General features: G+C 35.8%; 2 protein-coding genes across 6 annotated transcripts; one reads left to right on the top strand and one right to left on the bottom strand.

Annotated features, from left to right (window-relative positions):
- Nucleotides 1-192,659: 192,659 nt before the first annotated feature.
- Nucleotides 192,660-476,659, bottom strand: PCDH7 (protocadherin 7). 2 transcript variants are annotated; one of them, XM_056350119.1, is made up of 3 exons: nt 472,271-476,659; nt 339,364-339,556; nt 192,660-196,985 (listed from the first exon to the last, which is right to left on the bottom strand). In XM_056350119.1, the coding sequence occupies exons 1-3, from the start codon at nt 475,442-475,444 to the stop codon at nt 196,606-196,608; spliced, it is 3,747 nt and encodes a 1,248-aa protein (XP_056206094.1). In that variant the 5' UTR covers nt 475,445-476,659; the 3' UTR covers nt 192,660-196,605. The 2 variants fall into 2 exon arrangements, with proteins under 2 accessions (XP_056206094.1, XP_056206086.1); XM_056350111.1 differs by having other exon boundaries at nt 339,340-339,556; nt 472,271-476,430.
- Nucleotides 476,660-477,177: 518 nt separating this feature from the next.
- LOC130154229 (uncharacterized) lies at nt 477,178-481,303 on the top strand. Of its 4 annotated transcripts, XM_056350149.1 has the most exons (6): nt 477,178-477,247; nt 477,426-477,469; nt 477,804-477,848; nt 478,284-478,409; nt 479,326-479,422; nt 479,496-481,303. In XM_056350149.1, exons 4-6 carry the CDS (start codon nt 478,284-478,286, stop codon nt 479,933-479,935), a joined length of 663 nt encoding a protein of 220 aa, XP_056206124.1. In that variant the 5' UTR covers nt 477,178-477,247; nt 477,426-477,469; nt 477,804-477,848; the 3' UTR covers nt 479,936-481,303. The 4 variants fall into 4 exon arrangements, 3 of the variants coding, with proteins under 3 accessions (XP_056206124.1, XP_056206115.1, XP_056206105.1); XM_056350140.1 differs by lacking the exon at nt 477,178-477,247 and having other exon boundaries at nt 477,359-477,469; XR_008823651.1 differs by lacking the exons at nt 477,178-477,247; nt 478,284-478,409 and having other exon boundaries at nt 477,359-477,469.
- Nucleotides 481,304-576,716: the final 95,413 nt, after the last annotated feature.

The raw sequence follows: 576,716 nt of genomic DNA, 5'->3' as shown, positions 1-576,716 counted from the left end.
AATTTGAAAACCTTTCCTATTACGCAATGATTGAAAGTGGACCCACAATACAGAAAATATAATTGTTACTCTTAAAAATTTCAAATTAGTTTCAAATAAGGCTGACTGCATCAACCAGTTAAATACAGCAGTTATGTTTTTTAAGACATTACTTACTCAAGACTGGAATGGCTTTGAAAAAAAACAGAACTTCAGAATATTCAAAGGCTGAGTTGAATTAAGTACATTTTTTGGGGGGTCCATGAATCTAAGGAATTTAACTAGAGACTTTACTACCAATTAATTCAAGAGACAGGAGTTCAAATAAATTGACTCCATTAAAAAGATTTTTTTGCTTTTACTGAAAATTATGTGTTAGGATAGAAAATTGTGATCTAGCAGAAATTACATATAAGTCCTCAGACATGAGAAGGAAGTCAGGAAACTGAGACATTCCTTCTACAGAGCAGAATAAATAACAAATAAATACCTTAACTAAATTAGAAAAAGAAGAAGATACTTTAATTCTGATGGGCAGAATTATGTTGGAGTCTACAAATAATCCTATACAGCCTCCTTGAATTAAATATAAATTTCCATACAGCATTGCAATGAGCTTTTTGTATCTGCATATCTTTAGAAGAAAGTGAGTGTGCCAACTTTTTGGAGGCTATCTGAATATTTTCTCTAATTTGGGGACTGAATTTCTCCTTTCCAAAATCTGAAAAGCTGAACCCAAAGTATTAGAGCAGAGAACTCTTAACCTTTTATTTACAATGGGCTTTAAAATAGAGTTGGTCATGTTACTTTTTTTTTTTTTCTTGGGGGGTGGGGGATGTCACAATTTAAAACCCCTTAGCAAGTTAGAGTTTCGTTCTAGAATAGTCCTAAACTATCCAGCATGACCACAAAAAGGCTAAAGGGTGAGGAAGACATTTTTTTGGGTAGTGAAGGCTGAACATAAAGGGACAAGAAATTGACAGAGTATAAGTTTAACCCAAACAAACTACATCAGTCCTGACAGATTAGTTTAAGTGTCCGTAAAATCAAGTCCATTAATTTAAAGCACTGGGAGAGGGAAATTTTCCTTCAGTGAGTGAAGTGATTCTACATAGTATGTTGTTGTAGCTCTGATATAAAATTAGGAAAAAAAAAAAACCACCAAAATTGATGTACCGCATGCTGCATTAAATGAAAGCTAAGCACTGAAGAAGGTCTTGTACACTGCACTGTTAACTTCACTTACAGAACTGTGAAAGGATTCATTGAAAAAAAGACATTTATTTTTCATCCAAATATGCTGGTTAGTCTTACAGCAGAGAAAATGCCTTTTTTTCCAATTGTGTTTAAATCGTTCTGCATATATTAATTCAGGATACCAGAGATTTCTTAACATATTCATCCTTTATTGCTATTCCTACTAGCAGTTTTGTCAAGCATAAAAACCAAAAAAAGGAGACATTTAAATAATAAAAAGGAAGTGTTGATTTAATATTGTCATGACTTGACATACTTCCTGCCTGCTACCCAGAGCGGGGAATCTGCTTCACCAGTTATAGACTCGGGCAGTGCAAACAAACACTGACTCACTGTGTGATTAATATGATTACTTAATGAACACCATAAATCAATACTCATAAGCAAACCACTATCCCTGTTGATATAATGAAGGTAGTGATCATATGTTGATTGTCCTTGATAGTATTACAATAAACAACATACAGAAAGGTAAAGAAATAGACTACAAAGTTGATCAAAACATTATAGTAAGCTACAAGTGGAAAAAGTAAATAGGCACACAACGTGCTCGGTGGGAAAGCGCTGCATGATGATGATAAGGGATCTCAGGCCAGCTGAGGGAGCTCCACAGAGCACTCTCTAAGTCGAGATTTTATATCCTTGCAGTCACACAGGCTTTTCGTATGGTTAACTTTGATAGGCAAGCCTTTTTTATCAGTTTAGACACAACATGGAGGTGTTACAACACTGGATGTGTGCTCCCTCTTAGCTAATAGACAGTTTTTATCTTTGGGGTTTGTTCCCTTTGAGATGGAGGGTGTGAGCGAGGCATTATCAATCACATAAACACAGTACAGACGGAAGGCCTCAGAAAGGAGGCCTAAGGGGCCTACACCCACTACTGCTCCTTTCTTTATGGCTTCAATGGCTGTTTCCCTTCTTCAGCACACTTCTACTTTGTCATTTTTTTCCAAAAACCAGCCTGAACCTCACAAATACGTAAAGAATACATGTCAGTTTCCACCCAATAATGAATTGATTCATCACACTGTTTTAGGATAATCACAAAACAAGAAGTAAACAGACACAATGAATATATTACATACAATGAAAATCCTAATCCATAAATAATGATTGATGAAACCCTAACAATTTATATTAGATATACATGACCAGAAAATGAGAAAGGTAAAAGACAGAAATAAAAGTTTTACCAGGACATTCTTCATTGCTGCTGGATGTAGATCAGGGGTCCTCAAATTACGGTCCTCCAGGGTCCTCAATCCAGCCCCTGGTATTGACAAGCAGACCACTCCACCCCCTCCACTGGCGGGGGTGGGGGGGTGGTGTGTGTGTGAAACGGGGACAGACACGACACCCAAGCAACTGCAGATAACTGCCTACCACTTCATCTGCATGCCATACCCCTGTTTAAAAAGTTTGAGGACCCCTGATGTAGATGAATGAATCTGGGTTAATTAGCATTGATAAAATACAGCTGTGAGCTGGCTTCATGGTGGTGGGTTGGCTGATGTAGATAAGGTGCAGCTGTGGCTGGTTAAGTTAAGTGGTTGAGAGTCAATGAAGAGAGAGCAGCCGAGGAAGAGAGAGAGTGTGTGCACGCATGCACACCCTGGATGAGGAGAAAGTAGGAGAAGGCAGCAGAGGGACTGGTATGAAGAGTATGTTGGTATGTTGTGGTAAAAGACTTTATTGCAGCTTCATAGTTTGGAGAGTGCTGCAATAGCTGGACATAGTATGAAGCACAAAGATATAATCCAGAGGTTGAAACTGTTCATTTTGGGAAAAATATTACAGCCAAAAAACCACTTTTTAAATTTACAGGTGCTTCAGGTCTGTGACTGAGTGTTTATGAAAAGTTGTATTACTTATCATATTCAAAGGTTTTTTTTTCCTTTTTTTTTTCTTATAGTCCCCTTAGACAAATTTAGATGGAAGCCAAAGTTCTGATCAGAAATTGATCCTTGCATAGATAACCTGGAACGTCTCTATGTCTTCCAGGATGCAACATCATGGTTAATCTAGCAAATAAAAGACTGAAAAGCAAATTCTAGAGAGAATGATGTCACATCACTGCTTGCAACACCCTGAGCTCAGCCTTTCAGCCAGTTTTCAGTCCATCTCACTGTCTGCTCATCCAGCCCATACTTCAACAGCTTCTCTATGAGGATCTTACAGGAGACAGTCAAAAGCCTTTTTGAAGTTAAAGTAGACAATACCTACTTCTGCAGAGTCATGTTCTTCCCCTTGTCTCCCAAGCCAGTCATTTATTTCATCATCGAAGGTTATCAAATTTGTCAAGTATGACTACCCTTTGGTGAAACCATACTGACTACTTCTGATTACCTTTTTGTCCATGTGCCTAGAAATGGTTCCCTGGATTAGCTGCTCCACCACCTTTCTGGGGATTGAGGTGAGGTTGACTGACCTGTAGTTCCCCAGGTCCTCATTCTTGCCTTTCTTGAATATAGGAATGACATTTGCTTTACTCCAGTCTTCAGGCACCTCTCCCACTCACCATGATTGATTAAAGATGATCAAGAGTGCCCTGAAAATCACGTCAGCCAGCTCCCTTTACACTCATGGGTGCATCCTATTAGGACCTGTGTATTCACATATGTCCAGTTTGCCGGAGAGACATATCTCTGATACTTTGATCCTCCACCACCAAGGGTGAATGCTCCAAGTTCCAGACTTTCATTTTGGTCTCTGAGAATCTGCACCTGGGAATCCTGAACACCAGTCTTACTAGTAAAGACTGAAGTGAGGAAGGTATTCGGTACCTCAGCCTTTTCCATGTCCAGTGTCAAAAGGACCCCTGCCCCATTCAGCAACAGATCCGTATTTACAAAATCTAATATAATACAAATATTTACAGAAGTAAATGAAGATTTATGCTGAAGAGAACTTCACCATCAGACCTAAGCTTATTTAAGTTTTTCACAAAAAAATATCCTGGGAGTTTTTATTATTTTTTAAATATATTTCAAAGTTTATTAGCCAAACTTTAAACTGTGCCTGTACAATTATTCTTTGAGAAAATGGTAATGTTAAGTTCTGATTATTTTATTCTAACATTTTTGTAATGCTTGAGAAACAGAAAAGCCATTGTATGTCATTATATGTGAAATGAGGAAACTGTCAACATCAATCTTGATTTGATTCAAAGGGGGAGTTATGTAGAGTGGAATTCACTTACTCATGTTCTAAACATGGCCTACTCATTCACTGAAGTTCTTCAATAAAGGTTACTGGTGTGTTTTACTTTCTGAAAAGCCTCTATGGACTAAAAAAGAAGTGGCACACAAGGTAAGCTTGCTCAGGTAGTGTAAGAAAAAGAAGTTGGAACAGTGAAAAAGATAGAAGATGGAGGAAAGTATACCATTTAGAATTATTTATATCTTTCAGGCACAAACTTTGTAAAACTTATGGTTTTTACTTAGTAAAAAAACTCGTGGGAAAAGTTAGAATAAAAGCATACAAATCACCACTAAAATGTTACTCAGATTTTATTGAGCCAATGGACAAATGATGCTATAGGTTAATAAATGTATGGAATCAAAGAAGTGAAGTGTATTACCTGTACTGTAGAATATCTACAGCTTTTTATCTAATATCTGATAGAAAGCATATACTATTGGAGCTACACTGTCACTTACTGTGGTGACAGATCACCAAATGCTCAGAAAAATCAGGGATACCATAAAGATACAGAAGAAAAGAATAATGTAAGCTTTAAATCACTCTTCAAAAACCAGGTGTGTCCAAAGACAAAACAAAGAGATAATCAGGTTGTTAAATATAACACAAAATTGGGCTTCCAATAATAATTATCAAAAGAATGAGTTTGAAGATAAATTTAAAGGCAAGTATACCTTCAGACTGAACCCTGTATAAAGGTTTTGCTATGTGATCCCCAAACCATACACAGATGAATAACTATACATACAAGGAAAACTGGGTGTCTGAAGAACAGAATAGCTCCTATAGGAAAACAGGCAAGAAGACCCCTGTGATTCTTCAGTCTGAAAAAGAGGTAACTGAAATACTGCTCCATAAAACCCAGAGAAGTAGGTATTTATCTTTCCAGCAAGACCCAATGAAACTATCAAGCATATTAAACAAGAACAAGTGTTTTTCCATGGATGCTGTATAGAGTGTGATACTATAGCATGATGTGTAAGACTGAACTCTGTATAGAGGAATGATTCACTCGAGTATGAAGTGTGACTGTTTTAAGTGCAGCCTCCTTCAGAAGGGTATTTGCTTTTGCACTCTCTTCACATTTACTGCTATAGATGTAGAGGCTATTACCAAAGAAGATATCAATTAGTTTAACCCTTTCTTGCGATTTTGATGGTTTATGCAAGACTATTTGCATTTCAACACTTGGAAGTGCATGAGAATGCACATTAATTAGTAAAAAGCCATAGGAATTTACAAATTTAATTTAGCTGCCATATTTTTTGTAAGAAAATGTTCCATAAATGCAAAACAGATAAAAATGGTGCTATGGTATGTATACAGACAAAAATAACACATAATCTAAATAATAGACTCTAAGCACCAAGAAATTCAGAAATAGCACATGTAATTTGAAGTAAATAAATACCCTCACTTGTGGACACGTACTTTTTAAGGAGCAGCCTGTTTAATTCTCTGTCCCTTCTTCCACTGAGGAACTTAATCCCTTACATAAGTACAGTATTTTTACCAGAAACAAGGGAACTTAAATAATCACGACTAGTAACAAACTACCATTTGCTTTATTACAGTTGCATTGTTGCCTTCATTATCTATAGATTTTTTCATTGACAAACTTCTAATTTTCTTCATAGTCACCATGAGAAAAGCAAATATTGCAAGATTAGTCCTCTATATTTTGTCAATGTGGTAGTTATTTCTTTCTGTATTCATCAAGCCTATTTGTTCTAGTGTAAATCTGAGCATTAAAGTTACAAAAAGTAATTAATTATGTCTTCCTGACTGAGAAAAACCCATTAACTTTTCTATTTAATATCGATTTGAAGACCTCTGTGCTATGTTAACCCTTAGACTTTATTTGTTTTGTATTATAAATGATGTTCACATAATTTTATTGAGTCTTTCTACAGTCTGAAGGACAGAACTCTATTACAAAACATGTCCAGAAATGTGCTATAAAAGTGCAAGATAATTACTGAAATAGTAATTATTAAAGAAAAAATACTCTGGAAGATTTAAAATTAGAATGGCCTTCATAACAAGCAAAATTTTTGCTCATAATAACGTCACAGGCATGTATTTCTGAATAAACTTTCATAGTGGTAGGCTGTTTTTTCCCTCTTTAAACATTCTCTCTTAAATAATAGTTAATAAAATTAGAAGAAAATCCCTGAAAAGAATGAGGCTATTATCAGTCATTAAGCTGATCTGAGTTCATTGGGGACAACAAATAATGCTATCTAATTAATTAGGATGACAGCAAACTGTGTGACACATTTCTTATGGCTGGATGGTTTAACATTCTAAACCCTCTTGTTGATAATAACTTGCATGTTTCAAATAGAAAAGGATGTTAGACATCCCATCTGCCGTGTAACAGAGCTTCAGAAAAAAAAAATAATACACTGAAGTCTTGATAAGTTCACATCACCAGAACAAGAAAAATGCAGTATCTTAACCTGGACACAATTCCAATTGTTTCTAAAATTCTACAGTGGGGGTGGGGGGTGGGGAATCATACTGTCAGCATGACTCCTTGATCAAAGTCTGACATGTTAGTCAATAAATGTCTTGCTTTCAAGTATTTCTCTTTGAGTGAGCACAACTAAAATTTTGAAATGGCACATCTTGTTTACAAAGTGCTGGTTGGCAAATAATGATGTAATACTGACTGACTACTATGCAAAGTTGTAAATCTACTTATACGCATATTCTGAAATAAATTTTTTAGAAGGCAATTTACTTAAAAATGCATGATTCTACTTCATACCTGAATACACTTATGTGAAAGTACCGTACTTCTAGTATACTTCAAATAGATTTAGAAAGCATATAAAGGGGCACTATATTGTTCATGAAGTCCAAGTATGCTATAATCAAGCTCTTTTTTTAGCAATAAATTATTTTATAAGTAACATTTTGTATTGATATCCATATCATATATAGTTACAGAAGAACTGTATGCAATAATATATTCTTGACTTCTAATGGAATCAAATACAGAAATCAAGTATTTGCACACATAAGTGTTTATGATTCTATTGGAAGAGCTACGTTGTTACAGACATATGTACAGGTTACTTTTTTTGAAGTATATGTGTGCAAATTTCAAAAAAAATTGCTTTAATCCATTTATTTTTAATTAAGTATTAGCCTCTTTGTCACTGGTTTTGGATCTCTACCTTAACATCCCCATGAGTGTTCTTTTTTGAAATCTCAGCTGATTATTGACGCATTCGTATATATCTCACTGAATAATTAAAACAGGGTTTAAGTTATGGTAGCTTAACACAGAGGACAAGTCAAATGTTTGTGGAGCACAGATACTGTCTGAAATGAATGACTACAACTGATACTACAACATAGAAATTGTACAGTTTGACTAGCATCTCATGGGGCATAATAGAAAGCTTTCCTTCACTTAGAAACACAGAATTATAGAATATTTAAAGTTACTCCTTACAAGACTATCTAAAACTAAATCCTAAGCATTGCCTAGACACTTCTTGAGGTCTGACAGGTTTGGTGCTGTGACCACTTCCCTGGTGAGCCTGTTCCAGTGACTGACCACCCGCCCAGTGAAGAACTTTTTCCTAATGTCCAGTCCGAACTTCCCCTGACACTTGTGTCCTAATGCTGATCACCAGAAAGAGATCAGCACCTCCTCCTCCACTGCCTGCCTTGAGGAAGCTGTAGATTGTGCTCAGGTCCCCCCTCAGCCTTCTCTTCTCTAAGCTGAACAAGCCAAGTGACCTCAGCTGCTCCTTATAAGTCTTGCCCTCCAGACCTTTCACCACCTAGGTCACCCTCCTCTAGACACACTTCAATAGTTCACAGTATATAGTAGACCTTATATTCAAGTACGGAAAACTCCACACAGTACTCAAGATGGGGCAGCACCAGTGCAGTGCAGAATGGGACAATCACATCCCTCGACTGGCTAGCTATGCTGTGCTTGTTGCACCCCAGGACAAGGTTGGCCCTTTTAACCTTCCTTTTTCCTGTTCAAATTCTTTTTTCTTAACTACAGACAGTTTGTAGGTTTCTTGTCAAGCCTTGTTTAGTTAACATTCAAAAAAAAGAGGGAAAAAAATCTCAAACCAGACTTGTTCCCCATGACACATTCTCACATCTACAGTCTAGGTGAGTTCTAGACATATTATGCATTAGGTTTATATTACAAATGCTCATGCAGGATGGCTGTAAAAAATCTTGAAGCTAAATGATTTTTAATCTTTACATAGGGTATTTGACAACAGGTGTTTATGTCAGGTTGCTTTCCATTGCTCTTTAATTCTTTTTCATGTTACAATACAAATAAGAGTACATTTATTCTTACTAAGCTCTTTCAGTAGAAACATTTGGAATGAGTCTAGCAGATTTGCATGGAAGTTTATGTTTTATTGTTGATGCTGCTTGAGTAAGAATGATCGTTACCATACAAGTAGAGATGGGCGGTAACGTTAAAGTTAATATTAGACCATGTTAAAGACATACATTTTTTATCAGAAGAAAATGATAGGACAGTGCACACAGTCATTACCATCTTAATTGTCATCTTAACAAAAGTTCATACTATTTTTGATGAATCACACCAACAAATAGAATATTGTATTCTAAACATATATTGAAGTCTGTTGTAAATGGTACAGCCAGAGAATCATTAAGATACGATTAGATACACTAAGAGAACATCTTAGCAAAATCATAACACAGACTGCGATGCCTGCCAATCATGTAAAACTCACAATAACACTGAAAACTAGATAGGTTTAGGTTTCATTATGGGTGAACAAGAAAAAAACCACCTAAACCCCCCAAAACCAACAAGAACACCCCACCCCCAACCCCAAAACAAATGTAAACCCAATTGCTAAAAAAACTTAAATAAATATTACTAAACTTTTGGTGCAAAACTAAACTTTAAGGATATTGTTAGGTGAGGGTATAATAATAAGGGAATAAAGCACAGGAAAATAAATATTTCTGTTCTTTATCCAGTTATTAGAGGAGCAGGAACTTTGAATAGCTCCAGAGAAAGTTATTTATGACAGCTCCAGGGAAAGAACAAGTCTCTGTTGTGTGCAAAGCCTTAATATGCTTATTTGCATTTTAGATCTGATTGATACTAAGTTCTGCCCATATAAATAGTATAAAGAACCTAGGGCCCGGGCTGTTCCTAGCAGAATTGTTCAAGCAGTTGCCTGTAGGAAGGCTCTGTAGAAACAATGCCTAAACCCAAGAGGAATACCATCCTACTTTCTGTTGCCAGCTCAGTACACAGATTTTTGTGGATCACTTTTCAGATATACCAAATTTTCTTCATTTGCTGTGAATTATCTTTTGGAACCACCAAATTGTGTCCACTGATTTCATGGGAAGCTTAAGTATAAACTACTGTAGCTACTGAATGAGAGTTTTGCTGGTGCTACAAGTTTTTTGTTTTTATATCAGGACTCAACTGGTCTTGTCTTGGACTGAATCATTTCTGGTTAGTTTCAGCTTTAGTAAAAATTGTCTAAGAGATGGCTATGACCTTTTTTTCTATATCTTAACACCTCTTTGAACACCAAACATAATCAAGCTACAAAAAATCTATGTAGTCGCCAAGGTACATAATACATGTCACCAGTGCTAGGAGAAACAGCTGTGTAAATGATGTCTAAGATAGTCAAAATTTAGCTGGGAAATGAAGAGAAGTCTGTTGACTATGTAAAGTGGATCGAAACACAAGAAGTGAAAGTCCCCACCACCATTATCAAGCTTCTCCTGGTGAAGAACTCTGGCTCTGGTCCTCCTGCTCCTGTCTGCTGGAGGAAGGTTGAAGCCACTGGACCTAGGGCCCAGAGGTGACACATAACATCAAGTGAAACTTGCAGGTACAAGGAAGCTTTTGTATAACAATTTTAGCTAGAATATTATTAAGGCTTTTTGTGTTTATTAGATAATTCAGACTATGAGTGCTAGTGTTACTGTAATTGGACTAAGAACAACTGCTTGTTGTATTTTGATTATGCTGTGAAGACTTTAATTAGAACAACAAATTCTTATCTCTATGTGTAAGGTGTGTTCCCTAGACCTTTTGCTGTCTGTAGCAAAACATTCACTGTAATGTTGCATTTTCATGAAGTACGCTTCTGGGGCCAAGTCTCTAAATTAATCTCATTTTTATGATCTGGGAGGCCTAAATTCATCTACAGTGCCCTACTCTATCTCTTATTAAATGATCTTTTTTTCTTTCCTATTAACCGCCCTACTTAGGTCAAAATTCATTTAAATGAAGTCAGGTTTTCTGAGGAATAACAATAAAAGTTTTGAACCTACTTCTTAGTCTCTCCTGGTAAAAGTATCTTATGGACAGTTACTTTAATCACATAGGTGACTGCAAATTCAGTCCTGCCAATGTTTTGAAAATACGCCCATAAATCTCAAAATCTGCTCAAAATGTCATGAAAATAAAATGAAATGTAAGAAACCCAATTCTGTAGCATTTGTAAATCCTTATAAAAGCAATTTTATAAAAGGAAATGTAATCTTCATTTGCTGACTTCAGTTTTGGCTCAGGAAAATTTTTTTGTACTCTTTCAGTTTCTCTTTTTCCTTTGTCTGTGACTAAGCTACATATTAATGTAACTGTCAGAGGACCAAGCTTCTTTCTTCATAAAAATAATTAATGTTAGTAACTTAGCTTTTTATATAGTGCAACTGCACAGTGTGGACTGCCATAGACTTTCTTTTCCCTATCATCTCATTGCTCAGCATAAAAGTCAAAAGCACACAGATGAGCCATTAAATGAAATAAATGTGTAATTGTCAATGGAATTCCCTTCAAATTACATCTGAGTAACTGTCATCATAATCCTGTTATGGGGACTTGAAAGGAGTTTACAAAAATCCTCAAATTACTTGGTCTAGAAGGGAGTATTGACTAGTGGGTAGATGAAGAGTGTGCAAGAACTTGTTGAGTAAGTCAGCATTTGCAACTATTTTAAGATTCTCACATAAAGTGTGTTTCTATGGAAATGAGAAGTATTTCTTTTTTCTAGGTGTTTTTTTCTTTGCACAGAAGGCCAATATAAAACTACTTAAGTCCTACTTACATATTTTGAGAACATTGAGGGCGCTGATTCACATGCAGGTTGTTACAGCTTCAAAAGCTGAAGCTGGACCTCATGTACATGTTCTTCACTCAGAGAAAATATCAGGTGACATAACTTTAAACTTTTTGACTGTACCTTACGTTAAATCATATTAGCTTGTATTGATGGTGAGTTAATAACATATACAGGAACAGGTTAAGCAGTTCAGTTTATACCAGTTATTTTGTTCCAGATTAAGACAACTCAATTAGGTGTCTATATGGTATCCAAGCTTCTATCATGTTCAGCTAGTTAATACAATTAATAGGGTCTAAGGAGTTATTTCACTAATTAGATACTAATATCTGATCAACTGAATTGCCCTCTAGTGATTGTATTATCAAAAGGCACAGTGCAAGCCCTCAAACACAAACATTTGGTACCATCTGAGATGTTATACAATATCCCGTAACTACCTGATGGTCCAAAAGGGCAAGGGTGTCCTATAGATTTTATGTCAGATGAGACACCCCTAAACGGATATCTGAAATACCTTAAGGTATATCAAACTGCCCATCTATGAACTGAATCAACTGCATGATCTTTCCTAAGACAGATAAATCATGACACATTTGGGTGACCTAATCAGTAAATTCATCATGTACCTGCACCTTACATGAATTTTATCTATTGTGAGCCAAATTCTCTAAAATGTTTTAAAAATACATTTTGGTACACCTGCAAATATTTTCAACAAATACATCACAACCAAGTCCTTTTCTTCCTCTTTCAAATTAAAATAATATTGGATTTTAATTGTGTAGATTCTATTACCAGAAAAGAGTGGTAATGAGGTTAGAAAATAAGGTAAAGGGTACATATGTAAACAGATCATAGCAGCTATGACTAACTAAAAATTCCAGAATATCTCTCTAGCAAAAAAGAACACAGAGTAGGCCTTGTCCATACTACTGAATTCTCTTACCCTCTAAAACAGGATTATCACAACTGACTTACCTTAGGAATAGTTTCTGGCCTGAAACATGATGGGAATTAAATGATACTAAATGTTTCTCCTTTTCCTGAGCTACTTAAATTCTCTTGTGTACAATTTTTAGCTTAGACATCACTTTCTCTTCTCTTCTGTGGAATCTTGCCATGTGTAGGTAGAATTTCAGTGGAGAATTCAATTCCATTGAAATCTTTGCAGTGATTCAAATTTGTATTAGCACAGAATTTTTTCCTTTGCTTTTAACTTCATCTGACGTTCTCTTTATCAGGTCTCACAGAAACCTTGCAACAGTCATTGAAAAGCAACACTGCTTTGTATCATCTATCCAACACAGCAGACTCTGAAGTTCACTTCTCCAAGTAAATGTGTTGTTTTACACCTGACAACAAGGCTCTGTGGTTCCTGTGTGAATATGAATATGAAGAGGCTTATAAACACAAGGTTTTCTGCCATCCTGAGGAGAGGAGGGATGAGTAGAGAAAAGAATATAATATCTCTCCAGTCTGGGTATGTCCATTTTTGTCATTAAAAAAAGGTGGAAATAAAAGAACAGTAATTCCTCCAAAGTAAGATTGTTTGAAACCGTATTTAGATTATTTCAAATGTAGTAGCTAACCTAGACATTTTAAAAATGCATGTACTGAAAGTGAAGGATGATTCTTGTATCAGGTGTTGTATTAACTGTCTTCACAGAGGACCATCATACTTCCATTACACAGTTGTTTCTTTTTATCAGTCAGTCTATCATGTAAAGAAATGAAAACAAAGCTTTAATTCTTCCTGCTTTAGCACTTCTAAGTGTGCAACTTCTTTGAAATGCTCCCAGCTTGCTGCCAATTTTCTTTCCAATTGTAACACAACTATTTGTCAGCTCCTGGAACATTCTGAAATAAATGTAAATACTGAACATGTCTTCAAGGTTTTTCTTCGGATTTGTAATTACTAATGTATTTAGTTAGTCATTAGTTCTGTAATGGTAGTACATGCTACAGCTAAAGGAGGTAGTTTAAGTCTCTTTTCACTCCTTACCCAGTTTTCAGAGTAATCCAGAAAAGTATCTAGATTGATTTTGAGAGTATACTTTATAGCTTTAAAATGCAATAGACTTAAAATAATAGTCTTGTAGACAGAAACAGCAGGAATACAACAGTACAGAATAAAACAGTTAGAAAAGAGCTGTGATGTATATAGTCATGTACATTTAAAGCTCAGTATATAGACCTTATCAAATTTTTCCATCATGGGGAAAAAAAAGTGTTCTTTAGCTCCCAAAGGGACTCTGTCTCACTGTATGAATTTGAGCTATCCTTTTCAAAGAAAGCCAGAGGAAAAATTAAGTAAGAACAAACTGAAAAGAAAGATGTAATGAGCAATATGTTATTAGCCCATTTTTCAGCTGCTCCTCACATACAAGAACACCTCCTGGTGCAAATCAGTTTAGCAGTATTTTAAGATAGTCTATTTGTTATACTCCAGATTTTGTTTGTGGGCAAGGGAAAACCACCCTTATATATCAAGCCAAGAATTTATTGTAAATATAATTGAATATTAACAGTCTAATCCAATAGTCATTATCAGTTCAGATCTAATTATTAGAGAAGGAAAAAATACTTCCATACAAAATCTCATTAATGATAATAATATAGATAATTTTTTAATGTAAATAAATATTAGTTCCTACCTTTTTTTTTTCTGTTATAATACTCAGCCTTGCATGACGCTTCTGGTTCCTAAGGTCAGTAGCTTCAGCCTGATGGTGTGAGAAGGGTGTTATGACAAATTGTTAGCATCACTAGTCCCTCCAAGAATCCATCTAGCTCCTGCTTGCTGATGTTTCCAGTTCTCTTTCTTTCTAGCCTCAATCCCAACCCCAGTCTCTTGAAATAACTATGTTGTTTGTTCTCTCTTAAAAGTTCCTAGTGCTTTTAACAATAAGTTCAACTTTGCACAACTCCTTTCTGTATACACAACCATAAATCTCTCGTCACTTTTATTTTTTCAATACCCTGTGATCTTTTTGCTTCCATTACATTTGAATTGGAAAACTTCTCTCTGGTTCTTGAATGCCTGAAAAACATAAAAGGAAGTCACTGTGATCTTTCAATAGCATTTAATTTTTTTTTCAGTTTTCAAAGCTAGAAGAATATTTGATGTGAAATCAACATTCATTATTAAATTTTAAGTATCTTTCACAAGGTTGTAGATACTAATTGACATACTATAAAAATAGTGACCTAAACAATATAGTTTCACCAGTCTCAATTTTATAAATATTTTATAACAGTCTGGAATAATGTAGGAAAAATACTAGGAATACCTGGTACTGAAAAATCCACTTTACATATTTTAAATGTGCTTAAGTTCCAAGAAAGTAAAAAGCATTTCAAAAATCGATAAAATCACAGTAGCTGGCTCCCCTAATCCCTTTTATTTGTGAAGTTCTGAATGACAGTACAGTCCCTGACAGTACGGCAGTTGTTTCTTCAGTCAAAAATTGTATAAAACATGTTGAAATACACAATGTGTACACATCACCAAATATATGAAGAGGCAGGGTTTAGAAATTAGATATCCTGGAAAAGAAGAGTCATGAGACCACTGTTTAGATAAAAAAATTGTTTGACTAGATGTACAACATCGGAAGTTAAGACACATATTTGCATAGATTTAAGACCTACCCATCAGGAAAAGAAATAATGGACAACTAACTAGGGAATTAAATCAGTTGAATCTTGTCCTTGCTATCTAACATGTGTATGCTCAACTCCCCTCCCCCCCCCCCTCGCCCCCAATTTATGCAATTTTGCAAATAAATGGACTTATGTCATTTAAGATGCTTAAATCTGTCACTACTTCTTGAAAGGAAAAAGTCTATGAGGTCTGAAACCTAGGAAAATTAGTTGAATCAAAATAAGTGGGTTTCAAATTTATATACAAATCTATAGACTTAGAAATATTTACCTAATACATCTATTGGTTTTCTCCAGATGTATTTTTTTTCAGTGAAAAACATCCATGTATCTTCTAATCTTTGTGGTTTCAGTATTTGAGTACTTTTTATATATTTTTATCCACATTTTATTTTCTTCAGTGGCTAACACTTCAAGAATGTTTCTTTTGATGTTGAAAAGAAATGACACTACAGGAAAAAGACTGAATTCGCTTATAGTTATAACTATGACATACTGGTTAATAATATAATGAAGTTCAAGCTTTTCCTAAAAAAAAAAAAATAAAAAATTTGCAAATATTTTTTTGAAGTGTAATCTGTTCTAATTTTTACTGCAATTGTAGTAATTGCATTGAATTCACTGTAGCTGATTTATATTAACATAATAGGAAGAAATATTTCCCATCAGGCTCTGTAAGATGTGCATAGAAAACAAGCTTATCTTTTGAATCTTAGACCAGTTACAATAAAGGGTTTATTTACAAAGGAACACACTAAGCAGAATGTTAGATTCTTCTTCTACACATAGCAAATGGTTGGAAAACATCCCTCCAGAGAAATAACAGTGGATAGAGTAAATGTACTTAGACACTTGACCTCCTGTTGGCAATCTCTTAATTCTTTCTGAATGAAGAGAGAAAATTAAACATATCTAATGAAATTTCTTTTAATAAGAAGAATAATCACTTCTATCAACCATGGCATATGTCCTTTAAAAGAGAATCTGTTCATATGGAGTATAAGCTTTTCTTGCAGATTCAATGCTTTTTTTTTTTTTTAAAAAAAAAAAAAAAAGGGAAAACTTGATTGTATCTCTTAGAGATTATTTTCTGTTATACATAAAGGAATTGTTAGCTAAGAGGAAATAGAAGACCATGATTCAAAACATGTATAAGGTAATTTTTTCTAACTAGTCAGCCTCCTTTGACTAGAAATTAGAAGTTTGCAACTGAATTTAATGTAATCTATAAAAACTGCTCTTTATATGTTTGTCAGCTTCAAGTATTAGAGGGATACAGCACTGTTTTCACAATTCAGACATAATACGGAAACCTGGTTTTGTAGCTTTTGGCATATATCTTATCTCTCTTTTAAGCATTAAACAAAGCAACAAAGAATGCTATCAAAAAAGTGGGGGGAAAATACAGAATTTTTTTTTATATTTATCAAGAGGCTTTGTAAACCAGTTTAACTGTGTGGCTAACCTTGTCATTGAAACAATGACCTCACCTTTACAATATCTAAAGAGTCTCTTCATTTTTCTTTAAAATGCAGGATGACCTGGGATACTTGGTGCATAAGTGAAATAAACAATCTCAGGGGCCCCCAATTTGTGCATGCAAAGGATAAGACAGGAAGTGAAAAAAGTATTTGGTAATGGAAGCTAGAGGAGAATGTTAGGTAAATATAAGCCCATCATCTAGACAACTTAGTGTTTAGTTGCAACTTCAGACTTAACAGACTAAGAAGTTAAAAACTTAGTTCCATTAATATCAGAGTCAAGTGTTCATAGAAATCGATCAGTTCATGTTTTCCACACTCCATATACTTTTAATGAATTTATTTAGTCTCATATATGAGGATTGATGTATTTTCAGTATTTTAACAGTCACAGGGAGAAATATGGAAAAATTAAGTAAGGACAGGAGGGAATTTTTTATTTTAGTTTTACTATCATATGCCTCCATATAACTAAATAAAACTTATGTTTCTGAATTCCAAGCAACTTTGGAATGTCTATCATATCTGTGATAATAATTTTCCAAATTAGTATATTATGAGGCTATTTATGGTGTGTCCTGTACTAACCACTAGACAATCAAAGATACTTTTCCATTTTCATTTAAGTTATTCTCTTTCAATTAACTTTATTTTTCTGACAAAAAAAAAAAAAGTTTGTTATGAAACCTTTACTGATTCATCACAGCTCACATTTGATTACTTCAGGTCTAAGAATATCACAGGCTTCTGTTGAAGCCTTAAAGATCTAAATAAGAATTTAATTAAACACATAAAGATGGATGGATATTAATTGTACAAATAAAAATGAAGTAATAATATTTTTAAATTATTTAATTTCAAAAATGGTTTTCAAACAATAAATAAATAAATAAATCTCAAAACAGGTAACTAAATCGTATGTAAACATACTATATAGCTGATGAGATGGTGGAGTTCAGGATACTAATAGGAGGGAGCAGTATGACACAGCCCTGGATTTTGGGAAAGAAGACTTCCACCTCTTCATAGATCTGCTTGGAAGAATTCTGTGGGATATGGTCCTAGAGAGAACAGGCATTCCTGAGAATGCAAATACTACCCCTGTCTTCAAGACGGGCAAGAAGGAAGAACCAAGTAGCTGCAGGCCAGTCATTGTCACTCGAATCTCTGGGAAGGGTGATAGAGATAGTCCTTCTGGAAAGCATTTGGAAACAGCCAATTGGAGGCATGCGACAAGGTTTGTTCAGAAATTACTTCTTTATACTCTGAAGTTTTGGGGAGTCACAACTATTTTCTTTCTCCACCAAGGAGAAACCTGTTCTTAAGAATCTTATGAAATGCAAACCAGACTCATTATAATATAAATTATAGCTTTTCGATTAGACTTTTGACATGGGATGTGAAAAATTGTGTATTTAAATCCTTTTTTCACTGCTTTTACATATTTATATATTTTCTTGTTTCAACACATTTTTATGGACACTACTTCAGAAACTGTCTTAATGAAAGTTTAAGTAGAATTCTCTTGAGAAGTTTCAATTTCAATTAAGCATTATTTTCTGATCAAAACATTTTTTGAGGCAGAAAAATAGTAAATAAGTTACCTGCAAGCAGATTGAGAAGCTGTTGCTTTTATTCTTAGCCTACTCAAACTTTTCATTCAGTTATCAATTCACACTGCCCAGCCTGTCAAACTAGGGTAAGTCCTAGAATCTCAAGAAATTGAGCACTTGAGTGATTTTATTTATTGTAAAACTGTGACTTGATTTATTGACATCCTTGTCTGTTGACATGGGAAGTGATGTGTAAAAGAAGATTCATCTTACATCTGACACATGAAACCATTGCCAAACAACTTGCACTGTGTGTTATGCATCCACTGGCTTTATTTCAGGGGAAGAAGATGCTTAAGGAAGAGAAGTCTAAATTGCTTTGTCAATTTAGTTGCTACCACATGTAGGTGACATTTCAGAAATTGAACACACTTTATTCAGTGTAAACCACTATATGGTAAATGGCAAATAGTTGTATGTTGTATTTAAGGCCTCAAAGAACTAGCTCAATTACAAACATGGAGTTAACCTGACAGGAAAATGTGCTAAAATATAGTGAGTTTTGAGTTCAGGTAAGCACAGTAAAGTTAAAATAAAAAAAACCACAAGCACATTAAAATAAATGATAGAAAAACAATGTAAAATCTTACATTGGTATACAGCAGATATGAAGAGATTAATAGCTTGTTAGTGTGAAGGTTTGACACCTGACAACTCAGTACCAACCAGCCCCTCCCTCATCTCCCCCACTATCTAGCAGAATAGGGTGGGGGAGAGAAACAGAAGGGCAAAAGCAAGAAAAAATCATGGGTCAAGGTAAAGACAGTTTACACACACACACATGGTCTTATTGCTAAGCGGTGTCCCATGGTTTGGAATATCCCTTTGTTCACTTGGGGTCAGTTGTCACAGCTGTTTCCTCTCTCATCTTCTTGCCCACCCTCAGCCTGCTCCCTGGGTCTGGGGTGAGGGGTGGGTAGCATAGAGTAAGAAGCAGAGAAAGCCTTGGTGCTTTGCAAACACAGTTCAGCAACAGACAAACATTGGTTTGTTATCAAGACCTTTTTGGTCATAAATCTAAACTAGAGCACCACACAGGCTGCTATGAAGAATATTAACTCAATTAGGAAAAAAAAAACCAAAAAAACCACAGGACCAAAATCTATAGGTCCACCATTTTTTCTGTTTCATAATAATTTAATAAATTAATGGCATGAAAAATAAAGGCTTTCCTTATATGTGAAGTAGTCATCCTTAGTAGTCTTAGTCAAATATCTGCATTTTGATGGCTGACAAATTCTTTGTGAACCTCTGTAAAGAAAAGATGTGCAGAGATTAATCTTTTATGTCAATGAATTTGTTTAACATTATGGATTTTATCCTAAATGTAATGAACCTAAAATATTAACTTGATGTCCCAAAGAAAATTATTTTATTACAGCCAATGTGTAACATGGCCAAATGCTACATTAACTGCCATCTGCATCAACATATTGTCAGCCAGGTGCAAATGCTCATCTGGCAAATCTGGCAGCCCATCTTCTAGTTTTGTTAAAAAAAATGGTTTTCTGTCACTTTGGGAACCTTCTTCTGCTTAATAGAAACTCTTAGCATTTCCTTTTTCGAGAACTTTTAAAAATGACATTTCTTTCTCTCTACACAGTCACACTCTCGTCTATTTCCTGAATGTCCATTTCCATGAGGTGTTCAAATAACATTAAATGAGCTCTCCAGCATGCAAACACATATAGTCAGAGTTAATAAGTTCTATGGAACAATACTTTTAAACGGTAGGGAGTAGCTAAAATTCAACACTGATTTTTGAAATACAACAGAAGAAGAGGTAAATATTTTTATGTTACAGTGCACCTCAACTGGACCTATTTACTGTGTAATCTAAAGACAACAATCACAATGTCCTTCTATTTATGTAAAATCTGAAACTCAAAATCTTTCTATAGACAAACAGAAAAACACCTCATTCGTGAAGCCAAGAAGTTAGTTAGTCCAACAAATGTTTTAACAGTCTTACAGTCTGAATCATTAGTCCAGTTACCAATGATACATGTTCACAGTTCAAATCAACAGACAAGCCTCAAAAAAACAGTTAAAAGTATTGCACAAAAACTTTCCTAGTATCTGCTCCATTTCCTGATGGTGTTGTGCAAACTCTGCTCACACCCCTCCGCTCCTGAGGCTCTTGGTGTCTGCTGAGCAGGAGTGAGGTTTTGCTGCACCAACCTGAAAGATTCCCAGGAAAGCTACAACATTACTAACAGATTTCTCCCTTCCCTTTACAGCAAGATGCAAGATGTAGTTACAGTCTTGAGATCTACTCAATTTCATTTTCCTGCATTTTCTTAACATAGTCTGCCTATATGTTCTTTCTTTTCATTGACTTAATTATTTGGTGTTTCTATTCTCTACCTAGTAGCACCAAAGCAGTGGAAGTGGAAGAAATTATTTCTTGAGCACCAAGATAGCACCACGTTCCTTAAAATAATCTTTGAAATAACTAATAACATCACAAAAATATTTCCAAATATATTTTAAGGTACAATATTATATGTTGTCTACATTAGAAATCTATAGTTCTAAGAGAATGCTTTATGTTCTTCAGTTAGGATAAATAATATATTTTAGGATAGTTAGCAAGTTACTGTTTTTCTTATGTGTAAATATTTATGCATAAGTAGAAAAACGCAATACTCCAAATAAATTATTGCAATGTGTAATACATATATGTATTTACTCACAGTTTCATAAAAAATATACCCGTTATAGATTTGTCCAGCTTCTCAACCATTCACAGTTCTTGAAATTTCTGGAAAATAGTTTTTTTGAGCTCTGTATCTGAACTCCCAGACTGGTTTGAACTTAACAGTGAAGAGAGAAAAAACCAAATAAATATATAAACATTCCAAAGGCTAAATCAGAGTCTTAAAGAGTTACCATTCTAGTCCTTTATTTTGCATGTAGAGTAAAAATTAAGTAAAAATATAGAATAGAAAAGAATTCATAATAAATCTAATTAACCAGTCATTTTCAGTTGTACTTTTGACAAATCGTTAGGTTTCAGTACTGTTTGCATCCAGCCAGTGAAATTTGAAAAAAGGTCATATTTCAATAATTTTCATTACAAGTTATCTGGGACCAGTTAATTCTTTAACAAGTTCAAAAAGCTAATGTTTTTTATGAGTTAAATCCCTGTCATGCACAAACGCACCACTTTCAAAGTTTAAATTCAGCATTTTGGCTTAGATCCAGCTCTGTATTTTGCTCCGTTGTGAAGATTTTTCATTGATTTTAAACTGTCTTTTAGGTATCATACAAAAGTAGATACCAAATATATATTATATTCTGTGTAATTTAAATACATACCTTATGCATCGCATACAGTCCTATATTATTATCATTTTTTTCATTTTTCATTGTTTATTTTCATATATTTATTACATTAACCAAGACAATTTCTGCAAAGTTGTTTTTTTGGTGGCTTTGGGTTTTTTTTCAGGGGAGTAGTATGGTCACACTAATTAAAAAAAATAGAATATCTGATGAGCTGTGTGTATTATTGTGTGTTCTTCTCTGCATTACTACAACTACAGAAAATCTGTAGATTGGTTTAAGGCTTTTATTACTGGTTTTGATCACCAACTTTTATTCGTTTTGTGGAAGATCCTGCCATAGGTCAAGATATCATTGTGTCACAGTTTGTCCCTTCTAAGATCACCAATTATACATAGGATTTACAGTGTTGTCTTCCAGAGTGAGACATAGGCATCTAACAACAAAGATCTTGTATTTATGTAAATGTCGCTTTTTTTTGCAAACTGTAGAAAGAAAGGGGAAAAACTTGTCAAATGAACAGCTCAACTAAAATATGAATTAATTTTCTTTTCAAAAGTAAAGACCTAACTATATTTCTCCTGTTGACATAATGAAACATGTCAACAGGAAACTTGAAAAAAGAGTGAGAAGAGATAATAGCATGCAGAGGCCAAAAAACTGATGTCTTCTACTGACTCAAGGATACAGAGAAAGATTTCAGACCTCTCCATCATCAGAGAATAGCCACAGCCCAACGCAGAAGGTTGTGTTAGCTGGTCTGTGGCCATGCAAGCAAGAACAGAGAGAAGTCTGCTACAAAAGGTAGTTCTAACCACATTAAAAACATGGTTTAATGAGATAAAGCAAAGACTTTAAATAAATTAAAATTATAAAACACATACTGTTTTATTATCCAGACAAAACGTTAAATAGTAATTCTGCACACTAATAACCCTTGACAGAGCCAACTATTTTCATGAACCTCACTTTGCATTCCCCTATAATCTTCATATTGTTTCTGTTTGAAGGCAAAGACAAGTGCTGACAGCTGAAGGCAAATCCAATGTAGTGCAAGCTGTCACCGGAAAAGACGTGGAAAATACTATCACAGAAAAAATACAAATGCATATGCACAATATAAATTAATAAACCTCTTTAATGTAAGTTTTAGCAAAAACTACAGCTCAGAACTGAAAATTCTGTGTGTTTGAATCTCACTCAAATGGAGTTAAACTAAATGATCTGCAAACAGAAACTCAAAGCAATTCACTGTAATGTTCTAATTTAAGTATTGTGAATGCCAGGTAGGTGCAAGGGCTATGGACCTCATTTAAGTATCAAGGGTCATGTCTTGTCCAAAACAATATACCCTACTGCCACTATTAGAAATGGGTTATTGAACCAGTAGGACATCTCTGGTAGATAGAAGCCACCTGAAAAAAAGCAAAAAAAGCAGCAGCAGCCACAGTGATGGGTATGAAAGTATCTGAACATTTTTTTCTGCAACCTATGTTAAGTTTTAATGTTGTAAGAACAGTTTCTTCCAGAAAGATTCTTGTATTTTCTAGCATATGTGTTTTTCAAGCAGCACCTACACAAATGAGTAGCTGATACTTGCTGTAGTTACACAACATTAAATTATGTGAGATAGTCAAGAGGTTTGTTGTTGTTGTTATTTTAAACTAGAAAATATAATTAATTGAAACCAAAATGCTTGAAGCTAACATGACAATTCCCAACAAACCCTAATGAGAAAACAGCGGATGTTATTTTGTTTTCAAAATCAAGGAAAATTGCACTGTATCATTCTCCAGGTGCCCTGATGATGTGATAGGGATGTTCATACTTAGTATGACAGCCCTATCTTCAAGCATAAGTTTTTAAAAAAGTAAGCTACTTCATTTTAGGCTATGAAAATTCAGTCTGTTTTGGTAATACTTCTGACAAAATTTCATCTGACTTCACTGATAAAAGGTAAAGTCCTCTAAAACCTTAAAGAAGATTTGCACTCCTTTGAAAAAGAATAATTTGAGAACTGCTGAATAGTATGTTTTTAATCTGGAAGTAATATTCTGATTGGTTTTCATATCAGCAACATGAAAATACCACACAACATAGAATTTCATAATTTCTGTTTGTCATCACACAGGAATCCAAAACCCACAAAGAACTGAATAAATTAGCCAGATTCAGATTATTTTAAACCACTTACATGGATTATAATAAATTTGGTCTGAGCTAGAGCTGAAGATGTTTCTTTTCACAGTTGTGCTGGTTTTGACTGAGGTAGAGTTAATTTTCATCATAGTAGCTAGTATGGGGCTACAATTTTGGATTTGTGATGAAAACAGTGTTGAAAATATAGGGAAGTTCCAGTCATTGTTGAGCATCACTGACATAGAGCCAGGGCCGTGTCTGCCCCTCACCCTCCCAGCAGCAAGCAGGCTGTGGGGGCACAAGAACTTTGGAGAAGACACAGCCAGGAACAGCTGACTCCAATCGACCAGAGGGATATTCCATACCGTATGGCATCATGCTCAGTGTGTAAAGCGGGGGGAAAGGAAGGAAGTGGGGGGATATTCTGAGTTACGGCATTTGTCTTCTCAAGTAATCATTACACGTGATGGAGCCCTGCTCTCCTGGGGATGGTCGAACACCTGCCTGCCCATGGGAAGGGGTGAATGAATTCCTTGGTTTTCTTTACTTTCATGCACATCTTTTGCTTTACTGGTTAAACTGTTTTTATCTCAGCCCACAAGTCTTCTCATTTTTACTGTTCCGATTCTCTCCCCCATCCTGACACAGTGAGAGTGAGCAAGCAGCTGTGTGGCGCTTGGTTGCTGGCTGGGTTTAAACCATGACAACAGAGGAAAATAAACACCAAATAAAAAGACTTTCTCACTAAGCAGATTAAGTAGGCTCTGGTGGCTGTATTGGAAAAAAAGCTCCCCACCCCAGTTCCTGCCCCACACACATGCACCACCTGCTGGTATCTCCCTAGTGACCACCCCAGTGAACCCATGGGATGCTCTGACCAGGCTCCTTGTCTGGCTCTGGTGGCTGCTTGGCTCTGACACCCAGTGGCTGCAGCTTGAGCACCTGCCTCGTGCCATGTCCCATGCACATGTAACCATGTTCGTTCAGCCTCAGTTTCAGAGTATCTTTCAAGTCAGGTATCAGCACAAGCTGCCAGCCAGGTTGGTTTATAATGATTCATCTTTGCAGCAGTTTCAGCTATAACTCTTTGGTTAGTTGTCGACCTGCACTCCACTCTGAGGTTCCTTTCTCTCTGTTCTTGTTTGCATTGTCCTGTTTGCCCTGGTTCACCACACTTAGCCCATTTGCATTGGCCAAGGTGATACCATCATACAGCCTGGCCAACTGCTGATTTATGAAATTGATGTCAAGGAACTCTCACTGACTTCAAATATTTTGAATGAGACTGAATTAGTTCCTCCTTGATATCTCAGAGCAGCAGTACTGATATGTGCTTCAAAATTTTTTTGTGAAAAATAAAAGCCAATGACTGGGAAGCAGTTGCATCTGTAATCACATTTAATATTTAAATTATGACCTAGTTTGAGCACTCTTGTGGACAAGACAATATCTTTTTGTCCTTTGTCTACACAGCTTTTATCTGCAATCTCCAAGTAGTACTGTAAATAAATGCTTAATCAGACAGAGAAATTATTGAATATTCTGTTTCAAATACTTTTTTTCCCAGAAAGACACTTTTAAGAATAGTTTCACTTCCAAAAATGTTACTTGAAAATAGCAAATAAATATGTGGCCATGTTTATCAATTCAGAGTGATTTCTACATCAAACATTCATGTTATAAAGACAAAGATGAAGGTGTCTTCACTTGCAGTTCTGCAAACTCAGTCTGAGATCTGACAATGCATGTGTATTGTTCCTTCTTTGCCTATTGTTTTCATTAGCAACCTATGAAAGTCAATAGAGGGTCTCAGTTGTCTATCCCCAATATGTTGTTACAACTTGTTGTCTGCCTGTTTTCAACTACGAATAAATAGAATCAGGTTCTTTCTCCTCCTCTCTCTGACCTGTAGTATGACATGCCAGCCATTAAACAATGTTTTAATTTCTTATTTAAGTGGCAGAACAGTACCATTGATTCTGAATGCATGCAGGGGAACTGATTCACAAATGCATCCAGAGAGTACAAGGTGACTGAACACACTGAGTGTAGGCCTAATTTCTGAACAGGAAAAGGAATTTTAGTTAGTGCTTCTACAGTTTACTACAATTACTTGTTATGAAAAGGCAAAAATACAAACTGGAAATTTGTATTGTCCGGTATATTGGATAGACACTATGAGGCTGAAATGTATGTTTTTACTAGCAGTATCCTTTCCCTTTATCCTTGGGGACATTGCCCCAAAGGATGGGTCTCAAAAGTGACAACACCATAGACCCTTGTCTGTTGGAACTGTTTTCTGGCCACACTCCAGATATGATCCACTAAAGGGCAGAATTGCTGAGGGAGAAACAACTATTTTGTGTATGTTTGTTTTCCAGAGGAGGGTGTAAAAGGCTACAGTAAAATGACACAAAGGAAAAAAAAAAAGTACATTAAAATTATATTCTGTACTACAACCCTTGCATTATGGCCTAAAGAACTGTAAAATTTAATGATTATATATTAAATACTTTTGGGTGTGCATAATGCCTGATACCAGAGAATAATTCTAAACTATTATGTGCTATACCAAGGAAAGAATATTTCCCTTTTCATTACAGTTGCAAGCATACTCTGTTGTACAAGAGGAAGAATATATTTTCAGTAGTTTCTTTCTTTGGAAGTAGAGTGAATTCCTTCACATGCTGTCCAGAAACTTTACAATTGTCTTCTGAAAAACATTTTACGCTCAGTATGTTTTATTCAGTAGAACTCACTTTACAGAATGAGACATAGCATGCAAACAATTATGTATCTAAGATTGTATCACAGTTTTATCGTTGTGTTGCATGGTGTATTCCCACTGCCTTTTTGGTTTGATTCACAGCATACCTGAGATGACTGTATTTCTGTGTTTAGTGCATATCATTGTGTAGTGCTTTGAGATCTTTTTCTGAAATGAAAAATGTTACACATAATAAATATGGATTATAACTTATTCAACATCATATGTTATTTATCTTAAACATACCCAGCTTTCTTAGCAGAAGCAGCAAATATTTATGTTGGGTTACATTTGTTTTGGTGTTTTTGGGGGGTTTTTTGTATGCAAATCCAATACCAAAACATAGCTCTTTGTGCCACACCATTTTGTAATGATAGATCTCATGCATATGTTATTGATATGATTTTGTCATCCTTTTACAATTTTTCAGATACAGTAAAAATGAATGACAAAATGTGTCTATAATGCATCAAGATAAAAGAAAAGCAAGAAAAATCTTCCCAAATTACTATGCATGCAGATATAAATATTACCTTTATTTTCTAATGATTACGTAATTTTCATAGACATGTGATAGAATGAAGACACTAAACCAATCTAAAAGCTAAGACAGAAAGCTGAACTACAGCAGTTAACATTTCACCAAGCAGCAGCTAATCTGCTTTTATTGCTCTTCATTGTGCCAGTTTGAGGCAAAATGCAGATTCATATTCATATCTTGAAACTGTAGTAGTCTTTGTAGGTAGTGCAGTAGTTCTTACAAGTTCCCAGTATGCAGGAGTTAAGATAACTCAAAATTATACTGTTTATTGAATGTATGGTACCTCATGCTCACATGCTATCAAGGGTACATGTGATAACATGTAGGAATTCCTGATGTAAGATGCATGTAGATAAAAACAGGTGAGAGTTTGTTATTAAGTCTTAAGAATCTATCCTCAAAAAACACAGCTACATTTTTAAACCCTGAGAATCCTAGCAAAAAGTATGAATGTGCCTTTGCTCAACATTTCTTCTTTTTATACCAGACCTGCCAGATTTGGTAGGAGTGAATTTCCTCAACTCGAATGCCCAAACCAGAATGTTTTCATTAATTAGTCAGTTAGTTCTAAAGAAATTTGATTTGAAATTTAATTCACAAAGTAATTAAACAAAATCCACCTCCATTTGAGTTTGACACTGTGAAATTATTTTTACAAGGCCAGCTGCACTGTATTTTACAATGAGGAGTGCTAACATGGTAAGTAGATATAAATGGACTCACACCTGGTGTGGAAAAGCAATAGTTCTTTCACTTTAAAAGGGAGCATTAAAGTTTAATCAAGTCCTGCTGTTTTAACAGGAAGACGGTTAAAATAAGGAAGTATGAATTACATGGCTTTAAAGAAATCATGTTTGAAACATATTTGTTTGGCTCTAGGTGACAGGCCACTTTAGTCTGGAATGTTGGCTTCCAAAATGAAAGGAGGGTTCACTGAGCATGACTTCCTTCATGACTTAATGCAGCTTGTTGCCAGAAAGAATTCAGCATAATCTAAAATCACCTTTTCTAAATGAAAAATCTTTAATACAGTTCTCTTATCTGAGCTGAAGGATAGATGAGGTAGGACTACTGGAAACATCCAGAAAAGAAAGACATGTAAGCAAAAGCTACGAGTCGTTGGTTGTTTTTTTTCTTTTAAAGTGATGTTATTAGTATATAAGAATCAATAAAGTTCTGGATCCCAGCAGTGAAAATACCACCTTAGTATATAACAATTTATACACATTCAGTTGGAATGGGCTGACACCTTTAAACAGAATGTCTGTCTGTCTGAGGTCAACAGTCAGGGTTTTTTTATTAAAAATGTTTTTTCTATTAATAAAAGATTAATCTGCTGTGTATTTGGACTTATTTTTTAAATGTACAATTGGAAGTTATGCTTTTAGAGTAGCATTCAACTTCAAGCAATTTAAATGCTAAAGGCATGATGTCTCCATCTATGCCAGGAAAAACAAATAACTTACATGCTTTATCCTTTGACAGATATCTGAGGTATGTGATGAGCAACGCCATATCATTTTTTATTGGATCCTACAAATGCATAATCCTGAAACACTGATTTTAGCAACACTCAGCAAATAGAGCCCTACAGAGAGCTTCTGAGCTTCCAAATATTCCTCCTCCATCAATATACCAAAGGCTGCAGCTCTATGAAATGTTACTTTCCTCACATTAATGTCAAAATAACTCAAGAGAAACATGAAAGAAATGAAACTGACTTGCACTTAACTCAGCTGAAAAGGAAAAAAAAAACCTGCAGGAGACTAGCAAGAATATTTAATCTTTTTCCTATCAGACGCACCACTGTTGTTATCATTGCCAAGTTAGTATAAAGTTTGTTCCTACTTCTGATTCTTTCCAAAATTCTGTCTCTCCTTTTACAGAAGTACTGATTTATGCTATGCATATATTTATATCTCTGTTGAACTACTATAGTTCATTCCTCCCAATGCTGAGTAAGGAAACTCCATGAAAACCCCAGTGTATATAAAATATTACCCTGAAAAAACAAGCCACCAAAAGCATGTCACACATTTAGTCTCCTGCCCATTACTGTCAAAATTCATGGGTTTTTATCTAACAAGATGACTCTACAGAGATCTTAGTGATCATTTCCTTCACAGAGATTCAAACTCTACGGGAAAGTTGGCAGAAACTCCTGAAACAGGCTAAAGTGGCAAAATACACTGCATAACCAATATTTGACTACAAAACTCACTGTTATTGAAGATGAAATAGAAGCCAAATCTCACCAGCTTAAGAACTGCAGTAAAAATGTGATTCTGTTTCACTATCTTTAGATTATGAAGGTAGAAAGATAGGTTTCCATGCAAAACAGATTTTAACTTAGATTTTAAAGAAACAGGTTGTTCACTGTAATGTATGTATTTTTCAGTTATTATTTTCAGTAGTTTCATAAAAGTGTAATAAACTTGCAAAAGCAGACAGTTGGTGACACATAGAAAATAACTAAGAAAAGATGAGTGATGGAGAAAAGGCAGTGAGGCAGTGAGAGACTGGAGTTTGAAATATCTGCATGGGTGACATGTAGACATCTGGCCACTGACAGTGCTGTCAGCTGTAGTGGTGACTTGGGATTGTCACTGGGGGCAATGCCTTGTCTCACAAAAATAAAAAAAAAATAAATTTAAATATACAAATAAATAAATAATAATTAAAAGACACACTCAAGGCCACAGAATATCACAGGGAAGGGAGAGAAACTGTCTCACTGTGACTCCTCCTGGGTGTGTCTGGTCCATGTGGCATTCTTGAAAGCACAGCTCAGAGGCTGAATTCTCTAATGTTTAAACAAATACTTTGCAGTTCTCAGTCTTATGTATGTAAATATTTGTTGGCAGAAAGATATGGACCTCAGTCTTCCACATGTCCACTAAACACACAAAAGACTGGAGAGTAGATTCAGACTCCTTCTGTAACTGCTCCCAAATAATTTTTATAGATAATATGAGCTCTTCACCGTATGAAATGGAGATAGACACTTACATCAGAATGTGGTTCATTTGGGGATGTGGAGAAGTGGATTAAGTTCTGAGAGATGTTTACTGGCAAAAGATTCCCTCCCAGATGCCAGCCTGACATAGAACTGATAAATCTTAACCTCTTTCTGGCCAGGTCCTCTAGAGATACTTATAACCTGCCATTTTCCAATACATTACTGTATTTGGTTTAAATCGCATTTAAAAAAAAAAAAAAAAAATATTCTTAGTCCACAGACTTCCAGCTACATTATTTAACAAGCATGAATACTTTGAAGGTATGTGTTTGGAGTGTCTATTTTGAATTTTAAGCCTTCTATTCTTAATTATCTGCCACCAAAGACTGACTTACATGTCAGAAGTACTTCCTAGTCAATAACATGAAGTTCTCAGATGCTCCTAAGTTACTAACTTTCTGACAGGAAGTAAAATTACTTGACACAAAGGTAGTTTAGACTCCAAGCAATACTACACTTATTGTTAGAAATGGCAGATCTTAACACCTTAACTAAAGAATTACAGAAAATTTACACATTGACCTAGCTCAAAAATATCATTATGCATTTAGCAGTCTTTGAAAAACCTCACTGATGTGATGGATTACCAGTAGGTTGACACCATCAAAAATGAATTTTGCTGAATTATTACATCATTCTTTTCCTTCAGAAAGGAATATATGGGAAACTTCTCTTTCTTGCCTTTTTCTTGAGCCTTGCAGTTTCATTATCAGTGAGTCCTAACTCATCATTCACTGTAAGGGGAAAAACCCCTTTGACTTCAGTGGCAGCGGGAACTGGACCTAACGATGATAAAATGTACTCCTGGAGCTACTTCATTGTGTGTGTGAGTACTTACTACTTGCCTTCAAAAACTTACATTATTCTGCCTTAGCAGTCAGATAAAGTAGGATACTGTTGATATCTACAGGATAAATTTTATTCCTACTGTGTACCTCAAATAAGCTAAAATTGCCTACTTAAGATATAAAAAAACCAAAATCCCAAATAACCAGTTCCACAAGAAATATACTTTTTAGTGCTTAATTACTTGTGGATTGATTAGATATTTTGACAGAACAATTTCACATCAAAATTAAAACATGACATCAAGATGTGAGTTTTAACATGAAGAAAAATCATTAAATCAAAAATCACAACTACCAAACAGCAAATTATGCAAATAAAAGAGTAGGAAAAAAAAAAAAGACTGGGAGCTCTTAACAGTATGTTTCTTGCCTGAAAAGCATAGAATATATTATACTTTACATATTATATATATGAAAAGCACAATCACAGATACCAGGAAAATACACAATAATAAACAAAACACAGTACTCAATATATTCAGTAGTGAGCCCATTATACTGAGGTACAGTGTTTTCTAAGCTTGTACTCATATAAATTAGCAAGGCTTACAACCACTCAAAGCTAGTTTGAATTATTTGCAGCTTTAATTGCCAAACCTTCTGCACAAAACTAGTGATAGAATTCTGCTTTCATTATCCTTCTGTTACTGCTGATAGTAAATTAAACACTCAACATAGAATGATTTTCCTCTATTAAGACAAAGCAGTGACATACTGATTAAATTTAAACTGTCAGATCTTATTTCATTTGTCACTATTATTCTCACAGCAGAGTATAACAAGTCATTTTCTTTTCAGGTACTTTCATCTAAACTTTTGTCATCACTGAAAGATGGCAATAACTGAACTGATATTTTAAAAAAACTATACTTATTTTGCAACAGCTTAACGAGTGTCATGACATTCAGGTTTTGGATCACTAAAAGTGATGTGAATAGCTTTAAAGATGATAGTGGGATTGATGAATTGTCAAATCAATACAGAGAAAAGTCTCTTCTCTAGCAGACTTTGGACAAACGTTATATATGCTTATTCATCTGAACAAACTTTACAGTAAAGATCAAAGGAAAGACAAAGAACATGGAAAATAATAGATCTGTGCCAGTTGATTAATTTGTGTTTATTTCTTTTTTCCTGTAATCTGCTTTCAATTATTTGAGTTCAATGGAGAAGCTTGATTGACTGATTAAAATTTACACAATTTACCTATAAATAATTAACAAACCAAATTGCAAACATGCAGAAAAAATAGATTTTTCAGTGCAGCAGAAAGTGTTTCACAGACTTTTAAGACATCATATAATTTTAGCATATCAAGTATAGATATTTTAAAATTGATTTTTAAAGGCAGTAACACTACCTATTTTTGTTAACGCTCTTTAAAGTTCACTTGATGATATGTAATGTTAGCTGCCTGCTAACCTCAAAGAGAAAATCATAGTGAAAATGAAGTTGCACAACATAGCACATTTTTTAGCTTACATCTACTTGTACCAAATAAGCACGTTCTATCCCATAACATCCTTTTAAGAATGTATATAATAATGTATCCATCATATAGAATATAGATTGCAGAAACTCTTACTTAACTATCAAGAACAATTGCTTTTTTGTGTGTTTGTTTTTCCTCTTTACACAAAGCTCTTTTCTTGGGGAAATATTTGGAGACATTGACAGTGATTTGCAAGGCAAAAGCAGAAGGCATTCAACTTAGTCTGCACATGTAAAAGTAATTAGAGTTACAGTAAAAAGTAGTAGAAATGGGGCAAACAGATTCATTTCCTATCATTGACATCAATATCCATATGAACATTTTCAAGCTATTTTTGGCTCCTATCCAGTTATTCATGAGGAATTTGGTATTATTTATGCTATTTGTGTTATATGTTACTTGTATTGCTCTAGGAGCTAATGATCTCAAGCAAATACCACAGTATGATTATGGCAGGCAATCTAAAGAACAACCATGTGTAATTACTGTTTTTACTAACTAAAAGATGCTCAAGACACTCAAAGTATTGCAGACATTAATCCTACTCCATCTGTGCTGCATAAGGAATATGTCCTTCTAAAAAGTCAATAGAACGTACTTAAAGGTAGTTCCAAAAGGTCTAAACCCTTACTTTCTCCCTTGAACTCTGAAGAAACAGGAGCAGAAAGCGGATGACACAAAGTGTGTGCAGTCACTCTAATTCATGAGTAAAAAATTTAGTCTCCCACCCCTCAAGATATAAAGCTTCCCTGTGGTTGCTAAATTTGTAGACACCAGTCTCAGATAAAGCACACCTATGTATTTATTTTATCAGCTTTAACTTTTGCTAATTAGCTACATGAGTGTAATTTTCTATCAGAGGTAAAGACAGTCTATCCTGTGCCTCTACTCTTAAGGTAAAACATATGGAAAATATATAAAGTACATGATACATAGAAATTATTGTGCTTACCAGTCAGATTTTGATGCATCACAGATGATCTGGGTCTGTTTGACCTGTTTTTTTGGTGATACTGAATAATGCTGAATGTTATTAACACCACCAAACAAAAAGGAACATAAAGTAAAAGTAAAGCATGCCACTGCTTTCTTAAGTGCCAGCACTTGGTGTTACAGGAGTAAAGAAATGAACTTGTGCAAAAAGGAGTAAGAAAGGAGGTTAAGTTTGTTCTTTAACACACTCACATACATACAGGAGGCAAAAAAATCATGAAATACCTGTGTGCTTATACCACAGTTGAGTGTGCATTATCATTGGTAAGCAGAGAAACATTTATATCTGCAGATGGGTTTTGTACATGCCTGTTGGGGTGCCAGATGTCTTGAATTACCCACTCTCACACACAGTTTATAGAAATAGCAAGGATTACAAGAGGTCTTCATCCCTTCTTCAAAGGGATGTTTGAATCCACAGTTTGGAAATCCGTTTAAATTACTGACTTCTGTAGATCACCACGAAACAGTGGTGACTTTTTCTGACTATTTTTATCTTCTATATAATTTCTCTGTCACATCAGACCTATACACATTTTTCATCTTCTAACTACTTCATAACAAAATGAATGAGGCTACACTGGTGACTCATGATATTAAATTGTTGTAAAACACATTTGCAGAAGACACCTACAGATAGAATCTAATGGTTTATTACTTAAGAATTTTTTGTGTTTTTTATTTTGTTTTCAGATGAGACAGGTATTTTTTAATTAAATCATACTGTTTGTATCCTCTGTACTTGAGATATTTCTCAGTTCAAAATCTAATTCAGTGCAGGTTAATATTCTGTTCACTAGTTTTAATAAGAACAAGCTCAAAGGTTTTGTTTAATGCCAAAGCTTAGTGGACTACTTTCATTTTTCTCATGTATTATTAGAGGATATCTTAACACAAATAAAACAATGGGAATTTGGTAGTTTATTTCATTGAGACCAGGTATTATTTGGAACCGGTGACAAACCAACTGATTTTTTTTTTTTAATATTTTTTCCCTACATTGAGAAGAAAATTTAAGGGTATGCTTCACTAATTGATTTAACCAAGTCAAGGACACTATATTGTGTCTCTTTATTTAAAGTTTAAGATACAAAGTTAAGCCTGATTGTCATTTCAGTGGAAAGAACAGGTTCTGTTGAGGAATGCGTTTGGTAAGAAGCAAAACGAATCCAAAAAAGAAGAGAAATGGGTACCTTTAAAAAGGTATAAAAGTTTCATCTGATGAAGACAATGTTCTGGATTAAATCTGGGACATGTTCTAAGTAATAAAGAAGCACTAGGGACATTGCAGATTATAAGGTAGCGACATTGTTCTTGAATGTACACATAAGAATCCTATGAAGTTCTCCAATTTCTGTACCAAAAAAAGTTTCACAGTATATGTCTTCTTAAGCCCAGTGAGGCACATGAAACAACTGGCAATCTCCAAACTTCTTGGAAATAGGGCATCAAGATTATTTCTGAAGTCCTATGTCCAGGTCCTATGGAAACGAAGCAATGCAAAGTGGCCAACATTCTTCAAAAATCTTTTCACTTAGTATTCATCAAGAAACGGTTACCAGTGTTACTACCTGTGCCCTGATGGGTGTCTACAGACACAGAAAACAACAGGTATCTATTAAATCTAGTATCTGTGGTATATACATCACTTGAAGAGGTTCCCATAGCTGCCACAGGGAATTTGGAATTCAGTATAATTTATACATGATTTCTGTTTTTAATCTATAATTTCAGTCTGGTTATCTGAGATTTGCAATAAAGTGTTATATAAGAAGAAAAAAAAAGACACACTGCTCAAACAAATCCATAAACAAAATGGAATTTTTTTAAAAGCCCTCATAAGGGTAAAAATATAAGCAGTCTGTTGACCTTCCATACATTAATCAGTGTATTATCAGTATATCAATTAAATCCTGCCCAACAGAAAATCCTGGCCAACAGATATCAAACGCAGAAGTGCCAATGACTTAAGTGGAGAAAGATCCGGACCTATTCTTGTAAATATTCACCTATTTGGGAATCTCACCCTTCCTTAAATGAGTTTCTGTTCAATGCCTTATACAGATTTAATAAAATGAAGGGGGGAGGTGGGCGCAAAGTAGCATATTGTGTAAAAACAAACAAAATAATGTGAGGTCAAACCTTTGTCAGATTTTTGCAAAATTAAATTTTATCCAGTTTAAGGGGAAGAATAAATTTTTTTCACTTAAGTCACATTGATTATCATTAAAAATGAATGTAATTTCTAGACATACCAATGGAAGACTATAAAATTTTCAGTTATATACGTGCTATAACAGTATTAAATTCCTCAATTTACAGCATTTAGGCTTTTATCAGAAATGACACGTCACTATAGAAAATCACATTACTCTGTTACAATTCTTTGAAATTACTGATCAATCAGAAGATAAATAGAACACAGATAATATTGTTTGCTTTTCTATGACAGTATTGTCACAAAATCAATCTGTGATCTTATAACACTAACAAAAAAAAGCCCCTATTTTTATGGGAAATATTTCTGGAGAATAAGATACAGTTGTAATAAAGTCAAGAACTAAATGCAATAGCCCCTTTTAAGGACATAATAGAATTTTCACATCCATGTATCTGCCTAACAGCACTCTATCTTAATGATACCACTATCTAGTTTGTAGACGTACATAAAACTAATGGGAACTATAGGGTCTGTCACTTGATTTCTTCTATCTCAAGAATCTCTGTTGACAATGCCAAAGAATCATAGAATTGTAGATCCATATAATAGTTTGGGTTTGAAGGGACCCTTTGAGGTCATCTACTCCAATCACGCAGCAATGACCAGGGACATCTTATAGAATCATAGAATCATTTATGTTGGAAAAAAACTTGGAGATCATCAAGCCCAACCATTCCCCCAGGACTGCCAAGTCTGTCACTAAACCATGTCCCTAAGCACCACATCTATATATTTTTTAAAAACCTCCAGGGATGGTGATTCCACCACCTCTCTGTGCAGCCTGTTCCAATTCTTGGCCAACCCTTTCAGTGAAGAATTTTTTTCTAATATCCAATTTAAACCGCCCCTGGCATAACTTGAGGACATTTCCTCTTGTCATATTGCTAGTCATGTGGGAGAAGAGACCCACGTGCCTACAACCTCCTTTCAGGGAGCTGTAGAGAGCAATAAGGTTCCCCCTGAGCCTACTCCTCTCCAGACTAAACAACCGCGGTTCCCTCAGCTGCTCCTCCTAAGACTTGCTCTCCAGACACTTCACCAGCCTCATTGCCCTTCTCTGGACACATTCCAGCACCTCAATGTCCCTTTTGAAGTGAGGGGCCCAAATCAGAACACAGCATTCCAGGTGTGGCCTCACCAATGCAGAGTACAGGGAGGCAATCACTTCCTTGTCCTGCTGGCCACAGTTTCAGATACAAGCCAGGATGCTGTTGGCCTTCTTGGCCACCTGGGCACACTGCTGGCTCATGCTCAGCTGGCTGTCAGCCAGCACCCCCAGGTCCTTTTCCACCAGGCAGCTTTCCAGCCACTCTTCCCCAGGCCTGTAGTGTGTTGTGATCCAAGTGCAGGAGATAGCACTTTTCCTTGTTAAACTTCATACAATTGGCCTCAGCCCATCAGTCCAGCCTGTTCAGATCCCTCTGCAGAGCTTTCCTACCCTCAAGCAGATCAACACTCCCACCCAGCCTGGTGTCCTCTGCAAACTTACTGAGGGAGCACTCAATCCTTTTGTCCAGGTCACCGATAAAGATAGTAAACAGGACTGACCCCAGTACTGAGCCCTGGGGGACACCACTTGTGACTGGCTGTCAGCTGGATGTAACTGTAACTCCATTTACTACCACTCTTTGGGCTTGGCCATCCAGCCAGTTTTTGGGGTTTTTTTTTGTTTTTTTTTTTACCCAGAATAGAGCACACCCATCCAAGCCATGAGCAGCCAGTTTCTCCAGGAGAATGCCGTGGAGAATGCCGTGGGAGACTGTGTCAGAAGCTTTACTGAGCTTTTGACTAAGGTCCAGGTAGACAACATCCACAGCCCTTCCCTCATCCACTAGGTGGGTCACCTTGTCGTAGAAGGGGATCAGGTTTGTCAAGCAGGACCTGCCTTTCATAAACCCATGCTGGCTGGGCCCCATGCCCTGGTTGTCCCACATGTGCCACATCATGGCGCTCAGGACAATCTGCTCCCTCCATAACCTTCCCCAGCACTGTGGTCAGGCTGACAGATGTATAGTTCCCCTGAATCTGCTTCCTGCCCTTCTTGTAGATGGGCATCTCACTGGCTAACCTCCAATCTTCTGGGACCTCCCCAATTAGCCAGGACTGTTGATAAATGACGGAGAGTGGCTTGGCGAGCTCTTTTGCCAGCTCCCTCAGTACCCTTGGGTGGATCCTATCCAGCCCCATAGACTTGTGCACATTTAAGTGGAGCAGCAGGTCACTAACCGTTCCTCCTGGACTGTGGGGACTTCATTCCGCTCCTTGTCCCTGCCTTCCAGCTCAGAGGACTGAGGATAACTTATCTTGCCATTAAAGACTGAGGTAAGGAAGGCATTAAAGTACCTCAGTCTTTTCCTCATCCTTTGAGGCAATATTCCCCGCTTCACCCAATAAAGGATGCAGACCATTCTTGGCCCTTGATGGCCATTCTTTGACCATCTTCAACTAGATGCTCGAAGCCTCATCCCAACTGATCTCAAATGTTTCTAGGGATGAGGCATCTACAACCTCTCTGTGCAACCTGTTTCAGTGTCTCACCACTCTCATCATAAAAAATTTTGTCTTCTTTATATTTAGTCTGAAACTATCCTACTTTAGTTTAAAACCATTATTGCTTGTTTAATTGCTACAGGCCCTATTAAAAAGTCTGTCCCCATCCTTCTTATAAGCCCACTTGAAGTATTGAAAGGCTGAAATAAGTTCTTCCCAGAGCCTTCTCTTCTCCAGGCTGAACAACCCCAACTCTCTCAGCCGTTTGTCATAGGAGAGGTGTTCCATCACTCTGATAATTTTTCTGGCCCTTCTCTGGCCCTGCTTCAACAGGCCCATGTTTTTCCTGTACTGAGGACTGCAGAGCTGAACGTAGTATTCCAGGTGGGGTCTCATGAAAGCAGAAGGATGAATCATCTCCTTCATACTGCTGGTGATACTTCTTTTTCTTGCATCCCAGGATACAATTTGCCTGCTGGGCTGAGAGCACACATTGCCAGTCCATGTCCAGCTTTTCATCCACCAGTGCCCCCAAGTCCTTTACCACAGGGCTGCTCTGAATCCCTTTCATCACCCAGCTGTATTGATACCAGGGGTTTCCCTGTCCCATGTTCAGGACCTTGCACTTGGCCTACTTGAATCTCGTGAGGTTCACATGGGACAACTTTTCAAGCTTGACAAGTGCATTAAATTTTCCCCAGACTGTTCTCTCACTCTTAAGGAAAGATTTTTATTTTAATTTCTTCATGCACTGGAAGAGTTAATGCTATTTTACTATGTTAGGTGTTATTTAAACACCTAGATATTTTGGTTGCTAACAAAAAAACCCCACAAACAAACAAACTCCTGAAAAAGAAATGTAGCGATTTCATGGTGTCTTTACAAATTGAATTTCAAATCACTGAATTTTAATAAATAGACTTCTTATTTTCTTCTAATATCATTATCTCCGTATTTCTTTTCTCTAGAAAAGCACAAAAAATAGTTCTTTAAATAGATAGATGATATCTTACTTGGAATTCAATGACTCTTCCTTTTATGACCCTCAAATATTTGTCAGTATAGTCACTATACCAACAGAACTCAGAAATAATTTCTTTAAACAAGTCAATGTTTTCTCTTTCCTATATTCAAAAGCTTTTCAAAGTCGCTGGGATTAAAAAACATTTTCTGTGTGTGTGACCCAAAAATCTTGATGAAGTACAAACTTGGATCCAAAGAATTCCAGATCTGCTAATGCCGCATTATGAATTTATCAGGCCAAGTAGTTTCCATTACTAGGATAAAATGTACAGTTATTTTAACACAGAGCAAACCTTTCTTAACATTATGTATATTATTAAAGGAGTTAGTTTTAGGCTGATTTAAATTATTTTTGAGAACTTGCACTTAAGAGATATTGAGGTCTATGCCCAGAAAGTGGGACTGTGAGGTAAGTTCTATTGATAGAAATTCTTTAGTCATAAAGATCTCCTTGAATATAAAATGTCTTGTATCTTATTTTCACTTCTTTAGGCTAACTGATGTTTTAAAGTATAAGTATAGATGTATACAATTTATATCTGAACACTGAAATGCGTATTTTTTGCATTTAGATGTTAGAGCAATGCCCACTGTACAAATAGAGTCAGAGAATGATCTTTGTTGTAAAAGACCGCTAAAGGTCATCTTGTCCAATCCACGACTAACTTAGGTCAGGTTACCCAGGACATTGAAGAGTCAAGTTCTGAATATCGCCAAGGCTGTGTATTCTGCAGCCTTGCTGGGCAGCCTGTGTTTGACCATTCTCATTGTGGTTCTTTTTTTTTCCCTAATGTCTAATCAGAAGCTATGTCAGAACTGTGTGTTTTGCCCCTCATCCTTTTGGTGGGCACCTCTGAGTCCGTCTCCACATTCTCTATCCTACAATAGTAGGAAGGATATTTAGTACAGTATTTTCAAGAAAATTATAAGTAAGGCTTTTCTCTTTATGATGCAATTTGGATTAGCAGACTGTTGAAACATTAATTAAGCTAACAATAAATTTTATAGATTAACAGATTAAACTGTCTGTATGGTGTCTTTTCCTCCTAAACTGAACTCACAGATGAACCAGGAGTGTCCTGGGTGGGGGTGGGATGTTTACAGGGCATTACCTCCCTGAAGTAAGGTCATGTTTCTGCAGCTTTCATTAGGTGTGTGATCACTATCAATACAGAAAATAGTAATGTTAATGTTCAGTTCCTCCAGAACAGGAACACAGTATCACCTGCCCAAGCATTGGTCCTAACAGCCACCGGAATGCACCTGCAGTAGAAGAGCCCTCCATGGAGAAGTGCAATTTTGTGTTGCAGAGGGAATAAATATTTCTCATTTGTTGAGGATTATTCTACTTTATCCCAATAGAAGTTTTTCATACATACTTTTATAAATTATGTATTTTCCATTTTAAAGATAGACATGTTAAATAAAGGATAGAAAAAAAAATACATAAACCAAGACAGAAATAGAAGGCATCACCCACTTAGCATCATCTGGTGTATGAAAACTCAAATGCCTCGTCAAAGTAATTTCTCAAGACACAAAGTGCTGACCCAATTAAAAAAAAAAAAAAAGAAAAAAAGAAAAATAGAAAAGAAAAGATATTTTTAGGATTTTTGGTTACTTGTAAGGGGGGCAGTGAGGGATCTTTTTCTGTATATATGATTCATCATCCATATTTCAATCTCTTTGATGCAATATATCTTTAAATGATGAACATTTCTCCCCCAGCTTGTCACATGAAGATTGGCATCTCTTTCATATATAATCCTCTGAACCATTTTCTATGGCATTTCAAAGTCCTCAGTCCTATGCAAGTGTTTAATAAAAACAAATTTTAAAGACAAATGGATGGCAATGATACAGTAGTGGCAGGTTGTAACTTGGTGAGAGGCAGGTTATAACTTGATAAAAGAATGAAATATTTGAGAAAAGCAAAAGAAAAAACCTTCAAAAAATTAAAATAAAAAATACACATTCAAATAACTTCGAAAAGGGCTAAGAGAGAAAAATAGAGAAAGAAAGGAATATAAATTAAAAAAAATAAAAAAAAGAAGAAGGGAATACAAAACCAAAAAGCTCTCAAACCAGAATTAGACAAATAATGTATGTTTCCAGGTTCAGGCACTGAAGTTGGACATGGGAGAAGTGAGTTCAATTTAACACGTTCTTTCATTACTTTTTGTTTGTTTGTTCACAACTGAATTACTTACTATGAATCAAAAAATACTAATACCGGTACTTGATTTTGGTATTAATTCTTCTAATCTTTCTCTGTATTGTATATCTGTTTTAGTTCCATCCCAAGTAAGTTGTGACTTTCAGATGTTCTGGAAGGTATTTAACTGGCTTGCTGGACACTGCCAAAATAACTTAATATTTTGGAGTTATATAAAAATATTTGTTGATACAGTTTTGAATATATATATGCATAAATACATATACAAATATGCATATGTATATAGATATATACACACATATATGTACATATGCACCTCTGTATACTTCAGGTTTGATATGAGTAAAATCTCAGTTATTGATTTAGGGCTTTATTATGCAGTAAAAACTGGACAACAGCATCCAGTTATATTTTTCAAGAAATTACATAGAGCTGCATTCAGGCATTTATGTGGACATACCCCTCCAGAATATATTTTAAACCTGAGAACTCAATTTTGAATCAGTATGTCCACATAACATAATCTTGTTGATTCAACGATACTCGAGGTTCAAGTGCCAGCTCCTGCACTTGGGTCACAACAACCCCACACAACACACTACAGGCCTGGGGAAGAGTGGCTGGAAAGCTGCCTGGTGGAAAAGGACCTGGGGGTGCTGGCTGACAGCCAGCTGAGCATGAGCCAGCAGTGTGCCCAGGTGGCCAAGAAGGCCAACAGCATCCTGGCTTGTATCTGAAACTGTGGCCAGCAGGACAAGGAAGTGATTGCCTCCCTGTACTCTGCATTGGTGAGGCCACACCTGGAATGCTGTGTTCTGATTTGGGCCCCTCACTTCAAAAGGGACATTGAGGTGCTGGAATGTGTCCAGAGAAGGGCAATGAGGCTGGTGAAGGGTCTGGAGCACAAGCCTGATGAGAAGCAGCTGAGGAAACTGGGGTTGTTTAGTCTGGAGAGGAGAGGGCTCAGGGGGAACCTTATTGCTCTCTACAGCTACCTGAAAGGAGGTTGTAGCGAGGTGGATGTGGGTCTCTCTTCCCAAGTGATAGGACAAAAGAAAATGTCTTCAAGTTATGCCAGGGGAGGTTTAAATTGGATATCTGGAACCATTGGAACAGGCTGCCCAGGGAAGTGGTTGAGTCACCATCCCTGGAGGTATTTAAAAGTCATGTAGATGTGGTGCTTAGGGACATGGCTTACTGGTGGACTTGGCACTGCTTGGTTTACAGTTGAACTCAATGACCTCAATGCTTTTTTCCAACCTAAACAATTCTATGATTCTGTGAATCTATGGTTCTATAAGGGATTGATTCAGTTTAATATGTATATTTGAAATCAATGAGTTTTGTTACTTGGTCTTATAATCATGTACATCCCATTCTGCACATGTTCTAGTTCTAGAATTAAGATCGCAGTCTTGGTGACACCCCACAGAACTTTAGCTTCAAGTCCATATACTGGTGAGAGCATTGGTAAAAATATTTCTGAAAGGTCTGTGATCTTCTGAATACTTTTTATTTATATTTTTATTATATGTGTAGCTTCTTAAAATACGACTTTTAAAATAAATGTTTTATATGTAAACAAATAATTTACATTTATAGAATTTTCAATATTGCTAAATCTGAGTATATAGGTCTTTTTGTCATATCCCAGTACCAATGCTAGAGCATGCGCAATTCACCTGAGCTGTAACAGAAAGTTTATTGCCTTATTTTTTCCTAAATATTATTTAGATTAAAAGCTAGAAAATAAAATTGCTACATTAGGCATAATTAACCATAGGAACAGGAAAAATAAAAGAGAAAAATAAAAAAAAGAAAGAAATTGAATTTCCATCCTTACTGAGCTTTACAGACATGATAAAGAAATAAATTCCTTGATCATTCCAAATATATTTTATTCTGCATCAGTGAAAAACAACAATAGTAAAAAAGAACTCCTAATTAACTCACCTTGCTTCGTGCTTTATCCCTTGCTAATTTATATGAAACTCAAAAAGAAATTAGTAAGGCTGGCAGGTTGAATCCTGCTTCTACTGAAGTCCCATGGATTTCCTATGAGATTACAAACACATGAAAAAAATAAGTCAAGTAAAATTACCTTTTAAGGAATTATGTAGATTTACATAGAACTGTGTATAACATGTTTATTACAATTAAACTGGAAATATTCAGAACTGTATTAGAATGCTGATAATATATAGAAAAAAATAGCAGTATTTCAAAGTGTTTTGAATTGCTGTCTTGTAACTTTTATTTTGTTCATAGGAATGGGCTGAGATAGGAAATGCAGGCTGTTGTCTTCTTCATTCATAGCCCTGAAAGAGTCTAGGTCATCTAAAATGAGGATAAACATACCGTGTATTTGGTCTGTGTCAGGGCAGGCAGCTGCAGGTTACTTTCCTTTGCATAAGAAGAAGTCAGTCATACAAGTCAGTGGCAATATCTGGAAAACCTGTAAGTTTTATTTTTGTTAGCCTGTTTGTTGAAAAAGGATTTGATTTTTATACTTAAAAGCAGCAACAAGCTTGGCCCTGGCTGGTGGCATATTTTTTTTCCTACTGAATTGATCCTTTTTATGTTCTCATCCTTCTTTTCTTACAGAAAGTCTTGCCACCACTTTTCAATAAATAAACTTACTGCAGACAGCTTTCTTTCAGACACAACTGATTTTACAGATGATCATAAAATGACCAGGAGAGAGTGCAGTAATGGAAAATACAACTGCCTGACAGAACACTATTGCTATAGTTGTTCATAAATAATAGTACATTATTAAAATGCTGTGGACGAAATGACTACCATTACATTCAACCAGGAGAGTGTTAGCAGAACTAATCTGTATCTTTCATTTCTCAGATATATCTTCTGTTTTTATTCCTCTTAACACTCTTCGATTCTTTCATTTCAGCTCTATGTTCTAGATGTTTTTCTAAACTAAAGCATTCACCTTTCATAATTTTTTTTTTTAAATCAATATAATGATGTTTAGAAGATGGCTTCATATGTTGAAAATAAAGTAATTTGTAATGATTTGGAAGGAGAAACACATTCCTATTACTTCTTTGGAGTACAGATGTACATATTGACTGCACTGATATGAACTTCATGGTATACACTGCTTAGTGATAGAAGAAATTGGAATTAAATTGATCTGATGTTTGCTAATAGAATTGTTTTCTGACTAAATATATGAGTTATTCAGCAATATAAGTATTAGGCATCACAAAAGAAACGTTTCACATTTCTGAGATACATTAAAAAGGTGATTTGTTGCATTTTCTTATTATTTGTCTTTTATAATAATTTATTTAGCAGGCATACTACTTGTGTATGTATGCATAGTGAACATGCATTCAAGTAAATGACTGAAAGATAAAATAGAAAACAGTTACTATGTGTATGCTTCTGTCAAGCTAAATTATTGCTTAATTTGAACTACTAGATTCAATAGTAGTTATATAATAAATAGTATCAGTATCTGTGATAACACTTTTGTAAAATGGTGATGACTTAACTGTAAGGTGCGAAAATAAAATGCCCGGATGCCTTTTGCAAATCTTGTACTCCCTATTTATCCTTGAGGTATTTTATTAGAAGTTTTGGTGCAAAAAGATAGCTTGTTTTCTAAAATGTGTCAATGCAGATCTTTAGTCCTTCCTGAATAAGTTTTCATATCACAAAATTTGCAATACATAGGGGCTTAAAAAGTAAATAAATATACAAGAGTTTGATTACTTTTAGAAATAAAAATGGTCATTTAATCCAAACAGGACAAATATGATCATACAGGGATGTTTTTGCATTGGTACCTGTCCAGTGTACTTTTTGGATTAATTTTTGTCTATAGATTTTTTTTTTCCTGATTGACATATCTTTTTTCTCTGGAATTTTAAATTGATATATGACAACCCAGATGCTAAAGACACCTCATTTTATTTTCATTGAAAACGGGTGCAGCTTGGTCATTAACTTCAGTAGGAGATTAATCCTCTTTAAGACTGAGTGAAGGAACCAATGCTTATTGATGATTCAGTGCCATTGTGCATCAATGTTTGTTTTTTAAATGGCAATGATTCATCTGAAGAAAAAAAATGTAATGGGTTTGTGTTTTATCTTTTATGCTTCTATTTTGTGTAACATTGGATGTCTGAAAACAAAAGTATCATAAAATAAAAAACTGGGTCAGGAGGAAAAAGAAAAAAAGGGAAAAGAAAGTAAAGAAAACAATTCAGACCCAGATATGTCCTGAAATAAATGTTAAAAGGTTTAAATTTTATTTGAAATGTATATCCATAATAAATGTTAAAAGGTTTAAGTTTTATCTGAAATGTATATCCATTTTGTTGCTCAATTTCCCTATGCTAGCTGTGTGGGAAGTCTGGTCTGGTTGCCTTGAAAGCCTGGCAGATGGTGGCTTTTCAAGTCTGCAGGCAATATAACTATTACACAACAGGACTGGAGGAAGCCTGAGCATTGTACCTCTTGGTGTGTCATTCTCCATACTTGCAATTGCATTTTTCATCTCTTCTCAATACACATTTTCAAACATATAGAGTGAAAGTTCAAGCTAAGTTCTACACAAGTCTTGAGAGCATTTAACCTATTCTAGGACATAGTCAGGCGTTCATTTATTCTGCTTATTCATCTGCTCCAAGTGCTTCCAGGGAGTGGTAGAGGGAAGGAATTCTTCCAGCTTCTCCAATTATTAATGACCTCCAGAAGCCAAATGGATGGATTTCACCTGTGCAAGAGAAATAATGCAGTGTCTTAAATTCCCCTTACTTGAACAGATTTTGGATTAAAGGAATACATCATGTCTTTACATCTTTCTAGTAGAGACATCAAAAAGAAAAGATATGCCTTATTAATTTTTAACCATTTTAATGTCTGACAAATATATGCATATATATAGTACTATATATAGTACTTTGTTTCCAAAGTACTGCAGGTAATCTTATACATAATGTATTTTGGTTTGCTTAGCCAAATATATCTTAGTACACATATCATAGAAACAGAATTGTTTGGGTTGGAAGGAACCTTAAAGATCATCTAGTTCCAAACCCCTGCCATGGGCAGGGACACATGCTGCTAGACCGAGTTGCCCAAAGCCCCATCCAGCCTGGCCTTGAACACTTCCAGGGATAGGGCATCCACAGCTTCTCTGGGCAACCTGTTCCTGTGCCTCACCACCTTCACAGTAAAGAATTTCTTCCTAAAACCTAATCCAAATCTACCCTTGTAGTTTAAAACCATTACCCCTTTTCCTACCACTACATGTCCTGCTAAAAAGTCTACCCCCATCTTTTTTAAAAGCCCCCTGTAAGTATTGCAAGGCCACTGTAAGGTCTCCCTGCAGCTTTCGCTTCTTCAGGCTGAACAACCCCAGCTCTCTCAGCCTTTCTTCACAGACAGGTGTTCCATCCTTTTCACCAATTTCACAGCCCTCCTGTGGACCCACTCCAACCCGCCCATGTTTTTCCTGCACTGAGGACCCAAGAGCTGAAGGCGGTACTCTAGGTGGGGTTTCACTGTAGCAGGGTAGACCTCCTTCAACCTGGTAGCCATGCTTCTTTTGATTCAGCCTGGGATTTGGTTGGCTTTCTTTTTTATGGTAAAGTACTACAAAAATATATTTTTAAAGTAACTCCTTTCCTTTATATATTTCTGTATGTCAGTTAGAAACAATTATATGTTTAACTTTTGTAGCTTTAGATTAGAATAATATTAATTCATAACAAAATGTCAATAGAAAAATGAAAGTTAAAACTTTAGCTTATTTACAATTGCCTGTCTAACCAATAACTTTGTAGACTTAGGAAAAAAAAAAAAAAAGAAAGCTTTTGTCAAAAGAAAAAAAAAAAGAAAAAAAAACCCCAATAAGTTCAAGGAAAGGTTTTACTTTACTAGCTGAAGAAGAGATTGAATCTGTATATATAGTATATGTGTGTGTGCCCATGCAGGAAACCAGCTACTTCAATTGAATAGTGTATCAGAAGAGTGTCTGTGCATTTCTTTACCCAGTAAATCATTCTCATTCACTGTGCATGGTATGTTTTAACAGCTTTCTACTATCAAATATCACAGTGGTAAACAAATACAAAAGGTGAGAAAAAAATAGTCCCTTAGGCTAAAGTATTTTGATCCTAGCACCAACTGAACTATTATACAGAGACACTTTTCACTGCACTGCACAGATGATGAACAAGATCATTTAACCAGTTGTGATAAAGGACTCTTTACAGCTTACTTACAGCTTCTTTTATCCTTTTCTAGTCGTATTGGCTACAGTGAAGAGGATGAAATGCAATGATATCTTTTCAAATATGTTATTGAAATGTAGTGAAAGTTCTTCAGAAACAAAGGGATCAAACCTAAGTTCTTGTCTTTTCACAGGGAGCTATACAGATCATCATTACAAGGAGTGTTAGAATCCAGTCCACTTATAAGTCTTTCAGTATTTTATTGGGGGAGGAGTGAATTATTTTTACCCTCAGAATGATTAGCATTGAATTAGATTAAGTTCTTGAAAAATAGGATTCTCCTTTATTGTGCTGCAGACAGTCCTTTTAGAAAGTGAAAAAAATGCAACTTCTAGAGGTCCGAATGGAGAAACATTAATGTCTGACATAATTTACTCAGCAATGTCTCTATATTCTCCACAGAAACAATGTACACATAACTAACGCGTAACTTGTATAATATGAGGACACTTCAATCACATGCTTTGGTAACACAAAATCTAAAGAAATTTGAAGTTAAATATTAAATCAAATCTTTGAATGACTAAGGATTTGCTTTAAATAGGCATTGTGCAGGAGCAGAAATAATACCTTAATCAAATTATTTTGATTATGGATATGGATGTATACATTTATAGATTAAGTCCCATTAAGTACCTAAGTTTAAATAGAGATTAATTTCACAAATATATTTTTTAAAAAAGCTAATCCAAAGAGAAACACACTTGGTATATTGCAACGCAATCATAAACTTCTATCACTTAATTCTCATTAACCTAGATGAACTTATAAATCTTTCTGTTAGTTTATTATCCAAAAAAATGTAAATGAGGGAAGATGCTTATTTTGGGTTTATCAAGACTTTTGATAGAATATCTTATAATATGCTGTAGCAAATTTGGTGAGATTTCCAGCTGTGTGTCTTGAATGGGTCTTTGACTCAAGTTATGGGTGGCTTTCTCTCTGTCCCTTGCTGGTCCTACTGGGCTTCTTGACTGGACCTGTATCTCATAAACTTGGCTTCTCTGGTGCTGTCTATGGAAGTTGTCATTGTCACCAGCTTGGCCCTGGTTAGGTACTGTGAGACTGTGCCTTTTGTTGGAAGAGCCTGTGCTGGGGTACATGTTGGTGCCTTAGCTCATCTTCCCTTCCAGAGCAGCCCCACTCCCTGGCAGTAACCTGGGGGGTAAGGGGAAGTCCTGGGAGAAAGAAAAGCAATAGCCTAGGGAATTAGAGCTCTTTGCTCAAGTAGTTACCACATTTTTACCCAAGAATCCATCAGTATTTAGAGTTTTGTGTTTTCTTCTTTAGAAAGATAATAGATTACATAGCTCAACCATCTTTAATTATAAAGAACATAGTATAAAGAACAGAGAGAATCACATAAGATGAGACAGGTTATTTTACTTGGTGTCTTATGCTGCATTTTCATTAGTGGTTTTTTCCTATCTAGCATGCTGACCAAAATGTTGTCCCTCAGCTTTCTTAGAGTCATTTAAGAAAGCTTCTTTGTCTGTGTCTGAGTATTTTTATATCTGCTGATAACAAAATAGCTCCATAAATATTTCCTCAGCTTCTGTGCTTACATTCAAACCAAACTGCAGTCCTAACTGACGATGCAAGTTAGTTCATTTCTGGTTTTGCATTTTTATTTTTGGTAGTGGTGCCTTTTGTTTTAATTATGCCCTCTAAAAAGAAGCTTTACTGTTCTTTTAGCGTTTTCTGAAGACAAAAAATGCATCATGTGTGTTTAACCCACCCTCCAATTTACTATTATGTTCCAGAGTGAGAACTCCTCTTTGAAAACACATTGGTGAAAATATTCCTTGCCCTTTAAGCAAGAGAGGGGAAAGACTTTTCTGAAAAATGTAGAAAGTCATAGAAACAAATGTTAAATTGTTCAGTACTGAGCAAGAAGAAAGATTATTGTATCTTCGGGGGGGGGGGGGGGGAGGGGGGAAGGGATGGGAAAGAAAATACATCCCACAAAAATTTCAACCAATTAAAAGCTAATTGAAAACTGGTACAAGTTCTGAAGTAAAGGTATAGTATATGTCCTGCGAAAATTAAGACCTGATAATCAGGCAATTGAATCTTTCCCTAACAGAATTAGTAGCTAATTTATGTTCTTACTCAGCTTTTTTTTTCATTGTGCAAATCAAACATGGAATTATATTTTTAAGCTAATGTATAAATTTACCTGAATAAATTTCAATAAAAGTGACTTTCAAGTCAATCAATTATAAGGCTTATTTTTAGAACTTTATTTCCTCCCCCCCACACATTAAAAAGTCATGATCTCATTAGACACTGAAAGAGGGAAAAGGCCTTCTGAAAAATACAGAAAGTTAAACAGCCGAATAATTTATAAAATACAGAGGGAAAACTTGTCTTTTCCTGGTGATAAATCAGTATACAAGCTTTTAAAGCGTTCTTTGATCTGATCAAAAGAGGTGGGTGTTTCTAATATTTCTGTTCAAATTCTCAAGCGACAAGAAGGGCAATTAGGGAAGTTGCATGATTTATTGCTTCAGGGGTGTAACAGACAAAACCGTTCAAACAAAATAAAACCCATGAAACTGAAAATACCTCGTTACTTGAGGCAGACAGAACTATGCTCAAGTTGCACAGTTCTGTTTTGCCCATTTTGACCTGTATTAAGGGGCTGATGAGAAATAAATTTAACAGTACGTGCTGCAACTTTCCATCTTCTCCTCTTGTTCATAAAATTATTGGGACTTCCTAACTAAACACATTGTTGCAGAAAGTTCATCTATGCGAACATGTATTAGCTGAGTGTGTAGCTGATGGTGTACCTCAAGTATAACTGTGAAGGTTACCTTGGAAGAAATAAAGGAGAGATAGAGAAAGAATGCAAAGAGAAAAATGCCCACAGGAAAAGGAAAGAGCAATGATGGGAGGGAAGGAACCCAGCTAAGTATCTTCTTCTCAGGGTTCCCCCACGAGCAGGAGGTGCCAACGATGAAGATGGTTTTCACCATGTTTTTTTTTTTATTATTATTCTCTTTTCAGTGGGACCTGTTCAAACTCCCCATTGGTTATTCCTGTTTCTGATGTCATTAGAACTGTTTGGAACGTAAGTGTTGCATATTTATTGGCTGTTAAGTCCCTGTTCACATATATTACTGGATATAATTTTTGAGGAATTTCAGTGTCTGTATCTACTTTTTTGTGCATTATGCTTGGTTTTCTCAAGTACAAACTAAAATCTTCAGAACAAAAAATGAAGGGGGATGAAGAGGGGTGAGTCTTATGCCAGTGGCAGTTGCTTCCAATGAGAACCTGCCATGGCAGTAATATTGAGGTTTTGCAGGTGCAAACCCCTAAGACCAACAGCACCAGAATAGCAGTATGAGAACACATGGGAATATGACCACACAGGCTCTGGAAAAACACTGCAACAACAGCTTAGGTGAAAAGTTAGAGCTGTAAATAGGAAGCCATCAGCATTATTGAGACTAAGGCACCTCAAGCACTGTACAAACATACACTTTGTCTTTTTATTAAATTTTCAAAGACACTTTTGTATTAGTTGGCTGCCAATGTTATGTGTGGTGCTGTTAAGTGGTTAAAAAAACTGCAGAAACTGAAAAAATAGATTTTAAGCTTTCACGCTAAATACATGAGGCTTTTTTACCCCGGGCTTTTTTAAAGTTAGCCACAGCATACAGAGAATACGTACTGTTGGTTTAATTTCTGTGATAGCTAAGAAATATAAAAAGAAACTGATCTTTTAGCAGCTGGAATTTATGTTCCACTGAAGAAAATAATTAGAATTGAAATATTAAAAGTGGAATCAGTAAAGCTGCATTGTAGATTGAAACCATTATATCACCACATTAAACTGGTTTAATCAGGAGAGTTTAAGAAGGAGTTTGCAAATATTGAAATTGAAACATTGTATGGTTGTGCAAATAACAAAGTTACAAATACTCAGTAAGAAAGATGGAACCTCTTCACACTGCGAAAATACAGTAAACAACATACATATACAGTATCTCCTTTTCTCTTACTAAAAGCTTGTCATTGAACCCCCAATGATATTTTGTCCTGTTTCAATGAAGAACATCTTACCCACTGTTTAACCCTATTTAATCAAACCCTTATCATATCCTCTGGAACTAGAGTTCTGCACTTTCACCATGACTTGCCTTAATGAGAACAAACAAACAAAAATTGAAAAACTCTTTGAAATTACATTATTTTCTCCTGAACCCATTAAATTTATCTTCTTGAAATAGCCCATTGTCAAAGAGATGAAAAAGTATCTCTTTCTAATCAGGTCCTCTTTTCAAATGTATGCATGTGAATAACCCAGAGAACATCACAGGATTCATGTATTAATCATATCCTCATTAACCAAGTGAAAAATATGGCCCTCATGAAACTTAGAAAACGTCAAAGGTTGGGTGTTGGTGGTCTTTTTGTTTGTTTGTTTGCTGGTTGGTTTTTTTTTTCATTTTCAAAGTTAATACATAAGACTTGAAAGACATAGGGTTTTGTAAGAGGACATAATAGAGTACTTTTTCAGACAGCAAAGATTTTCAGTATTTTCTGTCAATAAATTAACTTTAAATGTAAATTAAAAAGTATTCATACCAGTCATAAAAAGAAAAAAGAAAGAAACACTAAAGAAAAAGTAGGGAAAATAAGGAAAATATGAAAATACAAATAAAATAGAAAAATAAGGAAATAATTCATGGAAAAAGAAAGTTAATGCTTTAGTCAACAAAATGTTTTTAATAAAAACATCTAAAAATACATAAGGAACAGCTTCTTGCTGCTTTCATGATGCCTAAATGAGAGGAGATTCTTTTAAAAAGAAAAATCCAAAGTTAATGTTGTATTGGCACGTATGACCAGAGCTTAGAATGAGTTCGAAACAGCAGTTAAATTATTTGCATTCTGCCAGGGCAAAGCGTATCAGTAACTACAGAAAGCACATTTAGTCTTCACAAATGCATGTCAAAATAGCATTGAACATTCAAGTCAGTATTATCTCAAAAGTGAGAAATTAGGTGTTAAGAGAAACAACATACACAGCTAAGTACAGTTGTAAAGAAGTAGCCTGAGTAACCCAGTCATCATTCAAATTCTCTATTTGCAAAGCCCTTTGAACACAAATAGTTCAATCATACATGCAAGTGTCCTATCGACATTTGTCTCTACAAAACAGTTAATTTCTAGAAGGTTATTAATTGGTATCAGTAATGTCATCATATATGATTAACTTTTTTTTTTTTTTTTTTTTTTTTTTTTTTTATATAGCTTGGTATTCTCTAGGGAAGATTTGAAACTCAGTGAAATTTGGTAGAACCCCGTATCCTTCCTCCTTGTTTTCCTCATGCAGTTTCATTCAAAATCAACTGCATTAACTTTCCCACTTTTTCAGATTCTATCTCTTAAATACTCTTATGACAGTAAACAAAAATTGAACTGCAAAATATAAGGGGAATTTGGTCACAGGTAGAAGCAATTATTTTAATTATAGGAGGAAAAAAAGCTTGTATATATAATGAAAAGCTTGTAAGTTAAGGCAAAGTATTAAACCCAGACACAAACAGGTGAGGTTGTTCCACTGATGATGCACTCAGATTGTTTTTTATCTTAGCTAGGGATCCAGGTGGGTCTTCATCTGGATGATTCTGGTTTTTTCCAGTTCCACATTGCTATAAATTCATATCATCCAAAGAAAGAGAAAAGACTCAAATAAAAATGTTTGAGAAAGTATGGATGAGCACTTCCTTGGGACACAGAGCATGTTAATGCATAAAACATAATAAATTATTTTTGTAATTCCATAAGGAGGTTTAATTTTTCAGCAAGATAAATAGACATAAAAATGTATTAAATCCCATTTGCCTTCTACTACAGCCCAGTCTATCTTCTTATACTGTTACCTGTAGTAATTTATTTTTATCCTTTTTTATGAATCATGCCTTTTCCTTCTTAACTCAATAAGCTTTCAAGGCAGTTTGGGAATTACCTTCTTCATCACATAGTTAAACCTGCCATGAACATTGACAGTCACTGATATTTTCCAAAGCAGCATTCTTTGCTTGGGACAGACATCTTGTTTTAGTAGTAGTAATCTGTGTTATTGCTCTAAATAGCACTTTATTTTGTCTCTTTCCATGTCATCCATCTCTTTCAACGTGTTTAATGATTTTGTTTGGTTGGTTGGTTGGTTTGAATCTTCCAATCAAATGGAAGATGTCTGTTACCAGTTTCAAGGCTCTCAGCTCTGGGTGTTCTTTATCCAATTGATTCTTACTTTCTATTAAAATGATAACTTCCATGAAGTTATCCACAGTGCTAGCTTCCACTGCCCACAGACTGAATTTTTTATGAAGTAGCTCTCAGTCATGCTTCTCAAATATCTCCAGAATTTTTGTTATTCTCTCATTGTTACTACATTTGAAAATAATTCTTTCCATTGACTCTACAGAAAAAATCTTAGACTTTGACCATTACTGTGTCGTGACAGTTGCCCATGTAGATTTTGTCAGATTATATGGTTTATTTGCTTGTCAGTTTGTCTGTCATACTCATAAACTACTTGAGGAAGAGGATATTTTTAAAAATTGTATTTGTAGAATATCTACTGCAATAGGTTCTGACCAAAGACTGGGTTTCCTCAATATTTGTGAATAACTGGGGTAGTGATGATTACAAGGGAGGTAAGTTTTATAGGATTTTAAAATAGAAATACACAATACTCAAAGAAAACAATTTTTTATTCACCTATGACAACTGGTGTGTTAATCTTTCTCATAAGGCAAAAAATCTGAGAAAATCAAGACCTATTTGTGGAAAAGATAGGCATAGACAAACCAGAAAGAATCACAACATCCTTTCTTCATTTTGTGGAAATACTCAGCATCCACACAAATCACCAACGACCTTGAAAAGTATGTTGCCCCTTATATTACCAATCATACATGTTGCAGTTATGGAGGAGATAACAGAGAAAAAATAGACTTTCAGGGGTGCATCTTGGGTTTTGTCTTGTTTGATTCAGATACCTTTTGTTTTCCACATATCAGTGTTAAAGAGAACAGTATTCTTTAAGTATCTGACCTATAATGGTTGAGAAATTTGTTTATGCTGCACTATAAATGGAGAAAGCAAGAAGGTCCCACAACAGTTTTAAAGAACCTTTCTTACTAGTGAATATCATTGTTCAAACTAGTATGAATTATGTTCCTTGAAATACCAGAACTGAAATCGTAGTGTTATTGCTCTTGCATCTTTGAAGTAAAAGGCGCCATTTCAATGTCTTGAAGCATCTATTTGAAAACAGTAATTTAAGGTCACTAAAGGGAAACTTGTATTTTTATTTTATGCTATATGCATTTCAAATAATTGATTAATAGTTTTCAATTGACTTTCTGATAAGGTTAAAACAGCTGATGCAGAAAGAACAAAGTATTTTGTATCCTGCTACATTGTATTAAGTCTGATTGTGTCATAATACTGAAAGTTGGATCTCAACAGATGTTCTCTGGTATGCAGATCAGTTTAAGTACAGTGTAATGGTAAAACAAACAAACAAACAAAAAAACCCCACAAAACCAAAAAAAACACCAGGGTTTTTTACATGTATGCTCATTCAGTCTCTTTTCTAGCATTTGACAGACACAGCTTCCCTAAACTTTCATAACTATCTTTCTTTCTCTAATTATATGCCCTGGAATAATTTAAAACTACTAAAACTGAGTTTACAAAGAACATTTTTAAAATATAGATAATCATTTGTTTGTTTTAAAATATATATATTAACAAAACACAAATAAAACTGAAGACATGGATGCCTGAAATAAATTGTAATGAATTGTACAGTTGTTAAATCAGTAACAATGGAACTCTTTTGTCTTTTTTGTCCCAGAATCCTGAAAAATTTCCCAGAGAAAGTGGCATTAGGACAGCAAACTTAGCTATTTGTACTTCATTAATTTATTTAGGTTGCCAAAAAAAATCCACTGTAAACTAGTTGGCCCTGTATTACAAATTCCTAGCTTGCAATTCAGATATCCGCTCTACTACAAACTTCCTGAATATGCCACAGCAGGCTTTCTGAAATAGTGATTTGCAAGCTTCTTTCTTTCCTCTCACCATTCCCCATCTTTGGAGACTTGGACAAAGTCAAACCATTAGGCTCCCACACTAATGCATTAGAAGAATTGAGCACCTTAAACCAGAATCTACCTTAGGGCATACACTTTACAATGCAGTTGCTGAAAACAGTGAAAAAGAAGTCCTGTCACTTAGGAGAAAGGATTAAACCCCTTTAGAAAATGACGCAGAAGAACATTTCACATATGGATCTGAGACATTAATGGATCTGAACCACATTTACCATATGGATATGGGCCTTTTGAAGATCATGCCTCACCCTGAAATACTAAGAAAAGAGCTCTCAATATTAACAGAAACTCTGGTAGGAATGGCTACACTGTGCAGTGGATCTGGTGTCTACCCAAGATATTATATCTATTGGGGTTCAAGTGCAAATGACTCAGGTTTTTACACCTTTTTGCCTGAATTGTTGCTATAATAGTCTAAAGGCAGTGCAATGTTACTGTAATTGCACTGATTTCAGCAGAGTTGCATGCTCAATTATGCAGAGCTCAGCATATCTGAGTTTGTAGATCTAGTTCTGATGCAGTTCATCCATCAATCCATCCAAGGTTCAGGGCTGGCTCAGTATCGATAGTGAAGGCATACTATCATAAACTTACTCTCACCATGTACATTGGAGGAGTACAGACCACCATGAGGGTGGGAGTAATGTTGCCATTATAACAGCACAAGCAGTCCAGCAGATACATCACCATGGTCTTTGACATTAACCCATTACCTACACTGAAATGAGCACTACTTTATGAGTTATCAGTGTCATGCCTCTCCTTTTTCATGGAAAAAATTTAACATTACACTTAAAACTGAAACACAGGGCATCAAAAATAAAAATAAAAGTGTGGGAGTGTCTCTAAATGCTTTATGGATGTAAAAATAATAATAAAAAAATAAATCCATATATCATGTTATACACCCAGCATTTAGCTTCTTTAGAAGAGTAGTAGCGTACTGAGATTTTGAGATAGCATATATGCAAACTTTTAAAAGGTTTCAGTGATCTTATTTCAAATATGCGCTTCTTTAGACATACATGATGTATAAAACAAATTTGAATTAAAGAAATATATGGTAAGCATTCCTAAGTATTTAGTTCTTCACAGAAGATGAGACCAAAAGTTTATTGGAGATACTGGATTTAAACAAAGGTTGAATACATTATAGATAATCTGCAGTTTCAGTTTAGTGATGAAATCAGATTCTTAATTTGTAACTCTTCAGCCATTACCATAGAAACAAACTCATTAAAACAAGGTCACTACTTCATTGCAAGTTTATCGAAAGCTGGATGTGAAGAGAGTGAAAGCTCATTTCTATCAACAAAGACAGTAACAAATCTGAACAATAAAAAGCAAAATAAAAAAGACTCACTCTTACTGAAGTCTTTTTTTTTTTGTTTATTGTTGTGGGTTAACCCCCACAGGCAGCTAAGCACAACACCGCTGCTTGCACACTCCCCTATTGCTTAAACCTATTAAAGTAAAAGTTGTATGCATAAGAAAAGCAATATAAGGAATTCATTCACTACTTCCCATCAGCAGGCAGATGTTTAGCCATTTCCAGGAAAGCATGGTTTCATCATGCCTAATGGTTACTTGGGAAGACAAACACCATAACTCTCAACATTGAGGTATTCCAAAATAGCTTTATCCACAGCCACAGGTGCTTCAGTGTGTCCCTGCTCCTGTGTGGACTTATTCACTGATCACAATCCCTTCAACCCGAGTTCACACTGGAGTTCCAGCCTGTCCAGTACAGTAGGACAGGAAGAGCAGCAATGCCCTGGCTATCTGCTAGCCCAAGTGCAAGGCCACTGCTGTTATCAAAATGTTCCCAGGTGTAGCACAGTTTATTTTCTAAGATTATAAGTGGTACAGCAAACAGCAAAAGCAGCCATTAACAAGCAGTAGTCTCCAATATAAAATAAGGCAAACAACCCCCATAGCAAGCATAGGAACCTGCCAATCTATAGCTGAATAGCTATAGCAGCTACAAATTCAGCCTAGCACACTCAAATCTATTATTATATCAAATCCTTCAAAACTCATATTGGGTGCCAACAAGGACTGTGATGGACTAACCTCAGTAGACAACTAAGCACCACACAGCCATTCACCCACCTCCCCCACAACGGGATGGGGAAGAGAATCAGAAGGGTATGAGTGAGAAAACTCATAGATTAAGGTAAAGACAGTTTAAAGGGTAAAGCAAAACCTGTACATGTAAGCAAAACAAAATAAGGAATTCATTCAGTACTTCCCATTGACAGGCAGACGTTCAGTCATTTCAAGGGAAGTGGGGCTTCATTACATCTAATAGGTATTTGGGAAAAGAGATGCCATAATTCAGAATATCACATCCTTCCTCCTTTTTTCCCTCAGCTTTTACTGCTGAGCATGATGTCATATGGTATGGGATCTCACTTTGGATCAGCTGCTCCAGCTGTGCTCCCTCCCAAACTCTTGTTCACTCCCAGTCTGCAGGGGCAGTGTGAGAACAGAGAAGGCCTCGACACTGTGGAAACACTGTTCAGCAAGATCTAAAGTAGCATGTTATCAACACTGGTTTTGTCACAAATCAAAAGCATAGCACCATATAAGCTGTGATGAAGAAAATTAGTTGCATCCCAGCCCAAACTGGTAAAATTACTAACTAACCTCCTGTAGTTATTGCATGCTTATTTCTAATAGCACAAAATGGGAAATAATGTAATAAGATAGATTAGGAAATAATACTAGATCTGTCTTTGAATAACCGTGTAAAAATTAATTACATAAAGTTGTTGAAATTCCTTTTAAGGACTTGTTGTCTTCAAGAGAAACAGTTATTTGTACGATCTTAATTGATGATATTACAAACTGCTAAGCAGGATTGTAATTCTGAAGTAAAAATGGCTTAGAAAAGATACACTGTGTATTGAACTTGAATTATTTTCCGTGTTGCTGTATGCATATCTTCGGAGCAATTTTTTAACTCTAAATGGAATTAGAATGGCTAATTCATTCAATGCAACTGAGAGTTAGAAATTTAATGTGGTAAAAACTGGACTTAAATAGGAGATGCTACATATTAGTTTGGCTTTTTTAGTTCCCCCCCCCCCACACACCATTTATTCCTTCTCAGTGTTTTATTCATATAGTGGCTTTCAGTTTGCATCTTACACTGAAATTTCTTCTAAGATACAAACAAAGCTTTGTTATACACTCTTAAAACCTATTACAATAAGACCAGGAATTTTAGGTAGCAATGTATCAATGTAAATAAGAACAGTATTTATGAAAAGTGCAATACAATAATACTCTAAGTACCAGTCAAAGTAAAGATTAGAAGTATTCTTACATAATCTTTTCAGTAATACTTGGTACATTATATTAAGTGATAACAGATACACTATATAGAATTAAATTGGCAACATGAACCATTGAGACCAAGAGTAGATTCACAAAGGATAGTTTTAGTACTTCTGGCCAGTGAAATCTATAACCCTAACTTGTGTTTTACATTACTTTTTAAAACAGAGAGAGACAGAGAATGAAAATGGAATCTAATAAGTTGGACAGAGAGCAAAAAGAACAAGTTTCATGTTTTTAAGACTTAGAGTCATAGAATCATATAATGGTTTGAGTTGGAAGGGACCTTTAAAGATCATCTAGTTCCAACTCCCTTGTACTGGGCATGTACTTCTTCTAGTAGACCAGGTTGCTCAAAGTCACATCCAGGCTGACCTTGAATGTTTTCAGTGATAGGGCATCCACAACATCTCTGGGCAACTTGTTTCAGTGTCTCACCATTCTTTCTTATATCCAAACTAAATCTACTCTCTCTCTTAGTTTTAAACTGTTACCCCTTTCCTATCACTACAAGACCTGGTAAAAATATGTCTGTGTCTTTCTTATAAGCCATTAAAGCCTTTAAAGGTAACTGCTGAAAGGCTGCAGTAAAGTCTTCCCAGAGCCTTCTCTTCTCCAGGCTGAACCACCCCAGCTCTCTCAGCCTTTCTTCACAGCACAGGTGTTCCAGCCCTTTCATCAGTTTCATGGCCTTCCTCTGCACCTGCTTCATCAAATATGGACTATCTTCATCAAATATCAGACCAACATTTTCCTTGGCCATCTTCTTGCTAATAAAATACTTTACAAACCATTTGCTGTTGTCTGTCACAACAAGAGGTAGTTTAAATTCTGGTTGAGCTTTGGCCTTTCATGTCTTCTCTCTGCGTATTTGAATCACAGATCTGTAATCTTCTGTGTAATCATCTAGATGCTCCAGTTCTTTTAAATGGTGGTTCTTCAGAACTGACCAGCACTCATGGACCCCTAAGCCCTCAAAAGCTGATTCCTACAGGGTACTGTTAAAGATTCTCAGACAACCCTGCCTTGGTGCTCGGGGGTGGAAAGCTGAGAGAGCATGAGGGTTGCATTGCTTGGGTGTAGCATTTCCCCCTAAATATAACATTGTTTGCATATTTCACTAGTTGTAGTTATTATATGATTTCAGTAGGATTCTTCACATTTTTATTGCATCTGGAAAATGTTATAAAATTTAAAAGCATTGGATGTTTATTGTTAAAAAAAATTGCCACATCTGGCAAGAGGTTTGCTGAAATTCTGAACCGTCTACTCAATTATTTTCTATTACAGTATTGAACTTTCCTGGAGAGAAACAAATATAATAGAAACAAGAGTGTCTTTTCACCCACCAGCATTTGAGCTTATATACAATTGTATACAAGGACAAGAGTCCTTGACAATATTTTCTTTTCATTACCAATTGCTAATTAATCCACTGAACTTGTCTATGTGTATTGCTGTTTTCATGCTTGAGTGCTCTTCAGAAAATCAAGTAGCAAGCATATATGTTTGATGTCTGATAATTAGGTAATATTGTTTTCACTTGGAGTAATTGGTCTGGAAACATATTATTATGTATTATTCTGAAAGTGTTAGCGGTACTAAACCTAAATGCACCTGGTTTTTTTGTAAGTTGATTCCAATTAGACTCTAGCTGAAAGGAATTCTTGCAGAAGCTGGCGAAACTAAGCACTGTTGCATGGGACAAGGGTGAAGGAAATACTGGCTTTAAACAGAAGCCAGAACAGTTGATGAAAGGCTTCCTAACTCTGGATATACTAAGATCAGGCAACAGACTGTCTGCTTGTGTGTAATGCAGATGTTTCTGTCTCCTGCCTCCACTTCCTCCTCTATATGTTCCTTCATTAAAATTGCAAGGGAAAGTTATTAAGGATCAAATAAATACAGGCATCGCTTCTTGTGGTGATCACTTCTATACCTTCCTTGCCTGTTCTCAACTCTGCATCACCTCTTTGCTCTTATTGCACTTGCTGCTTTTCTTTCCCACTTTTATTACAGTTGATATCATTCTTCTTCCTCCTCATTCTCTGTTCACACTATACACATCTATTTATGATCAACATGGGTTTTACTGACTTTAAATCACTTTATGTATATGTCCAATGTACAGCTGTTTCTAGTCTACATACATAGACTGTATACATGTTCTATATAGACTGTGTGTAGAGTGTCCAGGACAATAGAAGCCCAATTATATTAAATAATAAATCCTATTATTAATAAAACATATGTTCAAATAAAAACATAATTAAGAACAGGTGCAAGTGTTAGCAATCATATATTCAGCTGATTCAACCAAATACAAAATAGAAATCATGAAACTTTGAACATGATTCAGTACTGGTAGTTTAGCAAATCTTCTGTTACTTTTATCTTTATCTGCTTTACCTTGTGAATGGAAGGAATGGTGGAAGTCAGAAAAAAATGATTGTAAACTTAAATTTACACACAAAAGATAATTACCATTAAAGACAGTGCACATCTGTGAAAAGAACAAGAAAAAAAAAGAAAAGAAGAAAATATCCCTACAGGTTAGAGCTACTTTTCAAGGAGGTATTAATGAATTTGTCATTTTGTCTTCGAATTAAGTTTGTGCACCTGCTTGATGTTCCATCATGAACTCAAAATACACTGCAATGTATTTTCCCTCTCATAATGTGTTCATTTTAATTTTTCAGATTGTTTCCAGAACTGCAGTATTTATGTTGTGCAATTTTAGTTATATTTTACTATTTTTAATTTTTGTATACTCTGGGGAGATGTTATTGTGGCCTTTCAATGCTTAAAGGGAACTCACAAGAAAGATTGGGACTAACATTTCAACAGGGCCTGTGGCAACAGGACAGCATTAATGATTTTAAACTACAAGAGGATAGATTCAGACTAGATATAAGGAAGAAATTTCTTACGATGAGGGTGGTAAAACACTGCAACGGGTTGCTCAGAAGATAGTAGATGCCCCATCCCTGGAAACATTCAAGGTCAGGTTGGACAGGGCTCTGAGCAGCCTGATCTAGTAGAAGATGTCTGTGATCATTGCAGAGGAATCAGACTAGGTGGCCTTTAAAGGTTCCTTCCAACCCAAGCCATTCTATAATTCTTAGTAAATTTTGTGGAAAAATCACAAATCCCAAGCTAACTGGTAAGTAGCTCTCAGTGTTTAATATATCATATATTATATACTATATAAAATACATATGTATTAAATAGCAAAATATGTGCCATATTACACATTAGGTATTATTTATTATATACTTATGTTACCTTAAGCTATCCATTTCAGTTCATGGATGAATAAAGGTTAAAACTATTTTTGTGTTGAGCATAGCTGTGAATAAAGATCATCTGATGATCATGACATTTATACAATTGCACACTTAATCAAAAGACTGAAATGAGGTTAATATGAACTTTACTTTTGCAAAATATTTTAAAAATGTGATTTTATACAGCTTTACATATTTATAGATAACCTGTGCATCTTTTGCATTCATGTTTCATTTGAGAGATCAAGATATTAACCATGCATAGTGTGTTGATTTTTTTTTGATAGTTCATAGTTAAGCATTTAAAAGAAGCAAAATGTACTTAAATAAATCCAGAAATCTGCAAGTTGTAAACATGCTTTTCTTACAGTAAAGGTAACTAACAGTCAACAATCTTTGCAAGAATTTATGGAAGATATGCACACTGTATGTCCCTGTGAAACAGTAGAAATTGGGGACTTGATCACATATATGTGGAAATCTGTGGTATCTTACCTTTACTTGAATTATTTTATCACTTCTCCCTAACTAACTGACTTTAAGTCTTGGAGCTGAATTGAGGACACAAATTCCATCAGCTTTATCTTCCAGCAGGTGGACTGCCTTTGCCAGTGGAAAAAGAACTGTTGCAAGATCAGTTAAGTGCTAAAACCTCTCCACATCTTGGGTTACCAGACAGTCATAAACCTAGCATAATTTGTCTTATTTCTTGTACCAAATAAATTCTATGCCAACTATGACTCCCTTAAAAAAAATCAACAGGCATATTAGAATCCTATAATAAATAAACCATAGATTATATATTGTGTTTGTAAATAAGAAACAGGATGTTAGATGAAGGGGTTTTAAATAAATAAAAGCATCACATGTAATTTAGTAAACTTACAAAATGGTGGTGATACAATTAGGAACACAAATTTCATACCTACGGGATGGATCCTATAGCCTTAAAATCTATGCATCAGAAAAATATTAGGAATTCGTGTTCACACGGGTACTGAACATTATGTAGTACTTTTCATAATAGCTCTTAGGGTGAATATTTTATTTTTCTATGTTGGCAGAGGGGTACTTAAAAAGAAGACACTGTTAACATGTGATTAATGGGATCACACAGGAATACAGCATCCAGTTCTAATGTCCACACTTCAAAAACATATGGAAAACCTGTATTTAGAAGAGAGCTACAAAAGTATTCTGAAAAGTTGAAAGTCAGGGCCCTGAGTGCATGGCTGGGCCTTAACAGCCTCCCCTGAATGCCATCCATGCACACACCCCTGCCCTTGTGCCCGGGGCTCCTGCTGAGCTCAGGCCAGGGCACGGGGGGCCTGCCTGAGCTCTGCCTCTGCCGCCCCCCAGCTCAGCCCTGCCTCTGCCCAGCCGGACTGGCTGGCTGCGCGCCCCAGGCTGGGTTGTGACCTCACGCCTCACCTCGTGTTTGCCCGGGGGTGGCTGCGCAGGCGCGGGATGCGCTGCTGCCGCCACCCTGTGCTGCCCCCCTCCCCTCACGTCCCCCCACGTCCCCTCCCGCGGCCGCTGCGGGCCCGCGGCCTGTGGGTAGGGGCAGGGCCCTGCCTGCGCGGGGCCGCCCCCCACCCCCGGCCCCCGCCCGCGGGAGCGGCCCCGCTGCTGCCCCCCGGCACTTGAGTGCCTCGCTACTGGAGGCAAACGGAGCTACCTTCGTCTATCAAACCAGGAGGAACTTGACCAATACCTAACCGGAGAGACACTTCACGTTTTACTGCAGATGTTGACTAAGGCATCAAATCCTAGCAGTCTGACTAGGTGCAGTGCCTTTTTAAAATGTCAGTGCTTTTTGCTGGTTTTGTTGTTACAGTGTAAGTCATAGGAACTGCATCAAAATCGTCCTCATTCTTTATCACTGAAAGTCCGAAAGCCCTGTGAAAAGACATGTGGTAGGTCAGGGTTAGTGATTTGAATGTGTAACCTCACTAGATCCTGTCACCTTTTTGGTCAGGATCAAATTAAATGGTTGTCATACTGTTCTCTGGCCACATAAAACCTATTAAATGACTTTTATCGTGTAAGCAGGGTGGAAACCAAGATGACAAATATAGTTTAATCAGTCTGTTCAAGGATAAGTGTGGAAGTTAAAAGTAAAATACAGAAATGTTATTATCCTGGCTTATACATTTGTCCAGGGAATAGACGAGGCTATGATGACTATGCAGAAATTGTGTAATAATAAAAATGTGACAAAATCAAGAGTCATCGCAAAGTGAACTGCAGGAAATCCAGATCAACAAAGACAGGTGAGAACACCTGCTCTTTTACCACTTGAATTAGATAAGAACTTGAACTTATATTTTATTTCATTCCTATCCATAAAATGAAATGCTGAAGCTTACATAATTTAGCATGTCTGACACTAAATACACATGCATTTGAAGTGCTTTTTCATGGGTCAAGAATGTGCCCAGCGTACTTGAGAAGTCATTACAAGTGCCTTTGTGAATAGAACTGGCTGATTTGCCTCCAGTTTTACTACCCTTTACATGTCTTACCCATCTTAATAAGTCCAAGAATTCCAGACATAGAGCGCACAGACAACATTTATAAATGCAGTTCTAAAAGATGACAATAAAATAACGTGATTTTCCAAAAGTACCTGTAGACATTAGACTGTCACCCATTTCCTACTTTTCAGAATCAGGATCTTCTTCTAACTGAAAAAACAAATAATCATCTCTAACATGCAAACAAAGTGCCAAACAGTGACAACTCAAAATCTTTGGCCCAGAATCTACTCGTTTAGATGAGTCTCGTCTTCCTCCTTCACTGCTCAAGTTTGCAGGCTGCTGTGGCTGACACCACCAAATACAGCAAATGAACCAAACACCTTCATGTGAATTTTTAATCAGCATTTTACTCTCAGTTCAACAAACCAAAAGGCATTTAACAGCACAAAAACATTCAAACAAAAATATCTTTTGTTCTCCTACATATATGTCCATCTCTCCTTCTTAGATCAAAAGATCATTTAAGTATTTTGAAGCATTGTTCTCAAAATATTTATCCTTTTTCCTTCTTTCATATCTTGAAGCTCTTTTAGTTATGCCAGCTAGGAATCAGATCCCTGAATTGACTGCCAGCCTCTGCAATTGGGTTCCTTAAACAGAGGAGCCATCGGGTCTTCTACATTCTTCTAGCATCCTAATATGCCAAAATAGTTTCTTACCAAAATTCTGATTCGTAGGCATCCTTGCCTTTGCCTTTGTTTTAGATGAAATTAAACTTTTTCCTATCTATTAAATTGATGGAAATAAGCTGGTCTGGACTACTATTTTTAAAATTTATTTATTTAAAAAAAATATTTGTTATTTACATGTATTGATTATTGATTAAAAATAATAATTAAAAAAAAAATTACAGGTATCCATTAACCAGGATTTACTGGTTCCCATGAACAAACATTCAAAAATGATAGTGTATTCAGAGATATAAAACCATATATAACTTTTCCAGGAGAAAAAAATAACAACCAAAAAGACATTGTAACACAACATAAAGCAAAATCCATTAATTACATGCTAGGAATATAAGCAACTGAACAGTGGGTTACTAATCAGCTGTCTTGTGGGGTTAAGCATACTTACACAGAAAGATCACTTAGGTAAAATTTTGTTCAGGTGTGACAGACACTATAATGACTTTTTGCAAAGTCCTGCTCTGATGTAACCTATCCCATCCCATGATATCATTACTGCTATTCCTAATACAATTTCATCTTAGTCAGAAATGGGATTTGTATTGCCATTGCCTCTGGGAGTACAAAATACTTTTTCCTTCTGCTTGTCACAGTTTGCAATGTCAGCCTCTTCTGATTTCTACTGATTTAAGTAGGACCTTCTTTGAAGCTTGCCAGGTTTCTCCGTACTGTTGCCACTAATACAATTCATCGAATTCCACTGGTTTCCAAATATCCTCTTGCAGAAACTAGAATAGGAACCTTAGGTGAAATTCCCAAATGCTTGAATAGAAGTCTTTTTTTGTAACATATAGGCTTCTGCTATATGTTAGATATGTTATATGCATATTTTATATGTTTAGCATATGTTATATGCTAAACATAGACGTGTCCTAGGAATCAAGTTCATTGCACATGTTGAATGTGAGTTCTTGCCAGTTTTAATTGGTTTTCATGTACTTAAAGAGCAAAACATAGCTACATTGTGACTTAACAGATACTGCAAAAATTACTAAGTCAGAGTTTAAAGCAGAAAACATCTCAGTTTAAAAGATTCTGATCAGACTCAGCAGTATTTTGGTTAAAACCATCTCCATTAGATTCCAGCTTGAAACTGAACATGTCATACTAACAAAGTACACAAGAGAGTGTGCCTGTGATTGTAGAAAGAATTTCTCTTGGTACAGAGAACTATACCTGATGTTGCATTATTGGAGTCTACACAAGAGTACTGGGAAGACAGGTGGTAAGTGGGAGTTGCTGGTAGTGGCAGAGCTACTGTCTGTTCAGTGAGTGACAGGAAGCTAATGACCTTCTTAACTAGGTGAAGAGTGCAAAGCATTGTTCAGACGGAATTTCTACCTCATATGTCCTTGATCAATAACAAATCTAGCAAGGGTATAAACAATCCACTAAATACCAGCTGAAACAATAAAAAACAGTAATTGAAACTATGGTGAAGGAACATTATAATTAGTGCAAATGAGGCTGCCCAGACATGGCTTTTTGCCTGTATTAAGGACAAAGAGCTCAGTCTCTCTAAGCCTTCCAGCTTGTGAGCTTACGCATATATTAGCTTCAGTGATCAAAATAAGAATTAAATACATTTTTCAAAAAATGTATGAGTTCAGGAATGAAGGAGTTATGATGGATCTTTTGCTAGTGTTTAAAATGCAGAAGTAAATTAAAATTCCAAGATACAGCTGTTGTTATATTCTTCTGAAAAAAGAGGGGATAAGTACATAGAAATTAAACACTTCTATGATTTCTAGTAAGGTTCCAATGATTATTGCTCTGTTATAATTTCATTATATGTACTTTAAATAGAATTAAAGTTCAAAAGCTACAGAGCAGAAGACTCAATGCATATTTCTGAGATGTACAGCTTTGTTGAGCTGAATCTTGTACAGAGGAAAAGACAAGCGAAGGTAAAAAGAAAGTAGATGTGACATGTTAGAATGGCTTAATTTTTAGATCATAATGGTAATTAATTAATTTTAAAATATGCTCAGCTTTGGGGCCTAATGCTATGTAAAAGGCAAGAAACACTTTTTTAAAACCTCTTATATATCTTTTTCAGTCAGAAGTCAAATGTTTTTGGTCAAAAGTTACACTAAGTAACTGTGTTAGTTTACCATAGATCAAGTAAAAAGGGGACAATCATAAAATACATTTAAACAAAAGCAAGAGGACATATCCTGTCCTAATCAAATTATAAATTTATAGACTGACATACTAGCCAAGGCTGCAGAAACAAAGCACCAGAGCTTTTCATAAAACAGATGGCACCCAGAGGGAGTAACGTACTGAGGAAAGAAGCTATCTTTGATGAGCTAAATGGCCTTTACTGGATCCTGAAAGGGGAAAAAAAAGAAAATTAGAAAAATCAGTCTTAAAACAATTTGGTTCTCTTATTGATGAGACAAAAAAACCATGTTATGCACAACTGTTAACATTAAACAGAACTATAATAAAATCCCATTTCCCACTCAAGAAACTTAAAATTCCCTGCAATTTAGCTCATTTTATAGCGCATTCTTTATACAGTCAGATATACACATATACACAAATATGCACATAAGTATTGAAATAATGCTGTTTGAGGCAAATATTTTGAATGTATTAAAAAGGAATTAAAGAATATTGTGTTCACTTTAATAAATATATGCAATATGAACTTTATTGCATTCATAATGGAATGACAGGCAAATGTGTGATATGAAACTATTCTATTTCAAATAGACTCCATCAGTGAACAACGAATGTTTACCATTATACATTAAGCTCTATAAGTAGCTCTCAGGATATAAATATAAGTGAACTGCTGTACATGCAAAAGGTAACTGTATTTTTAAGTGGTCCTTCTCATGAGAAAATACAATTAATATACGTAAAAAAGCATGTCATTCTTCAGAACAACCAAAGCACTCTGAAGGAATAATATGGTGCAAACGATCATGTTTACTATCCAAATGTACTGTGTGAAACCTGTTTGCATATATGTCCTTTAGCCAGGAGCACAGACAAGACATTTGAGAAGACCAAAGTCTTTGCTGAAGAAGGATGCTATCCCAAATTACCAGTAGGGGAAAAAAACCCATAGGGATGGCAATGCAAAGGCCTATGTGCCACAGTTGCTATGCTTTGTGGCTGGTGAGTTCTGAAAACAATCAGAGGCTTGTTATGCTGTTCCATAGACCCTATAAATTTTAACTTTTGCTTACAGTATGTTTGACAGTAACAGAATATAAACATTTGGCATATGAAAATCACATACTATATTAATCATCAGGTGCAAGAAATCATACTATATTTATTGACATCAACCTTCCATTTTCAGTGCACATTCTTCATACCTCACATTCATTGTTTCTGTCTCTGCCCATGGAGCACTTAATTTCCACGTATGTGATTTTTCTTTCTGCCTTCGTTTCACTGCTTGTTAAGATTCCATTCTGTGCATTTGGGTCTCATTGCCACCATTTTACAATGAAGTCAATAGGAATTAAATTGGAGCTTAACATTAAGCTCACACTAGAATGCAGTCAAAATAGACACACACAAGTTCAGATGGTTTCTCAAATAAGGGCCATGAAGGCTATGTTGTTTCTTTCAATTCTTCCTTCTTCCCTTTCACATTTTTCAAGTAAGTAGATAGGGCCCAAGCCCTAGATAACTGTTAAATAACACAGATTATATTTGCAGATAACATTTCTGTTTTGCGACAAGGTTTTGCAACAAAGTTTGAACTTTCAGATTTGTTTTTAATCCCCCTTACAGCATTTCCTTGGAACAGAATCACACCAAACTGCTCATGTTCCCTTTGTTGTACATGCTGTTGTACACTTACTCGTGACATTGTTTGACTTTGAAAAAATGACATACTTTTAGAAAAATATGTTATTCTGAACCTATTCACATCAGGTCTATCTTTCTAAGCAATTAGGGGAAAATTAGGGTGGGGGCATGGAATTAAAACTGGGATCTAACAGAAGTATAGTATTACAGAAAGCTTTTCATGGTAAAATACAGCTATCACCTTCAGAATGGTTGGCATGCATAGAATCGACATCACCGCAACTCCCTAAGCAGCTTGCCCTGCCAGCTCAGCATGTGCTGATAGAAGTAACGGAGGGAAGAGCAGAGTGGAGACACCACAGCCAGGCTCTGCTGTGCTCCCTGCAGGAATGGGAACTTGATGGTACCACACAGCATAGCAGTTGTCACAAGAATCTATGAGGAGATGTCCACTGCTGAGCCAACCATTGTGACGAAATGACTTTCCTCAGACGAAATAATCTCATTGTAATACCAACACATGGACTTCTAATCAAGGGAGTCAGCCTTGGGAGGATAAGAAACAAAGAACAGACAGTGAAAAGAACACCATTATTCAAGTTATGCAGAAAGAAGCCTTCATGTGAGGAAAGTTCTGGCTCTAAGATTAGACAGGCTGATACAGAGTTGAACATCAGTGTTCAACACACGGTGTTGAACAGAAAATTACTTGAAAATAGGACAAAGATAATTGTGGTAGTGGGAGATCATGATCTCCAACTCAAATAGTCCCCCTGAAAGAGGCAAAACCCTACTTGAGGAGCACGCATAGTTAGTAAAGAACTTCAGTAGTGAGGTCTGAGTGTGTGTAATTTGTATTAGAAGTGAGAAACTTGTAACCAACCATGTGTATGATGAATGAATATGCCACACAGTATGAAGTGTAAAAAGTATGCAAAGGAGGGTAGTTAGGTAAGACTCCATCATAACTTCTGGGATCAGTTGACAGACTGAACCTGCCTTCTCCCCCATGGGGATGCTTATTGGGTAAGAACTTTATTCTATGACTAACTCATGCTAGCTGCTATTAGGTGTATTGTTATAAGCTTGCTTTGCAGTCAGCATATTATCACCGGCAATCTTCAAACCTTATTTTGTCACAAACTTGCATTTTATCATAAAAATCTTCAGCTGAAGTTATAAGTCTCTGGAGATTTGTGTAGTTGTATCAAATAAAATGGGTTCAAACCCCCACCCCCCCCACCCCCCTTTTTTACATGACAGCAACCCAAGATGAGGAGTTTCTTTTGGTTTGAGTTTTCTGGTAAATCAGAATATTATTTTATAATCGTTTGGGTAATACCTGTTGTACAGAATTTAATAGATTTCTCCTAATTAAGACTGTATTTTAAAACAAATCTATAGCTGTATACAAACTTCAAAACAAGAATTAATGATTTAGCTATTAAAATATTTACTGAGTAATATAAAATGTGTCCTCTTACATTATGACTAGCTGACTGAGAATATTATCTTATATTTTAGAAAGAGGTAAGAAATATTAAATGCTCTGAATCTTAATTTACAGAGTTTATCCCAAAAAGTTCCATCCTCAAGGTACATAGATAAATTCCATTTGTTTTTGGTTTTCCTCAGTAGTAGGGTTTTTTCTGTGAGAAATATGTCCATGCTTAGAAAGGATAACAAATTTTGTGTTTGTCTCTATTAAAATCTTTGCCACAGGTAATCATTTGTATTATAGTTTGTACCAAAATCTCCCAGAAGTTACAGAAAAATGATTCAATGGTTTTATTTCTTTTCTCTTTGTGTGTTTGCATTCTTTATCTCTGAAGTACATGTATTAAGTACTTAAGAAAGGCTTCCATAGTAGCTATCCTCCATAAACAAATGGCTTACAAAAGTAACATCAAATAGTGTCACTAATATGTGAAACTGAAACATTTAAGGCCTAATACAAAGCATTAAATCATGGATAATTTGAGAAAAAGAATGCTCTCTTGTGGACAGAAGTGTGAGTCAGAAAGAGGAGACCTCAGATCCTAGCACTTTTTTCAAGTTCCTAATGTGATTCTGACAGAGCTGCTTGATGTCTGAGTTCCCAAAGTCTTCATCAGAAAAATGGGAGTAATTTTATTCCTCCTACCAGCCTGTCTTTTTAGATTATCAGATCTTCAGTACAAAGATTGCTTATTATTATGTATGATGCCTGAAAAGCAAGGCTCTGATTCAGTTTTGGTTAAAGACACTACTGTTATGCAAATTATAATTTAAAACCTCACTGAAGATACTTTAAGAAACAAAAAAAAAATATAAAATTTCCAAGGATTAGTAGATTCATGATTTTTCTGGGGAAAAAATCTGCATTTGGTTATGCTGCATTATATTTGAGTTTCAATTCCCACATTTTTCTAAGTTTGTAACCTTTTTTTTTGAAATGTTCAGAAATGTGGAATTAGGACTGTTAAACATTATTATGTGTATTTATTGCATCTCCTGCAGCAGCTGTGTGTTTACTACTGTTCACTAAAGGCAACTGATTTAGGAGAAAACACATAAAACAAGTGGAAGCAAAATGATGACATATTCTTAGCTATATTCTTAATTTGATATTTCTACTCCCATCATCTCGAAGCCAGACTCCTAAACTGTATTATCCCACTTAATGTACAGTGTAAAGAGGACCATAATCCTGACATATATGAGCAGAAGAGACTTGTCCTGTCAAAGACATAATATCCTTCTGGTTTACAGATGAAGATTAGATTCAGGTGCCTCATACCTCTAGCACTGTTAGAAAGGAATGAAATGTGCCAGGGACAAGGAGCTAGCAAGCTAAGCTAGACTTCAGACAATCTTTCTCTGGCATACTAACTGCTAAGGACTCCAAAACAGTGGCAAGAGGTCACTGACATTAAATAGCAGTTACAAGTATTGTCATTGTTAATATGTCTGTACCAGCATTACAACTGAATATGTGTGTGTGGTGCTCACACACATGTAAGTATATATATATACATATATATATATCCTTACAATTTCTGTTACTTATATATTTCCTATATTCAACTAAATGCATCTTTTTCTCTCTCATGACCATATTCCTCACAGATGTATGCAACTTTCCTGGCTAGGCCAGTATAGTATTACAAAATACATGCAAGACTATATTTATTTTTTTTTTTAGTACACATATTTAGGTTGAAGACCAACTTATATTACCTGTATTCAGATTAACCCATTTATAATTCATAATTTTCATACATCTTTGCTTTATCTACACTATATAAAGAGAAGTAACTTTTTTTTGTTGTTGGTTTTGCTGTTTCTAATCAAGAATAATTGTGGTCCAGGGCAAATCTCTGCATATCCACACATTTTTCATATTTGTCCTATACTGTCCATTGTAAAATGACTAGATATGAACAGTAATGTCATCTGCTCTTTGTAACACATGACAGTACTCTGAAAATACCCCTCTAAAAGCATTTCTCTCACCACTGTATATCTTATACACTCTCTTCCTGTCAATTATCTTAATCAGCATGTAAAAATAGATTAATTACCTTCAGCATAACAACTGAAATCCTTGCAAATTCTTCCAAGCAATATAGCAACTGTAAGGTAATTTGATACTGAGTTCAAGTCTATTGTGTTTTCCCCTTGTGTGATATTAAGAAAGTTGTTTTTTTTATACATTGTTCCTTTACGCATGTGGATGGTTACAGAAATCACACACACACAAAAAGATTCTTACTTTTAGATATGAATTACCAGAACTGTCTAATGGGCTCTGGCATTACTGGGTTGTTCTCACCTCACATCATTATAGAGCTTGCGCAGTTTGTTGTTAGCTGTTGTATGTCATATCAATCTGTTCTGGTTTTTAGTTATGATTTGTATATAGCTCTTTGAGGTAACAGTCATTTTTCTGTTATGCATTTGTGCAGTAGTACCTTATGCATTTTTGATTTATTTAAATTTTAGACCAGATCATTAATAAAGCATAAGTTATATAATACTATGATTAAAACATACAACTCTGAGGTTGTCTGTTGTTGTCTTTCCTATAAATAATAAGGCTTAAATAAAATTCTTAGTAACACGTAAATGTGTGGACCATATTGAAAGTTACTAAAGAAAATTAGAAAAAAGAAGTTTGAACTGTAATTGACAGTTTCTGGGAAGTAGAAGCAAACCCCCTGGAGACAGGTTTTACTGAGCCTTGGGATATTTTACACTCTCATGGGATCAAATGAATTTGTCACCTGTATGTTACATCTTCACACCTGCTTAAGGAGAAGAAAAGAAATTATGAAATGCTTGTTGCAATGTATGAGTCACCCTGTGCTCCTAGAGTATTAAATGCCTAAAAAGTTTGCCAATAGACTAACTTTTGAAGATCTGGTGAATGAAAAGTACTTTGAACAGTCAATAAAACATACTATAATTCAGGTGAAAAATCTGGTCTTGTGACTTTGACATATTCTTTGATTCTCTTAAGAAAGCTGCTCTGGTAATTGATCTGAATTATGGAGGAAACAAAATCTATACTTAACAGACAATGGCTGGAGTTTCCACTGCCAATGTTTTTAACAGTTACAGAACATAGCGAAGTAACTGCAAAAAAAATATAGATTGCTTCATTCTGACCATGAAGCATTTCAACATTTTGCATTTTGTGTACATTCTGTCTGTTCAGATGTAAATAGTATCATGACATACAAAAGAATAAAGGAATAAACCCATTGTTACAATGGCCAAATGATTGAGCGGTGCAGACAGATCTTTACATCCACTAAAGCTTAAAAGTATTTAAATATAGCTCAGAATTATAGGATTGGCCTTCGTGGATAGCTCTACACAGATAATTCAATGAAGGCCAGCAGTGCACTTTCAAAGTGAATCTCCCAGCAGCCCCCACACACTATGGTTAGCTTTGCACTGTAAACTTAGCAAATGCTGTAGTTTACCTTAATCTGAAAGGAACCCAGTTCATGCACACTCAAACTGCACGAACTGGGTTCCTTTCAGATTAAAGTAAACTACATCATTTGCTTCAGGAGCAGAACTAATACATTCTAGGTTTAAACATGCATTGTGCCACTGGGAGCCAATTAGGGATAATCCAAAGTCAGAAGCTCCTGCAGTATGTACAGTGTGGATTTCAGGTCTTGAGCCCCAGCTGTTTCAAACTTTAGACCCATTCCCATTTCCCATTTAGGTACACTTCTTGCTAATGTACACATAGGCACTGACTCCATCTGGCTTGGAAGTACTTTGTCTCCTAATAGCTCATATCACTTGTCTAGAGTAAAGCAATCATTTAACAAATGCAGATTCCAATAGAGAAAGTGTCTGTATTTCCTGGCACCCATTGAATTTCTTTTTCATTAATATGATGTTATAAAACACTTCTTCTTAAGAAGAGTCGCAGTTTATAGTATGATTATGGTGTTCATTAAAATGAACTGAGTAGTCAGTAGTCCTTTCTGAAGATTTTGTTTAAAATATTTTTGAGGTTGCAGTGGCCATCATTAAAATATCATCAGCTGCCACACAGCCAGCACAGTTACTTCTTGATTAAAATGTAACAGAAGACTTTCAGAGACACTCCAGTGACTATTGACTCTTGAAATAGTGACCTGATTATTTTACAATTTTTATCATGTACCACTATTTACAGTGCTTAGTGTAACAGGAGGGATTTGCTTACACATTGCTCCAAAAATAAAGTCACTTTAAATTAGATGGACTAGTAGAGAAATGTTCTTAAAACCTCCCAAAGTGATATATTGTTATCTCTTTTGCTCAGTAATGAGAACTGAACTAGGAGAGAAGATTTATGAAGATATTAGGCATAACAGCTGAGGATGAATTTTTCTTATCATATGCTCCATGCTATTTACTTTGTTTGGTTTAACCAACAGGAAAGAGAAGTCAGCCTTTACCCACCGGTGAGAAAGAGTAGAGCAAATGTTCCATACATGTCTATGAAATACTACAGATGCTGAATGAGACCACAGAATTCAGGATGTACAAGGCAGAGTAATAATGCTAATGATCTAACGGTTTGGGGGTTTTCTTTGCTTTAGTTATGCTCTATCCTTCCTGAATAAAGAAAAGTCAGGTATGGTAAAAGAACTTACATTGGGGAAATGAAGTTACTTTTCCAATAATATTTAACTAATTTTTACTAACTTGAGTAGGATCTGTAATCTAGGTTCCTCATATAATCCCAGTGAATGTTTTAGACATTATATTATAGGTAAATCTGCATAGGGAATGTTTCCTTTCACCCCCTTTTTTCTCCATCACATGCTTCCCCTCCCTCCCTATCTTCATTTGTACCTTCCAGTGAATCTTTGATGGTTTGGTTTGGGTTTTTTTTCAAACAAAATAGTGAACAATACAAATGAAATCCTGAATGGCATTTGTATTGAAAGACATTCAAATTAAAAGAAAAGAGACATAAAAGTAGCTAAAGACAGTAAGAGAAAACAATCTTGAAAGCTAAGACAAGAAGAAAGAAAAGCAGACTGAACAAATCTCTTTCCTTCCAGACTGCAAACAGAAAGTCACTGAGAATATCTCCTGGAAAATAAGAAGGGAGGTAAAAATTTTAACATTGACATCCATCTTATATGAAATATCTTTTTATTTCTGGTCTTTTTTTTCTTTTTGTAATATTTGATCTTCATCTTCAACTCTATTTATTCTCTCTTCCTCAATTCCTCTAGAATTTGAACTAGTCTACTCATTACAAAGATTATTTTGGGGCTATATTTTTTTCCATAATAATCTGTTGGAAATAGTAAAATTATTACAATATTCTGGAAAAGAGTGAGGTTAAAAGGTGATTAAATGCTCAGAAATGAGCATTGGTATCCAGTAGATACCAAGGTGAATCTGACCTTACTTTTATTTTATTAGCTGTCCTGGACGAAATCTTTGTGCAGTGCAAATTGGCATGATTTCAAATAGAATCCATTGAATCACACAGCTTTATAACAGCTGAGAATATGAACATGGGAAGATACCCATGCAAACACATACAAAAGAGTTGACCAGCTCAGAAGTAGGCTGAAACCTTAACCTTTAATATTGGTATGTTTATGGTTGTTCTTCTACCTTTTGTTCTCCAGCAGCCAAGTATCAGCATGAGTAGGAGTATAATTTTAGAGTAACTTTTATTGCTAGAATTCCATAACTGCGAAACAAGTAACTGCTGTAAGTTTATCTCGCCGAATTTAATTTTTTAAAATACAACCTATTCCAGCCTTTTTTTAAAGTATTATCTACTAATTAGAAGACTGATTATTCTGATTATTTGTGTATTTGTTGAAGTCCTCTTGATGCCTTTGGACAATTGCTGGTTAAGCAGCAACATATAAGAATATGTTCATTTCTACCTTCTTCACTGCATAGGTAGATTTGCAAATTTGAATAACCATGTACCCAACAATCATTCACATATGAATGGATCTCTTAGGTCGTGAATGAGGTATTACAAAAGCAGTCTGAGAACACTATTTCTAAAGAATAAATTTTATCCAGTGATTCAGAACTGTGCTTCAAAAAGTTTGATGACATCATAAGGATCCCTTCACATGTCAATAAAAAATAATCTATATCTTCTTTGGAATAAAGATGAAATTTATACATAGCTCCCCCAAAAAAGAGTAAAAAATTCATGATCATCATAGAGGCACGTTTCTTGCTTATAAGCAGAATAAAGACAAGGCTAAAAAGAACCCCAAAGTGTGACCCAGACAGGTATTGGTTTCATCTCTTTATTGCAATGCCAAGCTTCTGCAACTACTTTGTGCATCACTAGAGACTTAAGAATACCATGACAGTTGGAAACAGAAATAAGAGTGTAAAAAAAACCCAAACTCACTAAATTTTCTCCTAACTCTTTTAATATCCACATTCTCTAAACTTTATAATTATTTCATCTGCTATAGCTCGCGTTTGGGCCATTCTTCCCTGAAGAGGTCTCACTCCTGAGTAATACTGAGCTAAAAGAAAGAAAGAAAAAGGCACACAGGGAGATCTTATATTACGAAAAAAGTAGAGTTAGGAAATTTAAAACTGTGCCTACACTTCTATGAGCTGGTTTAAATTGATTGTTAAAAGGTTTCATGTTCTGAAATACTTTTAACAGCTGTATGTGTTAGCAAGCTGTAGTGATTGCCATTTAAACATGTAGTACTACGTGCAATAATGACACTGACACAAAAGAAGTACTGTTTAGTAACACTTAGCACTTCTGATACAAGGATAAAAGTTTAGTGCTGACTCTAAATAAACAGCAACAATTCTTTACCTCCTTTCCAGCCTTCCAAAAATAAAAAATAACACTGTCCTTCACCCAGAACCATCCTTTGCGGGGTGGGGGGGGGGGGGGGGGGGGGGGGGGGGGGGCTGGAAAGAAGAAGAGAGGGAGAAACAAAACCAAAAGAAGGAATAATATGGCTATGGTTTACTTTTTCAATATTTTAATCAGAAAGGATTATAGGATCCTAGAATCATTTAGGTTGGAAAAGGCCATCAGGATCAAGTCCAACTGTTAACCCAGGACTGCCAAGTCCACCATTAAATCAGGTCTCAAGCATTATATCCTTTTTACTATTGAAACGGTCAACGGCTATTAAAAGTGGTCATATATTTCTTTATTAATGAAGAAGGTCCTACATACTCTGCAGCACCTCCAGAGCTGCTAAAATATCCGTCTTCATGCCAATCTGTTCTCATCTATTAGTTTGGGGATGAAGGGCCAGCTCTTCAGATTATCAGTGCCTCTTTTAATTTAGTTAGACATTACTCTTTCAAGAATCAGTTGTAGCTTCGTTTACTCCTGCTGATTCTAACAATATCAAATTTTTGAGAAATCCTAACATTTTCCATATGTTTCTTAAGCAGTAAATTCACCTTTTCAGTCCCTAATACCCATTACTGTATAGTATATTAAACCCCTACTCAGTGAAAGAAAAAAGTAGATGCCTCCTTTTATCTGAGGACCAGACAGATTTTTCTCTAGATATGAGTAAGCCACCACTCAATACACAGAAAAAGATTTGAAGTATGCATTTTTCTGAGTAGTTTTACAGAACTTATGTTAATCTCAATAAGGCTAAACGTTAAGTGTTTTGTTAAATCAAGCTTTGATGCACTATGCAACACTGTAAAGTGTATGGAAATTCCCTGAAAATTCCACAAAATCTTGTGGACTTAATCTTTGAAGTTAATCAGGCACATGATTTACCTTAGTTATATGAGTAGTCATATTCATAGGCATGTTGCTGGTTCAGCACCCCAGGTGAAGTATTTTTTTTCCAAAAGAAGAATTATCATATATCAGATATATGTGATAATCTAAACCATTGCTATCCACGTATTTTTTGTATGGAACCTGCCAACAGTTAGTGATGATAGCTAGGGATATTTGATCATGTCTTACTAAATACTTAACCAACACTTACAAAAGAACATTGCATGTTTGAAGTCTGCCCTAGGCTTTTAATAAATGTTACTGATTTTTTTTTTATGACGCCACATTCCATAAAATATCGTGCAAATTCCTTTAATACTTCATGTTCCGGGCCAAATCCAACACAATATTTCTTTCTCAGTTTTGTTTTTTTTTTTTTTTTTTTTTATGAGTTCTTAAGTCATCCTTAAATTAATGTTTATATGTAGGACTTCAGTTAAAAACATGTTTAATAGATAAAGAATTTCCCAGGAATGATTTGGAGTTTGTATAGGCTTACAAACAGCAAAGTATAAGTATAAAACGCTAGGCATAAATCCGGGGGGGGGGGGGGGGGGGGGGGGGAGGGGAAGTAACAGGCTCCATCAGGCTCCATATTAGCTATGTTGATGTAGTTTATCCAAGCAGTATCTAAAGTCTCAGAAAGAAACAGAATCATTCAGGTTGGAAAAAACCTTTGAGATCATCAAGCCCAACCATTCCCCCAGGACTGCCAAGTCTGTCACTAAACCATGTCCCTAAGCACCACATCTATATATTTTTTAAAAACCTCCAGGGATGGTGATTCCACCACCTCTCTGTGCAGCCTGTTCCAATTCTTGGCCAACCCTTTCAGTGAAGAATTTTTTTCTAATATCCAATTTAAACCGCTCCTGGCATAACTTGAGGACATTTCCTCTTGTCATATTGCTAGTCATGTGGGAGAAGAGACCCACGTGCCTACAACCTCCTTTCAGGGAGCTGTAGAGAGCAATAAGGTCCACCCTGAGCCTACTCCTCTCCAGACTAAACAACCACGGTTCCCTCAGCTGCTCCTCCCAAGACTTGCTCTCCAGACACTTCACCAGCCTCATTGCCCTTCTCTGGACACATTCCAGCACCTCAATGTCCCTTTTGAAGTGAGGGGCCCAAATCAGAACACAGCATTCCAGGTGTGGCCTCACCAATGCAGAGTACAGGGAGGCAATCACTTCCTTGTCCTGCTGGCCACAGTTTCAGATACAAGCCAGGATGCTGTTGGCCTTCTTGGCCACCTGGGCACACTGCTGGCTCATGCTCAGCTGGCTGTCAGCCAGCACCCCCAGGTCCTTTTCCACCAGGCAGCTTTCCAGCCACTCTTCCCCAGGCCTGTAGTGTGTTGTGATCCAAGTGCAGGAGATAGCACTTTTCCTTGTTAAACTTCATACAATTGGCCTCAGCCCATCAGTCCAGCCTGTTCAGATCCCTCTGCAGAGCTTTCCTACCCTCAAGCAGATCAACACTCCCACCCAGCCTGGTGTCCTCTGCAAACTTACTGAGGGAGCACTCAATCCTTTTGTCCAGGTCACCGATAAAGATAGTAAACAGGACTGACCCCAGTACTGAGCCCTGGGGGACACCACTTGTGACTGGCTGTCAGCTGGATGTAACTGTAACTCCATTTACTACCACTCTTTGGGCTTGGCCATCCAGCCAGTTTTTGGGTTGTTTTTTTGTTTTTTGTTTTTTGTTTTTTTTTTTTTACCCAGAATAGAGCACACCCATCCAAGCCATGAGCAGCCAGTTTCTCCAGGAGAATGCCATGGAGAATGCCGTGGGAGACTGTGTCAGAAGCTTTACTGAGCTTTTGACTAAGGTCCAGGTAGACAACATCCACAGCCCTTCCCTCATCCACTAGGTGGGTCACCTTGTCGTAGAAGGGGATCAGGTTTGTCAAGCAGGACCTGCCTTTCATAAACCCATGCTGGCTGGGCCCCATGCCCTGGTTGTCCCACATGTGCCACATCATGGCGCTCAGGACAATCTGCTCCCTCCATAACCTTCCCCAGCACTGTGGTCAGGCTGACAGATGTATAGTTCCCCTGAATCTGCTTCCTGCCCTTCTTGTAGATGAGCATCTCACTGGCTAACCTCCAATCTTCTGGGACCTCCCCAATTAGCCAGGACTGTTGATAAATGACGGAGAGTGGCTTGGCGAGCCGTTTTGCCAGCTCCCTCAGTACCCTTGGGTGGATCCTATCCAGCCCCATAGACTTGTGCACATTTAAGTGGAGCAGCAGGTCACTAACCGTTCCTCCTGGACTGTGGGGACTTCATTCTGCTCCTTGTCCCTGCCTTCCAGCTCAGAGGGCTGAGGATAACTTATCTTGCCATTAAAGACTGAGGTAAGGAAGGCATTAAAGTACCTCAGTCTTTTCCTCATCCTTTGAGGCAATATTCCCCGCTTCACCCAATAAAGGATGAAGATAATCCTTGGCCCTCCTTTTGTTTCTAATGTATTTGTAAAAATATTTTTTGTTATCTTTTACGGCAGTGGCCAGCCTGAGTTCTAGCTGGGTTTTCACCTCTGTAACCTTCGCTTTGCATAACGTCATGACATCCTTATAGCTCTCCAGAGTTGCCTGTCCCTTCTTCCAAAGGTGGTAAACTCTTTTTTCCCCTAAATTCCAGCAAAAGCTCTCTGGTCAACTCTGTTCTCTGTTCATATCTTTTAATAAACATGGGTGAATATTTTTTTTTTCTTTTATGAAAAGCAGGAGAATAAAGAATTACTTTCCGCCCCCCCCCCCCCCCCCCCCTTTACCTGGACTGCAGTCTTCTGTGGAAATATTTTCATTCATAGAAAAACACCATTTTATATTCTAGACCTTTCAGAAATAGTATGAGCTCTACTTCAACGATTCATCTCTAAATAAGATGGCATATTTATTCTCTCAAAAGTACTGTCTCTTCCCTTTAATGTGCCTGATTATGCCAGGTTATTTTATTTTTCTGCCACTAAAGGTAATGAGACTCCTTTTACCTTATTATATATGAGGGCAAAACCAGTCATTTAAATATGTCATGTCAAATGGCATGTACAGTTTCTGAAAAGATTATAACTAATAGTAGGATGTTAATAAATATTATATAACATTAGCAATCTAAGTTGAAAAGGAACTATTCCCTACTCAGCAAGTGAATTAAAATACAATTCTGACAAAGAAAATCTAAATGTATCAGGAGGAGCATTTGTTATGAGAGGAATTCAACCTTGATGAAAAGCTTGAGATATTTGTCCAGTGCTATCATTTTTTTATTCATGGTCAAATACTTTGAGTGCTCCAGCCAAGCATTTTGTATGACAGACATGACAGGTGATAAAGTGTCCTTTGGCAGAAAGTGGTCTGAGAAATATTGAAACCAATTGATTACCTAGATTTCAAATGATTTTGCAACTTTAGAAACTTTTTCTTAATTTTTTAAGATAAATATTGGTAGGAAATAGTGATGAGAAGGGAGTCAAATTAGAGTGGTCCTCAGTAGTTTTGCATAACAAAGTTTGCTTAGTATCTATAACCTGATTCTCAGTTTTGTCTTCCAATATTTTGCTGTGTTTCTGTCAAAGCTTGTTAATAGGCCTAAGTCTGTTCAGATCCACCTGAGATTGTTTATTTTTAAAGTAAAATGTAAAGTTTCTTTTTTTTACTTTCCTTCCTTTTTGTAACATTTATTCAAGTCATTGTTTAGTTGATAAGGGTATACAGGACATAAAGGAAAGAAGGAATGAGTACTACATTGCTCGTTTCTGTTCTACTTTGCATTATAAATAGCATATGCATCTTTGCAACCAATGGTCCGTTTGTAAAATATCCCCATAAAGCTTCTCTGAATCAGGGTTTTACATTACAACACAGCACAGTAAATTTGTCATCAGTTCTACTTCTCTCATCTGCTTCTGAAGAAACAGCATCCAAATGTGTTTTTTCTTTGATAAGTCAAGTTATTCTAATGTCTAAGAGAACTGCGATGTAGACTCCCTAAGCAATCTGAAAGCTTGCCAATACCCTATCTTTGGACATTATCAACTGAGAACTGCACTGAAAAAAAAAAAAAAGTAATTTTATATAGAATCTTGAATCTTATCTCAGTGATACACATTACTAACTAATATGCATATTTGTAAGAAATGTATATTCAGGTCTCTTCTGGAAAAAAACCACAGCTGTCTACATGGTAAAATGGTGTTCATGACGTGAACTGATGCTTCTTTATTCTTAATAGAAGTCAATAATCCAGCAGTAGCTTAGAGATCACTGTAAGCATTACACAGAAGTTGATTAGAAGTAAAATTGGTATAGTTAAAATGAAACCAAATAAGCTACCTTGTACTGTGGTATTTTAGTAGAATAGGAAAAGAACTATTATTTTCCTCCTTGTGGAATAAACAGAATGCATAATAAGCACTTGCAGCACTGCATGGAATCGATTTAACTGGAGAACAAATACATTTATAACTCACTTGTGGTTTTGGCTTCAGCTGAATTAAGAGGTGTTCTCATTACTTGTGGAATGTGCTTGCTGTTCTGTAAGTGCCTCGGTACCCTAATGTTTGTATGCTAAGCTTTGATCTTCATGAAAGAAATTCTACTAATCCTGACTATAGGCTTACTAGTTAGAAATATGTATTAAAAATAAAATAACCAATGATTATTTGGGGCATTCAGTGTATATTGATACAAAACCTCATCAGGAGTAAAAGAGCAGCAATGTATTACCCCAATACATCCATACTTGATTTTAATATCAACAGAAATTAATAAAAAGCAATGCTACTTCATATTTCCACAGTGACTTTTGATGAAGAACCTCATAATCTCACACCATTTAGCATGCACTAAGGCCTCACTATCAAAGCACTTCCCAGCATGACTATTTTTAGGCGACACGGTACACTGCTATCAGACACAGGCTTGCTTGGCCTTGCTCTGAGCCAACCAAAGCTGTTAGGCTGCATTAGTCTGATGTGAACCTGAATCATTCCCCCCACTGAGATTTCAGGGGATTATAGTCTGTGTTTGGCATAGTACGATTATCACACTACATTTGACTAGGAGGTAACTTGTGTCCTCTCTGCTCAGAGTATCAGCAGACCAAGCTCATTTTTACCAGGCATGTCTTACACAGGAGTGTATTAAGCTTAAGAATGTCTGAGACTTGGCTTTTCTTAAAATGTTGAAAATCCTTGAGAATTCATCTTTCCGTTTGCAAACCGCACACAAGTACTGTTATTGGGCCTGACGATGCCTCCCAGACTTACCTACAGGACAGAGAGCTCTGGCTGTTAGGAAGCACACCGATGAAGCTCATCTTTGACATCAGGAAAGAACAGCATGTACACTGGGATTTCTTTCAGCATCCCTTGACAGAAACTGTAAGCAGTTGATATCAAAGGTCATAAAAATGGAGTCAATGGAGATGAACAGTAGACGTCAAGTGTAGCAAGTAAAACCATACCTATATATGTATGTGGTGCATAGTCACAATAGGATTCCTCAGGAAGGAACAGGGAATATTATTTCTGCAAGGAAACAAAGGCTGTGAAAGAATGACTCAAGTCTTGATTTTATTGAATTATATGGGACACCTGTTTTCCTTGACTGCAGACTAACTATGCTCCTAATTGAGGCACTTCACCCAATTGGGTAAGATGAACAAGAGCCTAAGTATTTTATTAAACAATGATTAATTTCCTCTTGTGCCTACAGTTAAAGAGGTAAAAGCCTTTATCTATATAAATTCCTGAAAACTCTAATTAGATAAATGGCCACTGCATCATGTATTTTACAGGTGAGTAACAAAAAACAAAATCAAGACAAAACAACAAAAGCCAGTGACAAACACCCACCCACCACCCACCCCCAGTAAGAGATAATACAATCCAGACACTTGACTGAAGATAACAGCCTAAAAATTCAGGAAAGCAAACCATTTAAAACTAACTTAGTCTATCTAATACATTTTTTACAAAGGCTGCTGAAGCCTACCTATTTTTAATGCAATGTTGAAGAATCAAATTGAAGATTTGTGAAAAAAAGTGTGTTAAGTGAACTATTTCTACTTCAACTGTGCGTTACTGAAATGGGTTAAAAGAAAACAACCATATTGCCACACTTTCTTAAGCTGTTGCAGATATCCATGGTCATGTGGATATGGATCTTTATGATATACATACAGATGCATGTTTAAGATATTTATATATGAGTGTAAATGTATCTTTTCAGCTGCCATGGGCATACATGCAGTAAAATCAGCTGAATCTGGATAAAATTCTGATCCTCAGATTTTAAATATTTTATTCATTTGCATTATTCTGCAGGCTGTTTATTCTTAAATTTTATCAAAGGAATTTCTAGAAGATTTTTTTTTATCTAGATTAAAATTAATGTATTATAATTTTCACAACTGGTGAAATAATAACTATAAAAAGAATTGTTCATCTCCCGTTTACTAGTGGAAATTATATACCCTATTTAGGATGCATTTAAAATTATCTTTACAGATGATACTACTGTGTATGTTGAAAAGTGTCTATATAAGGAAAATTAAGAAGAAAATGTAAAAGCCATGTTATTTTGATTTGTATTGATTTGCACTCAGCTAAGCAGTGTATAAATGGATGCAGTGGTGTGGAGTGTTTTAGGCATTTGTTTGATTGTTCCATTTTTTCTGGTTTTGAAAACTTGTGTTTCCTGGACTGAATTTTCTGTGTGATTTTATGAAATTAAAATCCAAACTTTTGAATATTTTGTTATTATTTACAGCACATTCTTAAAAGAAGTGTCTCTAAAGTGCCTAGATAATAATTCAATTATATTAAACTATTAGTTTTCCTTATATTTTTTTACTTTTGAAAATTCTGGATAGGTTTTTACCTTTGAAATGTCTTTGTAACATCATGTATTTTTGTTATCAGAGAGACAGAAATTCTATTTAGATCACTTTTCTTGTACTTTCATAGAAGTTGTGTGATGAATAAAACTTCATCATCTTCAGACTACTGAAAACAATTTCCATGAAACTCTTAGTTGTCACATTCCCATTTATGGAACTTGCACATAATGTTAAAGCTAAGTCACTGTCCATAACAACTAATACACATTGATTGAGGAGAAAAATGTATACAGTAACTTATTCTGAAAAGTTTAGATAAAACAGGAAAACAAACACTATATAGTTAATGTAAGCTATACAAAAAATCTACAATGAAATATAAAATGACATGTTATTTTTGTAGTTAAAATACATGTAAATGGAAGACAAGAAGAAATAGCTAAATAAGGAGCATCTCTAGATTTGTGTCACTCACTGACACTGAAAGGTTAGATAGTTAGCCTCATGGAACATATAATACATATCATATAATGTAGAATATACACTATATGATATATGATGCATAGTATATAATATATTTAGTATAAAATACAATATATAATGAATAGTGTACTGTATATAATATGTAACATACATACGATCCTAAGTTAACTTTGACAGATGCCAGCCACAATTTTAGTCATTAGTCATTAAGCAATTGAAAAACTATTTTAAATGAAATATCCATTATTGGAATACAGGTGATATAATGAAAGAGTAATGATATTTTGAAAGAAAAAATGTCTGCAACAATTTAAAAAAGCAATTTGTTTGGTATTAACAACAATAAAGAACAAACCTATGTTAGAAATGGTAAGAATGTTATTTATGTTGTTACCTCTGATGAGAAAACTAAGTAAATGTATTCATTTTCATGTGCATATTTTTCTATAGTTTTAAAAATAATTATGGGAAAAATCTGCATTAATAACTAATATTGCCCAATTTTTTTTGGAATTTCTACACAATATTTCTGAAAGACTTAGACATACTCTTCTTGCTTAGAGCAATTGTACATGTAGCATGTGTATCCAAAGCTTTGACATATAGAACAGGTGTACAACAACAGTATTGTGAAAGTGCTCCTGTGATTTTCAACATGTGACAGCCTGGTTGCTCCAAGCAAGCTATCTTCAGACCAGGTAACCTGGGTGTATTTATTGAAAGAGTGCAATATAAATTTGCACAAAACTTCTGGGAAGAAATAGAGTACACATCCAGGAAAGCCAAAACTTATGGTAGCTTTGGGGATGGAGAAGTACAAGGACATTGTAGTTATTGCTTGGTACAAACAAACAAAACCCAAAACAAACAAAAAAACACCCTATGATTATTATTGAATAAAACAAATAAACTGTATTTTTATTTTTCCCTAGACAGAAAATGATTTTTCAGTGGAAGAGGAAAAGGGAAAGGGGCTGATTAATGGCACAATCCCCACATAAACTGTAATTCATCTATCTTAGGCTCCATCTTGGTAGTACAAGAGTCTAATAATTGCTAATATATTTTCTCCAGCTCTGAGAATTGCATTGATTTTCAGAAGGCAATGGAGCTGTATAAAAGAGGTGTTTAGGAAGACAGTTCTATTTAAGCAAAATATTTAAAATGTAAACCTTCTAAACTTCTTTTCATCGAGCACTAAACATCAGAGGTCACCAAGTCTCACAAGGACCAACACTTTCATAGAACCATAGAATGGTTTGGGTTGGAAGGGACCCTAAAAGTCATCTAGTTCCAATCCCCCTGCCTTGGACAGGGACACTTTCTACTAGACCAGGTTGCTCAATTGCCATCCAACCTGACCTTTTCTAATTTCCTGCTTTATTTTGAACAGATATCAGTAATTCATCACATAAATAGTTGGCACAGAAAACAGGCATTTTACCATCTATCCCACTTCAGAAGTTTGAGCTGTTAGAGTGCAAAACTAGTCTTCGAACTGCATTAAAATAGAACAATACCTAACAATGGTGACATTTTTCCCTCCCTTAACACAAACTGGCATATCACCATGATGAGAGTAATACGAATGACTGATTCTGAACAGATCCCATGTTGGGATTTAGGGCTTAGTCTTCACAAGCAACCACTTCTATCCATAGGCAAGTAGTGCTTTACTCTCCTATTTCCTTTCCCTCTTTATGGTTAAACTGCTGTTTACATACATAGAGTCTTCAGTAGAAGAGCACTCTGAACCCAAATAACTTCATACTCTGATGAGGAACAAACTTATCTCTGTGTTACAAATGTTTGAATTCATTGATTTTGGGGTATTACCGGTATTGATTGGGTATTAGTGATGCAGTAAATGAATGGAGGTGATGGCAAAATCAACTGCAGAAGGTATTGCAGATGCATGGGATTGGAAAACAAGTATTCTGGAAGCAGTCACTAGCTCTTCTCCTTTTTCAGCTTTGATTCTGAAATCTGCACAGGTATGGACATGTTTGTGAGATGTACTCTTCTGGGAAGAGAAGCAGAGGTCATTGCTATGAAAAACTGAAAACCTGAGCTTAAAACTGACACAAACAAAGTTTAAAACATGCTGATGAATTTGCACAGAATAGTATTACAAGTCACCAAGACAGACTATATTAAAAGAAAAGCCAAAGTAAGAAATAAATAAAATAAATAAAAAAATTAATAAGAGGTTGCCTGTCAGAAAATCCTGGTCAGTGTCTTAAAAAGGTATGTCAGTCATAGAAATATTTCAACAAATCCACTATGTAAATCTACATGCAGACAAGATGTAGGAAAAAAGTATTCTTTATTCACTTACCTGCGCTTTGACTTTTAAATATGAAAATCAGCATTCAGAATCTCATCTCTATAGTGAAAATGCTTTCAAAAACAAGCATATATTGGAAGTAATGGCAAGAAACTAGCTTTCATGAATAACTCATGCTGCTTGACTTTACCATTCTCATTGCAAAATGGCTTATTTCAGTAAGTTACCTGTCTTTCTTTGCTTAGATAATACAGAAATATTTATTGTTTATACCAAATCTTTCAACTTACTTAACCCTTTGAATGTCAATGTTGCAGCATCATTTCTTTGTAATGAAACTACTTTCATTAATAGAATGATTCAACTCACTGTAAAACTGAAAAATATCCATAGACCTATGCTGTACAAATGCCACATTAATATATGTTCTCTCCATGTACCAAAGCATTCACAGATTTACTCAATTAAAAGTGATTTTGAATAAAGACCTTTTTCCAATGTTCTCCAGACATTTCAAAAGCAATTAATATTAATAATGACAAATGATGAACGAGTTGAAAGGAATTTGTCATTTTTAACAATGATATGAAATGTCAAAATGTTGTTTTCTGGGATAGTGAATTATGTGCTTATATTAATTTATTTTAAGGACTTCTTAAAGAATACCAAAAAGAGATGTTATTTCTACAACATTTACTTTGAAACTTTATTATGTAGTAAATTTAAGATCAATAGATTTAAGCCCAGCAAATCTGTGAACTGTCAGGTTATTACAAAGTTATGCAGTTTCCTTTCAGAAAATGTTGTCTACCTCTTCATATTCAGAAAATTATTTAACTCTGAATTAGCTACCAAACACTTAAAATGTCTGATCACATATTTAGAAGAAAGGCATAATCCTAGATGATTTATTAGAAGTTATTTAAATTTTTATAGTGTTGATACCATCTTTAATGTTATAGGACAGAAACAGACTAAGGATGAAAAAAGTCACAATATTTCTTGGGGAAAACAACTCATCAGAAGACGGCAAGAACAAACATGGCGTAAGAATGTCTATTTTCAATCACAGGAATGCCTTACTCTTTCTCTAAAATGGTCAATGAATAATTACCTGCAGTATTCCTGTTTTGATATCTTCTTGGTTAATTAACTGCAACATTAATTCATAGAAATGTAACACCTAGGCGTCTTCATTTGGATGAGTAAACTTCTCCGTCTTTCTTTCAGACTTGTCTGAATGTTATGGACTAAGTTTTTTTTAAGATGATATGAAAAAGAAGAGAGCACACAATGAAAACATCATTGGGAAAAACAAAGATGGAATGAGCAGAATCATAAGTAAAAATAGCTATTGCATGAGCAAATACATGGTGTTTGTAAAGTGTCAATAAGAACTTACACTATATTGTATATTTCAGTTGACCATAGAGAGAACACCAAAAATAAATTGACCCTGTTTCAGACCCTGAATACCTTCTCTGAATTTTACTTTGACACCAAACTGAAAAAGCCTGTAGGTTAGCTGAAGACAACTTCAACATGATTTTGGGCTACTTGGGGATTTTTTTAAAGATTGTTTTATGAGACCAACATTATGTTTCATCTGTTTTGAATACTCAGTGAAGCAAGAATCATGTAGAAACTGTGCAGAGCTGTATAAGGGGAAAAATATCTTTAAGAATATCCTATCATCTCCTGGAAAAAGGAGAAATTGGCTCACTGAGATGTGAACTGTTAGACAAGATGTGATTCTGTTCCTGAGTCTGCTATACAGGCTTGTGCTCTTTGGACAAGCCATCTGTGCTTTCAAAATACTATGGTCAGAGTGGAAATGTTTGGTACCTTCTTATTCACTCTGTCTTCTTCACATCCACAAATACAGGGAATGTGACAAATTTTTTCTCATTCATTTGTTGCCTATATTCATTAAAGCTATCTGTTTTTTGAAAACCAGATAATTTCTATTTTAATATTTTAAAGAAGTAAAAAAAGATCATTAGCTAATTATATTCACCCTCCCCAACTGACAGTAAGGAACCTTCATGGTTCACCAGATCCTTGTCAGTCTTTAAAATTATTTTCCAAATTCTATCAGCATGATAATGCTGATAATTGTGCCTGTAAGAACAGTAGCTGAAGTCACTGGGGCTCCAAAAAATATTTTAAAGAGAAACGTATACCCAGAGCTCTTCCCTAAAGATGGAAAGAGCAAAAACCTTTGTTATCTTCCCATCACAATGACCTGCACAAGATAGAATCATTTCCCCATTGTTTGAGTACTTTTTAAGAAGCAATATTTCAGATCTGTGGAGAATCTTAGAGATAGGATTATATGCATAAAATTATACTACTTGGAATCTCTACTACTCTTAAGTACAGCATTAAGTGTTAGCTGCAGGTTTCTTTAAAAAACTTATTTTTTTTTGTTCAGATATCAGGTTTCACAGCTACAAGATAAGTAACATTTCCAATATCAAAAATACAAAGTGTAAACAAGAAACTAAATAAATTTTCAAGGTTAAGACTGCAGAATGATCCATGGAAGAAACACAACTTAAACTTTAAGTTAACTGAGTACTACTACTTTAAATAACTACCACTTATAAGGGAAGCTTCAGCTTTTTTCTTTAAAAGAATATCAGTATTCAGGAAAATACACTGCATAGCCAAAGGACTGAAAACTTGTGTCTATGTTAGTAAATTAATTTGCCCATAATTATGCTGTACTGACTCTGTGGGTGTTAGATCAATGCTTCATATATTGTGTTTATCACTAAGTAACCTTCAACAGTTCTTGAAATAAACTCTAAGTGAACTGTTCTTGAACTTCCTTGATAAAATGCCATACAAATGCTCAATTTTTTTTCTGCATTAATCTCATATATAATATATATGAGATTATATATGTGAGATTATATATGAGATATATATGTCTATCTATATATACACATATAGATATTCTAATTGTGTATACATTGAAAGCTGAAAAGTATGGTAAATGGCCTTCAGATTTTAGATTAGACATATCAGCTGTATAGTGTGCCAGCACATACAGCTAAATGAATGAACTTGACATAATTGTGTATACTTAAATATAAGCTACCTAGGACATGCAATTAAAGAAGCAGATAATGTAAAGCATCAGCCATACTAAATGATCTGTTTATCATTTACATCAAATCATATTCTCCCATTAAAATGCTGGTATCCCATAATAAGTATAAGCCCCTTGTCTCCAAATGAAAATACAAATGTACTGGTTTGTCATTATAATGTTAATGATAGCAATACTCTGGAAAGGAAAACTATGATTAAAATATATATTATCCACGGTGTGTTTCCTGTCCCCCTTTTTTGAATAAAGACTGTTATAGTTAGATCATATGGAAAAATTAACTGATAAAATAATTGACTTTTAAGATTCTTTATAATTTAATTTACATGTTGATTATATAGCTGGCAAAAATGTCCCAATTTGATTAAGTAAAGCAGAAAGTGCCTAAGAGTAAATTGATATCTGAAATGTACTTCATTTAATTGTATTAATAAACTACACTGATGAGGTTTGTTTAGTAACAAAATACCCTTTTGACCTTTTGATTTAGTGTAGATTACAACACATTATATCTGGGTCTTTTTACAGTATACTCATTATGTTCAGCAAAATCAAACACATTTATAAGACTTGGTCAAACTGAAAAAATAATGGAACAATAAAGACTTTTAAACTAGTTGAAGAGGTAGTTATGTAGGGTGGTTGTGAAGCTTTCTTTTTAACTTTTGTGTGTGTGTGTGTGTGTGTGTGTTAGATGTAAATTGCAAGAAGGAACAGTTGTAGTCTGATGTTTTCCTTGAATAATATTTGTCAGTGTTGTGTTCATTAATGTTTCATGAATTTTGCAGTCTATGTGAGAGAGAACAGATTATTTTTTTCCCACTTTCAGTGAAATTAAGAAGTTTTCATTAGTGACTTGCATTATGCTTCTTCACATTAATAAATATTATTTACAATCTGAGTTTGTTCATTCAAGGCAATAATATTGTAGATTAGAAGAATTTTCTAGAAGGTGTGAGTAGATTGGGGAAAGAAACAATAAAACACAAAACAAGAGATTAGATTTTAAAACATTGGAAACATCAGTTCTATCGATCATCTGAATTCCACTCATACCCAAATACGAGCATATTTACATGACATGAATCTGGGAAACAGTTCTTAGTAAGAGCAATAAAACCAGTTTTGTGGGATGGCATTTTGTTTGGAGAAAAATTTCTTCTCTCCTTAGTGTGCTATAAAGAGAATGGAGACTCAGAAACATTAAAGTATACAAAGCTAGTCACAGCTGTAACGTCAGGTTTTAACTGTCTGACACAATAGTGTCACAGAGGAAAAGGAACACCAACCAACATGGCACAATCAATGAAATCTGCCATATTATCTCTTTTTATCTTGTCTATTTCTGAGGGTTTTTTTCAGATGGAATGTGGACTTTTTTTTCTTTTTCTAGGATGCACAGCATATCTGCTTATCTCAATGGTTACTGTAACTTCGTCATTTCACTGTTTTCCTTAATCACTTCTATTTCTTTATCCTAACTAGCTTGCAGTCAATAAAGAAAAAAACGACCTTCTTATGTATCAGGTAATATTATCAACTTTTCAAAAGTTACTTTCTTATATCTGATACATCAAGATTCTTTTCTGACCTTCTAATTTTGAACTACATGGCACAGTTCCATTTCTAGCATACCACACAACTTACTTCCTCTGAAGGACTCCTTTGATATGATTCTATCAGCCAGCTCTCATCTTCAATTCAGCATATAGGTTTGTAATTAAGTGAACCAAACTTTAATAGAAAAACCTGTCCTTAGAAATCATAAAAAATCAGTATTCTACTTTTGGTAAATAAATTATTCCCCATCCTTAGCTATTCTCTTACTGCAGCTGTAGAATAATTTCAATGTCTTGAATGAATACCAAAGTTTTCATTCATATTCTTCTAATATGCTACACACACATAGGAAAAGGCAATTTAAATAGCACTTCACTTATCCGTATCATACCAAAACTGTAGAAAAGGATTTCACTGCAAATATAATTGAGTAGTTTTACAGACTTAGAGCTACATAAAGCTGCCAGTTTAGCATTATTATACAAGATATTTCTTGCTGTATATTGGTTCTTATTTGTTTTCATCAGTTTGGTTTGCTGTCTTTATTTTAAGGCTCTGCATGTTGGCTCTTTCTTGAAGGCTCAAAACTAATTTGAAGTAAATTCCTCCCTTAACAACGGGAGTTTTGCTTTGCCTGGCAAGTCTAGAAGGTCTGTCTGGTCATCATTTTGCTACATAAGAATTAAATCAATGGGACTAGGTTACTTCTGTATACAAAATATGTCAGTGGATTAGAAATTGATGATACTGCCTATCAAAAAGGTCTTCCTTAGCAATGTATATGCCACTGTAAGTTTCTGTTTCTGTGTGGCATGCTAGCTTGCTTCCTTCTTATTTGACCTCCAAATCATAAGGTAAAAAATGTTATCAGAAATTCTACTGCTGACCAAATAAATATATGAAATAATTAAACCAACTGTCTTCCTTTTGAGAATTAGATCAGTTTTAGCCAAATGTGAATTCTGAAAAGCAACTTATATCCACTCTTAGAAAACTTACCCATGTGCATCATTCCCAAAACAGGTAATGCCTGAAGCCTTTGCAGTAGCAGGGAAATAGTTGGATGGAATGCACCCAGTTCTAAGATCTGAATCATGTCTGCACCGTGGAGAGGAGGAAGGGAATAGAGAACAGACAGAGAGTAGCAATTTTAGAAAGGAACTTATTCAAAATTTCTCTGGAGTGGTGGGAAGAGACTGCTCAGATTGATATTTAACTGTCAGTATGTCCCTAAGGAGGTGAGCAAGAAACATCAACCAGTCATCAACATGAAAAACATTCTTCAAACACTCTGTGACTACTAATCTCTCTTCTTGACTTTATCATGGCCAATATCTGACAGGAGAAGAAGAGCTGATTGTGCATCACACACACGACAGATAATATAACTCAGAGGCTAGTGGCTGATCTGCTGAAGTATAAATTTTTGTTTTGACTAAGCTGCAACTGTTACAAGCATGTAGCTTGCACAGCCAATTCTGTTCACCGAGGTATGCAAAATGGGAATGAAGATGCTGATTCCAAAGCTCCCAAGTTCCAATGCCAGAAATTATCATTATACAAAAGTGCTGCTGAACTCTTCAAAGAACTGTGTTAAAGAATATCTTTTGAAAGGTTAGCTAACTATTTTAAAAGAACTTTGAACACTGGTAATTGTGTATCACCTGGCTTATTATTGCACTGGCAAATTACCCTCAAAGCCAGGAAACAGACTTTTGATCCCTGCATCCTTTCACACCCTAGTCAAAAGGGCTGAAAAGCCTCCCATTACCATTTTCTATGTGTTTGTACCTATACATAGAGACCAAATTGTTTCTCAACTTTCTCACCAATAATACATTTTATTTGATCTCCTCAAGCCCCAGATAAGGCTGGTTGGAAGTCTTTGATCTCCTCAAGCTGTTACATATATAGAAACATATAACTGATGATCACTACAGCTTTCTCTCTCCTTCCTTGTCATCTTGATCTATCCATTCCCTTAGTTTTTATCCTGACAATACACATTAAAGAGACTTTGTTGTGTTTCCTAAACGCTTAACTGTATCATTCTTTTCCAAGACATAGGTCTGTCAATTGCAGACATAATCTGTGATTTTGGTTTAGTTTGGCAATGGTATACTTTATTAGATCATTAGCCACCTTATCAGCCAATGCAGGTGTTCTGTAGTAATAACTTGTCCTACTCATTATTTAGAATCCCTCCAAAATTTATTAGATTTTAAAACACCCTGGACTTTGGTATTTTAAACAATACACCAGTTGAAAATGATTCTTTGGAATATCTGGAGTACTAGCTTTCTGATTAATAAGATACATTAACAACAGCATTTTGACATCTGTTGGTGATTCAGTTCTTATTTTTAGATCCTTGTACACATTTCCGCTACAAGTGATGAAGGAAAACAACTTTCTAAAGTTTCAGCACTAGTACAGTGTGATTAGCTCAGCAAGTGTGAATTTTGTTTAACACCTGGACTGCCACTTTATCTCAGGAAAAATTAGGGAGTTTATTCAGTTTGCCAAACAGCTTTCAGAAATAATAGTGCCTTTTATTTAAGAAAGAAGCATTACAGAAAAAAAATCCATTCTAAAACTATGAACAGTTCACACACATACTCTATCTGTCATTTATCAATCATTGTTCATGCAGAGTGTTGACAGGTGCTGTTCATAAATTTGTAGCTTATTTGTTTCAGAAAGTATCTGATTGCATCTATCAGATCAAACCTCCAAGGGTAGCTAAAATTCAATAAAATTACCTAATTTCCTCTTCTTTTTGCCTGTTTTTAAGTCACTTAGAGAGCTTTTCAGAAGTGCAAATTACACAGGTAGCAATCAGTAGCACACAGGAACTTTTTATTATTGGGCCAATACTATTCTATCCTTGTGATTCTATTTAACTACACCCAGTTACAGAGAAGATACAGACGTGTTACTCAGATAATAGGAATTCCACACCACTTTAAGAGTATTAGCCTTCTAATTTATCTTTCAAGTATCTGTCATTCCATGTTAAAGGCACAAACTTTTCTTCAGCTATTCTCAAAATAAAAGTTCCTTCTAATGTTCTCCTGTTTTTGCACATCCATATTGTGCACAGCATTTGCTTGTTCATTTCACTGCTGAAATCCTCAGATAAGTATCAAAGGCATATTTGTGTTACTAATTCCATAAGGAGGGTCACTTTTTTTCCCCCCCTCAACTAACAAAAAATGTCTTACAAAAAAAAACCCAAAGTATGTAGTTGATAAAATTTGTGCTAACTTAAAAAACTCAGAGGAACTGCATTGTTTCAAAAAGCAGGCTGTAATTCCTACTGCAATTTATCACCGTTAATGCTGAGACTATTTTTATAAATACTTGAGTCCCTTTCAGCTGTAGCTTCAGATTCTCAGATGGTCTGAACCATTGTAGGGTGGATGAAGTGGAATTCTGTTATTTCAGCTGAGATCCTGCCTTGAGAACATAAGGTATATTTGAATTCAAACTCCATAACCAGGTTCAAAAGTTTTGTTTAAAAAATTTAGTTCACATAACGAAAACTGCAGTAATTCTATGTCAGACATCACAGAAAAAAAATCTGATAAGAGTTCTGAATAATTGAGAAACTGTGGCTGCTTTGCAAAGACAAAACAACTCAAAGCAGTGGGGCTTACTAATGAATTTGGACCAAAGTTCAGAATATCTTTTGCTTAAAACAAGATCAAATAACAACTGTATTTAAAAATATTTATAGATGTATTGTTTTATAAGGCTTCATTAATATTTTCAATATACTTACAAGCTTCACTGTAAATGAATATTTCCATTTTCAGTTCATGACCCTGATGCAAAGAGAATAATGCATTCTTAAATACAGTGATTTACAGCATCTATATCTATGCCTTTGGTTTCCTTAACATACAAATTAACTTTGAGGCATTTCTATCCCATTTTTCACTAATCAGGTTAATGTATTTCCTATTTCATCCTTTTAAAAGCGTTTAAAAAATATATGGTTTTGTATTTTTGTTGGATCCTTAGGAATAGAGGGAATATAATTTCTTAGAAAAAGCAAATTAGAATTCTGAAGTGACGGTACCTTAAGAAGCTTACTGTTCAGGCAGGTAGAGAGGGGAGAAATACAGCAAGAAGGCATACAAGTGCACACACCTGCAGAGTAATAGGAGAAAGACATTTTTTTCCAGGAATACCAAGAAGCTGGCTAAGGTTTATTACACTCTAGGAGGACACAAAAGGTTGCTGAATTGAGAACAGTACCAGTGAACAGAACTGAGTGAATAAGATCCCAGCGGACTGATTCATGAATAAATGTTTTTAAGATACTTTCCCTCTCTCACCCACAGTTCTGTGTTTTTCACTTTCAAAGCTTTTAATTTTAGTTTTTGCTTAATTGTTTAGAGCTTAAAATAATTTGAGTTATTCTGAGGTCTTCACTTTAAGAAAATCTTGTGAAGAGAGCAACTCCAAAACTACCTGGCTGGAGTCTTCTGAGAGTACCTAATCAAATCTTTGCTTCAACAACAGAGTTTTGCTGCACCTGCTTACATATTCAGCCTTTAAAAAAACCTAACACCTTTGCACATAAAAACGTTAAGCTGCATATCATTAAGCTGTAACTGGCAGACTACCACACAGTGTTAACTTATTAAAGCATGCACATGAAAGACTATTAATTGTAGTGTAAGTTTGCACCTGAGATATATAAATGTGTCTTTCTCCTCTAGCAATGAGAGGACAGAAAGAGGCTGTGTGTTATTAATGTAGTAACAGGTTGTCCACTGGATTTTGCCTCCAATAAAAATAGCTCATTTAAGTCTGGCCTTCCATTAATGATGCTTTCATATGTGCTGAAAAGGTGTCATCCCAAAGGACAACTTGCTGCTTTATGCTTGTTCTTTGTCATGACTTTAGAAACAGAAGTGTTTTTACATACTTTATATCTATTTTGAAAATCAAAATGTTATCAAAAAATCAAACATATTTGCAAACAGAATTTGCCTGATCAGTTTCACTATTTTTCTTTCTTCAGAAATTCTTGGGTTTTCTGGCTGTTTTTTCTTATCATGTCTTCATTTGTCTGTGGATGATCACAGCAAATTACTGTGATACTTGGAATTCTTAAGTCATCTCTCATTTAGCCACAATTTATTCTCAAACTCAAAACTTTCAGATAAGCTGGGGTTGAGGCACTCCTGTATATGAAAAATGCTGTTTTCTGTTAAAATATATGGCATGCAACAAATCTAATCCCAAGACTGAATCTAAATTATTTTTGAACGGTTCTAAGAATTTAATATTCTAAATTAATGTTATTTAATTGAGCATACAAATAATAGGATAAATTTCTATTAATTTTCATTGCTAGAATCAGTTTTTGATGCAGTTGCTCAGTTCATAGATTCCGTAATTTTTACATGACTGCCTAGCATTTTTTGCATCCCATTCTTTGTTAGACTGAATGCTGGAGTTTTAAAACTCTTAGTATCAAAAGAAATCTTTTAAAAACTATTATATCTGCTGATTTTAATTTCTAATACAGTAATGTCTAATTTTACTATTCCTTGTTGGTTTTAAGAAATATTTATGCTTCATATTTAAACAGTTGCTCTCCATCAATTATCTGTTACTAGAACTCATTAAAACGTCAGCTACTGAGACAAAAAACATTTGACTACTGTAGCTTTTTTTCCATAAAGAAAACCATGGAATATACTGACACAATAAATGTTCATAGGTTCTTTAGGCTGACAAAAGCAAAATTTTCTATCCCTCTTACCTCCAAACCCCTTCTCTGAACTTCAATGAGAACAAGGTAACAAAAAGCCTGTAGCAAAAGATTCTTCCTTTTCATACCCAGTATCAGAAAGGCTAGTTTCTTCTGCTGGTTGCTTTGTCTTGTCCATGCTCCTGAAAAAGACAATTCAACACACATTGAATTTGACACTTCACTTCAGGACAAATGTGCAAGTTTGTTTTTTTCAGTCTCTCCTCTATTCATAAATGCCTTGAAAATAAGTGGAGCTCCATCAAGAGTCAGGACTAGAGGTTGTGAGAGTGACAGCATGTTTTACATGCACACACGCCAATGTGACAACAAAGTCCATTTTTAGAAAGCTGCATAGAAACCTTTCTGCATAAGTGTCATATTAGAGATACTGTTCTGAAATACTGATTACAACTGCATATTTAGCCTGTGTCAGCTGAAGGAATCTGTCTGGCTTATCTATCCATCTATTGCTGCCTGCTGCTCAAATGAATGTCATCTTGTCAATGGGCTTGTCATTACATTCAGCTGGAAGGTTTGCAGACTCTTTCAGCTCTGAGAAAGAGCTATTATGGTGTTTATGAATGACTTCAGTACACATCACTTCTTGAGGAGTGTCAAATTTGGCAAACCACTTTGTAGAACAAAAGTGAATCTGTGCTGTGGTCAGTTCATGAGCCCTATACACAATTAGTTCAAGGAATAATTCTTTAATGATTCTTTATGCCCTTATAGATGGTCCACTTATATTTTCCTTTTACGTAACTGCCTGCTTGTGTGCTTTTATCTGTTTCCAAAGGTACAGTTCTGTGTGAGAATGTGACTGCAAAAGTTCATATGTAACAGACAAATTTTATGACAAGCTGAGGTACAGGACAGATCCTTTATAGAAATAATTGATTTTATTTTAAACACTTGTCTTGTATAGATTAAATGCTTGTCTTGTATAGATTAAAGTTAGCGGTTTATAAAAACAAAGTATTTCCTGTTAAGTCTACTCTTTACAAGGTACCTACAAGGTTGCCAAGGTTACAAGTTCTTTGGCCTCCACATTTTTTAGGCAGTGGGCTTGTGTTATTTGAAACTTATGGAAGACAGCTTTTATGAGTTTTGTTTGTGTTTTGTGTGTCTGTCTGTCTACAAATATGAATAACTAAAAAGAATTTAATGTTTAAATGCATGTATACACTCAACTTAAAGACCTTGCAGGAAAAAGATGCTGGCTGTCCTGGTTTCAGCTGGAATAGAGTTAATTTTCTTCTTAGTAGCTGGTGCAGTGCTGTGTGTTTTATTTGGTGTGAGAACGATGCTGATAGCACACTGATGGTTTTGGTTGTTGCTGGGTGAGGTTTATACTAAATCAAGGATATTTCTGTTTCTCAGGCCCTGCTAGGGAGAGGGCTGGAGGGGCACGGGGAATTGGGAGGGGACACAGCCAGGACAGCTGACTCGAACTAGCCAAAGGGATATTTCATATCACTGAATGTCATGCTTGCTATATAAACTGGGTGGAGTGTGGAGGGGTGTTAGCTGGGGCTTGCTGATTGCTGCTTGGGGACTGGATGGCATTGGTCAGTGGGTGCTGAGTAACTGCACTGTGCATCACTTGTTTTCCTTTTGGATTTCATTCCTCTCCCCTTCTCCATCCTTTTCCTTACAACTCTTATAATAAAAATAATAATAATTATTATTATTGTTGATTTTATTTTAAAGTTTTATCTCAACTTTCAAGTTTTACATTTCTTTCTGATTCTTCTCCCCATCCCTCTAAGGCAGGGGGAGGGGAAAGGAGAGCCAGAAGCTGTTGGTACTTAGTTACGGGCTGGGGTTAAACTAGGACAGTTGTTTTTAGAGGAGTTAGAGTTGGTGTGAGAACAATGTTGATAGCACACTGGTGGTTTTAGTTATTGCTAGGTAATGTTTATACTAAGTCAAGGACTTTTCAGGTTCTCAAGCTCTGCCAGTGAGAGGGCTGGAGGGGCATGGGAAACTGGGAGGGGGCACAGCTAGGTCAGCTGACCTGAACTGGCTGAAGGGATGTACCATTGAACATCATGCTGAGTATATAAGCTGGGGGAAGAAGGGGGCAGGGGGATGACATTCAGCATTATGGCACCTATCTTCCCAAGTAACTGTTATATGTGCTGGAGCCCTGCTCTCCTGGAGATGGCTGAACACCTGCCTGCCCATGGGAAGTGGTGAATGAATTCCTTGGTTTGCTTTGCTTGCGTGCACAGCTTTTGCTTTACCTATTAAACTGTCTTTATCTCTACCACAATTTTTTTCACTTTTACCCTTTCGATTGACTCCCCCATCCCACTGTGAGGAGAACAAGCAAGAAGCTGTGTGGTGCTTAGTCACCAGCCAGGGTCAAACCACAACACTAGCCTAATTAATTTATTGCATTTTTCTATGTCATAAGTCACTGCAGTGCTTAGTCTTTTGCTTTCTGAAATTTGTGAACAGGTTAGAAATACTGTATGGATGACATAAGAAAGCTCATTGATTTGCATATATGAGTAAGGTAGACTAATTAAGAAAGGCTGTTAAAAGAGTAGAACCTGGTAAGGTCAGTGGCATGACATGATCACGAGAGATACAGAAGAAAAGACAATTAGGGGTTTTGTTGAGGGTTTCTCTTAACATTCTGGACTCTTGTTGGCTGCCTCATTGAACCACGCTCCCGCAACATCAGATGTCAAAAAGGTAATATGATTGAGCAGAACTGTGCTTATTAGAGGGCATGATAACATTGCACAGATGGAAGTAGAACTGGCAGAGCAGAACAGAACCAAGAGCAATTTTTTTTTTTTCCTTCTGGCTGCCATCCATCACTGAAAATACCTGGATTAATAAACATGATGCAAGTAGTTAAGGACTTACCTGTGAAAAAGTATTTTTGGTCCCTATTAAGCATATGTCTTAAACACTCCCTTTCTAAAATTACAAAAAAAAGAACAGTTATGTTAAAATTAATTCCCACATCATTGAACAATGATGAATTAAACCACAACAAAATGGCCTTGAATTTGATTTTGTCTCAGGATTGTCTTTTAGTTTGTGGGTTGGGTTTTTTTTGTTTGGGTTTTTTTTTGCCTTTTTTTTTTTTAGCCTTTTTTTTTCCTTTTTATTGTGCTAGTTAAGCCAAAAGCCAAGGCTAGGGATATAACTAAACTAGACAGCTAAGAGGTAAGTAGAAAAGAAGGAGCCTGTAAGCTCTGGGAATAACTCTGCAGCCCCTTTCTGGAGAGAAATACAGCCCAATACTGTATTTGAAATAGCAACTCACTATGATTTCAAGCATATCAGAAGGCTTTTCTGACCCCTATATATTGTTTTCTGTGCTGCTATTCTTTACCTGCAGCTTTGTACACAAATCAAACTGTGATATTTTTTTTTGTTTCTTTCCTGGCATGTAAAAGACCTTTGTTCAGGCTACTAGTGACACTCAACTAGTCATCTCATACAGCAGTGGAAAAGAAGCTAGAAGACCTCCATGATTATGTTAAAGAAATAAGACTTGGATAGTTTACTGATAGTGGGAATTGGTTTTCTAATTCAGAAGAGACTGACTGATCAGGGATATTAAAATTCTAAAAGACAAAAGAATACACTTATTCCAAATACTCTACTAAAAAAAAAAAAAAGGGGGGGGGTGTGGAGAGAGGAGAAAACAGCAACAACAGAAAGAAACAGTCTGCATTCAAGATCAGCTCAAAGCATCTTTATACTTGCCACATACCTGGCTTGTTCATCCATATCTTCTGTATCTCAATGAATCATAGAATGTCACTGTATTTTGGTCATTATCAGTAATATCTGAAGGGTGAAATATTTGCAATCTCTTGTTTTCATATCAGTGCTTCCAAGAGAGATAAAATATGAAGATGATGAAGACTAAGAGCTTAATTCTTAATATAAATTCATATATTATTAGATACATAAATATATAAACTCATAATATAGTGAGATAAACTTGTAAAATATAAAGTTTTTATCATTTTCTCTTTGCTTTTAAGATTAACGTTATTTGAATTATCTGGGTACTGTAAAGCATAATAAAGTTAGAAAGCTTAATTTTTAATGTCAAATAGGAAAAAAAACAATTTAAAACAAAGGTGGTGAATGTGAGAGATACTGATCTTGTTCTTGCAAACTTTTGAGTTTGTCATAGTTATATTTCTGCAGTTTTATAACACACACTGACAATCTGTGAAGAAGATAACAAAGACTAATTTATCTATTTTTCATTTCATTTTCTTTTCAGCCTTTCCCTTATCATCTAAACCCCACTGCTAGAGAATGAGGAGGTGTATACATGCTAACTTTTAAGAAAAATCCAATGTTTCATGTGCTATTGGAAAATTATTAGGCTACATTAACGTTTATCAGTCAATTGACAAACATGGTATTTTATCGATCATAGATGAAACCCTTGGCTAAGTTGTCCATATTGGTTCAGCAACAGAAGGAAAAAGTGTTGCGGTACACCTGAGCAGCAGAAAAATGTGGCTATAGACCTGAAGAAGACAGTATTTTCATGTTGTGAAAGTGATTGGTTTTGATCCTGTTAAATGTTTTCATCACCTAGTCATCCCATCACTTCATAAAATGAAGTTTTCCCTAGCTTACACTCTGCAATGAGTAGTTTGATAGCTACACTTCAAAGCACAACTTACTGCAGTAATAGATAATCTTGAGAGTTTCTATTATTTATTTTAGCATTTGCAAAGATATAACCTAAATCAATGTTCTAAAAGCCAATTAATTTTTTAACTTCAGTCATAGTATTGATACAAAACTCAGCCTTAAATACAGTGCTACTGAAATTTTGTAATTCTTTTTCATTGGTTTGAGAATAATCATTTCTAAGATACAGCTTAGATTGTTATTAAAGGTTAAGGTATATTTGGGGGGGGTTAAGATGCTTGTTATCTAATTCAAGACCCTCAGTTAAAGGATGAGAGAAGCTTTCCCATATAGGCCTAGTAAAGGCCTCTTTTTTCATATTTGTATTCTAAATTGCTTATGATGGGAAAAATAGTGATATTTTCATATCTTACTAGCTGATTTTCTGTAGTGGAATGAAGCTGGGCTAATTAGCATTGATAATATACAACTGTGGGTCGGCTTAAGGGGCGGCAGGTTGGCCGATGTAGATAAGGTGCAGCTGTGGCTGGTTAAGTTAAAATATTGGGCAGCCAATGAAGAGAGAGCAGCTGAGGAAGAAGAGAGAGCATATGCCCTGGATGAGGAGAGACAAGGAGAAGGCAGCAGAGGGACTGTATGAAGAGCATGCTGGTATGAGGTGGTGAAAGACCTTGTTGCAGCTTGATAGTTTGGAGAGTGCTGTGACAATTTTCCTAATTCTATTTTTTTTATCACCTCTGTCCTTTCTTTTTTTTACATAATCTAGCTATCATACCTCCTAATATTTTTTTCCCTTCTTTACAGGTTGTAGGATTGGCAGCGTTTTTAAATTTTTTATTTCTGAAGAAAGAAGTGGCAAGCAGAAACTTCTGGCGCAAGATCACAATTCTCTCTCACAAACACAAAGACTTTGAAGCAGTACACAGCTATCAGTTTGGGTGGGGTTTTTTGGGTTTTGTTTTTTTTTTGGTGGGTTTTTTTTTGACCAAGTTCTTGTTCTGCAGAGGCACAGAATTGAACTGAAAAATTCTGAGTCCTGTTTCCCTTTCCAGTGTTGGAGTTACATGACTCTCCCTTCTCATCTTTCATTCATATCCTGCTCATTTTACATATCAGAGTCAGTACTTAAAAATAATTAGGCAGTTCTTGCACTTAGATAATGACATCCAGGATACAGTCACATCCAAGTTTTGAAAAACACACAACAGGCACAAAATGGGGAGGGGGGCTGGGGAATCCTCTAATACCTTGTAAATCAGCTCTTTTAAATACTAGGGTTTGTATTTTAGCCCCTTAGAGGCACCAGGAATTTCACAGATTGCACTTGTACCTACCCAGATCAACAGGTCCAGTAGCTACAGTGACACTGGGGTGTGCTGAGAAAAATCAGATAGGCTGTTAGTGAAAGAACCATGTGGAACTCTACACAGACCCAGAAACAAGCGCAAGATGTGGCATGGGAGCCCACCTGGAGCCGCCCGCCCCACAGCCTGTTTGCAGCCCCGCTGAGCTCGGTGCCCGGCTCCCTGGTGGGAGCTCGGCTGCTGTGGACCAGGTGAGGAGCCCACAGCCACCCGAGACCTGACATCAGCCGGGACCAAGGAGCCGCCACAGTGTTTCGGGGGACGCGTCTGGGCACGCCCGCCCGCCTCGGCCTGCCTCAGCCTGCGCTGTCCGTGACACAGGGCCGTGCAGCTGTCGCGTGCCCCTCGGAATCTGCATGCCGAAGGGGGGAGCGTGTGTGGACGTGCCACTGTCAGGGAACGGGCTCCCCGAGTGCCCTGTAGCAGGTGGCACCATCGAACAGCGAGGTGCCACCCGGAGACACCCAACACCAACGGGCGAGAGAACTACAGACCAAGGGGACGCCACTGGGTCCACGGTGGTGACTGTCTCTTCCAGCTCTGTCCTGACTGCTCACTAGGTTTCCTTCTTTTCTATCCTTTTCTAGCCTTCCTTCCCTTCCCTATTGCTCTTTTCTTATCAACAATCTGCACCGATAAACTTTCCGATTGTTTCCTGATTGGCGGCATCTGACCTCGTTTGCATCTGCATCTCAGTCTGGGTGTAACATCCAGTCGTCCCCCCTGCCCCCGGCTAGGGCTGTCCCAGGCTGGAACATGTAGAAACCTCTCTCAGCATTGTGTTTCCTCTGTTTTGTAATGGTAACCCAACCCCTCTGTTACTTAAACATTACACCTTCATATTATGTCAGGCTCCCTTCTAGAAAAAATCTTATGGCAAGAGTCTCGTGGTAGGCTAGCCTATACTGTTGACAGTACAGGGGCATGCAGGAGTCCAGACTTATAGGTAGTGTGATCCTAAACTTTCTTCTTTCATATGATAATTAAATTCTATTAATTTAGACTTGCATTCACGCAGAAGATATACAAATTTATTTTGGGCTTGAATATCATCCCAGATCTGCAGTAAAATATATGTTTATTTAAAGTTTTTTAAAACTAGTTAGAGGTCTCAGTTTATGATTAATATAGTAATGATTTTAATATATTATTATATATACACAATCATTAGTAGTGTCTACTTGTAGTCTATTACAATTCAGTGTAGTAAAGAATGCCACAGAACATGATACTTGACTTTTATACGTATTTAAAATTTGTAGGCAGAGCTGTCACCAGCATAAAGATCAAAATGTCGGAGGGCATTTTTTAGAGCTTATGACAAAGAAATAAATCCACCTGACTCACAAATCAAAAAGGAGCATCAGAGCTATTGCAAATTCTCCCCATGGAAAAAATATTAATATTATATATATGTTAGGTATTATATATTCATCTGGAAAAATGAAAGAAAAATGTGAGCAAAAATTCATAAAATCCTTTTCTGTCCCCACTGAAATAAGGCTGCCCTTGAAATAATTTGCAGATGCAAAGATATGTTATAAAATACATTAAGAAGGAAAGTAAATAAAAGCACTAAATTTCAATGAAACTGCAGAGGGTATTTAGGGAGACAGAAGTAATCTTCAGTCTGACATTTAGTCAAGTAACAGAGGTTAGTTATGGAACATTTTCTTAGTTTTAGGATGATTCATTTTCTTACCATCCCGAGGAAAGGGAATTGACCAGTCTTATTGTAATTAATTAAAATTCAACTGTTATCCAATAATTCAGGTGGCTAGAGGTAATTATATGTTTTTCTTTATTACATTCAATGGATAAAATAAAGACCATTCCAAGAGGGGAATGTTGTTTAATATGCAAGGTACAAAATGGAAGGTTGCTTAGTGAACTGTAAATACTCTGAGGCATAAGCTCATTACTTCTGTTGCTATACAAAATAACCTCACTAATTTACGTTAATGACTTGGAGACCCACCATAAATGACTGAAGTTTATTATGAGACAATAAGTGAAATCAATGGTAAAAGTCTTGTGGACTTGCAATTGTAGTTTCATGAGTATCAAGGCAAATGAGCAAGAAACATAGCAAGAATAAATAATTACAAAATGTTATTATGTTATTTATATGTTTTACAAATATATATATTTCTATGATGCACAGCTTCATTGAAAGTATTTGAAGTATTTGGGGGTATTTATGTTTTGGATGATACTTCTTTTTCTTTCTTTTTTTTTTTTTTTTTGTCTTTCTCCCTACAGATCTTAATTGAGAGCATTTTTTTTTTTCTGAGGGTGTGGAGGGAGATACAAATTGTATGATATGCAGATTAATGAAATCTGAACAAGGCTTTATTAAATCTCTGAAGCCAGTAGATTGTGCTGGTGAGCATAGTTGAGACAAAACTAGTCTAATTAATTTCTTTTTAAGTAGAAACAATGGAACAGAGCTGTATTAATTTCCAAAACAAAACAGCACATTTATTTTTTAAATATTTCTTGCACTTACTGCAATTGTTGTTTTATCTCTTTATTTAATAGTTAAATAAGAATCATAAATGTGATAACCTTTTTTGTCTGCCACAAAACCATACACTTTTAAAGGACTGATACTGAGGAGTAGGTACATATTCATAGTATTAAGTCAGCATTAAAACAGACTCTTGCCAGTATTGCTTTCATGTTTTCTTTGTGTGATGCTTTCTTTATTTCAGTGTGAGTGGCCATTTTGTGATTAGATACAGCAGGTTAGGAACAATACACACAGAACTACTCTTTCCTGGCTACATTCTCTACTTTTTCTTATGCTTTGTTTTTCTTGATACAAAAGGAGGAAATTAACTATTATATCTTAGTGATTAAAAAAATAGTAACCCAAAAGGTATTTCATTAACTGTAAGTGCTCATCTGCTCATCTGGAAAAGTCTACTAAAAATTATATAATATTGACTTCCTGAAACAATGTTCTTTGATTTGTATATACTTTTCTGATACTCTGCTTGTCATCTGGATCTGGACTTAAAGATTTAAAATTCTGTAGAAACTGGAGGTATACAAAGGGAAGGAGCTAGTTAAAATATGTGGAAGAAGGAAAAATTACATGGACTAAAGATGTCACAAAAGAATAAATAAAGTGCACAGAAAAAGACACATGGCCACTTAACTACTGGAAATCATTTAGGATTTCTGCCCATTACCTCTGAAAGATGGAAAATTAGTTCATACATGCAATTTCACAAAAGCCAAGTTGTTTATATGTATTCTGGTAAGTAGCTTTTCCACAGCAGTGGAATTAGTTTTCAGGATTCTGGTAACTTCCATAGAAGAAGGGATTTCTGAAGACTACTTCTGTGAGAAGCTCCAGCTTCTGATTCCAAGCAACTGGTTGGTCGCATTCGCTTTTTTTTTTTTTGTTTGGTTGGTTTGTTGGGTTTTTTTTTTCCTTTTCTAAGTTAAATTAAATGCCAAACAAGCAGATAGTAATGGTGCTGAACTTTTTCAGTGCCAATCATTCAGGTACATAGAAACCCCAGTTCTGAAAGGATTTAGATGCTACAGATGCTACTCTACCTAGAATGGGTAAACATTTTCTTTTTATCAAAGAGAATAAAGCTTTGAAGTACCACTTGGGTCTTTGCATCTAGCAATCTGAGATCTTCAAATATATATTTATGACTTTCTAGTACATTTAAACTTTTTACCTTCGCCCCAGAGATTTGTTGTTCCTTTCTTTGCTTAGTCTTATAGGTATGTTCCAAATTTCAAGCAAATGCAAAAAGTCTCAACAGACAGGAGGGCACTCCAGAGAAGAGGAGCAGAGGCACAGGCTTGCTACCCGGCTCCTGCAGCATCCAAGAGGGCTGCTTGTGGTGCAAGCAGACTTCAGGGTGCCTGTCTCAAGCATTGGTTTCTATGACACTGTTCCACAGGCTTCCATAACAGCATCCTAGGGTGGATATCCTCTACCTTTCCAGTTGGAGAATATTCTGGGTTTTTTATTACTATGCACTTATTTACAATATATAAGCCTCATTGAAACAGACACTTGAGAATCAAACTTCCAAACATCTAATGACTAGGTTACACTATTATCAGTTTCTGGTTTTCTGAGTAGTTTGTCCTTAAATAACTTGTGAAACTTCACCAGAAATGAGTAGGAGTGACTTGTAATGTTACTTAGAAGCCAGACAGCTAGGAGGAGCCTTTGCATGAAGTGACAGACCTTGATAAGCAGCTCTTCAAAGGAAGGTAGTGATCCAAAGGCTTGAATGACCTCAATGAAGTTGTATCTTTGCTATTGAGTCTTTTTACATGTTTTACATCTCGTGTAAGGTATCTGTTTGACTGTCCAGTCCCCTAGGTGTGGTCTGAATTCAGGCATCTTAAGGAAGACAGAATAGGTATCCAATATTAGATATCTAAATTCAAGTATTTGCCTACAGTGAGATGCTGTATTCATGCTACAATGATCTTACACTGTAAAGTAGAGAGATATTTACAAGCCACAGGTAAAGATACATACTTCTAAAGATATCTCAAATGGTTTTCAGTTGCTGCAAAAGTTTGAGTTCTTAAACCCATTCCCATTCTTAAGTACTTAGATAATTTGTGACATCCAAGTAATATAATGCATTTTTATTTTGGTGTTTTCAGTTAAATACAAAATTCTATAACACTCCAGTTTAAAACTATAATCCTCTTTGAATAAAACATCCCAATGCTGACCATGGGTGCTTCCGTGGTGTGTTTATATTTTTTGTGGTTTCTTTGTCAGATATTTATTAAATGAAGAGTTTGTATATGACTGTATGAATGTATAAAAATCTTATTGTAGAAGTTTAAGTGTCCAATTAAAAAAAAAAAAAAAAACAAACAAAACCAAACAGTTGTTTAATGTATTATCTGAGTTATACTGTTTAAGTTTGGTGGCCTTGTCTTCTCTATTGTAATTAAATGAAATATTGTTCACTTATACTTTCTCCTTGAGTGTGTTATATTTTAAGGATTACCTTGGAAACATAATTTCTTGTTCTTGTATATGTTCTGTCAAGTAGATTTAAGACACTGAAAAAATTTAAGTGAACCTAAAGTCCAAGGTAACAAATAACTAAGATGTATTGTTTAATTCTGAGGTAACTCTCATTAATAGAAGACTTCTCAGTATTTCACAAACAAAATGTAATTTAACTTTATATACTATCTTCTATGAAAGAGCCCTGAAACTGAAAAATAATATAGAATAATACAGTCCAAAAAAAGCTGTGAACAGAGAGAAATAAGGGTTCACAGAAGGAGGAAATTATATATTCAACATTTTGAATGCGTAAAACTGAATATTACATTAAAATCAATGTATAAAGGTTTATGTCAGGGATGTTATTTCATTTTCAGTGGTGGTATTTTTGTCTACTTTCTGAATGTTTATAATTTCTCATTTAAAAAACAGCTGTCTCCCTTTCATTTTGTCTTACGCTTAGATTCTGCTTTTTACAAATTTTACTTTTACAAATTTTACAAAGCAGGATTATAATTTTTCATATACATGTGTCATGTACAGTACAGCTACCTGGAAATTTTTAAGAAGTAAATAAAAGATAAACAATGTTAAAAAGTTAATTACTTTCTTTGTATTTTTTTTTATTTTCTAGTTATATATTAAAGTCAAATGTCCATTCATTAAATCAAATACCAATGTCATTTATATATTTAAATTGTGTAACATAGACTTTAGAGTGTTATTTATATAATATAATGTACAAAATATAATGTATAATGTAATGTAACAAGATAATATTTTCTGCTTCCACAGAACATGCCTCCCCATCACCACCATTTGTTTCCAAAAGTAAGTGATCTACAAAAAGTAACTGAAGACATTAGTCTTTTAGGAAGAATTATTTCCTCCTTTGTTTCAGATCAGGATGTTGAAAGCATCCAAGCTACCCTTCCTTTTTAGCTAACACTCACTAAAATGCTTGAGCTTTGAGCCAAATACATATGTGAACAGCCGTTGGAAATTACTTCTCTTTTATAATATAATAATCACATTTGCAGACGGGAAAGAATTAGTTGACTAGATCAGGTGGGTTGAAGAATGTATTTGTCTGTGATTTCTGAACACCAAAGAGCCGAAGTGAAGAAATGTTCCAATGAGGCTTCCAGACATCATGAAATAAGGAAAAGATACACTGAACTAAGCATGGTAATGGAGGAAACTAAAACTGGATCTGTTTTTGGAGGATTTTTATACTTTTGGTTATTCTGGCCCCATTATTTTGCTTGTTATTACAAATTAATTTTTCAGTTAACACTAAGCTCAAGAAAAGTTACCTGTCAGTCCATTGACAAAAAGATCACTTTTTGACAGTAAGACTTTTAGGAGCATAGCTACTAAAAATAAGATTATTAAACAAAACAAAAAAAAACAAACAAACAAACAAAAAAAAAACCAAAAAAAGAAGAAGTCTTGTATATTCGGTAGGTGTTAAATAAAAATCAAACAAAATATACACTATAGCATCAAAAGTAAAGCATGCATTCCTTTGTAGTGCATTTCACTGAATGAGTTCAACCAAAGATACAGTTGAGAGAAGATACCCATCAGTTATACCAATTCAAACTGCATTCAGAGGGAGAAAAGGCTCAGTGAAGAAAGAGACAAAGAAATAGCAGATCCACATCCCTGTATTAAAAAAACTCTGCCCTCTCTACTAAATAACTCTATCTTACAGGCACCTACTGACAGCCACTCTGACAGAGAAAATGGCCATCAGCAACAACTGGCAGCCAAAGCATATTGAGCTGCTTTGAGCTGTTCTCAAGAGATATGAATTCTAGTGAACAAATCCTTTTACACTGGCTAAAAAAAAAGCTCAGGTTTTCACCTGTGATCACCAGTTACTCAGCAAATAAGCCTCTGCTGTGGCACCCCTCTGCTGTAGATCACGGTGAGATTCTTTTGAAGCATTACATTTCTATTGGTTTTTTCGTACTTTAAAAGGTTTGGGAAGGACTGACTGTGGGTTTGGCCTGAATTACTTCTTTTTTATTGCATAACAAGCTAAATTTAATATCTCATATCCAGTTTTCCGTGATGTAAGAAATTTAATACCTTCCTCTAAAAATTTTGCTGTCGTTGCTTAATTCCATAGATCCCTCCCAGTTAGTACACTCTGCAAAAACAATATATAGGCATTCTAATAACGATAATGATATCATATAACCCTATGCATTTATAGATAGATAGATTTAGATGTATGCAATGCACACTTACAGATTAAGAAAATTTGGTTTATCCAGCAATTCATGAAAATAATAGACTCAAACTATAGTACTGTATGGTACCTCCACGTGACCATGTAGCCTGACAATAAGTATGGCCATACTATTAACAGTCCATAAACTTTGTACTGAATTTGCAAAACATCAGGACTGAGGCTTGTTGGGCTTGGTCGGTCTGAACTTTATTTGAACTGCTTGCAGATTTGTGTCACTTTGTTTCACTGTGACAACAATTTCTCTATTTGACAGATATTTATGGCTATTTTATTATATTTGTGTTTATGTGGTACAAGCATAGTTTTATAAAGAGTAACAAGCAGTTATTTTGTATAGAATGAGATATTTACAACTCTAACAAAATGTGGTAGAGAAATACAGACCTGGTACAATAGCTGGGGCCTTGAGAAACGGAGACAAAGGATGTGGCATAGTCATTTAAGATTTAAATATGTAAATATCTTGTTTAAAAATATTGTCACTTAAGACTATTTATCTCACTGTGTGAAAACTTTATTTTTTCAAACAAAGGTTGTTGATATGATCTTAGGAAGATTTTCTCTTTCATGATATGGTAAGTAAGATTTTAAAAAAAAATTAATCCAGCAAAAATGTTCTCACTAGTTCTCTTACAAAGGTTTTCAATCAGATACTGAGCTATAATTTATTTCCCAGATGTCATATATGAATGTTTATCCTCAAATGTAAGTAAATAAATAAATTATAACAGAACAAAAGAAAAAAAGTCCAAAACTTTCTTAGCTTTTAAACCTGATAACTACTACTTTTGATGAAACACAATTTTTCAAGTATTTTGCAGTCTCTTTACAGAGGAATGTTAAAAACAACAAAAATTGCCTGAGCATCCAAACAAACAAACAAAGATAAAGACTAATTAAAACAGATTAATGAGGAGCTAAAAAAAACCCAACAACCATTTTCATTTAAAGTTTTTAATTATTTATACATTTACAATTGAAATTATACTGATTTTAGTGTCTCTTTAGAAGGCAAGACATAATGAAGAAATAGTAGTAATAAAGAAGCAACACAAGAATAGTGATTTTTTTAAATGTTTCTTGTATTTTTTTTTAAATCAAATTTCCATATGATCTTCTGAGAGCTGTGAAAAGGATGTTGCAACATGGGTGAAAAGTAAATTAAAAAAAAGAGATAAGACTGTTTTGAAGGACAAGTTATTTGAACTGTGCTAGGAATGTAAATAAAACCCATGTGCCCATTACACACACCAGTATTATAAATCAGAGCTAGCTGAGAACCCATATTATATGGTCAATATGATTCTTTGGAATTATATAAAATGATTATGCTGTGTAATTGAATGCAAGGCTTTTAAAAGACAGATGGACATCCTTTCAAAAATATTATGATTACTTTATGTCCACAATATCCATAGTAACGTGACATTTTTCTATAGGTGGTTTAGGAAGCTACGAAAAACCTGGATAAAAAGTATTTCAGGTACATAAAAAATATTAGCTTTTTGGACATCTTAGAAACTCCACTTTTAATATATATCAGCAGCCAATAACTATAACATTTGTGAAGTGATAACCTCATGTGATATCCTCTGTAGAGATAGGTTGGTACAATGTAGAGTTCAAAAGGCCAGTCATAAATGCATTTCTGAAGGATACTGATCTCATCCATATGAGATGACACAGTAATACATGTTTTTATCTATGTAAATAAGTAAAATTTACAAGGTAATTCCAATGCCCTGGAAGGTTGGTTTGTGTAACATGGCTGCATATGGCTTTGTATGATCTCTAGCACCAGAATGATCTGTAGGAATTAAACATACCTGGATATAAACTGTAATGCCATAGAATATCTTCTTAATGGTATGTATCTTAAAAGACCTTGATCTCTTCTGACTAGTCAGTACATTTTCTCTCTACTAACTTAATGAACTTCTGGAAATGCATTTATGGACACCCTGTGTTCAAAGCTTCTGGTTATGCTTAAGTAATCTAAGAAAGTGATGTTACTACAGGATCTTATCTATGTTCAGCAGCTACAATGTAAAGTCTATATTTAAATTAATTTGGTTTTGGTTAATTTGCCTACATGCAGTATAATAACAACTGGAGAGTACTGTAGGAATCTGAAATCTATTGCAGTCTAACTCTTATTCAAAAACAATATTTTGTAATCCCTACTGCAAAATATTTTTTATTTTCAGGGACATGTTTTCAAAGATAGCTTTAAACAGCTTATCTTAAAAAAGATCCCTTCATGAATATGCAATTTTTATTTTCTTTTATTTTTTTTTTTTATTAGAGGACATCAGCCACATAGTCTATATGCACATGTTCTGCTATATCGTATCTAATTCCTAGTTAAGCAAAAAGAAGTAGAGCAAACCTCAGAGGTTTTTAAGGATGTGATTCTCAGGAAACAGTGTAGGGTAGGGCTTTTCAAGAAATGCAATGACATTCATATTAAACCTAAAACAGAATATTGAAAAGTGCCTTGAAATGGTTTGAAAACTTATATGTCTTTTTAAGAGGGTGGACTAAAAGGCAGTTGAATTCCAAACTGTTTTGGAAAGCTTTTTCTGTTAGTTCTACATCTCTGCATTACAGGTCTGAGATTGAAGAAACTGTGCAAATTCTTTCTTCTGTTTTGTTAAATCAAGGTTCCTTTTTTTTGTATCCAAAGGCATAATGGAGGGCAGCTTAGTTCATAAATAACTCATTTTTCATTCCTCCTCACTAAATCTCAATTATATTTTTTTTGTGCAATACAAAAGCATGATGCAGTAATATAACGAAAAAAGCATTAATAATTACACAGATGACAAGAACAAGAAAAGAAAATACCTGGTGCAACACAAAATGATTTTTTATTAAAAATAATACATAATGGAATGCATCCAATTGCATAAAAAATATGTAAACAACATTTGTTTAAAACACAAAGGAAGGTTAAAAAACAATGGTAGTTAATTCATTAATAATTAGCTATTAAATTGAATAAAAGTTAAGACATAATCTAGTTATTAAGAAATTGATTTTATACAGTTTTATTGAAATTCCACATAAATACTTTTATTTATATTGTACCTGATTTCTTTGTGCAACTCTGAAAAAAGTAGGACTGCATGTACCTTATTTTTGTCAATACCAAAGTTCTCATTACCCTGGTACGAATTTGGGTTTAGTTTTGTGTAGTTTCTTTAAACACTTTTCTTGTACAGACTTGGCTTGTGAGCTCATTCACTGTAATACATTTATGCAGCATAAAAAAAAGGCAACACATACGGGTGTACAAGACATTTAAGGAAACTAAAAACATAATTGAGCCCAATCCTCAATAGTCCAAACCAGTTTGATAGCTTTGTTATAGTCATTGGCCAAAGAACTATTTTGAATATGTTCAGAGCGTCTGTGAATCAGTAAATTGCTGTCTGTAGTGCTGCACTCAATTTTCAAGTTCACATCCACAAGTAGGATAGTTCAAGTTTTACTGTAATCTTTAATGGGTGTCCCCCTAGCCCTTATCATCTTACCTAGGGTGTGTCCCTAGCTTTTAGCTTTATCATCTTATTCAACACTCTACTGTCTATTCTTCATATTTGCCTTCCTGACACTGTGATATTTTCCCCAGCTATTTACCTTAGGCTATCAGTTTAGAATATTCTATAATGTAAATTCTAGAAGGTTCTTCTGTAATAAGCCTAATCCCTTCCTACGAAAGAGAAAGGGGAAAAAGACCACAACCCAAACTCATAAATTAATAACATGTAGACAAGACTACAATTTTGCAACCAAGTGCGTATTAGAAGTAGTTTGTATAAACTCTAACCTTTGTCCTTCCAGTAGCTATGCTTCTGGGAGGCTTGTGAAAATATTTTATTCTTATGTAATGGTGGTCTGAATCCTTCCACTTGTTATGCTTAATTTTTCTACCATAAAGGAAGATCAGAAAGTATGATCTTTGTTTTAATGTTCTCTTTTAAGAAGCAAACAATGAAAAAAAAATAAAAACAAATAACCAAAGATCATCCTATTTAATATTATCATAGTACTGTTCAGTAGTTCAGTCCAAAATCAGAGAATGTATGAGACTGGAGATGGCATATCATTACCTGCCAAATGTCAGTAGTTAAATTTTACAGAGCTTTAAGCATCTTTTTGATAAAAATACTTCATAAAATGATTTATCAGTGCAGTGAAATGACAAGGAATTCCTCAGATTTTATTTTAGGACACAGCAAACTCCTAAGTTTATGAACATCTACAAAATACGAAGGGTGCTGACCTTTTTAAATCTCAGTGTGGCAGCTAATTGTACTTTGGAATATTTTCAAAAAGGTGGTAAAACTCCTTTAGTTAAAACTCCTTTGGGAGACCTTAAAAAGAACAACAGGATGGATAGTATGAAAACATAAGATTATATTTTCTTGATGACCATCTGTCCTGGTTTCAGTTGAGACAGGGTTAATTTTCTTCTTGGTGGTTAGTGCAGTGCTGTGTTTTGGATTTGGTGTGGGAACACTGAGGTTGGGGACTTTTTGGTTTGTCAGCCCTTGCAGAGGGAGGGCTGGAGGGGCACGGGAAACTGGGAGGGGACACAGCCAGGTCAGCTACCTGAACTAGCCAAAGAGGTATTCCATACCATGGGATGTCATGTTCAGCGTATGAACTGAGGCGGTGTGGGTGGGTGGGGTGTGTGGGGTGGGGTGCAGAGTTGACCAAGGCTGTGGACCATTGCTCAGGGACTGGCTGGGCATTGGTGAGCAAGTGGTGAGAAGTTGTATGGTGCATTCACTAGTTTTCTTTTGTCCCTTCCCCTTGGATTTCATTCCTCTCCTTCTCCCTTCTTTTCATTGTAACTGCTATTGTTATCATTACTGATGTTCTTTTGTTCTTATTTTATTTCAATTAGTAAATTGTTCTTATCTCAACCCTTGAGTTTTACATTCTTTTCTGATTCCCCTCCCCATCCCTCCGGGTGAGGGGGATTGAGCAAGCAGCTGTGTGGGTACTTAGTTACTGGCTGGGGTTAAACCATCAAATTATTTTGCATTTTGAATGCATTTTGAATACAAAAAAATGGTAAATATAGTTTGTGTGAAAAGTAGGAGCTACATGGGAATAGCTGATTTTCTGGTCACTAGTAGTTATTTTTAAAAAGTATAAAATGTTTTCAATAAAAGAACGTGAAAACTGCAACATTCATTTTAATGAAAAAGTAAATTGAATAAAATTTAAGTGAATGAAGTGGAAACTCCTTTACTTAAAATATTTTACTTTGATTTTGAAGTATTCTTGGTTTTAAAGTTTTAAAGTCTTGGGTTTTAAAGTTCTCTACAAATCAGAACATTTGTCATAATTTCAATATTTTGGAAGCTAGCATTGCAAAATATTAATTGTTCTTTCTGTCCATAAGAGGCTGCAGCAACAAATGAATGTAATCCTGGTTCAGAAAAGCACTTGTGAAGAATGTGCCTTGCTTAAAAATAAACATGGGAGAACCATGTACTATAGCAGATTAGAATCTAATGCATCATAAATATGTGTTGTATTTTGAAAGTCAGCAGGAGTTAAGCTCTTAATTAAGTGCTTTTGTAAAACCAGTGCATATATGCATCCTTAGGTCCATGAGGATGCTAGAAAAAACAGTCTTTTATATCCTGCTATTCAGTTGACACAAAAAAAATTTGCAAATATTATTTAAAAAAACAAAATTAGGTTGCTTGCACAATAAAGTGTGACACATTTACCTATAGATCTTTAATACCAAGCATTCAACCTTTATCAGTGCCAATGAAGTTCTTATAAGGATGGCAGAGTGTAAAAAACTAGTAGCATTCCCTAGCTTCATAAAGTAAAATCTACTTAATACTTACATAAATGTACCATTTACAATACTTACCTAAATGTACCATTTAGGTCAAAAAGTTTTCTTTTGCAGGAAGGATGAAGTACGAGAGGAAAAGAGGCTATGGTATCTGTACTTGAAACTAGAATAGTTTAAATATAGCTTTATTGTTATACTGGTTTTGCCAGGTTGCTTGCCTAGTTATATAGAGTAACATCCATCTTTGTGAAGGGCAAAAAAAGAGTGAAATCCCCAAAGACCCTTTTGCTTTCAGCCTTTGCGAGAGAGCATGAAGAAAAGAAAATATAAGGTCTTCACTTGACAGTTCCGTGGGTGTTTATTTACTTTTGACAGATGTTAAATGTCTTGGTGATAACTTTTTAAGTGAAGTTTGCTTTTGCGTGCTTTTTTCTCCTTTGTACATCTTTTAAATATGGAACATGCTAGATTTTTTTTTCACAATTAATATAGAATGATTGTTATTGAAACAGAGGGATCAGAACAGGAGACGGAGATGTGTTGTTGAGCAACAAAAATACCCACACAGGAAAATTCCTTCAAACAGATTTAGGGCTTTATAAAATATGCAGAAATTGAATGGGGGATTAGTTAACCTTTTTAACATTAACCTTCCCTCTAGCTATTTTTTCCCAAAGACTTTGTCCTTGGGGGGGTGGGGGGGAAGGAAAAGTATGGTTGCCTTTAGAAAAAGGTAACTTCCTGGAGGTTTCCACGTTTTTGATTTAGCATAGCATTTCAAGTTAAAGAAAAATCACATGCAAGTTCCATACACCTTCAATGCACCTTCAGCCTGATCTGCAGGGCTCAAGCTGTCATACTCAGTCCCTTCTGGACAGAACTGCCAGTCATGCTAAACCATGTGAACGGCTTAGTGACACAGACAGATGTTCACAGAATAAGACAGAGACCACCAAACTCATTCATTTGTGAATTTAACAGGATAACATAGGCCTCCAGTGTGAAAGGCTAGCTCATTAATCTGGTAGTTTCCTTCAACTGTATTTTTAGATGATATTTTTATAAAAAAGGAAAACAACCTCAACCCCATACTGTTGCTGACAAAACCAAACCAAACACACTTAGCCCCATTCCACCTTTCAAACTCTACATTCTTCTTTATGATTTTGTGTAAATTCAGAAATCAGCATTTTGTATTAAGCTCTGGACAGTGTTTTTCAAATATTCTCTCATTGGGAGAGAAACATGACACTGAGTTTTAAATATAATAGTTCTAACAGGAGGAGAAACTCAGGAAAAGTAAGTACCTTAATGCAAAACCTGAAATACAGGAACTCATGAACCAAACAGCCTACAAAAAATTGCAAGACCAAAGTTATTCAGGTGATAAATATTTACATAGGTCTGATTTTTACTCAAGTAAGATAAGAAGACAGTAAGACAAAACATACTAAAAATATTTTCTCTGTGTCTATAGTAAGGTCATAGACACAAAATGGAACATAACAGTAGCAAAAATACGTATAATTGAGCTAAAATATATAATCATTGTGCTTTTAAAACCTACTTTTAGTAAAGCCTAGTTCTGTTTCATGTAATAATGCATTTTCTTTGGTTATAAGTACCATTTGTTTGAGATGACTTTCTGAACTAGTTTCCCCCAAAAGCTTACTCATCCATCCTTTTTGAGTTGGTTTTTTTTTGGCTTTTATGAAACTGTCTATAACACATACTGCAGAAAAAAGTTCTGATTTTCATATTCTGTTTTTTATTAATTATTTTGCAGAGCAGGTAACCTACATGTTCCATTTCCTGAGACAAAGCTGAGGCAAAACCCAGAGAGGAACTTAAATCCAGCAATGAATTTAAGAGTATCTAATTTTCAGAAGATTGAAAGTATAATGCTGAAGCTGGACTAAATCATCCATGGATGATTTTATCTTCCAGGAATGCTTCTTGGCTCTTTTAGAGCCATGCACAACTGCTGACCTATGTGCAGACTTGTCTTTGAGGCTGGAGTGCATTTGCTCTTTAAGGAAAATTTAGCTGTTCCATAGAGGCCTAGGAGGATTCATAGGTTTAAATTCTCTCCATATATGTGGAAAGTTAAGCACATAGAAATGAGATACAAAAAAAAATTTGAATCTTCAACCGGGAGCTACCTGAATTAATGAATACAAATGGAAAAGTAATATCTCCTACAACATTCTCCACCGCAGATTTTTTTCTTCCACCAGCAGTAAAGATTTATAAGACTGAGCTTTCCATTTGAACTATGTCTGTACCTTTTTATATATTGTAGTTACAAATGAGGTTATTAAAAGAAGTAATCACAGTATTAACCCCTATTTCAAAAAGCAAAGAAAAATTAATATATTTTGAAAGACAGTATTTGAACATCTTTTGCCTTCCAATAAAGACTTCCACTCAGTAGTGGGGAATAATTGCTCATTCTATCACACTGGACTCATATTTTAAATATAATGTCCAATAAGGTGGAGAGAGACTTCATGTCATAGTCATCATGTTATTTCCTTGAAGGGACATATGGACTCCAAACCATTGTCCAATAGTCCTTTAAAATTTGTATTAGATGAAGATATTTGAGAAGAAATTCAATCCCCTTTCTGAGTTTATATGTAGTAACTGTAAGATTATGCTACCTGTTTTACTTTACCTCAAAAAGTTTGGTATTATGGAATGGAAAAAGAAATCATGTAATTGATAAAGAATCAACATAGATAATTCTACATACTGGAAGTTATTTCAGTAACCCACAAGAAATGTAAATTTCAGCATCCTCACATTCAATCTCTCAGTTCTCAGATGAGTGTTTCAAGTTACCAAACTAGTGAACGCTAGGATGATGAATGATTACTGTCCATAATTCATGGGGCTTTTTTTCATCATGAATTGCAGATATTCTGAGACAGACAGTAGGTACGCAATCCTACAAGGGAAGTGAACAAAAGGAATCCCAATTTTTGGCCCTTCAATTTAGTGACTTCCTGCTCAGCACTGAAAGACTTCAGTAGTTTTAGTAATAAAAAAAAATTATTAAGGAAAAATTACATGTGCATTTGGTAGATGGCTGACATCCAAAGCTAGGTGACACTTAAGCAAGTGTCAAGCATAGCCAGTTGCTTACATTACCTTTCTATTTTTTATTTCAAAATTACTTTTAACTTCAATTATTTAATTAAATATTAGTTTAGAAATTAAATGTCAGGCTCAGTTTGATCTTTGAAAAAAATTTTAATGCACAAAAAATGAAGAATTGGCCTTTTCCTCTCTTTTCATGTCACCAAAAAGTCTTTTAGGATCAGAGAACTATTTCTTGCTCATTTCTAGTTAAGAAATACATTCTTCAGTGTTAATTCTTGTCCACATAATCACTAAAGAATTTTTTTTCTTATGTAAGGACTCAATCTCCTAGAACACAGTGTCAATGATAACTACAGACAAAGGGTAGGAAACAATTTATTTTCAGACACAAATGAAACAATTATTGAAGCAAAAGAGTTATATACTGTATCTGGGAGGAAAGCATTTACATACTTTCATTTCTAGAATGGGCTTCTTGCTTTGAAATGGAAGCAGTTTTCTAACTTAAAGTAGGTAATTACACACTCCATTAAACAAGTAATTAACAGATTACAATTTAAAAAAAAACCTTGAAAATGAGCAATTCAGATGCTAAATGAGAAGCACGCTGTTATAATTAGCATAATACTTTTGAAATGGATTAACAAATACACAAGGAAAATGGAAAAAAATAATCTATTTTCTCCATGCAAATCATATGCAACAAATAGCATTCCATGAGCCAAACAGTACCATAGTATAAGAAGCTCCTAGTGCAAATGCCTCGTGTTAAATTACTTAAAAAATAATAAAAATTAAATAACCTCTTAATTCCCTGAAGAAACAGCTAAAAGTTTTGGAAGATTACTATTACATATGCACCATGCTGGGAGCATTCATTATATGAAGAAAACAAAAGGTCAAATGCTGTTTCTTACAAGCAAATATGCTTCTTCTATTAACTTGAAAATGCATTTGAAATTTTACCTACTACTATTCTAAATGCCAGGAAAAGCTACCATAATGCAGGAGCACTATCCGATATTTTATGCTTCCATGTCTTGTGTTTATTTTGTACATTTGATGAAGTTTCTCAAAACAAAAGTTTTGTATCATCCACATACAATAGTGAGAGGTGTGAGTGGGTTTATGAACTAATTTCTTCAGCTCCTTCACTCCAGCTAGTACATATTGACCACCTGTGTATTCCACCAGTACAAGATATATACTTTTCAGCTCCTTCTTTGAAGCAGTGTTAACTCAGCTTGAAAATTAAGGAAATTGACTTCAGCAGGAGCCAGATCCTTTGTATATAGTCATCTTATGTCATCCTCTTCATAGTTATCTGGTTTTATTTGTTGAAGAGGTGCCAAATATCAACTGTAGACAAAAATGATTCAGACAGAATCTAGTTTAACTTCTTTCCAAAGGTATTTAATACAACTGTTCTCCTGGATTCTCATTTTAGTCATCATTTTACTTCAAGAATAGTAAAAATTCTTCTACACTAACAATTCCTTTAATCTAAAGGAAGATTTTAATTATACAAACATTATTTTCAAACGTTCTTGCTTCTATAATAAGGAAGAATTAGAATAAGTACTAATACCATTTTTCATTAATTTTACTAAATTAAAAGAAGTACTATAGGGGGGTTTATCAGAAGGACAGTAGAATGAAATAAGCAGTAAAGAGCCTGCAAGGCCAAAACTTTGGGAATATATTTTGAATGGAGTCCAAAACACAAAAAAATATTCATGTTGTGCCACTTCCTATTTTTCATTTTATTTTCTATGAGTTCTTGAATCCAGCTAATGGCAACCCAATCTTACTTGGTTTATAGGACCTGACAATCAGAGCCCATGGCAATATGGCTGCACAGGAGCTATGTTTTGTTGAATGCATTAATGCCTTGATAAACTGAATTACTCTTTTGCTAATGAAGTTGACCTCTTCTGGTGTTATTGCTAGACAGGGCAGTAGAGAAATTCAGATATTTCAGAATCACTCAAGGCTTAATCTGCACTGAAACAGAGCAACTAAAAAAAATATTATTGAATAATACTGTATTCAATACGGTATCTTTGAGTAAAGAAGACTGCAAATCTTACAAAATGGAATTGTTACAGGGCAAATATAATATGACATGTCATATGATGGGTTACTCCCACATACAGAATGCTATTTTCTTCCACTTTCATTTAATCCATAGTTGTTTTGATGAAGTACCAGCTCATGTGGCTGGAGGAAGAAAGGCATGAGATGGAATCAGAGAAGCAAAGGTAGTTATTCCTCCAAGAACCAGCAATAACTGTACCTTCTTTATTTTTTGAACATGTCTGATGAGAAATGTCAATACCTAATGCATAAATGTTATAAAGATTAGTAAAAGTCACAAAGATCGATAAATGACATAGTTTATGAAATCAAATAAAGCTCTCATTAGTATCTTTACTACACATCTCTTTTCCTTCCTTAGCAGTTTTTTCTTGGACCATTTTTACCATTTAAATAGTATCATAGATGGTCCTCATCCAAGGATCATGCATGAGAGTAACAGCAGTTTGACAATTTGTCTTCATTTTTCCAGGTATTATTGAATGCTAAAAGATGCATTCTCATGTTAGTGTAAACCTGCAGATATAAATCTGGACTTGTTCCATTTATGTAGCTTTCTTATTTACTAATGTTCCCTTTCTCAACAAGTATACAAAACTATTATGGACTATTGTTGAACTGATTGTGTTTATTAAATTCATATTATAACGATCTATTTTATAGAGCTATTTAATTTAACAGACACTTCTGAGGAAAAAAATCATATTCACAAATAATTTCTTTCCAAATATATGTTTTAATGACACATAAAGAGCAAGTCTTTTCCTAGTTATTTCAGTTATAGGTTTATTGGACATGGAACATTTGCTCCTGAAAAGAGAGGTATTTGATCATTAATTATAGATCCCCATGACACTATAATGCATATATCTTCAACAGGAAATAAATGTCCAGAGTTCTTAGTGTTTCTACAGAAAATTAAAAAATCAATTTTATTATCTGCATTTGAGCTATTAATTTTAATTTCCAATATATTTTTAATTTTAATATTTTTTCTATTCAAGCAAAATCAAATATTTTCTAATACAGACAAGTAAGGGAACTAACTTCTTTCACTAAATTTGGAAGAAATAAATAACAAAGGAGAAAATTCCTATTCTTACTGTACACATTTTTTTTCACATAACGGTCTTTTGCATTTTAAATGAAGTTGTAAAAGCTGTATAAGTAATTTATTGGTTATAGCAGAAGAATGTTTCAATTACCTAAAACCCATCAGTAGGAGAATGTTATATTTTTGGTAAATAGCATTTACCAATTTCAATGTGAAAATTTATTTGATTTACATTTTGAAGAAACACGCTGTGAAAACATTGCAGGTAATGTCACAAAAATAATGATCAATGTATTTGAAAGTAAACAACTAAAAATTCTATTATGTGATTCCTTATATTTTTCTGCATCACACTAGCAGATGGCTCACTCTTGCCAGAAATAACCAAAATCCAGTAGATTCCCCAGGAACATCAATAGCCAACTTCAGGAGTTTTGCCTTTAACTCCAAAGTGACAGATCCTATATATTGCATTCAGATTATTAATTATTCTGTCATTGTTGTGGCTCCTATTGTAACCATTAGATATCAGAAATTAATGTGTTTTATTAGTATTGTCAGCTATTGCATATTCTCAATAATTTATGTACTGAAAGCATAACTTTGTGTCACAGAATATCCCACCAGAAATTCTGTTCTTTGTATGGGACACAAGTAAGTCTTTTTTGTTGCATCTTCCAATGAGGTTCCAGAATAGCATCTTTATTAGAGGCAGACACATAACATTGCCCAACTAAGAAAGTGCAGTAAAATTTCATTTTACATATGTCTGGCATTTCTTCCTGTTTTCAGTCAGACTGCAGCTTCGAGTGATGTTAGTTTAGGTATTTTCACTAAAAAATATTCACTTATCATTTTTGCAATCAATTTTTAGTGTTCATCTAAGGAAAGCTGCTCAGTTAAATGTTACTAAAATCTGCTGGAGAATTTTATAAAAGTCTCTGCATTTCTATTTAGATCTCTTAGGTAAAAAACTGGTGACCTGCTGTAGCTCTGTTAGCCAGCAAGGTGTGGCATAGCTCCTCTGTGCAAACCGTAGCTGTATACTGCAGTGGTAGCGCAGTAATTCTTCAGACTGCTGTGATAATAGGAATGGTAAGATCTTTATAAAATGTGAATCAGGAGTACAGGTCTCATGATCAGATTCTGGGAGACATAAAAGAAAAATTTTTTCATAGTCTATAGTCTGTCTATACCTGAGTCCGTTGTTTGGGTTGTTCTGCTAAAGAATGTCAAGATGAGTTAAGAATTATTTTGACTCCATGTCAAATAGATAGAAGCCTTCTGGATTTTAAGCTTCCAGTGTTTGATCTGCCTTCTGGGATCATCTGAGCGTCTTTCTGTGCTCAATTACCTTACGTGTCTGAGACTTCAACACTTCCAGTATATTGAATATTCTGGAGGACCTACATGCATCCACATTTCTAAAGAATTTGAACTTAAAACTAATATATCTAGATGGCATTAATTACAAAGGGAAAGGATCACAAGTAACAACGTGGGTATTGAAATACCTTTTCTTGATATTACATACCAAGGCTACATCGAACTTCAGAGGAGTTGCACACTGAACGTTAACGGATGACAAATGCCAGACTCCTAGAAGACACTGCAGCCCCAGCCATCTTGTTTTCACCTTCTATGAAAACAAGGGCGTGAGGAAAAAGGAAATGGAAGAACATGTACAGAACTGCATGCTTTGGTTTCATAGTGACACTGAAACAGAACCAATAAAGGGAGACACCCAGACATCAAAGCTGATACATAGTTTTAAAACATTGCTATAAACTTTCTGTATGACATGCAAAGTTGATGATGTCATATGACTGTAATCCTTACCTCATATGTTAACTCTTAATTAACTTCTCAGGAGGAAGACAGCAAATATTTGTTCCACATTTTATTTAAACGAATAGAAGTTACCAGTAGATTAGGGTGGTGTGTTAAGATGGAGAGCTATAATCTTAGTAGCACATACATCCTCATGTTCTGAGGTGCTAGTATCCCAAAGAAAAATATGGAAACCTCAGTATTCAGATATTAAAGCTATAACAGGTTATCTCCTTAACTAAAAAAAATAATCATAGAATCACAAAATAGTAGAGTTTGGAATGGGTCTCTGGAGTTTGTCTAGTCCACAGGTATCCCCCTACACAGGTAGGATCACCAAGACCAGGTTGCCCCAGACAGTGTCCAATCAGGTTTTGAGTACTTCTAAGGATGGAGACTCCACAACTTCTTTGAGCAACCTGCTCCAGTTCAAGCAGTTTAAATGCAAAGTTTATACACATTGATAAGATCCCTCTGAGACTTCTCTTCTCTAGGCTAAACAGTCCCAGCTCTCTTAGCCTCTCTTCATGTGACAGATGGTCCAGTCCTTTAATCATCTTTGTGGGCCTTTGGTGGACTTGCTCCAATATCTCTGTATTAGACATGTAAATCCATGTCTTTCTTGTCCTGGGAAGCCCAGAACTGGATGTAACATTGCAGGTGCATCTCACTGATGCTGAGGGGAAGCATCACCTCCCTCAACCTTTTGGCAGTACTCTTAATGCAGTCCAGGATACTGTTAGCTTTCTTTGCCACAAGGGCACATTGCTGGCTTGTCTTCAACTTGCTGGCCATGGGCCCCCAGGTACTTCTCTACGAAGCTGCTTTCCAGCTGGTCAGCCCACAGCATATACTGGCGCACAGGATTATTCCTCCTCAGGTGCAGGACACTACAGTTCTCTTTGTTGAACTTGGAAGAGTTTCCCTGCCAGCTCATGTCTCTGGCTCAGGTCCCTCTAAATGGCAGTACAACCATGTGGTGTATCAGCCAATCCTCTCAGTTCTCTATCATCAGCAAACTTGCTGAGGGTGCACTCTGTCCCATCATTCAGGTCATTAATGACAATGTTGTACCAAAATAGTACCAGATCCAGTGTTGACCCCTGGGATACACTAGTGACTGGCCTCCACCTGGATTTTATGCCACTGATCACTAACCTTTGAATCCAGCTGTCCATCCAGTTTTCAGCTTACTTCACTGTCTACTTATCTGGCCAAACTTTTGCAGCTTTTCTATGGCAATATTATGAGAAATAACATTGAAAGCCTTACTAAAATCAAGGTAAACTATACATCGCTCTCCATTAATCAACCAAGCCAGTCATCTCATCATAAAAGGCTAATAGCTATTTCCAGTTTTGTAAAGCATCAGCCATGGACAAATTTTGTATTTCATCCAGAAACCCCTACAAAGTTCACATCATCTTTGAACTAAGTATCTTATAAAAGCAAGAGAGCTCTGTGGAACTTTGTGGATCACATATCATGCAGTTTTATAGTGCAAAAGTGTGTGGTTTGTGAAACATTCCGCTAAGTCTTTTCATTGCATATAATTTTTCATCCAGGAAAATTAGTGTTTGTTTTCTTACAATTCATGTGCCCAAGAAGGAAGATCCAAAAACAACTGCTTTAGCCATGCCATCTAGGCTTAAAAAGCTTAAAGCTACAAAATGTAAAGGTTATAAAAAACATGCATCTACCCTTTACAAAGCAAATGAACACTGAGTAAGAAAATCTTGAACGTCCGTTGCCTACCTCTCTGGACTGTCATTTATACCTGCACAAAGAAGGTGTAGAATGCAGTTACACCAAAAGGCTCACCTATTCCAAGTACAACATAGCACTTTTTGGCCTTATGACCAAATGTAAAAATACATTTCAGAAAATATTTGAGTGAATCACATTAGAATTTTTGAAGAAGTTATAAATCACTTGTAAGATATTTTCTTGATTTTCAGAAAAGATGGTAGAAATATTTGTTGTAATGTTTTTCATTCCCAGTCTGAGACAAAGTATTTAATCACCTACAGAAATATAAATTAATGTACTTTAATAAAAATAATACATACATCACTAAAGTTCCCTATAATAATAATAATAATTAGAGAGACAAAGTGACTGCCAGTATGCCACAGGGCCTTTCCATTTAGTATGTTTGAAGCTTTAGGCAGAGCTCCTGTTTTTGAGAGCTGTATGGGAGATATTTTATATTTCATAAAGTACTGCATCTATTTATCTGTAATAGATTCAGTGACAAGGAGGAGATCCATCTTAATCTGCGCTCATCAGCATGTATTAAAAGACTTTACTGGTCATGCTTCAGTATGATGCATGTTTCCTAAGTTTTCAGTGTTTCAGCAAAAGTGTGACACTATGCTGAAAAATCCTACATTACCAGGATACTTGTTAATGCTACTTGTGTATAACTGCTTCGTACATACCTTACCCATCCAGCTGCTAATTTATCAGTGTTAGAAATAGTTTTTGAACACCAATGTCAGCATCTTGATACAGTGCTGAAACAAACACATCGGTTATGATTTCCAGTGCTACCTAAGAGATCTGAATGTTTAGTTCCCATTAATTAACATCCAAGTCCCCCAAGTGCCTGACTACCTCAGCTCCCAGCTTCCATGAATCTTTAAGGAAATAGTAGAAGCTTTGACACTGCAAAGTTCAGTATGTTTAAATGTTCACACATGGGGTGTAAAATTCTTCTATAAGCTTAAAAAAATGTTTTACAAATAGAAAATAATATGCAAAAAAGTTAACATACTTCGGAGATATTAGGTATGCTTGTTAGCAATATTTAGAATTAATCTGACAGCTTTCATTACATTTCCTCTCCCATTAATTTCTTTAAATATTTCCCCTCTAAAAAAATGCATTCAACTATGTTGTAATTAACTCGGCTGCCAAAAGATATTATATATCATCAGATGCTCACCGGCCTAAGGTAGTCAGAGAGTGGCAGCTGTATTGTTCAGTGTTTAATCAGGTCAAAACTGTGGCAACTTTAATTACAGCTATTGTCAAGACACTACTTAATGCTTGCAACAAACCTTGTCGTATGTCAGCTCTTGAAGCTTTTCTCTTAGCCGTGTATAAGTGAGAAGACTGTCCCTCTTAAATTTGACAGCCATGACTCTACGAGAAATATTGGTCTATTATTAGTAAATTTGGGGTGGTTTGGACATGTAGTGTGAGGATAGGAAGAGAGCAAACATATTTAGCTAAAATGGAAAAAAAAATTCTTACTCTTGTAGCTAACACAGATAAGAAACAAATGCAGAGGAGCTGAGGCCAACAACCTACAAAATCTTATTTTTATTTTTTTTTCAGTCCAAGTACACATGAAAGACTATTTTAAAAGCAAAATGTTATCACATATCATAATTTATCTGTCTGAGTCATCACACTACACTAAGGATGCAGACCTGCCATTCATACATCTGCCAGCTGGCCCAACAAAATAAGTAAGCCTAGTGGTACTTTGCCTTTTGTGTTTCAAATTTATAATTTCTTTTGGTTCTACATAAATATTACAGTTTACCGCAATGTTTCAGTGCTTTTTCCATAATTGGCTCAATCCCTATTTCCCTCCAGGTCTATCCACACTGTCTATATTCTGCTTGGATCCCAGGACCAACAAAGCTGCTGTATCACTCCCCTTCTCAGCAGGACAGTGGAGAGAAAATGAAACAAAAGGCTAATGGGTTGAGATAAAGACAGGAAGAGACCACTCATTGATTACAGTCATGGGCAAAATGATTCAACTTGGGGAAAATCAATTTATTACTGGTCAAATCAGACGAGGATGATGAGAAATAAAACCTAAAAATTAAAACACCTTTCCCCCCCCCAACTCCCTTCTTCCTGCGCTTTACTCAGAAATTCTCTACCTTCTTCCTGCAGCAGCAGAGGTGGACAGGGAGTGGGGGTTGAGGTCAGTTCATCACACAATGTTTCTGCTACTCCTTCCTCCTCAGGGAGGACTCCTTGCGCTCTTTCCTTGCTCCAGCATGAGGTCCCTCCCACAGGAGACAGTCCTCCCTGAACTTCACCAATGTGAGTCCTTCCTACTTGCTGCAGTTCTTCATGAACTTCTCCAGAGTGGGTCCCTTCCATGGGGTGCAATCCGTCAGGAACAGACTGCTCCAGCATGGGTCCCCCAAGGGGTCAAAAGCCCTGACAGAAAACCTGCTCTAGCCTGGGCTCCTCTGTCCACAGTGCCACAGGTCCTGCCAGGATCCTACTGCAGCATGGGCTCCCTATGGAGTTACAGCCTCCTTCAGTCATCCACCTGCTCTGGCATGGGGTCCTCCATGGGATGCACATGGGTATCTGCTCCACCATGGACCTCCATGAGCTGCAGGAGTACAGCCTGCTTCACCATGGTCTCTGCCATAGCTTGCAGGGGAGTCTTTGCTCTGGCACCTAGAGCACCTGCTCCACCTTCTTCTCCACTGACCTTGGTGTCTGCAAGAGGTGTTTCACATATTCTCACTCTGGCTTTAACTGCAACAGGGATTTCCCACCCCATTCCACACACCCCCCACTTCTTAAGTATGTTATCCCAGAGGAGCTATGACTGTTGCTGATGTGCTCAGCTCTGGCCAGTGGTGGGTCTGTCTCAGAGCTGGCTCCATCAGACGTAACAGCTTCTCACAGAAGTCCCCCTGTAACCCCCCTGGCTACCAAAACCTTGCCATGCAAACCCAATACAATTATACATGTCTGGCCCTATAGTAACAGATTCAAAGGAAAGAATGAGATCATGCACATTAAATGTTTGGGAAGAGGAAGCCTAACTTATAGTTTATATGAGTGAGTGTGGGAGTCACATTTTTTCTTTTACTGTGTCTATTACTTTTTGGGAATATTTTTATTAAAAAAAGTCTTTTCTATTTGTTACATGTAGAGCTTTTAATGCACTTTTTCAGGTAGTTTACATTCTGATTGTGAAGGCTGAGTCTTTTTTTCTTCATGATTACGTTACTGCTCTGAAGTACACGTATACAAGCAGTATTATCAATGTGCTGCCCATCCCAAACAACAGAGCAACTAATAACCATACGCAGGCCAAAGGGAGGGTCCCCTTCAGTTATAAATGCATTTTTCACTATCTTTTTAATATAGGTGTATGAAACACAGTAAATTTCATGTGAGTCTTGAAATCATAAAAATTCCTGATGCATGTATATTATGTATTCCTCAAATTTTGTCATTGAACTTTTGCCAGAGAGTTCCTAACAACTGTCCTGAGTCATTCCAATTCATGCATGTTCTGCTTCATTCCATTGGATGAGGTGGATTCCATGTATTCTGTGCCATTGATCTGCTGGATCAGGCAGCATGAGAATGAAAGAAACGATAAATAGCACTGTGGACATGAACATTTTCCCTTTATAAAACATACTGGTAAGATTATCTACTATGTGTGGATTAGGCAGTATGCAGACATAAGCATGCTGTCTACTGCCTGTGAAATATCATGCCAACATTTGGTTTAAGTTTACCAGAGGCCAAGGCTTACTTTTCACTCCTTGGTCACATGAACAGAATAGTTTTGTACATGATTCAGCCACAAGAAAAGAATGAAACACAATTTGGCAATTGTTTTCACAGATACGTGCCAACATGGGAAGAATGCAAAGACTTAGAAATCCTGGACTCTTCCATATTGATATTATCACAGACCATAACCACCCATAACCCTTCACTTATATTTTTGGTGAATCAATCCATGTCTTTTCCTTTGCTCCTTAGTGTTCAGATTATTTTCCTTTTGCAGCAGAGACTGTAAATTCTAATAAAACTGTTCTCTTACTCTACAAGCTACTGTGTATGTATAGGTTTCCCACTGTTATAATAAACAATGGATTAGATATCTCTGTCTTACAGAATTCCAGTGTCCTTTCTAATAATTGCTTTTAAATAATATTAAAAAAAAACCCCGTAGCATATGAAGGCACAGCGCCCCCATGAGATCCCCTATTGCATACATAAGTGCTGGTTATATACAAACACCCACCCATGTTCTGCCCTGGAAAGAGCCTACATGCAGCAAAGCACCTTTGCCACCAGTTCACGCTCTATTGAACTGTTAACTTCCTCCATGCCCATCTCAGAAGGTCTCTTTTTACATGACACTTAAGATGTGGGAGGCTTTGGGCATGCCCCTCACTGCAGACAGGTGTGGTATAATCACTCTGCAACCTGGCACTCAGACAACGAGCAAAGCCTTTTCTCAGAAAGAGCCCTTAAAAAAGAAGGTCCCACTGATTCATAATCAGTCATTGCTATGATAAGAATAGGCATTATTTTTCATATATTGCAACAAAACCTAGAAAGTTAACTGTAAATTACCTTTCTAATGATTGAAGAAGTGCCTTGTGTACCTCAGTGTAGCCTGTTCTAGGCATCAATTTTTTTGTCCTAACATAAATAATAAGACTCAGTTCCCAGTTACATAGAGGTATAACATGAAACAGGGCTAAAACCGACTCACCTAGATACCTGTTTCTAAGGAAAAGCCATGATTCTTGGTCATTCATAGCACTAGAAGCCATATTTTGTTTCATATCAAAGTTCTCCAGTTAAATTCACCAGCAGTACATTTTCCCCAAGAAGGATAGAGGCTTAGAGCAATAGAAAAGCCAGCAAGCAATATAAAAAAGCTGGTAAGGGAAGATACCCACAATTTCTTTTGCCTTCTGTTATCTCATAAAGCCTGAATTCTATAAATGCATGTTTCTTTGCAGAAAACTAAAAGTATCATGGTGCAGACAGCTTGGGTGCTTAGAAACTCTTAAGAAAATTGGGAGTCGTGAATTATTTATGTTGATTTTGTGAACTGGAAAAGTAACAGTTGGCTTTGGAAACAACATGGAACCACTCAAGATTTTTAAACCCTTACATATGTACTGGTAGGCTTTAGAAGGGTATACTTTTTTAACTAAAATTTTTACTAATGTATCACTTTTTTTCAGTTTTGGAATTGCAATTTCTTCAGTTCAGCATAATGAATGAAATTCATAATTACCGATGGTAGTTTCTTGGAGAATATAGAGGTATTACTGGAGTCTGAAAAGTTATTAAAGGAGATTACCCTTACCTGTTAATCTGTCATCATGATTATCTCTCTAAAATCAAACAAGTTATATTAGCTAGGTTTGGAAAATAGTCATGGGTAGGATGGATATTTATCAATTGTAAATCAATTAATTTATACCACAGCTATTTATATCACTAATTTTTAGTGTATGTCAGGTTTTATTCTCTTTATTAATTTCTTGAAGATAAGTTCTCAGGTTGTAGCTTCTAATATTTTAGATAATTTCTACTAGAGGGTTGGACAAACCATTGGACATAATAATGTTTAAAAATGATGATAATAAATAGCTTACATTTATATAACATCTTTCATTTTGACTGAATATGCGGTATCTAAGTAATGCCTTATTTTGTGCTATTTCAAACATATTCCATCCCTCATGTGTACCTGCACTAGTGTTAATTGCTGTTTTGCTATGAAGGTAGGCAAGTAGACGGGCAGCTCTTCCCATATTAAGAAAAAATATTCTGAAGGAGGTATTTTGTAACAAATTTCAGTGGCCATCTGGGAATAATAGGACCATTTATAGAAAATTCTGGTTGCTTTTCCCATGTCAGAATGAAAGTTGTGTGGTAAGAAACATTCTGAATATATATATCAAAAGCAAACTCACAAATTAGTCTTTAAAAAGTGTTTTCCTTTGGAGGTACTTTTACATAAAACTGTATCAGATATTATTACTAAATAAATAATTACTATTTCTTCCTTATGCTGTTGCTTCCTTATGCTGGTGAATAATGCTTATCATATGAAGAAATGGGAATGCCTTCATAGCACTGTTGTTGCCCACTGGCCAGAGAATTAGCACAGTTACAGAGATCTGCCAGTCTTCCCCAAAACATCTTGAGTGTTTTCACAACCTGGTATTTAAAATAAGCATGATAATTATGTTGTTATGATGGCAATGACAGCAACAGGGACAACCACAGTAATACAGACCTCCATTTTCAGATTCATCATAAAACAAATTCTAGCCATGGATCCCAAGTTAAGTATCACAAGTTTAACAGCTCTGTATTTAACAACTCTATCCTGTGGACAGTTTTATCTTTCAGATATATTGGTGTTTGGATTGATCAGCCACAAATTCATGTGCTGTAAGTACTGAAGAGTTTACATCAAAAAAACAATCTATATTCGGAGTGATACAATGCAGAATGTCATAGTTGAATGTAAATAGAATTAAAATCATGTATCAAATACTTTTTTTCTGTGAACTGCACTGATATCTAGTCTATTAGTGATAATTCATAATCTTTTAGAGGGGAATATCTCAAAAGTAATAATGACCTAATTCTACTTTCACCAAGGTCAGTGGTAAAATTTCATTTCATGTAATGGGAAGAGAATTTGGCCAGTGCTTTGAGAATTCCACCTTTAGGCTAAGCATTATTCAAGTGCTTCATTAAAAATTCTGCTTGTTTTCTACTTGGTTATTATTCCTATGGTGAGCTTAATTGCTACTATATGAACAGTGCATTTGACTGGAGCTATTTATTAGTTTCCAGTTGATAAGCATTCACTTGTTCAATGCAGTTTGTGGTTAAGTTATGTTAAGCAGTACTCTACTTCTGTGAGTGCAGTTCATATGATGAAGTCTATAAGTGTGAAACCATATAGAGCAATTAGTTTCTGTTATCATTAACAACTGACAGCGATACCATTATTTGTTCAGATGCTGCAAATTCCTAGTCCCTCTGCTTGCATGAGTAAGTATTACTCAGGCACTGCATTATGCTCAGCATGTGGTTAGGGATTTTCAGAGGTTGTATAAGTTTCTCATTCTATACATGTACAACACTCCATTCCAAGTTCATACTGAAAGTGTCTGGCTTTGCAAACCCTTTTTTTCTCCAGTATCAAACCCAGAAAAAAAACCCATTATGATCAAAATGGTAGGCAGAAAAATTGCAACAATTAATATAACTGTCAAATACAAGAAACATTATTCTTTTCTAGCTTTTTTTTCCTGTTATATATTGAATCATTAGATGTGCCTTCTTTCAGACCTTTGTATTTGAATTAAATGTTTAATAATTCTTCCTTTTTATACTGTACAGTTCTGGTGTACTCCAACTTCCAATTTATTGTTTAACTATGGAACCTCATCAGGAACATAAGTGTGCTGATCCCGAAAGCAGTTGGAGAAGCAAAGGAGAAAGTAAGTTGTCACACGTGCATTTTCTAAGATACTCACAAAATTATGAACTGTTCAGATGAACAGTGTATGTAGCCAGTGTTATCTATTCAGCTGTCATCCCTCTGATAAGATGTGGTATTGTTTCAACAGTTACATGTTACATAGGTGGATAGTTCCAAACTCTATGTAATAATACCCAAGACTCAAATACACCTATCTTTTCAGGATTATTGTAATCAACAAATGTACCTACTGGAAATACACTTATTTAACTCCCTATTCTTTTTTAGCATGACTTCAATACAGACACAATTTGATTATTTTCAACATGTTTTTGTATTCTTAAAGAGGTTTTGACTGACAATTTCTATGTAGGCGTGTCTCTTTTTTGCCTTCTTATGAAGTCATTCAACATACTGCAAATATACAAAAGCTGGAAAGGCAGGTGTATAATATACTATGTAAATGTTAACAGTAAGTATGTTTATTCTTATGGAAAGCTCGCTGCCTATGTTTAAAGTAACATATTCTGATACACACTTCGCTTTCTCATATCCGATGACCAAAACTAGATGTATTTTTTGCGTGCATTTTCTTTAATTTTTGTCTTCATTACATCACACTGTAACATTAAGTTTTCCATATTCACATCACAACTCTTCTTCAGCGAAACAGTCTGTTCACTTACCATTTCTAAAAATAAATGTATTCCTGAATTTTGTGCACAGTTTTGTATTTTACTTAAAAATGTCAGTTTTGTCTACCTTAATGTCAAGGGACATTGAATTTCATACATATGAAGATGTCTAGTCTTCCATTTCCTTTCTGAGTTTAACTCATGTTTTTAACAGATACCATTTGGAGTAATTTTCTCAGTTGAAAAAAAAAAAAAAAAAAAAAAAAAAAGCTATCTTAGTTACCTAAGAGACAAATACATTTTTGTGAGTTTCTAATATATGGGATTGTATATAAAACTGTCATTTACATTTAAGGTATATATCCCTTAGTAGTTCTGATTAAGTTTCTAGTTACGAAAAAGAATAGCAACAGTGGTCAAAATGCTAAACCAGCAACATTTTCAAAGTCATGTGGTTTATTCACATATTTATCTGTGAAAGATCCACAAAAAAACCCCACCTACACTTTACTGAATAAGACAACTATTGCATCTGTTTTCACTGTATTTGCCCTGTTTTATGGAAACTTTCCTAGGACACAGGAACAGGTTAAAGGCTCCTCAGATATTTTCATGAAATGGACAGCTTAGTAGGCACAGCCAAAGTAGAAGCAAAGACAACTGAGAGACCATTATGTGGATTAATTCAAAAAGCCATTTTAGCCCTTGGAAGATATCCCAGTGTCCTAGAATTAGGCAATGACAAAGTTGAGCTTTATGTCTCTTGTGTGCAATCACTTACTCCTCCACCTTTCAGCTGGCACTGTACGCCCTTTGGCTATTACTGAGAATGTAGCTGAGTTTTAACTCATTAATGTGATAACAACTCAGCAGCTGACACCGAAGGCCTTATGCTTAATGGGCATGTTCACTGAATTCTGGTGGGATTCCTTTGTTGTGAGTGAGAATGGATCAGAGAGAACAAACTGATTGCTCCGCAGCAGTAGACATACTGGTTCTGTATGAGAGAAGTTATGTGAATGACTCATGCCAGTTGTCTGAAGGAATGTGGACTGTGACTAACTGCTTTAATGCCTCTTTTAATACTAAATTTAATGTGACTAGGGAGGATGTAAGAAACAAGGAAAATTAAAATGAGCTAGAAATACAAAGACAAACTAGTCTTACACTCTTCTTTCTGGAAGATATTATTTATTAATTCTATATTTTCACATCAGGATTATGTTTTTATTCAAACTAACAAGACTTGTGTCAATACAAAGTAATATACTTGAAAGTAGGCTGCCAATTGTCTTTCAAAAAACCTCAAAACCAACCACCTCAATTCTGGTGTTAGAGTCTATTTTGGCTGCTCAGTAACTCAAGTACTTTATACTATCAGAAATATTTTTTTCTTGTACAGAAGTATTTTATGTCTCCATTTACTTATTTAAGTATATCCTATGCCATTTGCCCTATTTATTCTCAAAAGTTGCACAGTCAAGGATATTATTTGCTATTATTGTAGAGGTTTGGACTAAGACTTCTCTATAATAACTTACCAAGGCATTTTTGTATAAAGAGGTGGCAGTTCCTTGACAAAAAGTAGTTCTTTTGTTACATGGCACTGCAGAAGGGGTTTTTTTTACATATTTCAGTCTACATTCAGGTTTGTCTAGAGTTCTTTGGTGGTTTAATGACATACCTCCTACACATGAACAGAAAAACAAGATTCCAAATGAGTATGGAGGAAGAGTTTAGTGTTATGTATCTCAGTTACAGCAGACTATAGCACTGGATTGGAGGACAGTGATACTAAGTGGTCAGGAAGCTGGACTAGATGATCATTGTAGGTGCCTTCTAACTGATATATTCTATTATTCTATTCTATTCTATTCTATTCTATTCTATTCTATTCTATTCTATTCTATTGTCAGTATAGGTATAAACCAAGGGTGGAAATCCATAAAGTGTCCATGCCAAATACAGAAGGCTGTAACTATGGGCATGAGTCTCTCCTCAGACTAATAAACTCAGAAGTTAAGTAGCAGATGGCTTTTCACAGCTTGACATTTTGAGCAAGAGTGGCTTTCGGATTTTCCCCAAAGCTTCAACAGAAAGTGACCCAAAATGTCACAGTTTAGGATGATTTTAGGAAAGATAGAACAGTTTGGAAATATTTTGCAAATTGATTTTTTATTTTTGCCTAATTCTAGTTACATTGAAGCTGAGAGTAAGGTTGAAGAGATAAAAAAAAAAAAAAAAAAAAAAAAAAAAAAAGTCGTCTTTTAATGTGTGCTTTAACATTCAAAATTACTTCTGCTTTGGCTATAGTGAGAATGTTCCCCAGTGGCATAAAGAAATGAATCACAGTACAACTAAGCATCTGGTAAAGTGTCAACACCAATACTATTCTTAATCAAGTGAAGTAACAACTTCCATCTCTACTGCCTCTACTGCCAATGTAGTTCTCACCTCTTAAGGCATTATCCAGGGAGCTGAAATACCTCAGAAGACTGGGCTTTTCCATAGAAACATTTTTCTTTACTTTGGCATCTGTTTTAGGTCATTTTTACCACCAGCTATCAATAGGAATATCAAGCTAAATAAAATTATGCACAACAGAAAGGGTGACACACATCACTCATTTACTGAACTATAGAAATACTAGATAAAATTTTAAAACATTGATTTAGAAAATGATCCATGTTTAATTTTTTTTCTAAATGTTTAAAAAAAATCATTAAAACAAACCATTTCATGACAGTGCCAGTTATTCCTCAATAAGCAATAACATGAGAACAGTCATAGGGGAATAGATCCTGCAAATGTCATTCATGTAATTAGCCCCACAGAAAACATGTAGGCTATGGACATGGTGGGGATGATTAAAGTGAGAAAGGCTTGAAAGATCAGTCACTTCAGGTATGTTGTTACTTTTTGTTGTTAACTTAAAAAAAAAACAAAAACAAAAACAAACTAAATCCCAGATTTCAAATAGTATGAAAACAGAAGTCAAATGAAAGTGCTAAATCTTTGGAAACAGTCCTGGAAATATTCATGTTGAATTGGGGTAGTGGCAGATTATTTCTGAACCTCTAGTTTTGACACTTAACATTATTTTGCTGGTAGTTCTTACACTGTTTTGATTTCCACCCACATCCTCTTGTCAGCTGCTGCTTCTGGATGGTCTATATAGAATATAGCTGTGAAGGTGAGCCAAAATTCATTTTTGTAAAGGTACATACCCTACTTTTTCATAAGATTTGGGGGGAGCTTCATGAATGAAGAAAGTTCCCTTTTTTTAAAAAAAAAGCAGTTGTAATTTCTCCTGAAGCAACTGCATTGGTATGGAATGGGAAAGATTTATAGGCTGTTACTCTCCTTATCTCTACACTGTAGCATCACTGGGATTCTATTAGAACAGCATGTGCACTTGCATGGGTAGTTAAACTGGGACCAAAGATGATAAAGAAATGGAGACAGGACTTTTTGAACTCTTCAGTTCTTACATATCTAGCCACAGTATGGCCTCCTGAATGTATTTTCAAGAAATAACAAAACTGTACAATTCCACAGCAAATTTTAAAAAGCATTTCTTACCCACTTATCAGGGCACCTGTACCTTCCCAAGGTTTTATGGCTTGGTTTCTCAAATCGTGACCATGACTCCATTTGGAGTCACAAAAAAAGCTCTAAAGAAGACATAAACGTTAAGACTAAAAGAAAAATTATTACTCAGTAAAACAGCCATTTAAAATAGTGTGTTTTACTCCCATCTGAATTTGACCTTGAAAACCTGTCATAGGGAGTACAAAAGTAGTTGATCCAAAAAGAGAGTGTGTTGGGAGAAAAGAAGTAATATTACACTGCTGGTTAGTTTGGAAAACATCACATCTAGTTTTATAGGTAGGACTCCAAATATAAAGGGAGCTATTACTCTGAATATATTGCATTTGCTTATTAGGCACACAAGTTGAATTATATATTGATACATTTGAAGACTTACATCTGTTGGAATGACAAACAACCAACTTACAGTTATACTAGGACAAATCCAAAATATATTAATCCATTGGTGAAACAGAAATGATACATGACATGAAAGTCAGGAATAAGACTGTGTAGCATACATTGCAAATTTAAATGATTGTGTAGCATCATGTCTCAAACTGCAGAAGTGGTTCTGATCTCTGTATTAATTACATACTATTGACTTCAGAAAATTTACTTCAGATCTGTACAGTTGTTGAAAAGATAAATGTCGTGTCCTATAGCTTTTGGAAACAGTGTTTTGTTTTTGTGGATATTTTGGTTTAAAATCTAAGAAACAGCTAAAGCTTAAGGTTTTGGTAAAACAATCAATAAATAATAAAGTAAAAGTGAACAGTAGGAAGAGGGGGAAATGCCTTGATATGATGACTGAGATCATAAAAAACTTCTCAGAGTCAGTGAACTATATGTGCATATATTATGCTGTTCCCGGGATTTGGAAACAATGGATGTAAGTAAGTTACAAATTAAAGTGCAACCAAGAAAAAAGCTACTAAAATAAACTGCAAGCAACTTATCAGTTCATGGATTTTGCATTTCAATACATCCTAAGGGCACTGTTTAACTGAAAGTTTAACAGCAAGCACTGTGGGAAAAATAAATAAATAAATTCACAATTTCTAACACTTCAGCTGCTTTATGTTAAAGATTAATATTTTCTTTTTAAGATTGCATTATATCCGGCAATAATAATAATAATAAAAATACGCAAAATTATAAAATTATTTCTCCTGGAAAAGGAGATGGTGTTAATGAATGGTTCAGCATGTGGAAAACAGCATGCTTATCACTATTGACAGAAGACTAATGGTAGATTGAGTGAGCAGAAAATGCCACTGGAATAAATCAGTGACAAGATTTCCTAAGAAAAGCTACTAAGTTTTCCATGGAACTCTCTGTCACAGATGAGTGATTTAGGATCAATCAAAGTCACTGTCAACAGTATTAGCAAAACTGGTTTTAATACGAATTTATAAACCTGTGACCTGACAAAGTTTGATGGCAAGGTTCACTGTATGACTTGCTGCATGGAAGAAACATACAGAGGAAAATTGGATTAGAATTGAGCTAGAATGATTTACACAGAGATTGGACATGTGAAACAGTAGAATGATTTACACAGAGATGTGAAACAGTAAGGAAATCCTCCAATCACAAGATTGAGAGCAGATCCCCTTGCTTTCTAAACTCCTGATGGAGTTTAAGTGTGGGTAGGTCCAATCTTAGTCTCAGACTTTGACAACAGTTTATGCCTAAAGGAATTAACTAAATGGATTTCATTAGTATTATTTTAGCATGCTATCAGTGACGTATGGAGGATCCGTTCCAAATAAGGGGCCTCTCCATCTTGGGTAAGGAAGGATCTCTAAGTCTCAGGTAAGGAATCTCAAACTTTGAGAGGCATCCCAGCTCAAGGGGGGGAATCATTGGAAAGTGGTCCAATTGCAATTTAGAGAAAGCTCAAATTTGACTCATCCAAAGGTCTGTCATTGGTAAAAGGTCTCTGTGCCTCAAGAAGCAACCTCGAGAAGCATCCCACCTCAAGGGGAGATCACCTGCATGCAGCCGTGCTGCCTAGCACAGAGAGCTCAAAGGTTCACTTAAGCTGTCGTATTTATGGGATAACGTGGTTGGCTCATAGTCAAATTGCGTACAATGGGAAAGGTATGTGCAAGAATCCTCATACCTCCAACTTTCTTTGTTCCTTGACAAATGAGTCTTAGAAAAGCTACCCACTATTCATGAGTTAATTGCATCATTGCTCTTCCAAGCTCTTATGCATCGATGCTTGCTGGGTCACTCTTTTCCTTTGTGGGTTTCATGGAGGAGTTCTTGGCCTGGCTACAGCTCAGGCTTTTACCTCCTTTGGAGCCTGTACCAAATCATTGCTACTTTGGTAAAGGGGTCAAGTGCATCCATCACATTCTCTCATGGAGACAGTTTTCATAGACATACAATAGCTTTATTTCTAGCTCTACAAAATTTGTTTCTGAAATCAGTATTAGTATTGTTTTGATTTTATGACATAAACATATTTTTCTTCTTTGTTTCCAGGTGGTTTTCATAACTATTTACGATTACCTCATTTTTTCATCTGCACATTTCATTCTGAGTATTACTGAGTTGCAAGGCGTCCAAGATCAGCTGACAGCCTGATGATTTTTTTTTTTTTTTTGTCTCAAATTTTTGACTGGGGTGAAAAATTATATGAGTTTGTAAGATCAGTACCACAGGTGATATTTTGTGGTATTCTGTAGCACAAAGGCTTGTTTCAGATCAACAGTGGGGTTTTGGTTGGGATTTTTATGGCTCTTTTTTTCTCCTCCAATCCTAACATTTCTTACTGTGCTAGCAATTTTGAATGACCTTTGGTGCTGGTTTTACTGTTTTCTTTCTTTTTTTTTTTTCCCTTCATTTTTTCCCACTAAGATTTCTATTCCTGTATATAGAATTACAATGAAGTTAAATGCAATCTGCTGAGTACTATATAGAGATGTTCAGGCTCTACAAATTGAACAGTGAATAGTTTGGGGAACAGCTATGCCTGTTCAAACAGTTATGTTCCTCATATTTTTTTCTGTTAATAAAGATGAGGAAAATAATTGTCCATCACATAAGGTACAGGCTCAGGGATAGTTTCTTGAAGAGTGCAATTGGGCAATATATATATATTTGTAAATGCATTCTAGAAATAGAAAAGCAGGAACCAACCTGTCTCTAAATTTATTTTTCAAGATTTGCTTTGTGGGTTTTGGTTACTTTTTCTTTCTTTTTGCCTTTTTTTCTGAATGATAGAAACATAGCTGTTTTAATCAACTGAGACTATGATGATATATATTTCTTAGATTTGAGGAGAGATAAAATACTCACCCATGAATCTGGATAACCATTTCATTTCAGATGACAGGTGCTGAATCAATATGAATTACTATAATCTTCATTGCAAACCTATTTAGATACAAGTTTGCTCTAACCCCAGAGCCTCAATGAGGTTGGAAGATCAACCGAAGGGGAGATTTCTTCTGTTCTTGAAGAATATCTTGCAGGTGGCTTTTAATACTCTAAAGATCGCCTTAGCCTGTGAGCTTGGAATAACTCAGAAACTCCCATCGGCTTTAAAGGTTACCTTTGGAAATATTCTACAACATTCTTTCTCTCAGAAATATAATGATTATAGTAAAGTAAGAGCTTTCCAGAATTTATTGCAGTTACATACTTTCAAATTAAGATTTCAAAGACATATAAACACTGTGTTCAATGCTTGAGCTTGTTTGTGTAGGTTAGTCAGCAAAGTCTTCCACTTACAAAATAGCAACATGTAGCCAGAACATCAAAGCAAAAATGCTTTCTAGCTTCTTGGGAAAAAACACAGCTACTGTAATTCTGCCCACTAATCTGAGTCACTGTTGTGCTCTGCTGGGACAACTGATGAGGAAATAGCCCCTGAAATATGAAGTAATCTTAGCAGCCAGAATTAAAAAAAAAATCTATATCTTCACCCATGTTTATACTCTGGAAGCACTTAACATTTTATATTGTGTATGGAACTACTTCTAGCTGCTTTTTAGTCAAGGAATACCTTGCCTCTAGTTGTATTGTTTTATTATTTTCTTTATGAGCATTTGCTTAAATTTTACCATAACTTTCAAACTTCATCGCATTGTATGTACAATTTAGTGTTTTGTTTATCGTAACTCAGTAATGTCAGCAATGTCAGCCAAGCTGGTGGCACCTCTGTGAACATATTTAAGAAAGGACAAAAACATCACCCAGGCAATGGAGGAGGGAAAAGAAGACAGTGAGAAACAGCAGTGTGGACACAAAGATGAGAGAAGGAGGAGGAGGATGTGCTGCAGGTGCCAGAGCAAGTGCTTCCCTGCAGCCCATGGAGAGGACCAGAGTAGAGCAGATATCCACACTGCAGGCCATGCAGAACCCCACACTGGAGCAAGTGGACATTTCCTGGAGGATCTGCAGTCTGTGGAAAGTCCACGCAGAAGCAGCCTTATCTGAAGTATTGTATCCCATTGAAGGAACCCTGTGCTGGAGGAGGAAGGAGCAGCAGAGAGGAACTCTTATGTACTGACTGCAGCTTTCCATGCTCCATTCCCCTGTGCTGCTCAAGGCACGGAGAGTAGCTGGGAATACCCTGTTCAGGAGTAAATCAGTTGAGCCTGGAAAAAAAGGGTTTTGTGGGTGCAGTAAAGTTTTGTTTTAAATGTTTTGTCTTTCTTTCTCAGTACCTGAATCTGTTTTGGCAATAAATACAATTAATTTTTTCCCTCATCAGGTCTGTTTTGCCCATGACAGTAACTGGTAAGTGATCTCACTTTCTTTACCTCAACCCATGAGCTTTCTCATCCTATTCCCACCCCCCATCCTGATGAGCAGGGTGAGTGAGAGAGTTGCTGGGTGGGCATGTGGCTGCTAGACAAGACTAACTTCACCACAGCTTTCTAAGCAGCAAACTATTACTCAAGTTAAACCTAAGACCTCTGTGTGTGAAGAAGAGGGAAGTTACTGATGTTATGTGCCAGGGCTAACTCTTCAGTGAATATGTACCAGAGGAAAAAGTAATACTGTCAGGAAAAAGGGGGAAACAAAGCTTCATCCTCCTGGTAGGATTCAAAATGAAGGAAAGATACAGAATCATTTTACTGAAGGGTGTAATAAAGCCTTTTAAATGTGGGCTGTTATATAACAAACTGAATTCGATCCCATTAACTCAGAAAGACAGATTTACCAAGCTAGATCAAACTCACAATCATATAAAATGACTTTAAAAGCTTTGTGTGTGTTTGCTTTCTCATTTCATTTATTTCAAAAACAGATTTTGTTGTAACTCAAAGCTGGTAGATGGCATGAGCATTAATAGCACTGAACATCTGTTTCATTGTAAGGAATCCTCTGAGGAAATACCACACACAGGAAACCATGATTTTTTTTTACTCTTCTGGGTTTTTTCGTTTGTTTTTTTTTTTTCCCCAGTAAGAGTAGGTCATTATGAGCACCAGTAGTTTTGCTCTTTTCTGCTCTAATTCTAGACGTAGTGTTACCATTTCCACTGCAGCCCTGTTCTAAAAAGGGCTAAAGTATTTTTATTAGTTTCTGTTCTTCCTGTGCCTTATATAAAAGCATCCCTGTAATCTGAGCAATAATAACTTCAGCAGGTGTTCTTTGCTTGTTTATAATTTTCTATATTTTTTATTTACTTTCTCTTTGGGGACTATGGCCAGTAGTGCTTATTGCACCACAGGGTATATTATAAACAGAAGCTGCCGACAGTGACAATTAAACTACTGAAATAAGGACTAAGAGAATCTCTTCCAGAAAGAATTACAGCTTGTCTCATACTTTATGCAGTATTCTGGTGGAAACATCTGTATATGCACATACACACTGTGCAGGCTTTATGAGAATAGAAGCGGTTTTACACATGAAATTCGAAGAGGGGTGAAATGGATGAAATAGAGAATACAAGCAATGAAGCTTATAACATGGTCTATATAATTTTGGGGTTGTGTGTATTTGTTTATAACTGGAAAGTTATTTGCTATTTCCAACTGTTATCTAGTAGAATATATTAATTCTACCTAGGACTTTTTTCATACTGCCTTCACATAAATGTCTAGTGTGTACTTTTTCAACACATAAAATCCAGCAGCTTTGCTAGTAGCAACAGCTCAGATGTTGTCCAGTTTCCATAATGTTATTAGCCAACTAAGAAATGAAGTGCATAAACTGACATGTAAGTCCTATTCCCCTGGCAGTTATTTTTGAATTCAAGTTTTTTTTCAATTGTCTCTAATACCTATAACTTCAGATTTTATTCTTCTTATCTATACTTTTCTTTGTGTAATTTCTTTATACTTTCCTTTTTTTCAGAAGGTATTTCAAACAAGTATCCACCTATGTGTATGTATGGTCTTCTACTGCAGTACTTATAAACATATAAATGTTTCTTAAATTGTTTCTATTAATTCGATTATCAATTTTTTTCCCAAATAGGAAGGCCTTATAGAGAATAAAGTTTAATGATAGCACTATTAAGGAATTTTCCACAGCTTTGTAAAACCTATGAGAAAGCCAAGAAACAAACATACATCTTTAAGTTTGTAGGGCAGGGTCAAAATTGCATGCCACATTTCTTAAACTTACTCTAATAGTCTTTCTTAACTATCTCAGTGAAATCCATCTATATAGATGTAGTAACATCCCTCGGATAAACAGGTAAAGTAAGGCTTCATTTGTATTAAGGACTCAATTAAGTGATGGTACCATTTTAATGTTAACAACCTGCTTGTACAAGAAAGAAATAAGAGAAAGTCTTTCACAGAGAAAAATTTGGCCAAAGAGTGCAGTAGTCCATCCAACAAGGCTAGAATAGATAAATTATTTGAAATATCTTAATACACCATGAACTGAAAAGCAGAATCAATAGCCGTTCCAGCCACCTTTTTCAATAATGAATGCTGAAAAATATCTTAATTGACAACACAAACCAGTGTTGTAAAACTTGGGCAATATTCTCTTTTATTATAGAAATATTTGGCATAGGCAATGCTTCTTTCCAATAAACCTATAGTTTCTGTTTCTTATTAGTTTTCTCTAAAGGCTTTTGTAGTTCTTTGAACAAAAATACCACATGAAAAATTTTCCAGGTTTTCATTGTCATAGGAAGGCAGGCATTTCTGAACTATAGCCTTCTGTAGACTTGGCTTGATCTATTCCATTTATTAACTGTGGTTAAATACCTTTTTAGAAACATTTATTTTAGAATCATTGCATGTTTGGAGAAAAATATTGTTTCCACACTGACTTGCTTTTGCTGTCCATAAACTTCAATCAGTATTGTATATGTTGCAGAACATATGACCATACGAACCATCTGACTCATGGATGGCACTAAAAGCAGATTAGTAAATTATGAGTTCTCAATCCAATAAGATGTTTTTATTATTGTTATGTGATGACAGACACGATCAGGATAAGAAACCAATGACAGTACTAGAAAGATTAAATAATCTATCAGTTCTTGTCTTTGACAGAATATACAGAAAGATGACTTCTACTTAATGAGCAGAGGTGATTTTGAAAAAAGTGAGATGACTAGAAGTAACAATTATATGTAATACATAACAGAAGGGCTGATTCAAAATGCAGCAGTGACCATCTTCTTTTAAAATTGTTTGGAAACTGTGATACCTATTTATTTCCTAATAACATTGTGGTTAAATTATTCTCTTGGGAAGCAAGAAACCTGAGCTTAATGCCTTAAGGTTCAAAGCCTCATTCCCCAAATTTCAAGAGAATAACTTATCAACACGGTAAGGCCTAGCTTTAAGCATCCTGTTGAAGCTCAGAGTTTACAGAATAGAATATAATTTCTTTATGTTGAAGAAAAAATGTAAGAAAAGACAATGATATGTAGTCAGCGGTCTAACATGTTCTTAGCTTAGTTGTGCTTTCAACAAAATAATCATTTACCTAAGTTATTAGATAAAATACAAAGAAAAATATAGGACTAGGACACTCAAAGCAACAATTCTAATTCCCAGTGAGTGTCCTAACCATTAAGTTACAGAGTCATACTCCTGTGTATGCTCCCCTTTTCCCTATTAATCCCTAATTATCTCCTGTATACTGGCACTTCCATAAAATGAATAGACTGTCTGTTTTCCACCCAAGCTAGGCAATTAACTGACAGTGCTCTTTGACATTATGGAGGACTGAACCATCACACCCTGATACCAAATGTCCTTTTCCTGGGCAAGTGATCTAACAGTTAGGCATTGTATAAAAGATGGATGGTGAACACTGTATCTCTTTCTATGGGTGCAATTAAAACAACCAATGGATTATGCTCCATTTTTTCCCAAAATATGGGTGTTACAGAATTATTTCAGACTATGGATCTTAATTAACAGCTGAGGATGTTCCAAAATTTCTCTGTTAATAGTTTTGGCTGCAGGAAGGGTTTGGATTTCAGAAATGGCTTTCATAAAGAACAAAACCCCTGTGATTTATATTCCAGGAAATTATTGCTACATATGTTCCCGAAATTGAAAATCAATTCATATGCATTGAATTTTATGAATCTGTGCCTTCCAGTCAGCTTGGTTAACATAATCCTTCCAGAGCATCAGCCAAGGTTCTTCCTGTGGGTGGATTGTTTATTTGTATTTTGACCAGCTTCATCTCCCTTCAAAATTAGAGCCTCAGACTTATGTTGTTGACTAGATCATTCTCCAGATACTGTTTTAAATGCTATTTTCACACTTTCCCACCTTAAGAATAGAAGGTAGTCAACTGGGCTAGTATAGGTATATCTGGGCTATAAACAGCAGATATATTTGTTACCAATTTGTTGCTATTAAGTCTATTACATAATTTATTATATTAGGTTGGAGTCTTTTGGAGATTTGGTTTGGTATGGTTTTATGGCTGTGCAGATGGAAACCTGTTTGGTCGTGCACTTTGTTTTTCACAGCTTGTGGTGATGGTACATCTTTCCTGTGTTTTATGTCTGCCATCCACAATAGTTAGTTGGGATTCTGCACTTATTTTAAAGTTTTAGAACCAGGTACTTCTGTTATAGCCATGGCTGAACGTTGACAGCTCGGAGAACACACTGCTAACAAAATCAGAAAGTCTTTAGAACTTATGAGTTCACCAATTATATTCAACAAAACAAATTAGTAACTACTACAGAAACCAACCAACCAACCAAACATACTCCTAAGTTCAAGAGCTAGGCCAGAGAAGACTGAAGACAGCAGGACACAAATAGATGTCCATGAAGTCTGCCTGCAGATGAGCCTTGTGAAGCATTGCTAGGTGAAGTCTGGTATACTATTTAGAACTATCACAAAATTGAGTAAATCAACCTCAGTATTCAGTGGCAGGGCCCTGAGGCCACCACAGGTTCTAATTGTCCTGAGCAGTCTCACTGGGGACCTTAATCCATACTTGCTGCCCAGTAGCTGCAGTTAGGTTCAGGCCTGGGTGCCCAGTCCTTGTCTGACCTACACAACGAGTGTGCCCGTCTCCAGTCCTCCGCCTCTGGCACTGTCTCCCAGATGGATCTCACCTCTGTGCTGTGGTCCTGACTCTAGCCTTGTCTCCTAGAAGAACTTTGGACTTATATTATAGCCTTGTCTTCAGTCCCGTCTCTTGCTCCAACTCCTGCTTCTGGCTGGACACTTTCTGGGTCAATCAACAGACCCTGGTACCAGCACACACCTGTTCTCATTCTGCTCAGGCCCCCTGGGACTGTGCCCTGTCTGTGAGGGCACTGCTGGCAGATACCGTGGTCACCCTTGGCTCCTGGCTTACGAGCCCTTCCTTTGAACAACCCCATTCCTGCAGCTCCATGGCATGGTTTGGGCATGCTTACTGTAGGCAACCCAGCTATTTTTGCCTCCAGTTCTCAACTGAAAAACTGGAGTAACAGCAGATAATAATTTATTTTCAAGTATGGATGAAGAATGCAAATGTATGATTCTGAGAAAAATCTTGTAAATATATTTTTAATTGACAATGTAGCATTTTTATTTTGTTCAAAGACACTTCTACTGTGAATGGTGACAGAGAATAGAAAAATTGGTCTGAATCAGCACTGAATTAGCACTGGAAGCTATGTCAAGGCACGTGGGTGACAAGGAAGTGATTACAGACAGCCCACATTGTTTCAAAAAGGGAAAATCGGGCCTGGTTAATCTAGTAGCCTTCTATGACAGAGTGACTGCATTGATGGATAAGGAAAGAGCGGCTGATGTCATCTGCCTTGACTCCTGTAAGGACTTTGACATGGTCCCACACAATATTCTTCTCGTTAAAGTGGAGAAATGTGGGTTTAATAGATGGATATTTCAATGGGTAAGCAATTGGCTGGATGGCTGCATCCAGAGTTGCAGTTAATGTCTCAGTGTCCAAATGGAGATGAGCAATGAATGGCATCTGTATTGGGACTGGTGCTGGTTAATGTCTTCATTAATGACAGACAGATTAAGTGCACCCTTAGCAAGTCTGTCCATGGCATCAAGAAGAGTGGTGCAGCTGACACATTAGAGGGAAAGGATGCCATCCAGACAGACCTTGACAGGCTGGAGAAGTAGGCCAATGTGAACCTCATGAAGTACGATACGGTCAAGTTCTCCATCTGGGTGAGGGCAATCACTAGTATCAGTACAAACTGGGGGACTGAAAGCAGCCCCGTGGAGAAGGACTTGGGAATATTAGAAGATGGAAAATTAGACATGAGCTGGCAAAGTGCACTTGCAGCCCAGGAAGCCAATCATATCCTGGGCTGCATAAAAAGAATCTTGGCCAGCAGGTGATGAGAGGTGGTTCTCTCTCTCTACTCCACTTTTGTGAGACCCCACCTAGAGTACCAAATCCAACCCTGGGGCCCCAGCACAAGAAAGACATGGACCTGTTAAAATGGGTCTAGAGAAGGGTTGCAAAAATGATCTGAGGGCTGAAGCACCACTCCTATGAAGGAAGGCTGACAGAGCTGGAGTTGTTTAGCCTGGAGAAGAGAAGGGTCCAGCGAAGCCTCATTGTGATCTCTCAGTATATAAAGACTGCTTATAAGAAAGATGGAAACTTTTTACCAAGGCCTGTGGTGACAGGACAAGGCATAATGGTTTTAACCTAAAAGAGGGTAGATTTAGATTGGATATAAGGAAGAAATTTCTTACAATGAGCATTGTGAGACACTGGAACAGGTTGCACAGAGAAGTTGTGGATTCCCCATCCAGAGAAATGTTCAAGACCAAGCTGGATGGGGCTTTGAGCAACCTAATCTAGTGGAAGATGCCTCTGCCCATGACTGAAGGATTGGAACTAGCTGATTTTAAAAGGTTTCTTCAAATCATTCTATGATTCTATGACTATGAATTCATCAGTATTATGTTTTAAATTCTAGCTTTATGGTGGGACTTAGTGGAGGTGTATGTTAATAATAGAAAAGCCAATGTCCTAACCACTTTCCTGTCAAACTGGACAGATGAATTAAAGCTCAGTTTACTGACCAGAATCTGCATAGTACTAGAAGGGAGTTTGCCATAATGTCACTATCTGAACTATGGTTCCCCCTCCTCTCCCTGCCTCTAGCAAGAACTAAAAATTTTCATTTTACAGAGAAGAACCCGTAGTTAAATTTAGCAGGTGAGTCTTTCCTTTCTCTCCACTACTCATGAATAAAAGCAGAAAGCATTTAATATGTCAAAAATAATGGAAAATTTCCCTAAGGATATTTTCCATCTTGGCCTTTTCTGTCATGCATTCTCAGGGTCACATTACTTTTCATGTTGTAAGTTGTTGTTAAGGTGGAAACATAAGTAATTTAAAAAATAATATTCACACCATTTTCTTGGAAGCCATTAACGTTCTTCACTATCATGTTTTTTTCTTTTTCTTTTCATATTAATGAAGCCAAAATCCTTTTTTTTCATTTCAGTGTAAAAATGTGTAACACTAATGGATTAGACTGATTTCTTCCTGTGTTAAATCTAACACTATGTAATTGTTTATACAGTTGGTTGCCTTAAAAATAAAATTAAAAAGTGATGGAAAAAAGGAATAATAGAAGACAAATTTTATCACTTATATCATTAATTGGTAAATTTATTGCCACAGAAGTGACAATGTTGCTGACAATGTCTTTGGCAAAGCCAGATTCCTTTGTTATTTGAGAATTGAAGCAATGAGAAGATGCTATTTGATTTGCAGCTATAAGTTAAAAGGCAATGGATGAGCACACAAAAAAGCAGAAATCATTACCAGAGAATAGCAGTTGGAAGGAATGGAAAAAGGCACAAGTAAAAGCATAAGCTTTGCAAAAAGTAAAGGTACATGTTCATTTTTCCTTTCCTTTTTATTTTTTTTAATGAATTATTTTTATATCTAAGGTTTTCTTTCTCAAAATTAATTGCTTTAAATCAGTTCCAGGGACTAGTTTCTTTATCACTGTTACAGATAAGCACAAGTTTTCATGTTTCCTTTTATTTTTCATGGTAAATTAGGATTACAGCATTTACTCATCTTTCTAGATTTATCATTGGTATGAGCTACATCACATTTGGAAACAGATCCAAATGGTGGATTCCTCAATATTATTAACTTGTTTAAAAGATTCTGTTGTTTTGACAAATTATTTCTTTTCTTATGTTCAGATTTTAAAGACCATACTCCCTGAGTCTCAAAGCAAGGATTATCAGAAGATCTGATGAGTCATCTGAAAATATAACTGAACAAGAATTGCATTACTGGCTTTGTTCCAACAATTCAATATCTTAAACAGCATTTATTCCCTCCCTCTAGGGATATTTTATATATTACAAGGCTTCATTTGAATGTTTGCTGACTAGTTTTGACCAGCCTTGCTGAAAGAACAAAGCTATATATAAATCGTGCTTGCACAAAGAGATTCTGTCCTTCTTCATAAATGTACACTTGACAAAATATAAAATAAAAATGCATATGAAGATGCTTCCTTGGCAGCTGAAGCTCTGAAACACAAGTTTTATTCACATTCACACATACAGAGCCTTCTCTGAAATTATTTGGGCTGTGGTAGTTGAGAGCTGAGAAAAATTTAGTTCATTGATGCGGGGGTTCATAGAGAAGTGTAGAACAGTTGTGGTCTGTGGATTTGTGGCAATCACATAATCTCTCCTACATAGCAAATCTCAGCTGTTCCTTTTCTTGCTGGCTGTAGTAGAAATAGAACTTCCTCTGATGAGAGAATTTGAGCTGTTTTGCTCATGTCTACCACTTTACTAGACTTTGTTAATTTCCTAACTTCATGAACATAAAGAAAACCACATCAAGTGTGAATTCATGAATTCATAATGTCCTTTTAGCTCATTACACATGAAACAGGATTATTAACTCATAATTCTGGTTGGAGGTTTATGGTGTCCTTAATGCTACCAGTTTCCTGGTAGTCAGGAAGAAAATTGTGCACATAATGCAGACTAGGTGAGGTTTATGTCACAGCTGGGTTAGAAAAAGACAAGCTAGGCTAAGAAATTCATGTTCTGTCCAATACTGCTTGTTACATTTTAAAGGCTGGATGTGAATGAAAGCAACTCTTTCTAGTAAATCTAATGTAACGTTATAACCTGAGAGCCTAATTCTTCTATTTTTATGCATGCAGAGTAACCCAATGACTAATCCCTGACTTCATAGGAATAATTCAGAGGTGATACATGTACAATTAGTGTTGCTTTGAAAGGAAGGATACCCACATTAATCCTAAATTAAGAAAATGTTTCATTGAATATCTAAGTAATAGAAAAACCACCTCCCCAATTCTTTTCTATGTAAGAATGCCCCAAAAGTAATCCAAGTACTGTCTTTAATTTTACAATGAAGCCTGTGAAAGGGGTGAATATAGATCTAGGAATAGCTCTTACTTAAACTTTAACTATCTGAAATTAGAATTCCTGCAAGTGTGGGATATACCCTGAATTTTCAATTTTCTGAAATATCAGATATATGTCCTTGGAGATAGCAAAAAGTACTTTGTATAATAGAACTGAAAGACAACAATCAGAAGTTAATGTTTGTGTCAAGCCACCAGTTTCTATTATCTGCGGAATTTTAACCAAATTCTTGGGAAAAGAATGCAAATGGGTTTTGGTTCAAACATAAGTCAAACAAGACATAAGTAAAAACCATAAACAATTAGGTTAAATACTTTTGCCCATGTAATACAGGAGGTCATTTGAAATATGATAATAGACCATGGTTTCCCTAAAAGTACATTGAAATAATGGGAAAATTCACTAAAAAGAATGCCAATCAAACCTAAAACAACAAAATGTTACAGCCATAAGAAAAGCTTCAGACAAAAGAAAGAAGAGAACCACAAGGATACCTTTTGAATGAAGGTGAGTTTAATATTGGTTGTGAATAGATTGGCAATGGCTAAGGATAACATTCTGAGTTGAGAAAATTTACTGGCTCTTATCAGATACTGTATAACTGTAAGCTGAAACAAAAATCTTAAAGGATTTAGGCCCAAATTCTAGGTGTTTGTGCCACAGAATGGAAGTCAATAATCTGTGACTAATATTTTGATTTAAATATTTCAGGAAAACTGTTAAGAGCCTTAGAACTAGATCCAAAATTATCTCACTAAGTAAGAAGACAGATCTTGTACTCCCAGGCAGATTCGTTTCATCTAACTTTAACTGGTGTATCAAACACAAAACTTTTTTTCAAGAGGCATAGTAGAAAAATAAGCATCACCAAAAAGGTTTTAATCCAACATGTTTTTGAGATCTGTCTTAGAATGGGGTGAAACAGCTTCTGGAAGTCCTGCTCTTTCTCTGCTGATTGATAAAGTGATTTTAGTGAAGTCATCCTTCACTAATTCTCAGTGAAGGTGAATCTGAGAGATCTCAGGGCACAGCTATACAGGGATAACTGGTATGAAACAATTAACAGCACAGACAGGCTTTGAATCCTACAATACATTTTACTTGAGGGTACATTTTAGCCTTCCCTTAAACTACAGCCATAATCTTTTTATTAAAGGAAAAGGACCAATGCTTTTTGCAGATGTCTTCATGTGCCTCACTATACTACTATATGAAGTCCTCCCCTGATAAATGGAAGTTTCAGTCTGGTGGCATTCGGCTCGGTACCTTGCCATATTCCAGCCCCTGGCTATAGAGTACTCTGAGGCTAGAAGAACATTCTTCAGCCTTCCAGTTGAAGCTGTGTCACTTCTGGATTCTATTATGAAACATGATCAAATTAAGTTTATTTGTGCCAAAAATAAAATGTAAAGGAAAAATTTTTTTCTTTCTCTTTAGTACACTTACCAAGAACAGCAGTCTTCTCCCTGTTCCATTAACTGTTCTATACGTTATGCGATGGCTGCTTCATGTAAATTGGTGGACAGTCTTATGAAGTTTCGGTTTGATCTCAAAATGAATCTCATTACATATTATCCTTTCAGTGGTGACTATAGCACAACTCTCAGAGTACAAGAGGTATAAAAGTTTACATAAACTACTTACTAAGCTTTTGTCTGAACTACGAAATCCCTGAGTTTCAAGTTCCTAGAGGCTAGGAGACTATCTAGGAAGCATCATATAAGCCTCACGGGTTTTTTTTATACACTTAGGTACCAAATAGCAAGCTCCAGCCTAATGTCAGAGTCAGGCTACATGATTAGGCGTAGTTTTGCTCTTTCTTATTATAGTTCATAGCTTAGTAAAGGGAAGTAATGTTCTTATTTGGGCAATATAGGATTTATGTACTTCTTACATTAAAACAAAAAGTTGAATTTGTTCGTTTTCACCTGCTGCTAGACCACTGGCTCTTTCTCTAACACATGGTATTTATATTTTTTTTCTGCAGAATAACACATTTTATCATGACTGGTGTGAATGGGAAGAAATTGATTCTGGATCCATGTTTTCATTGGTGAGAAAAGCACTGTAGATGTGGAAGTAGAGGTAATGACAGTGCCATAATTGCCCTACTGGTACAGGAAGCAGTAGCTATACCTGCAGTTCTCAGGAGCCTCACACTAAGCATGCTGTGAGAAAGTGTGTAAGGTAAAGACTGAGACCCATGAAGAAGTCACAAGTAAAAATGTCTGGGTTCTGACTTGGTGTAAGAACTTTGTTACTGTTAGCTGTATAGACATAGGGGCCCACTGAACTCTAAGCCAAAATGAAGTTCAAAACTGACTCATTTAAGTGTTAGCTGAATGAGATTTTAGTATCTTAATTGTCAAATCAACTGTATTAATTGAGGTGAATAGTTCAATTAGCAATAAACACAGGGTTTTCCCTTAGAAACAGAAATGGGACTTCCGCAAACCAGTTAATAGAAGATTTAATTATTTAAGCACATAAATGATTATGATATTGAGAGAACAGTAGTATGAGGCATAAAAGATTACAAGACCTAATAAAAGCAGAGTTAAGAATTACTTCAATTAGTTGTATACAAACTGGTCAGATATACCATTCACCTAAAAATATTACTCTTTAAAACTTTTTTCTGATGACTCTTACACTAGAAGCACAATGGTGATCTGTAAGCAGCCAAAACTTTTTAAGAAGCCTTTCCAAAAGCACAGAGTGTAATGCAGCTGCTCTCATAAGAGGTAAAGTACAGAATCCCAAGGGTCTGTGAAGAAAATGATCTCTAAAAATTAAAATAGTAGGCTGGAGACTAAAACCAAGCAAATAAAAACCTCCCAACTCTACATCAGCCTTATGTAAGGATTGAAAGAAGGCCAAAAGCAAGCCCATTCTAAGACAAATCTTGATCAAATTTGGAAAAAAAAAACCACCAAAAAAAAATTAAGTATGGTACAGTTAGTATGGATTTAGTAGCCCAGGAGACCCTATGGTTTATGTTTACTATATAAGCTCTCTGAATATAGTTGCTATAGTTGAAAAATATGACAATGGGTGGGTACAGACAGGGGAAATGCATGCTACATTACAGTGAGATCCACTGGTAATGGTATTGTCTTCAACCATGGCTGCCCAGTGGCTCTTACACAGACCCATCAATAGCAGAGGCTTACCTTCAAAGAGGTCAGGAGTTTTGCTGTCTACTACAGTCACAGAGATTTAAGTTTAGTCTTTCATTAATGTTCATGTCAATTATTTTTTGTGATTTGGATTTTACTTTTTGGATGGGAGGGAATATCTATTTTTTAACATGACTCACACTTCTGTCATCCATCACAGTGCTCTTTGGACTATTGTAGAAGAATGAAGCTGGGTTAATTATCATTGCTAACATACAGCTGTGGGCTGGCTTCAGGGGCAGTGGGTTGGCCGATGTAGATAAGGTGCAGCTGTGGCTGGTTCTGTTAAGTGGTTGGGCAGCCAATGAAGAGAGAGCAGCTGAGGGAGAGAGAGGAGGAAGAAGCAGAGAGGGAGTGTGTCCTGGATGAGGTAAGGAGAAGGCAGCAGAGGGACTGTATGATGAGTATGCTGGTATGTGGTGGTAAAAGACTTTGTTGCAGCTTGATAGTTTGGAGACTGCTGTGACAAATTATCCAGTCAATCTCAGAAAAGATGTAGGTGTCATTTCATGCTAGTTCTGGTTTTGCATCGAGACAAACTCTCACAAGCCTGAAAAGAAACTGTTTAGAATAAGTTCCTCAAAACACAACAGCCTAATGTGATTCCACATGTACAGTATGTAATAAACTCATGCAAAAGTCTAGGGACAGCTGCTGCTGGAAACTCAAAAGGTCTCACTATGTGGTCCAATGTGTTTAAGAAAAGAATTCAGATATTCACTACTAAAATTAAGAACTTCAAGTCTTTGAAGCTATCATTTTTTTGCCACAATTTTCCTAGTACTATTAGCTTCTAACTTTTTCTGACTTCTGAAAGTCATACTACTGCTAGTGCCTTATTTCCTTTCTTTTAATGACCCCTGACCTTAACAGTTCAGTATCCTACTACGCTTTCATACGAACTCCAGAAAACTTCCTTTAAACTTTGCTTCCTTTACTTTCTTTCTGAGATGCTCCAGACAATTTGTCATTAAAAAGTGAACTCCAGTTGGCACCTTGTATTCCACTACTTGAACATGATGCTACAACCCAGTAACTTCAATGTTTCTGTCAGGTAGGCTTCTGTGTCCAATTTAAATTCTACTTGCCTAAGAGCTTTCCCTGTTGGAACTGCCCTAAGCTTTCACACCTGTACAAGTGACATTTTCTCATTTGACCTTGACTCATATCTTACTGTATATAATTTAAGTGAGAGGTTCTTATAATATCAATATTACTTTTCTAATAATGTAGTCTGAAATTGTTTATAGGACCTTAAACTCTGTAAATTGTGATGCAGAATTATTGGATGTGACAGGATATCTACAAGACTTGCCCTTAATTCTTATGCTCTAGCATCTAAGGAATTCTGAATAAAATACTATAAGACTGAAAACACAAAGAAGAGTTTGTCATTGACATACACAGTGTAGGAAGGTAGTAGAGATCACCTTTAAGTTAAATTAAAATAATGCACTCAAGTCTTTAAAATTGTAGTCACTTTTTCCAGCATACCTCTCCCCCCACCCCCTTTTTTTCCCCTCCCTTTATCAGCCAAACTTGTGATTTACTCCACAATTTCCACATCTGAGGATGAAGACCTTCCACCTGCAAAGTTGCCTCAGACTTTTTTCACTATTAGCCCACCTTTTCCTATAAACATTTCCTGGTCTCTTATTAAAAAGTGTCACTGATTCACAGAAAGCATCCTTAGTACTCAATATTCCACTGTCAGCGACAAGCAGAGTCCTGTCAGGTTTATGTATCAAAGGCAAACAGTAAATGATTCTTAGACTAGCTTGACTTGCTTTTGTGACCTTATTAATTATAATCCTTATATATTAAAAAGTTTGCTACAAGGAAATCATACTTATATGACCCTGAAATGAAACCAATGTCCTGAACTTTCAGCTGATACAGCACTTGGCTGGTTTTGCATTTTATTTCATTTATTTATCCAAACTGGTATTCTCTTGCCATTGTGAAGTGGAATGAAGTGGTATGAAGATTCTGACATTGGAACACAGTAAAATGAAACACTCTGAGTGTTCTGATGTACATTTTCAAGTGTGTAAACCTGCTGGTAAGCCACTTGAGAGGCACTGCTGTTAAATTAGATATGATAAGTAAATTTTTTTTGCCATTAGAAGAACACTTTAGAAAGCCATATTCCTAAGCCCATCTGAAGCTGTTTTGGGATGATACTGATTTTAGAGACATTGATTTTTCTATATGTTTTCTGCCAAAAACTTAATTAAGTACTTGAATAGCTACAGAATTTACATATAAAAATCTAAATAAATAAAGGGAAATAGCCATCTAGCTTGTTCTAGCTTATTCATATCTACATTAAAATAATCTTTGAAGATACAGAGCCAGCCTTTAAGTTTAACTGCTATGAGATTTTGCATTCAGTCTTCCTTGATGTTTGTAAAGACTCTGTTCTTTGTAGTCCTTCTCTTTCATGCCACTTTCATAAACTGTTGTTTCCATAAAAGATTCAAACTCTGCTCTGATCGGTAACCTTAACAACACAGAGGTCCTTACAATGAGATTTCTGAAAGTACGGAACATATTTTGATTCATATTTTTCTTGTTTCTCTAATTGTATGGAACTATATAAAAGGTAAAGATACTGTCTATACCTTCCCTAACTATTATCTATATTAATAAACTAAATAAAACTTCTCTTTTGTGTGAATTTGCTTTTGAAACAGCTTTATGATGTTGCTTTTCCTTGGTTTTGGATCAATTTGAATGTTTTGGGAAGAAATAATAAAGTAATGTAAAATTAATAATAAAATGTCTGCTAATAAAATGACAGTACAGGGTGATACTCATCCAGATCTAAAATTAATTATTATTTTGAATTAAGAAAGACAAACCTATAATAAATAAAACCATTTAAGCCTGTAATGTTGGTCATTTCTAGTCCTCTTGCAGGATTAATGGCTTTTAAATGCTCGTTGTATATGGAATTTTTAAAACGATCATAAAATGCAGTGAACATAATTTTTCCCCACCAGAGAAGCACTTAAAAAAAAATAATTTAGGTAGACCAAAATATTCTGGAGTTTTAATGATCTGATCGTTCCAAGAAAATTGAGTGTGTTTTCTAAAGTCACAATTTCAAGTAGAATGGCTTCCTGAAGTTATTCAGGAAAAATACCTTCCATAATAATTTCTCTGTGAAACCTGCAATATTAGAGGAGCTAGAGCATATCTTTCTAAAGAAGTGAATATTGATATAAAGATTTGGAGTGATGAAGAATCCATTTTTTAAATGCCATAATTATAAAGCTTTTTCATTACAATAATAATAAAGCTTATTGAAAACAACTCCAGCCTGGAATAAGCTTTATCAAATTAAATTTCAGGGGATTTCATTGAGATCAAAACAGTGAATGATAAATACCAAACTTAAATACAATTCATTTTCTGCTACTCCTTAACAGAACTTAGAATTCAGTTCAGCTGAACTCTGGTTTGAAAACCTCAGGAACTTGTCAGAATGCCAGGCTCTGTCCAGCTGTGCTTTTTTACTCCTAGTGTCCAAGTTGTGTGGCACTGAAGCACTAGACTCCTTATACACAGCATATAAACTAAACTGAACTGACGTCTAAAACTGTTATATGCACAGATGCATTAAAGTTTTGTACTTAAAACTGAAACTGATCAGAAGTCATAGTTGAAAAGCAAGTTCTCTGAGCTTCGAAGCAATCTCTTCCCCAGGACTGCAAACTTAACCCACTCCTTTGGCTTATGGAGGTTTTTTTTTTTTTTTTTATGGGAAAGCATCTTTTTCCAGTATACATGCTTTATTATCCCTTATTTTACTGCACACCCATGCAGCTGCATACTTTTTGAGGATACATAATTTTTTTGCTGTTGTTTAGTATATACATTGTACTTCCTCAGTAAAATGTTGATCCCTGGTGTCCAAAACCAATGAAAACAAAAATTCTCTGTCCCTAAAAGCCTACTTCCAATTTGATCAATGATCAACCTATACAAATGATTCAGTTTCTAACTAAATACTAAGTGAAAAGTTACAGCAGGAAATAACTAGTAGTCTGCGCCACACCAGAGGGAAATTTTTCTGGACTTGTACAGTATTATTACAAAGGCTGGATTTTCCAGTCAGCACTGAAAATTCATTTTAAGCTAATGCAATGCAAAGTGGTCTCACTAGGAAGTTCAGTTTTCACTTGTATAGATTTGCAATCTCATTTACTTGCGTAGACTCACTAATCTGGTTGTAATCATGTTACTTATCTTTTAATTTTGTGTGTGGCAGACGTACATCAGAAATGACATACAGGTGGGACTATCATATATTAAATCAATTTAATCACATTTAAATATTTCAAGGTTTGGTCTCTGTACAAAGCTGGTTCTTAAATAGGCAAACTAAGAAAAAAATAAATATCAAAGTCATAGTTACATACCTATCTCTAAGCAAAAATAAAATGTTTTAACATTATAATTGACCTTAAAATAATACAATTATTGCCAATTATTATGAAGCCTCAGCCCTTTGATTATTTTAAAACTGATATAAGAATTGTAATGCCTACTGAAGCAAATAGATATTTTCTGCCTAATGAAGGGGAAATTAAAGTCTTTAATAAATTTATATTTATAATTTAATATTTCATCTTAATGGAGATATTACTATGTTCTCTCAGACACATATGCACAATGCCTAATTAGATTTCCTAATTAGATACAGGCCAAGGCGACTTGGAATTGGATGAAGAATCCAGGAAAACTATTGAAACTCCTTACATGACTTTAGGTGTACCTTAATTTTCTATATCATTGTTATTTTTGGTGACTATCCTTCTGAAGGCAGGGGTTCTTCCAGTCTCAGTAAGGCTGCTGCTACTTCATGTCGGGGGGCCTTCTATTGGCAGCAAGGCTGGTAGTACTTCAGGTAATATCATCCCCATCCTGTCTGTCAGTCCCTTCTCCACTATCAATTTTTATGACATTTGCTGGGAGCACCTTATTACTGACACTAAAATCTCTCTGGGGCAACTTCTTCAAAATAGTGGCAGATAATGGTCTAAAAAATTTTGTAGCTTAACCATATACTTCAAAACATTGTAAGAAACATTTTATTAAAAATATGTAATAAAATATTTTATACAAAAAAGAAATTATCCTCCCCAATAGTTAATACATACCTTCCAAATAGCATGCATACAACTTGTGTAGATAAGTCACTTTTAACATATATAAATCTCAAAGACTTGATATACCATTTTCTACATATATTGTCAGGGAGTTGCCAAATCTGACACCAACAGAACAAGGCTGCCACAGCTTCATGCTCCTGGGTCCAACCAGCAGCACGTATTGAGTAGGCATGCACGCAAACACTCATAAACAAGACATGTTCACTTGTGTACATAGCCAGCCACCCTGATTAACACATACAGGCACATGCGGGACTTGCACAAACACCAACAGCCTCATCCTGCTGCCTTCTCTGGCTGATCAGGATAAAGATACGATATTGTGAACAGATACAAGTATATAACATTCACCACTCCAGCAGCTGGGATCAGACAGTCTGCCCACTTGCTGTCCCTGGATCCCAGTCTCCCTGGCTGGTGGCATCTGGCCATGCCACCTCCAAGGCCACAACCCTACTCCCCTCCAACTGCTGATATTCATACCTAAACACACACACACATACACACTACGTATCCCTTCAGTAAGTGGTATCAGGTGCAGCAGTGCTGGATCCTCCCTCTCTCTCACTGGCTTCCACACAGATATTCACCAACAGGTTGTGCCCCGTCAACCTCCACAGCCCACAGTCTCTCCAGCAGGTGACTGGTTCCTCCAGTAGCCAGCTCCTCCAGCTGCCTCAGTGTCCTGGTTTCAGCTGGGATAGAGTTATTTTTTTTCTTAGTAGCTGGTGCAGTGCTGTGCTTTTGATTTGGTGTGAGAACAATGTTGATAGCAGACTGATGGTTTTGGTTGTTGCTGGGTAATGTTTGTACTAAGTCAAGGACTTTTCAGTTCCTCAGGCCCTGCCAGTGAGAAGGCTGGAGGAGCACGGGAAACTGGGAGGGGACACAGCCAGGCCAGCTGACTCGAACTGGCCAAAGAGGTATTCCATACCATATGACATCACACTTTGTATATAAACTGGAAGTGTTGGCCAGGGGCTGCTGATTGCTGCTCAGGGACCAGCTGGGTGTCAGTCAGTGGGTGGTGAGCAGTTGTACTGTGCATCACTTGTTTTCTTTCCTCCCTTCCTTTTGGATTTCATTCCTCCCCCTTCTCCCTCTTTTTCATTATAACTGTTATTGTTGCTATCATTATTGTTCTTTCAATTTGATTTTATTTTCAATTATTAAATTGTTCAAATCTCAACACTTGAGTTTTATGTTCCTTTCCAACTCTCCTCCCCATCCCTCTGGGTGAGGGGGAATGAGCAAGCGGCTGCGTGGTGCTTAGTTACCAGCTGGGGTTAAACCACGACACTCAGCCACACATGCACGTGTGCACACAACCGTCTAGTCCCAACTGCTCACCAGCTAGTCTGACTTGATATTCGTTAATGATCATACACTGACTTTTGTACCCACATGCTTTATCATTGCTGGTGACCCAGGCACGCAGACCCTCTGGCACGCCAGCCACTGGCCCTTAGAGCTTCCATACACATAGATACACACACAAGGAAGTCCCTTACCCAAGATAATAGTTAGAAATGGAATTTAATGAGAAGACAGGATAGACTGTGGTGATGGATTGTAGGTCATGATCAGGCAAGTACACTGGCCAGCATTGTAAAAGCAACCAGCCTGTCCTATCCCCTTCTCCCTTTAGAGAGCAAGTCTTATAACAAGCAGCTGAAAGAGCTGGGGTTGTTTAGTCTGGACAAAGGGAGGCTGAGGGGAGACCTTATCACTCTCTACAACCATCTGGAAGGAGACAGTAGTGAGGTGAGTTTTGGTCTCTTTTCCTAAGTAGCAAGTGATAGAACAAGAGGAAATGGTCTCAAGTTGTGCCAGGGAAGGTTTAGGTTGGATATTAGGAAAAAATTCTTCCCTGAAAGGGTAATCAAGCACTGGAACAGGCTGCCCAGGGAAGTGGTTGAGTCACCATGCCTGGAGGTATTAAAAAGATATGTAGATGTGGTGCTTAGGGAGACAGTTTAGTGGTGGACTTGGTAGTGTTAGGTTAATGGTTGGACTTAGTGATCTTAGGGTCTTTTCCAACCTAAATGATTTTATGACTATTTTTCCATCTTTGCTGCTCCTCAGAACACCTCAAACACCCTTTGCTCTCCTTTGGTCCTTCCCTAAACATCCTGTTGTCTCGTACAATCCCCAGAAGTGCTTCTCCTGCATCCAGTCACAAGTCCCACAGTCCTTTAGGCAGTAACCACCTTCAGTCCAAAGGATGAAGCAGAGAGTGGCTCCCTTTGACTTTCCTGTTGAGTGTCACAGCTGGCCACTGGGACTTCCGCTGTGGTGGCTCAGGGAGGGCAAATACAGGACATCCATTTCTCTGACTGGTGTACTGGGTTTCCCCTGCATGTTGTTCTTCCTTGCTCCTCCATGTTTGTGAAGACTGGCCTTTTATGAGTTGCTCACTCTCCAGGGATGGGCTTGGGAACAGCTGTATGAGGGTCTAATCTGGGGTTTCACACATGCCATTGCTCCTCAGTGTTCCTGTGTGAGTGGAGATTACCTTTTTATCACATTAACTGGACACAGATCACTCAGCTATAACATAAAATGACAAAGTAAATGCTTGACTGTGACTGCCCATCATAAAATTATAATGAATACCAAATTTGTCTATTTGTAACCTGTCTCAGCATCTTGACAAAGTATCTTAACCAAGCATCTGATTATGTTGATCGTTACATATCCTTTTTCTACTGAGTCCAGTTTTTAACTGGTTTATATAAGAACAGATATTTTAATCACTTTCTTGGAGTAAAACAACATGGATATTGCAATGGCAACTTCATGTTCCTTTTCACCATCTTATTGCCTCTTCCTTGTCTTAATACTTTTGGTAAGCAGTAGAGAAACATCAAGCTTAGTAGAAAGTCACAATGCTATGTGTTTTTATCTAAATTGTTCAAGTTGCAATAAGAGAAATCATAATGCATTATTTATTAATAATCTAACTAATACAAAGGAACATTCATCCAGAAAATATAGGTAAGTAAAAAAAAAACAGATTCAGTCACAGAAATTTAAGGATTTATATACACAGCGACTTAGAAAGCAACATTAATTAGGTCTATATTACAAGCTAAAGCTAGCATAGTTGTCAGTCAGATTGCGGACAGACAGCATGCTAGAATTGGCATGCAGGTGGAAGACCTCCATTACAGTTATTCCCTTCAGCTGCTCATTTTTACCCTTTTGCCAGAAGAACTGGGAGAGCAGTAACCTCCAGCAGAGTGGTTCCTGTGATTGATCCCTCGACCTCTTCAGGCAAAATCACCCAGGTAAGCACAAAGATTTTAAACAGTTGGCTTGAGGCTAAAGACAGATATCCTTTTTCACATCTAGCTGTGCTGGTGGTTGTTGTTTCTAGTTGTGTCTGTGCTACTCAGAATGTCTAGCCAAGCTGTAGATGTCTCAGGGCTACTGAGACAAGTTATCTGAGACCTACATACACACTGTTTAATCTCAGTTGTTAACCTGTTGGTAGCAGATTCTGAGGTCGTCTCTGTTACAAGCAGCCTAGTGTTTTTTTCTGTATCACTTGGAAACTTGACTGGCTTTCCTCTGAATGTGCATTAGACAGAATTTGCCAGAAACACTTTACCAGCTGATCTGTGAAAAGGGGTAAGCTCCAGCCAGTGAAAAAGAGACACATAACTGCTAGTGCTATATCAGCACCTGCAGAAGTGTCTGTTTATAGCTTTAGGCAGTTAAGAAGGGCAAGGGATTTGATCCCTGATTGACATGCTTTTGTTCCCAAGTGAAGAGGCTTTACAAACACCATTATAAACCTGCATTAGTTATGTTTGAGCCGCATGTTAGAAAGACTTTCTATACTTGTACAAAATATGCTTCTCCATCCGTGTGTCATGGTGCCAGTAAAATAATTGATTTGCATCAGATTTCAGATTCCAAATGTAATACCCAAACAAATTCCCTAACTAAAACTGCTGTAAAATTATTATGTAAGAATAAATGTTTACTTACGTTCTATCAGCTGGTATCAAACCTAAGCCTTATCTATTTTAGTGCATTTAAATGTGAGGATGTTAGGAAGCAAGCTGCAAGTATTGCCAAACCTGCCTATTCACAACACAAATCCTCTCTCTTGTTAAAATCCAGACTTTTCAGAATGTAAGAAACAAAGATTCAGCTTGTGCTTTTAAACAGAAGAGAATGATTTTATGGATAAATCTAACCTTTATTTTATTAAATACATGAAAACAACTTAGCAAGGGAAAAACATATTTTAGTATTTGTGACACACTGGACACAGGGAAAGATTTTGTTAGAACCGAGTGTATTATAAATGCATTAGCTATAAATATTGTGTTCACTTTGTAATTGTGTTAAAACTGCTGCTATGCAGCAGTGTTTCCTTGGTATGGATAGATTTAGCAAAACAGACCTTTTGCTCAGGCCTCTGCCCACCACACAGTAAGGAGAGGCTGGGCTGAGGCACAGAGCTTGGCTGCAGTGCACACACAGTAGAAGAGCAGTCCCTTTTGCTGTTGTCTTTCAGTCACTGTAGGTCAGTGTGTTATCACAGTGCTCATTCTGCATGTGTCAGTGATACAGAGGCTGTGACTCCAGTCAGCGATTGACTGAAACGAACGTCGTTCAGTAAAATGTACCAAACATTTCTTCAGCATGATTAAAAAAAATGTAACAAAGTTGGGTGTGCTTAAGTGAGCTGATAAAGAGGCAGCAATGAATACAGTAGGGAGGTCTTTATAACGGTCAAGTTACTTTGTGGTAGGACTGCTAGCAGAAACTTAAGCAGATATCTTCATCTACATCAACATCAACAATGTTACAGTACTTACATAAGTGAAATCAAGCTGGTATTTGTAGATTAACATGCACTGTAATCATACAGTCATTTTGTCATATGGAAATACTCTGATTTTTTAAGTTTGCCCTGCAGTGGCGTTAACTCTGGCAAATTATTCTTGTACTGGTGTTCATGTCCCCTTTAAAATATAAACACAAAGTAAATAAATTATATGTTGATTAGCATTAATGCTTTCCTCCAATAGCCCCAGGGATCATAAGTAAAATAATGGCAGTGAATAAATGTCCTTAAAGATAAGCTACAGTAAAAGCTTCAATCTTAAATGCTGAAAAATTTGCTGAGATATTTAGTTCCATATACCATTGCTAGTTAAATGAGTGGCAGATTAACTTTTACCTTGATTGCTGCAACTTCTCCTTTAGTCTCTCTGATGCTAATCTTAGCTCTTTAATCTATTCAAATCACAGCTGCTAAAATTATCTTTCTCATCTCTCATTTCTTCTGTTACACGTCAATGAAAAGTCCAGGTACTGATGCCCTCTTCCACAGTGCATTAGATATAAGATCTTCATCTTCTTCAAGACCTTATACAATTTAGAACTAATTTTGTTTTATGACACCTCTTAATCTCTTCTCTGCACTTCCACAGATGAAGGTCTTAATGTTCTGTTCTTTCTCCAAACTCCACTTCAGATTTTAATGCTAATTCATCTCCATGCAGTATACTCCCTGTTCCAAAATTTTCTTATTCAAAACTTAAGAAAAAAAGAAAAATCTTCTCTGAAGTTAGTGATAATGATAACAATAAGAGAATAGGGGAGAATAAAAAAAAGCAGTGTGGTAAAGGTTCATGTTACTATTTCTTAATAGTTTCTCGTGCTCCTACTGAGAATATAGCACTGCCACATTTTGTACAGTAAAAACATTCACAGAAAATTATTAATAAACATTGATACTTAATAATAATTCATAATACTATACCTGCCCCTAATTGTCTTACTAATGGAATACTCTCAAGAAAACCCCTCTTTAGCACAATTATTTTCTGATTTAGTATGAAAGAGAAACTTATAAACCCAAAACTTCAGGTTATGTTCCTGAGATTTAATTTAACTATGTACACTAATGGTCTTCTTTTCATAACAAATGGGTGTTCAGAATCTTTCACTGCAGTTGCTAAATGCTGGAAAAAAGCTTACCAAATGGAAAGCCAAATTATTCCATCTCCTTTCTGAAACTGTTTTTTGTGTATTACATACATACAGTAGCATTAATTGGCTTACTTCTCTGTTAAGCCTCTTTGCAGCCCTCAGTACAAAATGTCTCTTGGAATACATTTCAACATTCATTAATTCTGACAATTTATTATCACTATCTCATAGTTAGTGTGTCAGTGACAACAAGTCTCACAAAGAACTTCTAAATGGTGTCTCCTGGGATGAAATTCCATGGCATACTAAACCTTACTGGTAAGGTCAGTGACACAGATTTGCTTTCAACAGTGTAATCCAGGCCAAGAGTGACAGCCAGACTATTCAGCATGACAGAATCGAGGAAGGTTTGAAAAGGTTTTTCACTTGTAAATGACAGAAACAAACCATACTGGGAATTCCAAACTCTGCCCTGCTAGAAGCATCTTTGAACAGAATAGATCACTACTTCTTGAACTGGTTTAAGATGTAGACGGTAAGATGCTAGTGTTTTGGCTCCATCATTCCCAGTATAACTAAGTAGAAAGGTATTCTTACAGAAATTGTTAATGCCTTTCCAATGATTCTGGCATCAATCCATGTATTTATAATCCTTCTATAGGCAACATCACTTTCTATTGACAGTCTTACTAATAGTTTATTTCCCACTCTCCTATTTTAGCAAGCACAGATGCTTCTTTAAGCCCCATTTGATATTATAATTACAAGGTCATCTTTCAGTTGAGAACTTTCTTGTACAGTTTATCCACATGTTTAGGTATCAAGTCCTTAAATTATTTAAAGAAAATACAGACCAAATTCATTCATCAGGTGGAAGTTTTCTACATGCTAAAATAACTATGGGCATCAGTCTACCCATAGAAGATGGGGAATGATTGCCTTTACATCACTTGTTTTGTTTCAGTTTCTTCTCTTTTCCACTTACCCTTCACTTAGTCAACAATTCTTATTATTATTTTATTTTATCTTGATGCACAAATTTTCTTGCTTTTATTTTTCCTTTTTTCTTCCCCCATTCCTCTGGTGGAGGAGAAGTGAGCAAGCAGCTGTGTGGTGCTTCACACTTGTGCTAACCCACTATAGTGGGATAGAGCATTCTTTCAGCAAATGGGATACCAGGATTCAACCCTGCTCTCATTCTCAATGAATTCAGATCAGTGTCCTTCCTGGGAGATTATGAGATCTTTACAAGGTTATGATTATCAGGTTATGAACTAACTATGTATATTCTTTTATTGTCTTTTTTCAATGTTATGTCACAAGCCAAATAATTTACATTTTTTCCCATCATTGGTAGTGATGTCAAATCTTTTCCCTGCATAATGAACACCTTCAAATATAGTATGTTCATGCCATCAAAAATTACATGTCAGTTTCTTGTCATTTGTTCTGTTTCTTGTAACCTACTCTTTTGCTTTGCTATTACAGAGCTTAAAAAAAGCTCAGTAATTGGCAAATGATTATGCTCTTCAAATGCACTACTAAATAGCATTCAAATTTGATAATTGCCAAAAATATAATGGAAATTTTCAATAGTTTTAGTTAATTAAAGGGTTGGGGTTTTTTTCTTTTTTCATTCTAGTAATTATCTGAGGCTTGATTTTTGGTTTTGGTTTTTTTTTTTTTTCTTTTGCTGCTAGTCAGAAAAGAAATTTTATCTCGGTCTGAAAGGTCTGTATAATTAAATCACTTCTTAATTTTAATTCTTCCTCTACTCTGTATGTTCATATTAAATCAGACAAGCCTTCTTTGTTATTTCTGTTAAGAGATATTTCAGTTATTACACATCAATGCAGATTTTAATAGTGGAGCCAAATGACAAAAATGTAAAATTCTGATCCTATGGGACCCATAAATGATTTGGTATCATATTTCCAAATAAATTCAAGTGTGCCATTTAGGCACTTGTACAGGATTTCCTAATTAAAAATACCTAAACAGCTTAAGAGTCTCTCATTGAAAATAAAGGTTTTTTTCTTTGATTTAGAGAAAATTAGAGATTTTGTCTAATTTTTCATTAAATTATCTTAAATACTTTGTATGCTTTGCTTGTCTTTCAGAATACTCTGATTCCTCATTTCGGACAATTTTAAACCTTCAAAGTACTCTAACAGGTTTCTAGCTAACATGATTTTATCTCCAGCCTAAGAATTCTTTGAAAGAAAGTGGAGAAACTATCTTTCTAGCACAGCACATAACCTTAATTGCTATAGCTTTCTAGCTTCATAATTTTAGTGACTGCATGTCAGTCTGGAAAGACAGTTGTGTTCATGGTAACCCCATTTAGATATTTATCTGGCTTTTGGGTTTGCTTTTGGTTTGGTTGGTTGTTCTGTTTTGGTTTGAGTTATTTTTCATAACCTATGCCTTAAATGTTTTCTAAATAAAGATTTACTTTAAAGCTTATATGTAGAAGTGTACTGGGGCAAAGGGGCCCTTTAAACCCTCAGATGAGTAGTTGGTTCCATATTGAGGAAAAAAAGTAATCAAGAGGACTCAGTTATGTGGCTTCCTTACCACCTGGCAGCCTTTAATACACTGCAAAAAGTGTTTTCCTTTAAGTAAAGCTGTTTGTTTCTAAGTTAGCTGTTTCCTAAGGAGTTAGATGGCCTATAAATCAAAGACTGATTCATTTTGGAGACAGGAAAATGAGATTACTGATGTGTTTTACTCTTTATCTAGAAGGCATATGTGCTTAGGGTTATTAAGGTGTTTGGTGCTAAGCAGCTGGGCTACCTGACAGTAGGTTTAGCTAGCCTAAAGGAAGGAGGCAAAGGTGAGATGGATTGCACATGGAGCAAAGTCTGGTAATGAAACTGATTTTTACTGTTGCCATTATGTATCTACAAAGGACTCCTGTATTATTATGCTTACTGCCTTGGCATAACAACTCAAAAGGTAATTATGTGTTTTTGAGAGTCTGTTATCTTTGGTTTCACTATTGCATGCTTCCTTTTTACTAAAGCAAGGAGAAAGCTGGCATCTAACTGCTCAAAACTGTATTTCTTCTTGACACACACACACACCCACCCCAAATAAAAACCAAAACACCAGTTTTCTGGGTTAATATGAAAGGTCTTAAGTAGTTTTCTGTTTTCCTCTTGTATGCTCTGATTTTAACAGATTGGTTCCATTCCACTCAATTTCAGGATCCTGAGAAAGCTTCAGCAAAAATCATGCCTAGTATAAATTAATGTACTGGGTGCTATTAGCTTCTGTTTTATGGTCTGTCTGCCTAGCTTTTACCTAGTAATCTTCCAGTTTGATCATGTGCTGAAGAAACAAGTTAGAGTTTTGTGCTATCATCAGAAAAAGAGGTTTTTAAACCTTTTTACATCTTGCTTAGGATACAGAGCAAATAATGGGATTTTCTTGCCTTCTTTTGAAGTCATTGTTTTGTAGAAAGAAATGTAAAACTGCTAAGGTCATAAAGCTCAGTTGCAATTCAGTAGTGCAGTGGTTAAATCCCGAAAGCAAAGCCACACGCAAACAGAAATTTGTTTTACTGGTAAGTAATGGTTACTGGTGCTGAAGTTGTGCATGAAAGCTCCATGTTCATTCAGTAACTTCAAAGCAAATGCCCTATTTGAATGACTTGATTTATTTATGTAGTTATTTGTAGTAAAAACCAGAATATAACTGTATTAATGTTGTAGTTGCCTGTGTTAAGTCCTAATACAAAGTATGGAGAGGTGTAGATATTTGAAATAGGAATTAGACTGCAGGAAAGGATCTTTCTTCTGACTGCGTTTTGGCACCCAGTCAAGTTGGTCCTGATAGCTCTTCCCTATCACAGAATCAGAGGGAAGTATTCAAAGAACCACTCATCTGAACACTTCCACAGGAACTAGTAACTGTAATTCTAGTTGATCCTTAATGACAGTATTTTAATAGACATCTCTTTGTTTGTATAAGACTACACTCAACATGAAGCTGTAAGTGACTCCAGGGAGGATTTTCCTTTCTTTTATTTTTCTCCTCTTCCCCAGAGGAAATAAATGCATTTTCTCTCCTATCCTTTATGTAAAAGGAGACAGGAGGTTAATACTGTTCTAGTGAGTAGGACAGTTAAGTAAAGAAAGAATGACTGTTATCTCTCCTGATGAATATTCAGTTATACAAGTTTCATTGTAGTAAGTCAGAGCACCTTACTGCAGAACTGTTTTTTTGACTGGATAGGTGTGCAGAAAAATGGTATTTAAGATGCAGGACAAGTGCTGATTATTGGGTGTCTGCTTTAATAGATGGGAGTATGCCTTAGCACTTGCCTTGAAGGAAATCAAAGCTACTGTAATGGTCCTATTTGATATATGGGAAGTCTGTTCCAAAGAATTTCTATTTCCTTATTAAAATCCAAGTTGTTGTGTCTGGTGGGCTAAATGCTTCTATTGACTTAGTCTGTCATATTTAAACTGCATAAATGAAAATTGATTTTTACTATAACAATTTTTTTCAGCTGTGTCCGTGTTCTCCTTAAACATTTTACATGTGTTGTTTGGTAGCATGTTCCTAAGAGTTGCTCAAAAGCTTAAAGTTGTCAAAGTCTCCCACGTTCACTAAAGATTGAATTTCGGTGTTTGTTTTTTTTAAATGTTGCTGATGTGGTTGGGTGTTTGGTGGGTGGTTGGTGTGTTTTTTTTCAGTATAGAAACAACAGTTTTAATCAGAACAGTTTCTCAAATTAACAGAGGTGCTTAAGCATTTAAAATATGACTAAGAAACCCTCCATTAAAATTGCTTAACTTTCCTGAAGTTGTATTACTAGTAAATGTATATCTTTCCTATTTCAGAAGGTTTTTAAGCTGAAAATAGCTTATTCATACAGTAAAGGATCTCTCAATAGAAATACAGTGTCTTCCTCTGTGTGACTATAGGTTTGTTTCACAGCGCTTGTTTGATTCCCCCTTCTTGCTTGTCCTGTATGACTAGTCACTGAGCAAAGGACAGGAGCAGCGATTGTTTCCTTATTCTTCCTGCTGTTCATGTAAAGGTGAGGCTTCTGGATCCCTTAATGTTACAAAAACACACTGATCGTTAAATTACTACCTGTAATACCTGTTACAGTTGACTTCTGGCTATACTAGAAACCCCAGGTAGAAGGGGGAGCTCTTACACTGAAAAGTGGGCAGCAAAGATACATATAACTTTCATCCTATCAATAAAATTAAGCAGCGGTGAGTCAGAATAAGAGTGTTTCAGTGAGCAAAGCAGAGAATTAAGCAAGAACAACTTCCATTCCTTCTCAGATAATCTGTTTCCCTACTGTGAATTTTTAAGTAACTGACCATCTCTGCAGAGATGTTTGAATTTGAATTCAGGAATACTGGTAGATCACAGGTACAAATATTTAAAGTTGACCTCCCTACAGTCAAATTAATTAACAGTGCACTTGACCTCTAATGGTGATATACACTGGAGTTGTTGAGTAAAAGAGTATTCGAGTTGCATCCTTAGTCTTAAAACATGTCCTCTTCTACTATCTTACTGAAGTAATACCACATAGAAACATGTTCGTGCTAAATACTTAGTGGGTGTTAAATGTCTATTTTTAAACTTGACCGTGCAAATACTCCAGAAGGTCATGTGCAACAGGTTTGCCTTCCAAAGCAGGTTTCTTGTGGTTTAACCCTAGCTGGTAACTAAGACACCACTTCTTTCCCCAGCTTGTATATACTGAGCATGACATCATATGTTATGGAATATGCCTTTGGACAGTTCAGGTCAGCCGTCCTGGCTGTGCCCCCTCCCAACTTCTTGCGCCCCTCCAGCCCTCCGGCTGGCAGGGCCTGAGGAACCGAAAAGTCCTTGACTTAGTATAAAGATCACCCAGCAACAACTACAACCCATCAGGGTGCTGTCAACACTGTTCTCACACCAAATCTAAAACAGCACTGCACCAGCTATTAAGAAGAAAATTATCTCTATTCCAGCTGAAACCAGGACAGTATAAGAAAATTGGATGTTGCCTCTGCTTGAGGATGACTTGCATACTGAGTGACAACTGAAACTTTGAGGTAACTTGCCATTTTATGGAAACTCTAAAACAGGTTAATGGATAAAGCCTTCTGAGTTCAATGGCTATAGCTGTAAATAAACAACTCGCGTAGGTGCCAATTGTAACATAAGAAGTCCTACTTGGTTTCTACCTTCAGTATTGTATTCCAATAGTTTGGATGCATATCTGCAGACAGAAAGCTAGCTACGGTAAATTCAAACCATTGGCACCTAAAGTCATGTGCAAACTCAGATATACTTTCTAAGCGGCTATTCTTTCAATAGGTCCAAGCCAATGTTCGTAGGGAAAACCTGATTAAATGACAACTGTTCAAACAGATCTGATTCAGAAAATCTTTTGTAAATTAGCATTCTACCACATGCTGAAGCAGAGCTGTTGAGTAACAGACTCTCTGGCCTTCTAGAAAGCTGTCTACCTAAAAATGTATAATCCTCATAAAGGTATATTAAATAGACAATATCAACCTGTGAACACTTACAGAAGTCTTCTAGTGCAAAAAGCCAACAACATGTATTACATTAAATACAGCTGAGGTTTTTTTTTTCCTGATTTTATGTGGAATTAGCTACCTTGGCTGAATAAGTTAGCTTTAAAGAAGGAACATACTTGGGTGTGGTGTTGTGGGGGTTTTATTTTTTACATATATGTGTGTATGTGTATATACATACATTTATAATATATATGATAAATGTATATGAGTGTCTGTGACTGTATGTATGTCTGTGTATGTATTTATATTTAAGTTCTCTAGAGGTACCTGGCACGTGACCTCGATTTGAATATGGAAGATTTTAGTTTAGTGAACGCAGATGACCCAAATTATCAAGTTAAACTTCATAACATTGAATTCTGACAGGTTTGCAAAACACAGTTGTTACAGATATGAGTGACAACATGACTGTTTTGCAACAGTATATGTATGAGAAGAGAACATAATTGAGAATTACTCAGCTAATAAATGGAGATTAATCTCCCGAAAGATAATCACCTCTCATCATAACCTAGGAAGTTGCTGTTCAAGTGTAGGCAGTTAGGTACCTCTAGGGATGACTTAGCAATGGTGTCTCTTATAGCTTTATACAAATGTCTCAATTCACTGGAGTCTAGATTAGCCAATTGCTTCTTATTCTTAGTAATTAATACTTAAGATGTATTAGCTTTGAGAACACTGCAGAAATTGCAGCTAGATTACTGGTAGTAAGTATGCTCTCACTTTCTTACTGTAGATAGCCTTTGTTTCTTATCCAGGCAAATTACATCTGCAGTCTAAGTAACAGGGTCAGTTCTGGGGTGTTTTTTCTCTACTCGCTCATATAACTTCACTGATATTAGTCCAAATAAAGCGATGTAAGCAGGTGTAACTCATTTGTCAGGTTCTTAATTTAATGGCAAGGTCACATCCCTACTACCTTTAGAAAAAGTAAAAAAAAAATAAACCACAATGAAATATATATATATATCTGTGTTACAATGCTTCTTCAAAGCCAGGTTGTTCAGACTCTTAACACCAAGAAATAATAACACAAGACAAAATAAAGATAAGAGGTTTATTAGTTTGGTTCTGTTTTTTAACAATACATGATTAACTAGTGATCAGGGAACTGTACACTGAGAACAATGTCAACAGCGCAGTAGGCATGCCAATAGCTATACACTTACAAAATATTAATAAATAACCACAAATTTCTGAACACTCTTCCTTAACAAATTCCTTAAAATCTTAATGACATGGACACATTCACAGTCACATGCACTCCAACCGTGCCTCACAGGGCACATGGATTACACTAGACTCTATCTCTCGGCATTGTGGGGTACCCTACTTGCACACACCTGTGTTGGAGATGTGGGTGCTCCAGCCTTATGTGTACCCATGCAGCCCACTCTCTGTGATTTGCTAGTGTATACACATGTGATGAAGCCCCCCCCAAGGAGGCCAGATGCCACCCCAGCCCCAAAAGGTGCCTGTGCCTCATACCATTAAACTAGGAGATGGTGCAGACTCCTTGCAGTATCTGATGAGGTCACTCTGTCCAGCATGAGTAAAGGCTTCTGGTAGCACCGAATGATTGTAAAGGTATTCCTCTCTTCTCACACAAAATTTCATACTTTCATATCTCTTTTCGAGACAACTCATCTGTTTTTGTTTGGTTGGGTTTATTACCCAAAATTTTCATGGTCATTCCTTGATTATTGTTTAATCCAATAGGTATTCATCACCTTTGTTGTTTATCAGTGTGGTTTTTCAGTTGGTTGGTTAGGTATGGGGTTGGTTGTTCGGGGTTTTTTTGACAAGTATCCTCTCAAACAGCTTTCAGTATTCCATTCATATCTACTGTTTGCATTCACATTCCTGTCTTATCAGATATTGTTACCCAGGCTGTTTTACCAAGGGAAAGCCCTTAGGGTTCCTCCACAAAGATGTAGTACTTCTAGTTTTTATGCCACCACAGCATTGTTACAAGAGTAGCCTGAACTTAAGATCCCACCTGTATTAGTGAAATATTGAAGTCCGATGACAAAGGATACTCCAGATCTCCCCAGACAGCTTAAATAACAGAATGACGTCATATATCCTATATTCAAGCAGTATGTGTATGTGTGGGTTCTTTTTGTGTAGTTAACCACATTCAAATTCTGTTCTTCCAGGCCCTCTAAACAATGTTTGCTTGTGGCTTGCATTAACACAGCATGAGATGAGATTTAGTGCACAATTTTTTCCACAGGTTGGAATTAAAAATTCACAACTAATTTTTAAGATCATCTTCCAGATGTGTTAGAAGCAGGGACAATAACACTTAGAAGCAGCTATGTCTTCAGCTGTTGAAAGGGTAGATTCTTGTGGATTTGATTTCTACAGTTAACCTCATGCATAAGAGATATTTTGGGTTTGGTTTTTTTGTTGTTTGTTTGTTGGTTTTTTTTTTTCCCTCAGTACTGGTAGTGCACACACTCTGTTTGTCCTCTGTGCATTATGACAGCTGTGATTATGAGCCTACGTAGCCTCCATTTCAGCTATGTTTTATTTCTATTCAAGATATCTGAATTCATTTTACCAGAGTAATGTGAAGTAAAAATAATGAAGAGCTTAGGTTATTCTCAAAAACTGGTTTGTGGAAAATTTGTTAATGTAACAAAACTCCTGCCCTGCTTGTTCATCTTCTGGGCAGATAACTGTGTGAGAAGCTAACTTACAGTCTACTTCGAGTTACCTGGTTCTTTACTGTCTTGAGACAATATAATCTTGTGTGCTATGGCCAGTGCTTAGTGGAAGTGAGTGTGCATGTAAGATGTCTGGTGGGAGTGTACTCTAAGTATCTGAGTTCTCATTTATCTGGCTAGCAGACCAGTGGCTGTCAGGCACCCTAACCTCCTACACAAGCCTAAGGCTTCACACAGGTATCTCTTATTTCAGCTGCTTAAACACTTCCTAAAATTTAAAATCTAAAAAAAGGGTTAAATAATGTGATGTGGCTTAAGCTGAGCTCATGCCCCAAACATGTTGAAAGGGAAAAGTTATTATTCCTGTTCCTTCAACTGGCTCTGTTTGTCTTTCTCTGCAGTAATTCAATTTTGTTTTACCAATCTGTTGGACAGTTCTTTGTTTTTTTGGTGGTTTATGGATTTTTGTGTTTGTGTTATTTTGGGCTTTTTTGGGGTTTTTTGTAGGTGTGCATCTGTTTTTTCTGTGTGGTGTGGGTTTTTGGGGGGCAGTTTTTGTTTGTTTGGAGTTTGTTTTGGGTGAGTGGTTTGGAGTTTTTTGTTTGTTTTTGGGTTTTGTGATACAAGATATCTGGTACAGTTGAAAGGATCAAATGAATGCCAGTGGAAAGTGGGGGAGTCAACATGGGACTGTTCTTCTGGAAAATATGTTTAGAGTTGTAAGAGGTATCAACTTTACCCTGTATTCCCTGAGAAAATGCCAGATTCATATGTCCATACACAACCCCCAACAATGAAGTCTCAAATTTGAACTGAGGACCCCATCTTCTGCTGTAGTAAAACAGTGTTTGAGCTATAAACGTTTTATATTACTATACACTAGAAAACCAGAATATAACTAAAGGAAAAATAACCCATCATGGAGTGTGCCCCCAATATCCCTTTGCACTAATGTACTTTCATGCTATTGGATTCATCATGCAGAACTGTGCTTTTGCACAATAGTTGCTATAATGTGCCTCTGGGCTTTACTGTAATAAATAATTACAACCATAATAACACAAACCAGGCACAGCAGCTTTTTTTTAATTTTTTTTTTTTTTTACTTTAGAAATGAATCTGCCTGTGAGGCAATTTTCTTTGTTATACATCACTTGAAAACATTTTGCTTGCTCTTACTCTACCCCCATACTTCCTTTTTTCAAGCTCATGTTCAAACAGTTTTTATATCTACATAAATGTTTCATTCTTGTAACTTGTTTTAGTGAACAAAGAACTAGGGTCATTTCCATGCATGTGAGACTGTAAAACTTCAAAGACAGACATTTGATCAGGACTTAAGCTGCAAAATAAAGCGTAGTGAATTCTTTCTTTTGGTGTGATCTCCTTAATATATTACTCAAACAGTTCGTTGTTGTGCATGTGAAAGTTTAAGAAGCATTAGCATTCTAATGTTGTTATGTGCTCACTGAAGGATCAAGGGAGATATGATCAGTCATGGTCACTGAGTTTATTCATGAATGGGAAATGCATAGAAGGTGGAAGTGGTAATGGGCTACCTAGGCAAAAGATGAAGATTTTGCCTGAACATGCAGGAATAGAGCTAGGAAAGCCAAAGCTTAGCTGGATTTGAAACTAGAGAGCAATGTGAAAGGTATTAAGAGTTTTTCTTAGTTCAGCAGCAAAAGGAAGTGTAAGGAAAACGAGGTGCTGCTTGCTGTTCAGTGGGGCAGGTGATGAAGGACAAGGAAAAGACTGAAGGCCTGAAAGCCCTCCCACCACTTGATTTGCTCCCCTCCCTCCATTCTCCAGCCCTCACTAAACAGATAATGCTCCAGGTCCCTTGGGCCCCTTTACACTACTAGTAGAAGATGAGCAGAAGCTATTCCTCTAACATGGAGGAAGCTGGGGAGAACCTAATCCTACTGTGTATACACAGATGCATGGGACTGGATGGCATGCTTCCAAAGAAGCTGAGGAAGCTGAGCAATGTTGTTAAAGGACTTTTTTTAAAAAAAAATTATATACTTTAGATATATATTAAAAATAATACTTTTATAAACTCTTATAAAGGTCATGGTGATAATAATGAGGAATTTTGATGACTGTAAAAAGATGTCATGTTTATCTTAAAGAAGGGCAAGGAGAACTCAAAAGGGTACAGGCTGGTCAGTCTGACCTCAGTGTCTTGAATGGGTTTACACTGATGTCTGTATTTACTAATTTGCTTTCACTTGTGATAGGTCTGCTCTATGATTCTGTGCTAAATATATTTTTGAAGAGGGCATTGCCTACTTCACGTGCTTAAGACGAGTCTGAATTCTCAAAATCCCATCAAGCTTTGGATATTTCTTAATTGCTTTAATTTTTACCCCTTTTAAATTAATTTTAACATTTATGATCCCCTTGCATGTAATTTCAGTGCAGCAATACTATTTTTAGCTCTTGTCCTATTGTTTTGAGTAGCATTTTTCATTCTCTTTACAAGTGCCCTCCATAACTTGGGTGTCAGAAGGTGCTGCTATAAACCACCTGCCAACAAGTTCCCATGGAGCTCAAACACCCATATTGGCCTCATCTCAGATCTGTTAAAGTCTTATGTTCTCACTTTCTTGGTACCTCTATTTCTATTACAATGTTATAATAAGAGAAAACCAACTTCTCTTCTTGATTCTTGAAGTACAATTGTGACAACATCTTCCTATTCTAATCAAAGAAATGTAAACATAAAGCTAAAGGATTCACAAGGGTGGAAGGAGGGACGTAAAGCTCTATGACTAGGAAGAGAATGCAGAAACTGGTCTTTTTTGTATTCATTAATCTTCCAGAAAATTCAATTTGTAATAAGGGCACTCCATTCTTGTCTTTCCAAATAAGCTAGATGCTGTGCTATAGTCTAATAGAAACCTCAAAAAATAAAGGCTGTGAGGAAGAATATGTTTGAGGCATATTGAAGCAGCATGGGTAGGTATACCACAGACATGCTGTTTCTAGTCCTTGCTGAAGGACAACACAGAACTGTGTTGGGACAGTCAGTATCACCTCTGTAACCTTTTACGAGCAGGGAAACAATTTCCTCTAGCTGCAGCTCAAAGGCTGCTCTGAGTTGCTCTAACTCCATAATCAAACTCAAAGATGTGGAGTGAGTGACACTGAGTAATCTTAGTCTAGCTTTATATTTTTGGGAATTTCTCACTTTGTAGCCTTTCGCTGTGCCCCCTGCAGTGTTGATCGTGCCCTATTCTGACCTGGAGAAACAGCAGGAAGGTACACCTATTTTAAGGTGATAAATTGTCACTTGTTGCATAGACTGATTGAACAAAAGTATTTTCCGAAGTGGCTTGTTTATGTTATTTCAAAACAGCAGGTTTGTGATGCTTACCAAGCATGTGATTTTCTCAAACCCATTTTATTAAACAATTTTTAACTGGAGCAACATAAAACAAAAATCTTAGACCTTCTCTTTGAAGAATATAATGTTTTATGTATCATTATGGGTATAAATTATTTTTTTTAGAATTAGAAAAAGATCATATAGATCCAGTGAAACTAATTCAGGTAAAATTAGTCTTAAATGAGAATAAAATATTTACATATTACATTAGAAAGAATAAAGCTTACTAATTTCCAAGATAGCAGTGCATTGTATTCATCTTGATGTTTTATTTCTTGCACTCTCATTGGGGAGTTTTAGGGAGGCACACAGCAGGGCCTGCATTCAAAATTTGGACAAAAACTATTCTAATACAGGTGGAACTCTATATCTAATTATTTGCCAAGTGGTCTATAAAAGATCAGCTCCAGTCATAGGCTTCACGACAGGTGGGAAAATAAATTGTTCAAGATAAGACACAAATTATGGACAAAGTTCAGCTGACTACCAGAATATATAATTGTATTTTGATATGTCACAGAGTATGACAGTCTTACCTCATTTAGATTTTGTAAACTTGAAATGTTTGGCTGAAAAATAGTAGGAGACATGTATAAAAACTTAATTCTTGAGAAATTTAAATTTGACCTTGAAAAACAGATCCAGAACAAGTTAGGAAAACACCTTTCTTGAATACAATCTTAAATTACAATAGTGTACTGTTTAATATTTTATTACATTTATTGTATGGATGAATATATATATTTATATATATAAATCACCTATCAACATATTGATAATATCCATAAATGTGCCACTGATAGTCTGAGGGACAAAAATTTTAACATATGAACTTCAGCAGAATACAAAATATACTGCATAATATGCTGATAACAAGCAAGAAAACATTAATAATGATGACAAAAATATCCCCACCAAACAAACAGTAAGACTCCTTGAAAAGCAATTCCAGCACAAGAACATTTGAGGCTTGAATACAGTGTGTAAGCAAAGAATATGATTAAGGGTGTGTGGCTGCCACTTTGCAACACTTCAAGGGCTGTGCAACATAATTGGTACTGAAAGTTGACATCCCTAGAGTAGCTCACCATTATATCTGTTAGAAACCTGAGTTTGATCTATCATGCCTTGGCTACGCATTTCTATGTATAGCTGCTTACTGCACATTTAATGCTGTATAGCCATAATTACATATGTGATCTGCATCTGCATGCATGTAAATCATCTATCACAATGCTGATTAATAAATGCAAAGGCAGCTTTTATCAAAGCTACTGATCCACTGTAACTTAGCATCTGCAAATGCCAGGCTAATGGTAAGGATGTATGTAACATGGATTTAAATGGTCAGTGTTAGAGGACACTGGCCAAGCAATAGATCAGCAGATAGAGAACACTTATACTATGCTGTTTGGTATTGCTTATTCCACCTGAAGTTGAGCTTGCCCTTAAATGTTTTATTCTCCCTTTAGTTCAAGGTTTGACTGTGTTATGCTTTCCTCCTCCATGGCCCAACATCTGATGGAAAAGCAGTGTTTTTATCTCAAACAATACGGACACTCAAGAGCTGGCCCTGAGAAGGTTGGATTGCTTACACTAAGCAGTGTGGTGAGGTGCAGAGGTGCTCGTGACTCAACAGAATTATAGCTCTTTCATCAGTCATAGCATCACCTTTAGTCCTGTCTGCATGGCAGCACTACTTTGCTTATTTGTATCTCAGCTCAACACAGCATTGTACGGTTTGGATGCAGATGATTCCCCTTCATTTCAGCTAAGGGGATCTTAAGACCAAACAGTGTAGTCTTATTTCAAATTTGCAAGAAACAAAATAGGAAGGAGAGAGGTAGAGGCAGAAGGCTGGTTTGCTGCAAAAGGCAAGAAGATGACCAAGGTATTATGATGGCTGGAAAATAGCATATGACTCCATCTGTCATTTGGAAACTTTCTTGAAATCCTAGAATTGCTTTCAAAGTCTGGAATATCAGTATCAGCAATAGATTCAGCTGGGAACACATAAGACCCTCTGCAAATGTGCTTCATACCTGATTTATGTGTATTCAGTAAGTCCAGCCTCTCCTGAGTGTGAGGCTTAACATGTAGTACACTTCACTACTGTTACCTACAGATCCTATACATATGAAGTTATCTGTGAATGTAATGCAGTGAGTCTCTGCATAGATTTTCAGGTGACACATTTACTTTAATATCCTATATGATTCTTCTGTCTGCAGGGTGTTTTGGGTAGCAATAGATCGTGTCCAAAGCAATATGACATAAATTAGGTTAAAATGTTTAATGATATGTCTTAGACAAGTAGGACTTGCAGGACTGGGTAACTACAAATCTTGTTTTGATAACTAGACATATACCAATGGAGCTGAATCACTGATTGCCTCTGAGGATTTGACCCTATTAGTGTAAACAATTTAATAAATTTTATTATGGTGCCTATAAGTGAATATACATATTCACACATCTTTAAAAGGACATGAGATAAATGTCTGTTTAAATGATTGTTTATACATCTACAATTCCAAGTTATGTCTTTCAGCCGTGTGGAAGCACATCCAAGCTAGTACTGCATATTAAAAAAAACCAAAAACTTGAAAATAATAAATTCATAGGATGATTCAGGTTGAAAGGGATCTGAAGAGACCTGTAGCCCAACCTTCTGCTCAAAGTAGGGTCAGCTGTGAGGTCAGACCAAGATGGTCAATGTTTAAACCAGGTGGTCCTTGAAAAACCCCAAGAATGGAGACTGCACAGCCTTTCTGGGTAGCCCGCTCCTATGCTTGACTATCCTCACAGGGGAAGAAGTTTGTGTTTATATTCAGCCTGAACTTCTTGTGTTTCATCTTGTGCCTGTTGCCTGTCATCCTCTTCTGAAGTACCTCTGAACAACTTGGCTTTGTTATCTTGGTGACATTCTCATCAGTACTTGGGGGCTGCTGTTAGGTTGGCCCAGAGCTGTCCCTTCTCCAGCTCCATCATCTTTTCACAGAGCAAGTTCTCCAGCTCTGGACCAGCTGTGCTAAAATCAAACCACTTTGTCAGCCTCTTCCTTCTATAAGGGAGCCCAAAACTGGACTCTTGATGTAGTGCTGAAAGGGGAATAATCACTCCTGTGTATCTCCTGGTTGTGCTTCTGTTAGTACAGCCCAAGATGCTCTCTTCTTTCTTTGCTGCCAGGGTGCCCTGCTTGCTTATGCCCAACTTGCATCCACCAGCACTGCCAGGCTATTTCCAGCAGAGTGGCTCCTCTGACAGTTGCAGGGTGCTCTCCCTTTTCAAGCACAGGACTTGGCATTTGTACTCACTGAGGAGCCTTGGTGAGGTTTCTGTTACCTGTTCCTTCATCCTGCCTACTCTGGATGACCATCCTGCTTTCAACTGTATTAGGTGATCTACTGATTTGACATCAACTGCAAGCTTGATAAGAGCGCGCTCCATTCACCACCTCTGGGTCATTGATAAAGTTGTTAAACAGCACAGGTCCAAGGATAAACCCCTCTACTTGTCACTGGTCTCCAGGTAGGGAAAGAGCCATTAACCACCACCTTCTGAGTTCCATCAGGTGCGGGGTGGTTTTTTCATCCAGTTAGATTTTTAAAATTTTTATGCATCCATCCAGACTGTAATGTCCTAACTGGGATCGAAGAATAAGGCAGGAGATTGATGTCAAGGCTTTCAACACTAAGAAAATTATCTCCACTGGTCTAACCTCATCCATAAATCTGTTTGGTTTTTTTAATCACAGGAAGCAAACAGGTTTCTCAGTATTGGTTTACACTTGGCCAACACTGACTCTTCCCAAGCACTTTGTCCTTCATGTGCCCATAATTATGTTTCAGGAGGACTTGATCCTTGATTTTTCCAGGCACCAAAGTGAAGCTGGTTGGCCTGTAGTTCTCCAAAGTTGACATATTAGCCTTTTTGAAGACAACTGCAACATTTGCCTTTCTCCAGTTCTCAGATCTGGCCAGCCTGCTGGCAAAGCTCCTCTTGCTAGCTTTGTCTTCAGCCCTCAAAAAGAGGCCCCTGTGGTCTAAAAGCAAAATCGCTGTTGAAGACACCAGCTACGTAAGCCCCTAATCAATTTCCTAAAATAGCTGGAACCATATACTATAGTTTGCCAGTTTTTCTGATGAACCAGCCATTGAATCAAAGCTGTGGAAATATAATCATCCAAACCACAAAGAACACTGGGGATAGTGGATTTCTGACCTATAGGTTATGTGCTGATTTACTGTATCTGAGGTTTTGGACAACAGATTTTGTTGCCCCTCTTGTTAGATTAAAATTATACATTTTACAATTTTTCAAATAGCATATCTAGATGTAATTTTTGATGCAATAGGTACTAGAAGGTATTGTAATTTCTCAGGACAATTTTAAATCTCACTGCACTTTCTCTTTGAACTAAATTGCTGCTGTTGTTGGGTCACTATATGTCTTTCAGAGGCGGAGTAAGGGGAGACTGTCATGTATATCCAACCCTTGCTGTGTTAATCCAACATTTACTGCTGCTTTTTCTCCCCAGGAAGCACTTTTTAAAGTCTTTAAGTGCTATTGAGAGCAAGAGGGTAAATGTTCTGTACTGACTTTATGGTCAGTGAGCAAAAGCAGAAGTTTCTGGAAAAGGTTGAGGGGAAAAAAACTAAAAAAAAAACCTGTCAAAGGAAGATTTCTTTTCTTTGTCTAATGGACAAAGGTCTATTTTGCCAATGTAATGTGGTACCAATAGTATATATCAATAAACAAAATAATACACACCTATAGTTTACAGTTACAATAAAGTCATGCATTCAGGCAGATCCTTTGAGGCTCTGAAATCCTCACAATAATGTTTTAAGACACTTCTTTTTTCAGGAAGACAGGTTTGAGAGATTTTATGTTTCTAGTGTTCCAACAAGGCTATATTAGAGTGCACTAGAATATGGTATGGCTAGCAAGGAAGAGAATTTATAGGGAAAAAAATTAAAAATACAAAGGTGATAGGCTGTATTTCTCCCTCTTCCTTGCAATCTGCATATACTGGGATAAGCTCTGTTCAGATTTGTCCCTATGCAGACTAGTTCCAGTTACATGGGTAAATTGAAAACAGAATTTGAGTAGTTATTCTTTGGTGTATATATTCTGCTGTAGTGATCCAGGGGCAAGATTTTATTTCTATGACTGAGATATGGGGCAGCTTTCTCTGGAGTAGGCCATGAAAACTTTTATAACTTCTCACTTCTTATACTAACAGCCTTTTCCTTCTAAATGATTACAGTAAGAATTTGATCTATTCACAAATGAGTAGGAAGGATTACAAATAAAGGTCTTTAGACATACCTGATTCCTTTTCATTTTCACAGTTGTGTATGAAAACAAAGGATAGAAGCTGTAAGAGTCTGCAAAGACTGTTATGTTTCTGTTGCTCAGAGGCAGGTCTCTCACTGAGGCATGATATCTGATCCTAGCTCTTTCTACAGTAAATCAGTACTCTCACAGAGGTGGTAATACATCTTTGGAGCTGGAGTACGTCTCCTCCATGTCAGACTGTACACTTTAAGTTCCGCAGGTTTTAAAAGCCAAAACAGATTCTCCTGTCTAATCTTCTGCAGAGCATACCACAGCCCAGAGCCCTGCACCATGCATTGCAAACAAACCTTTTATCAAGCCACATGAAGATACAGGAACTGGTTCTAAATCCTTTGAGTAAGGTAACAGTCACTTACCAGGTAACTCTGTTACCGTCTCTGTGCAGTGCTGCTTTGTTTACAGTAGCAATATCCTTTCAGGGAGATCCATTTGTTTCCATGCTGAGAAAAATACCAGAATTTGTCTCTCAACAGATATTGCTGGTGTGGGACTTAACATTACGGATGATGGTCCGAGAAACTTCAAACACTGAGAGAGTTGGGGGACGTGGTTGCACAAAAAAAGCCTTTTTCTTGTCATCCTTAAGATAAACATCATTAGTAGTTTTCTTGTAGTATTAGTGGCAACTGTGTTTTGGAAAAACAGTATAGAACAAGAATAAGCTCATATTTCTCTCCTTTTCAGAGCTAAGTATTAATTCACTTTGGTCACTTAAATAACTGCATTTCTTTCTTTACAGACTTCCAGCTGTGTAGTCATTTAAGCCTAATCAAATTGTCCAGTTTCTTAACTTTGATCAGAATGCGCTTTGTTTCAGGCTTATGTGAATTTCTGTAAATGCTAACTTTTTATTCATTCATTTTAAGGTTAAACAGTATGCACTTCCCAGTTCTTTAACTTGTGCTGCTGCACTGAATGTAGGATTAGTTTATTTTGAAAGCAAGATCTGGAGTTTGAAGAGATTGCAGTACCATTGCTGCCAAAGGAAGATTTTTACATAGCTGAGGAACTCTTCTGGTATTCTGAATAACTTAAAAGAATTTTAGTGTAAATTAAAATAATGTATCTTCACATTTTAGTCTTGGATTTTCCTGTCATGTTACAGCATGATTTTTAAAAACTGCTGCATGACTTTAAGTTCTTTGAACTAAAATAATACTAACTTGTATTCAGTGAAATATTTGTTATGCACATTAGCTTCATGAGTATCAATCCAGTTTTTGAATTTAATTTTAAAGAGAAATAGTATGAACTGAAATTATTAGTATATTGCAGGTTAACCAACAATGATCCTACTGACTCCAAAATGTAGTCTTGATCCACAATTGCTTTCTCCAATGGAATGTGAAGGTGAAGAAACACTTTTTTACTTTCTTTGGAGGGGAAAAATTGTGTCTTTTCATTTCTGTTGGAGGATATAGCAGAAGTTCTAATTACATCACTATGCTAAAAGTTGTAGCTAGAAGATTTAATACAACAGACACTTCCAAATACTCCAAAGACCACAAACATTGCTTGATGAGAACTCACATAGTACTGTATTCTTCAAGTATTTTCTACTGTCTTCTGTTTTTGTACTTGTGTTCAGGAAGCATAAAGTTTGAAATAACACATACTCTTAGAAACTTGTTTGCAAATGCTTTTGGTTTGTTTTGCCACACATTTTTGTCTATACGAATCCCTGCAATTGGGAGTGTGCAAGACGACAAATATCTGTCACTGATTTCAGCAGAAGTTAAATCCTATTTTTAAAAACCATGTAATGGGCTGTTCACTGTCCAAATAAACCCGGTAACAGTTCTAGTGCTTATAGCCTACATAATTCTGTGAGTCTAGCTATGTGTTTCCTGAGGCACAGAGATTTTAAGTTTAATTAGTAAGTTTATTGCAATTTGGAGAAAAGAAAACCTAATTATTATTTTTTTTTCCTTCTAACATTTTCCCACTGCAAGTTTCCCCAGCAGAAGAAACAGTATCAAAAACATTATCAATAAGAATCTGCTGAAGCAAAGTGTATTACTGTATTGGTTAACAAAATTGTGGCATTGAGGGCTGATCTTTCTTTGTGGGTTTTTCTGCCTGTTTGTGTGTGGGTTTGGTTTGATTTAGGGGTTTTCAGAAGAGAAAGAGACTTTCAACTCAGTATCCCGCTTCCAGTAGTTCTTAGTGCCTGATTAGGTAAGACAGCAGTAGAAACAAACAGGTCTGTCTTTTACTTATGTTCTTCTTAACTTATGTCATACATAAAAAGTATCCAATCTAGATATTGGGGTGTGGGGGGTGTGTTATTTTATTCTTTACATGAGCCAGATTCATGGGATGCATCCCCAAAATCGATCTCCTCTGACAATAAATTGAGCAGTTTGATGCACTTTGAGAAAACACACCATCTTCCATATATCTTGAACCTATTGCTTGATAATTTCATATGATGCTTCATAGCCCATTGATTAAGGGAAACTGAGTTTTTCCCATTTCTCTTCATGCTATTCATGACTTTATACAAACCACTGCCAAACCTCTGTTTTTTTCTAGACTGCAAAGTCATATTTATTCAATAACTTTGATCATGCTACTCAGCATCTCCATTAGTATTTATATCATTTTAAATATAGAGGGGTGGTGGTCAGATCTGTGCAATTATTTGCTTTAAGCAGCAGAATCTATTATGTTTGATAATCCTTCCTCAATTCTAAGCCTTCATTCTGTTGGTTTTTTGTTTTTGATTTTGTTTTTTAGTGTCACTGAACAGTAAACTTCTGGAAACTTCAGATCCCATCACTGTGCAAGCAAAGATAAGATGTATTATTTCTGGGTGTTCCTAAATTTATTTCATCTGCAGTCACTCAGTACAGAAAAAATATTCTGTAACTCTCAGATATGACCTTCTCAGTCCATGACTAACCAAACTCTTACCTTTCTTTATTTATTTCTGAATGGTTATTTTGACTAACTGAGTTTTCTTTGGAACTGAAAAGTGGTATTTAGCTTTTGTATTAATAGATAATACTGTATCTAGCTGATATATTACAGCACTTCATGGCAGCTATAGTCTGAATGCCATATTCTTCAGGTGGAGCTTTTACATTATTTCCCTTGATCAGTTCTATGCCCTTCTAAATGAGCGCATTGCTCTAGCTGTACCATTAATTAGTCATTATCATTGTACTGATGACACATAAATACAATCAGAATATTCAACAGAGACATCCAAAGTGATTGGAAACAAGCTTAACTTACCAGGGTTGTGTGAAAAATGATTTCTTCTTTCTTGTATATATGAAACACTGTTAACTGTATTTCAGAGGGACCTGGAGTATTTGTACGTTTTCCTTTCGTATCTACATTAGGCATAGATTAGAGCAAGAAGAAATCCACTGCTTGTTATTATAGGGTTGTACCCAGCATGTGGTTTGTTCTTTATCACACACAACAGCTTTTCAATCCTGTCTGGAATTCAGGATTTTATCTTTTTTATCAGCATAACACCATATTATTCTAAATTCAAGGCATATTTCTTGTTCTACTACATATACGGACCTCTTTAATATTCAAACTCATGTTTAGAGGTATGTATGAGTGGATCTACCATGATTTCATGCTCCTAAAGATTGGGTGGCAACATGATGCCTGACTGATGCTCAGAGGTCAGACTGAAAAAGAATATGAAATCATTCATTGTTCCAGGGCTCTCTTCTAGTTCAGAACAATGTGGGCAGAAGCTAAGTAGATGCCAAGCTGATTCCAGGAACTGTCAGCAAAAGAACATGAACTAAGAATAAAGAAAGAATCATCTGACTTTTGTTCCAGCAAGTTATGTGAGATGGAAGGATAGAGAGAAATTGAAGCAAGTTTGGTGTTACCCTGTTTTCTAACTTTGTGATCACCATACCCTGCCACATTAAGCAATAGCCACTAATTTATGTATTTTGTTCTGTCTTACTAAACCTTAGAATAGATATAGGACCTCATGCTGAAGGTTCCTGTTATCCAGCATTCTGTCTCTCTGACTTTGGTTGATGACAGAAGTAGACAAATTTCTGGAATCTTGAAGAGTATCTTACAAACTGCTTCAAAAGCCAGAGGTGAGGAGGTGTGAATATACATACATACAGACACACTTAACTGGTATTAGGTCTCCACCTGTTTGTTTGTTTGTTTTTAAATCCTCATTTCTCTTTTTTGCTTATTCAATTTTCAGCCTCTTCTGTTTTGCTCACACCTAAACAATAAATCATTACAGTGTGTGCAGCACTTTGTGGATCTTTTCAGATAAACAGGATCCCTTTCATCTTATTGCAATTTCTTCACTTATACATGTCTTATCAAATATATATTCAATTAACTAAAAGCAGACTGCTACCACTATAATCTTACCTCAGAATCAGCTTTGTTTTCTGGAATCATGTAATATAGTTACTATATAAGAAGAAAAAGCACCAAGAAGATGTTTTACCCCAACTAGACTTAGTATGAGATATAAAACATGCAAGTTCTTCAGGAAGAAGTGGAGGTGCACACTTGTGTGGGGAAAAGACAGACTCCAGTATGAGAGATTCTATTCATGGGATTTTCTGTAGGTGCCTGAAGCCCATGAGACATAGGTAATAAAGAGAAAGCATATTTTTCCTCTTGCTATAGTCTTTTCTTCCTTCCCTGACTCTCCACAAGATTTGGAAAAACTTTGTGATTCATTCTTAATTTAAGTTGCTTTCTCCATGACACTGACCTTGCTGAGTGTAAAATCTACCAAAGGAGAAGTAAACATGCTATGCTAAACCTGCTTTTCTGCTACTTTCTTCCCTCTGTAATATTCTGGAAAGCAGTGATAGCTGAAAGTTCTAAATTTGATTTGGTGGGGTTTTTTGGGTTGGGGTTTGGTTTTGGTTGTGGTTTTGGGGATTTTGTCTTTTATGCATGATTAGAGTGTAAACATGAAGAAGTTTGTTTCATTGCTAAAAGTAGAATGGAAATCTGAAAACTGTATCTTGGCTATCTTAGTCTTTCTAAACCTGCCTTCTCCCACAGTGAATGCCGTAGAAGCCTGCTGAAATTTGTTTTAGTAAGTTTACAAAGAAGGAATAGTAATATATAAATATTTTTAACCATTAATTAAATCTTATCAAATGTCACCTTAAATAGAATCACATGCCTTATAATTAGTAAGAATCCTTTCTTAGAAACTGCAGTACCATACTGTAGATAGCTACAAATTATGCATTAATATCTCCCTATTTTAGGATCCTTCAATCAGTTTGAAAGTCCTAAAGGGATTTGTTTCTGACAGTTCTGTACCATTACATTATACTTATTTGCTGTTCTATGTTCCCTGTTCTCCCAGAGGCTATTCCATACCACTACAAAATAGGTATTTTACCCTTCCCCCCCCGGCCCCGGTTTCTTGGGAAGTATATCTCAATCTTTAAACCAGCTGTACTTGCTTTAGAAGAAATAGCTGTATGAACTGACTGACTGGAGTCATATCACTTTACTAAGCAATATACTAAATATTCTCATCTAACTCTGGTATTGCTTTCTTCTTTTGCATAGACTAGATGATTTGCACATTTATGAACTATTAAGCATCTTCTGTACACTCCCCTCAGGAGGCTCAATAAAGACATGAAATTATTTCTACCTAGGTCATATTTATTAATTTCAGTCTCTGCATAAGATTTACATTTTTACTGCAATGCAGGAGGGAGAAATGAAACCAGGGTTAAAGGGGAGCATAAATCATTAGGTTTCACCAGTTTATATTATCCCCCCTTACCACTCTCGAGGCTCAGAAAATTTATTTTATCTTCCTGTAATCACCTTCATGGATGCAGTTGGTAAAAGACAAAATAAACAAACATAAAGTCATGCCTTGCATACTACATCTAGTATAAAATAAACATGAAAGCTTCATTGAAGTTACTCATTGAAATACTGCTACTGCTGCAGGAGGTTGAGGGGTAGCTCATTTGAGTGTGATGTGGGAGATCTGGGGTCAGTTGGATTGAATTCTCTCCATAGGCATGCAGATTCAGACCTTTGCTTCTGGAAGGAAGAATCCTTCCTTGACACATTCATTAGAGAAGACCAGGCAATGTTAACTGAAAGCACAGCCAGAGAAAGAAATTTGCAATGTAAAGTTTATTTAAAAAAAAAAAAAAAAAAAAAAGAAAAAATTGCAGCCAGCCTGTATTCACAAAAATTAAAGCCAAATCTGTAACTAAGGTAAAAAGATAGAAACAACACTTTCTGTGGTGTTCAGTGGGAAACTGTACACAATGATTTGCAAGGTCGCTGTAGCAATACTGTATTTTGTAGAAAGCAACAAGAAGGGTGTTGTTGGGGGGTGATTTTTAACATTTGATCTTTCTCCCCAAAAATGTACTTTTTACATACTACAATTGATGGAAATTCCAACTTAACGGCTGTTTTGGAATCTGGGTTGGGTTTGGTTTTTTTCAAACAGGCAAACAAAAAGAGTGTGTGACCCAGGCAGCTAAGGAATAAACTCTTTCTGCTTCTTAGATTTTCCTTCTTGAGAAGGGTTTGTTCTTGATCTGCAGTTATGCCAAGATGGATAATTTATTTCACAGCTAGAAAGAACTGGAGGGTTTTATTTAACATTTAGCTCTAAAATGCTGCATTAATTGTGTTGTTCTTTTCAGCATAGATGCTTTGCTAGCATTTTAGGATTTGTTAATATTTTCAAACTTCTTGGGAAAAAATAACAACCTTGTTGATAACCAGAAAATTGCCATTTACTCCATAATGGAAATACCTGAGGTTTTATTTAAGACTTGTTATTCCCTTTAATATGAAGGTTTTAAACACACCTTAATAAGAAGCCCTTTTGAACAGTAATTGGAAACGGCTACCATTACAAGTACTTTATTTCTACCACCAAAACAGCTGTATGCTGTCCTGAGTGACAATAACCTCTACTGAATTTAACTCCATAGACAGGTAAAACTTCAGCTACATCAGCAGCTGAAGATGTGGCCAGTTACAAAAGCAGTTTCATCTTGCCATGCAAAATATAGGTTAAATATTCAAACTAGCATGTAATTTAATCCAGTAAATGTAGAATTAGCCTATCAGAGAAAGTACACTGGCAAATGGGCAACCAGTTGAACATGTTATATTTTAATTTGCAGAGACAAAAATGACAAGCAATTTATTTACATAAAACTGTACAAAAGCAAATTAAATTATGTAAATATTTCATAAATAGAGGTGGACTAGCGTTTAATACATTTTCCCATGTTTAGCATAGTTGCGTGCATAGTGACTCATAATAAACAATGATAAATTGTTCTCTGCTTCACTATCAACATCCAAGTTGCAGAACAATAGTCAATGATTAATATTACAAACAGATCGTACCACACTAAATGCAAGTGCTTTAAAATTTAGGAAAAATTTGTCTGAAAGCATACCCCAGGTAGCTGGTGAACATTGTCGTCTTTGTGTTTATGCTCTTCAGTCAGTAATACAACTTAACTGATGGACTTTCAGTTCTGTTATTTCATCTGCTTCATTCCTTAAGGAAACACTGTGTATATATCACCAATGAAACAAATGGAAGAATATGTCATTGTTCAAGTTCCTTACAAGTGTTTGGTGATGGCTGGGTTTATGGCAAGTTTTTTATTCATATTCTTTATTTTCCTGCTCGACAACTTCCTAGGGTAGCCTTTCAGCCAATTATTTCAGTCCCATTTAAGTTCTTCCCCCACATAAAAATAATATTTAACTTTTTTTTTTTTTTCCTGAAACTCAGGCAGCAGGCCAGTCAGAAACCATATTGAATAAGTATAGTGGATCTGAGATCCAGAATGAGCATTAGATTTTAGACCAAAGCTATTGAATTTTCTAATACATATAAAGTTATATATTAACGCATCAATCTATAAAGGTGCCCTAATGTAAAATACATGCAAAGCTCATTTGAGTTTTCCATGGAAAGAAATAAAATAATGACTTCTATACTGAAATGTGAGGATGGCTAAAAGCAATTAAAAATAAAAATGTCAATTTTCCTGGCAATGTGAACTGGCGACACCTTGCTACGTAACTATAATATAGACTGATCAAAGTTTTCCAGGCAGCAGAATTAAAAAGAAATGAAAAAAAAAAACCCAAACCCCACACAAATAGTAATAAAAAAAAATCCTCAAGACCTATTTAAACCACAGCCTTGTGTTAATAATGCTTAAGACTGGTCCATTAACTGAGTTTGGCAAAAGGCTTCTTTTTAAATATATTATTTATAATTCCTCAGAAAATAAACAGGTAAATATACAGGTTCAAAAAAGTTGGGAATAGCCCCTTATCCCTCAGTGTCCAAACCCAACTACCATTTTACCATAATAATAGGTATAAAAGGCACAGTTGCATATTTTGCATTCACCCTAATTATTTTTTATCATTTTATTAGTTTATTTTTATACAAAAGCACTCTATTTATGGAGTGGCACCAGATTTAACCTATTTTAAATCAAGAGGAAAAATACAAACACAAAATATATCTTTGTGTCATGCCAGGTCAGAAGAGTAATCAGCATATTAATAGTGGCTAGTTCCACTACAATTAATGTGAGTACTTGAAGTAGATAGAATTTTGTAAAAAATTTTTCACACCCATTTCAGATCTAAGGAGATGCACACAAGTAAGGTATCTAATGACTGGTTTATGTGGTGCAAAAATTGGTGAGTGACTGCTGATCCATTTAATCTGAAGGTCTTCTATGACCTGTATTATTAGCCTTGTAGAAAAAGTGTCTAAGAATATATAGAACCAAGCTACCTAATTTATTTTTGTGTGTGTAATATTAAATAAAATCTTATTAAAGGAAAGTCGGTTGAACATTTGTGTTATGCAATTGTGTATTCTGTTGAAACGTGCAAGAAAAATGTGTATACATTACATAAGCATTTTTAGAAGCATTTTTAAACAGGTACTTACAGATTATACAAAGCAGTAACTGCTGTATGCAGTCTCATAACAAAGTACTAGTTTGCATCTCTCCATATTACTTAAATAATTAAACAGAAAGATGTTCAATCATTATTAATCCTTGATTTTAATATTTTCTTTCTAAAATGTGCCCATTCATCGTAACTGCTATAAACAAACTAATGTTACTCGAAGGAAGTAAACCCAAGAGAGGAGAATGAAATGGCCAATAATGGCACATCCCGCTATATGGAGAAGTGAATTGAAAAGATAAAGGTGATGAGTTGTATTGATTTACCAACCTCTACTTTAGGCTGTCTAAGGTTATTTCAATGCAGTTCTTCAAAGCAAGAAACTACCCAAAGCTACATTGTGACTACAGTGTACTAGAGAGCCATCTAGCCATGCCTTAATGCCAGGTTACACATCCAGGGATTTTAACGCTTTTCCCCTTGAGCCGTCCTTGCTGTGTTGTTCGATTGTCAATTTCATCGGAATGTCTGAGCTCAGTCTGTCATTATTACTATATCATCAGCTACAAAGCAACTGGTTGAAGTTCTCCGTGTTTTGTTGCTTTTATTGCACAAAAACCTGTTTCATTTCCTCTTCCTTTCAAGAAGCGCTGACCATGAGAATCGTTATAGCCCAGAGCTCTTGCATATCTTGGACTCCTTCTGACTCACCTTGACCTGCTAGGTAAGTATTGTACCGCTTTCAAACCATTTTCTATCTAGCCTAAATGTTCAGTCTTGGCATCATTTAGTATTGCACTTCTCTTGGTATTAAACGCTTGTGTTTCAAGAAAACCTTCATTTATATTTTTTACATAATTGAAGCAATTAATAATCTGCAACGCTGATGACAAAAGGCTTACACTCTGCAAAGGTTTTGTATTTGATTTGTAATACTCTCTTGTCACTACATCATCCTATCGTCCATCCTTTCCACCCCACCAAGCATTCTCATTAATGCAGGCTTCTACTACTACTATTAGTTATTCATTTTGATCTTAAAAATTCCCTGGAACTGGCATATGCAGCATATCATATGCAGCATCTGCTGCAACATATCATGTCATTACAAAAAACCCCACATTAGTTCCTTTGGGCATTCAACTGAACCGCAATGGAGAAAAAAAAAAAAAAATTGTCATCTGGATTTGTGAACCATGCTGCTGTACAAAATGTAACTGAAGGTGTGTTATGAGTACATGTGTGTGTATTTGCAAATATGTTAGTTTCCTAAGCCAAGCCCCAACACTTAGCAGTTCCCCTGATCCATTGTGTGATCTTTGGCCTTTTTGTTATTACGATCTTCCCAGCTAGATGTTAGTCTTGCCCAAAATAATGATTTCAACAGTTTATCATCACTATCCTACAGTATATATGTTACTAATTGTGTTTATGTTGAAGTCGTCATTACAGAGAAGGAGAGAAAGAGACACAGCAAGAACATGTTTGTTCTATGGATAAAACAGAACTGGAGTTCATGAATCATAGGAAAGTATGCCATATTTTTGACTGCAGTCTCAGGCCGAATGTGTTTCTGGTTGCTTCCAGCCTCAGATGAGGGGTGAGAATATTAAAGCTGTGGTCTTCACAAAGTGCCTATTAATGATTATTCCTTTATATTTATCTCTATATCTGAATGGTTTCTGAAGGATTGTCCCTGGCAGGGATCAGCAATGTTCAGATGATATGTTTTGAATACATTTTTCCTGACCTGTTATCTTCAACAAGCCAGACGACAATCAAACAAAATGAGTGGCTTAACTCATGCTTCTGCAGAGCACAAACACCAGTGTGTTGTGTTCTTTATAATCAAGCTCATTACTATGGGAGGAATTTGCAACCATAGATTAAGGAAAGTATAAAAATCAGTGAGGGGAATTAGACATGCAAGTAACAACGTTTTCTACATTGTACAGTATAGTCAGACAGACAGTATAATTAAATGCCTGCTGTGGAGGCAGAAGTGGCGGGCAGATCTTTTGTCTCTTTGGTGGCCCCCTCTTTTTTGTTTCTTATTTTCTATTAAAATTGTTTTGATTTTAAGACTTTTGCCCCTTTTCTTTCTTACAATATGAAAGGACTTTGTTGCTGCTTTTTAGCCTACAGGTAAACTTCTCTTCTAGTTAGAGTATTGACAGGAGATGGCTTGTATTCCCCTGTCTGTGTAAGGGGGATATCCTCTGGATTGCCTTCTTCATTTTTGCTGAAACTGGCTGCACTGAAGGTCTCATAGGATGAGGTCAACTTTTTGTTAAGGAGGTTTCTGTTGCGATCACCCATGAGGGAGGCTTCTCCATTGGCCAGCTTTTCTTGACTGCCCCGTTCATCAACAGGCATGAAAGTGGAGAGTTTTGGCTGGCTCTTCTGCTTTCTTTCAGGAGAAGTGCGAACTGGCATCCAGCAGGAGTCCGAGTGGCCGTATTCATCACACTCTCGGGTACATTTCCCTGTCAGGGCTACATCTGGTAGAGGCCTTGAATCTGAAAGTAAAATAGAGTTGTCTTTACAAATTAGTAGTATTACAATGACTTCCAGTGAAACTGAGAATCCATAAATTCACAAAAGGTATTTTTAAAGATCTCGGTAAGAATGTTGCAATAAATTCCTTGGTATTTTTTTTTTTTTTTTTTACATTGTATGTGCCTATAGGCAACAACTATAGCTCCTCAACCTCAAAAATTGAAAAATAAGATTATTAAGCCACTTCCTGTGCTTGTAAATCAATCTCAAAAGCATTTGCCATTATATAATGAATGATTTTTGATGTCTGAAAGAGTCAACCAAGCACTTGATTCTATACTTTCAATTTTCATGAAATTATTAAAAATACCTTTCTTTGAATTTTTTTGTTAAAAATGCTTTGAATTTATGTGACAGGAACCTGAGGCCTTGCACCCTGCCAAATACTTGTGAACATGCTTAATGCCCTGCAAGTGACCAGCTCTATTATGACAAAGAGACTAAATTTGCACATAATGTAAACCTCTGCTTGTTTTTCGGAGGATCAAGCATTCATTGTTAGTATGCAATATGCTACATGAATTGTACAATCAATAATTAGGAGGAGCATACAAACCCCCTGCTATTCGTTATAAACTTAATCTAACATGTACGGGTAAAGCTGTCCTGTGTGTTGTGTTTGGAGGGACAGGAAGAATCTGAGTGCTGCCCAAGCAGATGCACTAATATTTTACATGTGCCTTGCATTAGAAAGCGTCCTTTTCCACATCACTGTGTCCAAGCTTTCTGCCTACTGTACTTGTAAGAGCTTTCACTGAAAACTAGCAAAGGTCAAGGGACTGCAGGATTGACTCCTACCAGACAAAAACACAGGTAGTTTTTAATATTTGTATTTTGATATTTGCATTTCAACTGAATTAAAAAGCTACCTGAAGTGTTTAAAGCACTGGGTAAGATTCTGAAACCTGGCTTTTATTCAGTTATTATTCAGGCATACTGCACTTTATGGTCTCTACAAGCTTCCCACAAAGTAACAACATGATACTCAAACCATTAAAGCTGACAAAGAAATCAACAAGTAATTTAATTGTAAAGAATATGCATATTATTTATTAGTAACAGTTGTCAACATTCTTATAGAATCTACCACATGTACTCTGAATCGTATTTCAGTATGTCACTGCTTTTAATGAGGAAAACAGCACTGATGTTTAGATAACTCACTCTGCAGCTGAGATATGTAAGGCTGGGAGGAGGGAACAGGATGTTTCACCACCACTCCCTCCCTCCCTCCCAGTTGTACCCTTTAAGGCTTTTGCACTTAGACTCAGCCATGATTCTCACATTTTTTTCAGTGAGGAATTCAAAGGCTATGGACAGTTATTAGCCTATCAGTTTTCAAATGACTCTGTTCTGGAGACATAGACAGAAGATAGGGACTGCAATAGGAAAATCCTCTATTTGTCACCTAAATCTAATATTATTCTGGCACTCCCTAAAGGTAAGAAGCATAATTAACTGCTGAGTTGCATGTGATGTGCTTCGATTTTCAACAGAAAACCCTTCTTCATATTTTGACAACAGGGCAAATCCTCTTCCCATCTAAATCTCAATAAACTCCTTAAACAGCAGTTTATTTCCAAACAATGACCATTAAACATTATGCTTGCTACTAGTATTTCTGTTACTTTGGCAGACTATTAGCAAATGCTAATCAAAGCAATATGTCTGACCTTTATTTAAAACAAAGGAATATGTCTGTATTGAAAAGGATTTTTTTGTTGTTGTTGTCGTTTGAGTGGTTTTTTTTCCAGATTGAAACAACTAATGTCTCATTATATCTGATGGGGTTTTTTTTAGTGCAAACATATCTTGAATCAGCATTAATTGGGTTGATATAAATCCTTCCCTTGCTAGCAGTCCTTGAATCACTCACTTCACCATTTTGCATTGTAGTGCATCCCCTGTTCACTTCTGGACAAATATTAGGATTCTTCCTTATAAAACGTGAGGATTCCCTGCACAGTTCAGCCTTATAGTGCTGCTTTATGAAGCAACGTCTAAGTCAGTAGGTGGCTGGCTCTCCCTGTTGCATTAGGTGATAAACTTCATCTTTACACCCACAAAAGAGCTCAGGGAGACACTGGCAAGGTAATACAGCCCAAATAGTACCTTGACAGACTATTCCCAGGCCCATCAGAGAGGCCATCGGCCCATCAAAGACCAGTCTGGAGGTATGCCTAGGTATGTAGGACACCTTATGGTTTATGGGAGGCGGGGGGAAGCAGGCTGGGAAAGCATAGGACTTATTCAGTGATGTTTAGGGGAGGAACCAAATGGAGAACAAGTGAGGGTTTTGAGTCATTTTGGGAGGAACAAGAGTGAGAAAATAGATAAGGGTATTAAAGGGCCAGTCACATGTAAATAGTTTGCTGGTTATTAAGTTTGTCTGGTTGTGTCCTGTGCCTGATCAGCACTGTCCTGTCTTCTTAGTAAATTCCTTTCTAACTCTTTCCTGGGTATGGGTTCTCTATTATGTGCGTATGTGTGTGCACATATGTGTGTATCCACTCTCATGTAGTGGACTAGTGGACTCTTTTCCGGCCAAAGGGAGGAACAGAATGAGGCCACTGATGCTGTCTGTGTATGTGTGATTGCACTGAGTGTGATCTGTGTGGCCAACTGGATGCATTTGGTGTATGTGTGTGCCTACCAGGAATACATCTTCATCTTTGCTGCTGGTTGGACCTGCAGACATGGAGCAGGAGCAGCAGCAGCCTCATCTACCTCCAGCTGTCAGATCTGGTGCAATATATCTTCATCTAAAATACCCTTCAATTAATATTTGGCACGCGCAAGCCTTCTACTCCATTGCTTTCTTGCATCTGTTTTAAGACCTTGATGCAGTACAGCATGTAAGCACACATTTAATTTAACATGTTTTGAAATCTGTTGTATTTTAACTGCTCTTCTGTCTAAAAGATGGACATAATTTCAGTGTTTGGCAGAGGGGAGATGTGCAGGAAGATGTTTGTATGTGTGTTATATCAGAAGATGGGTAAAACATCTGGTGCTGTCAGGACTAAACTAGTACCTAAACCAGTCAGTTAAGGAAAACTTGGGTACTTTCTATACACTGCAGTAGATCACAGAGATTTAACCTTCATTTTGAATCAACTGCCACACCGCTTCAGCTACAAAGTAATTAACAGTATTTTGCTAATTCCCTGAACAGACTGACCCTTTTTTGCAGAGCAGTGACTTTACGTTCGGTTTTTTGCATTATCTGGTCCATGGAGTTGTGAACAACCTCTGAATTGGGGGGGAGGGGGAAGTTGTCTTCTAGCATAATTTACTTTCAAATATACCTATCTCTAAGTGACATGCTCTTTTAAGTACTTCTCAGCTTAAAAGTTAAATACTGTAGAAGCAACCACAATGCTAGCTGACAAGCCTAACTGAATATGACACAGCAAAGAATTTGTCAGTACAATTGGCACATCATCACGGAAGAGGACAACAGATTTATACACAAGTTATATATCTGGAAACTGACTCAAATAAGTACTTAAAATGCCAGTTATTAACAAAAAAATTTTATCACAATGTGAATTAGTGAGAAAGTAAACCTGGAAGGATAATATTACTTATCATACAAAAAATCTGTAGATATGGGTTTAGGTTTTAACTGTTTATACAGACTACTCAAATTTAAGCTTTTAATTGCATGAAATTATCTTCAGAGTTACAATGGAACATGTAATGTATGTTATTTTCAAACATATCCTCTTACAGTGTCTCTACATCAGAACTAGGTATTGCTTGGCTATTTGCAAAGCCATTGTAAACCCACTCCTTAAAATGAAGACATTTAGACAAATTTTTATGTATACATATAAATGGAGACTTCAAAAGTGAATATTTATAAAGCAGATTTCAGTTGCAACTGCTAAGACTTCAACTTAAAAAAAAATTGGAGAAAACTAATTTACAGGGTCTTACAATCTAACGTTCTCATTGCATCTGATATAAGCTTTCACCACCAATTTCTGAAGTTAGCTAATAAGTATATTTTTTTAAAAATAATGAATTTTATCATTAATCAAACAAATCTTTACAAATTTATGGATAATTTCTGAGACAGTAATACCTTATGTTTTCCATAAGACTTTGTACAAAAGCATGCAAATAAATGAAGTTTATTATTTATGTGCTTATGTTTCTGCTAATTGTAGTGAACTGTTGTTTTAGGGCTAGAAGGCTTACTAGTTATCAAAAAAGGAAGGCATCTACCATGGCAGTGTGGAGAGGGGAAATATTATGTTCTATATCCAGTTTAAAGCTAAAAAAGTTAGCAACCAAAATATTCCACCTAAGTAGTTTTTCATTATTTTCTCTCCTCCCCTTCCTTACCAAAGGTCAGTATTTTTCATCAAGTACTCAGTAAGCATTATCAACAAGTCAACAAGTACATGTTACAAGTTATGTGCTTTTTTATATGCACATATTGCAGTAATATGATCAATGATGCACATTCGCTCTGCTCTGCACATTTTTTAACAACTGTTCTCATACAATTTATTTTGTAGAAACACAGCATTATCATTTAGTTATTACATTGTCCTAGCCTATAGTCTCTTTTATAGAAAGATGCAAGGAGATTTCATTTTCTCAACTTTTTTAAACCACACACAAAGCCTATGGCAACAACGGACTTTAAATGTACTTAAGTAGTCAAAAGCTCTGTTCCATTTGTCCCTGCAGCTGTAAAACCCTCTGAAGCAACACTGACACCCAAGCTAGATTCAGTAATTTTAACATTCCCAGAGAGAATGCTGTGCTCAGAAAACATTACTCGCTGTAGACCTTTTCTTGGAGGAGTACATGACCACAGTAGCCATACAGTACTACAGCAGTGCAACAGTACTTGTGTAAACCATGCAGCCTGGTCCACAGGATCTGAGGAGTCATTGGCAGATGATTTTTAAATAGTATCTATGACAAATCAATGACTACATGCAGGTTTTGCTGCCTTTACCCTTTGATGGATCCATAACATCCCTGCATGGTTCCAGTTATGGAGGACCTGTAAAGAATGCCTTTGCAGTAGTTCCAGGCTACTGTGAGAAAGGAAAAAGGAAAAGGAACTTTCATACAGTAATGATGGAAACTGTGGTTTGGATGAGCCACTTTTCATTCCATCTTTTCCTGCACTCTGTATACACATATACTATATTCAGAGGACCATCCAAATTCAAGGGAAATACCAGTAAGGCTATGTAATTAAACAGGTCCATTTACACAGCTTTTATATTAAATGGTTGTCTATTTTATGAGCTGTGTGATTGGAGACAGAATAGCCCTCTTAAAGCATAACAAGTATTGACTATATGATCAGAGAACAATAATGCAGAAAACAGCTGAGAGGGTATATATTGTAGAAAATCACTGTTAAAGGGGGAAAAAAAGTTAAGCTATAGTGATACACAGCTACAGCAGTACTGTCTGAAATTCCTGCTTCCTAATTACAGTAATTGAAGAACTGCACCCCAGTTAGTGCTGTGGCATATTCTGACATGCCAAGATAGTATTAAAATACTTAAACATGTTTGAAGGCATCAGCAATTTCTTTCTGTGCACCTAAGGCTAAATACAGTTAAACAGCAATTGAACATATCTCAAGAAGCATTTAGTGCCCCAAGGCTTGGACTGCTGTCATTCTGAATGCAACATTATCCTGTACTGCAGAGATAGTGCATGCCATCTCTAAAACAGTCCTAACGAATAAAGTCAAACACAAATCCACTGTTTGAGATATGCCAACTGCACTGAAGTAATGAATATATTAATTGCTTTTGGACCAGAATAATTGAATGTATATCATGCCCAATTCTGAAACTATTTTCAATGCTTAAGAAAATACTTCAGAGTACAGAAAGGCTTACCTGTACATTGATCAAATGATTAATACTGTGAGATGAGGTATGACAGAAGGGTTTACAATAATGGATTCTGAACCTTTTTATTCTTTCATTATGCAAGGAAAAAAAGACATGGAATGAAAGCGAGAATTTTCAATACTTGAAAAATAGTAAAATAAAATTATCCTTTAAACAATTCCAAAGAACAGCAATACTTACTGCTGTAGTGTGTCAGAATTTGAAGTACTTAGCTGGTTTCAAAAGAGACCAGAGTGGAATTTCCAAAGCAAACAGGAGATACTATATAGTCCTCTACCACTTATACTAATAAAAATAAACCAAGAAAACAAAACAACACCATAAGAAAATAGGAATGGGTAACTGATTATTTACATTTGTAAAAAGCTCGTGCTAGATGAAGGAAAGTGAGTTAGCCAGGAGAGAAGGCAGCTGAGGGAGAAAACAACACTTTTTATGTACCTAAAAGGCTATAGTAAAGGAAGAGTGAGAACGATCTGTTTTCCATGCCCATTGTGGAAAGGACCAAAAGTAATGGCTTGATTGCAACAATGACAAATCAGGCTAGAAGTCAGAAACAATCTTTGAGGATAAATGTAGTGATGAAAGATTACAGACACTCCACCTCTGGGAGGATTTTATGAATATCTAGAAAAATGTCTCCCAAGGCTAACATAAACATGGCTAATCCTACCTTGCTTTACCAAGGATGCATTAAATGACCTCTAAAGATTCCTTTCAGCTCTGCAATTCTGTTAATATGATTACTAACATTTATGTACTTCAGCCTCAATCCAATCCTTAACCATTTCTGGGTTAAGATTCTTGACTTATTTGATAATAAATTAAGCTTAGAAGTTGGGCTTAGGTTCAGCTAAAAGTCCATTTGAGAATAACATCCTCCTTAAAATTTTATGTTAATAGAATTATCCCCCCCCCCCCAAAAAAAAAAAAGGGTTGGATTATGTAAGACAGGTGTTAGTCAAAGGAATACAGAAACAAAAAGCCAGTAACGCTAAAAAATCCCCACTCTCAAGTTCCAACATGACAATCTCACATTTATAAAATCTTCTTGCCTGAGTCCCATTCCATTCATTCCATTTTACAGTTTCATCAAAAAGTTAAAGACTGAATACTGCTTCTAACTGTAATGGTACAAAAGAAATCATGCCTCTGAAGTCTGTTAAACTTGAAAGTGGTATGAAAGGCTCTGTAAAGCAGAAAATTTCGACAGTGTTTCCTTGTATGAAACTTTGGGGTTTTTCACCCTTGCATAATACCTGCCTCTGTTTTAGGGCATAAAAGAGTCAAATAAGATAAATAATGTATAAGATTTTTATGCATTTCCCTTGTTTAATTAAACAGACCATACCAGACTACATAGCTACTTAACATGACTCAGACATGTAAACAAAGAAGTATTACCCAAGCAATAAAATTCTTGGCTTAAATTCCACAGTCATTTCTATCACACTTGCCTCCAGCAGGTTAAGGTACAATACTCTTTAATTGTCTATCTAATTATAGAATAACTCCATAAAAAAGTTTCATACCTAAATTAATGTTTGTACTAGCTCTGTATATTGCACCTGTGATCTTCGAGGAATCATCAATATCTCACAATTGACTTAAAGTTTGTTTATATCAAAACCAGACCTATGGTGTTGGTTTTACACTAAAAAAATAGTTGTACTCTTCCAGGCCCGAGTCATATTAATCATCTTGTTTTCAATGGAGAGTCATAACAGAGGTTGCATACACTATTATGTGTAAGCGAAATAAAATTGAACAGACAATTCTAGACAAATACTAATTTAAAACACTGATTACATTATAATATAAAAAGGAAGCACATTAGAAACATATGTCTTTCTCTTATGTTGTATTTATCCTGTAGTTCAGACTTTATTTTTTAATTTTTGTTCACAGGACCAATTGTATATATATCATGAGGACTAATAAGTATCAGCTTATGTGCTACCAGTGGCAAGTGCTGGACTAAGTATACAATGCTGAACTAAAATTTCCTAGATTTTAATTTTCTAGATTTAAATGTAATTGCTACAAGAGTCCTTGTAATCCTGTTAAATCCTTTGATAGCCTGATTTACTTCTATCACTGAAATGGCAACATATCCTTCAGAAAAGTAAGACTTTATGGCTTCCTGAAGTAGCATAGACAACATGATGTAGGAAACAGCTAAGCTTTCTAATTGTTCTGCCAATCTGATGCTAAAGCATTAATCTGTCACTGTGTAAAATTACATACCTTTATTTTTTTCAGTAAAACGTGTCACTGCTTAACAAACTCTAAGCTGAAACAATTTGTGAAGCAATTAGAATGTCAGCTCTCCTAAAGATGACTTAAGAAAAGTCTGAATCAGGGCTCAAAAGTCAACATAATTTCCTTGATACTCATGCCAAATTGATGGAACTGCAGGAGCTCTAACAGAACAGAGTAGCTAGCAGCCATTATTAGCTCATCTCAGCTGTATACTGTGCCTCCCTTTTATTTTATGTCTTCACAATAAGGATTTAATTTTTTTTTTTTTTTAATCAGGAATGGACAACAGGTAGGAAAACTAGTGCTTTTGCCACAGAAAAGAAAACAAGATTACGTGATTTCCCCTCATCTCCCTCCAATTTATGCTCATCTCATTCAAAAGGCAACTTATTTTTTGAGATACTACAAGTAATGTTTTCTAGCTCGTACTCATTAATTCATTACTTCCATTTAGAAACTAAAAGCAAAATCCCAAAATATGTTCAATGTCATTAAATTTCATGGATATCTCACAAGGATCTGAGAGGATATCTGGAATCAGTAATGAATGGTGAATATATAGAAGTCAGTGACTTGACAGAGCTGCAAGCTGTTTTGTAAGCTTGTTGTTTGTTGAAGTGATGCCAAAATGCACTAGATACACCTGATGTTTAGGTTCAAAGAGTGACTGGTTAAATAGACATAACCGCCACACACATGGCTACTTAACTGTGTATCGTAAGTAACGGGGTGGGGGGAGGGCAATGAACAAACAACAAAACTGAACCACTTGTGGCTATGGACAAGAACTCAAACTAAAATAAAAGTTCTGGTTGAATGCTTCTGTGCTTAAGAATTGGCTTTAAGGGAGAATACTGATTTCTCTTTCACACCTTTCAGTGAGTTACTTTTTTCTTGCAGAATTATTCTGCCACAACATAGTAAACTTGAACTGATTATCTTGATAGAACCACTGCATTCCTGAAAATGAAATACTTTATACAGTTCTACTTCATGCAGCAACATGTTGCTGGATTCTGGATCTTATTTCATTCCTGCATATAAAGAATAAAATATTATATAATAACTTATTAAATAGTAGTACTGCTTTCAGAAAAAGGGAATTACTCATGTTCCCAAGGAATTTTCTGTGTGACTCACATAATGTTTATTTTTTTACAAGTCATAGACTCTCAAAGGTTAAACTTCAACAGTAACTGTAAAATGTGCTAAAACTCTATTATTTTTTTATTATGTTATTTTCAAATGGAGGGAAGAATAAAGTTCTCCGTGCTCTGCATGCAAATGATCATCTAAATAATGCAGAGCTCAGCAAGAAGCAGAAACAAAAACAAATAACTTGTGACTTCTTGTCCTTTTAGTAGCTGTCAAGAGGAAGTTGTGTTGTATGAAGAAATGTAGCAGTCATGTGAAGTATCCATTTAACCTTTTATGTTCACATAAAGGGAGCCTTATCCCACACAATGGAAACAAATACTTATCTGTTCATGTCATACATGTTTCTCTCACAAATAAACTTATGAATTTGTAATTTTACTTACTTAATCATACTAGCAAGGTCTGGGATACAGAACCAAATTTAATTCAATTCAGTGAATTGAAAGGAACAAAGAATGCATTTTCATTCCTTTAGTAGAATATCTACGTCACCAGATCTAAACAAATATTAAAATAGAAATAAAAGACTTTTCAAGATTATTGTATTAATGTACATTTTTTCCTGTTTGTATAAGTATACTCCAGAAGAAATGGGTTAAATGTTATAAAATATAGTGTTCATCTTCACTAATCATGAAGCATAGCAGAAGTATAAAATCATACAGCTCAGGAGTAAATGGTAATACTTCCACCTTTCACAGAGAAAGGACATGATTCACTGATCAACTAGTTCCAGACTCTTGTCTTTTGTTCCATGTCAGTGGCATAAGCCACAGTGTCACTCCAGTCTTTAGACGATTTATTTTGGAATCCTTAACTTTTCCTAAGAGGTAAAATCTACCCTGAAATTAATCCACATAAGTAAGTTTGTACTTCTGTTACAAGTACTGCTGCTTTCTCATTGAGCTGATGCAGGGGAGGGGGAGTGTTGGGAGCCTTTTTTGCTGTTGTTGTTTTTATAGTAAGTATGCGGAAGCCTTCACACCTCAAAAACTGGAGAGACAAACAGAAAAAGATAATGAATCTCTCAGTGTGATTTATGTCCTGCTCAAAGGGATTCTTTTTAATTTTTTTTATTGATTTTTCAGCTGTGTGTGCAGATTACAGCTAGTGAATTAATTACAAACATCAGCTTGGAATGGTTACATACTTATGACAGATTCATCTGGGTTACAGTCCATTAGTAATTAAGTATTAAGCAGAGCACTAATTCCCCTTGTGCATGTACAGTAGATAGACTGTAATCATACACATGAATCATAGGGATGTTGTACTAAAAGAGATTAGAGTATCAGTGTTTATCTCACTATAGAATGGAAAAGTATAATGATAATTTTATTTATTTTATCCTAATTGAAAATATAGAAGTCTGAGGGAAACAGAACAGAGAAGAAAAACATAATCAGGATTTACTTGTAAAGTCTAAGGCTGACAGAAATAGCAGTCTCAATTTTTCTTGTGGGAGGGGGAATCTAATGGATAATGTGATGTGTATCAAAATTTTTTGACCCTTGCCCTTGACACTAAGTATCCTACAGTGTTTCATTCACTCAATAGTTATAGGAGGTAAAGAAGTAGAATTCTTACCTTACAAATAGAACTGCTAGTTGAACAAGCTTGGACTTGAACAGGTGTCTAAGCATACTAGTCAGGAGCTATGACTCGCCCCTGAGATAAAGATAGTGGGTTATTGTTTGCTTTCCCAGCTACTAGGTAACATTTTCTTCAGATTTCCTAAGCCACACAATTGAGTGGATAGTCGAGCATATCCTTCTACAGATTTCTTGAGATATTCCTTCAAAATATGTGAAATATTTCCTAGCCCCAAAGTAAAATTAGAAATATTTTTGTCAGAAGTGACTCCAGTGGAAGTGCGCTTTAATAAACCAGTTCTCTTCATTGAAGAATGTTTAACATTGCAATTTTCTGCTCTTGCAAAGTGTGTAACCAGACCCCAAAAATCTTAAATCTCAGAAAATATCCCATTATTTTTAATTTGTGACATTTCCAGATTTCTTAAGAAGTACAGTACATACAGTTTGGACTACTGCTTCATAGCCAACATCTACTTTTTCAAGAATAAATCAGATTATAATCTCCATCATTTCACTCATTTGAATATCAGGAATTCTCTTACATTATTAGTTTATGCTTTCACTCAGACTTCAATAAAAATGACAAAATATTTGAAACTGGGCAATGTTAAGCTTGCTCCACTTGCAGTGTATGAATGAATTCTTGACAATAGGTAGGAAAAACCCGTTACTTATATCCGTTAAGGTAGCATAAAGCCCAGTCAAACAAAGATCTTTGTTTTTAAAGAGTACATATACCAAAGAAAATGAAGATATTAGTGTGTAAAATGTATTGGCTGCAATATAGGAAGAAAAATTAAACCTCTTGATTATCCCCAGTGTAAATCTACAGAGTAATTTCTGTTCATCTACCCAATATCAGTCACAGTAGTCATAATCACTTAGCAGTTACAGAGTTGTTTTGAAAATCTGAACAAGACGTGGAAAACTAGTGATTAAGAGGTCAAGTACAGGATCTGGGTAGAACATAAAGAAGTAGAAGATGAAAACATGTTTATCAGACTGAATCAGAAAGAAAAATACAAAATCTGCAGATTTTATCTGAGTTGAAAGACAATTATTGTTAAAGGGGAAGGAGTAATTTGGTATTTTTGCAATGACTATTTCAGAAAAGTTTTTAATAAACTGTTAATTTCCTTCTGTTAAATGGTCATTGGCTACTATTGCCCCCACAATGTCTCATGGCTAGATCATGTGGTACATACTTTGTGCAGGCAGCTTCCTTTCAGGACATAGAGAATACAGTTTCATGAATGAAAAATATTCAGTAGAAAATTGTTTTGTGCACAGTGGTTTAGTCTCTGGCTACTTTCTGAGATCATAATAGGGATGCCAGTTGAAATTGTGGTTCCTGTGAATGTAAAGCATTGTGCAGTGGAGTATAACTAATTTATTCATATAACAGATTCACTCTTGGATGGTGCAATTGGTTTTCACTTTGGTCAACTTTGAAGCTATAACTTAGGGAGAAAATTGCATGACGAAATGTCAGTTACCTGAGCCACCATAACTGTCAGAGGATGGAATTATTCCAAAAGAATTATTCAAAGATAGTGGAACACTCCTACTAGAAACTGGGCATCACACTTGGATTTTTCATGATCCTTGTACAGGAGTAAGCACCAGAGAGAGTGATGAACATGTCCCTTTGTAAGCAAAGCACCTCTGATGGTAGTGATCCGTTAAATTAGGCCTAGACTAAGCATAGTGGATAAACTCACAGTCCACAGTAGTGGACACCAGTGATTAGTTTATGAAAATTACACTTCAAGTTAATTAATTTAATTGGACTGGTAAAGCATGGCCATAAAAAGATATGTTCTGTTTTATATCAGAGATGAGTGGCTGGCTAGATTAAGTTGAAAATTATGTTTACTTTTAAGTGATATAGATAGAAATGGAAGAATGAATATGTTCTCAAAACACATTAACTAAAAATACTTATCAGCATTAAAATTAACATTTATTTTATTCTGCACTTTAGGAATCTTATTTTTTATTAGACTGTTTATGGATACTCTCAAATCTCTTTCCCAGCAGGTATGTGAAAACTCACTTAATATTTAGCAGTGCAACAGACAGCTAAACAAACTCTCAGTGAATGCTTTACCCTACTATAGACACGAACTGCAACTGCATATATCTTGAGTGTTGTTAAACTTATTTTGTGCTACCGCAGAAGTATTTTATGGGTTTTTCTCTGTTTCTATTTACTGAATATTTGTCACTGAAAGAAGAGGAGGTCCAGAAAGAGGTCAGAATTGACAGCAAAACTGAATCAGGGCTTCTCATGCCAATGAAATAATGAAAACCAGCACTGTTCTTACAGCAACAATAATGAATATAAATAGACAAAAGGCTCTGAACAGCTACTGGGAGAAAGAGCATAAGACATCCATCTCGAGAAAAAAATCTTTTCCTGCCATCACAGATAGCTTTGTGAACTGGATAAATTAGGATGCCCTTTAAACAATTTTCATACGTCAAGAAATGTCTGTGAGAGACAGGTCTCCCTTATTTTCCTTTAGGGATCAGACTTAATAGGTTGAAATTTACTCGTATTTTCTACACCGTTATTTCTTATGTCAGTCATTCTCAGATGAAATCTGTTATCTCATCTCTGACATAGTTCAATACTTAAAATGAATGCTTTTTTCCCCCTTGGATTTATTTTCTCAAGCACACATATACCTATTGCTCTACAGATAACATTAGCAGGGTACAAGTACCGTCCAAATAATTGTCAACAGATAGTAAAGATTTGCCCAACTGTTTTTTCTGTTTCAAAACTAAACCCGTAAGTAAATACGTAACTCGGCATCACAATAATTTACTAAAATAGCTGTGTATATCTGATTTTCTTCCATATAAAATGCTGGACACTGCGTCCAAAGAAAGATTAAAGAAGCAAGTTCCTTTGCTTTTATGACGGATAGCATGTACTAAACCCACAAGTTTAAAAGTCATTGGAGAGATGCTGAATCAATTAAATCCCAAGAGATTATAAGATTTTTGTCTGTCACTAAGTGATTCTGTGGACTTAATGTATTTTACACCACCATCTGTTCGAAGCTCAGTAGTGAAATACCTTGCCTCTACTTGAAACTATTTGAAAATAATTCTACCTTCTTCTGGAATAACAAAATAGCAATCTGTTACAATACTTACAAATCTCATCATGCTATAAAAGAACAATTATTCTTGTTAATTTCTTACATTTTTATTCATAGGGAGTTTTAATCTGAATTAAGATTTACAGAAATATGTTAGATTTCAAATTTCAAGAGGTAGAACTGGTGGAAAAGGAAGAAAGAGCAGATCTGGAATAAAATTTCTTTGCTAATGTCACAAAAAGCAAGTATCATTTAACTTCTCTGTTGTTAGATTCTCCATTTATTATACTTCAGTCTATGAAAATTTGTCTAGCTGCAGGCATTTCTTATGCTGCAAACCAAAGCTTATACATTTTTGTACAACAATCTGTACTTTGAAAACTCCCTTAGGAATTTTAAAATTATTTTTAAGACCTCACCTACATAAACTTGTCAGAAGAGTAAGCAATGGCTCTAATTATAAATACATGTGAGAATTTCTCACTGATTCTGTTTTACCTAATCTGTCTTTCAGGGAAAGGTAATATATACCTAAGGTGTAGCTTTCACAAGATGCACTACATCATTAGCACATAGCATTTAGAAGTCTGGTCAATCCAACTTCATTTAAATTTCTAAAAAGCACAAATATTTTGCATATTCAGCAACTGACCTCATACTGCTTTGACATCCTTTGAATCTGATATTTCTGTCATCAACAAGAAATGCAAATTCAAAGTAACCAACTAAACCTAGAGGCAAACCACAAAGCTGAAATAAATGTAAAGTGTGATCCAGTTCTGTTCCAAGGATAGCGACTGACGATTTCAGTTGAACAGAAAGGAAAGATTAGGTGTCTCGAGATTTATGTTTTGTGTTAACTATTATAAAGGAGATAAAAATTAATGCAACTTTAAACTCTTTGCTAAGACATTGACACCGATAGCATACCCAAAATCTTACATAATTTCTTTGTCTAAAAAGAGAACAGATCTTCCTCAAACAGGTACATTCAAAATGGTACCAAATGTTTTAGTAATTTGACTACATCTCTACTATTAAAGTTCCAAGGATTACGAGGACAGAGGTGATAAAACACTCTGATAGAAAGTTAGATACAAGTTAAATATTTGTTTCTAGTGTGCCATATAAGTACTGTAAAATGTATTTTTCAGCTTAAAAGTGTAAAGCTGCTCAGCAAAGCTGCTCAGCTGCAGTGTGTATATTTTTCTGACTGATGAGCTTTAGGTCAAGTGGAACTCTTTAGAGGCAAAGGAAGATTGCTTTTTACTTAAAATCAACTAAAAAGCTGAGAGAAGTTTCTGTAGCTCAGAGGGTGACCTGTGCCCCTGCCTCCAAACTCCAAACTTACAAGTGATGGGGAGAGACTTCAAGGAGACTAGAGCTAATTCCATAGAGGATGCCACTGAAGGTTGTTTGAATAAATAATCTGGAACAAAATGATGTTAAAGAGGAGTAGTAATAAGACACATTTTCAGACCTTTATATTCCATCTCATTCAGAAGTTCTTTGTTTTCACTATTAAAAAAAAAAAAACAAAACAAAAAACAAACAACAAACTACCACAACTCTTCATCTTAATACTTGGTGATCTCATAAAATAAGGCGTTGGAGAATAGGATGCCTTTGGCATCAGTTGCTGTGTTACTTACACTGTAAGACTGAACTAAAGAGTCTATCAAAGAAAAATATAAATAAAGGAATATTAGGAAATCAACAAGTACTAATTCATAAAGAGATAGCACAAAAAATGTAGATGAAGCTACCTATGGAGCCACATGACCTTTGCTTTACCTAGGGGTTACACCCTTAAAAGTTCCCTAATGCAGAAAGTCTAACAAGACAAAATAAATTCTGGCCTTGTTCACAAAACTTTTATTTTGAAATTACAGTGATTTACTTGTTGATGTTAATATAAGGTTCGAAAGGATGACTAATAGAAACTCAACCTAATCCTTAATCATGGAGCAATATTGCAAATAAGTCGGTATATAATTTGTAAGAAGAATTAATTTGTAAGAAAAAAAAATGCCTGCTATGATAGATCATTCCTGTATTAGAAATACTATGTTTCTGCCTATTAAATGTACAAATTGCAAGTTTATATGCCTACAAGTGACAGACTATACAAGGGCATTGTATCTCATGGGATTACAGAGGGAAAAAGAACAAAAGTAAAGTTTACAGCATAAGAAAACTTAAGTAATTAAGACTATATTTCACCAATTTTGTCTGTCTGCTATGAAACTGAAATACAAACAACATTTACAACTGTGTACTACACATACGGTTCTACTTTGAACTTTCTTCTGTCCTACTAGGGTATTTTCATGTGTTTTTTGGTTTTGGAGATTTTGTTTATTGGGATTTTTTAAAAGGACAGCAAAATAAGCTTCAAAAGCCTACCTACTTTTTTTTAAAATAAAAAGGCGGGGGGGGGGGGGGGGGGGGGAAGGGGAGGGGCGGAAATAATTCAAGTTTAAAGGAAATCAACTTCTTGCCAAACAGGACTAAGCAATAATAATGACATTTATGTATTGTTTTGAATAGTCATCCCAGACAGTAAACCTGACTTAGTCTGAATAGTATAATTACTTCCTTCATGTTTAATATTTTGTTGTTCATCAAATGAAATGCAAAACAAGCTAACTCCAGGTAGTTCTGCAAATCTGGCTTAAAATAAAAGTATTATCAATAACTATAGGTAATTTTATCTCAAGAAAATCTATCAGGTATCCAACACATCAAAGTACTTGTACTGCAGCTCTGTCCCACTGTTTTTTAATTATGAGATTCTTCTCTGCAGGATGCAATTCTAAGAGAATTTAAACAATTTATTTTAAAGGCTATAAACATCAGAAGAATTCTGCCTCATACATTCTGGAATGCAGAATATCTTAACACCTCACAGCTCGTAAAAGACAACCCTTTTCTAAGTAAAGAGACTTATTTGAAAACATGACCTGTCACAATAACTTCCCAAATAAATCGGTCACTATCAGTAACTGCACAATCTGAAGTTAAAAAGGATTTTTTTTTATTGACCAAATACAATTTGATTGTGAAAAGATATCATCTTCGAATACCTAACTAAAGGATATATTTTGAGGTTTACATATTGTAAATACTGAGAAATAAATAATGTTGCAAGTACAAGTAAAAAGAACTATGCATTTTTTGACACATGCAGAAAAGAACTTGTATGGAAATGTTAAGATATGGAGAAAAGATTTCAAACAAAAGCAGACATTTTTCAGACTTGCTTCTTTGTCTGTAAAAAGTCATAGTGACTCACTATTAGAAATATTTAACTTGTTCTGAAAGCACATCTTCTGAGCTCTGCAATACATACCAATTTTAAAAAGAACCTTTTATTTCCATAAAGCTGGATCAGCATATTTGAGGGAACACAAAATTTTATGGCAGTTTGCATCATTAAGTTTCTTTATTATAGTATCTGCCATGATCTTCATTATTGATCCTCTGGAAGTTTTTGATTTTATAATTCCAGATTTGAAACAAATTGAAATGGTGTCATTAAAATATTCTGGTTTACTAGTCAGTGAAAGAGTTACTAGGATGAAAGTTGCACTGACAAAACATCTGGTGGTTTACTTTAATCTAGGTACAGAATTGGTATTACAGGATTGAGAATTTACTAGCAGTTTTTAACTTTATTTTTTTATTTAATGCAATGAATAGCTCAAGTCATCATGTCTGTGCTCAACCCTGTGTCACACACAGCTCCACTCCCTCCCAAGAAATGTCATGCAAGTGTTTTATTGATTATGGGAGAGATCAGGAATATGCTCTGCATCTCTAGCTGAAGGTAAGCATTCAAGTAGAAGGAGAGGAAGGGATCTGTAGTCAGATTTTAGAAAGTAAACCTCCACCCCTAGTCAAATGTCTAACAGGCTACAGAGTCAAGGTCTTTCTGCTTCTCTCTTTCAGTAACTCCTGATGGCTGCACAGCACAAAGCTACAGGATGATGATGATGATGATGGCTCTCACCAGAAAAAGTTAGAAGCACTGGACCTGAATCCCCTTAGGCTAAATATAGTACCTACAACTTCCAATAGCCATGTTTGAATGAAAATGTCTGTGGTTTCTACTCTGATTTTAAGCTATCTGCTGATTTTGTGTGTTTTAGGAGCATTCAGGACTGCCTTTTTTTTTTTTTTTTTTTTTTTTTCCTTATTTCTGGATGTCACTCGAGCATAGATTTCCAGATTAAATGGTTTTGTAACTGTGAATCTTCACTTAGGTTCATAGGAAAATCTGTGATTCAAAACACAGTCACAGTTAGAGTAGGGTAGCTACTAGATTAGCTTCCTGAAACTGTTTCTTAGGTACATATGCCTAAATTCCACCTCCAGAGCTAAAATAGGTGCTCTCAATCTCTCCCATTTGCCTGAACAAACCAGCCATAAAAGCTTCGTCTGGCACCAAAACTATCAAAGCAGTGTTAAAGTTTTTAGTTTGAAAATGGTAAGGTCTAGAGCTGCTTTATGACACAAATCATAATGCTGTTAATTAAACTCTATAGCAAATACTAAACTTTGAGCTGCAATAATTACCAACATTTTCTCTAGGGCTCAATATCAAGTACTTACTTCAATTAATTAACTGAATTAACAATGACACCTTCAATAACATTTCAAAAAAGGGATGGTTAAAATTCAGCTGAGTTTACTGATAAAGTCTTTGCCCCTCAAAAGACTAGAACTTAGCTTATTACCACCTTGTTCTCAACAGAGTAATACTATAAAGTCCATAGCTATCAGCTGTCCTTGCAAAATATTCAATATCCTCCAATGAAGTCTTTTAAAGTAAATATAAGATGACAACTGATTACAGACCTGTCAGCGTGAGCAGGAAGCCTTGACACTTTGTTTCTAGCTGAATTTCAAGTCCGTTAGTTTCCATCATTGTACAAATGAAAGCCTTGCATATTTTTCTAAGTTGTGATTGCTATAAGCAAATAAGGGCTGTCATTCACTTATTAACATGATCTAAAAGTAACACAATGAATGCAAACTGTTTGATTGGTCAACTTTTTCTTTCATGAACCAATACTATGATGCTTGCCAGACATTTTGAAGACCTTTGAGGGATCTGCACCAGCCACGATAGCTCATGAAAAGCAGTTGCTCCTCTATTCCACTCATAGTCTACTTTCTTCAGCTCATCACTAGTCTCCCAACACTAATAAACATCTCACCAACCAGCATGATTGAACATAAGTCGCAAGGGTTTTAGCAGTTTAAGCCTATATTAATTTAATATTTCCCATCAGTCTGCTAGACAAATTACACTGAGAGTTTCATGACTTTAACCCTTCAAATTTTGTCAGAGAACTTAGTAATATCAGTCAGGACGTACATTTAAGCCTCCATAATCATTACTAATTCAATTACTTGTGGGCATTGTAATGTCAGTATTTATTTGACATAAAAAGAAACCTCTTCAGCAAAATTACTCAAACTCAATATCTCTGGCCAGAAGGTACCATTACGTTCCTCCAGACAGTTCCCTGAATGCATAATTTGAAGCAAGATAAAAAGATGTCTTCTAGAAAATAGTATGGTTTAGACTCCAAACAACGTGGATTTATTATATCCCCCTAGTAAACTCTTATTTTAATTATGTTTACTCTTCCTCTTTGGAGGAGTTTGTTTCATCATCTTTTTGTGTATCAGAAACTTCCAAAACTGAGACATCTAACTTACCATATAGGTATTGCAATATCCTTCCCCTTTCCTGTGTACTCTTTCTTAGTCAACAAAGAAGTTCATGTCTTCTAAAGAATAACCATAGCTGGAAAAGGATCAGCTGCAATGTATTTCCCTAGGTTAAGAGAAAGATCTAACCTGATAAGTTCTTTAAGGAGCTTGGAGCATTTTTCCAGGCTTTAAGATGGATTTGTAAACAGACAAAGATTAAATGGCTTGCTGCAGTTTTATTTCCAGAAGAACTCAAGATCTTTAGAACATCTTTTCATTAAAGCCAATGCCTTCCTCCTATTTAAGGAAAAATAAGCATCTCAGCATCCCATTTTATCATATACATCCAAAGGTATCTTATTGACATATTTTTTATCAACTTTTAATTGCACAAATTTTTCCTCCTAGTTTTCTTATGCCTTTGTTGTCTCTGAGCACAGTTTATGTGACAGACAATGGAATTTAATTGTATATATCTCTCTAACATTGTTCTCTACTACTAGGTTAAAAAAAAAAAAAGTTTAAAAAGGAAAGGTAGTTTGATCACTGGTTAGCCTGAAGGACTTATTACACTATTACTATATTTACACTATAATGGACTTAACTATAGATGTTAATTTATGAAAGACATGCTGTCAGAACATTTCAGAATCCCTACAAATTGATTCACAGGTACTTCATTAAATAAACAACAACCTAGACTTTATTATTATTATTTCCAATTTCCTTAAGACTTCTCTGTTCTAAATAGCACACTAATCTTTGTCAGTGGATATTAGCACATATTTGATTATTTTCAATTTCTCTGAGTAAAACATAATCTGCTGCTTAGAGCAGATAAATATAAACATGCAGTTTCCCAGCAAATAAAAAACTGGACAGTGAGGCAAAAGTCATTAGAAGCTTTCAATCCATAACTAGCAATTAAGAACTCTTTTTTTTCACTTAAATAGATGTTATCCAGATAGTGGGCTAGACATTATAGTCCCACACTCATCTTCATCATGGACAGTAACAAGACAAAACAATCCCTCTGCCACACACACATTCCTGCCGTATTATACCTTGTGATATAGCCTGCATTTCATTTTAGCAACATGTTAGATTGTGTAAACATTAAAAAGCCTTTCAAAAATCATTGCAGTCAGAATGGCGTATCAGATTCTGTAAAACCATGTGAAATAGCATCATCTGACAGATTGTAAATCTAAGAACCTGATTCTCTATTTCTGTACTAAATTAAACCACAAGCAAACATTCCTTTCACTACCAGATATGAAATGGCTGTCTTGCCCTTCTACCAACAGCTATACACACTTCCTAGAACCCATTTCTGTGTCTCTAACTTTTCTCTATGCTGGCATATTTTTTTCGTTTGAGCTGGCACCAGTCAATCAGTATTTTTCTACTTCAGCTGTTCAAGCGGCAGCTAGCAGAGCAGCCACAACAAACACAATTCTGGCAGCTCCTAATGTGTGTCCCTGCCTTTTATTCAGATGCTATTTACACAGTGTTTACATGTAGACCACGTAGCTTTTATAAAGCTCAGAGCTTGGATTTTAAATGGAAAGCTTATTAGGCACAGGAGTCTTCCCAAATTAAATCATAATAAGTAGCTACTTAAAATGCTTTGGAAGACAGAGTCCATGGTAATATATTTTTATACACAGATAGCATTTCTCTAAAGAAAAAGAGAAAAATGGAATAGCAAATGCAATCAGTGAGACATACTGGACACAGTTTTACTGCTACACCATTTGCCTACAGTAGGAAAAACTAAGCCTTTCTTGTTTTAATTTCATCACATACAGGAAATGGTGATCACACAGAACAAATAAAAACATGAAGATAATTTCTTCAGCTAAATCTCCAAGAAACATATATAGAAAGGGTACACTACATTTGTACTGTTTATTTTCTATTTCTGTCCTAAGAATTCACATAAACCAACCTGGACTGCCTTAAAAGTCAGGTAGTTTTCTTTCTGTCACCCAATATTATTTTTTTTTTTTAGCATGATATATAGGAATATAGAGCTTCAAATCCACAGTTTGTCTCAGACATGGGAATTACTCCAGGCTGGGTGACTTTCTTCTATAACAACCTGGAATTATGTCTGGGAATTAAGCTACAAAACCTATCGACAATATTTGCATCAAAATTTGTGTATTCCTATGAAATATTCTGATTAAGGTGAATTGAATTTGCATTGTGGCTGCTCACAGTTTGAGTGTGCTGAACTAATATTTTAATATTTTTCTATTTCCTCTTTCAGTGTACTCATCTTCAAGTGTCTGTACTAATAATATAAGCTCTAGGAAAACATACATTCTTTATTTTGTGTTTATATTGCCGCTCTCTCTCGACTTTGCCTTTCTGGTCCGGTATTTCAGAGAGAGTTCATTCAAAATAGACATAAATACAGATCCTGCAAATGTGTGACCCTGCAGCGCCGCCCTGAATGCAATAAACCTTTTGCATCGATGCCATTTCATTCAGACAAGGATGCTACAGTTACCATTTCACTATGTTCTTAGTGCATACGTACAGTTCACACATACAAGCAAAAGAGGTCTTACAGGTTGAGTTTGAGAAATTTGGCTTACTCTGCAAATTACTTCACTGAGAATTGAAATGTTCCTGGAACATATACCCCTGAAATGGCGTATGAGAAGGTTGAATAAAGAAATTAAAACTGACCCTAGAAGGCAAATATTACAAGTTTTTAAATTTCAAAAGTAATTGGTTTTGTTTACAGTTCTAGTTCTGCTTTGCTTTAAGCTGTTTTGCATCAGTAATGGATGATATTTTTGTAACATTAATGATTCATAGCAGATAGGAGTTACAAAAACATTGCCTTAATATTGGTGTTATTAATTGCATATTAAAATTAGTTTTATTATGCCAGAGACAGCTTTCCTAACTTCTTTACTAGATTATGTTTCTCTGCATATCCTAGTAAGTAAAATAATATTAAATATGCTGGGATGTGCATAAGCAATCTTTTAACCTTAAATTGCCTGAAACATGTGACTAGTTGAACATTCAAGAGAATGAGGTGAAGTCTGTCTTACATCACCAGAAGAGGAATAAAAGTATATTAACATTAAGTTCTTTTTTGGCAAGACCTCAGCTTCAGAACTCCAAGTCTTTTACATGTGTATTTCCCAGCGATATGTATGAACAGTAGTTTTAAGATAACTTTCTCTTGCGGCTCTGGAGATGGTTGTTAAAAACCCAGTACATAATTAAATACATGGGATGGATGTTACTGAGTGGTTAATGCATGTAAAATTTCCTTTGACAATTGAAATTTAAACTCACTTTAGTTCTTATAAATCTTGCAGGGGGTATAATCAGCTTAATGTTTTTGCCAGTACAGCTAATACATTACTTTCATTTCTGATAGTCAACACTGAAGCATTTCAGGAAGGCTGTTTTTTTTTTTTTTTTCTTTTTTCCTTAATCTTTCAGCTGTAGCCATATGTGTAAGTAATTGACAAACTAAAAGAAGGATCTGTTAATATCAGGACAATAATTGCTAGTAAAATTAATCTGAACAATTCTGACACTATACTACTAGGATCATAAGCAAATTACTGTGTTGTAAACAATATTTTTAGGTCTATTGTACATTATTTCTCTGCATGTCAATTAATTGACAGAAAATGCATTCTTCTTATACTTGAACAGACAAGGGAGAAGAAAGGCATTCCCTCCAAGTATAACTTCACATTCTCTATTTTGCTGACAAATTCATAGTTAGTTCCATTGAAATTAAGATTGACTTCAGATTCCCATACCTCCATCTCCTGCTCATATCAACTCCAAATATAGTCATGAATTCAAAATTTCTTTTCCTTTTTTTTTTTTCAATTTAAGAATTTGTCTATCACTGACTAATTACGATTACATCACTCCATATTAATGCATATTCAAATTATTGGTGTTACAGTACATATATTTATGTAAATATAAGGGGCAAATAAACAACTAGCAGACATTTATTTTAGAAAGTTAAAAAAATACACATACTCTCAATAAACAAATAAATAAAAACAGACAAACCACAACAAAAAAAAATAATCAATGGAATCCATAGAAGTTGGAGAAAGAATGAATGTTATGTCATGATCCTGTAAACAAAGTCACATATACAACCCTAACATTCATTTATTATGTCATTTTTCTAGGCAATTGCAGCATTTCTTCTTTCTATGCAGTCACTTTTTTTCTGGCTTTCACTGTTTTATTATTAATACAAAAGTATTTCTGTTAGCCTTTCAAAAAATTTTCTGGAGTTGTTTCTTGGGTTTGTTTTTCTGGTTTTTTTGGTTTTGTTGTTTAGGTTTGTGGGTTTTTTTGTTTGGGTTTGGGTTTTGGGGTTTTTTTGTTGTCTTTTTTAAGAGGGAAAAACATTTGAGGTGAGCATAGTAACTGCCACCTACAGTGAAATTCTTCATGGGGTATACAATTCTTCTTTGTAAATATAAAACAAACTCCGTCTTTCTCAGCTCTGATTAGCGTCCCCCAAACAAACAACAACAGGATTAACAAATGCAAAAATAAGAGAGACAATGTTCATTTTATAAAGTCTTCAGAAAGAACATCAATCTTCTTCAATTGATCAGTGTAGGTGTACACTGTGGGAATATGCAAGAACCATTCTCCAATTTCTTTATATCTTTACGACAGGGGTACTCAAACTTTTTAAACAGGGGGCCGGTGCACAGATGCAGTGGCAGGCAGTCATCTGTGGCGGCTTGGTTTCCCCCCCAACCCCCGGCAGGGGGGTGGGGGGTGGGGCAGGGGAGTTCTGTAAATACCGGGGGCCGGATTGAGGACCCTGCAGGGCCGTATTTGGCCCGTGGGCCTTAGTTTGAGGACCCCTGCTTTAAAACCATGTCTATACCATTATAGACTGTAAATCTAAATAATACTGAAAATAGTTTTCTTCCTACTTAATTGAATGGCAGTTTTCAGAAGAAATAACTTTAATTGTCCTGATATTTATCTGAGAAAACAACCATTTTAACAACAAATCCAACAAAAAACTGAAAACCATCCTATCATTCCACAGGAAGATTTTATCATAGATAGAGCCATAATTCCTTCCTATGTTCTATATTTAATAGTTTTCAAGCTGTTATCTTCTATTTTCTGAAATGAGGAATCTGCCTGTTCCACCTTGTTTTTCTCAAGTTCATTTTCCACCGTATTTTCATTCTAGAATGAATTGAATTGCTCCCAAACTCTCTTTATAGCAAAGTCAGTCATTCCTGTATTATCAGCTGGACCTGCATGCTTTTCAGACCTGCTTATTTTTACTTTGTCTTCTAAATTAGTTATAGATTAGAGTATCTTGTAGTTTTTCTTTTTCCTTTGATAATAAATCCTTTTGCATTCAATCACCTCAAGACTGAAGCTTCTTTTGCTTGTGAAACGTTACACAATAATGGTAGAAAATATAGCCAAGTTGATGAGGTGGACTTTGTGTCACCCTCTCTCACCATTTCTGCCTCCTGGTAGGCTGCGTAATAGGATACAACTGGATGAACCCTCTCAACATTTCATTCACTGGCTGCAAAGCTACTCTGCCTTTAATCATTAACCTGATCTGCTGTTCTCTATTGGATAGCCTTACCTTTCCCTGAGACATCTAAAGTAATTTTTAATGATTAACCAACGATCTTACCAATCCATTCTCCATTTCATGAACAGCATATGCAAAGAAAGTCTATCTTGAACTGGCATCAGTCCCATTCTCCACTTTGTGAGTAGAAAGCTCTCTACTACATAACAACTGCACTCAGAAACACAAATGTACGACTAAATAAACCAACGGTTTGCACAGCTTCTGTATTTACTATAACGTGGGTTCTGTTTTCACCATAAGTACTAGTGTCACAAGCAGTTGCCAATTCTGTCCTGGTAACAACTTGTTTCTCGTTAGCAAAAGCCTAGGTTTGTAAAAGACACTGCCTTCTCCAGGGACTTCTCTTAAGATTTTCACTCTTTCCTGCATCCTTTCCTATATAGAAAATAACATCACAAAACATAAACCAAAATAGAATATCAGAGATGAGATGGAGAGGAAAATTTGCAACAACATTTCAGGGAATGTTCTCTAAACTGGAGAGTGCAAAGAGATTCAGAATGCTCCTACTAATATATTAATTATGTAAGAAGTTCAATTCTTCTGGCTAGAAACCAGGAACTACCAGTGCTCAGAATCTTTGCCTTTCTTCTCTATCTGCCACTGTTAACTTAGACTTCTTGATTATTTTTTTAATATTAAAAAAAAAAACCCAACCTCTAAACAAGGTGTAGGGAAGCAGGGTTATTTTTTGTTTATTTGTTTTGATTTGTTTGTCTGTTTGTTAGCTCCTGTAACATTTTTGTACATATATATATATATATATAAATAAAAGCAGATTTGCCTCCCTGTGGCTCAGTAATTTCTTTGAGTCTTAAGAATGCTGAAAAGAAAATGCTTCACACTTAGGAGGTAGAGGGGGAAAACAGGTATGAGGACTCCAGGTGTGTCTCATGGAAGAGCTTTTCCAGTGATAGCAGAAAGTATTAAATGAGGGGGAAAAAAGCAAAAGCCAAAACAGAACAAAAAAACACCACCAAGCCCAGAAATAGCTACATCTCATGCCTGCACTTTTAAAAGCTCAAACAACAAGGAAGGAAACAAGCTTTGCTCTCTTCACTCTGAAGTTAATAGGGAGTGCACATAAAAACATGGCAGGCTTAAGCAATACTGTGAACATTACTACATCGTAAAGAACAGGTATATGCCACTATCTGTGCTTCATTAAGAACTCTTCATGCCAGATTCCCAATCTAATTGTCCTGTGCAAATGCTGAATTTTCTGGATGTCACTATTTAATAATTAAGCTTTAAAAAAAAGGGAAAGCTGCACACATCTTCAGAGCACCTCATGCCACCTTCATTCCTTAAACTTTTATCTGATTTTATTTGAGTTTTCTAGTATAGTGGCTTGAAAAAAACGGAATAAACACCCATCCTGAAGAAGTTTCTTTCTTCCCTTTAGAATACTATCAACAGTAAGGCACTATATGATCAAGTAGCTGTGAGACTTCAATGATGCATCTCTAAATTGAAATGTAATGCACAGTTATATGCCCTGAGTACTCTGGTGATAAGAGTGTAGACACCATTTGAGAAATTGACAATAAGACCTTCATGGAGATGCCACCATGACACTGTGCTAATTAGACAGGTCAGACTTACTACCTCTTCCTTAACTCTGGAGAAGAATCAAGGCATGAATTCAAATAAGCTTTAGATTTACTTTGGGAAATCTTCAGTGCACATTTAATGCTAATTTTTTATCATATTAGTTTTCAAGTAGCAGAACTAAAGTCTATTCCACGTCATACTACTTATAGTTCTGTTGTCCTGGCACTTGACTTAATTTTGCTTTAACTTTGAGGAACGAGCTATTTTGAAAACTGTCATCTGAGAAAACATACAAACTAAAAGTGAAACACCAGTCTCCCATATACTTGGGACAGATGATGGGAGTATGTACAGTTCAGAGACGATCAATGGGGCCTTAATCCACTTGGTTGGGTTCCAGAGCTTTGTATGCTGTCTTGCTAAACAAATTTGAGTTTGGGTTTTTTTCTGTTTATTTGTTTGTTTTTACTTAATAGCAATAAAACAACCAAAGATACAAAGTGGTGAAGTAGGTGCATATGACGAGCCAACACTCAGCCACCAGAAAATTCCCGTTCAGACCTTCAAATGTTAAATGGAAAGATCACCACCACGCACAAGTGTGGGTTATTCTTCTACATTTTTATCATATCAGAAAATCCCACTAATTCCTTATTCTGTCCAATATATTGAAAATCACCTTGAAATCTGTATTGGCAAAGGCTTTACTGTGTATTTGACACCTCTGCCTTAAGGTGACAGATCTTGAAAGAATCTTGAAGTATATGTGATAGAATGTTATGTATCATGCCTTTTTTAAAACAAGCTACTGAACTAGAGTCTGTACTGAACAATGACTTTTTAAACTTATTCTTACTGTGTCTTCTAAAGGAAAGCATTTGGGAATGCTCATGCATAAGACACCAATAAGATTTCAGTAAAGTGGAGCAGGATGGAGAGGCAAAAATAAAGATGCATATTATGGAAAAAATATCAGTTTGAATAAACATTCCCATGCTATAAATGCATCACAGCTTAAATATTGATTTATTTTCTGTACATCCCTGGATTAATCAAAATGCTGGTTGTATACAAAATAAAACTAAATAGTAGATTATTTTTTTGTCACACTCGCATTTTTTTTAAATCCTATTTTAGCTTTTACTCGCATGGCTTTTACTCTCCTTTTTCTGCCCCTCATAACTAATAGTGTAGTAACATCTGTTAGTAAGATCGGGGCACTGAGCCAATATTTATACAAATAAATTTTGAATACATTACTTCATCTTTTTTTAAAATATATTTGGGGGGAATATCTTAATCTATTTGAAATGGTGATTTAAAATATTTTCGTTATTAAAATAATAGATATACTGAAAATACACAAAAAGAAAATTATACATGCTCAACTAATTCCTTTTGTACATATACCAGATATATAACCATCCACAGGGGTGGCAGCTAGTAGATCATAACCCATCTGCAGGCTGGATGAATGCCTGCAGCCCTCAGCAGTGTGATGTAATGAGGACATGTACAATCAATTTCTAGGGAGAAAAGCACCTTGAAATAATGAGGAGGGCTTAGAATGAATATAGGCAAATGAGTAACATAACACTGGCCAACCCACACCCCTGAGCCATCAGAGGGAATTAATTTCTTACTTACCTACATGTGTTTAAATTAATAGGTTCAGATCTGTATCTGATTTTGCTTTAAAAAAAAAAAAAATGAAGCTTTTTGGTTTCCAGTGTTTGGGAATGTGACTCATAAATGCCCCATTAAACTAACGCTTTCCAGCACACTGTTGATTCCTGAAGTCAGTGATACTGCTCCATTGTTAAAAGCAGAGCAAGAAGGATAAGTAATGACTTGCATGGAATGCAGTTCCTCTGCACTTTGTTCCCAAAATCTGAATTTACCTTCCAAGAACTCTCATCTCCACAAAATGTTGGATTTCTGTACAAAAATGGTTACTTTTCCATCTTACTAGCTCAGAGAGCGTTCCTTGTCCTTTATTGTATCTGTCTCCTTTCCAGCTCAAGCTTGTAGGCTCTGCCCAGATCTGCAGGTTCTGCTTTCAAAGATGCAGAGCCTTGTTAGGAGAAGGAGACCAGAACTTAGGTTACCATCTTGCAGCTCAAACGTTTCATTATTCTAATCCTCCACTATTCTGTACTCCGTAAATGGAACAAAAAGAAATGTAGGAGGAACCACATAACACCTTATTACATAACTTAGGTATTTCTGCTTTCTTTTTAGCACAAGACACAGCTGGAATGACATCTAATATTAAGCTCCTTCTGGAGGATCCCTTTCATCATACTCCAGATACTTCACAGATGGTTAACTTTGTTCCATTCACTTTAAGTGTCTCAATTATTGTTGCTTTTTCCATAATTGAGCATGTCATATTGAAATAAAAAAGAGAAAAAAAGATCAGGAAATACTACTTTCAAAACAGGTTAATAAAAAGTACCATTACTGTACCAGACACCTGTACAACATATTGTACCTAATAAACATGATTATTTATTTTCATTTCAGATTTCATCAAAATATAGTTACTATGCCCAAGTTAAACAGCTGTATATTTCCAAGATTGTGACAGTAGCAAACTGCCACAGACTTGAGAAATTGAGTGGGTTTAAACTCTGAGATGAGTAATAGTTAGATATACATATCCTGTGTAAATGGTTTTTATTTTTTCCCGTTGATTTTAACAAGGGGAGGAAAGCATGAGAAGCTGTATGACTACTGTGTGTAAAACAAATAAAATAAATGAGTCAACCTGGATCTCTGTGATAATTGGTAGATCAAATCACATTTGATAAGCTTCTCTCAAGAGTATAATGTGTTTCCTGCTTGCAAAATAGCATATGTTCACTTTGCCCAACACTGCATGCAGAAGATAACATACTGTAATGTGAAATTTGGACTCAATATACCTTGTTTGGTTAACAAAAATACTTAGGAAACAAAAAATATTAAGAAATAATTTATGATGGGACCATTGGCATTCATGATATGGCTAGCTTTCAACACTATTTAGAAATGCCACCATACAGTTTTTGCGCCAGCCATTTAACTTCACTTTTCATGCTAACAATGAGAGTTTAATGGTAAATGGTAATGGTAATGCTAAATCCTCATCATATGGAAAGCTACCAAGCAAACACACATCTCTCTTGGCTACAGGAAATAATCTATGTCCAGTCAACCATCTGCTCTTTCAATAGTAAAGGAAAACAATTTGAAACAGTAAAGACTGATGGATAATCCAAATTCTGTTAAAGGCAGAAAGGAAGACACATGGATATTTCTAAGTTCATAAAATAAAGGCCTTAAAATTATACTGCAAACTTATAATACCATATAGTACATAAACTGAACAGGCATAAATATGTCAACAATCTAAAACCAAAACCTTGCTGTCACAACATTAAAACTTAATAAGTCTGAAGACTTTCATGGCAATTCCATCACCTAAGTGAAACAAACCTTCTGTCTATAAATATGTCTACATTCTGTGTTACGGAAAAAGTTGCCCTCCCTCTGTCAGTGCTGCTGAATTCACTGGAAACTGAATAGCAGCACTAATAAAACACTGAGCCTGGCCTAAGAAACCATACTGAGGAGCGAGGTACATTAGCTTGGAGTTGGCTCCGCACTGATGCGGGTGCTGAGAGACTGCATCAGAGCAGACCCACATTCTGCCCACCCTGAGCTTTCCCTCCACCTGCCATCCAGCCAACTGTCTGTCAACCATACTGCATGTATAAACTTGAATTGATGTTTACTGACTGTTTCACCAGGTAGAAGAATTCCTATAGATCCTGATTTTAAAGGCTTTCTCACCAATAAACCTTGGATTCTACAGTCTATCATTTTACCATTCATCCTACAAAGAGAAAGTTTTACAATTAATATTAGTCTGAAATCCTTCAGTATTTTTAAAAGAACCTAAACAGCCTCGTGGTGACAATGTCATTCTGAGTTTTGGAGAAAGCAGGATAAAAATAAACTTATTTTTGCAGAACCTGAGTACCAAAAAATGAAAAACATTGCCTTCCGGCCACAATTTTGGCTCTGTTTAACTGCAGCATCGAAATATCTTTGTATAATGAAAAACATTTCCAATATCAAACTTTAACCATAAAGATATAAAGATAAATATTATTTTCCTGACTACTTTGCTGTAGAGCTTTTGCTAAAAATGATTTTTTTTCTGTAGTTTATACTCTACATCTCATCTCTATTGTGCTGCTTGCCAAAACTTTCACCACTGGAAGCATCCTCTATTACTGCTAATCAATTGATATAAACCAAAATGATTTGGCAAAACATGGATAGATCCTAGAGGAAAGAAATCATAAAAAATAAATATTTTTCACACTAATCCCCACCACCACGACGTGTAAAAATATATAAGATGTTAATAAGGGGAGGAGGGTACTCAAATTAGAAGGAAGACAGAGTTGGGGGGGGGGGGGGGGGGAATTGTGATTTTCTTGAGCTCAGTGTCCTGGATTATTAATATTCCTGAAACTTGCAAGAAAGTTTTTATCATATTTCCCCACACAGTTATTTTCACTTTGTCTCTGGACAGTTTTATATCAACTGGTTTTGGCACCACTTAGATAAAAAGTACTTTGATACTTTGTACAAAGAAAACCTTTGTTTATCTTGGATTTTGAAGAAATGCATTTTTATAATCAATCAATCAATACATATTCTGTAACCCGAAAATTGTGCAACTATCTATGCTTCCTCTTGTTCGAAGAAAGAAATTATCTAACTGGATACTTATTAGAAATCATCTGATTTAATTTCTCAAACCTTTAATGTGGAGTTTACTTGACTTTCTTAAGTCATCTAGTTCTAGCTTAATTTTATCCAGCGTTGGAGTATTTCTTCTAATGTAAAAAGTAAATGTCTCATGCTTCAAATCACAATTATTATTTTTTTTTCTGTCATGGTTTTGCATGGTTGAAGGCTAGAATTTTGTCTCTGGTACCTCTTTTCTTTAGGTGAGAGAGAAAACAAACCCATTTATTTTCACTTTCTATTTTTGTATCATATTTGTTGGTATTCTGAGCTTGCTGTTCTTCAAGTTCTCTCCACTTATGTGACCTCTTTCTTAAAAACTGATACACAAATGATGACACATACTTGATCCTCACTGATACAAGTAGAGTGGAAAGATTACATCATACATCTTATAGCCAATCTTCTTCCATATACCTCTATGAAATTGTTTGTTGGCAGTTTTTCTTCTTTTTTTTTTGTTCCCCAAATAATTTTGTTTTCTACTGCTCTCTTCTAAAATATTCCAAATCTCTCCCAGAATGGTACCATCTGATGTTTAATAGAAGTACACCCTTCTCTCACCCCATTTTTTAATGGAAATGCTTAGTGAGCCCAGGTTTGGGACAAATATCTCCAGGATATTACACTAAAATTTCAGTAACTGTTCTGAAAATAGTTTCCCAAACAGTTGTAACCTGCTTCATACCAGCTTCATTGGTCATAATTCCCTAGGTTTCTTAGGAGAATATCACAGAACAGTGAGAATCCTTGAGGTGAAAAGATATCACACCTATCATGCTCATCCACACACCTTTACATTTCTCTAGTAATTTTGTGGATCTTTTAGCAATGCTAAAGGCAGCAGGACTCTGAATAATTTAGTTATCTACCTAACTGAAAACCAAACCAGAGGGCAGGAAGAATCAAAAGGGACAAAATAGATTGTTTAATCCTTCTGGAAGGCTATATGCTCCAGATACCATCTGAGCTTCTGACTGCACAGATGTGATTAATCTTGGATGATGAAGATCTAGTCCCAATTTCCACATTCCAGTTTACAACTAAAGAAAGAAGGTAGAAAAGGGTAACTGCATAGGCAAAAACTGTCATTACCATCATAACTTAGAGCTACCCCCTGCCTTCTGCAACAATTCTTTGAATATGGAAATTGAATCATTTTCACTACTTTAGTGTTTGTCAAAGGTCAGCTAGTTCAGGAAAAGAGGTTTGAAAGTTATAAAAATCTCTGGCTTTATTTAGGCTAAAAGATCACATATCACAGCTGAGGCCAGCTGATATCGGATCCCCCAAAACTAGCAATAACAATAATATTATAATACACTAGTATAACAACTGTCAAAAATCCAACATGTTAATTTAGAGGTTGGTTGTAAAATCCTTCACAGATCCAGCACAATTTAAGTACAGTTCAATTGCACCAATAAAGTAATTTGCTCTCTAAAATGTAGTGAACAGCTTTTTGCTTCTATCTTAATGCTTCTCTACTCTGTTGCAATACTGTTTCCAAAAAAGACTGCTGTCCCTGCTGTTTGGGGAAATGTATCTGTAATATCTTGATCCAAGCATTTCATATTCAACAGATGGTAAACTTGGCTGTACATTCATTCTGGTTTCCCTGAGCCTGAGTGCTTAATACCTCTTTCTCTGCCAATCACTTCCTAACTAGCAAATGAATCCTGATCAGACATGTACGAGTCCTTGTGTTCTCTCTCACCTTTAGTGAACACTGACACCTTCAGACATTATTCTGAGATGCGTACTTTTGATCTGCCAGGTGAAGGAGGAAGTCTGTTACTCTGTTCTTTAATCCTGCATACGGGTAGGGAAGAATAGAGGTCTAAGTTTCTACAGAATGAATATTTATTTCTTCATCAGAAAATGTTCAAGATGCTTGTACTTCTACAGGCTGAAAAGCTGATCCCTCAACCAGCTGACCTTGTAAACCCAAAGACCAAATCATATTTGTACAGTTGATTTTTTCTTTTCATTTTTCCAAATCTGAGGAACAGAGAGGAATGAAGCTACAGGTTTCCTGTAACAGTATTTCCAATTTTCTTAAAAACTCTTTTACTTCTCATTCAACAGATTACTATATGGGTGGAGAAAGAAAAAATACAAATATATGTTTTTAAACAATACACAAAAAGTACTGCCCTGAACTGGATTACCCAGAAAGATTTCTTGAACTACAAGCTCTATCTTATATGATAAAATTTGACATTTGTTGTTTGCATTGATGCTTGCCTTTCAGATCCTTGAGAAAATTAATTTTAAATAAAGTAGGAAAGACACAAACAGCCATACTCCTCTTCCTTTTTTGTGCATGCAGGAAGTGGTGAATCAAAGCATTATCTGTTCATGTTGATGACCGCATCAAGGTGGTCCTTCTTTTTATTGTTGCTCTGGGTTTTTTTTTTGATTGCTTGTGGGTTGCTTTTTTGTTTGTTTTGTTTTGTGGGGTTTTGTTGTTTGTTTTTTGGTTGGTGTGTTTTTTTGTTTGTTTGGTTGGTTGGTTTTTTTAATTCATGCAAGTAGTAGACAATCTAAAAACCTGAAAGATGGCAAAGATAAAAACGTATCTCAAGCCTGTATGTAAGAAACAAAACTGTTTGGTTAACATGTCCAAAACCATATATATGATTAACAGCAACACATACACATGTTTTCAGTTTATCAGTAAGGCAAGGCTACCCCAAAATATCCAAAAACATCTGTTTACTGAAATATATGGTTCCTGAATTGACTTAATATAAGTATACACAAGATACAATTTGAGAAGGTACTTAGTCCAGGCATGGTTTCCTGACATCATAAATCATTTTGCCAGATTGTTTGTATTTTTTTGTGAAATGAAAAATAAGTCACCATTGCCTTTGATGATTTATATATCTTAATAACTGCAGTTATAGAATTATTAACCATATTATTGATAAAATATTTGTTTAATAAATAATAATAATACTGTGACACCTCCCTCGATTTTTGCCTTCTTTCTTACTGACCAAACTGGCTGAATTGACTTCTACTTTGTAAAAACAGGAATCCAGTGAACTGACAAATTCTGATCAGACAATATTGGATTATGGAAAGGGGTTATGAAAACATCACACGTGTTTTTTACAGAGTAGGAATTCCTTTTTATTTTGTGGAATGTTTGGTGCACTATGTCCTCCTACTAAGATTAAGTCTTACAGTACTTAACACTATGTTTCAATATCATGAACATTGCTGTCACCATCGATTAGCATTATTCCATGCACAACTACTATTACTTATCTTTCAGTATTCTGAATCCTAGTTATGAAGTTGCTTTCTGAGAACTGTACAAAACAAGTCTGCTCCAAATGGTTTATATAGTCTGATTAAAGATCTAAAGGGGGCAAGTTCAGAACCTACCGACTTTTTGATAGGCTGTATCAATGTATACTACAGACCTTAAAAATCTGAAATATGAAGCATTATCATTCTAGGCACCACAGAAACCACTGTTTCAATCTAGTAACCTCTAGATAACACAATAGAAGACAAATTTCTATATCAACCACTTAATTCCTTTTAGTTTTCCAGTAACAGTTTGGAATGTTGATTACTTCAGGAAAAAAAAAAATATTCCCAAGTTTTAATTTAAATTTTGTATTCACCGTGGGAGAAAATTCACAAGGATACTTCAAGGTTTAAGATTCTACTTTCATACTAGTTCGCATATAATGTAATTCAGGCTGGATGTAAAGTATCATCATCATCATCATCACCACCACCATCATCATCATCCCTAAGGAATTTTACATCATTATTCAGGTATGAAAAGATATACAATTTTTTCAAATTGTGCAGCTTGCCAGCTTCAATCAGAATCTATGGCATATGAGTTTCAGTTTTGCTGTTTAGTATTTTGGAACATAATTTGTGGATTCATCATTTTTAGACTTTTCAGCTAGAATCCTGAAGTCTTTTCATTCTCGTTCTTGTTTAAATGGTGTTTTTGTAACTCAGTGCTATCGTTAGCTACTGTGGGTTTCTTTATTAGAAAGATATTTTGGCATCTTTCCATTAAACAAACTGTAATAATGGGTGAATGAAAGTAACCAGAATAGGATTTCTATGAACAGGGTTTTATCTGACAAAGTCTAGATATTTGGCTTCAAATAACTTCTGCAACTCTTTGCCACTGAAAAATGAGCATATTTGAGTCAGGCTGGAATAATCCAGAGATTCTGCACGTTTTGCTTACTCTTTTTGGAACACTTACAACATCTCAAAATGTTGTCTTTGAATGTCAACATTAACTACATAATCCTCAAATAGCTGGCTACCATAGTAAGTAGAAACTTTTTCAACTGAGGGACAGTCAAACAGTAGGCAGGCTGTTCAGAGAGGCTGTACAAACTCCATCCTTCAGGGTTTTCAAGACGAGACTGCATAAAGCCCTAAGTAACTTGATCTGATCCCATAGTTGACACTGCTTTGAGCAGGAGGTTGAACTAGAGACCTCCTGGGGTTCCTTCCAATCCGAATTATTGTACAATGTTATGATAAAGGATGAAGAACACTGATACTCATGCATGACCTTCAGCTGCTGAACAACCATCTCACTTGATCAAGGAGACAGCAGTAATTGTCTGAATACTGATCTTTTGTATCTTTTCATTAGGTAGTTTGCAGTATCATTGCATTTGGGAATATTAATGCATACACAAAAAATGTCATTAGTATATATATAAAGCTCCTGTATAATGAAGAAGCAGTTAATTTCCCTTTCTATTACTTTTTGCTCATTTCTCTCTATCCTTAAAATTACTGAGGTAATTTAGGTTGCCTTAACAAAAGGAAGATTTGACTCATTCTAGAAACAAGTGTCAATGAAACTTGCTGAGATAACGCACTGATTTATTATGTTTGGTTGCCTAGAAAATATTAGGCTAAATGATTACTTATGCTAAAACTTTCTACAGTATTAGGACTCAGGGCACAGTAAATAATAGAAGAAACCATAGATGGAGTTGCTGTTAATAATATTTTAAAAACAAATTAAAAACCTGTTTTCATCTTTATGTTATGGCAGCAAACATTAAGTCCAGAGATCCCAGTTTGGTTTTTGGTGTTACCATGGAGTGAGCTTTGATTTGGCATATCTTTATAGCCCAGTAATTGGACTTCTTAGTCCATGTAACAAACTTTCAATTCAGCACGTAGAGCAGCTCTTAATAGGAAGTACTTTATAAGAATGGTATTCTAAGAACCATTTAAAAAACTTTAATCCATTATAACAAAACGGATTGTTTAATCACTAACATAAATATTTGGAATGCAGACTATTCAGACTAGTTAAAATTATTAATTTTTATTACATAATGTTTTCACCATGAAGAATAGAATTATTATCAGTGATTACATATTTATGTTTTCATTTCTTCACTCAAAGAGAAATTCTCCTATTTATCAAATCACAACATATTCTTCATGCATCTGCTTCCTTTCCTTACACAGACAAGCAAAAAAGCTAGTTAAATGAAGTATAAAAATAATGCCTCTTGGGAAATCATTTTCCCATAAGTGTTTACTATCCAGTATTCTGGACACAAGGTTAATTACCGTAATTTAACACACTGAGAAAACTTACAATAGAGAGATATTAAAAAGATCTCTTAGGTTGTCATAAAACTGGTATGTTTCATTACTATTTTCCTACTAGGTGCCATTAATAGGATAGTAAATGGATTAATATCTGTTCACTTTGGTTCTTCTGACTAAATTGTTTGACAGGCTCAGTTCATCAAATAAATATCAGAAGGTTTAATATACTATTTTATGCAGCTAAAAAGCAAACAAAATGGCTCAAAGCTGAAACTGGTATTAAACAACTTATTATCAGTTAAAAAATCTGATAATTTTGGTTTTCACTTTAAATTCTCTCATTTGCTTTTTTAGCATTTGTACACACTGACACTAAATAATCACATAGTTATTAGTACTTATTACTGCTAATTTATTACTTTAAAGGATATTTTATATCCTTTCTGCTTTAAAGGTTTTAATGAACAATCTGAAAGCTATCTAGAAAGATACTGAATCACTTGTACAAATAAATGCACATTCTGAACAGAAAAGTAGGGTAGTAAATACAGGACAGTTTTCAGAATAATAGTGTATTTAAATAAAGCATACAAAGTAACTATGGTCATCTTTTAATACACAGCCACATTTTTAAAAACTAAACTTTAAAATATAAACTCTAAAATCCTCTTGCTTGGCTCTTAACTAGCCTAAGAAGTCAGTAGGTACTCAGGCATCCATAATTGTCTTAAGATCTGCTTCTATTCATAAACATACAGGCCTCAGGATAAACAGCTTGAAGTCTAGCTGAAGTTTAATCCATACATTTCATATGTTACCTATAGCAAAAACAATGCATGATCAAAGTGTTTTCAGAGCACATCTGCAGTTAAAGAAGGTGATGGCAGAGCTGCGCACATTTCACTTTACAATTCAGTGTTTTTAATGCTTATTAATAACACTGAAAAGCCACATTCAGCTAAATCCTCTGCTCAGAAATACCCTACTTTCCAGTCTTCAGCTATTATGAACTTAGTATTTGTGCACATACTCATATTCCTACCTGACGAACATTCTGTATTACACAAAATAATATTCATTGTTTTCCTTCCTCCCTCCTTTGTGGGAATAAATGTATGGCTCTATAGCTTACCAGTGAAGATATGCTTAGGCTTATAAAAAATAATAAAATACATATTGAAATTGGGTTTGAAGCACAAGCCTTTTATTTGCTCTCACAGTAAGCATCCTGGGCTACAGCACCCTGTGATATAGCTCCAGTTCTCAGCCACATGAATTATTCTCAGCCATATAGAAAAATAGCAGCAGAAGAAATGAAACTGTTCCACATAAGTTTACTCTGTAACCAACCTGCTAGTGATACTTCCAAGGACAAAAGAATCATTTCAAAGGCACAAAGACAGAAAAAGAAAGCCAGCTCATACCATCAGTATTCTGGATGTGATAATAGGAGACAGAAGCATCTTCTCCTTTGACCATACTTTAAAAATAATATAAAAATGCCCATGACAGTTGCCTCTTAAACAATGACTTTAAAGAAGGCACTTGAGCCTATGAACACTTACTGGAGAAATGCATCTCAATCTTGTGTCTCGTTAACCTCAGTAATCCAAGCAAAATTTCTGCTACTAGCATTGGATTGTAATGATCCCCTTTCGGGAAACTTCCTGCTCCCTACTTAATGTACAGTGAGCTTCTTCTGCAACAAGCTACATAAAAGTTAAGAAGCTATTCTGTTGCCTAAATTTCTCTTTGTATATATCCCTATGTGTTTTACGGGACACTGGGACATTTCATGAAAATGTATGACCTTCTTACATAGTTTGTGCACACAGATATGAAGAGTGTACGTTCTGTTCATTTGGCAGTGCAGAAAACAAGAAAAGGCAGAGCAACATCAGCAAAACATTATATAAAACAGTTAAGCTCACACAACTTCCACTAGCTGGAAAATAAGAATGGAAGAAAAAGCAGAAGACTAGCTCAGACTGACTATAGATCACTAGTAATTTGGAAGTGAAAATTAATAGCGAGTTCAGTAACTGGAACAGAAACTCCTTTTAGACCCTTCTACTAACTGAGGAGGTGGAGAGTAGGGCAAAGTCATTCCCAGTTACATGCATAACAATTATTTAGAACAATTTGAAGTGGTTTGAAGGAGGAATTTTTCTTGTAAACAAGCCACAAGACCAAGTCTTTTCAGAAAAGAAAGCTGAGAAGCTGGAATGATCCTCTCCTCAATTTCATCTGAGTTAGGACCATTCGATGGCATTCATTTTCAGTCTGAAAAGGTTTTGTTTGTAAAACATTGGAACAGTTTTCCATATGCTACCTCTTTGAATTTCTTGTTGTTGTCAGGAAGAGAGGAAAAAGAAAGAATGATAGGAATATGATTTTCTTAACTTCAAGAAAGTTTCAAATTTATCTTAGTTTTCAAAATAAATAAAAAATATTATTTTATTTGAGCTCAATCAATTTGTAGAGATCCTTTAAATGAATCAGACACTGGCATAAAATAAGAAATCTTCTATAACTTATTGTAGCTTCATACTCTTATTATGCTACTCAAATAATCCTTTGGAAACAAGAAGAGAGATTATGTCTCTTCATCCATGATAGCAATGGGAGGACAGAGTCAGAAAAGAAAGCTCTCAGAATTAAAACTCTCTTTTTTTCTCTTTTCAGTAAAGGAATGATATAGAACAAGTCAGTAATCCTCCCCAAGCTCCTCTCCAACCTGCCCTCCAAAACCAGGTGAACCCTTTTGTAAATCTTTATTTAGGCATTACACAGTTTAATAAAGTAGTTTGTATTTTTTCATAAAAAATAAATCATTCTTCTGCTAAGAAAATATATCCAGATGGGGTAATAGATAATTAAATGTATTTCAAACCTACACATTTGTTTAGATGAAATAGACTTCACAATTATCAATGTCTGAGCAATGATAGCAGAATTTCACCCATTAATCCTCAAAAATATTGTAGTGATTTAGTAAGCATAACAAAGAAAAAATACAGTTTTGTTTCAAAATTGCTGTTGGTCATTAAAATAAAGTTCCTTTGAACTATACATATTTTAATAACCAATTACTCTATTAAAGCGAACACCTTTTCCAGCTTTAGTTTCTAGCTGCTGGATATTGCTATGCTTTATCATTATTGTGTCGTTTTCATTGTTTTGTTGGGGTTTTGGGTTTTTATCTGCATATAACTAATTTATAAAAAATAAATCAGTGAATTGCAGTTGCCAAAAGCATATGTTCAGGACACCTATTTTGATTTTATTTTCCCATGTTAACCTCACCTCACTTAACAATATCTTTACAGGTGTTTTGGTTGCACCTTCAAATTTACGTTTAAGAAAAAATATCAACATGTATAACCCTCAGAATCACATGTGGCAATTTATCCTCAGCTTTTAGACCAGAAAATCCTCAAGTTACAGATGTGAAACTACAATATGTGCATATATACTGAAGAACCAAGTCTTTAGAAGCAAATGCAGAAAACCAACTAATTCTTTATGTAAATGTATGTTGTTTTCAACTAAACAGAGATGGTGTTTAGTTTCTTGTTTTACCTTTTAAGTACAGAATTTAAAAAAAAAAAAGGACCTTTCAGAAACATCGATAAAAGCATGGTTGGTTACATTATGTTGCAGTTATGAGAATTATTTTATTGCCAGATATTCTGTAACTAACTCCCTATACAAAAGACAATGGGTACATATTAACCATTATATTCATTCTGGAAGAAGTTTTAAATGGAGGGGAAAATAAAGTGAGACTGCATAGTTGATTTGTGCACAATGCGACTCTGTAATAACGCTTCCTTTCCACTACACTGGAGGTACAGCCAGTATAAAGGATTAATTTAATAAAAAGACACCAACAAAAAAAATTTCTAAGATACAAACATAAGCACTGTCTAAACAGAAGCATTTAACTGAATTTGCATCCAAGCTGCACATTAGCCAAAAATATTCACAGGCATCATTCATTCTCACTGAATGTGGCAGACAGATATGGTAACAGTCATGATGGTCATCTAGCTTGACAAAATATCGCTTTTCTAAAAAAATTAGATTAGTGTTATGAACTGAAAGCAATGGCTTACCCTCAAATTGTCTCACCTTTGTTTTCCCCCTCAGCTCTTTGTAGACAAGTGCATGACAAAATTACTTTAACCTGAGTTTGTGGTCACAGTTTATAGACATATTTTGGAGATCTTATCATTTACCATGACAGTGTAGCTATACATATTTTTCTGCAGTACAGATACACAAGCCTAAGGCAGTAAGTATAGATACAAGCTTTCTTGACAGGGCCGATTTTGTTAGATACTACTGTCAAAACAGACTTTATTACAACTTGTTTAAACTGTGCAACTTAATTTGCCACTTTCTAATAAATGCAGATTACAGGTGGACATTTTATGATTAAAAGTGGTTTCTGGGTACTCTGAACCAAAGTTTGATGTATTTGTGCTTTGCCAGATGATTTTCTAAAATTCCACATTATAAATAAATTCCACCTAATAAATGAGTCCACTAATCGTAATAGGACCTCCAATGAAATTGGTTGGCTGGTTTAACTTGCATGCTACTTTTATTTGGAAGGGTCATCTGTCGAACAGCTTGGTAGCTCCAAAGATTTCATATTAAAATCCATGACAGAATAGAGATCCTTTTCTACAGTATCTAGAGAGTTGTTCATATACTGGATATGTTTGTTCATTTTGTTTATAGCTGCTTTGTTAATATAAGAATATAGTATATATTAAGTAAAATTAGCTGAAAAGCACAGAATAGTCTCAGTAGATTTCAGTGATGGATTTATCTCTGATTCCAGTTTTCAGTAACAGACTGAATTTTTAGTTATTTTGAAAACAAAAAACATCCTAAACCCAGGGGTTTATGAAGTGTTTTCAGATTATTATTTCTATTTTTATCACATCAATGAATAGCCTGATTTGAGAATAATAAGTAATAATTATTAACTTTGAAATACATTATATATTGTCATATATTTTTCAAATATAAATACATGGAAAATCTTCACAATTTAAACAGCAGTTTATATAATTTATTTCAGAAATGAAATATTGATTTATTGACTTTTATATGTATTTTAAGTGTGTTCCAAAAAAGTGCGCTTTACCTCTTGATTGCTCAGATACTATTTTTTTTTTTACTAACAAACACAAAAAGTTGCAGGTTGCATGATCAGAACAAAAATCATAGTACAAATTATTCCGCTACAAGAGAAAACAAAATCAATTGTATCACAGTTTATAACTAAAACTCACCAAAAATGTGTTTTTCATCAGCTACAAGATATCTTGTTCCCCAAAATAATTTTTCTACCCTATTTACTACAAGAGAGACTACAGAAATATTTCTAAGCACTAGCAAATTTATAATCTGTTTAGTAATAAAGGTTTACTTCTCTCAGTGTTTGAGGTAGAGAACTCTAACTATAAATTCAAGGAAAAGGCAACTTCTCACTCACTTAAAAGACAGATGCTCTTATTCCCAGCAGTAGATTCACAGACTGGAATATAGTTCAAGTCTCCATTATTCCTATCAGGATCTCTCATCGTGTTTGATATTGTATATATGAGGGTCTAGGATTCTAACTTCTAAGTCAGGAATTTTAAAGGGATGGCAGTGTCTGCAATACCTTCTCCAGAAACCTGTGACCAAAGAGCAGCCAGTCTCAAAGCCTGTATTTCAGAGACCATGACAATCAGAGAATGAACTCAGTATGGTATTGCTTTAGTAATATATAACCAGCAAAAAATGGCATTTATTCTTGGCAGGAAGCTTATACTCGGTCTTTTGCTGGGCACAGAAATGGCACTTGTCCTGATCCCAGACATGCAAAAAAATTCTGCTCATTTTCATTGCTTATATACTGACTACTTCTTTGACCCAGTAAGAAGTATTTCAAACAGGACAGCTTCAAAAAGAAATGTATGAGAGCAGGAGTCAAGAGGCGGGAAAAGAAATTGTTAGATGTGTCAAAATATATACATAGTGGAGTATGGTTATAGGACATGGAATAAGAAAGCATCGGAGACAAAAAGCTATTCTATAGTGTTCTTAGCCATGGTAAAGAAAGCAGAATGGGCTTTTCAATTTATTTGTCCCATAAACTAATGCTTTGGTTTTTTTCAAGTAATTACTTATTAAAAAAAACCAAAAGAACCACAAAAAAAATGTGCTAGATTATTAGAATAATTTAAAGCCTTAAAGATTTTTTTTTTTAATTTGAGAAATTATTCTGAAAAAAAAGCATTTCTACTTTTGCAAATAAAAGTTCTTAAATCTTGAGTTAAACTTCAAGTGACAGAGATTTTAGTAAGTCTCCAAACAAATAGTTACAATTCTTAATTAACCTTCTGGATGAGAAAAGCATTTTATTTCTTGTTTGAATATATTTTCCTTAAGTTTTCGATCATTATATACCAAAATAAATTTATTCTACTAGACTGAAGAGCTGTGTTCAGTCAGGTATATTTCCACAACTGGGTATTTTGAAACTATGGTCAAGTCATTTTGGTTTACTATTCAGATTTAAATTTATTAATTATTATGTACTAACATTACCTTATTCAACAGAACGTTAAAACTTAAGGCACTGTCATGCACATCCTACAACAGTTACATTGCTCCGTTAGGGCTTTATTACTAAAGAGTGTACTTTGGACTCTGCACCATTCTTTCTCATCTACCAATAAGGGCTTACTTTTTCAAGTCATGGCTACAAACCATCTACACACTTCTATGCTACTGTCACCATAATATTTCTATTTGTGATAAGACAATAAATATTTTTTTTCTTATTTTGGCATTAATTTACCCTGTGAATCAATCCTCCAACAAGTTTAGGCTTGGCCCATAAAAACATACGCATCTGGATGCATGAGGATAAAATCTGGTAAACAGACTCAGTGTCAGATTAAGTAATTGAATTAGCTATATTAGTAAGCATAGAAATAAGCGTAACTCCACAGATATGAAAACTAAAAGTTAAAAGCACTGAACCCTTTCTGTTAGTAGACCTTTTTTTTCAAAATTGAAAACAAGGTCTATCTGGTATATGCATAACTGCAAGCAGAAAAATGTCTGGCAGCAGCATGCTGCAACCCCCAATAAACTTTACAAATGTCCAAAAACCTGAAAGAATTTTAAAGCTAAAGTTTAATGGAAAAATATACACCTTTAAAAGTGGACTAACTTTGACGTCAAATGAAGTAGGTATTTTGAGAGCTGCAATAAACTAAATTGCCACATGAAGTCTGTCATACCCTTTAATTTATAATAAACTGATAGGTAGTCTGTCAGCTGCAGAGTATGAAGTTCCAGGATTTACCTGCAGATTCCTGGAATATCTAGGCTATTTTCTGTGTCTCCAAAAGTAGTTATAGTGATACTGTCATGGATGTGGATGCAACCAGTTTTATAACTAATCAATGATTGCCAACAAATACTGTGCTTTTTCCATAAAGCCTGTCCCCTACCAGACCAAATAATAATGATTTTCCTTCACCTCTATGAAAATTTTGTTTCAGATACTCAATGTATCATTCTGCGCGTAAAGAAGCAAAACTCACTACCACCTACTTAACGCCACTAAACATATTTTCAGTGAGAACTGACAGTATTCTTAGAGCTGGATGGATAACTTGCACCAAATAGATTAACACTACCATATCTTAATGCTTTTCTATAAAGAAATGGAGGCATGTTTTCTCCTTGTAAGAATCTAAAACATTTCTACCCGCGAACAGACTTTGAATTACTTCTGCAATTCCATTTACCATCCCAACAGAACAAGCCTCTAAAAGCAAATACAGAGAAGAAAGGCTTCTGAACTCACTTCAATAGAAGTTTTCCTCTGAGACTAAAGGTAAGATTCAACACATCTATAGCACTTAATCCAAGCCCAGTTAACACTGCGTAATTCCCTTTGTTTAAGGTTCTCCTTTCATTTTCAGCTTGCAATAGTAGGAACTCAGTTTGGGATTATTGACTTGAGAGGGTTTTTGTCTGCTGACTAACACCTAGAGCAATTCCAGTTTCAAGACACACAGATGTGAAAAGTATTTGCACTTTTTTCAGTAGTTATCATTTTTACAGGCATTACTTAAACCATATTAAAATGTTAATATCACCACGGCTAAGAAGAAACTAAAAATAGTTTCTGTATTAACACCTACATCTAATATATCCATTTATATCTTAGTGATAAATCTATCCTCATACAATAGCTATTGCAGTTATATTATTTCCATTTCTATGAGTTTTTCTAGGTGCACGATGTCCTTGAAAGCATCAGTCTCAAACACTAAAAATCCACTTCCACTAAGAGCAGCACATTCTGCAGTGACTCCTCATTTAAAGAGAAAGCCACTCTGTGTATTGCGTCTTATAAGATCAATGAACGGAATGAACATTCTCCAACTTGTTTGAAAAGCATTAATCATCAGATGTCTGTCTAAATACTTAAGGGTATTTCACTTTAATAAAATAGGTAAAATATTATGCTGCTGACTGATTTTTTTTTTTTAGTGTGATAGATCACTAATGCACCCTGCTAGACAAATACATGCTGAAACATGTCTAGAGCAGCATACTGGACCTTCGATAGACCTGTAGTTCATTTGTTTAGCACTTAAAAGTGTTGACTATATCATGGTTAATTTACCAGAAAACTGTAAAACAAATATAAATAAAGCAGCCTTTGTCTTTCATAGGGCCATAGTATCTTCGATAGCATCATAAACTATATTGAAATCTGACAAAATTTCAGATTTTACAGATGAGTTATTAAGCATGAAACCCCAAAGTCTGCACTTTCCAGTGGTACTTTATAAATCAAAATATAATATTTTTTTTTAAAACCCAATAATTTACAATCTGTAAATTCATTCCAACAACTTCTTTTTTTTTCTTTTTTGCTTTTTTTTTTTTTTTTTTAAACACAGAAATGCCATGCTGGGGATGAGCTTGGAGAGCGCAGAACAGGGGAACAGGGAAACCAACACTCTTGTTTATAAGCTAAGTGAGCAGCAAAACTCAAGCCTTGAGCTGCCAGCTGCTTCTTTCTTACACAATCAGACTTGTACCGAGGTTGCTTGACCAGTGGAGTTATTCTTACTTGGAGAAGAGTCACAGCTGACCAGCCATCTAGCAAATTTGCATGCTGCCATCAGCAGCACGTAATAACAGTATCGGTAGCAGCAAGAACAATTTTCCCTTTTGAAGGAATGTACAACACAGTACACTCTGTTTACAACACTCTGCTCTTCAGACATGACTTGTTACCTTTGCTGAACACTTCCATCTCCCTTGTGCATAAATGTTACTTTTTATTCTGTCCAGTAGCCAACATTTATATACCAAGAGAAAAAACAAAATACTGCTGTATTACCACTGAATAGCATGTCACAGGCAAAGGCAAGCTGTTACCTGAATAGCCAGAATTATCACTATTATTTTGCAAGTTTGTTTCTCATATTATCTGATTTTTGTATTTTGACAATGTTCTGTTATCTGACAAGCCAAAACTCTCCTAACTGATGAACTTTTTCAATTAGGTAGAACAAAAATAAAACACAAACACAAACATTCAGGGCACTTATAGAAATGAGGAAATGGTAAGTAAATTTTACAGAAATTCTTAACCATAGAACCAAACTACCTGAAATCTGCATCCTTAATATTTTTCTATCCCCACCAAAGAACCTAATTATTTGTAATAGAGTAATTATGCCCAAGAAATTAATGGGAACTATAAATCTCAGCAGACAAATTATAAATAAGAGGACAAAACATGGATGTCTATGCACAAAGGAGTAACTTTATGAAAGAAAGGAGTTTTAAATAGCAAGCATCTCAGTAATGGGCATAGCATCTACAGCTTTACATGTTTGTAAATCATTTAGAGTTGTATAAAGCTTAGTTTCTTACCCCCTACTGTGTCTGTTTTGCAATGTTCCACTAGGATGTGGATCCAGCAGTTCAAGGATTGCCCCATGGAGTAAAAACAATGCTTCATTTACTCCCTATGGCATGACCTGAGTCCCTCTGCCAAGTTTTCTTTCTTCCTTTCTCCATAAACAATATCTGCATATCTCAAAAGTAACACAAAATGTAAAAAGGTGCCAGCAAATTTCAACATTCAGATGTTTCTCCTTTCCTCAAATGCAAAGGCAAGATAGAAAGTAAAAGCAAGCAGGAGAGACTGCTTTTTCAACTTTAAGCAGCCTGTCAAGGAGCTGAACTTCATCATAGAGAACCAAGATAAAAGTTAAAAAAAAAAAAGTAAGGCAAAACCCCCATACTGCTAAAAAATAAACACATTATGCCACAAAAATGCAGCACCAGAGAGATTATGAGGGGCAGGAGAAAAGGAAAAAGTGCACACTGGTATGTCTTGGTGCAGATGTTGTCCCTTCACCTTTTCCCTACCTTGTCATCTGTAGCTCCCTACCTACAGAGCAAGTACTTTATCAATGCAGTCATAAATTCATATGTGCAACCATCTGCCTAGCAGATGGGGCAGGTGTTGAGTATCGTCAATCATCAGCTTCCACTTCGGCTTGTCATTATCAGGAGTTAATAGACTCCAGGGCAGGAGGTGAACCATGTACACAGCAGGAACAACAGCATGTTGTGCCATGTTTGTTCGCCTAGGGTCTCCAGGGAGGAAGGGGGCAGTGAAGGAAGGAGGTAAAGGAAATAGGAAGTATTTTCATCTAACATGTCGTTACATAACAGACAGCAAGTGTTACTTCAACTTGCTAACAGATGTTACCTCTCCTGTGCAGCACATCTGTCTGAGGGGCATACCCTTGTACTCTGAACTCACACAACACTATTTCCAAATTGTTAACACATGCACTAGTGAGTCGAGACCCTTTTTTATTGGGTTTTTTTTTGGTTGGGGTTTTTTTTTTTCCCCAAATGTGACTTGGAAAAAAAATTAAATAGCCAGGAAAAAGGGGGGAAAAAACCCTAACTGATGTTAATGAAAAGCTATAGAAAAGACATTAGCTTGGGGTAAACACGTGAAAGGGCCACGTAAGGGAAGAAAATTCTCTTTTCTTCCTCAAAGCTGAATTACAATACTAATTTCTTATCCAGACTAGGTAACACTGAGTTTCATGAACAGTCACATTTTTTCCTCTGTAGGTTTACACTCCCATTATACATTTGATGTGACTGTCAATAAAAAGTCGACATTTACTGTAAAGAATCCCCACAGATATCTAGGAAACTTCACAGCCTGTGCAATGTTTCTCACTGAGGTGTCAATGAAATCTGCCTGTGACTTACTGTCCCCACAGTACACTGCCAGAGGATGTGAACTCTGTTATTTAGTACTCTTCCTATAACTAGAAACTGTGGCTCTCAAAATCTGAGGCAATTATTTTCTCTGCACACTTAACAGAGACAAATTTCCATTTTGAAAGATGCTGAAATAAACACAGAAAATACACTCAAAGCAGAAGTCTTAACTATGGATTTGTTCTTGATGTTCTGTGTGTGTGTGTGTGGGGGGGGTTGTCTGTTGAAAAAAATGAAACTAATTTCAACTGCTGGGGGTTTTTTTATTAGCTTAACTTTAAAGTGATACTTTATGTTTCTTACTAGTGTGATTTTCATCACATTAAATATTTTTTTGTTAAATGGTTGGCTGTCCATTATAAAATTAAAATATTTACCCAAAAATCAAGGTATCTTATTATAATTTAAATTTACTTCACAGCAAATAGCATCACCTGAGCATACTCTCCAAGTATGTGCTCCGTAACCTCTACATTTGATACCAGTACCACATTTTGATTTCTTCTTCCCTGTTTAACAATCCTATGTGTTACAGAAAACACATCTCCTCCAAAGGAGATTAAGAATTGCATGCTTGATCATGGGGTAGATTCTTTCCCATTAAAGTCAAAGACTATATTCCAGTTTTTCACCATGTTCATAACACTAAGGTTAAATCTGCTCCAGAGCACATCTTCCCTGGATAGCATGGTGACTCACCAAAAATCAATCAATTGGAACTTGTATAAATAAAAAAATGTAGATAAGAACACAGCCATTTTAGTGTTTAAACATGAAACAACTGAAAATGATACAACTGTAATCAAGTTCTAGCCTTCCTCACATACCAGTTGCTTTGTAGGAAGCTCCAGTTGACATTTAGCATGTGAGCAATATACATACAATTTTTGCATATATATATATAAACACACACACTCACATATACAGACACAGAGACATCTTTTTCCCTAAGATGTTTTGCTGCTGATTTTTCTGTTATTTAATTTATATTTATGTTAATTTAAAAAAAAAAAAAAACTTACAACCTCAAAGGAAAACTATGCAACTACCAACTGGCAATTGATGCAAATGAGAAAGTAGTGGAGAAAAAAAAAAAAAAAAAAAAAAAAAGGTTTCTAGGTCAGATATCCAGAAGTGTATTATAAGTAATAATAAACATAATAAACATAGAAACATTTAAACCATGCAAAATACTTAACAGAATTTTAGGAATTTTCTTACAAATCTTGTCAATGTATTTTCAAGCTTTTTCTTTTCTGTTAGCTCATAAACATCTGCAACTAATGCAGATTCTTGCATCTATTTGTCATAATTGCACTTTTATCTCCCTTCAGTCACACAAATGTACTCTCTAAACCTCATAAGCATGCAGGCCCTGACTTTATATCATTTGTTGACTCCTATGACCCAGAGCTCAAAAGCTTGAAAACTATACCAAAAAAAATGAGCACCAGCTGTTGACATTCTGAATCTCTCAGTCCGTGAAGGAATACATATTTTTTTTCTTTATACTGCATACTCAAAGTGACACAAAAAATTAAAGACATTTAAAATTAAACCCAAAAATTTCCATTAATTCAGTCAGAGGGGAAAAATAAATAAATATATTGTTTCCCTTTGTCTGGGCCTGTGGCATTTTTATAAAGCAGATCCAGAAAATAAGGAGAAACCAGTGAAAAGTGATCATAAATGGAGATGGAAATAGTTGCTGTTGATTTTCACTGGCAATGGAGATTACAATACAAGGATCACATTTATAAAAACCAGATCCTGATTCATCAAGAGGCCCCACACACAGTCCAGGCAAAGTTTATTTCTCACCTATTAATTACTGATATTTTCTTGGTGCCTATCCTTATAGCAAAAAAAAAAAAAAAAATGGAGAAGAAATTAAAAACAAAAAAAAAATTAACATCACACATAGGTATTAAAGGAAATGGGGAAAAACCTTAAGACCAGGGATATAAACTCACATATAATGTTAATAGTATACAGAACCAGCTCTATCCCTATATAATATACACTACTAATACTACGGCATTATTGTGCTTTCAGGTAGAATTGGAATCCCACTGTATGAAGTGTTACACAAAGCACACAGTAAAAAGCCTTCATGTGCAGTCTTTTTTGAACTAAAATATGTAATAGTTATTTTTATAACCACTGCTTTTTTTATATAAAAATCTTCACAGGACAGGACAGCAGAATCTCTCACTGTTTAGTTTATGTAACATTTATATTCTCTAGCCTGATAGAACAGTTTGAGCTGGGATCATGCTGATAGATTGCATTAACTGCTGTGCCTTCAGGTTTATCAGAGTATAGTGCAATGACTGATTCTTTCCTGTTTAAACCTGAGACATTACAAAAACGCAGCCACAATAGATAATTATTATTCTCTCTGTGTTCCTCAGTTTGCTTCACTCTGCAAGACCAAGACTCAGTCACAAGGCCTGATTGTATCCTCATTTACATTTATGTACATTGAAAATAAGTCCACAAAGGCCAGTGGAAACCTACTGAGGTAAAATTGGTGTGAAGTGGCTTGTGAAGTGAGACATGAATTCATGGGGTTTGTGTAATGAATTGCCTCATCCACAAGAAAAGTATGAGGAATTAGAACAATTCATAATGCACAATAATAATGCACTACATATAATTTATTCTGCTATAAAGCAGTGTTTTTTTCAGGGCTGTTCTTGTCTCCTGACTCCATTACTTTTTCTAATTCTATTCCCTTTCTATTTTATTAAATGGTTGCAGTTTTACTACCTTCATTAACAACAGGACATAAAACAATAGGATTATAAAGGGTGGGGGCAAAAAAAGACAACATTTAGCTGTTCTTGTCCAGAACTTAAACTTCAGTATTAAACACCAGTAAAAAAAAAAAAAAAAAAATAGTTTAGACATCAGTTTAGAAAGAGTACGCTACCTTTAACACTTCCAAAAAAATTAACTGAAATATACAGAGTCTTATCTTTAATAAGAGAACTATATGCTTTCTAACAGAAGGAACTGGAATAAAAGATGGCTTCAGGTAAAATTTACCTGAAACCAAAGCAACTTTAAATTTTAACACAGTTTTCCTTAAGGATAACTCAACATCATCAGAAGAAATGAATATTCTTAGTTGTTACATAAAAGCTGTTTTCTTCCAGTTCTTTGTATGGATATTCCTTGAACATTAATGACTACCGCAGTGAATCAAGAGAGAATGAAATTATGTATTGCAATCTGTGCCTCATAAATAAGTATTAAAAATTCTAAAAATATTTCTAGATTAAACTGTGTATTAAACATTTTTCTTACCTAGGACAAAGGCAGGGACATCACTGCTCCCTCCCCTCCTCCCTCAAAAAAAAAAATAAAAGCAAACAAAAAAATTAGAAAAATAATGGACTGTTAGAATATGCTGCTCCCCTCTAAGTAGTTGAGATTCCCTTTGGGAATCATATCCCCAAATATCACATCCCTGAAATAATGCTCAGGATCATCTTGTCTAACTATTAGTGTTCTGCTTCCTAAAAGTAAATGATATACTGCACTCCCATGCACAATGCTTGGGAAAAAAGCAGCACACAAAAAAAACCCCAAAACCCCACAGTACCTAAGATGAACTAAAAGATTTAAAGAAATAGGTGCCCAGAAGTCAAATTCAAGACCACAAATATGCCAAATGCATATATTTAAAACAGTGAAAAGAAAGCAGAGGTGAATGTGTTTGGAAGTCTGTTTCTCTGTGTGAGGGATCCCTTTGCTTTCTGAAGTGACGTAGTATAAGGCAAAAGCGACTACCAATGGGGACTGACCTCGCTGTTACAGCCAAGGTGATGATTATGTGCTGTACTATTCTGTAAGAGTGATTAATTGCTTCCAAAGTTATTCAGCATCAGGTCACAATCAAAATTTTACCAAGATTGTTGTCAAAAACATATTAGCTGCATTTAACATATCTAGAATTTTAGTATTTTGGGCTTAGGAATCTGCTGTCTTTTTCCTCTTTTCAGATGATGGCTTTACATGAAAATATACAATGTATATCACAGCATGCACATATAAATATGAATTAAAACCCAATAATAAACAGATTCTTTCAGCACTCAGTAAGACAAATGGATAATTTGAAGAAACATCCTGATATTCTATCACCTAGTAGTGATCAAAGAACGGCAAGCAAAAATAGAGGTGGATTGTGGTTGGGAGGAACCTCTGGAGATCATTTTGTCCTATCCCCCTTCTCAAGCAAGGCCACCTAGAGCTGGTTGCCCAGGAACAGGTCCAGAGTGCTTTTGAATATCTCCAAGGAGGGATATTTCATAACGTCTCTGAACAAAATGCCTTACAATAAAATTGTACAGCCTCATTTGTTTCACTCTGAATGCATTTTGACAACTTTAACTCAATATTACTTGCATAGTTTGTCATTCCCAGGATTCTGTCTTTATAAAAAGCTCATTTTCATTTGAGGAGGTAAAAAACTTTTGACTAGCTTAAATATGATACCAGAGAAAAAAAAAAGTTTGTAAATCATGATTGTTTTACCCTTAAAGAAAAGACAAATTGAAAAGTCAACAAAACAGGAAGAAACGTGAGAGTAAGAAGTTTGTTGCACACATTCTACCAAAATAATGCTAAACATTAAATCAGCCTGCAGCCAGCTAGGCATTAATTTCCAAATCATCCAACCGTAACTATCTTTCAAAGGACACAGTTTACAATAGAATTCCAGGGGGAATATGTTTTTTTAGAAAAGTTTATTATTGTTGCATGAACACAGTTTAACTTTACTATGTGGGGCAGGGATAATACTGCAAAGCAATATATAAAATCCCGAACTGATAGGTATACAGCTACATTTATTTAAAAAGAGACAACAAGTTAGATCAGTTAAATGAGATTATGTATGAAAGTTTATTGTATGGTTGAGCAAGTCAGATCTAACCAGAGTTTGTCTGGCACATGGCCTGCAGAAAATGATCTTTTGAAAGTATATTGGTGAAACATATGCTATGAGACAGTAGTCATACAGCAGAGTTTGACTAAGAAGCTATTGGACTGCAAAATGTTTTCATGCAGGTACTTCCATCTTTTGTGTATATAGATTTAGGTTAGATGTGGCAGAATGTTTTTAAACATTCTGAAAACAAGCACAGGAATTCAGCAAATGCCACTAGCAAAAAATTTACAGATATTTTTGTAGATTTTACAAAGCATGGCTATACTTTTGATATAGCATGAAGAATAAGAGCCTAAAACAGAAAATAACAAAACTTTTAAAGAATGTTAATGAAACAGTAATATATACTGATGTTAGAAGTGTTTGAGGAATTACAACTAGTTCAAGATTTTCTAGGCAGCAAAAGGATTAGATGAGATAAGACAGAAGCTGACAAGAAATACTACATTAACCATGTCAAATTCTGGGAACAGAGTTCATATAGAACAGAAATGGAAGTGTGTGCATAAGTTATTTCTGAACATATTCTGAAATAATGTAACTCCTTAATTTCAAAACCAACTGATGTTATCTTGTAACAAAGACTACATCATACCCGTTCAAAACTTAAAAAAAAAACAGGGAAGTTAAATAACATATTAGCTTGGAAAGTTATAAAAAATATGTTGATGTTAACTATGTAAATTCATGCATAAAAATAGATGCTACACAACGTGATCTTGTCCTCATGACAATGCCATAATTTTTCATGCATTTTCTTTTTTGTCAGATTATTATTGTACATTATCAGGCAAAGTTTCCCTGGCTGCTCAACAAAAACTATATTTTTAGAAGTTTTTAATGAATTCTTTGACTGTTTCCATGCCATCCATTCCATGGATCTTTTTCCATTACATCACACAAATATTTAGTAGTATACCTCTAATAATAACAACTGGTGTGGGTTTTCTTACTTTGCTTGTTGTTGTTGGGGTTTTTTGGTTTGTTTGCTTTTTTGTTTTTAAATGGCTCAACATGACAACAAGATTATAATTTTCAGCTCGATTTCTGAACCCAGTCTGGTGGTTCTGGTTTTATTGAACTTTTTCTTTGGACCTGTACATTATGCACTTAATACATAAAGCTAGTATATAATTTGACAAGCTTGCTGTTCTAAGTCTTCTCTTACAGAGGTAAAAAGTCTGCTTAGCTCTTCTCAATGCATTTCAAGATACACACTGAACAGGATGCAACTGAGTTTGCTGTGATAGAGGAATCTTGAAACGTTGATTTGTGTTTGTTACAGCATAGAAATAATAATTTCAGCTTCACATCTCAGATTCAAACTACAGATCAGAAATAAATACTCTAAGGAAGGACTCTCAAAAATATTCACAAGAATGAGAACATGTGTAACATGTGCTCCTGCACTTCATAAGCAATTGTATTGATAAAGCAAACAAATCAGCAAAAAGCATAAGGGGGGGGGGGGGGGGGGGGGGAGGGGGAGCGGACTGGAAAATCAGAGCAAAACAAACAAAGTAGCATATTCTGATTCATAAAATCAGACAAGATGGGTACATTGCTACAGAAAATGTGATTCACCATCTAGTCAAGGAAATCAAACACAAGCTCCTCTGTTCCAGAATATCCACTAATTGTACTGAGATATAAAACACCACTAGAAGCTTAGAATAATAGAAAAGCATGTGGACAGAATCAAAAGCTACATTATAACAAGTCACGAAAAGTGCTTCTGAAGTTAAAAATAGATGGCTTGTGCACAGAGCTGAGATGATAAATAACTAAGATTATGATAAAACCAAGCCACAGAAATAGAATTTTAAATGCACCTTGTTCTTACATAATTGAAACATCTAAAGGGAAAAGACAGTGATACAATACATGACATCTAATAAAAGAGAGAAAAGCAAAAACAAACAACTCTTCCCCTCACCCCAAATCAACAACACTTTATGGACATGAGATGGAGTGGGAAGCTTGAAAAAACTACTACAATGAAAAGATTGTATCTAGTCTGAAGTCAAAAGTAACAAAAAAGAAGAGATTTAAAAGGAAGAAAAGTATTATTCCAATCTAATATTGTAGGTGAACGTTAAATATTATATTAGACTAAGACAATTTCAATGTCATGATATTATTCTCACGTAGAAAAAAAGTATACTTTACCAGCTCCTGAGACCAAAGCAAAATTGGAAGCAATTTATTCAAGCCATCTCAAATTTAAATCACTCTATAAAGAAAACATTAGCAGGCTATGTCTTCCACAAAGATTGATATAAACAGGTAGTGGAGGTAAGATACAAGCTAGTGATTTGTAACTACTTTTCTAGAGACTTTTCTATGATATGGAGAATCATTTATTGAAAATGCACTCATCCACCTCCTGCTGAGGCATCTTTTCACCTCAGTATTTTCTTCCAATCTTCATGATTTGCATATGCTGACACTGCTCACAGTACAGCCAGTACACACACACTCAGGCCCATGGTTATATATTACAAGGTCCCTATTTAGACCACTTTGGAATTATTAAAACTCTATAACCTTCTCTCTAGTATATCAGTTGTTAAAATACGCTTTTATTATAAAGGATTTTTAAGATTATAGTGAAGTACTGATATAGGTGTTATTACTAATAACATAAGTAAAACATCAACATCTGAAAGGAAACATACTAACAACATTATTAATATTTTACATAACATTTATAAAACAAATGCATTAATTTTAATTATTTTTAATATATCTGCTATTATACTACCACCTAATGGTAAAATATAATTAATATAGCACATAACTAAATAAAGATGCCTGAAGATCCCTGCAATTCAATACTTGCAATTAGCAACATCCTTTTCTCTGTCTTTTCCAGGTCTCATTTCTTGTACTATAAGACATGCTTTGTACTCCTTTGCTCATATCTCTATCTTTTCCTGCACTTTTTACTAATTCAATTAAATTTTCCAATCATGGGTGATTAGATCAGCATACATCATTTCAGATAAGGTCATACTAGTCCTGTGTTCAGAGGTATAGAAATTTCCTGTCCAGATACAGTTATGTTAGGAGTTGCTTTGAGCTGTAAAATTCTATTTCTACTTAAAATAGAATATCAGCCTTCTTCCCATTTTATTTTTAAGACATGTTCACTTCAATTAATAGAAAAGGGCCTAGGCCATTTGGTCCTGCTGGACAAATTGAGCAGGAGAAGCAGTATATCCTTGTGGCAAAGGCAGCCAACCACACACATGGGGCTACCACTAAAAGCATCAATAGCAGGTTGACAGAAGTAATAATTCCCAGCTACTCAGCATGTTATAGGAAGGTGTGTGTCTAGTTTTCAATTCCTTGGTACAAGACAGACCTTCATTTACTGTTCTGTCTCAGAAGAGACACAAAAATTATTAGGGGACTGAAGCATGTGATACAAGAGGAGAGATGTAAATAATTTTGTTTGTCTATTCTTAAACAGAGAAAATCAAGGGCAGATCGTCATAGCCTTCAGCTACCCACTGGGAGAATATGAAGATGGAGACAGACTCCTTGAAAATGCACAGAAAAAAACCAAGAAGCAAAGGACACAAGTTGTAGCAAGGAAAATTTCAATTAGATATTAGAAAAAACAAGTCACAATGAAGGTAGTCAAATATTGGAACATGCTACTGGACAGGCTATGAAATCTCCATCATTGGATATGCGTGAAACTTGACTGGACAATGCTGTGTAACAAATTGCTCTGTTGGCCATGATTTCAGAAGGGCTTTTAATTACCACATGGAATGGGTTGTCTGCCATTTTAATAGGCTGTTTTAAACCATCCATCAAGGACTTCCATGGAAAAAACTACCACCACCTTTCTGAACTTCTCCCTCCCTACATTCTCTCAATTTATCCCTGACATAACAACCGAAATATACACAAAATCTTTGCCCAGCTTTTCTGCTAGTATGGCTTAGCACCATTTGCTTCAAAATGAAGATTCCTATTTGCTTTTTTCCCTACCATATGCATCACATCTTTAGGCTAGATGTAAGGAAGAAACTTTTTACAATGACAGTGGTGAAACACTGGAACAGGTTGCCCAGAGGTGGTAGATGCCCCATCCCTGGAAACATTCAAGGTCAGGCTGGACGGGGCTCTGAGCAATCTGATCTGGTTGAAGATGTCCCTATTCATTGCAGGAAGGGTTGGACTAGATGACCTTTAAAAATCCCTTCCAATCCAATCTGTCATTCTATGGTCATATGACAACAACCTAAAAGAAAAAGAATAAATCACCGCAGAAACAGAGCACTTCTTATTTTGCCTAAACAAACAAACAAAAATAAACCCCAAAAACATACACAAGGATGAAACAATTTGTTTACTGGAACATGTATGCCTTGACAGCACAAACTGCAGGTGGATTTAACCTCAGCTAAAAAGAAGACAGATTAATTAATACTTCTGCTGCATATTAGATTTCACTAAACAATATTTGCTTGTGTTCATGATTGTTGAAGACTGCAATAACAAGAAAAATAAAAATATTGCACATAACCAATATTTCAGTTTAATTTTAAATTCAAATTTTTACTTAGCATTATTAATCTGTATTAAAATTAAACCCTCAAATGAAGAGCTTCCTAGATTTATTTGTTAAAGTTCAAATATGTGATTAATTTGTCAACTCAAGCAATTACTACTGCAATTATAAAACATGGATCTTAGTTTATCCATTTTAGTATGGGGAAAATCTACCACTGATAGTAGTAAACACTTTAAAAAGCTAAGCACTAAATTGAATACACTTGTCCCTCTTTCTCCAACTCTCTGTCTCAGCATTTGAGGCAAGCAACTGACCACTGAAGTTCTAAATAAAGTTCAAAATAAATATTCCAGATCACACAAATAATATACATACATTAATATACAAGATACATTTCATTAAAATCTGAATAATAATACAACAGATATAAATTCAGTTTAAAAATAATAACTATTTTTTTAAAAAAAAGATTAATTATGAAGTATCAGAAAGTGATAATCAGATTATATTGGATAACAATACAACGTAGTATCATCATTTTAAAGAAAAGGGCTACCTAGATGAATAATTATGGTAAACTTAAAAAGATCTGACTTTACTTAAATAATAATCCATCTTCATTTCAGCTTTAATTTCTTTTGCATCTTGTGCAATTCTAAACATGGCAATTCTAAACTCATATCTGTGCTCTTAAACATTTTTTCTGCTTCATAACCTCTGGTTATAATCCGAAATGTACATCATGCACTTGGTTGTTCTTTCTGTGTACCAATGCCTTCAAAATTCTCAGGAAGCATTCTGTCCTATTGTGTTGATGTCTGTAGAAGAAATTTTGTTAAGACAACCTTCTGACTTAATGTTTCTGCTGCATCTCTTGGCTGAAAAACTCTGTACACGTGGCTATAAGCATTTCCTTTCCTGCAGTGCAATAATGCCCTTGTTTGATGAATTAAGCATTCTGACATTTTTAAAGCACAGTTGTGATGTTTTATGAGTACAGTATGTAGAACTCACATCAACTGTTACTAGTAAAAGCTTGAGGCTTATGACCACTTTTGTTGAATTTACCTTTCATTCCACATAAAGTAAATGAGTTGGAATTAACAGGTCTGTCCTTGCAAAAGTGAACAGGAAGTCTGACAAAGTAATTCCCTGATAATCACAGCAAATTAATCTTGAAGTCCACTGACATGGAAAGATTCTTCCTGGCATCAAGCCTGAGGAATAAGCATAAATCCCTTATCGTAAAATAGCAGTATTAATTGGGAAATCTTAACTAAGGTAAAGTTAACTTTTCCTTTTTTTTTTTCTTTTCGTTTCTTTTTTTTTTCATTTCTATTTTTGTCCTGGTTAAGAAACACAGTTCACCAAAAATTATGTGTGCGTGTACACAACGTATATGCACACTAGTCAAACTTTGAATACATATCCACAACTGGAAAGTCTACCCACATCTTGCTTTGGAGCTACATGTGGGAATGAGCAAATTCACACTACCAGTTGTGAATTTGGAAACATTCTATTTTCAAAGACATCACTTCTCACAATTACATGCAATTCAAAATGTTGCTTTCCAGACATAACTTACTCTGAGAGAAACCTGGAAGCCTGATGTGGGGGAAAAAACCCAAAACCACCAATCTCTGTTAGTAGAAACAAATATTCCAGAGTTTTATATGTGGATCTTGAAGCTGTCAATCTCACACCAGGGACTGATGCCTATGAATTGACCCAACTGATGAAGCAATGATGTATAATTGCAAGACTCTTGTAACTGTGTGCGTATTCCTGCATGTTTTGTAATTGTGTTAGTATTCCTAGTTTGAGTCTCTTTTTCAGTATAAGTGTGAGATCTTAGACATAACAGAGCAGTGAAAAACCACACCATGGTTAGTTATACATTAATACAGAAGTATGACATTCCTTTCTACACTCTGCAAACGCACGATTTTGAGTACTCAATATTGGTACCATTAACTGTGATGAAACAAACTTCACTATGACATGTTGGGGGTTTTGTTTGTTTGGTTTGGTTTGTGATGGTGGGGGGTTCTGTGTGTTTTCTGGGAGGGGAAAGGGGTTAATATATTTTCTTTTTCAAAGGAAAATACTGGTAGTGATATTCTTAGAGCTACTACTAATTATCACATTGGCAAGAGTTAATTGGGAACCAAAGCTAGTGTTTCAAATTCTTACACAAATATGGTAAGCTAACTGCTCAGAACCTCAGAAGTTTCCTAATCATCATGGATCCCTTCCCTGCTCCCCCCATATCAAATTGTACAAATGTATGTCTATACATACTAAGAAGCACCATCCATGTCTTGTATCAAGAGAGTATTTAATCTCATAAAACAAAGAAAACCTTGTAGTCTCCAAAGGTGGTTCATATCACTGGTGTGTTAACATAAGTTAAGTATTAACACTTAACAGAAGCAGAGAATCTCTTAAGGATAAGATAACACCCAAAGCATGTCCAAATTGATGGACACAAGCATAAAAGCTTACATACTTTCTACATAAGTGGTCTCACAACTACACAGAAAAGCAGAAGAGGTCTGCACATACTGATGATCATGTGCATGCAGGGGTCACAACCAGGGCCAAGAGACTGAGATCTGAAAATACAAGGCATTTTACAAAGATTTTGTGCCCTGCAAAATTTACCATTAGGATAGAACAGTCAACAAAAAGTGGATGAACATAGAATGGAAGTTCACGCCATTCAAGATTAAACACTAAACCAATGGTCAAAGTATGCACTAAACCGACACAGCAAAAATACCAACACCCATATAGGTTGTACCTCAGTGCTCTCATGGTCCAAAGTGAACTGCTACTCTTTAGCACTGAGTTTGAAACTTGGTGTTAGACAGAGCTGTAAAACAGGCTGGAGCTCCATTCATACCTACTCTTAGTGAAGATCTTTCTCAGCCAATGTACAATTTTTTAAAGATGCAAGATTTAAAGAACAATCTTAGTAAGGAAGTAATTTCAGCACATGTATTCACAGGATCACAGAATTGCTAAAGTAGGAAGACATCAGTGTAGGTCATCTAGACCAGCCCAAATTCTCAGAGCACAGTAACCTACTGCAGGTTGCTCAGAGCAACCACACTCACAATAAAATAGATTCTTGGGTTTAAGTAGGATTTCCTGTGTTTTAATTCATCCCCACTGTCTCTTCTCTTGTCCTTTCACAGGATACCACTGATAAGAGTCTGGGTCCATCATCTTTACTTTCTCTAATCAAGTATTCATACAGCTTGATAAGGTACTCCTGAGCCACCTTTCTCCAGGCTAAACAATTCAGCTTTCTCAGCCTTTCCTTATTTGACAGATGCTCCAAGCTGCTCATCATTTCTGCTGTCCTTTGCTGTGCTCATTCCAGCATGTTCATGTCTCCCTTGTTTTGGGGAGTACAGATCTGGACACAGCACTCCAGATGTGTCTCACCAGTGCTGAGTAGAAGGAAGGATCACCTCCCTCAACCCACTGCCAATGTTTTGCCTAATGCAACTAAGGAGGCTTTTGGCTGCCTTTGCCAGAAGGGCACACTGCTGTTCATGTTCAACATGTTGTCCACCAGGACTCCCAAATTCTTCTCTGCAACACTGCTTTCCAGATAATCAGCACCCAGCCTGTCCTGGTGCATAGGGTTGATCTCCCCTAGCTGCAGGACTTAGAATTATGCATCATTGGACTTCATGAGATTCCCGTTGGTCCGTTTCTCTAGCCTGCTGATATACCTCTGAATGACAAGACAACTACCTGACATTATGAGGTGTACCTCATGTACATTGACGACCGCAGCTGAAGTTTTGGAACAAAACAATCAATTTTTTGAGGTATGTACCTCATCAAGTTCAAGAATATGAAAATTGGCTGGACCTTTCTAGTCCTCAAGTTGTCAGTTACATATGGCAAACTTCAACACTAACTTAAGGCTTGCCTCCTGCTCCAAAACAACAAAAAATCCCCAACTTGTCCCTGGTCAATATGGAACATAATCATGTCTTGAAATGTCATGATTTTTTGATGATATCTTCGACAATGATAATCATTGATGATGCTGTCACTTAAGACTTGTATTATGCTGTTCACAAACTATGAAAATTACTGAACTACCTCAGAATTAAAGATTTCCTGTCTTCTCTAATTTTCAGAACAGCAACAGATTTGTAGAAGAAATTCATGTCTCCATGACCAAGATATATTTTGAAATAAAACCCAAAACATCTTGCTACTACATATAGATATATGCTTTCCAAAATAAGTTTCATATATCACTGTCATTAAAATGTAGAGAATAAGGAACTTCAAAAGACAATCAGATAAGAGATCCTGCCATGCCTGTCATGTAGCTCCAAACTCAGAAAAATATTTAATCACTTAGCTATGTAGATATGTACTCAAAGTATTTTTTTGCAATTGCGCCTAGTTCAGCTTACTTAATCTACAATTATGTGATTTAAAGCAGGCACTAAAGTCCTTGTTTTTCTTCTCAGAATAAGTACTCCCATCACCAGCTTATCATGCAGACAACAGAGCTCGATAGAGAGAGGAACCTGGAACTCCCCAAAAAGGAATTCACATGCTCTAACAACTTGACTACTGGAAAAAAGAAAGAAAACAAAAAAAAAAAAAAAAAAAAAACCACAACAAAACAAAAAAATGCATCTTCTTTATTCATGTATTGAAAGATGAGGCTAAGGTGCTTAAGGTGGTGAATCCTCTTGTAGATGAACATTTGTGCTACATTTCAGTTATCTCCTACTGACTAACTCAGGGCACTTGCACTCAGAATGCTGCCTTCTGCAAGTCTCTCTCTTCAGCAGATAACTGCATGGAGACAGGCACAAACAGCTCAGGCACACAATCAAAGGTAAGCTCCACAGACATCAGGCTCTCAGACAAACTCTTGGGTTGTATGATACACTTTTGTAGATTTAATCCCAGATGCCCATTTATATTGACACCCAAAAATCTCTGAAAATTATAGTTCCATACAGCCAAATTAAGACAGAGTCATCTGTAAGGTATCTTCATAGCCAAACTGATAAGAGCAAATCATAAAAGCACTGAACACAAAATTTTTCATCAGCTGGATTTTATCACTGCAGCTACATTGACTGAAAATTAAAGGCCACCATGTCAATACAGTGTCAAAGACTTCCTGTAGAAACATGAGACGTAGAACGGTGTTGAAAGTAATAAGAAAGATTAAAAGTTTCATCAAGAGTGTAAGGAGATACATGAAATAAAATAGTTAAACAGGAGGAAAAAGGTAAAACATAGATGGCTTTTTTGCTTCATTAAGACACAAGGAAAAAACAGAGTGTGTGCAAAAAGGTGGCTAATGTGGACAGTTTTAGAATGAAGAGGTGAGAATTGCCAGTCTTTGGGGAGTGGGAACATCTAATGTAGCCTGTAGAACAGCAAACTTGCACTATTAAAGGTATTGGTTTATTTATACCCTCATTCATAATGCATCTTCTATCAATAATTACCTTCCACAAAACATAGTGGGAATTAGCTTTACTGGGATTTTTTGATTGCTATTACTATTGTACATGAGATGACAAAGATCTTATGCTTTAAAGAAGGACTTTAATGCTAAGGTTAGTAGCTGGTACTCTGCATCTGGTGGTAATTCATGGAGTCTGCAGACGACAATATGGACAAAATACTCAGCCCCATGTCATTATCCCATTCCAACACAACTGCAGTCAACACACAGACCCTCAAGATATTTAAGTAGCATATATTTGAAATGAAAATCATTCTTCTAAAAGCTGTCCAGTTATATTTCTACCTTGTCTATTATCCCTTTTCACAACCACGGGGTGGGGGGTGGGGGTGGAAGGAAAAAAGAACAAAAGGCAACATGAAACCTCATGCTTTCCATGGCTTCCACTTTCAAAGGAGAGGGGGAAAACTATCTCTCACTAAACTCCCAACACAAAATGATACTGATTATCCTCCCATGAAATATGCATATTGTTTGCTCCTACTAGTCATCAAATATTCTTTACTAAAGAAGGACTTGTTCTTTGCCAGACAACTTCATTGTTAAAGCTAGCAATGGTGTTATCATGCTCACAGCAGAATAGTAGAGATACAATCCTTCTTTGTCATGCCAAAAGCAGACAAATAATCACTCATGTTGCAATTAACAAGGAGAAATACCATTATCTTTATCAGGCTTTCTAGTCTTGCATTTCGTAACATAGATGGAAACCATATGGGAGAAAAATGTTAATAGAAGCCTCTACAAGCCAAGGCTTGGATGTTTACCCCAGTAACCCAAAGTACAGATATTTATAAAACTGACAGGCCCATCAGAACCCCATGAGGAAGGGGTTCTGATGATCAGAAAAACTGGTGGCTCTGCAAAGGTAACAAATGATCACCATTTAAATTAGCTTTCTTATTCCTCTTGCTACTTTTTATATCCTGATGAGCCACACACACTACCACAGATAACCAAACTTTGTTCCACAAATAACGGTGCAGTTACTCTGTATATTAAATGTTAGGTATTCATCAATTAATATAGCAGAAACATTTTAATAAACTGGTGGGAAGAAATTTAAATTTGTAAAATTCTTTTCTTAGTTGTTTCGTGTCTTAAGCAAATTCTTTAATGTTGTGGCTTTGTTCAGTTACTGATTTGCAAAACTATGTGCAAGTTGAGATTGCACATACTTTAAAGGTATTAAGTCTCAAATTGTACAAACACATGTACCGTGTAATATTTGCAAAAAATCCTCTTAGTAGGTTTTTTGGTTTTTATTTGCAGTACTTACTTATAACTAGTATTACATAGACAAACTAGTACAGAAGCAAAATCTAAATTATGCTTTCAGACTGTTACTTGCATTTTAAAATACAGTTGGTGCCAGGTTAATTGTGACTTTAGTGAGCACAATTCTCTCACTATCATTCTGTGGATTCCCTACAAGAAGGGATTGGTGTGTAGCCTACAGCACACCAAAGAATGTGGTTTAATATCAACCTGTCAAGCTAGAATTTGCAACCACAGTAATTACTAGTGACTGGATTTTGACACACTAAGCATGACTGTGCTCCTTAAAATTGCTGAAATAGAAACCTGGAGGGAGTGGAAGAAATTTTAAGAAGTATCCTGGTATCAGTACACTGATATGCTGTGGGAAATTTATTCACAGTATTGTCATCTGGTCACTGCAATTTCTACCAGGATTCAGAGGTCTACCCTGTGATAGCCATGTTGATCATTCTCAAAGAATGCCTCCCAAACAAACAAAAAACCCCCACAGTTTTGTGTATAGCATATACCATGACTACTGCTGAAGGAGACAAATTGGCAGATTCATTACTCAAAAATTTTCATGCACTTTTAACATGACCAAGTAGGACAGAGGAACCCTGCATCTGCTCCCAGACACTATATATTTTGGCAAGATCTATTGCATATGACTCCTCTTAGAGGCCCTGTTGCTCAGTATTTTTTGTGATACTTATTTCATGCCTATTAAAATCATTTCAGTATCTTTGAATACGTTGGCCTACAGGTTCCTTGGAATATCTTCTAACAATGGCAATAATTAGGACCTCTCTGGAAAGAAATGTTAAACCCAGTGAGGATTTTTAGAGGGTTTTGGGGTGGTTTTGCTTTTGTACTTTTTGTGCTGTAGGAGGGAATGATACCCTTGCACCATTAAATATCCAGAGCAAATCAGTCTCCAAGTTTTATCCAGAGATATCTCTATTACATTGCATGAGGGAAAGCAACTTTCAGAGAGCAAATATTTAGTACTCTTTAAAGAAACTAGGTTTACTGGCAACATCCCAAACTGCGTATCTCAAAAGCAGAGCCTCCCAAAACATTAGCCACTCCCAAAATATCTGTCTGTGATCTTTTGTTGGTAGGCACAAATCCTGTAGTTAAAACTCTGACATTTCAGGCTGCATTTCTGGAAACATTTCAACAAAGATCTAAATCCGTTTCCACCCTGCAAATTTATTTTCTGTGACTATGGGTAGTTTTGAATTCAAAATTTTACTTCTGTTAATTGGCCTCTGGAGCAGAACAACTTCTGGAAAATAAAATAGTGCTTGCTCAGCACTTCCCATTTTCACAGTTAGCATTTGAGTTTCATTCTAAACGAACATGGAAAGGGGAATGCAGAATCACAGAATGGTCAGGGTTGGAAGGGAACTCTGGACATCACATAGCCCAACACACACACACACATGAGCCTCCTGCTAAAGCAGGTTCCCTTAGAGTTGTTGCACAGGATCATGTCCAGGTGGGTTTTGAATATCCCCAGAAAAGGAGACTCCCCAGCCTCCCAGGGCAACCTGTTCCAGTGCTCTGTCACCCTCAAAGTTTTTTCTCACATTCAGCTGGAACTGCCTGTGTTGCGGTTTGTGACTGTTGTTGTCCTGTCACTGGGCACTGCTGAAAAGAGCCTGGCCCCAGCCTCTTGACACTCACCTTTAAGATATTTGTAGACGTTGATAAGATCCCCTCTCAGTCTTTCCTTCTCCAGGCTAAACAGACGCAGCTCTCTCAGCCTATCCTCATAAGGGAGATGCTCCAGACCCCTATTCAACTTTGTAGCCCTTCACTGGACCCTCTCCATTAGTTCCCTGTCTCTTTTGAACTGGGGAGCACAAAACTGCTGGACACAGCACTCCAGATGTGGCCTCACCAGGGCAGAGTAGAGGGGCAGAATCACCTCCCTCGATCTGCTGGCCACACTCTTCCTAATGCGCCCCAGTATCCCACTGGCCTTCTTGGCCACCAGGGCACCCTGCTGGCTCATGGGGAACTTGCTGTCCTCCAGAACTCCCAGGTCATTCTCTGCAGAGCTGACTTCCAGCAGGCTAACCCCCAGCCTGTACTGGTGCATGAGGTTAGTCCTCCCTAGGTGCAAGACCTTACGCTTGCCTTTGTTGAACTTCATTAGGATCCCCTCCACCCAACTCTACAGCCTGTCTAGGTCTCACTGAATGGCAGCACAGCCTTCTGGTGTATCAGCCACTCCTCCCAGTTTGGTGTCATCAGCAAACTCACTGGGGGTACGCTCTGTGTCTCCATCCAGGTCACAGATGAGTAAGTTGAACAGGACTGGACCCAGTACTGACCCTGGGGAACACCGCCAGCTACAGGCCTCCAGCTGGACTTTGCGCCACTGATCACAGCCCTCTCTGCTCTGCCATTCAGCCAGTTCTCAATCCACCTCACTGTCCAGACACACAGGTTCTTCATTACAAAACATTGCTACTCCATTTATATCACAACTTCTAGAGTTACAATTCTTCAAACTACATTTTGTGGCACAACAAAAATGTTAGCATGATAACACTATCTAGTCAAGAAGGAAAGGGGAAAGCTTTCAGAAAGAGTTGCTAATTTTTTTACATAGACAATAACCAACTTTTTTGAGGCTCTAAGGAATCAAGTGTTGAAGATTTCTTGATTTTTATAAATTGCAACATAGGGTTCCAATTTCAAAGGAATCTGAAGATGATGAGTAATAGATAATCCCTTGGCATTTCCATTTCCACCATTTCCTTATATATATATGAACAAAGACAGCACACTATAGACAATTGTGTATACCACGACGATTTCTTATACACTTGCATGCGATTTCTGAGGTGCATTGGGAATTTCTATTTACACTGGTATTTTCAGAAATATGATCTCCACTCACCTGAAAACCTTTTTGTGTGTGTAGATCTTAGTACAGAAAAGTACATCATGGAAACATGAGACTTTGGCTACCTTGCACATAAAAGTCTACATAGCCAGTACCTAGAAATCCACATAGCTATAGCACAACACTAAAACTATTGAAAAATATAATATTCTTTCAGCTGTGTTTTGGTTGGTGGGAATTCTAATACTGACAGAGTCTAAAACCCACAAAGGGTTCAGACCTGCCGCCCTTAACAGATGCATGTGCTTCTTTCAGTTCAGGCATTCAGGCTCTTAAAGGAGTCTGAGATTAAAGTCAGTAATATCCTTTGAATTTCTTATCAGCTAATTCAATAGCTGACTGATTGTTGCTGCATGCTGATTGTCATAGAACTCATTCTTATTCATCTATGTTATGCATTGCATAGGGGGCTAAGATGTTTAAAATGGGACTGTGAATTCAGTGGCAAATTTTCCAAAAGTTCACACATCACAGTCATTTTCTACAACCAGTCCAATTGCTGAAAATCTTCCGAAGCACATATTTCCCCTTTCCTCTTTGCCTTCATTATTCCTAAAGTATAATGTTTGTTTTCATGACACAGAATAAAGCTGCACTAATTAAAATCTACAGAAATTTTAACTCGTCTTTCTTTTTCACAACTGCACTTTTACAGACAGAAAGATAAATGAGTTTAAGCCACATGGTGATCCCAGGAGTGATAACTGCAAGGGATAATTAAATATATGCAACACATTTTTAAAACAAAAATTATGGAGTTTGCATAAACAAAAAAACGTGTATCAAACCACTGTAGTCCTAATATTATAGATACTTATTATGGAAGTATTGGCATTGAATAATAAAACTAATATACATGGTTATACAGAGACATGTTAAATTCAATGTACAAAAGAACTTTTAAAAATAACATAACATAACATAAAATGGCCTCCCAGATCACTATCTTATTACTTGAGTACTAAAGAACTGGAATACGCTGAACAGCAGGGGGGGGGGGGGGGGGGGGAAGCAAAAAAAAAAAAAAGAAAAGAAAGAAAACCAAAAGATTTTTCATAGATACCTCTTGCCTTTGGTGTTTTCAGCTCAAAGCCAGATTTTCAGAGCAGTTATAACTATGCAGACCCTAGCAGAAGTGTTCAAGTGTCTGATTACTTCAAAATAGACCTAAATTATGTTACTTGGTACAAATGGCTAGTTTTAAGCTAGCACATTTTCAGGTTTGCAGGTTTTATTAGCTCAGTTCTCATGCCATGCTAAAGCAGTAAGACTATTCTAGACTTAATTTGATCTTGAGGGCATCATGGTTGCACTTGCACAATGCTTAATCTGACCTAATCAGCCTGGCAAAACCAGAGCAGCTTGATGTCACTGCATCTGCAGCACGGTTGCTCTACAAACCGGTTGATCCACCCACTAAGAATTGACTGTTTAAGGTATAGAGAAATAAGATGTAGGCTTTGTAACTGGAACTGAAGTGTTAGATTCTTTCAGTAAACTACATATGCACATCAGTTATATTTATTGGAAGATACAGTAGAAAATAAGTTAAAATTTAGTATGGAGATCTTCACAAAGACAAGAACACTGCTGATTTCTCCTCTGAGGGGAAAAACCCCCAACTATTTAACAATAATAAAAAAAATAGATTTTCTGTTTATAGACAATATTTCATTAAGGACTTAAATGGGTCCATCTGCAATCTTTTGTGCTTCTGCATTGCTACATAAAGGAAAGAAAAAGGGGTGTTTCCTAGGCTTCTTAGATGTGTACTATTTTAATACTACAAACACAAGCAATTTGTTTTAAGAGACATACCATTTGCAGCTTGACTACCACATTACAGTTGCGTGAAAAAAATTGCAACACACAAACCCCCTTAACCTCTATTAGTCTTCAGCTGTATGGAATGCATTTTAACCTGACAGATCTTGTGTTCCACTGCTTTAATATCAAGCCATATGTAATATTCATCAGTTTAAGTAATGTTGGAGACAAACACTATTCACAGCAACTTCCTCAAACACTGAAACAAGTAGCTGCTGTTGAACATTACAATGCCATTTATTATCTATCTTAGCAACAGAGAGAGTTCATTATTGACAAATTAGTTTCTACGTTACTGATGTTGAGCCATAAATAATTGGAATCAGCAGAACTGCTCCCAAGCATTTTTCTGCTGTGCTTTTACATATGGCAACTGCTTGGGACGGGTAAAAAATACATATTTCAGGAAACAGTTTTCTCCATATATATGTATTTCTATAGCATTTACTGCCAGCTATATAATATCACGTTGATCTTGTAAATGAAACTGAGGGAGTCATAACTTTCTTTAGTATCTCAAATATTTCTAATGATAACTCATGTGTTTTATGAAGCTGGTAGTTCAGCAAACACCACTATTTTGAATGAACAGCATAAAGACACTGTAAGCAGGTTCAGTATGTGCTGCAGTATATTATCAGGCAGATAAAAGTACTGGTTTTCCTTCAGTTAAAGGAAGTATAAGTAAAAAGGAAGGCTTTTCCTTTAGTAAAAAAATAGCCTTAAACAAACAACAACAGTAACATGTCAAGATACCACAAACAAATGGTATTTTGACTTTGTAGGTGACATTAGCTCCTGATACAACAGTGCAAAGCAGGGAGTTTGCACTGGTGCAATTGCTGTGTTTCCTTTGATCAGGTAAGGACTGCTGTCTCCTAATAAATTCACAGATGCTCTGCTTATCTAAAGCTTTATACACAAGGTCAATGCAAATGCATCTGGAAATACTGTTCCAGCTAACGAATGCTGCTATAGCCCAACAGAGCAGCTGCTGCCATGTCTCCTCAGTTTAGTTGGAGTAAGGGTGACATGTCAGAATCTAGCTGATAAGCCATGGTGGGTAGAATAAGCTTTGGGGGCAAGAAGCCAAAAAATTGTAAAAGTTACAACTGTTTTTTTAAATCACTGTATGAAGAAAAACTTGAGTGACTACCTGTATAGTCTCCCATGTCAAAATCAAATACACTCATGATAAAACCCATGAAACCTGCTAAAACTGATATTCTAAACCAGTTCTATTTTTTCATGACTGCTGTCTGCCTACTGAAGGCTTTTTAACCTCTATTACACTTTCACTGCAAAATAGCTAAGAAATTTAATTTTCACAATGAACTGAATTAAAACTTAGTAGCTATCTGATTGCATTGATCCTACTTTTCTTACTTCATTGTTATTAAATATTTACCACCTGCTTCTGGAATTTTACACTGTAATGACTGCCATTTTTCATAACCTCCCACTGGTTTGTACTGAATATGAGGTTAGATGGAAGCACTAAGGCTAGTATTTCTGGTTAGATATATAAGTTTTCTCAGTACTCCATTCTGGAAAAAGAATACAGGTTTTATGTACCATACGGGTTATATATGTCACCTCACTCTACCTATAAAGTGCAAGAATGCACTGAGGATAGAAGGCTAACCACAACCAGAAACAAGTTTGTGAAAAATACAAAATATATTCTTATCCCTGCAAAAGAATGATTTCATTATAAATGGTTGTTAATGTCATCTAGTTATGTTTGAAATACCATATGCTCTAGAATTGTTACAGCCCACATCAGTCACAGCAGTGATGAATAAAGATACTTAAATGGGCTATAACCGGACTGGTAAAAATGAAATAGACTTCTTCCATCCATTGTTCTGGTAAAATGTGACCCAAAGCAGACTAAATCCACAAATGGTTCTTCAGCTTCGGATCTAGCCATTTAAGAAGTAAGGTGTGAACCATTCCTTTCCATTAAGGCTGTTAGCATATGAAACTCTTAAAATAAGCTTCTACTTTTATTCTTTTACTGAAACTTATTGAAGGTGCCGCACACTGAGTATTTTTGTCAGGATAACAAACGTAGTAGCTACTTGACTATATTAAATCTGGGTTTGCAGCTCCATTGGCATTAAATATTTACCTTCCACTTCTGAAAATTCAACATTTTAATGAACAACTTCAAGTTTTCCTTGCAAACTCCCACTGTCTTACATCATGCTGTTGGAAAGTAGTAGCAAAGGTTAGCATTTCACCCATCACATGGAATATTATACTCATATCTGATAAGCTGATGCAGAAATGGTACTCTCATATAATTAGGTCTCAAGTGACTTTAAAACACATGAAAAATTCCCCCGAAGAAAAACAAAATAACAGAATGACAGATTGAAAGAAAATACTTTTTTCCCAATTTTAAAATGCATACCATGATTCTTATTTTAAAGTAATTTTAAATTTGATCATTTCAAAGTAGCCATTATGAAGGAATAACCAGGTGTAAGGATCCCCTTTACTCTCTGGGGTTGATAACCTGTGGTAAAGTCAGTTTCAGAGAAAGAGGCTTCTGCATGCCCCAGGTAGGTGAGAGGGGAGCAGATGTGAAGCATACTGACTGAGCAAATGCCACCCCTCACACTATGTACAGCTTTCCTACTCACAAAATGTTACTTCAGACTACGCCTAGATTTTTTTTTAATTGTCTTCCTGAACCATAGGGTTAGAGGTGATTTGTACAAATGGAGCCCAAGAAACAGAAAGCAGCTCCAGATAGGACCTTAAACTAAGCTAGCTGAAGCTTTCAAAACTCATTGAAAAAAAACTCTAGCAGAACTGGAATTTCAGAACAAATATCATGGAAAAATAATAGAATTCATCAGTATATGAAAATACTGTCAGTGGGAAAAGACAAAAGGTTGTCTACAATGGAAAGGATTCTGCTTTAATTTTTGGTTTTTTGCACTAGGGCACCAAAACATGTACAAACACATACACATTCCAGATGGCTAAGGCAAGCACACTCATTGCTAATAGATCCAAGACTTTGTTTAATACCAACTTCACTCTTGCAGAAGCAGAATTATCCCTGCAATACTGCCAAGATCAGTGAAAGCATAAGTTGCCTGCTGTGCAAATAGCATTGTACCATCAAGAACCGCCCAGAAGATACATGCTAGGTAAGTGTCCGTGTCCACAGTAAGCCACCTCTGATGATAAATTGTGCTTGTGCAGACATTAGAACTTTAACTAGAGCTCAGTTACATGGAAACTGAGCAATAATCAGGCATAGCTAATTCATAAACAGACAACATATACATCATGGTTTTATTTGTCAAATCTTGCCATCTGTTGCATATGTTGTAAGTAGAAAAATCAAAGAGAAGGAGTTGATTTTTCCCCTACAGTGACTAAACTCTTTTGAATTCTTCTATCTCCTTTCAGACTGTAATACACAAAAGTTCATTGTCTTAAGGCCATTTTGCAAGTTTCTGGCAGCCAAGAAACAGTGAAAAATATGATTATCATATGAAAGGATGCCAAGCATTTGAAAGCAATTAAAAAAAATAATAAAATGCCTCTTTTCTTTTAAAGTACTTTATTCAGATTTTTCTTCCAAACCTGTTTCAAACTGTATCACCTGCTACATTGAGAAAAAAGTATGTTATAAACTCTTAGTAACATTTGTTTTAGTTGGTGGCAGAAAAAGAATTCTCTAGTGAGCAGACAAATTCAAAAAGGTAAGTTAAGTTTCCAAGGCTCCCATATTCAAGACAATAAAAACAGTATAGTCATATCCTTATATTCTTTTCATTACTCATTTTTTAAAAAGTCACTGATTAGCAGAATGTGACAGTAAAGAGTCACATTAGGCTAACCTAATAATAAACACCAAATCTATTTACAACTTCATAGAAAATTAATTTTCTGAAGATAAGCATCTTGACATGGTTTTCCTTTATTTCGGAATTACTTCAAAATTCTTCACTAAACATAAATATGTATAAAATGTGTGTTCATATATGCATATGTATGTAGGTATACACACATAAAAAGTAATTATGAGTGCAGGTGGCTACATGTAAAAAACCATGCAGTCTGACATGTTTCTTTTATCCTTTCCTTCTAGCAGATGCCTAAGAAAACGGTCAGATGAAGCAGAAGAAAAGCACAGGGTAAAATATTATTAACTGTTATATGAAAGTGTCAGGCTAGGGTTTTAAGCTGAACATTCAGGAATGAGATGTTGAGGCTGCCGTTTATCTGCCTTTAACTGTACCATCTCATTACTTATGAATAACTAAAAAGCAAATAGAATTAGAAAGAATTACAAATTTACAAAGAACATCATTGTACCAGTGAGTATTTGAAAGGCATCCTCAACATTCAGTTGTGCACCTGCCACACCGGGCTAGGTAAGTCAGCATAATAGTTTATAAGTCTTATAGTCAGGCATTGCTAATGGGCAAGCCTATATGTTTACAGAACCAGATTGTATTCACAGTCTCTGTTTTTGGTGTCTACTTCTCCAGTAACTGATCAGTGAAAAGTTGTAAACAAAACCATCTGCTGGTGTCAATATTTTTTTTCCTAAACAGGTAATCACTTTCTCTGCATTAATTGCTGCTCATTTCCTTCCAAAGTAATTTTTCAAGGGGAATGACATGGTTAGGATGGGAAGCTCAACAAGTTTTAGCATCCAACTTCCTTTACAGACAGCAAAAACTTTTTTTAGGCAAGATAATCTACCACGACATTTCCATTTACAACTAGCTAAACAAGCTATTAAATGTACAGTGTTAAAGTTTTATAGGCCTTGGTTTTACAAGGAACTTAAAGGCAGGCTCAGTCTCCTCAGCCTTCTGACAAAATGGCCACACTGTAGCCTGAAACAACTGGCAGATCTGGTTAATTTTAGCAGGTTGATTTATAATGTTATAATGCAGCTGCACTCCTAGTAAGTCAGAATGGGATTTTCAATCATGGTAATCTATCTTTATTTATCAACTTTGGTTTCTGAAGGAAAATGGTTTCTTCTAGGAGTAAACAAGATCTTTACATGCAATGTCATCCTTAAGGAAAACTTGGTATTTTTAACACCATCACTTAGCAATAACATAAACAGTGTCTTCCATCAAACTTTTCCTAACCAGACTGGAGGACTGCATGCTTGAGGCATGTTGAAGGTTAGGCTAGCTTCTGTTTTTTCAGGATGTTTGAAACTGACACATCTACACTTGTGTATCTACAAAGATTTCACATTCCACAAAAAATTGAATAAGAAAACAGTTTACACTTAAAGTTTTCTTAAAGTCAGTACCTGCTGTAGCCTTAACTAACAGCTAAGTAGGCACAATCTACACAGTATGATACGGTTATATCAAGTGGTCCTGATCACACAAATGGTTATGTGCAATAAACCATTGTTTATACACACATGTTTATACATACAAAAGCATCTGAATAAAGGCTCTCACAGGCAGAAAACTACCTAGATAAATTGGAAAAACCATGAATACACCTACCCTATTTAAGTCATCAACCTGTTATAAGAATTTCTAGTTAAAAACTACTTCAGTTATCACCTTCTAATATCTGAATGTTATGTTTTCAGTAGGTCAGCAATGACTTCAAATGAGAATAGCTATAGTTTGGGTGGGTGGGGCAGGTGGAGGTGAATATAAGTACTTTCTGTTCAAAGAAAACAGGATATTCTTATAATATCTCCATAAGGATTAATACATATAATCATAACAGATTTTACTTGATAACATTTTTGTTGTGCCAGTAAAGCTGCCCTTAAAATATATTTTACTAAGAAATACCTTCAAGGCTTTGGGTTCCTTGTGGTATAAATCATACACTTCAAAAGAATTACATACAGGATGAATGTGGTCCACAATATCTGCCACTGACATTGTTTACCTCCAGGTGGAATTGAATTCCCTGAACTCTGAGGAGCAATAATGCAACATATGTGAAATCAGGTCATTTGACCTCTACCTGTATTTTACATGATAATTCATCAGGAAATTATTTTTTAAAATCCAATAACTTTAAAGTTACTAGGTACACAAATTTTCTGTGCCAAGCAAATGAATTTTAATAGCTTTGAAAAACTAAAAATCTCACTCCTTTCATGCTGTCCTACTGTTTTATCATTTCAAGCCTTATGCTTTCATGTTTGCTGTTTTCTAAGCTATCTTAAACAATGTGTGCAAATACATCAAGATATACTATAATGTTAATATTTATTATTTTTATTAAGACTTATAAAATAAATACTTTATATACATTCATATATTCTTTATAATCAGTTTATTATATTTATTCTTCCCAGAAAAGAGTAGAACTTATATCTTGACAGGACCACATTATTGCTGTGGTCAGTTTCCAAGGATCAGGAAAACTGTAACTTTTCAAATAATGTCGATAGTTCTTGCTAATGTTGGTTTTTTTAATAACAAAGACATTTTAAAACTCAGGAGATCATGAAAAAGGAGACTGCAATAAAAATTTACTACAATTCTTACTTCTATTTTTAAGTAGCAACTAAATTAATCGCAGGAGTGATTTGTCTTAGCCCCCACATTCACACCGGTAACAAAACACTTGACAAATGAGACATGCTGAAAACAGACACACACATGGCTAGAAGCAACTTAATAGCTTGCTTCTACAAAAATAGAGAGGTACAGTTGGTAGGGGTGTATTCTTTATCCTTCTGTGGGGCCGATTGCTTGACTCATGGAGTCATCCCTACAGAAAACAACATGAATACCGGATACTGGGAAAGGGAGGAGATCGTACCTTTGAAGTATGACTGGTGGTGAAATTAACCCATTTGGAAGCAGAAAGCATTAGACTACTATGGCTGGGACATGGGATTTCCCCATGAAACAACCTGAAGATTAATAAATAAAAACTGTTTCAAATAGAGGCAGAGGAGAATGAATGGAAAAGACATTTGTTTGGGTTTCTAAGAAACTCAAAGGTGATGAGAGTGGTGAAGAGTGGGAGGGTTGGAAGCTGTTGCACTGGGAACAATGGGAGAGAGCACAATCTCCTAGGAAAGAAAAAAAAAACAAACACAAAATTTTAACTGTGCAATAGAAGCATCTGAACCTTTTCACAAAAGCTGAGTACATCAGATCATAAGAATTCTTGATAATAAGACCAGGTCCTTGGTCTTGTTCATTTCATAACAATTTGCTTCCCTCAAGGGTGGGTTGTTGGTTTGTTTTTGTTTACTTGGTTTTTTCCCTTTCCTTAAATAAGCAACCAAGTCTTTGCTTCCTCCTTTAGTGACTTTTAAGGAATTGGTGTCTGGGGTTTAAAATAAGTTTGAGTTGGACACACAAAAGGCCATTAGATACTATCTGATATACTTTCATTTATCTCCTCTTCCAGATCTAACCTGTTAATTAATAAGGGAAAGAAAAAAAGAACAAAAATTAAGTTTTAAGTATTAATCTCTATGTTTGACTGGCCAATGGAAATAGAAGTCTTTGTTTTATGGTTGCAACACATGCAGGAGTGGTGTTGGGGCTACAGACCCAAGAGGTTCAAGTCTTTTGAACACAGGCCTGATGTTTCCAAAGTCAGATAAAAGTGCAATCAAATGCAATAAGAATGGGGGCGGGGGGGAAAGGCTTTGCTTGTTCGCTTGTAAAGAAGCCAAAATTCTCTCACCCACACCTAGCAGAGGGACATGAGGCTTCCAGCCCACGTGCTGAACATGAGGCTTCCAGCCCATGTGCTGTTGTGCACGGCACTATGCAAACCTTTCACTTGGACTGTAATCCCCACTTGGAGTCTTCTGCTTTAAAGAACCAGCATAAAACATCTCAGCTCTCCTCAAAAATGATGACAAGGGGTGAATAGCTTTAGACTAGCAATGTCAACTCCAAAGTGACTGCGGTTTGCAATTATCATGAAAAGCATGATCTAGAAAGGATGCTATGATGCTAGACATGCCAATACTTCAGAGTTCTCCCTATCACAGCTTCAGTCACTCCTCTGAGCACTCCAGCACTGCATGAACAATCCAAACTCACATCAAAACAACAGCATCAGAGTGCCTCACAGCAGTAGAAAACCAATAGTGCTGAATGACTTATTCTTCAACAGTAATTGCAAAATCATTTTAAAATGAGATCAGAATTGCTGCAGCTATTCTTGAAGTTTCTCTGATTCTCTTTATTCAATTCCTGTGGTTACCCAGGAAGCATTAGGGTAACAATAGACATATGGAATGAAGTCAGTGAGGTTTTCTTCAGATTCTACTGGGGGTGAAAACAACTAACTATGCTTAGCAGATGTAGCTGATACAGTGTCACTGTATCTGGATATAACTTCTTAAATCTCAGGGTAAATCTCAGGAAAAAGAACTGAAAGTAGACCTAAGGACTTGGTATGAAAGTTATTCAAATACATGTGTGTACTGCATTTGCAGTGTTGCTCAGAATTCACAATTACCAGGAGGCCTTTCAGTCACAGTACAGCACCAAACATGTCTGACAAGACTGTAACAACCATTCACCACTGTATGAAAACTTTTTTTTTTTTTAAAGTACTTTACTGTTCATACAAACTAAGCTTATGTACAGAAATAAAGAATCACTCAGCTATATGGAGAGCACACCAAATATTTACACTGTGTTAAACAATTTCCTCTGGGTGACAGTTGTGGTCAGTGAACTACAATAGCTAATCTGCTATGAAGATTGTTTATGCCCCAATGGATCACAAGCTGACTACAGCTAGTCCTCCAGTAGAACTTGATAGAAACAGAAGAGCAGCTGCTACCAGGATAAAAAAGCTTTCCTTGAATGTTCAAAAAGCATGTGTTTTGCTGAGAAGCAGTCTCTAACTTTAAATATATTTGATATTCTATCAGAAAGCTATCTTAAAAAGTAACAGGCAACTTTTCCTGCTACAATATTTCTCATTTGCTTTCACTATCAGATCGGACTGTATTTTATGTTGTTTAGACATTGTTTTGCCCTACTGCTTAACAAGAAAAAAATCTGATGATGCTGCTTTAGAATGAAACAAGGTTCCTCCTCCACCCCTGCAAACAAAAATACTCAAAAACCAAATTCTCTATTAATTTGTCACTATAAAATTGTGTCCAAAAACAATGTGTCAAAGCTAACGTGATCCTGTTTCCACAGTTTTTCCTCATTCCATACAGGATTATAGAAATCTTGCTTAAAATACTTCAGTACAATCCTGTTGTGGTTTAACCCGGCAGCCAGCTAAACACCACACAACCATTTGCTCACTCCCCACGAGGTGGGATGCAGGAGAGAATCAGAAACACAGTAAAACTCATGGGTTGAGATAAAGACAATTTAAAAGGATAGAAAAGAAAGGGAAAATAATAATGGCAAAAGAATCTACAAAAAAGTGATGCACAATGTAATTGCTCACCACCCACTGACCGATGCCCAGCCAGTCCCTGAGCAGCGGGCTACCATGCCCTGGTCAGCTTCCTTTGGTTTTATTGTTCAGCATGATGCCATGGAATATCCCTTTGGCCAGTTTGGTTCAGCTGTCATGGCTGTGTCCCCTCCGAGCTTGTGCACCCCCAGCCCACTCACTGTCAGGACAATATGAGAAGCTGAAAAGTCCTTGACTTGGTGTATGTAAGCACTGCTCAGCAATAAAACAGTGTGTCATCCACAGTATTCTCATTCTAAAGCCAAAACACAGCACGATACCAGCTACTAGGAAGAAAATCAACTCTATCCCAGCTGAAACCAGGACAAATATCTACTCTGCCAACAATATAAAACAAGATTTATTGACATAAAATTTTAGAATAGTTTCACCAAAATTAAGTTTAGAAAGAGATTATCTAATAGAATACTTTAGAAATCATATATTTCACCTGCAGAAATAAATCAAGAAATAACTTACAATTTCTTAATCATTCTAAGTGTTGCATATGAATTTTAGCTATTAATAAACTATTCCTCCCCCAACAAAATCTTATAAAGAGCAATTGAAAAATAATTAAAAGCACAGAGGTTCAATGAACTATCTAGTTAATTTTTGCAGCTCATGGATTATTTCCACTCTGTACACTTGAGGCAAGAATTCAGTTACTCAAGATCTTCTGCATATCTGTAGAGATGCTAACTTAACTAGTAGACTTTTCTGATGCAATCCATGCAAGTGCTCCCATCAAGCACACAGCAGAGCTCTGCAGGGCTGACTGCAGAATGCCAGTCATGTAAAGCTCACCGACTGAGATTTGTAGAAACACATTAACCTTAAAACAAAAAGCAAAATTTCAGGCAGACATAGGTCTGAGGACAGAAACCTAGTAAACACCACTCACGTTACTCAATTTCAGTAATTAAAGCCATTCTGTTGACCCAAAATAATCATATACACATCCTACTTAACTTCTATGAATCCGTAAAACAAAATGGAAATATATCAACAAAAAAATCCTATCAACAAGAGGGTCCATGAAAATAAACTTTAAAAATTATCCAAGTATGGGAAGAGTGTCTATCAATGTCATAATGCACTGAAATTAAAAAGGCAGATTACACAGATTCACCTGTATACTCAGGTATCTTTTTGAGTCATCATTCTCATCACACTTTATCACATTCCTTACGACTTCCATTACCTCATGTCCACTTAATTTGTATAATTCATTATTTTGTACCTAAAAAACTTTAAGCTCTTACAAGAGAGCAAAATCAAGATACATAAAAAGACTAAGTGGACTTCACTGATTACCTGTAAAGTAAATAGAATGTTTAAAAAAGCAATTTGATTTTAAGAGTAATTTGTGACTTAAATTGCTATTAATAGTGTTTTGCAGCAGCTTCAACAACTGTCTCTAGTCATAGCCTGAACACAGATAATTTGAGCATGAAGGTCTTCCTGTATTCTGCCTTTAGGACCTGAGATTGAGGATGAAGTATCACACAAACACTGTCACTTTTATCTGTCTATTAAATTTCTAGACAGCAATCTAGACAATTCAGGCTGTGGATTACCACAGTCCTTCCAGGCCCAAGGAGACACAGATCCACGCTTCTAAACCTCAAGAGTCTTCTCACTGAGTTACCAAGTCTGAGACATAATCTCTCTTCTCACACCTTTCTGCTTTCCGGGGAACATAAAATCATTAAGGATAACAGGGGAATTAACCTGTGCCCTAGCCTTAAGACCTATTTGGACTCTTTCCTGGGAATATAAAGATCAAAGATATATTTTTCTTTTTAAATTTTAAATTAAGCATTCCTTGAAACAAGGACCGGGATCCAGGTCTCCTAGGCAAAAACACTAACATATCTCTCTGAAACAATAATATTAAAAAATAAATCAATGCAATAAGGACTATGTAGATTAACTGTGAAGGTGTTAGTCCTAGTGAACTGCAGCTCATTCAAACAACAGAAATAAAATGCATGATTTCTTCCCATTCGTGTAACTTTTAAGAAACAATATTTCACACCAATTCTCAAAGATGTTTAAACACTACAGCTTTAAAAAAACAGTAAACCTTATTAATTGCGCATTTTTTGTTGGTTTACAGAAATGGCAGCAAGTCACCAGTTATATTAATGCTAGCTAAGACTTAGAAATCCTTAGGCTACTTTACTCTGACATTATCTTCATTGACTTCACTAGGAACTGTGGGGCTTTATTGTACTAAACATAGCAAATACTACTTCCAGGTTGCTGTCCTAAGATCTTTTCTTGTTAATGAGGAAAATAATAAACTCCCTGATTCGCAGGAATATATTTTCTGATTTACTTTAATTTCTGAAATGATTTGGTGATAAAAGGGTCTAATTCAAAGTCCACTAAAGTTCACAGGAGTCTCTCCATTCTGTTCTACTGTGTGGTATTAAGAACAGTCTCAATATGCAATCTGTTAATGTTAATGGCAATGGACCTAGTTCAGCAAGCTTCATAAACATGAAACAAGTTTTAAAAATCATTAGTTCCCTCGATGATTCAACATCATCAGGCAAGTACATTTTTAGGTGAATCTGACTTGAAATACATGTGAAGTACTATGTTTTGTGTCAGATATTCCACAGCCTGTAGCATTGCACACCATCACAGAATGAGCTCTAACTAATCTCTGCTACTGCATCTGTCCACACACGGGTCAGACTGGGTCCTTTCTCTAAACCCAGGTCCCTTTCTGGCACCCTTGCAAAAGTAGAACATATATTGTATGACATAGTACAGACCAGGAATATTAGCAACAAACTACAAGATACAGAAATGAATGATTAAGTAAATCTTACATAAGAGAACCAGTAGTAAATATTTATTAGAATTTATTAGAACTGTTAGGTCAATTCACTTAGATTGCATTTTGAAAAGTATAAATGAGAAATTTCACAGGTTTGAATATGCTTTTATTCTTTCTGAGGAGAAAGACTAAAGCCATCTGTTTCTTATTTCAGTGTTTATTGTTAAAACTTTTCATTGCTCTATGACCCCTTCCATATACCACAACACTTACCCTTTTAAAATAAAATTGTTACAAAAGGGTAGAGGCTTAAACAAAATCCTTTGATACATGAAAGCAAGCCATAATGCTCTTCCTTCACACAGATTTTCAGTTTGTTTTCATTTCAAACCTCAAAACAAAGCCTGATTTGGACATTTGCAAAAAGTCTTGGTGAAATACATTTGTTTATTGTTAATGCTCAGATGAGATTTGGAAACAAAAACATTTTCTGAACACTGTGTATAACTTTATATTATTTTAAACAGGCAAGTATCTAATTTCATTTATTTAGATTTAACCTTTATCTCAAGTTTACTCTTGTAGAGACTTTATCAAGAGGTTTCTTGCACTATATATACTGTAGTTTTAAAAAACCAATATATAATCCATTACACTTTATCATAGCTATTGTCCTGGCAGAATAATATGTTCTTACTAGAGGGCTTCACACATTTTGTAGTAAGATTTAAAGTAAGAAGACTTGAAGAATATTCAGTCTTTACATTGCATGTATTCCCCTGAGAGAAATGTTTATTCATTATAGCATCACTTTCAAATCAAAAGACATATGAATATTCATCATTAAAGAATGCAGCAGGGGGTGGGGGGTGTCATTTTCAGGTTTTTTTGAACAATGATGTAAAATCTTATAATTCCCTAAATAGATTTTAAGATCAATTTTTGCCATTTTGGTTGAGCAATATTAACAAAACAAAGCAAAGTATTTCCTAAGCACTGTCTCATCATAACATGTACATGAATAAAACCTAGCTTTTATGGATTCTCATTTATTTAATTTAAAATAAAAATGTAGTATCTGGAGAGAGAGTATATGCAGATTTGCTAAAAGACACACAACCAGAAAGCAGAGTAAAAGTTACTCCCTTTGAGCAGCAAGTAAACAGTTCTAAATAAAACCTATTACTTTTTACGTGCACCTGGTGTCAACTGCCACAGACATACCTCAACAGCCACATACAGAATGGGTACATGATAGCCAATCATGGTACTGTAGGCTCTTTCTTTGAAAAAGAGAGTTCAGTTGCTCATACTGACTTCTAACACCATGCTATTAATGGAAAATACATTCACCTACAGGAAAACCTGTGTATACATATATAATTAATGCTCTTTTTTCATACAGATAGAAGAAATTGTCAGATTAAGACACTACAACTGTAATTTATACACACATGGATTTAATGGGTACATGAGGGAGCAAAGAGGACAATACAGAATAAGAACAGAGGCTAGGAAGGATACAACTTTTCCTCCTTCCTCTTCGTAACAGCACTGAAAATTCATACAGTCCCTAGTTGTTGTTTTGCACTTTGACTTTTTCCTCTACATACTCCAAAGCCAAGAGAAAAATAAAGTGTGTCATAGCTAACAACTGTCTCCCTCAGTCTGCATACCTGTGAGCCAGACGACCATGCAATTTATGGGGTTACTAAAGCTTGGGAGCTTACACCCTCTCCTCTCACAATTTCACTTAAGCTCAGGTTCAGATACTTACAGCCACAAACATCTCCACTGAATGACATATTACCAAAAGACATAATAATTCATTATGGGCAAGGAATATGTATCATCTTACAAGAAATAGTACTGATTAATATTTCCACTGATCTCTATAATAAAATGCAGATCTGATCACAACTTGTCTTTAAGTACTATTGTGAAAACAAAAATATTTCCAATAATATTAATAAATTGTAATACTTCAGGACATGTTAAAAGGCAAACTTTTCAATCCAGTTAGTTGAGCAGCCACAACAGTTATTTCTGGTTTTGAAGACTTACTCCTTCCACCCCCCCACCCCCACCCCGCATCAGAGCATCCTCTTTTTGGTGCAGGAGCAATTTACATTCTAAATCTTGATATAAACTGAATTCTTTTTCCAAAGATTTATTTATCTCAAGTAGGTAGCAGGAAGCAGAACTTCAAAAACAAAACAAGAAAACTAAATTTTATCTTTTTTTTTTTTTTTTTTTTTTTTTAAATATCTCTTTTCATTGCACTATTTGTCTGACTAAATCGAGGGGAAAAAACAAAAGTCATGGCCTTAAAGTTCTCCAAATCTTAAACACTTTCAAAGGAATGCTGGGATGCGATGGCAATCTCACTTCCCATTCTAAATGAAGAAGTAAAATACAGACCATGGATTTGGAGGGAAGAAGAGATTTTTAAATTAGAAAAGAGTTTCATTTTTAATAGCTCCACCCTCCATCATAATGAAGCAGTGAAAAATTTCAAAAGCTCAGCTGAGCTTTGTCAGACTATGACAGATGAAGATATACAAACTATTTTTCTTTCTTCTGGTGGATACAAAATGAAACAAGGTCCTTGTCCTGTGAAACACTATTCACATTCTAAATGGAGCATAGTATTCCCAATTCCCATTGACTTCAAGCGCTCATGTTAAGTGTTATTTGTTGCATGGAAACATTTTTCATTCTCAGGAGGTTTAAGCTCCACTTGCATGAATAATATCCATTTTCCCATGCAACTGATAAGATTCAGGGAAAACTGTTCTTAATGCAAATTAGGTTACACCATGAATAGAATTAACCTAAAACAAGGATATAGAAAAGGAATGGAAAGCTTCTCTTCCATTTCCAGCTCAAGTATAGGGATGGGGGAATGATTCTGTGAACTGCACAGGTGAACCGCAGTTCATAATTTAGTTGCTGTAAAAAAAACACAAACTGTAGATGTTGATGTCACATGAAGAAGGTCCTCTAAGTATTATTTCCCTCTTTATTTCAGAAGGGTGACAAAAGAAAGCAATTTAAACTTATATTCAAGCATCCCTTACAGTATCAGTTCCAGCTACTTTTTCTCTTTATTTTATTACAACTGATGTTTGCTTGGAAGCAGCAAAAATCACATCAGTACTGCTGATAAATACTACAGTCCCCTAAAACATCCAGTCCATTTCCATATAACCCAATGGACACTCTAGGTCCCTTTAACTACCACAGGGTTGTAGTTCTAAAGTACAAGCAAGCACGCCTGAAACCATAACCTAATGTAGCTCAGATCAATACCCCCCAACATTTATCTCACCCTATAGAGGGGAGGGGGAGAAAAAGTGTCTTTGGAAGAACTTAACAGTGTTCAGCGGCAAACAGAGAAAACCAAATCAACCATAAGAAGGTAAAACATTAACTTTAGCCCGCCCTGCCACTCACCACTCCATCAGAAGTAGCTCAGCTTACATAAAGCAGAGGGTTAGTAATAAATAGATGGATTGTAGAATATGTGTTACATACTTGCTTTGACAAGCTCCTTGTCCCTACTCCCAGCAGTATCCAGTATAACTACTCCTATAGCACATAAATTTCATCGAAGCCTCATTGTCTAAAAAGAAGAGCCTCCACTCCCTTTTCTATGTTTTAGGAATAACTTATTCTATAAGATGTTTGTCTCATTTTATCCCTTTTATATAGCATAGCTAGATACAGAGCTATCTAATTAGGGCTAGATTCTACCCAGCAAAAGATAGTAAGGGAGTTTTAAAGATGATGCTTTACATAAAGTCTGTGAAGAAGTGCAATCCAAAATTACTTTCTTAATTCTTTTTATCTGTTTCCAGTACAGGTGTGTCCTGGTTGGCATATCAAGTTCAATTAAGAGACCAGGAAACATGCCTGCCTCTAGTTAAAATCACAAGGGTGGTCATACCTTTGTATCCTCTCCACCCAGTACTGAAGAATGTAAACATTCTTTCCAAAGTAGGGAGAGAAAAAAAGAAGGAAAAAAGCTGAAAAAAAAATAAATATCTAAGATAACATTTAAAATAACATGCTTAAAATAACATATTGAATCATAGAGTATCCGATAAAAATAACACTCAATAAAATATTTATTCTATAGCATTGCTGATTAATTTCTCATTGTAGAGTATTCGTCAATGTATCTTCACACATACACTGGTGTATATAAGGTAGTAATTGAGCCCAATAATGGAAAACTGTAATTTCATTTGACTTACTGGTCCATTAACATGACCTGCTTCATGGTTGAAAAGCTACTTTAAGATTTGCTTGAACCGCAGAATATTTTTCAGATGTTTCCTCTCTACTCCCAAGGGTTCTGTCTTTACTTGCACATTTCCATATATATAATATTACAGAAGTTAATACAGTTAGATAAGGCTGTACTGTTTCCTCATTGCTAAGACCACAATGATTTCTAAAATATTCATATGTTATTACCATCAAAATAAAACAAGTATTGGCCTAAACAGACTTCTACAAGTGCACACAGTATTGGGGAGAAGACATCCTTTATCCATCAGGAGACACTTTGGCAGAAATGTCACCTAACAGTAATCCATGGGCACATTTCAAATGTGTAACTACAAAATTCACTTACAGCTTGCATGCACCTTATCCTGAACTCTCTTTAAAATTTCAGGTTTAAACTCTCCCTTGGCATAAATATAGCTTAGTCATCATCACTGAAATATTCAGGAGTAGTTCTCAAGAGAAGCTTTTTTAAGTGACCTGTATTAGATGTAGTTTGGAGTGATGTTCATCACAAATGAATTATTGACTATAATACAGGTGGATGCATTTATCATGTCTTTCTCCTTTTGTGTGTTATATTGATATGCATTTGGATGCTTTAGTCTCCAGGTTTAAGATATTTTTTTAAGAAATTGTTCATATCACACGAGAAAGAAGCACTACCCATGCTATGAGACAAGTTATTTTCTGGATTGCTGTAAGGTTTCATCAGTGGATAAGAACTGTACTGGACAAGACAGCATGCCATTTGGATTATACACTTTCAGTTAGTATCACAATTCAGATATCCTGAGTTTCATTTTCACCATGTGAAAGCCAAAGGTCTTCATGTATTTGCACAAGCCATTAAAAAAATGCCAATGGGTATTTCATATCTATCTCTCAAAAATTTCTTAAATTAAAATGTTCTTACTGCAGTACCTGTGCATATAAAAATGGTGGATTAACCTTGGGTCTCAATTTCATGAAAATCATGATGTTATGCTGCTTTTCTAGGAACCACTAAAATAAAGAGAAAGGGCCTATCAAAACATGTTTATTATCTTAGGCACTAGAAACTTATTATCTGGGTGCAAATACATTTGTTGGTAATATTTAATAATTTCATTATTAATTTTGCTCTTTAGTTTTCTAAATGAATGCCAGGGAACTTCAAAGTCTTGCACAGGCTGGTGACAAGAGAATGATGTCTTAGACCAGCACATTATCCACATGTCAGAAATATATTCCAGCAGTAGTCTCTGGGGAAAACAAGACCGAGCAAAACTGAGACAGAACAGCTGAAAATAATTGAGGGGGGTGTGGGTGTGAGGAAGACTTTGAAAGACTTGTGAGAATACCGGGATTAAAAACATTAATTCATTATTTCTTCTGGTTGCATATAAACAGGCACAACAGAAGGTAACTGGACAGATCAGGAAGCAAAAGCTCTGCCAGACTGTACAGGCAGGATTAGAAAAACTGAGCCAGTTTATTTACTGAGAATTACCGCATGGTTTAAAACCCAAGCAGTGAATAAGGTCAAAGATAGTGTAGCTGTGCCAGACCACGAGAGAGGGGAAAAAGAAATTAGAATGCAGAAAGTCAGGCAAGATAAATCAACAATTTTTTTTAATAAGATTCAACTATTTATATTGGTATCTAGAAACATAAGCACCTCCACCTATTATATGGCAATGAATCAAAACCAGTACAAAGACTTAGCATTTGGACTTTGTCCCCAGGCTGATGACATGAAAGGCTCATTTGCTGGAAAAGTTTTTTATACAAATAGCACTATGCTATATTTTATATCTGAAATTAATCCTGATGGCAATGCACTGGATAAAAGGTTTAGGGAACAACAAAAAATAGCTTACAAGTACACAAGAAGAGAAAATGTAGCCAACAATTTTTATAACTCATATTTATACAGAATTTAAACTCTTTAAGCTTACCTTTTTAAAGATATAACACAGTTCTATTTTCTATTAAACTGTTAGGCAAAACTTCATTTTCCTTTTCAGCTTCTCCCACCGTTTCCCAAAAATTCTTTGTTGACTGTTTTTACACATTTACCTGCCTTCCAAAACACTGTTGTGAACAAAATGAACTGTAATGATCAAGCCCACACCTCTGACCATTTAGATATCTAAGAAAATAGAGATTGCTACCAGTCTTTCTTTTTTCTTCCCAGCTTAGAGAATGAACCAATAATTCTCCTTGTCAGACTGGAATCTCAAATCAACATAAGGCAAAGTCAGAAACAAAATTACAATACCACATGTGCTGCACACAGTTTACACAGAATTTGAAAGCAGCAAAGGGAAATAAAGGACAGCGTAACAAAAGGATATTGCCCCACTGAATATGTCATACATTAGTATCAGGAATACAATGTTTATATGATAACAAATAGTTTCTTCTAAATTTAAGAGACAGAATCATATTTTAGTAGGCTTTGTAAAAAATAACACCCCAAAGTACCAAAACCAACAAAAAAATCCCCCGAAACCAATTCTTGCAAACTACTTTGAATTCAACTTTTGAAGAAACTGGCTAGTTATGCTGCTTTCAGATATGTTGGGGTTTGAGTTTGGTAGGTTTTTTTGCTTATTGATGTCAGGTTTTTTAAATGTAAGCCAACTAAAAGTTTGGCCAATAGATACCAGCAGCTTTAAGTCCTGCATTCCATTAGTTTAGAAAAAAAATCAATGCAAGCTTAAATATGTACAAATGGTGCTTAGCCTGCAAAAATTAAAACAAGGTAATAAAAAGAATAATTTCCTTACTTTGTGAGTTGGTGCAAAAGACAAATGCAATTGGCATCCATCAGTTCTCAGAAGTAAAAGGGTTGCTTTTCACTAGTGTCTCTTCACATTACTAGTCAAAGGGAAAAGGAAGTAAGCACAGCTGAAACGGCTTCACTGGAAACACCATTTTCTATAGTTTCAAGAGGCTTTCCTGGAGAAAGTAACACTTGGGTGTTAAATACAGATTTTTGCCTGTAACATTCCTGACCTATTCCAGGGCTGCATAAAACACCTAAATTCAGCAGTATAATTCTACTGGAACTAAAAGCTGGTTTAATTGTAGTTTAAAATATTTTTTTTTGCTGCTTTCCCAATCATGGCAGATCTTTTAAAGGGCCACAAATAAAAAAAGACCCTTCCAGTAAGGTAACTGTCTACTATTGTAATTGCACAGAAACTTCCTTTAAAGGACCAAGGAATATTTCAGATAGAAAGCATAATGTTTTTGAAAACTTAAAGAAAACTTTTAGAAAAGGGCACTGAAGTTGCCTAAACAAGACAAAAAACATCCAACACTCTTAGCACTTTCTGTTGAACCACAGCATGTTCAGCTCTCTGGCACTAGAGGCTAAATTCCATTCTTGGAGAAATCTGTCAGAGTTAGCCCAACAATAATATATCGAAAGAAAAGTCTGTGTTTTCTAGATGATAGGATATAAGAACTGAAAGAACAAGCCAAGGTAGTGCTTATCATGAACAAGACCACTTTTCCCCACATCTATCTTTCTTTCACACCAGTAGATTTTGTTCTGTTTGTGGCGTGTCATTAAATCGTTGGCATATCAGTGCAATCAAAACCCAGCCTATATCTCTACAATTATTCTGTGATTCAGGAGAGAAATATGGATGTGTTCACATTTTCACCTAAGCTCAAATTATGACTTCAGAGTAAGGAATTTCATTTCAGATCTAAAAGTGATAATCAGTGCAACAAGAACTGTTTAGATCATGGGGAGATTAGGTATAAAGGGGAAAAAAAAACAGAATAAGAAAATAGAATTGCTGTGGGAAATGGAGTTATAAACAGAAAACTGCTTTATAAACTGTAGGATGCAAAACAATATTTTGGATTAATGTTACAGATAAGGTTACACAAACATTACTCTAGGAAACTAGGAAATAATTTATATACTGAACTCCTGGACAAATTAGCACTAATCCCTAAAAAGACTCTTTCAAACCCAGAAATTCCCTGCTTCTTTGAATCTGTTGGTAAATTACTGCAGTGTTATTATGGTGGGAAATTTTATTTCAAATAAATGTCAAATACTTGATAATGAAACAGGTGTTTAAGGAAAAAAATAAGTTTATCAAGTAGTACCCATGCTTTTATAATTTAGGAATAAAAGTAAATACTAAAGGGACCCTGTCATGCCCTTAAGATGGTAGGTTAGTATACACTGTAATATATGTCACAATGCAGTTCTTATAGATCCATTGTGTACAACTATGTCAACTGGTGTGTTAAATATTTTTTTACCTCTCTACTGAAAATCAAGATTTGATTTTTAGTTGTGTTAAGCTTAGAAACATTTTGATACCAAATGAGTTTCTTGCTTCACAAAATGCTCTAACCCAGCATGGTTCAGCATCATGTGGAAACTTCACTGTTTGCCAAAGTACATAAATTCTGCTGAAATCTATCTGGGATTTTTTTCAGACAAGCATCTAATATCATGAGACAATCTGTTGAGAAACACACTACATTACAATTTTTATCCTTAATTTCTGAGCTGTAATTTGAAGCACCTCTGTACATTGAAAATAGGAGGTCTGGCAGGCAGTGGTGATGGGTCCATCTCGCTGTTCACTTGTGTCTATGGCCAGAAATGTTAGTGGGACCAGGAGAGTGTTCTCAGCACCGGGCCAGAGAACGCACATTATCTTGCACTGATATTAAACTAGAAATGTATGACTAAAAATCTAAACATCTGAAGCCAAATAAATATTCTAAAACACAAACATAAGGAAAAAATGTTATCATTTATGTTATGTTAACAAAAGTAAACCACAAAACATTAAAAAATAAGAAGTTTCTATACATCTCACTTCAGGAGATACAATTCTTCACTGTTTCTGGGAAAGCTTACACAGATATTAATCATAAAAAGTGTAGCTGAACAAAGTCCTGGTTTTAACTTTTCAGCTAACCTCCTTCTTTTCACTGTTTCCAAACAGCATGTTTGCCTGCTCTTTTATCTTGCACCAGGCCTACCACACAGCCACGGCCTCTGCCTTGGGGCCAGTCCTCTGTCAACTTGCTAAAATATGTCGGACGATTTAGCAACTTTCTTACATTCCTCATGGGGCTATTAAATGCTATCTCTTCTTCATAATTCAGTTCCTTGAAGCTGGCATATTTACCCGTCAGTTTAATTATTTTACTGCTAAGCTTTTAAGTTCCTCTGCTATAGGCTGGGAACCCCAACATACACACAGTGTTAATGCGCCTTTGCCCAGGCATGTTATACCTTTGTAGTTGTTTACATCACTCTTCAATTACCTGCCTGCTTTAAAGATAGCATATATCAGTCTTGAAACTTCATAGATCTTAAAAGCTGTCTCATCGAAACATGATGTCTCTTGTACATTTCCCCATTCATATATTGCTTTCTGAAAAGTGAGTCAGAATGATTCATACTGTATCCCAAAAGGAACACCACCTTGCTCTCTCAGTTTTACACATCTAGTCAAACCTGGTTTTAATAGAAACCTTTTTTCTTTAAGACAAATTGTGTATGGCATTATTATATCACTGTTCTGAACTGTAGCTTTATTTATATAGAGAAAAACTTCTATAAGAAAGCACCTAGGAAAAAAGAATACAAAACCAAAATACCACAAAACTCACCTCCTCTCCGATTCTATCCTGAGCCTAGGCCTGTCAGTTTTATGTGTAAGTTTTACACTAAAAGAATGTATAAAGCTGTAAGCACCTTATGAAATTTGGCATGTTCTAAGCATACAGTGAAGTGCAAATCTATTCTGGATGTACTTAGTTAAGGAAACAAGCACCATTCATACACACAGGAAAGAAAAAAATTCCTCCCAGCTAAACAAAATATTTTTACTCCACTAGCACTTGATCTTTAAGTAGAGTTTTGTTGTGTTTAAAAGACGTACAGGAAAAAAGAAATCACACACTCATAACTCATTAATATTTGCTGGCCTCCTTTTCTATATGTCTGGTTTCTCTGTGGCAATTCTGTTGCAGAATTCCAGCTCAGTTTACTCTGGCTGAGTCAACATGACAACTCATGTGATACCTCTCCAGTAACAGTCATTTTTGACTGTGCCAAAGGTATAATTGCTGCATCAAAGAAACCAACTTAGAATATAAAACAATGAAAGCAGAGATATTACAACAGGTTAGAGGACAAATTACAGAGAAGAACTAAAAAAAATTAATAACTGCAAATTTGCTCCATACTGCCTATTGACTCCCTCTCCACTTCTCATTGGACTTCCACCTTGCATTTAATATAAAACTACAGTTTTCTAGCAGCAAGTTTTGAATTTAGGTTCAGATAAATGTCATAGGTTTCAAAAAAATAGAGGATACTCATAACATCTCTGCAGTAATCTAACAACCTACTATAAAAAAAAAAAGGTAGCTTGTAGCTACTTTTCTGTAAAACTGATACATTAAAATGATAACACTACCCTCAGACATATAATTTATATAGCTCTTTTGGGGCTACAACTATTATATGAAGAATGTATTATATTAAAAATCTGATAAAAGGGAAAAAATCTGACTCATCAAAGAGTTTTTTGGCCTATGATTAACCATGTAAAAAGACATCTCAAATTTTACAGTTACCCACTATTGCACAGAATGTGAAAGCTGTGCAATCAATATCAATTAAGTCCCAGTGACAAGATTCATGGAATGTATTTACAAAATCTGTATCATCAATAGATAAAAATTAATACCTATTCTTTTGATCTTTCCATATTGAAATTTGTAGGAATTCATTAAGCATGAAGCTTAAAACTACAGGGTTGTCTAGCATTCTGCCTATGATTCTTTTCCAAAAGAAACTTTTGCTGCACCTCAGTCAGTATTGTCAGAGTTGTTTTTACAATTAGAAATTAAATTGTGTAGTTCAGAATGCATCAATATATCATTAGTATCTTACGTGATAATGTATTATACTTAAAAGAGTCAATTCTTCCAAACAATGTTGAGAAAGTATAATCACTGACTAAATTTACTTTCAATTGCCATCATCTAATTATCATTAGGGGTGAAATATTTATTCAGTATGTTATTATATATTAAGATCTGAAATCCATCTCAGGTCCTGCCTTAACTGTTTTGCATAAAAGCAGCTTCCATAGAGGAAGCCATTATTTAAGAAGAAAATAATAATAAAAAACAACAACAAAAAAGAACCCTCCTAAAACCAACTAAACAAAATCCCAAAACACTGTATCACACAAGTAATGAAAAATTTGTGGAAAAATTATTTTTTTTTCCTGCAGAAAGTTGCACATCACTAATATTGCTTTATATAGGAAAAGTTCTGCCCTGCAGCCTATCTACTGTATGATAGCTAACTGTCCTTGTAAATTATTTCTGTTCGTGATGTAAAGTAGTTTGTGGAAGTAGTTTTGCTTATTTCTGGATGTAGTATGTTCCAGTCAAAACATAGATCACATTTAGTATATTCAGACTGCTGAACACCTCATTTAGCAAAGTGTTCAGTGTACATTTACCTAATACCTATATTCAGAACTTCACTGGATATTTATGGGAGTGCAGTGTGCAGACCTTGCCCAAGACACCTTGCTGTACTTAACTATGCAAAGACAAAAAGATGCCTGCAGTGTCAATTCTACATTGGGAGCTACCCTTTTTTTCCACATTTGCACCTTCCATTTTCCTCCAAAAACACTGAACTGCCTGCTTATGTCTTTTGGGCTGTGAGATAAATAAAAGCTTTTTTTTTTTTTTTTTTTTTTTTTTTGGTTCAGCTACCATGCTTTTAAATTTTGAATAGTGACAATTATCTAGGCAGCTGATCATTATTTGGTACCAACACATTCCCAAACCTAATGTTGAATTAAGATTGCATCAGTGGAATTCCCAAGCTGTGTTTCACTAACCTTAAACTAAATTATGACACTTAATGCCCCTTGGCCTTAAACCTCAGTGTTTCAACAGAATTATTTCAATGCTTAGAAGAAAAGGTTTTACCTAAAATCAGATAGTTTAGGTTATATTTTAAAACTACATACTTTTACAAATATATTTACACATATATTTTACTTAAGCAAACATAACTCTAAACTCTATAGAACTGCTTTGAAATATTAGCCGAAGAGCAAGAAAATTATAAATAATGCTCTGAAAAAATGAAACTGCTTTTAATTGAATAAGTGTTTACGATGAAACAAATAAATACTGTGCCAGTATTTATAGCTGTGCATTTAGGGATCACTAATTTTATTACTTTAGTTCTCTCTCGCAATTAAGAACCCAGATAGTTATGGCCAGAGTACAAAATAATTGAACTGTTTTCCTAGCTCTGGTTTAAATCATTTTCACTGCAAGAAGGAAGAAAATAATTCAAACAATGTTGAATTAACCTTGCATATAAATATATTATGAAGATGTCTCGAATTTATTTAGATAAATATTTGTGTTATAAAACTATCCTAAGAATTATTGTATTATAATACAATTAAAATTAGTAGAAACTACAATTGCACCACATATGGTGAAATAAGAAACCCCAAACCTTACTTATTATTAGGGAAAACTTATTTTCCTAATCAGAGGAATCTTCAAACACAGTTTTCAAATATAAATACACCACCACAGCCCCCCTCACGCTTATGCCCATGAATAAGAGTCCTATTAAAAAAAAAAAACACAATAGAAGCAATCAACCCATAGCATTAGTAGAGAGGGACTAGAAAAAGAGACAAAGAAGCGATAAAGGAATCATATTCTAGACATGGTTTAGAAATTCCCCCTGCCTGACATTATCTTATTTGCTTCACATCTTTTAACATCTAAGGAACTACAGACATAAAAAAAAAATATCTTGTCTGATAACAAAAACATCACTTCTATACATAGGCAATTGACATGAAGTCAAAAATACAGATCAAAGAAGCCAGTTTCATTAAAAGTCAAGATTGAAGAAAGATTTATTAAGTTACTGGGGTGTGGGGGGTGTGACATTATATAAGCATAATTTAAAATTTATTACTTTAGTAGAAAGAAGCAAACCTGTTACACATATCAATGTATTAGAAAGTAATTATTTCGTGGCCTTATGGTGTAGGCTACATTACATCATTACATGGAAAATGAAAAGGTTACATATTATAATTAATTATCACTTCATATTCTATGGAAAATAAACTGATGTCCAAGAATTAACTTTAGTTTTGAGAGGGAATTTGGAAGTATTTTAGTGAATAATCAAGAGCTTGAGATAAATCTGGTTTTGTATTACCTGACATCCAGTTTGCTAAAATCAAATACCACCTGCTTAAAAACAGAATTCCTATCCATCATCCTTGACTTTAATTTTCTGATTATAACGAACAAGAATAACACTGGTAGTTTCAGATCCACTGAGAGAGAGTATCAAGACCTGCATTTAGTCCTAGAGTTGTTTCAGCATTCACAGAGCAAGGGAAGCTGTTCCATTGAACACATAATGTGTTTTCCTCTATGAAAGCACCCTGGGTTCTCTGCTATATGCTGTATGAAGCAAGATCTTGCTTTGCATTAGTGAGAACACTTAGATGACATCACTCTTAAATGTATCCATAAAAGAAATACTTCAGTCACTCAAATGTCCCCTTGACGTTTATTTTTCTTTTATTGATTATATGCCTGAAATCTTACACAGTTCCTAAGCAGCAAAAAGCTTCCTTCTCTTTTTTTTTTTTGTTTTGTTTTGGTTTTAACACCGTTCTTTCTCCATCTTTTAACTTAGTCTATATTTATTAAATACTTTGATGTTAACTTTCCCACAATAAAGAACACAGAATTTTCATTAAATGTGTGGACACCTCAACTTCTACATATTTAACTTTTCTAGGATAGACATTCATGCACAAATGTCAAATAGTGCATGTAATTAGTTTTTTACTAACATATCATTGCATCTTTTGTATAGTTATTTAGTTACTTTGTACCCATTTTCAAGGGCCTAAAGGCTTAAACTATACTATATTTAGCTTTGGTACATGTCATCACATGTCTAAATTTTATTTTAGTCTTCTATTGATTTAAAGCATTTAAACCGAAATACATCCTTGGAGAGGAAGACAAAGAACTTCACAAATGTACTAATGAGATGTGACAATAGAGTAATTTTTCTGCAGATCCCTGGGCTTTATTGCTACAGTCATTTGTAAGGATCAAAGAAATTATTCTGAAATTTATCTGGAAGAAGCTTTTGTCCAAGGAGTAATGCAAATCTCAGAAATATTTTCTCCCTAGCCCCTTCCTGCAGAAACATGTAATACCTGGCAACTGCAAAAGTCCTATAGGTTAGCATTTATAATTTAAGAACAGGAGGGAAACTGTACTTTTAACATCCTTCATTTCATTTTTTATTCTTTCACACCCCCTGTTACTTTTTCCAATATAAGATTGTTTATGGTCTCAAACTATCAAAAATGTTCTCTTCTACTGCATCAACTACTTTGCCAGTACAGAATCCACATTTCCAAAAATCCTCTCTTCTGTTTTTTACGCCTCAAAGCCTGGAATATCTTAAAAGTAGCTGGCTTTAAAAAGAGTGCACACTGAGCACATACAAAAAATTTTGAAATGTTTTTAACAGTTTGCAAAGTTCCTTACAGACAGACATAAAAAAAAAAAAAAAAAAAGGTTAATTACTTCAGAGAAACACAAAACAAATCCTACTTCTCCATTAAAAGATTTATACGTGCATTAAGAAAATATCCACCTGGAACATAACAGTAACTGAATATGCATCTGAACAAAAATCTCATCTTTCTATGTGCTTCACCCATTTAAGTTTAATGAGAAAATTGCATCTAGGTCCTGGACAGAAATGTAAATATTGTGCTGGCCTGTAACCTTCAGGTAGTCTTAAAACAATGCATCAGATTTACTTAATCAATTGAAATATTTGGAATCCAAATCCATAAATTTTTGAGATTTTGAGTTCTCTTATGCTTTAACATTTCATTATGTCTTTCTTTCAACTACATACAAACACAACATGATAAGCTGTTTCTGAGACAATAAACAGGAATATGGTCCCTAATCATGACTGTCATCATGGAGCACCATTACTCTGAAGAAACTTTATTACCAGTGATAATGCATTAAAAATAAACACAGGATGAATATATTTCCAAAACTAGCAATTAGGAAAGAAAAGGTCTCACAGTTTGATCTCTTACACCTCTCAAATGCCTGAGAGAGGGGAGACTTATTTCTTCAGATCAACAATCAGAATTGATACATCTCATGATTTAGCTTTCAATTTATTTGAAAGGTTGAGCTAGGGATGCAGGTCCACCTGTTTTCCTCCTGTGAAGTTTTTTGGGTTTTTTTGTTTGTTTGTTTTAAATTGCATCTGTTGATATTCCTTCCCCCTCCCCCACCCCGCCCCCCCTCCCCGCCTTGTATCCACCGTGACCTCATATTTTAGTACACCAGGAAAATACACCCCAGGAAAATATGCTGTGTCATGAAAACTATTTGTTGTATCAGACTATTAAAATCATAATCTCTACAGAATATTTATAGCCACATAGCTAACCTTGTTCAAATAAGAATTTCTGCTCTTAACATGACTAACATACCTATGCCTACAAACACCTGCTGTGATTGCACATGTAATCATAATCACAGATACATATAATGATAATGCTCATCTTAATGGAGATTTCATACATTCTTCATCAAAATGAGCAGAAAAGGTAGATGTTTCTGCAGAAAGGGGCTAGGGAGAAAATATTTCTGAGATTTGCATTACTCCTTGGACAAAAGCTTCTTCCAGATAAATTTCAGAATAATTTCTTTGATCCTTACAAATGACTGTAGCAATAAAGCCCAGGGATCTGCAGAAAAATTACTCTATTGTCACATCTCATTAGTACATTTGTGAAGTTCTTTGTCTTCCTCTCCAAGGATGTATTTCGGTTTAAATGCTTTAAATCAATAGAAGACTAAAATAAAATTTAGTGGAGGGATCATAAAATTCTGGGTTTACTTTTACCTAGAAATACAAAATACATTTGATTTATCATTATGAAAGTCACAAAAATTTTAGAGCAAAACATTTTAACATATGTAACTGAATCACATAGTTTCCTTATACAATATAAACCATTTTTGTACACACATGCTCTTTCTAATCATCTATGCTTTTAAATTTTCTAGAATATATTTCAATCTCTGTAACTTAAAAATTCTATTTCATTGCTCTTGTCTTGCTGCTTTGGGCCAAAAAAAATCACTTACATGTCTAAATAAGGTTGATTTTGCATTACTTACTGATGATGTCATGCTCTTGGCTAAACGTTTACATATCAAAATATTAAAATTAATTCAAGAATATGCTGACAGTTGGCAAAACACAGAAAATGGTTGGAAACATTTTTTAAGGAGCTTGATTTTATGTGTCCACTCTGTAAGCTCTTCTGTTTAATGAGTCTGAGATCAACCTACATCTAATCTAACTTTGCAGTTATCTCACAGATTATATGTCCCCACCATTTACATGCAAACCAAATCAGAGAGACCAAAGAATTCCTCATATTAAGCAAGTCTGCAGCCTGAATCAGTTATGTTTGGTACAAAAGCAGCTGTATCGACCTACAGGTCATCTAATAAGCTCAATCAGTCATAGAAGGACTTCTTTTTCTTAAACCATTTCTTCCTTTGAAAGGCCATTGAAGACTTGCAGAATATGAGTTAACTTCATTAGGCTCTGTAATGCGAGTGGTACTACGTTACCCTGTAGTAGTTAGTATGTAGAGAGTTAGGTAACTAAAAACGTTATTTAAAGAGGACGCAAAGTTAAAAAGGAACTTGCCAAAGCAAGCTGGAAGCAAATGTTAGGAAGACAAGTTGGGGTTTAACACCAAATTCAGGCTGGATGCAGACTGTTCACATATCACTACTCTCATTGGAGCTGTTCTTGCTTGGCCACCTTAGGTGCTCAGTGAGGTGGGCCTTTTTTGAAGCGCAGGCCAGAGGAGAATCTCTTTTAGTAGCCCAACAGTCACAGGAATAAAAGAAGCTTCATTTTAGTGTCTCTGCCCTTCCATTTTTCATATTGAAAAACTGTTTACTCAGTTTGTAGAGCAAAAGGGTGTTACTTTTACTCAAATGTATAGGGCACTCACCTTCATTGTGGAAGATTCAGTTTCCAGTCCCTTTTTCCCTGAATATTTAATGATCTATATAAAGATGTGTCTGAGAACGACGGCATATGGTAAGCATGTTTGGTCAGGGTCAGGGCAACCTCACTTCTAATGCAGAAAGCACAGTGAAATAGCTGTTATCTCAATGGCTTTAGCCCAAATTAAGGTAACAGAAGACATATTCACACAAAAAATAGAACAGGTATGTGTGTTCTCTACCAATAACCATGAGACTGGACTGAAAACCCAACTTAAATCAAAAAAACAAAGCCCACACACGCGAGATATTGTGAGATTCATGATAAAATCTGGAGAGTTGGTAAGCCTGGTTGCAGCACCTGTGAAAGGTTAGTTAGCACATACACTTGAAGGTGTATTACAGAAAGTTGTAGACACACTACAGACATACAGTATTTGCATATAAAACAGACAGAACATGCACTGCTGCAGGCACACTACAGGTGGTAGGTATTGCAGCTATGATTAATGCTTATTGTGTAAAGAATAAATTGATCCATTGCTAATCAAACAGTCTAATAATCCAAAATTCCAAATCATAAAGAAAAATAAGGTACCCCATACTACTAATAAATATGCTACTTACTGCCCTATATCTGTGGCTTTCTGCAGTTGAGATACATGAAGAATTTATAGCTCAGTATTTCTAATGTAACAAAATGTTAGCCATGTTGTAACTTCAATTGCTTGATTTTCATTTGTTATCTTTGTACAATAAATGCAAGACTGCATTATATATATGTATATATAGCCGTTGTAAAACTTCTACCAAATATTGCAAAATATATTTCAGATTAATGAACTTATCACTTGAATTAAAGTGTTATAGGTTCAGTTAAATAGAAAAATAATAAGAATTCACTAATATAACTTGCTTTTGTGTACAAAGACATGTAAAGAATGACTGATTTCTCAACAGCTTACACATTTACCTTTCTGCAAAACTTTTTGTGGGAAAGACAGTGATTTGACTGAGTGGGTAGTACAGAAAAACATGCATTAACACTACCATCGCTGTAGATAGCCTGCAGGAAAACTGAGGTCTTCCATTCCCAGTCTCATTTGATATCTTTAACGCTCAACGCCGAGGGTAGGATTTTCCAACACTAAGTTCTAGCATTGAAATGATCAAAGCTGTAGTATTGTTTAGTGTTGCAAATCTCAGTCTTGCCAACGTAGTATGCTTTTGTGGCATTTCTATATCCAATAGTATAATAAATCAAGATTTTTATTATTTGCCCCAGAATTTGTACTGCTATTTTTTTCTTTTTCATAAAACAGGATAGCTTATGCTGAGCAAATACGGTATAGATAGCAAATATCAAAAACAGTGAGAAATACTTTAGTTTTTATCTTTTGTATCCTCAAGCTTAGATTCATCCAATACTGAATGTTAATGGAACATGAATATTAGAAAAGGGATGGAATATGACAGTGCATATGGAAAATATTAGGTTTTCTTCTCTATTAGAACTTTGTTTTAACTTAATGCTGAATAGAGTGTTTTAAAGAGTTAGAGCTGAACAGTTAGAAAAGTGACAGTCTTTATATATTGAGTGTCAGAAGTAATCTGTTATATAATTCAAACAATTTCATTGTTTATGCTTTTAATTGTTCAGTAGTGCACACAGAATTTGATTTATGTGTCGGAGGGGGTTTAAGTGCTTCTATTAACATTCTCAATTTCATCTACAGGAAGCTCTTTTTAAAATGTCTAACACATTTAAAGTGATTTGATATTAAAACATTTTGGGAACTGCAACTTTACAATATTATTCACAAAAAGAAAATTTTATTAAACAGTTTATTTCTTTAAGACTTTTCAATTTTGGGGTAGCCCACTTTTGCTAATTTGGGAGCTCACCTTGATTTCATGTTTTCTTAATTTTCAGAACACCCACTAAAACTCAGGGAGTACTTGGGAATGCCTAGGACTTCTAAAAATCATGCCAAGAAAATCTTAAACTGGTTAAAGAGAAAAAAAAAAAAAAAAGAACAAAAAAGAAACCCCAAAAGCTTGTCAGTAATTAAAGAATTAAAAATTAGAATCTACTTTTAAATCTTTGTGCTGCTAGAAGTGGTAAATTATGAAAGTGAATTAAGTCCTTTATTCTACCTTGTTTTTTGAGAAATTACAACATTCCTTTGAAATTAACAGGTTGCCTTCAATGCAAAAATTCACTCAGTAGGCAGGTATGTGGGATCTAGGAGACCCACAGGTCTCTACCCTTCACACTATTGAATATCAAAATAGAAAGGATGCACCAAACTGTTTACAGAATTTTTAAAACATACTTGATTTTGGGGCAATATCTATATGGCAAAGAAGCAATAATTAAACTGCAGGATCTTTGCAGGTAGTGAAAACACTATTCAGCAAACTATTTAATATTTTCTGACCGAGTTTGTCTCAGAGAAGTCTGAGGGGGGACCTCATCGCAACCTACACCTTCCTCTAGGGGGGCAGCAGAGGGGTAGGTGCTGATCTCCTCTCTCTGGTGACCAGCGATAGGACAGGAGGAAATGGAATGAAGCTACATCAGGGGGAGTTCAAACTGGACATTAGGAAAAGGTCCTTCACTAAGAGGGTGGTCAATCACTGGAACAGGCTCCCCAGGGAAGTGGTTACAGCACCAAGCCTGTCAGACTCCAGGGAGAATCTGGATGACGCTTTTAGTCATATGGATTAGTTTTAGGTAGTCCTGTGAGGAGCAGGGAGTTGGACTCGATGATCCTTATAAACCCCTTCCAATTTGAGATATCCTATGATTCTATGACTTCTTTGGCACACTTTTACATTCATTTTTATGATGTGACTAAAAGACTTCATAGTAGAGCTATCTGAAAATATGATCTATTTCCCTAGGAAGTAAAAACTTTATGCATCTTTTTTATTCCTTTTCTGTTTTATAAGTGATCTTTATTATTAAACATACAAATTTTTATATATTTACAGTTCTAGCATTACAACTAAAATCTACCCTATTATATAACCTACTGTGTTATATAACATATAATTTTGTTTGTAAGGGGAAAAAGATTACAAATAAAAGTGTGCCAGAGTATATTTACAATAGGTAGTATTTTCCTTGACTTTCGTGGTCTTAACAATATTCAGAAGATGTTACAGCTCTCAGAAGCTTCCTCAAGATGGAAAACAGCAGTGAGTATGTTCAAATCATGGCAAGAAATAAAAGTTTCATTAGCTGTATAGCGTAACTCCTTAATGCTATATATCTACATATATCTACAGACAAATGCAAATCTACCATTATGACTCTATTAGAAGTATTTGCAATAACTCTGCTATATTTGATAAATTAATTCACAGTAATTGGTTTCATGATCTTATTCTGGCTATAGCGTATCCAGTTACAATTTTGAATATGAAATTACGTATTTCAAAATGTCGGTTTTGTTACAGTTCCACATGGAATGCATACTGATTACAGCTACTTTATAAATATAGGTGGCCTAATAAAATCAAAAGAATCATGTTAAACTACCGTTGGTTGTGAATTCTGTCAAAATTCAATATAATTAAATAAATAAAAAGATAAACATACAACAAAAATTACTGGCCTACTTTGTGTACAAAGAATGAGAAACTTTCTAAAGAAGTGGAAATTTTCAGTGGTTGTAAGACTGAGACCTATTAAATCTTTTTATTAGGTCAAGAAATAAAAGTAGGTATAATTTTAGTGATATATATGGGGGTAGGCCTTTCTGAAATTACTTCTTTCAGACATCAGTCTTGCCTTCTACTGTATCCATTGTTGCGTATCTTGGAAACAAAAAGACAAAATATTGAGTATTACTAATTATGCAATCTAGATTTAAAATGAAACCAAAAGAACCATACAGGTAAAACTTATTCAGTATTATTTTGTATGAAGACTGTATAAAAATAAAAACAGTTTCTTCCCAGAAACCTCATATCTTTTTTTAACACCATGACCATTTGTTTCTGAAAGTAAACCAGTCTTGCATTAATTTCAAACACTTAGAATGTACAATTTTTTCTGATCTTTATCCCAATTTTAGGGAAATGTTCACTAAAAAAAAATAAAATAAAATAAATGGGAAAAAATCAACCAGCAGTATTTTTAATAGAGTTTTTACTGGTCTAACTTTTGGACTAAGATTAATTTCATACTTTATTCTAGAAATAAGATAAAAGGACATTGTTAGCATTTTCCAGAATGGAAAGGAGGAATTGTGAAAGGTAATTGGTAATGCTTGGGAAAAGGAAAGAATATTGGCTTGATCAAGAGAGACTATGTTGTGAAATACTTAAGTGTCTTAACACTGTTGAGTTCTTCCATACACAAACCTTGACTCATCTTCTATCATCAGCTTCCCAACAACTGCAAAGCTATGTCAAAAAGTACTAGGGTTCTCAAATTAGGTTGTACTTAAAAGTTTATACTCATGAATATCAGTCCAGCATTTTGAAAATGCAAATCTTGCTAAAGTTATGATTCTTTTCCTATTTATCTAAAAGTTATGTACTATTTGAACTCAGTCTCCAAGATGAAAGTGCTAACTAAAAGAGCACCTGCACAAAGCTAATGAAAAACCGGTTTGTTTCATTTCTGAAAAAGAATCAACTTGCATTTTCAATATAAAAGGGTAATCACTCTAGTTTCAGCTCAGAAGATTCAGACCATTAAACAATTAATATACAAGAGGCTGAAGAAACAGAGTGTATACTGTTATGAAAAATCCACTTATAGAATTACAGTTATTTTGTCCCACCACAATGCTTTATAATGAGGACCAACCCTTTAAAGCCCAAGCAACACGAACAATATAGGACTATAGGTATTTATTTGATTTTATTTATTTTTATATCTGATGTTTATCCAGCACAGAAAAGATGTTCTTCCTAGGTTGGCTGGATCTGGGCATATTCAGAAATACATGAAGATTCTGGGTATTTCATGGTACAGGAAAGGATCAACTACTCAGATCAGAATAGTTTATTCATTTTCATATTATTCAATAGCAACCTATAGTGAAGTGTATTACAGTACTTCCTATAAAAATAAGTGTCATACAATCTCTGAACAGAATGAACTGGAACAGGATTGTTTGTATAACACTGATCAGAAAAAATATTTTTGTGTTATGATATTTCCAAGAGAGTTCATTACAATCTTATGTGATGGAAAAATATAGCACACCATATTGTCTTGTAATTCATATCAGGGGACTTTACTGCAAAGGCATATGGTGTGGTCTCATTCCTTAGTTGCTGAAATGTTGCATCTTTATTTACTGCTCTTCATATGCAAATTATGTAAAGACTCCAAAGAGTGACAGAAGACTTGCAGCTTGATTCATGAAGGCAAGCCTCTGCTACTCTCAGATCTTTAGCCTGAATTCAGATCAGCAAAACCACATTGTCTGGAATTTCATCAATACATTTTCCAGTATTGTAAGTTGTGATGCTGATGAGTTTAATACAATCATCCATGAATTTTCTCATGTGGCAGAGGTTAAAAATGACCAGTCGACTATTTTGTTTCCATCTGGCCTTGCTAGACTATTCACAGAATGGTAACATCCACAGTCTGCTTGCTCACAATGACTCACAGTGCTGCCTACCATTCCCTGCTCATCTCCATACTGAAGCTAAGCTTACACCGAAACAGGTCATCTAACACTTTCTGTACTACAACAGCCAAATCATACTGACACTTGCTCATAAAAATATCCTCATGTTTATGTGTAGTTTTATTTAAATAAATAGGCCTGCTACTGTAAGGGTTTGTAGCACTAATCCACCAGAACAAACAAAATGTAAAATAATGGCATGCGTTTCTAAGTTCTAGGCCTTATTTATTGCCTGTCTTAATACAGCAACTAGAAGCCAAAAACCAAGACACTGGTTTACTATATATTGGCTGTCCCCTTACAAATTCACACCACTATGACTGTTGCTGTTATGATCTGGTCAGGAGGCATACCATATCCTATAGTTAAATAAAATGGTGAGATACTCTTCTTTTAGTCTTGTGAAAACATCTCATAGCTTATCCTTTCTTCCTTTATTTATTCCACTCCTTTTTCTTTAGTAAATTTGTTTAAAAAGGAAGTCTCATCATTTAAATTGCCACTGATAATTCATTAAGCCAGCATCTGTTACTACCTCTTTTTACAATATATTCATAGCTCTGTACCACAGAGTGAAATTTGTTGCATAGATGGATTTTAAATATACTTAGTGTTCATAATTACATTTTTCTTTTACCCACTGTCATAGTGTACTTGAGGGTGGGCAGATACAGAGTCAACTCCTGGTATGTGATTGGCAGCTGTTCTCTTTCCTAATGAAGAATCACAGATCACAGACAACTGAATATACAAAATTTCTTGATCTAGATGAAAAGCAAAACAGATCAAGGAAGACTAAATGAGAAGCTAGATGCAACAGTCCATTAATGCCTGACTCTTTCTTTCAGGAAGGAGGGTGGCTAAGCTCCTAGTCATTTCTTAATTCAAATTGAATATACAATTTGAATTACCATGTGCTGCTCAAAAGTTAAAGTATAGGTGTTAATATTTCAGTGTGCCCTGGTTTAACATTACTGTGTTAAACTGTGATTAGTCCTACCATCAAATACATACAGCATTAAAAACTAAGAAAGTAAAGTAAATTGCACACCTTTGGTGTTCACCTCAAGTAATCCATTACTGGACAAGAAATGGGTTGATGAGGTTAATCTACTGATGCTCAGCTATTTGTTGTTTGTCACAGTTGTAGGGAGTTATCCACTGATTGTCAACATTTACAATAAGCTGTTAACTCTAAATAAGGAACAAGTACTATAGGATAAAATGGTTTTTGGTTAAACTTCGCTTGTGGTTTAGTTACACTTTAAAGTAATATTTTTATTGTCAAAATAAAAACAAGAACAGGCAGCAGACAGACATGCACAGAGTACACTTGACAATGCAGTCAAAATACAACGTCTAAATGTTTTTGATTCAATGCACTAATCTGTGTTCAAGAATCTATCTTTACCTAAAAAGAGTTCTTCTCTTAACGTTTGGAAAAAATCTCAGAAACATGCTTTCCATCCTTGTTCCATTTTCTTACTGAGATACATAGTGATTATAACTTTTCATTGTACAATCTATTCTTAGTTAAAACATTTGAAGTGAAATGTCAGTTGATGGCACTAGATGAATTTATTTATTTATTTTAAATCAGCTAGATAATAATAAACCCTTGCCCGCCTTATAGGGAAACACGGGGAAAAATCATAGGGATTAGGAAATAATTACGTGGACAGAAAATTGCAAAATAAGATTCAGCATGACAATGTAAAAGAAAGAATCAAATGCAGAAAAATTATGTAGGAATAAAAATATTGGAAAAGACATAACACCAGAAGAAATTTTGTAACAGGTGCACAGTAAATTATGTGTGGATTTGCAGTAATTTCTGCCATGAAACAAAAGACTGGTGTGATTTGCAGCTAGATATATAGTCATCACATTATAAAAGAACCAGGATCACTTAATTCTATATGACTGATAAATTAGTACACATAGAACCTGCATTTATTTATGTGCACTAAAATAACTGGAACAAAAACAGTGAAATGTCACTTCATATACTGCTGTATGTTTTGTAGGCATGGCTTGAAAGTACTGAATTTCTGTAAGTAAACTAGCCAGTCCCCAGGGTCAGCTGATTTTCATATGATGCTATCATGGAGGCTTTTATAGACTAAATATTTAACAAAAATCAGAAGAAAAGAAAATCCAGAAAAAAAGGTCATCAAACTGTGGTCCAGACAGACAAGAACTAAAATAAGTACAGTCAACATTTTTGAGTGTTGTCATGTAATGATATGGTACGCATTTGGGGAATTTTACTTCCAGGTATGCTGTTTCTATAAATACCTACTAGCAGTTGGGGCATGTTATATTTTTTCCTGGAAAATATCTTTTTGCCTAGCTAACTCAAAGGAATTCAGTCTTCACATTGCAACAGTGCTCTGCAACAGGAATCAAAGCACTTTTAAGCCATGGCAGTCAGTGGCTTAAGAGCATGCTATTGCACAAAGTAAAATTCTTACATATGTATACCCAAAATGCAGAATTGTGAGAGCAAAAGCCTGAACTAATTTGGCCTTTGGAAGAACTTTTTTTAGCCTGAAAGTTTTAAGATGCACTTCCAGGCATGGTCAGAACTACATTCGTTTTGACAGGGCTAGGTATATATGAGCTAGGTGTCAAGCTACGCCTAATCAGTTTCTGGAAATCAAGCGTTGTTCTGCCTACAAGGAGAAGTGACACCTTCTCAAAGCATTCACTCCAATAGGGGTGAGAAAGATTCAGTTTGTAGTCAGAGGGCATTAAACACCTCATTCCCCGACGATGATGCTACCATGTGTAGTCTATATCTAGGAACTTTGCCTCTTGCTGAAGTTTGGACATATTTTGTAGGGGATCAAGCTTATTTTGGCAAGTGCAGTAGTAAACACAGAAATCATAGTTCCATATAAGTGTTTAAAACATCTGACTATGCCATAGAGACAGGAATGGAAGTGAAAGAGGATCTTGTTCCATGTTATCTTAGTATTTTATCCAACTGTAGGATACACAAACAAAAACAGCCATGAGAACAGGGATCATAATCTGTGATGTTCCCCTCCCACATGCAAGTACAGAGCTGCTCATAAATATTATTACTTTTTGTTTCATAATAACTTTAGCATGAAGAAAGAACTTGGCAAACTCAGTGAGCTGGATTTGGATGTCATTTATCTGAAAGCTAATCCAAGCCCATCCCCCACTCCAAAACAATTTAGGGTAGTCAATGAAATAAGTATAATAACTAACATAATCAGATCAAATTCAATGACCCAGTTTTTTTGTTTATACTAGTAATATCTTGAGGACTAGCACTTTCAGTGCATTTTATCAGGGAAGAGTCTTTTAATATATTAATGAATCAGAGGAGAAATGATGTCACCAACTCAGACAAAGACCAAACAGATTTTTCATTTGTCATGCACAGGGTAAATTCTGAATGTACATCTCAAGGTGCTGCAGAGACATTAGGAGGTGCTGAGGTATCTTAGCTAGTTTATTCAACCTTAGTTTAAAAATAATGTAAAACATTCCATTTTTTTTTTTTAATCCACCTTACACCCTAAAGGATGAGAACAAAACAGCTGAATTGTAAAAGAGGATTAGTAAATTACCTTGTTTTCTCTATCTACTTAACCACACTGGGTGGTCTGCCCCCAAAATCTCTCTGCTAGCTATCCAGCTGGAAAGTACAAACTACTGTCTGTTGAAACTACAGCACAGCTGTATGAATGCCATGAAGAATTCTTTTCCTGCACATACATATCACATCCCAGTTGCTTAACCTGCACTGATCTAGGAAGGAAGCTCCATTAGACAAATGAAATACACAATGTGAGTTAATGTTTCACATACTCAAGTCCATTTACTAACATCATTCATCATTTCTTTTTCCAAAATAAAGGAAACACCAATGAAATAACATAACAAATGTAATAGCCAGAAAGCTATTTTGATGATTATACGTGTACTTTAGCTGTGGTAAAAAGGAACTTGTAATAGTGCCTGCAAGTAAAAAGCCAAATTCCTTCATGTTTTACTTTCACAGAAGTCTAAGGGATTGTACTAAAGATTAACATGGACTACTGTTTGCATACTCAGCTAATTTCATCCTTCGGTATTCCAGTGCGTTGAGCTGCCCATGAAAGAAAATAAATTTCAAAGAGAAATTGCAAGTCATGTACACCTACTACTTTATTGGTGTCCAGAAAACACCCAGCATAGCTGAAAAAGTAAGTAATGTTCACTTTGAAATGCCAAAGCACCTGGAGAATTTACTTATCATGTAGATTCCTTGGGAAGAGATGCATGAGAAAGAGCAAGTAAACAAGATAATAATTTTCCTTAATATTTTTGTTTTTTTCTGTCACTGGGCATGAACTGAAGGTGGTCTTTCGGGTAAAACAAATAATTTGAAAACATTGACCAGAAGGCTAGAGGAAAAAAAATGTGTTCTTAGATAAGTTACATGGCATCTTTTAGTCATATAGGCTAATATTCTTTGAGTAACTGATTGCTAGGATTTCCACCCATTTTTCTTTCCTCCCTTTTTTTTTTTTTTCTGGAGTTGAAAGACTGGTAGACAACAGCAGGCAGCACAAGTAAAATACAAAGCATGAAATCTGTTAATAATGACCACAAAAGGAATGCTGCTCTTCTGGCAGATGCAGCAGATGGCTAGATAATGCAGTGTGATTAATAAACAGAAGCTCATAGGCACCAAGGTTTTACTGGGTGCTAGAACAGCAATGGTTAGTAGGTGAATACTAACTTGAGTTGTTTCAGGTTTTTTGTGTTGGCCTGAATCACAGATGTATTTATTTTTTTAATACCAAGGGTAAAATTATAGATGTCTGTCTTTGCTCCTCATCCCCAATATTAGGTATCTAACTCAATTCTCAGCCATCTAGAGTGCTGGTCTATTATCTCCAGGTGCTTACTCTCTGCTTTGTTTGAAGTCAGTAGATTGTACTTCAGAGTTTAGCATTAAGTTAATACTTAAGCCTTTCAGACCTTTGTTTTTCATTTTGAAAGTATATTCAACTTAAATAATTTCAGAGTGTATGCTGATTGTTTAGCCAATTTCTACTTCGTAAAAGGTTACGGTCAGTTCTAATTCCATAACTGTATCTTATTTAGAAAATAATATGGAAGTGTAATCTTCAGGCAGTCCCTTCATTTAATGCAGAACTATGCCCATTAAGAGCAAACATTTAAGTGTTCTGTTTATATTAAGAACACTCTCAGTTACCAAAAGTATACTCAGGTCAGCTGGTACTTTAATTAACAACATATTCTAGAGAGAAAGAAAAAAAAAAAAGTTAAAAGAGATTCATTTAACTGAAAAAAGTCATATTGCTAAGCCTGATGATAAGCTGAACATCTGTTATGTCCGTAAGATAAGAAATCCAATGTTCAATTTGGAAATTATATTTTATATGTTACTAATAGAAAAAAAATACAATGAATTAACACATAACTATTTTTATACAAAAATAATTAGCTGTTGTAGGAAGATAAAATTAAAATTAAAAGAATAGATACAAAATAAAAACTAAAAAAGAATGTTGTTAGAAGTATTACAATCTCTTTGGTTTTATGCTTTCAGGTGGAACGATGTCAACCAAAGATGACTGCTTTCCTTATACCTTTCATTTTTTCTCTTCTCATTGTTTTCATTGTTCCTTCAATCTTATCCCAAATATGACATTTAAATTTTTATTATTATTTCTTTGAGAAAAATCTGTATACAAGATGTTTCCTTCACATCTAAGGATATCAGCAAATAAAAGCATGACTTATTCTCTAGACTGTAAGTTCACATAAGAAAATCAGGCATCTCTTTCACAGCCAAACCATGGTGTAGGGCAGAAAGTTCAGCTGCTTAAGATGCAAAGCCGGAAATCCTTTCATAAGTGGTGTAAAGGAAATAAGTATTTTTCTTCTGTGCACAGGAATTATAATATTAATAGATTAAAGGAAATATATAAAAGGAAAACCTCCACTGACCTTCTGTATAAAAGTAAAAGCTGATCTATTAACATTTAACAAAGTTACAAGCTAAACTGTAAAGGATTACCCACTTGATACCATTGTTTTACAGTAGAATACAAACTCACAGAGTTAAAGATAAAACACAAGTCTGAAAAAGCAGAAATCTGTGTCCTAGTGCTAGACACTCAGCAGGGTGGGCAGAACACTTGTTCTCTGGATATTCTGTGTACTTCATCTAACTATTACTGAGCACATATTACTGATCCAGTCCTGGGTACAGAAACTACAATTCAGGACTCCTGCCTGTGATTACAGCAGTCAAAGATAGAGAATCTTGTATCCCAGCCCAGCAGTTCTTTATTCATTTTACACAAGTCAGTCACCGGACAAGGCTTGGTGGTTAAGGCATTCCCAAGGGTTGTGGGAGTATGAATTTCAAGGCTCTGCTAAAACTAAAAAGACTTGAATTCCAGTTTGCCTGTACAGCTAAATTCTTTCATCACTGGTCTATGCTGGCATAAGAGAAACCCATACAGATGGATTAGAAGACCTTAGAGCAAGCTAAAGGAATCAGGGGAAAAAAGGAAAGGAAAATACCTATTCTGAGAATCCTTGTTCACAGTTTCAGGATTTTGTCTAACACCAGAGCTTAAGGGTGTAGGAAGGTAGCAGCAATTTAATGCCTTTGTATACATCCACCAATAAGAGCATAAATGCTTGAAAGGCTAGATTCAGCTGAGTTGTTTTGAGGCTATCAGTGACACTTAAATGATAGATGAGTACTTAAAGAAAGGAGATAAACAGCTACATATCTTTGAAAAATCTTAGCAGTAGTTGGTAGATATAGCTATTTATCATAAAATAATTCTAGTAATGCCTACTGGGTTAACAGAGTAGCCTTCAAGCAAAAGATGTTCCTTGCTCTACAATTACAGATGTTCATGTGAGGCCCCTATCTCTTCTTCCTTCACAATATTCTACTTCTTTATATCTGTAAGACAAAAGTCTTGGCAGTTAATTTCCTTTTTCAATTTAATTATAAGAACTTATTTTGCATCTGCTACACTGAAGTTCAAGCCTCTTAACTGTGAACTCATCAAAAAGATGAAACAGGAAGTGACTGATTTTTTTATTACCATGCTAACTTTACACAAAAAATGATACATGGTGACTTTAATAGGATTAGGCTTGGATCAGCATTGTATGGTCCTGAAAAGCCTATCTCCTCATGCATATGAGCTGAAAACATTCATGCAGATAACATTTCAAAGTGACTTTTCATATCTCTTTGGTTTGGAAACTGAGAAAGTACTACAATTTAACTAAAAATGAAGTTACTTGTTTTCCTTTTTTTTTTTTTTTTTTTTTTTTAAAGAGGAAGTGTTAGACCAAAGGCTACCTATTTCATGGTAGCTAGTTATCAATCTGTAGAAACTATCATAAATATTTTTTTCTGGAAATATTAAATATTAAAATCTAATTTAATGGCCTTCATAGGAAAACTAGAATAACACATGAAGATTAAGAAATTTTGATTTTGCCTAATAATTTATTACATCAGATGGTCAAAACTACACTCATACTAATATATTTCCTTCATATGAGAACATGAAGGGTTATTAATAATAATTAACATTAAAAAAACCCAAACATAAAAAAAAAACCAAACAAAAAAACCCAACCAAAAAAACCCCAACCACAAATCCTCAAACCACCACAATGGAAGTTGATATAATGAGCACATTTCAGAGTCCTTCTGACCTTAATGGTAAACCAACAGGAACTATATTGAAAGATGAACAGGTCTGGCTAAACAAATAACCTGACTGCAATTTTCTGCAGCCCATCAGATGGTATCAATGCAGAGAAGGCCATGAAAACTGAAACACAGTTCATTAACTGTGTGTGGGATTTTGATAAGCAACTCTGATATCTGTGTTCTCTCTGATGACCAAGAATAATCTGCACTGCAGCAACCTGATGACATGTTTCAATGCATAGCCTATTGACCACCTGCTGCTTAACATGCTACAGATAATTCTTTAACAATTCACAAGAAGCTAGGAATAGACAAGAAAGAAAAGCCTCTCATCTGAGCTTCAATCCACAATACCGAAAAATCAGCAAGTTGCCTGAAGAAGTTGAGGATGTTTAGTCCATAACAAAATTCTATTTTCCCCACCTGAAGTTCAGAATTAAACCTTTACTTGCAAATAATAAACACCTAAGTGACTTACAGTGTTTCTACTCAAAATTTAAGTTAATTTGCTGAAGGAAACCTTAAGACGAGGTTACTGAGAATCGTGAGGCTCTTTACTGAAACCGACACTGAGATACCAAAAGGCAATGGCTATATATTGAAACAGCGGAAGTTATGACTAGAGATGAGGTAAAAGAACTGAAAATATCAAACATTGCAGCGAGTTGCCCAGATTGGTTCTGGAATCTGTCCTTGGATACTTTCAAGATCCAGCTGAACATATCCCTGATCAGAGCTCAGTCTGAATTTGGGGTTAACCCCATTTTGAGTATGCATCTGGATTTGAAATTCTCTTCCAGTTTGAATTGATTCTATGGGCAACGGAAAGACAACCAAAAGACTTCTGAAATTTTCAAATAGTGTTTTGTAGTTGATGTAATGTAATGTAATCTGCATGTATAGATGTCTAATTTAGATTTTTAAAAGAAACAAGGAACCATAAACTCAATACAGGTTATGTAGCATCGATTGAAGGGATTAAATAATTTTTTGGTCCTCTATAGCCACAAAGAGAGGCAGATTCCTCCAGAGACTAATTCAGAAATGAGAAGGTTTATACAATAATATGCCTTTAAACAACTAAGTTCAAGCTCTGTGATGTTATGAAATATGAAGAACCATTTATCTATTCTCCAGTTTTAAACCAAGACCAACCAGATGACAAACGGTAGATAAGAAATGGGCACACTGATTTTTACATTGCTGATGAGCAATGATAATGTAAGCATACAGTTTTATTTATAAAACACTCAATAAAAAAGAAAAACCGTAACAAAGCTGTAATATTTGAATCTTACTGGACTGAATTGGTAGGAACTGGAAAGCTTTTTCACTTAATCTCTCACTGTAGTTCCTGGTCCCAAATTCTGGGAGCAGTGGGCAGCAAGTTAATGTTTCCTTGCAAATAATTATTGCATTAATTTTTTTTTAGTTCTAAGACCACTTTAAAAAATAGCTGTATAATGTTTAAGGAAACCCTGAGTTCTCAGGCACTTCTGATTTCAGGAACATACTATTTATATATATACATATATATATACACACACATATAAAATCAAAAACTTACATATTGCTAGATTTATGGAAAATGTCTAAATGCAAGATTATGATGATGATGAGTATAAATCAAAGCCTTACTATCATCCCTCCAACTCCTATGAGTTTCCTAGAAGATACAAGGTTTTTTTCATATCCCTCCCACCACTGCAAGCTTTTTTATATTTCACTTACTAGTATGTTATATTTGAAACTAAGTATTCTGTCAAATGGAAAACATTTAACAGTTTTCCAGAAAAAAAACCTATCACCCAATAACAAAAATCCTTCACATATGAGTGATTATTTTCAAGACATTAAAATAAGCTACTTCTATCATATAGCCTCAAAAAGTTAAAAGGATATCATGATGTTCTAAATATTGTATTGCAAAACTGGCCATTTTCATACAGTCTTTTTTTGTCACCCTTTTAAAACGTGCCTACATATTTCAGTTCTGTGCCTTACTCGATTAAAAAATGCTTTAAAATGATGCAACTCTATCTCTCCTGAATTAGAAAGCTCTTTTTTTTTTTCCCCTGCAGTTATTGTTTTGAGGAATAAACCTGATGTTACCTTTTTCATTTCCTAATGTAATTATTTCAAAATTGCTTCTATAGTATGATATTTGATTACCATTTTCAGAAAGTCCTTGGCCACACATCGCAATAAAGGATTTTTATTATTATAATGAGGTTCAAGACAGGTTTTTAATGGTCCTGCATGGTGGGAAGATGAAAGGCAATAGGTTTTAGCTGAAAGATGTTCCAACTGAAGAACCTTCTCCATTTGAGAAACATCAGGTATTGGAAGAGGTTAACCAGAGATGTAGTCCAGTCTCCATCCTAGGAGGTCTCCAAGACCAGACTCGTTCAAGCCTTAAGCAAGTTGTTCTGACCTCATAGCAGGAGGATGGACTAGGTGACCTCCTAAGGTTCCTTCCACGCTGACTTATCCTATATTTCACATATAAATCACCATCATGTCTAAAAAGTTTTAAGTACCACCCAAAGTTTTTCTAGTCACTGTAGAATTTATAAGCATGACTGTCCTTACTTGTGCCCTTTGGAGAGTCTCTGGTGTACACTGAAGAAGAGACCACATTTTCCTGGTAACTGTAGACCCCATAAGATCTCTCTTTTTAAAAGCAGCCTATTTTCATGAAACTTGCAGGTGTATTGTTCAACATCATTGGAACTTCTGCCCTGCAATCAGATTTAGCTGAAATCATCAGCATAGTCAAGTTATTACAGGAGAATTAACAGGCACATATATAAATACAGGGAAATGCAGAGCAAGAAACCGTGTCTGATTTGCTTCCATACACAAACTAAGATGTAGTTTAATCTTTTTCTCCAGTTAAGACCAAGTTTGATGCCAATAAACATAAAGGGAAATTCATGCTAATTTTTTTTGTGTTCTATAGACAAACACATTGCTAGGGTTTTTTTATTGTTTTTTAGCAATTGATGTTTATTTTTGCATTTTCCTAGCATCCATCTTCAGTAGACAGTACTGAGATCAGTTTTACTTTTCCGGAGAATAGCATAGGTCTTCTTGGAACAACATGTGTTATTTTAGTGTATTACACTCATCCAATAAAGGTTAATGGAAAAAACTGTCTTGATGTTCCTTTTCCTCTCTGGGCCTCAACTAATATGTCTCTAATACTGGGTACACAGGAAGGCATTTAAAATAGAACTTGAAAACTGCTTCCCAGATAAAGACTTTTCTGCCCACTTAATAATAGTTTGCTTCAGATTAAACTGAAAATCTCATTTTGAAGTTTTATGGCCACTACCAACTTGGTTTCTAAATCTTATAGTTTTATTTAAAGTGAGCATTAACCTTGTGCAGCAGTGCAATCATTTTCTGTACCAGGACCACATGCTGTGAACCGAAAAGTAGAAAAAAATCTCAAAAAAACCCCACTGGAGTTAGTTTCTTATGTTTAAAGAAGATAACTGATATGAAGTAAGCAATTATTTTTTAAAACATAGTTGAACCGTCATTAAAGTAACTAAATGCTTCATAAAATGAATGGGTAGCCTACTTCAAATTGCTATAATGATAAAGTTCCTCACTAAAGATATGCAAAAGTTGGTGTTAATAGAGAAAGGTTTCTTCCTGCCAACTTCATAATAAATTGAGGAGGCAATACATTTTACTGTCCATAACTGTAAGATAAAAATAATCTTTAAAAGTTTTAGTGACATCTGTGGAATGCTCTAAAAGATTAGACAGAGTTACTAAGTTCCACACTGTAATTCCCTCTCTTGCTACGTTATGGAGCTTTGGTATAGAGTTCAACAAATTCTGAGAACTTTGTGTACAACTGAAAAGCTGTTACCTACTCTTATTACTAACTGAATAAACTCCAAAGCAGGAATTACACTTTTATAGATTTTGGAAAACTCTTTTCCTTATTTTAAAAAGTAAAAAAGTTTTAATCATTGCAGATAATAAAAAATGTCTATCTCCATCCCAAAGCATAGTGTCCTTACCTTGCTATATACATCTGTTAAAGCAGAAAAAAATTATGACATTATTACATCTCTTTTAGGAAGTGCAGTTTAAGACTTCTCCCTATACATTGTGAATAGAAATGGATAGTAAATTTTCATCATGCTTTGAAGCATTAAATACAGTTCAGGAAAATAGAAGTAGAAACAAATATTGCATCTGTCTTTGACAATTGAGTCAGACAAAATTGTGTGAGTGGGAGAAATTAACAGAATGTGTATCTTAGGTCACTGTATATACACGTAACAAAAATTATTCTCTAATATGCATTTGATTACAATATATATGTTTGTATACATATATATGTGTGTATGTGTGTATTTACACACATGTTAAATATTCCAAATAAAAGTTAGGAATGAGGTAGAGTTGTTGAGGAGTTTACTATAGTGACACTCTTAATGACAACACCTTTAAGGTCCAAAAGATGTCTTTGTGGGTTAGTTGGGGTTTCTTGCAGAAGGACAATGGACACGATACCTAAGTCATTCTTTGAAATTATCTATGGAAACATTTCAGTTTGTAGGTTGTTTCTACGCTTGCAAAGTTGCAGTCAATGAAACTCAACATCCTGATATCAGTATACTCACTGAAGGAATACTGCACACCACCACTGATCAATTGTAAAATTTTGAGTAGTAAATTTTCAAAAGACAGGGTTAGAAAAAATAATCAGGAGAAATGTAGTGTATGATCAGTAACATGATCATTTTCCATTTAGTAGCCAGAATATACATATTTGCTGAATAAACAGTTAGGTAGAAAGATATTAATAACTCTTTCTGAAACATATGCTATACACCTCGTGCTAGGTAAGTTTCCCAAAAGAGTTAATCCATGTAAAAGTGATTGGCTTTTTGATGCCGAAGGCAGTGAGACCTTGAACAATCTACTGAGTTAGTGTGGGTCACATAAGTTAGAGCTGCCTGAAGCTAAATTGAAGTCATTTTTTTCTTGGATAAAAATCAGAAAATATAAATACAAAGAAAACCAACAAACTCAAACCAAAACCAAATGCATTCTCATCTTTGTTTTCATATCTTGCAAGTTTTGTAAAGTTGTTACAGCGAGGATACACTGGTACAAGCATGTTTGCATAAAATAAATGTCTAGCTCTATTTATCAAAAACTGTAAGGAAAACAAGAAAAAAAAAAAATAGCCAACAGCAGGATGGAACCTGCACCATGCAATCAATTAACTTGTTTATGAATCATTAGTTCAGAAAATCTCATTAATAACATAGATATCTTCAACATTAAATAATAGGTCACTTCAGTCAATGGAAGCAAAAGCACAGGAAAAAAAGTCTATCTTTACCTCATTTTTCTCTTCAAAAGAAAATAGAACTTGGTTACGTTAACTGATGACATATAATCTCTGATGACTTCTAGTCTCGCAACATAAACTTAGTCAATACCTGGCATGATATTCTACACTTGGAAATCTTCGTCTTGACTGACTAGATTTAGGCATGGAGCCAGAAGCATCTCATCAATCTCATATTATTACATCAGAAGCTGGGGGAAGAGAGGTTTTTTATTTTAAGCCACCTAAAAGGCACAGAACAAAACTGAAATTTCCAGTTTGCACAGTAGTATTTTTATTAACCTTTAAGTTGTTGTAACTCTATATCTTTAATAGAAGATTTTATATGTTAAAAGCAACTGTATATGTTCAATGAGATGATACTTCAATGAGGAGGTTTCTCACCTGGAAACAACAGAAATAATTTCTAGTTGTAGAAAATGTTGGCATAGATTTATCTTCTTTTTTTTTCCCCACAAAAATCCTACTACACTAAAACTGTGACTACTGACTACTGTGGAATTTATTCAAATACTTGGAATAAATCAACCAACAAGTGAATACCTGCAACCATAAAGTAATTCAGAGAGAACAAGTACATATGGCTGGACAATTGCTTGATGTAATTAAAGTAGCAACTGCCTTAAAGGAGAGCTGAATATTGCTACCAGTACAACAAAACAAACCACAAACCCAACCTCAAAACCAAAACCAGAAACCAAACAGTCAGATTACTGGTATGAATATAAGATTTTCAAATTTATTTTGGGGCAAATTTTGTCTTAATTCATATAGCTCACCCATACTATTTCCTCCTATAACACAACCAACAGTCAAAACGAAAGCAATTACAGAAGAGAAAGCCTCCTGCAACTGCATATCCAAATCTTTATTTCCTTTTCTTAAAGATTTCTGTTTAAATCTGAGAGTATCTGAGTAAATTACAAACAGATCTACAAAATTACAACCTTGTTTATGCTATGAGGAGACCAGAACAGTTCAAGTTACAGGTGAAATAGAAGTAACTTAATAGTCTGACTAACCAATATAAACAAGAATTTTGTATCTGAATAAACAGCAGTTATTTTAGAGTTCATCAGTAGTTGTCCTGCAATTTTCAGAATTTCTGACTGTTAGACACTAAAAATCTCCAAACATATCCATGGCATGCACTAAGTGTATCACTGACAGCAGAAATTCAGGAGAAAGTAAAAATAAGTGAGCATGCAAGTACAATAACTTGCACAAAAGCATATTAAATAGATTTGGGCAATTTCAGAGCACAATAAAGACAAACTCATGCTTGTAAGTAATTTCTGTAGGCAGAAAACAAGTTGTTAATATGGAATTAACTTGAAACATCATAACTGTTTCATACTTTATAGCAATACCATTATTTCTTTGCAAATTACACTCCTCATAGTTGAATACAAGGAATACAAGGACTAAATGGGATATTATGTATTTTACTGTCCAATAGGTCTTTAGAATTGAGTGTAGTTAACTAATTCGTATTCCAGGGCGAGAGCAGCTGCCCTGTGAATGACACTGGAAGCTCTCTGTGTGTCATCCTGGTCGTATAACTTACTACTGGGAGATGCTAAAAGGACCTGCAGCAGCTTTTGCTGTCATCTCTCCTACCGGCTGATAGCTCTGTTCTTTAAGTATTGTAAGCATCACTGTAATTTTCCTTTCATGGGCAGTTTCATGTAAGCATTTTGTTTTACTTACACAATAACATGATTATTTTTTTTTTGGTATAAGTTACTTCAGGAACATTTTGCCATGGAAATATTAGTCCACAAAATAATAAAAAATATAAAAAGTGTATTTTGATTTGACTTTTTAGCCAGAATGTATTTAAATCCTTGCTTTACAGACTTTGATAGTTGACTCTTCTGTTTAAACAATATACTGGCACATATTTCAGAGCATGACTTGCATTATATATGTGTATATGTATATACACTGGGAACAATTTAAGAAGTCATTATACACCAGGATTCATTGCCTTAAACTACTTCCAATACCAAAATGGGGTGACTTTTGATAAATGTCATGTGAAAGCAGACCAACATATCTGCAGTTTGAGATTTTAAACATTAAGAGTGACTGGAAAGTTTCTCTACCATTCTGTAAGTGGATTAAGTTTTTGCAGTCATTTTCATATTTAAAAGCTTCATTTTCTACTCAAAGAGCATAACTGACTAAAAATGCTCAAATATGCTGTTTGAAAGGAAAAACAAATATTTAAAACATATAAAAACCACCTATAAAGCTCTCCTTTCCCGTGAGACACATTGAAGATGAGCTAAAATTGATACTGTCAAAAAGTAGATTAAAAGTAGATTAAATCATAGAATTAACATAGAACTGTATTTCACTTCCTACTTTGAAATAAGAGGTAATCTTTCTTTTATAGAGGTATGCTCCATGAAGCAGTGAAAATGAAATTACATTCAGTGTACAATTACAGTCAATTACATCTGTTGATGTAAACAAAGATTATTCAGTACCATTAGAAATACCTCTGTACACTGTCCATTTCACTGAAACATAATCATAGAATCACATAGTATCATTTAGGTTTGAAAAGACCCTTAAGATCATCAAGTCCAACCATTAGATACTGTATTCTATGAGCAGTCCTTCTGTGTACTACAGAATTAAAATATTAATCTAATTATTTTATGTGTTTTCTCTACAAGGAAACTCCTATGCCCTTAAAAGTGTTTGTATTTTGTCGGTCTTGGTCTTCCAGAATGGGTTTTTAGTATGTATTTTTATGGATTGAGAAGCACATCTGAAGGATGTTCTCAAGACAGATAAAAATGTAAGTTATCCTGACATTTACTTTTTAACAACAAAACATACTGAGTTCTTGAATCTTCTTACTTGAGGAACTTGAAAAAAATAATAATAATTTCATGGTTCTTGTGGAATTTTTCAGATCTTTCAACATCCTTGTAAAATCATGCATGCTAAAATTATATGAGCTTCTGAATGTGCAGTTCAGAAATCAGGATTCCTGCCAGCTGTACAAGAATCCTACCTACAAGAATTAAATTCCTTTTGCATATTTTTGCTTCCAAGTTAATGAATTTTGCATTCCTTTCTGCATTATATCACACCTTCAGGTACAGAAAGATGCTTTACCCAACCCTACTGCCTCCAGTAATAGAGGAACAAGAGCTTGGAGAAAATTCAGATGGAATTTCTCTATTTCCTATGTAAATATTGTAAAAATCAGTCAGTACAAGCTATATATCGTTATAATCATACAAACTATAAAATTTAACCTCTTCCTATCACTTCCTAATAATTTCTTTTTATGAAAAAAAACCCCAAAAACCAAACCAAAACCACCACAAATTTATTTATCATAAAGACAAAACTCAGTGCTCTTTATCTCACATGAAAAGAAGCATCACTGTTCACTCCCCCTTACTACTCTAAGTTTAAAAAACTGAGGCACTGTAGGTGTGTCTAGGGGCTTATATTGGCTTGTTCTGGAGAGCTCACTTAGAACACGTATTTGTTTTTTGTTTTCCCTAGTTAGTTCATTTATTTGTTTTAGGGTTACCTTCACAAAACACAAAGCTCTAAGTTTGGAAGTCTACTCTTGATGGTTGCCTGAAGAATATACAAGCATGTCTTCTTCCTGAATTTTCTACCAGGTCTAGTTCCCATGCCACTGGCCTAGTTTGTGCTTCTCTTAGATGCCTGTAAATTTATTTGAGTATTTCCCATAATATTACTTCTAATAAACATGGTATTAATAAAGCCATGTTCAGAAAGATCTGATTAAGTTTGATACTTGCTCCCTTACATATCTTAAATGTCTTAAATAGAACCATTATTTTGATAACAAGACTACTTGCATGACTTCTAGAGGTCTTACACTCTGACTGAAAGGAAAAATCTCACTATTGCTTCTCATGTTTTTAAGTAAGAGAGGAAACACAAAGGTGTAAGCCAACAAAATTATTATTCTAGTAGTAGATGCTAGAACCCTACAGGGAGTTTCAGGTTAATTACTAATTACTCACTAGGACAGCTGTGGCTCATTACACTCAACACTGAATATAAAGGAATAATAGGAATAATATTCTTCTAGAAGCCCCAATGGTCTAGGGATAGGTACTGAGGGAATGAATTACACAAGATACTACCGAAGCCAAGGGAAAAGGCTTGGGCTACAAGTCGTGCCTGGCAATATTTGGCTCTGCTTTGTTTTGCTGCTTGTTAGAGCCATGAACAGTTAATAATGAGCACAGCTTTTGTTCAGAGGTGAGAAGGAGCCCTGCTTTTCTGTAGGCAACAGCAAGGAGTATGTGCAAGTATGTAACCAAAAGCAAACAACAGAAAGGAATGCTGGCTCTACCTAGGTTGAACCTAGCTTCATCACAGCATAGATATTGGCTCAGCCCAGCTGGTTATTGCTGATTCTGTGGCCAGGTGAGTGTTCTAGCTTAAAGCAACACATCTCAAACTCATTTGTTATCAGAAGCCAGATGTGATTAGTATGTTCAGGTAAAGTTATGTGCTTTTCTGATTTAATAAACCTGCTTAGTTCTGCTAGTAGTCTCTCTTAAATTGCTTGATTTCAGAAACTGGCAACCAAAACACTACAGCTTACCTTAAACCATTTATAGAGCAAAGTAGCACCATTCACTTATGCATGTAGTAGTCTCAGCCGCAATTGGTGATTACTGTTGTCTCACAGTCCAGATAAAACTATTTCTATTTTTTTAATCTATTTGATATAAACCGTTTTTCTACTGTGCACATGCTTTCTATATATATATGTATCCATATATGCACACATACATTTGCACGTTACACATGGACTCATCTGTGTTATGAACAACTCAGCTAGAAGAGTGCATGTGCTAGTCTTCATCTACAACCTTCTGAACTATTTTCTAAGTCTAGATTTTAATATTAGTTGTCAAAAAGAAAGAAAAAAGAAAAAGGATGAAAGCTTAGTCTCACATCTAAATACAGGAAAAGAAAAAGCAATGGAGCATTGATTTGGAGATCACTGATCCAGGCTGGTCAAAGGCTTGAACAGCAAAACATTTTGTACTTAGAAATTTGAATTATCTTATAGTCCTGAGATGGAAGAACCTAAGGACATAAGGACAAAAAGGAATGAACTTGCCACACAATCATTTTTCATCTTCAAACTTATAGTTCCTGTCTGTCTCACAACAGAGGTGTAAAAATTGGCTTTTCTTTTATGGTAGTGGCTTTAAGTTGGAGCTTTGCAAATTTTTAACATGAAGTGTATTACAAAGTTCTCTGTGAGAGAATGGGACTAAGTGGGAAGCCTCTTCCAGTCCCTATATTCTCTATTTTATAAAAAAAACCCAAACAAAACCAACCAACCAACCAAACAAACAAAACCAAAAAAACCACAAAAAAGCCCTAAAAGATACATTTTTTAAAAGGGTATTAACATTCAAAGCATTTTTTGTTGTTGTACGTTCCTTCAGTAAAGCTTTGCAGCATGAAATAAATTCTCCATATACCTTTTAAGAATTTGTTTATTCCCACATGATTTGTGGTTTATATTGAAAATAAAAACTAGTCATGTTAGAGTAAGCTTCATTGTTTCATTTTTACAAAAATCTGAGCTTTCCAAATATATTCTGAAGTGGATATCCTTAACGAATAGATCTGGAAAAGATACTATAGAGAAAAAAAAAAAAAAAAAAGCGCCTAGAAAAATAGTTCACAATTAGATCTAGGTTTGTTTCCTCTTCTTTCTCCCCTACACACAACATTTCATTGTACTCATGAAAAGAACAGAGTTTTGAAATTAGAATAGAATAGTTCCAGTAGGAAGGGCCAGACCAACAATGATCATCTAGTCCTACCAAAAGTTAAAGCATGTTATAAAGGGTATTGTCCAAATGCCTTTTAAACATTGACAAGCTTGGGTCTTCACCACTTCTAGAAAGCCTGTACCAGTGTTTGACTACCCACTTGGTGAAGAAATGCTTCCTAATGTCCAGTCTAAACCTCCCCTGGAACAGCTTTGAACCATTCCCACATGTCCTGTCACTGGATTCCAGGGAGAAGAGCTCAGCACCTCCCTCTCTGCTTCCGCTCCTCAGGAAGCTGTAGAGAGCAATTGAGGTCACCCCTCAGCCTCATTTTTCTCCTAATAATAGACACTAGGGAATGATACAGCAAAGCAAAGAATCATGTTATCTACTAGATCTTATATGTAATAGCACTTTTTCATGGTAGATTTGATTAGGGCAGTTAGAAAGAAAAAAGTTATTGTCTTTATGTTAGTTTTTGCTCTGAAGTTTTAATTTTCAGTGCTCTAAACTGATTGGGAAAAAAAACCCAACAAACTTAGGAATTATTTTTTACAGATGTACCCATTTGATATTATTAGTTTGCATGATATTTTACTATAAGCCAGGAAATCACTATGCAGTGATATAAATATTTCTCCTGCAGCATGTCCTGCTGTTTTATTTTTGTACCCCTGTAAGGCTAATAAGCTACATGATATATTATTATCATGAAGTGATGGTGACACTCATAAGAGACGTATTTTGCCATTTATTATACTTGAAATCAAATAATTTCCTTTACCATTAGTATAATCAACTATTGACTACAAAATCTTTATGGAACAAGGATAAAAAGTTCAAAGGTTTTCCAAACTTAAACAGCTACTGAATGTACCTAGAAATGAAAAAAACCCCAACCCATTGGTTTTCCAGAGAAGAAAGATATGTTATAAATTAATGCAATTTCCCCTTAATTTTTTCACACAGTATTAAAGAAAACAATACACATATTTAAAAAGTAATTATACAGTGTGAAGTTAACTCAAAAAATTATGTCATTTCTCAAAAAAATAATCCACATTGGAAATAAAGTAAGAGAGGAAAAAAAGAAAGGATTGGAAAATCTTAACACCTCAACAATATGCATACCCAGGCAATCTAAGATTATAATACTATGCACAGTACATTATTATTGCCTGCAATATCAAGGAGGAACAATCTGTTTCATATTCAGAATTCAATTTTGGAAAATGAATTATATATATATATATATATATATATATATATAAAAATGAGGTTTAACTGAAACAAAATTTCTGATTTTTTTTTTTTCAGAAAAAAAAACAGCAAACAAGCAAAAACCCACACACTTTTAGAATGCTAATATCTCCTAAGAATTCAGGTTTCTTGTAAGGAAAGTAATTTTTTTCTTTTTTATCTTCTTTATTTTATTTACAGGTTTTTTACTACCCCTACTGAAGGATTAAAAAATACTATCTTGAGTATAGGAAAATCTTGTAAGTTAGTTTTAAAGAATTTTAAATGTAGAAGAGTAATTGAGCTTTCATCCATATGAAAATGGTTTTAATTTTTTTCACCAGGGCTGTGATCCTCTAAGCACTTCCATAAATAACTAAATAATGATAAAGAGGGTCATCGTAAAGATGCACTAGGAAGGGAAGCCTGTGTATTCTGGAATCAGAGCCCTATCTACCACTCAAGGAAAAGATATATTCTAATTCAACAGAATACACAAAATAGAAAAGCACTGCAGTGTACACTTTGTGCTTGAAATTATTAAAATCCATTTTCTTTTAAAAACTGCATAATGAAGCATTTAATGCAAATTTTTTCTTCTTTAAATTATGATTATTCTTAGCTAGCTGAACTTAACCTTTAACTGAATGTAACATAAATAATTTAAAATGCAAGATTTATGACACTTTAAAATGTAGAAAAAACATTAAGTACAATCCTAGTATAAATATAAAATGCCTTTTTCATTCTCTCCAGCTAAGGAAACTCATTTATTATAATTAATGCTGGAAAGTTACTTTTGTTGAAGTCATTCTCACATTAGTGGTTGTACTGTTGTCATATAATTATCTGCTGCAAGTTTATTTTTTATGACAATTTTAAAAATTAAAAAGCTACAGCTATGTTGGCTACTATGTTTCTGAAAGGTATGAAGAAGACATAGGATCTTTAAACTTATTAAAAACCCATACTGAGACATAAATCTACTTTTCTGAAGCTCTGAGAGACATATTCAGTAACACATGTCTTCACTAATGGCACTGCTTCTTGCTTTGAACTCCAACACTATCAGAGAATAGACTGCCACTTTTATCAGAAAGCTTCAGTAAATATTTTTAAAGATGTCTACAAGTATGATTTAATATTGTCTTAATTACAGTGTTAGCTATTTCTTCATGTGTAACAAAAGGGTAATTATTCCTTAAGCCTACTAAAACATTCAGCAAAATAACCTGCATTATATTACTAGTAATTGTACTCCTATATATTACACAAAAAATAAGTTATTGTTTAACATTATCTAAAATACAAACACTTCTCCAAATTCTCCTTAAAACTACTGCATTGTATGAAGGAAAGGTCTTTCAGTAATGATGCTGGAGTAGTGGAATCTTTGTAAACTTCTCGGTGTCCCAGATACTAGATACACTTGCTAACTATAAAGAACCTCTTGGGGGAAAAAAACCCACAAACACCACAACAACAACAACAAAAAAAAACAGCAACGCTTGGGGAGGGTCAGAGCATCTCCATCTGAATTAAGCATTGCCAATTAACTTCTAAAATCAATAGGACATGGATGTAGAGTTTAGCTTATTTAATCCATTTTTCTCATCTCTGAGGGAAAATATTTATTTAGGAAAATTAATATATTGGGCCATATGAAACCACTATAGCTCCTTTTTCTTCGGCATTAACATATTTTTCCTTTGTGGACAATTGTATGCTTGGAAAACACCATGAATATAGAGATTCTTTAGATGATAGGAAGAGTCAGGGTAAAGGTTCAGCTTAATCAAACTAAAACTTAGAAGCAACATACCTGAAAGTTGCAATTATCAACAGCTTTCCCCTGGATAAGCTCACTGGTCTTTATGAAGAACTTCCTATTAATTTTATGAAATGGATTTTGCATTTGTTCTGTAATTAATTTTTTTTTTCATTGTCTCACACTGACTGTGGCAGAGCTGAAAGCAGGACCTAGACTCTTCACATCCAGTATCTATTCCCATCCATGCTGTGAAATGAACTCAAGTCGAACTCAAAGGTGGAAACAGCTTTTTTCTTGCTGACACAGCATGATGCAACCCCATCCCCTGCAAAGATTAGTATTTGACTGAGTTGCTGATTAATTACTGATTAACGGTTTGCTTACCATTTGAATGAAGGTATCATTTCATTTTCTTGTAAATAATTTTCCAACTTATTTTTTAAAACCTGTTATTTCAAAGAGAAGCCTTAAAAGCATTTCTGTTTTCATTCTCTCATTTCACCAAAGGAAAGGTCTTTTCTAGACAGTTCTGCTAATGTAATAAAAATAGTTCTCTCTATTTATCTTTAGTAGTAACTGCAAAGATTTCAAAGGCTGTCCAATTTCAGATCTCAGAGAGAAGAGAATACACTAAAACTTCCATAAAACTCTTACCTGCTAAAAAGCTGAGGAATCCCAAAATAAATAGTTCTCTCTGTGCTTTCCTTATAAATAACTTTAAAAGCATCTTAACATTCGTCATTCTTTTCAGGTTGTATCCCAGTGATCAGGGACTTGAAAAGCACAGACGCTGCATATTTTCAGATAAAACAAAGCAGCACAACTCTTACTAAGGTCAGCAGCATTTTATGTAACGCTAAAAGAGAAAAAGTCACACAATTTCAGAACTGACTGTATACATAGCTAAGGCTGATTGAATTAAAAAATCTAAGTGTTCTTTTGCAATAGACACATGACATTATACTACAGCAAGAAAATTTCTGAGTACAATTATCTTTACTAATCATCTCAACGAACTGAGATTTTTCATCTATGCTTCGTAGAGGAATGTCTTGTGGCACATACGGAAGTGCCAGTTTGCAGAATTTTTTTATTGTTGCTAAAGCCACATCTCAGAATTATGAAAAACACACACACAAAATGTCTAGCCTTTGGGTATTAGTAATGAAGCACAGAAATATGAAAAATTGATATGAAAATATATGAAAGTAAATAAAAACTATCACAAATTTGTATATGTTTATATGTTATTTTGAGGTCAATCTGTTTTATGCTTGTTTTTCTTATGGAGGGTTTCCATGACTTCTGACATTAATATTCTACTATATATGTGAGCAGCTCAAGACTTGTAGGATATAGACTATGTGTTCTAGCATACAGTTAGTATTTGGTCCAATGTGTCTGTAATCAAATAAGCATAAAATATAACAAGTTTAGATATTTCCTACAATTCTATATCCCTACTGATAGCATTAGTTACAATCTAGTCATCCACAACCCATAAATAATGGCTTGTCTGGTTGAACAGATTCTACTTGCAGAGTTTTCACTATGTCTCAGTATAAAGTGTTAGTTAAGTGAAAAGCAGTTACAAAATATGGAGCCTTAAGGATGGAACTATACTGAGCTGTTTCAAATGGTTATAATTCCTTTCTTTACACAGATGTTACAGCAGTGTGGAAAAAGTTTTAATTTATCTCCTTATAGCTGAATCTCAGAAATACCGTATGGTGAAATACTTTATCCCTTGTGCAGACTATAGTTACAGTGGAAAAAAGTGTGACTATTGCAGCATTGTGTTAAGGAAATTTTAGTCCTGTGTGAGATGTGGAAAGGTAAGAATAACTCAGATTTAGACTGTCTAAATCAGTTTATGGTTTAATTGTTGTAAATGAGTAATTCCTTCAGGATTAGTAGTGAAAGAGACTATCAGGCAAGTCCCAGAAAGCCCTCTCTGTGCTTAAGACATTAGAGATTTGAGACCAGATTATGAGGTATAACACAGGGATTCTCTGTTCTTCAAGAATATGTCAGTAAACACAGCAAAATCATTTTTAAAGGCACTTTTAACGGGGTTCCTTCATGTTTCATTGTTCTCTCAAGAACTATTTGGAAACCATATTGCGTACATTTATATGGTTATATATGTGTATTTATAAAATTGGACAAAGGTGATTATTTATCAAAGAAGTAAAGGCAGTGGGAAAATCAGAGCACAGTATGGTTTCCAGAGATGCTTGTGAGAGGAAATAGTGAACCAGTATGGTAAAAGTTAGGAAAAAAAGTACTTTCCGCAGGAGAGCACAATTGGTTGAAAATCTTCAGACTAGAATAAACAATTTGTTTATTCTATTCTGTTTTCCACTTTTTCTTGGCAGAAAGCAACTATTTATTTTCAGCTAATAGAATGGAAGTGCTCCTGAGTTCCACTACTAAAAAGTACCACTAATTTTCAGAAGGCAACAGTTAGTATCTTTTAATTCTAATAGCATTACAAAACCTCTTTATATCGGGGTGACCTGAAGTTGAAGAAGTCACTTCACTTAACATTTAAAATTAGGTTAACACAAGTGCTAGGAAATGCAGGAAACAATTTGTCTTTGAAACTTATGCTCTGACTAGCCTCCTTCATTACTATTCTGTTTAGTAAAATTATTTTAATCCATTTTTGAAATTCTATCCTAGGTAGATTTTCTATTCCCACATAAATCTAGTTCTGACGGGAAGTGCCAGGTTGTGAGTAGACAGAACACTATGTCCATGTTACAAAGCCAGCCAAGGTAGCAGCATTTGGCAGCCATTGCCATTCAGAGACTAATGGGCTTTGTATCAGATCCTTTTTTTCCTTAGTTGTTCATAGCTATCTTCTTTCCTTAGCTGACAGTCTCAACCAAGATGCTAGTTAATGTTCTGGGGGGCATAAGCACCTCTCCAGTAGGTAATATTCTCCAAGTGCTAACTCATTTTACACAAGCCACTTAACTGCCACCTTAGAGTAATGACTTTCTATCACTACTGACCTGGGCTTAGTTCAATTCTTTTACTATTTATCTTCACAGTAATAAACAAATTTATCTTGTCAGTACGGTTTGTTTACTTAGGCCCTTCTGAAAAAGCACCTTCTAAAAGTCAGTTACACATGGCAGGAAAAACAACAGTACCAAAGAACTGTGTTAGAGAAACATCTCAGTTTTATAACTTCCTTCAGTTCTTCAGTTAATATAGCATTTATCAAGGAACTTCAGGATAAGGTCTTTATGTTTTGGAAAAGTTTTTCCACTTAAAATTCATAACATGAGCAATAGCATGTGGGATTCTACCTGGTAAAAGCTAAAGGCAATTGTGTTTTTTTTGAAGAGAAAAGCAAGAGAAAAATATTCACTTATCTGAACCTTTGGGGGCATCTTGAGTTTCTGTATTCTCCCATTACTATTTGTGAGATTAGATCTGACAGCGTCTCACATTTCCATACCTATGCTCCCAGTAAGTGAGCCATGCCTCTAAGGAACTTCCTTTGTTAGGAATGGTGCTCTGTGGCAGTATAGAGCCTGTCCTCTGTACTGCCATTTATAAAATCTAGTCTGTATTCCTCTGACTCAGGCTACTTTGCTTCATCAGGGTCTGTGCGTGAGCTAGCTTCTTAGGCCATTGTTATTTCCCAAAGCTTAATTCTGCAGATACGGCCATTTCTAGTGTAGGTGGAAACAAAGTAGGAAAAAACAGTTCTACTCATGCCCTTTGCACACTGTTGTCAAGTCCCTCAGATCAAAAAAGACACAAAGACATTTTGGTACAGATTAAAATTTGATACTTTTTTTTTCCTATCACCCTTTTCCCTCCACCCTTGATGTCATCCAGGTAGAGAGCTATGGTCAGAACAGATTTTACACTCTCTTCTGGGGAAAAAGAAAAAAAAAAATAACATAGGGTGTCAAAATTATTAAATCCTGTTTCTCTTTCAGGTTTTCTCAGGCCCATGATAGCTGTTAAAATCTGAAAGTGCCAGCCAGAACATCCTTAGAGTAGAATCAAAGCCCATGCTGTTTCCTTCCTTTGCCAGTTACTGTGCAGGTTACCTGCGTACTGGCAAATGGATCGATCATCATTTTTTCAGCTCCAGGACAGATTCAATATTTTCCTATATGCTTTACATGTAATTAAAAAATTTCTATCATCATGCTATTACAAACTTTCAGTAAACATAAAAGCTTTTGGTACATAATTTCAAGCAGAAGATTTCATTTTAACTATCTTTGCTCACTTCCCCCAAAACATTTTAACTGAATAACGAAACTGCATTAAATACAGTATCTTAATCATGCTGTGGGGCATCGAATCAGACATTGTCAAACTCAACAAAATTACCTAGACTGCTTGTGTTTTAAAAATCAGCATAGGCAATAATGTCACTCATGGTTGCTCCTCTTCTGCCCATTTAACCTTTTCTGCCCCTGGAAACCACTAGAAACCTAGAAAGCAACTGAAGTTAACTATTTTATTACTCATTTATGTACTTGAACTGTGGCTGTGTATTAGACATTAAAACAAACACATTTCCAGAGCTGGCAAATCTACTGCCATATCACAGTAATCCCTGTATTATTATTGCAATTCATGGTAGAATATGAAAAGAATGCTAGCACAAATTATGTGATTCAATAGCATGGAATTATGGCCACTGCTAATGTAATTAAAAATTTAAATATATTTATAAAATAATATTTTTTACATATATAAGTTAATTTCTCAAATATTCTGTTAAAGAAAACAAGAAGATTTCTATTCTCCACTTAGAGAAGTTTCTATTATTAGCTAAACCAGCAGAGAGCAAAATTACATCAGATATCTTTGCCTTCTCTCCATAATGAAAGCTTGCAATGTCACATTCCACTGATGAATGTTACTTCACCATCTCATGATAATGTAAATGTCATTGCACTGCCCCAAAAAGGGACAGATTCTCATCTTCAAAGACAATATGAAATAAATGTAAGGAAAATAACCATACATAAGAAAACAATTTACAGTGCAGTTGAAACAGTTTAAGGATAGCAGGACAGCTGGACACCAGTACCACATACATGTCTGTTTCTTGAGATTCAATTTAAAAAGCCTTTTCCCAAGATTCCTCTATGGACACTACTTGTTTTTATAGCACTGTTACAATGTCAGAAAAAGACAAATCCTTGGATCAAGAAAACAAATCTGCCGTAAAACCATAAGAAAGAAACCCACCTTGGTGCAAGCTTGTCTTATACCTTGTTCACATGAAATTTTAGATACGATAAACTTTGTTTTTACCTCCCTTGTTGATGAAATAATGGAGATTGCTTAGTAAAAGAACAAGTTCTCCTGCAGGCCTCTTTAGGGTTGATTTGTTTCTTAGATATAGCCAAATACAGGTTAAGACAAGCAAGTTGGGAAAGCTGGTATGGGCACATCTGTTTAGTTGCAAGAGAGCACACAACCATTGAAAGAAATTAATTCCATCAATATTGTTCTTCCTTCACTGTCTTTGCATTTTACTTCTTCTATCACCCAAACAGCAATTTACACTTATGTCTTAATTGCAGTTCTTTTATATGGTAGAATGATACACAGATTTGAATCATGTATTAAAAAAATATATTTTTTTAATTATTTACTTTATTTTTTTTTAGACTTACTGAGAGATGTGTTTGTTTTTTCCATAGTTCTTAAAGTCAGTATTAGAATGGACAGTTCTTTTAAACATGAATGGATTACTCATGGATTAATCCATTTGATGTTATTCGAAGTTATATTTGAATCCATAATCAAAATTATTTCTAATACTATGTTCCAAGTTAACTGCGATATAAGGTTTGAAATTAGTATTATTGGAATTTAATACTCCAGCCTAAATTAAAAAACAAACAAAAAAATGCCCACCCTAACCTTATAACAGGAAGATTATTAAAATACATTTTCTCCTGTAATAAATATGACTTTGTTTTTATCTGTACATAAAAATTATGTTAGAGCCTAAAATCCTTTTTTTTGTCCTTGATGGTGGCTTTGTTATTGTAAATTAATTTACTAATAAATTGGTAATATTTCTTAAAAATCTTAATATTCATCTTGTTCTAGCATATACCATGATTATTTTTCTAGATATTCAACTATTTGACACTCACATTGAACACTATGTTTCCACTGAGGCAAAAAAACATATATAGTGATACCATAGTAATACTCAGAAATACTTAAATGTCTGAATTTATATTATGCTGGCCTTGAAATCCTCCTGTTATTAAAGAAATTGTTACTTTTCTTTGCAAAGCAATTATCTCCTATAAAATAGGACTTTCAGAACTCTAGATGTCACATATTATACTGGGGCTTCTAATTCTTTTAATACCATTCTGTAGATTTTGGCATACTACCCTGATATTAATAATTGTTAAAATACATAAGAAATGCACACAATTGTTTTCGGTCTTTGTTTTTCAGACCTTATTTATTTCTGTTTTTCTGTATACATTATTTACTGTTCTAAGGAAATTAAATAATAACAGAAAAAAGTACTTCCAGAGACAACAGCAAAGATCATTATGGGTACAAAGTAAAACATTCTTATTAGAAAATTCATATCTACTGGTCCCTAACCAGGTTAAAAAGTTTATTTTTCCTTTGTCTAATCCAAGACTAATTGGGCACACAATCACTTTAAAAACCTTGTTAGAAAAAAAGAAGTATTAATAGTCGTATGCACTCTAATAGAAACTGGACAAATTTGGATGTATAAATCCATAAATGTTATTAAATTCACTCAGAGAATCTGAGCCACAAACTGTTGGTATACACAGAAAAATACCTGAAAGATTAATCAGTTCATCTGCCCTGTTATAGTCTTCTCTGAGCACCATATTTTGGCTACCAGATGATCATTGATCTGACCCTATACATTGGCTGGGTTTCCCATACATGGGATTCATTAATAGCTCTGCGGAAGGCTGCCACACAGGAATACTGCCAGGACCATGAACCTCTCCAGATTACAATTAGACTTGAAGAATTAAGTTATGTAGCAACTAGGTATGCAAACTTACTGTTCTAACTCTGGATTCACACACTGGCAGGTAAAAAAAAAAAATCCTACAGGAAAAATTTTTGAGTTGCTTAGATAAGCTACAGGCTGAAAAATGTAATATTGAAGTTTTGGATCTAAAAAGAAATGCAACATTAAGTTATTTTAATAATTTTTATACATTTTTCTATATTTTGTTATAGAGAACTTTACATTTTACAAGTTTTTATTACAAATCATATTATTTTAAAAAGAAACAAAAGATAACACTGTAAGAAGTTACTTTAATTAAACGTGAAAATGCAACGACTTACAAAAGTAGTGTATATATCAATAACTTTGGGTAATACCCATCTGTTCTGTATACTTGCATTCCACTTTTACTCAGTCTTAACATAACGAGGGTAGTTAACATTTACATTTTTGTTTTGGGGCACATGCCAGTTTAATACGCTTGAGATTTGAATTTGTTTGCAGATTTTCAAAAACAGATCTTTGTAAATGTTATGACTCCCTTAGGTTCAACTGTGTGGCCAATCAGATGTGCTCTTGTCCATTCAGTTCAAGTACACCAATTAGAAATACAGTCAGATTTTTGTTCTGAATCAATAATTCATACTTGATATTTTTAAAAATGCACTCAAAGTAAAGATACAGTTTTTTCCCTTAATTTCGTCAATCTTTTTTGCACATAGGAAAACTACTCCAGGTTTTATAACATGAACCCAAAACATCAAACTTTTAGAAGGGAAAAGAAGTAACACTATGTATTTTATAAAGGTAGTATATAATAAAATACTGACATTTTCTGTAATGGTTATTAAATAAATAAATAAATAAATAGAACAGTAGTTGGGAACCAGCAGTAGAGAACAAAATGTATTTCTTACTGAAATAGAGAAGAAATACCCCTATAAAGGACTTCTTTTGGTTCTTCATTATACTTGAAAATTATAAGGGACAGAAAGATCTAATGTTGTCCAGGAAACTGAAGAAACTGTCATTAAATACAAACAGAACTGGGAAAACACAGCATGCTGAAAGGGCTCCTCTGAACTGACAAAAAATAAATTTCCGTTGACTATCTGCATTAGATTTTTTTCCAGAAAAGAGGCTGCTGTGGATGCAAAGGTTTCTAAATATTCCATTCATAAACCAGATGTCTCTTCTTCCTTGAGTCTGTAAATTTTGGAATGCATTTTGTCCTCCATCTACATTCAGGACTCTGACAGTATCAAAGGGAGTTCTGCAGTCTGCATCAGTGGGAGGCAGCCTGAGCTAGCAGCTGGCACAGAGGACTTGGACAAAAGCCTAACTCCCTCCACTAAGTCAATAGCAAAACCCTTATCAACTTGACTGCAAACTGGAAGTTGCTGTCCAAATGATTACTTTTCGAGGGGTGGGAAGATGAAAGATCAATTCATAGCAAGACATGGGACATACTGCTTGGCTTTCTGATGATTTAGTTCTCCACTTCTCAGTTTAGCATGTTCTTTCATATCCACCTCAGTGAACTGATTTGAAATTCGTAGATAATGCAGGTTATGTAACTGCAGCTATCCAGCTCTCATGAGTATTTGCGGCAAGACCTGACTCACCAATATGTGTACATGTGTGCACACCCACATGCACATATAAACCCTTCCCTTACTGCTTCATTCTAACAGATATAGTTGCAGGAATGGTTCTTTAAGAATCCAAAATCTTTCTCTGCTTTCAAATTATTGATTAAAAACTGATGGGACGTAAATATGGACTTCCTTTTTTAAAGGTAATAAAGCTATGTTTTAGTAAATAGCAGTTCAAATTGTGTGATATCAATATACTGCTTTTCAGATTGGTAAACAGTTCTTGCCATAGGTATTTGCTTTGTAAGAGCAGGATAATAAAAACAGGAATGGAGAAAGAGATCTTGTAATATAGCTTAAAGTCATATGCTGTTCTTCAGGATGAAGCACAAAGGCAACTAGAGCAAATACAATAGGAAAGTGACAGAGTACAGCATCAGAAATAACAATGCTATTCAGAAAATCAGAAAAACGCTAAATAATTTGTTAGCTTTGTTATCAATGTGTAGGGGTGGATTTCCAATACAGAAATATGCATTCCTTCTTTGATACTAGCAGCTCCAAGCATATGTTCTCTGAGCAGCCAAAATCCTGATCAAGCTGGAAATAATTCATGGTACTCAGGTACACTTCATGAATAGATAGCACACAAAAGTTGTTGGCATTTCTCCAGACGGTCATGGAAAATAAGAAGTTAAGGAAAGAGGATATAAACAATACACTATTCCAGCAGCTTCAGTGAGAGTTATTTCTGCTCACAGTTGCCCTGTATTTGGTCCTTTACTTTGCCTTATGCATTTGAAGTAAAATGTAAACACAGAATAGTAGATAAGACACAATAAATCTTGGTGCAATGACATATAAGGCACAACCTAAAATAATTGTTCATCCTTCCATAGCATGTTATTAACATAGCAAAGTAAAAATATGTATCAGCACTAGAAATTTGTAACAGTCAAAATATACTTCCCTCATTTCTATTGTAAGTACACATATATAACAATTCAAAATGCAAGTAACTCGTAAAGAACAAATAGCATACAATTTTGAAACTTAAAGTATTACTGTGCATAAAAGTTAGCAAACCACATATTCCTCTGCTGAAGAAACTCACAGACATATGTCAAAAGGTCATCTAAAGGAACATGGTAAAAGATTAAAAAGGAAAAAAAATCAAAGAGGAAAACAGCCAGTGTTCTTCCCAGCTAGGGTCGCTGCCTTACATAAGGCTACACTAGTGTAACAGGGACCCCTGCACAGTGTGTCTTCTTAGGAACTGGTTAGGGTGTGTGTATCTCCTCTTATCAAATGGCTTTTTACAGATCTTATCAAAATACTACATTTTCAAAACAAACTGGTTCAGCACGTAATCCATCACTGAATATGCATGTGTTCCAAAACATTACTCATATATGTTACCAGGTTTATGGAATCCAGAGTTCATTCTGTGCTTAATTATAGTTAGGATTTATCAGAAACAACAATAAGAATTCTTATTGTATGTAGTATATAATAATTTCTGCAGTGCTTTCTGGTATTTCGGGTTCATGCATGCAGGGTAACATTTAAGAAAAAGTGGATGTAGCAGCATTGAAAGAAGAAACAAACCAAAAAAGGACCTATTAACACATAATCACTACACTGAAAATCTTTACTGACTCAACCTCTCAGATGGACTACTTATGTTAACATTTTCAGGACACAGTTTTAAAAACAAGATTATTCACATGCAATTATAGGACTGTAATTCAAGAAAACAGAACATCTAAAGATAATGGGAACTGCAAAAGTACAGTAATTCTATGGAATAAGTCAATGAATGTCTGGTTTGCAATGTTTACAATAAGGACATTTAAAAGACCTCAAAACATTAACCTAAGTGATTAGCACTGTAAAAAGCTAAAGGGAAATGGATTATCTAAACATGGATTCTGTAAATTAATGGCTACTTTATTTCATTTTTTTAACACTTTGGTCCAAAGAACAGATTAATATTCTATTTTACAAGTAAAAGAGAGAATGATCCTATAGATAAAATTAATTACACTTATTAATTATCAAAATTCCTTTCACATTTTCAAGTCATCATCTCACATACCATGAATGCCTTCTCTATATTGACAGTGGAAACTTTGACACAGTCTAAATCTAAAATTACTGAGAATTCAGCATTATCAGACTAAATGAACCAAGACAATGCACTTTTCTTCCCTGCCTCTTAGATCTTCATGTGTCAGCCACAGTGTAATTTACCTAGTGATTTCTTTGCAGAAGTCAAGTAACAGAATCACAAAAACTCTGAGCTCCTCTTCAGGCTCTACCTCCTACTTCCTCCGTGATTTCAGGCATGTCACTTAATCTTTCTTTACTCTATTTCCTCTGTAAAAATGGAAGCTGTAAACCATCTTACTTTTCTTCTTTCACAGAGATGACTACTGTTTTCCAGCCCTTACATATTTGATACTGAAACATGGGCTACTTGAAAACACTATGCTGCAGACCAAAGATATGTTCATGTAGAAATATCTGAGCTAGCTTTAATGCAGGTATCTCAGGTGTGGCATATAATCTAATTATGATGGCATGGAAACAAATCTCCAGGGAAGAACAAGTGAGCCAAAATCTATGATGCTGCATTTTCACCACTATAGGTACTCTAGCTAAATTAAACAAAACATAAAACTTACTAGGTCACTGCACGTATAAATAAATAGTAAGCATACAGAGATCTGGTGGGGGGAAATAAAGGAATGAAATCTGGGGAATCAAAAATTAATATAATTAAAGATTTACAAGAAGGCTTTAAGAAACATAAGAGAGACCTGACATAACCAGGTGAATGGACATGAAATAGAACAACATAAAGGTCTGCTTAGAGATCATATGTGTAATTAATAACATAGGAATTAATATGAGAATGCTGTATTGTCCATGCCTCAAATGGTGAGAATACCTCTCCATCTATCCCTACCCACATTAGAAGAAATAGAGGCTCATGGCAAGAAAAAAAATAACAGATATATGATGATCAAAGACTGAAAAAAACTGGGAATATATATAGTTCAGAGGAAAGATAAATTCTAAGAAAGCCTAATAATCCACAGTATTTAAAAAGTAAAATGGAATACATTCATGCTCTTTCACACATAATGATAAAAAGGAACAGTCACTAAAACTGTTAAATAAGAGAAAAAAAGCAATTAAAAATAAAACAATTTTGATAGCCTTCAGAGGAATTTCCTGTTGAGAGATAGCCTTCAGGCCAGTGACTTGAAAAGGGTTAATGACTTATGATAAATTAGGTTCTTCATTATTATTACTATTTAGAAAACCATAATTTAAAGCACATGCTGGCCGTTAAGTGAGTAGGATAGATCATTCTGGTTTTGTTTTTTTACTTTTCCTCTGAGATACGTGGTATTAAGCATTGTCAAAAACAGAAGACTATTACTAAAGACCAGGAAACTAATTTACCATGTTAATGTCTTTACACATACATATATAAATGTAATAAAAATGTTCTCGAGAAAAATACTGTGCAATTTACGTTAAGAAAGTGCCATTCTAACAGCAAAATTAGAGAAGAAGGCTGCACATATGAGCAGAATTTCCTTGTAAGGAAAGCTCCAAGGGCAGGGGCTAAATTAACTCAGAAGTTACTTCTGGTTCTGCAGATTTTACTAATTAACAAGATCTTTGCATACTGAATTTTCACAGTCAATCTGCTAACATATTTTTTTCTTCTCCCCCCCCCCCCCTTTTTTTTTTTCTGCTGCATCTGACACCACAGCAAATCATCAGAACAAAACTTGACTCTACATCTGACAGTCATGTTGGTTGGTAAGTACTATACATCCTATTCTAAGAAAACCAGCCACTCTGCCCTTTATTGTTTTTCTTTCCAGCATTTTATCCTCACCTGAGAAAATAGAAAGAGGCTCTTACCAGCAAATAGAAAGCTGAATTTCCTATTTACTCTGTGAACTCAAACTTCTTACTTTTGCCTTAACTGCAAAATTTTTGTTTTCCTTAGTCATCTTAGCTTGTAAAAAAAAAGCATCAAATGTATCAGAAGGTTTAGCATACCGTGCTGAAACTTATCATTTCAAACTTTAAAATGAAAGGAAATCCAAAGCAATTAGTTATAACTGCATTGTTTCACACCAACTGAAATTAAATGCTAAATATTTGAAGTACTAACAACTAAAAACTAAGATAGCTTTCAAAGTGCTGTTTCCATGGAAAATTTGCATGAAAATCCAGTATAAATTCTGATTAAAACCTAACCAAGCTAAACACTGCAGATTACCTAAATTCCAATTAAATGTGACAAATGAACACTTGACAGATTTCAATTCCAATTCTATTTCTGTCAGAATGATCCATTAACATTGAAGATTACATTATCAGAATTTGAACAATACAGTTGTGCTTAAAATAGTTAAAATACAAGTGGACTTCATCAGATCACAGAAAACTGTCACTCAAATGTCATATTCTACATATACGAAGGAACAAGAGTGCATGCCATCCTGTTCTGTCATTATTTATAGATCAATGTTAACAAAAATTTCTGGAGGCGGATGACATGCCACTGTTGAAATCTTGTTTTTTAAAATGTGACAGGGAAATCCAAAAGTCTGTAGAGTATAATTTTCATCACAATGTCACCCACCTTTCAAAGGCCTCAGTTCAAGGTTTCATAAAGGAGAATGAACTCCTGATTACTATGCATGCCCTAACATGCAATTTTTTTTCATGGCAATTTTTTTTTCATTCACTTTTTCATGGAATAATATATTTGTGTATTTCTACATTTCTCTCTATTCTATCTATACAATAGTATTTTTAAAACTGAATCCAACAAAATCATCCTACCAAATATAAACTATAATCTTTTAAAAAATCAAAGTAATGTCTAAAATACTTTAATTATTAGAAAGCAATGTCAGTTTACACATCAACACAGAAACTTAAATAAACTGGTTTGCTTTAATTTTTGACCCCACCCAAGCACTCTTCGTTTTTGATTACACTTCAGTAAGTGCAATGATTTTCATTGGCTATTGAATATATTAAAAATTATATCCAATTCTGGCTCCACAGTTTTCCTACTATGGTTCAGGCATGCTCCATGTTAGCATACTTTCTGAACTCGGATTTTAATGTCTAGCAATCTACTACACTGCTGTATGTCCAGGGGAATTAACATATTTAGTATCATTACCTTAACCACAAATCTCACTACAAAACAGAAAATAAAATCATCCCAATTTAGGTAAAAAGTCTAGATTTTTTTTCTGACATTTTTCTAGTAATATCAGTATCACTTTCTGCCCTACCACACACCCAGAAAAATGAAATGTCAAGAGACAGATTCATATAAACAACCAAGGAGAATATATAGACATACAATTATACACATACATAACCTAATATATCTTCTTTTTAAATGGGTAATACCATCTTCCTTTTTGGTCAATTAGTCATTTGCTGTTTGGATATACATTATAGGCATATGTAGACTGCTGCAGCCATTCTTTAGTCATACATACTAGATTTGGTCATATGATGGGGAATAACATACTTTTATTGGGTCAATGTGTCTATCTCAGGAAAGACAAAAACCCAAGAACAATTACCCAGTGCTGTAATCTCTGAAAACCTGAAACATGCACTTAGCCAAACTAACTTATTCATTCTATAACAGAAAATATACCACCCTTCTTGCATATACCCACCAACTCCAATTGGATTAGCAAACCCATTATTTCTTTGGTTATCAAAAATCTGTACATTTTGACACATAATAATTTATTTTATTGTTTATGGGCAAATGAAAAAAACAATTAAGTCAGTGTCTGACTTCACAAAATTTTAGATGAAGGCCAATAAATGGAGAACAGTAAAACATTCAGGTTTTATGAAATACCTTTCAAACTGAAACTACTTTTTAAATTTCTAAATAGTTTTAGACTGAAAGAAAAACAAATCCTGATATTTATGTTACCTTTATTGTTCAATAGCTGGAGAAATACTATAGAATAAATAAGGATTCAGCATTTTCCCCTTCCATATAAATAGATACTGAATTTAAATGAGATGTTCTAAAAGTACTGTACAAAATAAAGTGTGAGGAAAAGGAAAGCCATGTTTTTCTTTTCTGTACAATGAAAAATGAACTTGACACTTGGTATTATTTTGAACATAGTCTATATAACGTTTCTGGGGAAACGGGAATTCTCTACAGTAGGGGGTTTTAATCCTACTTTCTTTTGCTGGTGCTGCATGTATTACATTCTGGGAAATTACCTAAGTAGTTGTTGAACCAAAAATGGAAGGAAAAGAGAATACATGTCCTTAATAGTCTTTTATCTAAAATGAAAATTTTGGAATTTAATTCAATTACCATCTTCCCAGCCCTCTACTCGCATTTTTTTTCAATGTTTTAACTGTTTCTGCAGTAGTTTTTAAATCTCATAAAGAAAAGAAATTGTTGGTTTTATTAGTAGTGTTATGTTCCATTAATTTGTATATCTGCATTTTAACAAACTTTAAAATAAAATAATTAGAATTTTAACTATTTAAATATTTTTTTAGAATTTTTTTTGGACTGACCTTTCACAAGTCTACTTAGTATCACTTGCTAGTGAGATTATGTGTGTGAATGTTGTGTTTGCCCCTACCATTTTCCATATGCTCTGCCTCACCAACACTGCCATCCGGCGTAGTCCTTTCGTAGTTGTCCTCTGGGAGTGGAAGGGCACCCAGTCTTGGCCCTGATGAACTCTTACTGCTTGGTGTTTCTGACTCCTCCAGACCGCTGTCATAGCAACTCTGCAATGACCCTTGATGCGGGTCCTGAGGCTGACTCACAACAGAAAACGTCACTCTACGAAATGGCTGCAAGAGAAAAGATTCTGAATGTCACTGAAAAGTTCAGTCTTTGAACAACTGATTCTCAAAACATGACTTAAGCAAACTAATATTTTAACATTTACCAATTACACAATTTTGTCTAAATTACATCAAACAGCAAGTACAGTCCTTAAAAGGCCAATGGACAGAGTATCAGTGGGTTTTTACTGTGATACAGTCCAGAACCTTCACGCAGTTTTGCATAACCTCCTTTCAAACGGCTGCATGAGCTAAGAAAGCTGGCTTATAATTATTTATAAATTCTCTACAGTTTCTTTTTAACGCAATAGTAATAATTTGAATGGAGTTTATATCAGACTGCATAAAGGTACTTGACAGTGTGTGTACGTGTAAGACTGCGTGGGTGGGTATAAATGCTCACCTGTAAACTATACCAAGGGTATTAACAACATGGTAGCACACCCATCAGCCTTTTGTAAAATCACTTCCTGTGGTTTTGAAAGCTAGTTGACATAAGAAAGGAGAGAAAAAAAGAAGGGGGGAGTGGGGGGTGGGGGGTGGGGGGAGGGTTCAGTCTCTTAGCTCCTTTGCCATAAAATTCAGTGCCTGGAGACAGGGTGTGTTGCCAGCTGACTTAATAAAGCCTTTAAAGTACTGTGAGCACAGCTGACACCACATGTTTCCACTGGGACTATACAAACATAGATTGTTAGAGATTTGTATTCATTCAAAACGACAGATATTACTGTTGCTCTGGAAGCCTACACACTGATCCCTGGCACCAGTGAGCATCCCAGGAAGTAGGAGAATCGATCCTCCACATTTCAGAGAACACTGAGGGCAGGTGGGATTTTTGGTAAGAAACTAGGAGATTCTCCTACGATTTCAGCTATACTAAAGCAGCAGTGATACATTTCAAATAATTTAATGGTACATTTGCAAAAACTTACTGTTTGCAAGGCGAGAAAACCACAAAGAAATGTATGATGTTCTAGATAGAACCTTCTAAACCAAACACCAACAGATCCATTTTATAAGACACTATGCAGACTTTCCTATGCTTAAAATGTGAGGGAGGTCTGAGAATGTTGCCCACCTTTGGATTCAGATATGTTTCAAGCCCTATGTTAGAACAAGACACAGGCATACATCACCCCCACTGGCACCTCTGGTCATTAGAGGGTGGAAACATATATGTAGGCAAGAAGGGAGGAAACAGCAACTCCAACCATTTACACAAGCCCTGAAGAACAGAAGTCCACAATAGATTTATAAGTAGAGGGGTGGGTGGAGTTTCAGTTAGAAATTTTACAATTTGTTTTGAAGACAGAAAGTTCTGAAGATATAATCAGTGCTGCTGATAAATAGATTGGACTACAAGTATAAAACTAAGTTTTCCTGGCACAAGTAGATCAAAAGTTTGTAAATGTGAGTGTTGCTAGAAATATGAGGAAATTCTAAAGGAAGAGTCATAGTATTCTCACGGTGAGTTTTTGACCTTTCAAAGTTTCCTTCTTCAGCTGCAAAGTGCTTTTATACCAATTTAATTTAGAGCTTTGCATCATGTCAAATGCAAGGAGAGGAGCAAAACAAAAGAATGGAGAGCACAATAATGCATATTAAAAGAGCACATTGATATTAGTGTAGAGTTGCTGCTCCTTTCACTAATGTGGAAACAGTAGAAAGCATAGAGAAGGATTAGAATTCCTATGTTAAGACACTTTATGTACAATACACAATTTGAATATCTTTTCCCCATAGATGCTCAGTAACATCTTTCCCCTCCAGGAGTATTCAGAAGGAATACCTTTGTTGAGCTGCACATGAATTCTAAAAGCTTTCCTACTGGTTCTGAATCATGCAGGAAGGATAAAGTCCTTTTGCAGTAGTCTATCCTTCAGAACATCTGTGCCATTTGTATCATATTTTCATATTTCAACAATAGCTTGTGTATGGTGTTATTGGTAATTTACACACAAGTTAATTCCCTTAGAGAAATAACTGAATAAATGTAAAGAAAGGTAAAGTGTCTTTATCTAAGCTAAGGTTTTAGATGTGAGCAAGTAATTTTCTATTTCTCTTTTAAAAAAAACAAACAAACAAAAAAAAAACAAACAACAAAACCAAACAACTTATGGAATTAGTGATTTCCCTTCATGTGCTTTCCACAGACAGATTTCTAAGTATATAAAAAGACGTCAGACCAAGAGAGTATTTCAGATCTTGTAAACAGACAGTTGTTTCCTTCCAATTCTCTGCAGACTATACTCAGATCACTTTAGAATACTTCCAAGTTAAGGTTTCACTAGTCCAGTAAAGTTTATTATTCTCATTACACTGACCAGACTCAAAGGATCTTACTGAAGTTACATTTATTTCTTCATATTACTACCATGTCAGGTGACCAGCTGCCATTCCTGCTTACATTAAAAATGAAATATTTTCGTGTGGAAAATATGGATTAACTATTTTCTAAGTATGCCAAAGTTGCTAGTACAAGCTAAATTGTACTTCTACTATTATTCTGGAAACAGGTCAGGGAACTGCCTAAGGATGTAAGAAAAGAAATGTCTCTTCACTCACACTCAACTCATTGGTGCAATGCCCAGGTGGATCCTAAGATCAAATTTTGCATCCTATCAGTCGTACTGATTTGAACAGTGCTGTGTTTCTAGGTCACAGCCAGAGCTACCATTCCTCTTGCTTGTTTCCCAGGCTGCGTACATTTCTGTACGTATGACATCCTTGAGGTGGACTCTCTTTCACCCTGTGTTGTTATTCTAGAGGTCTATCTTGAACCCACCAGCCTGCACCCTTTTGCTGTCTATCCCTGCCCACCACTTCCTTACTCATCTGTGTGTTGTAATTTCCCATCATGGCCATACCTAGTTTAAAGCTCTCCTCACAAAGGATGCCCAGCCTGGTGGCAAAGATCCTGTTACCAGGTTTGTCAGGTGGATCCTGTCTCTCCCCAGATGTCCTTAATGCTCCAAAAGGGGGTTGATTTGTCTAAAAGCAAAATTTCTGTTCAACAGGACTTACCTGCTCCTTCCCAGGCCTTTCACTGTTGGGACTGAGGAGAAACCATGAAGCCCCATGTGCCCTTCGCCCACTCTCCTTAGAACCATGTAGTGACCCTTGATACAGTCAACATCAGTTACAGTGCCACTAGTGCCCATGTGGATGAGGAGCAGCAGATAACAGACCAACTAGTGAATAAGCCTCAGGAGTCTCTGCAAGGCTTCGTGTATCTGAGAACCTGGCACATTGCAAACCTCCTTAAACAGCAGTCCAGGTCAGCGGATGGGGCCTCCACCCCCTTAGAAGAGGGTCTATCACTCTGATGCTTCCTCAGGCAGAGTTTCCACCTACTGTGTACAGCCAGGGCACTGACCCTATTCCGCAATTGCAAACCTGCAGATGGAAGAGCCATCTGCCCCATGCTTCAAGACATCACAAACCTACAGTCTTCCCTGTCTTGGGAGTCTCTCCAGTGAGCCCACCCTCTGGCTAGTCCTCTTCCCATGCAGTCAACGGGTTCAGGCTACATGGGTAGTATATAGATATATGTATGGGTAAATGTGTGGGTATATATATTATACTAGTATGCTAAACAGTATCCAGTGAAAATAAATTTATAGGCCTGCACAGAAGAAATCTGTTTTCAATTAAAATAGCTGGATATATAAGGAATATCCATATACTAGTTGTTGACGGGAAACTATGTTGCTTTAAAGTAAGATCTAGTGTAAATCATACAGCTTATCTTTGAAAAGATATAGTAAAATATATTGTTTTGGAATCACACAGACAAGCAAGAGTAATTTGTACTTTCTTTCTTATATTAAATATTTAAGTATACTAGTAAACTTACTGAGGATGTACCAGTAAGTACATTACAACAAATACATTTCAGGGAAAAAATGGAACAAATTTTACATGGTATAAATAGGTGCAAGACCATCAATTTCTACGGAGTTTAGTGAAATTCCATTCTAAAAAGTTGCCCATTACTGAATACTGATGATATCTAATGGATATATTACAATGGCTCCTAAACTTCCACTTAAGGATTTATTTTGACTAGAGTTCAAGATCTTCATGTCATAACTAATCTTATTGGTACAAAACCTAACTTTATAAATTCTTGTTTAGATCAGTACTTAAGCTGTGAACTGTTTGAAGGACCAAAACTTCATACAAGTTCCTGTATTCTGTAACTATACACCAGTTACTACTAAGTTCTGGACCAATGATGCAAACTTTGAGTCGCCCAGAATTTGGATTTACTTAGACCCTGTCCCGCAGGCTATTCCTGAATATCATGGTACCTCTCAAGAAAGGTATTAGCTGCTAGAGATACTGTGTCAAGCTGAGAAAACATGCAGATTAAGGAAGCAACTCCCGTAATTTCCCACAGAATGCTATGTTTGCTTGTTATCTAACCTTCCAGAGGAGACATTAAAATCTACATTTGAAAGGCCTTATCAACCTGATAGCCATGTCATAACCTGATAACTCTCAGAATCCCTTGATGCTGAGGACCTTTGGGTACAGATTGTCTATGAAGTAGTGAAAGTAATGCGCTGTAACTCAGAGCTAAGCATAATAGAATCTACCCTTAAAATATGAAGACTCTGCCCCTTATTCAGGTGTCTCCTTGGAAAAACACACCTGCAGGTCTGACCATGGATAACTGTAGCGTATGACAGTTAGGGACACCCAGAGACCCCACAGAATCCAAGGGTGGGATGCAAAGCTTATAGTTCATGGTTACCACACATCTACATGTTAGTCCTACTTTACAAAGTATTCTAAAGCCCACTTTTGGATAATCTCTCTGAAAATTCTAGAGATTTGATCTGAAGAGACAAATGTTACCACCCTCTTCTTGGGGTTTTGCTTAAAGGTTTTTCAGGTTTTATTCAATGCTTGTTTTATATATATATGTATGTATGTATGTATGTATGTATATTTCACCTACTTTTCCAGGTATAATCACCTCCCTGGGGTCCCGTTATGACAAAGATATACTGCACTATAAACACTTTGCATCATTTACAGTTACTACAAGAACAGAGTGATGCAACTTAAAATGGGAATTAAAAGAAACAGCCAAGTATTTAAAACCTTCTGTTCCCTTTCCCATTTAATTTTTGGAAATCATTCCCAACTAGATCACAAGCATAGAACACCTGGTTATCACATCTGCAGTTACCATAAGAACAGTAGTAATGTTACTTAAAATAAGTTTGGGAAGAACTATAAAAGATTTAGGACCTCTTTCGAGGATTTATGTCTTACCTAGATGGCATATAGAGAAGAATACCTCTGACATGAAAGTTGAGCTGTTTGATAACTAAGGCTGAAAATCCCTAAGAATTTCCTTAATTTTCCACTAAACTAAAAGAAATTTGATGTGCCTTTACTATGTTTTTAATAATGTTTTTTTAAAAATATCTGGGTGTACATCTTGCTTTTGTTCTTAAGTGCTGTAATAAGTAGAAATTATCTGACACAAAACTAACACACATATACTCTCCTCAGCAGAGCCAATTTAGCCCATTCCACAGAATATCAAATAACGCTGACAAAATCCTTCATGAAAGAATGATGTGCATGTTACTTGGTATTCTACAACATTTATTACACTTCAGTACAAACAACAGAATTCTGACCTCTAGATTGCATTACTTCTGAGAACCAGATCTTCCCAGACAAATGTGTTGCAAATTTTGAATGCATCATGATTAACAGAATAACATCATGAACTGTGCTTTTCTGATAAAAAGAAATAGCCCTTGATCATAATATATGTTTGTTACCCTAATAGTTAAGAAACACATTATTCAATTAATTTAATGGATTTTAAGAACAGAAAAACTTGGATAGCCACACTGTGTTTACTGTCTTCTCTCTGACATGTCATCCTTTCTGATAGGTAAAACACCATATATTTTAAAGTATATAATCTGGATGAACATAGCAATAGTCATAATAGGACTATTAGTCATAAAATAGAGTTTTTATATACTTCAAAAATTGACGCTAGACTAATTATAGCACCTATTTTTTACACCAAAAAGAATATGACATCTTAGAGATAAAGTTGACGAAAACACAAAAGTATGGGATTGCTATAAAATGCCTCTGAAAAAAACCTGTATATATGTATTCATGTTACTGTATGTGACTCATAGTAGTCCTTTAATTCTTACTAATGCTTAAATTAAATGATATTTAATCCTTATCAAAAAAGTTATGAGCACTAGAATGCTGATACGTAATAAATGCTTTTTATGCATCAATTGCTATAAATGTAAAAAAAACCTCTCCATAAACAAGAACATTCTTCATGTACTCTAATCTTCATTTGGATCCCAATCTGTAAAACATCTGAGGTTCCAAAGAACATATTTATGAGACAAACAGGAGGGAAGGAGGATGAATACCAGGCTTAATATGTCCAAAATGTTATTGTTAAGATTCTAGTTATCTCATAGATTTGTTGCAATGCCAAAAATAAGGATACAAGCTGCATTTTAACAAGGAGAAACAGACCACATCCTTAATTTTGTGTTTCCTTTGATTAAATTACATTAGTAACATTTCACAGAGAAATGGACATGAGAAATTTTCAGGTGCTGACAAAATATGGCACATAATAAGGGTTATGTTTAGCTTTATTGATTTTCAGTGCACGACATTTAATATAGTTCCATCTGCCAGCACTGTGAATCAACATGGTGGAGCTGTTTTTACCAAAATAAGCCCAACAGGTGTTCAATTTGTCCCTCCCAGCAAAACCACAACTCAAAGCCTTTGCTAGTCCCTTAGTAGAGACAGTCCTTACTAGATTTGCATTTAGTAAGAACGCAACAGGTCTGATAATTTTCTCCCTCTGAAAACTGATATCATATTTTCTGATAACAGCATATGAAACTATTCCTAATTGTATCTGATCATGGAGATGATCAGATACACAGAGAAAGTATACACCTTTGCATTACACCCCAAAGGCATAAAAGTCACTCTTTTTCCCTTGTTTCAACTCTATTTCATAAACCAGATATTCTTTTCCCCTCAGTAGCAGAACAAAACTCACTGCAATGTCAAAGACATGTACTTCTTGCAGATTGCACTAATTGAGCCCTATTAACTTATTCCACGGCATAGTGTTTATCTTAGCCTGTATTAATTAACTCTTCCCTATCCAAACTAGAATGTAAAATCATATTGTACTTTAAAATAATGAAAAAGCCTAATTTCTTAGCTTGGCATTAGAGACAGACTGTGGATAGAGTTGGTGAAAAGCAATATACCATATATAGCTGCGTGAGGCTTAATTGTTCACTTTTTCACCATTATGAGATTATGAGGGTGATTTTCTTTTCATTTCCCAAAATTTCTAGTTTTGCATTGTATTTCTGAATAATTCACATTGTTTATGGATTATATTCTTTCATGATTTCTGTATAGAAATTATTATCAACCTTGTAAAAGCTGACTGAAATTGTCAGTTCAAATCCTTGCACAGTTGGACTGTAATGGTGGGGTGGAAGAGTGAATCCTTGTTATGTTTTATTGAGAGCTAGGATTGCAACCATCAACCCTTTCCCAGCCAGTTACCTCACAATTGATTCTGGATACAAAGTGGATGCACTAAAGTGTAACAAGGAAGAGTTGGTAATTTTCTCTCTTAATTGCTTAGCACTTGGATAAAAATGGCAAGATTCTATCAGACCTTCCTGTTGTCACAACACCTACATCACAAAAGAATCAGGAGCAGCTTAATATGTTGAGAAACACACACACACACACACACAAAAAAAAAAAAAAATAGTGCAAACTGTGTACCTAGCTAATGCAAGCAAAATTGTTTTAAATATTTCTACTAACTTATTCACCATTAGCTTGGGCATTACCCAAAACCCTGGAAGATCAGGAACTAAGGTTCTTATTTTTCCCTAACTGTCAAACCAGATTACTTCCCACTTTAACAACATGTGGTATCTTGAGCTATTCACTAGGATTTAAGCTCTGGAGATCACATAGTCAACCCTCCTGCTCAAAGTAGGGTCACCTAGAACACTTTGCCCAGGGCTGTAATCAGTCAGGTTTTTGGTATCTTCAAGAATGGAGACTCCACAGCCTCTCCAAGCAACCTATTCTGCTGTTCTGACACTCTTATAGTAAAGAAGGTTTTTCTTGTGTTTGAATTGAATTTCTGTACTTCAGTTTGGCACTGGTGATGAGTCAAACCTAAATAATAATTCCTGTTAGCTTCAGAAAGTCAATCAATGTCAAGCTGCTTGTAAGACACAGTGACTCTGAGATATGTATAGAGTAGATCTGCAAAATAGGCAGAAGAGATACATCAACTCATCATATAAATCCAAAGTGTTTCTTTAGTAATTTAATTTTGATAGAAGATGTCTTTATCCTTTTCTTTCTATTCATTCTTAATTGCAGGAAGCTTGTTGGAAGACAAACAAAATATTAATGAACAATTGCTATTCTGCATGAATAGTTTCAACCCACACAACTCTCTCCCCCATTCAAACCACATATTTCTACTGTTCTAAATTTCTATCATTGCAGTTAACATAAAATTGCCAGGAAATTAAATTAAGCAGGCATTATTTTTCAGTGAGAAAACTGAAACACCTGAGACAAGTTATTACAACAGGAAAAGAAAAGAGGAGAAACACACTGATCAGATTAATGAACTTTCTCTTTTAAATTTAGCAAAAAGTAGTAACTGCAGTTTTAATGCAATTTTAAATACAGGTTGTATAAAATAAAAAATATTTTAATTTTACAGCTCTGTAGCAGGCATTACATGTGATGAACTGTAGTTCATCAGCTATCAGGTAAGAATTCTGCTCACATTATTATTGCCATTTATTTTGGTAGCAATTTTATTAATTGTAGTTGCAGTACTGAGCTCCTGATCACAAACCAGAAGGATATTTTGTTTGTTTTGTATGAACATAAAATACAAATCCACTAATATCTATTTGCTTAAGCCCAAGGCTACATGTTAAGATTTGATATTCAAGGATAATATTTCATAATGCATTTTACATTATGGGCATCTTTACTGTAACATTCAAACATACACCTTTCCTTTAAGTTCAGTGGTTTTCTCAAATATACTCTCCTGCATGTTATGCAAACTTGCCTTTCTGAATCACAGCAATGACTTCTGAACAGCCCCAAATCCTTTTCATTCACCTCACTATGTTCATTAAGTAGATTCCTAATGACTCTTATGTCTGTTACAAGTAAACAAATAAAACACATGTTAATTTTTTTCGTGAATATCATCAAAGAATACACCAATAATTTGAAGAACATCCGTTTCTCAAAGACACAATACTCATTTGTTCTAGAACTCTCATACCAAAATTAACACATAAGTTCATCTAGAAAAATTAAACAAGATCTACAAGGCTTTAAATGAAGCCCATATTCTTAGTATTTCACAGGAACTCCTCTTAGTAGCGATGGAAAAGTAAGCATAAATAAACTAAGGACAAATGAGAATCTGTAGCAGTAAGGGTCAAAATAATTCTATAATACTCTTTTGCCTGCTCATAAAAATACAATTTCATTATCACTTCAGTAGCCCATTGTTGGAGAATTATAAGAACCAAGCATCTACAACCTGAAGTGCTCTCTTATTTTTTTACTGCAAGAAAGAAATGGATGGAATAGCACTTTGTCTTCCCAAGACAATTATAATTGATATATAATTGAAATAAGATTTTTATCAGATTTCTATTTCCTTAAAAAAAGCTTATCCTAAATGTTTTGTGTAGATTAAATGCAACTTCAGTGATACTAGTATGTTTTTACTGACCTCACTGCGTTAGATTCCAATATTCCACTCCAAATCTTTCTAATAATTTTCATTAAAATTCTCTGAATGCTTTTCTGTGTGACCAAAATCTATTAATAAGGCACTGGAACAATATTCTTTTAGCTTGGTGTCATTCCAGTACCTTATATTATTCACCACTTACACCTTCACAATGGCTAATGTTCTTCACTTTCAAACGTTTCTGTAATCAGACCTTTCCCTTTTCTTGAAATATTTGGAAAGTCTGTCTTTCCTGAAGGGGTTTGTTGGGGTTTCTTTTCCTTTTATTTTCCAGAAGAGAATTTAATGCCCAAAACTCGCCCAGGGATATTAGTTCACAGAGGCTGGAATGTCTGTTAACTACTGCCTTTCAGCATAAGGATGAGAAATTTTTATTTTTACCAATTTGCTACACTGTTCCATTAAAGTTGCTCATTGGCTCAAATATTATTCTCTGAAAATAAACAAAAAACCCCCTCATTTCCATTCAACCAGCTCAATCATCCATATATTTGGGTAGAGATCCTCAGCAGCTTCTTTTGTATCTGGAACATTATTAAAATAATTTAATGTGTTGAAAGGAAAAAGAATATAAAACTTTACCCTAGTCAGTGGGCACTAAAAAACCCTAAAATAGGAGTTATATTTTCATAAGCCTACTTCCAAAGTCATTTATATGAAACTACCCTTAGAGGAAGAATGAAATGAGAAACTGTCCACACATAGTTTCATAGGCTACAGAATGATAATTCTTTAGTTGTCTGTAGTCCAAGTGGGTCAAAATGTGATTCGATAGAAACAAACACAAATGCAAAAATGTCCAATTAAGCAACACTCATATATGTACATATATCACTTGAGGTTCTGGCACACCATTCTATTTTGCATATATATATGTCAATTTATATATAGAGAAATATAGATATATAAAAGAAAAATATTTTAGAATTACAGAATAGTTCACTATAGATATCAATTGTTATATTCTATAAAGCATTTTGAGTGAATTTATATCAATATTTTAGTTCACATAAGATATGAGCTACAGAAATTAATCTCTTTGTTATCCCAAATCATTGTACTTTGCTATCCTTGGAATGACTATCTTGAAGCAAATATATTGGCCTCTTTTGGGATCCAATTCAAATGAAGGATATGATCCAAAAGCATGCCTAGATAGCTTGAACTAACAGCAGCTCAGTTCACAGGATCAGATTAGAGCTAGTCCACAATAAATCTCCACAAAATACATATAGTTTGAAAATCAGCCTCAGCACCCTCTGTTTCACCATACAGATCAACTCCTCCTGTGCCATTCTATTTGCTAATGTAGACATACCCTTTATAAAAATTGCTTTCTCTATGTTTTGTTTCCCTGGACAAAGAGAAGCTTGTGTCTGCAAAGGGATTTTTGCCCGAATGTCGTTGAAATCACAGATCCAGATAGCTAAAGCATATATGAACCTTTTAAAACACTAAGCTTTAGTATTAACAAAGCTCTGATGCACAAGAAACAATGTCTTCTTCTAAGTAATGAAAAATATTGCTGCTGCTAAGATTAGATGAAACATTTTGAATATATTGCTAATAGACCACAATGTTCTGTATAGAACTCATTAGATAAACAGGGGGGAAAATAACCATCAATAAAGATTTGCATTATTAATACATACATTGCATTGAAGTGGAACTCTTTGGGTCTTAAGTCTCACCTTTTGATTGACTTTATCTGCCATCATTGTTAAACAGGTTAATTGCTAATACTATTGAGAACATTTTCTTCTTAGTAGCTGTTCATTAGAAAAGACTCTAGCCCAATATGAGCAGGGAAAGTCATGGCACCAAATTTTAGGAAAATTCAGCAATTAATCTTGGAACAATAGGATAAAATTCTAAATGTATTCTAAGGCACTCAAATCTAATAGGGCAGATATGCAAATACAGATATTCATGCACTTTGTGAACGATTAGGAATAAAAATTTTGTACTGGTTGTCAAAACTGTATCAATGATAACATACTTCCCAAAATCTGCTGTTGAAATGTTTTCTAGAATTAGGTAATAGACTCAAAGTTATATATTATTCTTATGCATCATGTAGTACTCTATTTTTGTTTACTGTGCATTCATCTAAGTTGTGCAAATTATTCTCTAAACTTAAATGTCTTAAATTTAAAGGCATAGTGATTTTTAAAGGGTTGACATATTTTGTTTAAATTGGACAATAAAAACTCAGGCACGAAATCTCCGACAGGCAATTATTCTTCTCTACAAGAAGTGGAAGGACAGAACTATAGAAATGTTTCCCATCTAGGAAGATACTTAATAGAATGAAAAACTTCTTCACAAAATATTGAGGAATTAAATTATCTACATAACTTTTAGATCACTCAAGTTGCAGGCAACAAATGTTATTCCTGGTAAACACTGTAGTTATGCAAGTTATAATAATAAACATGCCACAGGCTCAAAATACAAGGTCATGAAAGGAAAAACATAATTTTATTCATAAATTAGATATTTGAAAAGTCACTATAGATATGAAGGGGAAAAAAGAGGCATGAATGAACATAAAAATACCATTTGTTCCACTACTTCATTTTAATCAGGGCTACATACACTTTCGCTGTGGCAAATAGATTGCTGGTAGGAATATATTTAAAAGGTAGTTACAGACAATATAAAAGATGAGGTCCATGTCCAGAACTATACTCCAAGGCTAATTATCTATACAGCCACCTTGTATAATTAAAACTCATGCCAAAGATGTGGGTGTTTTTGTTCGTTTGCTTGGGTTTTTTTCACATTTCATATTGAAAAAACTTTAAAACTATAACACTAGTGTAAAATTAGAAAATACTTTTTCTTCCACTGTAGGAAAATGCCTGAAGCACAATGGTCCACAAAAAGATATAGGATTTGATGGGTATTTTAAAGCACTAATTAAAAGGAAACTTTTAGCTGATAGCAAACTAATTGTTGCAAAAATATTCTAAATGGAAAAAAAAATTGTTTTTTTAAACTAATTACTTACATAAATTAGAAACCTACTCATATATATATATATATATATATCAGTGCTCATTTCACTTTTTTATATGTAGAGATCAATGCTTATGGTTTATGCAACTTCTTTATATTAAAAGTTATTTTGTAGTTGTCAGTGATATCATTTGAAGCAAATACCTTAAGTGTAAGTCCTGTTGAAATGTTAAACTATTACTTTACACTTCACTCAAAATGTCAGTAATCATTTCAGAGTGTAGTTAACACAGTAAAGGAGCTTTAAATGTACAGCTTCATAAGCAGTACTGGAATATTTATCTATGGAATTGATTACAACCATCAACTTGTTACATAATTATTACTGAAATAGAAAACAGTGTAATGTGTGTTTGTGGTTTGATTTTCTTTTTTTCTTCAGGAGTCTAGTGGTGAGATACCATGAAAACAAATTTTAACTTGTGTTTTCTAATAAAAAAAATCCTGGCATGTATTTGCCAATACATGTTCAGCTAATTAAAATTAAAAGCATCACTTTTGAAGCAGGCAATGAGATGATTGCCTGTAAAACAGTGGGGACTTTGCTAACTTCTTGCAATGCCTACCTTTACTATCCTAGGACTTGATTTCCACATGTGCAGTTTCATTTTCATTTTTGCCTTCCAAACCAAAATCCCTTTCCATCTTTCACTTCAGATTTGGACCCGAAAATGAAAAACATTTATTAATCACTTAAGAGATTTTAATCCTACACAAAATCATTAAAGAAGTTATGTATCTGAAGAAAAATAAATTTATTATGCATAACATACTGTAAAATACAAACAGAAAGGCATGGCTTATAATAAAAGTATTAAAACTCAATTCTAAGTGTTCACAGTTAAAACTTTATAGCTCTATTTTCAGAAGTAGAACTTTCCTCTAAATAGGTTTTAACAGTCACGCTAGTTTAAGTATTCTGGAACTGAATCCCACCTCCTCAATTAAAAACATGGCTACAGATGTAACATTTCATCACCAATTCAAAAAAGTTGAAGTGTAAAACTTCAGGTGTAATAGCCATCAATACAAAACAATAGTTAAATATGGAAAAATACTTTCTCCTGTTGATGAATGCAGAATGCATTTCAGTGATGAGAACTACAGAATTCTGCAGATTCACTTTTAAAAAACTTGTCATTTACTCCAGTCTCTTCCAAGATCTTCTCAGCACAGCTGAACTGTGGCAAATTTTCACAGATATTTTTTCAGATATTTATTTATTTATTGCTTGTGAGAAAGTTGCGTGAATTTTTGTTATCAGAAACATGTATTTGTTAAAGCTCATGTTCCTTTAGTGTCTTGAAGGCATTCTGAAAATAAGGTAGTAAGTAGAAAGAAAAATACTCTAGGCTTCATATATGGCTGGTTTTGATTGCATGTCTCACATGAATGCAAAAGTTATGTGGGTGTTGAAGGATGAGTTCAAATTACCATTCACTAAACCCTACATTTTCGTAGTCACTACATAGTCATCCCTGCCAATCACATTTACAGATTTTTTTATCATACAAACATTATCAATATTGTACATGAATACATTGCTTGAGACTCAAGAAAGTTCTAAAAAGAGTTCACAGACTGGAATTCACGTTCTTTTATTTCACATTATAGACCAGATGGTCGCTTCCAAGGTTAGAAGGAGAAAACAGCTTGATGGACTCCCTAGAAGAAACCACAGGCTACAGAAGGTACTGTGATTGAAAGATGATTAAAAGTAGTCCACATTGTCTTTTCAGACAGCCAAATCCATACTTATTATGCACTCTCTCAAATATTCATCTGTGTTTAATGTTGTGACTGTAATTCAAGATACTCACTCTGATGCTTGTTATCAGTTCCAAAGTTTTAAATATTAAGATGTTACAACAAAAATATGCCAAGTTGAAACAAATCTTCATCTGTTATGCTGTTAAGAGGTGCCACATAGCCAAGTAACATTTTTGCCTAACCACCACTTTTTCTCTCCAGTGTCAATGTATGAGAAGTACCAAAAGCAAAAAGGGCTTTGGACACTTAATGTAATTCTATTCTTTTCTTTTACAGTGTCATGGAGAACATAAAATGAAGGTTTGGGGATAACTAGGTGTCACAGAAAAGGAGTAATTTGATATTATGTAGTCAAAACATAATTAAAATAAAATACCAGAATTTTCATTCTAAACCCTATTTTTTCTAAATATTGTCATTCAGAAAGAAATTAGGATCTCATAATGAAAATATCATGTCATTTAGAAAAGAACCACATAATGAAAGTATTCCATTTTCCAGTGTCAGGCTGGCCCACAGGTTCTGATGAACCATGCTGTTAGCCAGCGCTGGGATCCTCACAGGAGATGGCCATTGTTATGGTTCACCAGAGCAACTAACACTCCTCAATTTCCTCACTGAATATAACAGAAATAGGCTTTCTGGCAAAGGAATTTGGGCTTAAGTCTCAACCTTGCTTTACATCTACATTGCAAATTGTGTTGCCATGTGAATTCACCCAAGCCAATGGGTGGCTAAATGGCATTGGAAGGCTGCTTGTGAGCTTAGGTGCGTTGCATCTGTACTTATACACCACCATACAGATGAATGTGTGCGATTTTCACTTCAAACTTTGCAACTTTCAGGGTTAATTTCACTATTTATTCTTCATTTACTTCCTGTGAATTAATGAGATTACAGAGGTCAAATCTCCAGCTGATATAAATCTATGTACTCTTGTTGTATGACTTTAGGCGTCTGTTCTTTCCCTAGTTATACCAAGATGTCTTGCTTTTCCAAACAAAACAACATAATGGGCAACAATATTGTCATGGCTGCAGACAATCTTGGATCTTGATTGGATGAGGCAGCATGCACTTCATAAAGCCAGCTGGCATTAGCAAGAACACTTTCTGGTCAATGCCCTCTAAAAATAAAAAAGTATCAACCTCACCAACCACAGGCCCATATTGCAAAGTCCAGAATTAAATGTGGCTCTCCCATTTGGCTGTTTTTATTGCTGCCATTATGCCATCTGGCCAACAAAATTATTTAGCACTGTATCAGCTTTATGTCTGTTACTTTAAAAGCACAAATATTTACATTTGAGGTTTGTCAAAAAATTCTCCTAGATAAGTGGTAGAAAAAGATGTTTCTCTTTCCAGTTCAGGACAAACAAAGCAGAAAGTCTGGGCAGATGTAGGGGAAAGAAACTTTGAGTAGAACTTCAAAAAAATTAATCCAAGAAGTTTAAAGTGAAAAAGCAATTCAACACATGCACGACTTTAAGGCAGATTTGAATAAATGTATTACAATTAATTTTATGCTGATATGTCATCTTAAGTGACACTGCTTTTTTAGATTGTTTCATCTGATTATAGGTTCTTGGATCTAAACAGATGTAAAATCACTGTCTGTGTATAACTGAATGTACAGTTCTTATGCAGAACTGTGAATGGAACAAAGTTTAGAGGTAGTTAGATCAATTGACTAATCTATTTCTTTTATTTCATACCTTCAAACATGAAATTGAATGTTTTTCAAGCATTATTTAAAGGGTAACAGAAAATGCACAATTTACTAATTGAAAAATTATTAACTGGTGTTTATCTAATTCATTTATTACAGCACTCTTCAGATAGAAGGAAGGAAGTTGAAAGGAGAGGAAAAGGATGTTGGAAAGTCTGTATTTAATTCCTGTCTCAGCACAAATGTAATGTTTTGCTTTGGCAATGTCTTTCACATGTCTGTATATTCAAAAGAAAGATTACCCTTTACCTTCCTATAATGGTCACCCTTTACCTTCTAAGTATAGTTTGTAGGTTTATGGTAAAGACCGTTGGGAGCACAGATGGGAAAAACTGCATAAGCTACTGCAACAGCATTTCAAATAACTGAAGTTATTGTTGCGAGCCACAACAACCCTAAGAATCCGGAACACAGACAATACTGCTGATTTCTATACTTACCATTTGCTATGATCTTCTTGGAAATTGGAACAAAAAAATATGTAAATTTCTGTCCAGCAACACTACTATAAATATGCAAACGTATCACTGACATAATCTTTCTAATACTGCAAATCATTACACAAATTATATTTAAATTGTTTCTGAAGTATAAGCTTGTGCAAAAAAAATACTGCAGAAATAACTGAGGGTAAGGGACACATCACTAGGACATCACAAATATAGACTGTGTCCCATCTTCAAGAATATATTCTGACACTACTCTGTCTCAGTAGAACTTGTAATGGATATGTGTGCTCTCCAAAATGTTCAACTTCGCTGAACTATGAAAACAGCTAAAACTGGAGTTTCTGTAGCTGCAAAATTATGCTGATGTTTCAAATTGTAATTTTAAGTTCGAGCCTGAGTTTATAGATATTCTTTGGTGTGCTCCTTTAACTTCATCTAAATTGGGCCCAATAAAAATCTAACAATAGGGCACAAGTAGACATTTTAAAACACATATACAAAAATACCTGGTAAGCCACAGGGAAAGAAAACAAGGTTTGAAGTTCTGAGAGACTATCTTTCTTTTTTAATTTTGTTGGAGCCCAAGACAACTGTGCAACTCTGTTCACTTACTTTTCTATCTCATTTTAATGCATACAAGGAGAAATTATATTTTAGGTATGCAAATATCTGAAATCTTTCATATATATATAAATGCTTACGATTTTCCAGTAGATTTATATTTTTTTGAAAAATTTTAAAATACGTCTGTCTTTAAGAATGTATTTTTCAACAACACTCAGACATTTAAATACATCAAAGCTGAGCCACAAGTGGTTTTGTTTGCAAGAGGTTTGACATCAAATGTGTCATTTCTAGGCAAACTTAATTTAGGTGTTTGAGAAAAAATAGGAAAGGATTTTGAAAGAATTTGAAATGTTCATTTAATTTTAAAAGAAAATATTTTGATTTTTTCTTTCAGAATCTAGCTGGGTTTTAAGCTGAATTAAATAATACATGCTTTCAATACATGTTTATAAAAGATAAATGCTTTCCAAAACTGTTTTGTTAATTCCATTTTTCCTCCCATAAATTTTCATTTTGATAAGAAAAAAGTATTATTTCAAGTAAATCCAATGCGTTTTTTTCTTTTCTGTATTTTTCTTCTCCTTACTCATCATAGGTGGAAGAATCCTATAGGTTTTATAAGGTATCAGAACTATTTCAGTTATCCCTGCGCACCACCCACATGCAATGAATCTAATGCAGTGAGATTTTCTGGGTAGAAAGGCCCTCTCACTGAATCTTATAGAGATAATAATTCATACAACTTTATTTAAAAATATACACATACAACCTTTACAAAATTTCATAAATCTGCACACACACATCTGGGCCTGAGCGTATTTGCACAAACAATCATTTGGGTAACTCCTTTTCTCACATTCACTCTTCTCGTGTTTCCCATCTTCTTTCCTTTATATGAAACCTTCTGTGCATGTCTGACCTGCTGATCTTTAGGTCATCTGATAGGACAGTGCTAGAGGTTACAAAAGCCATAATCCAGCTGGTGCCCCACTCCCTATTGACAGATGGTCATATCTGTCAGAGAGCATCTAAGATTAGTTTATTATTAATATCAATGAAAAAATATGAGAAGGCTGAGTTCTTTTAGCTTTTATGTCCTTTTACTACCTCAGGTCTGTGTTGTAAGTAATCACAGAATGTTTGCCATTGGAAAGGACCTCTAGATGTCATCGTGTCCAATCTTCTTGCTCAAGCAGGGTCACCTAGAGCTAATTTTCCACTATCATGTCCAAAAGACTTTTGAATACCTCCAAGGATGGAGACTCCACAGCTTCTCTGGGCAACCTGTGCCAGTGCTCACTTGCCCTCACAGTAAGAGTGTTTCCCAGAGAGAACCTTCTGCATTGACATTTGTGCCCGTTGCCTTTTGTCCTGTCAAGTATCCTACTATCCTGGAACACAATAGGAGGAGTCCTGTCAGCAGGTGAGAAAGGGAGAAAGGAGGGCAGATGAACCTTCCCCTCTCCTCGGCACTGTTGAGGCCACACCTGGAGTGCTGTGCCTGATTCTGGGCCCTCCAGTACAAGCCATGTAAAAGACAAAAGCATAAAAAGAAAAGGACAGCAGGAAAAGAGTAAATCAGATGTCTTATTCCCCATATATATTTTCTTGCCAAATAGTGTTTTGTTGGTAAAACAACTTATGAGCTATGTGTATTTTGGAATTAAGTAAATCTCTTATGAGATTTATCAGAAAATACTAAGCAATATTAAACATGCCAGTATTCTGACATAAAAAGTGCTTAACATGAACAAGCTCAGATGTTTCCCAGGAATAATGCAATGATATGGTATGTTTTTATTTGAGAAGCTCAGAGTACTTCAGAAATACAAATTATTTTAGCTATATAGCACTATATATAAGTAGATCATTACATATTACTTCATCAAGGAATGAACACAGGCTGAGAAAAGTCAAGTGATTTCCCCAACTATAAGGTTCACATTTTTCTTTCTGGAAAATCTGGACACATTTGACCTGTTGCATATAGGTGGTGTGCATAGGTCATTGAGGTATGGTAAGTCTCATATTTAATGGACGTATGGAACTTTTCCATGTATGCAGAATGCCCTACCATGTAATAATACACATCAGTATGTAATAATTCAGTTCACTGTATATGTGATATGCAAGGTTTAATGTTGATCTATCCAGTAAGTCAAGGTGCTAGGTAGCTAGATTAAAGCTACTGCTGATCAAATGGACAAATTATTCTCTTTTCACGGTCATGTCACACTTAAGATCAAATAAGAAATCAGTAACAGTGGAGAGAAATTTTAGCAATCTTAAAGCCCTTGCTACTATTACTGTTATTACAATATATGTTTATAAGGCCACATAATATCTGAATATAATTCATTTAACCAAAATTATACGGACTTTTTTAAATTACACTTCCCCAACTTTATCTTCTTTACCCTGCACATTTAACTAACAAACATATTCAGAAGCATAACCAGTCAGGATACACCCTGGTAAGGGAATTACAATACCAAATGGGTATCAAAAGCTCAGGTTCAACTCAAACTGTCAAAAATATACTCCAGAATTACCATCTGATTGCTAAGAACATGACTTTTATGGTATCTATGAATTTATCTCTGGGAAATAATAGCCAAACTGGCATTGCTGATTCCAAAGTTCATGACAGTACTGCAGGAAAGTTATTTTAATATAATGCTTAGGGTTCACAATTCATAATAAAAAAACCTGGAAATTAACTTGTATCCCCTGCAAACTACAGAGAACATATATAATGCAAAACACAAAGATGAGAAACCACATTCTGCAACTAAACACAAGAAGCAACGTTCTGTATGAGCTGGTGCCCAAGGGAGGGCTTTCATGGATAGCCCAGTACCATTCATTTCAGTAGTTTAGATAAGATGTAATGAAAAAATGGAAACAAATTCTGAAGAGTTCCAATCTGAAGGAGCAGTAATGAAAAATCAAGTTTAAATGACAATTAGGGATTTTTTTTCCCTACTAATTCTTCCTCAAAGAGTTGCAGTCGTCAACTTGATGTCCAAGTAGAGACCAGTGATGAGTGATGTTCCTCTGGGGTCGGTACTGAGACCAGCATTGTTTAACATCTTTGTTGGTGACACAGACAGTGGGATTGAGTGCACCCTCAGCAAGTTTGCCAACAACACCAAGCTGAGTGGTGCCAATGACACGCTGGAGGGAAGGATGCCATTCAGAGGGACTCTGATAGGCTTGAATGTTGGGCTCATGAGAACCTCATGAAGTCCAGCAAGGCCAACTGCAAGGTCCTGCATGTGGGTCAGAGCAATCTGAAGCACAAATACAGGCTGGGAGGAGAACAGATTGAGAGCAGCCCTGAGGAGAAAGACTTGGGGATGTTGGAGGATGAGAATCTAAACATGGCCCAGCAATGTGTGCTTGCCACAGAAAGCCACCATATCCTAGGCTGCATCAAAAGAATCATGACCAGCAGGTCAAGGGAGGTGATTCCCCCCCTCTGCTCTGGTCTCATGAGACCAGACCTGGAGTACTGCTTTCAACTGTGGGGTTCCCAACATAAGAAGGACATAGACCTGTTGGAGTGAGTCTAAAGGAGGACCACAGAGATAGTCAGAGGGTTGGAACACCTCTCCGATGAAGACAAACTGAGAGGGTTAGGGTTGTTCAGCCTGGAGAAGGCTCTGGGGAGATGTTACAGCAGCCTTCCAGTACCTAAAGGGGGCACAAGAAAGCCAGAGAGGGACTTTTTACAAGGGCAGGTAGTGATAGAACAAGGAATAATGGCTTTAAACTGAAAGAGGATAGAGTTAGATTGGATATTAGGAAGAAATTCTTTACTGTGAGGGTGGTGAGCCACTGGAACAGGTTGCCCAGAGAAGTTGTGGATGCCCCATCCCTGGAAGTGTTCAAAGCCAAGTTGGGTGGAGCCTTGAGTAACCCGATCTAGTGGAAGGTGTCCCTGTGCATGGCAGGGGGGTTGGAACTATATGATCTTTAAGGTCCCTTCCAACTCAAATCACTGTATGATTCTATGATTTTTAGACTGAAAGAAATGTAGAAAGTTCCTAAGTCAACTAGTTAAACAGATTTATCTGAGTCTGGATGGATGTAAGATCCCTCTGATGGGATAGTTAGGATGGAATGTAACTTGTAAAATTGAAAATCTGCCTGAAGCCTCCAGGAATGTTCATGCATAGCACTGAAGCAAAGACCCATGTGTTAATAGTTTTGTTTATACTTGCCATGTTATTTGGCTTGCTAATGAATGTTTAATACATATATCAAATTAAAAATATTTATACAGTGTTGCCAACAAGATGATAAATGGAGATATTTCAGTAATCCTGCACACAGCAGTTATACAATACATTTTGTAAAACTTATGATTTCTTTTGTATATACATATTTCCAAATCACCTTACCAGAATAGAAGAAACATGCAGCTCAGAATATTATTCTAAATTTGAATCGTTAACTAAGACTAATCAACTCTGTAGCTATTTTATTGGTTTATATTAGCCTCTAGTTTGGATGCTCCAAAACTGATATTTCATAGTCAAAATCAGATTGTAGACTTTTTCTATTTAAGAGGAACTACACTTGACAAGGGAGTAGCAGATTCAATCACTTTCAGACTTGAAAAAAGGATAAGGAAGTACTGTGGAGATGGTAAATTGGTATTATGGGCACATACATTAACAACACAGATGGCCATGTTTGCTGTCAACATACTGAAAAATTCAACAATGACATCCAATCAGAGCAGAAAGATTTGTAAGAACTAAGCTCAGGAAATGTTATCATTTCAATGCTTTTTATAGTCCTGGAATATCGACTCATAAGTCACTTTACATCCATTTTGTCAGCTCTTTGAAGTTGTTACCTGTTTACTCAGCAACAGCAGAATCATGGATAGTTAATGTCCAACATTTTTACTGTCCAGTGTTTCAGCGTAAAGACAAAACTTGGACATAGCTCTTTTGCAGTAGATAAGTACCTGCACTTGAAAGATATCAAGATTATTTATCAATACTTCACTTTTCTGAATAGCAATTTATAATTTTAGACTAGGCTATGATTACTTATGAATTACTTCGTTTACGAGTAATTTGAAATACAAATGAGCACCAGTAAATTCTGTTTGTTATTTGTAAGTAACTGTATCAATTAAGCAAAAGCACAAGATTTGTGAATCTGCAGAGCAGCAGAGGATGTTTTAATTCACATGCCATGACAAGGGTATCACAGTGCACTGCTCTCTCCAGGACAGTTGATAAAATAGTCAAGCCTTAGCTCTGATGTGGTCTTTCACAGATGGTCAATAACATCTCTTTTCCTATTCAGTTAGTGGCATCACTATTTAAGATAAATATCAAAAATTATCCCTTTGTGATCCTAGATTAAGATCATTGACAGAAATAGGAAACAGAGACAGTTTCAGAAAGGGATTCTGGTATGCAGCACAATTTAAATCAGAGAATCACGTAAGTTATGATGGTGTTACAAAGGCATGAGTGAGGTCAAAATCAGTCTTCTAAATCACAAAGAATACATACTTTATTTGACCTCTCGTATCTAGCAAGAACAGTCTTCCTAAATTGTTCTGTTCTGTCTAAACATGGCAATGCTAGACTGAAAAGGTAGTTATAAGAATTCATTTTTCTTTAAGTAGCTCTCAGAAGTGACACACAAATATTAGAAGCTGTACAACTCGTTCTTCCCGAAGGTATCAGAGAACGATCTAGAGTGCAGAAGAGATGGTTAAGCTTCCATACGTAGTCTCAGGGAAGGAGCAATGGCTAAAGCGGGCCGATTTCCTCTGTAGGCTATAAATGACAAGCACATTGCAACCCATAGTGCATTAGACTGACGCCTCCTGAGAGATTAAATATGAGCATGTTTGTAGGAATTACAAAGACTCTGAACAACCACAGAGGGCTATTAGAATTGAGATTTGTTAATATATAGACCATACTAAACTTAACAACTACTAATTAATAATTAAATAAAGTAATAATTAAGAATCTTTACCTTCTTATTTATACCAAATAGGTTAGGATCAAAAATAAACTTCTGCCAGCCTACATGTGTTCAAGCCTCTCTAGCTGTTTTTCAAGTAGATAGATTTACTAAGTTTTGACATATATACCATTATCTCTGTCTCTCAAGATAACTATAACTATAAATGATGTTTTCAAAAAGGGAGGAAAAAAACAAATGAGCAACAGAATTTTAAATTCCTGAAATACATTTGCAAGCTAGTACATTACTTGCTCTTCACAGATTGCTCTCTTTTCAAGCCATTGTAAATTGAAAGTAAACCCTTGGCAGCAATATGCCTTGAGTCTGCACCAACCCATTCTTCAATAGCTGAGACAGAAATAGGAACACTTAAATTTCAAGTGAGCAAGCACAGTAACAAGTGTCTCCTGGGGAGGATGGGTCTCTAGTAAGTGCACAAGTTAGTGCCTCCTAGGGGTTTAAGGGGCTTGGTTAATTATTAACCTCAGCTACTGCAGTTCTCTGCTATTTAGGATGCATGTTTTAAAATTCAGAAGGTCAAAAAACATCTGTATGTAGGTGGGTATCTGACTGGGCTCCCACGGGGAGGGGAAGACAAACAGTGATGAGAAATACATGCATTTACTGAGGTCCTCAGTGCTAGCCCTTGAAAAAAAAAAACTACCTTCAAAGATAAGTAGTATTGAAGGATATGCATTTAAAAATATTAAATGGAAAAAGTAGTCCATCATTTTTCTCTAGAAATTATCTTTTTTTTTTCATTGTTTTCAAGAAGACTAAGAACAGTGCTATGTTATTTGTTTCTATCTGCTAAAATTTTACAGGTTTTTTTCTTGTGGTTTTTTTCATCCTCAGTTCTACTTCCTTCTTCATGCACATTTTATGGTAACATTGATTTCTTGTACAATTCTGGGAAGAAATTAGCATGCACATTCTTTCCCAGAGCTGCAATAGGACATCTGTGGGTAAAGAAGCATCAAAAATATAACTAAAAGAGTAGAAGTAGGGATACACACAGGATGCAAAGAGAAGAGCAAGAGGGAGTCCAGGCATCCTCTAGAGTTATTGGTCTTGAATTAGCCCAGAAGGCCTACAAAAGACCAGAAAAACTTTTATAAAGTTGAATTATGGAAATAATTAATTTTTTATGGTCATTAGAAACATTAGAAGGACAAATTGTAAACCTAGAATAAGTTACAATAAATATTTTGCAAATTGTTACAAGTGTCTGACACCAAAGAATTGCTTCTAGTCTCGCTGTCTTATTTCAATGTAATACTGCAAGATCTCTGCAATATGTATATTGACCCAATCCTAACTATAGCAGAGATTTGCATTGGTTTGCATACCATGTTTTCCTTTCAGAATAAATTTTCCATGGAAAACTGTGCCATGTTTTGTTTCAGATCAATTAAAGCACACTGTTCAAATAAATCAACTGGCTTAGATACTTATTTTATTTATAATGTTAAAATGAAAATACCTATTTCAATAGTAACAACAATAATAATAAATCTTTAGTTTCCCTGAAAAAAATGTAAATATTAGCACACTTCTGCAAACTATCTTAAACTTGACAAAGGACATTTCTATCAGAAAAGTGTTCTATGTGGAAGCTTCTGGAAACATTCCACTTGATGTAATTTCTTTTTCATGCTGCAGGTATGCTACCTGGCCACTGAAAGTAATTTTATTTTATTTATTATTACAAAAGAATCCATCAGAACCACCCATACACCTCATACTTTCACACAATCTTACAGGAAAACACAAACAGTGGGCAGGTGAGAACAGGAACACTGTCCATAGCCATCTCTATTGCTAAAGACCTCCATTACTTGCCACTTCAAAGCCCACACCAACTGAGCATTCTTAACAGGATTAATAACGTGATTCATATTGACAGGATGTGCCTTCATAGAAACAATTGTTTAACTGTAAAGCAAATTATTCTGTATTTTAAATGAATGTCAGTGAGTATTTGTCTGAGTTGTACAGTGTAGGTAAGCAGAAATGCATACCCATTTGGGATGGCAGTGATGAGCTCAGGATTCTTCAGGCAAACAGAAGCTGTAATACCATCTCCTGTACATGGAATTGAATCCAGAAACTGAATCTAAGCCTTTGTTAAGGGCTACTGAATTATATTGGTAGGTTTCTGACATAGGCAGTTGTAGTCATCCAGACTCTGGGGAAGCGAGGCAGATAAATAGGAGGCATGTACCAGCTAGCTAATAACCCAGAAATACGCATTACATGATCAATACTGTCATTCTTTGATATGAAATGGTTAGACAATTTTGTGTATCAAGCTTTAGAAAGAAAAAGATGGTGCAAAATCATATTATCTAAGTCCTCTGCATGAAATAAAGCACAGACCTGGACTTCTGTGATTAATTTTCTTTTCTCTAATATCATGTGGAGGTTTAACAAAAAAGGACAGATAAATTGATTACATGAAATGGAATTATAAAACCATGTTAAGGATAAAATCTAGCTATCCTGGCAAAACAACATATAAAAAAATTAAGTCTTGAATGCCTCCAGCTCCCTTATTTTTTTCGTTGAAGTCATTTAAAAATGAGAAGGAAGGAATGTTTTGAGGAAGACCAAAAATGGTGTTTTATGCATCCTGGGAAAATTGTTTATCAAAAGTAGGTGGTCTGACCAGCATGTAAAACTGGAATAGCAGTTTAAGAAGTATCAATTCCATCACAATGAGAATAAACAGTATAAAATTGCACTGATAGGTGACAAGCTGGAACTGCTTTGTGATAAACTTCAATTGGACTAATGAGATATTGACCTATCTGAAATGCAGGATGAAATAAAATCAAGTATCAAGGCCTATGCAGACTGCCTGGATTTCAGGAGAAATCAAGAACCTCTTCCCCTTGAAAGATATTTGTTCTGGTAGAGCTCTTCCTGGCTCATAAGAGACTCCAAGGAATTACATTCTCTGTTCTAAGCATTTCAGTAATCATGCAATCGTGTACTGTCATGAGTCTTAATGGCTGCAAACAGGATCAGTTCATGAACAAATATCACAAATTTCATTGGCCATTTTGCTCTTAAAGGCCATTTTTTTTCTTTCTTTAAACCTTGATCATTACATCAAAACCAGAAAAAAAAAAAAAAAAAAAAAAAAAACAACCAAAAAAACCCCACATTAAAAGAGTACACAATCTTATTCTCCTGCAGGGATAAAACATCCAGACTGATTTCATGCCTCCCTAGCATAAAGGATTTGAAATCCAGAGTTACTCCTGAAAAACAAGCAAACAGACAAAAAAACTTAATTTCCATGACTGAGATGGTTATTTGTGGTTGGAAACACTGCTTGCTATAGAAATTTCTAGTGTTGCTGATTCCTTGGAGCAGGTGGAAGACTATCAGTACTATCTCACTCCAGTGATATCAGTTCTAGAAACTGTAGGTTACAATTCAATAGGGAATACAATTTTTTGCTGCGCTGCACTAGCACACAGTAAAACAGGTGGGGTTTTTTCGTTGATGTTACTATTGTTACCATTGGTTATGGGCCTCAAGTTCTCTGTCAATGATCTCAATACTAATGAGGAAGCTTGGTCTTCTTGCTTAACACAGAGAACGAAAATACAAAGAGGATAAATACGGTAAGTATCCGCTGTAGGATCAATAGGGATAAAGTGACATGCTGAATGCATACCAATGTAAATCTGACTAGTCAGCTATTGTGATTTATTCTTACGCTGACTCAGTGCTTCAGACTGCAATACTGCAATCCCGCCCACTCCTCTAGTGTTTGCCAAATCCCATTAGGAAACATACAGTAATTAAGGTTAAATAACACCACACTCTCCAACTCTACCCAGAAGGCACTCCAGAATGTCTCTGAAGTCAACTAGAAAGGAAACCTCTCAGTCCAACGCCCAAAAAGATACTTAATATCTGGGAGGAGCAAGAGCTGGGCTGATCCCTACAGGAAAGGAAGCCAGGAGCCCAGGGTGGCTGTGACACATGCCAGGCAATGACTGCACCAAGAGGGAGCAGCCCCCACACCTCAGCCGGACAAGCAGAGCCGGGTGGTGACACCAACAAGTCCTATCAACAGCCTAGTGAGCATGAGGCTAAAGCAAGGTAGTAAGACAAGTTCAAGGTCAACTCAGGAAATCCAAACAATTCAGGAACAGCCAGGTTTGAGGTGAAATGGAGCTCCTGGGCCTATTTGTTTCAGATCAATTAAAGCATGCTGTTCTAGTGCCTAGGATTTAGTGTTACTGATGACTTTGCTCCTCTCATTGCATAAAACCTGTATTTTTCACAGCTCTGATGTGAAAAAACAATCCCCTGTGCAAATTTTGAAACAGATATCCTTTAAACTTTCACATTCTCAGAAAAAACAGCTTTCAAGCCATATATTAGCAGATGTATCCTTCTCAAACATAAAGGCTTTAGCTACCAGGGCACATTCTCTCAATGAAAAAAAATAACAAACCTCCACTGTTATGTCTGCCACAATATTTCACCTGAAATATCCAGCAATAAAAGAATGACTGCACAGGTAGAGCACAAGAGATATTCTGCTGCTTTGAAATACAATGAAAAACAGCAGACTAGACACCCTTTAGCTGTACTCTAACTGGCATGGGCAGCAAGGGGTAACTGAGAAAGGGTGAAGTTATAAGTACCCTCAAAAAAGTAGCCTGAAGACTTGCCAGTATCATGCACAACCCCAGTGAACACCACTATTAAAAAAAAAAATCATCTACCACATGAACTGAATGTTCTCTTACACTATGTTCTGCACAGACATACTTAAAGGAAAACAAGGTTTGTGGGTGCTTTGTTTTTTCTTAACTACTTACGGAACAATTTCAGTTACAATCTCCTCAGTACCTTGGCACCTGTACATGCAACTGCTTAGCAGGATGTCTGGAAACACTGGGCTGTACGCTGTGACTCATCATGCACTTTAGGTGCCTGTTTATTAATCAACAATCACACACCCTGCTGTGTGTTATCATTTTCAAGGAAGCAACAGAATCATTAGCATTCAGTGTTTCGTGTTTTGTATCTCACATCCAAGTCAGAATTAACTAACACACCTGAGATTTAATTATGTTAAGCACCAGCCTGTTTCACTCCTTCATGCAGTTTAGCCTTTCCATGCAGTTCTAGGTGCTCAGGGACAGGTCAAAAAGAATTTGTACAGGTATTTTGATATTGCCTACATATTCCTATTTACATTTTAAAGTTTGAATAGCAAATGACTTATTTTCTTCTGAAATGATACCTGTGATTAAAGTAAGTATTGGAGAAACAAAAATTGTAAGATTAATGCTTAAAAAAGGCATTCATTAGACACACACACACACACTTTCCACTGTAATTGTGGAACGTAAATAACATTAAAATGTCAAAGTTTGATATCAGAAATAATTAATATTTCCTTTTTCTAAAGGCTTTTTCTTTTTTTAATAATAAAACTTTGCGGATGCAATGCTGACTTCACCTAGTCAGAACAGTTTTTCTACTTACATTAATGGAAAGAAAAATTATGAAAGCCCCATCAGGTATACTTGTCATCAATTTGCCTGATTTATAGACATAGATAATTGCTGGAACTACAGAAATACTCTCTTTTTAAAAAGAAATCTTCTCATCAAGTAGTATTTCATACTAAAATGAATGTTTGATGACAACCATTCGGAAATCAAGCTGTTCAATTGTTCTCATTTTGCTCATTTGCTCCCACTCCACTGTTAGTTACAATCTTGCTGATCTCATACCACTTGCTATTATCCCTTGGCACTTTAAGACAGCCTTAACTTCTAATAGCTCCCAATAAAACAGTCAGTAAAAGCAGTTCAAAATGGTAATGAGAAAAAAGAATAAAAAAGGAGTTATGATGAGGGAGTTCAGTGGTATTTCAAGATCATGATTATTATATCTCTTAGGAATTTACCTGCATCTTGATGGTTCATAAAATACCAGTAATTACAACAGTGATACATATATGCTATTTAGTATATCTATCTTCATGTAACTACTGTTACAGTAGTATCAATGTGATGAATATGATTGAGAATAATCATTAGAAATATGTAATCCTAATTTGATTTTTTTTTATAATCACAGTATGAAGAAATAACAGAGTCAGTTTTGCAAAACAGTAGCTAAAGGGGAAGAATAAACATTTTTTAAAAAAACCACAAACACCTATATTAAGTTTTGTGTTTACACTGAGGTAAAATTACATGTCATTGTTTTCAGATGCTGATTACCTGATTCATGTCTCTAACATTAACAATGCTGATGTATTTTACTGATAACAGTGGTGTCTAACAGATCACAATTCAGTGTAGATTTAATCTCATAATATTTTAATACTTTTAAATGAAAGACTGAGAAGTTTCTTGCTTCTGACCTATTAAGAGCAAATGATAAATTACTTTCCCATTCCTTTAAATAGAAGAAGAGTAGGATTAGGCTCTAAAGGGCTCCCACCTTTGCAGCTCACTGACACATAACCAAGTTTACCAATGTAATCCAAAGACTGTGAAGGAAAACTTCATCTTATTTAGAGGATCAAAAGCAATTAAAAGTGTATTGCTATATAGTCCCATTTGCTTTCTTCATAAAGGTGCATTAACTGCAAGTCACAATTGAACCAACCTCCTGGAAGGGTTTATTCCACAGGTAAATAAGACTATTGCAGAACTATAATTTCCATTCTTCAGGAGAAAGGTGCTATGTGTGAAAATCAGAAGCATCCTACAGGTTAAGGTGAAAAAGATTTAGTCAAATTCCTAAATTCCTCCTTGCACTCGTATGAGGAAAGGGAATAAGAGAAACTGTAAATGGAATCAGTGCAAACAATGGTTTATATAGGAAAATAAATCATTTTGAAGAACCAAGACATTTCAAAAAACTTTAGAAAGCACTATCAATTATAATATGTTTTGATTTGTGTTTTTTTTGTTAATTTATGTTTTTATGTTAAGATTTATGTTAAGATAGCTTGACTCAGTCAAAAGTTTGCATTATCCTACAATACTGCTGCATAAGCATGGAGAGAAATCCAATTGCATTCTATCTAATCAGCATTTACTGAAAGGAAGAAATATCTGAACGAATTATGGTCACATGCCATCATTATCTGTTTTATCATAAACCCAAAAGAGGTGCAAATTGCATTTTTTTATACAAAGGGGACTTCAGAATGTCACCACACATTAACAAAAGTATACTACTTAACTCTGTATGAAAACATGTAATGTGAAAATGGAATTGTTACTTTATAACACATTTTTTCATGAAATACTGATTAAGTTGGATTATTTTCATTTATACTTAATTTACCTTGATTAAGATTTTTTTTCTGAGGCAATACATTGAAAATATTGTTTGCTATATACATTTTGAATACATAATTTAAAGTGGCAAAAGTGATACACTTCTTGAGAGACATGTAAGCCATAATCTAGCATGGTGTTGGTAATTAGTTCTTTCTTTTCAATATTTTTTGATAGAATTCTCCCAAGTTGGAATGAAAAACTGACATTTCAAATTTTTCTTACAAAATAATAACTGTGGGGGGGAAAGTAGAAACAGGTCAATAAAAACCTTTTGCTTAGATATTCAGTGTGTCATTGTAATGTATGGTGTACCACTATTACTAACACATTTCCAAAATGAAGTCATGCTGAAATCAAGAGTTTAGCTTTCATTTTCTGAGCTGAAAAGCAAGAAATTTCATTATTCACCAATGTATGTAAAAAAAAAAAAAAGGTTTTTGAAGCAGACTAAGAAATGGTTCCAGCCCAAACAAACCAGAATTGTCCCATCAAAACTAGAATAAAAATTTTGTTATTATAAAGTTAGATAGAAAACATCTAAATTATTTTGCCATAAAGATTTCTCTGTTCTTTGGTCTTTCCTTAGGGGTCTCATTTTGGTTTGGTATCTGTTACTCTTTTTAATTTGTATTTTGCATCTTTAGAAGAAATGGCTCCAAATGACAGAAATAACCTTTCCTCCAAATAATGTAAAAGAAATCCAACTTTTAACCTTAAAAAAAAAATCCTGTGTCTAGAAAATCCTTTATCTTTTACTTATTTTAAAAGAAAACAACTACAATAAATAACTACAAAAGAAAGCATAAGGAACATGGATGAGCTTAAGAAAAATGTAGTATATGCTTTCACCCTGGCTGATTTATATATGTTTCTGGTCATGGTAATAATAATGGTATTTTACAAGATTTACTTACTTGTTTTTATGAAAATTATCTAAAAAACCCAACCTTTTCAAATATTCTTGGCCACAAGCAAAATCTTTGCTACTTTGAGCCTTTTTACACTCTCTCCACTGGCTGATCACCTTGTGTTCTTTTGGTAGGATACTATTTCTGTACATTCTGCATCTGCAGTACTCACAGAAAGTTTACTGCATTTCAAGTACACTCAGCAATGTGTCAGAATTGAAGCTGATTAGACAGAACAGTGACACTGGAGAACATAATTCTCCTTTAGCACAGTCCTGAGGCTGACTAATCCTTTGGAATCTCTCCCCACATCTGGAGTAACTACTTTCTCACATGCTTTCTGGAAATTAATTGCATCTAAACATTTACCTTCTCAAGCAATGTTGAAAAAGCTTGTATGCAGCTTTGCTGAAAAATGTAATACTTAGGATAAAGTATGATTTATTGTCAGTATTATCTGAAAAAAATACACAAATTCTAGAAAAGCCAAAGTAAACAGGTAAACTTATTCCCTGTGGGGACAATATATGAGTCATTGTTGTAAAAAATAAAGCAGTTTTTAATTTACAAAGATAGGATAAATGCTAAATGAACACCTGATTTGGAGGTGGCTTTTTCTAATCAGTTCTCTAAATGATAAATTTTTTGTTTTGATTTTGGTTGTTGTTTACTGCATTAAAGCACTTTTGTATGAAGTGACTCACTGTCAGTGCCTTGAAAATCAAAATGCTAAGCGATGCAATACACTTTTCAATGATAAATACCTAATTTGTATCCTTTATGCCATATAATTTACGTCACCTATTTCTGAAGTTCTGCCTCCTGTTATAATCAAGGACAAAAGACTAGTGCATTTACCACCCACATCAAAAGCAGCTAAAATCATCACACAGGTTTTATACAACAAATTAGTTCTACCTTTGCATTTCATAGGCATACCAGAACGAGACTAGTCACATTTTAGTTATTCTGCAACAAACCTGGAACTTTGGACAGAATTCAAATCACTGTATCACACAGACTGATCCAGGCTGCTTATTCAGTAGCATTAGCTACCTTCTGACAGCGTCTAAAATCAATACAAAACAGTGAATGCCTTAACTTGAAGTACCATCCTGGATGCTTTTTTATGGGATACCAAACTTCACAGGAGTCTGAAGACACAGGCATATCTAAGAACATACGTTTTGTTGTGCTTCTGAGCTGAGCAGAAAAATGCATAAAACCTGTCTTCCTAGACAAATCTGAAAAGTTAGTCATGTGAGACCCTACCATAATGTAGTATGGTATGAGCCATAATAAACATCTCTATTTTCTAGGGTCTTCACTACAGTATGCAAAGGTAAAGAGATCCTCGTATAAAATTTAATCTTAATGTCACTAGAAAGGACTGAGGTGTCTGTGGCAAAGAGATACATATGTATGTACCTCTGAAATAAAAGGTAGAATATCTGAATCTGTTTTGACCTCAAATAAACTTTTCGTTGATGGCCTTAGTGTATTCTTAATGTACAGCCGCTTAAGGAGAAGCTCCTATTAATATCCTGTATCGGTTCACTTATCACCTACTTTACTGGGTTTTAACTTTATTTTTATATTTTGTATCTAACTAGTGATAAGCTTGTTGCTGCCAAAGCATCTAAAAATCAATTCAAAAAAGCTTTTAAAGCAGTGTGGAGACAGAGGTAGGTTATAAATGAAACTACTGACAGACCTTCTCTCTAGTGTCTTGGATGTCTCTTGGTCATGTTTTAACATAGCTCTGAAAAGAAAACTAAATAAAAAGAATATTTGTATTCCAAGCACATTCAAAAAGATTGCTTTTTGTTTTTAATAATTCTTTGTATGTTTTTCATTCTTTCTACAGTAAAATAACAAAGAAAAAAAACAACTCTGTGTGTGTGACTGTAGCAAGGAACAGTTAACCAATGACAAAACTTTGTTAATTCTACACTTCTGCATTTTTAATGGGAAAAAAAAAATTGGAGAATAAATCTTTATAAAATTCTTTGTTGAATCTACACTGAATTTGATGATTTGATGGGAGGCCTTTTTTTATATACACTACTATTACTATACAGATGGATTAAGAGAAGAATCATTCTGAGTCTGACATTTAGAAACTTCCTACAGAAACAAAATAATAGCAAAAGATAAGCAAAATGGATCCATCAGTGATACAGAATCTGTTAGTAGGCAGCCTATGAAATGAATAAACAATACTGATAAGCAATACTGACAAAAACAGCCTTGTCAAAAAAGATAGAATAGAATTTTAAAATTTAGCTACTAGCAAAGGATATAAAAAATTTAGCTAATTGAATATAGGTTTGCCCTGAATGCAAGAAATATAGCATTGATTTTTAATCCATTTTCTCTCAGAGCTCAAGTGAACTCTTGACCATATTAATTAAAGGCTGAAAATATAAGTTCTGAATAAGTGGACTATATAAATACATAATTGAATTATACGTGCCATTAATATGAGCAATTATACGAGTAGTTATACTAACTACAGAAGTCCAAGTGACAAATTACCCACTTTTCAGGTGATCCATAAACACTGTTGGTAACAATTGAATTACTCCCCTGGATTATGTAACAATTAATGAACATAGTAATGAGTTGATAAAACTTATCAATGTTTCTTGATTAGCATATCCATTTAATTCTAGATTTACACAACTGTTTACATTACTTTTGTCAATTAATTGTACTGTTTTCATTTTCAGTGGAGATGCAGCATATGAAACTGATATAAATGACTGAAAAATTAAGCCTTGCATAGATTGAAAATCATTGCCTCAGGCTAAATGCCTAAATAGAGCATTAACAAAAGATCAGATAGTTTGGTATCATTTTAGTATGCTATTTGGTTTCAGTGCTGTTTTTTCCCTTGTGTCACAGAGATCGATTTTGTTTCCCTGATGCCTATGGATGTTAATCAGCATTAACCATTTCCTAAACCTGTGTGGTATCTCTGTAGGAAAGGTCCAGTATTGTCTCTAAGGACTACTGAAGAAGGACTGCTGATTGAGAGTCTAATGTGTTTAAACCAGAAATCTGATCATGATTAATGAAGGTAAGGACACCTCCTATTCTCAGTACTAAATTGACAATGAAACTACCTACCGATTATTGCAGAATTTGAGACTCTGATCCAGTTTTGTACATTATTCAGAACAGGATTCAAACCTTTCAGAAGAGTTTGTGCTACCACAGAGCCACAGGCAGTCAGCAGCAGTACAAACGTATATAATAATGTACTTTAAGATCTGCAATTCCAAAAAGTAATTGATTTGCACCTAGTTTGTTTTTTCTTATATTTACACACTTCTGTGTAAAAGAAGGTGAACTTTGTATCTGTGGAGTCAAGGCAGGTACATAACAGGTAATTTTCTTTATACAGATTGGGAGGGGGGCTTGGAAGGGGATTAATTTGGCTTGATTTTGCTTAATTTAACTATACATATTGGAAACTTCATTCTTAAAACTTTAAAAATTGGAAAGCTGGAACTTGATAATGTGGTTTGCAAGTACCGCTCCATAGAGTCATGGAAGATGTTAATGCATTTGAAGAGATTACTCAAAACACCTTTGACTAACTGATATTAGCCGTCTTCAAAAACACTACACTTTAAAAAAAGAAGGAAAATTGTTCCTCTCTCAATTTCAATATCTGAAGAATTATTTTTCTTTTTCTTGGAATCCTAAACATTGACCAAAATTGTTATTCAGATGAAAAGATATAATCTGTATTTTTTTTTAAGCCTTTCTAGATTGTCTTTTCAAATAATGACTGTTTCTGACCAAACTGTCAAATCAAGATGAACAAAAGAAAATCCAAGCAGGGGAAAATAGGACTAAAACACTGAAGAGCAAGGAGAGAGAAAACAAATAAGACTACTCTGAATATTAATATAATTTTTACAAATTCATTTACAGTATACAGATACAGTAATAGGTACCCCAAAAGAATCACAGAAAGGAAGCATCCAGGAAGAGTTGGTGTCAATAATTAGACATTATCACATCCAAAACTGACTTTGATTCAATGGAGATTACATTAGCACACTGTGTGAGGTAAATAGTGGCTGTTGATCGCAAATCTCGGAAGCATGTGGAACGTACTTATCCACTCAATCAGGCTACAGTTTGGCTTCATAAAGGAAACAGAACAACCTCACAAATGTAGTACACTCCCATGATAAATGGGATGCCAAATTTTGCCCAGACATGAATACAAGAACCTGTGTTTCATGGACTTTTACACATACATAGCTGAGCACAAGCTCAGTATAATATGTGTCTAAGAAGATAATTGGAGAAGCAACAGTGGAAGGAATTCTATATATGGGGAAGCAGAACAGAAGACCTCTTACTTGTGAAATAAAAGTCATATGATAAAAATAATCCCTAAGGTCAGCTGTAACCACAATGGTAATCATTTTCCACATAATTCTTAAAGCTTTTTGGACCAGTGTTTGAACAGACCTTTCCCTTTAGCATATATTGCCGCCTTCTCTCAAAATAAACAGTATCAACACACACACACAAAATTATAAAGATTTTTAAGAAACCGATTCTTGTATAAGGGTCAAAATTTATCTTTGTTATCCACTTCAATCTGTCTCTAGCTTCAAATTGAAAAAAAAAAAATCTCAGAAGGGAAAATCTGGACGTGCATTTTTAATTGAGTTCATCATTCTTAAAATACAGTTGAACCAGTTGTACCAAATCCAAATCTGTTTCATCTGAGCTACTACACCCTAAATCATTACAGGAGATATTGCTGACAACGCCGTAATTATTGTCAGGTGTTCCTGCTATAAACAAAAATGCAAAGTTGCAATCACCTATCTCTACAACACATAACAACTTGCAATCTAAGAGTCGCTTTTGACCTTAAATGTTCATAGGCTATAGCATACTGACTTTTTATTGTTTTCACTTAAATGCATGGATGAATGTTACAATCTTAGTTAATGCTAACTGAATGAAAGGTGTTCTTTCAGTATTTCTGCAGGCCATGAGCAGACTGACATTTTACTTAAAGACAGGTTATCTATAAAATTTCTAATCAAGTAAAACAAAACAGAATTCTTAGATTAACCATGGTGTCTCATGAATTCATTGAATCACATTTACTTAAACCTTATGAAATCAAATAATCACGTTCCATTTCCAGAGCAAGCAAAACTCACACTATTTTAAAATCAGACATAAAAAGTATACTGATGGATCATTAAAAAAATACTTTTATTGTAAATGTGTTCCTCAGAGTCAGGCAACTTGTTTCATATAAAAGCTGATAATACCTAAACTGTTACTGAATCTTCTGTAAATATCAGGAGAAATAGGAAAAGAGAAAACATAAAAAAAAAAAAAAAAATATTGCCCAAAAGACCCAAATGGTTGTAACCAAACCATGAAGAAAACTTAGAAGTCAGAAAGTTTATACATTTTTAAATAAATTAGGTTATTTCCACTAGGAACAGTCATGGAAAACAATAGTTTTAAGATGGTATTTGATGACTTTGGTAAATGAGATTGTAAATTGGGCTTCAAAAATGGGAACTGGATTTGATGACACAATAAATATTTTTCCAGTCCCATTTCTTATGTATGTGAACTGAATTGCCTTTTATAACTAGGAATTGTCATAACAAATCCCCCTTCTCCTAAGTAAGCAGAAAAACTCTGTTTGAAAGCTCTGGTTTCCATTTATTCTTTGCACCCTCTACAGACATCCTCAAGGATATTCTTCTGTGTCAGGAAGGAAGCTAAAAGATACCATCACTCCAGATATTCTTGTCATTCCAGATCAGGGACTAGAAAGAAACAGTAACAGCATTTTTTCTGCTATCTTAGTTTCTGCAGAGTTCATTACTAATTTTCAATTAGGTTTTGAGAACTGAGATATTTCTTATGCTGAATTTCTTATGATATGACTATTTTATGTAGACAGACTGAAACTATTATTATAAAAATGATGAGAATTGTATTTTTGCTTTTATGTTGGGTGAATCCTAATGCCTGACAATTTAATGAGCAGCTTTTCATACTATAAGACTTGAAATTCATGAGCACTTTTGCATGCTCAGTGGCAAACCATACATTTGTAGAACTGTATGAGCTAATTAGGACAGTGTATCCACTTATGTGTACAAATTTCTGGTAACAGTGTGTTAATGACCAGCACAAAAGTAGCCTCCCAAGATGTGCATGGCACCTCCAATATCATGTAACAAAAATCTGGATGAGTGAATCAAAATAATTTAACTGTTGATTGTTGTGGTGCTTAAATTCTTTCCAGAGTTTGTGATAAATTTTGAGCTTTAACACAATATAGTAACTTTTTAACTGTTTAGGTATTCCTTTGCCCAGACAATACAGAGTGCACACATCTCTCATTACATGGTGTTGACAATTAAAAAAAAAAAAAAAACAACAAACAAACCCAAAATCAAAACACAAAACAACCAAAAAACCAAAACCAAACTGTGGCAGAAACATTTTTACCTTAAGGTACCTTCCTAGATTCCCCCTAATAGAGGAACAGAGAAGTTAAAGATAAAGGATTCCTCTGTTAAGCAACATCAAAGTTACAATGTGATTCACCATTAATCTGAGTGTGGTACTAAAGTAAGGGTAATAAAAGTTTTTACTAAGACCAAAGGGGAAGGGGTGGAGGGGGTGGGGAGAGAGGCAAGTGGGCTAATTAGTTTAATCATCTGATGTTGACAAATTCAGGGCCCAACTCTTTTCCAGTAAAATCAATAGGTTTATCAATCAATAGTCAGGAGATAATTTGGCCTGGAAATGTCAAAACAGAACGTCAATGAGATCCAAGTACCGATTTCTTTTAAAAATTCCAGACTTCTTAAAGACAAAGCATAACAAGTTAGCATACCTGTTCGCGAGTAAATCCCACCTTCTATAATTGAAAGGCAGATGTGGAACAGCATGATAACATTACAGCATGATGAGAACAGAGTATTTCCAACGCCCTTAGAACAAACATTTTGAAGCAAAAAGGAGATCTAACTAAAGATGACACACAAATTCTATTTTAAAGGATACAAGAGCAGAGCCTCACCTACACTAGATTAGTTAGACTTCAATTACTTCAAATAAGCTATGTCAATTTGTAATGGACGAAAGTTCTATCCATAAACTTCATCTTTCCAGTGGTCTTGTGTCTGTGTTGTAATGAACACTAACCACCAATCACTACCTCAGGTGGAATATGAAGTGTATTGCACAGTAAATCACAGTGTGATTTAAGTATGAGGGACCTCTGGTTCATCCTGCCCCAAACTTGGACAGCTTAAAAGCAGGAGGTTCAAGGTCCTGCCCAATCAAGTTTCCAAGAATGGAGGTTCCACAACATCTCTGCACAACCTGTTGCACTGTTTGACCACCTTTGTGGTGATTTTTTTCTTCCTGATACCTAATAAAATTCCTCTTGTTGAAGCTTGTAAGCCTTGTTGTTTCTCTGGGTACTGCCCACCTTTGAGAAAAGCCTAACTTTACCAACCGTTTCGCCATTATACAACTGAAAATAGCATCCAAGAACCCCATCTAGCCAGAAAACTCAGCTCTTTCAACTTCTCCTTGGGTGTCATATGTTATAATCATTTTGGTGGCCCTTTTCTGGATTCAATATGATGTCTGACAAAAGCCCAGACTTTGCTGCAAGGTATCAGATAGGCTGGTCGTTTGCTTCTCCAGCAGAGAGATGATTTGACTGCCTTGCTGCTTTGATTTCACCTCCAACTAGGAGAATCTCGAACTGATCGTACTAATATAGACAGAGCAGTAAAGAATTCCATGATTCAAAATACAGTTCTACTTTTCTTAAATACATACATACGGTTTGTGTTTTAACATTTAACGAGAAACTATTGGTAATTATTGTTTCTTAATGATGGCACTCTAAGGGACTGCAAGAAATATTTTATTTTTTTTTTGTGCAAAACAGAAAATGCCATTTTGCACTATACATGACCAACATTTTACAAAACTCAGCAGAAAATTATGGGTGGTTTACTCCTTTGAAGTCCAAATTTATATTTCTTAATTCAATACGTGTGAGGCAGAAATACAACAAATACAACCTTGAAAACAACTCAAGGGCTTAAGCTTTTCAGTCAAACCTTTGGAAGGTATTAAAAATATCTGAGCCACATATGCATGCATTAAGGGGATAATTTTTTGTGATGAAACTTTCAGTTCTTGTAATGCTATTATTCTGTACTGGTTTCTAAGTTGTTTTAGTGACTGTGGAAAACATAAGCAAAACCAAAATATATATGTGCACACAGAGGGATCTTGAATATCTTTATCTTACAATCACATATAAAATGCATACAGACCCACACAATATACATATGTTGGTCTTTGATGTCTTTCACAGGACTTTACTATCAGAATAATTCTTAACATGCATGGAGCTAACATAAAATCCTACTTGTGGACATGAAAGAAAAGACTTGTGAACATGAAAAAATTTCCCTGCTTAAGCACTACATTCAGATCTAAGGGTTTACTAGCGAAGCTAATATATACCATTAAAGGATCATAGATCCATTCTATCATATAATTTTGGATTTAATTACAAATTAATAAATAAGAGTAAATTGCAGAGTATGACAGGATAATTTTATGATGAATACAAATTGTATTATGATGGGGAAGACAATAGGAAACTATTCAGTGGGCACAATTATAATCTAGAGGAAAATGTAAATGACCAGAACAGTTTATTATTTTAATTGATTAATTATTAATTTGTGCTTAACATTATCACACATGGAAATATTATTAAATAATACTAGGCAAAACTGAATGATCCATTAAATGTAATCAAAAGCAGCTGGTAGTAAACAAAGCATAGGTACAGGAAGGTTATTATAAAGAATGAGATCATTTTTCTCAATATATAACAAACCAAGTGTCTTGAGTCAATGATATAGTAGACAGATTTTTTGCAAAAATGCTGATCCGAGTTGTGGTCAGCACTTGTCTGTACAATTTACATTGCTATTGTTGACACCTGCATATGCCCTCAAATTCGATTCCACTCTTTATAAAAAGACTGCAGAGCTGCTGGCAAAGCATTCTTTTGCAAGGGACTTTTCCTCTGGAATGCTTTTCCTTGCCAAGGTCTAAAATAGCCATAAACTGTTGACATTCTGGATATGCTACAAAGTCCATCTGTGTGAGCTGACTGAGGCACTAATGGGTGGGATATCTCGTGGGAAGGTGTGATAGAGGTGCATGAGTCTTATGACTGGAAATTAAATGGGGTGTTAGAGAGTGGGAGGACAGAAAACTGCTGCTTTTTGGGGAAGTTTTATTTATTGCAGTCTCTACATTATGTTTTAAACATGCCAAGGTTGCTCAAAGTCTTAGGTGTCCCCTGGAGTGCTCATTTTGGATAAAGATCTACATTAATAACAATTCTATTCCTAGAGTTAATGATTCATTTGGTTTTCCAAATTTATCAGAGATTTTTCATATATTCAGATCTGTACAGCAGGCTGTTATTTTTCAGAATCCTTTCACATTGAAATTGGTATGACTTCTTAAAGAGTGAGATACTATGCAGAATGAGTAAGAATGCAAGAATCAACCCAAATTATTTTGAAGTTAGAGCATGATATTTTGCTGCAATTTTTTTTTTTTTTGTTAAAATGCCCATGTTAAGCAAAATGTGTTTCAGTGGTAGCACTGGCTGGTTCTCAAGGGTCAGGGGTGGGGGAAAGGCAACTAACTACTCTGGTTAAAAGTACAAAGAAACAAATAGAGAAATAAACAAAACACCACTGATTAATTAGATTAAAATATCTGTAAGGAAATTTTCATAAGAGTATCCCCTCTATGGCAAGGAAAATACCCAAAAAATACTTGAGCAATTGTTGATTTCCATTTCAACAATTTCAAATTTTCCTGTATTGAATAGTAAGAATAAAATCAGAAACACGTCATTTTAATCACTGATCTTCATTTTAAGAAGACTATATACATATATTCTAATCTCGTATTTGTTTACAACAGTAGCCAAAGTCCTAGGCTCAGCTCAAATCAGCACAGCCCAGATAGTGAAAAGACTTGCAGATAACCAATACTTTAAAATATTAGTTGCTTACTGCATCTTTATAAGAATAGCCTTGTATTTATAAGAATGGATCCTCTATTCATAAATATTTGAGAGATTCCATGCAAAAACTTTCTTTTTCAACTGGAATGATCCCCTACAATTCAAATTTTAGCACTAATCCATACTAGGGATAAAAGATTACTCACAATTTATGTGGGTTTTTTCTAGGCTTAATATATGACTAGGCATTGTTTTCACTGGTGGCACTAGGGACAATAAGCTGGAGAAGGTAAAGAAGGTGAATAAAGACATTCCCACAGTCTTTCAGTTTTTCTCTGTCACTCAATAAATCCAATGGCTGACATAATTGTGAAAGATCATCTGCAGCAATTCTTTTGAATTTCTTAGACCCTCTGGTTCCATTAGAGTGTAGTAGTTTCAGATTACAACTAAGCACCATAAAATACTAAGTTTAATCACATACTTTGGGTTGTTTTTTTTTTAGAGTAACTGGAAAAAAATAAATTAACAGCTCACTATAGACAAAGCCATGTCTTTTTGTTGTAGATCTGCTTTAAGAACTATGTCAACTTTTCACTATACAAAATTCACGAGTAGACAAAAGATTTGCTTGTCACAAATACTGTGATTTGTTGTATATGTAAAAGTTACATATTGATATTGTCAGCTGTTGTATGTTAATGAAGCTACTTATATGTATATATATCAAATTTATATTCTTTTCCTTCAGAAGTCAGATGTCAAGACATGACACGGAAGTATGTGAGCTTTTTACTTTTTCTTTCTTTTCTCTGTTCTGTAACTCTTTTTTTTTATTATTAGTAATTAAATAAAATTTGGTTTTGTCAACTTTAAATGGCCTTAATTTCTGCTACTTATTGAGTGTTATTTCTTGAAGGTTTGTTTAAAAAAAATAATCATAATTTTTTAATGAATTGAAATAGAAATCACTAGAAGATGGTTCAAGTTTAAGGGAACATTAGTTGGTGGATCCAGCAAACAGAAATGTTTAGATATACGTTAAATTTCTGGTTTATTTTCACTTGTATTATTCAGCTATTCACTGGGAAGAACAATTACTAATTTCAGATAATACTAATATCAGTAATATCTTGGAGTATCAGGTCCCAAAATATCTCTTTTTTTTAACTCTCTTAAAAGTATCTGTATCCATAATTGCTGCTGGCTTTTCTCAGCTTGCTTTTCTCAGCGTATTTATGTATTCTGGCTTTTTAAACATTAAATGCATTTTCTTTCAAAACTTAAAAAAACCTCAACCACACAGAAGTGAAACAAACAAAACCACAAGTTAGCATATATTTTGAAACTTACCTAGTTATTCATCCAGTTAAATACACTGATCATCAGCCTTCAAAACATTGGCTTGGTAATGAACAAGCTCACTTTAATTATCCTCCCCTTCTTCACATGCCTGTCTCTTCTTCATACTGTCTAATGCCAACCCAGACAGCCCCACAATGACTCCCGTGCCCTTGTAGGAAGCTATGAGAGCATAACTTTTCATTGCAGTCAGCCACCAGTAACAACGGCACTGCAATTATGCCTAAATCCACCTAATCAAGATGGATACAAAGTTTCCTTTTGGATTTATTTTTTTCCCTTTTATACCTTTTTTTCCTGCTCATTTTCTTTACCACAAAATTGATCATTCTACTTGAAAAACACTATAGACTGCCACTGAAAATTTCCAAAAACATTTAGGAGAAACAGAAGGCTTTCCTCTCTGATTGCCTGTCCCTGTAATATAAATTGCACTGAATTCTGGTTTCTACACCTTAAAGATTTTACATTTATGTCAAGTAGGCAAGAGCATTCCAGTGTGCTGAAGGAGATGAACCCAATGTGCCTAAAGTATGTCAGATACGATCAGCTCCAAGAAGCACTGAAGTAAAACACCAAGGCCTTTTGAAGCTTATTCTAAACCAGAGCCATAAAATGCACACATTAATTGAGCTGCCATTATCATCAGGGGTATAAACAGACAGATAATATAATCCCATGACAACACATGAATGCCACAACAATCTACCCCCCACTCATGGCACCTGCAGAAACGAGGTATAGTTTTCACAGGACATTGAGGATTTGAACCTTTCCAGTCATAACTACTGAATTTACGCTTGACTTCTAATTCACATAGTGGAAATACAAGTACCTCTGTTGTCTATGAATTAAACAAGGCTTCACTACAATAAAGTCCACACTTTCACTGCAGTATGTTCAGTTCCGTATGTCTATTGCTCACACTATCACTATACAAGTAAGACATGCACATACACAACAATAGTATATTCCAACTGAGGTTAACACTGAGATAACAAAATGCTGTCTGACATGGAGTTCAAGGTCAGTCTTTAAAAAAAAAAAAAAAAAAGGCATGATATTTTTTTTCATTAAGTTCATGGAGCAGCTTAACAGCTATACGTCTATACAACTGTAATAAAACAACTTTGTTCCTCTCAGTAAATTAAACAAATCAAAGATAATAGTACAGATGAATAGCTGAAATAATAGCCAATTTTATAAATCAACAGAATTTACAGAGCAGGTTTTGCTGAGGATAGAGACATACTAGCAAAATTGAAAATGCAAAGCCAATTGCAAAAATGACAAATCATCTTTTGCATAAGAGTCTGTATTTCATATTGCTTGGTTTTAATGTTTTGCCTTTATATGCTTTAAGAAAAAGATATAAGAGCTATTAAAACAATGCCTTCACATGTGAAGAATGACTTCAAAACACAGTGAAAAAAAATTAATAAACTGTCTTGCTTTGCTTGCTCCTGTTAGCGTTCTATGAACTAGGGCCAATACTAGCAGTCACAGAAACACAGTATGCACCAAGCAGCCACCTTGCTGCTGAACACCCTGCAAAAGGCAAGCTAATTATGCTCTGCTTTCTCTTCTGTGAATAACTCAACATTACTAGCACCCTCTTTCCTTTGCATTTTCTTTCATATAACATGATGCCAGAAAGTGCTAAAAGATGCAGAATGTGTTTTATATACAAAAAAGTATTTTAAAAATCTGTATTTCTAAATACCTCTATGTTTCTTCCTTGGTACTTACAAATTAGTTAAACTAAAAAGGGAAATGCATAAGGGTTTTGTTTGTTTGTTTAAGTAATGTAAAGTAAATGGCATACTTTAAATTCTAATGCACGTAAGTATGCAGATTATGCACACATACATTTTGATGGGGTTTTTTTTTTTCATTTTAGAAATGCATTCTCTAAAGAGAGAACATTCACTTGAAATATTCAGCATCTCAAAACTATAGTAACTTCAACATTGTAACAATGCTTCTTGTTATAAGGTTTGGAGCTTACATCATGTTCAATAATAACCTAAATATTTGGGATTAAAATTATTTACAAACAATACCTCTATTCCAAAATTCATTATTTGCTGGGTTAGATTTCAGTCATTGGAACATGCCTCATTTTTCTTCCTATTTAAGTGCCATTCAATTTATTTACTCTTAATGAAAGATATAGATCAGTGGAAAAGAACCTGTAAAAGGTGAGAAATTCTGAACAGAAAGAAACTGTCCACACACACCAAGTAGGAAGCTAAAAGAAACAAGTTTAAAAACAGGCCTTCTCTTTTGAGCCTATAGAAAACGTACACACTGTATACACATCTGGAATGCAGTAATATCTGATTTGCAGTCATGAGCTACTTAAAATTCTAAAGCTTCAAATGGAAATTATGCACAGAAATCCAAGGTGTGAAACACTGTTCATCTATTATGTAAATGATACAATATTTAGGGTAATGTACAGCAGTACCTTCTGATTAGACCTTATTGTTGTAAGTTTTCTAAAAATGTCAAGACAATCATGATTTCTGCTCCTCACTTTTTGGGCAGAAAGACATTATTTTGTGTGCTGTAAGGTCAATACAGCTAAATACAAAAAGAAACTCATGGACTGATGAGTTGAAACTCCACTACATTTAAATGGAAAATGTCTTCTAGTATCGCTAATTCTAAACATGGCAGTAGAAGCCCATTACATGAAAATTTTGCCTGTAACTGCTGGTTTTCTATACAACTTTGGTTATGGATGCATTTGTACATTAAATTTTTTTGTAGTTGAATCTAACTACTACTGAAGGATAGTACAAGAATATTAAAACAGCTGAGTAGACTAGAAAGCAAAGCAGTTTCTGTTGAGTAGGAATAGTTTGATACCATTATCATTATATTTATTCATATGTCATGGATACTTGAGATAGAACTTTTATTTAAATCAATAGCAGTTTATTTACAATTTTCGTTTTATGAAATTTATTCAAATATCCACAATTTCACAGGATTTGTCCTCTTATTCCTAAATTTTATCTTCCTGACCCCAGCCTTTTTTTCCACATATTACTGTAAGTACAATTTAAACCGAAAAAGGCACAACCTTCCACCCATCATCACAACACTTTCTAACTGGGTAAACATACAAAATCTATTACCCTGTGTATGTAACATATAGGCCATACTGAAGTACATGAAATCAATCATACTTTTACAGGTTTTGTTGTGTTTTGAAGAAAAAAAAAGAACAGAAGAAATCATAAATAATAAATGAGGGTATATTTTTAAATGTGCATGTTTAAGTGGCAATGATAACATTTTCTAGGAAGTGTTTTACCCTGGACAAACTTTCAGTTTTGTTATCAGATTTTGAGAGATTTAGCAAATGACTGGATGAAGCAGAAGAGTTATTGTCACTTAATAATTACGTTTGAGATTATCCTATGCATCCTTCCTTCCCCAGAAAGCCTGTGCTTTAGGAATCTGAAAAGACTATATGTAAGACTAATGTAACGGTGAATGATAACATAAACTTGGAGCTACAAATCTAATTTCTATTAAAAACAAGACTCATAAACCATTTCTGATTCAGGTGAATCTATTGTCACAGGAACAAGAAAATACACTGTGTACCAGCAGCTTGACCGAAATAAGTGGGGGCACTCACACAGCTCTGTTGGAGTTCCTTGACCTGGAGAGTCACCTGTGTTTGAGTCACAAAATGCTGGACCCACATGCTTACATGGTTCTTGTGTGTAAGTTGGCTACAAACACTACTCTTTGTTCCAGCCTCACAGGCCTTTTTTGTTCATACAGATTTTGTCCTTGCTTTCACTTCAGCAAAGGAAGAACTTGAAGCTCAACTGATTTGGATCCTTAGGACCAATGTTTGTTCCCAGAGTATCTCAATAATGTATTTCTCTTTAGTAGTTCAACCTGGTGAACATATTTCACTGCCTGACGCAGCAAAAGAAATATTTTGAGACATAATATTAATGGATGCCCACTTTTTGCATTTACACCCGACTCCACCAAGACATTCTTACTCCAGCTCTGGTCTATAGATAACTGATAGTTCAAATATCAGCAAATGGTCTACAAAACAAGTACAGCTAAAAGTAAATAAATACACACTTAAACATATTCCCACAAACCTGGAAAACGTGTGTTGGCAGCCGCTAGAAAGTATAATGGGAAAGCAGTTCCCAGCTTCTGTTGGTGCCTGCGTGCAGCCTGTTAGCTCCATTGCTGCGCATCTTCACACCAATTCACATACAAGACACTAGTTCATACAGACCCTAGAGCTACAAGATTATTTGGTGAAAAGGGTATGAAATCTTAGCTCACACACAAAGGTTCTCCAAGTATGTTACCCACAGTGTTTCCATATACAATCCATGAATTTAACAGCACTTTTACATGGACTTCAGTGATAATAGATTCTAGTTCTCATGTTATGCCATAGGCACAGGACCTTACAGCCTCCATACCAGTATGTATGTCCATATGATAAAGAGCCACATAATACATATCCAGTGGCCAAGGAGGAGCTCTGGATATATTTCACAGGTAGGAAATAACAATGGTTCTTCAGAGGCTTTCTCACAGGGGCTCCTGTGCAGAATGGAGCTTTCTGAGCATCAGTGTGGTCCCAGAGGAGTTGTTAATGTTGATTTAATGAGCAGTTGCTGATGAGCTTTCTCTGGCTGATTCGGATTACCCTGCTGCAGTACAGGTCTGCTACCATTGACATGAGTTCTATGAGGAAACCACATTTGAGCTTGTTTAAACTGTGTATGGCAAAGCTGCAGTTCAAGTAGATTTGCTGTCAGCCTTAATTTCACAACCCAATCATGTTAGGCATGACTACATTTATTTCAGCCTAATTTCAGCAAGATTTAAATGTGAATATAGGATCAAGGTATGGCATTGAAACATTGAAAAATACTCTGTATCCAGGAAAAACAGACACAACAGCATTTCAGGATTTTTGTTTTGTGGTTGTTTTTTGCTTTTTGTTGTTTTGTTAGTTTGTTGTTTTTTTTTTTTTAATTGTGAGTGTAATATAAAGAAATTATTAGTTCTGTGGTTTCAACAAGAAACAAGTCAACTTTCAGGAAAAATTAGGGAAATAAGTCTTGGTAAACCCCTGAAATCAGAACCACAGCCTAAAGAAAAGTACAGTGATTCATGAGACAACTTTCATATGCTGAGGGGGTTAGCAGAAAACACATGCATTTAATTATCTTTCATAATTCAGCAAATCTCTGAAATAGCACTTCTTATATTTTTAGATATGAAAATGCTGTGGTGAAAATGTCTTTAAACATTTTCATACCATGTGAAGGCATAATCAAACCAGTCCCTTTCTCTGCTTCAGACACTTCATACGTAAGCTGCAATGTGGTAGGAAGACAGGTGTTTTCCAAAATGGATATTAATTTTGAAATGATGTATTACACAATATATTTCTTAGTAGATGATCATCCCATGTAAATGAAGCATATGACTTTTATGAAGCAGGCACACAAATTTTAATGTGACAGTGATCTATCTTTACTTGTGGTGCATGCAGGTTGATGTGTAAAACATGAAAAAAAGCCATCTGGATGCTAAAGAAAGGCAGCCCTCAGGGCTAAAAATGTAAAGCATTTTTACAAAATATAGGTTAGGAATGTACTGATATATTTATATGGTAAATTCTCTATGGCAGGGAGTTTTCCTTATTATATCTATAAATTGCCATCCTTGAGAAACAGTAGGACTGAGTCTGTTCACAGCTACAATGGTTTAGGCTAGTGTGAGATGGAAATAGAACAAAGGAACATACTGGTAAGAGCAAAAAGTGTCAGAATTACAAAATGGGTCCTTAGGCTTTCACAGACAAAGAGGACTTCACTGTGCCATGTAAGCATAGCCCTGTCTGCAGCTTTAAGTTCAAGCAGTATTTTGCTTATGGAACCAAATCTTTGGAAGCAAAATACCCAAACAGAAAGCACCCACTTGTGAAGGGAGCTTAGCTGCCCTCTTACATACACATCAACAATTGCTGCCAGCTCCAAGAAGCTGCAGCAACACCATCACAGCCCCTGGGACCAGCTCCCATCAAAATCTTCTACAATGTTGAAGGTGGTATCTTGGTAAAAATAAAGGTAACTGTACAATGAGACTTTTGAGGTTCTATTGGAAAAGGGTTTGAATGGAAGACAAATATGTCCCAAAAAGAAAGAACATGTTTACATTCAAATCAACAATAACAACTATGCTGTTTCCCTTTTCTCCAATGAAAAAACTTAACAGTCTGCACACAGGGGTTTTTGACATGTAAAGATCTTGGACCAAGAAATGCCCAAGAATACTTGATTTGTCTTTTGTGTTAAAGGCAAAGTTAAATATGAATAATTTCAAAGCTTTTGTTTTCCATTAAATCTCTTTTGCATCTTCTAAAGGTCTGTGCTACTCTACACCTTATTAACAACCTTAATGAAGAAAAAAGTATTAGAAGGCTTCATATTGTCCATTATTATGGTTATCACAACTATTACAGCATAGCTGATATAATCATTTTAATAAATATCCACATTTTTCTTCTCAAAAGTTCATCACCAGTTACTGAACTGAAAGGATTTGTTCCAGCATTTCCTTTTATCAATACTCAGTGCAGCAAGCTAGTATCGTATTTAAATGTGGAGCAATTTTATTGTAATCTCAGTGGTATCTGGCTGTCAGCAAAAGGGTGGCGTAATGGATTGTAATCATTTTGCACAGAGTAAGGACAGGTCTAGCAGAAAATATTTAATTCTAGGTGATAGCTCCTGCAGAGTCAGTAAAGGGCACATGCTAATAAGGAAACTGCAGAAAGGCACTGGTGATGACATGCTCCCTGAAAACAGCAAGCTCAGCAGATACAGTGCAGCTAATAGAACCATTACTGCCTCATGTCAAGCTATGAAAAATACCAAAGGACAGAGTCATCACAGTGAAGGGAAAAACAAAGCTCTTGTATATTAAGGTTGGAAAATCTTTACAGGCAGAACAATGTTAGGATAACAGTGTTATCAAATGCATGAATAAAAATATGCCAAAAAGCTTGCTCAGTAGAAAGAGCAATTTCCTCTTTTTAATTCACTCTATATTCCACATGTTGTAGCTTTACCATTCATTGTATTAATTTTCAGTTTGAAAATCATTTCTCACCAAGGCATCTGTTGTCTTCTGCTGATGGCAGCAGGTTTGCCTTTGCTTTTTTTAATTTCAGTTTATAATAAAGTTCACAAGTAAAGCATAAAGCACTGCAAATGGAGATGACTACAAGGCAAGAAAAGCATCCAGATGCTTTTACAGAGAATTAATTTTCCAGACTCTGCTTAAAAGCTTCTGTTACCACTGGCAAAGTGTTGGTCAGCTTCTCTCCTAAAACTGGGAGTCTGTCCAGAAACACCAAGACTATGAAATCTCCAGAAACACTGAAACTATGAAATCATCATAGCATGCTTCTGTTACGGCAAGAAGCACTCTAGCTGGTCATGCTACATGCATCTGTCTCCATCCCACATAGCATTTCCATTTTAAAATGCTGCTCACCAAAATTTTAACATTGAATTGCAGATAGGAGGAAAAGACTAAATATATCCAATGAGGTAGGTATTTAGACATACAACATCATGTAAAGAACCTACTGGAAAAGAAAATCTTAAAAGACATTTTCCTAACATTGTTTTTCAAAGCAAAATGCTATTCCTAGTTTTCCATAAAACCACAAACTATCTTGTAATATATCATACAGAATATTATATTTGCATATTTATTGGTTACAAGGAAAATAAAATAAATTCATTGACTGTAGTTCCTCTCCCTCACTTATGTTCTTGAATATAACGAGCTGTGGACTCTGAGCTGAGTCACTACTAAAGAAAAAAGCAAGCTAACAAATGCCAGACATAAGAGTAAATACCTAACTTTACACTCTTTGAAATTGCAGTGCTGCTAATGGGATCTTTGTTTTACTACCAAAGGGTTTAATTAGCCAGTATTATTAGTGAAACAAGTGTCTAACAAAAAGCTTACTAAATCTATGTAGTGTTTCTATTGGCTTCCATTGATGCTGACTTTCAGACAAACAGTGTTAATTTGACGAGTTAGATCCATAACACCAAATCATGGAAAACAAAAGCTAGTGTGTTTCTGAAGTTTTAATTTTGTTTTTTTAAAACTTAACCCAAAGTTGACAGATTTATCATTAGCTGAAGAAATGTTTCAAAGTAATTTGTTTTTTGAATTTGTTACACTGTTCTCTTAATTTACTATTTAATACAAGTTGAATATCAGAGGACAGCTCAGAAACCTCAGAAAACTCATAAGTAGTCCTCTGGGATATGTCATTTATGATCCCTGTTCTTCCTTCTCTTTTTACACTGTTCAGCATTTTCATGGGATATCCCTGGATACTGTAACTTCATGTACTACCTGCCCTTCTTCAACCTGCCAGAAACACAGAACCACTACAAGAAAGAAGTCAATTACAAATTCTTCTCTGTACATTAATGTGTGTCATTCATCATGAAGATTAATTGTATTAGGAAACAATAATTAAACCAGAATCTCATTTATAAGGAAGAGGAGGACAAGGGAATTTTCAAAGAGCTCGGTCACTCATGTCCGTGGGCATTCTTTACCACTTAAAAATTTTCATCTTAAGTAAGCCTCAAGTAATTAGTTTCAACCTGGCTCAGATTACCATACCATTGAAATCAAAGTCTTGTGCAGTAGGAAATAACATATAATTCCCTTACTTAGTGATTTGCACTACTATAAAGGTCTTTTTTAGAACCTGTGAGCAACCCTGCAAACTGTGGTCACATGAGAAATCTTTTTTGACATGAATAGACCCATTAAGTTAATGGGGCTACTCATGTGAACAGAGACTGATGTCAAAAAACACTGACGCTGAGAATGCACTCTTTTGTATGTTCTTTCATTCGTATGGATAAGCAAGGGAGTTCACATGAGGAGTACTATGTAGAATACTATGCTTTTACATCAGTACGCATATTTTGCATTATTTCCCATTAAAACCTCTAATGGTATGCCATACTCTCACTCAATCTTTATCTTTAAATCTGTTAAGTAATATTATAACAGCAGATGCTTTTCACTCAAGACACAATTGCAATACCATGGTAATTAACAGACACTGTACATATCTCCTTTTTTCCTTTGAAGTTTCCTATCAAAGTTTTTTCATAGCAATAAAACTTTATTAAATTCTTGTTAAGCAATATTGTTGTTTCATTAATTCTCACATGTCTACAGGGACTGATCTACTTAAGTTTTGTTGAGTAAGTTTCTGACCCAGCAGTGCTCAGAGAAAAAGAAGGTGCATTCAATAGTTTGGCTTTGGGGTTTTTTCCTAGTTCGTGTCTGCATTCTCCATCATTACTACATTAAATATTCTCCTAACTGGATATATTTCCATTATAACTCTGTCATATACGCAGGCTAAACATTGTTGCTGCCATCTGCCAAAATGTGTAGCACTCAGACAGCATGCCTGTGGTACTCCAGCTTGTGGCTGCAGGAAGAAAGTAGAAGTTGCCATATGGTTCTATTTGTCCTTCTCTGCATGTAGATAACACAGCAAGACTATGGAGGAGATCTTGCCTTTCCTGGAAAATATTGTCAGACTATAAAAATGGCTCTGACAATTTACTGCCACTTTCACAATACAGCAGTTGTGTACAGGGAACTCCGTAAAAAGTCGAAGCCCTTCAGTAAGATTTAACTGGCACTTCAGTATGATACTGACTTCCTACACACATGCATGCTTTATCTAAAGACAGGCAAATGTGAAAAGATCTCCACACGCTGTTCTACTTAAACACTTGTGCTGGTGTGCTGTCCAGGCCACAAGATTATTCAGAAGATAGGCCGTAGAGTTATCTAGGTTGCTTAAAAGCAGAAAATTTTAAAGAAAAAAGAGAAAAATTTTTAAAGAGATTTTCTCAAATATATCAGTGCATGCATCTTCACAACAGAAATTCTGTCTTTCTTGTTTTCTTAATAGATTGGGGCGGGGGAGGAGAAAAAAGGAAATGTTTTTAATTAAGAGGTATCATATTAATTTCTAAATTAATTGAATCAGGGTTCGGCCTTTAAAACTGGCTAGAAGGTGGTTGGAAAAGTATATAGCATTATCAGAACCCAGAAGAGTGCCTATTAAGCTGGAGGGAGCAGAATTACTGTGTTTCTGAGGATGTAGAATTTGCTTGGCTATTTCTGAAGTGCATTGTCATGGGGTGAGCTCTTCTGGCAGCAAGGTGCTGTGACACAGCTATGGGTGAAGATTCACTTTCCTGAATAAAGACTCTAGTTTTGTATAAACACAAAGCTTGTTCCCTTTAATAATACCTGCATACTTAAAGCCATGCTTAGCTAAAGTGTACATGTAGATATACTGGTATGAGAAACCAGGCCAATACAGCTCTAAGGAAAGGACAACATATTTCGATGTGAGTCATGAAAGCTGTTGCAAGCTGATATAACTGCACACATATTAATGCTTACAATTCCATTGGGAAAAAATATCATGCTCCTATATAAAATTATTTAACTGACCTAAAATCTGTATAAAAATCAGTCAATATCCAGCCTCCATGAAGATCTGAAGCATGGATAAGGCCTCCACAGCTTTATCTTCATTTTCCAACACAAAGAAGGCTGAGCACAATAAAGCCTGTTGTTAAGACTCTACAGTTGTCATATTGTATTGTGTTAGTATAACATTAAATGGTTACTACAATGAGACGGATGAGAGAAAACTGGAAATAGTCCCTCAAGACAGTTAAAATGTACAAACTTCACTTTCCATTTAATGGGATGAGAACCTCTCATACTTCCGTGTAAAATAATGTTTCAGTCATGGTTGTTGAAGAGCCGCAAACAGCTGCTTACCTCAGTGTGTACATGAAAGAACAAAAGCACTTCAGAGCAAGTGCCACAACAACAAATGTCATGAGGGAAATATTCTCCTTTACCATTATGAAGTAGCTTTGAAAGTAGGCAGGTCTTAACTGAATTAGTTGAAAATTGTTGCCATCCTTGTCTCATTATATAATAAAAATAACAATGAACTCTCTAATCTATCAGAATATTTATCTTTCCAGTTCTTGGAACTGCTAGCAGAAAAAATACTAAGTAGTTTAGACAAACACATTTTGATTATATTCCTGCTGTTCTGTCCTCACTGTTTTCATGATGATTCATTCCAAGTTAGCTTATTCAAAATGGCTTAAACCCCTTGATTGCCTTTATTAATACAGGCATAATATCCTTCAAAATGAAAAATATATGACTTTGTATTCATGCAAATCTGGTCATGTTATCATTGTGTTTTTTAGAGAGGTATGGGAAAAAAGGACTGATAAAAAGCATGGGTCTGCAATCTGTGAAAGCAAAATGAAGATGACATTTAAGTCATAAGAAGGCATAAGAACTCAATCTTCAGCCAAGTCACCTTGGGAATTAATACAAATACAAGGTGGATACAGGCATGCTCCGCTTCCCAGTTCTGTGCAAATATGTCTTCATATGTCCTTGTCACTGTATTACCTATGAATACTTCATTTTTACTTTAACAGTGATGAATGAAGGAGGAGGTAACTAACATCATAGGACTGCTGACTAGCATGTAAAGTTCTTTAAAACTGGACAGTGGAATACTACACCAGTGTGGAGAACTTGTGCACATTGCTCTACAGCTCTAAAGAGGATATATCAGGTGGCCTTCTAGCTGCACAACCCACTGTAGGTGCTGGCATCTCACAGGGAATGTGCACATGAAGACTCATTCAATGAACAAAACTCTGATGTACTGAAGGGCAGTGATGAGTGAAGCTGAAATGAAAATATCAGGGTTCACGTACAGGATTTTATGAAAAATATAAAAAGTATTTCACAAAATGCAATTCTGAATTTGGTCATCATGTAACTTATCAGGGGAAATTTTCTCAAATTTTAACAATCTGCACCTTTGGAAAAAAACACTTCGTAACCCACATTGAACCTATTTATTCACAGAACATAACTTCTTCACTGACTTTGGGGACAAGCCATTTGCAGATGAATCATTTGATTTGCCCTTAACAAAGAAAGGTAGAGAATTCTATTTTTAGTTTGTCTGTTTAAATTACATCTCAACAATGTGAAATTCTCATATAAGCACAAAACATAAGCATTTAATTCCTAATACAATCCATCCCCACACCATTAGCAGGCCAAGACATATCCTGACAAACGAACTTGATGTATCACTCCTGGAAATCAGTAACATTTATGGCAAAATGTTAATCTAATGAGTATGCATAGGTGACAGAAATTACACTTACCCATGAAGAGTTCTTTACAGACAAGATTTGAAGGCCAAATTTCTTTACCAAGCTAAATTGTAGGATTTGACTATACAAGATTTGAATATGTGGCCTTGTGTTCTCTATAGTGAAAGCCAAAGGTTTTTGAAGACCAGTGTATGAACTGGTCTATAGTCAATGTAGAGTTTACATTTACAAATTCCATTTTAGAATGCCAATTATAAAAATATTCAATTTTACAATGCCATGTAAGGCTATCCTTGATCCTTGATTTTTTTAATGTGAAATTCTTAGGGATAAGGCATTCCAAAACCACAGGAAAACCAAGTATTTCTCTCTTAGAAAAGTTAATTGTTAGGGTGAAATTTATTTGTATTATGCAAAAAAAAAATCATAAATATAAACAAATGTAAAAATGTGAAAGACCAAAAATGAGTGAAATTACTGTCATGAATTGTTCCTTTGTACTCCTGATTATTTTTACAAGTAGGCACTTCAGTCAAATTTCCAACCTTCAATAAAAAAATAATAAGTATTCGTACTTCTGAGGGTTAAATTAACTTTCCAAATAAAACTGATTTTCAATGGATATTGAAGGTTCATTACAACCCTTCCAGCCAAAATGTGTATACTTCTAGACTATTTTTTAATCATATATTAGACAGAGTATTATATTGTAAAACAGAAGCTGATATATTTATCATAAATGTAAAAATGGGTATTATTCTCCCTATCAGAAGCTATCCCTTTGCTGGGGCAGGGCAAAATGAATAATTTTCAATAGACTTCTTAAGCTACTAGATTCAGTTCTGGGCTTTCAGTGCAGGTAGAATTTATTCATACTTGTTCATACACAACTTTGATTTACATACAGTAAACTACCCTCTATTAACTTTTTGTAATGACACAAAAGCAATCTAGATTATTTAAATTGAATGGAAGTCTACACTTATAGCATAAAAATAATATCTGTTTTAGTTGAATAACTTCTTCAGGAAAGGACTTTACAGACATGTACAGAACATGCAGAATGCCTGTTTTGATTACCACAATAGAGGTGGGGGGTACGGGGGTGAGTGTGAACATGGACGACCCCAACAGTTGACTAGCGCAGTTTGTCTTGAAATGTTTGTTTAATGTTGCTGTGGTTTGGATCTTTTGTTTTTTCTAATCCATGTTATGTTTTAATGACAACTTTATTAGCAAACTCATTAGCTTATGATCCTCATCCCTCAGTATCAAATGCCTTCATTACCCATAAGACACTTGTTTCTAATGTGCCTAGAACAACAGGCCTTGCTCTGTGACCAAATATTTCTGAAGCAAGAAAAATAGTCAACGTGAGCTCATTGAATTTTACACTGAATGCAAGAATTAGCCTGGAGAGAGAAGTAACAGAGATTTAAATACAGGTCTATGAAATGTCTTTCAAATGTGTATATGAGTATGTAAATGGACAAATTGTCCTGTTTCAATTTATACTGTGTGTCTGTTGATAATAAACTAATGTGCCCTTAGAATAGCTTTCTGTCTGTCCAGTTGTGTACCGGTGTTCTTCATTCAGTTGTAAACAAAAAAAAATTTATTTTTTCTACTATTTTGGCCATGTCTGCTACCATGCAGATATATTAAAATGCATAGGTGATTTATTAACATTGAAAAAGGCTAAGAATTTTATGATCTAGTTCTTATATCAATTTCTATTGCAATTCTATTTGTGCGATTGAGTGGTGTATGATTACTCAGGATTCATGTCTGCTTGTCTGTTTTCTTAGAAGAATCCTGTCAGCTGGAAAACTGCATATTAACTAGTGAATGTCATCTCACCCACTTAAGAAGATAAAAATTAAACCTATGTAGCTATTTATTTAAAATGACTCCCCCACCCTCAAAGCACCCTGTGTCTTTACATATGAATCAATTTTGCTGAAATCCTATGAAAAGATGCCAAAAGAACTTATCGAAACTTTTCCTTGAATGTCAAACAAACATTACATGCAAAGAAGAATTAGAAAATTTAGAATGGAAGATAAAGAATTAAAAGAAAAACGGGGAAGAAGTTGTAAAGTAACTAAAAAATAGTTGTTGAGTATGTTCATAATTTGTATTTATTCTTAGTGATTCTTACCTCTAGTTATTATATAGGTACGTAGTTCTACAAATATTTTCTGAAATTATTTTAATTCATTTAGACTATATATAAAGTATTTTAGTTTCATTTTTCATACTTTAAAAGCATTTCCTTTTGAGTTTCTTAAATCATCGGTGGAAAGAAGCCAAGAACAAAATTCCTAAATAAATAGGAATCCATGATCAAAAATATGTTGTAAGTTTACTGGTATTTTTGTTGTATATACTTTACAAAGGCTCTTCATAAAACGTATACTTTCAAATATGGAAAATACTATATTATTAGTATACACATATTTATTTTAAAACAACTTTTATATATTGAAAATATGCCTCACCCTCACAGTCAAAAAAAAAAAAAAAAGAGAAGGTATTTCTAGAATGATAAACATAATCAGCTGCAAGGTGCCTGATTTCAAATAAAAGCCCAATACTGGAAAAGAGAAAATCTTAGCTGAGTAAAGGAGAGTGTAGGAGAAGAAAAAAAGGATTATCATTATAATCAGAGAAAAAGGGATAGACGAGATGAAACTTCAACTGCATTTCAAACATAAAAAGTTCAGTGGAGGATAAAATAAATTAAAAGCCATTTAATGAGCAGGAAGCAGAAACTTGCACTGTAAGAGGATTTTTTTTTTCTTCAGGTTACAGAGGAAGTGAAAGCTGCAGAAAGATTAATGTAGACTCAACAAAGCATGTTCTCAGTATATGTAAAATAAAGAATTTAATTTATCTTTGTTGAATCCTGTGCAACATTTCAGTGACTCATGATTTCCTTGAAAACAAGATGTGCCTTAGTAATTCATTAAGCATATAGTTTATGCCTTTATATAAAATCTGTATATCTATTACTATAGGACTAAAGATCTCAAACTAGTACTGAAATGTACATAGTTACTGCACCAGGTCAGCCTGCAGGTTGTATTCGTCACTTCAGACAGATATTGCAAGATTTTCAATTTGTTATTTGATGAAAAAAATCAATTGCTTTTTATACTAAGCAGTATTTTAAATGTGCTCACATTTTAATGTCATCCCAAGAGAAAAAGAAAAAAATTCCTTATCCAACATTTGCTTAATGCTTAAAATGCAAAATTATTTACAATGCAGGAAATACTTTTCATTATGGAAACAAAAAAAGCCTGCTTTTATATCTGTCTTGGTTTCAGCTGGGATAGAGTTAATTCTCTTCTTAGTAGGCTGCACCACTGTGTTTTGGATTTGGTGTGAGAACAATGTTGATAACACACTGATGGTTTTGGTTGTTGCTGGGTAATGTTTGTACTAGGTCAAGGGCTTTTGGGTTTCTCTAGCCCTGCCAGTGAGAGGGCTGGAGGGGCACGGGAAACTGGGAGGGGGCACAGCCGGGACAGCTGACCTGAACTAGCCAAAGGGATATTCCATATCTTATGACGTCACGCTGACTATATAAACTGGGGGAAGAATGAGGAAGGGGAGAGACATTCAGAATGATGGCGTTGGCCTTCCCCAGTCACAGTTATGTGTGCTAGAGCCCTGCTCTCCTGGGGGTGGCTGAGCCTGCCTGCTGGGGGAAAGGAGGGAACAAATTCCTTGGTTTGCTTGGCAGCTTTTGCTTTACCTATAAAACTGTCTTTATCTCAACCCATGAATTTTCTCACTTTTACTCTTCTGATCTTCTCCCCATGCCACTGTGGGGGAGCGAGTGAGTGGCTGCGTGGGGCTTGGTTGCCAGCCAGCGTTAAACCACATCATCATCATTGTAATTAGTTTTCACCATCTTGCTTAATTTTATGAAACTTGCATTTTTTTATTATTATGTATTAACCTACGTTAACACCATTTAATTTTTTTAATCAAAAGTATGATCAGATTTATAGCACTTAGATAATTTAGTATTGAAATGTTTACTAAATTTGAGAAATCAGGTAAGTCATCTCCTGTAAATCCACGAACAGTTTACAAAAGCAAGTAACAGTGACTCAGCATTATGTATGCATTAAACTCTCAGCCAGTGAACAACCAGATGGAAGCCAATGGAGCTACGCATAGATTTAAACATGTGATGCAATAGCTAGAAAGATAGGAGTCTAAGAAAGTAGAAAATCGGCTTTAACACCATTCTCCTTCAGGGGGCAAGTGGGTTTCATACTGTTGAAGTCAAGTTAAGTCAATGGAAAACATTTAAAGAGCCTTCTCACAAGCCAAGTAGACCAAATAGGAACTGTCTGCTGACACATCTATATTTTATTGCTCTGATTGAAAGGAGGAAAAAAGGGCTTATTTTCTTTTTTTAAAATGTAATTAGTTACTCTTTTTTTCCTGGATTATCCCAACTGCAATCAAGTAGCATTACTAGTTCTTTCAGCTTTTAAAAAAATAAGAAAAAAAAAAAAAAGAATTTTGCTTGCCATCACTCGCTAGCAAGAAGGGCAGTGATTGTCTCAGACCCGTAAGTGGAGTACAGTGGAAATAATGACACAGTAGAAGAAACGTAAATTGCAATCCTGTTTTCCTGGACACAACTAATCTTACAGGCCTGTTCCTCTCTATGTGGACATAAATGGCTGCTTAAACTCAGTGAAGATCACATTATCCAAGGACAGCTGCCTGTATGCTCTCTCTTTATGGACCCTTAAGGAAAGATTCTGCATTTCACCTTGATGCCAGCAGAAGTATTAATAAGCAATTGGATACATAAACATCCTCAGCCATATAATACTTAAAAGGCTTAAAGTTATATAAAAGCCTTATAAGACACCTAATATAAAAGCCTTACAATACTTTAAAGCGTTACATAAAACATCACAAAAAACTTATTAGAGCATATTAATGCTGCATTCAGGAATATTAAATAAAATAGGCCTAAATATTTTATTCAAATATTATATCATAATTAAAAGCATCATAAAAGCAGTTTGTCAAATGAAAAAAATACCACAGCACAGTCTCTTTACAATCTGAAAATCCCACAAGACACTGAAAAATAATGACTATGGTAATGACTTCAGTACTGAGGGTGTAGAGGACACAAACTACACCTGACAATAAGATCTATAGTGTCAACAAATGCTCAGAAAGTAACAGACTTTGGAATGCAATTGAGGGGAAAAAATCAGAATGTCAGAATTAGTCACAAACTTTTTTAACTTTCAAAATAACAGTATGGTTTCTGTAGTTTCTGAAAAAGCAGCATAAGCCAACTACATTTACATAACCTGTCACAGAAAGGACTACCTTGATTCTAAGGGAGCCACACATCCAAAGTACTGCACCATGTCATTATTCAGCAGCAGAACAAATCTTGACTTGAAGCAAGAACTGTCAACCTTTCTAACAGGGAATAATGTCACCAGTTGAAAGATGCACAACGGGGTGATCTCTGCAGTTCACAGTATGTTGTTTCATAGTGCAGAATGCATGAAAACCTTCAAATGTCTTACAACAAGGATACCCTGATCTCCATTCTACGTAAAATGAGACATGTGTAGTACATCATCTGAACTGAAGTAAGCGTGGGCAAGGAGAAGGATGCTGGCACTCCAAGAAAGCCTCTGCAATACAGTGAAGCACCACCCTGATTTTACATAAAACAGGTCCTACAGGGAACCTGACAAGTTTGCTGAAAATGCCTGTCAAGAAACTACCAAAAGGTGTTTGTGATTCTTCCATGATGAGCATGTAAGCACGGATAAAATTCTACTAGCTAAATACAACTAAAATTACAAGTTGGATCTATCTTAAATGTTCTTACTCCTGTTCTTTCCACACAATCTTGCTGCAGGTAAAGTTAAGACTTTATTCCAAATCTTTATGTGATATCTTATTTTTGCTTTTGGTCCTTTAGAAATGTCAAACATAAGTAAAAGGCCGAGTAAAGATCTTCCCCATACCTAGAGGATACACACTCAGTTTGTGTTTCAGCTCAGTCACTCTATTTGAAATAGTCCTCTCGAACCCTTCCCCACTGACTCACTTTCATAAAAGTGCTGTGAGCACACACACTGTAATTTGGTAATTCCATATTCTTGTTAGGCTGCATCAGCAGCCTTGGCTGAAGTGCTCCATTGATTTATTTAGTGCCCTAGAGTGCTCTCAAACTCTATGCCTTTATCTCTTCTCCTGTTGCAATATTGACTTCTGAAAGGAAAGTTTGAAAAGGCATGAACAAAGGTAAAAGTGCATGTAGCGGCGCTGCCACAGCGGAGGCACTCCTGCTAAAAGATGATACTTGCTGTATAATGCAAACTCCCTCTATATCCATGCAGGACAGAACCATAGGTGATATTGTAAGTATTTGCTATACCCTTTAATAAGACCAGCCATGGTAGAATACAGAGATAGAATCAAAACAATGGCAATCTGATTTGTACCACAGGTATTTCCCGCAACATTAAAAATACATGTATTAGAATGGCAAAGCAGACAGAAATATGTACAATGTAACATATTCCCATAACAGCATTACAGAAAGCATATGTATGTAAATAAAAGCCAATGAAATAAAAAAAAAAATATAGAAAAAGTAGGCTTTTTATAATTAAGTTTGGAAAGGCAATTAAGGCTTGCTCAGAAGGAGAAATGCAAGTAGGCTGTTTCACAGAACTATGCAAAAGAACATATTTTCACACCAGCAGGCACAACTCTGTAGGAAGGATGGGGCAGGTGTTAGAGGAACTGGATGAGAAGCAAAGCAAATGAAGATAGATGAATGCCTGAAAAGCTTTTAAAATGTTTGGAATTTGAATGGGAGTCAGTGGAAAAGTACAAGCATCAGGCTGCCATTGCCGGTGGTAATTAATGAATTTTTGTGGTAATTACTGGTGTTTGTGAAAAGAAGAAAGCAACATTTGACTAAGGTTGAACTCAGAAATCAATTCCTTAAGACAGTACAGCCCAGGTAACAGGCAAAGAGGTCTCAGTCCTAAGGGAGTCCTATGAGAAACGGAACAGCTCTGGTGAAAATTTGGCTACAATGACAGAAGAATTATGTGAAGAGTAATTAAGTTCAGGGTCAGTGTGAACACTGATATTCTGGTATCATACAAATGCAAATACCAGATCAGAAGGGATGCAGGGCTGTTAGACCCTCTTGCCAAACAGAAAAAAAAAAAGAAAAAGTCTTTGTATATATTCATTACTGTGGGAGTAGAGGGCTTTAAGCTTAATATGAATAAATACACGGGTGTCCAGTTCAGAAATATATAGAAAGCACTTTTTATTATTAAGATATCTGTCTTAATTTTGAACACAAGAAAAGAACTTCCACAGTTATGTATGTCACGATGAAGAGGAAAAAGATTAATTGTATCTTCCACGTTCAATTGCCTGATGAACTTACCCAGGTGTAAGATAAATAGTTTCTTATTTTAATTTGTTGTTTTCAAAGAGCCAGAACTAGTCTAAATAGAAATGATTATGTCATTAGTTAGATGTTTTGAACAAGAATAGCAATTGATGAACACCACACCAAAGGCTTCACTTCATTAGTATAAAATTTCATTTAGACTGAATTCATGAAAGTTTCAAACGTACAAGACAAAAATGTCACTTTGGCTGTTAAGTTGAAGTATTTAAGTTGCAAATTAAAAATTTAATATTGTTGTTCCATTGGTAGAGAAATCCAACAATACTTCTCCTGCAGTCCAAGTGATAGCCTTTTTTATGAATTTGACCAATAATATTCCACACCGGATCCAGTAAATCCAGACAGGCATCTTCAGGAAAACTTGAAAAGCCTTCTTTCTTGCTATTCCAGGTGAATGGCTCTTCAGTTCTAGCAGGGTTTTCAGTAAAGCCATTGATTTTATGTGGAAGATAATGGTAGTTGTGGCAGTATTGAAGGGTAGTAATATAAAATTTCAAAGTAGGTAGAAAGACTGGTAGGGAACCAGGTAACAGAAAAAAAAAAAAGTTGATTGTAATAGTTCAACCATCTCACACCTCCAACTGTGTAAAATAAAATGATGGTTATTTTACAGTAAAACAACAGAAATGACACTGTGCTGCTTATGGCATTTTCTCCTTAAAGCGATATAGAACTACCTCTCAGTGAAGCAACAGTGATTAATATACCTTGGACTTCTCTAAGCATAATGGAGATAGATTGCGGCAGACTAGTACATCACAAGGGACTCTGCATCCTCTGTTTCATTTTGGTTTTGGCAAAATGAGCAGTCCTTTACACACCAGTTATGTGGAGATTCATATAATTATTGTGTGGGAAGAAGTGCTGGGGATCCCAGGATCATTATGAAAACATACAGAAAACTTCTCACAGACTAGTCTACTTCTCTTCAATTCATCCAGGTATTACTATTCTGCCCTACTATTTTAACTAGTAGTAGAAAGTTAATTACCAGAGTGAAAGGGTTTGGAACTTTGAACAAATGTAATTTATGCATAAACCCCATATCAAATTTTCTCAGTGAAAATAACAGAGGATATAGGCCAAATAGATTTCTTCAACAATTTTTCCTTAGATTAGATCAGTAAATCCAAGGAAAGTGTTCAGGGGTCCTAACTGGAATGCACTGACAGAATTTCAAGGTTCTACATGCCAGTACAAGGAAAGATGAAACTTTCAGTGAGATGCTCTCAACTTTTATTTCTGATAAACCCACTGAAGTTCAGTAAAGCCAGAATCTTAACTCCTGGCTGCATATGACTCTCAAAGCTTTGCATGCAAGCATCTTGGTGAAAGTCTTTTCATTACCAATAAAACTGACAGCTAAAATCATAATTTTTACAGATTTATGTCATTGAAACTATATGCAAACATTGGCTCCCTATCTCACAGATCTTTTTTTCTGCTGATTAATGAGGATATCAGATGATTGGGTAGATTGCTATGCTTTCCTTTGGGGATGGAAAACAGCAGAAATTGCACACATGAATTCTTCCTTAGGTGGTTCAAAATTAAATTGTACAAGCTGCAAAAAGTCCCTACAGCCTGTCAGAGATTCAGAAAACTGTCTCCTCCACAGTCCTAATCTTTTGCACTTGACCATTAAGCAATTTCCTACCCTCTGCACTCCCATCAGGGCTATTCTGCTCTATGCCTTTAAAATACTGAATGAGATTAACATAGCTACAAGACACATACATGCTATTCACTCTGTTGTAGTGATATTTTTCTAGCTCTGATCAGAGGAAAGCATAAGGACAGGAGCTATGAACATTCTGGTCGCAACCAGCTATTGCTGTTGGAGTCAGTTCTCAGTGAGACACAAGAATTCCTCTCCTTTCCTCACCCCTTTCTCTCAACACTTCTGTGCTTGTTTACCTTTTCTGATAATCAAATCAGTCATAGGGCTCCACCTGGGACTGGCAGAGCTCAGCTTCAGATGGCTATTTCTGTCTGATGGCCACCCCACCACTACAGCTTGAACAGAGGTGCAAATCTGACCCTGACTAGCCAAAGTTTATAATGAAATGTTTTAAAGCCAACTATCTCTTAAAACAGTTACTCAGAGTTCTCCTGAAGCAGTAAGATGGCAAATAGCAAATTCACTTTTTAAAAAGCTAATCTGGTATAACTGAAAAATATATGCTCAAAGCTCATATCACACTTAGGTGAGAAATAAATGGCAAACCTAGGACAGGTCAAAAGCACAGTTAGTGGGCATCAGCTCATGTGGCTGATGTCACATTACTCTCCACACAGGGATTTGGTGGATAAGGGACAAAAAATCCAGGTACATATACCAAATATGAACATACACTGCCCAAGTTCTTTTCCTGTGGATGTCCAAAGCCATACTATGCTGACTAGTCCACAACAGCTGTGCACCCCTCTCTCCCCAAAGACGGGTTAACTCTGCAAAGATCAGCATTAACTCCCACACATGTCTGCTGGAAATCTATTGGGTTGCTAGGGTAGCGCACTGTGCATAAAGCCTGCTCCCTGGCAGCGTACCCTCCCCGCAGGCACACGAAGCCCTAATTATGAGGTATATATATTCAGAAGAGTTTCTGTGGGCTAAGGAGAAGCATCAACAAATACACTACTTCCTTAGCTTCATGAGTTACAGACCCTTTGAAGCATTTTTCTGCTCCTTTATGTTTGTATCACCATATGAGAGAGAGGCTGTTTCAAACTTCACTTTTATCATTCTGACCAAAAATAATACATAATTTCTTGCTTTTACTCTTTAATTTTATTTTAAAATTTGAAGTAAACAAATCCTGAATAGCAAGGAATAAGCTAAAAACAGAAAAAGGATGATACTGTGCTGTGATAGCGGGAGTGCACTTGCCCCATTTTATTATCAATTTAGGTGTTAGTAAGACTTATTTTCTTTTACAAAGTTATTATAAGACTATATAAGGAATCCGAAAATACTTCTTTTTCTTCATCACATACTTGCATTATACACATTTATTTATTTATTCATTCTTTTATTTATTTTTTGTCTTTCTCTCCTGATGGGGAGTGGAGGGTAGTTTCTTTCTTCCCTTCAGTTTCTGTTTCATTTGTTCCTGCTGTACCTATTTTAAGAACTTCTTTCTCTCCTACTTCCCAAAAACCTCCTGATTTCTTAAAGTCCAGCATTAAGCCACTGAGAGTGAGCACAGGGATGACTTAAGCATCCTTACAGGCTAATCAGTATGTCTGCAGTAAATGCAAAGTAAGAGTGGCAGATGAACTGTCTACTGGCTGCCAAGGGCTTATACGCTATTTCCATAGCTTTCCCTGCTGCTCCAGAAGGAAAACGATGAGACTGTTATTCTTCTGCATCACTACCCCAGCATATAAATCTAATTGCCAAATACTTTGAGAGTCTATTTACGCCAACATGGACAATATTTCTTAAATATCCAACTATTACCACGCAGCTTTCTAGAATATGAGTTGAGAAACAGAAAAGAACAATCCTGGCACTGAGAAAAAAAACACAGGTGAGTTTCTAGAACAGCAGAGGGGGACAGAGGAATTACCCTTTGATATAAAGTATAAATCCTTTCCAGCTCCACACAGGTTAAAAATGTTAGTTGTCATATTTGTTTTAGAGCTTAGTATCTTTATGCTTAAGATGCCCTCAACATATATTATCTCAAGTGTAGCTAAATCGGAATAAGAAGGATGGAAAGATTTATACTGTTGCCAGAGCTGTCATATAGGATATGAAGAGAGGATGCTTCATCATAAGAACTATGAAAGTATTGTGCCCATCATTTCTTTTAAAGTACATCTTTTTTCCCTTTTTTTTTAGCCTAAACTACAAATATCACTGCTTTTGAAACTAAAAGTAAATTATTCATAACAATTACAATAGCTGCTTTGTCTCTGTGTTGTGGGTGGAAATCATAGACAAACATAACAAACATTGACAGAATAAGTTTGAAACATTAGCAGGATTTGCATCCTTGAGTTTCTATTTTCTTTCACCTAGCTTATGTAAACCAAGTTGTCTTTAGTTCCTTTCTGCTGTTTCCCTACACTCACATCTAGGTTCATACTGAAAGGGCTTCATCTCTTTATGCTTCATACATCACGTTGCCTGTAACATGGAATGAATTTGTTTAGGTTTGTTAGGCTGGAATTCATCCCGCAAGAGATGTGACAGACAAGATCTAAGCAAAACTTTAAGTCATGTTCTGCTATATTTTTACTTGCCTGACAAACACAGCAACTATAACATTATTAACTATTTTTTAAGTAGGTACATTGATTACTGCATGTCTCTCTTATTTTAGCGAAATACCTGCCCCATAACAATTACAATGTCATAACTATTTGGTTAAGTTTTGCAGTTCATTCATGAAGAGTTTCAGCAGGTAATCTTCACACACACAAAAAACCCAACCCAAAACCAAAAACACCGTAAGTCAGTAACTTTGGGATAAACTCAAAATATATAGTAGTTATCTGAACAGCTAGAAGTGTGCTAGACATTTCAGGAAAACAAAAAAAAAAAAAAAAAAAAAGGCAACAACTCTGAGGTCATTTATATAAAAGACCCAATTGTTCTGCAGATAGAGGAACTCCTCAGAGAAGAAAACTCATATTTAGAGGGTGAAGCCCCTATATGGATAAGGGACCAGGGTAGTTAAGTATTAAAAATATGAACAGATTAAAGATTGCCTGCCTTTGCAATACTGAGAAAATAGTATTTCTAGCCTCAGCCAAGTGAGGACACCAGAAAGAGACTGTTAGGCAAGTTGTAAAACTATACAGAAGGTTTTCTCTCCCCAAGCATCTCCCCAAACAAAAACCTTGCTTAAAACTTCTGTTTCTATGTCTGAATAAATAAATTGTACCAAAATGCAACAATCTTCTAATCATTCTACTCAAGTATTGTTGTTTCTTCACAGCACCTTAAGAGCACAACCAAACTGCCCTCCTGCAACGTACAGCAGCAACAGTGATCAATAGCAGTCAATGAATTCTAGTTTTGTGCTCACCTCAGTACAACTATTACCTTATACTTTTAATTTAACATATAATAAAAATGATGCTATATAAAAATTAAACACTGCCAAGTTTCTGGGGTGAAATGTAACAGTTTGAAACTTGATCTTTTGTGCTTAGTTTTTAAGTCTTTTATTGCAATTTTATTGCAATAAAGTATTTTATTGCAATTGGGGTTTTTTGCCAGAGGAGAGGGTCTTTCCAACTTCCCCCTCCCAGGCATAGATGTAAGTGGAATATCTGTGTGAAGAATTTCATATTTTATTTTGAATCAGCTCTTTTTTTTTTCCAGCATCCTCCACTTAAAGAGTTCTAATTATTTTGTGCTGTATTCAAGTTTAAGCATTGGAACTCATTTACATAGTAACAAAAATAGTCCCTTTTACAGAACCATGTGTTGAGTTTTGCCCATTATTTATATTTTTCTCCATCTACCCTCCTTTGGCCCTACAGCAAGCAGCCTCATTTCAAGTTATCACTGTTGGACTGTTCTCTACATACACAAAAACCTGAAATACAAAAATCCAAAGCTGTCTCAAATAAAGGAGCTTAGTGAATGAAGAACACAATCTAGGTGGACAAACACAGGAAGAACCTAACTGCTACTTTTTACATTTTCTTTTGCATAAAACCAAACAGAAGCTAGTTAGCCCTGAGCGTTTTTCTTTAGACATTGTGTAGAATAAATATAAATGGACAGGAATATGTATCAGACCTAAATCTGGAAACTGCTATTGTGGAAGCCCACATGGAGCCGCCCGCCCCACAGCCTGTTCGCAGCCCCACTGAACTTGGTGCCCAGCTCCCCGGCGGGAGCTCGGCCACTGTGGACCAGGCGAGGAGCCCACAGCCACCCGAAACTTGACATCGGCTGGGGCCAAAGAGCCACCACTGTTTCAGGGGACACATCCTGGCATGACTGCCCACCTTGGCCCACACAGTCTGTGTCACAGGGCCATGCAGGTGTCGCATGCCCCTCAGAACTGACGTGCCAAGGGGGGAGCGTGCATGGGTGTGCAGCATGTGCTGCTATCAGGGGAATGGGCTCCCCGAGTGCCCTGTAGCAGGCGGCACCATCAAACAGCGAGGTGCCACCTGGAGACACCCACCACCAACGGGCGAGGGAACTACGGACTGAGGGGACACCGCTGGGTCCACGGTGGTGACTGTCTCTTCCAGCTCTGTCCTGACTGCTCACTAGGTTTCCTTCTTTTCTATCCTTTTCTATCCTTCCTTCCCTTTCCTATTGCTCTTTTCTTATCAACACTCTGCTCCAATAAACTTTCCCGATTGTTTTGTGATTGGTGGCATTTGACCTCGTTTGCATCTTCATGTCGGTCCAGCTGTAACATCAAATCTTCCGGACCAGGCTGTCCCAGGCCAGAACAGCTATCAAGCCAACAAAGAACCAGAAACAGAATCTAACTCCAGTGTTGCTCCTGTGTACAATAATGTGACCTCCATGACTGGAAATTTTCTTGATGTCCTTGTTATGGAGTGAAGATGGTATCAATCTGTCTGAGGGAGATTAGCATTGTTATTCAGTTTCCTGTCCAGACAGGAGACAGAATTGACTAAAAGCCTAGAAAGTACCACAGCCCTCTAATAACAGACATCTCTTTTGAAATAATTCCTGGTTTATAATAGGACTTAACCAAATATTTTCTGTGCTCCTCAAATTGAGATATAAAACTGTTAAAAACCTTTAGCCATTACTCATCACAGAGTAAAAACTGGTGACAGAAGCAGAGCACATCATTAAAATGAATTGCACTGTCTCCTTGCAGGAGTTCTGTTCTGACAGATACCCACTGGGGCTCCAAAAGAGGCATTTTTCACCATTTTGAGGACTTTATGTAAGCTGTTTTGCTGAAACACCATTGGCTTGCCATTCCATAAATTTTGCAAGTCGAAGCAAAACAAATTCTCTGTGCTTTATGTATTGTGTCCCTTCTGTTCATCAAGAAAACAGGAACTTCTTAAAAATGTTAAGCATGGACCACTGCTAGACTTTGGTGTTTGTTGGACCACCAAACATTCACATCACAACATTGTTAGAAAACATTACAAAGATAACACAGCTCTGAAAAAAAAGTTAGGATATTATGCCCTCATCCAGTGTGAAGACTGCAGCTTGTCAGTCACTGACATAGTCACGGGAAGCCAGAACAGTAGCACAGGAAGAAGGATGTTTTCACAAGCATGTCTCACATTAATGAAGTTCACTGGATATGGTAGATTAAGAAAAAATCACTTTCTTACCAGCTTCTTGCACTGACTCCTCTTAAATGTGACAGAAAGCTCAAATTTTCCATACATGTCTCAGATTTTACATTAGTTTCTGTGTTCCTTGCATTTGTCATCACTCTTCTATGGGCATTTTGACTGAAGTTTATAATTTGCACTAAAGGGCTTTACAGGTTTATTTACTGCAGTGGTATATGAATGAATGGAACATCAAAGCGAATGACTGAATATTATATAAATCAAAAGCAGTTTCACAAACACTTCAAGTGGAAAAGCACTGCATTTACAAAACTGTCAAATTCATTATTCAATGTATTTACTTTCCTAATACTGATCCCAGACTCTGCAAAGGCAAAACTACCACTAGCCCAACATGGAAAGGTAGAACGCTGCAAACTGCTTTGTTTTTCCCACAAGATGTTACAGTCATTGATAGGTTAGGCTACACAGGACTATGCCTTTCTTTTGCACAAAAGCAGGCAGTCAGCAATGACAGACCTGTACAAAGCTGTACAATGAGCTTAAACACATGGGTATTAAATTTTCGCCAAAAGCATTCCCAGGGAAGAATACTTTCCCTTGGAGAAACAGGAAAACAGTAAAAAAACCCAGTTATCCCAAGAAGTTGCCATTATATGTAAAAAAACCCACAAACTAAACCTAAAGCTCTGAATGTTTAAGTGTGAATAAACTTTTTACTAGTGAACAACTGCATTTCATGGCAATAATTAAAATGGTAATGTAGCACGCAATAAATTAATAGTAAATCTGGTGATAGAAGAAGAAAAAGAGATTACAGTTTATAGTTTCACAGTCCAAAAAGTCCAACCAGGCAGGGATGAAGCTAAGAAACAGGTTCAGAAGTTGGATAAAGAATGCAATAGTCACAGAGAAAAGGGGTGACTAATAAGAAAAGAAAGTAAAAAAACCCAGAAGTTTTAAAAAATTGTAACAAAATTCCAAATGAAAATTTTTATTCCAGTGAGGACTTTTGGACATCATTTAACTCCTATGATTTATGATTTCCTTAGTGGAACTACAGCACTGAGACTCTGTGGGCTTTATATTAATAGAAAATGATAAATGACACTGCAATCAGTAACACTTACTTTCTCTTTCATCAGCTAGTGGTCTAGTGCTGATCAGATGATGAAATCAAGGAGGGTGAATTGGTAAACCAGCTGGAGAACGCATTTCTAATATGATTTAAAATAACAACAACAGAAACAGAGAAGCTTTCTCGTTTTGTTTTCATTCACTTCCGTCTGTAACAGTGTGATTTCATTTATGCTCTTGAAAAGTGTGTATAAAATCCTTATCTAATACTTACAGTAGCCATAATTTGTCCCCTCTCAAATGGGCAAATTACAGAACAATCCAAATACAGTGGAAAGATAAGAACTTAGGGTTTTAATGTCCTCCCCTGTATTTTTACAACAGGAAATATACACGCACAAATTACAACAAATCAGTAGTTTGACTGATGGGGTGGATAGAAGTCAAACAGCAAACTTGAAAAGGGTACCCTATCCACTGCTTGTGATTTGAATGAACTGAATGAGAGTTTGACAAGCCCAAAAGACCAGCAAAAGACACACAGAATCTCCCTCATTAGATTTTGCACAACAGTGACTACAGAGAGCTATGAATGCACAGTACTATGAATAATAAAACATCTGTGAATTACATAATGCCATTAAGTACATTCCAAATGGTATGCATATATTAACCCACAAACACAGGCTGGTACTTATTTAATACAAAATCAGCAAAAACATAATGGTGTTTCTCAAAGTCCCTGGAAGTCCGTTATGCTATCCACATCTCACATATTACTCTAAGGAATGTGATTCTATTGTTATACCACAATAAGAAATAGTCACATCAACAGCTCTTAGTGACAGGTAGTGATATCTTTGGGAAATCCACCAATTCTAAAGAAATGGTTTAAGTATGTATAATTTATTCTTGTATGTTTAACTGCCTGGAGTATACAAAGAAAAAAATGAATATGAGGAAGTTTTATATATATTTAAAGACAATATTTTCACAATACTTCATATTCCCATTAAAATGCACAGTCAAACTACTAACACATAGCACCTTCTGACCATCAGAAAAATCCTTTGTATCACTGCAGACTGCACACAGCATGATTGGAACCCTCCGTTTTAGAAGAAGTGTCCCACCACCACCACGTTGGTGATAAATTATTTTAGGAATTGCATGCCTGCTGTTAGCTTTAATGAACGATGTGCTGCTTTTTCAGTGCTGAAGCCAGCCTTCTTCTTAAGCAGCTATAGTGGTCCCTTGACAGCATAATAGAGAAATGGATCAGTAATTTTAAGGGGGAGTCAAAATTACAATTACACTACTGTGTATTCTTCTTAATGACTAGTTCAGAAACAAGAACGTAAGACTATTGTTACAAACACAAGTCTGAAACCACTAGAGATTTACATGAATATTACATTTTTTTAAAAATCACTTTTTCTCTGTCTCTGTGAAATTACCTACTCTTTCAATTAGTAGAAACACACCACTTAATAAAAATACAAAGTATGTGTTATTACTCTATTATAGGTTGACACCATTACATAGAAAGTCTTTAATAAGAAGGAGCACACTGTTTATCCTCATCTAGTCATAGTTAACATCAGAGAGTTTGCTAGTTTACCACACTGAGACCTGACCCCAAACCCATTGAATTCATTGAGACACTTTTCTTTTACTTTCTTGACTTAGAAGCAGGTTTTGAAAAAGGTAAATGCTGTTCACCTTTTCACTCCATTGAAGCATGCAGCACTCCAAGCCCACCTCACAACTGCCACCTCTGATGTTGAAACCTCAATGGTAAGTTGGTGTAGGAGAAGTTTATCCAGCACAAGAACTGAGGCTATAGGATTTACGAAATCGACAGATGGCCTCAGACTAAGTGTATTTAAAGGAGATTTTAATTTTTAATGAAAATAAATTGAGATTGGGTATGTAACCAAAACTCAGGTATGTATTTTATCTTATCCTAGAAATGATTCAAGACAGATCATCCAGGTTACCATATGGACTATATTTCATTCCTCCTATTAAAAGTAAATTACAGAAGGGCTAAAGCTACTTAAGGTATTTCAAGCTTACCAGTATTAATTTGAATAAAAGAATAGATGAGGGAAGCATGATTGGCAGCTATTCCAGCTACACAAAGTACAAATCTCTTCAGTAGAATTTCAATGGATTGTAAAACTGAGTATCAAATGATCTAGTGATAATTTGATCTTCTATTTTTTAATATATTAATACTTCTGGTACCCTTATTCACCATATTTTTCCTACAAAAAATTTACACATTTATATTCTGTCCTAAAATAAAATGCAGTATTGCAAAGTATTATGAAAATTTGGAAGTGTACACTGAGGTATTAGATATGTGCAACATAAAAAGTTTTGTTGATGTGTGAAAGGCGTGAAATACACACAGTGACTTGGGAATTCGGTATCAGGTGCCAGCCATTGATATCCATGTGTGGGGACTAGAATTCCAATTGCCTTTTCTTTCCTGGTTATGGCATGTAGGGAAGCAGCCACTGCAGCTGTACAGGCCCTGAGAGGCAGATGCACAAGCCAGAGAGATGATACAGATGTCCAGAATCTTCCCACCTGCTGCCTGGCTGAATTCACACTGGTTATTGCAAGATGTGGATAACCATCTGCACATCCATCTAGTGATGACACTTAGGGGTCATATTTTTTAAAGAGTTAATTAACGGAGTAAGTTATAGTGAACATTTTTGAAAATTCAACCCTATTTCCTACGTGCATTAAAACAGCTATTGTAATCCTCTCTTGGTGCAGTTCAACATGGCCAGAATATCTGAGATTCAGCAGACCCAGTACATAGTGCATTATAACAGAAAAAATTTACTACATTTCCAATAAATTAGACAAAAATTAAATGGTTACAGTTCAATGACAATTCTCTGCCTTTTTTTTTATCATAGTAATGGGAAAAAATATAGTATTCTGAAAATGGCAAAGCTGAAATTATGATGCCAGAACTCAAGATTCTGATTTTTTTGCATTTCAACATATAAAAGCACTGCACATGTGCAGATTAAAAGTGTTTCAAAATGTTGTAATAATAGGGCATTAATGGGCAAATTTCCACTGACACTCACAAATCATGAATAGTATTTACTTAAGCAATCCTCATCATGTCCCATAACGTAAGATGTTTTGTATCTACTTAATATACCAGATAATCAAGGCACAAAAATCTACAGTGACCCCTTTCACCCCACAAAAGCAGGTCAGTGTCATCAGCAAGAATGCAATGCAAGTTCCCCAACTCCTACTTCCCCGTTCTATGTAGTAGTCCACACTGTTACACATTATTCTTTTGAAATGAATGTACTTCATGCCGTAAATGCAACCTTTACTGGGTAGGCAATAGGAGAGAAATATGTCCTATTGTATGCAGCTATTATATATATGTAGAAATCTAATTCTAGAAAGTTATTAGACTAAATGGTGTTTCAAAATTCTTCCATCTTCTTTTAAGCCTTGCTAATGTATCATCTTCTTACATCACTTACAGTAATGAATTCTACAGAGCAGAGGTCCTGACATTACTGTCTGACCTCCCATAATTGTAAACCCTATTTTTACCTTGGGAACATATTGCAATAAGCCACAAACTCAGTCAAAGGTAGTACAAAGAAATTAATATACAAATCACCCTAACAACATGTATAAGAACAGTATATATTTGCCAAAAGCCATCCTACTGGAAATAACTTTTTGAGTGAACTCAAAATCAGTCTAGTGCTGCTCACTGACAGTGCTATTTCAGTGAGAATGAGTCAAAGCTAAGTGCAGAAGGCTGCGGGGAAATGCTCCACAGCACAATACAAAATGAAATTGTGTTATATTCAAAATCTAATGCTATATTTAGACAATAAATTAACTTTTTTAATTGGAGATTAAAATTTAAAACACAGTTTATTTGTATTGCACCTATGTTTTTACCATTTTACTATTTCAATATTAATGCCAGAAATTGACACCATCAACATGAGAAAAATAAAGGAAAAACAGAGACTGCTCCAAGTGAGTTTATTGGGTTTAGCCCCCTGCATATACTTCAAGTTCTTTGGGAATGCTCTGATGTCTGTACATAGTACAGGCACAAGCTTTGCTCAAGAGCTATAGTCAGATTCATAAAAGTATCAAAACAGATCATCTCTGAAAGACAACAAACTGAACTCAACGGGTACCCAGCACTTAGCAATTCCTTACTGCAAACAAGATGCTCAGACCAAGTCCACATACTTTCAAGCATCTGAAACGCAAGGTGGGCACACAAGGATATTACGGCATGACATGAATTTTACAGACCATACTGCTTGCATTCTCCTTTCCCTGTCCTTTTTACACTACACACTTCATCATGCATAGGAAACATCTGACTAATGGCACCAGGAAATCTACTCTTTTTATTCCGCAGTGCTGCCTATAGCTGCTTCTTTCAGGCTCCCTGGAGCTTTAATTCACAACTTCCTAATGCCCTCCATGGGGAGCATTTCAAAATGAGGGAAGGAAGCAGGATGAAGGCAAAAAAAGAAAAACACTGAGTCTCCTACAACTTGGCAAGTTTCCTCTTTATAATGCAGGTTCCTCAGGACACATCTTATGTATAGCTGTGCCACTGCCAGCACTGAGTATATAATCAACAGTTTCACCATATTATTGTGTTAGTTACTTCCATACTATGTCTTTTTTTCGAATTTGTTGAGTCTTTACTCACTAACAATGTTAAAACATTCACACTTCACAGTCATGAAACACTTAAACAAAAGCAAAAATGCTATCTACCAACATAAAATAGTAAGTTTCATTTGCTTCTCTAATATGATATTTTAGGAAAAAAGGTAATCTATAAAATATGTTTTTTCTTAAATACAGCATGGTTAAATCTAAAGCATTCTTTGACAACAGTGCAATGAAGTGTATATACAGAACCGTCCCACACACAATGATGAAAATTAATACCTGTTTCAAACAATCTGGCCAGTAGGTAGCTTATAGATGTTAAGTACAAAAGGATTTGCTCTGAAAACCAGTTCTCCCAACTTCAATGAAACAGAGAACACTGAAGTATTTCTACAGTATCATACTCTTTACAGACATTTCTATGGATCTCATCACCATATATTATAAACAGTTCACAAAACAAAATGGATCAAACAATTTTCTCTGGCTAAAATGATGAAAATGTATTCTGTGTTTTCACAGGTGTAGCTCCAAAGGGGTGGGTACTAGTGACAGACCTAGGAATGAAGACTGAATCTCCTGGTTTCTAGTCCTGCAACAGTTAATACAAGCTTAGCTTTCTACCCCTCTGTAGAAATGGCATTGTGAGGTTCAAATATAAATTGTAAGGTCAAATACATGAACTATCTTCTGTCATTAGCTGTATGCTAAAGCAAACCAAATGAGATTAGACATTTCTACCTAAATGTGTTCCATGATAACTGACATTAAACTTAAACGAAGAAATGTTTTGAGCCTGAACATTTAAAGTTCCTCTGAGATCAAGTCTCTCTGTAGTCTCAGGGAGAGAGACACCAAAAAGGGTTTAGTTCTAAATATTCGAAAACCAAGCCAGGTTGACATAAATGGACACTCAAAGATGCCCACTTCTCATCATAAAATCTCTCAGTTCTGAAACTATACAGCTAGCTTAGGTGAGACACCAAGCTTTACAGTAACCATAAACCCACCTGTTAAACTCATGCACGTGTAACTGGTTATCTGCAAACTTCCTTCTTGGTGGAAGCTGAGAGTTGGGCAAGTCAGGCTAGAGTTACCTTTACTCCATGTATACTTCTACCATTCTCAGACTAAAGGGGTGGATAACAGGAATAAATTGCCATTCTTCCAGCAGTAAAATAGAAAAGCAGATGGACATTTATAATTATAACTATGCCCACATAGTTTTCTGAGGTTACTTAGTCTATATACCACTCTTGTTCTTATTTGCTAAAATAAAATTGCTCTAAACAGTATTCAAGAAGTGACACTTTTTTCCCAGAAGCAATTGCCTGTGTGCAGTTTCACAGTTTAAATAAAGGTTATTTTGTGTCAAAAGCCAATTTAAAGTCATGGTACTTTCCTGAATTGGAACTCTGCAAAATGTAACATAAACAGATAATTAAGCCTGGTAAGATAGGCTACAGAGCATAATTAGGGGCTACTGAAATCCTTCAGAACATTCTTCTCTGTTGTATTTCTCAAAGATAATATATAAATAAATGTACTATTAATATGTATAAAAATAATAGAAATCTTTGGGAAATTGGCTTGGTTGGCACTTGCTATTCAAAGTGGTGTTACTGGGCTAAACTGAGGCTGTTTAAACGTGAAAATTAATCTAATTTGGAAAAAAATAATTTTAAACTAGATTTGAAAACATTAATGCCTTCCTTGAATTTCACCACTGAAGATTACTGAGGGCTCTATTGTAACTGCCAGGGGACATAATGAACTTTTTCCCCATTAGCATCATAACTCCCTTAGAAAGGGCAACAAACTGCTTTCCTGTGATAGATAGCTCTGATGCCTTTCTAGGAGCTACAGATCAAAAGAAAAGCTCACTGCTGAAACAGTAATCTACTGGGGTATGATGAAGAATAGTAATCTGGTTGTGGCTTCTTGATATTTTCAGACACTTTCTAGCTAAAACAAATAGCTTAATTTAAACAATGAAACTGTGTAGGCATGCTCATGGTGTTAGAAAGGGTTATTTAAGGCATTCATCACATATTACACTGTTAATGTAGATTTTTGTAAAATACTGAGACCAGTATAGAAGCTGGAATAGCATTTCATGTAATTACAGTTTTCCCTAAATGTAATGTCAAAAGTCAAATATAATGGCTACAAGCACAATACTTTAATTTTTTTCCCCAATACAGAGGGAGATAATCTTGAGCCTGTAAGTACGCATAATAAGTATACATTAGAAATTTAAATATAGCCACTGTGTTTGAGAGTACAAAGCTATCTTTTACTAGCTCAACAAAATTCAGTCAACTTAATGACTCTCAACCAGTAAAATGAGTAATGGGTTACAGTATGGATTATCACACCAGACTTTTTAAATTGTGAGTGGCTAAATCCAAGCCTCTGTGCTTATGGACCTAAATGAAGCCTGCAGGAAGAGTGGGAGCAGCAGTTTTTAATAAGCCTGAGAAATCTCAAGTGAAGATTTTAAACTGTTTAATGAACCTTTGAAAAAACAGTTTATTTAAATTATATTGTTCACCCTGAGATGAAAATGTAGTCTACATGGCTGAAGTTTGCTGGATAGGTTAGCAAGCTGAGTACTACCAAGAAGACCATAGCTACTTCTCCATCTATATTTAAATTTGCAGTTGGCATCAGTGAGAGTGTCTCTACAAATTGTGATAGTACACAGTCCCCAGAAGTACAACCATTAAGAAGAGAAAAGGGATCTTGTGCCACACAGCTCCATTTTCCTCTGGTTGCCACTTCCTATATTATTCCAACTAATAATTTATCTAACTTGTGTTTTAACTACCTAAAGTAATCACATATTACAACTTCCCTGATAGTTTGCTACTGGCATATCTTGTTCTTTAGTGGTCTTGATTAAAACAGGCATGAGCATAAAGTGATACTAAAAGAAGGGTTGTCTTTACTCATACAAGCAGTCTCACTGGGTTTATTTGGCCTGTTCATATGAGTAAAGCAAGTCAGATTTGACTTTAAAAGCTCTAACTTAATCTCGTAAAAGGTAGGAAAATGAGACACATACAAATGTACTTTTTTTTTTCTTATCCATGCGGGACAATGGCAAACAAAGTAGAATGTCGCTTTTTACAACTAGGTTTTACACTCCCTTATTCTGACTGAAAAAAAGACATTACCTGACAATGAAGCAGCTGTAGGAGGCAAAAAGGAAAGAAATAGTTGAAAAAAAGCTATGTCACCACTTGTACTTCTGAAACTCCCCGTGTCTTGCAAGTTGATGTGACACAAGAAAAAAAAATCCTTCATTTGGTCTCCCACTGTTTTGCTGACCTTTCCCCATTGGTGTTGTAGCAGGAGGCAATATAAAAGTGCTTTTATTCCATACAAATTGCTTGGCTGCTAAACTCTGTGAAATCTGAAAATTACAGTGGTTGCATGATATTTTTCAAGGATCCTCTCTTGGTAATTGCTTCTGACCAGAAAATTAAATACAGAAGAGAAAAACTACAATGGACACAGAAGACAATTTTGATTTCATTCCCGGTTGCAGAATAATTTTATTGAAATACAGAGTTGCTGTATCTGAGGTAAGAATCTACCCAGAGGTCCTTAACATTTCTTTCTATAATTTCCAGGTTAAACTTTTTTTTTCCTTACTAAGATAATGTCTGTATTCAGAAAAAGGCTGAAATTTTCACAAGTACATTTACATACTTAACGCATCTATTTCTGCAAAAAGTTACGTTAAATATTTTTTTGTCATTTTTTCTCATCTTTAGGTAAGCTTTGCAACTGCTCTGAACTCATAAAATATGGTCAATTAATTGCAGGCATTTCATATGCCATTTCTACCCATCTACTGAATTAAAAGAAGGGGCTACAAAATGCAAAAGAAAGAATCTGTATGCAGATTTCTCTGACGAAGTTGTTGGTACTAATTTTTATAGGTTCTTTGACATTCCTAAACAATGCATCCCAACTGAAAACAATACTGTTCTTGATCTCTTTTGCATCTTTTTCCTTCTCATTCCTGTATGTCTCAACTTTAATTCCCTTTCACTCTATATTTTATTAATTTCGATAGGTTTCTTTTATGCAGAATTACTAAAGGTCTCAATGTGTTCTCCTTTCAATGAGTTCCAACCTAGCAATCAAGGTTAAATCAACAAAGTACATGTAGAAAACCTGAATCAATTCAAAAATGAAAGAATTGATTTTTTTATTTTAATTTTGCTCATTGATTTTGTTCACAGAAAACAAAATCAATATAGTAGCAGTATACAGTCTTTGAAGTTTGATAATGTATCTCAGTACAATAAAGAGGTCAAAGCCCCTACAGTATCATAAATTCTTCCACTTGGAACTAATTACTGGAAGTGGAAAAAAGTGGCAGACTACCAGTTTTGAAGGTATAAACACAAAGGGTGAGCTAATGTTGATATAAATGCATAATAATCAGCAGAGAAAAATTTCTCAGCACTGCTTTTCATAAAGATGGAAAGCCATATTATGAAGGAAGGCAAGTGATAATATACACTTTATTTACAAATATAGTTTCCTCACACAATTATACCAGCTTTACATCAGAAACTTGAATGGTCTGAAGTTATGCTTTATTCATTAAAAAAAGAGCTTGTTGAAGAATTATTAATACTTAAAATACCCTCTTTTGTTGTTCCTTATGATGAAGATGAAGGATTTGAATGAATAAATTATTTCGGAGAAAACATTCAGCCTTTCCTTTCTCTAAATCATAAGCTGATATAGTATATAGTGTAATATCCGAGTATATATATAAAATTAATATAGAAATTGGTATCTGTATATATAAAACTGGAATTGGTGCTAATGTCTTTGTATGATGTATATAACTTAATAGTAACTGCAGAGTCAGAGGTTTTCCCTACATATGGTTTTGATATTGGCACTTGTACAATCCTTGGCACAATTATTCTAGTCTAGAGTGTTCTAGCCAAGTGAATTGTGTTTAACAACCTAACAGTATGTATATATATGTTGATTTCCCTATTTACTGGTACAGTCATTTAGCATGTTTTAGCTTCTTCTCTGTATCTCCTCAATTTCCTTATAGAGCTGTTTTTCTCAGCAAAATCTGAAGGATGCCAGACTGCTTCCCCTAATTCCTCTCCCCCACTCTGTCTTACGTCCTCAAGTAGTACAAAGATTTTCAGATACTAAGACTATATCTGGTTGTCCAGAAATTCAGTCCCGAGGTATGAAACTTTTTTCTTTATCTAGCACATCATCAGGGTCGTTCATTTTTTTCAGCAAACCACAAATACTTTGATTCAAATTCTGAAAATTCAATCTTGTTCACACTCATCTTCCAGTTATTAGTGGAAGCAATCATCTAATCAAATTTCAGTACTTTCAAAGATGGAACAAAGCACAAAATGGTGAGTTTTGTCATCCTATTGATACTCCTAAATTAGACGGTATTTGATCCTGTTCCTCCACTTAAGATAGTTTCTGTTTACCAAAACTTTCTCACATACCATTTGTTTTTCTTGTTTGCATTTCTCCAAATGCATGCAAAATGTTATCTGAATCTCTTGTTTTCAATGTTTTTTAAAATGATTTATCATGTATTTTCATTTTCTTTTATTTCTGAAAAAAATAGCTTTGCTTTCAAGGTCCACTTAGTTCTGTAGTAACCCTGCCCCCTGGGAATCAATTTCTCAACATGAGAGTAAAGAGAGTTCATGTATTTTGTGATCCAACATCCCTTAGAGTTGGAGTTTCATTTCATAAATAATTCACTTACAAGCACATACATTCATTTTACATGATTCCTCAATGCGGCCAGGGTGCTGTGTAGTCTGCACTGTGTCTACCTACAAAAAATACAGAAATACCTCTGCTTACTGGGATGTGAGTAGGGTCTGGCTAACGTAATCCTGTATCATGGATCTTGTAAGTGATCAAAAAGATTCCTCTTCTTTTGCTTAGGTCCAAACATACTCCATAAAATAATTATTGGCAGTGAAAACAGTTAGAATAGTGTTACATATTGTTCAATAAAAAGAAGGAATTAAATTAACTGTGTCCAGGAACAGGACAGTTTTTAATCATAGAGAAACTATAGTGATTTATATGGTCTTCCTTTTCTAACCTATAGTTAACTGCAGACAGAGTAAAAAAAGCTATAAATGTTTCAGGTATAGTAACAAGCATAACTTTTTTCCATTAAGTGATGGGATAAATAGTGCAGTGAGTTGTAATTATACCAGATAGCTGAAAGAAGTGAAGAATAGAAATTTTATAACAAACAGGTAACTCTTCTTCTCCCTCATCCACCTCCCCTCGCCCCCACCACAAAGAAAAAGAGAGTGAGCAAGCCAGATTTGGAGAGCAACGTACAATATACAATGACAATTCTGTAAACATCTAAATTATTCAAAATCCTGGGTATCAACTATTATGCTACAAGATGGACATAAGGAAAATGGAGAACTAGGGGAAAATGTGCTTCCTTTGAATCACTTTGATCAATACGTTCATGAAGGAAATGACACACTAAAGAGACACACACATCTACTGATAAACAATGAAGGTTTCTGTCCAATATATTCTTCAAAAACAGCTCCTAAAATACCACTCAGAAATAGATCATCTACACAAAAAACATTAACCCATTATGTGTTGGTTACATAACATGTTTGGCATTCACCAGTCTTTTCAGCTTTTCAAGTATTTTTGCATTATTAATAATTTATATTTGTTTTAAATCACTCACTACAAAGCCCTAATTTTCCAACATTTTAACAAATCACTTCTTCTAATCTATTACACATATGCAAAGTTAAAACCAAATTACACAAGTGTAGGATAGCAATGTCAAGCATCTCTACAAAGCAGCTTTTGCTCTATGAACATAATCCATGAAAGACTCCCAAATGTCCTCAAATAAGTAACGTCTGTTCCTCAATCTAAATACGATCTTCTTACAGGAAGCCATCTGGGACAAGCAAGCAAAACACTCTGCTTTGGTTGCAGAAGAAATATATTTATGCTTCAGTAAAATTCTTCATCATCATCAATCCAATTATATGCAAATCTCTCTGATCAGTTTCCACTGACTTATCGTAACTAAATGGCAAAAACATTAAACTGGCCCAAAAATGTTTATAGAAATAGAGGTAATGCACCTATTTATCTATCTTGATCGATCTGTCTCTGTACTATCATTTAAGTACATGGAGTACCTCAAAGCTGCTAACTTCAGAAGTTATTAAAGTTCAAGCAAAAAAATCAAATAATCATGGCAGTCTGTGTGTCTGTATTAACTGCCGATGCAGTATAAAAAGGGAAGGATGACAGCGCAATTTGTTGCTCGCCTCTACATTGTATCTTAACAAGCAGCAAAGTTTGTACCACATGCCAATCTTGCATACACTCTGCAGGCATAAAGGGTAAAATGATGGGGGCCCTTGCATCTGTACTGCAAGTGCTACACACCACATGGTCCCTTGAAGGCAGTACTGGAAGGAAGACAATGCTTCAAAAGGATCAGCAGTGCACTAAAATACGTATACAGCTGGACTCTAAATATAGAATGAAGTCAAATTCACACTTAGAAAAACCCTTCCTGTGTTCCATATCATTAATGTAGATGCATCCATATGCAATGACTGATGGAAAAAAATCAGAAAATTATGTTTACTCGTTCTCTAAATTTCCATGAAATAAGCTGCTCTTTTCCTCACTTTTCTATGGCAGTTTAAGAATCTTGCTAATTTCCAGGGAACTGATATTACTGTCTTGTTCCTCCTCCCATTTCCTGGCATGAAAATGAACATACATCAAAGAGTTAAATGAAGAATTGAGTTACTAGCTCAGTTTTCAAGAGCAAGATGCTTGCATTTCTCTGCTAATCCAGTCCACAACAAAGGCTTGGAAGTTTCTTATTACATACCAAGTCCAGTTTCTGTTTATCATAGGCATAATCTCACATATTTCCTTGATAGGTTACAATTTTCTTGCATGAACATTTCCATGGGAAATTTGTTCCAGAATTTCAATGTTGCAGTATATAAAAATTATTGTAAAAACAATCCCAAATTTATTCATGGGTATTTATATCTGATTCCTATTTTTCCTTAACTTATATATTCATTGCCATTGGAAAGTGATCTTTTAGTACTAGTGATATATATTTGCTATTGTATATTAAATAAGTGAGAAGCCACACTTTAACACAGTATAGATGATCAGAGCCAGAACATATTGCTACAAACTCAGAATGATTAACTTTCTGCAAGCACCTCTTAACTGATTTTTTTTGTCACTTGCTTTATTCTTATCACTAAATCTGTGTAAATATGTTATGATTGCAGTATATATTATATATTGATCAAATTGATGTGCGTGTATTGCTAAAAATTCGAGACAAGTTTCTCCAACATTCAATGTATCTTACGCAGAACTGAAAGGCACAACATAATCATTTTTGCCCACTACAGCAAATTCCAGATAAAAATATATCTCCATAGATTTCCTGTTACATTTTACAAGATGCTTCTAACCTATTTTTAAACTTCTTTTACACACACAACTTCATTATCAGTTTGTGACAGAAAGCAAAATAGATATGGGGAACTATAGGAAGTGTATTGAATATATTTCCTTAAAATATATGTGTTGTACAAGGAATAGTAATTCTTATATTCTTAAACAAACAAAAGAAAATTAATCAGAAAATAAAATATTCAATATCTTTATGGTGTGGAATTTGTACAATATTTGTGAATCATTAAAGGCCATATATAGTGTAAAAAAACAGGCACATTGAAACCAATGTTTGTCTGAATAAGATAAATGAGGATGCATAGGGTGGAGTCAGTAGAATTTCTGTAATAAATATGGTCTAATTTAATATAAGAAAACCTATTAATAATCCTGATAATGAAAGTTTAAAAGAAAAAGAAATTGACTTAAAAGCATAACACACCTAGATTAAGTCCACAGTTTAACAGGACTCTGTTCTCATTTAACCTTGCCTTAAATTCAACTTGCCATATTTTTAACTACTTTGCATCAGCTGCATCTAGTTTTGCAACTTCATTGTGGCTACTGCTGACTCCTGCATGTTAGGCAAAAGGTATATCTACTTCATGCCAAACCCAGATAATTAAACAAATTATAATTTTTAACCCATCATTCCAAGCATAAAATTGATAAAATAAACATGTATCATTCATTACCTTTACAAACTCTGGTTTATTGATTTCCTGCTTATGCTAGGCCTGTGAATGAATTTTGAACATTTAGGCATCTGGCAGATCCCACCACTTCCTATTATTAGGATATTAGCATTATGTGCTGTTCATAGTCACACTTTGCAGTAATACAGTGACATATCAACCACTCTTCCTATTAAGCACCAGAGGACTGCTGGCTCACAAAGGTAGTGGTTAGACATGGAAAGATTATGTCCACACAATTCCCTTGAAATTAATTCAATCATCATCACAAACTAATAAATTAATTCTTTAGAATTTGAAAAATCACATTTATGTAAATGTTTAGCAATCAGTTCCTTAAAAAAACCCCACATTTTGTAAATTAATCATAAACATATACTTTCTATTAGTAGTACCAAAATATAAAAAGTCCCATCTTGCTCTCTCATTCACTCTCACACAAGCAATGTAATAATAAAAGCGTTGCATATTTAATGCTTTCTACTAAAATGCCTTGCAATCCCTGAAGCACAGAACTGCCTTTATTAAAATCCACTATAATTATATTGTTGTTCTATTTTCATACATATGCATTGACTTATTTCAGGTAGACAGTGTTCAGAAATATAATTTGCTAATAGTTTTTTGAAGACACAGAGTGCAGTAACAGAGGCTTAATCTACCTAATAAGTTTCAATAATGCAAACTTCCATATGGTTTACATACTACTTTCGGAATATATTTATTATTCTGTCACCTTACATTACCAAGCTAATGCATTAAGAAGAACTGTAATAACAAGATGGTTACCTGTTTAAGTTATTTATTACAATCTTAAGACGGCAACACTTTGGACTTCCTTGAAAACTGCATAATACTGCCATGTCAAGAAAAAAAAAAGCTCACAGAAAAGCAAAACAGCAAGTACTGATATACTTAGATGCCTCTGATGCTGCAAACCTCACATTGAGAGGTTTGTGCTGCTCTTTAAATAGCTTACAGAACATAGCTAGATCTTGGTCTAGATAATGCTACTAATAGTATAATCCATTGTTAAGAAACACACATGAAAAGCCTGGCCCACATTTTGTTGTTGTTTTTCTTTTTTCCTTTTCTTAGGAGTACAGGAACAAACTGGAAGGAAAATACCTGCATAATTATTTTTCTAAATTGATAAGTTCCACTTCAAAATCAGTAAGATATTTTTACATCACCTCATACCTCCAGAGGGTTGAAATCTTTTTTTCAATTTCTAGACTAAAAGTATGGTGGTATATTAATTGCTACTATATCATCATTGTCCTTTGATACTTTTTGCTGTTTATTCTCGATATTTTCATGAAAAGCATTCAAATATTCTCTCACCACTTTTACTTTCTTAAGGCTCTGAGGTACAAGTAGCAGTGGCTTAAAAACAGATGGCAGGAATAGTTACCACCTTCATTCATCTGCTCCACCCTTCTGGTGGGCATTAAAGCCTTCAGGGCAGGGATATATGATATGCCTATGAATGAGCTCATGTACTATTGCAGTCTTCAGCTGGGTGTATTAAAGTAAAAGCATTCCAGTTTTGGTTTACCCTGATATACCAGGCAGTGGTTCACAAGGTGATTCAAAGAATGTTCAAGTATCCATGCCTGGAGGATAGCGGCAGCTTCTGCTTTCCAATTTTAGCCTGCCACAGCATGTCTCTCAGAGCTTTAGGTCAGAATAAGAAAAGCCCTTTTAGTCATCTCTTGCACAGCTAACTCTATATTCCATAGTTATTAAACAGCTTTTTCTGAATCTCTAAATGGAAGGTTAATTCTTCCTGAAAATGGCTGACCAGAATAATATAATGATTTTGCCATGAAGTTTCATGAACGACTCCTTGAATGACATGAATACGTCCATTTCTTTCACAGCAGCACAAAATTTGATGCAGCCTTATGCTGCAGAAACAAATTTGCCTGTGTCACACTGGTGCCCATAACAACTCTGACTAATTCATTAAATTCTCCTCTTATTCTACTGCTTCCATCTCATAATTTCCTAACTGAATTTACAGTTTGTCTTGTTCTTGCTATTGTATTTTTAATTAAGTTTTATTTTAATTGATAGTCTAAAAAGTTTTATAGTCCTTCATTTAGTACACATAATCCTCACCCAAACTCATGATGTTTATCAAATTTGTTTCATAATCAAGTTTCATTATTACATTTGCACTCTGTGCACAAAGGTTAAAACACAAAGCAAAATCTGTCTTAAAACTGATGCTTGACTTGAGTACTTTTCCCTCTTTATAATGCTTACTTCTGCAACACCACCAATTGTCATCTAATTTTAGTGAATTTCTTACAAATTTTGTAATTCCTTTAGTACTCCCCATCTTCCTCAGGTGCACAAATAATTTCCCAGGTGGCACAGTATCAACTTCTTGCTGAAGTCTGGAGTAGGATTACTAAATTCTTTTTTTTTTTTTTTTTTTTAATCAAGGAAATTGGTTATCTTTTCAAAAGAAAGTATCAGATTGGTTTGTATGAACCCCTTTCAGTAAAGCCATTTCAATTCCCATTTTATCCCATCTTCCTTCCTCCTTTATGTCAGCAACTCAGTTTTTTCATATACGTTCTGCTCTACTGTTTGATAAAAAAAATAAGTTCACACTTTTAAACCATTATCCCTTATTTTCCATCTTCCCCACTACTTAAATATAAATACTGTATTTTCTATTCTCCAACAAAACAGCACCATTTTTGCCCTAAGATTTATTTACAAGAAGACATGGGATGTCTTTGTTCTGTCTCACTCTGAATTCTATGATGATGTTTATCTGTTCCTCCTTGACTTACATACATCAGACTCCAAGTTTTGCTTGTACCTCAGACACTTTCAGCTTTTGCCTCCCATGTACAACATTATCAGCTTTATTTAAAACCAAGGCAAAGTTTTAGTTTTATTTCTGCATCACACCCACCTCTTTCACCTCCGAAGTGTAATAATTGTCCTACTTCTCTCTCACTCTTTTTTCTTGTTAATATAGCTTAATAAATCTTTCTTTTAATCATTCCTTTAACATCTATCTCAGTTGACATTTGTCAGCCCTCTATCCCTATACTGACCATACCCTTATGATGTATCTGATTATCAGGCTTCCCTTCTCCCTTTTCGCATTCCTTGTAATTTTCCTGATCATGTAGTTTATTCCATTTAAAAAAAAAAAAAACAACAACAACAACAAAAACCCTCCTCTCATGCTTGTACACAACCTTAACACCTGTGCAGCTGAGCCTCTGAGAAGGTACTTGAAACACTGTATTTCATAGATGTGTATGAAAAGTATTTACATGTCACCTTCCCCACCTTCCTCCTACCTGTCAGTGGTGCTACAGTCATTGTCTATACCTGCTACTGAAGGCCAATACTGGAGAGGATAAACCATATCGATTGAACAAGGAATGTATTTTTCCAAGTCCTAGAATTAATCTGCTTAAAGGCAAAGAGTCCGTGTTCTCTGCTAGTGATCCTTCATCACTTCAGACACAGTATTACAGTTGTTCATAATTTTTCCAGCCGTCATACAGTAGTCACCAAGACAGAAAGAAAATAAAAAGATTGCCAAGACTTCAGCATCTAGTGTATACAAAACCTAAGATGAATGAGAAATATGTATTTTTAAATGCAATTTTATTGTTTAAAGGAATTAATAACTATATTATTCTAAAGGGGGCTTTTAAAATCATTGCCTAATTTATAATCTGCATGGAACAGTATCTGTCAATTAAGTTTGTTGCTTACTAAGATCTTAATTTGATGTACAAGGCCTAAGAAGACTTCTAGAGAAATGTTTTTGAGTCAAAAGTGTTATTCATGGAATTAAATGCTTTATAGATATATTTAAAACAGACTGCTGTAATCTGGCAGAAGCAGCAAGCTGATAAATTTATTGCTTACTTTGCAATGTGAAGTATTAACTTCTCATCTCATGGGCACAACAGACTTCAGCCCTTTGGAGTCACTTAGCCCATAATCCCTGTTCAATATAGACCCTCGTACTACACCTAGGGTATAACAGCCCTCAGGGGCTTCTCCTGGCCCCCCTGCCCTGCTTGCCCTTGCTTCAGGGGGGCAAGCGAGAGACTGACTACAGAGGAGAATAAACGCAAGGATGCTACGTGGAGCACAGCTTCTGCCTGAGCAGCAGGAGACCCACTGCTCATTCCCGGGTGGATAAAACTCCAGCCGTCAGGCAGCAAAGAGGATTATGCCAAAGACACAATAGGGCTCTAAAGGTAGAGTCTCACAGAGCGTCCAAAACTAAAAGAAAAAGATATGGAAAGAAGTGAGGAGGAAGGACGTCAGTGGAGCTGGGTTTAACTGCTTTATACAGGATCCTTAGGCAGAAAATGGCTGGGACAGACCTACCAGCCTTTCTATCAAACTCCAAAGTACAACCAGGTATCACTCTCACCGTAGAAAACTCATTGATCATGGCCCACCCCACCTTGTAGGAATGTTGTCATAAAAGAGAAAAGAAAAAAACCAAACAAAACATTAAGCAAGACCACTAAGAAAATATGTCAGAAGACAAAACTATATCTATCATGAAATTGAAAAGTAGGAACAGGCTCTATGTTTTAGATGGGCATAGGCTGAATCCGCTATTTGAACAGATCACAGAAAGCATGGATGTAAAACACAGATTCATAGAAGAACATTAAAGACAAGTATTGTTCAGTAGACAAAAACTAAAATTAAGTTTCCTGAGTCCATCTTCAGTGTACCTCTAAGTTGTAGTCAAAAGGTTTGTAAGATTTAGAAATTCTCAGTTACTCCATACATTCGTCTAAGTACCCACTTATGTTATGGAAGCATAACATTGAGCTAAGTTTATAAAGAATATGGCAATCCTTAGATACTATGTTATATGTATGCAAAATACTATGGAAATTATGGTGACAGTGTAAACATGCTTGTATTGTCAACTTTCTTAAAATTCAGATCAAAACAAAAGGGGTGTTTGTATGTAAGTCTTCCCTTTCAAAGGAAACATAATTTCCATGTTTCTAAATAACTTGCAACTTTTGAAATCCTTTATCAATGAGCAGTATGTTTTTTCCTAACAAATAACAGCTTATTTCATAGTCTGTCTTACAGGCACAGCATGGTAGATTGGTTTAATTAAAGTCTGTAAAATTATCATAAGGATTTTACATTCCACAAATAATTACTTTTTCTTCTCTATTCACTTTTTGTTAACATAGAAACAGAGAGAGTTGTTTTTATCTTTAATATATGATGTAGAATATATTAAAGAATATAGTAGAATAAAGAAAAAAAGAAAGATAAATGAGCAGTTAATGAAATGACCTTTAATTTCTTGGACGTCCTTTTACATTAAACCTAAACCAACCAAAATTGAGCTATATTTGGCAGTAGTTATATATATGAAATGACATCATTTATCCAAATCAGACTGTCATACTAACAGTACATATATGAAAGTAGCTGAACAGTGGAATACAATGAAATTGCATTCAAATATTTGTGAGATCAGTTAAATTACCTCACATTAGATTGCACTCTGGTGATCCGAACATAGCATATTTTACAAGCTTACAGATATTAGGTGACCATTAATCTTTTTGCTCATAAATTCCTCACCACAAAATAATCTATGTAGGGAATCTGTAAATGAGAATATGGAATTAATACTATATTGCTATTTTGTTTTAGGGTTTGGGGTTGGGGTTTTTCTCCTTTTTGCTCAAAAATAAAAAGGAACCTTTTTCCATTGAAATAGTAAAATGTTTATTTGAGGACCAAAAATCAGTCTTAACGTCGGTCTCCATTTCTGTCATACTAAATTACACCTAATATGCATCGCATGCATACTATGAAAAGAACTTCTCTATCAAGGTAAGTTACAGAAGTATAGCCCAGTTTATTTTTACACAGCTGCCCCTACTCAGCATATTACCAGTTCTAGTGCTCAGTACTAAGCCAGGTTAGAACGGCCACCCCATATCTCTGATAGGAGGGGTGAAGTATTTTTCTGAATAAGTTTCTGGATACACACGTACACCAATGAAACAATGACTAGGCTGGCTGGCAAGCAGAGTCCACCAGCCAAGGCTAATAGGTGACAATTCTAGATATTTATTTGTGGGGGTTTCTATTTCAAATAGAAGGGTGCCTCAGAAATTAGTAACAGGTGCACACTTCATGTATACTATAATTGGTTTTCTGTATCACAGTATAACATTTTAGAAATAAAAGGCTTTTCTCTCTTTCCTCAAACAGCAAGAGCACCGAGCTGATTTCATCTTAAAAAATTCATAACCTTTTTCATGACGCCTTCTGAGTAGTTATTTCTTCTAATTTGAGTCCTCCTTTGGTAATCAGGATGCCCACAAAGAGAAAAGCTTGTGAAGAAATTTCTAAATTATTTAGAAAGACATCTTCCTGTAGTTAGCCGTCTCACACTGGTGTACTGAAATGCTGAAATACAGCCAGAATGTGTTAAAAAAAGAAAAAAAAAAAGAAAAAAGAAAAAGACTATCATTTTTTCCCCATTTTTCTATCTGCAAATAACATGGAAGTATGAGCCCTGTAAACTAGACAGAAACTTGACAGAAATTCACAGAAACAGTCATTGTGCAGTTATTCCAGGACTCCATTTTTCCACTTAGATGAAAACTTATTCTTATTTCCCTGAAAAAAGTACATACAGCAGCAGAACCCTACTTAAAACTGCCAGTTCACAAAATGTTTGGAAAAATTTTGTAACACCTGAGCAGAGTTAGAAGAAGCAACGCTAACAGTTAAAGTTTTTCAGTTACAGGTTTCTTCATTATTTTCAAATCTCTAAGACTGCCTTGCTTCTTCAACCAAATGACAGAACTTTGGAGTCCTTTTTCTTAAAGCCTTCGTGTCATGTATCAAAGGGGGGGGAGGGAGGGGCGGGGAAATGGTAGTTACTCTCCAACTTCTAGCTTTCCTAGAAACAAATCCTGTGGTTTACATCCACAGGAAAAACACTCAGCTTTGTAGGAAGGAATATACTTCAGCCCACTGTGTGTGCCAGGAAAAGAACTTGAGAAATCCAAGGCTGTATATTTTTTGCTTGGGCCTGCTAAATTTAAAATAATGCAAATTCATTTTGGGATATTGTAGAGGTGACTAAGAAGAAGGAAAATATCTGTGACAGGTTTTAGCATAACAGAGTAGCTAAGCTCTTTTTTTGGAGCAGACTATCAAGTAAGATTGATTCATCATGGAAACATGAGGAAAACAGTAGCAAGAGGAACCCTGGCATCCTCTTGTCTGTATCTTCACACACTGTGGGTGCCACACTGGGGTGTTTTTTAGTTTGTGGATAGTGGGGTCCATCCTCAACAGATTTTTATAAACATCAGTAAAGTCTTTCCGAATAATATTTCCCTTTTACATTAAATGTGAAGGGAACATGCGCTAGCACCAAGTTGGTGCCACATCAGAATGGAGCAGGAGAGAGGTATACACTGGACATATACCACGCTGCTACTGGGATGAACAGGAATTTCATTTGTGAGCAATTGTATCTCCTGAAGTAGGGAGAGTCTTGTCCAATAAAATCTCCCCTTCTCCTCCTTTTAAGGTCAATCTTTATTTCTGGATGCTTGTTAACATTCAAAAAGACTGAAAAAAGCACGCCAGGTCACCTTTCTGATTCTTGACACACAGATGTGTAGCAGGAACCCATGAAACTGAGAGGGAGTAAAGTAGAAGTCACTGAAATAAGCCTTATTTCAATTTTCCTTGCTACTTTTTATGTCTGCTATCAGGGAGGAGAAAACTGTAGCCTTTTTAACAGTCTTGTTAAAAAAGACTTTTTAACAAGTCTTGGAGCAAAGACATGCAGTCACACTTGAAACATGCTTACAAAATATATTCTAAAAAAATACCTTTGGCTGACATTAAAGGGTTTCAACCATGTAAGTAAGTGGCAAAGAGCTATAACCAACCTACTAAAGAGATGGATGTAATGCCAAAAATCTGGCACAGCTCATTATTTATTTTAAAACAAAGTATTACAAAATGTTTAGAAAACCTGATCTGACCAAAATATTCTGATTTTATTCCTAGAATATAATTTGTGTTACTGAAATGAATTTGAACACAAAATATTGTAATTTCTGAGCAACAACATAATTCTGAAGAATATAATACTTCATTACAGTCTCATCTTCAGATCTCACTTAGGTTTTTTATGATGTAACTATGTTTCATGAAAGCCTGTTATGATTCTAAAATGTTTAGAGATAAAAAAACAGAAGAATTATGCTTCTCATGGTGGGTTTTACATTCACTAAATCAGTGTTCTCCCTTATGCTTTTAAGGAGAGAGGAGGGAAAAAAAAAAAAGGCACTAAAAAGGTGGTGCATCTTCAATGAATGCAGACATTTTAGATATACTTGATTTACTCAATTTGTTTTAAGTTGAAGAGTGAAAAGGGATCTTTGACAAAACTGTCATCTTTAAAATATGGTGATATTTCATTTTCCCCCTTCTGCACTATTTAGATTGCCTGGAACTGAAATACTTCCAGCAGCCACTGTGTCCAATTTTTCAGAGCTGTCACTTCCTAGCAAATCTGCTTAAGCAAAATACTTATGTTGTTAGAAAACAGAGCAAACATATAATATAAAATGCTTTCTATACTCCTTTGCAGGACAGCTGGTATCCAAGCACACCAAACAGAAAGAACAGGCAAAAATCTGGAAGTTGAGTTCTATAGACTCTTTTAAATCCATAAATCTGGTACTCCAAAGATTAGTTTCCAAAGACAGCTAGACTTAGCTCACTTTTTTTGACTTAGCTGATTTTTCTGCACAATAATTATGATGAACAATATACAATTTAAAAAGGATCAAAGTGTTCTTTTCAAAGAAATCACTCCAGGTCATTAAAATTAAAAAGAACAATTCACCTGAAGGACAGTAAAACAAAAAATGATCAATTTTTAACCCTCTCTAGTCCACATACTGTTTTGGTCAGCATTTGATGCCTTGCAGAGTAATGCAAAATTGCTACATCTGTACAATTTTGTGCATTTAGCCTATAATATAAAGAGAACAGACATTACATGAAATATAAACAAACCCTGTACGCTGAAGTGAACTACACTGGCAAAAGTTATTTATCCAGGATATAGACTACACTTTGCAGAAAGAAAGAAAAAAAAAAAGAGGTATAAAATTAAATGTTCCTTTCAAGAGTGAATTTTAAATTTTGGATGTCAAGAATTTTTACACATGACAAACTGCACAATGGTTTTAGTTGTTACAGGTCAATAAATTTGGGTTTTTTTCCTGAAATTTTCCTAATATTTTCAGATTTTATTAATTTAATTTTTGCATGAGTATACAAAAATCTTATTAATCTTTGAAGTTTACACATGAAGAATTGTGTAAGACTATAGTTACTACCACTGCTTTAGGAAGCCTGTCACATTACAGGAAAGCCACTGCTTCTCACTGTGTACAATTCAAACCCCAATACTCTGATAGCCCGTTAACACCAAATATGTCACCCTTTAACACCACAGAATCAATACACTGGAATGTCATGGTACCCTGATGGGCCACAAAGCCACTGTGTACATTTATTAGACAAAGATTTTATATTACTTCAGAGAAGAAATGTGTCAAGTTAAAATCAATTACAAGTCTTACTAAGAAGGAAATAGTCCGAGGTAAATAAAAGTTTTTTTTCAAGTTTCACTCAGTCAAACATAGGAACCAAACAAAGAAGGTCAAAGTCATTTAGACATCCTCTTCAGAACAAGAACTCTTGCTTGTGCACACCATTACAAATTATAACCGTCGTTTTCAAGCCTTTTTTTTTTTTGGCGATAGCTTTTCCTTACCCAGATAATCACCCACCCAGGCCTTACTGGTATCTCCTTTTAGGAAAGGATAAGAAAAATACAAATACAACCTAATATAAATATTCTAGTGTAATCAAACAATAATATCCTAAAACCTAGGTACGAAAAGCTCTTCTGAAGATTACTTCACCTATTTTCTCACAAGACTATTTTAAGTATTGGGACTACCAAAATGAAGATCAGACAATTTCTTACATTTTAAAAATGCTTCTGTAGCACACTCCAAAGAACTCGAGAGAAAGTTATTGACTTTTCTGACAACACTGGAAGTTTGCAGACAAGACAAAACCATCAGTATTTTCTCACAATTAATTCTTCAAAATATTTTTAGTATGCAAGACAAGAAGCAGTGTTGACAATTTGCCTTCCATCCTTGTGGAGACAGATAAGCAACCAGTCCTGGCCAATCCAAGATTCCTTGGATGTTTAACAGAAAAAGCATTTTTTCTAAAAATCCTTCCTGAGCTGCTATGCAGCTGACAGAATAAAGAATACTCTCTTTCTTTAATCTCTGGATTTCAAAACTATGTCTATTTGACTTCTTCCACCCCGCCTTTATTTCCTGGAATCCTGCATATCTCCAAGACCATTGAAAAAACACGGGACTGGCCTCAATACATAAAATTTAACATTTGAGCTTTACTACTTTACTAATTCTTAGAGAACCCAGGAAATTGTTTGCTGCCTGCAAGAGAACTAGTCCATGAACAATTTATGTAAATATTGAACCAATATTGTCAGATCTAGAACAAAAGTATTTTTGTAGAGAGTAAGAAAGTTCTAAACCTACAACAGCTTGATTACTTTTCTAGACCAGTAGAAAGTTTCCCTGTTACTGTTTTCGTGGAATTTGTAATCACAAAACCTAAAAATCAATATGAATTTCATGGACCAACCTTTATATTTTCCCTACACAGGTTCAGACTTCAATTTGTAATCAATACACAACTCTTCAGGACAAAGAATTCCCTCCCCGCCCCTATACCCTGCCATTTCTACAGGATCATTACATGCCTCCTCTACAAAGCTCAAAGGCTTAAAGAAACAATTAATGTGTTCCTCTGGAGGTGAATTTTCTAGCAATATACAGCATGTGTTGTGTCTCATTATTAAAATTTGTACTGCGTCTGGCTGAGCCCCACAGCACCCACAGCAGCCCTCAGTGCTGTGCTTGTGTTAGTAGCTAGGAAGGTGGTGATCACACACCAGTTTTGGCTACTGCTGAGCACCACACGCACAGCACCAAGGCTGCCTCCCCAGCCTTCCCCACCCTGCTCACCAGCAGGCTGGGGGTGGGCAAGGTCTTGGGAGGGGACACAGCCAGGACAGCTGACCCAAAGTGACCAAAGGTACATTCTATACCATATAACATCTGCTCAGATATAAAAGCTAAGAGAAGGGTGGGGGTGGGGGTGTGTGCAGGCATTCATTATTTTCTATATTTGTCTTCCAGAGCAACGGCTATGCGTACTGAAGCTGAACATCACCTGATGATGGGAAGTACAAACTAACATATTTTGTTTTCCTTCTCTTCAACACACACAGCTTTTGCTGTTGCTTCATTAAACTGCCTTTATCTTGACTCACAAAAAAGGTTTTGTCTTGTTTTCTTCCCCCCTGTTCTGCTAAGGAGGGGAGTGATAGAGTGGCGTGCTGGGCACCTGGTGTCCAGCCAAGGTCAACCCACCAATAAATTTGACAGTATTTTTGGTAAATTATTCCTACCCCACTTGTTACCATGTTGTTTAGTCTGTTTTAGCTTTCTAACTAAATTTCTTATATATTTCGGTTTAGCTTTGGAACTATATTGTTTCAGTGTAACCGCTACAGAGAGATGGCTAACCAACCCCGGTTGTGTAATTTTATGCTAAGAGGGAAAAAAGTAGTTTAAAAATTAGGATCACTGAGGAGATCGTTGTATAGGTAACTAATGAAACAAACTTGGACTCTCCTTGGGCTCTCCATAGAAGGGAACTAAATTAAGGTTCAGTGATCAGTCAGCTTTAACTATAGGATCAACTGTTGTGTGAGACCCCTTAAAAGACTCAGAGATACCTGTAAGAAGCATGTGCAACACTTAACGTAGTATTGCCTGTTGAATGAATATTTATGATTTTTCCAAGAAATGTAATGCATAATTGTAAATGTGGACTATATAATTTTGTTTGAATTAAACATACTGCATGCATGTTGGGTGGAATGATTCCCCATGCATCCAGCACTGCAATAAAGAGTGCCTGCTTCTTAATGCTACATTGGTGCTAAGTAGTTTTCTTATTCCTGATTTTGCTGACATGCTCATACAAATAGTCCTACCAATTTAAATGGAAGTACTACTGCTATAATTCCTACCATATTGCCAAAACCTAAACAGTGTGGTTTAGCAGATTATAGCCTAGATTTCCAAAAATCTTTTGCAAGCCTGTATTAGACATTCCCAAAGGAACAGTGAACTAGATCACTTACAAGGTGGCATCAATTCAAAATATTGACACAGTATACACTGAAATCATGTAAGAAATATGTAAGTCCAAGTTGTCACATGAGTTATCAAGCTAACCACCTAGCATATCAATGACAAGTCTAGTTTGCTATTTTAGGGGGTTTTTTGTCTTTAATGAGCTTTCTACATGTAGCATTACATAAGAAATTATACAGAAGAGAGGTTAGTTTTCTTTCAATAATAAAGTGGTATCTGTTCCAGTGAAAATACAGAAGCAATTTACTGTTTTCAAAAGAAGAAAAAGATGCTTACAATATCTTTCCATTAAGGTACACAAAATATTTAAATTTATAAAATAAATGCTTAAAAATCCATATGAAAATTAGTTATTACCTCCATTAAATGGCAAATGCACAACATAGATTAGCAGCTGTAAGTGACAAGCCAAAATTCAAACTGAATTATGAGTTTTAGTTTTGTATTAATTCACGACAATGTTTCAGTATACAGCAAACTGCTGTAGAAATGTGATATAAAGAACAGGTTTTTATAAATATGACTCTTCAGCTTATTTGTGTATGTGAGGGAATAAAGTTATCAGTATTGACATAATAATCATTGATGGGTAAAAAAAATTGCATGTAAAACATGTAAAGGGAACTATATTTTTTAAGGTAGCAGCATAGGAAGTGTTTCTCACAGGTATCAGGTAACTCCACTTTTTTTTTCCAAAAAAGTAAACTAAACACATATAGCATTTCATGATATTTTTCTTTATACTGATATTAAATACTGTGATAGAATGATTTTGTGGAAGTCTGTCAATACAGCTACTGATACTCCTATGTAACATAACCTAAATTGAGGGGATTATCAGCAGCACTTCCCATTAATACATTGTTGATGTCAACAAAAAAACCTGGTTCAAAAGAGACAATGCTGCCACTTTGCTGTGTGAAATCAATGCATTCCACCTCAGAAGCTGTTTTCATACACGTGTGGTTGTCCTTTTCTCTCAATCAATGACATCCAGAACAAGGAAAGATTAAAAAGAACCAAGCCAAACAAACAAACAAACAAAAAACCCCACCAAATAAAACAAAAACAAAACTAAACAGAAGAGCTGAATATTGTTTCTACCTGCTCAATAAAAACTAAAGATTTCAAACCATCTTGCCAATTGCCTTCCAAATAACGGGGTTTAGTTGTAACGCTAGTCATGCAAATTTCGTGCTGGGCAGGGAGAAGAAAAAATGAAAAGCAAAAAACCAGGAAGACTCCCAAGAATATGAATATCCACGTGTTTTGCCTCTTGTGAAGCATTCAGCACACAAAATTTTCATTATTGCTACTTCCCCTGTATGCTTTAAGATTTTCTATGACGTCTTTTACCAACTCACATGTGTCTCTTAGCAAGATGTTGCTGTGCTTAGTTCTAAGTCTCAGGAGAGCTAGGGTACTTTTACCAGTTAGAAATAAGCAAGTTGTTTAATTAACACACCCTTTTCATTAATGGTTTAGACCAAAGCTGACAAAGACTCTTTGTGTCAAACCCTGAACAGAGAAAGGAGTACTAATTAAGCATCCTGAAATTTCTAAAGGGATAGTCTCTTTCAGCACCCAAGGGATTCTTTGAACTCCTCAGAAGCCCTCCAGAGCCTTCCAAAAGCACTTGGAATTTCTTATAGCTGTCCCACTCACTTAGGGGAAATTAAAAAAAAAAAAAAAAAACCCAAAGAAAAAAAAAGTCTAAAGATTATGGACACTTCAGATGTTTTATAGTTAAGTTTGCATAAAGATAGGTGTTTAAAGTCTTTGGACCAGACTAAAAAGCGAAAGGTTTTGACTTCATAGTAACAGAAATCTAAACTCAAACCTGAAAATCTGTTTCCAACTCAAACTTGAATTCATCAGATTAAATTTTGACAGTCAAATTCAAAGTGCTTTGCAAGCCACTGTTACGTATTAGACATTACATGAGAGCTAAACCAACGCAGAGGGGAAGAGAAAAGGTGATTCTCTGCACTGGGCGCTAAGTGCTTACCAGGGGAGTAAACAGAGAAGTCTGTTTTACTGCCACAAACTTTGCACTTTCTGCCTTCTTTCAGACTTCCTGCATGCATTTTATTACACATACACAACGTATGCATTTTCTTCAAATCAATTGGTCAAGCTAAGAAGTAACTGGCAAGGGTTTTCAACTGGATGTGCACTTGAACTGAGGGCTTTTGATGCAGGACAGAGTAGCAGCTAGCAGTGATGTGTGCTTCAGCTTTCCACCTTACTGCCCTCTCACAGATACCTACTCCCACATATGGAAAAGCAAGACTTTAAAAGGCAGCTGCTAATAGCTGCACTTCACAGCCTGGTATAGTAAGGTGAAAGAGCACTGATTCTTTAATTTTTGGGCTTCAACTTGCACCCTGCAAAAGCAATTATGCAGCTCAGCAGTGACAACTACCCATTTCTACCTATCCTTTTAAGTGTCATACAGTCAGACATTCACAACATGAATCAGACCTCTAAGGTGGAGTGAGTATAAAGCAACTGTAAATGTACTGTGTTTGGAGGAAGCAGTATTACACTATTTTATGCTCCCTTATACAGAGGTGTACTTAGCCGCTTCTAAATTTGATAGGGTCCAACAGAATGACAATAGAAGAAAACATGACCAGACTTTGGAAACTAGTTAGGAATTAGGGCTCAAAATACCAGCCATCCAGAGTTCCTTCACCTATCTTCCATCCTATCTTAGTAGTGAAATATTTCCTTAATCTTTTCTACAGATTTATTCATTAATTTATTGGTACCAAGAAAACTTAAAAAAAAACCAACCACAAAACCACCTTTTGTTTTCTTCTGTATTCTGTGAAATCAAACCTATGTACTTGCTTGTTCAGAGCATGTATTGAGCTTCAGATGCTAAATTCAAGATTTTTGTCATAATGCTAAGGAATTATTTTTTATATTCAGGCAGATCCAAAGTTCCACAGGTCCATTCATCATCACTGCACAACTAGCAAAAGTCCAAATCCTGCAGACTACTGTCACAGAGGAATGAGAATCAAATAGGTTTGCACCATAAAAATGATCTGTTCTGTTTATTCAGCAACGGACCAGAATTTAATGTATGACATAGATTTAAAAATATTTATTTTGTGAAGCTTATAAATAAGTATTTTATGAAATGTATGTAGAAATTTTATTCATTTTTTGATAGTGCTAGTATTTTGGAAAAACTGTTAATAATGCCAGTGGTAGTGTTTCAATTCAGTGTTTCTAGACACAAAAATTCTGTCACTTACTACTGCATACAGTAGAAGAAAACTCCAGGGAAACATGGTATTAAAAATACTGTCAACTACATTCAATCACAGAATGCCTAGAGAACCAAAAGTATACCAAAATCCACTGACCCAAAGATTTCAGTTTCTTGTTTCATGATTCAGTGGAAAGGATATGAATGAACAAGTGAGAGAAGAACAAATAGAAGTGAACCAGGACAGGCTCTGGAAGTCTAACAGGCAGCTGGGCTCCGGCCAGAAGTCTGCACTTGCCTCCTTTTCCTCCCTGAGGAACAGCTCCAGCATACTGAACGGCTTCTTCACCTAACAAAAAGAAGCAATTTTTGCATCCCTGGCTTGAAAATTTAAACTAACCCCAGTTCCATAAGGCACATTCCTTAAAATCTAATCCCTATTTCAGACTGTGCTCCAGAATACTTTTTAAAGGAACATTGTAAAATAAAACATATTATGCAGAAAACATTCACTGTGACATTTCCTTCATCACATTTCCTTTATCCCATCTGCAGATGGGATACACAGAGGCTGAGTGGTACAGACTTCTGGAGTAAATATTTCTTCTTCCAGCTCTGAATATTCTTTCCAGTTCTCTCATCCTAACAATTAACACGGACCTTGTCAAGCCCGCAGGAGTTATCTTTAGAGGCACTAATCACCCACTACTCTTCACTGATTGTAGTGAGAATTGTCTTTATTCATCTGCCTGAAAAGCAAGCTTTTAATGGTTTGGCATAATACAACTTCATTTTATAGACTATTTTTTATGAGTTGTAATTTTGTAATTTTAATGTCATTTCTATTTCCTCAATTATCTGACTTACTCTAGATTTACTTCATGCTCAAATGAAAAACCAGAAATCAGTAAATGATACCAATAAGGTACGTAACTTTTTTTTTTTTTTCTTCTTCTTCTTCTGGTCTTTAAATGTTTTCTAGTTGGTGGTTGGCCATTTTATTTGAACCGTTCCCACTGACCTGAAAATATTACATTTTAATAAAAGTAGAGGGGCTGGACAATCAAATGGAATAAGAATAAAAATAATCAAAGCACTCAAAAAAGTACATAACTTCGAAAATTATCATTATGAAAAACATTTCTTAAGGAGAAAATACTCAAAGATTTCCTCATAAATTAGGCATTTTTCATGTTTCTTTGAACAAATTTTAGATATTTCAGTAGAAATAACGTGAAAGCATAATTGCGTATACCTAAAGGAACAACAAAAAAGTACAGAAACACACTTGTACAGTAGTTTTGGTTTTGTATGTCAAACTAAAGCCATTCTGCAAGTCACATTTTATATTTGGAACTTAAAAATTAAGTATGTTTAATGACAAATTTTTCTACCTTTGAACTTAAAAATCAAAGCCAGGTTTTTCCACAGAAGTTAATTTGTCTTTTTTTTTAATATTTTTTAAAATTTCTTTTCATTTTGAAAACTACTTCTAAAACACATGCACACATGCATCAAGACCTTACTTTGGCAAAGGGTTCAACTGAAGCATATGAGCTATACACCAAGATCCTGATCACGTACACAAATTCCTACAAGACTGAGGTCTCAACACAGTATTGTTCTCTTGTATCTTGAAACAGATACTCCTTTTCCTTTGTTTCTATGAAAAGCTTTGTTAAAGTCTCATCAGTCACATTTTTTTCCTGCTGCCATTTCCTGGTCAAAAGAGTTGTAAAGAACAACAAAGGCTGACAATGGAATAAACAACAAAGAAAAAATGGTGTGGAAACAAAATAGCAAAGCTCCTTCTTGATCCCCTTTTCTCTATCAGTAAAAAAATTGCAAAAAATGTAAATTCATTAAAATCTCTCCCCGAAAACAACCAAAAGTTTTTAAAGGGCAGAAGAGGAAAAATTATAAATAAAATATTCTTTCTCCTCTAGAAACTACAACAGAGTAAGAAAGCTCATGGGCATAACTCATGGGGGAAAAAAATCCAAACCATTCTTCCTAGCTGTTCCAGTACACCATGTCTAGAAGGAAAGCCTTGCATTAACCATGGTAATAGCAATGATGTGCCTACCTCCACAGCAAGAAGAAACCAGAGTTGCTACAGCTGGCTTATTCCACTCCTGCTTTCCTAACTTTATGAAAAGCAACTATACAGATGGCTTTAATTAGCAAGTCCAGACAACAGATTAACAGCTGATACACAAACTGCACTATCATCTACAGATGTAATATTTCAACAGTCAGAAGCACTCACAATAACTCATATAAAAAAAAAGTTTTCAGCAGCAGGAAAGTGTATGACTGAACTAATAATGGAGAAAAAAATAGTAATGGGAAAAAAAAAATAGACTATATAGCAGTAGCAATATCTGTAGGTCTGTAAGATCAGGCCAGTGCCTCTACAACTGTCAAACCTGGCACAAGGTCAATGGTTCTCTCTCTGATTTAAAGGTAGGTTTATGCTGCAGGGCCTGGTGTCACTGGGCTGTGTAGCTAATGGAACCAGCTTAGTTCCAGTGTTAACCAGCTGGTTAGCAGTGTGTGGTTGCGTGCAACTACAACACAGAACTCAGACATTTTTTAAACGTTTGTTTTGTGGGGTTTTTACAGTCCATTCTGAATTTCATGCTGCCATTACTACCTAAACCAACTTGCTATGTTGATACATCCCTGTTTGGAGTACGACTACAGCATAATCAATGCATTCATTATCTAATAATTACCTCTGTGACTGGTATTTAGTGTGTTTATAAATGACACTGTCTTAACTTTAATACATGTATTTTTCAAAAAAAAATTCACATCACTAGAAGCGAAAATACAAAAATACAAAACTATCATTTGTTTCTAGGAGGTGTTTTGGTTTTGCTTTTCTAGGAGTTGCACTAGCGTTGTTTGTTTTAGTTAACAGTCGTTATTTGTAACTAGGTTTGTTCCTTAAAGACTATCTGAACCAAAGCCAGAATTGAATCTTAAGTGACTGAAATAGGGTATAGGCTAGAGGTTGAATCCTTCTTGTCCAGACCAAATGACCATGATAGTAGTGTTCTGCATGGTATTGATGTTCAGTTAGTTGAAAAAAACTGTCTTTCAGTAGCTATCAACAGTTTGCTGGCAGGAAAAGCGAGAACTGCAAATGAGATGCGTCTCGTGGGCTTGGCTCAATATCTCATTAATCTTGAACAATGGAATACACTTGTGGAAACTGTGGATGACCCAACACAGGGAGAGGCTGTGATCACCTGAGGAAACAAGATTTCAATTCAAATGACATTCAGAAATCCACCAAATGAACTCAGTAGTAGAAACTGCAAAATGTAGCGCTGAAAAAAATGGGGGTGTGTGGGGTGTGGAAATCAAGCACGCAAATACAAAGCAAATAAATTACTTTATATGCTGCCTCACAGACAGGAGTCATTACAATGGAACAAAAATTGTAGCAGACTGACAATTAATGAGTCAAGATGTGTAGCAAAGGAATCAAGTGCCAGGAATGCAGAAAAAGGAATGTTGGTTAAGTGGGACACTAAGAAAATCGTTCCCTACTCAGAACTGATAAGGCTTCAGTTATAAGCACAGCCTGGGCACCAGAATTTGCCTAAGTGCATCAGCATCTGGTACCAGATACACTGATAAATCAAAAAGAATCCAGAGGACAGCAATAACGAGAAGTCCATGAAACATAAACTAGCTTTCTTGATGTTAGCTTACTCAAAAATATCAAAGGACTAATAACATTCCCAAAAATGTTATAAAAGAACAGTGAAGAACTTTTTTCCATGTACACTAGGGAGAGGTAAAGATGAAACTACCTTAGCTCTTGCTTCCACATTACCATTTCAACACGCCGATTTAGACATTTATAACTTTCTTCAAATCACACTTGCTGACTTGCCTTTTTGCCTCTTGCCTGCTGAATGCTTTCTCTTTCTTTAATTAATTTATCTCAGTCAAATGTGTCTATTGAACTTTTTTTTTAGTACTTAAAGCATATAAAAACAAGGGAAATGGCCTTCAGATGCACAGAAAGCTTGAGCAGTTAGGGACAGATGTGAAGGACTCTTCAACAGCACAAAGAATCGCAGCAGCGGCAGCATAGCTTTAAAAAAAATACATGTTGGTTTTAAAATACTAGTACACATTATCTAGGTGGGCAGCCAATGCTCCTTTTTGAAGGCTTTTAAGAATTTAGATGCAATATACCTAACACTACACTTCTAATGCTACATTTTTATTCCTTCTGCAAGGGTTGTAGCCTTTGCTTGGACAAAAATATCTAACCAATAACGTGCTGGGCAGCAACAAACTTTCCTGTGCCTGTCAGGCTTATTCTATTTCTAATTCTGTGGCAAGGCAACATAGGAAAACTTTTGCTAGCGATAGTCATTACCTTATATTAAATTAATGAAAAAGAAAAGTTAAAACACTTAATGAAGAGGAGACACTTATGAGGGAAATCAAATGTAAAAAGCCAACATTCAGCATTTGCTTAGTATTATCTGTTCCATTAGCCTCTTCCCCTTGTTCTTTTTAGGTAGTGTCAACGTAAACAGAATGGATTTTTATGGCTTCTCATTTGTGACTTCCTTTAAGTTAGCGGTTTAATAGGCAAGCCTCTCATAGGTAATAATTATAGCCTGAAGGAGAACAGTCCAGATACATATTTTTCCTTTACTACCATTTTGATCTAGAGCTCCATTTACTCTATCAGTCCTGTGATTTTCTATCACCAATATAATCTTTAGCCAGTTTTGTTTTGTTTTTAATCTATTCCACAAATTTATCAACTGTTCATAACATGCCACTTAGAAACGTGCAAAAAAGCAGTTCTTTTCACATCCCTCCTCCAAGAAGTATAACTGGATTATTACTTTTACAATTAGATGACTCAAAAGAAGTATGGACTGGCTTCCAAAAGCAGGCATTGCACTCACCTATACACAAAGTCATTAAGTAAATCTGAACACTTTAAAACCCACAACCAAACACAAAACCAGTGAACATGTAGCACAGCACCCAGTTAAAATCCAATCCCTTATTCCCTTTCCTTTTTCTTCAGAAGACCAGTTTCTACATCTAAATGCACTTTGAAATGACTAACACAAGACGACAATTAAGCATGCTGTTCTAGGCTAAGAGGTTACCGTCCCCTGTTTTTACCAGCTGCTTCTCCCTGCTTTTTCTTGTTGGAGGTAAGAAGCTCCTCACATCTGCCAGAAGAACCATATGTGCAATTACTTACTAACTCAGTTCTGTCAAAATGGTTCCCTTTAAAAAAAAAAAAAAATATCTATTTAAGTAGTGTTTCAGTTACACTACAATTGCTTCTCTGAGTGTGTCCTAAATGCAATTTATCTTCAAAGTTCAGAATTAGAAGCTTATGTTTGAAATGACAAACAATGATAATCAACTTATGCTTCCCAAATGGTTCCCCAGGCTCCTTTAAAGTTCAGGGGCTAAAACAGGAAACATCTGAAGGTAAATAAATTGTTCCTTCTCTACTACATCAAATGTTCACACATATTACAAAATATCATGCTGCCTCATACAGTTCGCTTCATTAAGATTGTGGACAGCATCATGACATATTAGGATATCATCATGCTGGCTATCCAGAACAGTGTAGACCACGTTTAGCTTTTCTTTTTTAGAATTCTGTATGATTGTAACATATTTCTCTCTCCGGCTGTAGGTTATACAGAAGCCTTCAGCAATTCTGTTGCAAAATATTCTATCACAAAGTTTAATATAATTTGACAGTATATGTAACTTCAGAAATAACTATTTACAGATGTTATTCAACATACCATAGCAACTACTAGCACTGAATAAATCAGAAAAAAATACACTGTTAATCCAAATTAAAAAAAAAAAAGTTTTGATACATCTCTTTTCTGTTATGAATAGGTATGTGGAGCTATGAACCATTTTTCCTGAGTTCACGTGACCTTTTAAATAGGTGCTGATCCAGCTGACTCTCAGGTCAATGTTAAGACTTCCAACAGCTTTGCTATTCAACCTACTTACTCTCATGGTTTAACCCCGGCTGGTATTTAAGCACCACACAGCCGCTCACTCACTCCCCCCTCACCCAGAAGGATGGGGAGGAGAGTTGGAAAGGAATGTAAAACTCGAGGGCTGAGATAAGAACAATTTAATAATTGAAACAGAATAAAAATGAAAGAACAATAATAACAACCATGACAATGAAAAGGGGGACGGAAGGAATAAAATCCAGGGGGAAAGGAAGAAAGGAACACGTGGTGCACAACACAACTGCTCACCACCCACTGACCGATGCCCAGCCAGTCCCTGAGCAACAACCTGGCTGCCCTGGCCAACCCCCCAGGTATATATACCAGGCATGCTGTCCCATGGTATGGAATATCCCTTTGGCTAGTTTGGATCAGCTGACCCGACTGTGTTGTCTCCCAAATCCTTGTGTCCCTCCAGCCTTTTCACTAGTGAGGCCTGAGGAACTGAAGTCTCACATCAAAGCCCAAACACAGCACTGCACTAGCTCCTGAGAAGATAACTAACTCCATCCCAGCTGAAACCAGGACACTCAGGTTCCAAGACAGATTCACCAGTTTCTATCCAATGCTCTGTGCTACCTCATAACACAAGGCAAACCAGTGAATTTGATCCATTTACTTTACCCACCTCTAAAGAGTTGAATTTTTATGAACACTATCATGAACTTCTAATTAAGACTTAGTAATATGAGGGAAAAAAGACAGGGGGAATGGTAGCTCACCTAACTCTTAAAAAACAGCCCTACAAATATAAGGTAATAATTGGATGGCTGTATGGCATCTGGCTGGGATGGAGTTAATTTTCTTCACACCAGCCTGTATGGTGCTCTGTTTCAGATTTGTGATGAAAATAGCACTGATAACACAGAGATCTTTTGGCTATCACTGAGCAGAGCTTGCACAGCATCGAGGTTTCCTCTTTCTTCCCCACTCACCAGGAAGCAGGCTGGGGGTGAGCAAGAAACTGGGAGGAGACACAACCAGGACAGCTGATTAAATTGACCATAGGGAGGGGTATTTCGTACCATATGATGCCATGCTCAGCAATAAAAGCTCAGGGAAAAGAAGGAGAAAGGGAGGATGCTTGCCTTTCCAAGTAACTGCTACATGTGATGAAGCCCTACTTACGAGGAAGGCTGAACATCTGCCTGCCGACGGGGAGCAGTGAATGAATTCCGTATTTCACTTTGCTTGTGTGCTCAGCTTTTGCTACACCTATAACACTGCCTTTACCTCAGTCTGTGAGTCTTCTCACCTTTCTTCTGTTTTCTCCCCCTCTCATGGGAAAGGAGAGTGAGCAAGCAGCCATGCAGGTGCTCGGTTGTTGGCTGGGGTCAACTCACAACAAGACCCAATGTAATTTACTATAATTAAGGAAAAAGTAATGTTAAAAGCTGAAAACCTCTTAAGAATGCCAGGATTGCTGAAAATACACCTCTGAGTAACACTTGCTACAATCAATCTTTTCAAATCTCATATAATTTCCAGTACAATATTATCATGTGATCTTCATATTCCACCATGAGTTTGCCAAGATTTATTTTTTCAGACTAACAGTTCTTACATTGCATGAGAATGTCATTCCTGTTAAAAGCTTACATTTTAGTGCCTTCAATTCATAACTCTCACAAGCAGAAAACCCCTCAGGTTCCAAACAACTTGAAATAAGGCAATACATACTTTCCCATAGGGGGGAAAAAAAAAAAACAACCAAAGTTATACGTTTGTGCTTATATCACTGCTGTAGTTGCCATGTGACAGCCAATTTCCTGGCTGTTTGATGGATGACTTGTGAGTGTACAACAGCCTGTCCTGTATAAAGCAAAAGGGATTTCAGGGCATATGCTAATGAACCATGTTAAAGGCTAGTCGCTCACACACACCTGATAGACTGTTTCAAGCCTTGCCAGCTGTTTTGATCAATCCCAAGCACTTAAGTGGATAATAAAGATTGATTGAAACCAGAAGTATCTGAATTTGAGCAATATGGGCTTTGGAATGGCATGCCATGTAGTATCCAAACTGCTTGAAGTACCTACAATAATCCACATTTAGTATATTGGTTTTGTGAGTTTTATATGCGGTGAGGTTGAAATAGCACTTTTATTCTTAGCAGCTATTTCTCATGTAATTCTCAATTTATTTTGGATGCTAAAAACTCTCATACTTGGCCATATATATATATATTATTTTTCCCTAATTTGAATACTATCCCTCCAGCCATCTGGTTATTACCTGAGTGTGAAAGAATTATATTTAGGTGCTTTCCCACACACACACTTAAAAAGTGATTCAGTGCTTCTTTCCGTAACAATTTAAGTATGCATCAAACTGCAATATTAACAGTTGTGCTATATTTTTTTTCACTGGTATTAGCCATTTCAGAGTTTTCGTATCTCCTTTAGAACATTTTAATGAGGATCCCCAGAATTAGGACATTAATAAAACCTTTCCAGAGTTCCTACTGTTAACCCTAATGCATTTTCATTAGCTTACTGCAATGGGAAATTCCAATCTTGCCTCAAGAAGTGAACAAGAACCTGTCAGAACTTTACATTGTCAGAATTATCTGAGCTTCACTCAATACCACTGATGCCTGCTGATAACTAGGTAGTTACAGTCTGTTCAGGGGTAGGTCTTATCAATTTGTGGTACTCACAGCCATCCTGTACTAACATATTTCCCAATAAAAGGAATTTAAGTTCCTACCCAATAGTAGGGATTTCAGTTTTAGTGTTAAGTGAGGGAGTATTTCAATTGCCACTTTGCAGAGATATACAGTAAAAGTATCATGGGACATAGTCTACTTTCAGTTATATAAATGTAAATTTAGGATAATTTTTCTAGTGTGCTTTTATACCTAAGCTGAAATGAGAATTTGAGTTCACAGTACTATTGGTAACATTCCTACAAAAAGCAGTTCCAAGTGGTTAGCAGTAAATGCTGTGGGCATTATTCTTCCCATGACACTTTGCTTAATAGTCAAATATATTGGAAAGAGGAAAAGATCACTGATTCTGTAGAGTACTGTAATCAGAGTAGCAATGGTGATATTTATATTAGAAAGATTTTACCTACAAAAAACTTTTATTAAGCTTTTAAGGAGTCGGAAAAGCAAATTAAATCTAGGTAAAAATACACATACCTACTAAATAATATTATGGGTATTTCTTTGCTTTGCGTTTTTTACCTTTGTTTTTTAAGGTGAGATCTGAAATTAAAAACAAGCCTACAAGTAATAGTCTGCAGAGAATCACAAGCCTGATATTTATCAGTCATTTTTCTAAGTGCATGCAAAAAAATGTATTTATGAATGCAAAGTTACTTGATTTTTTAAGTATATCTATATTTAGTTATCACATAAAACTTTATTTTCTACATTGAAATACGTACCTAAGTTAACATCCTGGCAGGTAGTTGTGACACAAAAAATCTTTTTATTTCTTTTTTAAAAAGTCCATTACTGGAATATACTAAAAGCTTTCTGAGTGGACAGTAAAGCACTATCTATAGTAGTAAACTATACAGGGGCACATGCCCAGTTTCTGACAACTGAATATCCATAGCACTAAATTATCAGCACAACCTTCAGCATAGATGTGGTTGATGCCAACCAGCACTCAATCCCCAAGAGTGCTCAACCACAATTCAGCAGGCACCACAGGCTGGGAACCATTCCCAATAAGTGTTTTGAACCCAGCCATCCTGTTCTGGAGGGCAAGAGAAGCATGGTAGCTGGTCTGATAAACAGCTATGAACCTATGAATTAAATTATGCTAATAATTTTTTCCATAAAAAAATGCAAAAAGCACAAAAAAAAAATAGTTCTGAAACATGGTTGACAAAACTCTGCAGCAACTGCAGCTGCATTAGCTATTGCCTGCTACCTAGGAATAAAGGCAGGAAATGGACATTTTTGTATTTTATAAATGTACATGCATATTTATGTAAAAATGTAATCTTTTTCTTTAAAATACTATGCTAACATCACAGCTCATATGCACAGACAGGAAAAGGTTGAAAACCCAGCATACAAGGTCAACTTTTTTAAAGAAACTGAAACAAACTGCAGATACCACTGGCTTAGAGGCTATTTCAAAAGAAAGCAAAAGCCTCTAATTTTCTTCTACCAAGATAGTATCAAAATAAAATTCTACACTGCTATTGCACTGCAGGATACTACACAGAATGTATAATGCAGATTATCCTCAAGTAGGTCTCATCAGAGGATAAATGCTGAAACTGCAATGACTAATATACTAACTTCACTGGCATCTTCCGGGAATGTGATAGCTTAGAAAGAGACTACGCTGACATTTGTAACTCCTTATCACTGACACTGTGTTAGCTGTTTTCTTCTACTGGACTTCGCCTGCTGGGATTACTGGAGAAGAATAGGATACCCCCAAGTACATTGCAGTGAATTTCTATCGCTTCCGAAAGGCAGCAGACAGATGCTTACATAAGGTACTTAGTCCCTGATCACTTTCACAGCGGGTGAATGAAACGGTTATGCAGTTATATGACTTGCAAGAATCCTTCCTTATGTAGGGCAGTAAGAATTTTTATGTCCAAAAATTTTAAATCATCACAGAAACATCAAAGAACATAATTTTTCAGTAGCTGCTAGAAATGTAACAAATTATTTTAATGCATTGCATTGAGACTGTGCCACCAGCAGCCAATGAAACGCAGCAGTGATCAACCAGTGCATAAAATTCACAACAGAATTTGTAGCTCTGTACTCTGGCAGGCTATGCTTCTTAAAACAAAACAAAATTTACAATAACAAAACAAGGAGTGGTATAAATGTACCCGGTCTGGTGATCAAGTAACAATAAGCCTCTCACTTTGAACAGGGTCTGCCTTACCACACAAATTTACACACACACATTTTTAAAAGTTTCTTTACAATACTAAACAGAAATGTAACAGATACCACTACTCATTGTATACCTCTGAATATTCAGTCCTATCAAATATTATTGTATCAATGTTAACTACAGCTATAAAACACCCATACTACAAACCTCTTCCAGTTCTTACTCTCTCTACTCTGAAATCTCTCTCATGCTTCTTAATCCACAACCATTTAACTTCAGAATTTACATATCATTTAAGTACTGTTCTTTAAAATAGCAATTTTTTCAGGAATATCATCTTTGATTTAAAAAAAAATAAGTTTTAAAGGTTAAACATAGTTTAAGTCTATGAAAAGAAAATAATACACTGTTAGTGTATATGGACATTACATATTTTTTTCTTCTGAATTGTCTACTGCTTGAATTAAAATGTTATACTACAATAAATGCATACTACCTTATACACATGTGCAGGTGCTAAGTCTCAAAAGTTCTTTAACATGTTAGCTAATGAAAAAAATACAGAGGAGTAACTTTTGTTAAAAATATTTTAGTCCTTTTCTCTCTAAAGTAATTAAATTATTATAATTAAATTTTACTTCTAATTATATTCGGTATTATTAAGAGTTAAATTGCCATGCAAAAATTAATTCAATATTGCAGAACAATAATTAATTCTTTAACATGAAAAAAAATAATTGAACTGTATCAGAGGTGGCAAAAAAACCCACTTTTTGTTTACTATTGGACAAAAGATTAATTACTAAAAAAAATGGCTTGTTAGGTATTGAAAATAACAGTTCTATTGATTTAATAGCAAGTCTGAGGATAAACAGTATATAAAAAATATTAACCTTAAGTCCTGTAAATACAGTGCTCAGAGTATGCAGGTCTCTGCCTTTTACTTGTTTCTGCGTTTCACATGTGAACTTTGTTTCTTTATTTCTACAAATGGGAGACAAATTCTAAACCACTGATACGGGGGGGGGGGCGGGGGGGTATTTTATAATATGTTCAGTTCAAGATCAGAGAAAGGGACAGAAAATACCTCCTTTAAACCATAGTGACAGCCATCGTCATCTTCTCTTTACAGGTCACCCCCCCAGTCTGAAGGACAGGAACAGCTATATTTCAGCAACAAACTGCTCCTCAAATGGTCCTTTGCTAGAACAGAAGTCAAACCTGCATTACAGCGATAGCTTCGAGAAAGGCACAACTAAATCTTCCATATCATCTCCAAATCCACTTAACCAGGGACTAGTAAGATAAGAATGATGATACTTCTGTGTACTCAGTCTGGCTCTTTGCCTGTTTTATGGCTCTACAGATAACAACTCTGCGAGAAGAGGAACCAAGATGTGGCCTTCCAAATTTTTGGTTTTGCAGTGATTGACATTAACACCCTGTAATGGTAGAGAAACCAGTCACAGGAACTAGTTGCACAGTTTGTAAAATTCTTTTTATCAGTTTGATATTTATAGACCCCTAGAAATTCATAGACTATGTCTAAAAAGTTTGTGAAAGCTGACTAATAAGAGGATGTGTATTTATGTAATATAGCCATTTATGTGCGAGAGATAGCTAGAGGCACCCATATTTGAAGAAATAAACGTTAATAAAGTTAGAATTGATTATTTAAAGTCCAGACAACCTATATATTATGTCATTTGGGCATGGAGACTAAACCTACAGTCCATAGGTCATGTATAAGCAATCATAAACACATCCTGGTCTCCTACACAACTCACAGGAACTAAGACAGTTACAGAATCTGCCTTACTGAGTTACTGCTTCTTATTGTAGTAACTTTTGAGAGTCTGTAAGCACCTCTCTGTCACAGCATCTTACTCTTCACAGAGATATTCAATGACACCCCATATAGCTCTCATCTGCAGCCAGGCAGACATTTATCAAGGACATAAGAATCCATTTTAGTCAGATGGACCCCTCTGAACCATTTCTGTTAAGATTCCCAAGGCACCTCTATCTCCCTGTTCCAACAGCCACTGTATTCCTGTGTGCAAATATTTCCAAGCTTTGCTGTTTGGTTTTATTTTTTCCCCTTAAGGAAAGAAAAATGCACACCTGTCATTTGCTCAGTTGAAACTTCTTGATCTACCCGATGATTTTTTTCTACCTCAAAATTGTCCGTCATTGCTCAGCAAGGAGGGAACAGGACAGGACATGACTTTGAACATACAGATGCAGAGTTTGGAAATATGTTGATCTTACATTCAGAACTCTATAATTTTTCTGTTTTCAAAATGAAAACTTTGTGTATTAGAGCAACTGTATTCCTGCTTTCACTTTATATTTCTACAAATAAATTATGTATTTTAAGAGTAAAGAAAGATCAATGACAGAAACTGTTTTTATAAAGTCACAATATAAGGAACACTGCAGAAATTACAAAATGCTACACTGTGTTATCACAAGGCCAGGATAGTATGTTTTTATCAAACAGAGAGTTCTCACAAATTACTTTGCAAACAAACAGGGTTAATCTTACAAAAAGGAATCTGATTTCTTTGAACTTCTTTAAAGTACCTTCACAATTTCACTTTTTTCATTATTATTAACTTTTTGAGTATGAGCATTGCTAGTATTTCCATCTCATTCTTATTTCCCTTTTTCTTCCTGAAGAGGTTCAACTGAGAGGTAAAACTACCAAACCTCTTTCATAATCTTCAGCACTGACATTATGATTAATGAAACACTGCATTATAAAAAAATCAAATGTTCCTACGGTCACAACAACAACAAAATCCCTGTGTTTGGCACATTTATATACAACTTCTATGTCTACAGCATGACATAAAATTAATCTATCTGGTGTTTTCACTTGACTGTAAAGAGTTTAAATTATATTTGTTAGACAAATGCCAAATAGAGGACAAAACATAAAAACATTTGTAAAAGTTGTGGCTGCTGCGTGTTATCTTAGTTATTAGGAAGGCTATAAACCCTTTCCAGTATTTCGGTTTGCATATTCCTCATTTTCTAGGCTCGAAAGTATATCCATAAAGCACTTGCCTTTTGCTTGCTTTCCCAGCTTCCCCAAACATTTCCTATGTTTCCAGAAAGCACGTACAGCCAACAGATGAGAAGGCAGAAGGATCCATTCCCTCAGCAGACCTGTTCCCTGTGTTCCCATCACCTGCCGCCACTACCAGATACACTTGTCCACTTGTCCATGCTCCAACAGTCAAAATGTACAGAAATGCCTTAAAGTATTTTTTATTATAGGCCTGCACAGTCATCTGTACAGATGAAATATAACACACACCCAGTAAAATCATAACTGATGTCTGCTTCTGAAAAATCACAGTACAGCTGGAATCTCACCCCAGTGCAGTGACTTAGAGGCTACCAAAGCTACTCTTCTCCTATGATCAACGGAGAGAGAGGTCCAGGAGACAGTATATACATAAAGTAGATGGAATAGCTTGACTTCTGAAGGTATCTATCCCTCTTCTTTTGAAGTGGCCCTAGATAACTAACTTGTGCTAGATGACAAGCAAGATGAGGTGAGATGAATTGGCCTAAGGTCAAACTACACCTTTAAGTTACTATTTTAAATATCATTCTTATTAAAATTGGCAGTTGTACCTCATTCTTACCTTGAGAACTCAACCTAATGTACATATAGGGATCTAACAACAATCCTGTTTAAAATATATTCATACAATATAGTTAAGCATAATTCTATCCCAATTCATTAAATCTTTGCAGGGAACACAGAATTAGACTAGCAGAGGGAACTTTTGAAAACCTTACCCCTTACAGTCAATGTGCATGAAGTTAAGCTTATCTTAATAGCACTAAGTAAGACCACTATGCTGTAATATTAGGTTGAAACGTCTACAACATTTAAACAATGAAAAATAGTTTGAGAATGTAAATATAGAGCTCTATTATCCTACTATCAATATAAAACAGTAAATAAGAATTTAATTCTGGTGTAGTAAACAGGAGGAAAACATGTAAGAAATTTAATAAAAGACCCCATGTTCACAAGAGAACCAAATTTAAAATCTGTTAAGATGCTGAAATCCATTACACTTCATACACTATTGTATTGTATTGTATTGCCATCTCTATGAATATATATGATACATTGTCTCAGAGTAATTTCAAACTGTCCTACAAAAAGTGTCTTAACATTTCTAAAAGCTAAATGTAGTAACCCTACAATTTTGTGCTTGCTTGCACTTCCTTCAGGATGTATGACACCACAACCATATCAGGGAACCTGACTCACAGCAACTGGACCTGACTTGCAGTCTAGAATCCAGAGTGTGGATAAAATCTTGCACTGAGCAACAACATTGGTTCCATTACTGACCTCTGTCCAAACTCATAACATCTTCATGAAGCAAAAAAATGCTATTATCCACGTCTTATGGACAATGAACCGAAAGAATAATATTGAGACCATGTCTAGAATAAGACAGATTTGAACCTATGTTAAAGGACACTCCTGAGAAAACCCTGTTAACAAGGTCCTGTATTTCTCACATGGATTCTTCCTCACATGGATTCTTCCCCCACTCCCATTAAACACAGATGAGAATATTTGATTAAAAAAACCCAAAACACACAAATACACACACACCAACTCCCCCCCCCCCCAAAAAAAAACAAACAAAAAGACCACAACACACCACCAAAACCTAAACAACCACACTTTGATGCGATTCCATTATTTTACATTATATTAATGGATTAATTTGCAGGTCATCATGAAATGTCTACTCTTTAGAACTAGACAAAGACTTTGAACAAGTTTAAGCCCCAGACACAGAGACAGTGTAATACTACTGCACAATCATACAGTACTACATCATGCAGTACTGTAAGAAATTAAATTATATTACTGGATATGTACTATGCACTGTGGATAGTAGTTTGCAATTATTTTTATTACCTCTGCTCTCTACTTTAGATGCTAATCATTTATTCTGCTTCAAGTCTAACAATAAGTCATCAGTGTGTTTCTAGTCCTTTGTCTGTACCTTTCTTTTCTTTCTGTACCAGCAAAATGCCAACACATAGTTTCATAATGAACTTCCAAGAAGATAGGTAAATGTTTACCCAGAATTTTCCAGTCTGAATATCTTTCTTTTAAATTCTCTTAGCCCCCTTTAAGGCTGTGTAATAAATCCTTAAATTCTCTTAACCTCCTCTAAGGCTGTGCTATAAACCATGAATCTATTCATAGCTTGGAACGTTAATGAGTAAGTAAGTATATTCCTTCCTTTAAAAAGAGTTAGCAAGGGCGTAACATTGCTTCATTTTCCCCCTTCACTGTCAATTGCACACAAAGTCACAGAATAAGCTCACAAATCAAGCTTCCTAGCTTTTGAATTATGGAAAAGTAGAAAAGATGGGCACTATTTCATTTGTGCTTGAAATACTTAAGCCTCTTTTGGAAAGAAAAGGTTTCATGAGAAACAGAGGATTAGTCATTAAACTGACATTTCCTCTGTTTATTCTCTACAGCATAGGTCAGCCATAGGTGCTTGCCAGACTGATTCTGAATTTAACTTAGGGTGTTGATTCATGGAAACAGAAATCAGCGTGACTTGGGGAACTTTGTTGTTGTTGTTGTTTGGTTTTGTCATTATTATAAGAGAGAAAAGATCCCTTTTTGGGAAAACAGTGTCCAAAATGTCATACAGACATGTACTACTATTATATGGGACATAGAAATTCTGTAAATTAAGATCTTTCCTGTTTTTACTGTCTTACATTTCACCGTATATGCTAAGACATTCAAATACTTAAGGTTTTACTCTGGAATTTAATTATTAAAAGAAAAAAAACCCACCACCCAAAACCCAAAAAACACCACCCACAAGAAACTAATAGAAGAAGCACACTTCTAGACCTCTGACACAATCCTGCAGAAAGAAAAAAATTTTAATAATGTTCAGTTTTCACATTTTGTTAATGTTTGACCCTTTAGTGAGCAGTACTATCTGACTCTTACCATGTTAGAAAAATTATCTGGTTTGGTGGGAAGAACAGAGACTGAAATGAAAGTCTAGGAATCTTCACACTGGCACTGGGAAGGTCAGACTGAAAACTCAGAGCATGATAACTGGGATTAGAATACAGATACTATAGAACTACAAGGTATCTTGTATGCGAGTAAAATTCCTATATATGTCAGTATATATATTCTACTGAAACCCTACTGATTCTTCCACCAAAAAAAAAAAAAAAAAAAGAGAGAAAAAACCAAAACCCCTGAACAATTTAACAGATTGACTTTATTTGGTGCTCACAACAGCTCTTTTTAAATACAACATTTAAGTGATTATTTTAAGGTTCAGTGCATTAATTTATTTCATCAGAATCTTTACATTTAAATAAAAGAAAAATAGGAGAAAAATAAATTGGAAGCAATTGTTTCCATCAAAGGTTCTCTTTGTCTTATTCTTTTATTTCCTCAAATTAGTTAGGTAGCCTATGCTTCATGTAAGAGTCCCTCTAAATATAACATAGGAAGAAAAACAGGCAGTCCTAAAAACATAGAAAGAGTGTTCCTATCTATATCCCCCAGTGTCCTCAAAGTGCACTGCTTTTGATGATTAGGAAAGTAGAGAACATCAGTCTTACTTGACAAAGTTATCGCAAACTATTTTTTCAATTATTTAATAAAATACTTTGCCAGAAGCTAGAATGCTAGAATGGTTAAAAAACAGCTCTTCATTCAGAATGCCAAAGAAAATTCTATGGGGTAAAGAAAGAAACAAAGAAAGAAAAGAAAAAGACAGAACTCTCAAGTGTTCTCCTTTCCTATGAGGATAGTCCTTCTTAAATGCTAGGCCTTTCCTTTGGGAGGCAAAACAAATACCTGCAGTTTTCCACTACAGGAAAAAGAAAAAAGAAAAAAAAAAAAAGAAAAAGTGGTAGGCAGAAAGATGTATTTACTGCAAGCTGGATTCCTTTTTCTCATGAGATTGTTCCTTTTCCTTCTCTGATCACAAGCTTACAATACCTTAAACATGAGATACACATTACAAGCTACCAGAAACTCACTGCAGCCGTAGTCAGATTGCCTAATTATTGAGCTAGTCTTTCACTGACAGCATATGCCTCTTGAATCTGCAGTTCTGCCTTATTAATCTTGTGACGAACTATACACTGTTGATTGCAACATGCAACACCTGCCTTGTAAATAAACAAACTGTCCTCTCAATATGTTTTTAAAAAGTTTGAGTTGAATCTCTATTATGTCAAAAATAGGAAAGACAGCAAAATGTTTTCTTCAGACATTCCAGGACTCAGATATGCCCTTGGTCCAGATAAGCGTGGCTTTGATAATAGTCTGAAAATGTGAAAAAAATTACCACCCCAGTGAGGATTTTAGAAAGGCTGGAGATGGAGTCTCTAGAATGATAAAGATTAAAAAAATGAGTTGTTAACATTTCTAGACATGTTCTTATTCAATCACTTCTTTTATTCAGGACTTTCCCTGCTGTATACCATAGGATTTCTTTTCTCTGTTTCAGCTGTTAAATTTGAACATAAATACTATAAAATCAGCATTCAGATTCTTTGTGTTCTACTGTCTTACAGTACACAGCTTCAGAATGATGCCTAATTATTACTGAAATCCTTGTTTCTACCTGTAAACTAAAAATGCGGTTTCTGATTTGAACCACTGGTACCACACTGTGAATACTGCAGTCTCAAAATGGATCTACCACATTTTGATTTACGTAGAAGTAGTTGGAGAGTATACTTTTAGGCAAAACTTGTCATTTAGACTTTAAATGACAAGGTGCCTTTAAAAATTTTAAAAACGTTCTTCGAAGCCTAAGTGTCCTCCTGACATTTTTTAATCCCAAATATGGTATAGTATTAGTTGACATTTTGTAAAGGACCTTTACGTATGTGAATACATGTTGTATATACAATAGCATTCTGCAAATAAACTCCTAGTTTCCCTCAGTACACATATAAGGAATTCACTAACATTGATAAGAGCTCTACATTTCATTACACACAAAGAAAGCTTCTCAAACTTATTAATGTTAGTATTAAATTAGTACTAAAAATTATTAGAAGTAACAAAAAAATGTTTAACTTTCAATAAAGGCAAGATACATTTTATGATTTGAGGTTTAGGGGCATCTTCTGACCATCTCTAACACTGAATTTATAAGCTCATAATGATAAATACATGTTGCCATAATCTTTCATTGTCACTGTGCTGCTGCCCTAACAGCATCCACTCTTGTAAAAGAGAACTGCACCGAAAGAGTTCAAAATTAATAGCTGTGAAATCTCAAGCACTCACAAGCATGTGTTTTTATCACTTCCATGCTGTGTAGATTGGGTACTCTTGTTATTTATTAGTTATGACAGTGAACAATTCCCACTTGCTTAAGTGAAAAAGTGAAGAGCTGTTTGCATAACTAGCAAGGTGAAAAAACAGATTTCGAACTGTTGGAATCATTTCACAAGAACAACGTACACAGACCAGAAGAGAGCCTTCTTTCACAGCACTATAATGTGCTGACTACGGCATGTGTTATTCTACCCTCCACATACCCCCTGTTGAAAGGCAGCTCTTACAGCAAGTTCTGCATTTGTGAAGAGCCTGGAACGGAGTCCTGGTACAGCACAAGAGCTCCTACATGCTCCAGTAGTCACCCTCATCAACTTCAGGCTGGAAAAATGTGAATATTTGCAGTGGCTTAATGCAGTAATACACACATACTGTTTACAGTGAGCATGTGGTCCGCAGCTGATGCGGAGCACTCTGGCACCCGTGCCCAGAGCAGCTAGCCCACACATCACCAAGCTAGAGCGAGGCACTACTCCCTGCTGCAATTCGTCAGACACGTTCCTCTCTCCTCTGAGCCAAGCAGCAAAATATGTGATCTTACAGGTAAATACTGAAGTAAGTATCAACAGTGCTTTATCGCCTAAAGAAATGATTGTTTTCAACAGAGAAGCTAAAGAAGAAAGCATGGCTGTTCTGCTTTTCTTGGGATTTTTCTTCATTTCTTTTCAGTAATGGAACACGGAGATAGTATCTCCAAACAGTGTATATTTCAAATTAAAAAGGAAAGGTTAAAGATAGTAACTGTAACAGTATTACAAAATGTCTCCATCTGATTTAATATTAATGTACAGAAAAATCTATCATAGATCAGGACAGCAAGTACGATTTGCCTGTGGGCAGTACTATTACCAGCACACAATTAGTTTCAGATCGGAGACACTGGCCTTAGATCTGTTCTCATGCCAGTAATCTGTGTCCTAGCTGACTGAAAACCAACAGCTCTTGATGAAATGCTATTTACTTAGCTACAGAAAATTTGATTAAATGTAAGGGTAATAATAACAAAACCAGTAATGCCCAACGTGACATGAAATGGCGTAGGTCATATTTTAATTGAGACATTTCAGTGAACAATATGAAATTATGAAATGAAACAGGATATGTTACGTGAGAAGCTGTTATGGCAAAGTCATTTTCTTTCAATTAAAAAAAAACAACACCACACTGTGAATGCCAAAAAAATCTTTTCTACTGTCTATTACTATAAACCCATCAGAAAATATGAATTCTTAGTCCTTAATGCTAAATCTTTCAAATCCTTGGACTTATTTTTTTTTCTTTGATAACAGATGGATTTCCTTTTATTCTTAGTAATTTGCATCAATAGTAGATCATGAAGTCTTATAAATACATAAAGCTTTTTAGAAACATTTGATAGAGTAACACTTTAGCCAGTTCCTTCATATTTCTGTAACGTTAATTCTCCAGGAAGGTTACTGTATAATTTGAAAAGTTCAGTCACTTTATGTATTTAAGAATTAATAAAGAAAAAATACATAAATCTAGCATTCAAGGTTCCTAGAAAGGTACACTAATATTCAGTATTAGAAAGTCCAAGATGAATTTTCAGTTTGTTCAGCAGTGTCTGAAGGGCCGACTGAATAAAACATCCTCTAGTCTCCTTGACTATCACGTAAGTGCTAAAATATTTTGCAACATAACAAAACCAAAATCTTCTTAATTTATTCTGCATAGAGGAATTTCACACTGTTGCTTATCTTTTCGTCTGCACTAAAGAACAACCAAAAGATCCATAATACTAGTAACAGTTCATAAATATTTAAAGAACCAGTGTTGCACAAAAAAAGATAGGACAAATTATATAAGCATCCAGTGAGCTCTGCAAAACCCAGAACAGCAAAGTCAGTGTCATTTTGCAAACAGTTACACGTTTCCTTCACTTCTAAACTGAATCTTTCTTGTATGTTAGCATATTTTATTTTAATTCATGTAATAAAGCACATAAAAACACTGCAAGCAGCAAATTTTTTAGTAACATACAATTCCACATACGGACTTGGAGAATTTAAACGCTATGAGTTATGGTGATGCAGCAACCAATACTGGTTTCGTATCTGCTCAATGGAGCTGCCAGCGTCAAGCCTGAACCTACTGAATGAACTCATCCATTATACAAACCCACATCCTGGTGAAACACCTACTGCACCTTGGCAGTAGTTCTTTGTCATTCCTATAAAGTACTACTCCCATCTGCACTGTCATTAGCTATTTCAGATATGTTATTCTATTCTATTTTATATGTCTATAGTAATAAATTGTGTAAAAAACGTGACCCAGATTATGTGTTGTAATTTCTAGGAAAAACACTCATAGCTGAAAGCCATCATGAAAACAAGTACTGCTTTGTTTCACACCCATTGCTGTCACTTTTACTCACATGAATTAACACCTGTCCTAGAAATAGCTAAATTTTATTTGTATTCAGAAAAAAAATCTATTAAAATAAAGTGATAGATTCAGGCCCTTAAGTTGCAGGAAGTAGAATAAAATCATCAGTATATAGTCAGATGAGTGAATTTTCTACATTTGTACATGACAGATTTTACCTAAGGTCTGGGTTCAGGTTCAGTGACTGAGCATGTAGTGACCTGCCTTAAGTAGAGATTTCCAGTTTCCTCTGTAATTATTCCTTCCGTAAAAGAACTCACAACATTACCTGAAAATGAAACAAATACTTCTCGCTCAAAAAACTCGTTTACTGTCCTGTAAACTTGTGATGCAACTGGAAGATAATTACATGCTTATTGAAAATAGCATTTTTCTGATTCAACAGAATGATGGATATCCTCTCTCATTATTACACAGGGCACATGTTATGCCATTATCACCAGTTTAGAACACATGGATGGAGATAAGGAAACTGATTCACCATTTCATTATTCAAATTTTATAACAACATAACTCCACTCAGAACAGGAATGACATGATGGAGAATGAGACCAAATGTATGTTGAAATCAGCAGACATAAAAGCTGTGAACAGTAAAGGTAGTAAAACAGGAACTTAAAATATCACTGTGAAAATGCTGGGGCCAAGTGAAGTAATTAATTTGCTGTTGTTTAATTATCTGTATTTCCATTCCTGTCTTTCATCTTTAGAAAGCTTGCAAACTACTGAAGTTTTTTCTCTTGTTAAATATAATATTTTAAAAAGGACTCCCAAATAAATAAAACAGATTTCCCTAAGCAAATGGCCGGATTTCATCTGATGTTTTACGATACGAATTTTCAGGCCAAGTTATTCTCATAAGCATGCCTACAAAAGGTAACACACAACACACACACAGTGACCTATCAGGTAACCGAACAAAAGTAGTTTGTCATATATACTCTTGCTGTACCAATAGTTTTAGTAAGAATACGTTTAATACTCAAATCATACTTTTTGAAACATCATTAAAACCACATCATTCCCACAACTTTTTATGAAGATAATTTTATATTTGGATGTAATACTTGAAAAACCTACTCTTGTTATTTTGGAAATTATACATATATACATGCTGGTAAGTTAAATGCAAGAGATTTTATGTGTAACATCCAGACTGATAAATTGGTCTTCCATATCTGTATTTTGTTTTCATGTAAAGCAGTCTCTGAATATTATATCACCTGATTTAACTTACAGCAACTGATATTAGTTAGTTGATTGATTTTTGTGGAACTACCTGTAGTTTACCTAATATGAGATAAACATCAGCCCAAGAGGTCTGAAGATTAGTAGAAATTCAGTTAAGCTGACTGCTGCCAATATTGTTTCTGTGAAAACAGAAATAGTTTATGTCAATTCAAAATTAATTTGTTACCTTAACATTGGTATATATGTGAACATATATTTGCACATGCTTATTCTATTAATAGGTATGCGTATGGCACACAAATTTCAAACCAATACTTAAGTACTTACTGGAAAAATAATTTTCTACCTTGCTAAAATGCACTACATTCACAGAGTGCTTGATTTTAATTATTATTTCTTTAAGTAAACTGAAGGATTTAGTGATTGCTTTCTTGTTTAGCCTTGAGCTGCAGCTACAAAAAAGTATCCCAGAAGACACCCATGTCTTGCATCATACACTGTCTGCACAGCTCTATGCAGACATCTCAGAAACTTTAGGATACCTGAAGTGACACTAGGATGCATATGTTTAGATAGCTGCATCACATCCAGAACACCGTGACAGACTCCATAATTTCCTTTGGTTCATTTTTCAGCATAACACTGAACTCAGAAACGCGATTCTGCATCAAGTTGTATCAGTGTAAAAGCATTGTCCTGATAAAAGATACTTTCCCCAAAGATAGGTCTCTAAGAGTGTGTTAAAGCAATTCTGCCTCACATGGACTTGGTATCCAAAGGAAATAGAGGCTACTTCTCATTTTACACTGCTCCAGGGCTGAGAAGTCCTTGACATCTATACATGGATAGACAGGATAAATTATAGCAGCCCCTCCCACTTCTCTCTGAGAAGTGCTACCACAAAGAAAACACTTGGCACATATCACAAAAGACACATATTTCCTGGCTACAACCTCAGACAAGAAACTACTTTTCAGGAAGTTTATGGAGGATTCTGCATAATCATTGTGTGACTATGCAATGCAGGAATTTTTATCCTTCCAGTTAACAAATATCTTCTTACTTAAAACATGGTACCATAAAGGAATTGGTTCAGACATGGCTGCAAGTTAAAATGGTCTCTGAATTTTTGGCAGATGGAATCAGTATTTCTGTATTCTAGTTCCACCACATACTCGATGAGTGATTTTCAGCACGTCAGCTAGTACCTACCTTCTGTACCTAGTCTTAAAAAACTGCCTTTACATTATCTTTAATCTGACTTCACATTATCTGTAGATAATAAAAGACCCTATATCAAATACTTAGATAAATATTAATTTTGTTGCTTCCTAATACTCCAAGAATGCTGCCTGCAACAACACAGTTCTTTCATGCAAGGATTACAAGCTCAGCCATTAGGTTGTTTGATTCAGAACATAAAATCTGTAAGAAAATCTCATCTGACAGAACAATGTTTGCCTTCAAAAAAATAAACTAACTTTTGTCAGTAGTTAGAAAGGTAAATTAAGTTTTGAACAATGAACATAATGCCTTTCTTCATCTTCTAATAATTGTGTTATTTGTGATCCACTCTGAGTAAAATTAAACTATACTTTTGGGGTTAGCTGCAGCATTTTACAAGCTAATGATCACAAAACATCTGTGTTACCTAAATGAGAGAATTGTCTGATTGATGCAAACATTAAAAAAAGAAAGCACATCACTTTTACATACTTTCAGTTTTAAATGTGACCAGAGTATTAGTTCTATTCAAACTTCTAAACCCCAAAACTTTTACTCGTTTTCCCATCTTCTCCTTCACAAAAAAAAAAAAAAACAACAAGGGGGGGGGGGGGGCTCCTCCACACTGCTCGTATATGTTTTATATAAAAGTTATTCCCTATTTTTGAATACAGTCAGAAACTGATCTTAACTGTGATTTTACAACTCTTTTCAGTGAAAATGGGCATATAAGAATGAGCACAACTCCTGTTAAGCACAGTTCCACACAGTTGGACAACTCCAATGTATGTCACTGACATCATTGCGTTTTGAGATTTTGACATATGTTCACGACCTGCTCTCAGTTAAATATTTATAGAGGAAATTGCACTAAAATAAGAAGTGAGGCAGTTTTAAATCCTCCTTTGTCATCTTCTGTTGTTGTAAATCACATTTTAGATGCCCCAACTGACCTTAGTTACTCCAGCATTAGTGTGATATTTTGTCACCCACAACAGCAAAATAAAAGTGACCTTGAGAAGTCTCTGTTGTCTGAAGTATATGGAAGACAGTCCTAGCTTTTCCATAATATGCATGTTCTCTCCCTTCTCCTTAGACCCTTTTTTCATAAGTCAAAACTCAAAGAGACCCTGTGATTTTATCTCATCTGCTGTTTTACTCAGACCTTAGATTCACAAATTATTTGAAATTTTAAGCTGTATAACTTAGTATAAATAAGAAAAAACATGAAAGTATAAAGGATATAGGTGAATTTTATTTTTACTATTTATCTAGTGACATGCATTTTGCAGGATAGGAAGCTAGCAAGGCTTGGTAGGACTGCGTATAGTAAGATTGACTGTAAGAAAATAATTTCAAATATTTTTTAATAACAGCATTTTAAATGTTCTCCTTATACTACTACAAGGCCATGCACCGTTAAAATAACTTGAACTGCATGGTCCACATTACCAACATACTTTCCATTAAACTACATAATCAATAAACTTGACACACACCCATATAGATGCGAAGTTTTCTTTTAATCTTGATTCAAAAATTGGAATAATGCAAATTTATAAACAAAAACAATAAAAATTTAAAATGTTATTTTTATTCTGAATAGTAACTGTTGGTCTATTTTTTTGCTGGTGTAATTATTTATTAATATATAGTATATGCTAGCAAAGTCCAAAATCTGATGATGGACATACAACAAATCTGCTCTTCTAGGAAAGAAAAATCAGGGCAGAAAATTACAGAAATAGCATTGCCTGAGTATACAGTGAGATGAAAACACCTAAAAATGTAAATATTTTTGTTTAAATGGAGAAATGTAGATCAAAAATTACACAGAACATATTCCATGCAACCTAATCTTTAAAAAAGTTGTTTGCATTGTTAAGAGTTTCTAAAGATCTGTTGGAAGCAAACTTGTTTAGAAAAATTAGAAAGCCAGCCTGCTACATACTGTCCTGAATTGCTCATATGTCCATATCAATATTTCCTGTATATATAGTCAAAGAAAATTAAAATTGTGTCCTGTTAAGATTAGGAATTAAATACTAAAATGTTCAGCAAATATAGCAGAATTTACAGTGCTTGTGAAGGATTTAGTTAATTGACTTATAAGCACAATGCTAACTACTTCTGAAGTCTGTTGTTTTTCTTTTATATTTCAATGCAAAACCAATCCAGTAAGTTTTACATCTCAAAGCTGCCCAGTAGATCACTAGCTACGTAAATGTCGTAAAACTTTTGAAAGAAAATTCATAAAGGGAAAAAGTGCCTGAAGCTGCAGGACAGGTGTTTCCCTTACGCACAGCTGACAGTTGGTCAAACCAGGAAATATCACAAATAGTAGAAAACAGGGCAATTAAACATGAGAGAGAGGAAACACTCAGAAATACACTGCTACGTTATGAAGACTGACACAACAATAGTCAGACTGCTAACCATGGTTATAACCCAGGTTCATATCAGTATGTACAATGCCAGGGAGCTGTCTGAGTTGATAAATCAGATTCTATCCTTTTAAAGATGTTGCTTGCTACCCCTTGCCTATAATAGTACAGTTCTTTACTTATTCAGAGCATGAATCCTCCTTCACTTAGATCCTGTCCCTTTTGGCTCTGTGCATCTCCTGGGAATGCAGAATGATTCAGTGGTAACTTAGTCATTTGTGCACTCTACAAGATGATTTTACTGAAGAGGGAAAAAATAAAGGCTGCACTTAGCAGTGGAATACTTTGTGTTAAATACAGATAATTAAAGCATCAACAATCCATCTTTTTCATGTTTAATTAGCCTCTCTTTCATCATAATTTGTTACTGAAGGTCAAATGTGGGTCACTTTTAAAAACTAATTGTAAAGTATTTAATATAATGCAAATTGAGAACAGAAAATTTAAATATACTTCTGTACACTTTGCACCAAATAGCATTAAATGCATGAAAGTCGCCAATGTAAATGTTTATACTCGATGACAATGTTCTCATTTTTTTTCTCTGCGTTGCACTTAGTGCTGCCATAACATTGTTATTTTTTACAATTATTATACTGTAGGACATTTGCTTAGCTGGAAGCTGTGAAATTTGATTCTTGAGAGTTGGTTTGTGATTATAAAAAAGCAGTCTTTGAGATAAGGGTCTGCATGTATCCGTGTGTCTGTACATAAGCAAGAAAAAAGATGATGCTTTCTTGCATGGTTAAACTGGTTGCTCCCTTAATGGATGGATTTTGGGTCCTATTAAGGCTGCTGGTTATATGTGTATTATTTATAAGGAAATTGACCAACTTAGCTTATAAAAACAATTCACATACATGATAACCAACTAGTAAAAATGCTTCTACATTGCAACGGACTGATTAATGTTTGAAGTGTCAGGAAACAAATTAACTGGCTACGGTACATAGATTTTTTTCAGAAATTAATTTCTACATATTTCACTTTCATGGAAATAAGACTTTACAGGAAATGCATCTAGTTCTGACTAGTACATCAGCATACTCTGGTATGATAAACATCACTGAACAGTACATTTCCAATAAGAAAAGGCATAGGGATAATTCATAAAGGATTACAGAATTGGCCAGGAAGCCAGTACCCGAAGCAAATAAATAATGCTGCTCAGAAATTCCTGTACTAGTTCTGCTAATTCTACCAATGGTAACCAATATCACTTAAAAAAAACCCTAAAACCAAAACTAACAAAAAACCTACCAAAACCAACAGCACCACAACTGCAGTGTTTTACCTAGTTAATAATCATTGTTTGATGAGCAAAGCAAGTAAAAAAGAAACCAAGAGAATAGGATAGCCAGAAAATGTAAACATATAAACATAAAAAAGGGTTTAAAGGGCCTGTTCTTCAAACAGTGGTTGTTAACATGCTAATCTCACATTCTTGATTAAAAGCCTCAGTGAAATAAACCTTGTATCCCACTATTTTGCACTGCGAAACAAAGTGGAAAAAACAGCATATATTATAAAAATAAATCTGAAACTAACATAAAAAATAAACAATTGTTTAAAATTAAAATCTATTATTACAATTATGATTAAGGATGCAACCCTCCAAGCTGCTAAGCGACTCCTGTTAGGCACTGAGCTTTCTTATCTTTGGCTGTCTTTGCTGGAAGTTAGTAGTATCCAGGCTCCACACAGGCACCGTGCAGCACCTGGAGGGTTCAGGTTTTAAATCTGTGATCCAGAAAAACACTTGCTTAAACTAATCCTCATTCAGCAAAAGACTTCCACACAGCTTTAACTTTTGGCAAGTGATTAAGACCTATGGAATACTAAGTCATTTAAACATTTGTTTGCCATTAACTAGATATGTTAGTGTTTTATTGAATAGGAGAGAATTGGTAAATGGGAGGCTAAAAGAATATTTCAGAGTAATACCATGCTAAAGATGACCAGAATAGGAGTCACACTTATGGAAGATCTTCTAAAAAAGTGACAATGAACTGTCAGAAGTCTGCTGAATACAGAATTTAGTTTGAAACATTATATAAAACACTTGATGTCAAGAAGGAGGACAGTTAGAAATTGTCATTTTACCCACTGAAGTTCCCCTATACAGTACTGTATCAAACAAGATGTATTTAGGAACTCATATCATTACCTTAAAAAGAAAGTATCAAATAATCGGCACAAAACCAACTTGCATTCACTGGGGTACACGAGTTGGTCATGTAAGTAGAGACTCTATTTCCTGACTGCTATATCGTATATATACGAAAGTATCAATTACGAATTCTAATTACACTAATGGGAAATTAGTATTGCTCTCATCCTCAGTAACTTAGAGCAGTTACATTCTGCTGTGTCCACTTATTTGTTTTAAAACTTTATATACCTTCTAATGTCTCCTTAAAACAAAGGGAACTGTCAACGAGTAAATAAAGGCAGCCTTAGGGATTTCAACTAGTCTCCCTAGCACGGCTACATCAATATGCCACTGATTCTGTTTCACATGTACAGCTGAACTATGAAACGATCTGATATACACCACATCAGAACCCTTTATCTGTTCAGAGAGAAATGCGAAGCATTTGCAATGTGCTGAACATGAGCTCCACATGGTTTCGGTGTTAAAAATCCTCATGTGTTTTGCGTGATAAACAGAGAAATGCTCCATTGTCAATGTTTGAGATGTGAAAAGTCTACATTTTTTTATGCAAATAAGTCTTAATGTACCCACTATTATGCAAAAGCATGAATAGAACTATATAAGTATTACTCAGCACCAAGCTGGCAAGTACCGTTAGAAAAGCAGGGTAACAGTTTTGTGCCTGATAATCTCTCCTACAAAGTCTGTTATTTAGCACTACCTTTACTGTTTTCTTGGACACTTTCCTCAACTTATGTGCATGCTTTGAAAGTATTTGCACACTTGTTACACGTTTTAAAATAAGAAGACAAGGCATTAGAATATTGGCTCTAAACTACTTGGTTAAACTAACCTTCATAACTAAGTATTTAGCACAGGAAAATCATTGACAATGAGAAACTGGTTTTGTAAGAAACTAGATAAATAACGGAGCAATCCAGCATGTACTTCTTTTGGTTTGACTGTTGCAAGTAAAAGTAATAAAGCCATTTTCCTCTACCAAGAAATCCTCTGATGTATTGTATATCAAAACATATCCTTGAAAAATGTTAAGTAATTCAAAACATATTTCTGTGATATAATCTTAAATAAGTTTTTTTTATCAAGCAAAATAGCAATTTGTATGGTGTAATCCTTTACCATTCCTATACTTAGCATGCAAGTCATTCTTCTACGCTGAAAATAAATCACACTTTGACAGTTTATAATTCATATGTTGATATGAATTGCAGCATCAAGAAAGAAGTAGTATCTGATTAGCATATGATCCACTGGCTACTTTGCTATTCCAGTGTTAACTAAAACAGCATCATTACTATGTGCTTAATAAGCCTTAGTAGATGTGAGTTTATGAACTTCCTTAGGACTTTGTATTTTATACAGACTATTTTCAAACTGAAATGGTAATGTACTCTCCAGAAGAGGGTTAATGAAATGTATCACCCAGAAACTACCGTGTCAAACATTCTGTAAGTCTGTATCACTTGTAAAACAACATATGCAGAAATACTGGAAGACAGTACATCAATCACACTTTTTTGGTGATCTGGAAGACCAAGTGGCTCATACAAATAATTTTCTTTTACAGTATTTAAGTATTTCTAAGCAGAATGCAAATGCTGGCAACACATTGTAAAACTTCAATTGTAGTAGACTCACAGATGTTTCAAAGTAGAAAAAAAACCCCATAATGCACCATATTTATATGTTAATAAGTTGAAAAGAAAGCATTTTTGTCAAACTAGTCAGAATTTCCCTGTTGCAGACTCGACTCTATATTTACATGAATCAGCAATTCATTTATGTGGAGATTCTCGTGTCACATGCACTGTAGCTGAGGAAACACTCAGAGCATTACCCTACATGGAAAGATGTAATGGAAATCACCAGGTGTTAAGTATCTCATTTTACTATCACCCAAAAAGTATTCCCCCAAAGAAAAGCGACCTCTCTTCAGGCTACATATGTGTCTTATAAAATAAAACAGACGCTTTTACGTAAGAGCTCGATTCCTCTTTGTGGTATCCCTATGTTATTTCAAGGACTGTAAAGAAGTCCTTACCATCACCAGTTTTAGGCTATCGGAGCTCCACTGAACCGACCTGTGCCAGCACAGCCGAGATCAAAACCAGTCACTTGTGGCACCCCTGAAAGCACACCTCGCTCTGAGAAGGCTCACGACCGTCGCACTCGCTGCAGACGGAGCTATGCAGCAGCTGAGCTGGCAAATTAAGGCCTCTCATCTTGAATGAATGAATTTCACGTGATATGCGGGGGGGACGGGGGGGGGACACGACATGAGAACATACTTGGGTGCGATTCTAGGCTCGCTAACATTTACATGTATTCAGAGCAACTGCTGCAAAGACTGCAATCACTGTGGCGTAAATGAGACCGCAGATAGGCTTTCCAGATTATTTAAGCATTTTTGGTCCTAATGAAAGACGTGGTAATTACAGCCATTAACGCTTCAGCGCCGCTGCTGCAAACGCACTCTCGCCCACAGCGGCAGGCCGGCAGCAGCCCCCTTTCCCCACAGCATCTGGCTCCTGAGGCGAAACTTTCCTCCTCTGCCGGCGCTGGCTGTTTCTAAGGCTGGGCAAGGAAGCACCGCGGGGGGGGGGGGGGGGGGGGGGGGGAGGGAGCGGGGCCGGGGGCGGCCGGGTGGCTGCGGCTCCGCCGGAGGGGGGGGGGTCCGGACCCCCCCCCCCCCAGCCGCCGGGATTGGCCTGCGGGGGGGCGGCTGATAAAAGCATCTCACGCCGCCTTGCAGCTCGCTGCCTGCCCTGCCGGCCGAGCCCGCGGCCCGGCCCCCAGCCCCGCGCCCGGCCGCCGCTGCGCCTGCGGGGGGAGCGCCGCGCCCGCCGCCTCCTCGCCTCGGCGGGGCGGGTCCGCCGGCGACCCAGTCGGTGCGGCTGCACGGCTCTGAAAGGGGAGGGAGTAACAACAGTAATAAAGATCTGACTCTCCTTCCTGCGTGCTGTGTGCTGGTCCGGGCACCTGACTGCCAGCGGGGGGTGGAGGTGGGGGATGCCAGGCTGAACGGGTCATTGATCTGACGGTCGTGTCTGGTTGTGCGGGTGCGGGAGGCGGGGGGAAGCGGGCAGCGCCCCTCCCCGCCCACGGTGTGTGTGTGTGCGTGCGGGTCGGGGGCTCCGCGGCAAGGGGGGGCGCGGGGCACAGCGCTCTTACCTGCTTGCTGTACTTGCTGCTGGCCTGGCAGCTGTACTCGGAGCAGTGGTCCGACCCGATGGAGATGTTGTCGCCAGCGCCCACGAAGGTGTTGGCCGGGGGCAGGTCCTGCACAGCCTGGTGCTTTTTGCCGGCGGTGGGGGACTGCGGGTGCAGCTGGACGGTGGGCAGCGGAGAGCTCGATTTGTAGTGCCTGGCCAGGTCGGGGCTGCCTGGGCCGCCGTTGACCGAGCGGTACCGCCCCATACCAGGGCTGTCCGAGAGCTTCTCATTGACGCTGTCGTAGCGCTGCCCATTGGGCTTGGAAGCCTCGACGGTGACAATGCTGCTGTAGAGAGGCTGCTTGCCCTTCTTGCCTTTCTTGTCCTTCTTGGGTTTCTTGGCCTTGTCGTGCTGCTGTGGGGTAAAGAAGTCCTCGTGGTCCTTCTTGCCAGCCTCGTAGCCATGTTTGCCCTTGGAGCGGCAGTAACGCGCCATAACCACCACCAAGATGAGGAGGATGACGGTCATGATGCCAGCCACCACACCAATGACTATGCTTAGCCGTTGCTTGCTCAGCTCGTAGCTGGGGTCGCCAGCAATGTCCTGGGCCAGGGGCGTGTGGAGGCTGCGTGCCACCTGGCTTTCCACTACAGTGGCATTGGACAGGCTTTCGTTGACAAAGACATGGAGCAGGGCAGTGGTGGACTGGGGCGGCTGCCCGCTGTCATTCACCTGCACCACGAGGCGATGCAGGCCATAGTGCTTTGGGGCCAGCTTACCCACCAGCGATACCACACCACTGGCCGAGTCGATCTCAAAGAGTTTGAAGGGGTTGCCCCCAATGATGCTGTAGTTGAGGTCTGCGTTGAGACCAGTGTCAGCATCAGTGGCGACCACTGTGGCCACCACGGTGCGCATGTTGCTGGAGGGTGGCAGCATGGTGTAGGAGCTGTTGCTGGGGAAGGTGACCGTGGGCGCATTGTCATTCTCATCCATCACAAAGAGGGACACAGTGGCGGTGGCAGAGCGTGGTGGCTCCCCTGCGTCCACTGCCTTCACCTTAAAAGTGTAGCTGGTCTGCTGCTCACGGTCAAAGGAAACAGTGGAGAAGATGGTTCCAGTGTCGTTCTCGATGGAGAAGATGCTGGCTGCCTGGTCATGGTCACCGGGCTGAATGGAGAGACTGAGCTCAGCATTGCGGCCCTTGTCGAAGTCCATCACAGTCACCATGCCTACAGGGCTGTTGGGCTGCAGGTTTTCCTTCACGTAGAAAGTGAACACGTCTTGCATGAAGCGCGGTTCATTGTCATTGCGATCCGCAACCCGCACCACCACTGTGGTGGAGCCCTGCAATGATGGCACACCCTTGTCCCGGGCTGTCACCTGGAACTCATAGGTGTCACGTTGCTCGCGGTCCAACACTGCCTGCACCGATACATCCCCGGAGTCAGGGTCAATGCTGAAGATGCCGCTTGGCGCCTCTGAGGAGAGGGGCGAGGCCTCCAGGGAGTAGGTGATCTCAGCGTTCTTGCCGCTGTCCGCATCCGTGGCGACCACTGTGGCCACCCTCTCACCAGGCAAGTTGTTCTCTGGGAACGAGACCTCCAGCACAGCCTGGCTGAACATGGGAGGGTTGTCATTAGTGTCCCCAACCCGCACCAGCAAGGAGTTGTTGCTGGACAAGCTGGGGCTGCCCGAGTCCACAGCCACAATCACCACATTGTAGTCACGGACAGCTTCGTAGTCCAGAGGGGCTGAGGTGTGGAGGAAATACTTCCGCTTGTTCTGTGGCTCCCCTTCGCCTTCGCTGGCTGGCTTGAGCTGGAAGGGCACATCACCTACCACGGTGCAGGTTACCACACCGTTTTCACCTTGGTCCCGGTCCGACACCTGCACCAGGGCAATGGGGGTATCTACCAGAACGTCTTCAGCCACGCTAGCCACCCCGTCCCGGAGTGGGATGCGCCCAATTTTCCGGATGTCGATGGTGGGCACGTTGTCATTCTCGTCACGGATGTTGAGCACGACTGTGGCCTTGTCTGTCTTGGGGGGCTGGCCCCGATCTCGGGCCATGACGGTGAAGCGAAGCTGGTTCACCTCCTCCCGGTCGATGCGGTGCAAAACGCTGAGCCAGCCCGAGGTCTCATCCAGCCGCAGCAGGCGCCTGACTGACTCTGTGGCTGCCCCGAAGACATACTCGATCTGCCCATTCACCCCCACGTCCAGGTCGGCAGCTCGCAGCTGCAGGATGGGGGTCCCAGGGCTGCTGTTCTCTGCCAGGTCTGCCTCATAGACGCTCTTCTCGAAGCGGGGACTGTTGTCGTTCACGTCGGTGATCAGCACCCTCAGGATAGCCTGCGAGGACCGCGCCGGCTCGCCGCCGTCCCGCACGCGGAGGCTGAGCTCGTAGGAGTCCCGCTGCTCCCGATCCAGCGCCCCCTTGACGATCAGCTGCGGCTGCTTCTCCCCGTCCAGGGTGTCGGCCACCTGCAGCTCGAAGACGCTGCTGCGGGCCGCCGCGTCCGCCTCCTGCCGCCGCTTGCTGCCGCCGGGGTAGGGGGCGCTCTCGGAGGCCGCCGAAGCGGAGCCCCCACCGCCGCCGCCACCGCGGCGGCCGCCGTCCCCGCCGGGCTCCTGCAGCAACTCGTAGCGCTCGATGCCGTTGTGTCCGAAGTCCCTGTCGGTGGCAGTGGGGAGCAGGTAGAGGGTCCCCACGGGCCGGTTCTCCTCCACGGTAAGAGTGAGGACGGGGGAAGGGAAGGTGGGGGTGTTGTCGTTGATGTCCAGGATGATGACCCGACCCTCGAAGAGGTCCACCCAGCTCTGCGAGGGACCGATGACCGACACCTCGAAGTCCAGGAAACACTCGTTCTCGTCGAAGATCATCTGGCACTGCGGCAGCTTCTCGCGGTCGATGCGCCGCTCCGTGGTGCTCAGCTCCCCGGTCATGTTATCGATCTTGAGATAGTCGGAGCCCGATTCCAGGCTGAATGTCACCTCTCCGGAGCCCGTCACGATTCCCAGGTCGGAAGCCACGTTGCCGATGCGGATGTCGGCGGGTCCTTCCTCGGCCAGCCGGTACCTCAGGAGCTGCTTGGCCGCTGCCAGGCTGACCCAGAGCGGCGGAGGCAGGAGGAGCAAGAAGCAACAGCAGCAATGCACAAAGCCAAGGAGAGTCCGCATCTTCCTCATCTTACTCACACCGCCCCCCCCCCCCCCCCCCCTCACTCCCACCTGCCCCGCAGTAAAATCCCCTGATAAGCCAACAGAGCGTCTGAGCGTCCGGGTGATCAATTATAAATTCCTTCTGCTCCTGGAAACTTATTGTCTCATGTCTGGTGCAATTGGTGGTCAAAACCCTGCTGCTGGCTCCTCTGCTGCTCTCCCTGCCTTCCAGTTGCGATATGCTTGCAGTTCACGGGACAGTGTATTTTGCTGTTTAAAGATTCATCTCGGTAGATAGGATAGGATTTTCCTCCTCCTCCCCCTTCTCCTCCTCCTCTCTGATTTTACTGTAACCACTTTGCAAGGTTTGCAATAAAAGCAGAAGCAGCACTGTGCGATTCGAAGCCCCCCAGGTCGTCTTCTTCGACACTGGAGTTAACTACAATTCACACACGCTCGCTCTTTTCTCTCTCTCAGCCGTTTATGACCAAGGCATTCTGCCCCTCTCGGCACACGGCGGAGGGAGGGGGGGGAGGGAGGGGGTATATGTGATTCGCTTTATTCAAAGGGCTTGTGTCCGTGAAAACTCCAAATCCTCTTTAGCAATGGGCAGTTCTTAAAAAAAAAAAAAAAATAAAGGAAAAAATAAAAATCCCAATAACGTCGGTAGCTGCACAGTTGATAGGAGAAGAACCCCGTGTATTACAGAGCAGTCCACAGAATATCCCCTTTGGTTGCAGAAAAGCACCCAAATCCATCTTCAGAGATCGTCTAAAATGTTCAGCTCTTTCTCCGGAGCGGATTTTTTTTTTAACAACTCTGCGCAAGGTCATTAGTCACAAAGCAACGATACAGAAACTGCAAAAGCCGTTTGCCCAGAATTTGCAAGGCTGTAGATATGAACATAGACACACAACAGTCCCAAGTTTGTTTTTGCATCCGCAGTTGTGTGTGTGCCTTACCTGCATTTGGACTGCATGTGTTATAGCAATCTGGATCTGCAGCACTGAGAGCGATTCACAAATGAGATTGCAGTCTCTCTGTGTCTCCTCTTCCTTCCCGTCCCAATGCAGGTAACCAGATCTGAACTTGATCCTTTCAGTTCAAAGGTTAGCAACAAAACTATGTGTCCAAAAGCGAATATTGGTCTCTCGTAAATACACCCGGAGTGGAACAAGATGTAACTGGATCCCCCACGTGAATTAACACAGATTCTGAATTACATCCATATAAGCGGAATGGCAAAGGGGAGGGGAAAAGAGCCGCGACGCGATTTAAAAAAAAAAAAAAAAAAAAAAAGAACACCAACCAAAAAAAACCCCAAACAAAACCACCAAAGCAGAGTTCTATTTGCAAATAAATTGTATCAGTCAGTTGTTTCCTGTGATCTGCACCGCCACGGCGGGTGAAATCTGCAATTGTGTATTCCCTCCTGTGTCTTTCAGAGAAGTGTGGATCAGGCGCTTTCACGGCAGAGCGGCTTGTGCTTTAAAATGTTGAATGGCAACTGAGAAGCTTCCCACTCGGAAACAAAAAAAAGAAGCAGTAAACCGGCAAGTTTGCCAAAGTGGTGGGAGCTGCTGAAGCCTCTCTCGGTAGCTCTTCCCTGACGCTGCAGCAGCAGAGCCGCCTGCGCTACATACACACAGAAAGACAGAGGGAGAGAGAGAAAGAGGGAGAGCAAAGAGAGAGAGAGAGCGAGAGGGAGGGAGGGAGGGAGGGAGGGAGGGAGGACGAGTCAAGCGCTGCACTCCAGAAAGCCCAGCCTTACCCTCTGCCTCTGCTGCTGCTAGTGCTGCAAGTGGGATAGCTGCTCATCACAAAACACCAGTTCAGTCCTCAAAACCGATTCTCATTACACGCCCGAGTGTTGCTGCTGTTGCCTTCTCAAATCCGTGATCTGCAGCGATTCTCTCCTACCCCTTCCCTCCCCACCTCCGCTGTAGACTGTGAATAGAGCAACGATTTTTAAAGCAAATGTTTATTCGCCTTTTTTTTTTTATGGCAGAGCTTGTGCACGTTCGGGGCTCTACATTTTGCGGAATCACGCTGGTAAGAAAACTCGTTTCCCACAGATTCCCACCTTCCCCTGTCGTGGCGGTGCTTTTGTGAAATAGCTGCAGTCACTGTAACTGCATAAAACTCCAGGGAGGATGGGGGGCTGCCTTAGATCTCAGACTTTCGTCCTCTTTCCCAGTGCTGTTTGAACCTTTTGGTCTTTGTGTTCATGATTTGAACGTGACTTTTCAGGGTGTTTGCGGGTTTCCTAGGAGGGAAAAAAAAAAAAAAAAATCCCTCGGAGAAGATGATCAGGAAGTCAGGAAGGGGGCGAGAGGGTTAGTAAGAATAAACGCATGTAAGAAGTGACAGATTTATTTCCGAACAGACTTGCTGCTTCGATGACTGCTAAAATGTAGCGTCACCTACCTGGGTAAGTGGGAAATAAACTTCAATGTTAAAGCTCTCCGTTCAACTTTGTTTATGCTATCGTCCCTAGTTTATTCTCCTTTTGACTTTGAGCCATTTAATTGCCTACGGCTTTTGTGTGCTTCTGCCCCTGCGCCCTGGGTGATGCCTGGCTCCTGTACCTGTCCTCTCCACCCGGATCCCGGAGGGAAGAGGGAGACTGCGGGGGGCTGGCAGGAGAGGGAGGATCTGGGCGAGCATGGGGCAGCCAGTGGGAACAGATTGGGGGTGGGGTGTGGGGTGCACGCTCATGTGGGTGCGCAGCGGGGGTGGGGGGGTGGGTGTAGGAATCCAGTTGCTCTCTCTCCCCCCCCGTGAACACATGTGGGAAAACAAGTTGTTGCCAGTTGTGCGTGTGCGTGCGTACATGCCTGGTTTCAAATGGTTATTTTGAATAAAGATGCATGCAGGCGAATGTAGTGAAATGCCTGTTTTTCATCGCGATGACACACTTGAGCGGAAAGCGGTCGGGTATGCTGAGGTGGTTCAAAGCAGCGGTCGCAGCGTGCCTTTGTCTTTTGGGGCGGTGAGTGCATGTGGGAGGGAGGGAAGGTTGCCACCTCTTTCCTTGGGGAGTCCAGAGGCACGGAGGGGCAGAGTCGCGCCGCATGAAGTCGGCGCTATGGAGCGAGTGACCGCTCCCGGCCCCGGCCGCTTTCCCTGCCTCGCCAGAACAGCATTCCACCACCACCACCACCCCCCAACCTCTACCCGCCACCTCCTCCCCCCCACCCCCCTCCCCCCCGATGCTGGAGACACTCGGCTTTATATCTGCAGCATCAGCGAGAAAACCCGGCTCGGCGCAGGCTCAGTGTTCACCGCCGCAGTCCCGGACGGAGGAGGGGGGCTCGGGAGCTCAGCGTCTTCGCAGCGGTTTAAGTAGGATTAATACCAAATCCCTATTATATTTGCCAAGCAACTTGAATTTATCAAAATTCCCCCTCGCTGTTCTGGAACTCTGAGAGGAGGAAATTTTGCCCACAGTGTACGATCCAGACACACCAGTACGTAGCAATACCAGCATACTGCATTACACTGGCTTCCTGCACTAGCAATACAACTGCAACCCCAAGCTCCCGCTGTTCCCTTCCCTTTGTGCTTTTAAACTCAGCCAGGAAACTTAATGTATTCGCCAGGGGAGGGGCGGGATAAAAGGGCTTTTAACGTCCCTGCCATAAACTTTAATCAGATTCTGTGCTGTTGCGCGGCATGGATACCTCGCCTTTTGCCTGCGTCTCCCTCCCCGTTGTCTCCCATGTCTACTTCTACCACGGTCTGCTTTGCGATAGCCTCTTTCGAGCGAATGAGTGATTTCTTTCTCTTGCCATGTGCAATCGCTCCCCCCTTCCCCTTCTACCCGCGCTGGCCTCTCTTACACACACTATGCCTTTCACATGCGGTCTGCGTCCCCCAACCCCCCTCCCTTTCTTTCTTTTTTGCAGTGTCTTCACATGCAATCTCTCTCTGAATGTACAATGTCTTTCCTGCTCGGTAGTGCTGCGTCCTTCACAGTGGATTGGTTCCTCTTTCGGAGCAGAGGTAACGGCCCCCCCCTCCCTCCCCTTCCCTATGATTCCCCCTTCCTCCCCCTCCTCCTCCTTTCCTCCCCCAGGGCAGGCGACCGGCGTGGGAAATGGGCCCGACGTGCGCTGCATGGTGGAATGGCAGCGCTGCTCCAGGTCCACGTGCCCTGGCTGCCGGGAGGGGGCCGGGGCTCTGCTGGCCGCCCTCCGCCCCGGCATCCCGCTCCTTGGGGGGGGGGGAGAGGAATCACCCCCGCACCCTCCCGCCGGCACCGCGGGCTCCCGGTCCTCCGCAGCCAGTGCTCGCCCATCTGCTCGGGCGCCAGTAGGAACCAGCGCAGCGCTCTCGGGCGGGGGAGGCTGGGCCCCTCTTGGTCAAATCTGTTGCGCAGTGCAAGTCGCCTCCCGGCGCCCTCCCTTCGCCCAGACGCACACAGACGGCCACAACGCTCAGACACGACACGGCATTTGTCCTCCTGATCTGGCGAGATCAAGTGGGAAGCGGGATCACAAATGTAATCGGCTGTAATAAATAAAATAGCCCGAGGTGCTGGAGATATACAGAGGGGGAATAAGAGCTTGTGTCCTTAAAGGGAACATCTGATAAGGCCACCGCGGTGGCATCTTGCATGTGGGAAGGAATCCGTCTTGCTGACATTCGCAGCGTGCTTTACGTGGGAAATCCTAAAGCAGCCTGGGAGCTTCCCCAGCTCCTCTTGCGCCCCCCCCCCCCCCCCCCCCCCAGCTCCCTCTTCGATGCTGTGCAGCGGAGCTTTGTTGTCTTTGTGGATTGAAAAGCTGGGGTCATCGCTAAAATATGCAAATACAATTAATGGCTACTTCATTTGCATTTCGTGGCGGAGCCCCGTAGCTACCGCCGGCGCCCGAACTCGAGGCAGTCGGAGCTTTCAGCCCAGGACAATTTGTTTTTCGCAGTTCAGGAATGTCGGTGGCTCTCACTGGAAAATTACTTCTGGGATCTGCAGTGGGAATCCATCTCGGGTTAAAGAGAGACAGATAATTTACATAACTATACCATTCTATACATTAACAAATATATACTACGTACTACTGTTGGCACGCATACAATCGAAAAAGCTCCCGAAGGAAAAAATAAATAAATCAGGTGGGCTTGAAAGTAACATATTCATAATAATACGAGGAAAAGGTTAAATACGGTAAACATGACAGCAAATTTGAAAGCAGGGTAAAAACAAGGACAAAACCCCCACAAGAAGCAGTTAAAGCCATTTGACGGAAGGGAGAAACTAACTCAAGAACTCCACCAAGGGACAAACAGATGAAATGACACCACCACAGCACTGAGCCCGCGTTGACCTTTCATCTTTCGAAAGTGTCGTGCTGATCTGGTGCAATCTGCTGTGATCTCTTGACCTCCCTTCCCCACCGCCACCTCCCTCCGGCCGCTTCCGAGCTCCCTTCGCTCGTTGCAGTGACTGTACCGGGAGGTCGCCTGAATTATAGGGAGTGCTGACACTTGTCTGCTGCCTTTCACTGCTTTGCAAATACATTTGCCGTGTAGTAGTAGCATGTAATAGGCAGAAGTGATTAAATTATTCATTGCAGCAACAGCATTTCTGATGGACCTTTAAACTGAAGAGTTTAAATAAGGAAACCACAGATTTACTCTTAAGCAGATAACAACTGCATCTGTGCTTATTTAACTGAATGCTAGCTAAGCATGGAACCAGTTACTTTGTTTAAATCCTCTCTTTTGCTCTCTGTGAGAATTTTGAACTGCATAATACACCGTAAAAGTTACTACAAGAGCAAAAATAATCTATGTTGGATAACAGTGCTTAAACCTCACATGATTATAATTGCTTATTCTTTAGGTAATATTTGAGGTCTCTTAAAAATAAAAAGTTTTTGCACAGGCATGGTTCCATCAGCATTTCTAAGTTCTCACATTTATAAAGAATGATGAAAACTAACATTTAGTAAAAGTGGTTGTGATTCAGTTTACTAGGATTTTTGCAGTGTATATATATTTCTTACAAGTCACAATGGTTAAGTTTTAAGTGTTCTTTTTTTTTTTCTTCTTTTTTTTTTTTTTTTAAAGACACTATTCTGTAGAATCTGTTATGAAAGGTCTTTTACAGAGTGGCTTCCCCCCCCCCCCAGATGCTAACAAAAAAATTTATCCATTCAAAATCATGCAGGAATGACAGATTATGCTTAAAATCAGAAGGAAAAATTAATGAAAGGTCTTTAAAAAGCATATGAATTTTCATGAGGGAAGGCAGATTTCAGTTAGATTTATGCTCCATATGCAACTACTGGATTTCCTGGATTTGCAGGGATATAAATGAGTGCTGCATCCAGCTCCATTATTTTATAGATTTGTTTTTTAATTAAAGTAATGTTCAATTTCTCTAAATGTGAAGTAAACTATAGAGGGGGGAAAAAAGCATTTAAGGTGAGTTTGGGTGAATTCCTATATAAAATAGAGGAAAATTAGGAATCATTAGTATATATTCTACATAAAGAGATACAATGAGACAGTCAGGGGAGATAATTAAATCTGGGTTTAATTTAAATGAAATGTATGAGAAACAGGTAGCACTGACAAAGAAGGAAAAATGTGTTCATTGTTGCTGAAAATTTTAAATGAGTACAGCTGATATGCATATGGATTCACTAGCAGAGAATACCACAATTACTTTTGGAAATAATGTAGGATTTTTCTGATATAATGTTTCCAAGCTTGATATCAATAGTGAGCACACTGAAGGTCTCAAAAGGTCTTTGTAAACTATCCTTATGAGAAAAAAGGATGTGCAATGACCTGCTCAATCACCCAGCAACACACTAACAAATGTGGGGTTTTTTTCAGATTAAGTTAATCAGACCAGTTTTGCACTTACATACTTCTTTTAGTAAATACAGTCTGGATTCACCTCAATATTTGTCTTTGAATAAGTGGCAATCACTTCTGCTTTATTTTATGGACTGCTGGAAGTCAAAACAGCTCATTCAGAAGAGAGTTTAAAAGAAGTTTGTGTTTCAGAGACCTACATATACAAAGGAAGGTCTTGTATCATGAAATTTGGTGGATAGTAGTAACATATACTAAACTGTAATAGATACATTGAAATACAGTTATTCTTAAGCTCCTGCTTCCACCTATTTCTGTCAGTTCTCCCTTATATGCAGAACCGAGTACGCAGACTTTGTAAAACCATTTTGCCTCTATACACTCTTCAAGACTTCTAAACCTCAGTTCTATGCTCTACCTTTTTTTAATTTATTTTTTTTTAGGATGCTGCAAATATCTTTGCTGTGAGTAAAAGTTTTCTTTCATTTTTAAACAAGAACCACTAGATCATAAAATCTTTTGTTTGATATTACTAATTCATCCTGCACAGCTTTAATTTATTATTTATTTAATTCAGAATAGCAGAAAAGATCTGGCATGTCTTTGTGAATCTGCTGTGTCAACTGCCCGTTGAGTAGAAAAGAAAATACCCAAGCAAGGTGGCAACTCTGCAGAGTTCAGAGGAAGAACCTTTGATATTGAAATTCAAATTCTGTTATGGATAATTGAATTCTGTGGTGCTCTATTCCCTTCTGTAAGCTAATGCCAATATATGTTATTTGCTATATCTAAAATGTAATTTTTAAGCCTACACATCTACTCACTTACGTATTTGGGAGCTTTAATGTTTGTCTACTTCATCAAAAATAATCATTCCTCTCCAGCTGAAGTAAGGGTCATATAAATACACCGTTATTATAAATTAGGGAAATAATATGATGGCAAGGAAAGTAATTTAGAGTAGGACCAAGTTGCTGATTGCTTATTAGACAGTCTATTTGGCCTTGTTCTGCAGCAATTAAAACTGTTTTATTAGGTATTTTATAATGTTAGACCTGCCATTTCTTTTCATATGAAAAGTGCATCATTAGAACCCTTAGAGGTCATATTGTTATAACCCTTATTTAGCTGTACAGTGCAGAAGCATACCATTTTCCCCTTATACCTTCATTTGACCCTAACAGAGGCATGACTATTCAGTAAGGGCTGTTCACCTGTTACCATCTACTGCTAATGATGAACAAAAGAAAGCAAGTGTGAACAGGTGGAGTCCCTTGCACCTTTCCCTGAACTAGATTAAAACATAAACATATATATCCATGCTTCTACTGCACAAGGTCTAGTGAAGAGCTTTGGCTTTTAGCCAAAATGAAAATTAGAAGCTGGGGAAGGCCCTGCTTATTATCACACTAAAAAAGGATCCTGTAAGCATCAATAGGAAAAAAATTAAGCAAAGTCTATCCAGTAGCCAAATACATTTTAGGTTGCTAAGCACTGATCTGTCTGCTGGTACAACCCTGGGCAGCTTTGCTTCTGAATTGTTTTGCACTGCTATGTTAATTCTCCGAAGTAAGAGTGAAGGAGTTGCAGCCACCTTTCCTGGGGGGAAGATTACATAGCCTGTCTTTGAAACCATTTGTTATCCTGCTGCCTCTTTTGCACTTTTTGCCATGCACAAGCAGCCATACTTTTATGCCTGCTTTAACTGTTTTGCAAAGTTTCTTGGTGATCATCCTTTGCATAATTACATTTTTAGCTTCCTTTATAAAAGTAATAAGTGCTGTACAGAGTGGGTTTTTGTGACCTACAATATATCTAGAGGAAGAGAGCTGCTGATAAGTTTCCACATTTTTCATCTTCTGATAGAAGCCTGACATATCTTCTAGTTCATTCATTCTGTGAGATGATTAAAAATTTTCTCTTCAACAAACTAAACCTCATCCAGGGCTCAGCAGGAAATAACTGCAATCTAAGCACATTAAAGAACAGACAGGGCAAACCAAAGTATACCTCTTTCTTTGCCTTTTAAGATCATGGTAAAAAGAGAAAAGCAGTCTAATATTGTGATAAAACTGGAAGCCTGCAGCAGCTGGTTGATGGGTAAGGATATAGAACCTAATCCAAAGCATACAGAAGTCAATGGAAGTACTTTCACTAAATAAGCTTTGCATTAGGCACCTAGTGAGTGAATGATGTTCAAAGCATTCATGTAGATCTTAAGCAGATGAGTGAAGAAGAAAATTATGTGTATTTTAATCCAAATAAATGCCATTAAACCACTTGGTGCTGTAAACATTATTTTGCCTGACCACAGAGATCTTGTTTACGACTCAGAATAAACTGACAATGGATCCTTGGGTGCTGAATCCTATCCTGTACTACTGCAAGCACTCATGGTGCATAAACCCTGTATTATTTATATGTTTATATATAAAATTCTCATATTGATATTTATCTTGAAGTTCAGTCCATCACTATAAACATCTGCAGACTCTCTTTACCCATTCAAGTTTTTACAGAGAGCATTTCTGTCATATTAGTGTTGTTTGCAAAATAATAAAAGATTTTTCAATTTCCTCTCATGAATTAAGTTCTGTTTTCCTGACATCACACTGACGGACTTCCCCTTTACATCCACTCCATTTTTAGTGAAGCTTTCAGTGAATCTTTCTCTAATATGGAGAACAGGAACTGTTCATAATTTCCATCATTAAGACGTATTCTACCTGATGTAATGACATTAAACATCACTTTCTTTCCAAGAAATACCTTTTCTGATACTCCATATTAGCATTTTTCATAGCGACATTGCATTTTGGTGGCTGAGAGTCCTTCTCTAGTAGATTGGTTGGATCTTTCTTTTTCTGTGTCATTTCCAGCTGATGAACTCAGTTTACAGCTGAAAATCTTGTTACATTGCTCTTTGTACTATTAAATTTAATCCCGTTTCTATTATAGAAGTCATCAAGATAATCTGATTCTTTTTGTATGTTTTTATGATTTTGATGATTCTCAGACTTGTTTTACCAGGAAATTTCAGCAGCATGTTCCAAGTTTTTGTGATCTACTCTTTAATTTAAATATCAAAAAGGTCTATTGCAATACAGTCCATGAAGAACTCCTTAACAGCTTCCGTGTAATGATGCAAACACCTCGCAGAATCTGTTGTCCTCTCCTGCTTAGTCAATTCATTATCTTGTAAGTCTTAACTAATAACTTTTCCTATCAGACAGTGTCAAAAACCGTTTTGAAATCCAGATAGGTGAGATCTTCTCCACTTGCCTTACTTAGAAGATAAACTATTAAAGAGAGATATCAGGTAAAAAGGTATCATCTACTCTTTGAAACCTTTAGGTAGATTTTATTAAGTTTGCTTTGTACTTCTCTGTGGCTACTCATTCTTTGCTTCAAAATTTACTTTGAAGATTTGCATTCTAAACCCACATAAAAATCATGCTGAAACATCTATTGATTTTCCCCCTTCAGCTTCCTTTCTCAAATGTAGGCAGGCAATTTGCTATTTTCCATAAATGATCATCCTGATATACTTACTAAGGATCCTTGTTCTAGACACTTCAGATGTATGTATTAATTCCTTCAGGATTTTGCAGTGAAGATTATCAAGACTTTGCTCTGAGTATTTTGTAGTCTTTGAACTAATTTAATTTCAGATAAGATAATTCTTCTTCCAAACTTTTACTTTCAATGATAATTTTCCTCATTTCAACATCACGATCCTTGTTGTATAGCTAAACAATGTATAAATTATTTGGGTGTCTCTAGGTAAACAAGTATAATTTTACTTAAACTTTGCTTATTTATAGCATGTTCTCCAAAAGTGAAGCCATTGCATTCTGAGCAATTTTCTGAATAAGATCCAAAGATTTACATTTCACACTTCACTGAAGTCTACAAGGTGATACACTATTTACATATTCTGCTATTTTGCCACTGTGTGTCTGTGTGTCTGTCTTGTCCATGTATTGTCTACGTATTATCTACATAATTAATTTGCAAGTTCATTATTTTGCACATCTGAATGCTTCACATTAAAAGAATGGGAGTGAGAGTGAAAAGGTAGGTAGTAAATTGAGGACAAAAGAAGCTATATCTGAACAAAAGAATGTAGCACTTTCAAAGAGTTGAAGAGTGCACAGACAGAAGGAAAACCAGGTGAAAAGGAACTTAAAACATGTATGGGTTTGGCATTTTACAAGAACAGCTGTGCAGAATGTCAAAGGTTAATCTAAATGAAGAAAGGTGCTACCTACTAGATGTCACCAGGCAGAATATACAGAAAGTATTTATATATATGCACACACATATAAATATTTTACATCCTTGATGAACAAGCAAAATCCATATGCTAGAATAAATAATTACATGAAGAATCTTCTATTGAGTAACATACAGAAGTTTAGAAAGACAGATTTGAAAGAGACGTTTAGAAATACAATAATGGGGTGGTAAAACAGGGAAGAGGTTTAGAAATACAATAATGGGGTGGAGAAGACAGGTTAGTGGCTTTTTTTAATTTTATGAACAAATACAGTTATGGTTTTGTAAGGGAGAAATGAGCAAAAATATTTCAGAAAGCTGAGGGTGTACCAATTTTAGTTTTAAAACTATGCATCAACACAGCTGGGTGAATCTACTTTTCAAGTAAATTATTAATCTTTTATTTATTAACTTTTGTTTTTCTTTTAGAAACATTTTGACATTTTTGTACTAAACTATTTTTTTTTCTCTCAAGGGAAACTATATGACTTGTAATGTGATTTAAGGAGGATATATTTAATCTACTACAGTTTCAAAATACCTTGAATGCAAAGTAATGAGAAGAAAAGTTTTCTACCTTTCTTCTAATGTGTCATTCTTGGAAGAAGTTATTGACTTAACTTGGTATTATTACTATGAAAGTTTTAAGTAAGAATGATAACATAAGCTGTTATGACTTCATGACACTTCAATAATATACCTCTTTTTTAGTTGCTTATGACTTTATTGAGCTTTAGCACATAACTTCTTTCTAGGTCTGAAGATACAGTTAAATTTGTGAAAAAGTCAGACTGATTCAATGACATCTGAAAATGAAGCTAGGTTATTTTACCTGTGATGAAATGTATAGACAATCTTATTTAAATCATTCCTTCACTTTCATAATTTCATTATGAACTTGAGCTTTCAAGAGGCTAGCTTTTGTGAGTATTTTGTCTGAATATTAAAACCCATCCACTCAAGTTTGTTCAGGTTGCAATCCACTGAAACCCTGTATTTTACATAAGATTGGTAAGGACTTTTACATTTTTAGAAGATTAATTTCCCAGAGATGTCATTTACGTTAGGTGTAACCCAACATGTGGTTGACTAATACTTTCTTGATGATTTCAGCTCTTTGCCCAGAAACTGCTTTCCTCCTGTATTATGTGGCCCATGTTTCGGGCCATAACAACGTGGAGCAGGAAGCTGCCATGTTTGAACACAGAGGGGTGAAAGCTATTTCTGAATAGAGACAAAAGTATGAAGAAAGGTTATTTACTGTCCTAAGTATCAATGATGTCAAAATAACTGCAAAATTTACTATACAATTATCCCATTCAAGCTCTCTGTAAAAAATGGCAACATTGTATATGTTTAGTGTTGTTTAAATAGCTAAGTTTTATCTGGCAGATCAAAACGAAATGATCCTGATGACCAAGTGTGTAAGCATCACTAATATAGCTTATGATTAAACCTTTGTTCTGTGTTCAGTTTGTTTGGTTGTGTTTTGGCTGGGAAATGATATAGCAAAAAAATTAATATTATCCCCCCCAATTGTTATTAAGAACATTATTCATAGTGCCAGATCAAACACTCAGAAGTTAGAAATTATCAGAATAATACTGTCAGCAGACCCTTAATTTAGATGCCAATGTACCATCCATTAAAATGTTTGATTGTAATCTAATTACATGTTCATGTACTCTTTCTCCATTGAAATTCCAATTTCAATTTGGAACCAAATAAATAAATAAATAAAGATTTAATTAAACACAAATGAACAAATACATACTAAATAACTAAACAAGTGCATTTTTAATAAATGAAAACATATTTTTATTTAATTACACAGAACAAATGTGTAAGGTTTGATTTAATACAAAACTATTTGGATTTTTTTTCATGCTCTGTGTTTATCTCAAGGCCTTATTTACCGCACATTGTTCAAATAATCTTTTGGAAACAGAATTACTAAATGGAATTTTTTATTATGTACATTACTGCATTGTCTAAAAATATTTTTAAAAAATTTTTTTTTTAATTTGTGAAGGACTGTGTTATACTGGGGGTTATTATAATTCCAGTATTACAAATAGGAAAGTAATATGGAGATGTGGGTCAAAAATATGCACAGATTTAGGATATCTAATCTAAACCTTTTAGGTCCATGTTTTGGGCTGTGCTTAGAATTACATAGCTTTTACATGTGCAAAACAAAACTAACTGACAAAAGGTGTGTCTAGGCATGCTCACTGTTCTGCAGAACAGTCTCAGGATTTCAGGTAGGAACTCAGAAGCAGGTGAAATCACAATCAACTGCTGTGGTTTAACCCCAGCCAGCAAGTAAATACCACACAGCTGCATGTTCACCCCCCTGGTGGGATGGGGAGGAGAATCAGAAAAAGGGTAAAACCCATGGGTTGAGATAAAAACAGTCTAATAATTGAAATAAAGTAAAAAACCCCACAAAACCCAATGACAATGCTAATTGTAATTAAGGGGAGAGGAAGATCAAGGAATACAACCTAAGGGAAAAAAACCCAAACAAGTGATGCACAATACAATTGCTCACCACTTGCTGAGCGATGCCCAGCCAGTTCCTGAGCAGTGATCGGCAGCTCCCAGCCAGCTCCCCCCAGTTCATATATTGAGCATGATGTTCTATGGTATGGAATATCCCTTTGGTTAGTTCAGGTCAGTTGTCCTGGCTGTGCTCCCTACCAGTTTGTTGTGCACCCACTCACTGGCAGGGCATGGGAAACTTGAAATGTCCTCGGTGAATGGAGAAAGAGTAAGTAGAGTAAGCATTACTTAGTGACAACTAAAATGCCGGTGTGTTACCAAAATCATTCTCATACTAAATCCAAAACACAACACTGTACCAGCTACTAAGAAGAAAATTAACTCTATCCCAGCCAAAACCAGGACAGATCTGTGACTTAATGTCATGAGGGAATTCTATGATGGAAGTGTCAGGCTCCAGCTTTAAAGTATAATGTTCTAACACTATGAAACATTGTTTTCCTCCTTGATTTCACTTTAGAGAAGGTCAGTTCTTTACAATGAAGAGACCAGGGGCCTTGAAGGGAAAAAATATGACTCTAGTGACAGACTATGCCAGACTGCACAAGTACAAGTGAGTGGAACTGTGATTCTACCTATCATTTAATTTTTATAGTTTTCTAACTATGAAATAAATGTTTCATTTTTTGACCCTAATAATATCCTTTTAATATAATCGTGTGGCATATAGTAATTTCTGTTGCAGACAGAGGACAGTAAAGATCTCTGTCTTTATGAAAGGAAATGCATTTACGCATGAAACAACACTTTGGAGAAGAAGGAACTGGGGTGAGGGAAAGGATTCTTGAATAAGCATAAGTGGGAGATGCACAGATGGCAGAAGTTCCCAAATGTTCTAGTCTTCTCTCTGGGCATCTTTTGCTATGTAAGTGTGATAACATTTGTTAGGAGGCATGATTAAGTCTTTATAGGCTTCACAGATGGAATTTAATTTAGTGGAGAAACTTGAAAGATAAAAGATTCAGACATGAATTGGATTCCATGAAAGGGATTAGAAAGAGTCAGGTCCAAAGAGGCAACATAGATGTAATGACAAGTTTGGATGACCAGTTAAATTGCCATTGGTAACTTTACATGGGTTAGGTTATGTTGGAATACCTATCTGTGAAAAAGAAGATCTGAGACAGTTCCTTTCATCCAGGTATAGCTCTGCTTTTCTCACAGGAATATTTAATGTAAAACATATAATAAGCAGTTCAGAAAATGTAGTCATTTGACATATAGCCACCCTATAGTCAATTAAGTATCCTAACTATTAGGTTACAGAATTAGGTAAGTTTTCTGTCCTTCCTTTTCCTCCAGCAAAACTCATTTATGCTTCCACCCTTCCTCCAACTTACAGCATGCCTCGTGTCCGCTATGGTGTATGTCAGGTAGGAAGAAAGCACCTTGAAGACATAGGTCAGTAAACTTGAGAATGTTTTCCTGTTGAGGAAAATGGAAGGATGTCATACCAGATAAACTGATTTACCTGGGCTCAATTTCAGAGATTTCTACGCAACATATATACATATGCTGATATCTATAAATTTGCAAAGATATGTGTATCTGGTTACCTGATAGTAGCAAGAAAATATTTGGCAAGCAACTGCTGACAGATGTAAAAATAGAATTTTACACTGCTACAGTTGTCAATAGGACATCAAAATTATTTATCAGCAATGTACAGAATATGATCAATTTTCTCAGGTTAGATTAATTGGTAGAAAGACTTGGAACTAATAATTTAGGCTGCTTTTGTTTCTGCTATATGTACTTTAAATGCAGAAATGATAGCTTCTTAGAAAATAGTTTTGTTTTTAATTAGGAAGAAGAATTAGATGTCGACTAATACCTGTAGAAGAATGGAAACATCATGACTGATCCTCAGTCATGCTAGAATTTTAAGGTGTAAGGCTGAGAACAGCCCACATAATAGTGCTTTCTCACCACACAAGCACTCTCATCAAAATCACCATTCAAGGCTGCTGACACATGTGACTTGTTGATTCAAAAAAATTGACCTCTGGGCCAGACTGAGGACTAATCAGTCATGAAATACTATGTTAACAATACTATTTTGCTCTTTATAAAGGGAAAAGAAAGCTTTTAAATATTAAGTTCTTGCCTTATCTTTACAACAGTAAGATTTTGTTGGTGGTTCTTCGTTACACCTGATTGCAGACTGGAGAGGCAAACATATTCCCATCTTGTGACTGTTGTGAGGGACTTTTGATATATTTGAAGAAAAAAGCATACCTTTCTAAAAAAAGGATGCATTTCTATTTTAAAGAAGGATGTCAGAGAGCCAAACTTTTGTATTTCATGTACAAGTATATTGTGGCCAGAATCCCATTTGCTTGTAGTCTGTTCCTGATAAGATCTTTTGTTTGACTAGCTGGCTTTCTTCAGTGTTTTGTTTCCCAGAGCTGTCTATCCTTTATAAAAATATCTATGTGCCAATTTAAGGCATTTTGAAGTCAATCAGTTGTAAATGTAAGTGTGTATTATGGGACTTTCCTTTACTTTAATGTGGTTAATGAATATGTTGCCATGACTTTTAAATGGGCTGGTGACTCAGCACATTTTCAAAATTGCTCTGATGATATGTCCATTTATAATGGGGCTTAAATCTCATTTCCCTCAATATCTGCCCCCACTTAGTCTCTTTTAAAGCTTCTCTGGAAAAAAAAAAATATATATATATATATCAGCTGCTGTTCCTGCTCTTAATATTTTCCCAGGATCGGTAAGAGCAGAAATCAACTGATGCCTTGCTCTGCTACTCATACAGAAACAATATGCAGATGCTGCACTATCCTGCTTTCCCGGCTAAAGAGCTCCATGCTACCATTTCATATTATCTACAGACACTGCTTCTGTTTCGTGCATCTGCTAAAGCTTCATGTCTCACTTAGTCTCTTCGACACTTCACATTTTCCCTATAGGAACTTAGAGTAAGACTGGTAAAGATTGCCTTAATTTCAAGGTGCTGTGGATCCTAACTGGGGGGGGTGGGCGGTGGGGGGAGGTCAACTGAAACAGTAGTACAGACAGACAGACAGTCCTGGATGAGTAGAAAGAGGGAAAATAGAAGGGGATATAAAGAAGGTGAGAAAAGAAGAGGAAGTTGTATTATTTGATCGTGTCCTTCACTCGCTAAGTCAGCAGGAGCCAAGAGCTCTGCAAGGGCACACTTAGCCTTCACATTTCTCCACAGAAACCCCATCTGGCCAACTAAATTGCCAGCAATTGAGAAGCCATGCAGGAAGCTGTATCCAGCTATTCTCATTCAGTGTGAAGGTTACTGTGTTGTGGAGGTAGTGGGAGAGGAAAGAAGGAAAACATTACAAGACTATGCCTCTCACATGCAGTAAAGGGAAGCATCAGATATGTGACCAAATTTGGGCTGTTCACTGCTGTAGTTCTTAGACACATAAAGAATTAGACATTCTGGGAAAATTTAGCTACTACTTTAGAAAGACCCAATATCAGGCAAATCTGGGAAGAAAAATCTTAATGGAGGAAAAAGCTGAAGGAAATAGAATAATCACATTTTACTATAGAATTTGTATATTAATTTCAAAATCAAAAGCTTTTACTTGTAATATTTCTGCCAAGTTAACTGAAGGAAATTTCTTGGTGCTCTTTAACCTCCATTTAAAAGGCCTAATTAAACAACATATCTTCTCTGGGCCTTTTACCATGCAATGTTCACTCAAAAGCAAGTATGGAACTGAGATGTAAAATAAAGAAAAGTGCGTTCCATAAAAGAGCCCCCAAAACCAAAGAAAAAACATTGCACAAAAGAACCCCAAAATCTATGTGGGGAAAGCTCCAGAATATATCAGCCACTTTTTTTGTAAACAAAACACAAATTACACTTTAGTCTTTTAGTTCAGTGTTTCCCAATGAGTGACGCTGCTCTCACTGGAGAAATGTGCCAGCATTAAGGGTGAGGCACAGGACAGAGTATAATCCAGTGAATGTATTAACTTAGGCTCTTTGCCCAGGGTGGTGTTGCCAGCAGTAGCAAACTGAAGGAAAGAAGATGGTCAAGTGCAGCAGTGTGAAAAAATGGAAAATGGGGGAGAAAAGTCCAAAAAAGCCTGGCAACAGTGGTTTTTCTCTCTGATCACAGTAAAAAATATTAGATAAGCCAATATCCCTTTTTCATATCACTTCTTTAGTTCCCAGATGCTAATTGTAGTTTGGTGTCAGCAGATTGTGTTATCCTGGAGATCTGAGAGACTCTCAGGTGACTAGGTCTCTTGATGGTGCTTTACTGATATATTCTTTACATGATCTAAGCAGTTTTACAAGGCGATCAGCTTTCAAGTTGCAGTATGGAATGAGTGATCATTCCAATTCAGAGTTGCCAGTCCTTTGTATTTGATGTGAAGTATTTGGGTTTTAGGAGGTGAACTTCAATTTTAATTTGAGATTTTTTTTATTTGTTTTTTTTTTTCCACTGAGTGAAATTTGTTTTCAATAAGCCTCCCAAAGTTTTGACAACTGGTGACAGAAAAAAGAGTACCAGAAGCAAATCAGCAGGTTGCTCATAAGAACGCTTACCACCTCATGAGTTTTGTAAATCACCAGATCCCAGCCAGAAAGGCTGGAGATGTGCGTCACATCAGCAGTGAAGCAGACAGCAGAACAGAAACTAATAAACTTCCCTCAAGGATAACACAATATACTTCATTCTATTAATGAGCAGGTGAAGCTAGATACCAACTTTTTCTACTATCCTGCAGCTGTTAAACTGGTACTTGGGGCAGATTTCTACTAGCCTTGGTTAATTTTAAAATTTTAAAAAACTTTATGTAAGACTTTCCCATTTCTTTTACTAGAAAAGATAAAGAAATGGACAATTAACTACATTCTTCCCAGCAATGTAGAAGCACTGATGAATGTTAAGTCAAGTATACAGTGAATACTGAAGAGTGTTACAGAAGCTGACTTGCTGCTACAAGCAAGCAGAAAAAGTAGATCTATTTGACAGCTTCTAGAAAATGTGCTTTCTTGTAAATCGGATTTTAAGACGTAAAGCATTTTTTTAATTCTCTGCAAAGATGAAGTATTAAGAATGTATGTCTAAAAAACCCCAACACACAAACCCCAAAACATAATTGCAGTACTAATCTTACTGTATTTCTGTTGAAATTTCTTAATGGATACAGATTTAGGCATATTCAGTCTGTGTGTTTGCAAAAACTATCTATGAAACAACAATGTCCTTATTCAACTAGAATCACTGTCCTTGAAATACTGATTCTGAATATGTATGTTTCTTTTTTTCTGACTTTTTCCAATACAGTAACTGTGGGACATTACACATATTTAAAATAGTGTTTTGATCCGTTGTACTTTTGGGGTAGCTTTCCAAGTCTTCAGGACACGTCAGTGAATGTTAAGAACCATAATTAGGTTTTCTGCTGCTGCCCTCTGCCATTTTATCAAAGTGCTTTTTTGCTGCAGAGGTGCCTTCCTATAATCACATCTGTATAATTTCCTTGCAAAATCTTTGGCACTGAAACGGGATCAATCGCATGACCTTTGAGCCGAGCCCTAACCACAAATCAGAACCTTTTCTTTCTTTCCATGCTGTTGGGAATTTACATGCATTTCTGGTGTGTCCTAAAGAGCTTCCCCGGTAAAGCTGATGCAGAATGGCTTTTTCCTAAGCTTCAATTCCCTCATGCATTGGTGGGAGCAATGGTGGGATGCTGGAAGCAAGCTCATTCTCCTGTGGACTTCAATTCTATTCCTAATTTATCAACAGATGGCAGTAGAAAACTCCCTACCTACCTATCTTCAGACCAAAGAATTTACAAATGAGCCTAATAATAACAAAGGAAGAAAAAAACATCCAAACCATTGCTGCCTAAATCTTCTCTATATATAAGGTGCTCTAAACTTTTCAATGCAGTGCAAAAGTCTCCTAAAGATTAGTTTTATGCTGTGTCTGAATGACCAGAAGCAGCTGTTGCTTTTGGAATTACTTTCCTGTCACCTTCTTCTGTTTTGAAATGATTCTTTTATTGATTTACTTTATTTTTCTAGTTGTGAAAGAGTATATTGAATATAGATTATAGCAAATAATTTGCTTTTCCCACAGATAGATTGCTGTGATAAAAAATTGGTTCTCTGATCTCAGTGAAGACTTTTTCAAATGTCATCATAACAGTGACAAAGCAAGTAATTACTAAGTAAGTTTTTGAAATATGCCTCACTGGATCTTGGCATTTCATTAATTCCTCCTCCTTCAAATCAAGTAGATGGTATAATAAACTTAGTGAATTCTTTAGATAGTTCGAAACATTAAGATGCATGGAATATACAGTAGTTTCTTATTTCTTTTTTAAAAAGACGCTGGTATTTTGGCATTGCCAACCAAGGAAAAAGCATTACCATAAAATTTTCTGAGAGGCATTTTCTTGTGTAATGTATAATAGCAGGTGTCTGATATAGGAAACCTCATATTATAGAAATATCTTTTAGCCTCAAGGAACATGAATTAGGCCCAGAATTCCTGATTTCTATTCCCACCTTTTTCACTAACTTATCTTAATAATTCTTTGCACTTCACTTTGTCAGCATGTTTCCTATGGTGACAGAAACAGATTTCAAAGGAAAGGAAGAAAGGGAGAAGAAACGGCTCTTTCAGGCACTGCTGGAGGGAGTGGCTTACTGGTCTAAACATAATGGAAATGTTTAAGTTCTCTGAACCAATGATTAAAACTGAGGTAGGTTTGAGTCAAAACTTCTTCAAGACATGAACACTAATTTCCCTTCAATGTAACGAGTGGATTATTTTAGATCAGCCTTTAAACATCGATGATGTGTTGGCTGTGTGAGTTTGTTACTGAGGCCTGGTGTACTTGGCAAAGGAAAGTGTATGTCCTAGAAGCAGTGCAGAACGTTTTGCCTCCACACACTGTTCTACAGAAATCTTGGGGGAAAGCCAGCATAGTGTCAAAGCCATAAAGGCTGAAGCCTCAATTTAAAGAGTTTTTGCTTTTTGCTTTCTCACTTTTATTGCTGATTTGGGTTGTTGGTTGTGTGTTTGGTTTTTTTTTTGTTTGCTTTTTGTTTGTTTGTTTTTGTTTTGTTTTTCTTTTTTTCCCCTCTAAGGAAACAAACCAACCTGCCATAGTAAAGTATGTTTTGGTCCCATATGTAGGAATATAACCATTACCCTGATCTGTTTTTAGTATGTAAGCATTGTAAAGTTTCCCTATAACTGGGGAAAAGATGTAAATAATATGGTAAATATTCAAATGCTTTCATATACATTTTAGCATTTTTTTAGTTATCTAACTAGTTTCAGGTTGTGTCATTTTCATATGAACAATTTTGGAAAAAATGAAACATTAATTCTTTGGCTATAGGCATAAGTAGTGGTGCTGCCCCAATGCTGTCTTATTCCTATGAAAAATACAACCAGTATTATAAAAGGTTTTAGTTCAGGTATATCTACTTGAGTGAAAAGACTGATAACAAGATAGCTCTGTGTTAGCTGTATGTAAATATAACCCAGTAATAAAAGATACGTTTACATGGTAAGTGTTCATATACATAGAAATGGTTGCAGAATCTTCATTTAGTCCTATCATGCTTCTTTAATATATTTATTTCCAAAGGACACTGGATATTAAACATACTCCCTGAATTTTGAAGAAATTTATTCTGTGAATGAACTGTCTGTTCAAACTGTTCAGCCTGTGTCCTCTGGCTCCCTATGCTGTGAATGGGTAAAGAAGTTAGAGAATAAAAAACTCATCATGCATTCATTAGGGTTTTCTCATGGTAGTGCTAGTATTTGGAAGATAGTAGCTTCCTTTGTAAATAACTCTGAGATATGTTTTAATAAAATGTTATACAGTATTAAATGTATGACACTGACAGTGTGAAGCTTTTGTGTTCTGAACTCAACCATTTTTCAACAATCCATCAACAAGTGCATCTGCAATCCTGGGAGCATGTTCTTGCTGAATATTGAACTCCTACATCTTTTATTTTCCTTTTTTTTTTTGAGAAACTATCTGCAGACAGCAGGCCAGAACCCAGCAAGCCCTGTCTTATATGAACCTTGCTGTATTAATTCAGGCATAGGAGTGGACATTCTAAATATGTATGTATTCAGTGCAATAGAACAGCTAATAAGAGGGTTACTGATCTGGGCTAGGCACAGCAATAATAATAATAATGATGATGGTGATGATGATGATGATGATGATGATGATAAAAGTTCCCAGCCACCGCATATGATATACATTGCTCTGGTCATCCATCCCCATAGGGCTTAGCATGCCTAGGGAAGGCTAAGGCCCTGTATAACCCACAAGTGGTGTTTTTATAAAACTATACCAGAAATGTGTGTTGCATGACTGGAAGTATGACATGAGAACCTGCAGGCAGTTGAACTTTGGCTTTGCAGTAGAAGACTTGGTGTGTACATGCATAGGTGACTTAGCTCACATGTATCTTGTCAACTGTATCTGCATGGCAGTGATGTCCTGAGGAGACGTACCCTGAAACACCATTGTCATATTTTGAGTTAAGTCTGCAAAGATTTCTGCAAAGGCATGCACACCATAACTAGTTCCTTTTCTTTCACATATATCTCCTTGTTTTTGAAGACATTATAGTGTCAATATCTTTCACTTCTCATACATTTACTCAGCTTTTTATACTCAAAATACTCTACTTTTCCATTTTCAATGTGTCTCTGATACAACATGGAAAATTTAAATAAAAAATTCCTTCTACTGGAAATTATTATTTCCAGAAGAAGGCCTTATTTTTAAGGACCACTCTTTCTCTGTCCTGTGATATAATGCATTTCAAAGTTACTCTTGGTAATTTCTCTCTGCTCTATTTTTAACTTGCCAGTTTATTTTCTGTATTTTTTTTTCCAGAACATCCTACTTCTGTCTAGTTTTATCCAGGTATTAGAAATTTGTATTTCTGTCTTTACCTTCCCCTTATCCAAATTCCTGTATGAAATTTTATTTCAGTAAAAATATCTTCAGTAAGAGTAGCAAATTACATCGGTATTCATCTTGTATTGTCTAATACATAATTGTCTTTTAAAAAGAAATATTTTCCTAGTTCACTTAGTCGAAATTAGACAGAAATGAAATTAAGAGAACTTTTGAGAATGTGCCACTCTAAACCTTCTTTTCTTTTTAATTTCTTTAAAAGCATATGTCTGTAATAAATTTGAAGTATTACTTTGTTTTGTAATGGCCTGTCATTTCAAACTCTGCTCTTTAAAATATTGTTGGAAGAATATTGTCTAATAGTAGAATATAAATTTTCAGGTACTTGAACAAAGTATTCGTAATTAGGTTCATATTGGAAGAATATCGTCTAATAGTAGAATATAAATTTTCAGGTACTTGAACAAAGTATTCGTAATTAGGTTCATATTGGAAAATCAAAGTGGTCTTTAAGCAGAAATTAAATGCCTACTTTCAAAACAACACTTCACAATGTCTGTATCAGGATCAGTTCATAATGGAAAAACTCTTATTTTGGACGACTAAAATTGAGGTGATCCTCAATCTCTGGTGCACCATCTAAGAGGGAGAGTGAGGATTTTGGCCAGAAGAACAGGAAGGAAGGAGCCCAGTCGCTAAATTTCCAAAGCGACATGTCTTCATATTTGTTTTTTTTGTTCAGGGTTTTTCTGGTATGAAATGAATAAACTGAAAATTCAGACCCTACCAAATGTCTTTTGTCTACTACACTACAGAAATTGTATGCTTTTGTTCAGGCCAGGGAACTCCTGCATATGCAGCTGAACTGTAGCACAACTTCAGTAGAAAGGGTAGGTCTGAGATGTAGGTTTAAATATCTTTTGGTGACTTGAGCCCTTTTCGGGATTTCTGTGTGAATTGCTGTGCAAAACTGGACAACTATCCACCATTTACAAGAGGTAAATTTCATTTGGCTCACTAGGTACTTTCAAAAGGTAAGTCTGTTCTCACTGAACAAGACACCTAACATCTAGAAAAAAGAACAGGACCTGAAAAGCAAAATTATAGTTAGTGTGTCCTTGTTAAACAGCTTTAGATAGCTTTTTGTGCATCCTGTGCTTATTTTTTTATTGTGGAAAGATATTAAATGTTTTAAGTAATTGTGATGTAGCCAGTCATTTCCTTTTATGCACTGGGATTCCTAAAATTGATACTCACAGTAGAATATGGTTTTCTGATACAGTCTATTTTTGGTGTCTTTTATGTAAAGAACGGCAGTCAAGAATGGAATTATGACACCCTTCTATTGGAACATGAAAACACAGCCATCTGGCATGTGTATGTTTTATCATTTTGCCAATTTCTTTGCCACAGCCTATTTTAGTATGTGGGAGAACCTCCTCTTACTCGGTACTTTTGTCAGAGTGAAAAATGAATGCTAAAAAAGCATCCAGTCTATATTAATAAGATCTTTTCATAATCTACTTCCTGCTGAATGATTTGGTAATTAATTTTTTTAAAGATTAATTTAAAATTGCTTATACTCACAGATTATTCTATAAATATGAAGTTTTAAAGATCTGGTGGATTTTTCATCACCTGCCTGATTTATTCAATTTCCCAGCATATTTTTTCCAGTGATTTTTTATGATGGAAAAACCTTCTTTCTATTTTTCAGTTAATTTACTCAATATCTGCATAAGTATGTTTTTAAAGGAAACACAAACAGGAAGCAATTCAATTGAGTTATGAAGAATCATACTATATAGCAATTGGATGTGGACAGATAGTCAAGAGTTATCCTCTCTCCTTCTCCTAGAGTGCTACTATTTATTTTTTCCCTTTCCACTTTCTTACCTTTTTGATTGAGTGAAAAGGTAACATGTAGTTTGAGATTCACTTTTGTGGACCAACGCCACACTGTAGTACTTGTAAATATATTCCTGGTTATTCTACAAATATTTAAAAGATAAATTGCCATTTTTAGCTGTTAATTTAGGGCTAGGTTAATCTCCAGGACATAACTCAGTAAAAGGAAACAGCAATTGCTCCTATTTGAGCATTCCAAGGGGGAGTTGTGTGGTTCTAGGAAGTCTTGATCAGCTCTGTGCTACCTTGGCACTAGGATTGTGATGATTGCTACTGGCAAGTATCAACAACAAATTGAAGTCTTATTTCCAAGTTTTACTTTGGTTCACCAACTGTAGGCAGATGAAGATGATCCTATCCATATTGCATCTTTGCTTTCTGGAAGGAGAAGAAGTTACAGAATGTACAACATCCACCTAATTTTGCATATTCTTGTATTCCTTTAAGCCTCCCTTACTCCAATGCATAGGCATCTCACTGAACTAAAAATCTAGCCCTTATATAGTATCTTTTCCAGAAACCTCTAAGTACTTTGCAAAAGTAAGAAAGGCAAGGCGAGGTCAGAAGAACTTCAGAACATGTATGAAAAGTAGCAACCTCTGAACTATTGCTCAGAAAATAGCTTTAATCCATCTTCTCTACACTTTTTTTAGCATGTTTTAAATACTTCTTACTTTGTGACTCTGGTCACATGAGCTATTAGTTTACATCTACTCTGAAACTTCATTGTTAGAAATGACCCCCATTTCTGCATGTGACATGCAGAGAACGGTATAATGCAGAGAGAGGTTTAATCAAGAGATTTTTGCACCTACCATTCCCTAAACAGGGAACAGATAACTGCTTCTCACAATGAATCCTTGAAAAGCAAGCTATGGATGAGAATGCTGAGAAAGTCCAAAATAGAGTTTAAAAAAAACCTAGGGTGTGAAAGCTCATCTGCATCGTACCTGCATTCTCTGGGTACTTAACTTCCTTTGCCCCTTAATAGGGTGAGGAGTTTGGAATGCTATTTAGCTACCTCTCCCTTGTCAGTTGTGCCAATAAATAGGGAATTAAACTAAAGGATTAGCCATAAAATAGATTATAGTTCAAAGGGTTCTTGCAGAAAACAGTAGTCAGATAAACAGAAAAGTAGTCTATTCTCTTGGTATCCTGCATGTCAGGGTCTGGGAAAGAAGTGATAATGCCCCATTAAAGAAAGAGTACTTTTTGGGACACAGAAAGGAGTTTTAAAAATATGAGAAGCTGATAAAGCTTTTTGGAACACAGAACCTGTTTCTTTTAGTGGCTGACAATCATTTGTGTTGCCTTCAGTATTGTGTAACACTGCTAACTTTAGCAACATCTGACAGTCTCTGTAGTTAGGAGTATGTAAATATTTTCATTACAAGCAACATTTGCCAGACATGAAAGCTTTAGATATTTCAAACTGTTTAAGTAGAGAATTTTTTAAAGATGTAATAACCACCATCAGTGCTTAACTTCTTGATCATGCCACAAAATTTATTCAGGTCTGAACTGGAAATATACCCTGTTGCTGAAGTACCTCAGTAAGCAATTCTATGAATCGACACTGAAAAATGTTCAGCTACTAAGGAAGACAGGAAGAAAATATTTTTTTAGTGTCAGAATAGAAAGTGCTTTTTTAATATTTATTAATTCTCTTCTCTGTTGAAGATGTTTTGTTCTGTATATACCTACTGCTAAAATAATTTCAGTAGCAATTCTATAACACTGTAATAGATCACCAACTGGTCAGCCTTAATGCCTTTGAGGCAAACCAGCTCAGCAAGTCTGGCAAGTTATTTAAATTATGTGTCATCAGAGGCTTTATAAGGATAAGTGAAACTGCCACTTTTTGATACCCATGGCAGCAGGTAAACCTCTTGAGATTGTTTGAAGGTTTTTTCAGCAATGTGGTTCCTTAAACAGTAGAAAAAGAATCTTTCACAGAAATTCCATAGGTGAATTCAATAAAAGCAGCATTTTGCTTGGAGTTTAAAGTGTTATACAAGACATCTGTACCTTGATAACAATAGTAGCAAATAAACTATTAGCATTAAAACATAGGAACTCCTACACTGAGTCTAGTTAATCACTCATCTAATATAGCCTTTATTTCCACTCCTGTGGAAAATATCCTGCTACCCTCTCCTCCTTCTTTCTCCTCCTTCTTCTCCTGGCAGCTTGATCATAGATAGCAATATAGCTGTAGAAGTAACAATGTGCTTCAGCAAATTATTGTGACTTTTATTTTCTCTCTTTTGTTAATATTTCATAATTGCTCTCACTAAATCAATAACCTTAAGTCTAAAGAGGTAATTATAATATCTGGAACCACTGTATTAAATAATCAGGATGATGTCTGACTAACAATAAGACTTTGATTAGCTGTAAGGGTTACTGTACTAAAGTTCTGTTTTCAGTTTTCAAAATACTGTTTTTCATGTACTTTTGTGTTTGCTTGTATGTAAGGCACATACTGTACTTTGCAATCAAGAAAATAAAGGAAAATCAAAGAAATGCCCACCTCTAGTGTGGTTAAAAAAATACGCATATCACCCACTGCATTTCGGATTGACAGTTTTTGAAACTAAGATTGACGACATGTAGGATGTAATGAGTGGGAAGACGACTGGAGTGTTCAGCTTATAAAAATGAGGTCTGCCTTCACAATAGCACTGAAAGTTGTTACAGTCATCTGTTAGTGCATTTGAAGAAGAATTTTGATAAACAGTGTCTGTGTGAAAGACCCCCAAATGATTTAGAAGTCTACTTTTTAAAATAATGATTTGTATTTATGGATCCTTGCATTCATATATTTCTTTCTTAGAGCAGTGCTATGCTATTGATATTTTTCCTAAGAAATTAATAGAAAGCTAGCAGGGGAAAGATAGGTAGTGATGGCCAGCAACTTGAGTCTATGCTCACACTACAAAAATAGTCATACAGTGAGAGCTTCTAAGAAATGGGTCTCAGTATCTGAGATCAAGTGTAAAGGACTAGCTCATTTCCACACTGGTTAGAGATAGCCAGCCTTGTATAGGTTTGCCAGATCCACACTGCATACATAGTACACAGACTTCTGGGATCAGCTCATGAAGCAAACTGTCTCCAAAAGCCTGCTAAGACTTTGTCTTGAAGAGAGATATTTGGAGCAGTCTAAAGCATAAGGAAAGAGTTACCAGTTAAGCAGGTGTAGATGAACAGAGGCCTGGTGCTTGAGCAACCTCCCTCTTTTTATTTGTTAGGGTAGGTGGAACTGCAGATACCAGGAGCCAGGAGTAGGTTCTTTCCCCATTGGGCAAAGATTAAATTAGGATTAATTTGTAGGTTAACAACAATGATAATGCACAAGCCTAAAAAAAGTCGCATCATGACTCAAAGCCACTGAATTCTGTGTTCTCACACTTCTTTCCTGCTTTTTTTTTTTCGGGTAGGGAGATATGCCAGTATGCATCAGCCTTTTATTTAGGGCAGATAACTTTACATGACTACTAAGCCCATGTACTGGAGAACTGAATACTTTTTATGGCCAAATTTCTAGCTGACTGTTCTCCATACACTTGCAAAGTGAGTAAATCAATGGTCCTGTAGAACCTTCTTGCTTGTAATCTTGACAGTGCTTATATAGGCAGCAAGTGTAGGCAGCATGAATGCTGAACAGCCTCATAATTCCTGGTGTGGGCACAAAGCCAGGATCACAATCTGGCTCTTCAAGACTTGACAAACGCACAGAACATGGTAATACAGTATTGTTTATTTATAGAAATTAGGACCTGTTTGAACTTTCTTGTTTTTATTTCAGAGGATAAAAGCTGAAGATATCTTCTATAATCTATAAGACATGGTATGTCTTTTTCTGAACTCTGGTAAAAATTAGTGTCCAAATGGCTCAAGATCTTTAAGGTACGTATGTTAAAGCAATGTCATTTTATCCTATGTATTTTGCTTGTTCTCAGCACTAAAGGAAACCTATCTGATTATTATCTCACTTCCCCCCCCGCCCCGATATCGTTTTTATCATAGAGAACCAATATGTCCCTGAATTTAGATATAACACAGAAAGTGGGGTAAAATCAGACATAAAAAAATGCTAAAATAGTATTTGTGCCTATTTGACTGTGGAATTGGTTCTTGGGAATTCAAGGATGAAGTTCCAATATGTGACAAAAATTTGATTGGAAAAATTATCCTGACACTTTTTAGAATCTGTATTGTCTCAGTGTTGCACAGGACTTAAAAAGCCATATTTTGCACAAGCATGTTGGCTTTTAAAATATGGTTAAATACCTGTTCGCAAATATTCTGAAGAAAACTTGCATGCATATGCATCTTGGTAAAGTTGGTGGATCGTGTGTACTTTTTCTATTATTCTATGTTCTATGTTACCATTTTTTTGTATATGTAATATGTGCAACCATAAATGTTACCATTATTATTCTATGTACTATGTTACCACAATGTACAATTACCAAACATAGTTCTGTGTTACCAAGAATCAAATATACTTCTAAAACAAGGCTGCTGTCTTTCATTACTGAAATAAACGTGCTGGGTTAGGAAACATGGCTCTAAACCTGTCTTGTTTGACAAGCATCGGGGCAAGCAGACAGCAGAGAAAAGAAGGACAGAAGCTGTGACTGACTGTCCTTTTGCCACCAGTCTCAAGAGGAGTCATTGTAATGTTTAGTGGAACCACAGCAGAAAGGACAATTCTACCTGGAAGGCACCATCTAGCAATTAATATTTGCAATACCACAGTATAACTTTAATGGGCATAAGTGACTTTGAAACTTTCACATATTACTGTGTTGAGTGCAGCAGCAGAAACAGGGTGCAGGGAAGAAACCCTTTATATCTTCTACTCCCTAACTGGCAATTCAGGGAAAGCTGCTTCAGGGCTTATTTATCTCTGAAGAAAGGCTTTTGTGCACAAAAAATTTCTTTTTCTTTGCCAACTTTATCAGTTGGTTTAATGAACAAAATTACTTTTCTCCATAACTTTTGCCCTCTTGTTCCGCTACTTCGAGATACTGCAGAGACCAGAGAAAGAAAGGGTAGAAAGGTTATCTGCCTTACTTTCTTTTCCTTCATTCATACAGGTAAGCAGCATATAACCTCAGTTTATTACAAGTATTCTCAGCTATTTCCATATATCCTTTTTCTAAAGTGTGAAAGACATATTTATACCTTTTCATACTAACAGATGTTAATGAAGAAATATAACGTGTAAATATTGATGTCATTGCTCACAGAAAAGTCAAACCTTTAAATTAGCACCAGTTCACTTTATTGTGTGCCAATGCAGGAAACAAGGGGACACATGAAACCTTTTCCTTCTAAGCAGACTACTTATCTTGCTCACTTGCCAAGGAGGAAGCAGACACAGAAAGATATCCTTACTAGCACAAAGCAAAATAAACTGTAAAGCAGAAGTGGGGAAGAAGCTGATCATGATGGAGTCAGCGTGATCCCGTTTCCTCTTTGGAATGGCGCTGTGTACACACAGGTTGGATTTTAAACTTGTGCTATAATCCTAGATTCATTACAGAGTCCATCCAAAACCATCTCTAAAAAAGCTGTTATATTGACTTTTGGACACCTTTACATATTTTGAGGACAACAACGACGATGACGACATGTGCTAACAAATAATGAAGATTTATACCTTAGCTACCAATGGGCTAGATTCCATTATTTTTCCATTTTCTGACATTCTAGCATTTGGGGATTTTTAAACAGGTGATTTTTGCAAAGGGAGAATACTATTGATAATCAGAGTTGGATGAGGTCCATCAAAACACATTTTCAACCTTGCATTGATTTAAGAAAGTTTGTGCTTAAGGAATATTAGGATATGCATGTGCTTGGTGACTTTGGGGAATGTGTTCATTTATTAGTGCAGTAACCCCTCAGACACACTCAGAAATGGTGTAAAATTGTGGCAGTTTTCAAAATTATTACTCAGAAAGGTATATATTGAATAACACTGGTCTTTGGTAGATTTAATAATGTATGTTTTTTACCTTTAAAATTTTGTTATTCATTTTGTTAACTAACTCAATGAAATATAAGTGATTGAGGACTGTGTCCCATTTTCCGTTGTCTTATGCATTAGTGCTATTTTTTAATCAAATGAAAGAATTAGAAAAATTCAGTCATCGTAAAGTCACAGGCAGATGAAAAAGTAGCTACCCAAAATTCATTAACATATGCATAATATTATTCTCCTGTTTTCTACAGTTGCATTACTTCTTTCCTTCCGTCCCTGTGTGCCTAACTTTCCACTATATGGTATGATTTAGATATACTTGATATGAAAGATAACCTAATCTCCTGCTTCAGGTTACTTGTTTGGTTCTAAAAATGCCTTTGAAACAAATCAGTTTCTGAATGGTGTTGGTCCTGCTGAAATCTTGCCAAGGGGACCTGAAGTCCTACCTAATTTCTAAACAGCTGTTTCATGTGTGTTTCGTTTTACAGCCATGCTTAAGCTTATAGGCATCTAAAGGATTAGCTGACAACTTGAATACTTTCACACATTTTTAAAGGTATTTATTTTGGGGACATGATTATCTATTTCATACTTATGTCTGTACTAAAGTAAGGCACAGCTGAACAGGCACCCAGATCTACAAGCGCATTATGAAAAAACAGCCACTATTCTTATCATTTAGCTTGTATTACTGTGCAGCTACTTCACAATCATTTGCTGCTTATAGGACTTGTCAGAGAAATATGAAAGTTTCCTTTTTAGATTTTAATCATCTTAGGACAGAAAAAAATCTTGCCTTCTAAATTCTGGAAAGCCACCTTTGCATTTCTACTAAACTGTAAAGAAACATGGTACTAAAACAGGGGCTGTTTGACTCCAAATGGTTAAATAATCTCATATAAGAGGGTCTAGCCTCATCAAACAGCTCCTTTTTTTTTTTTTTTTTTTCCCAATGGTGGGCTAATACAATAAAAATATTTATTACAATGAATAGTATACAAGCTTCAGTTTTTTCAGTTTTAATCCTTCCCAGGCAAGAGTCCAGCTTTCTCTTATTATACTCTGTCATCAGGGATTTCACATTTCTGGTTACATAAAAAATGAAGTAAAATACAATGTAAAAAGAAAAAAAAAAGGAAAAAAAAAAGATAAAAAAAGAAAAAATAGGAGGGAAAAAAGATAATTGTAATTGGCAGACTTTCCCTTTTAGCACTTTCAGTATTCTCTTAAGATATAAGTTTAATTCCCTTGCAGCTGAAGCAGGCACAGAACCCACCTCTTAAGATTCCTAGGGAAGTGTTCTAACATGAAGCATTAAGCAAAAGGTAAAAAACCCCACTGCTACATCTCCTTTAAAAGAACTACCCTTACACATCCATCTCAGAAGAAGCTGAGACGGATTAGGTCCTAAGCAGAAATAATTGCCTAATGGAAAAAGGTAGCCACCTAACTTAGATACAGTGATCACACCACTGAGATATTTTCGAACTTAATATAGGTTTGATGGGGTTTTTCAGAAATGCCACCCCTTGTTCATTGATGAAGTAGGGAATTTAAACCGTTTTTCCTGAGAACTGGATTTTTCCTTACCCCTCCCACAGAGATAGCTGCCTAGAATTTACTTCTATCAATTTAAAGCAACCACCCTGGCCTCTAGTCTCTTTTTTAATTTTCTTTGTTCTTCCTTTATTTCCTTTTGAAAGTATTTTGAGCTTGAACTTTGAGAACAATGATCCTTTCAACTTTCAGAGCCATAGGATGCCTTTAATGATAGCATAACAGTTAATTTCTTTATTTTCTTTAAAAAGGCAGGAAATGTTTCAGTATTCTGTAAGGGTTATACCAGACACTTTTCTGATGTTAATATGTGACATCTCTGTTTTTCTTAAAACAGAGTAGTAAGTGCAGCTACCTGTCTTTCATTTGAAAATCAAAACTAGCTCTTTTCTAGGAGAAGGATAAATTAGCATTTTCTAAAACTTATCTGTATCCATGCTTAAAATATCTTAAAGGTTAGAAAAAAACACTTAGCTTTTTGAAGAAATAACATAGGCTATTTAAGTGCATTTTAATAGACAGAAGTACCATTGACTAGGTCAAATATTGGTAACAGCTCCATGAAATTTGAATCATTTTCCCCTCAGCAGTGAGTATTTCACTCAGCACTAATCTGTAGTGTGCAAAAGAAAATAGCTCCAACATTTCTGATTATCAGTTGTCTGAAGAACAAGAAAGAAAAGGGATGTAATTTGTTCCATTACTTTCTTCTTAGCATAAGAAAAAACCCATGGTGTTCGTTAAAGCTGAAATCTGGGCTTTCCTTCTCTGTTTTACATCCTCTAGTGACTTTTTGCTGTTATGCTTCATGTATAAGTGTAAAGAAACATCTTATATTCAGGAGCACCCACCAACACGGATGATATACACACACTGAACAATTTCATAGGGAATTTACTTTAGTTTTTTCCTTTGTTTTTCTTCTTTAAATATTAATAAGTTCATGTTTTATAAATAAAGTATATAACTGCTCTCTAAGTATTGAAAAGGATTACATTTGCTGTCTGAAGGTATATACTTTCGAAATCAGTATGTCCCTTGAACCAGTTATAGATGGCTGTTTTCTTCAAAGTAGCTGGCTACCTGTTTTCTTTATTATGAACAAATTGCTTTCAATAAATTGTACATTTGTCCTATTTTCTGCTGTTTCAGCATTGACAACCCTAGGCAATTTCTTTCTTCTTTCAGTCATCTTAAAACTCAATGAGACCTATATTTATGGCTTGAGTTTTGAATCTTGAATCGCATGCTAACATGCTTATAGTGTGAGAAAGCTTACTGTTTGACTTTTTAAAAAGACAAAAGGAATTTGTTGTGTTCAATAGGTTTTCAGCAGACTCAGAAGATAGCATCTTGTTTATCTGATTCTGTGCATGAAAAGCTTTCCAAAAGAAGTGAATATTACCTGAGCAGTATTCTTCATAATCTTAAATCAAGAAATAATAGCACATTTCTTTACAAATGGCAGAACAGACAATTGAATGGCACTGTCTGATTTTACTGTGATGTTATCCCTTTTTAGGTCATTATCTTCAGCAAGAGCTTTGCTGTTTATCAGCTGCAATTTAAAATACAGGTGCTTCTAATGTTCTTTCAAAGGCTTAGCTGATAATATCAGGTAAAGTGAATTCGGGGTTTAGTACAGCTAATTCTTGTTACTTGAACAACTATTCTTTAGGAGATGCAAATCAAAATGAGAGGTAAAAATGATGTTCACAATCCACCAAATTTTTGGTGTAATAATAATAATAATATAACTCTAGGATAAAACTGTTGTTTTTCTGTTAATAGCATGCACAATTTCACTGATGGTACCGTTCGTAACATAAGAAAACATGATGCTGACTAGAGAAGAAAGATGCTAATTCAGGGACTCACATTTTCTTTGAATGTGTGTGTGGGAAAAAGTAGTGTTGTGCCTTTGGTACAAAGCAGCTATATGTGTGTCTAATATGTTTGGCAGCACTTCATAGCCTTCATGGGAATATCTTGACCGGGCCATATGTCCTATATTCATACTACCATCATTCAGCAGGGCAGCTTTTACTCTTTTCAGCTCCAATAGGTCTTGTACCGTGTGATCTCTGTGTCTTTCTACTTAGAAAAGACAAACTATTGCAAATCCCTCATGCTTTGGGGTTGAGTGATCATCTATGGGGCTTTGAGTGATTTCCACATTTTTTTTAAACAGGAGATGTCAGACACCATTCCATTTATTCCTCACTGAATACAATGTAGATTAGTTTAGTTCATAAGATTTTACCTTCAGATGCCTCATGTTTCTTATTAAAAAAAAAAAAAAAAGCTGTGTGATCTTGTTTCAAGATCAAACATATCAAAAATGAAGGAAAAAAGCAGATATTTCCTTAGACTACTGGAATTATACCTTTTGTTTCTGACATGGGATATTTTTTGTTGTCCTAAGAAAATAATTGAAACTAAATTTTTTAGTAACAGCATATCTGGAGATCTTGAAATCTAAACTGTTGAGGACTCAGCTGCAGCTGAAATGAGATCTGTTTTGAACATGTTAAACAATGGATAATACAAAGCAGTCTGAAATTCATGTATTGAATATCAGATTTGATTACCCTAAATTTATAGATGCTTCTTGATTTTTGTGTTTCTTTTCCCTACCTGACAACTGTCTCTGACCTTCTATTGCCTCACATAGGTGTTATGAAATTACACCAAAATTCAATTAATTCAGAAAAAAGGCACTATGTAAATAAATAATTCTCCCTTCAGAAAAAAAGAGAAAAAAATAATAAAAAAAGATTAGTTCGCTGTAAATACATCTTTTACAGAATAAATAAGTCATTCAACTGAGATACAGTAGTGACCTCTATTTATTTTGTATATTGAAGAACTTTCCTGTTCAACCTGTTCCAGTCTCGGTTCCCTGCTCTTTCTGGTTTTCCTCTGTGGCAGTTTCCAGTCAGACTGTGACAATTCTGTACTAGGTCTGGTTGGGATGGAGTCAATTTTCTTCATAGCATCCCATATGGTGCTGTGTTTTAGATTTGTGACCAAAACTGTGTTGATAATATACCAATGATTCAGCAATTGCTGAGCAGCGCTTGCACAATGTCAAGGACTTCTCTGTTTCTCACTGCTCCCCCAGGCAGTGGGCTGGGACTGGGCAAGAGGTTGGGAGAGGACAAAACCAGGACAGCTGACCCCCACTGACCAAGGGAGTATTCTATGCCATATGACGCTGTGTTCAGCAATAAAACTAGTGGGCAGGGAAGTAATTTTTCCAAGGTAGCTGTTGCCTGGAGACTGGCTGGGCATTGGTCTGCTGGTGGGAGGTGGTAAGTGACTGCCTTTGCACCACTTGTTTGTTTTTCTTCTTCTTTCTTTTCTTCACTTATTAAATTTTCTCTATCATGACCCACAAGTTTTTTCTCATTTTTTCCCTTTCTGATTCTCTCCCCCATCCTTCTGGGGTGGGACAGTGAGTGGGCAACTGGCTGGGGACTTTGCTGTTGGTCAGGGTCAACCCACCTCAAATTCTCAGTCAATTGTATCCATCTCCACTTCCATTAATAGTTCTGGAAGACTTTGTAGGAGTCCAACGTCTTCTCCAGGCCAAATCCCCTACATACTTGAACTGAAGGGGTTAATCTTTCATAATTTCTTTTTATCAGTGATGTACATGGTAACTCATGTACAGGAGAAACAGATTCTCATCTTTTAATTCAAGCATTGAGGCTTAATCCAGAGCAACAGAGAGCAGGAAAAATCCTTCTGTTCTCTCCCACCTCTGAGCTGGCTGTTAATTTCCTGCATATTTTGGTGTATGCCCAGTCTGAAGCACACTTGGAGCTGTGATAAGAGCATATTTATTGAGGGAAAAAATTATCAGAAACTTATTAGATGAACATTATCAAGTACTGAGCAGCATGAATAGTGATCCTTGTGCGCTTATGACTTTTCCAGGCTTGGCAGCATTTTTGTCAGATCTATATCTTTGCCACAAAGCCCCATTCCTCCTGCCAAAACCCAAGACCCTGTTCCAAAATAGGCAGGTGCTAGAACATTTCAAAGGAAAGGTGTCAAGAGTATTTTAACACTAGCAAAATAATATAACATAATTACTATTTTCCAGAAAAATAAAATGGACTTTTGCTATTCTATTTCCAAAGAAAATTGTGGATTAAAAAGTCATAATAATAAGTGTATGTAGAAAATATCTTGGACCAGGAAGTATCTGAAAACATTAATGCTGGAAAATGTTACAAATCCTGTCAGTTTTGAAAAAGGACTTCTTATGAAACATACTAAACGAATATTGCAATAACTAGCATTCCAGAGACCCTTCTGAAGGCACTGAGCTTCACTTATTCAAGCATAATAGTGAAGACTTATGCCTGAAAATTTGCATCTTTCAAAGTTAATTTAAATTTTTCTGCATCACCTGCTTTTACAAGCTTAGATTTGTATCTAATTTTCTATTAAGTAAAACCCCAAAATTAGTATTCAGTTCAAGAATCAAGGATATCTTCCTTATCTGACATATGTGTTGAGGTATCAAAGATCATACATCCTCTTAAGATTGAGCACAAACGTTCACCTATCAATATTTTTTGGGTCTCTTTATACTTTTTATTGCACAGATAGGTAAACATAAAGTATGGATTTTAAAATGTTCAACATTAATTTAAATCTGTTCCTCATGAGTAAAGGATTTCAGTCTAGATTCACTAAGAAACTCCAGTCTAGCAATGCTAAATTTTGCTAAGTCTAATATCCAGATATATGGCTTCAAGGATTAATTTATTATGATTCCTTAAATGCTACTGTCTTCTTAGTGCCAATAACAGTCACAGAATATTTACAACATAATATTATATCATGGATAGAAAAAGTAATTTCTACAAATGCATAATAATCTTAGGTTTTAGTCTTGTAGGGAGAGCCACTAGTGTGGATGCCAATTCCCACAAAAAAAAAAAAAATCAATAAAAAAAGTAGTGAAAAGTGTGAGAAATTGTTCTTCCATCTATTTATTATTTCAACACAGTACAAACATCTTCATAGTCTTATTACATAGTGATTAAAGGGTGAAAATAGAATTTCATTTGCAAGGTATTAGTTTACAGTGAAATTTTTGTGGTTGCCAGGGTAAAACTGTAATTACATAGAAATTAAGGTTTTTCTCCGGGATATTAAGTGACAATATATACATTTGGTATGAAATAATGAGAATAAGTTCTAAAACCAATACTCTGAACAACAAGCAGCTGCAATTCAATATATACATACAAAGTAATGAAACCAAGCTGAATAGTGTAAACTTTAGTAAGAAAAGTCTTCTCTTGAGATGCAATCTTTTTGCAAAGCTCTTGAATGATTAATGCAAATGGAATTTCACTTGTGGTTGTTTTTTGAAGTGGGTCAAGAACACATATGTTTATATCACACATAGAAATTATGTTAAATTTTAAAGCTCTAATAAATTCACAAGAGCCAGACATATTTAGGATTAAAACTTTGACTATGTCCACAGTATATTCCCCCTGTGCCTTTATAATTGCAACATTTTTAAAGCTTGAAATTAGTGCTTTTATGTTACAAGTTAAAGATTAATTGGAAGCTTTATCTTTGAATTTTTGTACTTTCTTGGGTTAAAGGCAAATCATTAAAACAACATTAATGCATTTCCTTTTTCTATATTAATTTCCATTTATTAAGGTAGTTAAAATGGAAAAGAAAAGAAAAAAGGCTTGGAGGCAGAACTTTTAAACAAATGTATCCTGTATGTTTTCATTTGGGATATATTCTTATTTTCTCACTCAGAAGAATTATATTTTAGAATTTGCAAAAAGGCAGTGCTATTGAAATGTGGATAGAAAAAGCCACTCTCTCATTACACAAGTAAATAAAACCATTCTTGAGGCATGTTTGTGAAACCTTTTGGAGAAGATTGAAATGTCTCCATATATCTACTTTAAATTTGTAGAGATGCAAACTAAATCTGTGCTAAAAGCTGCAGAAGTACAGCTGTGGTCTTGATGGGCTAATGAAATTATACAGTGAGTGAGCCTTTAAAGGTATTCGTAGCTACTCCTTCTGTGAACTAACACAACACTGTAGTCAGGCAAAGATCATTGAAGTCATGCTTGCAAGCCTTTTCTATGAACATTGCGTGATTCAGTCCGGGGTTTAGTCACTTTGATTTTAACAGCACACAGACAACTGCTTAGCCTACCTTTGAACACAACAGAAATAGTTTTAATCTTTATCTCACCCTTGCTTTTGACTTTGCTGGGGGTGCCACCTATTACCGGTCAATTACAATGGCAATTATTGTCAACTAACAAAAAAACTAAGACTGTGGTAGAGTAAGATCTTTTTAAACTACTTCAATATTATGGGTAGTTTACTTTTAAACATGAAAAATGTGTATCCTCTGCTGATGACTGAATATTTTAAGTTCTTTTTTCAAGTCAGATAGTAGTAAAATCTCTTAAAAGACTACTTTCCTTTAAGAGGGATACACATTGTTTGGATCCCTATGTTATCTCGTTGGTAATCCAATAGTCTATACTTAGAGATCCTCAAAGTAACATTTATTCCTACCATACCAGTTAACTATTTTTTATTGTGTTATACTTATCTATACATGTAATTATCTTCTGGTTATATTGGATTGTCACTGTTTAATTAACACTGAGATTGATTGATTACTCTGATGTTATATTACTCTTTCTTGAGAAAAACTTTTGAACAAAATAGTATAAATTGCATAATATTTTAGCTCAGGAATGCTACTCCCAGTTGTTAATTATAATGGCAATTAGCACACACTTGTTGATGTTAAAATATTTTATTATATCATCACTTGTTTGTCCTATGGCATTTCACACATACTGTAGAAAATCTGGAAACATGTAAAGCATTATAAGGATTGACTGAGGAGCAGATTGACAACCATCTGAACACAAAAGCCACTATAACAGCTGTGGAAAGCTGACTCTGTGACTTCATCATTTTATAACAGTTAAAAATACAGGCCAAAACAAAAGGCTTACTAAGATAACAGAATTATTCTGCAGGATGGGATGTGGGGGAGTTGTTAGTGACTATCTTCTGTATCAGTCGAATGGCAAATAAAGCTGAGAAACACAGCAGGAAAATGGGTCTAATGGCATACTGAAATGGAGATAGGGCTAGTTGTGTCTTCATCTAGATGTGAAGGAAATGACAGGCATAGGCAGGAGAGTATGCATATGCATATTTTTTTTGTCAGCAAATACCCTTTCTGAGTGCAAATAGATCACATTTTGTTTTCAGAAAAATGCATTTTAATCTTTGGATAGTCATACTGCTTGCAGACTTACAAGGGAAAATTTTTATAGGTGCCAAGTCCTGAGGCTGGCTGATTCTGTGTTTGGAAGTCTTAAGAGGTATGTACTGGAACTTTAATTAAAGTTTGCACTATGGACTTCTGACTCAAAAATAACAAGTGGAGTCCCAGTCCTCTGAAAAGGATGTCTTCACAAAAATCTGAATGAAGGGCTTTTGGATAGTTTTGCCACAGATCATAACAAAAGATTCAATTTATCTCTTCATGAACTTGTTAGAAGGACCTGATGAAAAACAGATGATGTTTGCTGTTTTGGCATGTGCAAACCAAAGGACATTCTTCTCTGGTCAAAGAAAACATATCTAGCTTTCTGTACTGGGCACCTTCTATCAGATCAATTTCTGCATCTGCCTGCTGCAGAGGAAAATACTTTAGATATTGCAGCTGAACACCCTCAAGCTATTTTCTGACTGAAGATGCTGCTCTTTCCTCAACTTTTCAGGACTTTCCAAAAGACAAGTTTTTGAAAATTTTTTCTATAGACTGGAGGTCGACAAGAGAAAGGCAGAAAATACATGTTTTAAGAGAAAAGCAACAAAGACTCTTTAAACCTATGAGAGGCTTAGACATTGCAGAGCTTTGCCTAGGCTGTGGGATGATCGATGTCTAAAACTCTTCTTAATTAATCAGCAGGTGAGACCAGATCATGTATATAATAAAAACTGGGGATGTATGTTTTGTTACAGGAATAAGGACCAGAATCATCAAAGCCACTTTGTCACTTTTGCAGGTGGCCATGGAATAGATACTTTAATTATTGTGCAATATTTAAAATGCATCTTAAAAGTAATTAGATCTGATTAACCCTGAAATAAAATAATAAGTTACTAAATAAGAACTTCCACTGTAGATTTTCCTCACATATCACTTCTCCTATTCTAAAAATAGACATGCTCTCCATAAGTCCTGTGAAACCAGTGAGATTTGAGTGTTCAACAGCCTTAAAATTAGGCTACTTAGATTTTAACATGCCTATAAGCTCCTTTTTGTCCACCTGTATATTTCAGAATAGGCCTAAAAATCATGTTGACTAGTATTTTTTAACCTTTTCCTTTTTTTTTTGTCCTTTCAAAATTTAAATTTGGAATATTAAATAACAGCTTCAGATTATGTTGGAGCAAACCCCAGTATATTTTTTACTTTGCATTTAATATTATCTTGAATCTTAGAAGCTTCCTTCAGTATGAAGCTCCAACTGATTCATAACCAGCAAATAAATACTAAAAAACCCCTCCCACAGCCTCAAAATTATCAACTTGTTTGACACTAGGTGGCAGACAAGGTAATCAGGAAGATCCTTAAGCAAACCATCTGTGTGTTGTGGTGGGGTTGTGTGGATCCTTACAGTTTAATTATCTCTTGACAGATAGGCAACAAAATCAAGAAGTTACTACTGTAAATATGCTACTTGCAGTACTGGCTTCCTCCACACACTGCTTACTCACTATATCTTTTAGTGTTCATCCTTGTTTTTTGAAGAACGAATAACACTTTTAGAAGCCATTGTCTGTGAAGCCATGAAAAAATATGCATTAATTGAAAAAACCGTATTCTGTTAGCAGTTTAGTTATGAATATATATGTATATATGTAAAAGAATATCTATTCCATAATACATGAGAAACAAAGCCCAGCTAAAACTTACTGATATATAAATATATCTATATATCTAGATATATGCATCATATCTATCTATCTATATATCACAAATTTAAAAAGTAGATTGTATTCTTGACTTTACTGCAGATTTACTCTGTGACCTGTAGAAGGTCAGTAATTTTCTCTGCTTCAGTCTTACACTCTGTGAAATAGAATATTAGTTTCTTCCTTTCTTCCAGATCTGTAGACAAGTACACTCATTATGAAATAAATATGTTCAAAAATGGATATATGGATATACATATAGAGGGGAAATTTAGCTGGGCTTTAACCCATGTTTTCATTGAATGAGTATATAACATTTTTTGTCAATGGCAGAGAAAATGTCTGCTTATTGCTCCATTTTTTTTCTTTGCCAAATTCTTAATCCTCTGTTGAATGTTGTGAAAGACCTGTTATTCCATGAAAATATACCGGAACTTTGTAATCAAGTCCTACTAAATTAAGAACTTTGCTATAAGCTTGAGAGAAATGATTACTTTCCTTAATATGAGTAAAAATCTATCACAAACATGATCTTAGTTGGACATATTATTTGATCAGTTTATAAAGGATAAATCTAGAACAAATATTAATTTAATCCTTCCAGATTATTTTGGATTTTTTTTTTCATACCAGGTATACAATGTTGAAAGTCACAGACTTAGGGGACTAAGTCTATAATGTGATTTCCAGTTCTTTAGAAACTGTTGGGTGGTAAACTTGTAACGAGGAAAAAAAGGAACAAATGAAACTCTCTAAAAGGCCTGATCCTTGGACAGATTGTTTTTTTTTTAATGAGAAAAAATCTGTAGGGTAAAACTTGAATTTTGTTATCCTCTTAGCTGTGAAGATAAATTTTCAATGTAAACACACACAATGTCACATCCTTCTTATCTGCCAGCAAAACCTGCTGAAACAGCAGCAATGATAACTGAATTTATATAGAAGTTATCTATCCCCATGATCTAAGACCTTTGCAAAAAGGTGCATTAAAAAATAGAGAACAATTTGAGTGTGGGCTTTTTTTCCAGACAGCTAAAACTGAAGATAGTTGGAAGTTATCTAAAAGAATAATACTGTCTTAAATTTTCACTTCTAATTAACTGTTAAATATCAGTAATATTGTGAATGACAGTCCATAGATAAAATCACTGTGAAGTCTGGGTGGAACATAAACCAAAGAATAGGTCTTCTCATTGTTTAGTCTTACCTATTTCTGGACTGATCCCATTAGCAGAGACATCAATCAAGTAAAGGTATTTATACATTCAAGCTGAATGTATTTGTTGCATCCTGACATTCATTCATTTGAAAATATGTTGCATGAGGAAAAGAGTAGAAGCTCAAAATCTACAGTCTTGAGTACTGGGCTCCTGCTGTGCAGGTTGCAGAATTCAGTGCCTCTGTGCATGTGCATTTGCAAAACTCAATCCAGCCACAGATGCAGTTCACTTTAGCAGTACTGAATTAGTTACCTTCACACCCAGGACAGCTTTTCTCAGTTTCCTTCTTTATGCTGCAGGTGCCAAAAATGTAATTTTCTGCTATAGGCTTGCTTTACAAACAGACTGTGCTCTTATGTTGCATTCATTTTGGCTTCCAAGTGGAAGTGGTACTAATGGGTTTCTTGGGCACTTACTATAAAAACAATTTGTCTTGTTGGCAGTTTCAGATACTCAGGAATTCTACATACTTGTCTTCACTTTGCAGATCATCTTTTTTTGGCACTTAAATATCACAAGAGGGACTTCCTGACTGGAGATAACACTTACCATATTACACGAGCTGTGCATTCTTTTTAGCTCTAGGGCTACACGTAGCAACAAGCATTTGGCTCTAGCAGGCAAAATATAAAAGAATAAATTACATCAGCAGAAAAAATCAGGTCAATGTAGATTTGAGCTGCAAGAATTCTCATGATTTTTACTACACTGATGAGATCTGTAGGTCCCATATTTTGACTGGGTTTTATTTTATTTTTTTAGTTTAGCCTTATATAATTCATTATGATTTTAGCATTAGAAGGCCATATTTCTTTTAATGACAAATAAGAGCATGTTTATTTCCTCTTAAGATTATACTTCAGCTTCTAGTTCTGTCCTATATGATTTTTAACTATCACCATCCCTTTGCTAAAAAGAACAGATTTTAAAAATAAGGCAATTTCTTTCAGATGTCATGTTTCCGGTGAATACAAAGCTGAAAGAAAGCAATAACACTGATTTTTACAATCAGAGTTTTCAATGCAGGCAATTCTGATTTGGTAGCACATCATCTGAAATTAAGTCCCCCTGCTGCTCCACCCCCCAGCCCCAAATAAATAAATAAATAAATAAATAAATAGTTTATGATGATTGTTTCAGCAAGAAAATTAAGCGCTTCCCTTATACTGGATATTTAGATGTCTTTCAGATCTCTTGATTTGAAAGCACTCCTCAGTATCAGTTTAAGTGATCATGAAGAAAGGTAATGAAAAAGGTCTCTAAGTGATTCAAGGCATAGTAAATCTTTCAACTTTTCTATGTACTAGGCCCTTCTTGAGAAGCTGAATGTCCAATAAATAAGAAAACAGAATTTTCAAAGTGAATGGCAGTGATTACAACTCATAACCCTCCCCCTAAAAGAACAAGCAAAAATTAGAGCTAGAGAATGTGTAAAATCAAGGATTGGGAGAAGAAAAGCAACAACTTCCCAAGGGAATATAATGACAGAATCCTGGATGTGAAGTTCAAATGAAGAATAAAACAGTACATATTAATAAAGGGTAAAATAAATTCATACAGAATCAAATGAACCATTGAAATCAGACTTAGAGGAAGAGGTATTAAATGGTTTTTTTCACCTGTCTGTAAGTAAAACAATATAACACGTTAGAGGTAGGAAATAACATCACTAGCAGTAATAATAATGAAAAATAAATGTATGCTATCATTATCCAAGTAGGATATCCCAGCAGCTACAGACGGACACAGTACTGGAATGTAACTGCAGACATGTTGCAACGAAGAGATGAAGCTGAATATGTCTGACCTAGTACATACATGGCGCTCTCCATATGCTAAGATTTTGCTCCTTACTAAACTGAACAACTTGCTAGGAAAGGAATGGAAGGCGAAGAAGACACCTTATAAATTACGTATTACATACTCCCAGGGGGTAACTTCATAACACATTGCTTGGTATATACTTCAGGTTGGTATATACTTATAATGTTAAGCCACAAATTATTATTACAAATTATTGCTGCAGGAGTGCAGTGAATTTCACATAGGTGAAACTTCTTCAGCGGCTATAGTATTCTAAATTTTGAGTCAAGCTAATAAATCAGTATACTGATATTTCAGTTTCCTGGAAACTCTTTGCTGTGCTTGTGAAGGCTCCTATTTTCTTTCTGTTCATTCATTCCCTCTGTCCCTTAAAGGAGTGTAGAATGGATTGTCCATTCAATGAAGCTGTGTGAACTCAGCTACACTTTGAATCTTTAAAAAAAGAGTAGGTTCAGCACTTCACTTTCAAGGAGCATGCAGTCTTCATGCCTAGGATTATGTTGTAGTCCACAAAACTTGAAAGAAATTGGAAACCCTGGAAACCTTCTATTCTGTTAGTACATCTTACTACTGAATGATAACCAAACTTCTCAAAGTTAGGTTTGCCTTTCATTATCCTTTTGCTTGGCATTATAGTTAAATGGTTATTTTGTGGAACATGTTTACTCAGACCTGGCAGCAGATTTTTGTTTTCAGTACACAGAACATTCAAATGTGACAACATAAACAACAAACCAACATCAGCCACAAATAGCAGTGCGTTCAAAAGTAAGGTTTCATAGTATTTTTTTTTAATAAACTGTGAGTGAGGTGCAAATAAAAATAAGTACTTGACAGTGGAGCTTGCAAGTACTATTTCCTTTGTAGCTGTACTAGTCTCCTTCAGAGACTCAGTCAGGGAAGTGCTAATTTCAGTTTTCAGTTGACAGAGGCAGAAAATTTGAATGTATGAACTTCAGAAAGAAGAGAGAAGTAAAAAATAAAAATAAAAATTTAACAGTTTCTTAGAGATTATATTAGAGTTAGAATGCCTTACAAATAACTGTTTTATTATTTGCTGGTACTATGTCATGGTGGCTACCAGTTCCTCCAAAAAATAAACAGAATAAATGAAAGACAGAGTCATTATGGTTTTAGTGGTTTGTTTGGTTGAGTTTTGGGTTTGGATTTTATTTTTTTTCTTTTTCACATGAGAACTACAATTAAAAAGTTATTTTATAACTACAGACTCATTAACTCCCATTAACTTCCCTACTTGTCCTGATTTCATCTGGGATAGAGTTAATTTTCTTAGAAAAGCTGGTGCAGTGCTGTGTTTTGGCTCTGATATGAGAACAGTGTTAATCACACATTGATGGTTTTGGTTGTTGCTGGGTGATGTTATATACTAAGTCAAGGACTTTTCAGTTCCTCAGGCCCTGCCTGAGAGGGCTGGAGGGACATGGGAAACTGGGAGGGGGCACAGCCAGGACAGCTGACTTGAACTAGCCAAAGGGATATTCCATACCATATGACCTCATGCTGAGTATATATAAGCTGGAGGAAGAAGGAGGGGGCATCTGGCATTGTGGCATTTGTCTTCCTGAGTAACTGTTACGTGTGATGGAGCCCTGCTTTCCTGGAGATGGTTGAACCCCTGCCTGCTGGTGGGAAGTGGTGAATTAATTGCTTGTTTTGTTTTGCTTTGTTTGCATGTGCAGCTTTTTCTTTACTTACTGTTCTTATCTCAACCCCCAAATTTTATATTCCTTTCTGATTGTCCTCCCCATCCCTCCGGGTGAGTGGGGAGCGAGTGAGCAGCTGTGTGGTGCTTAGTTACCAGCTGGTGTTAAATTACAAAACTACTAAAAATATTTGTTTATATAGTTCTATTATGTTATGCCCCTTCTAAAATTTTCTCAGCATGTTAGACATAAAAAATCTTTTAAAACATAAAATTTATTCATATTACTCAAATGAACTGTTCCTGTCAGCTCTGCTTCTGTGCATCTCCCATGTAGTGATGGATGCATGAAATATTAAATGACTAGATACATTCTGACTTGATGTTTTGTATCTGTAAAGTGGAGATTTAAAGAAACTAGATGTCTTGGACAGGATCACAGACAAAATCCTCACAGGCCAAAGAACAACGTTCAGAATGTATTTTGGTAAGTCACATTATTAATGTGTGTTTGAATGTCATGTGCCCTTTACAGCATTTGTCAATTATTATTGTTGCTATTTTACCTGCAGAATCCATGTGTTATATGAAATAATAAAGGACCAAACCCATTTTTTTTGTTCCAGATTCCTACATTTAACCACATTCTCCAAAAGGATCTGATTGAATTAAGGAATTCATCTGTTTCTCAAGTAAGTGTTGAGTCCAAGCATTAAAATGTTCTTATCCATTAATTAATTCCTTATTTACTTGTAGAAATCACTTTTTATTTATTTGAATAATTTATTATTTTTGTTTGTTTTATCTTTGTTAGAAGGCATCCAATTCTGCTTTTCTTTAACTTTCTCCTTTTCTGAAATCTCTCCATCTCACTCATGTTAGTCTTGCAAAACAGAAGACATTTGCTATCCAGCTCTTCAGTTGTCAATCAATCCTTTTTCAGTTCCATAGCTTTAATCCTAAAAATTTATATTATTCCATTTTTTTGTTCTAATCTATTCAATTCACTCTAATGATAAAACCGCAGTGTGAAAATATGTAAGAAGAAAATTTAGCATCACATAGCTTTTACTGGTCTTGTTGAATACATTGTGTTTTTTAAGTCAGCTGTAGTTGTTGCCTAGAATGTTTCAGTGAAGGTTATTGGAGCAAAATATTGAAAGAAAATTACAAGGTACATAATACAAATCATTAATATTAGCATATACTGAGCTCTACCTCTTCTCTCCCTATAAAAAAAGTATATTACAGCCTAAAATAACTAAAACTAATGAAACAGCACAAGCAATCTCTAGATTGGTTCTGAATTTTCTTTTAATGTATTTAAGTTAGCCTGAAGATAGAACTTTGTTTATGTGATTTAATATTTATAAGGGCAAATTTATAAACTCACAAAGTAGTACATATTTACATCTCTAAGTAATTGCTCCCAGTAATTAGCTAATTGCATTACTAGAGATTGTAAAAGTGTTCATCAAAAATATTTTCTGTACATCCAGGGATTTAGAAACTGAGCCTGGACTTCATATAGACATAGTGTAGCTACTATAAGATAATTATAAATAATTTATGTGTATGTATTCTTTGTGCAGAAAACCTTTCTGATATCAAGCAGCTAAAACTAAATAGTTACCAAGACATCTCTGTAGAATTTTTTTCTATGCCTGCAAAGTTAAGACTAGTATAACAATATTGTTTACACTTCTAGTTGCATTTTATTATTATTAGAAATAATGTCAAACAAAATTTTGATAGCAACCTGTATGCTGGAAGCACAGAAAAAAGATATTTCTTCTATGAGGAAGATACACAGAGGATCTAATAACTCTTACATTTTTCTGAGGCTTCCACAAATAGGACAAAAAGGTTGAAAATGAAAATGCTTTCTAAATTTTCTAATTGTTAATCCCACAGAGTTAGTTTGATATTGTCTTTAAAAACACTGATTATCATTCAGTATAGACAGCAGTTTAAGATGCTATGAAATGTTTGATTATATCAATAGTACAGTGACCTCTATTTAAAGGTCTATACCTCTACAACTTGTGGGTGGTTATTGCAATTAATTGACAAAAACCAGGTCATCACAGTGTTACCATGTAATATAGTCTGTTTTAGCTTTGCAACTATATTGTTTGTTTCAGTGCAATCACTATTGAGAGATGCTTACCAACCCTGGTTATGTAATTTTATGCCAAGAGGGAAAGAGTTGTTTAAAATTTATGGTCATGGAGAAGACTGTACAGTAGCTGAGGAGGCCATTATATAGGTAACTAATGAAACAAACTTGGACTCTCCATATATGGCTAGTAAATTAAGGTTCAGTGATCAGTCAGCCGTAACTATACAGTTGACTATTGTTTGAGACCCCTTAGAAGACTTAGAGATACCTGTTAAGGAGCTTGTGTGACACTTAATCGACATAGTACTACCTATTTAATAAGCATGTATGATTTTTCCATGAAATGTAATACATAAAAATGTGTGGACTATATAACTTTATTAGAATGGGATGAACTGCATGCATGTTACGTGCAGCAAACTCCCATACGCCCAGTGCTGCAATAAAGGAATGCCTGCTTCTTAATGCTACATTGGTGTTTTCTTATTCCTGATTTAGGTGCCAACAACAGGTCCAAGTATACATGCCAGTATGAAGGAAAAGATGTTATTGTATGTTCAGAAAGTAGGAGGATTTAAATTTTTCTAAAGTAATTTTTTCTAAGTAAGTCTCTGATACTGCATGTTCTGCCACAGTACTAAAAATTATACTTATTACTGAGGACAGGAGAGTCAGGTTGTTTAGTGAGTGTACAGATCCAGATTCTAATCAAGTGTAGAGTTGGTTATACATATCTTCCACACTGATAAGCTCCTACAAGCTTCTTTCAGGGATCAAAGCAGCTTTCAGGATTACATATATCGCAACTGTTTGAGAAAGAACATTGTAACTATGAGCGAGGTATGAAAAGAGTGACAAAGAACTTTTTGAAAGCTGTATTAGAATATTGCTTAACATTTAGATAAAAATTTCCAAACAAAAATCTGCCTAGGGGAAATCAAACTGAAATTAAAGTAAGGAACCACTGCAAAAAGAATATCATTCGTCCAAAGTATGTAATGTCTTGAATAAATTAGAAACCTCTAAAGCTGCCTTGAAAATAGAATGCAAACATGAAAGGTAGGTATCACCTTTAACCTTGTTTTTAACAAAAATAAAAAGATTTTATTTTACTAAGTTATACTGCTAGAAGTTGATAGGAAAAGAAATAGGTGTCACGTATATTTTTGTTTTGTCTCACATTGCCCTAAAATTTGCTACCTGTCACAATTTACTGTAGGCAGAAATGCACAGTTGTTATTGACATCATTCCACTCTCTCCATCCCATTCAACAGTGACATTTTATTCTTACTTGGATCCATTCTGGAAAGCTTCTCTGTTTGACCAGGTTGGCATGTAATGTTAGCTGAACAGTACAGAATGCACATTTTTGTTTTCCTTAGAATTCTGAATTATGTTAATGGCACAATATACTTCCAGTAATGAAAATAATACTGAGCAGGATAGCATCAGAGCTGCAACTTGAGAGCAAATGCTGGTAACCATGGAGTTTAGATTGAGTATTAGCAGTGCCCTGCATGACAGGAATACCGCAATGCTCATTTTGGCTGTTTTGAAAACAGAGGGAAATCTGCTTAAGCTTTTGGAATTTTACAATGGTCCCAAATAGCTACTTTTTAGGCACAGGCTTGTGAACTGAATTATGTCCTATACTTAACCTAATTGTAGGTAATATCTCCTCAGCAAAAGACATTACTGTGCTCTGTTTCTAGGATTAAAATACAGCAATGGAAAATTATGATGGCTCTGGTTCTGCACACTGGTTAAGATCCAAAGGTACCTTTCTAAAAGCATGTTGACGGTAGATCTAAAATGGAAGCAGGCTGCCTCATTGGTGTATGTAATTTTTGGGTAGCTGGAACCTGAGACTAAGCCTATACCTTGAATTGAAAATGCAAGCATGTTTTTGCTACCTCGCAACAAAAATTTTCAGTTAGAAAGAATGAGACCTGTGTTCTTGTCCTTCCTTCCCATGTTTCTCTCTTATTTGTTAAACAGTTCATACAATTTTCTGTGCTAAGCTTCCTCCACATTAAGTATTAGGTTTACTGGTAAGGTGTTGGCAGCGGGGAGGGCCACAGAGGTGGTCTCTGAGAGGACACAGCCAGTTCCAGCTGATTCCAGCTGGTTCCAACAGACCCACCGCAGGACACAGCTGAGCCTGTCAGCCAAACTGCTGGCTCCTCTGTGAAAACATGCTTAAGAAAGGGCAGAAAATGCTGAACAGGGAGAAGTGGAAGGAAGAAGATTGAGAAACAGCAGTGCAAACACCAAGGTCATAGAAGAGGAAGGGGTGGTGCTCCATGGCGGAGCTGATATTCCCCTTCAGCCCATGGAGGATCTGCGCCAGCAGAGATGATGTTCCTAAAGGACTCAGCCCATGGTGGATCTGCACTGGTGTAGAGAAGCATGGGGAGGAAGGAGCAGCAGGGAGAGATGCTGCCCATAACCCTCACCCATTGCCCCTGTGCTGTTTGGGGTGGAGAGCAGAGTTTGGAGTGAAGGAGAGAAGTCAAGCCTGGAAGAGGGGTAAGAAAAGGTGTTTTAATGTCTTTTTGTTGTTCATCTCAAAATCTATTTTTACATAAGTATTGTGAATATAACAACTGGAAATAAATGAATATAGTAAATAGAAATTATTCTATTTATTTAGAAAATATTCAGCCATTCACAGATGAAAATTGCTAATTTGGGACAATTTTACCTGATTTAGGCTACAGGGGAAAATAAATTTAGCCAGGCTGAATTAAGTCAGTACAGGCTTTCTCAACTTTAAAACACCTAAGCTGCAGTTGACTCCTACTTTACACCTACATGTATCAAATAAAGAAGACAAAGCAAAAAGAAAAATGTGTATTTTTTGTTTTTTCACCTGGATATTTTGAGTCCTTCAGTTCTGTCCTCAGTAACAGGAGGTGAGAGGAGGCAATTACATGTTAAATGACAAGAGGCTACAATAATATTCATTCTGTTACTATTGTATACTGTCACATACTACAAGGCATGAAATCCACCTCAAAGACTCTTAATAACTTTTATACTTTCAGTATAAAAATTCAAAACACTCAAACCCCTGGTTTTCTTGGGTATTCACAATACTAGGTATCTGAATATATTCACCTAGAAGACAGACATTCATCAGTAGTAGGCTTTGCTCTGCTTCTGCTCTTCCAAAGTCTTTAAACTCAGAAGTTTCTGTTAATCTTATATGGCTAAACTTATTCCTTTTCCATCGTTTGGCTTAGAAAAGAGTGTGAAAATATACTAGTGGACAAAAGAAGCCTTTTGTTTCTAACTGTCATCTATACTTGATGCTTTAGAGAAAGGTGAATCTCTATCATCCTTCATGATGCCTAATGATGGCAAAGGGCAAAAAATATACTTCTACACTGGCCAGCAGAAACTTTGAAGAAATGGTTAACTAAAAATTGCACTAAACCACTTATTAACAAATCAGACACATGAAGAACTATTTCACAAACTTCAATTTCTAGGATTGCCTTTCTTTTTCTGCTTCATAATCCATACCACTCTAGACGACTCCACATATAAGTGGAATGTTTCAGGCTTCCTCCTGGAACAATCTAGGATCCTTATCTCCATGATCTTCATCTGCATTATTCTTTTCTGACATTTAAAAAGCTTTTTGGGATATTATTCAGCAGTTTGGAAATGTTCTTTTATATTCTGCGTGGGTTTTGACTGTCAGTTTATACTGATGGTAAATTTGATACTGGATGACAATCACCCTTTAAAATATCTCCTGGCTTCCTGTTTTTGCCAAACACAATTATAAAGGATTATTTTATTCCTCTTAAAGATATTTTTTCTCTTTTTGTTAGGATTTCTTATTCTTCATTTTCTTCAAGTTGCCTCAGCAATCTTCCTCTGGACTTTGCCAATTTGAATTTTTGCAGTTATTGGTCACAAAATTCCAGGTGAGGTCAAGTGACTTGTTAGTAGTAATGATAGTATTACTGTTTTCCTCTACTAGAAAAAATTGTCCATCAAATTTCCATATAATGGTTTTTTCCTAACTTCTGAGTCATATAAATAACTCATATCAATGCAGTGACTGAACAATGCTTCCATAACTTCTTCCTTCTGTCATTTCTAAATTATGGCATATGATCTTGTAGCAGAATTTAATAAATTGTTCACTAGGTTTATGATCTCATACCCTTCACTATCATTTTTCTGATACCTAAAATCACTCAGATTCAGAAATTTTCTCAGAAGGACTCAATTCAACACTACAAGCATAATCAATGCACACTGATCTTTTCAGGCACCTCAGAAAATGCCAGTTCATTGCTGTCTTCTTTAAAATTTGTACATAATATGAGGACACCTCCTTCTGAATCCTTTATATTTTACTTCACCCTTCATTAACAATCCATCCTAAGTAATGGCCTTTAGATGTTTATGTGTATCTTTCAGGTTTAAACTACTATTTCTTACCTGGACTTAAAACCCCTGTAGTTCATTAAAAATTTAAGAGCAGACTAATATCTTTGTAATAAAAAGAAATCCGCAAATCCTATGAGACGGAATATATCTACAGTCTGCCACTATCTTTCCCTTTTAGTGATCCCTAGTTCAGAATATATCCTATTCTTTGCTTAGATAATTTCTTGATATTAAAACATTTTCTTTCTTGATTTTAAAACATTATCATATTTAACCTTTACAGATTCTGAAATATTCTTTACAAATTACTGTAAACTATGTTTGAAAAATAATCGGTAGAATTATGCAAAGCTAGAAATATTGAAAAAAAGTTAGGATGCAAGAGCTGTTGATAATACATTTTCCAGCAGACATGTAGCAATCCAAGTATTATGACAGCTGCAGCTTTCCTAAACAAATTTTTTTATGCATAGCACTTAACCCTTAAGGTAGGGCCTAGGTCCTTAAGTCCTTGAGGTGAATAAATCCTTGCTTTTGTAAAAGGTCTGTCCACAAGTGTCATAGTTTAACCCCACTGGTAACTAAGTGCCACGCAGCTGCTCGCTCACTCCCCCCTCACCCAGAGGGATGGGAAGGAGAATCGAAAATGAATGCAAAACTTGAGGGCTGAGATAAAAGCAATGTAATAATTGAAATAAAATAAAACATAAAATCCAATAACAGTGATAATAATAAAAAAAACAAGTTATGATGAAAAGGAGGGAGAAGGGGAAAGGAATGAAATCCAGAGGGAAGGGAGGAAAGAAAACAAGTGATGCACAGTACAGCTGCTCCCTACCTGCTGACTGATGCCCAGCCAGTACCCAAGCAGTGATCGGCAGGCCCTGGCCCACACACACGCACACACACGTGCACGCACACACCCACCCACTCACCCAAGTTTATATACCGAGCATGGCTTCCCATGGTATGGAATACCTCTTTGGCTACTTTGGATCAGCTGTCCTGGCTGTGTCAACCTCCCAATTTCCTGTGTCCCTCCAACCTTCTTCCTGGCAAAGCCTGAGAAACGTCAAAGTCCTTGACTTGTATAAACATTACCCAGCAACACCCAAACTCTTCAGTATTCTGTCAGCACTTTTGTCACACCAAATCCAAACCACAGTACTGCACCAGCTACCAAGAAGAAAATTAACTCTATCCCAGCTGAAACCAGGTCAAGTTACACTGAATTTCTTAAGCAAATGATTTAATTCTGGGACACGGAGGCCTAGACCTGTAAATATAGTTGTCTAGGATTAGATTTCAGTGGAGAGTAATATTATTGAGGAACTGGATTTAAATGCAGCAAAAGTGACTCTAATAATACCTGGAAAATAGATCCAGAGTTGAAAGTGTCAAGAAAAAGTGGCACTTAATAAAAAAGTGATTAAATAAGTAAAAATGAGGTATTAGTTCTGACACTTGTGAACATCTTACTACTTTTAATAGCTGAGTACTAATTACATTAATAGCCTTGATGCTGATACTTTTTTTTTTTTTTTTTCCTGGAAGGACAATCTTTCAAAAAGGAAGATATTTAAATATATAGTACAAAATTTTTATCTAGCTCCTTTATAGTAATTAGAAATCTAAAGTTATTCTATTTTTTATAACTATTCAATTGTAACCAAGCTTCTTTTTTTTTTTTACCTGACTCTGCACATTTGTTAACACCCACTCTCATGATATGGTTTTCAACAATATGAACACTGGCTGTATTTTTCAAAGGACTCCTGGTCTTGTTCATTGCAGAGCCTTCTTCAATGGTCACACTCAAAAGAGGTGCAGCCAATGGCTCAATGCCCAAGTGGATACTGATCAGTGGCATTCTTCAGGGGTCCATACGGGGACCAGTGTTGTTTAATATCTTTGTCAGTGACATGGACAGTGGGATCAAGTGCACCCTCAGCAAGTCTGCTGATGATATCAAGCTGTGTAGTACAGTCAACATGCTGGAGGGAAAGGATGCCATCCAGAGGGACCTTGACAGGATTGAGAGGTGGGCCTGTGTGAACCTCGTGAAGTTCAACAAGGCCAAGTGCAAGGCCCTGTACTGGGAAACCCCCAGTATCAATATAGGCTGGGCAGAGAATGGATCAAGAGCAGCCCTGAGGTGAAGGACCTGGAGGTGCTGGTGGACAAAAACCTCAGCATGGCCTGACTATGTGCACTTGTAGCCCAGAGAGCCAACTGAATCCTCAGCTGCATCAAAAGAAACATGGCCAGCAGGTCAAAGGAGGTGATTCTCCCCCTCTACTCCGCTCTCATGAGACAACACCTGGAGTACTGCTTTCAGCTCTGGAGCCCCCAACATAAAAAGGAAACAGACCTGTTGGAGTGAGTCCAGAGGGGGACCACAAGGTTGATTGGAGGGCTGGAGCATCTCTTCTATGAAGGCAGGCTGAGAGAGTTGGGGTTGCTCAGCCAGGAGAAGAGAAGGTTCTGGGGACAACTTAGAGTGGCCTTCCAGTACCTAAAGGGGGCCTGTTAGAAAGCTGTAGAGGTACTTTCTACAAGTGCATGTAGTGAAAGGACAAGGGGTAATGGTTTTAAACTGAACAAATATAGATTTAGATTAGATATTAGGAAGAAATTCTTTATTGTGGAGGTGGTGAGACACCGGAACAGGTTGCTTAGAGAAGCTGTGGATGCCCCATCCCTGGAAGTGTTGAGGCATACCTGGTCTAGTGGAAGGTCTCCCTGCCCATGGCGTGGGGTTGAAACTAGATGATCTTCAAAGTCCCTTTAGACCCAAACCATTCTATGATTCTATGGTTCTATGATTCTATGGATCTATGAATATATGGTCCATGTTGTATTCAATTCACACTAGTAAAAACCTGCCTTGAACATGTTTGTTAACAAGCTTGTTAAGTTTAGCATCATCTTTTACAGCAGCTGTTAACTTTATGGTATTTCAGTGTCTCACAACATACCAAATTAGTTTTCAAAATAGATCGGAGAGGTAAAGAGACAGAACTATCCTAATTTTATGACTGGGCCACTGAGATGCATTATCTGATAAATTTAAGGCTGGTGTGATAACCTAGAAACTTATTTTTAGAGTACTTAGCCCTTCAGTTTGGAACACTGGTCCCAGCATCTTCAACTGCAGCTGCAGGCAGCCTGCGTTTCAGCAATGTAGTCATTTATGGTATTAAAGATACATCCAGAAAAGGAGGGACTCACATCTTGCTGCATGAGAAAACGCTGGTGTAAATGGTGTGATTTACCTGTTCTACCTGTGTTGCAAGGTTTTTGCATGGCTGGACTGTGACAAACCCCAGTAGAGGAGAACCTTGAGGGGAGTAGGTCTTTGTGTTCCTTTCTTTAAAATGAGCACACCAAAAGACATAAATTACTCTCAATCCTTAAAGTTGGATTATTTAGAATATAAAAATACATAAATTGAAACAAGCTAATCCTTTTCATAAAAAAACAAAGAAACCTCCCCAATAAACCCCAGAAATAGTCTGTTTACCTGAGAAAGTTTGAAACAATTCTCCCTTACTCCCACTATATCTTTTTTTCTCTCTCTGCTTTTTAATCACATAACTCCACATGGTCTGGGTGGACAAACTCTATGGATTCCCTCCAGGCCTTTAAGAAATGTATTCCCTCCAAGGCTTGGCTTTATTTGCTACCTAAAAGCAGGCCCTTTGGTTCTCATAAGGCCTCAGTCTCCCTCATCGTGAGCACCAGCCTGTCTCAGCCAGTATTTTTCAATCTGATCAGGTGCTCACCCTAAAAGAGTAGTCTTCCCATCCCCATAAACATTCCTTTTAGTTAAAAAGGAATGCAGCAGCCTGGACAAGTAGCCATTTTTCCAGTTACTCAGCCACCCCCTATAAACAGAATATGGAATGAGGTACACATGCAATAAACTATGACATGCTTCAGTTCATCATAAAAGTGTAGAAACCACAGTCTTCTTAATCTCAGAGTGAGTGTTTTATTACTATAACATGAATAAAAATCTCTTTGGCTTACACTGATCATGTGAAAAGTAGAGTCCCAGTTTGTCCCATTATAATTCGGTCATCAACCAAATTGCCATTCTGCCTGCTCCCAGTTGTCTCCAGCTCATTTTTTTTTCACTAATCCCCTTTATTCTTTCATCTAGGCTCTCTGTGCTGTCAGTTAGGGTTCACCCAAATACATTGTGCTTCACCAGTCATCTCTGTTTCTTTTGTTCTGCTTATTCTCAGATCTTTCCCTGTCATTTCTGTTTACCATCTCAAGTTCAATGTTTTAGCTTTCTGTTCACCCACTGACCTCTTCCCTTTCAGCCTTTTAGTCCCTTACCCCTCCTCATGAAAAAGTGAGCTCTGAGCCCAAAATTCCTTGTCTGTCACATTCCTTGCTCCTGTTCTCATGTCTTTTCTACCTTATTGCAGGTCTTTTTCTGTCTCTGCATTGAAAAATGCTACTTTTCTATTAAAATAGCCTAAGAAAGTGAACTTCCTGAATTTAGTGCCAGTAAGGCTGTCAGGAGTTCCAGGAAATAGTAGTTATCTGAGGAAAGATTCAGCCAATTCCACATAGCTTTTATTGTTAGCAGTTCTGTAATGATGAGCATGTGAAAGCTTTTCAGAGGCTTATGTCTTGAGCAAATGTGAAGAATTTAATGGGATAACCAAAGACAAATTCTTGACAGACTTTAAAAAATCTTTTTTCCAAAATGTCTGGCATTGCAGATTTTTTGATACAAGGAATCTGTATTTTATTTTACTTTGTATTCTTTAGACATTTTTTCGGGAATAGCAGATCTGATTGAACAGTTATGGTAGAAAAAACAGTGCAAATGAATTCATCCCGAGTTGTTCGCTCAGCATGGAAAATTTCACTTCAGACTATTGAACCTAAGCAAAGTTATAATCAACTGAAAATATGAACTACTGGCCAACCTTAATAATAGGTGGTGCCAGCAGTCCTACTTAAAATCTTTGTGATGTTCTTGTTGTCATGGAAGCAAGTGTTCCAACACAAATTCCCATAAGACTTCCTTCTTTGATAATAAGAATAATATACTGCATTTAAATGTACTTGTGTATGACTCAGTTTCTCAGGGTGAGAACATAAGTGCTTTAATTCTCACATTATCAGTGAAAAATGCCATGACTAGATGTATATTCTAGAGATAGACATACTATGGAGTAAGATTTGAAGTATGGAGAAGTTGTGAATTCTCACCGTAGGGTGACTGTGAAATCTGTAATACATGCATATACATGCATTATATTTTGGTAACACAGTTTAGTTTTACAAAATTGAGAAGAAATACAACTTCACATGTATAATTGCATTTACTCCTACACTACTCTTCTGGTAAAGAATATTGATTACTGTTAATTTTTATGTAGAGACTGGTACAGGTTGCAATCAGCTTGTTTCCCTTACTTGTGTATCTGTGCAAAGGCACATTATGTTTCCTGGCACTTGGAAAAAAAGCTATCTGTTTGCCTTTGAGGACTTAGGTGTTCCTGACACTCCTCCAAACAGTCATTGCATCAGAACTGTGGGAAAAGAGAGAAAGTTTGTCTAATAGGTAAGTAAAGAATATAAAAAAACATTTGAAGGGTAAGTGAAACTGAATTTAAATAGAATAATACTTAAGATTTTTATTTAACTATTATTGCTTTAAAAAACTCTTATTTGATTTATAAACCCACCTTTTTTTACCTTTAAATATCAATTCACTATCATGTAACTCTATGCAATAATAAAACCAGTGAATACAGCAGTGATGCAATTCAGTTTTTTATTCAGCTCTAATGTTTACAATTCCTTACACCAAGTTGCTGACAGTAGAATTTACCTTTACTTGCCAGCAAAGAGAAATAAAACCATTATACACTGAATCCCTTAGCTCCAAATTTTCATTTGGTTTCCAGAAGTGGTACACATTGCTGGAACAGATTTGTTTTCACATAAGGTACTTGTTGCAATGTTTAGTATCAATCTTCCTCAGGAAGAAAAAGAACAAAACCTGCCCCTCCCTCATCATATATTCAGTGACGCCTTCTTTAAATGTCTGCTCCTAATTTTTTGGTATTGAAATTTCTGTTACTGAGATTTACTGTGGCTATGAGACATATCTTGTTCTTTCTATAGAAAAATTTGCTGCTATAATTTTAAAATTATGCAATTTTAAATTTAAGAACCTTCAAGAAGTGGTTTCTGAACTCTTGTTCACTTTTCCTCACCAGGCTGCTAGGAGCTTATTCCCGAGCAAATGTCTACTGGGTTTCATAGGTTTCCATCTTTACTAAGTTCAATTTAAAAAAAAAAAAAATCTAATACATGGAAGAGGACCTTCTATCTGTAGTACTCAGGGACATTTCCATACTGTTTGTACAGAAAGACAAAGCCAGTCCACACTTAGATATATACTGGAATGTAGTCACCAATCTGATTACTAATTGAACCTCTCTAAAAAATCTTGGGAGCTACTTGGAACCCCAAACTACATGCAAAGCTGACTGTTCTAAAGATGTCATAAAGGAGTTCCTCAAAGATCCATAAACTTAAATCCCAAAAGTCTTAAAGTTTTCAACATGGTGCTTGTTGGGGGTGTTCAAAAAGGTTGCCCCATCAGTGAGTAGGCTGGGGGGAGTAGGCTGGGGGTAGGCAAGAAGTTAGGAGGAGGGACACTGAGGACAGTTGATCCCAAGTGACCAAAGGGATATCTCATACCATATGATGTCATTCTCAGTAGTAAAAAATTGGGAGAAAACTTGCTAGGGCTGCTGTTGCTTGGGAACTGACTGGTCATTGGTTGGGTGGTGGACAATTGTTAAGTTTTTTTGCATCACTTGTTTTTTGTGGTTTTGTTTTCCTTTGTTAGCATGTTTTGTTTTGTTTTAAATTATTAATTTAGTTATTAATTAGTTATTAACTTGTGTTTATCTCAACCCACAAGTTTTCTCACTCACAAGGGTGACTTCTGACTCTCTCCCCCATCCTGATGCAAGGGGGAGTGAGAGAATGGCTGTGTGGGGCTGAGCTGCCTACTGTAGTTAACCTGCTACAGCTTAGTCAGATAATAGTTTGCAAAAGTGTGCATTAACTAATATTTTCACTACAGAGTGTCTGGAAGTTCCTGTGAAGTTTGAGACCTCATAGGCTGGGTGATATCCAAAGAAGGGAGAAAGGATTTCCTGCAGGTCAAACTTTACATTCCCATCACAGAATCACAGAATGGTTGAAGTTGGAAAGGATCTCTGAAAGTCACCTAGCTCAACCCCACCTGCTCAAACCGCATCCCTAAGAGCTGGTTGCCCAGGACCATATCCAGACTGCTTTTGAAAATCTCCAAGGTTGGAGACTCCACAACCTCCTTAGGCAACCTGTGCCAGAGCTCAGTCATAGTATCAAATATGATAAGCAGTATCAAATATAATCATATATTATATGATATGTATCATATATGTGCTTGGCTTGGCTGGGAGAGAGTTAATTTTCTTCATAGTTGCTAGTATGGGGCTATGTTTTGGATTTGTGTTGAAAACAGTGTTGATAACACAGGGGTCTTTTAGTTATTGCTGAGCAGGGCTGACACAGAGTCAAGGCCTTTTCTGCTTCTCACACCACCTCACCAGTGAGCAAGCTAGGGGTGCACCAAGGCCTTGGGAAGTGATACAGCAGGAAGAGCTGGCCCTAACCGACCAAAGGGATATTCTATGCCATAGGGTTCATGCACAGCAGATAAAGCTGGAGGAAGAAGAAGGAAGTGGGGGACCATTTGGAGAGATGGCATTTGTCCTCCCAAGTAACTGTTATGTGTGTTGAAGCCCTGCTTTCAAGGAGATGGCTGAACACCTGCCTGCCAATGGGAAGTGGTGAATGAATTCCTTATTTGGCTTTGCTTGTGTGTGTGTCTTTTGCTTTACCTATTATCTCAATAGTACATCTTAACTCAAGAGTCTTCTCACTTTTACTCTTCCAATTCTCTCCCCCATTCCAACGCAGGGGGAGTGAGCGAGTGGCTTGTGGTGCTTAGTTACTGGCAGGGGTTAAACCAAGACATTTTATTGCCAGATCATATCACGTTACATATATTTACATGTAAAGCATTTACTTTCAACCTATCACATAGATACAGTCACTTTCCTTCCATTTATTCAGTGCTAATGTTTCATACTCAATTGCTCTTTTTGGATTATGGTTTGCTCTCAGACCTTCTAAGGCCATTGACTCTTTGCTTGTCTCATTCTAAATACCTTCATCTATCCATTGTGCATCCGCTGCACCTTCACTGACACATCATTTGCCTTCAGTTCTGTATACAAATGGTTATGCATGATGGTGTTTATGAGTAAATAAATACAGGAACAGGAGGAGTGAACGCATACAATTAAATACAATTAAATAAATGTATAAAATTTGATGAAACAGAATAAGAATTAAGCCTAAGTTCAGAAATTGGAGGGTTATGGTAGAGGGGCAGTGAGCAAGAAGATGAGTGGCTCAGTATCACTGTCTTCAGTATCTTCAGTCTTTCTCTGTGGCAATGGCCCTCCTCATTCTCTCTCACACCTCCTGCTTGCTTCTTGAGGTCTTTCTGCATCAAGTAACCACAAACAGAAGAACCAAGGGGATTCCCATATGAAAGATCCCTCAGGAAAAAAATATTCTCTGAACTCGGCAGGAGTTGAGAAGAGCAAAAATAAATCTTCCTAACCCCTAATCCTCATTTCCTGTCCCTTTAACCCTTGAACTGATGCTGTAGAACAAGGCAGAATCACTTAACCTTTTCAGATATGCTGCAGTACTCCCAGACTCTTGCATTTTGTAAAACCTTGTTCCCAGGCTAGTCTTCTGTATCCCAAGCATACATTCCTACCTTTCACAAAATAATATGCGTATGGCAGAAGGTGAATTCTCCATGCAGAGAAATGATGCCTTACAAAGTATCACAATATTGTTAGCTTTTATACATAAAACATATCTCACATAGCCCAATGGTTAGAGAGATTTTCTCTTTTTTCCTTCTTCATGCATAATTGCAAACTCCAGCATGGTGTGATTAGCAGCTGGTTCTGTCTTCAAGCTCACTTAGCCCTTGGCATTTTTGTTCAAGCTGCAAGAGCAAAATCCATTAATGTCAACTGCAATGCTGTTCTTGTGGTATAGTATATGCATATACTAAGACTGTAACAACCCATAGCTTTCACAGAAATCAATGAATTATACTAGCTTTGATCATTAAGTAAAAGGTTATAAAGTACCATGGAGCTATCTCGTAATTCCCTGCCATTTCATTCCACTTTTCTATGTTTTCATTCTAATCCAAGGTCTTCTTTGAAAAAAAATATTCTGTTGATGAGTGGGTTTGACGTTTGCTTTCTAATGAGATCTACTGTTTTCCTTATATTTCTCTTCCCCTGCTAGAAGGTTAATAAAACACATCAGAAAAAAAGTCCAAACACACCAGCTAAGAAGCTATTAATGTAACAAGTGATCAAATAAAATTCATTATCGTAACAAGCTTCAGTTCTGTTTCCAGTTACCCAAAAATTCTTCCAAGGTCTGCAGAAAGGAAACTAAGGTAGGAACTTAGTTTGCTGCAGCCTGCAGGTCTGCAGACAGGAACTTCTGCTGAGTTCAGAGTTCTTTATGTCTCTCAAAGGTTCTCTTGTAGGAATGGATTACAGTAGACATGCAAGCTGAGTACTAGTTGATTCCTGTTATAAAAGAGGATTAAAAATGAGGATGGCTTCAAAAGCTAGTGCCACCAGCAAAGTAAAAATGAAAAAGGAGCAAAGAAACTGCTGTACAAATTGAAAAATCCATTGGATAATATTACTTTTGATACTAGAGCATGGGTATCACACTTCAGAAATTGCTCATTATCACTGACTTACAGAGACTCTTATGTACACAGTCTCTGGCCACTTCATGCACTCTTAACAAAGCTAGGAAAAAACTTAAATAAGCTGCTTTTGCAGCTGAAAAACAATTTGCCACAATATCAGCTGAAAAAAAAAAAAAAAAGAAGATTCAATTTGTTGGTACTGCAGTTATATGTTTGAACAATTTTTGGGACAGAGGAATACTGTGCATGAGTTCAGAAACAAGTAGAAAATAGACAGGGCAGGTGTTACACTGACCTCTGCCCAGTAGAATCTGATAGGTAGTTTGGATTATCCCTTTCTGACCAGATAATATTGCCTCTAGGGAAATAATTATCAACAGTGCACCATTAAGCCAGGTGTTGTCACACATTGGATATCTATATTTTGGGGAAAAAAATATTTCAGTTGAAAACCAAAATGGATTTTGATACTGCTGCTGGTGTGTAACAAGAAATAGAAGTTTATGCATAAATATACATACATAAATATGCATTCACACATAAATATAGATATGGTCCAGCTGTAAGAAATTACTTAGTAGATGTTTGAATTGTTATTTTTCAAATAATGTACTTTTCTTCTTTTCATAATACTTTTACTGACAGATCTTACTCCATATCATACTTCTAACACTAAAACTGGAACAGAATGCTGTTCTAATGAAAAATCTTACTGCAGAACCTCCTTGGACTTGTGAATTAGCATCTGAATTGAATTCTTATTGGTGGTTTCTCCACAATTTTTGACCCTGAAATGTTTTATGGGTTTTATGTCAACTGCATGCTGTTTTTATGAAACCTTATTTGTCTGGCTGGTGTCAAAGCAATGTTTGTTGCATTTAGAACACACAATAACAAAGCACTAGTGAAGACACATTTCTACAGCCTTGTGCAACCCTTGAAAAAAATTTGTTCTGCTGTGTCCTTCACAAACTGAATTTCACCTTACCTATATTTATTTGTGGTGTATGAGAAGAGTGGAAGAGTTTTATTTATCCTTACCATTACAGGTCTTGGGAATTAGGATCGTTAATTCTTGCAGTAGTATAAGGAAATCAAAGGTAGAGACAAAAAGACATCAATAGGGAATATTTCATGTTCTATGAATGAAGTGGTAGTTAAGAGCCTTTAACCTACAAGGAGGGAAGTTTAACAAAAAGCCTGGGACTGTTCAGCTAGAAGGGTGTCATTGGTAAAAAAACAAATAAAAAAACCCAGAACCAAATATATCAATCTGTTCCTGGTTGAAAAACAGGTCTTTTGAACTTTCAAATTGTTGCTCTAGGCACAGCATATGCAGATTGGTTTTACACATCAGAGGAATGCAATGTAGTTGTCTATCTGGAGCTGTTAACCATATTCTCTGTGATCTGGCTCCATCTATCACTGATGGCATTTTTCTTAGATAAAATTTTGTGTGATCCTTCGGGTACCAATATGGATCTCCAAGTGGAAGAATTAGGCTAATGGACTATAGTATTGGCTAGTTGTGACAGAATCTGCCATGTGCAGTTATATCTACTCATATTTTAATTTCTTCCACAAAGAACAATAAGATCTAGAGTTGTACTATAGAACTAATATTTCATTTCATTCACTGTTACATAGCTACTATTAAATGGAAAGGCAGATCTCACATTTATGTCTGTGCTATAAGTGTATGCAGGAATATTCACTTACATTTCTTCCTATAGTATATTTTCTGTACTTATCTAACAAGTTCAAAGAAAGTGTCAGTGGATACTACAAAATCCATCTTTTTCTTTCAGTAAGTTTAAGAACTTCCATTTCACAGTTCACTTAGTAAATTTAGTTCATAAAATTCATATCATCACTGTTGGGAACCAGACAGGATTTCTCTATGACATTTTTAGCTTATTAAAATAATATTTTTGTGGATTTGAGGAAGATTAAATTAAAAAAAAAAAAAAAAACAGGTAAAAGAAATAACTTACAAAATTTGGTCAGCAAGTCTCATTTTCATTTTCTGTCTCCTGAGGTTAAAACAGTGAAAATTAAACCTGCAGAAATAGTAGGACTTGAAAGTTCAGCTCTCCTCCCCCCACAAAACCAACATTTATATATATGCATTTATATATCTACTATGCTATACAATATGGAAACCACATGAAGTTATCAATATGAATAATTTATTTCTATTTCCTGATTCTATCTTAATCACACAGGATACAAAGACAAACCTTAGCCTTGCTCAAAAATTATTTGTTCTTTTTCTGATACCCATACTTGTTACAGAGTTAAAATCGATAATTTATGTCAGAAAATAGTTTATATTGGTTCAGAATATTTTAAATTACATTTTCTAGTTAATTCTTTGCACATTTTCCTATTTTATCGTAATTGAACAGGAGTTTCTATTTAATAGTCCATTATGATACAGTAACCTAATTTTGTAAGTGGGTAGAATTAATGTAAGTCCACAAATTATTTGCGTATGTGAAATGATTTCTTTGTGTGTTCAGTAACTTCCATTTATCAGAATTAAATTTCAATTGTCATTATGGAAGTAAATTTCAGTTTCCATGGAAATCGTATATAACTTCTGCAATCTTGACTAATCTGAATAATGTTGTGCTCCTAATAAATATCACCACCTTCCTCTCCATATCAGTACTGAGTCTGAAACCCACATTCTTCATATAAAACTTTGGGAAACCCAGTTATTAACTTTTTTTGTGATGCTGAAAATTGATAATTTACTCTTACACTTTATTTTCTATATCTAAACCTGTTTATAATGCATCACAGTATTTTACTGACATGACTAGGAATTTTTAGTAAAAGCTTCTGTGAAGGACTTTATTAAAGACTTCTTAAAGTTCAAAATACATTTTATGAACCTGTTCTTTTATCCACTATTTTAGTAGGTTAGGACAGCTTCAATTTCCTTTGCAGAAGCCGTGCTGGTCTACCCTTCCTATAATGAGTTTATTGAGGTGGTTTATAATTTAGTCATTAACAGTTTCAACCCATTTATCTGGAATGTCAACGTGTAGCAAGGGCTGACAACATCCTGGGAGCCTGGAACTGCAGGAGATACCCACAGTGGCTGTCAGGACAGGAGCTTCACCAGCAAGGGCTTATCCTACCACCCCAGCAAGGAAGCTGGGCAAGCTAAAGGGGGAGGCAGCCTGAGGCAGCACAGAGACCAGATCATCAAAAATGTCCATACTGATGAGGCAGGTCTGATGTTAGTCCAGGAAGTGAGTCCGTGGGGCAGGGTTAGGATCTGACTCAGGGGGGTACACAGTCAGGCACAGAGGCATGGCTGCAATACAGATGCAAAGTACTTAAGTGGGGCAAAGAGTCCAAGTTTAAAAGCAGCTCCTACAATAGAGAGGTGTAGGGCCTCAATTCTTACAATCTCGCCTTGAGCGTAGCCAGCTAAACTCCTAAAAGTATGTGAGTAGGCTAAGAATGCTGAAATAGAAATAAAGTAAGGCATACCAGCCTATGTCAATGCGACCCAACTTAATACGTTTTCATTAAACTTTATATTGGTATGGATACTTGTATTACTTTATTGAATACTTATATGCATTAAAAAAAAAAAAAACAACAAAACAAAACAAACAAAAAACACACCACAAAAAAACCCCAAACCCCAGCTGAATGCTTGCTTTTAAGGAGAGGCTTAAGAGGTTTCCTGGATGTATGGGAACTAATTTGACTCTATTCATTGAAAAGGAAGCAAAGACGGTCTGAATAATGCATCTGTGTAAAATACAGAAATTTCATTTGATAGAACAGGCTGCAAAACCACTGCTATCTTTACAATTCCTTTTTGATTCTTTGGAACTTTTTATCTCCATCTCTGTCCCGCATTTCCAGGGTTACAAAACAGAACTAATAGTGGATTTCATTATTCTGTATTGATAGGGAAGCACCCTTGAAGATAACTTGTGACTTCTGTTCAAAGGCTAGCAGTACTCCCTAGTAATTAATTTATTTGCATATATTTGCAAATTATCTGGAAATGTTGACGGGGTGTTGCCTGACAGTGATCACTTTGTGCAAAGGTATATGACAAATCATTCTAAGATTTAGGTGAAAAGAGGAAGCAATGAATGATATTTTATTCTCTGATTCTTCTGAGTTCAAGAAAACTTCTGGGGAAGGAGAGAAGAAATATCTGAATATTTTTCTCTTTGTAGAACTATGTTTATCATTTTAGTCACACAGTATCTGTGTAAATCCGGGCATGTGTATCTGTCTTAATATGTACCTCTGGAAGGAAGAACTGTCAAAAAAAAGAAAGAGTACCTACAGGATTGGAGGTCTTGGAAAACCCTGAATTTGAAGAACGTGAATGGTATTAGAGATCAGTTCTAAAGGCAACAAATACTTCGACCTGGAAGCACTGTTCCTTCAAAAATGGAAGGTTTTGGGCCTTTTTTTCACCTCAGGAGGGAAATTTAATTGGAGCTATAACCTAGATATAAAATATTCAGTTGTCTTTAAAAATAAAACCTACAACATTCGAACAAATGCTAAATCTATCTTTACCAATTTTTATTATCAGAATTTAAGATTACTTCCAGTTTGTAGAATAGGTTTCTCCTTTGCTCCTTTATTGGAGATTTACTTTTCTATACTAGCCACTGCCAGGAAATGCAGCCTATATAAGCTTCCAGCACGATGCAGCCTAACTGTTCCTATATTATTTTCTCTCCTTAAGAGTTTCTCTTCTTTGATGATACACACTATATTATACTTTTATTTTATGGTCTTCACTTGTGATGGAATTCCAAGGAAAGAAAAGGCACCTGGGATTCAAAGAAACATAAAGCTAATGGAACATTTTTAATCTTGTCCTGATATTTATGTAGTTTCTCCAATGATATTCAACAATATTACTTCTCCATTAAGAGTGTTTTTATATTTTTCCCAGGATCTATGTACATTGAGAAAGGGCTTGCATTTGTGCCTTGAAATCTAGTAGTTACTGAACTATCTAGAAACTTATTTGGTATTTCAGCTCCCAATGAAAGAAGATTCTCCTTTGAATTAAGCAGAATGCAAGAATTTTGTTTGTGTCTCAGCACTTTCAGGGTGCAGGCTAACTTTCTATTGCTTTGATGCATGTCACAGGATTTTCCTTGCTAATAAAGTAAAGTCACTCAAAGAAATTCTATTAAATCGGAGGCAAGGGACATTTCCAGGCTCTGAAACTCTGCTGTTCATACTTTGTTAGAATCCCTGAAATGCTTTTGTTCTGTGACATGTAGCACTTGCCTAAACAGTTCCGGCGCACAGTTCTGAAGCTAACGTAGGTCAGAGAAAAATCCCTGAATGGCAGTCACCTGTTTTGGAGAGTAACAAAATTGAAAGTATGAATGTGAGAGATTTCCGTAGTTGGTCTCAGTGTCAGTAAATGGTCCCAGCCATGTTAATCTTGGTAACATAGATGTAATATCACCTCTGTGTCTTTTGAATACCAACAAACACCCTATATTTCTGGCTGTCAAAAATGTTTAATGTAACTTAATTTTAGGATTGTATACTCAAAGGAAAAGGAAAAGAATGCTTAAGATTTAGCCAACTAACAATTAACCACATAAGAGAGCTGAATTAACATGAATGCAAAATATTTGTTTCCTCTTAAGATTCATGTGACAAACCCGTATACATTTCATTGGACTTGGAGAAGAAGACTATATCAGCCGTACAGTCTTTCAACCTTCATAAAAGTTTCCACATCTTAATTCTAATTAATTTCTCACTCTGGATGTTACTCGGGTTAATAAGAATTTTCTCTCCCTTTCCTCTTTATTTGTTATTCTTTAACTCAAGTAAGAAGATGCTTAGCTGTATTTCTAAAAGGCCACATTCTTCTACCTTTTGATTTGAAAATACCGATTGTGTTATGAATGGACTGAACAATTTTAATATGAGGTTTATGGCAGAGAGTTAATGACTGTGCTTAGCTGAACTGTTACCAAGTTATAAAGTCATTGTGAAACACAGCCGTTTTCCTCACTAGGACAATGTTCAAACATTTTATCGCATACAAACTTCATAGTTCAGAAGATCTGTTAATCATTCTTCTACCATGATGCATGATACATGCATGAGTAAGTTAACTTAATATATCTTAGAAAATACCAAAGATAATGACAACCATGATATTGACACAATAATGTTTTGAGGAGTTTAACCTATTTTGAGGGACGCAAGTAACACCTACTATTTAACTAATCGTCTCTAGCAGAAAACCAGATTTTTGGTTTTTCTTTACATGCTTTCTAGATACCTAGTTGCAATTTAATTGTTAAACAGTTTCTATATTTATATCTGCTTGTGTGCTTACGTACTATCCTTGTAACATAATCAACCTATATGTTAGACTGATATTTGTTCTAATTTCTTCATAAAGTGAAAAAAGTTATTAATAATAGTAATTATTGAATACTTATTTCCTTTTCTCTCCTGAAAAAAATCAAAGCTATTTACAAAGAATGAAATTTTATTTTCTCTCTTTAAAACTCTGTTCATGATTAACTAAAATGTGTCATATTGTCAGGAATAGAAAAGAGATTGATGATACTTATCTGACCAAGTAGAACTTGCCTTTGAATTTCATAAACCTGAATACTGTTTTGGAGTTGGGTATTACACATTTGGATCACAGTTAAATATTATATAAATATCACTACCTTCCCCTTTTATACAGGTTAGAGTACCTTAAATGTAAAAGGCACAATTTCTTTCCTTTACCTGTAAAGACTTTAATCAGCTACTAGCAGAATTCTCTTAGCAGCGATTGCTTAGCCACCTGCTTTAAATGGAGCTCACCTATTTGCTCCTGTCTTGCATGAAATAAGCACTGATTGGTCCACAGCAAAAGATCAAAAGTGAGTATGAATATCTAGACTTCTTTTTAGACTTTTTGCTGGCTGACTTTAAGTCATTTTGTAAATAAACACCACCCCCACCTCCTCACCCCCCACCCCCCAATATAAACATTCAAATAGCTGGAAGATTCTATTCTGGAGGGACATGAGTCTGACTTTTGTCCAATGACTGCTTAATGCCAAATACATAAAGAACAGGGACTCATATACCCTGGCTCTCCACTCATAACTGAGTTTCCTGAAACTAAAATGTAAAGTCAATGTTCTGCATGCTTATCTGTCTATAGATCTTCTATTCCTTTCAATATACTGGTACAGTTTTGAGAAAATGATAACCTTGTTTCTTACCATAGGTATAGTAGTAGATGAAGCACTGATGAGAAATACGTGGGTTTGCATTTTCTTAGTTCAAGGAAAACATGAAGTTCTCTTGATGCAGTTTTCTAATAATTGGTTTATCAAATAAACAGGGATAACAGTGTCATCAAAGCACTGGCTAGGTTCTTCATGTAAGAGAAAACTTTATATAACAGATAAATATGTAAGCATGGATCTTTGAAAAATATAGTTTGTAGGTTTTTATATTTCAGTTTTGCCTGAATAACACTGTAACTAGATCTTTATTTTTTTTTAATGTATCCTGATCCAGTTTTTCAAAAATCTAATATGGATTACAGCATATATACCTGCAATTTCTTTGCTAGGTTTTACTGCACACACTCTTAAATTACCTAATTGGAACATTTTATATTTTTAAAAAATAATTAATATTTCAGTAAGGGATATGCAATCACGTGATGCATATGATTTTTGTGAGTAATACATTGTGTGCTTCTATTTCTTACAATGAATTATGCTTCTGACAGTACTTTTCATAAATTATATTTGTGAAATGACATGCTCAATAAATGTTACAGCCTTGCTGACATTGTTTTACATTTAAAATTCAGATAAATTATATCAGCTACTGCAAACATCTTCAGATAGTGGTTGAACAGCTGGTACTAATTTTTTGTGTATGAACTGACCATCAATTATACAGATTCTTCACTCATGAGAGAGAGGGCTAGTTAATTTGGAAGACTAATTATTCTATCTTCAGGCTGGGAGTGTTAATCTCTTCATTGAACCTTCAAATGTTATACTGCTATACAAAATAAAATTTAGCAATTAGTACATTGTGTGAGGTAAGAGGTCCATATCATATATGTCTATATGAGAAGAAACAGAAAGTCTCTCTGAATTAAACGAATAAGCTAACAAATTACTATGGATAATTACAGGCATCTAGAAATGTGAGACTGCTAGCAATCAGACATTTGTAACACTAAGAGAATAATTATATTTTGTAGTTTGCCTTGGAAAGGATTAAATATATTCTACTAAACTGTAGCATTTTGAACTGTTTTCCTGTCCATTAATGATCATCTGGGGGGAAAGGGAAATGAAATGTTTCACTAGTCTTTCCAAAAGACTACAAAATATTTTCTAACAAGGTATCACTTAATGAATATGACAAGGAAATTTAAAAAAATTAGAGGAAATGTAAGCACTTTTCATTAGCTTCAGCTTAAATCTTAAACCACCTATAAAGAGGATTTGCGATAAAAAAGGGTGACCTAGAACTGAAACAGATAAAAGAAATTTATGTAATGCTGTATCTGGCTAAATTGCAGTAGTAAGTTCCAGATTTGATAATAGTGCTAGAAAGGTATCTGTTTACCCAACCAGTCTAGATTGATCAAGATGTTTTCCTTGAACAATAAGTGATAGTGCCAATAACTGATCCTATTTGTTCTGAATGAATTTGTAGATCAAAGTTAGCCTTATCTGACTCTGTCATGGGGTTTGCCTACCCCATTCACGACTGCTTCATCCGTTTGTCTTTCCGTCCCCCATCATTCATAGTTTAAAGCTCTCTTTACCAGGTTGGCTAGCCTCTTGGCAAAAATACTTTTCCCTTGCTTAGTCAGGTGGATCTCACCTCTTCCAAACAGCTGTTGACCTTCAAAGTGGGTCTCATGGTCATTAGAATGCAAGCTCTGCAGCCAACACTAGCTGTGTGACCAATTGTTGACATGTAGGATCCAAGGTCCTCCTCAGGACCTTCCCCCTTGTCAGCAGGATGAAGAACAACTCCTAAGGCCACATGCCCTAGACCACTGTTCCCAGACCCATGTAGTCATGCTTGGTAATTTCCAGGTCACCCCTGGCATTAGTGCTTAAGTGGAACAGCAGCAAGGGTTAATAGCCATAGCTTCTCCACAATATTCTTCATGTGATTCCCTGGAAAGAAGCAAACCTCCCTATATGACAAGTCAGGTTGTCAGATGCGGTCTCTGACCTCTGAAGCAGAATGTTTCCTACCACTATCACTCAACTCTTTGTGGTCCTAAGTGGCTCAGGCTGCTCCAGTAGAGATGCTTCATTTGATGGCACTCCCGGTTCATCAGCTATGATGGCAATTAAACTATTCTGTAATTGACTTCTCAAGTCATCAAGTTGGGCAGGATTCTTCCTCCTGGTGTGAGAAGTCACCATTTTCCAGACTTTATTATGAGGAGAGTTTCCACTATCCAATTTCATAAGCACAAGCTGTTCCTACCTCTCTGCTACAGTCTGCAGGTCTGAGATAAGATCCAGTAGATCTCTTTCTGTACACTGAATGTAGTAAATATAAATTACTGTCTTTCTACAGAAATTTGCTTGCTGCAATGGAGAGATGGAATGCTGCTTGATGCGAGCAAATGTCGATTTATTGTACACAATCACAAGTTTATATATGTTTTCAGAAGCTGCGCGTTTTAGACAGATTGGTTCTTTAAGCTAAGCATTACATACTAGGCAATCCCTGATTGGTGGTTAACTACAAACAAAGGACAATTTAAGTAACTGTTTACAGTCATCATTTAACAGCAAGGTGTTACCTCTCCCTGGGCCATCCCTTCCCCACTCCCCTATCCTCTCTCAGCATGACTCATCCTGTAATTGTTATCTATTCACACTCCTTGTCCTCTCAGGGTTAGTGACTTACAAGCTCGAGCACATTCCCCTCAGCTAACAGATTGCCACCCACGGTCCTGACTTCCAGGCTCCCTTCTGCATTTGCTTTGAACTTCCACAATTCAGTTTAGTTCAGAACTCCTTTGCTCTTGTATTAAACTGTATGAATTTTATCAAAATCAGTGTGCTAGCACTGTTTTTGTTGAGAACCCCAAATCAACACTTAACAAATATCAACTGATATTTGTTAAGAACCCCAAATCAACACTTACTGGTTGGCAATAAATTTGTATTTGCTGGTGCAGGTCATTAACTATAAAAGAAGAGTCTTCAGTGATATTATCTTTATTGTGTTAATCTGTATATTTAAGCTCAAGAAAGCAGAAATGTCCAGGGGATGATGTGGCCAATGACAAGTGAAATCCAAATGAGTATTATGGTTGGAGAAGGGCAATGATAAGATACCTGGTAACACACTTAAATAAGTACTAGTCTTTGGAAGCTAAATTCTACTTTATTGGGTGTATTTGGCAAGGTGTGAGCAGTGGTAGGGCTGGAGGGTTGGCCTCTGTTAGAAGAGTCTGGGGCTGTTCCTTGCTGGACACAGAGGAGGAGGAGGAGGAATAGGTGCTTCAGGCACTGGAGCAGGTATTTGCCCTGCAGCCTATAAAGGACTGACACCAGAGTAGAGGAGAAGTGTGAGAGGGAAGGAGCAACAGAGAGAAACCACTCTGCACTGACTGTAAGCCTCCCCCCTGCTTTTGCTCTGTTCACTCATTGAGGGGCTGAAGGGACTGAGGCAATGAGGAGATGGGAGAGAGGAATCTGGAACAGAATGAAGTTGATCCAGAGGAAGGGAGGAGGAAGGGGGTTTCTCTATATGCTCTAGTGTTTGTCTTTCTTCTTTCCAATACACAAATTGGTAACTAAAAATATATATCTGTATTTAAACTGGCAATAAATTAATTTTCCCCAGTTGCGTCTGTTGTGACAGTGGCTGGCAAAAAATCTTCCTGTCTTTATCTCAACCAATGAGCTTTTTCACTTCTTCCTGTTTTTCATCGCATCCCACTGACTGGTGATAATGAGTGAGCAGCTGGGTGGGAATTTGACTATTAGCTAAGGCTAACCCACAACACCAATAAAGGAGAAAGGCACCAAAAAGTGGTGGCTAAAACTACTGACTCACTAGGAATCTTGTATGGAGAAGATTAAGCAAATAATAGGATTAGCCAATTCAATCAGCCTGTTGAACAGAGAGGTGTGAAGGCTTAGCAAATGCATAAGTTTTTGAGATGCTGTCTTGTGCCAGAATATAAGCATCAAACTCAGGTGTCCAGTCAAATGCCTATTCATTTGAGCTGCTAAGATCAGAATGCTGTTCTAGGGATGGCCATATACATCTCTTCTGGGAACTGATTAGTTCTCTGTTAAACAAGGCTGAAAAAATAAGTTGTATTTTGCACAGTTTTTTAATGGCTGAAACAACAACCCATTAATTTGAAGAAATATTCAGATAATAAACATTCCTGATTTTCTGATGGCATCTCCATACTCATATCTCAGGAACATGCCTGAAACATCTGGCGGATTTTTTTATTTATTTTTGGACTCATGCCACCAAGACCTCTTTTTTTGTGTTTTAAAAGGTGACCACAGCTTTATTTTCTTATATGTGTAATCCTATTTGTGCTGAGCTTTCTTTGGCACTATCTACTTAACACTGATGCCCAGTCTAGTTTCTCATTTCCACTGGCCTTGGGTGGAAGACTGATAGTCAGATTGTTAATCTGAACAAACAAAAAAACCAATACCCACCTAAAAAGAAGCATATGTATCATACAGGATGTGTCATCTACAGAAGTTAAATAGCTGTTGAATAGAATTCTTATGGAGGAATGATTCTGGACTTGAGTTGTCAGTAGGTAGCTCTGCCCACCTTTAGAAGACTAAGAATAGTTTTGGACTTGATGTCATCACCTAACATTTTTTAAATCAGCTAGTTGTAAGTAAGATACATTCTTGTGGAAACATGACTGACAAAGATGAGTATTTTGAGAAAGTTTAAAATAGAAGTTGATAACTTATATATTTGCCTACAAATATAAAGATTTGACTATACATACTACTGTCATTTAAGTCCTTCATAGCACTTAATGTGAGTGATTGTAAGATACCTTTCCTGTTTATTAATTACAGAGATAACCAAAAGCAGAATATAATGGGTATTTCATATTTTCTTCAATAGTTAAGATAAAGAAAAATCCAGAAACAGTTTCAAATAACTTCTGCTTTTTTCTCACTCAAGTTTCTTTTGTTTCAAGACATTGTTATATATTAGAGATTTTCTGATAGTTGAATCTACTGTCAGATTTCCCTAGCCATTATAACAGGTTCAATGAATATTCATCCTAGAGTAATACCCTGTTACATGACAAGGTTGAGTTATTTTTGTAAATGTATGGCACCTGGAATACAAATAGAAATTGGATGGAGACTTGTTCCTCTGCCTCATAAGAAAAACAGAAAAATAACAAAAATTGGTGTCAGACTATATGCAGAGTGTGTGAGAATCTGTGGGTAAGAATCTGAAGAAACCTGAGGACAGGTTCTTCAGTCTAGTGAACACATACATTATATACTTGCAAAGTTGTATTTGTATGCATTTTAATTTTGTAAGTAGAGAACTAGATTTATACCATTCCTTCTTTGTATGCTTTTGGAGGACTGTAAACCTATGTCTATTGTTTCTGAAGGGAATGCCCTGTTCTGTATTACAGTGATTTAGTCATATTTATAGTTAAGTATTTATACTGAATTAATTTCAAAAGGAAGTCAGCTGTTTGTTTGGGTTTTTTTAGAATGCCTTATATTTCAGTGGTATTTCTAGGCATCCATTCAGTTATCTCTAGGTCAAGCAAAACAGGATTTGAATGCATGTTTTTCCCATCTTAGATGATAAGATGTAGAATATGAGGAGTCTGGTTTAGCTCTCATCTCAAAAATAATTTTGTGGCTTTAAGCAGTGAATGGAAAAATGTGTGTCAGTACTCCTTGGATGGGATTTGTTTTTTCCATTTGTCATCTTGTGTTGTACATAATAAATAAGGCAGTTTTCTAAACAGCATATATGAATACTGTTCTCCATATAAACTGTACAGCAAAAGTGACTGCCTAACTCAGAGCAAAGGATTCTACAAGGTAATGGTGCATGTAAGAGTCAAACATTGCAATATTTAGTTCCTGTACCAATTTAACTATGTTGTGACATTACCAGAATGTCCTCTGCCAGCTGAATACATGTTTGCATATTAAGGTAATCAATGATTCATATGTTCTTTTGTATACATTCTCTGAAGGGATCAGGGCAGGAGGTGTTCTTATATATGACTGATATCACAAGGAATTAACTGGAAAAGTGTACTTGTAACTATTGTCTTTAAAAAAATATTTTATTTTAAGAGAATATTTTATAATATGGTTCTCTGAAAGGAGACTGCTTTAGTACATAGCTGATGGGTAGAAAACTGTCTCAGAATGACCACTGACCTTTTCAGAGTGAGGGAAGTCAGACATCCAGGTTCACTTTCACACTCAACTTGATTTAATCAACAGCCTGTAGTCTGGGACAATCCTGAAAGGGAAGAAAAGAGAGAAATATAAAAAGGAAGGTGCTTTCCATCCCAGGTGTTCAATCTGTCATTAGATAGTAAAGAATGTAATTTTTATGGGAAAAGAATGAGAGGGAGAGATAAAGTGAAGAAAAGAGGAAAGAGGTATAAGGAAGACATAAAGAGACATATGTATGACTCTGTAAACCAGTGGATACAATTTTTTGGTAAGATGCAGACCTGAGTTATTCTCTCTGGTGTTAGTATTTTTTCTGAATTTTATTTAATTATTTCTATTAAAAAATAATATAAGGAAAAGATTTTTGCACTAAATTCTGAATCAGATGCCTAAGTTTTGGAATCAACTAGAGTTCCATGTAGCTTTTTCTATGTAACACGGATGGCTTCACATGCTGACAGCACATTAATTCAAGACACCTCTCTCTCTGAGCAATTTGGAGATTTGTTTCTAAATCAACATGTTTTGAATCAACATGTTTTTCTGAACACTATTTGCTTGTTTGAAGTGCTTCTCTGAGCCACAAGGTTTTTATCACTGTCTAGGTATAAGGCTCTGAAAGGCCCTAGCTCTAAAAAAGGTGAATCAAAGAAGATCACTGGATGTATGCTACTGAAGAACCAGTGTCTGCGTTTCTGTGGACTGGATTCAGGATTTGAACTGTATCTGATATTCTAGGTGATAGATAGACCTTTTTTTTGAGCTTGGGATGCAGTTGTTAGCTTTAAGCCCTTGGCAAAATCCACAGAATGACCTCTTTCTGGAAAGCAATTACTGAGACATCATGTGTAGAACAAATGTCTTCATTAGAAGAATGACTTTATTAATAGCCAAACTCTGCTACAGAGTTGGCCTTTACGCAATATGAAGTGATTGCAGAGAGAGGCTCTACTTCAAGTGAAAATTATTCTGGCCTATGTTGTTCCCATTAGCAAAATATGTTGTTCTCTGATCAACTGTTTTTCACTCATTTAAAGAGAAAACTTCACCATACAAAGACAAAAAAAAACGATGATGAAACTTACCCTCACTGGGAGAATATATGTATGTTAACAAAAAAAATTTGAAAAAGAAATTACAATTAGAAAATAAACCAGACCTGTCTTCAGGGATGTTACCTCTTTTTAATAAGAATGAGTAAGAAAAGTGTTTGAAGAATAGGAGGGTGAAAATGAGTTGCAATACACATACCACATTGATTTCAGAGGCTAATTTGCAGCTAGTGAAAGACAGATATGTTCACAAAAGCTGTCAGTGAACCACTTAGTTCATGCATCATTTACTTTGCCTTTCACAAGATCAGTTTAAAATCCATTTGAATAATTTTAAATACATATGATTTTAGTTTTATTAATTTTTCCTCCTTTTTCACCTTTCACCTGGTAAAAAAGATTAATAGCCCATTGGAATGTAATGTAACAACAAAGTGCATAGGCCACTGAATAAATCTATGTGTTCCTGCTGTGCTTAAGTCTAATGTTGTCCAGTCCAAATGTTTAGTCAGGGGAAATCAAAGTACACAGATGTGCCACTGTCCTGGTTTCATCTGGGATAGAGTTAATTTTCCTCTTAGTAGCTAGCACAGTGCTGTGTTTTGGCTATGATGTGAGAACAATGTTAGCACACTGAAGTTTTTAGTTGTTGCTGGGTAAGGTTTATACTGAATCAAGGACTTTTCAGTTCTTTTGGTCCCTGCCAGCCAGAGGGCTGGGGGGGGCACAGGAAATTGGGAGGGGACACAGCCAGGACAGGTGACCCAAAGTAGCCAAAGAGGTATTCCATACCATATGACTTCATGCTGAGTATATAAACTGCGGGAAGAAGGAGGAAGGTGGGGACATCTGGCATTATGGCATTTGTCTTCCCGAGTAACCATTACATGTGATGGAGCCCTGCTCTCCTGGGGATGGCCGAACACCTGCCTGCCCATGGGAAGTGGTGAATTAATTCCTTGCTTTGCTTTGCTTGATTGCTTGGCTTTTGCTTTACCAATTAAATTTTTCTTATCTCAACCCTTGACTTTTACATTCCTTTCCAATTCTCCTCCCCATCCCTCTGTGTGTGTGTGGGAGTGTGTGGTGGTTGGTTGCTGGCCAGGGTTAAACCATGATAGCCACCCTGGGTTGAACTGTAACACAGCTGTTCCCATTAGCTAGTGCCTATCTGCTGAAATGTGTTAACTAATTATTTGAAGGCTTTTTAGTCCATTTCAGTACAAAGTAAAAATCTTCAGTGGGGGTATTTTTTACACTGCCTTAAAACAGTAATGTACACACAAAAGCTCAGAATCCTGTTAGTTTCTGAAATATTTCTTGTTTATGCTACGTCTATCAGAAAATACAATAAAAACATTGTTCAAAATAAACTCTTAAACATTTATGTAGACTTAATATGAATGAAATTAAGAACAATGTCCAGTGTACTCAGTTTCAGCTACTCTCATTTTAGCTGTCTTTGCCCTGTTTTCTATTTCCAGGGAGTAATATCTGGGAATTAGATGATTCTACATGTAAGTGAAGAAACTATGACTGAGCAGCTTGTGCATACTAAACCATTCAAACTTGATAAATAGACCCCATTTAATTCCATTACTGAGACAGTGGATGGAAGTAATAAATAAAATAAAAGACAATACTACGCACATTATAAATATTGCAAAATCCACTTATTCCTGGAACAGTTATCAAAAAGATTGTAACCTTTGGTTTGATTTTGCAAATAGTGCAGATGCAAGACAAAGGAAGATAGTATGTCTATACTGAAGTATATAAAATTGATTCTGTTTAAATTATATAAAGGAATAAATAAATGTCTAACTCTAACAGTCTCATTTTAAGAGAGGGAAAAATCTGGGTCTATGAATGTGGATGATTTATGAAATTTCTCTAGATCAAAATCACAAGTATATTTGGAGCTTGAATGCCATGTAAGAGGAAAAAAAAATCTTAAAAGACATCCTAAGAATATAACAACTGAGAATAAGGTTTTTTTCAGCCAAAAATTTTGTTTATTTTTTGGATGTGTCAATAAGTAGAGAATAAGGAAAGGAAAAACAGAGACTGTCTGATTGAGTTGGTGTGGAATTAAAAATGACCTATTTTTGGCCTCAGCAAAGTCAATTCCATTCTGTAGGTTTCAAAGAGTGATCCGAATGTGAATGCCGAGGATCAGATGGTTATGTTAGACAGAGGTGTGGTAGGCAGTTTTAGTAGCCTTAGAAAACAAGAATGTATACAGATCTATAGTAGGTATGACAGAAGTCCATCTCCTCTAGTACCATTTTCAACATTGACCATATATTTACCTAGGGCAGAATAAGAACACAGAGTAAGAGAATCACAGAATGGTCAGGGTTGGAAGGGACCTCTGGAGATCATCCAGTCCAACCCCCTGCTGGAGCAGGTTCACCTAGAGCAGGTTGTGCAGGATTACTTCCAGGAGGGTTTTGAATGTCTCCAAAGAAGGAGACTCCACAACCTCTGTGGGCAGCCTGTCACCCTCAAAGTAAATAAGTTTTTCCTCATATTCAGATGGAGCTTCCTGTGTTTCAGTTTGTGCCTGTTGCCCCTTGTTCTGCCACCTGACACCGCTGAAAAGAGCCTCACCCCATCCTCTTGACACTTGCCCTTAAGATATTTGTAGTCATTGATAAGAGAACAGTCAATATATGATGCTTCATCCTAAAGCTTTCCCAACCTCTAACTCTTTTTCAGCCCTGGATTTCCTAATCCAGACATAAAATCTACTTTGTTGCCTTCTGTCATGGTTTAACCCCAGCTGGCAACAAAATACCATGCAGCCCCTTACTCACTCCTCCCCAGCAGGATGGAGAGGAGAATCAGGAAAAAGGTAAAACTTATGGCTGAGCTAAGAACAATTTAATTATTGAAATAAAACGAAGTATAATAACATCAACAACAGCAACTGTAATGAAAAGGAGAGAGGAGAGAGGAATAAAATCCAAAGGGAAAAATAACCCCAAGTGATGAACAATACAATTGTTCATCACCCCCTGACCAATGCCCAGCCAGTCCCTGAGCAGCAATCAGCACGCCTTGGCCAGCTCCTCCCAATTTACATACTCAGCATGATGTTCTATGGTATAGAAAATTCCTCTGGCTAGTTTGTGGTAGCTGTCCTGGCTCTGCTCCCTCCTGGCTTCTTGTGCACCTCCTTGCTGGCAGACCATGGGGAACCTGAAAAGTCTTTGACTTAGAGTAAGCACTACTTAGCAACAACTAAAACATCAGTGTGTTATCAACATTTTTCTCATACTAAATCCAAAACGCAGCACTGCACCAGCTACTAAGAAGAAAATTAACTCTATCCCAGCCAAAACCCAGGCACCTTCAGTGAATTTTTTGCATATAGTCTGCCCTTGACTCTTTTAGACTTAGTAAGTTTTCAGTCTTTGCAGTATTCTGTAGCCACAAGTTCAACTTCTTTCATGAAGCATTACATTTTATTTTTCTAATCTATTAATACCTTACTGATACATTCAAAACAGTTTCTTTCTTTTTTAAGACAGCATGAATAAGCTCCATCCATTGTGATTTATCTACCATTTCCTTATTTTTGAGCTTTCATGTTGGCTAGAAAATTAATTATAGTGGTCCTTATACTGTAACCCATTAAATATAATTTTTGTCATTCCTAGTAAAAGGTCAGGATTTTTAATGAAATGACAGAGCAGTGTGTCAGGGTTTGGCTGGCCTCAGCTCACTTTGGCTTGTTTTAGCAACTGGCTGGTGGCCACTTACACACCTATTTTTACTTCAGCTCACGGATTATCTGGTATGGTAGAAGTCTTACGAACTACATAGTCATTGCATAAAACAACCATTTATTTTGTGTCATGGCACAGCAAAGACCAGTGGCTCCCCAGGGGCCCAGGAAGCCATAAAATAGAGGGATTCACCCCAAGGGCTGGCAGGGCACAATCTTCACCAGCCAGCACCTGTGCCATTGACTCCAGGGAGGGGACAGGGAAGCCCTGTTGCACTGGACATGAAAGGCAAGGTTTGGCAGCAGGGGCTGCAGAGTGTCTTATGTGGGGAGAGAATATGAACTGTCCTCGTCACAGTGGGTTCCAGATGGCTCTAAGTGGAGAGAAATAGTTCATCACACCCCAAAACTTCAACCAGACAGAGGAACACACAGCACTTCTCTTCAGGTATATTTGAGGGTGGGTGCCAGCTCTTGGGGGCAGGAGATGCAAGGAAAAACATGACAGGAAACATGGGAGGACACTCAAAGTGGGACACATGAAGAGGTATGTGGAGTGTTTGGAGAAAAGGGAGAAGGAATGTGGGAGATGAGTGGAAAGAGACATTGTTGGGGATATGTATAGAGATGCACCCCTGGGAGGAGGTGCTCTATGCTGCAGGAGGGATGCACCTGAGGGACTGCATCCTCTGGATGACCTGACAGGGACGCTTCTGAAGGGACTGTGGCACAGGCCCAAGCCATGCCAAAGCCCGGGTGCAGTAAGAAACAAGTAGTAGAAAGAAATCTCTGCACACTGTTCCCAACTTCCTGTACTACCTGTTTCCTCATCAAAAGAGATCAGAGGGACCGAGTGAAATATATGGTGAAAACAAGAGTTGCTGAGATAAGGGAGGGGGAGGAGAGGTATTGAATTGAAGCTGAGCCTGGTAAAGAGGGAGAAAAAGCATTTCCCTAAGTATTTATTTAATTATCTTTTTGTTTCTCAGTACTTGAATGAATAATTAAAAGTTCCTGATAATTGGCAATGGCTTTAAGTAAATGAAGTTTCCTGAGCTGAGATTGTTCACCTTGTGACAGCAGGCAGTGGGAGCCAGTCATCACAAAGCCCAGTTCACCAGGCAAATCCATGGTGTTTAAGACCAAGGACAGACCAGGAACGTGGGTCAAGATCAGTTCCAATAACAGTGATCTGGGCCAGAAACTGGCTGGTTATCAGGGAGAGCTGAGGCCATGCTGGGACATCAGCCTGCACACTGGGGTCAGGATTGGGTCCAGTGAAGCAAACCACTGTCAGATGCAGCCGTGGGATGGCTGGGCAGGGCTGGGGGGTAGAGGAGAGACTGAGGCCAGGCCAGGACGTCAGTGTGGAGGTCAGGCCTGGCTCAGGGGGCAGAGCAGGGCTGTGGTGGAGCTGTCAGTTTTGTCAGTCCTTTGTTGGCTGAGGGGAAACTAGCTGGGAATGAGTGAGGAGAGGACTGTGACTGGAAAACATAGAAAATAATCCTTAAACAGATCCTAACACTGCAGAAGAAGGGTCCTCCCCTTCAGGATGTTGACAGTTTGCTGCAATTCCAAGTCTTCTCTGCTTAAGGAAGACTGGTGACACTGGCATTAGGACCTTGAGGGACTTTATAGGATGAGCATAACAGAAGGGGAAAGACATTTTAAAGTTTTCTTGTAGTAATTAAGAGTACTATTATTAATGAGGCTTTCTGTATTTGTTTAGACTATGATTGTTCGTACTATTATTGCTTGTTTTATACTGATTAGATGTTCAGTTTTTATGAACAAAAATTACTGTCTATATGTATATGTATTAAAATATTTATGATGCATATCCTTTTGCTCATCCTAAGATTTTGGTCTTAGGGATGCTTTTCTATACTTTTGATCATACTTGTTTAGGGATGCTTTTCTATACTTTTGATCATACTTGTTTCCATTCTCTGAACCTTGTCCATTTTTATTTATTCTTACTGAGGGCAATGAAACAGAATTTTACATAGTACTCAAAATGTAGGAGAATATTGGATCTGTATAATGGAAAAAAGATGACAATTTCTACTCTGTGGTTTGTTGGTTTTGTTTTGTTGTTGGTTTTTGCTTTTTTTTTTACTAACTCCTCATATCCTGATTTGCTTTTACAACCACTAGTTAATATCAAGCTAATGTTTTTTATGATACCTGTTTTTGTAACCCCACACCATGCTTCTTAGGGATTGATTGTCAGCTCTGAGCTGATAATTTTTTTAATGAGAAGTTAGAATGGTTTATTAAATTTCATACTAGAATTGTAAAGACAATTATTATTGCCTTTTACCTTTATTCACATTGAACTTCATCTGCCATTTTAGTACCTAGTTTCTGTAAGATCCTTCTGCGATTACTCACAATCAGCCTTTATCCTTACTATCTGGAATAAACTCCCGTCACCACCAAAATTTGCATTTTTCTTCTTGCCCGTTTGCTAAACTGTATAGGAATATTTTCAAAGGTCATGTTAGAGTAACTCATGAGCACCACCTCAGTGTAGGCTACCAGTATTTGACCTCTCTTTGCTATGAGAGCTTTTCCTACATTTATTTCCTATCTTTCTGTAAATAATTTAACCTTGCAAAGCTCTTTTATGCCATTGCTGCTCAGTTTCTTTAAAAGCATCTGGCAATAAACTTTTTAAAGCCTTTGGAAACCTAGGAAGTCTTTACCCATTAGATTATCTTAAATAATCTTTGAGGAAAGAATTTGATTTTCATTAATGTTCACCAAAAGCCATAAGGTACTCATTAAATTTTCTGAGAATAGAAAAGCAGAAGTTATCATCAATCATAGAATGGTTTGGGTCAAAAAGGACTTTGAAGATCATCTAGTTTCAACCCCACGCCATGGGCAGGGAGACCTTCCACTAGACCAGATTGCTCAAAGCCCCATGCAACCTGGCCTTGAACACTTCCAGGGATGGGGCATCCACAGCTCCTCTGAGCAACCTGTTCCAGTGTCTCACCACCCTCACAATAAAGAATTTCTTCCTAATGTCTAATCTAAATCTTTCAGTTTAAAACCATTACCCCTTATCATATTGCTACAGGCCCAACTAGAACTGTCCCCATGTTTCTTACAGGCCCCCTTTAGGTACTGGAAGGCCACTCTAAGTTGTCCCCAGAACCTTCTCTTCTCCTGGCTGAGCAACCCCAACTCTCTCAGCCTGCCTTCATAGAAGAGATGCTCCAGCCCTCCAATCAACCTTGTGGTCCCCCTCTGGACTCACTCCAACAGGTCTGTTTCCTTTTTATGTTGGGGGCTCCAGAGCTGAAAGCAGTACTCCAGGTGTTGTCTCATGAGAGCGGAGTAGAGGGGGAGAATCACCTCCTTTGACCTGCTGGCCATGTTTCTTTTGATGCAGCTGAGGATTCAGTTGGCTCTCTGGGCTACAAGTGCACATAGTCAGGCCATGCTGAGGTTTTTGTCCACCAGCACCTCCAGGTCCTTCACCTCAGGGCTGCTCTTGATCCATTCTCTGCCCAGCCTATATTGATACTGGGGGTTTCCCAGTACAGGGCCTTGCACTTGGCCTTGTTGAACTTCACGAGGTTCACACAGGCCCACCTCTCAATCCTGTCAAGGTCCCTCTGGATGGCATCCTTTCCCTCCAGCATGTTGACTGTACTACACAGCTTGATATCATCAGCAGACTTGCTGAGGGTGCACTTGATCCCACTGTCCATGTCACTGACAAAGATATTAAACAACACTGGTCCCCGTATGGACCCCTGAAGAATGCCACTGATCACCAGTATCCACTTGGGCATTGATCTGTTCACTATAACTCTTGAGTGTGAAATCCCAGCCAATTCCTTATCCACTGACTCACCTGTCAAATCCTTGTCTCTCTATTTTAGGGATTAGGATGTTGTGTGGGACAGCTTTGCACAAATCCAAGTAGATGACGTCAGTCACTCTTCCCCTCATTCATCAGTGCCGTAACCCTGACATAGAAGGCCACCAAATTTGTCAGGCACGATTTGCCCTTAGTGAAGCCATGTTGGCTGCCAGCAATTACCTCCTTATTTCCCAAGTTCCTTAACATAATTTCCAGGAGGATCTGATCCATGAACTTGGTGGGCACTGAGGTGAGACTGACCGACATGTAGTTTCTTAGGTCTTCCTTATTTCCCTTTTTTTAAAATGGGCGTTACATTTCCCCTTTTCCAGCCTGTGGAAACTTCACGGGAGTGCCACAGCTTCTCAAATATGATGGATGGTGGTTTAGCCACTTCATCCACCAGTTCCCTCAGGACCCACGGATGCATTGCACCAGGTCCCATGGACTTATGCACCTTCAGGTTCCCCAGATGGTCTCAGACATCTTCTACAGTGGCAGTTCTTCATTGTCCAAGTCCCTGCCTTTACTTTCTGTGACTTTCACAGTGTGGCTGAAGCACTCGTTGGTGAAGACCAAGGCAAAAATGTTCTTGAGTACCTCAGCCTTCTCCATGTCTTGGGTAACCAGGTCTTCTGTTTTCTTCTAGAGAGGGCTCACATTTTCCCTAGTCTTCTTCTAATCACTGACATACCTATAGAAGCTTTTCTTGTTGCACTTGATGTCCCGGGCCAGGTTTAATTCTATCAGGACTTTATCTTTCCTAACCTGGTCCCTGGCTATTCAGACATTTCCTCTGTATTTTTTCCAGGCTACTTGTCCTTGCTTCCATTCCCCTGAAAGCTTTGGGTTTTTTTATTTTATTTTGTCCAGGAGCTCCTTGGTCATCCATGCAGGCCTCCTGGCATTTTTGCCTGATTATCTCTTTGTTGGGATACATTGCTCTTGAGCTTTGTGGTCAATATACTTGAATATTAACCAACTTTTCTGGGCACCTGTTCCCTCCAGGGCTCTATCCCACAGTACTCTACCAATCAGACCCCTGAAGATGCCAAAGTCAGGTCTCCTGGAGTTCAGGGTAGTGATTGTGCCATGCACCCCCCTTGCTGGCCTAAGGATCTTGAACTCCACAATTTCATGGTCACTGCAGCTAAGGCTGTCTTTGAGCTTCATATTCCCCATCAGCCCCTCCTTGCTGGTGAGAACAAAGTCCAGCATGGCATCTCTAATTGGCTCCTCTGTCACTTGGAGAAGGAAGTTACCATCAATACATTCTAGGAACCTTCTGGATTGTGAATGCCCTGTTGTGTTTCCTCTTCAACAGTTATTGGGTTGATTGATGTCCCCCATGAGGACCAGGACCTGCAACCTCAGGCTGCTCCTGTCTGCCTGTAGAGGGCCTCATCTGCTCGCTCTTCCTGGTCATGTAACCTGTAGCAGACCCCCACTATAATGTCACCTGTCCCTGCCCTCCCTTTAATCCTGACCCATAAACTCTCAGTTGGTTGCTCATCCATCCCCAGGCAGAGCTCTATGTGCTCCAGCTGGTCATTGACATAGGGGGCAACACCCCTCCCTTGTTTCCACTGCCCGTCCTTCCTGAAGAGTTTGTATCCTTCCATCCCAACACTGCAGTACACAAAAGTCATATCATGTCTCCGTGATGCCAGTAAGATAGCAGCCCTGCAGGTGTTTGCACATCTCTAACTCTGCTTGTTTATTCCCCATGCTACGTAAGTTTGCATAGAGGCATTTAAGTTGAGCCCCCAATGAATCTTACTGGCTGTAGTGCCTGGAATTCCTTTGTGCAGCTCTTCATACCTGTCCAGGCTCTCGGCATCTCTTGCTGGCATCAAACTAATGCCAATACAGAAGTTCAGAATATCTGATTAGGAAGAATTAGATGACCTTAAAAATGGGATGAAATACAGGTGATTGTCCATTTATGTATTAATAAAAATAATTTCTATTATAAACTGGGATTTTTCTACTTAAAACCATCCAAAGTAGAGGAAATGAACATTCCAAGCAATTACAGGACTAGATTTCCAAGGGGGAAGGGGAAGAGGTGAAGGGTGGGACGCATCTGAGGCTCTATGGGAAAAAGTATTTCTGTTACAGAAAAGGAACTAGTAATGACATTTTACAAGGCATTGGTAAAATCCTGTATAGAATTTTTGGCACAGTTGTGGACATCTTTTTTAAGGTCAGGTGTACAGAAAAGTTATTAAGATGACCAGAAGGATGGAAACTTTATTTTATGGAAGGAAATTCAATTAACATATTCTGTTTGGTAAAGTGAAGCATGGGAGAGGATATGTATGTTTGCTTTCTAGAAACAAACACCAGAGAAAAGGGTGACTTAAGCTAAAAGAGAATGTTTGCACAAGAACAAACACGTGTAAACTCTCTGTGACTATTAGTTACAGGAATGTTTCTAAGCATAAGATAAATGAATATTGAAAAGACTATAAATGGGATTATTTCATTCAGTCTTTCAGGATAGTAGGGCACAAGGAAAATGTTTCCAGTTGAAAGATATCTGTGACTTTTGAGTAAAGTAGCACTAGACTTGCCTGCTTCTTCCTCCTCTTTTTTTTTAACCCATTTTTTTTTCTCATTAAGTTTTGCATATATTTGCTTAGGGGTATACTTTTGGTTCAGTGAAGCGCAATGATAAGGAAACCTGGGGTGGCCCATATTGTAGTTCAGCTTTAGAGTATGTTCTATAACTATAAAATCAGTTTACTGAGATGCCTTAAGGTGACAGGAAGGAATGAGGAAGAACCTCAACAGACCACCAACACGTGAAGGTAACTATCTAGCAGTGGAGAACCTTCTGTGTGATGTGTTTATTCATTCTCAATAATAAGATAAACAGAGTTTGAGTTAGGCTTTGGAAAACATAGAAAACTGAAATCCTAAAGTAATACGAAATAAAAATGTGTACATAATCAGGAGGAGAGCATATAAACCAATATAAACCATGACAAATAGCATTAGTACAGTTTATTTAAAATGAGGAAGTCAGAATATTGTTGATCAGAAACAAGCCTTTTAGATGCTCCGATGAATATAGACTCTACTTGCAGAGGAAATTTGACTTTGGGATAGTTGTATAATAGTTACCAGTTATGATATAATTACCATAACACTAAAATCTTGAACTTTTTCCAAATAGCAATTTACTTAAGCCTTTGCATGGAGTTTATTGTGTTTGTTCATTTATTTTTCTTTTTACACATTGCTGAGGGTACAATTTACAAGTCACTCAGAGGAAGCATTTAATTAAAACTTGAGGTTTGTGTGGACAAAGATGCTAACTGGAATTTAATAAAAAGTGGCATTTTGCCACTTGCAAAGGATAAAGAGGACACAAGGAGGGTTAGTCACATGAAGAAATAAGGAAAGAGCCTTTGATCTTTTAGCCTCTGCCATAAGCAGAGAAAAGAAAAACATGAACTGAAGAGTGACTTTTCCTCTCATTGCCCTTTGCATCATCTGTTTCTGTAAACTTTCATTTTTGACATGTTTTTGAAGAAGATTGATTATAAGGGTTTTCTAGAACTTTATGGTCAACAGCAGAAACCTAAACAAAAACCTGAATTTTTCCAGCTGCTTTCTCTGCTAGCTTGAAGGCTGTTAGTCATGCTCCGCCTTTCAATGAGACTAGTGGCAAAAGGAGCTTCATAGAGAACAGGAATGTAATGATATAGTCTGACTACCTCTGTTCAACATGCTGTGCTGAGCACCCTTTTTCCATTTCAATGTATGTCCTCCATTTTTTTGTTAGAATGTTTACATTTTTAATATAAAAAAATCCTCATATCCATGTTTCCACATTAATATTTTCAATTCAAGCTGTGTTGCATGTGGGTATCTAATAGATGTGTAATACTCCTAAGATTTTTTAAAATTATTGAAATATTAATAAATGCCACTGCACTTGAGAAAATATTTTATACAGAATGATGATTGCTAAAGCACTAAAGGTAGTAAGTAATTTCATAAAATTTAAAAGAGAAAAAGCTGAGGGACAACTATCGGTGATCGCTACCTTTTCTTAGCTGATGTTTACAATGAAGATTCCAGACACAACTAACTTTTATTAATCTTAGACAGGATTTGTAAAGAAGGGGAGAGGTGAATGCTCTTACCCATAAGAGGGGAAGAGAAGCATTGTCAGACATCCAATTAGAGGTGAATTCTTGTTATATTACTCTTATTAATACTTGTATTATGGTACCACCATAAAAAGAGGCCAGCTGTGTAAGAGATATATAGTACAAATAGAGGGGAAAATCAGTCCCAGGTTAGAACCTGTAAATAAGATACAATAAATGGCTTGTTCTGGAGGGTACCAGATAAAGGCAAAACATGCAAAGTTATGCATAGTCCAATTAAAGGGGTCATAATTTGAATTAGAAGTAATGAAATTTTAAACTAAGTATCAGGAAGGAAAATGTCCTAAATGTGAGGTATAGCAATATAATACACTTCTCAGTTAGAATGCATGCAAAGGTACCTGATATAGGAATGGAAATTGCTCTGTATAGTAGGAAACCTATGAACGTGCTTTCTAGTAGAACCACTTTCAGTGAATGTGACCATTTCTCATGCAACAGCTTCACTGCAGTATGCAATGAGAAGAAACTGCAGTGACTACACAGAGAAGTCAGAAGTCTTAGATACTCCACCCCTGCTCCAAATGTCTGTATGCCTACAAGTTTCATGCAGCTTCTGCAAGGTATCGCCATCATTCTCAAGGTTATCATTAAGAAGGCCACAATAAACACATTGTGTTTGGTAATTCCACCTCAGACCTTATTCTTCACATCTGTATTTAAATATTGGTTGCTTTTCCAATATGTGTGCTTTCTGGATGGTTCTAGAAATAGCTCCTTTGCAGCCAGAACAGGTCCTTTGCTGCTCTGGTAGTTATAGCATTTTACATCAGCTGAAAGAACTGAGCAACTTTTACAACATGGTTAAGCATCCAGTATGGACGAGTCTTGTCCCTTGCTTTCTCAGCCATAGAAAAGTCTTGTTCAGTAAAAATATACTTTTAATAAACTAATTGTGAAGTTATTCTAACATTTAAAAATGAGGTTTCCCTTAAAAACAAGGGAGGAAAACTGTGGTGTTGTAGTCTCTGTATTTTGTTCTTATTATTTTATATATTAGTAGCTGAGCTTGATTGTGTGGCATTTTAATCTACATTCTAGCAGAAGGATTGTCTCTTTGTAGTTTGGATATCAGTGCCCAAATAAGACTGGAGTATTTTTCCTATAAAATGAATTGCATCAGGAAATTTCAGGAATATATGTAATAAATTTCATTTCCAGCTAGAAACCAACCTATTACAAAGTCCACAAATCTTCTCTAGCTTGGCAAAGATCTAAATATATTCACTAATTCTCATGTAGCTGATAGACAATATTTGAATAGTGAGCATATAGTCAGTCTAATTCAGTCAACTCTTGCTTTCTTGCAACATAATTGACAGAGGGCTGGGAGGAGGAGAATTTTTATATGAAGATTGTTATAAATTAATGAACCCTGTGAGTCTGATGTGCTGAAGCTGAAAAAGGGTGTATTAGAATCTGAAGAGATAGGAAATAAAGTATGAGGTTTTGAAATTTTCTAAGCTGTCTCAGCAAAAGACAAAAATGTGCCATCAAATAAATGTTTCTTTAGGCAAATGGTGAAAGGGGTTATCTCAAGCCTAAGCAGACAAAAATCTTAGTTTTCTCCAATACTTTTGTGGAGTATTTTGTGAGATACAGACTGTGGTGTCCCCTTTCTAAATATTCAAGTTCCTATCATTGCTTCATTTAAAACTATTTTGATATACAGAAAAGTCTTCTGTGACTCATTTCTTGCCCATATTGTTTCCTGAAAAGCTCTGATCTTTCAAAAGCAGATTGGCATATTCCATGCCTTTTCTTCATTGTGGTGATTTGAACTTGGCTGGGTGCCAGGTGCCTGCCAAGCTGCTCTATCACTCCCTTCCTCAGCAGGAAAATGGGGAGAGAAGATAAGATGGAAAAACCCCTCATGGGTCAAGATAAAGGCAGTTTAATAAAACAATAGCAAAAATTATGCATGAAGAAGCAAAGTAAAACAAAATATGTTATTCTCTACTTCCCATCAGCAGGCCACATCCAGCCACTTCCTGGGAAGCAGGGCTTCACTACACGTAGTGGTTGCTCTGGAAGAGAAATGTCAAAAGTAACAAATGTTCACCCTTCCTTCTCCTTTCTCTTAGCTTTTGTATCTGAGCAGATGTCATATGGTATGGAATGTACCTTTGGTCATTTTGGGTCAGCTGTCCTGGGTATGTCCCCTCCCAAGATCTTGCCCACCCCACCTACTGGTGAAGGAGGGAATGTTGGGGAGACAGCCTTGATGCTGTGGGAGCACACCTCAGCAGTAGCCAAAACACTGGTGTATTATTGCCACCTTTCTAGCTACCAATACAAAGCACAGCACTATGAGGGCTGCTGTGGGAAAAATTAACTCCATCTCACCCAGATCCAGTACACTTGTCTGCCTTTTTGGAAAATAATAATAGAAATATCAAATTATATGTTTTATGTAGGGATTGAAATAGAACTGTAATCTGAATGTGTTATAATACTTTCAACAATTAATTTTAGGAAGATAGGTTGGAGGTCAAAGCCTGCTCTTATTGCAACTATGTCTGAATGAACAGTTTCTAACTTCCACCAGCCCTTACTTGCTATTCTGCCAACAAAGACTACTGAGGACATCAGCAATGTATTTAGGTAATTTTGCCTTCTAGACACAGAAAAAGCAATCATTCTACTATGATACTTGTGTGTGCCTATCCCCTTTCAATACTGTTTGTGTTTATTTGTAGAATAGGATATTGTCTTCTACACCCAATGGAGTGTAGAAAACTCAGTTGGCAATCTTTTCCTCATCCCTGGAGCTCATGGCACACAGGAGGAGTAATAAGCAAACCCTGTTCCTACCAAAATTAATTTAAATGAAAAGTACTCAATAGCTTGTGGGATCATGACTTTTGTATGCATATACATTGTCAACGGCAGCTTGAATAGGACTGTAGCACATTTTCACATCTAAATTTTATCTCTTCCTCTCCCTTTTTGTGGATAATCTGCATCACACAGAGGAAAAATATTGTTTCTTTGAGAGGTAGGAGGTTACATTTCATGCTGAGTTTACAACTAATAGGTGTAGTAAGCTATTGCCTTAGAGCATGATAGTGCTGATTAGAAATAACTTGCCTCTGAGAAGAGGAAGGACTCCCACATTCCACTGACTTTCAAACCCAGCAGGAACCGAGAGCCAGGAGCTATGGTTTCTTTCATATTTACCTCTGTCTTTGTCATCATTTAATAACACTTTCATTCCACATAAAGAACACTCCTAGGATTTCTGAGCTATTACCATAAGGATTCCAGAAAATCCTAGGAAGAATTTGTGAAAAAATTTGGACATGGAAACCTCAAAAAGAAGTGAATTATGAAAAGTTTCAGCTATTAAAAATAAAGTGAAAATGAAATACAATCAGGAATGATTTAGGATTCGAAAGGCAGGAGGAAGTGGCAATAGGATAAAGCTGCTCACTTTAATTTGTCGCAAGGAAACAGTACATATGATAGGGGCAGTTACGCTTTTCCCACTCCCCATGTTTTGCATGTTGCCCTCCTCCATCAACACTAGTGTTCCTGTGGCTGTGCAGTGAGATGGGTAAAGGAACTAATGTAGCTAAAAATAAGCTTATGTCATTGTGTTGGTTTAACAATCAAAATGTAACTCATGGAAATCTAATAAAGTACATAAAAAAAAAAATGTTTCTGCTCAGCAGTGGGTAGACCTTTCTTGCAGCCCTTCAATCAGTGAGGAATGCAGCAGTTCCAGATTAATAGTAGAAATTTAATATAGTTAAGAGAAGAGAAACAAACATGATGAAAGGTTTGGATAATTGAACCTGGAAAGAATGGTTAAAACAGAGCTGGATTTGTTTGGCCTGAAGTAAAGAACGTTAAGGAGAGATGTAATAACTATCTACACAACTGTAAAGAGACATAATAAAGGTGAAGGAATCAATTATTTTCAATAGCTGACAAGTACAGAATGAGCAGTAATGGTTCTTAAGCAGCAGGAACAAAAAATAGTAATAGCATTTTATACCCTTTGATGTGTTCAAAACTCAGGGCAAACACTAATTTTCACAATATTTCTCTGCATGAAGTGAATATTATCAATGTCTTTTAAAGGTAAAGATGCTGAGGTAAAAATGTTTGCTGACTTTCCCTAGTTCAGTTAATGAAAAACCTAGACTTATTTCTGAAAAGATTTGTGTTTGTTTTCATGATTGATGCATCGGCAGTGCCCAAGACTGAATCCAAAAAGGAACTGACCATTCCTGAATGTTGAGTCAAACACATAGGCTCCATCCGTGAAGGAACCTATACTGAAAGGAAACAAGCACTTCACAATGGATTCCACAGAAAAGAAAAGAAAAGAAAAGAAAAGAAAAGAAAAGAAAAGAAAAGAAAAGAAAAGAAAAGAAAAGAAAAGAAAAGAAAAGAAAAGAAAAGAAAAGAAAAGAAAAGAAAAGAAAAGAAAAGAAAAGAAAAGAAAAGAAAAGAAAAGAAAAGAAAAGAAAAAAGAAAAGAAAAAAGAAAAAGCACACTTTCTAGAAATAGAGGCTGCCTAGAGTTGTAATCCATAGACACAGTATTAAAAACAAGAAAGTTCTTGAATTTCAGCTCTCATAGTGACCCAGTAGCTGTACTAGGGCTGCTCAGAGATACTATTTTAGGTTGACAGCACTGTCTTTCCCTGAAGTTGAATTCTTTGGAATTTGAGCTTTAAGGACTTAACTTCTTCCATTTGAATTTATTCTTCAAAGAATGCATAACTCTTCAGGAAAAAAAAAAATATGGTTTTTTGTTACATTCAGAAAAAACCCTAAAATACTTAGTTACGTGCATATTATAGAGCATATATGCCTATATTTGAAGATATTTTCATATTTGGACTGAAATTTTGTCTCAAATTAGGTCAAAATTTTGCTATTGTGTTCAAAGTGCTAGAAATTAATTTTCATGCTTTATATTATTGTCTTAATCTGTTTAAATAATGTCACTGCAGCCATTTTTGGGGGAATTTGTGTAGAGTCCAGAAACTATGTGTGTTAGATGCTTTACAGTCATGCAAGAAGGCGAGTTGCTACTTGGAAGCACTTTCAGATTAATTAGAAAATTTTCATAAGTAAGGGAAAGGGGGGAAAAAAGCATTTTTTCTTTTTTCTCTTTTTTTTTTAATATTTGACTCTCGCTTATTTACTTTCACTTAGCTATCTTAGAATGATATAATATTGCAGGGTGTTTTTCTTCAGTTAACAAAATAACAATATATTCTGACCCCACTGCATTGCAGAGTTTCAGGAGTCTTAAAGTCCATTAAAGTAACTTTATCTTCAGCTGATTATCATTCTTCCTACATTATTATTTCCCCAACCTATGCTCCTTACCTCAGCGTGCTTCAATTTGAAGTTGCTCTCATTATATCTGCCAGTATGCCTTGTCAGGAACTGTTCTGTCAGGCCACCTGATTAGGATTTTTTATAGATTAGACCAAAAAGAGATTCCATTTTTAACCCACTTGATGAAGAAATTGAGGTTTTTCTCACATGTGCATCCCCTGGGTGGAGTGCCAATGCATTAAGCGAGAATTAGGATATTGTGAACAAAAGACTAGCCTAATTTGCCCTACTCTTATAATCTCTGCAAATTCTCTTAGTACTTTTCACCATAGTATCTATCCTTGTGCCAAAAAACTGCTTGAATTCTTGCAGCATACGACTTTTAAGTCCTTTAAGCAACAGCTTAAAGAAAACTGCAGAAAACTGCATTTGGCCAGGTCATTAGTTCTAACTCCACTGAAAAAGCAAAGAGGGTGCAGCTTTTTTAATTCTTAATAAACAAGTGGAAGTTGTTTACTAGGAGGAAAAAAGGTTTTTGCTACATAAATACATGTCTGATTTGAACTGTTTGAAAGATTTTATTTCTTGGAGGGTACTCAGAGGCTTAACATAGCTACATTCATATACCTGATATTCCTATATTATGACATAATTTATTTTGTTAACTACTTAACACTGAAGCATTGTTTCTGTAAGTTTAGCCAGGGTGGTTTGAGCACTGGTCATAAATTCTGGAGAGCCTACTGTGGAATGACACTTTTTTAATGACGTGTAAAAATATGGTAAATGGCTAAAATTCTGGCCAGTTAAATATTTACAAAGATACGCTCAGGAAATTTTCAGTTGTATGGCTTTAATTCCACAATATGGGAAATCACAACTAAAGACCATCTGCTGTAGCAGATAACAATGTACTTATGCTGTAAAATCTCATACAAAAAACAGGACTGCTACCCTGTAGAACACTAGAGGAAAGCAGATCTAGTGAATCTATCTGTAGCATTTACAACCACTTGCCTGATGAAAGGAATTGAACTCATTTCTTTCTTTACAAGCCACAAAAGTTGGATCTTCTGATGTTAAATCACCAGACGACTCCATTGTCATGATGTGATCTAGCGAGCATGGTGTTTCAATTTAAGAAACCTGTTGTAAACATGGTAAGTAGACACTACTAATGATTACTAAAAATACACTTTCCTGAACCCCTGTTCTGCTCTCCTCTTCACAGTTGTACGCTTGTTTATATGATGTTCATTAATCAATTCAAATTATTTGCAAGCTGCAATTCCGAGTTTCATTAATATTATCAAAAAATCCTTACTTACAGAAAGGACACCTCCTACTTACCCTGACAAAGCATATCTTTATCTCTTGGCCTGTGATAAACATCTGGAAGGGTTTGGCCACAGCAGTACTACCAGTAATTCTTTATCATTTTAAACCCTCATAGGTAATTATTTGTAAGGGTTGTCTTTTCAATTTTTTCCAATGAAGTAGAATTATATGACTGCAGCAGTTTTGCTTCTGTGTTGTAGCAGATTCAGCTTCCAAATTCTTTATATCAGGAAAGTGGATAGCCTTCTGTCCTAGTAAAATACAACTATTTTTCAGAAAAATTAAGACTGGGAAGCTTTATCTTTATATATCTGCTCTAATAAGTGTGAAATTCCACATGTCCAAATATATCAACTGTGAAGTTTATTAACAGTATTTTAAGAATCAGTATTTATTTAGAAGGAGAAAAGTCAACTGAAATATAAAGGAACAACTTTGTGAGAAAAAAATAGAGCAGTATTTTCCTTGTCTTGGAAATTTCCCTTCATATTTTACTTACTTGGCTTTGTTTTGAAATTAGGTTCTGTGGTCCTAAAAGGTTAGGCAGTGCCATGTTTTAACCCCAACTAGCAACTAAGCACCACACAGCTGCTCACTTGCTCCCACTTGGTGGGATGGGGGAGAGAATCAGAAGGATAAAAGTGAGCAAACTTTTTGGTTGAGATAAAGACAGTTTAATAGGCAGGGCAAAGCCTGTATGCACAAGCAAAGAAAAACAAGAAATTAATTCACCACTTCCCATCAGCAGGCAGGTGTTCAGCCGTCTCTAGGCAAGCTGCGCTCCATCACATGTAATGGTTACTTTAGAAGACCAACACCATCACTCCTAATGTCCTCTCCTTTCTTCTTCTTCCCCTAGTTTATATGCTGAGCACAATGTCATATGGTATGGAATATCCCTTTGGTCAGCTGGGCTCAGCCACCCCAGCTGTGTTGCCTCCCAAGTTCTTGTTGTTCTTGTTCTTGGTGTTCTTGGTGTTCTAATTGCTGATGAGGTGGTGTGAGAAACAGAAAAGGCTTTGACTCCGTCAGCACTGCTCAGCAGCAACTAAAAGGTCCCTGTGTCATCAATGCTGTTTTCAGCACAAATCCAAACCATAGTCACTATATGCTAGCTACTATGAAGAAAATTAACTCTATCCCAGCCAAAACAAACACACTTAGCAACAAATGGAATAAATCTAATATTGACAGGCTGCAACAGAACTGATGGCACCAACAGACCATTCTGTATTTTGTCACAGTTTAGTGGACTTTCTTTTTCCATTCCCCTTAGAAATGCCAAAAGCTATTGTACAGGAAAGTTTGGAAATCATATTGAGAAGTTCTTCACTAGCTTCTCTACCTCTTTGTTTAGATTTGTTAAATTGAACTGTGAAAAGTAAATGGCTTTCATAAATAAATAATTTTTCACAGGACTGAACTCACCAAAAGAGCATATATAAAGTGTTTAATCCCATCTGCCTTTTCACTGTTTTCTGTTGGTTATAATCAGCTATGGTGAGTCATTTATGATGAGTTAGACTATCTCAGTGCTTCAGGAATTCATTTTTTAATAATGCCAGTCTTGTGAAAAATGCCAATCTATTTATGCACTGCTGTGAAACTTGTGATGTCTACAATTCTGAGATGTAAAATTGTGAAATTCTCTTTAGACCCAGCAAAACGTATAATACTGGGGTAAAGCACAAGACTTTCTCCTGAAGAAGTCTGATCAGCATGTATGCATTGAAATCCAATTTTGCAGAAAATCTTTGGTAAATTAAATTTCTGTCACATAATAAACCAAATGTTCACATAAGACACATCTATAGTGCTCTTAAATAAAATACATGGTTTTACAGGAAAAGGTCTATTTTGCTCTTCTTTTTTTTGCATACTCCAATTAGTGTCATGTTATTTGTTTTAGATTAACAGTAATGATATAAATGGGAGGAAAAGTACAACTAACAATGGGGAAAAATGAATCAGAGACTCACTGAAAAGAGTTGGCTGATTTGACTGTGAGGCTGCTCTCTATATATGAAAAATCATGGTGACAGGGGAAGAGAGGGTTTCTGGCAACTGGAAAATGTTTTCTAAACATCTTTTAAGACAACAACAAAGACCTGGAAATTGTACACAGGTCTGTATAACCTCAGTCCCTGGAAAGATCTTGGACAATTTCCTCTTGAAAACCACTTCCAAGCATGTAAAATAAAGAAAGTAACCACTAACAGTTAATGTGTTTTTAATAAGGCACAACATGGTAACTAACCTGATTACTTTCAATAGTGCATTGAGTGGCAATGGGTGGAATGGAAGAGCAATGAATGAAATACACCTTGCAGTAGGATTTTTGATGTTTTCTCTTGCAGCATGCTTGTCTGAAAATAGAGGAATTATAGGCTTGACAACTGGGTGGGTAGGAATTTGGATGGACCACAAGGGTCTAAGGATAGTAATCAATGCCTTGATATCCATTTGGTGACTGGTAACAAGTAGACTATCTTTGTGTTGATGCTGTGTTGATATCATTCTATATCTTCACTAACAACCTTGATGACAGGTCAACATACATCTTCAGCAAATTGTGGGTGATATTAAAATGGGAACAGTTAACACATCAAACTCTAGATCTTCAATCCAAAAGGATCTTGACAAACTTGCAGACAGAGCTAGAGAATTCTTCAGGGACAGACAAAGAGAACAGGGCTTGTTTAGTACATTGAGGGGAAGACTGATGTGCAATATAAATGGCAGCCCGCATTTTCTTGACAGATAATTAAATACGTGATAGAGGTAAAGGGGACGATGGTATAACAAAAGGCAGCAGCTTGAAGATGCTGCATGAAGTTCAGACTGAACTTTAGAACAAACCTGTTCACTAAGAACACATTATGACACTAGAACTTTAGGTAACCCAAAAAGTTTGTTGAATCCACTTTCTTGGAATAGCTTTGCAGACCAGCTTAGAAATCAATTTTCTGAAAGAAATGAACAGCAACAAAAAGAACCAAAATTTTGGTATCATTGGTAGAGCAATATATTAGTAGAAGACTGATATGATACAACATAGAAAGCATAAGTAAAAAGAAGTGGAAATATGCAAGAAAAGAAAGGTATATCCTAAGAAATCCAGCTTGATGCAGTTAAATATATTTGGGGAAATGCAGAGAGAGTGATATCAAAATGATGAACAAAATGATCTCAGTGATTGTGTGAACTAGAGTGGGCTTAGCATGTCACAGGCTGTGTAGGAGTTGAAAATACCCTACACATGCAGGACAAATAAAGAAAAGCAAACAGAAGGCAATGACAACCCTAGAGTTGTGACAGGGATTATGATGTTATCATCCTAGCTGATAAATGAAGAAATTAGAAGCTTCTGGAGAGAAAGAAATGGCAAGTTCACTTTTCAGATAATAAACCTTAGCATTTTCATGGGCTACAGCTGATTGAAAAAGATGGAAAAACGATCACAGACCTTTTAAAGAGGAAAAAGAACATTTTCATAGTTTATATTTTGAAGTTTCTATTCAGACTGAAAACAAAAGAGTATTCTTAGGGTTTCAGAGTTTGGCAAAAAAATTGCAAGTGTTTTGTTGTTTTGGTTTTTTTTTTTGGTGAGTGTATGTACAGGAAAAAGCAAATTTATTAACTATGACATAACCTTTAATTCTTTGTCCTGACAGGAGTTCTGTGATACTGATTAATTATAATCGCTCTACAGACATTCTTCTTTACATTAACTTCAAAGACAGAAGAAATTGAAGTTACGATAGCTGCTTCACATTATATATTCCGACTGCATGGGTATACAGACTCTTCTAATCTGATTTAGTAGACAGCTAAAGGAATACCTCTTATTATCATTGTGCAATTCTAATAAGAGTAGTTTTAACCGAAAAAACATACAATTGCTTTGTAGTTTAAAGCTTGTGTTCATTTCCTTATTAATATCTCTATTAATGTTTGTGCATCTTACCATATGCATTTTTAAATAAGTAAAGTTGTGTTGGAAAACAAGAACAGCATGGTTGATTATTTATTTTTGTTACTTTTTATTAATTTATTTTTTGTATAGGAAATCTAGCACTGACAACCTAGTCAATTGTAGTTCTCTACCTCAGAGATGGCAATCTCTATCGTGTTTGTGTCCAGCAGAAAATCTCTTAGACTCTGTACATTTAATTTCTATGTTTGCAAAACAGTTGTAGCAGTTTTATCCCTGTTTTATGATTATGGGTAATTTACAATGTAGGACATGAATGTTGAACACTTTTAAGATGGAGCTTGATAAATTCATGGAAGTATTACCCTACAATGTAATTTATGACAGCAGCAGAAATAAACTGATACCCTATTGGGTCCTTAGTGGTCTTATGCTACTAACAATTTCAAGAAACTTACGTAGTTTTGATGAAGATGACAAAGCCTACAAAGTCTGATATAAACTTTGAATGTGAAGATAGCACAAGAGAGGCAATGTGTTTACAAGAGCTGTTTCTGTTGTGCTTTGCCTTGATTACTGGAGGTGTGATTTCTGAGAGATTCCTTCATTGGCATTCCAAGTAAAAAATATGAGCCTGATCAGACAGGGGTAAAGAACAGATAGAGATACACATCTGTTATGAAGGACCTTGGAGGTTTATTACGGTTATGCAGATGCATAATGAACACAAAGTTACCTGAAGGTAGCAAAGTACTTGGTACTGTTTCAACAATCAGAGAAACAACTCTTTCTTTGTGGTGTTCCAGAGTGATGATATTTTGAATATTGCATTTCATGTTAGACACTACATTCCAAAAAAGATATTGACAAACTGAATGAAGTTCAGAGGACAGGGAAAAAAAAAAAAAAAAAAAGAAAAAAAGAAAAAAGAAAAAAACAGATCAAGGAGATGGAGGGATTGATTTCTGAGGAAAGATAAAAAGAAGAAAGTATGTATAACTTGACTCAGCAATGATAAAGGGCAGGGATAATTAACAGGCTACAAATAGCCAATGGATTTAAATATTAAGTCAGAGAGAAATAATTTAGTGCAGGATAAGATGATGTAGCTAGAATATTGGCATGAAATTAAGCAAAATAAACTGTAAACTGAATGCCAAAGCAACCATTGCAGAATAGATGTGTTGACCTTCTGATTGGACTGGAATTGCAATGCAATAACAGTTGTGACACTAATATGGTTGACCATTGACCAGTCATACTAAAAATATCATAGAGTTAATGGAAAACATTGGGGCAGAAAGTAACATTCTTTTATTTTATAATCAAGTAAGTTATCCTGGGTTGTGTTAGGAGGAGTGTTGCCAGCAGGTGGAGGGAAGCGAACCTTCCCCTCTAAGCTTTTTCATCTGTTAGTTCCTTTGCTTTCCTTAGTAAAAGAAAAACTTCTGCATAATGTTTTCCCTATGAAATTCTTTAATTTACCGACTTTAAATAGTAAGTTCTATCAAATTCCTAAGTGCTTCCTAATTTTTATTGATTAATTAGGATGTCCACTAGGTAGTGGAATTATTTTAATTTACATCAAACTTACAGAATCGCTTATGGTATTACTTGAGCAATATTGCTCAAATAACTGAAGTTGTGTGTTGTGTGTTAAACCCAGTAGGCAGCTCAGCCTCGCACAGCCGCTTGCTCACTCCCCCACAGTAGGATGAGGGAGATAATTGGAAAGGTAAAAAGGAGAAAACTCATGGGCTGAAATAGACAGATTAATAAGTAAGGCAAAAGCTGTCTGCACAAGCCAAGAAAATAAGGAATTCACTACTTCCCACAGACAGGCAGGTGTTAGGGCACTTCCAGGAAAGCAAGGCATGTAATCATGTGCAGTCTTTGCTTGGGAATATGAATGTTGTAACTCTAAATGTCCTCTTTTATTGCTGAGCATGATGCCATATGGTATGGAATATCCTTTTGGTCAGTTGGGGTCAGCTGCCCTGACTGTGTCCCCCTGCAACTTCTTGTGCACCCACAGCCAGCTGGCTGATAGAACAGCATGAGAAATAGAAAAAAGCCTTGATGGTGTGTAAGCACTGTTCAGCAATATCTAAAACAGTGTGTTATCAATGCTGCTTTGATCACAGATCCAAAACTGAGCATGATATGAGCCATTATTAAGAGAATTAACTCTATCCCAGACAAAGCCAGTATAG

This window comes from Falco biarmicus, chromosome 1, assembly GCF_023638135.1.
Source record: "Falco biarmicus isolate bFalBia1 chromosome 1, bFalBia1.pri, whole genome shotgun sequence".
In the NCBI taxonomy this organism is placed as follows: Eukaryota; Metazoa; Chordata; class Aves; order Falconiformes; family Falconidae; genus Falco; species Falco biarmicus.
The sequence above is the reverse complement of the archived record's forward strand: the minus strand, read 5'-3'. Positions and strand labels throughout refer to the sequence as shown.

Excerpts from the sequence above, each read along its gene's own strand:
- PCDH7 (XM_056350111.1), bottom strand. The coding sequence starts at position 475,444 with ATGAGGAAGATGCGGACTCTCCTTGGCTTTGTGCATTGCTGCTGTTGC. Across the intron at positions 339,557-472,270 it reads GCAGCAAGTACAGCAAGCAG|CCATTTCGTAGAGTGACGTT; the intron begins GTAAGAGCGCTG and ends TTTCTCTTGCAG. Across the intron at positions 196,986-339,339 it reads GGCAGAGCATATGGAAAATG|ATTCAAGGCCTCTACCAGAT; the intron begins GTAGGGGCAAAC and ends TTTTACTTTCAG.
- LOC130154229 (XM_056350130.1), top strand. The coding sequence starts at position 479,007 with ATGTATTCGCCAGGGGAGGGGCGGGATAAAAGGGCTTTTAACGTCCCT. Across the intron at positions 479,157-479,325 it reads CCATGTCTACTTCTACCACG|TGTCTTCACATGCAATCTCT; the intron begins GTCTGCTTTGCG and ends TCTTTTTTGCAG. Across the intron at positions 479,423-479,495 it reads GTTCCTCTTTCGGAGCAGAG|GGCAGGCGACCGGCGTGGGA; the intron begins GTAACGGCCCCC and ends TTCCTCCCCCAG.